The 507,439-nt window shown below is 42.0% G+C and overlaps 1 protein-coding gene and 1 pseudogene across 3 annotated transcripts; both read left to right on the top strand.

Annotated features, from left to right (window-relative positions):
- Window positions 1-36,964: 36,964 nt before the first annotated feature.
- LOC126177087 (trypsin alpha-3-like) lies at window positions 36,965-383,676 on the top strand. Of its 3 annotated transcripts, XM_049924338.1 has the most exons (8): window positions 36,965-37,054; window positions 92,514-92,647; window positions 105,717-105,826; window positions 143,598-143,664; window positions 339,197-339,265; window positions 352,549-352,659; window positions 375,105-375,236; window positions 381,597-383,676. In XM_049924338.1, exons 1-8 carry the CDS (start codon window positions 36,997-36,999, stop codon window positions 381,756-381,758), a joined length of 843 nt encoding a protein of 280 aa, XP_049780295.1. In that variant the 5' UTR covers window positions 36,965-36,996; the 3' UTR covers window positions 381,759-383,676. The 3 variants fall into 3 exon arrangements, with proteins under 3 accessions (XP_049780295.1, XP_049780296.1, XP_049780294.1); XM_049924339.1 differs by lacking the exon at window positions 143,598-143,664 and having other exon boundaries at window positions 339,130-339,265; XM_049924337.1 differs by lacking the exons at window positions 339,197-339,265; window positions 352,549-352,659; window positions 375,105-375,236; window positions 381,597-383,676 and adding exons at window positions 165,611-165,721; window positions 206,808-206,939; window positions 236,713-237,342 and having other exon boundaries at window positions 143,598-143,733.
- Window positions 158,349-158,466, top strand: LOC126177574 (5S ribosomal RNA; annotated as a pseudogene).
- Window positions 383,677-507,439: the final 123,763 nt, after the last annotated feature.

Raw genomic sequence — 507,439 nt, 5'->3', positions numbered from 1 at the left:
GCTACACTCCATACAAATACTTTCAGAAACGACTTCCTGACATTTAAATCTATACTCGATGTTAACAAATTTTTCTTCTTCAGAAATGCTTTCCTTGCCATTGCCAGTCTACATTTTATATCCTCTCTACTTCGACCATCATCAGTTATTTTGCTCCCCAAATAGCAAACCTCCTTTACTACTTTAAGTGTCTTATTTCCTAATCTAATTCCCTCAGCATCACCCGACTTAAATCGGCTACATTCCATTATCCTCGTTTTGCTTTTGTTGATGTTCATCTTAAACCCTCCTTTCAAGACACTGTCCATTCTGTTCAACTGCTTTTCCAAGTCCTTTGCTGTCTCTGACAGAATTGCAATGTCATCGGCGAACCTCAAAGTTTTTATTTCTTCTCCATGGATTTTAATACCTACTCCGAACTTTTCTTTTGTTTCCTTTATTGCTTGCTCAATATACAGATTGAATAACATCGGGGATAGGCTACAACCCTGTCTCACTCCCTTCGCAACCAATGCTTCCCTTTCATGTCCCTCAACTCTTATAACTGCCATCTGGTTTCTGTACAGATTGTAAATAGCCTTTCGCTCCCTGTATTTTACCCCTGCCACCTTTAGAATTTGAAAGAGAATATTCCAGTCAACATTGTCAAAAGCTTTCTCTAAGTCTAAAAATGCTAGAAACGTAGGTTTGCCTTTCCTTAATCTTTCTTCTAAGATAAGTCGTAGGATCAGTATTGCCTCACGTGTTCCAACATTTCTACGGAATCCAAACTGATCTCTCCCGAGGTCAGCTTCTACCAGTTTTTTCATTCGTCTGTAGAGAATACGTGTTAGTATTTTGCAGCTGTGACTTATTAAACCGGTAATTTTCGCATCTGTCAACACCTGCTTTCTTTGGGATTGGAATTATTATATTCTTCTTGATGTCTGAGAGTATTTCGCCTGTCTCATACCTCTTGCTCACCAGATGGTAGAGTTTTGTCAGGACTGGCTCTCCCAAGGCTGTCAGTAGTTCTAATGGAATATTGTCTACTCCGGGGGCCTTGTTTCGACTCAGGTCTTTCAGTGCTCTGTCAAACTCTTCACGCAGTATCATATCTCCCATTTCATCTTCGTCTACATCCTCTTCCATTTCCATAATATTGTCCTCAAGTACATCGCCCTTGTATAGACTCTCTATATACTCCTTCCACCTTTCTGCTTTCCCTTCTTTACTTAGAACTGGATTTCCATCAAAGCTCTTGATATTCATGCAAATGGTTCTCCTTTCTCCAAAGGTCTCTTTAATTTTCCTGTAAGCAGTATCTATCTTACCCCTAGTGAGATAAGCCTCTACATCCTTACATTTGTCCTCTAGCGATCCCTGCTTAGCCATTTTGGACTTCCTGTCGATATCATTTTTGAGACGTTTGTATTCCTTTTTGCCTGCTTCATTTACTGCATTTTTATATTTTCTCCTTTCATCAATTAAATTTAATATTTCTTCTGTTACCCAAGGGTTTCTGCTAGCCCTCGTCTTTTTACCTATTTGATCCTCTGCTGCCTTCACTATTTCATCCCTCAAAGCTACCCATTCTTCTTTTTCTGTATTTCTTTCCCCCATTCCTGTCAATCGTTCCCTTACGCTCTCCCTGAAACTCTGTACAACCTCTGGTTCTCTCAGTTTATCCAGGTCCCATCTCCTTATATTCCCACCTTTTCTCAGTTTCTTCAGTTTTAATCTACAGAGTCCACATCTGCCCCTGTAAATGTCTTACAATTTAAAACCTGGTTCCTAAATCTCTGTCTTACCATTATATAATCTATCTGATACCTTTTAGTATCTCCAGGGTTCTTCCAAGTATACAACCTTCTTTCATGATTCTTAAACCAAGTGTTAGCTATGATTAAGTTATGCTCTGCGCAAAATTCTACGAGGTGGCTTCCTCTTTCATTTCTTAGCCCCAATCCATATTCTCCTACTATGTTTCCTTCTCTCCCTTTTCCTACACTTGAATTCCAGTCACCCATGACTATTAAATTTTCGTCTCCCTTCACTACCTGAATAATTTCTTTTATCTCATCATACATTTCATCAATTTCTTCGTCATTTGCAGAGCTAGTTGGCATATAAACTTGTACTACTGTAGTAGGCGTGGGCTTCGTGTCCATCTTGGCCACAATAATGCGTTCACTATGCTGTTTGTAGCAGCTTACCCGCACTCCTATTTTTTATTCGTTATTAGACCTACTGCTGCATCACCCCTATTTGATTTTGTATTTATAACCCTATATTCCCCTGACCAAAAGTCTTGTTCCTCCTGCCACCGAACTTCACTAACTCCCTCTACATGTAACTTTAACCTATCCAATTCTCTTTTTAAATTTTCTAACCTACCTGCCCGATTAAGGGATCTGACATTTCACGCTCTGATCCGTAGAACGTCAGTTTTCTTTCTCCTGATAACGACGTCCTCCTGAGTAGTCCCCGCCCGTAGATCCGAATGGGGGACTATTTTACCTCCGGAATATGTTACCCAAGAGGACGTCATCATTTAATCATACAGTAAAGCTGCATGCCCTCGGGAAAAATTACGGCTGTACTTTCCCCTTGCTTTCAGCCGTTCGCAGTACCAGAAAAGCAAGGCCATTTTGGTTAGTGTTACAAGGCCAGATCAGTCAATCATCCAGACTGTTGCCCCTGCAACTACTGAAAAAGCTGCTGCCCCTCTTCAGGAACCACACGTTTGTCTGGCCTCTCAACAGATACCCCTCCGTTGTGGTTGCACCTACGGTACGGCTACCTGTATTGTTGAAGCACGCAAGTCTCCCCACCAGCGGCAAGGTCCATGGTTCATGGGGGAAACACCCAAAATATCAAGCTGGTATTCAGTCTCTTGCCACACAGTCTGCATATCTGGTGTGACTGTGCTAATGGCATCCCCGGTGCTTTGCTGCAACGTCATAAATCAGGTAGTACTGCTTTGTACACAATATCTTTCATATACCCGCAAAGAAAGAAATCTAAAGGGGTAACGTCAGGCGATTTCGAAAGCCACGGAATTGAGCCGTCCCTGCCTGTCCACTGGTGAGGCTTCACTTCGGTGGTGTATGTGTAAGTTTTAATCACACCAGGTCCTTTTGTAAATACATACATATTTTTCAGTAGAATATTCTTTAAGTGTGACTTTTTCTCTTCGTTCGATCGTTGTGCATTCTGAAAGCTTAGAATTAATTAGTGTTAATATGTCTTCGCATTCATACTCTGTTTGTGACATAGGTGTAGGTGTGCAGTGTTGATCAGTCTCCTGTATCATCTGTAGTTTATATCCAGTGCAGCGTTTGTCGTGTCCAGCTGTTCTCGTGTCTAATTTTACACAGATCTCACTATCTTCACTAAAAAAATAACAAATATCTTTGAAGAAGTCTATATTGGAGTTCTTCTCACACAAAAAATCATTCTCTGAAATACAGTTCGTAGATAAGTGTGGAATGACGAGAAATGGCCACCGTGAAGTCCCATTGCCTATCGGCAACTTCACAAACACTTCATTACTTACCCTAGGCTTATTGCTTAATGCAGTGAGTATCTGACAATTCTGAACAGGAAATTCTACAACTTTGCTTACTTCTTTCATCTTTACATAAAAGTTCTGTTATACTACGCTGCCTACAGTACCTGTATCAATTACAATAGTAGTGGGTACTCTCCCTACTGTACCAGTAGTGGATGATAGCACAATTTGTTTCTTCTTTGACCGACACTGTGTGTTATCACTCGTGAGGTAATCAGCCAAATTTCCTTGTTCTTTGTATCTCAAGAATAGTATGTGTGATTCATGTGGTGTGAATCTGATCGTATTACTGTATGGTGTGTTAGTGTTTGATGTGTCAAACAGTAATTGTGTGTCGAAGCTGCACCCCAAATATGCCTCAGTCACGCCCTTGGGCATGGTAATGACTGCGTCTAGTTTAACTCGTGGGCAGTTAAATTCTTTGTGTAAATGTTAGCTGGAGATGGCGTTCCGCTTTGCATTTCATTATACATTTATCTGTGGGTATTGGCGTCGCCATTCTCTGGGTTGATTTTGGTGTTGCTGTTGCGTACGGGATGGTGTCGGCATGTTGTTTTGATTTGCATAATTGTTCTGTTGTATCGGCTACGGTGGTGGTTACCAGTGTTGATTGTACTGAAATTGATTATGTGGATAAAAGTTTTCGTTTCTCATGTGGTTTTGTGGTGCTGTGTAATTCGTATTACGTATCTGCCACTGTCTTCTGTTTGAAGATTGTCCATCACGGAAGTTGTTAATATTTTGTCTGTATTGGTTATGATTTGTTCTCGGATTGAAATAATTAAATTTTCGTCTTTTGTAGGGTTTGTCCCCGTGTGTGTAGTTGTTTTGATGACTGTAGTTACTTATATTGTATTGTGGTGGTGAGTTTTGGAAAGTGTTCTGTGTATTTTGTGGCTGCACGAAAGAAACATTTGAGTGCGCGCCTGAATTGGGTTGGCTAGCCTGTAATTTCGGCATAGCGGCTACATAATTCTTATGATTTCTGTTCCGAGATTGGCGTTGTTGGTTCTCTACGTAGAGTATATCAGTAGCGTCAAGTCTTTCAAAAAAGTATTCTGCGTCGTCGTCAGGGAGATGGACTAATTTTTCTTTTATGTGAAATGGCAATTTGGATTTGCGTGAACGGATTATGTCACGAGCTGCGACTGGTTCGTGGAGGAAGTGGATCATGTCGAGATATTTCTCAGGATATCGTCACAGATTTCCATTTTTTGGTTTGAAGTGCTCAAGTTCCATTACTCCATTACTCCTCATACGTTCCTGAAGTCTCTGTCCGGTATTTATTCATGAATGCTTTTTCGAATCGCTCGTATCGCTCTGAATGTAATCAACGATGTGGGAAATTTTCTTTCTTTCGTTCCAAAGGGAAGAAAGGCGTGTTTTAATGCTTTGAGGAATATCACAGGGTGTATTCTTTCCTGGAATAAAGGTTGAAACTTCCTGTGTTCAAACAGGTTCCTTATAGGCATTGCGTCTGCTGCGGTCTGAGAATGTGTAATGTTCTTCTGGGTGTTGTGAATATATGTCTTCAGAGCAGTAATTGTAATTGTATTCTTGTGTTATGATTTGTTCTCGGATTGAAATTATTAAATTTTCGTCTTTTGTAGGGTTTGTCCCCTTGTGTGTAGTTGTTTTGATGACTGTAGTTATTTACATTGTATTGAGGTGGCGAGTTTTGGAAACTGTCACGGATCATATTCGGTGTTCCTGTGTGCTGAGATTCACGACGGTAAAATTGTTCGTTACCAAATCTTGTGTCGTGTTTTCGTGTCAGACTGTTGTGTAAGTGAAGGATTGTATGTATGTGTCTGTTCAGATGTGGTATATTGTGCTGTGTGGTCGATCACCTGTTTCTTTTCGACAAATAACCAGTTACTGTGTCTGGCGCTACGGCTGGGAATTTCTCATTCAAACATGTATCGAAATCTTTATCCTTCTGTGCTGCCCAAGTCCGAAATAGCTCAATGAAGTTTGCAACGTGCGCGTCAGTTTCTTTCTGTACAGTGTCGTGTATATGTGAATGTACCTCATTGAATTTACATTCAACATCCTTCATTCTGGTGTGTATTTCTTCATTTGTACGAGTACTGGCCTTAATCTGAGTAACCATACTTTCACAACAGGCTGTGGTTCGGTCTTTTATCTGATGTTTGAGTGCATTGACGTCTGATACTGTCTGATCGTGCTGCAAAGTAAGCTCTGCGAATATCTACGACAAGCCGTTTACTTGCTCTGTCAAACGAGTGATAATCTTGTCAAGTAATCACGTCAGTCTTTCTTCGGTCTTTGTTAGATGGTTCGCATTGTCTTTCACAAATTGCGAAATGCTTTCGTCATTCTTTGTCTGTTTTTCATTTAGGTTGGAAATACCTTTCATGGTTGTGCTCAACAGTACGATAAAATTTGTTAGACAATGGCGCTGCTAGCACTACGTTATTAGCAGAGGCGTGCAAGCGCAAGTTTGGTTCGGAATTTGATCTTTCGGAAGTTGACGGCAAAGAAAGGTAATTACTTTCTGTCACAATCTGATTTTGTATTTGGTTACTCATGGTGTTGTCGTATGTGTCAGTGTTGCTGTGTGTATCAGTATTCACGTTATCTAATTGTTGTTCCATGTTGGATTGTTTTCCGGTTTTGACCATAACGCAAAATGCGGAAGGAAAAGTAATTAAATTTGTAAGTGTGTAAAATGTGTGTGTAGTCCCTATAATAAAGTCATTGATCTTGTTAACATGAATAAATGAAACCAAATCTTCACACGCAAAATTTCAGTCTTGCTGGCTTATCGCCATGTGATCGGAAATGAACCTGAATGCGGCCATTTTGTGTATTGGAAAGAACCTATTGTTTAAGATGGTAACTATCGTCGTAATTTCAATGCACTTGCAAATTGTCAGAAAATGAAATGAACCTGAATTTTAAATGATTTTTAACACTGAATCTGAGCACATTGTAAACTGAATGCGAATGCGGATATGCTGCCTCTTGCCGTAATCTGGAATTTAGAAACGCAGTTTGCGATTTCGGCCAGGTCATGTCCGGGATTGCTTCTGTGTGTGAAGATGAGAATTCAGACCAGGCGATTAATAATATTTCAACGTATTAAGATTAGTCAATATTATTTCCTCACACATTGTCTGGCGTGCGAACAATGGCATTGGTGGTTGAGGTGTGTTTGCTAAGTATTTTTGTATTACCGTGTGAAATATCGGACTTCTTGCAGTAAAATTACGGTGAAGATTGACTTATGGTTCTTTTATGCTAGGACTTTATAATTTTCCATCAGATTGCACAGAAGCCTCTACCAGGTCGCAGCCGCTTACATCATTGCTAAAACTACTAAAATGAAAAACATAGTGATTAATGAAATGTATATTCAAGAAATCACATAAATTATGAAAAGATACTTACATATAAATAACAATTGTTGCTTGTCAGTATGTTAATATAAATGAGTACGTCGATGCGCCTCTTTAAACCTGCCTATGTTCAGTATGTAACAAAATGTCTGGAGTTACGGAACAATGACAAAATGCGTCCGTACAGAAACAAATTGTCTCACCACTTTAAGTAGTGCGAGAGGAGTAAGAGCCGAAGTACAATATTAAAACATTTGCTGTTCTTTCACCGCGACTACAGAGTGTTTATCGATAGCGCTTTATATCACGTCTTTGACAGCGCGAAAAAATATATTATCGCTTTCAAGTGCAGATGAGCCCTTGAAACATACCGTTATCAACCTTCTATCATTTCCTGTAGAAAAAAAATCTGAGGAACACTTCCACGGTAGATTCACGGCTTACATCAACATTTGCTCCTCCCCTTCAGAGAAGTCATCCTCAGCTGCTAATTTGTACGATGGAAACCATCATATTTGTGAATTTATCATAGCAGGCTTAATTCACTGTTGTCACCAACATTCAAACAAGCATACTCAGGCTCACTTTCTTCCTCAGGTACCTCTGAATACAAATCACTTGAAAATTCTTCATTTAAAAGATGGTCGTTTAGATGACGTCTCGAAACTTCCATGCACACATAACGCCTAAAACAAATTATTGTCCTAAAAAACAAGCAAAACCGGACCTAAAATTTAGTAAATTTACATCCGATTAGAAAATTAATTATAAAAGTATGTGTGGTAGCAGTGGGTTCCTTCGTTACAGGTGATACAAACTCAAAACTACGTTACAGTAACTTTATATAAATATGATCACTGTGCAAAAACCACACATCAAGTAAGTGATGTACCAAAAGATCGCAGACACAAATCTACTGCAATCACGTAGCTAACATTCCGCTTCGACTGTTTCTTTGAACGATGTATGCGACTGCTGCACTGCACTACATTCTTAGAAGTACCTTAATGAGCCGTTTGGACTCTTTGTCTTGCAACAGCATTAGTGGTTTCACGCGGAAGCTACTGGTATTTAAAAAAGTTAGTAAAATGGTGGTTTAAGGCCAAAACCACTGGCACTTTAAGGGCAAAGAGCAAGATACTTCTCATCCATTCACTACAGTACGCTTGACTGTCCCAGAGATCAAAGGAGATAGTTTTCATGTGATTCATCTCCATGGAAACTTATGGATGATAAGCTGTATATCATTAATGTACTTCTGTTGGATAATACATTCAGCTATTTTATTGATCGGATTTATTTCATCGGTCGATTTCGAAATCGTCTTCAGGTACGACTGTCGCAGTCCAACTCAGACGAAACATTATAGTAGAGAAAGTGATCAACAGGTCAACACATTGGAAATCACTAGTACAATTAACATAAAATATGCCAGGTTTTGTGTTTACCCAATATGAAAGCCCAACATACAGTAATCGAAGATTTGTGTCAGGCCAACTAAAAATTACTTATTTTCCAAAGGACAGGCATGAAACTGAGGTTACTGTACATTACGCTTTCATATTGGGTACACACAAGTTCTGGCATGTTGTATGCTTACAGTAAACAAGTAACTTTCGATGTGGTTACGTTTTGGATCTTTTTCTAGACTTCGGTTGAAATGCACTGCCACAAGCACATCTGAAGATGAATTTTATGACTTCGTAATCGATCATGTGAACTACGTGGTCGATTCACATTAATGTGACCACTGCCAATACCCACCGTCAAGGAGCAGCAGGTTTGAATCCTGCCTCGGGTATGAATGTGTGTGATGTCCTTAGGTTAGTTAGGTTTAAGTAGTTCTAAGTCTAGGGGGCTGATGACCTCAGATGTTAAATCCCACAGTGCTCAGAGCCATTTGAACCATTTGAACTAGCAGCAACCACTCACAGACGGCATGTGGCAGCACTAGCAGTGGAGGGTATATAAAGAGTGCCAGGAGGATGCGGAAAACAGTGGAGTCGTTGTCGTAATGCGAAAACGGAGCCATTTATCTGATAATCAAAAGGATAATATCATTTGCTTTCGGTCCAAGGAGGAAGCATTTCCGAAATGGCTAAGCTTGTAAAATTTTCAGGTGCCACTGTGGTTAAATTATACCATGCACGGCAAAATTGTGCTACCCAAAACTGTCACCCAGGCCATTTTAGTGCACCACGGGCCGTAGATGAAAGGGGTGAACGACGGCTGCGGAGATGTGTAAGGGCGAATAGACGTGGGACTGTCGAGGAAATAACCACCCAGATGAACCAAGGGGCTACCAACTGTGTTTCCTCAACAACTGTTCAGCGAACGTGCTGCGTTTGGGCCTCTCCAGCAGGCGTGTGGTTCATGAACACCTTGCTGGCTACAGTTCACCGGCGTAGAAGGCTGGAATTTGCACGCCACTGCAACTGAATGTCCACAGGTGGCGTTTCCAGATGAATCACGTTTTATACCCCGTCAGGCAGTTGACAAACACCTTTGAACAGTCATCGGAAGCGTCCAGGCAGGAGGAGGGAGCATTACGGTCTCAGAGAATGTTTTCGTATCATTTCCTGGGTAATCTCGTCATTCTAGAAGGCACATTCGATCAACACGAGTATGCATATATCCTCGGTGAACATGTTTACCGTTACGCGCAGCTTTTTTTCCTCGGCGCGATGGCATCTACCAGCAGGACAATGCAACGTCTCTCAGAGGCCGCAGTGTACGTGGATGGGTCGAAGAGCGCCAGGATGTTTACTGCGGTCCCCTGACTACCAAACTCACCAGATTAACCCAATCGGAAATCTGCGGGCCCACTCGGTCGGGCTGTTGGAGGCATTGGTTATTCAGGCTTTTGACAGGTGGTCACATTAATCTAAGATGACAGTGTAGAAGGCATGCCGAAATGCGTTAATTATTTGGATGACCTCTTTGTGACCGTAGCCTTTGGAAAGGAACATTTGCACATCCAATTGATCTCCCTCGAAATGAATAGATCTCGACAAATGCCTAGTCTTGTTTTCATTCCAATGAGGCATATCTTCCATATATCCTTAGTAAAGACGGGTTGTAGTTTATTCAGGAAGAGTGGCTGTCATTGGCAATCTGCTGGCCCCCATAAATCTTCAACAATTCACTACTGCTGGCATTTTATACGCAATTTTGTACATACTTACCAGCCTATAAATCAATGACACAGGAAAAGATTTAAGTCTGACAGGTCTAGAGCTAGCCACGAGCAATCAAGAAAATCATCTAAAGAAGTCATCAACAGTATCTGTTCTTTCTAGAACAGTTACTGTCTTCATATAAATATATAGTTATAGGCTACCTAGCCATTGCCCTTCGTCTGTGCGAATGCGCACAGGTTGCCCAAACTCTTACGGGAATCGCCAAAGCGTGCGCGAGTAATGTGTGAATGGGAAAATGTCTATAAGGTACAATACATATGTAGAATTGTGGACAGTTGGGAATGTGAGTCTCACGGAAAGCGTGCAAGGGATAAGTCCCTGCAGTCACGCTATTCATCTGTGTCCTCGGTGGCTCAAATGGATAGAGCGTCTGCCATGTAAGCAGGAGATCTCGGGTCCCGGTCGGGGCACACATTTTCAGCTGTCCACATCGAGGTCAATCAACAACACCTCTTGGCAGCTGAGGGTTTCAGTTAGTCATCATTTGTAACGAACACTGTTCAAAGTGCCGTCAATGGGAACAAGAGGTGACCGTGGCGTGTAACCAATGGCACCCCATACCATCACGCCGGGTGATGGTATGACGAATGCACAGTTCCAATGTGCGTTCACCGCGATGTCGCGAAACACGGATGCGATCATCATGATGCTGTAAACTGAACCTGGATTCATCCGAAAAAATGACGTTTTGCCATTCGTGCACCCAGGTTCGTCGTTGAGTACACCATCGCAGGCGCTCATGTCTGTGATGCAGCGTCAAGGGTAGCCGCAGCCATGGTCTCCGAGCTGATAGTCCATGCTGCTGCATACGTCGTCGAACTGTTCGTGCAGATGGTTGCAAACGTCCCAATCTGTTGACTCAGTGATCGAGACGTGGCTGCACAATCCGTTACAGCCATGCGGATAAGATGCCAGTCATCTCGACTGCTAGTGATACGAGGCCGTTGGAATCCAGCACGGCGTTTCGTATTACCTTCCTGAACCCACCGATTCCATATTCTGCTAACAGTCATTGGATCTCGACCAACGTGAGCAGCAATGTCGCGATACGATAAACCACAGTCGCGATAGGCTACAATCCGACCTGTATCAAAGTCGGAAACGTGATGGTATGCATTTCTCCTCCTTACACGAGGCATCACAACAACGTTTCACCAGGCAACGCCGGTCATCTGCTATTTTTGTATGAGAAATCGGTTGGAAACTTTCCTCATGTCAGCACGTTGTAGGTGTCGCCACCGGCGCCAACCTTGTGTGAATTTTCTAAAAAGTTAATCATTTGCATATCACAGCATCTTCTTCCTGTCTATTAAATTACGCGTCTGTAGCACGTCATCTTCGTGGTGTAGCAATTTTAATGGTCATTAGTGTATATTGCCACGGGTACTGATTATCAACAACCTGTTTAGATTTTAAAGATTACAGATCAGAAATTCATGGTAATAAATTGAGCTGAATTGAAATTGACCTTGTGGTTTATGAGCTCCGCTGCCATAAGACCAGGTGGCTGGCTAGCACGTACTCGTATTACACTCCTGGAAATGGAAAAAAGAACACATTGACACCGGTGTGTCAGACCCACCATACTTGCTCCGGACACTGCGAGAGGGCTGTACAAGCAATGATCACACGCACGGCACAGCGGACACACCAGGAACCGCGGTGTTGGCCGTCGAATGGCGCTAGCTGCGCAGCATTTGAGCACCGCCGCCGTCAGTGTCAGCCAGTTTGCCGTGGCATACGGAGCTCCATCGCAGTCTTTAACACTGGTAGCATGCCGCGACAGCGTGGAGGTGAACCGTATGTGCAGTTGACGGACTTTGAGCGAGGGCGTATAGTGAGCATGCGGGAGGCCGGGTGGACGTACCGCCGAATTGCTCAACACGTGGGGCGTGAGGTCTCCACAGTACATAGATGTTGTCGCCAGTGGTCGGCGGAAGGTGCACGTGCCCGTCGACCTGGGACCGGACCGCAGCGACGCACGGATGCACGCCAAGACCGTAGGATCCTACGCAGTGCCGTAGGGGACCGCACCGCCACTTCCCAGCAAATTAGGGACACTGTTGCTCCTGGGGTATCGGCGAGGACCATTCGCAACCGTCTCCATGAAGCTGGGCTACGGTCCCGCACACCGTTAGGCCGTCTTCCGCTCACGCCCCAACATCGTGCAGCCCGCCTCCAGTGGTGTCGCGACAGGCGTGAATGGAGGGACGAATGGAGACGTGTCGTCTTCAGCGATGAGAGTCGCTTCTGCCTTGGTGCCAATGATGGTCGTATGCGTGTTTGGCGCCGTGCAGGTGAGCGCCACAATCAGGACTGCATACGACCGAGGCACACAGGGCCAACACCCGGCATCATGGTGTGGGGAGCGATCTCCTACACTGGCCGTACACCACTGGTGATCGTCGAGGGGACACTGAATAGTGCACGGTACATCCAAACCGTCATCGAACCCATCGTTCTACCATTCCTAGACCGGCAAGGGAACTTGCTGTTCCAACAGGACAATGCACGTCCGCATGTATCCCGTGCCACCCAACGTGCTCTAGAAGGTGTAAGTCAACTACCCTGGCCAGCAAGATCTCCGGATCTGTCCCCCATTGAGCATGTTTGGGACTGGATGAAGCGTCGTCTCACGCGGTCTGCACGTCCAGCACGAACGCTGGTCCAACTGAGGCGCCAGGTGGAAATGGCATGGCAAGCCGTTCCACAGGACTACATCCAGCATCTTTACGATCGTCTCCATGCGAGAATAGCAGGCTGCATTGCTGCGAAAGGTGGATATACACTGTACTAGTGCCGACATTGTGCATGCTCTGTTGCCTGTGTCTATGTGCCTGTGGTTCTGTCAGTGTGATCATGTGATGTATCTGACCCCAGGAATGTGTCAATAAAGTTTCCCCTTCCTGGGACAATGAATTCACGGTGTTCTTATTTCAATTTCCGGGAGTGTATTTACAGCCCATGGCGGCTGGCGGAAAGTGCATAGGCTCTCCTTTCTGAACCCAGGATCCATTTGTGTCGTAATCGTATCTACTGTGTCCTTTTAAGTTTTCCTGAATTTTTAGAAGTTGTGTGACCGTATCGGTAGATGCAACAGAGTCAATTTTAGCCTGCAAGGTGTCATGATTTTCGTGTACAATGATCTGCAGTTTTTTATGGCTGCTTCATGATTCTGTAGTGTGTATTCATGTCAAGAAACAATAGGGTGAAAATGCTCACAAATTTGTGTTTTTACGTCTTCAGAAGTATTTTGATATTTCGATTCAGTTTTGAGTATCTCAGTGGTTAAATCTTCACGTGTTTGTTTCTGATTTTATTCCATTGTGCCTAACTTTTGAAGTTGTTGCTGTGTTTGTTTCTCTGTTTGATCAAATTTTTGAATTAACTGCAATAACAATGCGTTAGTGACTGAAACATGTTCCTTTGTGCTTTTCGTCAGTGCGTTTGCACCGACAATATTCGTATTTTGAAAAGCAGAGAGCGTGTCTTGATTTAATTGAGAAAAGTGTATTGATGCAAAATTTGAATCTACGATATTTGCAAGATTTTGTTCTATTATTTCGCATTCCTGAGGCAAACTGTCACCGGCCGATCGATCGACAATAGTTCCCTGTTCACTGACTGTATCAATTTCTACCCCGTTATTTACTGTCTGGTCCAAGTCCCTATGCACTACTACCAAATTATTGTCTTGAACATTTGTCAATTCGTTACTAGGTGGTCCTAAAAAGCTACGCTCGTCGTCACTGTCGTTTCTCACTTTGCTCTGCAACCTAGTTTTATGCTTCTCACTCGCCATGATTATCACACTATTTTGCACAATAAGAAACAAAAAATTTGAAAAGCAAAAATAAGAACAAACATAAAACAGCACTGAAAATAATATCTTATTAGTTGCAAAAGCGACTGTGAGATACCTAATGCAAATCCACATGCATGCCACAACTATTTTGCTCATGACAATACAGTACAACAATAAGAATTACAACTACAAAGGAAATTCCATGCATACAATTACGCGCTAGCAGTAAACAATAGCTAATTTCTAGTGATGCGCTAATTATTATTATTCAATCTACAAGAAAAACAGAAGATTCCAGTGAAGTATCCTCGGCTAAGGGTCGGCAGCTGAAACTTCTTAGTTTTTACTTATTATCATTTCAAACACTGACCTACAGAAATGTCCCTGACAAAGACAACTCAAACTTAACCTATTCATTTATTACCCACGATAAGCAAGGCCAACGCAATCTGACTGCTATACAATGACAACGTGGCTTCAAATAATTAACACAAAAGAACGGCCCTGAATTGGAAGAAATCCTAACAATAACTCATACTTTTCATAAGTCACTTACCTCACAGAAAATCTTCATAACACGAACTACAGCAATTACAGCAAGCAGCAACTACAACCAGCTAAATAATAGTATTCTAACTACTATAGGCGCTAACTACTAGAAGGCATGTGGTTAGCAAAAGAAAGGTTTTGTTGAAGAGCAAACAATGTATTTAGCAGATTTTACCTTATTCATGTGACATCAACTTCCAGAAATTATATAGTTGTCAATAATTCCACTACCCAAACATTTCCAACTACATCCATCCTCATTTTACTATGCATGTCCTGTCAACATTGGGTCTCTACGAAGGATACATGACTAAGCCGTACGCTCACTAACTGCTAACATCTAACTGCCAGTCCGTCCAACCACAGAGTCTCTTACCAAGGACGCAGAGCGCTGTCAGCGATATTGATACAGTCAATAGCGCTGCCAACATACAAACGTATAAATAGGCTACTTACAGCTTGACCTCACGTTTTTCATTCTTTAGGATCCATTGCCAATTTTTGCAACATGCAGATATCATTCCTAAATCGTTTTGCAATTTGTTTTGTTCTTCTGACGAGTTACTAGACAATAAACGGCAGCATCATCTGCAAACAACTTAGACGGCTGCTCAGATTGTATTCTAAATCGTTTATATAGATAAGGAACAGCACAGGGCCTATAACACTACCTTGGGGATCACTAGAAATCACTTCTGTCTTCCTCGATGACTTTCTGTCAATTAATATGCACTGTGACCTCTCTGTCAGGAAATCACATAACTGAGATGATATTTCGTAAGCGCGCAATTTCACTACAAGCCGCTTGTAGAGTGTCAAAAGCCTTCTGTAAACCTAGAAATACGGAATCAACTTGAAATCCCTTGTCATCAGTATTCAACACTTGGTGCATGTAACGAGCTAGTTGTGTTTCGCAAGAACGTTGTTCTCTCAATCTGTGTTGTAGACTGGTCTCATCGAGGTAATTCATAATGTTCAAGCACAATATAAGTTGCAAAATCCTGCTGCATATCGACGTTAATGATATTATGGGCCTGTAATTTAGTGGATTATTCCTGCTACCTTTCTTGAATATTGGTGTTACCAGTGCAACTTCCCAGTCTTTGGGTATGGATATTTTGTCGAGCGACCAGCTGTATATGATAAGTATGGAACAAGTCCACTAAAGAGACAGCTTACACTACACTCGTTCGTCCTCTGTTAGAATATTGCTGCGCGGTGTGGGATCCTTACCAGGTGGGATTGACGGAGGACATCGAAAGTTCAAATGGTTCAAATGGCTCTGAGCACTATGGGACTTAACATCTATGGTCATCAGTCCCATAGAACTTAGAACTACTTAAACCTAACTAACCTAAGGACATCACACAACACCCAGTCATCACGAGGCAGAGAAAATCTCTGACCCCGCCGGGAATCGAACCCGGGAACCCGGGCGTGGGGACATCGAAAGGGTGCAAAAAAAGGGCAGCTCGTTTTGTATTATAACGTAATAGGGGAGAGAGTGTGGCAGATATGATACGCGAATTGGGATGGGAGTCATTAAAGCAAAGACATTTTTCGTCGCGGCTAGATCTATTTACAAAATTTCAGTCACTAACTTTCTCTTCCGAATGCGAAAATATTTTGTTGAGCCCAACCTACATAGGTAGGAATGATCATCAAAATAAAATAAGAGAAATCAGAGCTCGAACAGAAAGGTTTAGGTGTTCGTTTTTCCCGCACGCTGTTCGGGAGTGGAATGGTAGAGAGATAGTATGATTGTGGTTCGATGAACCCTCTGCCAAGCACTTAAATGTGAATTGCAGAGTAGTCATGTAGATGTAGACGTAGTATGGAGATAATGCATCAGCATACTCTGAAATGAATCTAATTGGTATACAGTCTGAATCGGAAGACTTGGTTTTATTAGATGGATCTATTAGTCCCAGTAACCATTTCAAATGAATGTGGTCTGCTACAACACGAAAATTTTTTTCCGTAGAAATACCGCTTAAAATACATAGCCCCATAAACCACACTAAGCATTTCCCTCTCTGTCGTCGAGAAGTTCCTTTCCACTGCATTCAGCTGTCTTGATGCACAGCCCTCAGGATGATCCTTCCCCTCAATTTCGTGGCTAAAAGCACACCCCAGTGCCAGACTGGATGCGTCGCATGCCAGAATGAATCCTTCTCAAAATCTGGGAAAACAAGAACCGGACGTGACGATAACACTTGCTTTAATTTGTCAAATACTTCCTGACACTCCGCCGTCCAGTCAAACGTTACACCTTTTCATAACAACCAGGTCAACCGCTGTGCTATGTCGGCAAATACCTTAACAAATTGCATACAGAAATTCGAGATCCCAAGAATCGACTGAACTTCTATAATTGTTTTTGTTTCTGGAAAATCCCGGACTGCCTGTACCAACCTTGGATTCGTCCGCACTCAGTCATTAATAACAGGGTCCAAATGTCTCATCTCCTCCAATACAAGGTAACACTTCTCACTGCACAATGTCAAACGTGCACTTCGCAACGTATTAACTGTTCCTTCAGACTCTGCCTATGCTGTTCCATACTACTCGAAAACACTATGATGTCATCTAAGTATGCGAGACACTGCCGTGGTTTCAAAACCTCAAACACACTGTCCAACAAGCCCTAAAACGTTGGGTGAGAGCTCTTAGGAACTTATGACAACCTTCTATATTGGTAGTGGCTCCAATGCATGGAGAATGTAGTTTTCAAACGATCCTCCATAACCACTTTTAACTGATGTTAGCTGCTCAACATATTCGTGATTGAAAAGTGCTGGCATTGTCCCAAGTGATCAGACGTTTCAGATATATTTGGAATTGGGCACGCATCCATTACTGTCATTCTGTTGAGATAACGATAGGCGCAGCAGAACCTGTATTTACTTGTCCCATCCACAGACTTTTTTGGTCCAACCATGATCCGAGTTCCTCAAGCACCACTACTATATTCTATTTTACAGTCAGCTAGCTGCTGGTTAATAAAATCCTCCACTACCGGTGGCAAATACCTTGGTGTATGATGGGGTTTACAGTAAACTGGTGCTTTGTTGCACATTGATATTCTGTACTAAGCTATTGGAGTTGCTGGCAATAGCCCTTGTGGAAAAAACAAATCCTCAAATTCCTATAGTAAGTCTTCCATCCGGTCACACTCCACAAATGCTCAATTTTCTTATATAATGCAGTTATATCTGTGGCTTGTCGTTGTTCACTACGAGCATCCCTTGTGCACCAAACCTACTCATCCGCAACATCTAAATTCGCTTTCAACATACCTTTCCTCAGATTCAATTGCATGGCGTTATAATTATCCACATTCATGGGTACTACTCGCCTGCCATTTCCCTCGTGTACGCGTGCTATACTGCGTTTCGCAAAACACCCTAATGGATCGAAGACATCATTTTCTCCTTTCTTCTAGCAGTTGGACAACACACACCATATCCGCAGGTGGACTTGACTCCACAGTCGCGAAAAGCGACTTCCCGCTACCACTAGACCCACAACCATGCAAACTGAACCTTAATGCTAATGTACACGCTTCAATTGGGTTGTTCATTATATTGATCGCCCCTCGCAACAGCTCCGCGATGACAGCTGTTTACACCAGCTGAAATAACATTCCACTAAGCTCCAAAGTTCACTGTCCAAGGTCAATTTTGACATGATGCTCAAACAAGAAATCTACCCCGAGGATCATGTCACAGTCTTTGATCACAATTGGTACAACCTCCACACACTGACCAAATAGAACTTCCCCTATTCGAAAATCCACGTTCACTAACAGGAACTGCGTGACCTCTCCATCCGCTACTCCATGCAACCTATAATGTGGTGGGTTCAACTTTCTTTGACCTACTAGGCTCTTACTAACCACAGACACAATCACCCTGTGTCCAACAAAAACTTAAATTTCCTAGTTCCCATAAATCCTACCATTGAACATTCCACCTCTCCACACATACTTGTAGCATTGAAATTAAACAGTAACTCCTTTAGGTGGGCCTTGAGCTCCCTCTGCCATTTAACGTCCACCCCTCCAGTCTCCACACTGCTGATTATCACTTATGCCCTTATTTCCCTGGTGGCTGGCGACACTGCTTCTGCACATGTCCTGTACAACCACACTTATAACACCTTATTCTAGTCAAAAACACTGTCCGCTTATCACATACCCCTGTTGCTATGTCTACTTCCTCATAGAGAATCGGCAAGTGAATAGCAGAGTCAAAAACACTGTCCGCTTATCACATACCCCTGTTGCTATGTCTACTATCTCATAGAGAATCGGCAAGTGAATAGCAGAGTCAAAAACACTGTCCGCTTATCACATACCCCTGTTGCTATGTCTACTTCCTCATAGAGAATCGGCAAGTGAATAGCAGAGTCAAAAACACTGTCCGCTTACCACATACCCCTGTTGCTATGTCTACTTCCTCATAGAGAATCGGCAAGTGAATAGCAGAGTCAAAAACACTGTCCGCTTATCACATACCCCTGTTGCTATGTCTACTTCCTCATAGAGAATCGGCAAGTGAATAGCAGAGTCAAAAACACTGTCCGCTTATCACATACCCCTGTTGCTATGTCTACTTCCTCATAGAGAATCGGCAAGTGAATAGCAGAGTCAAAAACACTGTCCGCTTATCACATACCCCTGTTGCTATGTCTACTTCCTCATAGAGAATCGGCAAGTGAATAGCAGAGTCAAAAACACTGTCCGCTTATCACATACTCCTGTTGCTATGTCTACTTCCTCATAGAGAATCGGCAAGTGAATAGCAGAGTCAAAAACACTGTCCGCTTATCACATACCCCTGTTGCTATGTCTACTTCCTCATAGAGAATCGGCAAGTGAATAGCAGAGTCAAAAACACTGTCCGCTTATCACATACCCCTGTTGCTATGTCTACTTCCTCATAGAGAATTGGCAAGTGAATAGCAGAGTCAAAAACACTGTCCGCTTATCACATACCCTGTTGCTATGTCTACTTCTTCATAGAGAATCGGCAAGTGAATAGCAGAGTCAAAAACACTGTCCGCTTATCACATACCCTGTTGCTATGTCTACTTCTTCATAGAGAATCGGCAAGTGAATAGCAGAGTCAAAAACACTGTCCGCTTATCACATACCCCTGTTGCTATGTCTACTTCTTCATAGAGAATCGGCAAGTGAATAGCAGAGTCAAAAACACTGTCCGCTTATCACATACCCCTGTTGCTATGTCTACTTCTTCATAGAGAATCGGCAAGTGAATAGCAGAGTACAGACCCCTCAGCGCCCCTTCACACACCTTTCTAGACATATTCGCTGGTAACCCCTCAAAGAGACATCCAGTACCCTCTACTTGGCCTCTTGTTCCAGAACCTCATTTGCCTCATCACTTTGTCCCAGTTCATAAGCGTGCTTGTTCGTCTCTCTTATTCAATCTGAGAATATCTCCAGCGTTTCTTCTTGCCTCTTTACCATCATACTCAGCCTCTTTCGAAAGCACCCTGTGCTATTCTGTTTCTTATATCTCTGCAGCAATTATTCCTTCAACTCTTCAAACTCTGTCGCCTTTCTCAAGCCCTCAGATCACCTAACATACGTCGTAGCTTTTCCTGCTAACCTCACCTTAGCCATATACAACAATTATTTACCAGTCCAACCATTCATCAAAGCCGACACCTCCAGATCCTCTATGAAAGAATGCACACCAACAGATTCTCTACCTGAAAATGGCACAATCAGCCCCACGCCACCGGATTTATCTCCTGCTGTGACACTTGAGGCAACGACAACTGCTAACTCCTGGCTAATAACTGATTATTTGAATGTGTACTATCCACTGTTCAATAAAATCCGCGCCGCTTCAGGTTACGAGACGCCTTGCGTTTCTGACTCTGCCATTGTGCTGCTTTCAAACTTCAACATCTCAAATCACAAACCTCACAATCACAAAAAAAACTCCCCCACCTGGTGATGCCACTACTCGTCACACTTAATATAATAAACTACTCAAATACAACATTGAACAAAAAACCCTCAATTGTTACGTCTTACCACTTAGACTTAAAACATTTATTAGCATTATGACCCAAACAACGACAACTATAACACTCTAGCGCCGCAAATTCAGTACAAGGTGCAGAACGACCCACAAATTAAACAACGGTTCCAACACACCACGGCTCTCACTAAGGTTCACAAGAGAACAATACTTAAATTCTTTTTGGTACCCTTAGTTAATAACCAGCACATTGCAAAAAAAAAAAAAAAAAAAAAAAAAAAAAAAAAAAAAAAAAAAAAAAAAAAAAAAAACAAAAACACACACACGTGTGTAACTCTACACCTCCCTACCTCCAAAAGTCACCAGAGGTATGGGGATGCTGTAGTGGAGGCTGTGCAGCTCATAGCTGCAGAGAGATGCTGTGCAACCCCATTGTCCATGGCCCAGTTGCAATCGATACGGTGAGGCACGCTATCTCAGGAGTGAACTCTTCGATGATGGCCATGCGTCAGTTTCCGATGGCAAGTGGCACTTGCACCATGCCTATCCGTTCCCTGTGACAGTGGAAGGTGGATCCTGGTGTGTGAATCTCCTCTGCAGAGGTAGAATGCGTCCACTGCTGGCTGGCTCCCTATACCTTGTGAACTCCAAGGTTCGATCCATGACCCAACCACTGATTGAAGCTGTGGTCCTCCATCGGAAGCTTTGTGAGATTCCCTGTGTATCGCAGCACCGTCATCCAAGAGAGCTGTGACACTGAAGACACTGGTATAACCAGACCGGCCTCCTCTCCCCCTCCCCCCTCCCTCCCCAATTTTATGCCCGGCAGTGCACACGTTTCGCGAATGTGTCCCTTCAAACTAACACGCAATAGGTTAGGGGCAGTGTGCCGGTTTCTACCGCGGTTTGCAAAAAGAGTTACTCACAATCCTGTTGACTACTCCATTTCGGCAACTCTTGCACTCATGTCAGCCCGACGTACTTTGCTACTTTACGTTGCACAGTTGTACTATCAACAAACCTCTCACACACGTGAGACTGGTTCTGATCTAACTTCCTACCACAGCTGCGCCAGGATGCTCTGTGAGTGTTTTAGGAATTTGCTAGCGTAGTGATTACCTTGCGTTGGCGGCGCCAGTGGCGGCTGTCAGCGTGAGCTGTGAATCTGAGAATCTATTCTAAATCTCTCTCGACTGTTAATCACCAGTCTGATATTTTTACTATGTATTCGGTGAAGCCGAGACTCCCATTTATTCCCTAGCTAAGTTAATTGGCACGGTACACGCTATTTGGCTGGAGTAGTGTGTACATCGTTGCCCTCAAATTGCTCGCAAGCGATAACTGTCAGTGCTCGGTGCGATTCTCCATATTAGGAGACTTTGCAGTTTAAATCCTTACGAGTTAAGACGAGCCTGTGAACGAGTGTTCACATAATGACTCTCGCGATTGTCTCAGCACAACGCGAGTCACCTTGCTCAAACGCTCAACGATTTTCTGCAAGAGAAGAAGCCAATTGCTCTGTCAGCAATTTGTCTATGACAAAGCTGGTGGCCTGCATTTTCTTTCTGGCCATCAGGGCGTTTGTAATTATTATAACTCCACCCAATAGAGCTTTTGTTTCCTATCACAGGCGTCATTTCTTTCGTCGATCAGAGTTTAAATTCTGCTACATAGGTCTGAGATAAACAGCTTTTTCTTTCACGTGAGTTTTAATGCAGCTGGCTACAGTGAGTCACCATTGTTTTGAGTTGGGATTTTCCAGACATTTATCTGCGATCTCTGGCCATGTTCCTGTAGAAAGGATTTCTGAAGAGCCATTGTTAAAAGCAGGGACAAGAGCTTCTTTTGCCTAAACAGTGGCTGCAGTGTCTCATTGTGTCTGCTAGGTGTCCTGTGGCGAGGGTTTCAAAATTTGGAAATTTGTGGTAAGGTCTTATGGGACCAAACTGCTGAGGTCATCGGTCCCTAAGCTTACACACTACTTAATCTAACTTAAACTAACTTACGCTAAAGACGTCACACACACCCATGCCCGAAGGACGACTCGAATCTCCAATGGGGGAAGCCGCGAGGACCGTGACAACACGTGAGGGTTTCAATCGCGTGAGATGGCGTGCCATCATAGAATTCTCCTTTCCCTCAGAGCTGTCTCTCGTAGCTCGGGCCGGAGAAATTACTTGCGTGCAATGACTAGTGTGAGTGTTAGTATTTTATATTCAAGAAATGTTGATTTGTTTACTAGCTTCACTTTGCCTATCAAAATTCATACATTTTGACATAACTGTTTCTGTGACATTTGAGTTAACCAGAATTGTTTCAGGAATTCAGTGTAAGGTGTGTTATTTGTTTGACGCCTTACAAGCCCACACCTGACTTAGGGCTATGGCTGCAATCCACTGTCACAAATTCATATTAAAATTACCTTAAGCAATGGCCCCACTTCACTGCAAATGGTTGAAATGACTCTAAACACTGTGGGACTTAACATATGAGGTCATCAGTCCCCTAGACTTAGAACTAAACCTAACTAACCTAAGGACATCACACACGTCCATGACCGAGGCAGGATTCGAACCTGCGACCGTAGCAGCAGCGCGGTTCCGGACTGAAGCGCCTAGAACCGCTCGGCCACAGCGGCTGACTCACTACACTGCAGAGATCCTATAAAGATCCATTCATATCTCAAAAACGTGTCCTAATTACGTAATTACACTGCTACAGATAATCAGCATAGATCGGTTAAAAATCATATGCATAGTAGATCGTGAAAAGCTTGATCTACAGATGATATAAGGATCCAGTACACACAGCAAAGATCGTGAAATACTGTACCACAACACGGCTATCGGTCTTAATAAATCTTATTTACAGATGCAGTATACGGTGCTAATGACCATGATAAACATACCACAGAAATGGCAGCCGAAAACACGCACCCTATGCTACTGCAAAAATCGCGACGCCGAATGCTTCGTTACATGCACGGTTGAGCTGACGCACCAGGAGCGCCGATGTGTACACAGCCCATGCTGGTGGCTGAGTGAGAAGCCAGCTGGATGCACTGAGTTCTTCGTACAACCCCATGCAGTCGCCTGAAAAACTAACGTGATGGCTGGGCGCTACTGGCATCTAGACAATTGCCTATACTGTCCAATTGAAATCAACTGCTGACTCGTGTCCGCACATGTTGTAAGTAGGCTGTTTATGTTTTCTTATTGGCAACGTTACGTAGCGCTCTGTACGAAAATCACTGGCTGTGCTGTGTGCAGTCTGTGGCTAGTTTGCATTGTTGTCTGCCATTGTAGTGTTGGGCAGCGGCAGCTGGATGTGAACAGCGCGTAGCGTTGCGCAGTTGGAGGTGAGCCGCCAGCAGTGGTGGATGTGGGGAGAGAGATGGCGGAGTTTTGTAATTTGTCATGAACTGCTATATATATTATGACTATTAAGGCAAATACATTGTTTGTTCTCTATTGAAATCTTTCATTTGCTAACTATCCCTATCAGTAGTTAGTGCCTTCAGTAGTTTGAATCTTTTATTTAGCTGGCAGTAGTGGCGCTCGCTGTATTGCAGTAGCTTGAGTAACGAAGATTTTGGTGAGGTAAGTGATTTGTGAAAGGTACAGGTTAATGTTAGTCAGGGCCATTCCTTTGTAGGGATTTCTGAAAGTCAGATTGCGTTGCGCTAAAAATATTGTGTGTCACTTTAAGCACAGTCTTGTATAATTATTCAAAGGGGACGTTTCAATGTATCCGCTATGTTCTCATAGCAGCCAGGAAAACGTCGTCATGCCATACTTTCACATTGCAAAGAATGACGTGGTCCATCCGAACACAAATATGCATTCACCCCCACGTGTGCACAAAAGGGAGAACGAACACAAGCTGGCGCCAGTCTGGAACAACAGGATATTTTCAACACCTGTATTTTTCAACACAGACAATGTCCTTCGTGGGATATTTTGGACACAGCTCTTAGCTCCCCCAGTGTCAGCAAACAGGAAACACTTTCAATAGCAGCTTCCAATAATAAGGCTATTTCCTCGGAAATCAGAGGATTCTGCTGTTTATGCTAAAAGCTCTTCCTCCCTTGCAGATAACACCTGCAGCAGAAAGAGAGGTAATACCTATCCCAACTTGCCAAAACCAAATATTTATCTTGCACTGAAAGCTATTTTTCTTCGTAAACAAAATTCCTGTCTAAAATATCTGCCGATGTTATATGTGCGGTATGCAGTCGGCAGTCCAACCCATTCATAAATAAAGAACACTGTCGATCATTCCACAGCCAGAACCCTTCCCACAGTATTTCAGATACAGCTCCCAGCCATTTCCAATGCAGCAAACAGCGAAAACTCAACAGCAGTCTCCAATACTAATAATACGTAAATTATGTTGGAAATCAGAGTAGTCTGCTTTTAATGCTAAAAGCTTTCTCCTCGCAAAGAGCACCTACAGCAGAGAGAGATGTAGTCCCTCTACCAACTAGTCAAAACCAAACAGTTAGTAGTTGGGCAAACAGGGACTTCACCCCACTCTGCTTTGTTGCCAGATTTATTCAAAATGGCGGATCCAAGATGACTGTCACAGCGTGGAATTGTTGTCATGGAGGGAAATTCAAATTTCGGTGGGAAAATAGGTCAACTGGGCTATCTCCACTAACCTAACTCCTTTGCCCCCCTCCCCTCCCTTACCCCATCTGGAAATTGGCGGGTAAAGGACTTAACCTGTTCTGGGCTGCTGGATACGATGGATGTAAGTCTTTATTTTATATGCAGTGCTGTACATTGTTTATTTAAAGAATTTGAGCTGCCTTTGATTGAGCACCAGACAGTAGCTCCATCCAGGGTGCTCACCTCAAGGCCTGGAGCCCAACTGACCTAGTTCATATCATCACTACTAAAGAGTGCTGCTGACTCTTCTCCACCCCTCCCATGACGTAATCCAAGATGACGCTCTGGGGAAAAAATTGCGGGAAATTCATTTAGTCTGTGCCTATTTGCTGGACAGGGAGAAGCTCACAACAGAAGGCTAATATAATTTCCACAAGGCAGTGCTTTCTGAGATCGCAATACGCCACAAAATTGACACTGGGTTTAAACATCTTAGATTATATTAAACAATTGCAGTACTTTTTTATTGTAAGAGGAAAAGGACCGCATAGCTAAACTGTCACAGATCGCGCTAAACATATCTGAAAAACTTCCTCAAGTGCGCTGTGTGCGCTGGGCCGCTCCACACCAGCAACCAGCCACCAGCAACTGCAGTTGGCCACACTAAATACATCCTGTCACGCTGGAAATACCCACCGCCGTCCTCCTCACAGACACGGTTTCTTCCTTTGTGGCACGTAGATACCCCTTTGTGTTGAACGTGAACTGCCTCAGGAGCTGTTAAATCTGAGGTTTTAAGTAGTGTGCAGAAACTGTCACATACATATCTTGAGGAGTCACAAAACTCTGTAATGTTGCTGCTTCAGGAGATGTGCCATAGGAAATACTAATTAAACAGTTCGCTTCACAAATGGAACATATGTCACAATACTACTACTCAAATCACACTTGAACACTGACTCTCTCAGACTTCACGGAACTTTCAATAGATCCCTTGCCCCTTTCTTGTTTGCACCAGTCTGTAGAGGCTCCTAAGCCCTGCAGAAAGCATGTAGTGTGATTCCCTGATGTAAGGGAACTTACTGTGAATGAAACATTCTGATTGGTTCTTACTGAATGTACCCACCAACCTGTTGCTGCCAATATGGGAGCACTGTCCACTACATTCTGCAGTTGGAGGAATTAGTAGAATTTCAGCGGCAAACTATTCTATGCAGATGGGAAAACATACAGAAGTCGTATTACAATGATAATTAAACACTGCAAAAGTGGTCTACATATCACGAAATGCGGAAACAACCGCCAAAGACACTTTCTCAATTGCACTGCTCTGCTGCTATGGAGGAAAACTTGAATTTTTCTGCGTCAAACCGATCTCCAACCACGCTACATTACCACTAGCGATTGTACCACCATACGATATTGATGAAGGAAACACAATTCGCAAATTCATCACTTGTGCATCCTGCATATAGCTATCGAGCACCAGACACTTGTACGTATGCCGTGAAGACAGACAGATCCCCCTCCGTCCGCCCCCCCCCCCCCCCCAAACAAAAACATAGTCGCAGCACTAGATATTTCCCATGAGGTCGGTCAGTCATCCACCGCGGCCGACTGTCACTAGTCAACTGCCCCCTCCCCGCATTCCCCCCCCCCCCCCCCGCCCCCTACACACATACACTGGCCTGGTGCGCGGTCAGAGCGCCCTCCGCGGCCAGTAGTCACTCTACAAACAGATGAGTAAAGGCTGGGCTGGTCCTCCCGCATAAAGAAGTCCGCTAACGGTACTGTTTCCGATATGGCCTGCTTGCTACCATAGTTCCTGCAACGAGTTGTGATTATCTCCACACTCTGGAACTACAAGAGCATACAGCATATATTTTTACATGGTTTGCCAGAATAACATAAAATTCTCGCGATAGTTCTCGATATCAGCCACACAGCAGTATGCTAACGATCGCCTGCACAACATAATTCCTAAGATAAAGAGTGGTAATTATATCTCAAGACACCTGAAACTTCAGTGAGGTCATTATGTGGAACAAGCTGGAAACCACTGAGTAACCAGAAACTTAGCTCGCCTGCATAGATATTTACGTGACAACTCGAAAATAGTGGAAACAGGTAGTTCCACTCGTACTTTTTAGCGAATACCGGTGACAATGATGTAACAGATTCCAGATCATCCTTTCACTTTACAAAGTCAACTTAGGCAATCGTAAGTGTTTCTCATGCCTAGAGAACCAGAAAACATCTCTTCCATCTGTTTTTCATCATCTAGATGCACACAGCACCACAATCAATGTTGTCTCAACTAATTAAAGAGGCTAATGTGCAAAATGGCAGTACAGCCATTCAGCTGCTCAATTTACATGGGAGGGAGTAACTGTCTCACGCAAACACAATCCTATATTGAATCTCCTCAAATTTTCTCGGAGAGTAGTCGCAACACACTCGATTGCAAAATCTGCCCAACACATACTGAGGCCGGCCGGCCGAGCAGTTCTAGGCGCTACAGTTTGGAACCGCGCGACCGCTACGGTCGCAGGTTCGAATCCTGCCTCGGGCATGGATGTGTGTGAAGTCCTTAGGTTAGTTAGGTTTACGTAGTTCTAAGTTCTAGGGGACTGATGACCTCAGGAGTTAAGTCCCATAGTGCTCAGAGCCATTTGAACCATTTGAACCATACTGAGTATTATTTCGCTATTGACCCGCCTGGAGGGCGAAACGGTTAGGTCAGCTGCATTCTCGTACGCTGCATCTTCAGTTCTGGTGGCTCAAGGACAGCTCATACCTTAAGCTGGAAACGTCAAGTGTTCTGGCCACCGCCTACCTCCATCACATACCACACGCCAGGCAGAATTCTCCTAGGATACCAGCCACATATTTAACAGTGTAATTACAATTAAGTATTAAGATCGAAGAGCCAATATGGTGATTTCTGGGAATGAGCGAAGTATCGTAAATACCAGCTCCTGACGGTTGTGGATCTGGAAATATAAATATCTCTATCCTCCTTGTGACTGAAGATAATTTTCCACATAAAGTCCTTCATCCCACTTACAGTTATAGCTACGTTGAAATCGCAACTCTCCACGTGAAATACAAACCTCCCATTACGACATGTCGTAGTTATTTTCTCTGCGCTTGTCAGAACAATGACCACAGTAACTTTACACCCAAACACCTGCTTTATAAACCTGCTGATCACAGCGAATCTGTGACACATCTCCTACTAAGTATAATAATTCGCCAATAATTGAATGCTGATGACACCAAACAATACTGAGTGAATATCCGCGATAAATGGACGTGTCTCATATGCTTTTCTTGCAAGTGGTACCAGTGTGTCATAGGAAGGCAGACGTAACCGTTTTATAAGCGACCAGCTATTAAAAACACGGTTGCAACGACTATGTTACTGTTACCCTGGATAAAAAGGCGGTCTTGTTTCTACAGGTGCACACAATCATGGCTAACGATATTCATCTTAAAATCTATTCAAGCTTTATAAATCGGGATATGGTACTACCTCCGAATGAAGCGATCTTCCACACGAATAGCGCGATATTGAGTGTAGACGGTGATCTCTGGGGTGTGTATTAACAGGCCGAAAGCGTGGGTGCACTTCGCCGGCGGTGTAAGCTCGCAGTAAAAATCACCCTTCTCACCGAATTCAGAAAGTGATTCAGCTACAGAATATGGTATTAAGCCGATATTTGCAACTCCCTCATGCCGTCACTAGGTATTTCTCATGCTAACAAACAGTATTGTAGCGTATTCTATCTCGACACCATGTCAGAGGTTCTGCGATATATCTACTGGTTTATAGGCGAGGGCGGATGATGGTTAATTGAGAATGATCACATACAGTAGATGGTGTGCTATGTGACGAATCACTTAAAAAATGAACCACTAGTGAATCACATTTTGGTATTGTCATAGCTCAAAACGAGTCACCTCCTTCGAATCTGTCTGCCAGGGACACTATACAGCAAACCTCCAACGTGGTTTTAAACGGTGCCTCTGGAACTTGTAATTGTTCCTCAGTCTCTGTCCCGCCCTCCCTGCAGCTTTGTCCATGTGATTCTCCCAATTTAAGTTGGAACTGTCAGAAGCCGAGCAGAGTTCACTCGTGGAGAAACATGGTGAGCTGTACTAATGCGACAGGATCATGTTTTGACCACTCGGTGGAAATGAGAACATGTTACTGTAGCTCTGTCAACCACATACAGTGTGTAAGGTGGGCACCAAACGAAGCTTTCTCCCGAAACAGGAGGTAGTAGAAAAGGCAGTATGAGCAGTTCCGGGAACTGGAATAAGGACGCTTATTTTGCTACTGCATTTGCAGTGCGCCTCCAAACTACATACAGGTACTGCAGTTTGAAGGAGATCTGCGCCCCTCAGCGGGCATTAATGACTGTCATCCAAACATTGTTTCTGTCATCGTTGTTTTGTGCCATCCAACAGAGAAAAACTACGGACTATAAAAAAACTCCACTGATGTCATCTGATAGAGAACTGGATAAAATATTACCACATCTCCCTCTTCTGGTATAACAGGAAAGAAATACAGTCAGGGTGTTGACGTTCTCCATTTGTGGTGATTCCATTAAATATATGTGTATTGGGTCACTGGAGCAGGTGGCCAGTGATCGAAGTCGTTTGTACAGACCAGTGTAAAGTTTCATTATCTGTGCTGTAGGAGAACTATATCCCGCAGGCTATCGCTCGCAAATGAGGATTGTTGTGTTGTTGTTTGATACATTGTTTTTTTGTGCTGTAACACATCCAAGCAGTATACAATATACGGCACTGGAGATAAAATGAAGACTTACATCCAGCTTGGATCCTCTATCTTGAATAAATTTGGCGATAAAGCAGAGTGGCGTGATATCCCTGCTATTACAGTTCAGCTTCCCTAAAACCTATTTATCTTCATAAACAAAATTTCTGCCTAGAATATGTTGTGAGACTTGCCAACTGTTAAGTGTTCTGAACTAAAACTTCAAAGACATTCCTGGAACACCTGGGTGCTGGGGAAGATGTTTTCTGCAAACTGTGAACATGCTGCAGATGCTGACTTTGTGACGCACTCCATTCCAAACGAGTCTGTGCTTGCAGTCCTTGATTTTCACATGTTACCACTCCTGAGAGGTGTTCCTATCGGTTCCCACCAAATTTTCCCTCCATATCCCCACCCATCTTCCATCTCCCCACCCATCCTACCAGCTTGAGGAAAATACGAGCAGCATTTAGTGCATACAAGAAACAGTAACTTGGGAAATACTGTAAAGCTCTGAAAAATGAAACAGTGGATTTTGATGTAAAATTTTTTAAAGAACCAAACCGAATCACAAAGAAGTGAAATGTATCCATCACTTACACACATCTGTGTCTAAGAGAATTGAATAAATGATTTCATTTATTGTCACTGACCTCCAGAACTGGGAAATCCACAGCCCCCATCATGCACATCCCACTACCATCAACACTCCTCTTCCATCCCCTTTTCCTCCTACCAGTGTGAGGGAAGTATGATCAGAATTTAGTGCATACAAGAAACGTTTATTCTAAATGAAATTAAATGACTTCATTATTTTCATCTTTGTTGTTATTATTTACAAAAAACCTTTCAGACACAAACATGCACATGACATTAGTTTTGAAAGTGAGTGCAGAGGAAGTTATCAATAAAAAAGAGGATGAAGTTTAAGATGGAGTATAACAGTATATAATACTGGTATGCTGGTCCAGACTTGAGAAATGGGATATTTCCTATGATGTGGAAATCTTAGATATCCTACATATAATGTACAACAGTTATAATTTATGAGAACAACCATTTAAAAATGCAGTGCTAGTCCAGACATTAGATTACATTCTGTTTGTAGGAAGGATGGATGGAATTTAGCAATCCATCTGGATCAGTATCAAATTCCCATCACAGCAATGTATGTCTACAGCGAAAGTCGATGTTAGTTTAAATGCTGTACTGCCATCCATCAAAAGAATGTGTGGGTCGCTATGGTACTGCTAACTGTGAATTCTACAGGTAGTTAGGAACCCACTGTAACCTCAATTCGTCATGGGGCCTCCTATTTGAATCTATTGAATCTACTACTACAAATGGTAGTATGGTAGGCTGTTACATTAACTGCACCAATGCAATCCACACATCTGTATGAACTATTATAGAACTTTTTCTGTGCAAACACCACTGCAGTTAATCAGAAATGACAGGTATGGTGTGCAGTCTCTGAAATGTGTTGTGTGTGGTATGAAACACTTTCATGCTCTCTTTCTCATATATATTCTCGATGCACGCAACATATTGTGGTAAATTTGGCTGCTGGTTGATTCTTTTTTCTATTCTGTTAACATATGGAGAAATGAGAGAAGGAGTATGTGTCTCTGTCAGGAACTTTAGACATTCAATTATGGTAAATGTGTGGGAGTTGTATTTTTCAATGCTATGAAGAGACTATCTGTGGAAGTGTATCTTAACGGTTCTTCAATGATGTTGTCATATGAACTATTATAGCACATTTTCCTGCCAATATTCCACAACTTGGATTCTGACATCACAGAACCTATCCCAGTATCTCATTTCTGGACCTATATAACAGAATTCTACACTGTTGTACTCGATCTTAAACTGCACCCATTTCTTATTCCTATTATCCCCTACACTCATGTTCAAAACAGTCATGTGCATGTGTGTGTCTGATAGTTTTTTTTTGTTGCAAATAACAACAAGGATGTATGGTAACGAATTCATTTCTTCGATTTTCTTAGACACAGGTGTGTATAAAAGATAAGTACATTGGAGTTCTTTGTGATATAATTTGGTTCTTTAAAAATGTCGCATCAAAATCCACTAGTTCATTTTTCACAGCAGTACGCCATTTCACGCGTAACTGTTTCTTGTATGCACTAAATTCTGTCCTCAAACTGGTAGGAGCACCACAAAGCGCAGGTATTCCATCCATAAATTTAGCATTGATAGATTCTATACCTATTGAAGCAATAGTAGCTGAGTTTGGCACTGCATGGATACATGAACTGAAACACTGTTCTAAATCATTCACATGGATGCTGTACACACGAAGATCGTTCACAATGCCATTACATACAACTTTAATACATGGTAACCAGCGGTTCAGTCTCTCTGACACAAGAGATAGCACCAACCCAAGTCCAAATAAGTTCATACCAGTAGAGTGTCATAAGCGAACGGATAGGTCTCCAGATTGCACCCTGAGTGCTGTGTCATCACACACTTATGTGATAGATAGCGGCAAATCAGCACAATAAGTGCTGGGGGAGAAACAGATGGGTTATTCACTGTAGTCATCTGAGCATTGATGGACAGCATTACACGACATACCTCCCTCCCCCCCCCCATCCTGACTGAGTACTTTAACACCTTTCATCACATTCTGAATCTCAATCACCACACACCAGCCACCATCTGCTTCTGTGCACATATTCAGATGCTTTGATCCACTAACAGATAAATTATATGTAGAAGTGAATAGCAATATTAGTGCACTGGAATCAATTGGTATCCTCATCCACTACGTCCATATTCTTTCATTTCAGTATCTCTGGAATGCCGCAAATCTCCATGGACGATGCATATGTTGGAATTCAATACTGACCTGTTTGGGATTCCCCATGCACTGCCAATACTGTTCAGCAGGCTGTTGCTTTGGAAACTGAAAACGTCTGGTGCACTTCAGTGACTAGTGGACAGGTATATCCGTGCATTGCTGTTGGGTGTCTTCATCAAACAAATCAATGAATGGGACAGACAATAGCAGATCCTTGTCCTGCTCCAAAATGCTAACCAATTCCACTACAGGATTCCATGTGCTGGAGATCACAGCTGCTGCTGCTGGTCCCAACAAGCTGGGCAGGTCTCGACAAGTTAGAAGGCACTGCCGCTGCAGGTCCCAGTTGTGCTGCTGAACAAAGAAGAGGAAGAAGAAGAAAAACCGTTACATGCAATAATAATAATAGCAACTACAGGCGTAGTTGTGTTATATACTATTATGCTTCTTCCTATTCTACTGGGAGGTGTTGGATGATCTCGGCTGCTGCAGATGTGACATGGTCCTTCCATTGACTGCAGCTGGGAGCGGTGAGCTACCATGCTCACCTTATACCTCCAGTGTTGGCAGATCGAGCGTTGGGTCTCGCACAGGCATTGATCGATCTGGAGCTACAGAAGAGGATGGGTCTCTGCAACACGATCTGTTTGGTTGCAGAGAAAACCGTCATCAGTTCAGCATATTATTACTATCGGTATGATGTCTTTCACACAGAATAATAAAACTTATCTGCTGGACTAGTGCCAGTCGCCTCTTGCATGATGTAAGAGGCAGATTGACTAGCCATTTCATACAAGGTCGGCAGTTAGAACACAAGCAACTATCTACATCAGCTGTGAAGTGCATCTTTAAGCAATCCCGTCACATCACCATTATTTGCTAGAAAGTATTATTTTCATGCTCCTCCATTAACATTTCTTTCCACTCGTTATGTAGGAAGCTTTGGACGCAGTCCTAAGCTGCATGCTTACAGGTAATACAGTTTTTAAAATCCTCTCGACATGTCTGAACATTTGTATGAAGGTAAACAATGATTTCTTAAATTCCAAATGCTTTCAAAAGCTAATCTGTGTAAATATGAAAGAAAAGTTAAAAATAGAATGTTCTAATACTTTCTTATTCTCTTGACATTTTGCGTCTTTCATCACGATTCTATAACCTCACAGCTTGTAGTTAGTTACTTTTTTCGACACTTTTCTTAAGCTTATTCTTCCATGTAGCTGGGTATCGAAAGGAAAACTCCACACAACGACAGTGAAGAAACTATTTTAATGGAAGTTACGTATTTTTGCGGTATATATATATATATATATATATATATATATATATATATATATATATATATATATATATATATAAGGACACTGAAGAGTGGGAGAGAAGAAGAGAAAGGCTGAAGAGGTTCTGGGAGAAGTAGAGGAAAATGCAGTATACGAAGAAAACTCCCAGAACCTCTTCAGCCTTTCTCTTCTTCTCTCCCACTCTTCAGTGTCCTTTTCTCCTGTTGGCTCCACTGGTGACACTCTAATCTTTTCCTGTATTTTTCTCGGTCATTGATCTCTGGCATATTGGTCAGTGTATATTTGTTCCTCCAATTTTCCTTTCCTTCGACCTTGATCCCCAATTCCAACCAGTTCTTCCAAAGTTCAACAACTCACTTGGTTTCCGACTTTCCCCTTGTCCTCCCTATTGTTTCCCACACTCTCTTCGTCATTCTGCCCATACTCAACCTAGTTACATGTCCAGAAAACCTTGCCCTTTTGAGTCTGATTTCCCCAGATATTGTTCTCATGTTCAGTAGAGTTCTTTCCCAGATTTTCGCATCCATCTCTCTCCACCTGTTTTGGGACCTAGTATTTTTCTCTCTTCTTTCTCTAGTTGTTCTTCAACATTTCTTCCTAGTGTCACCGTCTCAACAGCATATAATACTGCATTCCTCACCGATGCCTTGTAGTGGCTTATCTTTGCCTCTGTGGATACATTCTTTTTATTGTACATCTCTCTCGTCATTAAATTGGGCTTAATGGATCAGTTTCCAGTTTCTGTCAGCCTTACCCAGAACTGGAGAATGTTTCAACCGTCTGTGCAAGAAGAAGCAGGAGTGCTTGTCAGACCTGAATTTCGAATAAAGATTTTTAATTTCAAGTTTGAATAAAAACTGATTACCACTGAGAAAGAGCCTCAGGTATCATTGAAAGAGGTTGTTAACTACGTTCATAGGTAGCAAAAAGGATCCACGTTTTTATTTCTGTTTTAGTAAACATGCTGGAAAATTTCAAAAAGTTGGGCTATTTTATTTCACTTTTTGAACAGTCATCTTACATTTTTTCCTTGGAAATGTTGGTGGTATCAGTAAAGAACAAGATGAATGTCTGCAGCAAGACACTAAAAGGATGGAAAGATGGTATCAGAGTCGTTATAATATTAAGATTATGGGAGACCACTGTTTTTCACTTCACAGAATCGTAAGCAGGTAATTAACAGAGAAAAAGCTGTGTTACATGCTTTCAGGAGAAGAGAGAAGGAAAGTACAAGCCTGTGGACACATACTTCCTATGAAATAAATAGGTATTTTCATGTTACTGCTTCAAAAAACCTTTGTTCATAATGAAAAATTGAATTACTTTTCATTCCAGTAACATACGTCCAACCGATGTTCAAGTGTATGATAGAGTCATTTTGTGACACAACTAAACCTGCCAGGAAAAACAGTAAACTGACTTCAGATGTGGATTGAGGACTAAAACCATTAGATTAAATTATTACCTAACATAAAATATTTATGAAGTATTTTTTCATTGGGTTCTGCTGCCGATAGTTGTACAACAGCTGGTAAAACTGTGTGTAGCAGAAAAAAATAATCTGTTTCTACAGAGACTTTTCATTCTTCATTTTAAGCGATTGTGAAATGAGAGTAGATTATTTATTTGAACTCTTGTGTAATTCGGCTCAACATCTGTATATATAAAGCCGCTAAAGATACAAACTTGAAATTTGGAGACAGTGTCGTTGCTGTAGGCGTCGGTTAAGAAGGAATTTTTCGAAATTCCACCCCCAAGGGGCTGTAAAAAGGTGACGAACGGTTTTATGAAAAATGTCGGTATTAAGCCAATTTTTTAGCTAGTCCTACGAGTATTGGTATTTGGTTCCTCGGTGAGAAAGAAATACGTGTTTCGGAAATTTTGGAAATTTCTCCCCTATGAGGATGAAGAAATAGGTGAAATTTTTTGAAGGTAAATCATTATCAAAGAACTACTAAAGTATTTTTAAGCTACATCTATGAAAATTGGTATTCGATTTTCCGTGAGGAACAAAAATTACGTGTTTCAATGTTTTTGTAAATTCAGCCTCCTATAACAGTGGAAACGGGGATGAAAAGTTTTATGAAATTGTTTCAGTATGAAAGCATTTTCAAAGTTAAATTATGAAAATTTGTATTTGGCTTCTCCGTTAGAAATAAAAAAAAAACGCGTTTCACTGTTTTTGGTAATACAGCCCCTAAGTAGGTGAAACAGGGAATGAAAATTTATAAGAAAATTTCGTTATATTGATAAATGTTTAAAGCTAAAATTATGAAAAAAGGTATATCACTTCTCGTTTACCTATTAAAAAATATGTGTTATGGAATGAAATTTTCTATGCAAATATCACACACGAACGCTACCAGAATCGCTTTTTAACGAGAAGTACAGTCGGAAAACACTGTGCTTTTATGGCCTTAACTAGCGTGAAAAGTTCAAAGGGTGTAGCAGTCTGTGAAAAACAAAAAAGTTCGATTAAAGTAAAATAAAAAATCTTTGCAGACAACGCAGTGTATGAGAGTGAAGTAGTGGGCTCTAAGTTAGTTAAATATAATTCTCATCACTTCAGAAATTTCTGTTGTCTAATCTCGCGTAGTCTGTTAGTTCTTCTGCATGCATGGAAATGTAATTAGATCGATGTACTTTCATCGTGATGATATCAGAGTTAATAAAAATAGCATGTGTTGTTGTGAAGCTTGTTTCGAGCACCCATCGCATAATCTTGGATTGAATAAGTCACTTCGATGTTATCGTCAACGACCTCGCCTCCACCCAACAGCCGATGCTCTCTCCCCCCCCCCCCCCCCCCTCCCGACGTGCTGTGCAATAGACTATACGCTGACAAGCGTACACACTTGGAATCTGATCCCCGTACGTATCTTATCTGTAATACAGGAAGTCGCTAAATATCGATGTTGGACAGGCCGCACCATTCAGTAACCAGATCGCACTGAAAGCGGTAATCAAGCTGGCTGTCAGTATGTGGGGGACACTAGCCTCACTCTTTGTCATCTCGGTGGCCACGTTGAGCGCAACCAGTGAGTAGCAAACAAAATCCACACCTACTCTTGCACATATAGATGTTTAGCAAATAATAGACCCACCTGTATTTCAGAAAGTAGAACATTTGTGAGATGATGTACCGATCACTTATTATTCGTCCGCACAATAACAGTTGGATGGAAGATTCGCTTTTAGCACCGCGCACTTAACGAGATAATTAGAGAATGGGGACATAGTTGGAACGAACAAGTCAGAGACAGGGAACCGGTCGAGACCTGTGAAAATCAGCCACTTCACCATTCGTTTGTAACAACTATGTTTACGTCTACATCTATATTCCGCGTTCCACCTTATGGTGTGCTGTAGAGATTAGTTTGTGTATCATTGTCTCACTCTTCTTTTCCTGATCCAGTTGCGAAATGCGTGCTGGAGGAACAATTGTTGCTAAGCCTACATGCGACCTCGAATATCTCCAATTTTCCGTTGGTGGTGTTCCTATGAGATGTACATCTACTTCTACGTCTTCATGGATACTCTTCAAATAACACTTAAGTGCCTGGCAGAGGGTTCATTGAACCAACTTCACAATAATTCTCTATTATTCCACTCTCGAACAGCGCGCGAAAAAAAAAGAACATCTGTGTCTTTCCGTGCGAGCTCTGATTCCCCTTATTTTATTATGATGATCGTTTCTCCCTATGTCTGTCGGCGTCAACAAACCATTTTCGCATTTGGAGGAGAAAGTTGGTGATTGAAATTTCGGAGAAAGGTTCCGCAGCAACGAAAATCGCCTTTGTTTTAAAGGTGTTCATCCCAAATCCTGTACCATGTCCGTGACACTCTCTCCCCTATTTCGCGGTAATACAAAACGTGTTGCTCTTCTTTGAACTTTCTCGATGTACTCCATTATTCCTATCTGGTAAGGACTCCAGACCACGCAGCAGTACTTCAAAAGAGGAGGGACAAGCGTAGTGTAGGCAGTCTCTGTAGTAGATCTGTTACATTTTTAAATACTTTGCCAATAAAATGCAGTCTTTGATTTGCGTTTCCCACGACATGTTCTATGTGTTCCTTTCAATGTAAGTTTTTCGTAACGGTAATTCGTAGGTATTTAGTTGAATTTACGGCCTTTAGATTAGACTAATTTTCCGTGTAACTGAAGTTTAGCGGATTCCTTTCCACACTCGTATGGATGACCTCACATTTTTCGTTCTTTAGGGTCAACTGCCAATTTTCTTAACATACAGATATCTTTCCTAAATCGTTTTGCAAATTGTTTTGATCTTCTGACGAGTTACTAGACAATAAACGACAGAATCATCTCCAAACAACATAAGACGGCTGCTCAGATTGTCTCCTAAATCGTTTATATAGATAAGGAACAGCAGAGGGCCTATAACGCTACCTTAGGGAACGACAGAAATCACTTCTGTTTTATTCGATGACTATTCGTCAGTTACTACGAGCTTTCACCTCTCCGACAGGAAATAACGTATCCTGTCACATAACTGAGACGATATTTCATAAGCACGCAATTTCACAACAAGCTGCTTGTGTGGTACAGTGTCAAAAGCCTTTTGGAAATCTAGAAATAAGGAATCAATTTGAAATCCCTTGTCAATAGCACTCAAAACTTCGTGTATGTCGTGCGGTTCTAAGCGCGTCAGTTTGGAACCGCGTGACCGATAGGGTCGCAGGTTCGAATCCTGCCTCGGGCATGGATGTGTGTGATGTCCTTAGGTTAGTTAGGTTTAAGTAGTTCTAAGTTCTAGGGGACTGATGACCTCAGTAGTTAAGTCCCATAGTGCTCAGAGCCATTTTTGAACTTCGTGTGTGTAAACAGATAGTTGTGTTTCACCAAAACGATGTTTTCTAAATCCATGTTCACTGTGTGTCAATAGACTGTTCTCTTCGAGGTAATTTATGATGTTAGAGCATAAGATATGCTCCAAAATCGTGCTGCAAATCGACGTTAATGATATGAGTCCGTAATTTAGTGGATTACTGCTACTACTTTTCCTGAATATTGGTGTCATCTGTGCAACTTTCCAGTCCTTGGATGCGGATCTTTCGTCGAGCGAGCGGTTGTATATGATTGTTAATATGGAGCTATTTCACCAGCATACTCTGAAGGGAATCTAACTGGTATTCAGTCTGGACCAGGAGACTTGCTTTTATTAAGTGATTTAGGTTACTTCACTACTCCGTAGATATCTGCTTCAAAGTTACTCATATTGGCAGCTATTCTTGATTCGAATTCTGGAATATTTAGTTCGTTTTCATTGGTGAAGGAATTACGAAAGGCTGTGTTTAGTAATTCTGCTTTCGCAGCGCGGTCGTCCATAATGCAGGGTTATAGGGTTATTCTAAATGACGGACTCATTTTTAAAAAATCGTATGTATTGAAGTGTAAGTCCGTAATCAAGAAGCTTTATACCAATGAAAAGAGGAAGTTTCAAAGTTTTTGGCGGGCGGCGGCGGGTGAGCGGCGATGGTTTCAGAAGCGGCCGGTAGAGTTCGCGTAGTAGGCAGCAGGGTCGTCATTCCGTTTCACTGTCAGTTGTGAGCGAGATGGCGACTCTGGAGCATAAGGTTTTCTGCGTTTTTGAGTTCGCTTTTCGCACCAAATTCGGTATTCAACCACAAACGCGCAAAAGCATTAGCCGTTGGTTTCAGCAATTTAGACAGACTGGAAGTGTCTGCAAAGGTAAAAGCACAGGCCGACCGCGTGTGTCAGAGGATGATGTCCGACGGATTCAAGAAAGTTTTGTGCGCAGTTCCAGTAAGTCTACCAGTAGAGCCAGTACACAATTTGTAATATCCCAAACAACTGTATGGAAAGTTTTAGACTGCGTTTGCTGCATAAGCCCTACCGATTACAGCATGTGCTGGCTCTAACACCAATGACAAAGAGAATCGTCTCGCATTTTGCGTTTATGTACTAGCAAAGATGGAGGATGACGCATTGCTACAGCATGTAATTTTCAGTGATGAAGCGACATTCCACCTTAGTGGAAAAGTCAACAGACGCAATGTTTGCATATGTGGTTTGGAAAATCCACATTCACCATTGCAATACGAAAGAGACTCACCAAAGATCAACGTTTTCTGTGCCTTATCCCATACAAAGGTTTACGAATTACGAACCATTTTTCTTTGTGGAAAGAACTGTAATGGGAATCATGTACATGGACATGTTGGAAGAATGGCTGTTCCCTCAAGTTATGGAAGATTTCCCAGAATTCATTTTCCAACAGATTGGAGCTCCACCCCATTGGCACCGTGATGTTTCGAGGCTTTTTGAATGGTTCCCTCCCTCAGCGCTGGATCGGTCGCAGGGGACTTGAGGACCTGGCTCTGCACTTCTGCCCATCAAGATCTCCTGGTCTCACACTCTGCGACTATTTTCTTATGGGGTTATCTGAAGGAAGCTGTTTACATCCTGCCTCTACCAACCACTCTGAACAATCTGCGGAACCGGATCACTGCTGCTGTGCACTCAGTAACAGCAATGTGTCGGATGAGTTTGGTTACAGCGTCGATGTTTGCCATGCAGCCAACGGTGGCCACATTGAACATTTATAACATTTATCACATATCTAATTGTTAAAAACTAGTTAATTACTAACTATTAAATTTATTAAATTGATATCAAACATTATGTAAGAACTTTGAAACTTCGTCTTTTCATTGGTATAAAGCTTGTTTATTTTAGATTTGTACTTGAATAAACAAGAAGTTTTGGAAATGGGACCATCATTTAGAATAATCCTGTATTTCCATTGCTATCGAAAGAGAAGGCATTGACTGTCTTGCTGCTGTCATACTTTACATACGACTAGAATCTCTTTGGATTTTGTGCCAGGTTTTGAGATAAAGTTTCGTCTTCGAAACTATTAAAAGCAACTCGTTTAAATTTGGCATATGTAAGAGGAAGTAACATATTGGTTGATTCTTCTGGGAAAGCACGCTCTCGGAACTTTAACAGGAAACCATTCTGTGGTGCACCAAGCCTCTTTTGTATCGTCTGACACTGCTGCTGAACGAACATAATCCACATGACACATTCGCACTTATCTACCAATGTGATATCTGGTAAGGGTTTCAGACTGACGAAAAATATGCAGATACCGGTCGAAGGAAGGTTTATTTCTAATAAGAAAGCCCTTGATGTTTACGGCATTCGACGCCCCACGTATTGCTTACCATGCGACCACAATATTGGCTGCTAATGGCAACAGGGGGCGGTACTGGATGTATCCAATGGTGATCACAGTATGTTTCTACAGAGCATACTTGCACTGCTTAATCGACTCACAACAGTGTGACAATGCTAGTGGTGTTGATATAAAGCAGAGCAGTGATAACGATAAACAAAGCAAACATTGCATTATATCTACAACAACAGATGCCAAAGTGACATTTCGTCAGAAAGAAATCCAAGGAATTTAGCGAAATGAGAAAGAAGTGGTAGATGAAATATTAGCGTTTCTACAAGATGTGTTGGTGGCATGCATGTTATACGCTCGACTGTGCAGACAGTGTAAATGAGGAGTACAATGATGACGATACTTGCTTAACAAGTGAGAGTGACACTGAAATAGGTGCCGAGCTCTGTAGTTCGTCATCCTTGTCTGACAGGGAGCCACAAATTATGTCCCCACTGAAACTGAGGAAAAAAAAATATGGACAGAAGTCCACAGCAATATGACCACATAGTCCATTAGGAAAATTACGGACATTCAAGAGAGGACAAGGCACACTTGTTACAAAAACTGGCGTTTGCACGTTTCAAAGACACTCGATAAAATTTACAGGATGTGAATGATAGCGAGCTTCTATCTTACGCACATTAAATTGCGGGTCACACAGATTACAGCGAAGCAGTGAATGGCTGTACAGCTTCAAACGGCGTTACATAACTGCAAGACGTAAGATAGCGAAATTTCAAACAAAGCGTCAACTTGACGATGCGCAACAAATTGAGGAATCGGCCCTAAAATTTGAAAATGAGATAAACTTATCCCATCGTTCAATAAGGAACTTATTTTCACCTCCGACCCAATTGGGATTTGAAAAGGAGGTGCATATGAAAGGAACCATGAAAATTAAAGGTACCAAGACAGTTGTATCAAGATCAACTAACGTCAGTGCCTTAATATGTTCATATACAATTATGCCGACTGTTAATCTGAATGGTAAATTGCCTGAAAAGATATTTATTGTGCTGTAAGGTGTTTTACCTCCTATGATTCTTTTGGGTGTGCGTAATTTTGCAAGGGCAACAGGTTGAACTTACGTCACAGCAAGCAAGAGTGGGAAAATGGGAGTAAGAGAACTACAACTATGGTATGAGGACTGCTATTGGCCAATACCTGGTCAAAGTAAGTTGCTTTTGCTCGATTCCTCGTCTGCGTACAAAAATCACGCTCCGTTAGAGCAAAATATCCCTCCTGAAAAGTGTGTGAGATTGCAGTTCATAGCACCTGGAGCCACTGGACAAATTAAATCTGTGTATATTTCTTTTCTGTGCCTGTAAAACACATTATCACACTATCTGAAGCTACGGTGTAAAGTAAAGCTCAACGACAGACTGTTTCGCGTTCATTTGCATGCCAGCACATTCCATCAATTCTCGTCACCCCTTTGCACCAATAATGGCGCTATATGCCTTCTCTAAGAGTGGATGCCTAGCTGAACGTCCTGCACGAACTCCCAAGGATTTTGTCTTCGATCTTGATGGTTCGAACCTTTGTGATTACTGTGGCGCGCCACTGTCCATTCCGTGTTCGTGGTGCAAGTTAATAGTTTTTTTTAACATTTCGTGAATGTCAACGATGTTCGTTTTGTGAAGTGTAAAACATACATCCCATAAAAGGTTTCTGTCTACACCTTCTGAACCCATTTTCTGTCGCCCTCCTGATGCACATGGTGAGTCATTAGCAGCTAATATTTTCTTGTCATAATTACTAACACAGCATTTTCAAATGAAACTTACTAGAGATTGAACTTGCGACATCGCTCTCAAGAGGTTCCTTGTAAGCTTCGTCCTTCGTGGGTGGACTATAGTTTCTGAGAATTCTTCAAAGAAATCTCAGTCTGGCAACTGTCTTTCAGATAATTAGTTTCATGTGGTATTACTATTACTCCCACAACCCTCTAACACTTTCTTATTCCTTCACGAATGGTGGGAAGGAATAATCACTTTCAGTAAACTTCGCCCGCATCTCGTGGTCGTGCGGTAGCGTTCTCGCTTCCCACGCCTGGGTTCCCGGGTTCGATTCCCGGCGGGGTCAGGGATTTTCTCTGCCTCGTGATGGCTGGGTGTTGTGTGCTGTCCTTAGGTTAGTTAGGTTTAAGTAGTTCTATGTTCTAGGGGACTTATGACCACAGCAGTTGAGTCCCATAGTGCTCAGAGCCATTTGAACCATTTTTTTCAGTAAACTTCTATATAATCTCGAATTTACCTAATTTAACCACCATGTTCATTTCAATGTGTATATGTCGAAGTAGGTCTTATTTCACATGACTTTTCATGGAACTTGTATTCTTGGAATTTCAATAGTAAATTTTCCCAAACAAACATGCAGTTCATCCTTGGATATTTTTGTCTCCTGCGTTAATTCTATCTGTTAAGAGTGCCTGATACTGACAAACAATATTCATCCATTAGTCGGACCCATGTTACCCACGTTACCATTTTTCTGAAATCCAAACTGATCATGCCTGAAGGCGGCTTCTACCATTTTTCCCAATCTTCTGTAACGAATTTGCTATAGTAATTTGCAACCATGGTTTATTAAACTGATAGTTTTCAAGCCTAGCAGCAACCGCTTTCTTTGGAATTGAAATGACTACATTCTTCTTAAAGTCTGAGGGTATTTCGTGTGTCTCGTACATCCTGCACACCAGATGTCACGGCTGGCTCTCCAAACGATTTCAGTTGCTCTGATGGAATGTTGTTTACTCCCGAAACCTCATTTCGACTTAGGTCTTTCAGTGCTGTGTCAGTTCCTTCTCGCATATCATATCTCCCATCTCAGCTTCATCTACGCCCTCTTCCATTTCAATAATGTTGCCTTAAAGTTCATCTTCCTTATATAGACACTCTGTATGCTCACTCCACTTTCCAGCTTTCCCTTATTTGCTTAGGACTGGTTTTCCGTCTGAGCTTTTGATTTTTTTTTCCATACAGGAGTTTCTCTTTCCTGAAAAGGACTCATTAATTTTCCTGTAGGGGGTATCTATCTTTCCACTCGTGAAATATGCTTCTAAATATTAATATTTGTCCTCTAGCCATTCCAGCTTAGCCAATTGGCACTCTATCTCATTTTTTAGACATTTATATGCCCTTTCGCCTGCTTCATTTGTTGCTTGCATTTTAATATTTCCTCCTTTAATCAATTACATCTACATCTACATCATACTCCGAAAACCACCTAATGCTCTGTGGCGGAGAGTACTTTTTGCACCACTAACTGAGCCCTCCAATCCTGTAACACTCGCGAATAGCGCGTGGGATGAATGACTGTCGGTAAGCGCCTGCATTGTTTCTAATTTCATGAATTTTCTCCTCGTCGTCATTACGCGAGACGTATGGGGGGGGGGGGATATTGTCCGATTCTTCCAGGAAAGTGTTCTCCAGAAATTTCTGTAGTAAATGTCTTCGTGATGCTGACTGCTCAGACACTCTGAAATTTGTATTCTGTCACTCTTGCTAAGCAAAAATATCTTTCTACCTTTCTTAACATTCTTTGTCAGGCCCGTTTTCGTAGATGCTATCACAGCCTTACGACCGCTGATACCTTTCTCTGTGTTAACTGATTCGATAAGTTCAAGTCTGTTTGTTGCCAGGAGATCTAAGACTTTACCCTCACGAGGTCGTTCTCTAATTATCTGCTCGAAGTAATTTTCGGACAAGACATCCAGAACAATGTCACACGAATTCCTGTCTCTGACACCAGTTTTGACTTCATGACACTCCCAAACCATACTTGGCAAGTTGAAATCACCCCCTGTTACAACAGTATGATCAGAAAGACTATCAACGATATTTTGCAAGATCTGTCTGAAACGCTATGCCGCTAGGCCTCCGGACCCAGGCGGTCTCTAAAAGCATCGACTACAATTTCTGATCGATCTTTGAAACTTAATTTCACCCAGATTAATTCACAATCGGAATCCGTGATAACCGCGCTAGATTTGATTCCTTTATGCAAGAAACACGCCGCCACCACTGGCGGCTAACCTATCCTTACGATAAATATTCCAATCTGAACTTAGCATTTCGTTGTCACTAACGTCTGGTTTCAACCAACCTTCTGTTCCCAATACTATCTGTTCATTATAACTCTCAGTAAGCGATACTAATTTTCGGGCCTTTCCTTGGATGCTCTTGCAGTTTCATAAAATCACATTAACTTTTTTTGTCTCCAATCTGAGACAAAGAACTTTGTGGCAGTGTCGTCTGAGCCTCTGGTTTAGACCTTCCACTCTGCTCCTAACCTGAGGACCGCCATTCAATCCTGGGTACGGTGCTACAAATAGACAGCTTAACCTGCATCCCGCGTGCGATGCTAGTCGCCTGCACCGAACCAGTCATCCGCCTAAAGGTGCCGAGGATGCCCTCAGAACCCAAGCGGTAGGCGCCATTCGTGCCATGTGCCACTACATGCAGCCGGTTCCACCCAGTGAGCTCGATAGCCTGAGGCAGGGCCTCTTCCACATCACGGTCCAGATCACCTGGAAAGCATACCGATTGCACACTGGCATTCGTTCCCACGTTGCCTACTATTTCCCTGAGGGGCTCCATCACCCGCTAATGACAAGCATATCCGCCCTCTGCCATCAGTAAGCAATACTAAGTTTTGGGCCTTTCCTTGGATGCTCTTGCAGTTTCATAAAATCACATTAACTTTTTTTGTCTCCGATCTGAGACAAAGAACTTTGTGGCAGTGTCGTCTGAGCCTGTGGTTTAGACCTTCCACTCTGCTCCAAACCTGAGGACCGCGATTCAATCCTGGGTACGGTGCTACAAATAGACAGCTCAACCTGCATCCCGCGTGCGATGCTAGTCGCCTGCAGCGAACCAGTCATCCGCCTAAAGGTGCCGAGGATGCCCTCAGAACCCAAGCGGTAGGCGCCGTTCGTGCCATGTGCCACTACATGGAGCCGGTTCCACCCAGTGAGCTCGATAGCCCGAGGCAGGGCCTCTTCCACATCACGGTCCAGATCACCTGGAAAGCATACCGATTGCACACTGGCATTCGTTCCCGCCTTGCCTCCTATTTCCCTGAGGGGCTCCATCACCCGCTAATGACAAGCATATCCGCCCTCTGCCATCAGTAAGCAATACTAAGTTTTGGGCCTTTCCTTGGATGCTCTTGCAGTTTCATAAAATCACATTAACTTTTTTTGTCTCCGATCTGAGACAAAGAACTTTGTGGCAGTGTCGTCTGAGCCTGTGGTTTAGACCTTCCACTCTGCTCCAAACCTGAGGACCGCGATTCAATCCTGGGTACGGTGCTACAAATAGACAGCTCAACCTGCATCCCGCGTGCGATGCTAGTCGCCTGCAGCGAACCAGTCATCCGCCTAAAGGTGCCGAGGATGCCCTCAGAACCCAAGCGGTAGGCGCCATTCGTGCCATGTGCCACTACATGGAGCCGGTTCCACCCAGTGAGCTCGATAGCCCGAGGCAGGGCCTCTTCCACATCACGGTCCAGATCACCTGGAAAGCATACCGATTGCACACTGGCATTCGTTCCCGCCTTGCCTCCTATTTCCCTGAGGGGCTCCATCACCCGCTAATGACAAGCATATCCGCCCTCTGCCATCAATAAGCAATACTAAGTTTTGGGCCTTTCCTTGGATGCTCTTGCAGTTTCATATAATCACATTAACTTTTTTTGTCTCCGATCTGAGACAAAGAACTTTGTGGCAGTGTCGTCTGAGCCTGTGGTTTAGACCTTCCACTCTGCTCCAAACCTGAGGACCGCGATTCAATCCTGGGTACGGTGCTACAAATAGACAGCTCAACCTGCATCCCGCGTGCGATGCTAGTCGCCTGCACCGAACCAGTCATCCGCCTAAAGGCGCCGAGGATGCCCTCAAAACCCAAGCGGTAGGCGCCGTTCGTGCCATGTGCCACTACATGCAGCCGGTTCCACCCAGTGAGCTCGATAGCCCGAGGCAGGGCCTCTTCCACATCACGGTCCAGATCACCTGGAAAGCATACCGATTGCACACTGGCATTCGTTCCCGCGTTGCCTCCTATTTCCCTGAGGGGCTCCATCACCCGCTAATGACAAGCATATCCGCCCTCTGCCATCAGTAAGCAATACTAAGTTTTGGGCCTTTACTTGGATGCTCTTGCAGTTCCATAAAAAAACATTAACTTTTTTTGTCTCCGATCTGAGACAAAGAAATTTGTGGCAGTGTCGTCTGAGCCACTGGTTTAGACCTTCCACTCCGCTCCAAACCTGAGGACCGCGATTCAATCCTGGGTACGGTGCTACAAATAGACAGCTCAACCTGCATCCCGCGTGCGATGCTAGTCGCCTGCACCGAACCAGTCATCCGCCTAAAGGCGCCGAGGATGCCCTCAACACCCAAGCGGTAGGCGCCGTTCGTGCCATGTGCCACTACATGCAGCCGGTTCCACCCAGTGAGCTCGATAGCCCGAGGCAGGGCCTCTTCCACATCACGGTCCAGATCACCTGGAAAGCATACCGATTGCACACTGGCATTCGTTCCCGCCTTGCCTCCTATTTCCCTGAGGGGCTCCATCACCCGCTAATGACAAGCATATCCGCCCTCTGCCATCAGTAAGCAATACTAAGTTTTGGGCCTTTCCTTGGATGCTCTTGCAGTTCCATAAAAAAACATTAACTTTTTTTGTCTCCGATCTGAGACAAAGAACTTTGTGGCAGTGTCGTCTGAGCCTGTGGTTTAGACCTTCCACTCTGCTCCTAACCTGAGGACCGCCATTCAATCCTGGGTACGGTGCTACAAATAGACAGCTTAACCTGCATCCCGCGTGCGATGCTAGTCGCCTGCACCGAACCAGTCATCCGCCTAAAGGCGCCGAGGATGCCCTCAAAACCCAAGCGGTAGGCGCCATTCGTGCCATGTGCCACTACATGCAGCCGGTTCCACCCAGTGAGCTCGATAGCCCGAGGCAGGGCCTCTTCCACATCACGGTCCAGATCACCTGGAAAGCATACCGATTGCACACTGGCATTCGTTCCCGCCTTGCCTCCTATTTCCCTGAGGGGCTCCATCACCCGCTAATGACAAGCATATCCGCCCTCTGCCATCAGTAAGCAATACTAAGTTTTGGGCCTTTCCTTGGATGCTCTTGCAGTTCCATAAAAAAACATTAACTTTTTTTGTCTCCGATCTGAGACAAAGAAATTTGTGGCAGTGTCGTCTGAGCCTCTGGTTTAGACCTTCCACTCCGCTCCAAACCTGAGGACCGCGATTCAATCCTGTGTACGGTGCTACAAATAGACAGCTCAACCTGCATCCCGCGTGCGATGCTAGTCGCCTGCACCGAACCAGTCATCCGCCTAAAGGCGCCGAGGATGCCCTCAAAACCCAAGCGGTAGGCGCCGTTCGTGCCATGTGCCACTACATGCAGCCAGTTCCACCCAGTGAGCTCGATAGCCCGAGGCAGGGCCTCTTCCACATCACGGTCCAGATCACCTGGAAAGCATACCGATTGCACACTGGCATTCGTTCCCACGTTGCCTCCTATTTCCCTGAGGGGCTCCATCACCCGCTAATGACAAGCATATCCGCCCTCTGCCATCAGTAAGCAATACTAAGTTTTGGGCCTTTCCTTGGATGCTCTTGCAGTTCCGTAAAAAAACATTAACTTTTTTTGTCTCCGATCTGAGACAAAGAAATTTGTGGCAGTGTCGTCTGAGCCTGTGGTTTAAACCTTCCACTCTGCTCCTAACCTGAGGACTGCCATTCAATCCTGGGTACGGTGCTACAAATAGACAGCTCAACCTGCATCCCGCGTGCGATGCTAGTCGCCTGCAGCGAACCAGTCATCCGCCTAAAGGTGCCGAGGATGCCCTCAGAACCCAAGCGGTAGGCGCCATTCGTGCCATGTGCCACTACATGCAGCCGGTTCCACCCAGTGAGCTCGATAGCCCGAGGCAGGGCCTCTTCCACATCACGGTCCAGATCACCTGGAAAGCATACCGATTGCACACTGGCATTCGTTCCCGCGTTGCCTCCTATTTCCCTGAGGGGCTCCATCACCCGCTAATGACAAGCATATCCGCCCTCTGCCATCAATAAGCAATACTAAGTTTTGGGCCTTTCCTTGGATGCTCTTGCAGTTTCATATAATCACATTAACTTTTTTTGTCTCCGATCTGAGACAAAGAACTTTGTGGCAGTGTCGTCTGAGCCTGTGGTTTAGACCTTCCACTCTGCTCCAAACCTGAGGACCGCGATTCAATCCTGGGTACGGTGCTACAAATAGACAGCTCAACCTGCATCCCGCGTGCGATGCTAGTCGCCTGCACCGAACCAGTCATCCGCCTAAAGGCGCCGAGGATGCCCTCAAAACCCAAGCGGTAGGCGCCGTTCGTGCCATGTGCCACTACATGCAGCCGGTTCCACCCAGTGAGCTCGATAGCCCGGGGCAGGGCCTCTTCCACATCACGGTCCAGATCACCTGGAAAGCATACCGATTGCACACTGGCATTCGTTCCCGCGTTGCCTCCTATTTCCCTGAGGGGCTCCATCACCCGCTAATGACAAGCATATCCGCCCTCTGCCATCAGTAAGCAATACTAAGTTTTGGGCCCTTCCTTGGATGCTCTTGCAGTTCCATAAAAAAACATTAACTTTTTTTGTCTCCGATCTGAGACAAAGAAATTTGTGGCAGTGTCGTCTGAGCCTCTGGTTTAGACCTTCCACTCCGCTCCAAACCTGAGGACCGCGATTCAATCCTGGGTACGGTGCTACAAATAGACAGCTTAACCTGCATCCCGCGTGCGATGCTAGTCGCCTGCACCAAACCAGTCATCCGCCTAAAGGCGCCGAGGATGCCCTCAAAACCCAAGCGGTAGCCGTCGTTCGTGCCATGTGCCACTACATGGAGCCGGTTCCAGCGAGTGAGCTCGATAGCCCGAGGCAGGGCCTCTTCCACATCACGGTCCAGATCACCTGGAAAGCATACCGATTGCACACTGGCATTCGTTCCCGCGTTGCCTCCTATTTCCCTGAGGGGCTCCATCACCCGCTAATGACAAGCATATCCGCCCTCTGCACTTGTCCGGACTGGGCAGGAAAATCGGCCACTGGCCCAGCAGGAGAGACTCACAGTTATCATCAACACTGGGTAGCACCTCGTACCTGTTGCTAAGGCGTAAGGAGCTCCGTCTTTCGCCTTGCGCCCAGTGACATGCCAAGCAACCACTGTCTGTCACTAACTCTCGAGATAGTGCGGACCTGCCAGACGTTGCTTTTCAGAAAACGCAGTGACACCCGGATCACCAGAGGAATCCAACGCCACCAAATGTGTCTCAGATCTCGGTCCCAGCGCCCCGATGTTGTAGCAACTTTGAGCAGTAAACAGAAGCATGTCGACGGTAGCCAAAGCTGCTTCCAGCTGTTTGCGGACGGCAGCTTAATCTCCTTGGGTCCGCTCACAACAAGCGCAGTCGCGAGTCACATCGCAGTGTGTAAAAACAGATATAAGATCTCATATGACGCTACTGAGTTTGGAATGTACGCAGAATATAACGAGGAGAATAAAGAAACACTAAAAATTGCTCTGCACATTTCTCACTATGCCCTGAGACGGCAAACTCTTACACAGAAATAAACTTACCTTTGTATCTACAGTTGCCTGATACTAGAAACGCTGATTACCCGAAAGCTGCTGCACGAGATATATATGGAAACGCACTGATCTAAACTACATCCTGTGTACAGCACGATGTTTAATCTTAGTTGTTCGACGTGGCGGTCTGACGGCGGGAAAACTACACTAGGAAGTCGGCTTACACAGGGATATGCACCAAGATTTACGCAACAATAAAAACTCGCAGGAAATCGCTAACCACTAGTCTTCACAGTAGCCGGCCGGTGTGGCCGTGCGGTTCTAGGCGCTTCAGTCTGGAACCGCGTGACCGCTACGGTCGGAGGTTCGAATCCTGCCTCGGGCATGGATGTGTGTGATGTCCTTAGGTTAGTTAGGTTTAAGTAGTTCTAGGGGACTGATGACCACAGATGTTAAGTCCCATAGTGCTCAGAGCCATTTGAACCATTCTTCACAGTAAAGTACACATTTATAGTTCACCCCTTAGCAGAAGAACGTAAAAAAAGACAAAAACTAAATTACTGTGTATAAGACACCTGCTGCTCTGCTAGCGCTGCTGGTGCGTCTGCTCGGCTCGGCGTTGCGTGTTATCAAGGATTTCTACTATGGCTTGTCTTTTTAACTATTTTATCCTCTGCTGCCTTCACTATTTCATCTCAGCTGCCTATACGTCTTCTGCTTTATTCCTTTCGCCTGTTCTAGTCGACCGTTGACTAGCTCTCCCTCTAAACCCTCAAAAACCACTTGTTCTTTCGGCTTATAGAATTCCCGTCTCCTTAGTTTCCAACCTTTTTACAATTTCTTCAGTGTTCAACTACTGTTCATAATCAATAAATTGTGGTCAGAGTTCACACCTGCCCCTGGAAATGTATTACAATTTAAAATCTGGTCCCGAAACCTTTGTCTTACCATTATATAACCAATCTGAAGCCTTCCGTTGACTCCAGGTCTATTCCATGTACATAACCTCCTTTCATGGTTCTTGAACCAAGTGTTAACGATGATTAAATTATGCTCTGTGCAAAATTCTACCAGGCGGCTTCTTCTTTCGTTCCTTCCCACCAGCCGGCCGGGGTGGCCGAGCGGTTCTAGGCGCTTCAGTCTGGAACCGCGTGACCGCTACGGTCGCAGTTTCGAATCCTGCCTCGGGCATGGATGTGTGTGATGTCCTTAGGTTAGTTAGGTTTAAGAAGTTCTAATTTCTAGGGGACTGATGACCTCAGAAGTTAAGTCCCATAGTGCTCAGAACCATTTGAACCTTGCCCCCAGTTGATATTCACCTACTTATTTTCCTTCTCTTGCTTTTCCTACTGTGTGATTCCAGACCCCCATCACAATTAAAATTTGCTCTCCCTTAACTATCTCAATAACATCTTTAACCACCTCATACGTTTCTTCAATCTCTTCTTCACCTGGACAGAGAGTTGCCGAACCAACTTGTACCAGTATGGTAGGTGTGGGCTTCATTTCAATATTGGCTACAATAATACGGTCACTATGCATTCCTGTTTTCTTGTGCATTATTAAACCCATTCCTCATTACCTCATTTGATTCTGTACTCCCATCACAATTAAATTTTGGTCTCCCTTAACTATCTGAATAACATCTTTTACCACGTCATACGTTTCTTCAATCTCTTCATCACCTGGACAGAGAGTTGCCGAACCAATTTGTACCAGTATGGTAGGTGTGGGATACATTTCAATCTTGGCTACAATAATACGTTCACTATGCATTCCTGTTTTCTCATGCATTATTAAACCCATTCCTCATTACCTCATTTGATTCTGTATTTATAACCTTGTATTCGCCTGACCAGAAGTCATATTCCTCCTGCTACCGAACTTCACTAATGTCCACTGTACCTAACTTCACGTTATTCATTTCCATTTTTTAAATTTCTTACCTACCTGCCAGATTAAGGGATCTAACATTCCACTCTCCGATACGTAGAATGCTAGCTTTGTTTTCCTAATGGCAGTATCTCTAGAGTAGTTCCGGCCCGGATCAGAACGGGGGACTATTTTACCTCTGGAATTTGTTACCCAAGAGGACGCCATCATCATTTAACCACACAGCAGAACTCCATGTCCTGGAGAAGAATTACGGCTACAATTCCCCCTTGCTTTCAGCCGTTCGCAATACCAGCAGAGCACGGCCATTTTGGTTGATATTGCAAGGCCAGATCAGTCAGCCATCCAGACCGTTGCCCCTGCAATTACTGAAAAGGCTGCTGTTTCTCTTCAGGAACCACACGTTTGTCTGGCCTCTCAGCAGATCCGTTGTTGTTGCACCTACGGCACGCCTATCTGTCTCGCTGCCCCAACGACGAAACGGTCCATGTTTCATGGGTAGAAAAATTAAAAATTTAAAAATTAATATTTGCGCCAATGTATCATCCTGTGTCTTTTACTACATTTTTCCATTAAAATACAGTTCTTTTGCTTCGCACATGCAAAAGTGCGGTAACCGTGGCTGTAATAAAGTTTCAAATACATATTTGCACTTTTGGTAGCTTTCCCCCCTAAGATACAGTGTCTCAATACAAAGAAACTGTCATCAAATGAACATCATATCTTACATTTGTACTCGTACAGCAATTACCCTCAACATCCTTGAAAAGATCTGCCCTGATGCAGGATAACATCTGAAATTTACACATAACAAATTTTTTAATGACTGAGCTCGATTTCAAGATCAAAGAGTTTAAATTCTATACTTTTTATAAATGTGTGAGAATAAGCATGATGAACGTACTTCCAGAAACAGGCGTCATTGTGTTGGCCGCGAGACTCTTACAGCACTTTGACAGCAGTGGTAATGTTCCTCGCACGCAAAGTCGTACAGTAGAGCCACACGATTTCATTCGATAACAAAATATCTTGGGCTTTTGAAACTTTCTGACTCACTGATAGGAGATAAAACGCTTATCAACAATCCTAAATGAAAGAGTTTCCTGTACCAATGACTGATACATTACGCCACTATGCATTCTCAGTAACTTACGCCATCATACTCAGGAGAAATAACACGTAACTTAAATTCTTTTTATGGCTGGCGAAGATCAAGGACTACCTATTGCAGGAACAAGCCAAGTGACAAAGACGTTTTACGTCGTCTCGGAATGGCGGTACGAAACTGTTCACATCCACAGCACTCCTGAGCCATAATACTGCAATTAAAGAACGATGGTTGTGAGGGGAAGCCGCCAGACAGAACTTTGCACAGAACAAATCGTTGTTAACAATCGATGGTTTAAGGAACATGAAACCAGGCCGTGGACGTGGAAGAGACTTGGAGACCTTGGAGGGTAAGACAGAGGTTTCTAAACCAGATCTGATCCTGCGAAACATTTCCTCGGACACATGTAGAGACTGCCCATAATTACTAATTACTGACTGCAGATTAAGTAACTACAGAAAGGTAGAAAACTGAGAAGATGAGATCTGGAGAAACTACAACTATCACTGGTTGTGGCGATTTCGAAGTGACTGTTGGGTACCGATGGTTGAAACAGGGGGAAAAAAATGCTGTAGAAGACGAATTGATAGCTTCGAGATATGAAATAGGGAAGGCAGCAAAGGATCAAATACCCAAAAAGTCTAGTAGAAACTCTTCCATAACACACAAGGTACTGATTTTAACTTATGAAAGGAGAAAACACAAAAATTCAGTAAATGAAGTGTGCAAAAGCTAATTCGGATATCTAAAAAGCGATATTTACAGAAAGTGCAAAATAGCAAAGCAGAAATAGGTAGGGGAGAAATGAAAAGCATAGAACCGTGCGTAACGATATATGCAACGTACAGGAAAATTAAACTAATCCATTAGACAACACAGAAGCTGCTGTACGAAGATCAAGAGCCAGTACTAAGCAAAGGAAAGTTGAAACGTGGAAGGAATGGTTAAAGACCTATTCACAGGAAATGACGTTGAAGACAGTGGTACGGGAAGGGTAGGCGGAAGGAGATGAAGATGGGATGAGAACTGAGAGCCTCAGAATCTGACAGACGCTAAAAGACTGAAGTCGAAACGAGGTACCAGGTGTAGACAACGTTTCCCCAGACTTACTGAGAGCCTTAGAAGAACATACCATGGCAACACTATTCCACCTGTTATGCAAGATGTGAGAGGTAGCCATATAGAAAGGAGACAGAGGGAAAATAGTAAGTAAAATGTTTATTATTACAAAAATAATTACCATAACTGCTAGCATATTTGTTCCCCGTCCTGGAACAGAATGATAACACCCGCCCACATGTTGCCAAGGTTGTTTCGAATACGCTGCAGAAGTTTACCTGGGAAGCCCTAATATATTCTCCATACAGTCCCGATCTCTGTCCACGCGATTTTCATATGTTTGAAGCGCAGAAGGCAGACATTCGTGGCCGTCGATTTGTTTCGAGCGAAGAGGAACACATGTAAGTACAATCACGGTTCCTTCAGCAACCGCAAAAAATTTTCCATTAAGACATTAACCGTGTTATCTCACCGTGGGATAACTGTAATAACGATTTCGGCGATTACTTTTGAAGTAATGAACACTTTACTTACTTTTTTCATCTGTCTCGTTTTCGTTCGACTGTTTTTTAAATATGAGTCAGACGAAATACTCTCAGACTTCAAGACGAACGTGATAATTCCAGCTCCAAATAAGACTGGTGCTTCAAGACGTGAATATACCGAACCATCAGTTTAATAATTCATGATTCCAAAATAGTGACACAAATATTTACAGAAGAAAAGAACAATGGGCAGTAGCCCACCCTGGGGGAAGGTCAGTTTGGTTTCCAGAAAAAAGATGAACACGCGAGGTAATACAGACTCTACGACTTATCTTGTAAGATAAACTAAACACAGAGAAACCTACATGTATGACATTTGTACATTTAGAATAAATTTTGACAATACTGACTTCATTACACTCCTTGAAATGCTGAAAGCAGTAGGGAGAAAGTGAAGGGAACGAAAGATTGTTCACAAAATGTAAGGAAGCAAAACTGTAGGACATGAAATGAAAGCTGTAGTTGAGAAGGAAGTGGCAAAGGGCGAAGCTTATCTCCGATGTTATACAGTCAGTACTCTGAGTAATCAGAAAATGAAACAAAAGAAAAAATTTGGAAAGTAAATTAAAATTCTGAAGACATTTGCCGATGACATAGTAATTCTGCGAAAGTCGGCAAGAGATTTGGAAGATCATTTGAAAGAAATAGACGGCGTCTTGAAAAGAGGTTATACGATTAACACAAGCAAAAGTAAACCAGGGGTAATGGAATGTAGTCGAATAAAATCAGACCATTCTGAGGCAGCTAGATCAAGAACTGAGAGCCTAAAATGATAGAGGAGTTTTTTTCTATTTAGGTAGCAAAGTAACTGAGTATGTCTGAAGGAGAGAGATTATTAAGTACAGACTGGCAATAGCAAGAAAGGGATTTCTGAAGAGGAGAAACTTGTTAGCAAATCTTTTCCGAAAGTTCATGTCTGTAGTGTAGTCTTGTACCAAAGTGAAACTAGACAAGAAGAGGATAGAAGTTTCTGGAGTGTGGTGATTCAGAAGAATTCTGAAGACCGGATGGGTACAACTAATAACTAATAGAGAGGTAGAACGCGTGCAGAATAACGTGGCCGGTAGGTACGCAGTCGGCAGGGTACCTATGGAGAGAGTGATAGTGGTGGGGGCTGTGGGTAGGCGCTGTATGGGAAATGCGAGTGTTCGAGGGGAAGTGCCGTTCTAAATTAAAGCCTACGTTCGCATTTTTTGCAAATATTAAGTGGAGCCTCTCCACACTTGCATGGTCGTCATCATCGTCATTAAACAGTTACAGTTTCCCAGGTACTGGTAATGAGCCTCTTCCACTTCATCCTGTCTAAATACACCTGTTCACGGAGGGCATCATCCACTGTCCATTCTCTTGTCACTAGATCAGCTTTAATCAAGTCCATCCATCGGGTTCGAGGTCTTGATTTTTTCCCATCCACCTGTTTTCCAATTTTATTTTGACCGTTCTAGTTGGCTCCATTCTCATCACATGCCCGTACCATCGAAGTGTAGATGCACCAATTCGATCTAATAGGAATGTCTTTATTACGGCTTCTTTCCTCACCTCCTCATTCCTTAACTTGTCCATCTTGATCTTCTGGATGGTGGATCTAAGAAATTTCATCTCTGACGCTTGCAGCCTCGATGATTCTCTTTTTGTGAGGGTACATGTTTCAATACCATAAGTCAATATTAGTATGAAATAGCTATTAAACATCATCAGTTTGGCCAGTTTTGGAATCAAGTCATCCCATAAAAGTGATCTTACTTGTTGGTGGAATTCAGATCCTTTTTGCACTCTGTTGGTGATTTCATTTATGACCAAATTATCACTGGAGATTACACTTTCAAGGTAAGGACAACTGTACACACACTCTAGTTGGTGGTCTCCTAGTTTTACACTTGACTGCCATCACCACTGTCTTGGTCTTACTGATGTTGAGGTTATATTTCTGGAACTGAGATTTCCATTCATCGAGTCTGATTTGTACTTCCTCTTCAGTTTCACCCCATATCATGATGCTATCAGCAAAGGCAAATGCATTCAGTTCACCTGACTTCTCCTTGACGTTCTTCATTATAGTATCCATAACAGTGATGAATAGTAATGGGGACAGTGCACTTCCTTGTTGAGCTCCACTCTTGGTCTCAAACCATGATGATCGTCCTTCCTCAATTTGTACACAGCTAGTACAGTATTTGTACAACATCCGAATTTTTCTCAGTAGTCCTTCAAGGCACATTCTTTTTCCTCATGCATTCCCAGATCTTATCTCTTACAACACTATCATATGCTTTTTCTGTATCCATGAATACAATGACCAGGTTCTTGCCTTTCTCCCAACACTTTAGGGGAATTATTACACCCTTGCTCCAACCCGCAGGTATTTTGTTATCTGCCTATATGGCATTGAGTACTTGGTGCAGGCGACCGATGCGGCCGAGCGGTTCTAGGCGCTTCAGCCTGGAACAGAAGAGACCGCTACGGTCGCTACGGTCCTACCTCGCGCATGGATGTGTGTGATGTCCTTAGGTTAGTTAGGTTTAAGTAGTTCTAAGTCCTAGGTGACTGATGACCTCAGATGTTAAGTCCCATAGTGCTCAGAGCCATTTGCACCATTTTACTCGGGGTAGCCATTATATGCCTTGGATACCTGCTGCCTTTATCATGTCCGCGTTCACTTCATATGCACCTGAAAATTTTCCTTTAGGCATAGATTTTAAGGCTATCTCTGTTTCTGCCCAGGTGATGGGAGTTTTCTCATGCATGGTGGCCATCCAAAAAGATATACTGTCACCTTTGCTTTTGATAGTACGTAAAAAGAGTTCAGCTGCAAATGTAACAAAAGCGGCGATTTATTTTCGTCTGGCTTATTAAGCTTTTGTAACTTTCAGGGAAGCGTCGCAAGTGGCGAATTTTGGTTAAAACCTACATTTCTCTTGTTTACATGTTAGAATTTCTTCTTTTGCCAAAAACGCAGAGTGATTTACGGAATGTCACCTAACATGCGAAACCTTCCCGTCTCCTCTATATCTATTTTGTTACGCAACCTTCCCTTCTACAATAACCTATGAAACCTTCCCTTAGGATTTCTATCACTTGCTTAATAATAACAAATGAAATCTTCCCTTTGAAATTAATTCTCTTTCTCAGTAATAATAAGTGGAATCTTCGCATACAAATTTAAATGCTGCTTATTAAAAGTGATTTGCTGATTATTTCGACGAAACATAGAATGTGTCGTCGTCGTAGCCCTCAGTCGTTACCTGCAATAACACGAAACTGTTCCTTACCTTTTTTACTGATACTGGATCCCCATTTGACAGCTACATCGAACTGCGAGATGAATATACTTACTCTGTTTTACTATACTCTATTAGCTGGTGGTGGGCTGTAATAATAAGTGGCTCTATTTATTACCATAGCTGACGTTATTCTTTAATAGCAAATCTGACGTTATTCTTTAATTAATTTGACTGAAGTTACGTAATTCATTGTTAAACTTTTTCTTGACAACAATAAAATTTTACAAAGTTTTACGTTGATAGAATTTGAGATGGATTATAATCAGTAATGCAATATTACTGGGAAAATTAATTATATTCTGAAAACGATTCTTCAAATATTTACTGTTGGTAATGATATGATTTTACAAACGTTCAAATGGGACATACTTTTTACCATAATCTTACAACTAGCATTGCGCAAACATACCTTCAGTAGTCTTGAGCTTCCCAAAAAAATAATTCAATAATATTACACTCCTGGAAATTGAAATAAGAACACCGTGAATTCATTGTCCCAGGAAGGGGAAACTTTATTGACGCATTCCTGGGGTCAGATACATCACATGATCACACTGACAGAACCACAGGCACATAGACACAGGCAACAGAGCATGCACAATGTCGGCACTAGTACAGTGTATATCCACCTTTCGCAGCAATGCAGGCTGCTATTCTCCCATGGAGACGATCGTAGAGATGCTGGATGTAGTCCTGTGGAACGGCTTGCCATGCCATTTCCACCTGGCGCCTCAGTTGGACCAGCGTTCGTGCTGGACGTGCAGACCGCGTGAGACGACGCTTCATCCAGTCCCAAACATGCTCAATGGGGGACAGATCCGGAGATCTTGCTGGCCAGGGTAGTTGACTTACACCTTCTAGAGCACGTTGGGTGGCACGGGATAAATGCGGACGTGCATTGTCCTGTTGGAACAGCAAGTTCCCTTGCCGGTCTAGGAATGGTAGAACGATGGGTTCGATGACGGTTTGGATGTACCGTGCACTATTCAGTGTCCCCTCGACGATCACCAGTGGTGTACGGCCAGTGTAGGAGATCGCTCCCCACACCATGATGCCGGGTGTTGGCCCTGTGTGCCTCGGTCGTATGCAGTCCTGATTGTGGCGCTCACCTTCACGGCGCCAAACACGCATACGACCATCATTGGCACCAAGGCAGAAGCAACTCTCATCGCTGAAGACGATACGTCTCCATTCGTCCCTCCATTCACGCCTGTCGCGACACCACTGGAGGCGGGCTGCACGATGTTGGGGCGTGAGCGGAAGACGGCCTAACGGTGTGCGGGACCGTAGCCCAGCTTCATGGAGACGGTTGCGAATGGTCCTCGCCGATACCCCAGGAGCAACAGTGTCCCTAATTTGCTGGGAAGTGGCGGTGCGGTCCCCTACGGCACTGCGTAGGATCCTACGGTCTTGGCGTGCATCCGTGCGTCGCTGCGGTCCGGTCCCAGGTCGACGGGCACGTGCACCTTCCGCCGACCACTGGCGACAACATCGATGTACTGTGGAGACCTCACGCCCCACGTGTTGAGCAATTCGGCGGTACGTCCACCCGGCCTCCCGCATACCCACTATACGCCCTCGCTCAAAGTCCGTCAACTGCACATACGGTTCACGTCCACGCTGTCGCGGCATGCTACCAGTGTTAAAGACTGCGATGGAGCTCCGTATGCCACGGCAAACTGGCTGACACTGACGGCGGCGGTGCACAAATGCTAGCTGCGCAGCTAGCGCCATTCGACGGCCAACACCGCGGTTCCTGGTGTGTCCGCTGTGCCGTGCGTGTGATCATTGCTTGTACAGCCCTCTCGCAGTGTCCGGAGCAAGTATGGTGGGTCTGACACACCGGTGTCAATGTGTTCTTTTTTCCATTTCCAGGAGTGTAGTTCCTCTTATGATAATAGTTAGCTGATGTCTCTGTACATTGTTTATAATCTCTTGTAAATCATAGCTGGTGGCTGGCAGGCACACCGCTCCTCTCAACCTCTCGCTTCAGACCTGCTACCGACTCGCTACACATCTCGCTTACTACTGACTTCCTACGAACGCTGAAGTGCGGTCTCTCCCACCAACAATACTTTGGTGCAGACATTCCCTGCTACCACAATTACTTCCAAAATGGCACATATTAATTATTCCTACTTAATCCTCTTAATAAAATATAAACATCTTTCATAAATTGTGGTTTGACAATAGACAATAGAAATATACACGTCTTACACATGTTATGCAGACGTAACTGCGAGAAAATTGTAACGAATGGATTCGCCCAGTGCTATGGACAAAAATGGCCACTGGACATCGGCCACCATATCCTGCGTGGACTCTACCGAACGGTGGTTTATTAATTTTACTAAGCGGGGAACCGAGAGAAAAATAATGTCAATAGCTTATGAAAAAGCACGTCCTCAGTACAAAAATAAGCGTGTCATTTCTTCGCAGACATCGTTCCAAAATCCACAGCATTGCTCGTTTCACCAGCTGTCAATGTCCCTCAAAAATTATATTCTTTCACCGAAAAAGTCTGTAATTAGTGGAATAACACGCTAGCTAATGAAGTTTTTCGTAGTAACCATATGGCAAAATACTCCCATCTTTGCGTGACATCATTTGCCAAAATCTCATTTCGATATCTGAAACCGTTTGTGAAGTATGAGCAACGTTGTGAATATTCCATTCCAGCTTTGTCGATGGCTCGCAGGATCGCAAATGAGTGTGCTGTATCAGTACAATTTCCTTGAGATTGGTGACAGATAGAGACCTCCTCGCAAGTCTAAAGAAAAATTCAATATGTTAGCTAAATTTCATTCGCAGCAACATATTATGTAATATGCACCAAACGCAAAACCATAGTGACCCCTATTTTTAATGCAAATTTTTTCTACTTTCGTGCAGTGTCTTACGTAAGTGAAAATGTCACAGTAACTGTGACTATTTACGCAATGATGGACATGTAATCATGAAGATGACATAACGCAAAAATGAAATTTGTTTACCGAATAGTTTCTGTTAAATCGTTTGAGGAAGATTACGGGGCATGTACACTCTTTGACATAAAACTCGACCGGCGGCCGGCCGCTTCAGGGGCTAAGTCCGCGCCGATCGCGACATGGGACAAAAAAATTGACCAATTCGCTAATTCTCTAAGTCCGGTTATCTGCACAATCTGGCAACACTGTAGACTGCGGCACTTCCTGGAGGAAAACTTGTCCCAAGATAGAGAGACTCTAGGCTGATTACGCCTGTGGTCTAGCGGTAGCGTGCGTTGTTTCTGTTCATAATGTCAGTGGATCGAGAGCAGCTGGCATAAAATATTTTTATAGCCTCTTCTGTCTGAATGCTGAAGACGTGAATGTAATGGTAGCGCAGATTCAATCTATTTCGCTTTGTGACACACCGATATCAAAATTTTATCTAGTAAGGATTTTGCGGCAGATTTCCTGCAGACTGTCCTCCTCTGGACGCCGTATGCGGTAAAGCTCCGGGATCCATTTGCTGGCTACTGGCAGCTGCCGTGGCGACAGCAGCGGCCGTGGCGACAGCAGCGGCGCTGCACTCCCCCGTTCTTTATCGAAAGCGCCTGCTACCGCTCATCGCTTTTGATGATTTAAAACGCTTTATTATTAAATGTTGCTCCACAGAAAATTTCTACAATTTCCATTCACGCTCAAAAGCAACGGAGACAGACGCCCTGATTAGTAGGCGGGTAATCGGCAAGAGCTGAGTATGGCCCGAAATTAATTTTATAGACTGGGACGAAATTAAATCACCTCACTACATTCGATGAATTTATAAATGCTTCATACCTCGTTTCTTTTCCTTTCAAACTTAATTATTTGTGCAACTTTTGGTCAATGTTTGGATGTTTTCGTCAAGCCAGAGTGAGCGTCTGTGGTGTAAAGTGTATTACAGTTCTTGTTTCATTCCTTATGGTAAGTCTATGCGATAAACTGTGTGAATACCTTGCAATGCATGCTCTGTAGCAGTGCAGGCACACTGCACATTTGGAGTTCCATGTATGGGTTCATGAAGTATTTATTGTTGATCGGAAGTGATAGTTAAGGTCATCAGATTTAAACCAGAAAAATTTGTCGTTTTGAAGGTTTCAGAGATCGGAAAGGAATTGCTAACGCCGGTGTTAGAAAACGTCTACAGTTAATTGCTATTGCAAAAATTTAGAAGATGGGAACTATATTAATGAACATGTGCACTTCATAAACAACCTTCTGACATGTTAGACCTATATGACGAAGAAAGCTCAAATTTATATCGTTGACAGTCGGTTTGAATCTTTTCAGGACCTATTTTACAGTGAAGCACCTTGGAATTTGCAAAGCAGAAATCCATGATATTAACTTAATTTACTAAGTCTAAATCGGACGAAGATTGATGTTTAAAGGCATTCTTCAGATTTCGCATAAGAAATTTTTACTAGCAGTTTGCAACTCCATTAATTAAAATGGAAAATAAAAGGTTGTAGTCAGTGGCTTCTACCGTGATTCGAACTTATAGTACAAGCACTGCAACGCACAAGGGAACCTCTGAGCTAACGACACACTGGCGGCCAGAGGCGGACTATAGTCACTGCGATGTTGCCTGAGCCTCAAAACGCAACCTTAAACACACAAACAGAGGAGGTGGAGATTACTGTTTTAACGTCCCGTCGACAACGATGCCATTAGAGACGGAGCACAAGCTCGGATTAGGGAAGGATGGGGAAGGAAATCGGCCGTGCCTTTCCTAAGGAACCATCCCGGCATTTGCCCGAAGCGATTTAGGGAGATCATTGAAAACCTAAATCAGGATGGCCGGGCGCGGGATTGCACCGTCGTCCTCCCGAATGCACACACAAACAGGTGTTACTTATGTGAAGAACGCCGTTCTTGGAGTCCAGAAATTAAGTATACTTTCTAATTGTGTCATCTTTCAGTGGATTATATCGTACGAGTCTTCGATGTGGAAAACGAATGTCAAGTGAATTTAGCGAGCTAACGCCGACCTACACCCGGAAGTAAATGCACTATCAGAGTGTTGCCATTTCTCGGCTCTCTGACGAGGCAGCTCTTCAGCGAAATGCTTGCCGTGATTCTCCGATACGGTTCTTCAGAGTGGAGACGCGCGCGCACGTTTGGTTTTTATGCGGCGTTCTCCCCTGATGGTTTCTGACGTCGCCTTGTGGGCTATGTATACATATGAGACATTCAATTATCATTAATCCAGAATGATACAAATTTCAGCTTCCGGCGTGGAAGAAGGCTGTTGACGCCGACATTATATCATTTCAACGTAGGGTAAGCAAAACGGATCATTCAATGTTTCTCATTCAACATAAAGCATGTGAGATAAATTTCCGTAACGTTCATAATCATCTAAAAATACAAACGAAGTAAAAATACACCGGAAGCTTATTCGAATTGAATATAATGTAAGATACCAAACGCTTTGCACCTCGATGTCAAATTTGTCCACTTGCAATCGTTTGCAGCATGCACATAGAATGTCGTGATTACCACGAGAATGAAGAAATATGTTGGTAAGGATGGAAGCAAGAAGAGACGCAGTCAACAAATATTCTATTCCTCATGGCATTCATTTCATTTGACACGTAAGAAGAGGTAAAGCGGGAATTTACTTTCGTTAACACGAAAGATATGCCGCACATATTGATAACGAGGAAGTCTGCGTCTTCATACGTTTCCTCCTTGAAATCTGTATGCTCTATTATATACTAAGTAGCCCGATCATTGTTTCAGTAATGTTACCCTCTTGTTTGACCCCGTAACGATGAATAGATTCCAAATGCATGTCTCTGCGTGAAAGTAGCTGTTCGAACCCTTCCTGGGTTGTTTTTTGTGTTTTATTGCTTGGAATTCCTGAAGCAGACCACTGTGCCTTCCCCCCTCGTGGATTAGGTCTCAAAACTAAACCGCTTTGTATCCAATGGAATAATTTATTCATACAGCATCAGCATAAGACTCTTGCGAGTGAGAGAATGACAATAACAATCGTAACAAGAACAAGCAAATAATGAATGATGTTTATTCCAACGCAGAACGAGAATGGCTTTAAATATAAAAATCTATATCTATATCCATATCTATTGATCTTTGCGTTGGCACAATGCAAATATATTCTTAGCATTTAGTTACTGAATTTAGTTCTGGATGTTTGCAGAGAAAAGGAATAGTCGGTACTTCTCGCTAGTGTAATATAATGTGAACCAGCAACTAGCCTTCCCTTAGAACACGACTCAAGCAGGTCCTCAAGTAGGCACTGCTGCATTCTGTCCCCTGAAATTGCTCTGATGACGGTTAATGCAGATAGTTCCGATTATGAAATACAAAACGTATTGCAGGTTAGTTCCCAGGATAGTAACATTAAATTTGCGTTGTAGACGGCACATGAACGTGACGACTATCCATATTACTCATCAATATAAAAAGACAATATTTAAGGAATTTAACAGGATTACTCAAAATTAATTCTGAATTGGGTGACTGACCGCACAGGTGCTAAACGTCGTCAAGAGTATACGATGTCCTAATCGCATTAGGAATATGAAGATCGTCTTCGACAGCTCGCAACTTTCATATTGCTATCTCCACCCTACTCCAGACAGCTCTCGGTGGAGTTGCACTACGTTGCCGATGTTATGGAAGGCCTTCAAACCGACAACAGACCACATATTGAAAAATACAAGCGAATTCTCTTGCAGCGTAAGCTTATTGTAACTAATCTAAAAATTATTGGAGAGGAACATTGTCCCATTCAAAAAAAGTAAAATGTTACACACTGTTGACGTCAAACGGACATTATCTATGTCCTGTCTTGTATCCTACTCATCTATAATATCAAGTGTACTATGAAAATGATTACATATAATGGATTATAAGGTAATGCATTGATACCAGATGGTGGGGGCCGGCCGATGTGGCCGTGCGGTTCTAGGCGCTTCAGTCTGGAACCGCGTGACCGCTACGGTCGCAGGTTCGAATCCTGCTTCGGGCATGGATGTGTGTGATGTCCTTAGGTTAGTTAGGTTTAAGTAGTTCTAAGTTCTAGGGGACTGATGACCTTAGAAGTTAAGTCCCATAGTGCTCAGAGCCATTTGAACCATTTGAACTATTTAACACAAAATGACATTAAAAATTTAAGTTATTCACGAGCAGCTAGTTGAGAATATGTATGAACATTAAATGACACGACGAACCGTCTTGTTCTGCATATGGATTCAAACCCAGCTCATGCAGACTAAGCAAAGATTTCGTGACTGACGGAAACTAACAGTCATTCCTGATTAGGCATACAGAGAGTGATATACCTCGATTTTAGACAGTATCAGTTAGCAAATATCAACTTTAAATTGCATAACGCAAACATTTTTAACAGACGCGAATTCCTACCCAGCATCTATTGTCCCTGTTAACGAACTACGAGAGATGTTAAATACTGCTTCTTCACAAGTAACTTACTTGAAATGCCGTGAGGTAAAGCTGTGTGTTGGACACGGATTCGAACCCGGAACCTAATCGGATTGCTATCGAAGCACAGTCAAATGTGACATATCGGAATTTCGCGGCAGTAACTAGATGTTTTAACTGAAATGACGAGACGAAACATTAATTTTTTCCTTCCCAGGACTCCAACCCGGCACCTATCGCTGTTATATTCTAGAGAAAACTAACGTTAAATATGGGTTTGTTGCACCAGCAGTGACATGTGAGCATGTTTGAACTGAAATAATATGACGAAGAGTTCAGCGCTCACTGGGAATAGAGCCCCACACATATCGTTGTTGACTACACACAAAGAGACGTCAGCTACCGAAGTTTTCTCCACCAGCTGCTCAGAATAGCATCTTGAACTTACAGTCATCTCGCAAATAGTTCTGTGTCTCACTGGGAGTTAAAAACGTCGGATATCGTTAGTGTTGACAGCGAATGAAAATACATTAAAAATCAAAATTATTATCCACCAGCAGATAGGTGTTCTCATGCTAGAGCTTGATAATACATAATTAAATCTTTAGTGCCGGGCCAGGATTCGATCCCATTCACGCATAATATGTGAAGGTGTTGAGGAATCTGCAGTTTTGAACAAACAACAAATTGTAGCCGAGCTGTATTGCCACGAAGGGATCAAATTCCGCGTTAAGGGCGGTCTGAGTTGCATTCACAGTTCAGAACCAATTTTATCGACATACAGAAGCTCAAATAAAAGATGGAATAAGTGTCCTGCGTTTGTGTCGTCACTTGAAATAAATAACTAGTATAAGAAAGGTCACTGGTGATAGAGTTTCTACATGTCGCCACTCCAGACTTTATTGTGGTTCAACCTATCGTCTACTTGGTAAAGAAGGAATATCATCTTTAATGTGAATTTTCAGACCACGCAGCCATTATATCTCCTTCACTTGGTGTAGCCAGGAGAGAATGGAATCTGTCTCTCCCTATCTAAAATCATTGACAGAAGTGGGAATCGAACCCAGACCATAGGTATAACAACCTACCATCCGTCCAACAGACCACGAAATCCTCTTCTCTGCGAGTCATTTTTCTATCGTAACGCAGTTGCGCCACACTGGATGAGAATTCTGAGACACAGGCTCCCTGTAGTAATTTGCAGCATGTTCAGTAAATTCATTTACTTGGTTGACCGAATCACCATGAACTAGCTGCCTCGGCTACCCAGTGCATACATTCGACTATTTTGTAATCACAGAAATAAAATCACGTTACTGCCACCTACACACAACTGCCAACATTGTAGGATGCAGAAGTTTAAATAGGAAGTGTTCCTTTCCACTTGAGCTATTCTATTGCGCTATCTGTTACTAGAAAACGTCGTTCAGTCCAAAAGAAAAGCTGTAACTGTTTGTCTCTCAGAAGTCAAGACCTGGCCATATGCATAATCTCACAGTGCTGTGGAATCCAAAAGTTCTGGAGGAATAGTTGCCGAGCTCTGGAGCTGTTGTAGCTACGTGTCAGCTTGTAGCATAGATAAGATGTCGCGAGTTCGAATACATTCAGTGCTACATTTTTTAAAACGCAATTCTGCTCTCTGCTGAAGTTATCAATCTAATAGAACTTTGAACATAATTCCCTTCACTTCTCAACCCAAAGTAGTCGCATGTGGAAAAAGGACTAACTACTGTGACATTTTGTTCTATTCAGGTTTAATAGACAGCAGGCAGCAGATACATCTCGAAGATGTGCAGGGAGAGCGCATCGTGCCATAATATGTCAGAAAAGTATTTTCTACATTAGCCGTCGTGTGGTAGTGATATTTCATTCTTCTTCAAACTTTGATTGACAGCTTTAACTCAGAACAAATTTTCTACTTGCATGTAATCAATAAACTACATGTGCATTATCAGACTGTCATAGGTAACATCAGAGAATTCGCATATATCGTTGATGATTAATTTCTCTCTCATGTTTACTATTGTTTTAACAACACTAAAGGAAACCTTACGAAAATTGTGCACTGTATTATAAGAAATGAAATAAAACTAACCATGATAACCTTACGACGAATGTATCTGTACACAAGCATGCCTCTATCGACACGAATTAGTAAAATACTACTCACTTAGATTTTGATTGGGCCTGTGTTTAATTGGTATGCTGTGTCATACTCAAGAGATATGCAAATGTGGCATTTCATAAATATAGTTACGTATTCCTAGAAACCCAAAATTCGCTTGTCAGCAGCGGAAACAGGCGTTACCTGTTGTGCAGCATTGTAAGTTTTTCAACATTGCACTATGAGCTGAAAGCATTTTCTTGCGATTTCCTTATTGATGTTTGATCTGACTGCTTGTAGCTCTTTCACAGAAGGGATAAAAACGTTTCAGTCAGTGAGACTGGAACTGCGAACCGTAACAGACGCTGTTCCACAGGTCAGCACGTTACCACAGAGCTGGCGAGGAGGTATGGGTCTCAGCTTCCTATTACGACGGCAATAGTAACTAGAACTCGTAAACCGCTATTTAAAGGTCGAGATTAGTTGCGATTTCCACCTGCAACGACTTTCCTAGGCTGAAAACCGTAAATTTTCAATCTTTTGTTACCCTTCAAGCTATAATAACTCAGATTATTCAATGGAAATGACAGGTAAAATCAAGTGAACTTTGAGGCTTAATTCCGTGCACACCAGGAAGTAACTCGTCGATCACAGAGTTGCCAAACATACGTTGCCTTGTTGCCAAATCTCAGTTACAGTACCAGCAGGAAGAAGACGAACCGATGTGATCCTACAGCGGTCTGGAAAGTGACCATAGCTGGTGTCTCCAAGTCGCGGCTGCTACGGCCTGGAATACGTAATGCGTCTGATTCGCTTTCTGTAACTAGGTTTAGGGACTGGAGCGTAGTTACTAATAATACTCAGAACTGACTGCAAACTGAGCATCAAATCTCAGTTACAGTACCAGCAGGAAGAAGACGAACCGATGTGATCCTACAGCGGTCTGGAAAGTGACCATAGCTGGTGTCTCCAAGTCGCGGCTGCTACGGCCTGGAATACGTAATGCGTCTGATTCGCTTTCTGTAACTAGGTTTAGGGACTGGAGCGTAGTTACTAATAATACTCAGAACTGACTGCAAACTGAGCATCATAAATCAGTAACTCTCATTGTTGTTTTTATATTTCTTTCGTAAGTGCACTCAAAACTAAGAAAGTCATTCACAGACGTTTTCGTGCCTCGCCGATAGTCGAGCACAACATACAAATAAAAATAAAAAAGAATGTGTGTGTGTGTGTGTGTGTGTGTGTGTGTGAGAGAGAGAGAGAGAGAGAGAGAGAGAGAGAAATAAAAAGCAATGAGAGAGAGTGAAAGAAATTGAATCACGGTATTTAAAGAAATCTTTCATTAAAATGACACGTTCCACATCATTACGAAATGTCGTATTCATGATCTATGGAACAAGAGTTAATCTAATGTAATCTAATCTAATCTAATCACATCATATTGACGATTAGCCATGAAGAGTCATGAATTACCGAAAGTTTTGCCAATACCAGTAACCAAATCTTAACTTGAAAATAAAAGACGACAATTTTTGTAATAAACCGTGACTCCTATGAAGACCCTTTCATCCCTGTTATCTAACCACGAAAGATGTCTGATATACCTCCATTCTGAAGTAACAAAGTGTGCATGCATTTAAAGATGAAATGCATGATGTGAAGTTCTGTGACGGAGATACGAACCCAACACGTAATCCGATTGTTAACTAAGAAAAATCAAATGTTACGTATCGGTTTTTCTTACGAGCCGCTAGGTGTCTGAATCTAAAATAAGGATACAAACTTTTGTGCCTAAGCGACAATCGAACTGCACACCTACCGTGCATCCAAGAATATAGCTTAAGTATCAGTTGCTTACTCATGAACAGTAAGATGTGTGCGTGTTTGACCAGAAATAACGACACCTGTTGCGATTGTTGGCAACACATGAACAGACATTGAAATTGCGCGTTAATTTTCACTAGCAGGTGGGTGTGCACTTGATAAATCTTGAAATGAAATTATGAATATTTTTGTACTGGATCAGGTTTCAGACCCACATACTTACCTTTGGAGGAGACCTAGAGAAGATTGCAGTCTTGGGAAAAGGAACGAAATGAGTGAACTATACTGTTCCGAGAGATTCAGATCCTCGAAAGAGGAGATACGAATTCGAATCACAGTCCAGCACCAAATTTTTAAACGTCTCTAGTTCAATCAAGTACAAGTAAAATAAGAGCCCTGTCCCTTTAAATGGCTATCGGTTCATCAAATAAAATAAAATTTTCTAATGTAAGTAAGCTTACTGGCGACTGTATTTCTTTTTACCATGACTTCCGCTGTGTCATTTCCCAACGTAAACCGGCTCTGCCCAGTTGCTAATGAAGGAACGTGATGTTTAATGCGGATTCTGGATTATAACGTATTTCTCTTGAGGTTACCAGAGGTAAAATAAATCAGTTTGTGCCTCTTAAAAGTAAATGCCTGAACCCATGCACTGCACCTGTGATAGCTCGTTCCACCAGACCATTGTGGCCACATTACCCAGCCCCAGGAGTGTGCTGTAACGGATGATGTGCTTAGCTTACAAAATTAGTCACGGTGGAAAAAATGCGAGTCTATTAAATGGTCAAGTAGAAGCAAGCTTCTGACGCAGAGATTATGCTATTCTCATGTCAGCAGGATGTAAAGACTCTTCTAGGCATCATAGGCTGGATGTGAAGCCATTTTGATTTTTCACAAATTCAGCAAATTTCTTAGTTCGAGAAAATCCACTGTGAAGTGTGAAGTTGCCGGATAATTCGATTATTACTGTTATTATTAATGTCATTTTATTCATACCGCTGATGGAACACGACCGTAGTCTTGAGGTAAAACGCGAGACCAGCTAATATGACGTCTGCCGACCGAAAGCACATACCGACAACATTTTTATCGCCCCTTTCCTCACGGTACTGAAGCTATGAGTGTAATTCAAGCGAATCTACAATATCATATTAGCTGGTCTCGCGTTTAACCTCAAGACTACGGTCGTAGTCAAGAGTAATGTACTAAGACTGGAGTCAAGACTTCCTATGGGAAGTGCTGCAGTCTACATGTTGCTAGATCGAGCATATTGCCAGACATAGAATTCTGAGAGGAGCATGACTGTATTGTCCACCTTACGTGAACGACTCGGCGGTCAATTTTTTGTTCTGAGACTGTATCTACAACACATATTGCACGCTTAAGACCCAGAAGAATTAAAAAAAAAGTAGTTTATGTGAGCAACGTTAACCATAGCGTTCGAAGTATTCATAGTATTGTATACGTGTGTGTAAACGCCTTCCAATGACCACTCAAGAAAGACAAGGATACACAGTCTAGCTTCAATATTATAAATACGCCTCAGTTTGTGGATGAACTCAGACTTAGGTTGATAATAATTTTGAAAATATAGCAGCACTGTACCCATTGGTGTTAAACTCGTTTTCAACCAATGATTCCCACAGCTACAGGGATACTACTTGTGATACCTCTTAGACAAAATACTTAAGCAGTGTTATCAGACGAAAAGATCAACCTGACACAAACTGTGGGAAGTTTGTTTTACAACCTTCGTACCTGGATATACAGCTTTTTCCTATTTGAGATATCTGTGAACGTTGCTGCTTAAGACGATTTAAGCAGAAACTAAATTCCCTCAGCTTCGACAATGTTTAAAGAAATCGTCTTATCGGCACTAAATCGTGGTTTGTGAATTGTTTACCGGCCGTACTCTTCCGTATTTTGCCGGTTGGAAGGCGAAAGCTTACTGACAAATTTCACACAGAAATTACTGTTACAGTGTACTTATGGAGCCAAATGAGTCAATTGCGTATTTTCCGGTGAGAAAGAGCACTGGCAAACAGTCTTCGCTACATTAGGTTATTTAAACTGGTGTCACTCTGAGCTAGAATTTATGGTCAGCGACTAAGTGTAAGGTCAACGTTTCGGATGCGAGGTTTGCGACTGTGAAATACTTTTATACATTATAGAAGCGAATATTAAATTTGCACTAATATTGCGAAAATTTTGTACTTGGACAGCTTAGAATGAAAATACTTCTGTTTATTGCAAAGGGAAACAATAGATTTTCTAAAACACTGTCTGTCATACACTACTTGAAACAGGTCATGTCGACCAAATCATGTGGAAGAACTAACAGCAACGTATATCGGAAGGCAGTAAGATCTCTTGCCTTTTGGTTTGTCAGTACTCGATAGCCATTTCTAGGCGAAAGTAAATGAAGAAAGGCAGTGCATTTTTGTTACCAAGTAACGTCTTCGTCAATTACTTTAGTTTTAATGTAATCTACGAGTAATTGCTGGTGTTTGATATTAACATGAAAAGGATTCCGTAGACAGGGAAAGAACCTGTTCTTGGGAAACTACTTCTATAGTGACCAAAAGGCACTAAATGATGTTCAAGCACTTGTGTTACAGCAGCAGTATGAATAAAATGATATTAATAATAACAGTAATAATCGAATTATCCGGCAACTTCACACTTCACAGTGGATTTTCTCGAACTAAGAAATTTGCTGAATTTGTGAAAAATCAAAATGGCTTCACATCCAGCCTATGATGCCTAGAAGAGTCTTTACATCCTGCTGACATGAGAATAGCATAATCTCTGCGTCAGAAGCTTGCTTCTACTTGACCATTTAATAGACTCGCATTTTTTCCACCGTGACTAATTTTGTAAGCTAAGCACATCATCCGTTACAGCACACTCCTGGGGCTGGGTAATGTGGCCACAATGGTCTGGTGGAACGAGCTATCACAGGTGCAATGCGTGGGTTCAGGCATTTACTTTTAAGAGGCACATACAGATGTATTTTACCGGTGGTTACCTCAAGAGAAAGACGTTATAATACAGAATCCGCATTAAACATCACGTTCCTTCATTACCAACTGGGCAGAGCCGGTTTACGCTGGGAAATGACACAGCGGAAGTCATGGTAAAAAGAAATACAGTCGCCAGTAAGCTTACTTACATTAGAAAATTTTATTTTATTTGATGAATCGATAGCCATTTAAAGGGACAGGGCTCTTATTTTACTTGTACTTGATTGAACTAGAGACGTTTAAAAATTTGGTGCTGGACTGTGATTCGAATTCGTATCTCCTCTTTCGAGGATCTGAATCTCTCGGAACAGTATAGTTCACTCATTTCGTTCCTTTTCCCAAGACTGCAATCTTCTCTAGGTCTCCTCCAAAGGCAAGTATGTGGGTCTGAAACCTGATCCAGTACAAAAATATTCATAATTTCATTTCAAGCTTTATCAAGTGCACACCCACCTGCTAGTGAAAGTTAACGCGCAATTTCAATGTCTGTTCATGTGTTGCCAACAATCGCAACAGGTGTCGTTATTTCTGGTCAAACACGCACACATCTTACTGTTCATGAGTAAGCAACTGATACTTAAGCTATATTCGTGGATGCACGGTAGGTGTGCAGTTCGATTGTCGCTTAGGCACAAAAGTTTGTATCCTTATTTTAGAGTCAGACACCTAGCGGCTCGTAAGAAAAACCGATACGTAACATTTGATTTTTCTTAGTTAACAATCGGATTACGTGTTGGGTTCGTATCTCCGTCACAGAACTTCACATCATGCATTTCATCTTTAAATGCATGCACACTTTGTTACTTCAGAATGGAGGTATATCAGACATCTTTCGTGGTTAGATAACAGGGATGAAAGGGTCTTCATAGGAGTCACGGTTTATTACAAAAATTGTCGTCTTTTATTTTCAAGTTAAGATTTGGTTACTGGTATTGGCAAAACTTTCGGTAATTCATGACTCTTCATGGCTAATCATCAATATGATGTGATTAGATTAGATTAAATTACATTAGATTAACTCTTGTTCCATAGATCATGAATACGACATTTCGTAATGATGTGGAACGTGTCATTTTAATGAAAGATTTCTTTAAATACCGTGATTCAATTTCTTTCACTCTCTCTCATTGCTTTTTATTTCTCTCTCTCTCTCTCTCTCTCTCTCTCTCTCTCTCACACACACACACACACACACATTCTTTTTTATTTTTATTTGTATGTTGTGCTCGACTATCGGCGAGGCACGAAAACGTCTGTGAATGACTTTCTTAGTTTTGAGTGCACTTACGAAAGAAATATAAAAACAACAATGAGAGTTACTGATTTATGATGCTCAGTTTGCAGTCAGTTCTGAGTATTATTAGTAACTACGCTCCAGTCCCTAAACCTAGTTACAGAAAGCGAATCAGACGCATTACGTATTCCAGGCCGTAGCAGCCGCGACTTGGAGACACCAGCTATGGTCACTTTCCAGACCGCTGTAGGATCACATCGGTTCGTCTTCTTCCTGCTGGTACTGTAACTGAGATTTGGCAACAAGGCAACGTATGTTTGGCAACTCTGTGATCGACGAGTTACTTCCTGGTGTGCACGGAATTAAGCCTCAAAGTTCACTTGATTTTACCTGTCATTTCCATTGAATAATCTGAGTTATTATAGCTTGAAGGGTAACAAAAGATTGAAAATTTACGGTTTTCAGCCCAGGAAAGTCGTTGCAGGTGGAAATCGCAACTAATCTCGACCTTTAAATAGCGGTTTACGAGTTCTAGTTACTATTGCCGTCGTAATAGGAAACTGAGACCCATACCTCCTCGCCAGCCCTGTGGTAACGTGCTGACCTGTGGAACAGCGTCTGTTACGGTTCGCAGTTCCAGTCTCTCTGACTGAAACGTTTTTATCCCTTCTGTGAAAGAGCTACAAGCAGTCAGATCAAACATCAATAAGGAAATCGCAAGAAAATGCTTTCAGCTCATAGTGCAATGTTGAAAAACTTACAATGCTGCACAACAGGTAACGCCTGTTTCCGCTGCTGACAAGCGAATTTTGGGTTTCTAGGAATACGTAACTATATTTATGAAATGCCACATTTGCATACCTCTTGAGTATGACACAGCATACCAATTAAACACAGACCCAATCAAAATCTAAGTGAGTAGTATTTTACTAATTCGTGTCGATAGAGGCATGCCTGTGTACAGATACTTTCGTCGTAAGGTTATCATGGTTAGTTTTATTTCATTTCTTATAATACAGTGCACAATTTTCGTAAGGTTTCCTTTAGTGTTGTTAAAACAATAGTAAACATGAGAGAGAAATTAATCATCAACGATATATGCGAATTCTCTGATGTTACCTATGACAGTCTGACAATGCACATGCAGTTTATTGATTACATGCATGTAGAAAATTTGTTCTGAGTTAAAGCTGTCAATCAAAGTTTGAAGAAGAATAAAATACCACTACCACACGACGGCTAATGTAGAAAATACTTTTCTGACATATTATGGCACGATGCGCTCTCCCTGCACATCTTCGAGATGCATCTGCTGCCTGCTGTCTATTAAACCTGAATAGAACAAAATGTCACAGTAGTTAGTCCTTTTTCCACATGCGACTACTTTGGGTTGAGAAGTGAAGGGAATTATGTTCAAAGTTCTATTAGATTGATAACTTCAGCAGAGAGCAGAATTGCGTTTTAAAAAATGTAGCACTGAATGTATTCGAACTCGCGACATCTTATCTATGCTACAAGCTGACACGTAGCTACAACAGCTCCAGAGCTCGGCAACTATTCCTCCAGAACTTTTGGATTCCACAGCACTGTGAGATTATGCATATGGCCAGGTCTTGACTTCTGAGAGACAAACAGTTACAGCTTTTCTTTTGGACTGAACGACGTTTTCTAGTAACAGATAGCGCAATAGAATAGCTCAAGTGGAAAGGAACACTTCCTATTTAAACTTCTGCATCCTACAATGTTGGCAGTTGTGTGTAGGTGGCAGTAACGTGATTTTATTTATGTGATTACAAAATAGTCGAATGTATGCACTGGGTAGCCGAGGCAGCTAGTTCATGGTGATTCGGTCAACCAAGTAAATGAATTTACTGAACATGCTGCAAATTACTACAGGGAGCCTGTGTCTCAGAATTCTCATCCAGTGTGGCGCAACTGCGTTACGATAGAAAAATGACTCGCAGAGAAGAGGATTTCGTGGTCTGTTGGACGGATGGTAGGTTGTTATACCTATGGTCTGGGTTCGATTCCCACTTCTGTCAATGATTTTAGATAGGGAGAGACAGATTCCATTCTCTCCTGGCTACACCAAGTGAAGGAGATATAATGGCTGCGTGGTCTGAAAATTCACATTAAAGATGATATTCCTTCTTTACCAAGTAGACGATAGGTTGAACCACAATAAAGTCTGGAGTGGCGACATGTAGAAACTCTATCACCAGTAACCTTTCTTATACTAGTTATTTATTTCAAGTGACGACACAAACGCAGGACACTTATTCCATCTTTTATTTGAGCTTCTGTATGTCGATAAAATTGGTTCTGAACTGTGAATGCAACTCAGACCGCCCTTAACGCGGAATTTGATCCCTTCGTGGCAATACAGCTCGGCTACAATTTGTTGTTTGTTCAAAACTGCAGATTCCTCAACACCTTCACATATTATGCGTGAATGGGATCGAATCCTGGCCCGGCACTAAAGATTTAATTATGTATTATCAAGCTCTAGCATGAGAACACCTATCTGCTGGTGGATAATAATTTTGATTTTTAATGTATTTTCATTCGCTGTCAACACTAACGATATCCGACGTTTTTAACTCCCAGTGAGACACAGAACTATTTGCGAGATGACTGTAAGTTCAAGATGCTATTCTGAGCAGCTGGTGGAGAAAACTTCGGTAGCTGACGTCTCTTTGTGTGTAGTCAACAACGATATGTGTGGGGCTCTATTCCCAGTGAGCGCTGAACTCTTCGTCATATTATTTCAGTTCAAACATGCTCACATGTCACTGCTGGTGCAACAAACCCATATTTAACGTTAGTTTTCTCTAGAATATAACAGCGATAGGTGCCGGGTTGGAGTCCTGGGAAGGAAAAAATTAATGTTTCGTCTCGTCATTTCAGTTAAAACATCTAGTTACTGCCGCGAAATTCCGATATGTCACATTTGACTGTGCTTCGATAGCAATCCGATTAGGTTCCGGGTTCGAATCCGTGTCCAACACACAGCTTTACCTCACGGCATTTCAAGTAAGTTACTTGTGAAGAAGCAGTATTTAACATCTCTCGTAGTTCGTTAACAGGGACAATAGATGCTGGGTAGGAATTCGCGTCTGTTAAAAATGTTTGCGTTATGCAATTTAAAGTTGATATTTGCTAACTGATACTGTCTAAAATCGAGGTATATCACTCTCTGTATGCCTAATCAGGAATGACTGTTAGTTTCCGTCAGTCACGAAATCTTTGCTTAGTCTGCATGAGCTGGGTTTGAATCCATATGCAGAACAAGACGGTTCGTCGTGTCATTTAATGTTCATACATATTCTCAACTAGCTGCTCGTGAATAACTTAAATTTTTAATGTCATTTTGTGTTAAATAGTTCAAATGGTTCAAATGGCTGAGCACTATGGGACTTAACTTCTAAGGTCATCAGTCCCCTAGAACTTAGAACTACTTAAACCTAACTAACCTAAGGACATCACACACATCCATGCCCGAAGCAGGATTCGAACCTGCGACCGTAGCGGTCACGCGGTTCCAGACTGAAGCGCCTAGAACCGCACGGCCACATCGGCCGGCCCCCACCATCTGGTATCAATGCATTACCTTATAATCCATTATATGTAATCATTTTCATAGTACACTTGATATTATAGATGAGTAGGATACAAGACAGGACATAGATAATGTCCGTTTGACGTCAACAGTGTGTAACATTTTACTTTTTTTGAATGGGACAATGTTCCTCTCCAATAATTTTTAGATTAGTTACAATAAGCTTACGCTGCAAGAGAATTCGCTTGTATTTTTCAATATGTGGTCTGTTGTCGGTTTGAAGGCCTTCCATAACATCGGCAACGTAGTGCAACTCCACCGAGAGCTGTCTGGAGTAGGGTGGAGATAGCAATATGAAAGTTGCGAGCTGTCGAAGACGATCTTCATATTCCTAATGCGATTAGGACATCGTATACTCTTGACGACGTTTAGCACCTGTGCGGTCAGTCACCCAATTCAGAATTAATTTTGAGTAATCCTGTTAAATTCCCTAAATATTGTCTTTTTATATTGATGAGTAATATGGATAGTCGTCACGTTCATGTGCCGTCTACAACGCAAATTTAATGTTACTATCCTGGGAACTAACCTGCAATACGTTTTGTATTTCATAATCGGAACTATCTGCATTAACCGTCATCAGAGCAATTTCAGGGGACAGAATGCAGCAGTGCCTACTTGAGGACCTGCTTGAGTCGTGTTCTAAGGGAAGGCTAGTTGCTGGTTCACATTATATTACACTAGCGAGAAGTACCGACTATTCCTTTTCTCTGCAAACATCCAGAACTAAATTCAGTAACTAAATGCTAAGAATATATTTGCATTGTGCCAACGCAAAGATCAATAGATATGGATATAGATATAGATTTTTATATTTAAAGCCATTCTCGTTCTGCGTTGGAATAAACATCATTCATTATTTGCTTGTTCTTGTTACGATTGTTATTGTCATTCTCTCACTCGCAAGAGTCTTATGCTGATGCTGTATGAATAAATTATTCCATTGGATACAAAGCGGTTTAGTTTTGAGACCTAATCCACGAGGGGGGAAGGCACAGTGGTCTGCTTCAGGAATTCCAAGCAATAAAACACAAACAACAACCCAGGAAGGGTTCGAACAGCTACTTTCACGCAGAGACATGCATTTGGAATCTGTTCATCGTTACGGGGTCAAACAAGAGGGTAACATTACTGAAACAATGATCGGGCTACTTAGTATATAATAGAGCATACAGATTTCAAGGAGGAAACGTATGAAGACGCAGACTTCCTCGTTGTAGTGGGACGGCTCCAGTGTGGCACTTGGCACAACAGATATTGGCGTTCCTGTTACGCTCCGCCCCTCACACAATTTCATCAAACACACTTTTTTTCCCCCAAGAATCTTATTTCCCGGTCCAAAAAGCCAATGCAGTGACATGGGTGCGGGGAATGGTGGTGGGCTACGTGTATAACGAAACGGAAAAGGACAAAATTGATTTTTGGCATTTTCTCCTGGATGGGCACACGAAGCTGCAACAGCATAAGAAATATAGGCAAGACTTCGCTAATTACTTGCGACTTACATTTACCGACCCGCCGGCCAGATGAGGCGTGACGGGTGAGAGATGAGATAGACGAAGAAGCCGAGATTGACATCGATCACACTTACGGACCCTTAGTTAATTTCGAGAAGACGGCCCAGTCTTACACCAACGTCTGGAGAACGAGTCGATAGATGGCTCTCTTGCTCTATCGAACGTCGGGTCGTGAGCAGGTGTCGCCCCCGGCACGAATTTCATTTCATTGCTACAGGAGCATGTTTCTTTTGTATTTGTACTATCCGCAATGTCTTCATGTCTTTCATTTGAGCATTTTCAGTTTTATTTATTTCCTTAATTAATTAATTTTCTAATTAGCCACTATTTGTCAACATATGGACTTTGTAGACACTATTTATGCGATAGTACAACAACATGTATGTCAGCAAAGGTGGTAAGCCTGACATTGGATACAAAAAAAAAAAAAAAGAAAAAAAAAAGCGTAATCAGGAGAGTCACTGACCAATGAAGGGTTTTATAACGAGGCCGTGGTTCGCGTCTTGACTCTCCCGAAAAAAAAAAAAAAAAAAAAGAGGTTCCCTTGTGCGTTGCAGTGCTTGTACTATAACTTCGAATCACGGTAGAAGCCGCTGACTACAACCTTTTATTTTCCATTTTAATTAATGGAGTTGCAAACTGCTAGTAAAAATTTCTTATGCGAAATCTGAAGAATGCCTTTAAACATCAATCTTCGTCCGATTTAGACTTAGTAAATTAAGTTAATATCATGGATTTCTGCTTTGCAAATTCCAAGGTGCTTCACTGTAAAATAGGTCCTGAAAAGATTCAAACCGACTGTCAACGATATAAATTTGAGCTTTCTTCGTCATATAGGTCTAACATGTCAGAAGGTTGTTTATGAAGTGCACATGTTCATTAATATAGTACCCATCTTCTAAATTTTTGCAATAGCAATTAACTGTAGACGTTTTCTAACACCGGCGTTAGCAATTCCTTTCCGATCTCTGAAACCTTCAAAACGACAAATTTTTCTGGTTTAAATCTGATGACCTTAACTATCACTTCCGATCAACAATAAATACTTCATGAAACCATACATGGAACTCCAAACGTGCAGTGTGCCTGCACTGCTACAGAGCATGCATTGCAAGGTATTCACACAGTTTATCGCATAGACTTACCATAAGGAATGAAACAAGAACTGTAATACACTTTACACCACAGACGCTCACTCTGGCTTGACGAAAACATCCAAACATTGACCAAAAGTTGCACAAATAATTAAGTTTGAAAGGAAAAGAAACGAGGTATGAAGCATTTATAAATTCATCGAATGTAGTGAGGTGGTTTAATTTCGTCCCAGTGTATAAAATTAATTTCGGGCCATACTCAGCTCTTGCCGATTACCCGCCTACTAATCAGGGCGTCTGTCTCCGTTGCTTTTGAGCGTGAATGGAAATTGTAGAAATTTTCTGTGGAGCAACATTTAATAATAAAGCGTTTTAAATCATCAAAAGCGATGATCGGTAGCAGGCGCTTTCGATAAAGAACGGGGGAGTGCAGCGCCGCTGCTGTCGCCACGGCCGCTGCTGTCGCCACGGCCGCTGCCAGTAGCCAGCAAATGGATCCCGGAGCTTTGCCGCATACGACGTCCAGAGGAGGACAGTCTGCAGGAAATCTGCCGCAAAATCCTTACTAGATAAAATTTTGATATTGGTGTGTCACAAAGCGAAATAGATTGAATCTGCGCTACCATTACATTCACGTCTTCAGCATTCAGACAGAAGAGGCTATAAAAATATTTTATGCCAGCTGCTCTCGATCCACTGATATTATGAACAGAAACAACGCACGCTACCGCTAGTCCACAGGCGTAATCAGCCTAGAGTCTCTCTATCTTGGGACGTGTTTTCCTCCAGGAAGTGCCGCAGTCTACAGTGTTGCCAGATTGTGCAGATAACCGGACTTAGAGAATTAGCGAATTGGCCAGTTATTTTGTCCCATGTCGCGATCGGCGCGGACTTAGCCCCTGAAGCGGCCGGCCGCCGGTCGAGTTTTATGTCAAAGAGTGTACCTCGATTCCGAACAAACGAACTGACTCGCCTAGCGCTTTGGACGAGAATGGTCACTGCCAAGTGGCCAGCGTATCCTGCTTGGACTCTACCGAATACAACTGGGGAGAAAAGAGTATTACGGCACAGCTTGACTAATAAAGCGATCAGCTGACAGGGAAAATCCTGTTGCGTCAACGAAACGTAAGTTTGGTAATAATGAGAATATGGGGTGTAAATATTGTAGAGGGACACTAAGATTTGACTATAACAAGTAGATTCAAGTGGATTCAGGTTGCAGTAGCTATGCAGAGATGAAGAGAGCTGCACAGGATAGACTAGCTTAAGAAGCTGCATCTAACCAGTCTTCTACGGACTGATAACCACAAGAATAATTAGCTGTATTTAAGCTGTATTTACAGAGAAGGAAGGGCAAACAGGAAGCTATACAGGGTGGTCCATTTATAGTGACCGAGCGAGGTGGCGCAGTGGTTAAACACTGGACTCGCATTCGGGAGGACGACGGTTCAACCCCGCGTCCGGCCATCCAGATTTAGGTTTCCCGTGATTTCCCTAAATCTCTCCAGGCAAATGCCGGGATGGTTCCTTTCAAAGGGCACGGCCGACTCCCTTCCCCGTCCTTCCATAATCCGATGAGGCTGATGACCTCGCTGTCTGGTCTCCTTCCCCAAAACAACCCAACTCAACCCATTGATAGTGACCGGGTGAAATACCTCATGAAATAAGCATCAAACGGAAAAACTACAAAGAACGAAACTCGTCTAGCTTGAAGGGGGAAAGCAGATAGCGCTATGGTTGGCCCGCTAGATGGAGCTGCCATAGGTCAAACGGATACCAACTGCGTTTTTTAAAAATAGGAACCCCCATTTTTATTACATATTCGCGTAGTACGTAAATAAATATGAATGTTTTAGTTGGACCAATTTTTCGCTTTGTGATAGATGGCGCTGTAATAGTCACCAACGGATTAGTACGTGGTATCACGGTATCACGTAACATTCCGCCAGTGCGGTCGGTATTTGCTTCGTGATACATTACCCGTGTTAAAATGGACCGTTTACCAATTGCGAAAGAAGTCGATATCGTGTTAATGTATGGCTATTGTGATCAAAATGCCCAACAGGCGTGTGGTATGTATGCTGCTCGGTATCCTGGACATCATCCAAGTGCCCGGACCGTTCGCCGGATAGATACGTAATTTAAGGAAGCAGGAAGCATTCAGCCACATGTGAAACGTCAGCCACGACCTGCAACAAATGATGATGCCCAAGTAAGTGTTTTAGCTGCTGTCGCGGCTAATCCGCACATCAGTAGCAGACAAATTGCGCGAGAATCGAGAATATTACAAACGTCGGTGTTGAGAACGCTACATCAACAACGATTGCACCCGTACCATATTTCTATGCACCAGGAATTGTATGGCGACGACTTTGAACGTCGTGTATAGTTCTGCCACTGGGCACAAGAGAAATTACGGGACGATGACAGAATTTTTGCACGCCTTCTATTTAGCGACGAGGCGTCACTCACTAACAGCGGTGACGTAAACCGGCATAATTGCACTATTGGGCAACGGAAAATCCACGATGGCTGCGACAAGTGGAACATCAGCGACCTTGGCGGGTTAATGTACGGTGCGGCATTATGGAGGAAGGATAATTGTCCCCCATTTTATCGATGGCAGTCTAAATGGTGCAATGTATGCTGATATCCTACGTAATGTTCTACCGATGTTACTACAAGATGTTTCACTGCATGACAGAATGGCGATGTACTTCCAACATGATGGATGTAAGGCACTTAGCTAGCGCGCGGGTGAAGCGGTACTGAATAGCATATTTCATGATAGGTGGATTGGTCGTCGAAGCACCATACGATGGCCCTCACGTTCACCGGATCTGACGTCCCGGGATTTCTCTGTGTGGGGAAAGTTGAAGGATATTTGCTATCATGATCCACCGACAACGCCTGACAACATTCGTCAGCGCATTGCCAATGCATGTGCGAACATTACGGAAGGCGAACTACTTACTGTCGAGAGGAATGTTGTTACACGTATTGCCAAATGCATTGAGGTTGACGGATATCATTTTGAGCATTTATTGCATTAATGCGGTATTTACAGGTAATCACGCTGTAACAGCATGCGTTCTCAGAAATGATAAGTTCACAAAGGTACATGTATGACGTTGGAACAACCGAAATAAAATGTTCAAACGTACCTACGTTCTGTATTTTAATTTAAAAAGCCTACCTGTTACCAACTGTTCGTCTAAAACTGTGAGCCATGTGTTTGTGACTATTACAGCGCCATCTATTACAAAGCGAAAAAAGTGGTCCAACTAAAACATTCATATTTCTTTACGTACTACGCGAATATGTAATAAAAAATGGGGGTTCCTATTAAAAAAACGCAGTTGATATCCGTTTGAACAATGACAGCGCCGTCTAGTGGGCCAACCATAGCGCCAGCTGGTTTCCCCATTCAAGCTAGACAAGTTTCGTTCTTTGTAGTTTTTTCGTTTGACGCTTATTTCGTGAGATATTTGGCCCGGTCACGATCAATGGACCACCCTATGTACTGATAACCACAAGAAGGAATGTACGCTATGCGACACAATTAAAGGATCAGTTTATTGAAACCCCATAATTGTCTCCCACTGCGATGCATCAAGTTTGAAATTTGGCTCAGAGGTGCCTACATCCTTCCTCTGTAACGTTACAAAAGGGTGGCGCCATGCGACGCCACCTTTGGGCTCGGAGGCGCTTCAAACACGTGCTAAAAATAAGGTCAGATCGAAGCAGACGAAATGAATTAAAATTTGCGCTCCGGCCGGGACTCGCACCCGGGTCTTCTTGCTTGCTAGGCAAAAATGCTGACCATTACACCACAGCAGTACCATGGTCAACATTGCTGCCCGAACTACCTAAACTGAGTGCCCTCCCCAACACAAACTTCAATTCATTTTTCCCTTACGTATTGTCACTACTGCCAGGGCTCTCCGATATTGGCAAGCACCCCAGCATTGCACGTCATGGGACGTCCTTGTACCATTGGTGATCTTACAGATCTTATAATTAAATGTTTCTCTGAGACATTTAAGTCTCTCTTTATTATCTACGATAATGATCGAATTGACCATTGTACTGCGGTGGTGTAATGGTTAGCATTTGTGCCTCGCAAGCAAGTCCGGGTCCCGGCTGCAGCACAAATTGTAATTCATTTCATTCTACTTCGATCATTATCGTAGATAATAATAAGAGACTTAAACGGCTCAGGGAAAGATTTAATTATAAGATCTAAAAAAAAAAAAAAAAAAAAAAGTGGAGCTCAGAACTTCCTGTTAGGTGTAATGTTGGTAAATGATGTCACATTGGCACCAAATTTCACCACACTTCTGCCCAACGCCACTGTGGACCGTGGACATGACGGGAAGGTCACCGCACCCCCTCTAAGCCACATTTCACTCTTACCTTTGACGCTCCCGCTGCACCCGCCATTGAAACTGCGTGGTTTTCTTACAGACAGCCTAGGAAAACCTTTCAGATACAACAACTCCAAGAGTCGACACGAAAAGGCCTCGGGGATAGCATAGAGCCCGCCAAGGCCGCCAACGAAACCACGCTTTCCTTGGGGCTTCCATTTCCACATATTTCGCGCTCGAAAACAACAGTCCGACAATTTTTGCTCTGGTGTTCAGGGTGGAACCACTTGCGGCCGTTCAAAACCAATCGACGAAAATTTGAATGCGATCTGAATCTGCAAATCGTGCTTATGCTTTTACAGCCGTCCTGTTTCGTACCCTCTGCTATGATCACGAGGGGATGCAACAGATGTGTGGATAAAACGGTAAAGGGTCTCCCTTAGACCGCCCAGTTCGACAACATCCTCGGTGTCACCTGCCCGTCTTTACCGAGTAACTTAGAAATGTACTTGGTACTTGTACAGAAACGTGACGAGAGTCCTAGGCAGGCTATACTTCCGCTCTTGGGTCTGTCATTACGCACGCGGAATCGGAGGAGTATCGAAGTGATTGGATGTCTGCAAGCGACTAGAAATTCGTCACAGGTTGTCTCCGTCTAGGTACATTTTTAAGCGCTCATTGTGCTGCCGAACTATTGGTCTTAATGGTATCCGTCACCATTTTATTCACGCATTCGTCAAAATCGCGCAAGTCCGTGATCATGCCACAGGAGGGTGCGAAGCAGGAGGACTGTAACATGATAAGCACGCTTTGCAGCTTCAGATCACGTTCAAATTTTGTAGAATGGTTTTGAATAGTCCCTAGTTGTCCCACCCTGTGCACCAGAGCATAAACTGTGGTCGCACTGCACTCTGAAAGGGTTTGATCATGTTAAATGGGGTTGCAAGACCCACGAAGCCGGTAGAGAAATTGATGCCAGCAGTGTCACAGGTGGTCAAGAGCGCGGTTCTGTTGCTCAACACTCTGCGAACTGTTGTTTTCGGCAACGAAATGTGTGGGAATTAACGCTTCATGGGGAGGGGTGGTTTCATTGACACTCTTTACGCTCTTTATCCCATTCCAAAGGCCTTTTCATATTGATTCTGAGAGGTGGTGTATCTGAAATGTTTTCCTCCGCCAACCATGAGAAGAAATGGTTCAAATGGCTCTGAGCACTATGGGACTTAACTTCTGAGGTCATCGGTCCCCTAGAACTTAGAACTACTTAAACCTAACTAACCTAAGGAAATCACACATATCCATGCCCGAGGCAGGATTCGAACCTGCGATCTTTAACTTCTGAGGTCATCGGTCCCCTAGAACTTAGAACTACTTAAACCTAACTAACCTAAGGAAATCACACATATCCATGCCCGAGGCAGGATTCGAACCTGCGATCTTTAACTTCTGAGGTCATCGGTCCCCTAGAACTTAGAACTACTTAAACCTAACTAACCTAAGGAAATCACACACATCCATGCCCGAGGCAGGATCCGAACCTGAGATCGTAGCCGTCGCGCGGTTCCATACTGTAGCGCCTAGAACCGCTCGGCCACCTCGGCCGGCCGTGAACCCGACATTTCGCCTGAAGACAGCAAGTAAGAAACTTGCTGAAACGTTGCTGGAGAACAACACATTGACTCGGCTGTCAATGCGAGAAGATTTTTCACCTCTACTCTTGCTAACGGCCTCAGTTTGGCAAGGAAGAGAACCTACAATCTTCTTCAGATATTCCGTATTAAGTTAAACCCGCTAGCTGATGCTTAGGTTTCGTAGAACTGCCAAACTGCGGTGATGTTGACTGCTGTGTTTCACCCCGTGTTACAAATTGGCCAAGACATTTTCGATGAGAGTCAGATGAAGTGATTTAGTGGACCAGTCGAGGTGTGATAAGTGTTTATCAAACAAACCTCTCGGTCTCCAAGAATTGTCAAATGAACATTCTGGTCCATGTTAATGGGGGAAAGAATGGAAATGAGCGTATGGCATCGTTGAACGGGAGGTCCCTACTATTCGGGGAAGTGAAGCCGTCAAGTGTTAGTCTTATTTCATTCAACGCGACATTGAGCGACTTGGGCGCCGCTGATGAGGATGAAATGATGATGAGGGCAACACAACACGCAGTCCACAAGCGGAGAAAATCTCCAGCCTGGGCGGGAATCGAACCTGGGCCCGCCTGCGTGGGAGGCGAGCACTTTACCACCAAGCTAAGCAGCGGACCAAACTAATGGTAATCTGAATGGAAGGGCCCGAATCATGGACATAAATAAATAAAACCAAAAAAATAACAGAAACTCCTCTGGACTGAACTTCATCCTCTACACACTGTGAGTCTAATGCTTCATTCGAACGTCTTCGCACTCGACGCACTGCATCATTTGAGAAAAGTGGCACACAACACGCCTTCAGTCAGCTACTATCAGGTTTCTGTGTTATTTGGCCCACTGCAGACTTGCAGCCTTATGTGCCTCTGTGAGCAATAATGCCGACAAAGGGTGCCATTCATCTCATCTTTCTGTTAGTTAGGATCCTTTTAAAACCACTGTCCCAACACCTGGTTGCATGGGTGTGGGCGGTTCCATGTAGACAGTACAGGGGGCTTGCCGGAGACACCTCTGCGCGAAGTCAGGATAGCTGTTGGCAACCTATCAAGCGTGTTGGACTCTACTGAAACCTTATTAGAGTTCAGTATTTATGGACAAGGTTTACAAGTTGTCGTTCGTCCGCATAAGGTCGATTGTTGCCCATTCAGCTGCGTGTTGCAGTCTGGTTGACGTCCGCCGAGTCAGCTCAGCGGTTGCGCGTCCAGGAGAAGATGACAGCGACCTTCGGTATGAGGGGGCTGCCGGCGAGTAGGCATGGCCGTTTCGGGCTGGCTGCTGGAGTGTACTCGGCCCCACTTCGAATTGTATGATGACCCTTGATGATCCACCCGCGATGTTGATCTGCTTCCTACCACTGTTAGGTTTCAGCATCCAAAGCTGCATGAGTGTTGAACAGGAACGTGAACCCCAAGAGGCTCTGATGCTGGCTTCTGCCTTGAAGTTTGGTATTGACAGCAAAGTGCTATGTGGCGTTGTCGGTAGACAGCCACTTTCTCCATCAGCTAATGGTAGGCTGTCAGCAGTATAACGTTCATCAGGTGAAGGCCATTATCTTGAGTACACTTTCGGCTAGTTCACAAACTGTGCTCGACTATTGGGACGTAGATTCACTACAGTATCGTAGTCATGGAATCGAGTGCAGACACTGTGAATGCCATCGATCGCAATGATCAGTTCATGACGAGAGCTGGAGAGCTGGAGTATTTAAAGGCAGCTAGAACGAGGTTACGACGCAAGATTCTATTCGTAATAACCAAATGTGCTCATTTATATTCTGCCACATTCACTTAACAGGTTGTTAACTGCTGTGTCGCTCTTTCGCTATGTGCTCTTGTGAAAGAGACACAGTTTCTTGCAACCTGTCTAACGAGGTAACGAACTGTCGTCGACCAGATTCATTTGCGACATACTGGTTTGCTTCCTCCTCCCACTTCTGTCTCTGACATGACTTGAAGTTGCTTGTGGCAATGTGGGCTCTTCCTTCTCTGTGGACTGTCTGCACTGATACACTAACAACTCCAAAATCATCATTTACAGTTTGATCGTGGGTGAGTCCAAACACAACAGCTACTTTCTGCCATTCTGTACGTCTTCATGCTGGCCCGCCTTACTACGCTGATTTCTTTCAGCTTACTCATATATACACAACACTTCACTGTCATGATTTACGTCGGCAGTGAAATGTAATGTGACCTCCTGGCAACGGTTCTACACCACCTATTGCGTTTCTAAGCGACCAGCCCGCTCTTTTCAGGGGGTGACTAATACACCGATGGAAAAGAAACACAGCACCAAAAAATAATAAAAGCAGAGCAATGAAATTTCGGGAACACATTTGTCTCGGTAAGATTTTTAAGTGATTAACGTTGCAAGATCACAGATTAATATCAACACACGCTATGCCATGGCAAATAAGAAATGCTGATACATTAATAACCGGTATGACCGCCAGAATGTTGAATGCTAACATACGGACGTACATTTATTGTGTTGTATAGGTGCCGGATGTCAGTAGTTCCATCCCTGATGCACTTGGTCCGTCAATAAGCGGTTAGTGTTTGGTTGGAGACAGACATCTACATCTACATCTACATCCATACTCCGCAAGCCACCTGACGGTGTGTGGCGGAGGGTACCTTCAGTACCTCTATCGGTTCTCCCTTCTATTTCAGTCTCGTATTGTTCGTGGAAAGAAGGATTGTCGGTATGCCTCTGTGTGGGCTCTAATCTCTCTGATTTTATCCTCATGGTCTCTTCGCGAGATATACGTAGGAGGGAGCAATATACTGCTTGACTCTTCGGTGAAGGTATGTTCTCGAAACTTTGACAAAAGCCCGTACCGAGCTACTGAGCGTCTCTCCTGCAGAGTCTTCCACTGGAATTTATCAATCATCTCCGTAACGCTTTCACGATTACTAAATGATCCTGTAACGAAGCGCGCTGCTCTCCGTTGGATCTTCTCTATATCTTCTATCAACCCTATCTGGTACGGATCCACACTGCTGAGAAGTATTCAAGCAGTGGGCGAACAAGCGTACTGTAACCTACTTCCTTTGTTTTCGGATTGCATTTCCTTAGGATTCTTCCAATGAATCTCAGTCTGGCATCTGCTTTACCGACGATCAACATTATATGATCATTCCATTTTAAATCACTCCTAATGCGTACTCCCAGATAATTTATGGTATTAACTGCTCGCAGTTGCTGACCTGCTATTATGTAGCTAAATGATAAAGGATCTATCTTTCTGTATTTTCGCAGCACATTACACTTGTCTACATTGAGATTCAATTGCCATTCCCTGCACCATGCGTCAATTCGCTGCAGATCCTCCTGCATTTCAGTACAATTTTCCATTGTTACAACCTCTCGGTACACCACAGCATCATCTGCAAAAAGCCTCAGTGAACTTCCGATGTCATCCACCAGGTCATTTATGTATATTGTGAATAGCAACGGTCCTATGACACTCCCCTGCGGCACACCTGAAATCACTCTCACTTCGGAAGACTTCTCTCCATTGAGAATGACATGCTGCGTTCTGTTATCTAGGAACTCCTCAAGCCAATCACACAATTGGTCTGATAGTCCATATGCTCTTACTTTGTTCATTAAACGACTGTGGGGAACTGTATCGAACGCCTTGCGGAAGTCAAGAAACACGGCATCTACCTGTGAACCCGTGGCTATGGCCCTCTGAGTCTCGTGGACGAATAGCGCGAGCTGGGTTTCACATGACCGTCTTTTTCGAAACTCATGCTGATTCCTACAGAGTAGATTTCTAGTCTCCAGAAAAGTCATTATACTCGAACACAATACGTGTTCCAAAATTCTGCAACTGATCGACGTTAGAGATATAGGTCTATAGTTCTGCACATCTGTTCGACGTCCCTTCTTGAAAATGGTAATCGAGCAGGCTAAGACGACATGTTGATGCTCATGTTGAGCATGATGAGTTACAACAGGGGTGTGTGGGGGACGTTATCCCCCTGGAGTGCTGTTCATGAATGGTGGCACAATACGTCGAATCACCAGTCAGGTATCATGGTGTAACCACGACAGTGCTTCTGCTGTCATACGAAATCGCACCTCAGACCGTAACTCCAGGTGTAGATCCAGTGTCTCTAGCACGCTGACAGGTTTGTAGCAGGTCTTCAACTGGCCTCCTTCTAATCAACACACGGCCATCATTTTCACCGAGGCAGAACCAGCCTCATTAGAAAACCCAATAGACCTCCACCTTGCCCTCCAGTCAGTTATCGCTTGACACCACTGAAGTCGCTGATGAGGGTGGCTTGTGGTCAGTGGAATGCAAGCAAGAGGGCGGCTGGCTGGGAGCTATCCTTTAAATTATCGATGTACACTCCTGGAAATGGAAAAAAGAACACATTGACACCGGTGTGTCAGACCCACCATACTTGCTCCGGACACTGCGAGAGGGCTGTACAAGCAATGATCACACGCACGGCACAGCGGACACACCAGGAACCGCGGTGTTGGCCGTCGAATGGCGCTAGCTGCGCAGCATTTGTGCACCGCCGCCGTCAGTGTCAGCCAGTTTGCCGTGGCATACGGAGCTCCATCGCAGTCTTTAACACTGGTAGCATGCCGCGACAGCGTGGACGTGAACCGTATGTGCAGTTGACGGACTTTGAGCGAGGGCGTATAGTGGCCACGCGGGAGGCCGGGTGGACGTACCGCCGAATTGCTCAACACGTGGGATGTGAGGTCTCCACAGTACATCGATGTTGTCGCCAGTGGTCGGCGGAAGGTGCACGTGCCCGTCGACCTGGGACCGGACCGCAGCGACGCACGGATGCACGCCAAGACCGTAGGATCCTACGCAGTGCCGTAGGGGACCGCACCGCCACTTCCCAGCAAATAGGGACACTGTTGCTCCTGGGGTATCGGCGAGGACCATTCGCAACCGTCTCCATGAAGCTGGGCTACGGTCCCGCACACCGTTAGGCCGTCTTCCGCTCACGCCCCAACATCGTGCAGCCCGCCTCCAGTGGTGTCGCGACAGGCGTGAATGGAGGGACGAATGGAGACGTGTCGTCTTCAGCGATGAGAGTCGCTTCTGCCTTGGTGCCAATGATGGTCGTATGCGTGTTTGGCGCCGTGCAGGTGAGCGCCACAATCAGGACTGCATACGACCGAGGCACACAGGGCCAACACCCGGCATCATGGTGTGGGGAGCGATCTCCTACACTGGCCGTACACCACTGGTGATCGTCGAGGGGACACTGAATAGTGCACGGTACATCCAAACCGTCATCGAACCCATCGTTCTACCATTCCTAGACCGGCAAGGGAACTTGCTGTTCCAACAGGACAATGCACGTCCGCATGTATCCCGTGCCACCCAACGTGCTCTAGAAGGTGTAAGTCAACTACCCTGGCCAGCAAGATCTCCGGATCTGTCCCCCATTGAGCATGTTGGGGACTGGATGAAGCGTCGTCTCACGCGGTCTGCACGTCCAGCACGAACGCTGGTCCAACTGAGGCGCCAGGTGGAAATGGCATGGTAAGCCGTTCCACAGGACTACATCCAGCATCTCTACGATCGTCTCCATGGGAGAATAGCAGCCTGCATTGCTGCGAAAGGTGGATATACACTGTACTAGTGCCGACCTTGTGCATGCTCTGTTGCCTGTGTCTATGTGCCTGTGGTTCTGTCAGTGTGATCATGTGATGTATCTGACCCCAGGAATGTGTCCATAAAGTTTCCCCTTCCTGGGACAATGAATTCACGGTGTTCTTATTTCAATTTCCAGGAGTGTACTTCTTGGTTCTGCGATTTTTTTTCCGTCGGTATTTTTTACCCGGTGAAATAAAAATCAAACTGTCTATGTTCGCACTAGTTTTACCTTAACAACTTCAGCTTCTGGTGTTCTATGACAGGTGTGGAGCCTCAAATGCATCTCATTATATCTGATGGAATGTCTTTCACAGATGGTGCGACAACACTGCAAAGCCTTCCTGCACGTGACAACGTTGCTCCAGTGAATGCGACATCTTCGACAAAAGCGGCCGAGTCCCGGATACTGGGTGGTAGCTACGCACCCGAGGGTACTTTCCCCTACCAGGTGAGTGGCGTCAGTCGACCTGTGCAACGAGTGACTCGAACTGCCCTGCAAGAGCGAAGGAACTATCATTTCGGAGTGGCTGTTGGCTAGTGCAGGCATTTCTAGCTGATAGTACTTCGGTAGCTATGTCAGATGTAAAACGTAACTGTTTAGTGCAGGTGAGTGATTTGGGCACATGTAGAGTGTAGTGTTACGTTTATGTTGTTGATAACAACGAGAGATTAAAGCGAGAGCGAATCACAGTGCCGGCGTGGCAAGGAGCGCCTGGTCCCCGCCACGGATCCGCCCGGCGGACTTGTGTCGAGGTCCGGTGAGCCGGCCAGTATGTGGATGGTTTTTAGGCAGTTTTCCATCTGGGTCGGCGAAGGCTGGCTGGTTCCACTTATTCCGCCTCAGCTACAGTATGTCAGCGATTACGCAAAGAAGTTCTCCACGTAAGCGTACACCACCATTACTCTACCACGCAAACATATGAATTACAAAAAATGGTTCAAATGGCTCTGGCACTATGGGACTTAACATCTGAGGTCATCAGTCCCCTAGAACTTAGAACTACTTAAACCTAACCAACCTAAGGACATCACACACATCCATGCCCGAGGCAGGATTCGAACCTGCGACCGCAGCAGTCTCGCGGTTTCGGACTGAAGCGCCTCGAACCGCTCGGCCACCGCGGCCGGATATGACTTACACTCGTCTGGTGTCAGACGTTCCCTGGGGGCGGGGGGGGGGGGGGGGTGCACCGGGGCCGAACCACTCAATAGCCCTGAAAGAGTGGGGCGGCGGAGGGGTGAAGTGGGCTGCGGTAGTCGTCGTGGGGTTGTGGACCACTGCGGCTGCGGCGGTGACGGAGCCTCTCCGTCATTTCTAGGCCCCCTGTTAATATACAATACAATAAACTATCATTTGAAGCCAAAATGTCTAGTAAAGTTTGACTCTAAAATGCATAACTTAAGAGCTATGAAAACTACTTTACTTTTGATACTCTGAGGTAAATCTCTTCTATTGCAAGTTCTTTACTTTCCAGGCGAAAAAAGTCCAGTAAACATTACCTCTAAAGCGCATACCTGAAGAGATATGAGTTGCTCATCTTCGCTGCTGCGAGACACATCTCTTCTACTGAACATGTCTTCATAGTTCTTACGGTATTCGTTTCAGAGTCCATATTTACTGAGCATTTTTTCTTATTTTGGCCTGTGCTGTCACCACCCATGTTAAGGAAAGTAAAGAACCTGCAGTAGGAAACGTTTATGTGATACTATCGAAGATGAAGCAGTTCTCGTAGCTCTTAAGATGCGCACGTTTTAGCCCGTTGTAACTGTCATATCAGCGAATATTGACCACTTCCCCGGGACCAACCTGTATAGCAACAAGGGAGTCGCCGAGCATAACGACCTCATTTGGCGGACGGATCACCATGAGGTGTTCTATATCCTTACTGCATGAGACGCCATGAGAGATTTGAAATTTTTATCAGGATATGAACGAGGAACTGTGTCATCAGTGTCAGCTATCTCATTCTTCCTGCTTCAAGTTGAACGCTGGTAACGAAAAGCTTTTGACCCTCTAGGATTCGAAACACTTTCTTAAAAAGGAAGCGTGACTATTGAGTTGTATGAAGAGAGAATTATACAACACAGAGGATTAACCACAACAATCTCGCAAAGGAAATAAAAATAAATAATTTTAACTTTCACAGTTAACCTGAATGTCAGTTTCTGGGTGATCATCCTATTTTTCTCGTTTTTTTAGTAGAATCTGTTTGTTTTTTTTTAACTAAGAAACAACCTGTCCTTTTCTCGGCTGATTGGCAGGTCGTACTACGTAGGTCCATATTTGAAGTGTTCACTTTTGTAAAACAATACTTTTAATCTACTTCCGGAATCAGGCTACGCTAAAACTATACTGATCATTAATCTTCGAACTTGAAAAGACAGAAAAGTCGAAGCTTAATGATGACTGCACACTTGTCCATTCTGATTGGGTGTTCCATCGTTCTCGCAGATTATTCGAGTTAGCCTCCTAGCAGCAGGTCAGAGCTGTCACCTACCATGTACTGCTATTAGTAATTCTGAAATAACTTACTATACAGATACTTCATTATTACTATTGTTATTATGTAAATCACTATTATTACTGATGCTAATCGCCCCATTTAGTCGCAGACTAGTAGTAGAGTAATAGTGGTGGAGCTTCATATACCACATACCCCCATGAACAATGCTGCATTACTATCTAATAAAAAATAACTAACTAAAAATCACTACACGCATAAGATAAATAAAGCGTGTTTCTAAATTCGAATTACTCTCTAAGACAGCTTGCAGCTGGAATCGAACAGGAGTCACTTTGAACGATGGCTTATGTACGAAAACACACCACCTTCATGCTGCAGGGCCAAACATTTCGCAAAACGTATTTCACTCTACGAGGAGCGACAATAAAGTAATGAGCCAGATTTTCTTTGCAAGATGTGGCAACCCTGCAGGCTTGCGTAGGCACAATATCTTTGACCTTGGTCTATAACAAAGACCTTGTAAAAAAATAACTAGATTCACTGATGGCGCTGCAGTCGCGGGATAATTAGAACCTTCTGCTGGACGCCATTACAGTGGTTGTAGTGTGATGTGTTGTGTAGTATTGTTGTTTATGGAGACCCTGATTCAACGTTGTATATTTGTTGGGGCGTACGTACAGTGTTTGTTACTCGTAATTCTACTGTCTGTACGTTCCAATCAAAAGAAGTACAATGGTGAAGAGTTGTGCAGCGATTAATTGTACAAATAAATTCGAGAAAGGAATGAATATTACATTTCACAGGTATGTGAATATTTTAAGTTGTTTTGTATGTCAGTGCACTTGCATAATAAATGTTTTTGAAACACGGTATTAGCATAATGTCTGTGCATCTATTTGCAGGTTTCCTTTCTCAAAACCACAGCTGTTACAAAAATGGTTACACGCTGGCAGGAGGCAAGATTTCCGACTGACAGAATACCATTTTATATGTTCTGATCATTTTGAAGAAAGTTGGATGATAGGTAGTGTTTTCATGGTCTAGGTTAGGTTGAAACTTGATAACATGGTCGTGAGTTGCCAAAGCACTATGCCATATATAACGCACTTCTCGTCATAAAATCTAAAGCAAGGTAGAGTCAGAAAATATCTATTAATATAGTGGGCAAATCTTAGAGTATTTTGACGCATTTTGCGTACATCTATCGTAAATGAACTACGAAAAATGCTAGGGGTCCAGTACAAAACTTTTAGCTACGGCAGATTCCATGTAGTACGTAAGATAAATTCATAAACAGTGACTAGTTGCTGTTTGTTCATAAATTAAAAAGTGTATTGTAGTAACGCATTTAAATGAGGCATTATGTTTGCGATCTAACTCAAGGGAAGGCATTTTAAAACCAAAAGCGATGTATAAACATTCGAACTCCGCGTGTCAGTTTACCACTCTAATGGCCGCCGGCCAGCTATTCAATTTGTCCGCTCTTCACAGTCGACCACTCGTGCGGTTGTGGGGGCCTGGTCTATAAGCTGCTTCTAGTCCAAGCAGCACATCGATGCAACTGCTCAGTCGTGAATTGTGCTGTAATAAGTGAACACGTGTTTGTGTCGCTCGTCACGGAAATGGAAGCGCATAATATTGCCATTTCTTGTTGCTTTAAATTGGGTGAAAACGCGACGACAACTTATGGTAAGCTTCAGAAGCTTCAGTACGATCCAGAGACAAAACGTCAAAGTTCGCAATGGTGTTCAAAGGGATCACCCAGACCCAAAAAAGCTCGCATTTCAAAGTCAAAAGTGAAATGTATGCTTGTGTGCTTCTTTGATTCCAAGGGAATTGTTCATAAAAATTGAGTGCCTCCAGGGCAAACAGTTAACCAATACTACTGCAAAGAAATTTTAGAAAGACTTCGTAAAAGAGTTTTTCGTGTCCGTGCCAATATTGCTGATAATTGGATTCTGCATCACGATAATGCGCCATCCCATACTGCTCTGTCAATACAGCAATTTTTAAAATCAAAACAAATATCAGTACTGCCACAGCCACCTTATTCACCAGATATCGCTCCGTGCGACTTTCTTCTATTTCCAAGAGTCAAAACGGCGCTCAAGAGACACCATTTTCAAACGACACAATATGTCCGAAAAGCTGTGACGAGGATCTTGGAGGATATTACAGAAGATGAGTACCAGAATTGTTACCATCAATGGCAGAAGCGCTGGAAAAAGTGTGTTCAATCAGAAGGGAACTACTTTGTAGGAGACAACACTAAACTTGACTAAAATGGTGAGCAACATTTTTTTCTCGCATCAGTCTGATTACATTATTGTCACACATCGTATGTATATGCTGGTGGAAGGATTATAGTGAGTTAATGTGTTGTACATAGTTAACTAATGTAGTACTTATAGAGTACAATGGTAAGGAGAGCTGAGCTTCAGTGTGGAGCAACAGCTGCCATTGTAGGAAAGCTGGACAGGAGCGGAAGAGATTAGCGAACAAATTAACACAGTAAACGGAAGATTTACTTAACTTGTATTTCTCGAAGCATATGAAGCTAGCTATCAGTGTCAATAAGGATGACACTTCCTTTACTAAAGCATGAACGATGGAGTCCGAGCGGCGACTGGGCGGCGTCTGCGTAGCTTCACATAGCAAACAGGCTCCAAGCGTGAGAGGGCTGAGGCCTGCCGCCGGCCATCCTGTACTGCGGCAGCAGAGGGCGCTCATAGTCCAGAGCCTCTGGAGGCGTGGCTCAGCTGGCGTGTTCCGCTGGGTCCACTGGATCCGATATGAGCGCTATCGGCTTCTGACAGCAACTTGCGATTCCACTGACAACTTTGAGGCATGTGGGAAGATATCAATATGTGATACCACAGTGCTAGTGGCCAATGCTGAGGGAGAAGCGAAACATGTAATATCCGCGAACATAGTGCACACTAAGCGTCTCTCCTTCCACTGAAGATGTGCTTCCTGTTCCACTCCTTCATCGGCAGTTAGCACAGGACATTGTTACCACATTAGTTAGTTGATTTAATTGTTACAGACTAATTCCCTTATTCCGTGTAAACAAACGACAAGAATAACTTACAGTAGGAACTCGAAGATGGTTCAGAAGCAGCTAGCTGACAAGAGGTTTACTTTTATGTCAGGTAACAGCGGATTTCAATGGTATGTACTCTGAGTTCTGGAAGAGAATAACCTCTGAAGTCACAGTAATCGTTGAATACGCTCCACTGGCTCCCAAACTAGTCGTGCTATTATGTGGGATACAAACTATCCTGTAACGTAGACACAGCTGGAAAGAGCACAATGAGAAAGCTTCAGCTGATAAATTTGTCAAATCTTGGCTATATAAAAACACGGTGCAATTTATGTCTGAGTTTTTGTGTAGAACAGACAGGGAGGGCATTTAAGACTCGCTTTCATGAGCTTTGACAAGGGCTACAAAATGAACCTTTTAGAAGAATTTGAAATACCTAAACATTCCCAACCAATTATAGGGCGTAGAAAAATTTCCGCTACCACTCACAATAAAAAATTATTTATTTGTCACACTACCGGTTTCGGGCTTGTGCCCATCCTTACGTGTTTATACTGCTGGAGATCACTGTATAAATACAAAAAAATTATTTGCTGGTGTATTTGTACGGTGATCTCCAGCTGTATAAACATGTACATGAATGTATAAACACCTGAGGATGGGCACAAGCCCGAAACCGGTCGTGTGACAAATAAATAATCCTTTACTGTGACTGGTAGCGGAAATTTTTCTGCGCGCTACAAAGGAACAGTCACGGAGTTCAACAGCATCCACTATGGATAAAAATCACTTATTTGCACCCAAATTCAAAAGATTTGTTGATTGATCACTTTATAGTAAAAAATAGACACTACTTTGATTGCATAGCATCTCTTAGAAAATGTGAGAATTTGCCCTTTCCTTTGATATATTACAACTAATTGCCACGTTTTTTTACAAATTTATTATATGTAACTACTTTATATGCCTTAGCTACACTTTTTATATGCTGCTCGTGCAACAGCTTGACATGCACATAGACGTGATTCAGTTACTTTAAATTGTCAATTTGTGTTTACAGTAATCAGATACAATATATACATTTTTGGACATATCATGGCATGGCACTATGCTTCTAAGAAAATACTGAAATGTGCTAAATGAATACTAATTAAGTTTCTGTAAAATAATCCTTATACTTTACATAAATGTATATCGAAGGTCAAAAAATGTGTAATATCCCTAATTTTGTAGGCTTCTGAAGCTGAAAAATTAACCTGTGGAAACCAGTAAAGCGAAAGAAAAATATATTTGCAACAAATTTAATAATTAAATCGTAAATTTTTTAATAGCTTGACTCCTTACTTCTAAACTGGTAGAACCTGGAAGACTTCAGGCTGCCAGAGGTTTATCTCTGATCACTGAACTAATAATAATAATAATAATAATAATAATAATAATACTGAGAAGGTCCTACAGCAGTGTGCTAGCCATTATACAGTTACTGCTGTACTGTGCTGTTAGTTAGTCAGTTAGTTCAATTATCTTTGCGAAGTGAATAACGAAGCAATTTCTGGTCTAGTGTGCATACTATCCAGAGCTCGGAGAAACGATTTTCATGAGATATTTAAGCATACGCGACATATATTTCTCAATATTACTGTCGTGGAAGCATGGTTCGAAGTACAAAGTATGTGTGTAGAGGGTGGACTATGTGAGAAAGTTGTTGTTCATAAAATCTTTTTACAAGCTGTAACTTCCACTACCCTTCAGGGGTAATAATATCATCATTAGCAAGCACTGTTGTACACGAATGGATTCGAAAGGTAACTGCAAAGCAGCTGAAACCGACGATATTCACAGTCGCCGTCCAACTGAACGCTAGTGACAGTGCTGTTGGCTGCTTGCTTGTCGTCCACGTTTTCAAATTACAAGCTGTCCTTTGGGACCAAGCCTGTTAAAATGACAAGCGCGTATCGAGATCTTTGGGCACCTATTTTCCTCTCGTCTGGGCCTACTGGCCTGTACGTAAATGCAGCCCTGTTATGTTGTTGTTGTTGTTGTGGTCTTCAGTCCTGAGACTGGTTTGATGCAGCTCTCCATGCTAATCTATCCTGTGCAAGCAACAACGTTGTTATGTTGTTGTTGTTGTTGTGGTCTTCAGTCCTGAGACTGGTTTGATGCAGTTCTCCATGCTAATCTATCCTGTGCAAGCAACAACGTTGACTGGCATTCTCTCTTTCAAATTCTGAAGGTGGCAGGAGTAAAATACAGGGAGAGAAAGGCTATTTACAATGTGTACAGCAACCAGATGGCAGTTATAAGAGTCGAGGGACACGAAAGAGAAGCAGTGGTTGGGAAGGGAGTGAGACAGGGTTGTAGCCTCTCCCCGATGTTATTCAATCTTTATATTGAGCAAGCAGTGAAGGACACAAAAGAAAAATTTGGAGTAGGTATTAAAATCCATGGAGAAGAAATAAAAACTTTGAGGTTCGCCGATGACATTGTAATTCTGTCAGAGACAGCAAAGGACTTGGAAGAGCAGTTGAACGGAATGGACAGTGTCTTGAAAGGAGGATATAAGATGAACATCAACAAAAGCAAAACGAGGATAATGGAATGTAGTCGAATTAAGTCGGGTGATGCTGAGGGAATTAGATTAGGAAATGAGACACTTAAAGTAGTAAAGGAGTTTTGCTATTTGAGGAGCAAAATAACTGATGATGGTCGAAGTAGACAGGATATAAAATGTAGACTGGCAATGGCAAGGAAAGCGTTTCTGAAGAAGAGAAATTTGTTAACATCGAGTATAGATTTAAGTGTCAGGAAGTCGTTTCTGAAAGTATTTGTATGGAGTGTAGCTATGTATGGAAGTGAAACGTGGACGATAAATAGTTTATACAAGAAGAGAATAGAAGCTTTCGAAATGTGGTGCTACAGAAGAATGCTGAAGATTAGATGGGTAGATCACATAACTAATGAGGAAGTATTGAATAGAATTGGAGAGAAGAGATATTTGTGGCACAACTTGACTAGAAGAAGAGCTAGGTTGATAGGACATGTTCTGAGGCATCAAGGGATCACCAATTTGGTATTGGAGGGCAGCGTGGAAGGTAAAAATCGTAGAGGGAGACCAAGAGATGAATACACTAAGCAGGTTCAGAAGGATGTAGGTTGCAGTAGTTACTGGGAGATGAAGAAGCTTGCACAGGATAGAGTAGCATGAAGAGCTGCATCAAACCAGTCTTAGGACTGTCCTCAACAAGCGTCTCCACAAACCACTCGCAGTGCTCCATCCTTCGATTCAGGTCGTCCTCGTTCAAAGCGTCTAGCTATCTTGGAAATTTTTCTTGTAATCTGCTTCACATATTTTTGAGGTGACATAGTAAAATACTGAAACACAGCAGCGCTGGAAACTGGATTTGCTGATACTTTCGGTCGGCCAGACCTTTCCTAATGCACATCCTGAACAATCCCGTCAGCTTCAAATTTATCCCGAATACGATAAATTGTTGTACGTGTTGGTGGGTGAGTTCCGTAAACATTACGCTTTTGCCTTTGTAACTCCATCAAGTTTTCGTACTTCCAGTACCACCTCCATACAGCCTACGTTGCTCAAACGACAACCTTACTTCATTCATTGTTGCACTGTCACCTGCTGGAAAACGCGCCCCAAGATCTGTTGAGAAAACAGTGGACTACGCTAATGCGAAGAATTACAACGATATGTCATTTTGTTCCAAAGATATTAACTATAAATAGTGTTGACATTTTCCTGAACCCGTCTGCATCTCTTCACAAAAACGCTGTAAGTTTTAAAAGGAAAATGTAAAATCGTTTGTAAATCACACAGCACAAAAATTTTCTTATATTTTAAGACACAAACGTAAAACTTGCAACAAGTCAGCGCTATCGGGTTCAGGTCCGAAACTAGTAATGGTATGATAAAATCATTTCAAGAAAACTTCTAGCTGTTTGCAGTATTTCCTATAGTGTAATCTATGGAAACAATTGCAGTGTTCTCCTACCAAAATGGGTAAAATAATGCTTTGTAAATGCAAAATCGCCTGAATGCTACATAAAAGAAAATATTACAAAGAGGAATAAACAAGCAAATTGTGAGCTGCATAGAGCAAAAGCACCGCAAACGCTAAACGCGATTCTTACAGAAAAAGCAGCGAAAGAAGCGCCAGGATGGGTCCGGACACCTCTTGACTTCTCTACGAGAAACCATCGCCCCGCAGTCTAAACACCAAGTGTCGTCTTCTGTCTACGTTTCATCGGGCTGGAGGGGAAGGTTCACGAGTTTTGCTACTGTGACAACCGAGAATTTCTCCGTACCTTTCAAAATGCAAAGGAACCCTGCTGAATTTTCTCAACAAAGCGCTTGTTGTACTACGTAATCATGGACTGTGCGGGTGACCACGGCGGAGGTTCGAGTCCTCCCTCGGGCATGGGTATGCGTGTTTGTCCTTAGGATGATTTAGGTTAAGTAGTGTGTAAGCTTAGGGACTGATGACCTCAGCAGTTAAGTCCCATAAGATTTCACACACATTTGAACATACATACTGCCTAAACCGACTAGCGGCTGGCACTGGACGGGCTCTCACCTTGATTGGCTGAAAATTTGTCTGGGCGCGAAATTCACGTTGTTTCCCACGTTGTGTACGGTGAAACAGAAGTGGCTCATTATCTGCATACGCTTCTAGGAAATTCCGTGCACATTTCTGACTACGCATCAGGTACCGGTACCTCTCGTAATTCGCACAGTTCTGAAAAGGCGCTTTGCTGCACCGACCTGGGATCACCGTTACCTGAAGCGGACTTCTGATGCGACTAAACAGTCCTTGGAGGAATTTGGGGAACTTCTCGAGTATCCGCAACTTGACCACCCAACGCGTAAAGCCTGCAGCTGGCCTCTCTCAACACTTCCAGTACAAGGGAATTTTACGGGCTCAAACTCATAAATTCAGAAGCCCTGTTCCTTTAGCCGCAAAACTTAGGAGAATACAACAGCAATAAATTTACTTATCGTCGTTTAGTGACATGTGACTAACCAGTTTCGCCACACAGTGAGTATGTGCTATCTCTGCTGCTGTTAAGGTGCCAAAGTCTTTAACTAGTTATCTACCAAATGGCTACAGGTGGGCACTGAGTATTATTTTTATGCAATAAAAACTTTAGAAATAACTCAGAAGCCAAGATAGCTTAAATACTGTTTACTGGATGACCCGTTTCAACACACTAAAGGTGCCATCATCGGATCTGAATGTAGCTTAACATTTATACACCATTTGGATGTAACGATACATTAGGCAGACTAGCTGATACAAAATCATTGTCACAGAAATAAAAAATAAAAAACAACTGCTCTCATGTTCATTCTATTCCATGGATGGAATATAGTGACCATGAGAGCAGTTGTTTTTTATTTTTTATTTCTGTGAGAACGATTTTGTACCAGCTGGTCTGCCTCATGTATTGTTATATCCAAATGGTGTATACATGTTAAGCTACATTCAGATCCGATGAGGGCACCTTTAGTGTGTTGAAACGGGTCATCCAGTAAACAGTATTTAAGCTATCTTGGCTTCTGAGTTATTTCTACAACAGCGTGATCGCTCCACAACACACTATGTGTTCACTGCAAAATAAAAACTTTATCTTAAAACTGACTTACTTAGGATATAACTTCACACAAGTAGACTAACTAACTGAAAATAAAAGAAGTCTGGTACCTTCTTAACTCGTCCCTCTTCACGTTTTGCCGCAACATGAAGTGCAAAAGTGGGTATTCAGACTTTTCTGAGAAGCTCTAAAATGTGTTTTCAAATCAAGTTCCCTTCAGTCTGAATATCGAAAATATGAATAATTCATTCACATTTATGAATTTCTAGCGATGACTCAAATTCATCCATGGTGCTGCATCTTTCTTTCAAAGTGAGTGCGTGAACATTCGTCAGTAATTTATTTAAATAAATCATTTGCAAGTTGCTCTTTAACTCTATTTCTCTCTGTATTGATTATAATAATTGTCATCTTGAAATAGGATGCTTAGGTCTCGCAAGGAGTCTGCACTAGCAACTTGACCTAGGACCCATGAATCGGTATGCTACTTTTAGTACCTTGGGGGTATTCAGACTTAACAACTAATGTGATAGAATTTCAGGGTCGCCATCAGCCTATGCCGACTTTTAAGACAAGAGAACAGACCGAACTGGAAAATGTTTATAAAAAGGGGATATACAGTTGTTTCCCCCTTTTTGATCACTTAATTAAATTGTTCTGGCGATTTTCACCGTCCCTTTTATTACTGCCTTTATGCAATGACTCGCCAAAAGATATAAAATATTCAGACCATTCATACTGATTTTACAATTAAAATCTGGTACTAACCTAACGATCATGAAATAATACGCAGGATTGATGGTATATTATTCAATTAGCATTGCTCAATAAGGAGGGGGGGGGGGATCAGTTACATAGTAACGCTTGCCTGACACTGGAACAAAATTGCTTCTCTTTGGTGAAAAGATTGTAACATTTGTGAACTTCAACGGAAGGAAAAGGAACTGTAGTAATAAGGAAATGGCCATACGCTCAATTACTCAGTTCAGACTCAGAAGATGGACTACACAAGAACCACCACCAGCATTCCCACGCAAAGGGGGAAAATTGGGCAGAGGGAGTGCATTTATTATCACAGAATAGCAGACGGATAAATCAAATCGATGGGGAATAATCTGGTCCGGCTGAAGGCCTCCACCTATTCCACACCCACGTGGTTCCCACACAATAGATTTGTCACGGCAAATTTCCGCACTTGCATGAAAACTTCGAGAATTCACAAATAATATCATAACATGTAATTACTTAAGGTCACAACGAAAGAAACTTATTATACAAGAAAACCACAACCGTTACAATTGGAACAAAGGGCACGACGATCAGTTTAGAAATCAAGGGCGTAAAGAAATTGAAAAACGCACACTCACGTAGGAAGAATCACCCTTACTTCCACACGAAGGATGGACAAGTTATTCTAACTTAAACATGAGGGGAAGTTTCTGTGGTGGGTGAATTGCACCACGTTGTTCCACTGGAACAAAGACAAGTCTGATCAGTGCAAAAATTGCACATAGTCGTCACATATTACTGCTACCTCATAGCATAAAGCCACTGGGAGACCCATAGAGTTTCAGATGAACGGAACTTAAATATTTCAGGCTATTTTACAAAGGATAAAGCGCAAATTTCGGAAGTTCCTAGCAGAGCAACATAGGACTACGTCTGTACTCACCAGTAACCAGCAGCAGAATGCATTCCTCTCCACAAAGGTTCCACTCACTACTACGTGAAAACGGAAACCAGAGAGAGCTTCCGGCACCAACCTAACAGACATACAATACCACCTGCAGAAAGACTAGATCTCTCCGCCCAGGTACAAGAATCTTGATTTGGCCATCCTGCTCTCCCCACCAAGCAGCGAGCACACAGCTCTCGCTCCAGCAACTTCCACCACAAATAGATAGAAAAGACATTCAAACACTCATTTGTTCACATTCACACACACGAGACGGTTCGGGGAAAGGGAAAGGTATACATGTGGAAATGTGGAACATAATAAGTGACATCATATAATCAAACACTGATAACCTTTTGCAAAATACTTGGTTTTGTGGCAAGAAAAACATTTTTCTGCCGTCAGTCTGTCCTTCTGGGGCGGTTCATACACTCAACCACAGTTACACCGTGGGCCAAATAATTAATAATTGCTTTAGTTAATGGGATGTTCTTATGGAACGGCTCTGTTGAGATGTTTCAATCTGTAAAAGAAACAAAACTTCTGTTAATAGGCCTATAACAAATTAAACGGCTTTACATTGCCGGTCAGAGAAACCTCCTCGTCTTCATCGTTTTCCCAGAAATATAACATGAGTCATTCGTTGTCTGAGCCATCACATATTTAAACGCGCAGTATTTCTACGAGAATGTTGAGATTTACACTGTCAAACGCACTCCTGTTGCAGGCTGGACTGTGGATGAGCGGCGACTATCGGCCATTCTGTGGCGCCACCATCGCTGACGCTAACAATCTCGTCACGGCAGCCCACTGTGTCTTCTACACCAACGGAGATATGTGAGTGAATAAATCCCAAACACTCTTCCCATAGTCCGCAACTTGTGGTCGTGCGGTAGCGTTCTCGCTTCCCACGCCCGGGTTCCCGGGTTCGATTCCCGGCGGGCTCAGGGATTTTCTCTGCCTCGTGATGACTGGGTGATGTCCTTAGGATAGTTAGGTTTAAGTAGTTCTAAGCTCTAGAGGACTGATGACCATAGCTGTTATGTCACATAGTGCTCAGAGCAATTTGAACTATTTTTGAACTCTTCCCCTATATCACTATTTATCGTATAGGTTTGTCCAGGAACCTGTAGCTCACGCGTTGTGCTCCATGTTAACAACAATATTACAATTACGTAAATAGCCTTGCAGAATTTCTGTCTGTAAACGATGGGATTCAAAATATTTTGGGTTCTAAATTACGTTTCGCTTGATATTGCTACGGTTGTGAGATACACAGCTTAGCGTACATGTATGGGACAGAGTTACATCTTGCTGGATTCGGGAGAATGGTTCAAATGGCTCTAAGCACTATGGGATTTAACATCTGAAGTCATCAATCACCTAGACTTAGAACTACTTAAACCTAACTAACCTAAGGACATCACACACATGCATGCTCGAGGCAGGATTTGAACCTGCGACCGTAGCAACAACGCGCTTCCGAACTGAAACGTCTAGAACCGCTCGGCCATAGAGGCCGGCTCGGGAGAATCCTAAGGAAGAAAAACTAGAGCTTAAATTCCAGTAAAGTATTAACTAGTATTGTGAATGCAAGATTTCCATTTATGTACAACAGTATATGAGCAGCATTAATTAATTAGGATAACTATTAATTTCTGAAATCACTTATGATGAATACTGGAACAGTTTTTCAAGAAAACCATAGCCAGTTCCTTCTGCCAGTCGTGGTTAATCTGTTTTGTGCATAATTACGTTTATAACTTTCTTTTTTAAGGTGTCTTTTCACAGGCAGCAGTCTGAAGTGATGCATAACCTAACGCTGATGAAATAATCTGGCGTAACGTCCGTTTGATAAACATCGTTACACTAATCTGGTACATAATAACCCTGATCATTTATGCTGTATGATATATTTACAAATTGGGAAGTCAGCTGCATGTCAAACTACAGTTTAACTTAGCCAACTGTGGAGCTAAGACATGTGTATCACAGGCTTCAGGTTCGAGTTAACCAAACCGCAGAATCACAACAACCGGATGTCGTCTCCTCATCTACATAGTAAGATCCACATTTGTACGAATACAAAAAGACTAGGTACCAAAAAAGTCTTCCAAAACAATTTATAGCCCAGAATATTTCATTATATTTGGGCTTAACGTCTCCTAACGACCACTTAATACTCAGCAGTATCAGTGCATGATAGGTCATTTAAAATGTCGAAAGAACCTATTACAGCACTCAATCTCATTGGGCAGCGAATGGGAAAAGCTACAAAATAACTAAATTAATACAATCTACGTGTCAGAACATTAACACTAAAACAAACACACAACAATGATTTTATTAATTAAGTAGACTTAGTAATGTAGTCTACTGCAAGAAATTTCCAACGAAATAAATGAAATTTCTGTTGAAAAATTTATAAAATTTTGGCTCTGTGTTAAACCCTCTCGTTATAAATGCACGCAAAATGGTGAAGATTTATCTTTGAAACTAGATATTTGTATCATCATCGCAATCAACCATTTGCATGAGTCCATCCCATTTTTCCGAATGGGAAGCAGCTTAAGTTGACTGTTTACCTTCTGGGCTTCACACTCCATGTTTTCTCGTTGTTACCTCTTTGCTACATGGCACTGAACCGCAGTCTTCACCCACCGTACTTGCAGGGAAAGTTATTCAAAATCAGGCATATGCGGTTCTATGAAATGCCAGTTCTTTTTTTGTCAGAAGATACAAACATAGAGACAGAAACCTCATTAAAAACTGTGCTTGACACAGCTGTAGGAATCGTAAAGAACTTCAGTCGCTCAGTAAAAGTAGCTAGGCATAATTGCAAATATTTTCCAAGGCTTTACTGTTTTAGAAAGGATCCGGAAGAAGGAGAAAAAAAACCATATTTTAGATAAAATAAAGTCTGAGAACTGTCACATAATTTCCTCATATTCCTTATTTTAAATTGTCAACATCGTAGTAAGCGATCTGGTCCACTATGTTACATATGTCTTCTTTTTTGGGGGTTCTGTACCTTTGTCGGTAAAAACAGATCCCTTATAGGATAATTTTGTTGTCTGTCTCTCTGTCCGATTGTTAAATATCCTTTGCCTCAGTAACAGATTGGCGTATCAAGTCGAAATTTATGTCCCATGCTAAACTCTAAGTTCCTTAGGCGGTGAAATGAATGTAAGCGTGTAAGCCAATCAAATCAAAAGATACGGCCATTTATGTCTCATATTTTGATACTCGCAAACCCATTCATCAAAATCAATAGGGTACGTCCCGTTGATCTAGAATCATGAAATTTGGCGAAAAGCAAGATTTAACAGTACAACTAAAGGAAAAAAATGCGAAAACTGTTAATTTTGTTGCTATACGACATGTAAAATATGTCATTTGTTATCCAAAAGTCTGTCTATCCGTCTGTTAAAACTCGTTTTTATTAGGAATGGCTATGTATCTCAAGTTGAAATTTATGTCACGTTCTAAGGTCTGTCGTCCGTTGGCGGTGTAATAAATGTAACCTTCTAATAGAAAGCAGTCAAAAGATACCACCATTTATGTCGCATATTTTGATACTCGCCAACTCATTCAACAAGATCTATACGTACTTTCCGATGACAAAGAATTATTTAATTTGGCAAAAAGCAGTGTTTCACAGGATAACTAAAAGAAAAAAGCCGAAAACTTTTTTTGACATTTGTTATCCGGCTTCAAACTCAAAATTTTCTCGAAAGTCCTGGTACCCTACTACCGATATCCTGCCGGTATCAACGTCGATAACATGCACAAATCGTCGAATTTCTTGATTCCCGGGATGGATGCACTATCTGTACATATATTTAAGTTTGTACAAAGCCCTCAGTACACGAGTCCGGTTCGCACCTCACCAATTATTCATCACGTAGTACCAGCGAAACATTGTTGATTATCTTGGGACGTGACACATCAAGTGCAACTACTACTGCTGCTAGTAATTTGTGCGGATATAAACAGATCTATTTCGATCAATAACATTAATAATTTACATAACAATAATAACAACAATAATAACAATAATAGTGAGATGTCTAACCAATATGTTATTTCAAAATTAGTAGCAGTAGTAGGGGGGAAATGACGGCTATAGCCTGCTGTTAGAGGGCAAACTTGAATAATTTGTAACAACTACGGAATATCTAAATCAGAACGGCTAGCCAAATTTTGTTTTGTGAGAATTCCTTCTGGCAGCAAGTAGCCGATCATGTTTACTTTGGACGGTTGTTTTGTTCAAATGGCTCTGAGCACTATGGGACTTAACATCTTAGGACATCAGTCCCCTAGAACTTAGAACTACTTAAACCTAACTAACCTAAGGACATCACACACATCTGTGCCCCAGGTAGAATTCGAACCTGCGACCGTAGCAGTCCCGCGGTTCCGGACTGAGGCGCCTAGAACCGCACGGCCACCGCGGTCGACTGGCTGTAGCATAAAAGTTGTGGGAGATATACGTTTTTGCCGAACTTCACCTCCCATAATGCGTGGTGGAGGATCACAATCGATTACCCACAACCATCGTGCACTTGCTTACATTTCTGTCAGCGCGGATGCCGATATACACTCCTGGAAATGGAAAAATGAACACATTGACACCGGTGTGTCAGACCCACCATACTTGATCCGGACACTGCGAGAGGGCTGTACAAGCAATGATCACACGCACGGCACAGCGGACACACCAGGAACCGCGCTGTTGGCCGTCGAATGGCGCTAGCTGCGCAGCATTTGTGCACCGCCGCCGTCAGTGTCAGCTAGTTTGCCGTGGCATACGGAGCTCCATCGCAGTCATTAACACTGGTAGCATGCCGCGACAGCGTGGACGTGAACCGTATGTGCAGTTGACGGACTTTGAGCGAGGGCGTATAGTGGGTATGCGGGAGGCCGGGTGGACGTACCGCCGAATTGCTCAACACGTGGGGCGTGAGGTCTCCACAGTACATCGATGTTGTCACCAGTGGTCGGCGAAAGGTGCACGTGCTCGTCGACCTGGGACCGGACCGCAACGACGCACGGATGCACGCCAAGACCGTAGGATCCTACGCAGTGCCGTAGGGGACCGCACCGCCACTTCCCAGCAAATTAGGGACACTGTTGCTCCTGGGGTATCGGCGAGGACCATTCGCAACCGTCTCCATGAAGCTGGGCTACGGTCCCGCACACCGTTAGGCCGTCTTCCGCTCACGCCCCAACATCGTGCAGCCCGCCTCCAGTGGTGTCGCGACAGGCGTGAATGGAGGGACGAATGGAGACGTGTCGTCTTCAGCGATGAGAGTCGCTTCTGCCTTGGTGCCAATGATGGTCGTATACGTGTTTGGCGCCGTGCAGGTGAGCGCCACAATCAGGACTGCATACGACCGAGGCACACAGGGCCAACACCCGGCATCATGGTGTGGGGAGCGATCTCCTACACTGGCCGTACACCACTGGTGATCGTCGAGGGGACACTGAATAGTGCACGGTACATCCAAACCGTCATCGAACCCATCGTTCTACCATTCCTAGACCGGCAAGGGAACTTGCTGTTCCAACAGGACAATGCACGTCCGCATGTATCCCGTGCCACCCAACGTGCTCTAGAAGGTGTAAGTCAACTACCCTGGCCAGCAAGATCTTCGGATCTGTCCCCCATTGAGCATGTTTGGGACTGGATGAAGCGTCGTCTCACGCGGTCTGCACGTCCAGCACGAACGCTGGTCCAACTGAGGCGCCAGGTGGAAATGGCATGGCAAGCCGTTCCACAGGACTACATCCAGCATCTCTACGATCGTCTCCATGGGAGAACAGCAGCCTGCATTGCTGCGAAAGGTGGATATATACTGTACTAGTGCCGACATTGTGCATGCTCTGTTGCCTGTGTCTATGTGCCTGTGGTTCTGTCAGTGTGATCATGTGATGTATCTGACCCCAGGAATGTGTCAATAAAGTTTCCCCTTCCTGGGACAATGAATTCACGGTGTTCTTATTTCAATTTCCAGGAGTGTAGTTATTTTGTACGAATTATATAGCGTGGCTGCAATTAAACTTGGGCTACTTGAGCCAGTGTAGAGGAAGACATCGGAAGTTCACTGAGGCTTTTTGCGGATGATGCTGTGGTATATCGAGAGGTTGTAACAATGGAAAATTGTACTGAAATGCACGAGGATCTGCAGCGAATTGACGCGTGGTGCAGGGAATGGCAATTGAATATTAATGTAGACAAGTGTAATGTGCTGCGAATACATAAAAAGATAGATCCCTTATCATTTAGCTACAAAATAGCAGGTCAGCAACTGGAAGCAGTTAATTCCATAAACTATCTGGGAGTACGCATTAGGAGTGATTTAAAATGGAATGATCATATAAAGTTAATCGTTGGTAAAGCAGATGCCAGACTGAGATTCATTGGAAGAATCCTAAGGATATGCAATCCGAAAATAAAGGAAGTATGTTACAGTACGTTTGTTCGCCTACTGTTTGAATACTGCTCAGCAGTGTGGGATCCGTACCAGATAGGGTTGATAGAAGAGATGGATATGATCCAACGGAGAGCAGCGCGCTTCGTTACAGGATCATTTAGTAATCGCGAAAGCGTTACGGAGATGATAGATAAACTCCAGTGGAAGACTCTGCAGGAAAGACGCTCAGTAGCTCGGTACGGGCTTTTGTTGAAGTTTCGAGAATATACCTTCACCGAAGAGTCAAGCAGTATATTGCTCCCTCCTACGTATATCTCGCGAAGAGACCATGATGATAAAATCAAAGAGATTAGAGCCCACACAGAAGCATACCGACAATCCTTCTTTCCACGAACAATACGAGACTGGAATAGAAGAGAGAACCGATAGAGGTACTCAAGGTACCTTCCGCCACACACCGTCAGGTGGCTTGCGGAGCATGGATGTAGGTGTAGATACGATAAACCGCAATCGAGATAAGCTACAATCCGACCTTTATCAAAGTTGGAAATGTGATGGTACGCATTTCTCCTCCTTACACGAGGCATCACAGTGTTTCACCAGGCAACACCGGTCAACTGTTGTTTGTGTATGAGAAATCGGTTGGAAACTTTCCTCATCTCAGCACGTTGTAGGTGTCGCCACCGGCGCCAACCTTGTGTGAATGCTCTGAAAAGCTAATCATTTGCATATCACAGCATCTTCTTCCTGTCGGTTAAATTTCACGTCTGTAGCCCGTCATCTTCGTGGTGTAGCAACTTTAATGTCCAGTATAGTGTACATAATATACAACAAACGCAAAATCGTTTGCAATGAAAAATGTGGGTCGCCATGATTATGCGTTTGGTGTATATTACATAATATGTTGCTGATATGAATTTTAACTAACATATTGAATTTTTCTTTAGACTTAGGTGGCGGCCTTTGTCACAAATCTCAAGAAAATTGATCTGATGTCACGCTCTTATTTGCGGTTGCATCGCGCCAGCGACAAAACCAGAGTGAAATATCCACAACATTCCCCGTATTTTATAAACAGGTTGAGACATCGAAGTGAGATTTTGGCAAATGATAGCACACAAATAGGAGAATATATTGAGGTATAGTTATTATGAAAAAACTTCATCAACTACCGTGGTATTTCGCTAACTACAGACTTTTTGGATGAAATAATGTAATTTTTAAGGGTTATCGATAGCTTTTGAAACGAGATACGCTATGGGTTTTGGAAAAACGTAAGTGAAGTCACTAGACGTTTATTTTGTATTGAGGATGTGCTTTTTCATAAAATGCTGACCTTACTCTTCCTCAGTTCCCCACTTAATAAACCACTGTTCCAGAAATCTCTTCCAGTTGGGTGTGCACAACAAAAAAGTTAGTGAGGTGAGACTGTGTAAACTCAGCTCAGTTTTGACAAAAGAAGCAACTTTTAACGTGGTGACAAGAGAAATGTATACGTTTTAATCAAAATTCCCCACTTGTGACATTACTCTGACAGTTACAAATGGTTAACAAACTAGGCGAAAATAAATCGTTGCATTTGCGGCGGAATTCTTTTTACATACGAACGAAAGAAGAAGTGACAGATCTTTTCCAATTGTGGTCCATGAAGGTGTGGCCGTGAAGGGGCCCCGCTTAATATTTGCAAATAATTTGAGTGTAGGCTTCAGTTTAGAATGGCACTTCGCCTCCAAAACTGGGCATTTCCCTTGCAGTCCCAGCCAGCAGCTCCCGCGACTACCAGTCTCCACCATGTCCTGCCAGCTGCATATCTACTGGCACGGTATTCCGTGGGTACTATGCACTGAGGAATAAAGATGCAAATTTCAGTGGAGAAAGCATCGATATTATAATCTTTTTTTTTAGTTCCTATGGGCAAATAGGTGCCTGATGGTTGGGATAGTGCCAGTAGAAGCTGTGAGGGTCCTTTACTCTCTGCCCATTGAAACTGTATAGAAATGCCTTACTTATTGCCGTTGACTTGGATGGGAAAGTTTAAGTGAAGGACAGTAGCTCCAAGGCAGGAATATTAGCTAGGCCCATAACGAATTCGTGTGGTGGATCACAGGCGTTGTTCTCAGGTCACCACATGCATGATTTTTAAATTTTTTCATTATCATTGCAAAACCAGTTCAGAAATGACAACATGTGATACCACATTTATTTTGTTAGAGAACTGAGTGATAAAAATAAAGTTCCCTATCCGCCACTGAGACGAGAGGGAGACAGAAATTACATGTCATCATTCCATCTGTACAGGAGTAATTTTGTGCCAGGTTAATTTTAAGGCGATGGCATTCTAACTGTAATTACTGGTGAAAAATCCTGACAGATTAAAACTGTGTACCAGACCGAGACTCGGACGTGGGACTTTTATCCTTTCACAAGCAAGTGCTGTACTGACAACTACCCAAGAAAACATGATGCTCTGTCCTCACATACGTCATCACCTTGCCTGTGCAAGACAAAAGTTTCTGAGTTCAAGTCTTGGTATGGCACACAGTTGTAATCTACGAGGAAATTCCAGTCATTGCACACTCCGCTGCAGAATGAAAATTTCATTTTGAAAGATGGCGATGACCATTAGAGGAATTCCTTGTTTTGAAGGAGGACGTTGGGAGCGCAAGGATACCTTTCCTTGGAGAGAGTTGGAGGTTAGGACCAGCAAAATAGTGGAAAATTGACAGATATGGAATGTCCCTTCAGGAACCACTTGTAAGATTGGCGTACCTCTTTGTAGGAAATCCTGTTTAGTACGTCAGCAGAAGCTATTACTGACACGAGGATCTGCTGTTTTCTTGCTGGGACTAAATTAGTTAATAACAGTGAGGAGGATCACTGAGTCCCACTTTCGTCAGTGTGCTGTACCAGTCAACACTCAGTGTCTGCATAGTCGTCGTCCATTACAAAGGATCTCATGGTAGGTGTCATGCTGGCAAAAGTTTGGCTCTAAGGCCTCACACTCGTATAGGAGTGGTGTGAGACTTTCAGAGTCGAGTATGACGTTCCGTATTTGCGAGACATAAATGCCCTACATGGGTCATGTGACCAGAAGACAACTTCAACAGTGAGATATTATGGCCTAGAGTGCCCATAAAATAACTTGACTTGTATCTGTGCAGGAAGTGAGGAAGTGCAGTGGATAATGGTAAAGGTGGTGGCTTCATTGTGAACGAGAATTGCACAGTAGGAGAGGTGCAGTTTGACAGCTGAAATCTATGCCAAAATCTTTATCTGGCACTCAGCAGAAATGTATATCTCGCTACAGCCAACGAGTCTACAAACGATCATATTAACAGGTTATGTCAGTGCAATGAATATAGACATTTCAAGTCGGTAGTTACTCACCAAAATAGAAATAGCTGTAAAAAAACCAAGTATCAACCACAGCAAAACAAGACTAACCATGCACTGCCAGAGGGAATGCCCACAAGACAAATAAAGGGTAAAATATGGAGCATAGCGAACGTCTCTTATTACTGCAACAGATGTGGTGTGTATTGATGTATAAAAAATTAAATGTTGAGACCTGAGAAACGTCTTTAATTATTGTTTAAATCAAGTGAACATTTTAGGCAGTGGCATTGCTAGTGTAGTAGAGCCAAAATGTCTGATAAAGAATGTTGCATGATAAAATTTTTATCACTCATCTGATTCTTGTGGCTCCTAGATGAAGTGGTAGCTTCCTAAGAGAATAGTTTGCTTGTAACTAGTATGATTTAGATTTTGATTTTCAGATAAAAAAATGTGTGCTTACAATGATGATTGATTGCCTTCACTTCTCATATAGTTATTTCCATTTTCCCACGTTGTATTCAAATTTAGAACTTTTTCGTTATAGTCAATCACAATGGCTCTAATAAACAAAAATTATCCTTTTTTTAAATTAAGATTTATGTAAGTATAATGACTCCTCATTGCATAATTACACTCGAAATATTCATTACAGCAGACATTTGAATTAACTTTCAAGTATTAAAATTATGAAATTGTAGCTGTTCAACATGGCAGTCTGCACCAACAACTACATCTCACTGCCAACAATGCATGACTTCTAACTACTAACAAAGAACAACATTAATTATGCATGTATAAAAGCAATTCTTTTATGTAACGAAATACTTACTAATTGATAATCTTTTCTTTGAAGTTATCTGAAAACATTGTAATCAACAGTTTTAGTGTTGACTTGAGGTGGAAATGTAATTGAATAGCCAAATTTCGAGAAAAATCCAACTATGAAAATTAATTATGTTTCATAAAAATAATTAAAATTAATATTTTTTCAGACACATTGGTTCAATAGATATTTTGTATCTAGTGGATAAAACTACTTTATTGGGTCACTAAAATTATATGAAATATGGACTTACTATTTCAAACTCGTTTGTATTATATAATGAACTTATGAAGTGTATTTATTTATTTTTATTTATTTATTTCGTGTTCCATAGATCAATATGGGAAAATATCCCTGGATATAGAACTAGTTAAGGGATTTTTAAAGATTATTGTTTTGTGCACAGATACATTGATCTTATCATTAGACTAAAGAAACTGTGAAGTTTAGCATATACCCTTACATATTAGTTGAGATACAGGACATCTGAAAGAATATACATACATAAATTTGGGTATTGTTCTTAAGTTACACAGGTGACATATACAGACATACCTAATTTGCGTACTGTATTAAGTTACACTGTACTTACAGAGTATGATTAATCAATTGTAGAGGTCACACAGGTTTAAGCTCAAACAAAAGATTCTATGCATTTTTGCTAAGAAATTCATCAGTACCGTAGCAAGATTCATCTAAAAGGAACTGCTTCAGATTTTCTTTAAACTTTGGCATGTTTCCAACCATTTCTTTAATGTGTGGTGGGAGAGCATTAAAAATCTTGGTGCCACTGTATAAAACCCCCTTCTGGACCATGCTTTTTGTTTTTAGCTCATAATGGATATCCAGTTTCTTTCAGGTGTTATAACTGTGGTATGAGCTATTGATTTTGAATAAGTTGCTATTTTTTGAAACAAAGCACATCAGGGAAAAATATATTGGGCATGTGTTGTAAGGATTTGTAGAGCTCTAAACAGATCCCTGCATGATCGCCTAGGATGTACTCCACACATAATTCTTATTGCTCGCTTCTGTGCATGGAACACTTTTTTGCTGTTGGTTGATTTCCCCAAAATATTATTCCATAGGCCATAAGTTGGTGAAAATAGCCAAAATATGCAGTTTTTATTGCGCTCATTTCCCTAGTGTCTGAAATTATTCTTAAGGCAAACGCTGCTGAGCTTAGCCTTTTGCACTGATCTTGAATATGGTGGTGCAACTTCATTTTGCTATCGATATGCAGACCCAAGAATTTGGAGGACTCAACTTTCAAAATCTCGTGCTCACCCAGTTTTAGGTTCATTTCATTAGTAACATTTGTGTTAGAAGAGAAATGAATGTAATTTGTCTTTTTTAGGTTGGCTGTAAGGCCATTGGTTTCAAACCAGTTTGTCAAATCCGCAAAAGCTTTATTTGCAACCTCATTTGACACATTCCCTGAGAGATTATTAACTGATAAAGTAGTGTCATCAGCAAACATGAGTATTTTCCCATATTCTGTACATAGTGCTAAGTCATTTATAAATATTAGAAAGAGCAGTGGGCCAAATACTGAGCCTTGAGGTACTCCTGCAGTAATGGAGCCTCATTCTGAAGATACCTGGCCACCACACAGTCCTTCCACAATTACTTTCTGCTTTCTGCCACACAGATAGGATTAAAGCCACGTGCCTATGGTTCCACCCATTCCTAGGGTCTTGGCTTTACTCAAGAGAATATGGTGACTTACACTGTCAAAAGCTTTTGACAGGTTACAAAATATTCCAACCATCATCATATTATTATTTATGTCTTTCATAACATTGTCAACAAAGGCATGTATTACGTCCACAGTTGATACCCCTTTCCGAAAGCTGAACTGGATACTGCTGAGGATGTTATATTTACTAAGATGCTCAACCATTCTGCTGTGCATCAATTTCTCTAGTACCTTGGAGAAAACTGAGAGTAATGAAATTGGTCGATAGTTTGTAGCCTCAGTCTTTTCTCCCTTTTTATAAATTGGCCGTATAAGCCCATATTTTAGCCTGTCAGGAAAAACACCTTCTTTCAATGATGTATTACTAATATGGCAGAGGACTGTACTTATTTCTTTACAACAGTATTTCAGTAACTTGCTGGAAATGTTGTCAACTCCAGCAGAATTTTTACATTTTAAAGACATAATTAATTTTTCTAATTCTATCACTGTAGTTTTTCGAAGATGCATCTCATCTATTTTGTTAGTTAAGCTGTTATGCAAGTATTCTGTAGCTTTCTTTACAGAGCCCTGGCATCCCATTTGGTTGGTGACTGTTAGGAAATGATTGTTAAAGGAATTAGCCACCATTTCGGGAACATCCACCGAAAGGCTCCCCGTTCTTAAGCTAATCACCTCTTTGGCAGATAGGCTTTTCCCCATCTCGCTTTTAACATATTTCCATATGGGTTTCATTTTGTTATTTGATTTGTCAGTTTCCTTTTTTAGATACATACTTTTAGATTTCTGGATCACCTTCCTTAATATCTTAGAGTACACTTTATATTGCCCCATCACTGCAGTATTGTTAGACTGTCTGGCTGAGGCATACAAGTCTCTTTTTGTTTTACATAAAATTTTGATGCCCTGGGTAATCCATGGCTTAAATGCAGGGTTACGTTGATTGTCTCTGACTCTTTTATTTGGAAACACCTCCTCAAAAAGATTTGATGTTAAATTAATAAATACATTAATTTTTGTGTTGACATCTGCTGAGTTGAATACTTCAGACCAGTCTACTAAGTGTAGCTTCTGCCTGTATGTTTCCATTGTTTCTTTATTTATTGGTCCCACATTTTTCTAGATAGCTTTTGGTTTCCTGTTAATATTTAAATGGGGGATTGTCAGAAGTATAGCATCATGGTCTGACAGCCCATTTAGGACTTGACTGATTGTCAAGCTACTGTGCCTAGACTTATAAACAAACACATTATCAATTAGAGTACTGGAGTGGTCAGTTACCCTAGTGGGAAATTCAACTTCTTGCATTAGATTGTAACAGCTCATTAGTTGCTCCAGCTCCATTCTGTCATAACTTTTATTCAGGAAATTTACATTAAAGTCGCCTAGTATTATGAGTGAAATGTTTTTTCTGTACAATTTCGATAACATAGCTTCAGTCTGTTTGAGAAAGATTCCAATATTCCCTGCAGGTGCTCTATAAATTGATAATATGACTACTGATACACTATTTGTTGCCAATTCTATACCACACACTTCAAAGTGCTACTCGATGCAAAATTTGCTTACATCAAGAGTTCTAAATACTACATTATTTCTAACATAAATCACTGTTCCGCCCCTCTCCATGTTGGATCTGCAATATTGAGATGCTAAACTGAACCTGTCTAAGCACAACATCTGAATACCACAAGTGACATGATGTTCAGTGAAGCATAGTATATCTGGTTGCTTTTCTCTTTCAATATCATTTATGTTTATTAGTAGCTCGTCTAGTGAATTTTTAAGTCCTCTTAGGCCAATGTTCTGATAGAAAATTGTGAGTGGTTTAGTCTTTATTAAATCTGCACCATTTTTACTATTAGGCTTACTTGGTATCAGGGTACTTTCACTGTGGACATGTAGGCCTACTGTTGGTTTGAGCTTCGGAACTTCTATATCAAATACTCCATTTCTTTAACTGTGCCAACAAGTAGTATACATAGGGAAGGATGTGCTACTGATCAATTTCAATACAGCAGCCACTCCCCTCCCCAACAATTTTGCAAGAATGAAGAGACTTGCAACATTATGATACCACATTAATGAAATTACTGTATGTTAATTTTGACAAACAAAAAATAGTAATTTTCTGAAAAACAGTTTCATAAAAGTGATGTATGTTTAATATCTGTGTGTTGTGTGTACAAAAATATTCAGGTAAAAAAATAGATATATTGAACTGGTTCATTATGTTAATGTTTTCTTTCTTCAGAGAAATTCATTGTCTCTTTTTAAATGGCTGGATTAATAAATATTTGCCAAGTATATAGAAAAATTTACATTATTGTAAAAAGAAGTAACATTTGTGAATAGTGGCAGTTTCAAAAATGCTTTCAGTGATCTAATAGTTTTATTCATAAATAAAAAATTATTGATGCAAGAACTAAAAAGATATTTGTATGACAATTACTTTACTGTAACAATTTACACAGTATTTCACAATAAGGTAATACAAGAGTGCAAATATTCTTATTAATGAGATGCAATATGAACAGAGAACTGAATAGTATATAAGTTAGTCATATTTTCATTACAATTTATATATACAATTTTTAGACAAATCCTGAATAGAATTTTATAAAACTATAACTGTGTTTAGGAGAGGACAAAAATTTTCCACAGAAACTACACTCGTTTGTAAAGGTTAAAAAAGAGTCGAAATTTTTAACATTGCATTAGATATTACAGTCACTAATACATTTTTTCTGCTTCAGAAACAGTTAATGATATCGTTCTTCAGTTTTAATTCTACACAATTCTGTTTTTATATAAATTGCTTAAAGAGTCACACTTGTTTCTGCACTCTAGTGGTACAAAATGGTGACCAACATACACAACTGTATTTCAAATATTTTTCTAAATTAACCATTTTCGCTACCTCTATCATACCAATGTGGGTTCTTGTCTCCATGATTATTTGTTGTAAGTAGCCTGAATGTTGTTAAGTTGCAGTAATGTGCATAATTCTATTTTCAAAATGATGTAACAGTCTCCAAAGAGAGACAAAAGTTCATCTACACAAATTTCTTTTAACTAATCAGGGACCAAGTATAAAGCACACTCATTGTCATTCCATGGAAAAGTTCTTCTTCTCAAATACTGTAAAACAGATGATCCCCTTCTGAAACAAGAATTTTTTTATCATCCAAACATAAACATAAATATATTTTTCTATTACATAAATATAAACTAAGTAAAATATTAGATCATTTCAATTTTTTTTTCAAATAGACCCACCCAACTATGAAAATTTTATTTCAGAAAATGTGAAAAATTTTAAAATATCACACAAAGGAATAAGTGAATCGATTATTCACACAGTTTTAAACAATACTCAAGTTTTCATAAAATCATCTCAACATATTACATTCCTGACCATGAATCGTTAGTATGGCATAGCCATTTAGTTAAACAGCATTACTGATCCACAAGCCAGCATAATTTAAGACATTCACAAGCTTTAATGATTAAATTGCAAACTCAGTAATTTATACAGCACTCTTAACTCATTTCCTCTTTGCCGTGCTTAATATAGGCAACGTATTATGAAGACATCATACTGCTACATAATCCCTAATAGCAACTACCACTTAGCAAAAGTCTTCTTAAAAATGATCAGGAAGCATTCTAAGTCTCTACAAATGTCATCAGAAACATGAATTCTAAGCTGTACAGTGGGTACAAGCTCTTAAGTAGTCTTAACTCATCATTAATCTTACCACAGAATAGACAAAGTATTTACCATATAGAGTTCTTCATAATCATAATCATTCAGATATCAGTGTCCATATTATGGTTTAAATCTTAGTATAAAATAAGCAAATGTGACTAATGAGAGTTAAGTTGTCATAGTGCATCACCAATTCACACCTTATTAGTGTCAAAAGTTACAATCCATACGCAATGTAGAGTAAAGAAAAAGTAATTTTGTTCATGGAGACAAACTTCTTGTATATCACTAATGATTGTGTATTACATTCATTTATGATGTGGTCCCCATGGCCTTTTGTTTAATACAATTTGTGATACCCTTTCCATTTCAATCATAAACTTAAACACAGTCCTATCATACATATTACCATAACCAGATGTAATGTTGTTTGTAGGTCCTACATTCACTTTTTCTTTGGATCCACTGAAAAATGAAAACTATGTGCCTTTTCATCAACAACAATCATAGACTTACTCTCACAGACTGCAATTATGCTTTCTTTCAGTGCAATTAAAAGACCGATATTTTGAAAAATTCCATAAGAAACAACCATTTTACGTAAGTCTACATAATTTGCTGTTGATTACAATGGTTTTTGAATTGTTGACAAAAACGGTTTTGATACTTCTCCAACTGTCAATCTACATTTGATTACCAAATACGAATCTTATTAAATTTATTTGTTAAACACCGTTCTGTACATTACAAGAAAACAGTTTTTCTAGCTTCTATTTAATTATATTCAGGCAAGTAATGATTTGCAGATGTCTCTTGATTTTTCTTGTAAGTTTGCCCTAATACTTTTTATCATCGCCGGCCGGGGTGGCCGAGCGGTTCTAGGCGCTACAGTCTGGAACCACTCGACCGCTACGGTCGCAGGTTCGAATCCTGCGTCGTCCATGGGTGTGTGTAATGTCCTTAGGTTAGTTAGGTTTAAGTAGTTCTAAGTTCTAGGGGACTGATGAGCTCAGAAGTTTAGTCCCATAGTGCTCAGAGCCATTTTTTTTATCATCACGGATGCAGAATAATTATTTTCACCAGTTTTCATATTCATAATAGAAGTTTGCACATAAAGACATGAAGCTTACCTTCAATCATAAATATATTTGCAACAACCTCTAAACGTCTGTTTCCAGAAACTTGCCATTGCAAATTCAATTTATGTAAGTGTGTGAAAATATCCACAAGATAAGGCAAATGCATATCAAATGTCAGTTGAGAAAACTGCTCTGTAAGTCTTTCATGTTTTCTCACCTAGAAACAACTCATTCTGAGTTCATATAATGTGGCCAGCATGTTACATTTGATAGCCAACGTACTTCTCTGTGAAAAAGAAGGGTCTCATCGATGGAGTCCATTTCTGTGCACAGTTCTCTAAAACAATGTGTATTAAGGCGCTGCTTTTGATATCATTTATCACATTTATAGCCAAATGCATGTATTAGTAAGGCATTCACGAGGAGTTTTGGAATCTAACGTCGGTGATGAAAGATAAAATGCGTTTTTAATGCCGAATGATTTTTTTTTTTATTAAGGTCGCTAGACCGGAGCGTTATCCCAACATAACTGGAGCGCCATCCGTGCAGAATCCGACGAGCTTTTTTCACATCACGTTATGTGATGAACTCCCACTCTATGTGCCGAATCGAGACTCGAAAATGGGGCCTTTGCCGTTCGGAGGCAAGACTTATAACAACTGAATTACCCAATACCATCTCACGACCCGCCCACACAACTTTACTTCCGCTGGTTCCTCGTCTCCTACCTTTCAAAGTTTCCAGAACTTCCCCAACGAAACTTATGGAACTAGCACTCTGACAAAGAGTGACAATTCGTTCTTGAAACATCCCCCAGGGCTTGGCTAAGCCATGGCTCTGCAATATCCTTTCCTCCCAGAGTGTTAGCCCCGCAACTATCACAGGAGAATATCTGAAAAGTTTGGAAGGTAGGAGATGAGGAAGTGAAGCTGTCGTGTCGTGGGTCGTGCTTGGGTAGCACAGTTTGTAAGGTACATGCCCGTCAAAGCCAAAGGTCCAGAGTTCAAGCTTTGTGTGTGAAATCTTACGGCAGTTAACTGCTAAGGCCATCAGTCCCTAAGCTTACACATTACTTAACGTAAATTATCCTGAGGACAAACACACACACCCATGCCCGAGAGAGGACTCGAACCTTTGCCGGGACCAGCCGCACGGTCCATGACTGCAGCGCCTTGACCGCTCGGCTAATCCCGCGCGGCAGTTCAAGCTTTAATATGCGAGTAAGTTTATTGTTACGTTACTGAAAATATTCTGCTATTATTTTCAAGACATCAGTACCGTTCGATGTCGTTTACAGTTGTCATGGTCAAAAAAAGCAGACAAGGGACAAACACCAGCAACTGAAAACAATTAGAAATATCAGTCAGTTCATCTCACTGCAAACCGAAGCATGGCGATTTGTTCACTTTTGAAACAAGTTGCTCCTCTAAATATAACCTTTGTCAGAAAAGTTCCTAGCTCCTATCTAAATAGTTTCCTTGGTTACCTGTACACAACTGCCAACGTTTCTGGAGTTAATGGAAGCGAGCAGGGAAGTTTTCAACTGTGATTCTTGTAAGCTCATTTGTCATAGCCCGTTGGATGTCTCTGATATCTTGATGAAGCTGTCCTTTCAGTCGCCTTTCCACTATCGGGAAAAAGAAAAAAACTCGAAAGACTTGGGATAGGGTGAATATTATGGATGTGGGATGGCCATGTCTGGCCAGATACTCGTTAACAGATGAAGCATTATGGGGTCTTGTATTGTCATCCAGTTAAAAACAGACCTGAGAACACCACAAATCAGGGCGGTGACATCGAATTGCTTGTCGCAAGCGTTCCATAACTTCGGTGCAAAGAGTTTTTTTGACTTGGAGGACCATACTCATGGTGAACTAATCCTTTACTATCAAAAATTGAGACAAACATTGTATTTGTTCATGAAGGTTTTCGTTTGACTTTTTCCAGGACTCCGCCATTTAGAACCCTGATGCTTCGTGTGTGGGTCATACTGGCGGTACCAACTCCCATCCCCAGCAATAATCTTTGACAGAATTGTGGGATCACGTCTGGCTCCATACGGCAGTTCAGTATCCCAGAGCTTTCTCGTAAAATCTTATGACACACATTACGATTCAGATTAAGTTCTTCTGATATCGCAAGGACAGTTACATGACGGTCTTCTAGCAATAACTTCCTTATACGCTCCACGTTTGCATCATAGCTATGTGCTGTAGAGAGGAGAACAGTTCTGGGATTGCCTTGCAGTGAATCTCTGCCTTCTGGAAGCAACTTCATTATCTCAAATGACGCTACCATCATTTTTTCCGATGAGGCAAATCTTGCATCACTAGACCCAAGTTTCATTATTTCGGATTTTCTAATTTTGCTTCACAGGCTTCTAGTGGTCGGTCAGAGAAATCAAGATGAGCCGTTTCTAAGTGGCATTTCAATTTCGGCGGCTTCAAGGAATCGTTCTCGAGAACTGTTGCGCGTACAACACACTGTGATTTTATTTCTCTATGACTTTCTATCGAAGTAAATCAGAATTTCATATTGGATTGACGCAGTTTCTCTTAGCCGCCATTTTCTGAAAGTAAAGCAGGCGTGCTGTCATATTTAACGATAACAAGCAGAGGTGTAAAAATGATGTATTTTTCACAAGAAAATAAATTAATGAAGTAATAATGAATAAATAAAACTGCTTTTACTATCTTTATTTTTTATTGTATATCGCTGTTTAATGTTATATTCTAATTATGTAGTCAACAAAATGCACGTAACTGTTGTCAACTTTTTATAATACACACATGCATATGCATACTCACGCCCCCATGCCATTTTTTAATACTTAGTATCGATTAAAAGAGTTTAACATAGAAAAATGTGTACTTACCTCTTTTACATATGTCATAAACGGATAAGAATGCTGAGCACTAACGATCGGTTAAACTACTGATGCTGTCGAACCACAAAATAATCAAACAAAATCACTGACACCGACGAGCAAGACATAAGAAAGCATACGATTGACTGACCAGTTCGTAACTCCCCTTCCCCGCTATTCACTGACTCACCGGACATGTGACGCTGCGTGGGCCACTTAACAGGGTATTAATATTTCAGAACTAATAAAAGCCTGAAAGTTTAAACATTTTGCGGGCCATATTTTAGCTCTTGCGAACCATTGGTGATCTGCGGACCAATGGTTAAGAACCAACTATAAACCATTAATGTCATTGCCGCAAATGTTTCGTTTTTGTCTTTTTCCTCAACACTATAATTCAAAGTTTGCAAATTTTCTCAATCATTCTGAACACTAGTTTTTGTTTTACTGGATTCTACTACATTTTCTTTGGGCTACTTATTACACTGAAGAGCCAAAGAAACTGGTACACCTGCGTAAAATCGTGTAGGACCACCGCAAGCACGCGGAAGTGCCGCATCACGACGTGGCATGGACTCGATTAGGATCTGAAGTATTGCTGGACGGAATTGACACCATGAATTCCGCAGGGCTGTCCATAAATGCATGAGATTACGAGGGGGTGGAGATCTCTTGAGAACAGCATGTTGCAAGGCATCCCAGATATGCTCAATAATGTTCATGTCTGGGCAGTTTGGTGGCCAGCGGAAGTGTTTAAACTCAGAAGTGTCTTCCTGGAGCAACTCTGTAGCAATTCTCGACGTGTGGGGTGTCGTATTGTCCTGCTGGAATTGCCCAAGTCCGTCGGAATGCACAATGGGCACGAATGGATGGTGGTGATCAGACGGGATGCTTACGTACGTGTCACTTGTCGGAGTCGTGTCTAGATGTATCAGGGGTCCCATATCACTCCAAATGCACACTCCTCACATCATTACAGAGCCTCCACCAGCTTGAACAGTCCCCTGGTGGCATGCAGGGTCCATGTAATCATGAGTTTGTCTCCATACCCGTACACGTCCATTCGCTCGACACAGTTTGAAACGAGACTCGTCCGACCAGGCAACATGTTTCCAGTCACCAACAGTCCAATTGTCGGTGTTGACGGGCCCAGGCGAGGCGTAATGCTTTGTGTTGTGCAGTCACCAAGGGCACACGAGTGGGCCATCAGTACCGAAAAGCCCATATCGATGACGTTCCGTTGAATGGTTCGCACGCTGACACTTGTTGATGGCCCAGCATGAAATCTGCAGCAATTTTCGGAAGGGTTGCACTTCTGTCACGTTGAACGATTCTCTGCAGTCGTCATTGGTTCCATTCTTGCAGGATCTCTTGCCAGCCGCAGCTACATCGGAGATTTGATGTTTTACCTGATTCCTGAGATTCACGGTACACTCGTGAAATGGTCGTATGGGAAAATCCCCACTTCATCGCTACCTCGGAGATGCCGTGTCCCATCGTGCGTGAGCAGACTATAGCATCACGTTCAAACTCATATATTGATAACTTCCCATTGTAGCAGCAGTAACCGATCTAACAACTGCGCTAGACACTTGTTGTCTTATACAGGAGTCGCTGACTACAGCGCTGTATTCTGCTTGTTTATATATCTCTGTATTTGAATACCCATGCCTACACTAGTTTCTTTGGCGCTTCAGTGTACTACACTGGGCACTCGTTTTTTATGTTCTGCACGACTTTTGTCCATGGATTGTTTAAAGTACGCATCAGTTTGTTTCAGTCTTTCCGTAAATGACTCAGAAAAGGCTTTTGAACGTTCTTCAGATTTCTTCATCCACTGAGACGTCTTTAAAAACGCTGATTTTACATCTAAATTATTAAGTTCTAATCTTTCAATAATTCCATCCTCTTGTTTAATGGTTTTGTGTAAGTCTCCTACATTCGCTAAATTTGCAGCCCTACCTACTTGTAGGTCCAACTTTTGCTCATTAATTTACATATTAAAATTTTTCTGCCACATACAAAATAACAAAAAATTGAATGAAAGTGCTGTACTATATACATAAAAAGTTATTTAACTTCACGTAACTAAGTGCTTCAAATCCACCACCACTAATGACTGTTACATTTCAGCTATATCCATCCATAATTCTTGTACTTGAGGAATGATTTCTTAGCACTGGTTTCACCTTCTTGATTCATTTCTGTAGAACATGAACCCCTGATCTAGGGGTAGCGTCTTTGGCTAGTAATCAAAACGCCATCGGTCTAGGGATTCATCCCAACACTATTTAAATTTTGAAAAAAAAAAGTGATCAACAGTGGAGGCCATAGACTTCCGGCACAAGAAGTCATCCTGGTTCTGCCGACGGTCTTGTCAAACAGGGCGGAGGAACGGACAGAGGTTCAGGGCGCTCTCTTGTCCTTGGGGTGGGAAAATGCCCCTAAAAAGCGGAAGAATCAGCAATGATCAACGGCATGAGGATGCAGAAGGCGATGAAAGACACATAATGTATATCCACAAGACACGTGGCCTGTAACTGAAAATGTGTCAGGATGATCTCCCCACTGGCAAAACATTCCAGATTAGTCCCCCATTCGGGTCTCCAGGAGGAGACTACTAAGGAGAAGGTGATTATGAGTAGAAGATGGAATAAACGAGGACAGGATAACATTTTACGACTCGGGGCTTGGAATGTCAGAAGTCTGAGCGTAGTAGGCAAGTTGGAAAACCTGAAGAGGGAAATTCAAAGAATCGGTATAGATATAACGAGGGGCAGTGAAGTGAGATGGAAAGAAGATAAGGATTTTTGGTCAGACGAATATGACATAATACCAACAGCAGCAGAAAATGGTATAACGGGAGTAGGATTCTTTATAAATAGGAAACTAGGTCAGAGAGTGAGTTGTGAACAGTTCAGTAATAGGCTGGTTCTCATCAGATTCAACAGTAATCCAGCAGTGAGAACGACAGTTGAGTTACACATACCAATGTTGCAAGCAGAAGATGAGGAGGTAGAGAAAGTGTATGAGGTTATTGAGTGGGTTATTCAGTATGTAAAGGGAGATGGAAATTTAATAGTTGCGGGGAACTGGAACGTGTCTGTAGGGGGAAGAAGAAAGGGAACTTCATGAAACTATAGGGGACGAAACGAGAGTATTCCATAAAGTCCTACAACAAATTGCCATTTTTTTGAAGCGAAACTGACTAAGAAAAAGGTGTGTTGCATCACTAATTGCACGCCCCTCGTATGGCTTACAACAAGTAAGTAAGAAAATGTAAGATATATCAAATATGTTCTTTCACATAACAAATGACTTATTTTCGTTGAAGTTATTTGAATACTTCATAATTAACAATTATAAGGTCGATGACTTCAAATGGAAATAAAATTGAATAGCCAAATTTCGGAATAAACCAAAGGTATAAAAATAATTAAGTTTTTGTAAACATGATTAAAATGGATATTGGATGACAGACACATAATTGGAAAACATATTTTGCTTATAGGTGTACAAAACTGTTTTTTTTGACGTCATTAAAGCCATATGCAAAGTGAAATTACAATTTTGCTTGTATCGCATAGTGAATTTATGAAGTGTATTGAATACCCCATTTCCTTAACTGTTTCGAAAAGTATTATATATAGCAAAAGATGTGCTATTGATCACTGTATATCACTACGGTTCTGACAATGTAATGTGAAGAACACGTGTCACGTGGAAATGACGTGTCAGTGCTGTGACAGCCTGTGCAGCAATATTACGTAAAACTAAAACTTTATTGTCCTACCTCTGTGGCTTTCCGAAGCAGTGAAGCTTCGGGTAGCACTTGTTACGTGTCCCACCTTCCTCCTTATTCTCTTCATTGGGCGAATGGAATACCTAGTGGTTCCTGAATCCCTCCCAAGCACACTTCTTAATGAGATTTTTGCTTCTCTTTTTTCTTCTTGTTCCAAAAATTTAATGGCACTGCATATAATCACTTGTGCATTATTATGAAGAGCTTTTCCTGCGCCGTGTGCCATGATATATAGTAAAGTGTTAGCGGCGAGAACCTCTAAGTTTGCAGGTCGGCTCTCGACAGTCAGCCCTTCGGAAGAATAGCGTGGAATGGCCCAGCGCTCACGACAAGAATGATGAAGGCTAGATAGCACGCCATTATGCTCCACTGTGGTATCTTATTGCTCGCATATACCTCTCGCGCTCATCTCAGTCCCGTAGTGATTTTCTTAAAACTGCAACACTACACTGGAATTGCGGTATGTTTCGGCAGGCGACAGGCGACTCTGAGTTACCGCACTGACAGCAATCACTCGAACAAGTAAACCTTCCACTTGACTGCCTGCCACGTGTGTCTGCTAAATTCATTTTTTTGCCCTTTGATTGTGTTCGTTGCTGACAGCCCACATAAGAGGTTATCACATTTATCAGAATCTAAATGAACTTGAATGCTGAAATAACGTTAATGAAATAGCGGCCTGTCATTATTTTAGTCGACTATTGATGGGTGAGTAATATGTCAACAAGGGATTGATCTCCTATAAATGTTGTGGAACAAGTTTATTGATTAAAAATAGGACAAACAATACATGTTAAGCGTGAGTACAAAATAGAATATGAACTGATGGCAGCACAGATATGCAACAAACAGTTAACACTCCCACGTGTGGCAGCTGGTTGGCAAAGACTAAGGTTTATCTGAGTGAACTATTTACTCTGGCTCAAAAAATGGATTCTCAGTCTGGAATTATCTAACACTGAATAGATCTTGATTGATTCGTTCTACACAGAAGCGGTGCGGCTGAGAACGAGTGGTGCGACTGTGATTCTGTTTGCCCTAACAAGCCGTTGCAGCACGTGTGGCGCTCTCTGGTACCGGTCATGGTTCCTGCGTCTGCAGAGCAGCAACGCGCCGCGCCTGTAATTCCCTATCGCAGGCACGACATATGCAAAGTCGCAGCTGCCATCCTGTTAGACGGCTCGCAATTAATCTCTAATGGAGCCTTGAGATCTCGGAAGATTCCAGCTGATGACACTCCCATTCGGCGGTCATAGCATGGACCAATTTGACTCACTTATACAGCAGTGCGAACAAGAGGATCAAAGGTAAAACTGGCATACCTGTCACGAATAAGATTGCGCTCGGCACAGCGAATTTTACGAAATGACTGACGTCTAAACTGTCAGTAGAGCTAAGTCCTCACCACAGGCTCCCTAGTCAAGACCAGTGCTGGTGCGAAATCACACTAAGGACAAGTGCGCCAGCTGCAACCCATTCATAACAAAAGTCAAGACCACAGTCCTCTCCAGACCAGAGTCAGAATCACATGAGCCACTCCACACCAGAGTCTGAATCAGAAGACCAAGTTTTTCCTCTCCTCACTTTCCATGAATCGTTGGTAAACTCCACAAAAACAGTCCCACAACTTCCTAATCAAAGTTAACGGTATTGTTCTCTTTTCAGGAGAAGCAAGCAGCTTCTGACTCGCAAATTCCCGCGCAGAGAGGAGGAGATGATATGCTCCCGACTTGTTTTTTCCCACGGCCACTTTACGCCGCACGTTATTTTGAGTGTCTATATAGCTCTAAAATGAAGAACACATTTATCATGGAGATCATTATCTGGACAGCCCGAACGTTACCGCCTGTCCGACCAGGGGCCCCGGCTAAACTAAGAGATGTGTTTTTGTGTTCCAACGTAGATAGTTTCAGACTCGCCATAAATATTGAATTCCTTCTAAATTGTGTTGAAGGCCTCGGGCTTCCCAAAAAACTGTGGAGGCCAAGGGACGACACCACTGGTTGGCTCCCTTGACAACGCCCGGTCCATGGAAACGCGAATTTCTATGGCCACCATCCCTGTTCACAGAGGGAATTTACGACACTGTCGTAACAGGTTGGTTAGGCGACCTAGATTTCTCTCATTCCCCCTGGCCTTTCTGTGGTAAGGGCGCCAAACAGGCGGATACAGGTAGGGTGTTTTTCCGCCTCTTCGACGGAATGCATCGTCTGCGCACTGTTGCAAGGTATTCTTAGGACCCAACATTCTGCCCTCAGTAAGTGCTTTGAGATGTTCCTTTCCTTAGTGGTTGAATGTGGCTTTCAAGCCCCAAACGCCTACTGTAAGATTTACTGCCTGCTTGATCTCAACTCTGGAAAAATACTATTCGAAATAGAGCCACCATAAAGATCCTGCATGCATTAACAACATACATGCCCTCATCAATGCCTGCTCATGCTGATAACTTCCTGTCGTCTCACGAAAACAGGTCTTGAGTGTAAAATCAACTTTAAATTGTACCCTTGAATATGGAGAATAGTGAGAGAGTGATTTGTCCTCTCTCAAAAACATTTTCTAACTTTTAATTTTTAATTGATACTTGATGACATGTGAATAGCTGTGCATTCTTTCCTCCTGATTTCAGTGTTGAATATTGGTTGTCTAGTTTGTTTATAAGTCTTTAATGTGGAATACATTTCAATTAATGAGCCAAATTCAGCGCTTCTCCGACTGTTATGATTGCTGTGTGGTCGTTCCTGGTCATCTATAGCTCCATGATAAGCATTGTTTAATCAGTGGTCCTACTGACCATTTAATTTACGCCCGTAAGTAGGATGTAGTCAGATACTTCTAAGGGTATCATCCTCTTTTGGTTCCACTTGCTAGAAGAAGTGGCGGGCACACCAGTGTACCGCCACAACCACACAGAAGAAAGCTTATGTGATTCACTGAAGGATGTTGTTGTCCCCTTTAGTCACTCACGTTGACTATGGTGACAGTAGGAAGGGTGTCCGATGAGATGGCGTGAATAAATTCTTGCCATATTATGGAATAATAAGACTAAGCCCATCATCAAGGGATAAAGCTAAAAAGAAGAAGATGTAATTAATCAATTTTCATGACCAGCCAAAATATTATCTTAGATATAGGTTTTGCAATAGTGATTGTCCTTCGTCAGAATCCTATGAGATCTTACTGTGGTGCCAGCCATTATATGGCGCAGTTGAATTCTTTTCTGCTGCAGCACTGCCGTAAGAGAATTTTGTAAATGTTGTTGTGCCAGTAAGATAATTCTATCACAGCTAGTTTCAGTTAAATGACATCATGAGAGGAGTAATATGTTATGGTTTTTTAACATGTTCATAAGTATTTAGATGAGAAATGAATGTTTGCTTTAACGTACCAGTAATCCTCTGCCCCCCCCCCCCCCCCCTCCAAACCTTTAAGGAATCAACTTCCCAAATATAAAACAGCTCCAAATGTCTGATTACCTTACAAATGGGTTAATGTTTAAAATATTTAACGTTAAGAAAGTAAAACAGTTCTGCTCCTTAATATGTAAGGTGTGGCACTGGGACACTGTTGATGTTCAAGCTGGTCCCACATGTGACCAATTGGGGACAGACCTGGGATCTTGCTGGGCACTGGATTACCTTAACAATATGCATACAGTTTGTAAGGATAAATGCCATTTGTGGACAATTTGTGAAGTGCTCAGTTTAAAATGGAACCAAGATACAGTTGCATGAAAGAGAAAATGAAATGAGCATGTGGCATTGTTGGCCGGGAGGCCCCATGCGGGGAAGTTCGGCCGCCGAGTGCAACTCTTATTTCACTTGACACAACACTGGGCGACTCGCGTGCCGGTGATGAGGATGAAATTATGGTTCAAGTGGCTCTAAGCACTATGGGACCTAACATCTGAGGTCATCAGACCCCTAGACTTAGACCTACTTAAACCTAACTAACCTAAGGACATCACACACTTCCATGCCCGAGGCAGGATTCGAACCTGCGACCATAGCAGCAGCGCTGTTCCTGACTGAAGCGCCTAGAACCGCTCGGTCACAGCAGCCGGCTGATGAAATGATGATGAGGACAACACGACATCCAGTCACGAGCGGAGAAAATCTCCAACCCGGCTGGGAATCGAACCTGGGTCCGCTGCATGGTAGGCAAGCACGTTACCACTCAGCTAAACAGGCGGACATGCATGCCAGGTAATACATGAGGATGCAGGATGCCTGTGACGTGCTGTCATGCCGTCAGAGTTGCCTCAGTCATCATCAGCCGTGACCTGAAGGCATATCCGATGGGGTGCTCACACAATGACTTCATAAGTAACACTGCTATGTTACTCCAAAAGAATGGGACCTCTATCCAGGTCGCCACCAAATTCGCCAACGATGATCATCTGCGGAACAGCAAAACCGCGATTTATCACTGAAGACAATGCGACACCCTTCATCAGCAGTCCATGATACCCAGTGATGTAACCAGTCCAAATGCAGCCGTTTTGCTGCGTTGTTAACAGTAGCCTATGCATGGGATGGCAATTCCCTAGTTTTTATGGTGCTAGGCTCTCACCAGTGGCGTGTGATGACTCAGAAGGTTGCAGGGAGTCCATCACCAGTCCTTGACTAGCAGGCGCAGATGTGAAGGAATTACAGTGTGCTTGGTGCTCAGTATGGGAATCATGCCTTGTGGTGGTCAACCACAGTCGGCCGAAACCTTGACTACGAGTATCCCTGCTCTCGTGTTCCAGCACTGGACCATTGTTACATCCAAAAGTCTCACAGATCTGGATATAGCACGACTCTACCAGCAGGCCAGAGGGAGACCGAGGATGAGGTTCCTTACAAGCTCTGTCAGGTTGTGCTAACGCTGTTTCACACGAATACACAGGATCTTCGTGCCCATCACAGTGACCACTCAAGATCTGACTCTCTTCACGCCCCTTATACTCCCTACCAGGCCCTGTAACAACACTAAACACGAACAACGCTAATGCCCTCTGGTGGTCGCTCTAACAAACACAAAAAATTGGAAGTCTAATTATTTACGTACCCGCAGATGGTATGTACAAGTACAATGTTAGATTGATATTCGTCCATGTCTTCTAGGTACTTCACTTTTTTTTAGCATGCAGTGCGTTCACTGGTGTGTAGAAAAGAATTGGTGAACCATATCTGGATAATATTTTCGTTCGCGTTGATCTCCAAGTGGAGCAAACAATTTCTTCAGTCAAATCATGCTGAAGCGTAACATAGAGTGGTGTTTGTACAAACTCTGCAGTGCGTCAGGCTTGAACTGAAAAAGATCTCAATCGTAGTAGGCTCACTAAGTGTAGTATCAGCTTTCAACGTCTGTGATATATGGAGGGACAACAACGTTCATATTACCAACTTGATGCACATAGTGGCTGAGCTACAGCAGCATGCAACTCAGCACACCATCACACCAAGACCTCTAAAAGAAGGAGTGTGTGCAGCTATTTTAACAGGGAACGCAACACACAAGAGACACTTGCTTATCCCTGATTTCAATGCATCCGATCACATTTCTCGTTGTAAGTCGAGAGCGTGTAATGTATCAAAAGAAACATGATGACAGAATCATTGCTAATACTACAACTTGTTCCGACCTGAAGACCGTGGTTTACAGATAGGACATTTTGTGAAATTCAGAGACCAGGATGTGGTTGTATCACACCAATTTCCTCAATTAGCTCTGCAGGACAGATGCTAGAGATTATTAAGCTTGTTCATACGACTCAACATCAGAAGGTGATTTAAATCACATATTTTTTTCATCTGATCGATATGCCGATCAGCGTGTTAGTTTGTCCAAGAGGCTAAGCAACTACTACTGTACTACTAACCACGCAACAGAAAACGCAGGAAGTTAGAATATAAACATAGGATTTTTAAGAGCTTGGATCATGCACTTACAGCTATCAGCAACTATACTACCAAGATAAATTCGTACTAGTAATGTAATATTTATCTATTGCTTATTTATCTCGACTAGATTAGGGCCCTTTCTTACATCTGATCATGAGTGACAAATGCCAAAGATATTACAAATTCCCAATAATAATAATAATAGTAATAACTGACATTAATAATAATAGTAATGGGCATTTACAATAACATAGATTAGCTCAGCATATTTAAAGCCATGTTTAGATAATCAAAAGCGGAATGGATGACAAAAGTGGAGAACGCGTACTCTTACGGGAATCGGCGAGATGTCGCGTGTACTGAGGGTAATGGGGAAGGGGCAGTACATTAGTAGTGAGTGGATAAGTTGCTAGGGTAGTCCGGCGCAAGGGCGATAGCCACTGTGTCCGTATGCCTTCGTGGTCAGAGCAACTGCCTAGTAAGCAGGAGACGCGGGTTCGTATCCCCATCTGGCACAAATTTTCAACTTTCCCCATCGATTTAAATCAGTGCCCATTCACAGCCAATGTCTGTAATTCCGTTGTGTCTTAATTCATAGGGGCTTCTGGATCAAAATGGTGTCCGTTCTTTGAGACATGTCCAAAAGAACGGACACCACATACATACGAAATGACAGTGGCTGCTAGGAAGGAAGAGAAACCTGTCAACAAGGGGTAGGGAGTAATTCTGAGGGAGGAGGACTGACGAGAATGAGCTGCACAGAACGTAGGAAAGATGGCTATTGTGATATAAAGTGGAGAATTAGCTGTCATTTGAGATTTTGAACTAATTTAATTTCTTTGATGTTTTGAGGACGGTTATCCAAAGTCGGGTTCCTGGGTGAAGAAAATGATGTTAGTTCGGAATAGCTGCTGCAGTGGTCAGATAGTAGAATAAGAGTTGAACACAAATAAGAGGAAGTGCAATGACTGATCAGACGACAGAGCGAACTTAGAGCATGATAATCTCTACGCTTATCGATGTGAAGCCACGTTAATTGTTTATAGGCTGGTGTGAAATGGTAGCAGGCCGGGGTGGTCGAGCGGTTCTAGGCGCTTCAGTCTGGAACCACGCGACCACTACGGTTGCAGGTTCGAATCCTGCCTCGGGCATGGATGTGTGTGATGTCATTAGGTTAGATAGGTTAAAGTGGTTCTAAGTTCTAGGGGACTGATGACCTTAGAAGTTAAGTCCCATAGTGCTCAGAGTCATTTGAACCATTTTTTTTGTGATATGGTCGACAAAGTGTACGTCACAAATGCATCTTACACAAGCATTCATCGCCAATTCCAGCGTGTGTGAGCTTTCGTACGAAGTATAGCCAAATATGTGGATTATTGGCGTCTCTACAACCTTCTTTCGAAGCTCGAAAGGCAATACTTTTTCATATTTCTGTAGTGAGTGAAGTGGCGCTAACACGTTTTCTTACAGACTGTAGTTTCGTGTTCTGATAAGTGTAAATGGTGGTCCAGAATTATCCGCAAGTTCTTTACAGAAGAAGAAAAGATTTTTCTGTGCCATTTAGGGTTAATAGTAGAAGAGATTATCCTAACTGAGGGGTAATAAGCGATTAAGTTTGCTTGCGTTTTATATGGATTAGAAAAAAGGAAAGATCCAAACCTTTGCTCTGTGCCCACACTGTTAGGACAAATTTATCGGCATTTACATACTGGATGGTTATGCACAGGTTTGTTGGACTTGCACTCAGATATAACCGAATGTCTTCAGCTTATAGCTGATTTTTGCAGTGGGTGAGATTAGTTGACCCATCATTAACATATGAGAAGGGTAACGGGCCCAATATTGATCCTTGTGGGACCCCTAATACTACATTTCTCCTTTGTGACCGTTTTGTTCCAGTCATTTCACAATGTTGGCGAGATATAAGGTATGAGCGGAACCACTGTACATTGTCGAAAACTTTGCTGAAATCGAGAAAGCACATAATAGTCTCCTGTTGTTTATCTATAGCTTAAGTCAGTTCGTCAGTCACTTTACAAGAGTAGTCGTCATGCTGCAATTTTCCGGAAACCGGATTGATATTCGTCTAAAAGGTTATTTGATGTTAAATAATTAACAAGCTGTTCATGAAGTATGTGTTCTAAAGCTGTCAGTAATGCTGATAGAATGCAAATGAGCCTATAATCTGAAAGCTGTTTCGCAGAGTTCTCCTTGGGTAATGATTTTATGAATACCTGCTTCTAGGCTTTTGGAAAGGGGCTGGAGGTCATAGGATGGTTAAAAATGTCCGTTATTTTGCGCAGAAAAAGATCGACTAGAAGTTTAATCGTCTGCGCTTTTATATTATCGTGCCCTGCAGCTGCTGAACGAATTTACGCAACTGACTTCATCAGCGGATTAGGGCTTCCAAGCTACAGAAATAATTTTTTATTTGTACCAGTCACTGATACTTTAAGGGCATCGATGGTTTGCGACTTGTGCATTGCTCAGGTGAAGATATCGGCGTGGCGAAATACTCATTTAGTTCCTCAACAGGAACCAGAGGTTCAGCTGCAGATTTGGGTTTGCTTATTCCTTTACATCATAATTTTTCCACAGTATGGCAGATCTGTGAAAGTCCTCAGTTAGCAAGTGAGTATACCTGAGCTTTGCATTCCTGACAGGTTGACTAACTTAGTTGCGTAGTTGCTTGTAGGTGAGATGATTATTATCAAAGATCATGAGCGGTCTGCATGCCCTGTATGCTGCATTTCTGACACTCATAAGCTGTTTGAGGTGGTCTGCAAGCCATGTTACCTGTTTTCCCCTTTTTCGTACTGTTTTTAGAGGAGCGTGTTTGTAGTATAAATTATTGAGTCTCTCAGTGAAGTTGTATAGTTCATTATTTATTTCGAAGTTATTGCCTGCCGTTGTCTGCCAAGAAATATAAGCGTTAGCTGTAATCTCAGAGATATTCATGAGGTTAAAATCTGTAAAATTCGCCACTTGCGGTTTGTTATTTTGGTGTTGCAACAAGAATGTCATCATGAGCAGACAAATTAGGGCAGGAATCTGAGCATTGCAAATACTCTATTTGGAGATTTGGTTGTGAATATCAAAACAAACCTACTGCTGCCAGCTGTATGGTGAAAGGCCCAAGTGGAATCAGTGCAAGGTTTGAGCAGGAAAATATTTGTGTGAATTTTGATACAGAAGGGCTCTTAGCAAATTTATGTTGGTATCTCGAGTTACAATTACGTATTCATCCAAAGACTCAAGACATGAGAGTGTACATTCAAAGCTAGAGAACTGTCCCACTTTAGGTGGATTGTCTACTGTGCAGATGAGACGCTTTCTATTGTGCGATTTAATCTCAATGAAAATGTATTCAGGGTGCGTGTCTTGTTTTTTAGATGTGAGCACGACCATGGCGAACAAATCTAGGCGTAGGTATGCTGACATACTGCCCCCTCCTCTGTTACGTCTACAGGGTGGTCCACTGATCGTGACCGGGCCAAATATCTCACGAAATAAGCGTCAAACGAAAAAAACTACAAAGAACGAAACTTGTCTAGTTTGAAGGCGGAAACCAGATGGTTGGCCCGCTAGACGGCGCTGCCATAGGTAAAACGGATATCAACTGCGTTTTTTTAAAACAGGAACCCCCATTTTTTATTACATATTCGTGTAGTACGTAAAGAAATATGAATGTTTAAGTTAGACCACTTTTTTCGCTTTGTGATAGATGACGCTGTAATAGTCACAAACATATGGTTCACATTTATAGACGAACAGTTGATAACAGGTAGGTTTTTTAAATTAAAATACAGAACGTAGGTGCGTTTGAACATTTTATTTCGGATGTTCCAATGTGATACATGTGCCTTTGAGAACTTATCATTTATGAGAACGCATGCTGTTACAGCGTGGTCAGGCTGGCCGCGGTGGCCAAGCGGTTCTAGGCGCTTTAGTCTGGAACCGCGCGACCACTACGGTCGCAGGTTCGAATCCTGCCTCGGGTATGGATGTGTGTGATGCCCTTAGTATAGTTAGGTTTAAGTAGTTCTGAGTTCTAGGGGACTGATGACCTTAGATGTTAAGTCCCACAGTGCTCAGAGCCATTTGAACTATTTTTTTTACAGCGTGATTACCTGTAAATACTACATTAATGCAATAAATGTTCAAAATGATGTCCGCCAACCTCAATGCATTTGGCAATACGTGTAACGACATTCCTCTCAACAGCGAGTAGTTCGCCTTGCGTAATGTTGGCACATGCATTGACAATGCGCTAACGCATGTTGTCAGGCGTTGTCGGTGGATCACGATAGCAAATATCCTTCAACTTTCCCCACAGAAAGAAATCCGAGGACGTCAGATCCGGTGAACGTGCGGGCCATGGTATGGTGCTTCGACGACTAATCCACCTGTCATGAAATATGCTATTCAATACCGCTTCAACCGCACGCGAGCTATGTGCCGGACATCCACCATGATGGAAGTACATCGCCATTCTGTCATGCAGTGAAACATCTCGGTAGAACATTACGTAGGAAATTAGCATACATTGCACCATTTAGATTCCCATCGATAAAATGGGGGCCAATTATCCTTCCTCCCATAATGCCACACCGTACATTAACCCGCCAAGGTCGCTGATGTTCCACTTGTCGCAGCCATCGTGGATTTTCAGTTGCCCAATAGTGCATATTATGCCGGTTTACGTTACCGCTGTTTGTGAATGACGCTTCGTCGCTAAATAGAACAGGTGCAAAAAATCTGTCATCGTCCCGTAATTTCTCTTGTACCCAGTGGCAGAACTGTACACGACGTTCAAAGTCGACGCCATGCAATTCTTGGTGCACAGAAATATGGTACGGGTGCAATCGATGTTGCTATAGCATTCTCAACACCGATGTTTTTGAGATTCCCGATTCTCGCGCAATTTGTCTGCTACTGATGTGCGGATTAGCCGCGACAGCAGCTAAAACACCTACTTGGGCGTCATCATTTGTTGCAGATCGTGGTTGACGTTTCACATGTGGCTGAACACTTCCTGTTTCCTTAAATAATGTAAGTATACAGCGAACGGTCGGACACTTGGAAGATGTCGTCCAGGATACCGATCAGCATACACAGCACATGCCCGTTGGTCATTTTGATCTCAATAGCCATACATCAACACGATATCGACCTTTTCCGCAATTGGTAAACGGTCCATTTTAACATGGGTAAAATCACGAAGGAAACACCGTCCGCACTGGAGGAATGTTACGTGATACCACGTACTTATACCTCTGTGACTATTGCAGTGCCATCTGTCACAAAGCGAAAAAAGTGGTCCAACTAAAACACTCATATTTCTTTACGTACTACACGAATATGTAATAAAAAATGGGGGTTCCTATTTTAAAAAAACGCAGTTGATAACCGTTTTACCTATGGCAACTCCATCTATCGGGCCAACCATAGCTCCATCTGGTTTCCCCTTCAAGCTAGACGAGTTTCGTTCTTTGTAGTTTTTTCGTTTGATGCTTATTTCGTGAGATATTTGGCCCGGTCACTATCAATGGACCACCCTGTATAGCGTCTGAGAGAAATGTAACCATCAAGACTTATAGAACTGGAACGAATACAGGGCTTCAGCCTTGTCTTCGACAGGAATGTAATATGATAGCTGAGGTCTTGAAATATGCTGCAGAACTCAGTCGGGTGGTAAGGGTAGCACATTTGTGCGAGCGAGTTGCAGAGTAGATCTGTGACGCGTAGTTTCTGCTGCATTGTGGCAGGTAGGATGAGTTGCACAGTCAGTGACGCCCCACTGCCTTGCAGAATGGGGAGAAGAGAGGCGCACAGGTCTGTAAAAGGCAGGTAGGAAGCGGGAGAAAGTGGCCAGAGGAAGTGGGAAGTTCAAGATCAGTTACGCTTGTCTGGCACAGGGAGTGAAGGTGAAGTTTCGTGAGTTTTGTAGAGATCGATAAAACACAGTGACAAGATGAGCAGTGTTTGATGCTATGAGACAATGGTAATAAAAGAGTGATTATACTGAAAATAATAATAATAATAATAATAATAATAATAATAATAATAATAATAATAATAATAATAATAATGCATCCAACACATGGCTAAGAAAAGGCAATATATACGGTGAGACGGAAGGATTAATGATTGCAATACAGGATCAAACAATAAACACCAGATATTACAACAAGCATATTATTAAAGATCCCAATACCACAACAGATAAATGCAGACTTTGCAAACAACAAATAGAAACAGTAGATCACATCACAAGCGGATGTACAATACTAGCAAATACAGAATACACCTCAAGACATGACAATGTAGCAAAAATAATACATCAACAACTTGCCATACAACATAAACTAATAAAACAACACGTTCCCACATACAAGTATGCACCACAAAATGTACTGGAGAATGATGAATACAAATTATACTGGAACAGAACCGTTATAACAGATAAAACAACACCACATAACAAATCTGACATCACACTCACCAATAAAAAGAAGAAATTTACACAACTAATCGAAATATCCATACCCAATACAACAAATATACAGAAGATAACAGGAGAAAAAATTGAAAAATACATCCAACTGGCTGAGGAAGTCAAGGACATGTGGCATCAGGATAAAGTTGACATTATACCAATTATACTATCAACTACAGGAGTCATACCACACAATATCCACCAGTACATCAACGCAATACAGCTACATCCAAACGTATATATACAACTACAGAAATCTGTAATTATTGATACATGTTCAATTACCCGAAAGTTCTTAAATGCAATGTAACATATACCGTACAGTTAAAAGGAAGTCACGCTTGATCAAAGTTTTCGTCACTTTCCATTTTTAACCAGACATAACGTCTGAGAAAGGAAAGAAATAATAATAATAATAACGGTAATGAATGAAAAAGTAAGGGCAACAAAGAAACTGTATATCTGGGAGATTATGTTAGTAATGAATAAAACGATTACACTGAGATGACGAAAGTCATAGGACAGCGATACATACGTATACAAATGGCGGCAGTATTGCGTACACAAGGTATAACACGGTAGTGTATTGGAGAAGGTGTAATTTGTACTCAGGTGACTCTGTGAAAACGAGTCTTACACGGTTATGGCCACACGACAGGTATTAACAGACTTGAACGCGGAATAGTAGTTGGAAGCAGAAACATGGAACATTCTATTTCGGGAATCGTTAGGGAATTCAATATGCAACCGTGTCCCGAGAATACCAAATTTCAGGCATTACCTCTCCCCACATACAACGCAGAGACCGACGCTAACGACTGGGAGCAGCGGCGTTTTCGTAGTTGTAAGTGCTAACAGACAAGCAACACCGCAGAAATGGATGTGGGACGTGCGGCGAAGGTATCCGTTAGAACAGTGTGGTGAAATCTGACGTTAATGAACTCTGGTATCAGACGACCAACGCGAGTGCCTTTGCTAACAGCACGAAAACATCTACAGCGCCCTTGGGCTCGTGACCATCCTGGTTGGGCCCTAGGTGACTGAAAAATAGTGAACTTGTCATATGAGTCCCAGTTTCAGGTGATAAGAGCTCATGATAGGTAGGGTTCGAGTGTGGTACAGGCCCACGAAGCAGTCGACCTAGGTTGTGTCTGGCTACTTGAAGACTATTTACGGCCGCGCGGAGTGGCCACGCGGTTAGAGGCGCCATGTCACGGATTGCACGGCCCCTCCCGTCGGAGATTCGAGTCCTCCATCGGGGATGGGTGTGTGTGTTGTTCTTAGCGTAAGTTAGTTTAAGTGGTGTGTGAGTCCAGGGACCATGATCTCAGCAGTTTGGTCCCTTAGGGATTCTCACGCATTTAAATATTTGACCCATTTGCAGCTATTCATAGATAATATGTTCCCAAATTTGTGGAATTTTTATGGATGATAATGGGCCACGCCACTGGGAGTTGTGCGAGATTGGTTTGAGGAACATTCTGGACAATTCAAATGAGTGATTTGGCACCCAGATCGCCCAAAATGGATCCCACATAATATTTATCGAATATAGTCAGGAGGTCAGTTCATGCACAAAATCTTGCACTGCCATCTTTTCGCAATTATGGACGGCTTTAGACGTGGTGTGGCTCAATATTTCTGCTGCGGACTTCCAACGTCTCGTTGAGTCCGTGCCACGTTGCGGTGCTGCACGAAGCCAGGCGAACGCGGTCCGACACGATATTAAGAGGTTTCCCATGACTTGTGTCACTTCATTGGGTTTGGCAATGAATTAATCATCTTAATCAAAATCCTGTGAGATTAGTGAAGTAGTAGTGAAATAACAGTTATATTGGTACTGTAAGTAAGCAAAGTGAACAAAAATGTATAATTAGTGTTAAAAGTAAATCAAAGAAGGTAATTGATCATAACAGGTTTCAAGAAAAAAAATGCTACAAAATGAAATGTTTCTTTACAAAAGACCACTTTAATCTCGGACAACTTAGGCTTTTAAGTTCCATGATGTTAGTCACAGAATGCTTTTCCGTAGCTGTCTTTACGATTATTCCACCATCCCAGGTCCACACATCCACGCATAACTGAGTGATTGCACTGTTAAGTACTTTCATCCCTTCACATGTTAGATCTTCGCGTTTGGTCACTCCTGATTTCACTAATTTCTTCTTTGCCCCACAGATTTTAATTTTCTTGTGATAGGCGTGTCTCTTTTTTCTTTCTTTCTTGAAGCTGGAATTCCTCATTCTGCTCTGTGTCTCCTATCAATGCAATGTTCTGAGACTTGTCCACATAATTTTTCACTAGTGATTTTAAAGAATACATCTTCTGTATTTTTGTGGTGTTAATACGATGCTGACTAGATGGTGAGTAGAGCAAATGTCGATCAAATTGCATAAAAATAACTTTGCAAGTTATATACACAGATATGAGTGTAACTAATGGTCCGTCGCCTGGACGTGTAATGTTGCAGGATACCCGCCAAATTGCTGAGCGTGTCAGTGGGCAGCGTGTACACCTCGTCAGGCACCAGGGTGCAGGTGTCCGCAGCCTTCGTCCACTCCAAATACAACAGCGATACAAGCCAGAACGATATCGCTGTTCTCAGGGTAAGTTTATGCGGCCTAGTCTGCTCACACTTAGCACATCAGTGATGTGTACCGTTTCATACATCTCGAAGGCTGTTGTGTCACATCTTTTCCAATCTTTCGACTCTCTCGCCAGCAACTTTTTTGCACAAACATGCTATGTATTAAACTGCAGTGTAACCAGGACCAGGCATGTCAAAGTAAACATCACAGACTTCCATTTTCGAAGCAATGGAACTCAGTTTGGAAAGTTAGTCACCAGTTAAACTGCATCAGTTCAAAAAGTTATTTAAGCACTGGGTAATTGACTGAGGCAGAGATGATAATTATTTATCTTCTTTTAGAAGGAAGGAAGTTCTTTACAGTTTTGTGAACATCAAATTGTCAATAGCCACTAACAATAAGTATTGTCCGAACTGGAGTATGTCTCCTTTACTTAGAATATGATCTAGCTTTTCAAATCATCTTTAGAAAAATAGACACTTACGAAAGCTGTGCGATAGGCCAGATTACTGATTACTAATTACTGATACTTTCGGTATGTATGCAAGGATTTCTTAGGTGATCTCAGGTGGATGCAGTGACAGTGGCATCATCCAGATAGTAGCGAACAGGCCTGGTTAGCAGTTGAAAAATTGCTTACAGTAACGAATGTCAATATTTGACAATAAAGGCGAAAGGGAATTTTTAGCATTGCTAATGGTGAGAGGCGTCATCGAATGTAAGACGACTGGTCAACAAAGATTGAGACTGATTTCTTTGACAGATGTTTATTACTCGATTTCAGTGTTTACGTGATCTTTTTCAAAGTATGCCTCTCCTACTTGAATGGTCTTTTTATAGTGTCTCTGCCAGTCCTCGGAACACACGTGGATACAGTGCTGTAGAACTCAGTTCCTGCAAACAGAACTTATGTCATACAGGAAATGTATTCCCCATTGGCGATTTAAATTTTGACAGCAGTTTTTGTAGATTAAATTTGGACATAAGGTGACTGACCCATTAAAAGTAACATGGTATACTGGTTGATATACTTATAACTGACAATCTAGAGCCCTACCAGATACTTCCATTTAGACTATGAAAGCAGAGCTGAAGATAACTTCATGATGGTAGTGTTTCCCGCAAATAAAGACGCATCAGTGGACAATGGCAGTTGCATTTCATATCTGCCCTGTGGAAATCTTCAAACTATTTCTTTCTGTAGGAATCAGGGGACACCGCACAGAGTACTTCCACGCAGAGCACTCTTCTCGGGAACCATTCTTGCTATAACGCTACCGACAATTTAAAATCAGTACTGCCATCTACTGAGGGTTCTTAGAAACTTCACGGCCCCAGATGAGTGAACAACTTAGTGCGATGAACGTATTTGTGTTTTATGCAATGTTAATAAATTTTCTTACTCAAATATCGAAGCCCCTAGGGAGCATACCTTTTAGAATTGAGAATAGATAAATATATGTTCGTTTAGAGGAGACCATTCTGCAGGGTGACCCAAAAGTCCGTTAGCATTTAAAAATTCAATACTCCACGGAATAATGTAGGTAGATAGCTAAAAATTGACATACTTGCTTGAAATGACATGGAGTTTTATTGAAACCGAATTCATGATTATTGTTTCTTGCGAGAAAAGTGAATAAATCCAGAGCCCTCTAGGCTTTGGATATGAAATTGTAGGGCCGGTACTTCTCTTTGGCACTCTGTCGCTTCCATTTCCTCTAAGAACAACTGTACTTCACATGTCTATGTGCCCGTATGTACCACCCTGGCTAGAGTCATTGTAACGTTTTCTCTCCGACGTTCTCACAACTCTTCCAGTGACATGAGAACGTGAATTTTTTCCTGCTCCAAGATTATCATCACTTCCTGAGTTCATGCTTGTATCTCCTTGCCTATAGCCCCCACCCCTGTTATTGGACGTTGGTGAACCGTGACAGACAGGTATCGAGATTTCATGTCCACCATCGAAAATCTAAATGACACAGATAATTTTCCTTTAATTTACGTCTATGGTCTCAATCTTCTCTGTTTAACAGATTACCGGTTTCGGTCTTCGATTATCATCATCAGATCTGTCTCATAAAAACAAAGTCCTAATGCACTGCAGCCATAGTGGCATAGTCAACTGTTAAATGCGGAATCAGGACTTTCTTTTTATGAGACAGATCTGATGATCGTCATTAAAGACCGAAACCGGTAATCTGTTAAACAGAAAAGATTGTGACCATAGACGTAAATTAAAGGAAACTTATTACACATACGGGTCACTGTGTTTTATAGCGACGATGTCGCAGCTTGTGCAACAGATAGCTTTGCTCCATCGGTACTAACCTAACAGTTGCTATATGATACAACAGCGCCGATTTCTTCTCAGTTCCACCACATACTGTAGCTCTGCGGGAAATTCCTTTTGTATCTCGATTAATCCTGCTAAGAATTGTTACGGAGGCAACAGTGCAAAACTAAGTCTTTACTGCAAGGTAAACCTCTTCTTGCAGCGTTACTACTTCCATTTTTGCGTCGTTGAGGCTATCCACCTATGTTTGTAAGGTGCAGCTACAGTCATTCTTCCATCTAGTGCGCTTAACTGATTCTGTACTCTCTATAAGTTCTTGTTTATTGTTTACATAGTGTTTCTCGTGCACAGTCCTACTTGTTTAGTTAGTTCCCTTCCATCTTCGTGGTTTTTTTTACCACACTCTACTCAAGAACTGACAGCTGCGTAGTATGCCATTCCACTGTGGTTTTAGTGGCAGCTGCTGACAGTATTTGTCCCACCGTGTTAGTTAAGTTTCGTACGCTCTCACTGTCCACTGCACCAAATACAGCGTTCAGCAACTTTGCTCGTGCGTCCAGCCACCCTATTTTTCTTCGCACTTGTGACAGCGATGCTGCAATATTTATTTACTTAAGCTGTGTTCTCAGTTTCCAATAAGAGGGCCTTCGCTCTTGGTACTAACCCCTTCCTTCCGCTAAAAGTTTGTCACTCTTTGGTTCCTTGTGTATTCCCACGAATACGGTTTGTAACCTATGAACCTTATTCCTTACTTCCCCTAAATCGAAGATCAATCTCAGTTCTACCGATGGCTAATCAGTATCACATCTGTCTGTCTGGAAAACAATATTCCAGAATTTAGAGGCTACTTCTGAACTCTATTCAGTACTCCTTCCATAACGAAGTGAAACAACATCAGAACTATGACAGTGTCCTCCGGACGCCCGTGCTGGTACGATTCCTAAGAGAAAGGAACTTTTATCATTACCCTCCGTTTTCAAAATGGATGAGAAAGAAAAAGACAACAGTAAAAAGAACTCCTACCCTACTCACCAACAAAAAAGGAAAAGAGTAAACTTCCAAAACGCTTGATATACACCACAAAAATAAATTCAATGTAACATTTAACAAAACAAAGACATTGAATGTACACAATAACTCCTGAAACAACATAGAAACCCGATAAGAAACTACTTATCTCATCATCCGAGTGCGTAACGTGCACTGTGTGTATCCTAACTTTCATAGACGCTCTCGTTGGTACTGGTGTACCTTATAGGACTTGTGGCAATGCATTCACAGCTCCTTTGAATGGCCTGACGCAGAGCATTCCTTTGGTAACTGTAATTCAATCTTTACTGGTTACGTCATTTCAGTAACTTGGTGTGGACAACACCTGCTATCTGTAAGTGTTTCTGGAGTTGTTGCTAGTACCCACAGACCAGTTCTATACTGTGACAGTTTCCCAAAACGTTGCCCGTCCGTTCCTGACGTTCTAAGGCTTTCATGCTCACTCACTTCATTGTTTGCCAAACTTCGCGTAATCGTTTTAGAAATTTTTTTACTGGCTCACTATTAGCTCCAAGTATAGGCTTAATCATATTGAAGAAGGCAGCATCTTTCTGCTGTTCTCATATGGCGAAAGACCGGTACTGGTATGTACTTTGGAAATGTAGGCCGCGCCTATGTATTGAAGGTACGTGTCCCAATAGTTGTGTTTGCTGACTATGTACGTAATGGCTTAATATTTTAGTAATGGCTTAATATTTTAGTAATGCTTCTGTACATTCTTTCTGTTTGCCCACTTGCCTGTAGATGAAAAGATTTTGTTCGGAGTTTTCGAATGCGAAACAAATTTCACAACTGTTTCATGAAATCTGATACAAATTTTGTGCCTCTATCTTTAATTATGGTATCAAGCATGCCAATATTATGGAACTATTTATCATCACTTATGCTACTGTGTTAGCTTGTTGGTCAGGAGTTGCTAATTGCTGCGAATCACGAAAGATAGTCTACTATCGTCAGTATACAGGGTGTTACAAAAAGGTACGGCCAAACTTTCAGGAAACATTCCTCACACACAAAGAAAGAAACTATGTTATGTGGACATGTGTCCGGAAACGCTTACTTTCCATGTTAGAGCTCATTTTATTACTTCTCTTAAAATCTCATTAATCATGGAATGGAAACACACAGAAACAGAACGTACCAGCGTGACTTCAAACACTTTGTTACAGGAAATGTTCAAAATGTCCTCCGTTAGCGAGGATATACGCATCCACCCTCCGTCGCATGGAATCCCTGATGCGCTGATGCAGCCCTGGAGAATGGCGTATTGTATCACAGCTGTCCACAATACGTGCACGAAGAGTCTCTACATTTGGTACCGTGGTTGCGTAGTCAAGAGCTTTCAAATGCCCCGGTAAAGTCAAGAGGATTGAGGTCAGGAGAGCGTGGAGGCCATGGAATTGGTCCGCCTCTACCAATCCATCGGTCACCAAATCTGTTGTTGAGAAGCGTACGAACACTTCGACTGAAATGTGCAGGAGCTGCATCGTGCATGAACCACATGTTGTGTAGTACTTGTAAAGGCACATGTCCTAGCAGCACAGGTAGAGTATCCCGTATGAAATCATGATAACGTGCTCCATTGAGCGTAGGCGGAAGAACATGGGACCCAATCAAGACATCACCAACAATGCCTGCCCAAACGTTCACAGAAAATCTGTGTTGATGACGTGATTGCACAATTGCGTGCGGATTCTCGTCAGCCCACACATGTTGATTGTGAAAATTTACAATTTGATCACGTTGGAATGAAGCCTCATCCGTAAAGAGAATATTTGCACTGAAATGAGGATTGACACATTGTTGGATGAACCATTCGCAGAAGTGTACCCGTGGAGGCCAATCAGCTGCTGATAGTGCCTGCACACGCTATACATGGCACGGAAACGACTGGTTCTCCCGTAGCACTCTCCATACAGTGACGTGGTCAATATTACCTTGTACAGCAGCAACTTCTCTGACGCTGACATTAGGGTTATCGTCAACTGCACGAAGAATTGCCTCGTCCATTGCAGGTGTCTCGTCGTTATAGGTCTTCCCCAGTCGCGAGTCATAGGCTGGAATGTTCCGTGCTCCCTAAGACGCAGATCAATTGCTTCGAACGTCTTCCTCTCGTCGGGACACCTTCGTTCTGGAAATCTGTCTCGATACAAATGTACCGCACCACGGCTAATCGCCCCGTGCTAATCCATACATCAAATGGGCATCTGACAACTTCGCATTTGTAAACGTTGCACTGACTGAAAAACCACGTTCGTGATGAACACTAACCTGTTGATGCTACGTACTGATGTGCTTGATGCTAGTACTGTAGGGCAATGAGTCGCATGTCAACACAAGCACCGAAGTCAACATTACTTTCCTTCAATTGTGCAAACTGGCGGTGAATCGAGGAAGTACAGTACATACTGACGATACTAAAATGAGCTCTAACATGGAACTAAAGCGTTTCCGGACACACATCGACATAACATGTTTTCTTTATTTGTGTGTGAGGAATGTTTCCTGAAAGTTTGGCCGTACCTTTTTGTAACACCCTGTATACTTATTCCCTGCTGATGTTCTATAAAATTATTTAAATTATTAAAATTTCTAGCCCAGTCATTTAGATGCCTCTGTAAAATCTTTGCAATGGGATTTTCCGATGACTAAGGTGAGCCCTCTGAACACGGTACGCTGTCTCTCACATACCGTTCCGCATCATGTCTACTCGTTTTCCATCAGAATTTGTCAAAGACTCATCTATCCGCTGTCCTGTGACCGCCATGACCCATTAATACGTGGTATTGCCCATTTGTAGCAAAACTCGTTCCTGAACATTGTCAGAACCACGACGCATGGTTCGCACTTCGTTGATCTGCAGAGTACGCTATCACGCGTCGCGATCTGAATGTCTGACAGTCTGTATCGTATGCTTGTGCCTTCTGCCATTAAGCCATACTTTCGCCCTGTGCTTGCAGCACTCTAATTTTCCTACTGAAAGTTCCTGCATCAGTATGCTTCCTACCCAGTTTATGCAGAATTTCACAGTCGAATTCACTCAGTCTGAGTGCCCAACTTGTCAGCCAGCGTGATCTGTTATTACCGTGACTGTCTGATCATGCAAATATGCGAAAGTTGTTTACTTTGCAATTACAAGCTAACATCTCCTCTTTTGTAGTGGAATTGTTCTGTTCCACACTCTGCAGTTGCCTGGATGTGTAAGGTACTGGCTTTTCTTCAACATCTACATTTTGACTTAAAATACGCGATTACTGGCGTCACATGAGAAGATGAACTGCTTCTCAAAGTCAGTAAATATCTGTGCTGGATCCGATAACAGTGCTTTCTTCAGTGTCTCAAATGCTGTTTGGACACACTATTGGCCATTCAAATTTTGCCTCTTTTATTAGTAAACGATTCAAAGGCTCAGAGGCTTCTGCAAAATTTCTGACAAATTTTCTATAACACTTACATAGGCCTAGGAACGATTGTATTTGCTTCGTCGTTTTGTTACAAGAAGTCAAGGACTGCTGATACTGTTCGTGTATCAGTTTTTACACCTTTACCACTAATAATGTGTCCGAGGTAGTTCACCTGTGTCTGTGCAAAATGGCATTTATCCAAGCTAAGCGTCAGACACGCTTTTCATAATGTGTTGAATACTTCTTTTACACGTTTCATGTGTTCTTCCATATCTTTTGATAATACTGTTTATCCAAGTATACCATACACTACTTAGGCTTTAATCCATGAAGCGTTTTGTATAACAGTCTCTGAAACATAGCCAGTGTGTTCTTGGATCCAAAAGGCATTGTGCGATACTAATAATAGCCCCATGGCGGCGTGAAGGTTGTTTTAGATCTACCTTCTGAGACTACTACTACACTCCTGGAAATTGAAATAAGAACACCGTGAATTCATTGTCCCAGGAAGGGGAAACTTTATTGACACATTCCTGGGGTTAGATACATCACATGATCACACTGACAGAACCACAGGCACATAGACACAGGCAACAGAGCATGCACAATGTCGGCACTAGTACAGTGTATATCCACCTTTCGCAGCAATGCAGGCTGCTATTCTCCCATGGAGACGATCGTAGAGATGCTGGATGTAGTCCTGTGGAACGGCTTGCCATGCCATTTCCACCTGGCGCCTCAGTTGGACCAGCGATCGTGCTGGACGTGCAGACCGCGTGAGACGACGCTTCATCCAGTCCCAAACATGCTCAATGGGGGACAGATCCGGAGATCTTGCTGACCAGGGTAGTTGACTTACACCTTCTAGAGCACGTTGGGTGGCACGGGATACATGCGGACGTGCATTGTCCTGTTGGAACAGCAAGTTCCCTTGCCGGTCTAGGAATGGTAGAACGATGGGTTCGATGACGGTTTGGATGTACCGTGCACTATTCAGTGTCCCCTCGACGCTCACCAGTGGTGTACGGCCAGTGTAGGAGATCGCTCCCCACACCATGATGCCGGGTGTTGGCCCTGTGTGCCTCGGTCGTATGCAGTCCTGATTGTGGCGCTCACCTGCACGGCGCCAAACACGCATACGACCATCATTGGCACCAAGGCAGAAGCGACTCTCATCGCTGAAGACGACACGTCTCCATTCGTCCCTCCATTCACGCCTGTCGCGACACCACTGGAGGCGGGCTGCACGATGTTGGGGCGTGAGCGGAAGACGGCCTAACGGTGTGCGGGACCGTAGCCCAGCTTCATGGAGACGGTTGCGAATGGTCCTCGCCGATACCCCAGGAGCAACAGTGTCCCTAATTGGCTGGGAAGTGGCGGTGCGGTCCCCTACGGCACTGCGTAGGATCCTACGGTCTTGGCGTGCATCCGTGCGTCGCTGCGGTCCGGTCCCAGGTCGACGGGCACGTGCACCTTCCGCCGACCACTGGCGACAACATCGATGTACTGTGGAGACCTCACGCCCCACGTGTTGAGCAATTCGGCGGTACGTCCACCCGGCCTCCCGCATGCCCACTATACGCCCTCACTCAAAGTCCGTCAACTGCACATACGGTTCACGTCCACGCTGTCGCGGCATGCTACCAGTGTTAAAGACTGCGATGGAGCTCCGTATGCCACGGCAAACTGGCTGACACTGACGGCGGCGGTGCACAAATGCTGCGCAGCTAGCGCCATTCGACGGCCAACACCGCGGTTCCTGGTGTGTCCGCTGTGCCGTGCGTGTGATCATTGCTTGTACAGCCCTCTCGCAGTGTCCGGAGCAAGTATGGTGGGTCTGACACACCGGTGTCAATGTGTTCTTTTTTCCATTTACAGGAGTGTAGTTGCAGATATTCACCGTTGAGAAACACATTCATTGTCTCATATTATCTAAAGTCTCGGTAATATTGAGGTTAGGATGTGTATCAGCGTCAGTTTTTACGATGAGATATCGAGAGACGCAACAGAATCTATATTTTTTTAGCATCATTAGATGATTTTTTGGGAACAATGATTATCGATGAGCCCCATGGACTTTCACTATATTCTACGAACCTCTATGCTAGTGGCTGATCAAGGAATTCTTCCATCAATGGCTGCAGATACCTCAATACCTGGTATGGCTTCCTATAGACTGGAGCATTATTGCCCATGAATATAAACGTAGTGTAACAGGTGTTGCTGGTAATGGACCATTGCGTTAAACAAATTCAGGAATCATAGCAGTATAGATTCAATCCGTTCATTGATCACTATCCTGTATGTGATTCACCTCTTTACACAATGCTGACGCATTAGTGGTATGTTTATGGCTTTGGTCGTCATGTGTCAATATCTTATTCATCCAAAACATCTCAAGTGGCAGTCATTAAGCCCTGTGGCAGACTAACCGCATCCATGCAAAATAATCGAGGCTCACAGGAATCATAAATTTACTGTCTCTGTTGATAATTCACACTACGCTTCTGCGCATAAAGCAATGCATTCTATACAATTCTCTTGTGGTTGTAAACTGCACAGTACTTCTGCAAATAAGTCAGTACCTACAGTGATCCATCAAGCTTTTCTGTACCTGACAGTATATTATCATGCAAACCAATATTTAGCGTACGTGTTTGCAGCTCAGTTGGCAACACCTTCATGACCTGGTTTGAATATAGTAAAACATCGTTTTTCGTGTGATGTTTGTCTAGGGAGTGAAGTCCAAGAATCGTAGAATCCTATTCGCCAACTTGTGACAACACTTGCACATGTTCACTACTACTTTTAGCATTGTTGTCCCTAATGATTTTACGCCATTATCAACTACCGCACATAAACTATAATGTGAATTTCTGATTCTCTCTCCCAGTGTTGCTTATTTAGTTGTTTTCCAACCAGTTCTATTTTTTTTGAAATGCCATCTGATTGGGAAATTTGAGATCTAGTTGCTAGCGGGAAATTTAGTCTTCTTAAAAAATTGTTTTGTTGAATTCTTGTCTTTTTAATATTATATTCTTCGAAAAAATATTTTGTTCATTCCTAAACTTTAGTGTTGTTTTTGAGAATCTTCAGCTTGTTCTTAACATGATACAGAAGAAATTACTTTCCTACAACCGGTTATACTATAAGATCTGATAAGAAACCTAAGCTTAATTGCTGGTGGAACTCAACAATGTAATTAATGAGTACAAGATGTACATAAGTATGAACTATTACAGTTCATTTTGAATTATTTAAAGTTGCGTAACATTCAAATTTCTACAGCAAAATGTTAAAAGTATTTTAAAAGTTTGGAAAAAAAACGTTATGGTGAGACAACTAACTTCAGTATTACATGAGACGATATAATATTTCCATTATAATTATTGTATTTCCATGGTAGAGAACTGAGCATTTGAACCAAACGAATATTCGCTAATGCTGCCTGTTATTATCCATATTATTTAGTTATTGTTGTATTCGTGTTAGTAGTAGGGTGCTTGTGCTTCTCCTCATAGTGACTGATTATAGTTCTTTTGAAATGGGTGAAGTTAGATTCCAGTATACCGAAAAGATTGTGGAAGAGTGGTTAAAAAATATGACATTTATGCAATGGTTATCACAAGCTGTAGGAGATAACACTGAGGCATTCTGTAAAGAGTGTCACTGCACTATAAGAGCTCAATTAGCTTCTCACGGGGCGACTCTGTCAGCTTCTGCACTCTGCATTAGTTCATATGTTTGGTAGCTGACTGAAAATGGATGCAGCAGTATACTGCACACCTTTCTGCACAAGAGTTAAGGAAGTCCGGTCCAAACACAGGTTTGATTTCTGCTCCAAATGAAGGTTTGACTTCTGCCGACTATTAACTGAGTGAAAGCTGCTTATTCTTGGAAATAAGCTAATACTGTTAACAAGAAAAAACAATACGGAATGGAATATATATATTGAGAGGACAATATCAAACTAACCAGACTCTTGAAAAAGGGTCGACAAGAGGTTCGTGAACTTACACCACTCATTGCCAAAACGCCTGTTTCTGAGCCAAAAATATCCTTTTAGAATGGGAAGAGTTACCCAAAAATATAATACCATACGAGACATAAGCGAATGTGTCGAAGGATCACTCACTTCAGATACCGTTCGAATAGTAAAAATGGCAGTATTAAGTCTTTGAACAAGATCCTGAACGTGGGCTTTCCACGACAGTTTGCTATCTATCTGAACACTTAGAAATTTGAAATTTTCAGTTTCACTAATCATATTCCCATTCTGTGAAATTAGAACATCAGGTTTTGTTGAATTGTGTGTTAGAAACTGTAAAAACTGAGTCTTACAGTGATTTAGCGTTAGTTTATTTTCTACAAGTCATGAACTTATGTCATTAACTGCATTATTTGAAACTGGGCCAATGTTGCACACAACATCCTTCACTACCAAGCTAGTGTCATCAGCAAACATGAATATTTTGGAGTTAGCCATAATACTAGAGGGCATATATATATATATATATATATATATATATATATATATATATATATATATATATATATATATATATAACACTGATCCCTAGGACACCTCACTCTTGACTGTACCCCACTCAGACCCCACATCACAGCCATTCTGAACACTGTGGCTTTTGTTGTCTGTTGCTAAACTATGAGGCGAAACAGTTGTGAGCTACTCCCCATATTCCGTAATGTTCCAACCTTTTGGAGCAATATTTTTGATCAACGCAATCAAAAGCCTTAGTGGAATCAAAAAATATGCCTAGCGTTCGAAACCTTTTGTTTAACCCATCCAGTACTTCACAGAGAAAAGAGAATATAGCACTTTCATTTGTTAAATGACTTCTAAAGCCGAACTGTACAATTGATAGCAAATCGTGTGATATAAAATTGTCAATTATCCTTTTCAATAACTTTAGAAAACACTGAGGGCATAGAAATAGGTATAAAATTGTCTACATTATCCCTTTACCCCTTTTTATAAAGCAGCTTTAATACTGAGTACTTTAATCGTTCAGGAAACTGACCATTCCTACAGGAAAAATTGCAAATGTGGCTATCATGTGCAGCACAGTACTTTAATATTCTGCTAGGCACTCCATCATATCCTTGAGAGTCTTTAGTCTTCAGTGATTTAATTATTTATTCAATCCCTCCCCCCTCACTTGTCTGTATAAAGGAGTATTTCAGACATCAATCTCCGAAAGGCATTTGCCAAGAGAGCTATATGGTTCCCTGTAGAAACTAAATTTTTATTTAATTCATCAGCAATGCTCAGAAAATGATTGTTAAATACTATACATACATCCGATTTATCAGTAACAGAAATATTTTTACTACGAACTGACTTTATACTGTCGACCTTGTGCTGCTGCCCAAACACTTCCTTCACAACTGACAATATGGTTTTAATTTTATACTGTGGATTAGCTATTCTATTTGAATATCACATACTCTTTGCCTTCCCAATAACATTTTAAGCACCTTACAGTACTGTCTGTAATGGGCTACTGTAGCCTGATTGTGACTACTTCTAACATTTTAATATAATTCCCACTTTGTTCTACAGGATATCCTTATCCCACAAGTCAGCTGCCCGGGCTACCTTTTACTGCTAGTACCCCGTTTAGAACGTTCTAATGGAAAGCAACTCTCAAAGAGCATGAGAAATGTGTTAAGCAAAGCATTATATTTGTCATCTATATTATAGGCACTATAAACATCCTGCTATTCTTGTTCTTTTACGAGGTTTAAAAAACTCTCTATTGCTGTTGGATTAACTTTCCTCCATAGTTTGTAATAAAATGTGACATTTGTTTGAGTACAAAAGACTTTTAGTGTTAAAATTTGTGCATCGTGGTCTGAAAGACCATTCACCCTTTTACTAACAGAATGCCCATCTAGTGAATAAAAATATTGACTATGGCTGTGCTACTGTTCCCCTGCACCCTAGTTGGAAAAAATACAGTCTGAATGAGATCATATGAATTTAGGAGATCTTCTAACATCCTTTTTCTTGCCCCATCATACACAAAATTTATACTGAAGTCACTTCCTACAAAGTGAATCAAGTGCCCTCTCTAGCTTGAGTAGAAATGCTCTTCAGTCAGAGTGAGGGGACCTATAAACAACAACAATTAGAAGTTTAGTTTCACTAAATTCAACTGCCTCTGCACAACATTCAAATATCTGTTCAGTACAGTACAGTGGACTCAAATGAAATACTGTTTTTTATGTACATGGCCACTCCCCCATACCGCAAGGAACTTCTTGAAAAACAGCCAGCTAATCTGTATCCAGGTAAAGGAAGCCTCTGAATCATCAAATTATTTAAGTGGTGCTCCGATGTGCCAGTAATTTCAGAGTCAACATCTATAAGCAGTTCACTAACTTTATCTCTAATACCTCTTATATTTTGATGAAATATGCTAATTCCTTCTCTACTTGGAAACACGACTTCCTCTGAAGGTACGCCCTTAGTTAGAGGGACTTCCTTTAAGCAGGTATACCTATCAGCTTACTTCAATCTAAAAAAAGGTGCATACATAAGGTGCTACATAACTCACCTATGCAGTCAGACACCTGAGACAATCCTGCACTAGGTTTCACAATACTGGTGACCTCGTACTCACTCCCCAACACTTCCTGCAACTGCTGGCCCATGGCTCTACCGAGCGAACTACCTAGCAGCAGAACCTTCTTCTTTCTGTTGGACTCTGCAAGTGACCTAGGCCCCTAACGGCTGAGGACTCCTGCATATTCTGTAAATCTAAAGCTACAAGAGGCTCCTTTCCACACAACTCTGACAGTTAATCAAATGTATTGCATATACGCAAAGTTTAACTGTCTGAATACCTCCTCCTAGCTGCTTTCTTGCCAACTGCCAGTTTCCATTCCCCTGCACCCTTCACTCTCTCAACCTATCTAGTTCCTCCTTTGCGTGTTGTAACTGCACTGAAGGGCACAGATCTTACGCTCCTGCTCCTCTTTCAACTTATTTCTACTACAGTTCTGCATTCCCAGGAGAGGATCTCGCTAGAATGCCCACTGGCTTCCTCACTGCAACCCCCCCCCCCCCCAATGAAAATACTTTGAACAAATCCCACACTGTAACCCACTACTCACAAACCTACGGCAGAGCCTACAATTCTAACTCGTGGTAAAGTTTTACAGTTACTGAAAAAAACTATACGTGTATGTTACCTAAGTTCATTTACACCAGTAGAACTATTTGTAGAACTACCAATAGCGTTCTCGAAATTCTCTCTCTCCTAAGAAAGCAACTACGTGTGGTAATATTACCAAACCATAACTAATACCAATACCAACAAAACTTGGCAAAATTATTAGCTAAAACCAAAAATTCAAGCGACCACTGGAACACTCGATGAAGGTAAAACAGCGAATGAAATTTTTACTGCAATATTTAACGAGAAACAAGAAGAAACGTCAGTTGAAAACTAAAGCACGAAATTTACTAAACGACTTCAACACGTAAGAACATCTAAGAAACATAGTGAGCGAACGTTTCCAAAAATTTACTGCAACGTTGTTTTACCACAAATAGCACTAAACACCACTGAAAACTATTAAATTTAATAACTGTATAACAGTTCACAATATATTTGTCAGTACTTAGCTTTATAACCGCTACAGCTGCAACTGCACTTCGCAAAATTCTAGGCGCTACAGTCTGGAACCGAGCGACCTCTACGGTCGCAGGTTCGAATCCTGCCTCGGGCATGGATGTGTGTGATGTCCTTAGGTTAGTTAAGTTTAATTAGTTCTAAGTTCTAGGCGACTGATGACCTAAGAAGTTAAGTCGCATAGTGCTCAGAGCCATTTGAACCATTCCGCAAAATGTAAACGGCAACGGTCTTGCCACAGTGGATACACCGGTTCCTGTGAGATCACCGAAGTTAAGCGCTGTCGGGCGTGGTCGGCACTTGGATGGGTGACCATCCAGGCCGCCATGCGCCGTTGCCATTTTTCGGGGTGCACTCAGCCTCGTGATGCCAATTGAGGAGCTACTCGACCGGATAGTAGCGGCTTCGGTCAAGAATACCATCATAACGACCAGGAGAGCGGTGTGCTGACCCCACGCCCCTCCTATCCGCATCCTCCACTGAGGATGACCCGGCGGTCGGATGGTCCCGGTAGGCCACTCGTGGCCTGAACACGGAGTGCAAAATGTAAACACACTATTGAGGCGCGAGGTTTGGACGAACGACGTAAGCACACTCACGAATAACAGACCACTGGAGTCAATAACACAGGAAGAAAGACTGAGATTAATGAATATCAACTAGTAAGTTACTTTTACAGCAAATATTAACAAATATAAACTTTAAAATAAGTAACTGACTACTAAAACTTTCTAAAATATTGACGAGCAATTTCAACTGCAGTCCAGCACACGTGACGTCACACCAAGGACGTAGACGTTATGGCCTGGCTCGGCTCTCGCCACGGAGAGACTTCAGAAGTTTTACATTTGCTCAGGATCACTTTCTGCGCTGCAGCAGTAATTTGGGCAGCTTCAGAAAGGATGGTTTCGTTACACAGGTGACATCCAATGAGTAGTCCATGATCGAACTCACTGAGCTCTCCTGACTGACCCACTCCGCCCTTACTGCTTCTCTGCTGGCAACACAAGACTCTGTCTCCTTTTATACTAGCAGGTCCGACTCTCGTGACATCTAGTGGTCAATCCTAAATTACATAGTGGTATCCAGATACTTTTGATTACTTAGTGTATGTTTGTGAGTCATTTTTACAATGTGGGGCAGAACTGACTTCTGAGATTAATGCTGCTGCTGCAATCGATTAATCTGGTGTTTATTTCTTGTATGTTGGGACGCAACATAAAAAGGGTCTCGTTCCATGCCAATGTGTCAAAGACTTGGTAGAGTTCACCTAGGCGATGCACTATTACTGTACACAGAGAGGCCAAAATTTATGGAAAAATACTGCATGTGATGTAACAGCGAGCAAATCCTTAATTCGTCCCATCCTCTGTTACGCCAGTCCCGCCTGCATATCCGTCCCCCCCCCCCCCCCCCTATAAGTCCCTCCAGATCCTCGAGTGCCATGCACTCCACCCGCTTCTCGTCCCCCATGCGGAACCTCTACGACCTGATTCCTTTCCCCCATTTGCTTCTATTCCTCGAAAATATCCGCATACTCTACACCTCCCGCCGCCTTGGTCCCCCTCATCCCCTGGTTGCTCCTCTCCTCTCCAACCGCGCCCTCTGCCACGCCTTCACTGTTGTCCCCCCCCCCCCTCCCCTCCATCTCTACACCCTTCATCTCCTTTCCTATGGTGGCTTCCTTCAACTCCCCCTCCCGGATGGTGTCCTCTCTCCCTCCATTTATCCCTCCTATCAACTCTGATCCTCACCTCCCCCTCCTTTGCTCTGTCCTTTCCCTGAGCTCCCTCTTCCCTCCTCCCTTCCATCCTGTTTCTTCCCCACCTACCCTCTCTCTGCCTCCCCCCTTCTCCTCCCCCTCTCCGAGTCCTTTTGCATTCCCCTCCCCTGCCTTTCCCCACTCCCTCTCACGTCTGCCCAGCCCCCCCTCTTATGAGCCCTCGTCCTCTGTCAGCTCCTTCCTCCCCTTCCCCCACTTCGTTTTTCCTCTCCTTCCCTCTTTCCTTTCCCAAAATCTGTCCAGGTTCCCCCCATATGCGCTGTAGCGTGTCATATTTATGCCAACTTTTTAGTGCAGTGTTCAAGTGAGTGTTCAGTGTTGTGCGTCTTTCCAAAGTGTTGCGAACAGAAATCGTGCTGTCGCTGGGTGTGATTGCAAACAGAAACCAGACTGTCGCCGTGTTTTTTAATTGCCTGTCTATTACTTTACCTGACTGCTTCCTGTGTATTTTATTGCATCGCCAACCCTTTGTTTTATGTTTAAAGTTCCACAATTTTCCGCCATTTTACCATGTAAGTCACCGATTTTATCGCCTCTTTTTATTATATTCATTTTTTAAAAAGAAATTCTGTAAGCTGAAGAGCCGCGTACTAAGCTGCTGCCAGTCCGCCCCCTTCGGGGGGAATCGAATCTCAATAAAGGGGAAAAAAACAGCGATTCACTCCTCTGCTGCTGAAGTCTGTGGAGTGCATTTGTCTCTGTATTGTCTCGTTAGAAATGAGATCGTGACGCCCTACATTCAAATAGTAGACGACATGACTCATTGTAGAGAGTCGATCGCCCCCTACGGCTATAATAATGAGGTACTGTGTGACTCAACAGTCTGGTGCAAGTCTTTCAATTAACGCTAATTCAGGGATTTGCATGTCCCTAACCTACCCCAGTTGTTCTACGGGGAAAACTGTAGTTACGGTTTAACGTGGAATCCGAAGGACCTGTCGTTCACGTCGAATCTTGCCGTCCTTAAGAGGTGAAGGCTGGGTGAGAGGGAAACTGAAGTATTTTATGGTCCGACCGGGAGTCGACACGCGACCTTTCAATTTTCCCGAACTCGCTTTACCACGAGACTACTACACTAAGGTGACAAATATCATGGGATAGCGATATGCACTCATACAGATGGTTCTAGTATCGCGTACGTAAAGTATAAAAGGGCAATGCATTGGCGGGGCTGTCATTTGAATAGAATTTCATTCCATAGAATGTGCTCACCTTCACTACAAACTGACAAAAATGTATGAAAGGACTTTGCGATATAGTCACCAAGTCTCAACAACAGTCAGAACGCTTTACCATTTGTTCATTTCCTCGATGATAGAACGGAACCTGTTCGAGAACCATGTGTAGACAAAGTCATTCTTGGAGAACGTTTCACCCAACCGATGTTCTTCCAGTCTGCCGAAAAGATGGAAATCCCGTAGTGCAAGACATGAACTGTATGGCTGATGTTTTCAAACTTTCTGCACAAAAGACCTTGCTGTTGTGCGCAGACACCACCATATCCTGTCATCCAAAACTCCCACCGAAAACGTTTAAACGTGCTTATCTTGTTTCCACTCTACACATTGCGGTGACAAAACTCATCGGATAGAAAATGCTTATGTGCAGATTGCGGTAGTATCGCGTACACAAGGAATAAAATGGCTGCCGAGAATACCAAATTTCAGGCATTTCCTCTGAGCACGGACAACGCAGTGGCTGATGGGCTTCACTTAATGACCGAGCGCAGCTGCGTTTGCGAAGATTTTTGAGTGCCACAAGACAAGCGATCCTGCATGAAATAACGACAGAAATCAATGTGGGACGTACGAAGAACGTATCCGTTAGGAGAGTGCGGGGAAATTTGGCGGTAATGGGTTTCGGCAGCAGACGACCAAGGAGAGGGCCTTTGCGAATAGCACCACATCGCCTGCAGCCCTCCTCCTGGGCTCGTGACTATATGTGTTGGACCCTAGACGAATGGCAACTGTGGCCTTGTCAGATGAGTAACGATTTCGGCTGGTAAGAGCTGATGGATGGGTTCGAGCGTGGCGCAGACCCCATAAAGCCACGGACCAAAGTTGTCAACTAGGGACTACGCAAGCTGGTGGTGACTCCATCATGATGTGGGCTGTGTTTACATAGAATGGATTGGATCCTCTGGTCCAACTGAACCGATCATTGACTGAAAATGGGTGTGGTCGGCTACTTGTAGACCATTTGCAGCCACTCATTGACTTCATGTTCCCGAGGAGCGGAGGAATTCTTATGGATGACAATGCGCCATGTCACCAAGCGGCATTTGTTCGCTCGAGAGGTCAGCACGTGCACAAAATCCTCCATCGGCCACACTTTCACAATTATAGACGGCTGTAGAGGCAACATGGGTCAGTATTTCTGCAGGAGACTACTAACGACTTTTTGAGTAGATGCTACGTAGGGCTGCTGCACTATGCCGGGTAAGGGTTGTCTGACATGATATGATTAGGTATCCCACGACTTATGTCACTTCAGTGTATGCCCGATGGCCGGACAGCTCCGGGGAGGCGGCGTGACGCGCGTTCATCAAGGACTTGAGATCGTGCTATGATGCAGTTGAAGCGTATGGAAACTTAACCGTGATTTATTTTCAAAGAATATTCTTAAGAATTTATTTTATTTACTAGCGATTTATCAAGAACATTAACACATTTAATCACACTATGTAAGCATGGAAGTTGTTGCCAGGGAGTAACTGATGAAATCATAACCTAATTCCATTTAACAAATCGGAATTTTATTCACTTTAATAGCGCCTAAAAGCATTTTTTTTAAAGAAACAGATCTAAATTATAATCGAAAGCACCCTCTAAATATCAAAGTTACAATTTATTCAGAGGCAGAAAGAAACAAGTTTTGACTGTATGAGCTTTCAGGCAGAGAACCTTGCCGCTTCCTTTTGACACGGCCGTAGTTACGACCGCTCACAACAGCCTCTGAAAGACTACACTAGTGCAAATCTGCACACACCAGATACCGTTAAACTAAGAGTTTTGACAATTTACACTAGCACACAAACTATGCACTCCCGTAGGAGGGATGAAAATGGTACAAAACACTTGCAATTAAAATATTAACCTTGCCACCGAAGGTGCAACTCGATTTTAACTTCTAAGAAAAGTCTTATGGTGAAAGGGTGGCAACTAAAATGATCATTTAAATAAAAGCACAGGAAATGAAATCTTATATAAAATTCTACAAGGTTGGCCAAACAATAATTAAGACGCTCTACAGTACACAGATACCGCCACTCAAGATCATAGGCAATAATATCAAAGTTTCCAAAGATCAAAACATATTTAAGGTATTAGGCCGTTACACTCCAAGCAATAAATTCGTTAAAACACCAAATCCGACAAACATGACAGAGGCAGCTACTAACGTACGGTAGATTGATAGGGATATTACAGAACAACCCGAACCGCAGGTTGCTTTAACTCGCCCCTACTCCACAAGGGAAAAACGGACCACCCAATTTATAAACCACCACCTTCCCGCGGGTGGGCAAACGGAGAAGAATGGTGGGACGACCCCAAAGCAGAACGGCTGGTGACCTCACCAAGAAAACAAGTAGAATTTAACAAGAGTAAATCAAACAACATATCACCAATCACTTCTATTAAACTGCGATTTCTCGAGAGGACCTGGCGTAGCACCCCTAAGTTGCTCTCCCGAACAGTCCGCTGCCAGCCGCTTTAACGGACGCAGGAAGGCGCGCTGATCTCCCGTCTCACGGCGTCGCAGCTCGCGCCGGCCAGACTGATGTTGCTCTCGTGTCGACCGCGATAAGCTATACGCGGCGGCCCACTGGACTCACGTGGCGACCTCACATGCGCCGACGCTCAAGACGGACAAGTCATCTTGGTCTCAGTGCGCGACCGACCAACCGATCGATCCAACCGGCAATGACCATTGCCTGAGCAAACTCGAGCAGACTGGCGGCCTAACGCGCAGACTCAGATGCTGGAACTAAGCCCCGACCGGGCGACCTCTCGCTGAGTTCTCTTACTGGCGGAGTGGAAAGATTCTCATTTTGCTGGCCTTAAAGGTTGATCCGAACGACAGACATAATAGCACTCCGAACGACAGACAGACACTAACTGCCTAACAAATGCGGACGAGAGACAGACTAGCAAGCTGGCGACGAGAGACTAACCCAGACTGACCCACTGGCGAGCTCATAGCGCTCCTTACATGCACGTGAACAGGCAACCTTTTCCCTTTCTCACCAGAGGGAGACACTAAAGCTGCGATTGCCACATCGACGCCACCGACAGAAACGGAGGGCGACTGCCTCACACTACGCGCTGCGGAGCGCTCTTCGAAACAGCAATTTTTACCATGGCTCAGAAACAGTGTCACACTATACATTGTTGATCTCGGAAACACGACTACTTTGGCAGTCGCTGATTTGCTATGACCCATACGTGTTACTCCAATAGTCATACCACGTTCAAAGTCGGCTAAGTCGTGACGTGATGGAGGGTTCACTACACACCTCACTGTAACAGAATTCTTACATATCGTGCTACTTTTCACCTTAAGCCGCATATATCCGTAACATTCGATCGTCATAAAGGGCAGAATTTAAACTGAGACAACCCTGCCCGTCACTTAGTTTAATGATCATGTTTCACCGGCTGCCGCATTTATTGCGAGTATCTGTTTGCTACGTGTACGTATGCTTTTTTTTCACAGTTGTTAGCGGTGACGTCTCTTCTACTGCTGACATGATGTGGGAAATTTCATTAGACGTCAGTTACATCAGTGTCATGAACTGAAAACAGTTTCAAGATGGAGGCAAAGTGACAAGAGTCAGCAGTGGAAACCAGTAGTTAATGGAAACATTTTGATGGCAAACCTGACGTACATTAACTGTAGTATAGATATCCTCTGACAAGAAGATTCTTTCAGTGTAGCACAGTCGGGGCTAAAAAACGAAGTGAATTACGTTGAAATGGTCCACTGAAGACCGCGAGTTTCTTAAATGAAAAACACCCAGGAAACGATCCAGGACGACCTCTGAGAGAGTTCAGACCCACTCAGCATGTGCACAGCATATTCCCCTTAACGTGACCACCGGAAATATTTTTTAACGGGTTCGAGGTTACGAAATAAGGTTTCCAGTGAGCTACCGCTTCTCTGACAGTGGAGAGTCTCCCACCAAACTGCAAGTCGGTGATGAAGAGATGGGAGGGGGAGGGGGATGGAGGCGTTCGTACAACGGACAACCAAAATTATTCTCCATGAATTAACAAATATGTTTCAATTTATTTTGATATTCTAAATGCAACTGGAATGTGGTATTATTTTTTCCCATGAACGGTGATCTGCTGCCCCAGAAACATTCGGAAATCGATTCTGAGTAAAATCGGATGAGCAGTATTAGGTTTCTTCCTCCATTTTGGAACCAAAATTTTAAATTTATGTCGTATGCAAGTAAAATGTTGCACTTTCACTTTTCAGAGACGCATGAGTGTTTTTCTTACGCCTTATAGAGGTTTTGTGTTAACCACTCTTTTTATCAATTTATCACATTTGTTGGATTCGTATTTATGGGTACTATCTATTTATATTTCGTTACGTCTCTTATTTTGTGTGCTATATAGAGTAACAAACATGAATTACTGTTTTTCTAACGTGGTTTTCTAGTTAACGATTGAATTATGTGATGGATTTGCAGACTAAGCAGAAGCTATCCTTGGGGGCTAACGTGCAGCCTATCGGATTCTCAATCAAAACTCCTGCGATCAACACGCCGTGCAACGTAAGCGGCTGGGGTGTCACTACTGTGGTGAGTATACAGTGGTTTCACTGACTGTACCATTTATTTGCGTGGACGTGTTTGCTATGTGTACAGTGTTGTATGTAAAATTTGTTGATACCTAAAAGAATATGAACTTCATCGATAACGTATTTAATACTTATTTTCATGTTGCACATGGTGGTTCATGGTGTGGGTTCATGGTGTGGGTTCCTGTTGTCATGTCCTATTTCATGAACCACGGACAACGTATGAGTGGCCAAGTAAGTGGTCCTGACAGTCGGGCATCTCGGACATATTCTGAGTCGTGGTCACCTTTGTGCTCAGACGGCAAAGACTACCAAATCCACCGGTTAGTCCCTCAACCGTTAGGGGTAAAACTCAGTGGGACCCGGGGCAAGTAAGGCTAGCAACCTGATTCCTTGGTACTTTAAATATGATGCTGGCAACAATCAGAGCAAAATCCCTCGGACCTTTGGTGGTGACGGAGTCCCACCTCTAATTGACAAACCAGAGACTCCTAAGATACGACTCGGCAAACGAATGGTAACGAGTTGGGTAGCTATTAATATCAATGGGGGCTACTCTGGGAAGAAGGTAGTGTTCACTCTGTCTGCTTGCCGGGGGTTCTCATCCGAGATGTGGAGGAGGCCCTACCGGCGGCGATAGAGAGCACTGGGTGCACCCGACTGCAAATTGTTGCTCATGTAGGCACCAATGACTCCTGCCGTCTGGGTTCAGAGGTCATCCTCAGTTCGTACAGGCGGTTGGCGGAATTGGTGAAGGCGGAAAGCCTCGCTCGCGGGGTGGAATCAGAGCTAACTATTTGTAGTATCGTTCCCAGAACCGATCGCGGTCCTCTGGTTTGGAGCCGAGTGGAAGGCTTAAACCAGAGGCTCAGACGATTCTGCGGAGATCTGGGGTGCAAATTTCTCGACCTCCGCTATCGGGTGGAGAAATGTAGGGTCACCCTGAATAGGTCAGGCGTGCACTACACGCCGGAAGCGGCTACAAGGGTAGCGGAGTACGTGTGGAGTGCACATGGGGGTTTTCTAGGTTAGAGAATTCCCTCCCTAGGCCCGACAAGACGCCACCTGAGACGCGGCAAGGTAGGAGTAGGTAAAATGCAACAGGGAATAACAATATTAATTGCTAATAGTAAACTGCAGGAGCGTCTATAGAAAGGTCCCAGAACTGCTCTCATTAATAAACGGTCACAACGCCCATATACACTCCTGGAAATTGAAATAAGAACACCGTGAATTCATTGTCCCAGGAAGGGGAAACTTTATTGACACATTCCTGGGGTCAGATACATCACATGATCACACTGACAGAACCACAGGCACATAGACACAGGCAACAGAGCATGCACAATGTCGGCACTAGTACAGTGTATATCCACCTTTCGCAGCAATGCAGGCTGCTATTCTCCCATGGAGACGATCGTAGAGATGCTGGATGTAGTCCTGTGGAACGGCTTGCCATGCCATTTCCACCTGGCGCCTCAGTTGGACCAGCGTTCGTGCTGGACGTGCAGACCGCGTGAGACGACGCTTCATCCAGTCCCAAACATGCTCAATGGGGGACAGATCCGGAGATCTTGCTGGCCAGGGTAGTTGACTTACACCTTCTAGAGCACGTTGGGTGGCAGGGGATACATGCGGACGTGCATTGTCCTGTTGGAACAGCAAGTTCCCTTGCCGGTCTAGGAATGGTAGAACGATGGGTTCGATGACGGTTTGGATGTACCGTGCGCTATTCAGTGTCCCCTCGACGATCACCAGTGGTGTACGGCCAGTGTAGGAGATCGCTCCCCACACCATGATGCCGGGTGTTGGCCCTGTGTGCCTCGGTCGTATGCAGTCCTGATTGTGGCGCTCACCTGCACGGCGCCAAACACGCATACGACCATCATTGGCACCAAGGCAGAAGCGACTCTCATCGCTGAAGACGACACGTCTCCATTCGTCCCTCCATTCACGCCTGTCGCGACACCACTGGAGGCGGGCTGCACGATGTTGGGGCGTGAGCGGAAGACGGCCTAACGGTGTGCGGGACCGTAGCCCAGCTTCATGGAGACGGTTGCGAATGGTCCTCGCCGATACCCCAGGAGCAACAGTGTCCCTAATTGGCTGGGAAGTGGCGGTGCGGTCCCCTACGGCACTGCGTAGGATCCTACGGTCTTGGCGTGCATCCGTGCGTCGCTGCGGTCCGGTCCCAGGTCGACGGGCACGTGCACCTTCCGCCGACCACTGGCGACAACATCGATGTACTGTGGAGACCTCACGCCCCACGTGTTGAGCAATTCGGCGGTACGTCCACCCGGCCTCCCGCATGCCCACTATACGCCCTCGCTCAAAGTCCGTCAACTGCACATACGGTTCACGTCCACGCTGTCGCGGCATGCTACCAGTGTTAAAGACTGCGATGGAGCTCCGTATGCCACGGCAAACTGGCTGACACTGACGGCGGCGGTGCACAAATGCTGCGCAGCTAGCGCCATTCGACGGCCAACACCGCGGTTCCTGGTGTGTCCGCTGTGCCGTGCGTGTGATCATTGCTTGTACAGCCCTCTCGCAGTGTCCGGAGCAAGTATGGTGGGTCTGACACACCGGTGTCAATGTGTTCTTTTTTCCATTTCCAGGAGTGTAGTACTAGGGACAGAAAGTTGGCTGAAACCAGACGTAAACAGTAATGAAATCCTAAACTCAGATTGGAATGTATACCGCAGAGACAGGCTGGACAGTGAAGGGGGAAGCGTGTTTATAGCAATAAGAAGTCCAATAGTATCGAAGGAAATTGATGGAGATATGAAATGTGAAATGATTTGGGTGAAGGTCGCGGTTAAAGCAGGCTCAGACATGGTAATTGGATGTCTCTATAGGCCCCTGGCTCAGCAGCTGTTGTGGCTGAGCACCTGAAGGATAATTTGGAAAATATTTCGAGTAGATTTCCCCACCATGTTATAGTTCCGGGTGGAGATTTTAATTTGCCGGATATAGACTGGGAGACTCAGACGTTCATAACGGGTGGCAGGGACAAAGAATCCAGTGAAATCTTTTTAAGTGCTTTATCTGAAAACTACCTTGAGCAGTTAAACAGAGAACCGACTCGTGGCGATAACATATTAGACCTTCTGGTGACAAACAGACCCGAACTATTTGAAAAAGTTAACGCAGAACAGGGAATCAGCGATCATAAAGCGGTTACGACATCGATGATTTCAGCCGTAAATAGGAATATTAAAAAGGGTAGGAAGATTTTTCTGTTTAGAAAAAGTGACAAAAACCAGATTTCAGAGTACCTGTTGGCAACACAAAAGTTTTGTCTCAAGTACAGATAGTGTTGAGGATCAGTGGACAAAGTTCAAAACCGTCGTACATTATGCGTTAGATGAGTATGTGCCAAGCAAGATCGTAAGAGATGGAAAAGAGCCACCGTGGTACAACAACCGAGTTAGAAAACTGCTGTGGAAGCAAAGGGAACTTCACAGCAAACATAAACATAGCCAAAGCCTTGCAGACAAACAAAAATTACGCGAAGCGAAATGTAGTGTGAGGAGGGCTATGCGAGAGGCGTTCAATGAATTCGAAAGTAAAGTTCTATGTACTGACTTGGCAGAAAATCCTAAGAAATTTTGGTCTTATGTCAAAGCGGTAGGTGGATCAAAACAAAATGTCCAGACACTCTGTGACCAAAATGGTACTGAAACAGAGGATGACAGACTAAAGGCCGAAATACTAAATGTCTTTTTCCAAAGTTGTTTCACAGAGGAAGATTGCACTGTAGTTCCTTCTCTAGATTGTCGCACAGATGACAAAATGGTAGATATCGAAATAGACGACAGAGGGATAGAGAAACAATTAAAATCGCTCAAAAGTGGAAAGGCCTCTGGACCTGATGGGATACCAGTTCAATTTTACACAGAGTACGCGAAGGAACTTGTCCCCCTTCTTGCAGCGGTGTACCGTAGGTCTCTAGAAGAGCGTAGCGTTCCAAAGGATTGGAAAAGGGCACAGGTCATCGCCGTTTTCAAGAAGGGACGTCGAACAGATGTGCAGAACTATAGACCTATATCTCTAACGTCGATCAGTTGTAGAATTTTGGAACACGTATTGTGTTCGAGTATAATGACTTTTCTGGAGACTAGAAATCTACTCTGTAGGAATCAGCATGGGTTTCGAAAAAGACGGTCATGTGAAACCCAGCTCGCGCTATTCGTCCACGAGACTCAGAGGGCCATAGACACGGGCTCACAGGGAGATGCCGTGTTTCTTGACTTCCGCAAGGCGTTCGATACAGTTCCCCACAGTCGTTTAATGAACAAAGTAAGAGCATATGGACTATCAGACCAATTGTGTGATTGGATTGAGGAGTTCCTAGATAACAGGACGCAGCATGTCATTCACAATGGAGAGAAGTCTTCCGAAGTAAGAGTGATTTCAGGTGTGCCGCAGGGGAGTGTCATAGGACCGTTGCTATTCACAATATACATAAATGTCCTGGTGGATGACATCGGAAGTTCACTGAGGCTTTTTGCAGATGATGCTGTGGTGTATCGAGACGTTGTAACAATGGAAAATTGTACTGAAATGCAGGAGGATCTGCAGCGAATTGACGCATGGTGCAGGGAATGGCAATTGAATCTCAATGTAGACAAGTGTAATGTGCTGCGAATACACAGAAAGATAGATCCTTTATCATTTACCTACAAAATAGCAGGTCAGCAACTGGAAGCAGTTAATACCATAAATTATCTGGGAGTACGCATTAGGAGTGATTTAAAATGGAATGATCATATAATGTTGATCGTCGGTAAAGCAGATGTCAGACTGAGATTCATTGGAAGAATCCTAAGGAAATGCAATCCGAAAACAAAGGAAGTAGGCTACAGTACGCTTGTTCGCCCACTGCTTGAATACTGCTCAGCAGTGTGGGATCCGTACCAGATAGGGTTGATAGAAGATATAGAGAAGATCCAACGGAGAGCAGCGCGCTTCGTTACAGGATCATTTAGTAATCGCGAAAGCGTTACGGAGATGATAGATAAATTCCAGTGGAAGACTCTGCAGGAGAGACGCTCAGTAGCTCGGTACGGGCTTTTCTCAAAGTTTCGAGAACATACCTTCACCGAAGAGTCAAGCAGTATATTGCTCCCTCCTACGTATATCTCGCGAAGAGACCATGAGGATAAAATCGGAGACATTAGAGCCCTCACAGAGGCATACCGACAATCCTTCTTTCCACGAACAATACGAGACTGGAATAGAAGGGAGAACCGATAGAGGTACTCAAGGTACTCTCCGCCACACACCGTCAGGTTGCTTGCGGAGTATGGATGTAGATGTAGATGTAGAGCTGGCAGAGGCTGCAAGTAAGATGGGGTTGGACGTTTTAGCTGTTAGTGACATTCAGGTAAGGAGTGAGAAAGAAGAGAAAGTGGGAGAATACAAGGTCTACCTGTCAGGAGTCAAATCAGGAATAGTACAATGGGGTGTAGGGCTTTACATCAGGAAAGAAATGGAAACCAGCGTAGTTGCAATAAGGTATGTAAACGAACCACTGATGTGGATAGATTTGACAGTGTCTAGCAAGAAAATTAGGATTGTGTCAGTATATTCGCATTGTGAAGGGAAGATCAAGATAAGATGAATAGTTTTTATGACGCACTCAGTGATGTAGTTGTTAGAGTAAAGGACAAGGACAGTGTTCTGCTAATGGGTGATTTTAATGCCAGGATTAGAAATCGAACAGAAGGGTATGAAAAGGTTATAGGTAAATTTGGAGAGGATATGGAGGCCAACAGGAACGGGAAACAACTCTTGGATTTCTGTGCCAGTATGGGCTTAGTAATCACAAACTCCTTTCTTAAACATAAGAACATTCACCGGTATACTTGGGAAGGCAGGGAAACCAAATCTGTCATTCACTATATAATAACAGATCAGGAATTCAGGAAGGCTGTGAGCGACACACGTGTATTCAGGGGATTCTTTGATGACACTGATCACTATTTAATCTGTAGTGAAATTGGTATTGTGAGGCCGAAAGTGCAGGAGGTCAGGTCCGTATGTAGGAGGATAAGAGTGGAGAAACTTCAGGATAAGGAAATCAGGCACAAGTACATAACAGTGATCTCAGAAAGGTACCAGTTAGTTGAATGTAGTCAATTACAGTCATTGGAAAAGGAATGGACAAGGTACAGGGACACAGCACTAGAAGTGGCTAAAGAATGTATTGGAACAGTAGCGTGTAAAGGTAAGATGAAGCAAACAGCTTGGTGGAATGACACAGTCAAGGCAGCCTGTAAAAGGAAAAAGAAGGCGTATCAAAAATGGCTACATACTAGAACTCAGGTATACAGAGAAAGTTATGTTGAAGAAAGAAACAAAGCCAAACAGACAATTGCAGCATCCAAGAAGAATTCTTGGGAAGACTTTGGAAACCGGTTGGAGACTTTGGGTCAAGCTGCTGGAAAACCATTCTGGAATGTAATTAGCGGTCTTCGAAAAGGAGGTAAGAAGGAAATGACAAGTATTTTGGACAGGTCAGGAAAACTGCTGGTGAATCCTGTTCATGCTTTGGGCAGCTGGAGGGAATATTTTGAAGAGTTGCTCAATGTAGGTGAAAACACGATCAGTAATGTTTCAGATTTTGATGTACAATAGGATAGAAATGATCACATGTGAGGAAGTGGAGAAAATGGTCAATAGATTGCAGTGGAATAAAGCGGCTGGGGTGGATGAAATTAAGTCGGAACTTATCAAATACAGTGGAATGTCAGGTCTTAAATGGCTACACAGGATAATTGAAATGGCGTGGGAGTCGGGACAGGTTCCATCAGACTGGACGAAAGCAGTAATCACACCAATCTTTAAACATGGAAACAGAAAAGATTGTAACAGCTACAGAGGTATCTCTTTAATCAGCGTTGTGGGTAAAATCTTCTCAGGTTTTGTTGAAAGGAAAGTGCGAGTGTAGTTGAGGACAAATTGGATGAAAATCAGTGTGAGTTTAGGCCTCTTAGAGGTTCTCAGGACCAGATCTTCAGCTTACTGCAAATAATGGAGAAGTGTTACTAGTGGAACAGGGAATTGTATCTATGGTTTACAGATGTAGAAAAGGCATATGACCGGGTTCCTAGGAGGAAGTTATTGTCTGTTCTACGAGCTTATGGAACAGGAGGCAAACATTTGCAAGCAATTAAAGGACTTTACATAGATAGTCAGGCAGCAGTTAGAGTTGACGGTAAGTTGAGTTCATGGTTCAGAGTAGTTTCAGGGGTAAGACAAGGCTGCAACCTGTCTCCACTGTTGTTAATATTATTTATGGATGATATGTTGAAAACAATAGACTGGCTGGGTGAGATTAAGATATGTGAACACAAAATAAGCAGTCTCGCATATGCGGATGACTTAGTTGTGATGACAGATTCGATTGAAAGTTTGCAAAGTAATATTTCAGAGCTAGATCAGAAATGTAAGGACTATGTGTGGTGTCACCGCCAGACACCACACTTGCTAGGTGGTAGCTTTAAATCGGCCGCGGTCCATTAGTACATGTCGGACCCGCGTGTCGCCACTGTCGGTAATTGCAGACCGAGCGCCACCACACGGCAGGTCTAGAGAGACGTACTAGCACTCGGCCCAGTTGTACGACGACTTTGCTAGCGACTACACTGACGAAGCCTTTCTCTCATTTTCCGAGAGATAGTTAGAATAGCCTTCAGCTAAGTCCATGGCTACGACCTAGCAAGGCGCCATTAACCATTTCTATAGAGAGTCTCACTTGTATCATCAAGAATGCTGTATACAAATGATGGATTAAAGATAAGTATTCCAGCAGCTACGTACTTTTCTTTATAGCATTCATTAAGTATCCTGTTCCAGACTTCACGCCAGTCGGCGTGAGTTGACGCGTGCCCTTTCGGTTTCCTCGCCTTGTGTCTAGACTGTCTTGTCTAGACACAACACTATGGTATGAAGATTAGCATCTCCAAAACGAAAGTGATGTCAGTGGGAAAGAGATATAAGCAGATTGAGTGTCAAATAGGAGGAACAAAGTTAGAACAGGTGGACGGTTTCAAGTACGTAGGATGCATATTCTCACAGGATGGCAACATAGTGAAAGAACTGGAAGCGAGGTGTAGCAAAGCTAATGCAGTGAGCGCTCAGCTACGATCTACTCTTTTCTGCAAGAAGGAAGTCAGTACCAAGACTAAGTTATCTGTGCACCGTTCAATCTTTTGACCAACTTTGTTATATGGGAGCGAAAGCTGGGTGGATTCAGATTACCTTATCAATAAGGTTGAGGTTACGGATATGAAAGTAGCTAGGATGATTGCAGGTACTAGTGGATGGGAACAATGGCAGGAGGGTGTCCACAATGAGGAAATCAAAGAAAAACTGGGAATGAACTCTATAGATGTAGCAGTCACGGCTAACAGGCTTAGATGGTGGGGTCATGTTACACGCATGGGAGAAGCAAGGTTACCCAAGAGACTCATGGTTTCAGCAGTAGAGGGTAGGAGGAGTCGGGGCAGACCGAGGAGAAGGTACCTGGATTCGGTTAAGAATGGTTTTGAAGTAATAGGCTTAACATCAGAAGAGGCACCAATGTTAGCAATGAATAGGGGATCATAGAGGAATTTTATAAGGGATACTGTGCTCCAGACTGAACGCTGAAAGGCATAATCAGTCTTAAATGATGATGACGATGTTGTAAATGTTCGTAATTTTTTTATTATTTAGGTAGGTACTAGAGAGCGTAGCTAGAAAACATTGCAAGACTGCACTGGGCTTGCAGCATTCTTTGGAAGGCGACAGGCGACTATATGAGTTACTGCTCTGATAGCAATCGCTTTTACTAAAGTGCGCGTCATTTATGTTGGCGGCCGAGTTTAGGTTCGTTCTGCGCATCTGACGTCACAAAACACAGTCAGCCAATGAACAGAGAACGACGTTGCCACATCTCGACTGAAGTGTAGAGCATGGACGAGTGTCTTCAGTTTTAGAAACGTTCAGTCATAAATAAAGTAATAGAACAAAAGCAATGTCTTGATAGCAGACATTCTTTTATAGAAAGTTTGGAAAAAGCATTCTTTATATCAATTGCTTCATATTCTATTAATTAATTAAACCAAACAAACAATAAGACTCCTAATTCAGGCGATAGCAAGGAAAGGTGTTTGTATCACTCTCACGAGCCGCTTTTTCGCAATAAAGAAAAGCGGTAATTGTTTATTTCCTATTGTACTTCGACGAAGCGTGAGTAATTGATAGTCATACCAACAGTGTTCGTCAGTATTTTGCGTGACGTCTTATAGTTCTAATGTCGTCATGTAGTCAGAATAGTTGCGTTAACGTAACGGTTAAGGTGTTGGGCTACTACGCGAAAGGTAATGAGTTTAAACCTTGTTCGGTGCTTAATATTTTCATTATTTAAAAACAATATCGAAGTGCCTTACTTCACGATTTATATTCGTTTGAATGCAATTTTTTGTAATTTCTAGTGCTTTGTCTCTTCATTAACCCTTTCGCTGCTGCAGACAAGTGCTCGCCGCATTCCGCGCTGTGCGCGATTTTGTCATCACTGCATTGCTCGCCTGTGCAGACACATGGTGTTCTCACTGCTTTGTCACACTTATCATTCGATTTCACAAAAACTATTTGGCCCAAAAATTTGATTTTTACACGTCTCCTTGACTGATACCTCCCCCCCCCCCCCCCGCCCTAAAAGACTTAATTTTGTTTCGATGTTCAACGCAGTTATTATGCAGTATTAAATGTAGTAAACCATTGCACGAAATTTTGAAGAGTTTGCAGCGGTAGAAGTCCATAGCGTATACTTTCCGTATGGTCGATTTTAGTTGCCACAATGTTGAGAATGAAATGTGGACAAGATACCTAAATTTCATATAAAATTTACTGTATAACAATAGCTCATTTAATAAGTACGACATAGGTGTCGTATGTAATACTGAGAAATATTCCGTCTTTCGCTACTGTAATAAAAGTTGTAGTGGACTGACCCGACAGCCAGTCCACTATGACTTGTAGCCGAATAGCACGCGTTTAAGCTATCCAAACAAGAGTAACTGGTAGAATACTTAACTTTAATCCACAATTGGTGAACATCGCTCTTGTTGACACATTATATATTCTCAATATATAGGTCGTAGCAAATGACGTAGCTGAAGGCTATGCTAACTATCGTCTCGGCAAATGAGAGCGTAGTTGTCAGTGTAGCATCGCTAGCAAAGTCGTCTGTACAACTGGGGCGAGTGCTAGGAAGTGTCTCTAGACCTGCCGTGTGGCGGCGCTCGGTCTACAATCACTGACAATGGCGACACGCGCGTCCGACGTATACTAGCGGACCGCGGCCGATTTAAAGGCTACCACCAAGCAAGTGTGGTGTCTGGCGGTGACACCACAAAAGTATTATTTACACCTGACGCGTTTGGCTTTATTTTAAAGCACTTCAATCAAGGAAAGGTATGGCACATACACAATGGTACTCATGTTCTCTTTCTTGTTTTTGTTCCACAGTCGCAGTTTTACCAATGGTACTGAAATATATTCCTCTTCTGCAACTGTAATAAGGGGCTTATTTAGACCAGACGCGTTTCTCTCTTTTGAAACATCTTCAGTGGACAGTATTTTGTCTCCTCCATTGCCAACTCACCTTTCTTAGTTTTGTGCTGCGGTAACACAATATTCAACGTTTGTGTTGGCAGATCAGTGTTTAGCAAATAAATGATGTTTGTGTGTGCCACACACAAAAATTATATTTGACATAGCTCAGAGCACTTCACTGATAGACGGTATATTCAAGTCCTAATGTTTTTGTAAGTCCACAGTTTTGTTTAATGTATTTTGTCTACATCCTTTTGATTGATTGAAGTGCTTTAAAATAAAGCAAAACGTGCTCAATGTAAATAAAACTTTTGTTACAGTCGCGAAAGACGGAATATTTCTCAATATTACATGCGACACCTATGTGGTACTTAAATGAGCTATTGTTATACAGTAAATTTTATATGAAATTTAGGTATCTTGTTCACATTTCATTCTCAACATTGTGGCAACTAAAATCGACCATACGGAAAGTATACTCTATGGACTTTTACCTCTGCAAACTCTTCAAAATTTCGTGCAATGGTTTACTATATTTAATGCTGCATAATAACTGCGTTGAACATCGAAACAAAATTAAGTCGTTTATGGGGGGAAGGTATCAATCAAGAAGATGTGTAAAAATCAAATTTTTGGGCCAAATAGTTTTTGTGGAATCGATTGATAACAGTGTCAAAGCAGTCGGAACACGATGTGTCTGCACAGGCGAGCAGTGCAGTGACAAAATCGCGCACAGCGCGGAATGCAGGGAGCACGTCTTTGTAGCAGCGAAAGAGTTAATGCGGCTTTACTTCATGAACTGCGCGCTCCCCCCTAAAAGTAAGCTTGCGAACTATGCTATACTATGGCGCTGCTTCTATTGGCACGTGCGTCGTGTGCAACTGGCAACGCAGCAATCTCCCGCGTCTGGGCGGGCATGCGCGAGCCGCCAAGATAAAAGAATTGAACTATAGTAACCCCCCCCCCCCCCCGCGATTACCAGCCTCATGTCTCTGCTAAACTGATTTTGACATATGACGTTGTGGCTAGCCTGCGTTAGAGGTTATAACATTTATCAGAATCTAAATGAACTTGAATGTTGAAATAATGTTATTGAAATGGTGTCTTTGTCGCTATTTTAGTCAATTGTTGATGGGTGAGTAATATATCAACACGGGATTGATCTCTTATAAACGTTATGGCACAACTTCATTGATTACAAATAGGACAAAAAAAATATGTGCTAAGTGTGATTAGAAAGTAGAACATGAACTGATGGTAGCAGAAATATGCAACAAACAGTTAACACTCATATGTTTGGCGGCTGGTTGGCAAAGACTAAGTTTGTCTAATTGAACTATTTACTCTGGCTCAAAATATGGATAATGCAATCTGAAATTATCTAACACTGAATAGACCTTGATGGATTTACTCTACGCGGAAGTTATATATACTACGATGGTGCAGCTGAGAAAAAGTAGCAAGATTCTGATCTTGTTTGCCCTAACAAGCCGGAGCAGCTGTACAATACCCGTTTTCACGACGTGCAGCGCACTCTCAGGTGACCATCGTGGTTCAAGCGTCTGCAGACCAGCACTGTGTGGCGTGGCGCCTGTAATCCCCTATTGTGATCACGAAACTGCAAAGTCGCGGCTGGTGATCTTCTAGACGGACCGCAGTTACTCTCTAATGGAGCCCTAAAATCTCGGCTGATTCCAGCGTGTGACACTTCCGTTTGCCGATCGTACCATGGACCAATTTGATGAATTCTTCTCGGGTTATCAGCCGAGTGGTGGCGTCGTCTTGTCGCAATGTTTCAAAGAGTTTCGTACTCATCATCTTCTGACTTCGCTAGAAGATGATGGGTACGAAACTCACTGAAATGTTGCGACAAGACGACGCCACCACTCGGCTGACAACCCGAGAAGAATTCATCAGTGGAATACGCCGAGAAAGACTGCAATCGCATATGGACCAATTTGACTCACTGGTACACCAATGTGCACAATGAGATCAAACGTCAAAGCGGCAGACTTGTCACGAATAAAACTGCCCGCGTCACAGCGAGTTGTCCGAGATGATTGAGGTCTAAACTGTCGGTACAGCTAAGTGCTCACCATAGGCTCCGCAATCGAGACCACTCAGGACAAGTGTCCCACGTGCAATCCACTCATAACAAAAGTCAAGACCAGACTCCTCTGTCCGCAGCTCGTGGTCGTGCGGTAGCGTTCTCGCTTCCCACGCCCGGGTTCCCGGGTACGATTCCCGCGCGGGGTCAGGGATTTTCTCTGCCTCGTGATGACTGGGTGTTGTGTGATGTCCTTAGGTTAGTTAGGTTTAAGTAGTTCTAAGTTCTAGGGGACTGATGACCATAGATGTTAAGTCCCATAGTGCTCAGAGCCAGACTCCTCTCCAGTCCGGAGTCTGAATCAGAAGACCAAGATTCTCTTCTCCACTACTCAGTTTTGAGCTTCTGTAAAGCTCTAAGATGAACAACACATTTATCACGCAGATCATTACCTGGACGGCCCAAACGTTACCGTGCGTTTGGCGAGGGGCCCAGGCTAAATTAAGAGAAATGCTTTTTTGTCGCAACATAGATCATTTCAGGGCCGCCATAAGTGCTGCGTTCCTTCTAAAATTGTTTTGAAGGCCTGAGGCTTCCCAAAAAAATCTGCAGGCCGACAGACAACAGCACGTAATGGCTCCCTTGACAGCGTCTGGTCCATGGTGAACATGGAAATTCGTGAATTTTTATGGTCGCCGTCTCTATTCATAAAGGACGTTTATGACACTGTAGTAATGCGTTGGCCGGGCGATCTACACATCTCCCGCGCCTCTGTACCTGCCATGGCAAGAGACACCTAACACGTAGGTCCAGGTGGGCCGTGTTTTTCGCCTCTTAGACTGAACACGTTGTCTGCACACCGGCGCGAGAAATTCTTGGACCCAGCATTCCGCCCCCCGGTAAGTGCTTCAAGATGTTCCTTTCCCTAATACCTGCACGTGGCTTTCAAGCCCAAAACATCCAATGCAAGATATACTGTTATATGACCAAACTGTCAGTTTGTTCACAATTCCAGAAAAATACTGTTTGAACAAGAGACACCATAAAGATCCCGATGCATTAACAATGTACATGCTCCCATCAATGCCTACTCATGCTGATACCTCCTGTCTCACGAAAACGATGTCTTAGATGTAAAATCAACATTAAATTTTACCCATGAATATGGAGAACAGTGAGAGAGGGACCAGTCCTCTTTCAAAATTGTTATGAAATATTAGTCAATAACAGCAGCTGAGTGGTGTAAGTCAAACAGCAGTGTTTTTTATTTTACCATAGTAACTGATTATCTACTAACATGTATATGAGGATAATTCAAAAAGTAAGTTAACATTATTATAAAAAGGTCATGTAGTTTCCATAGAATTTTCTCGCTTCATTCCAAAGCTACACAGCTGCACTTTTTGACATCGTCACCTAGTCGCTACAATGGTCAGAACGTTCTACCATTCTTTCAGTACCTCGATGGTAGAACAGAATCTATTAGAGAACCGCTGTGCCGACAGCATAATCTTTGGAAAATCTTTCGCCCAGCAGAAGTTCTTCCAGTTTTCTGAAAAGACGGAAATCGCGTAGTGAAAGATATGGACTGTGTGGTGGATGTTTTCAAACCTTGGAGACAAAAGACCTTTCTGTTATGCGCAAACACCACCATATCATCTCATCCAAAACTCTCATCGAGAACGTTTAAGCGAAGCTTATGTTGTTTACGCCACATACACTAAGGTGACAAAAGTCACGGAGTAGTAAATAGCTGTAGTATCGCGTGCACAAGGAATAAAACGGCAGTGCATTGTACTCAGGTTTCATGTGAAAAAGTTTCCGATGTGATTCGACGGCACGACGCAATCAAAAGAGTTTGAACGCGGAATGGTAGTTGGAAAAAGACGCATGGGGCATTCCATTTCGGAACTTGTCAGGGAATTCAGTATTCCAAGATCCAAAGTGTGAAAGTGTGCCGTGAATATAAAACTTCAGCCATTACTTGTCACCACGGACAATGCAGTGCTAACAGGAAAGCGACACTGCGTGAAATAACCACTGAAATCAATGCTGGACGTACGAAGAACGTATCCGTTTGGACAAGGGTAATTTAGCGACTCGAGTGCCTTTCCCAACCCCACGACATTGCCGTCAGACGCGCTCTTCAGCTCGTGACCAAATGTGTTGGACCCTAGACTACTGGAAAGCCGGGGCCTGATCGGATGAGTTCAAATGGCTCTGAGCACTATGGGACTTAACATCTGTGGTCATCAGTCCCCTAGAACTTAGAACTACTTAAACCTAACTAACCTAAGGACAGCACACACATCCATGCCCGAGGCAGGATTCGAACCTGCGACCGTAGCAGTCGTGCGGTTCCGGACTGTTTCTCTACCTCCTCCTCAATTTGTTTTGATTTTCTGATGACAATTATAGATGATAAACGACAGAATCATCTACAAAAAACCTAAATCGTTTATGTAGATGACGAACAGCAGAGGGCCTGTAACACTACCTTGGAGAACAACTTCCGTTGCATGTGATAACTTTTCGTCAGTTACTACGAACTGTGACATGTCTGAGAGGAAATCACATATCCAGTCACATAAATGAGACGATGTTCCATAAGAATCCAATTTCACTACAAGGTACGTGTCTTGTAGTTTTTACACAGTCTTATTCTGAAACACCAGAGGTACTAATGAATGACACTGTGTGCCTATAACGGGTGATCAGAAAGGGTTTGAAACGCTTGTAAGGTTGTGGCAGGGCCGAAAAACAGTTGTTAAGAAAAATTTCGATACATGGAACCGATTCCCACTTCATTAGCTTTGAAGTTAGCCAATCAGGTCGTCACGCATGCAAACTGAAGCAGCCTGTCAGCGATATAGTTGCCAAACGCGCTCTTTATTTGGGTTTCCTCGAACCGATCAAGATAGCTACACAAAAATTGCACTTTTTATGGTAGCAAGGATTGAACTTACTACCGTTCAGTGGTTTCCTGTGCTTTTTTCGTTCGATTTCAGCTAACCCACTGAAGCACACGTTTGGCAACATCGCTTCTGACAGGCTGCTTGGATTTACACACACAACGACCTGACGAACTTCAGTACTAATTAAATCGGAAATGCCCGCATCTCGTGGTCGTGCGGTAGCGTTCTCGCTTCCCACGCCCGGGTTCCCGGGTTCGATTCCCGGCGGGGTCAGGGATTTTCTCTGCCTCGTGATGGCTGGGTGTTGTGTGCTGTCCTTAGGTTAGTTAGGTTTAAGTAGTTCTAAGTTCTAGGGGACTGATAACCATAGCTGTTAAGTCCCATAGTGCTCAGAGCCAAATCGGAAATGGCGCAACAAATCGAAATTTTTTCTTAATAGTTATTTCACAGCACAATCCACCTTTTAACACTCTTACAAACCTTTCAGTCTGTTTCTGACCACCCTGTATATATAGTGCTTTATTTGGGAAAAAGGGTATTCCAGTACTCTAACTTTTTGGGGGTGGAAGGAGGTGTTTTTGAAATTTAGACTTCTTAAAACTCACTTGAACGCTTTTCTGCAAATGTGCTGGTAAAAAATAAAGTTCTGTCGCACCACATCTCAAAATCTGTGGTTTTGATTGTTTTTGGTCAGAGGTACTTGTATGGGGTACCGGTGCATCATACCGTCACAAATCAGGCATATACATACACACACACACACACACACACACACACACACACACACATATACATACATACACACACACACACACACACACACACACATATATATATATATATATATATATATATATATCAACCAGAAATCAGGAGGTGACGAGACCAAGGTGTCCTATATCACCGAAGCTGCTGAATATTTATGTTAACATTTTAACACTAACGACACAGCTCCTATTTGCAGGTAAGAAGACTAGTCCACAGTTGATCCCGTATGATCTCTTCAATTTAATTTGAAATTACAGTCTGAACATGCCTTTCAACAGTTCTAAAGTATGGCATTTAAGGGCGAATATCCAATACATTCAAAGAGTGTACCGGTAATTGACAATAACTTAATCGGGCAGGTTAGAAAATTTAACTATGTAGGATACTTGCTGTTCTGTATCAGTATGAAACTCTGAGAAACACGGTATATAAATTACAACTGTTGTATGAGAGTGTAAAAAGGAAGCCTACAACAAAAGAAGAAAACACACACACACACACACACACACACACACGCACACACACACAAATTACAAATTGACGACAGTGCTTGTGATGTATAGTTTTGAGAATTGAGCTTTGAAGAGACAGAACAAGTGGGATATTAAAACACTGGAAGAAGGATGAGATATACCCATAGAGAAGAAATGAAACTGTCATACAGAAATTAAAAATGTCGGTTCGTGCACGACAGTGCACGGTACCAATATGTTACAAAAAGCTGCGCACGAAAATGCGATTTTCGGGGGTTCATATATTGGTTTCTATTGATCGCAGAGATAAGGGTGCAAGTGCTTTGGGTATCCCTTGGCCTAGCGACCATCTTTCTACCCATCGGAAGAACGGGCCTTCTGTAGCTATCCTACAGTACAGGGTCAATATGTAAACGTAACACACTTCTTTCAGTCAGGCAAATTGTGCTAATCGGTTGGTTTCTCGCAAAAAGTGAGGTGGGGGGCGGGTTTTAAGAGCGCCATTCGTTCACAGGTGGTTCTTGAGGAAACATTGAAAACCATGATTTTTGGGTACGAGAAGTAGCAATCGTGGGGACGGTAACTTCTTCATTTATTTTGGTGGCACATCGTCGAAATTTTTGACATATATTCTTAATATAATATTCACAGGAAAATTCGAATTTTTTCTCTATATCATTATCCGTTACCGAGAACTAGTGGTTCAAAGTTATCGTACTTACGCATGTAAAATGTGCGCGTAATATCTGGACTAAGAATTTAATGCAGTTTTAACTGACAAAGTGAACACATGGCAAGAGTCCTAGGGCCATCGTGAGGATTCTAAGGTCACCTAACTATGTTTTTAGTCAGTCTCTGTAGTATAGTGGGAACTTCACACCCATACAAATGCGCGAAGAATGGTACTCCAGTGAAAGCATGATCTAAAATCGGTCTTAAAACGCCTTAAAAGAACTGCCAGAAATTATATAAAACTGAAAAGACTACAAGTTAAGTAAAACATTTTTATAACATTTTTACTCTTTTGAGATATAAAGGTAACTCAGGCGTTTTAGATGAGCAAAGTATCCAGACAAATTGTAGGGCAAACGATTTCATATTAACCTTGTATTATGCTAATTATTTGTTGCCTGTGTGTATCAAGGTATTATGCTACTTATTTTTGTCTATATGTATCAAAATATCGAAGTATATAAGTAAATTATCGAAACTTTGCTGACATATAGAATTCGTTTTTGATGAGCAGTACATGCCACTGTAGCAGGAAAAATAAGGGAATCACAGGTCAAGTTCCCCCGTCAGAGTACAAAAAACGGGAATTCGTTCCCGTCGTATCACCAAAGTTACGCACTGTTAGGCTTGGATAGCTGTTGGATGGGTCGCCATCCGGGTCTGCCGAATGCTGTTGGCACGCGGGGTGCACTCAGCCCTTGTGAGGCTAAATGAGGAGCTACTTGACCAGCGGCTCTAGTCACGAAATCTAAAAACGGCAAGAAGGGCGGTGTGCTGACCACATGCCACTCCATATCCGCGTCCAGGACGCATGAGGACGACAGGGCGGTTGGTCAGTATTGTTGGGCCTTGCTAGGCCTGTTGGGATGGAGAGAGTGTTTTGCAATGGAAATGAAAAATACACATGAGTGGAGACTTTACGTAAGCTTTGGAGATCTGGACCCTTGCAGTCTGGCGTTTCAACATATAGGCATTTGACACCGAAATTTTAAACACGTGAGTATAGCGGGAAAAAGTAATTAGGAGCCGCCAGAATTTTTCAGCTGCCAATTTATGGTGCAGACAGTGGCAGTGGCAACGAAAGACAAAAAGAGACAGTATAAGTGAGAGAGGAAACAGTGGCGGTGTGATATACCTGAAATCAATGGGAGAAAAAGGTGACAGTGGGAGAGAGGCAAATATACGCAGTGATGGAGAGAGGGAGATGTTGAATATAAAGGCTTAACTACAAATAGAGACTGTCAAAGACTTTTAAACAAGAAAATATTCGCTTTTTTGTGCTCTGGCAGGATCATTTGTACGCTGGTTTGTTATTACTCTCGTTTGGCCCTACAGAGACACATGATGTGCAAAAAATTTTCTTTTAATCTTTCTTTGTGCCGATATTATTTTCATATACAATAGTAGAATGGACTTTTATTCTGTTGCCAGCGCAAATGATTGTAGTCTTATTGAGAATTTCTGCATGGCTAGCTGTTCAGTTATGAATTTTCCACCTAAATTTTTTTCTGTTTTGTATTTCACATGGTGTTAACCTCGCTTATGGGTCTTTTTTATTGCTGCGATCAATTTTATTGACTCAATGTTACAATCACTACGAGTTTGGTACAGGGAACGACAACTGACCCTCAACATAAACTGCTTATACATTACGCTGACAAAAGTCATGGGTTACCTCCTAATATCGTGTCGGACCTTCTTTTTCCTGGCGCTGAGCATTAACTCGACGTGGCACGCATTCAAGTCGATGGACGTCCGCTGCAGAAATATTAAGCCATGCTATTTCTATGACCGCCAGTAATTGTGAAAAAGTTGCCGGTGTGGGATTTTGTGCACGACCTGACCACTCGATTTTGTCTCATAAATGTTCGATGAAATTCATGTTGGGCGATCTGGGTGGTCAAATCATTCGCTCGAGCTATCCAGAATGTTCTTCAATCGGTCGTATGGCGCATTATCAACCATAAAAATTCCATCGTTGTTTGGGAACATGAAGTCTATGAAGGGCTGCAAATGGTGTCCACGTAAACGAACAGAACCATTTTCAGTGACTGATGGTTCGGATGAACCGTAGGACCCACTCCATTCCACGTAGACACAGGCGACACCATTACGGAGTCAGCACCAGCTTGCTCTGTGAGTTGTTAACAACTGGCGTCCTTGGCTTTGAGGGGCCTATGCCAAACCCGAACCAATCAGCTCTTACCAACTGAAATCAGTACTCGCCTGGGTTTTCCAATCGTCGTGGTTCCAACCGAGTCCAAGCGAGTACAGGAGAGACACTGCAAGCGATGTTGTGCTGTTTGCAAAGACACTCGCGTCAGTCGTCTGCTGCCGTAGCCCATTAACACCAAATTCCGCTGCATTTCCCAACGGATACGTTCGTCGTACGTCCCACGTTGATTTATGCGGTTATTTCACACAGTGTTGCTTGTCTCTTAGCACTGACATCTCTACGCAAACGCCACAGCTCTCGGTCGTTAAAGCGGACGACGTCGGACATGGTGAGAGGTACACTGGCACACTGTTAACAGTGTGGATCTCGTAACATTGGCTTCCCTAACGATTCCCGAAATGAAATGTCCCATGCGTCCAGCTCCATCTACTATACCGTGTTCAAGGTAATTCACGTCATGCGGTCATAATCAAGTAGGAAGCCTTTCCACATGAACCCACCTGAGTATAAATGACAGCTCCACCTATGCACTGCCCAATTATACCTTATGTACTCGAGACTATCGCTATCTTTATATCTGAACATCGTTATCCAATGACTTTTGTCACCTCAGTGTACAGGAGTATGCATACGAAGTGATTTAAAGGGGAAGCACCGCATGGAACTAATAGCAGGAAAGACAGACATAAAACTGAGGCTTATTGGAAGAATCCCCATCAACAAATCATGTAGCTTGTAAAATCCTCGTTCGACGAATACTTGAATGTTACTAGTCAGTATGGCGTACATAACAGATAGGATAGATACAGGAAACAGAGAAAATCCAAAGAGGAACATGCTCCATTACAGGTGCATTTAACAAGCACTAAAATGTCTCAGAGATGGTCAATCAGTTCCAGTTGCAGACGCTGAAAGGAAGACATCCTGCATCACGGTGTTGTTTACTATTAGAGTTCCTAGAATGTACATTGCTAGAAGTGTCAACAAATACATTGCTTCCTCCTAAGTGTGTCTCGCTCAAAGACCATGAACATAAAATTAGAGAGGTTCGAGCCCACAAAGGGGCTTACCAGCAATAGTTCTACCTGCGAACCACTCGCGAATAGAACAGAAATCGGAGAAATGACAGGGGCATACAAAATACCATCCACCACACACGGCAAAGTGTCTAGCAGAATATAGATGTTGATGTTAATGGAATTCCACAGCTTCTGTAATTCTTTTCATATGTTCGATGTTCGTACATTTTTTAGTATCGGAGTAAAACTGTGTACTTCTGAAGTCGTTATTTGCTCTTAGTTTGTATTTTCCTTTTTTGGTATATTTTGGACCTAATGCCTTCCTGATTACTTTTCCTTTTTTCTTTTGGATTTCTTCAGTCTCTTTCTCTGTCTTTTTAAAATTAGCTTTTCAGTTCTGTAAAGACTCTCGTGTTTGATGACTGTATTGTAATATTACAGTTCTTTGTATTTTGACATGCATTGTTTGTTGTAGATGTCTTTTGTATGTCTGAAGACGGTTTCCATTTGTATTTAATAACCATTTATTTCCAAGACAGTTCCTTGCATTATATTGCCTACATATGTGAATGGAGATACTCTCCGATATTTCCACACCTAGTTTCTGGAATTTTTGATGTCACTCTCTTTCTTTTTTAATGAGTTTTGGAGACCTTATCTTTCAATCGTTTATTTACAGATTTCTATTTGTCTTCGTGGTCTTTGGATATCCCGACACACAACAGCTAGGCCATCCACAAAAGTCAAGCAGTCTTTCCTCATATTAGTTTCCCTAATGTGACTGATTTGTTGAAATCTGTAAGAGAGACGTTCGGTCGGCTGAGTCGTACACATTTTTAAGATTGACAAAGGTAGAAACTACACTCTTATTTTAAACGTCTGGTCTCTCAAAATTAGTTCAGAGCTAAAATTTATTTTTGGACCACATCTGTTTGGACTGAAACATGTTGATGTTCACCATTTTTGCATTCAAGTTATTGTTGTGCCTTCCCTAGAGACATTATAACAAATTTAGTAGGCGACAGGAAGAAGTGAAAGTCGTTCTATAATTATTAAACATTCTTTTTTCCTTCTTATGTGGTGGTGCACTTATGCAGGTTTCTAGTCATAAAGAGTTTTCTCAGTTCGCCAAAAGTTTTGATGAGCAAGGTAATGTCTTCTATCATTTTTGAGCCAGTGGACTTCACGAGTTATGCTACGCTCATTTAAGTTTTCCGTGTGTCCTAAGTCGCTTATGGCCTGTTTGTTTCCTGTTCTTCCACAATATTAGTTACAACTCAAATGTATCCGTATTCGTAATGTGTGATAGCTCACCCGATCCTTTAATTGTTTTGATCATTAATGTTGATGTTTCATTCACGGGAAAGTCGCAGTCACCACTGCATGTAGCAGAGCAAGCAGAAAATTTCTCCTCAGGGGCAGTGAAAGACTATGTAGTATTTCCCTTCTAAGCAGATGCACTTCGTCTATTTTTTCTCCACACGAAATATTCCATACCTGAAGCGCTACTAAATATCCATTTATGGCGTTGTAATTAGTCCACTTGCCCAAAATGTTTTCCAACCACACGTTTGCTTAGACGTGAAAACCGGTGGCAGAATGAGAGTGCCTCGTATCGTGAGTAGGGTAGATGTTTCAACAATCGTACTTCAAATTCCTCTTTTCTCGTTTCCAAAGCACCATCGAGGGCTCGTGCTTTAACCTAGTGAAAGAAAATTTCTATTTGAAGTCCATACCTCTTTTGAAATATTTTTCAATACAGATGGTCTACAAGACGGGCACATTGTTCTATAGCATTTGCTTTTGCTTTGCATTCTAGAAATGTGGCAACCATATTACACAGCCTGTGTAAAGTTATTCATACAAAATGGACTGTCTTATTTCTCTTAATACGCCCATGGATTCGCTTGTATCATAAATTTTTTCTTACCGACCGTGCAAGACTACGAAATTTTCCATATTTTCATGTGTGATTATTGTTTTGGGACGTCGCTGAGGCGGATCGTCTCCGAAACAAACACAGTCATCTTTACGAGGGTCCCTATACCCTTCAGGAGTCAATCGGAACGTCCCTGAAAGGATGACCTTGTGGTGCCCTTACTATGACTGAGAGACTGTCTTCTACGGTCCAAATCTGCATCTGTACCCTGCAGCTCAACTTGTGGTCTGTGGCAGTGCGCACATCTGGTATTATTATCGTCCTCCTCATCCCCCCCCCCCCCCCCCCTTGTGCCTCCACTCCCATTGTTCCGTCGTTCCATTCGTGAGTGGCGCTTGTGCGGAATGATGGTTGGCAAAACCTCCGAATGAGCTCTAATGACTTTGATTTCTGCGTTATGGTTATTTCGAGAGACATACGAGGGAGGAACTAGTATGTTGTCCAACTTTTACTGGAAACAGCGCTGTCGGAATTTCTATCGTAAACCACTCCATGGTGCACATGAGCGCCCTTGTACCGTGTCGCCCTTGTAACGCTCCCGTGCCGACTGCACGCCCCTACTGACAAAATTCTCCTCTTTTTGTTGGATCTTCACTAGATCTTCTATTAACACTAATTCGAAAGAGTTCCACACCGATGAGCAATATTGAAGAATCGGACGAACAAGAGTTTTTGAGACATTTCATTCGTGGATGAATTCCTCCAATGAATCTGAGTTTAGCGTCTGTTATTCCCGCAATTTGTTTACGTGCCATTCCACATTACGTCATTGCACATGGTTATTCCTAAATATTTTATGTTACTTTTCAGTGCTTTGTTGCCAATAGTGTAATCGATCAGCAGTGGATTTCTTCGTCTATTTATGCGCAGTATATTTCATTTACTTAAGGTCAGAGTTAACTGTCAGCCACTGCATCGACCGTCGATCCTTCGTAGATCTTGATGCGTTGCACTACAGTCTCTTGGCACCGCTACCTTTCTGCAGATGACAACATTAATACAACTGGAAAGACTGTGTCGATTTTGATCCGCTGATGACATATGCCACCCGGCAGCTAGTCGATGTACTGATAATGGTTTCAACATTTTCCGCCAACAGATAGCATAGTAGCACAGCCACCACAGCGCCACCTATGTCTAGCATTTAATAGGCAATTCTCACAGCCAGAAGGCTCAGTGTGGTGCAAATGTGTGAAGCAAGCAGGCAACCACGCCACGGAGACGGACTTGTGCTACTTACAGAGAACTGAGAGAATTTGGAAGGGATCAAATTATGGGCTTCTGAGTGGCGGGACGGTCCTTTCAGATAGTTACTACACAAGTGATATACAAGGACTATATCTAATAAATTTAGTTGAAAGAAAAGGCATAAACCATATAGAACCAGGAAATCTGACAAAAGAAAGCATGTTTATAGAAAATAAATTTTGAGAAAAATCAAAATTAGAAATAAGATAACCCAAATAAGCACCTAAAACAACTACAGTAATAGTTAAAAACTTTAAATAATAAGGCAAAGAAATCACATAAGGAACAGGAAAAATTAATCAAGACAAAAGGCTACCACCAGAAACAGCAACAAATAATAAACCAATTATACCAAACGAAATATAATAACCCCTATCATCAAAAGAAAATCTAGAATAAAAATTATTATCACCAGATATTGAATAATAGAAAAGACGAAAAGAATAAGAAGCAGTTAAACCAGTAGAAAAGAAATAAAGAAAAAAAATTAAACAATTAATTCATCTTAAACAAACTATTTCAAGAATTAAATCCTTTGAATAAAAACCTGCTAAAAAAGGTATACCACATAAAGACAAACTAGAAACATTAAAACAAACTGAAGTTAAAGGTATAAAATTAACAATTGAACCCATAAAACCAATATCCTGAGAATCCTTTAAATTATGAATTATTGAACCTGCACATTTAAACAATAACGCCTTAAATAAAGCATGAGCTAGTAAATGAAAAAATGCAAGTTTTGGATAACCTATAGCCAAAATTCTTATTATTAAACCAAGTTGTCTTAAAGTAGAAAGAGCAATAATCTTCTTCAAATCAAATTCAAAATTAGCCCCCAACCCAGCCATAAATATAGTTATACAACCAATTAAAAGTAAAAATCAACCAGAATTATAAGTATCCAATATTGGTCTGAAACGAATTAATAAGTGTTGGAAGCGCACACCAGTCAACGAGCACAGGCGTTTGTCGGGATCATCGTATTCGAAGGACAGAAGTGGGCGACCGTACAGCTGCCACACCACAGATACGAGGGCATGTCAGCCCACACGTGTCAACACGAACCGTTGCGAACTGGGTATGGGCACACACACATCTAGCGCTTCTTCCACTCACGGCACAGCATCGACGTTCAGGGCTCGACTGGTGCCGTCAGAGAATCACGCGGAAGGCGGTATGGCGCGGTGAAAGCAGACTCTGCCTGCACGCAGGTAATGGTGGCTTGCACGTACGATGTAGACCTGGTGAGTGCTGCCTGATAGAGTGCATTCGTCCAAGACCAACTGGCCCCATCCCAGGCCTTATGGTCTGGGCTGCGATAAGCTACAACATTCGTTCACTTTTGGTGTTGGTGGAGGGGACGCTAACCAGCTCTCTATATGTGCAGAATGTTGTTCGACCCGTTCTTTTGCCATTCTTGCAACAGGAAGGTGCTGTGCTGATCTAATAGGGTAATTCTCGTCCATTATCTGTCCACGAAACTCATCGTGCTCTGTAAGACGTGCAGCAACTTCCATAACCACTTCGATCTCCGAACTTGTCTTCAGTCTAACGCGTGTGTCATGAGATTCGTCAGTGGTGTTACAACAATAAATCTTGAGTGAATTGGAAACCTCTAAAACTGTGTAGTATTTCTTTTCTTGTGGCAGTATAAGTTATAAGCAGTAATGACCTGCAACTGATCAGTACTAACGCTGTTTATTTAAAATAAATCCTATGACGAGAGTAAGCACTAGTAACGGATGGGCAATGTACAGTTCTATTTGCAATATTGGCGCGATATTGTCGAAGGGTCGAGCCGTACATGTCTGCTTTCATGCCCGGGGGCTAACCTCGGTGCAAAAATAGTGTTCTCCTGTGATCCTTTGGTCAAAGTTTATGTTATGCGAATTTAAGCTAATATAAGATTCATTAAAATGTATACTAATAAAATGACAGAAAAGGATAAATCCTCCTTAATTATTTATGTTATCGACGCCAGACGTTTATGTTGTAATGAGATGATGATTTATTCCATTAGTTAAATCACACTCAAATTAAAATGTTTGTCCTACAAATATACCTCAACCATTGAAACGAAATTATAAAAATTATCAAATTCAGTAAAGTTCGCGTGATTGCGTATTTCAAAGGGTAGCAGATTCGTTAATTACTATCCGAACAACATTGGTGGGTGGGAAACAGTGTCCCATATTTTTGTTTATATACAAAATATTCGCCACGTAATCGTGAGTATATTCCCACTGTCTGTTTAATAATAATTCCATATTATCAGCTCAAAATAACTAAAATTATATACTGCACATTGACTAACATTCGTGAAGTGATGAAGATCCAACAGGCTCACCGATTCTAAGTTCCAATTGACTCACGATTTTCATAATGGCATTTGCCGCCCAAAATCAATGACTTCACAAATCCTAGAACTACACCATCAGCTCTCCAACATACAAGTTACCGGTAAGACCAATACACAATGCGACTGTGTGTCACAGATTGCTACTCTACTCAGAATGATCTCGAGGTACTGCTCGCTTACTTTTATAAGCCTTCAGTTTTCCTGCCAAAATTAATGTGAAACACACACACACACACACACACACACACATATATATATATATATATATATATATATATATATATATATATATATATATATATATGGAAATGGAAAAAAGAACACATTGACACCGGTGTGTCAGACCCACCATACTTGCTCCGGACACTGCGAGAGGGCTGTACAAGCAATGATCACACGCACGGCACAGCGGACACACCAGGAACCGCGGTGTTGGCCGTCGAATGGCGCTAGCTGCGCAGCATTTGTGCACCGCCGCCGTCAGTGTCAGCCAGTTTGCCATGGCATACGGAGCTCCATCGCAGTCTTTAACACTGGTAGCATGCCGCGACAGCGTGGACGTGAACCGTATGTGCAGTTGACGGACTTTGAGCGAGGGCGTATAGTGGGCATGCGGGAGGCCGGGTGGACGTACCGCCGAATTGCTCAACACGTGTGGCGTGAGGTCTCCACAGTACATCGATGTTGTCGCCAGTGGTCGGCGGAAGGTGCACGTGCCCGTCGACCTGGGACCGGACCGCAGCGACGCACGGATGCACGCCAAGACCGTAGGATCCTACGCAGTGCCGTAGGGGACCGCACCGCCACTTCCCAGCAAATTAGGGACACTGTTGCTCCTGGGGTATCGGCGAGGACCATTCGCAACCGTCTCCATGAAGCTGGGCTACGGTCCCGCACACCGTTAGGCCGTCTTCCGCTCACGCCCCAACATCGTGCAGCCCGCCTCCAGTGGTGTCGCGATAGGCGTGAATGGAGGGACGAATGGAGACGTGTCGTCTTCAGCGATGAGAGTCGCTTCTGCCTTGGTGCCAATGATGGTCGTATGCGTGTTTGGCGCCGTGCAGGTGAGCGCCACAATCAGGACTGCATACGACCGAGGCACACAGGGCCAACACCCGGCATCATGGTGTGGGGAGCGATCTCCTACACTGGCCGTACACCACTGGTGAGCGTCGAGGGGACACTGAATAGTGCACGGTACATCCAAACCGTCATCGAACCCATCGTTCTACCATTCCTAGACCGGCAAGGGAACTTGCTGTTCCAACAGGACAATGCACGTCCGCATGTATCCCGTGCCACCCAACGTGCTCTAGAAGGTGTAAGTCAACTACCCTGGCCAGCAAGATCTCCGGATCTGTCCCCCATTGAGCATGTTTGGGACTGGATGAAGCGTCGTCTCACGCGGTCTGCACGTCCAGCACGAACGCTGGTCCAACTGAGGCGCCAGGTGGAAATGGCATGGCAAGCCGTTCCACAGGACTACATCCAGCATCTCTACGATCGTCTCCATGGGAGAATAGCAGCCTGTATTGCTGCGAAAGGTGGATATACACTGTACTAGTGCCGACATTGTGCATGCTCTGTTGCCTGTGTCTATGTGCCTGTGGTTCTGTCAGTGTGATCATGTGATGTATCTGACCCCAGGAATGTGTCAATAAAGTTTCCCCTTCCTGGGACAATGAATTCACGGTGTTCTTATTTCAATTTCCAGGAGTGTATATATAAAGTTACACTTACATCATATACGTCAAAATATATAAAATGGATAACCACTTACAAAATATATGTTACAATTATAACATATACGTCAAACGAAAGGTCTTTATCTTCAGGACTGCCATCAGACGATACACACTATCTAGGAGTTTATGTAGAATGCAGTGAAACACGAAATTTGCGTACAAGTGCCTACGATAAATGATGAAATTGTTGTTAAAGCAAGATAAAAAATAAATGTAGCGTGTTCAGCAGAAATGTCTTGTTGTGCTCTGTTCGATGGTGGGATGACATATTACACTTAAATTATCACTTTAAGGTGACGAGAGTCTTTAATATAGGCCAACTTTAATATTTAATTAAATAAATTAGCAGTCACATGATAAGTTACACATATGATACATAGTTACCAAAGGAGAGTTATAAGGCATTCTTACTACAGTCATGATCTGTGGAAGTGTGGAGAATATGACATTCACATAAAAAAAAGATATAAAACACATAATAATTAAATAAATAAAATACAAACAGAGGAGTGGCTTTCGGTCATGATAGATAGGGTCTACCACTCTCATTTTATGTTTTGTTTGTCCGTATAGCATGAAATATTCAATCGTTATCAATTTAATGATTTTTATAAGAGTATCATTTGCTAATACGGACCAACTTTAGTAGTTCCTGTGATACACATTATATTAATACCTCAATAATTCGTACAGTTACTTACCTCTAACATTCTTGGAAGGGAGAAGATGGTTATTTGATCTGATTTTCGTGCAAAAGATGCGCTGTGCCACCTATAACCACATGCCGCCCCATTTGCTGATACATAGCCTCCTAAATGTCCATCCCGTAGTCCATAGTCTTTTTTTTCCAAGTTCCGAAAAGACCTTGCTACATGCTAGCATTAGACAGACATTAGGTACAGACGTCCTAGCGCTCAAAACTGCGTATTACTTTAATGGAACATATGTTTGCTATCAATCACGAAAGCCGGCCGTAGTGGCAGTGCGGTTCTAGGCGCTACAGTCTGGAACCGCGTGACCGCTACGGTCGCAGGTTCGAATCCTGCCTCGGGCATGGATGTGTGTGATGTCCTTAGGTTAGTTGGGTTTAAGTAGTTCTAAGTTCTAGGGGACTGATGACCTCAGTAGTTAAGTCCCATAGTGCTCAGAGCCATCAATCGCGAAAGAGTTAAAACGATGATACTACAAATGTTGATGAAAAAAATTTCAGAAATTATAAAATTCAGTAACGTTCACATAATTGCTTATTTAAAGTGGGAGCAGGCTCATTAATTATTATTTGAACAACACTGTCGGCGATGAACGGTATGTAGTGTTTATTATATGCAAAATATTCGCCAGGTCATAAATAATTAAATTTCACTTATGATGGTCAACATATCAAAATTCACGTAATCGTGAGCAGAATTTCGTAAATTTCGTAGTCCATTTAATAATATAAATAATAATATTAAAGTATAGGGTGACCCCAAAGATGTGAACAATTACAGTGGCAGCTCACTAATACAAGTCACACACAAGGTACTCTCAGCGTGCCTACTCCATAGAACACGGAACCAATTGGAATATAAGAGCGGCGTGTACCAGGCGGATTTCCGCTCTGGTCGCTCCTGTGCAGAACAAATCTTCAGTCTGAAGACTACCCTGAAAATCAAAGCCGTCAGGAACAGTCCAGTCATATGCACCTTCGTTGACTTCCAGAAGGCATATGACTCCATAGACCGCCAGCCATTGTTCAACATTCTACATGAACAAGGTCTGGACGGCAAGACACTGCTACTGATCAAACAAACACTGACAGACACGACATCTAAGGTGATGTTCAAGCGGGAAATCGCCGAACCCTTTGAGATCAAGACAAGTGTTCGCCGATGGACTTTCACCTTATCAACAGAGTGCTGGATAAGGTCATCAAGAAAAAGAGCTGCAAATACAAGGCCATTGGAAGCCAGTGCGACTTGGACGACCCAAGGACAAGCTGGAGGTCGGTTGTCTAACAGACGATCTGGCACTACTCACAGATAACGAAACTACAGCAATCACACAGATAGAAGTACTCAAAGAGTGCGCAGAAAAAGTAGGGCCACAGATCTCTTTCCAGAAAACTAAGTTCTTCTGCACGAAATTAAACATACCAAATCTGAACAGAAAGTATGGCAAGATCAACAGGGTCACACACTTTAAGTACCTAGGTGAAGTGCTCGAACCGACAGGAAAAGAGAAAATTGCCCAAAACACTAGGTTATTGAAAATAAAGAGAACATTATATAAGACACAGGGTATTTACAACAAGAAATATCTGTCCAGGTGCACAAACATTCCTCACTACAACGCTGTAATCAAACCTAAGGTGCTATACGCCAGTGAGACACTGATGTTACACACAAAGGCGGATGCTACACAGAGTACGCGAAAGTACTTGCCCCCCTTCTAACAGCCGTGTACCGCAAGTCTCTAGAGGAACGGAACGTTCCAAATGATTGGAAAAGAGCAGAGGTAGTTCCAGTTTTCAAGAAGGGTCGTCGAGCAGATGCGCAAAACTATAGGCCTATATCTCTGACATCGATCTGTTGTAGAATTTTAGAACATGTTTTTTGCTCGCGTATCATGTCATTTCAGGAAACCCAGAATTTACTCTGTAGGAATCAATATGGATTCCGGAAACAGCGATAGTGTGAGACCCAACTCGCTTTATTTGTTCATGAGACCGAGAAAATATTAGATACAGGCTCCCAGGTAGATGCCATTTTCCTTGACTTCCGGAAGGCGTTCGATACAGTTCCGCACTGTCGCCTGATAAACAAAGTGAGAGCCTACGGAATATCAGACCAGCTGTGTGGCTGGATTGAAGAGTTTTTAGTAAACAGAACACAGCATGTTGTTCTCAATGGAGAGACGTCTACAGACGTTAAAGTAACCTCTGGCGTGCCACAGGGGAGTGTTGTGGGACCATTGCTTTTCACAATATATATAAATGACCTAGTAGATAGTGTCGGAAGTTCCATGCGGCTTTTCGCGGATGATGCTGTAGTATAGAGAGAAGTTGCAACATTAGAAAATTGCAGCGATATGCAGGAAGATCTGCCGCGGATAGGCACTTGGTGCAGGGAGTGGCAACTGACCCTTAACATAGACAAATGTAATGTATTGCGAATACATCCTTTATTGTATGATTGTATGATTATATGATAGCAGAACTAACACTGGTAGCAGTTACTTCTGTAAAATATCTGGGAGTATGCGTACAGAACGATTTGAAGTGGAATGATCATATAAAATTAATTGTTGGTAAGACGGGTGCCAGGTTGAGATTCACTGGGAGAGTCCGTAGAAAATGTAGTCCATCAACAAAGGAGATAGCTTACAAAACACTCGTTCGTCCTATACTTGAGTATTGCTCATCAGTGTGGGATCCGTACCAGTCGGGTTGACAGAGGAGATAGAGAAGATCCAAAGAAGAGCGGCCGTTTCGTCACAGCGTTATTTGGTAAGCGTGATAGCGTTACAGAGATGTTTAGCAAACTCAAGTGGCAGACTCTGCAAGAGAGGCGATCTGCATCGCGGTGTAGCTTGCTGTCCAGGTTTCGAGAGGGTGTGTTTCTGGATGAGGTATCGAATATATTGCTTCCCCCTACTTATACCTGCCGAGGAGATCACGAATGTAAAATTAGAGAGACTCGAGCACTCACGGAGGCTTTCCGGCAGTCGTTCTTCCCGCGAACCATACGTGACCGGAACAGGAAAGGGAGGTAATGACAGTGGAACGTAAAGTGCCCTCCGCCACACACCGTTGGGTGGCTTGCGGAGTATAAACGTAGATGTAGATCTTGAGAACATTCTCACACAGGAAAGAAAAATCATTAAGAAAATTATTGGAGTAAAACTCACGGAAGGTGGATATAGGCTTCACTCCAGGGACACTACAGAGAAGTTCTCCAACATCGCGGCGGACATTAGAAAGAGGCGACTAAAATTTTATGGACATATAAGCAGACTCCCACAGATCAGACTCACCAACAGAATCCTCGGGTACATCCAGAGACTCAAGACCACTACATCCTGGATGACACAAGTCAAAATTGATCTAGAAAGAGCTCAGACAGATTCATCGGACGTCATGGACAAAGGCGTCTATAGGCACAAGGTGTACAAGTGGGAAGTGATGTCAGAGAAAACGGCACCTAAAGGCCAAAGGCCAAAGTGGGCGGAAGAAGGGAAGAGAGCCTTTAGTGAACGAATGAAGCAGTAGTGGAGGAACAGGCAGAACAAGTAGTCATGAATTTTTTGCGTGGTCTGATAAAAAGTCTGTAACATGTGTAATAATAATAATAATTATAGCATAAAATAATCAAAGTTCAACACTGTACAGCGCCTAACATTTGCAAAATGTTTAAGTTCCAACAGTCCCATTCGACTCATGACTTATTTAAGTGTTAAGAAATGTTCAGTTACTGAAGCGGCCATTTACCATCCATGATCAGTCACTTAACAGGTCCTAAAACCACACTACCAGCTCTCCAACATACAACTTACCTATAAGATCAGTCCACATAGTGTGGATGTACAACACAAAATGCTGCTCGACTCAGAATTACCACAATTTAATGCAAGCTCACTGTTATATGACTTCATTTTGTCCACCAGAACTGACAAGGAAGACAAAATATAAAAAATGGACCAGCATTTAAAATATATATAAGCTACAATCATAACGCATTTGTCAAAATATAGAAAATGGACCATCATTTATAACATATACAAGTTAAAATCGTAACATACATGTCAAACGAAAGGTCTTTCTCTTCTGGCTTGCCCTCAGACCCTACACAGTATCCTAAGTGTAACAGTTTATGTAGAATTCAGTAAAATACGAAATTAGCACACATATGCCTACGATAAATGACGAAGAAATTTTTGTTAAGAAAATAAAGGTTGCCTGTTCAGCAGAAGCGTCTCTTCATGCTCTGTTCGTTAGTCGGATGAAATATTACATTCAAATTACCTTTACAGCAGATGATTTTGTTTCGTCACAGCCCTACATGCTATTATAAAATTTTTAGGGCCGGCATTTGGTTGACAAGTAAGGAATTACGCAATACATTGGACAAAATATCAGACATATATTTCAAATACATCCTAGGTTGAGAAACAGTTGGTTGTTCACCTCGTATTAGGTGACAACCACGTAATCTCATGACGTAGACATCTCGTATCACTCGCTCAGAAAAAGAAACAAAACCAAGTTGGCAGTATTTTGCCCATTATAAACGACTGCAACCATTCAAAGTCGCCTGGTACGAGCAGAACAAAATTTGTTTCAAAACTGCATGAAACCATCACTTGCACCTTTTACGGTAGCTAAGTTCACGATTAAATTTTGATACACGATATTTTGAGGAGTGACTGATGTCATTATCACGTTCTGTGAACCAAGGCCTAATGTTCTATTGCTGCCTATTATCCAATCTGTCTGGTGTAGAGGTCCTAGATGTCGTCTTCAAGTGATGCAAATGAACGTGTACCTGTAGTCTAAACTGTGTGACAACAGATCTAGTCATTATCTCAATGCGTTACGAGGGAAGTTCTTCTGTGTTTTGCCCACATCGGAACCGGGTGTATGAGAGAGGACCCGGTTAGCTTCTTAGGTTCTATAGGTAAAGACCTGCCGCGCGGGTTTAGCCGAGTGGTCAAAGGAGCTGCAGTCTTGGACTGTGCGGCTGGTCCCGGTGGAGGTTCGAGTCCTCCCTCGGGCATGGTTGTGTGTGTTTGTCCTTCGGATAATTTACTTTAAGTATTGTGAAAGCTTAGGGACTGATGACCTTAGCAGTTAAGTCCCATAAGATTTCACACACATTTGAACATTTTCAACATTTGGTAAAGACCTAATATTGGGCGCCTGCCCATATTGCGGCAGTACTGTCGTACCACTCATATAGTCATCTTGTGGTTCCAGGACTGAAGATCTAATTATTGTCTCTGTACTGTATGCAACTGTAAGGTTGTCTGAGTTGTGGTGATGCTTGAGCTGCAACTAGACTGTGATGTTTAGATTGATTGCAGCCCAGACAAAGAGCAGATGTTAAACTATCGCTTATAGCACCTCAAAAAGGAGACAGTGTCAGTTGTTGAAATGCTGTGCACACAAACAGAATTAGTAGCCAGGCATAACATACGACAGCATATCATTTAACAGGATGAATACTACATATAACCGTTTTTTCTACACGTTATTTTTGCATATTTTGTTTTGTTATTCAGCTGCATCTACATGACTTTAAAAGATCAGTAATCATGACAGTTATACGAAACAAACGAAAGTAGAAAGTTTTCGGTCTGATACTGAGATGGTGTTAATATCAGTCACGTTCAATTTTAATCTTTGTTTAGGTTGGGTTATGACGTAAGCCAAGTGCCATCTTCTACAATGAATTTTCAATCTGCGGCAGAGTGTTCTCTCCTCTGAGACTTGATAAAAAATTTCCAGAATGAGATTTTCACTCTGCACCGGAGTGTGCGCTGATATGAAACTTCCTGGCAGATTAAAACTGTGTGCCGGACCGAGACTCGTCGTGCTTGGGTAGCTCAGTCGGCAGAGCACTTGCCCGCGAAAGGCAAAGGTCCAGAGTTCGAGTCTCGGTCCGGCACACAGTTTTAATCTGCCAGGAAGTTTCATATCAGCTCACACTCAGCTGCAGAGTGAAAATCTCATTCTGGAAACATTCCCCAGGCTGTGGCTAAGCCATGTCTAGGCAATATCCTTTCTTTCAGGAGTGCTAGTTCTGTAAGTTTCGCAGAAGAGCTTCTGTAAAGTTTGGGAGGTAGGAGACGAGGTACTGGCAGAAGTAAGGCTGTGAGGACGGGGCGTGACTCGTGCTTGGGTAGCTCAGTTGGTAGAGCACTTGCCCGCGAAAGGCAAAGGTCCCGAGTTCAAGTCTCGGTCCGGCACACAGTTTTAATCTGCCAGTTTGATAAAAATTGTTTGCCGGACGACGTCTAGAATCCCGAACGTTTGCCTGTGCTGTCCAGGCAGGCATCACGCACGCACAGCTTTACTTCCGCCATTACCACATCTCCTACCTTCCAAACTTCACAAAAGTTCTCATGTGTACGGTGCCGTTAGGTAATCTAAGCACCCTACCCCAAAATACTGTATATTATGGAGACATTAAGAAGGCGTATAATCAAAGTTTTCCGTATATCATTAATTTTATTCAGCGAATATAAAAATGATCTATTCATTCCGAAAATAAAAATCCCTCCAAATTAACATATATCTACCCTACTGGCCATTCAAATTGCTACACCAAGGAGAAATGCAGATGATAAAAAGGTATTCATTGGACAAATATTTTATACTACAACTGACATGTGATTACATTTTCACGCCATTTGGGTGCATAGATCTTCAGAAATCAGTACCCAGAACAACCACCTCTGGCCGTAATAACGGCCTTGATACACCTGGGCATTGAGTCAAACAGAGCTTGGAGGGCGTGTACAGGTACAGCTGCCCATGCAGCTTCAACACGATACCACAGCTCATCAAGAGTAGTGACTGGCATATTGTGACATGCCAATTGCTCGGCCACCATTGACCAGACGTTTTCAATTGGTGAGAGATCTGGAGAATGTGCCGGCCAGGGCAGCAGTCGAACATTTTCTGTATCCAGAAAGACCCGTACAGGACCTGCGACATGAGGTCGTGCATTATCCTGCTGAAACGTAGGGTTTCGCAGGGATCGAATGAAGGGTAGAGCGACGGGTCGTAACACATCTGAAATGTAACGTCCACTGTTCAAAGTGCCGTCAATGCGAAGAAGAGGTGAGCGAGACGTGTAACCAATGGCACCCCATACCATCACGCCGGGTGATACGCCAGTACGGTGATGACGAATACACACTTCCAATGTGCGTTCACTGCGATGTCGCCAAACATGGATGCGACCATCATGATGCTGTAAACACAACCTGGATTCATCCGAAAAAAATGACGTTTTGCCATTCGTGCACCCAAGTTCGTCGTTTTGTACACCCTTGCAGGCGCTTCTGCCTGTGATGCAGCGTCGAGGGTAACCGCAGCCATAGTCTCCGAGCTGATAGTCCATGTTGCTGCAAACGTCGTCGTACTGTTCGTGCAGATGGTTGTTTTCTTGCAAACGTCCCTATCCGCTGATTCAGGGGTCGAGACGTGGCTACACGATCCGTTACAGCCATGCGGATAAGACGCCTGTCATCTCGACTGCTAGTGATACGAGGCCGTTGGGATCCAGGACGGCGTTCCGTATTACTCTCCTGAACCCACCGATTCCATATTCTGCTAACAGTCATTGGATCTCGACCGACGCGAGCAGCAATGTCGCGATAAGATAAACCGCAATGGCGATAGGCTACAATCCGATCTTTATCAAAGTCGGAAACGTGATGGTACGCATTTCTCCTCCTTACATGAGGCATCACAACAATTTTTCACGAGGAAACGCCGGTCAACTGCTGTTTGTGTATGCGAAATCGGTTGGAAACTTTCCTCATGTCAGCACGTTGTAGGTGTCGCCACCACGTTGTAGGTGTCGCCACCGGCGCCAACCTTGTGTGAATGCTCTGAAAAGCTAATCATTTTGCATATCACAGCATCTTCTGCCTGTCGGTTAAATTAGAGTCTGTAGCACATCTTCTTGGTGTAGCAATTTTAATGGCCAGTAGTGTATATGTTCTTCAGAGCAGAAAATCATTACTCACAAAATATCAAGCTAAGAAGAATTTTAACATCCGTGTAACAGTGCAGTTCACAGATACTGGCCAGTATCTTTAACAGTGCTTATCTTGTAAAAACTCAGGAAGAAATCCACAATGTCTCAAATACATTAAAACAGTTTCCTCAAATGTAATTATAGTAGACACAAGTTTTAAAACAAGAAGCATTCACTGAGGTCACAAACGTCATGGGATACCTGCTAGTATCGTGTCAGACCTCGTTCGGATGGCGTAGTACGGTAAACCGACGTGTCACGGACTCAACAAGTCGCTGGAAGTCCCTTGCAAAAACATTGATCCACGCTGCCTCTATAGCAGTCCAAAATAGCGAAATTCTTGCCAGCGCAGGATTTTTTACACGAACTGACCTCTCGACTATGTCCCATAAACGTTCGATGGGATTCATATCGGACGATCTGGGTGGCCAGATCATTCGCTCGAACTGTCCAAAATGTTCTTCAAACCAGTCGCGAACAGTTCTGATCCGGTAACATGGCACAATGTTACATATAAAAATTCCATCGTTGTTTGAGAACCTGAACTCCAGCGCAGGATTTTTTACACGAACTAACCTCTCGACTATGTCCCATAAACGTTCGATGGGATTCATATCGGACGATCTGGGTGGCCAGATCATTCGCTCGAACTGTCCAAAATGTTCTTCAAACCAGTCGCGAACAGTTCTGATCCGGTAACATGGCACAATGTTACATATAAAAATTCCATCGTTGTTTGAGAACCTGAACTCCAGCAATGGCTGGAAAAGGTCTACAAGTAGCCGAACATAACCATTTCCAGCCAGTGATCGGTCCAGTCTAGTTGGACCAGAGGACCCATCCCATTCTATGTAAACGCAGCCCACGCTATTACGGAGCCATAACCAGATTTGCACAGTGCCTTGGGTCCATGGCTTCGTGGGGTCTGTGCCACACACGAACTCTACCATCAGCTCTTACCAACTGAAATCGGAACTCATCAGACTACGCCACACTCTTCCTATCGTGTAGACTCTAACCGATATGGTCCCGAGCCCGGGAGAGGTGCAACAGCCGTTGTGCTGTACGCAAAGGCTGCATGGGGGCTTTATTTTTAAATAATAATGAAAATCTTTTTTAGTAGCTGTAAGTCCGATTACGCAAGTCTCGTAAACGGCTGGCCCTGACTAGTTTTAGTACGCAATCTGACTGCTTAGAATGACAACAAAGAATGTAAGAAAATTTTCGTTAACACAGTTAATTAATTAAGTCCCCAGCAACTATAAAACCTACGAAACCAACAAAGTACAAGTGTAGCTGTTCTGTATGTGGTAGTATGACTCAACGCACATCTGGCACGGTTCTTCTTCAACAAGACAAGAATTTTTAAATAGCAATTATACTGACGTGATAAAAGAAAATTACAAATACCATAATTGTGCAAGAAAACCAAAATTACACTCTAATACAAGAACACAAGCCAGATGCTTTGTTGACTGAACCTGTAATGACACATTATTCAGGACACACAAATAAATAAACAACATAATATTTATTACCTTCATATATATTGACGAAAAGCACTCTGACCATTACAATATCTCCATTGGAATAACATCTGCTATCTCTCCCATCAAACCACTGCATAAAACATGGAACAACACTCTCCACTACCACATCTCACTCTGACTTCACGACAAGCAGTGTCCACCACAACTTCTCGGTAAGAACTGCTTGCCGCTACGTCTCAATAATCACTGCCAGTGGAGGCGGCGGAACAATACTCTCTGGCGCGATTTTTGGCGCTGTGGCTCAGTGTAGCCACCTTTCAAGGCACACGCGTTGGTCGTCTGTTGCCACAGCCCATTAACGCCAAATTTCATTGCACTGTCCTAACGAATATGTTCGTCTTACGTCCCACATGATTACTGCAATCATTCACGCAGTGTTGCTTGTGTGTTAGAAATGATAACTCTACGCAAACACCGCTGCTCTCGATCGCTAAGTAAATGCCGTCGGCCACTGCGTTGTTAGTGATGAGAAGTAATGCCTGAAATTTGGTATTATTGGCTCACTCTTTACACTGTGGATCTCGAAATGAAATGCGTGCACGTTACCTGAAACATACATACTTTAGACACAGGCTAACGGCGTTAGATCATATACATGCAATAACTACTAGTAGCGCATACTGCGTGACAGTAACTTTTAAATCTCGTCCAGATACGTGACAAAATCTTTTAAGATGAGGCGCAATAGTTCAAACACATCATAATGAAGTCCAGCAAGAAATTCAACACTTCTCATCTCACCTTAGAAATATCTACAATGAAACCTCAGCCTTAACGTAAGCAATTCGTTTACTTGATAAGCTTTAGGTCAGCCATGACAATACAAATCAGTGACCACAATTTTACTTTGTGTCACAAACAGGAAACAAGTAAATCTACATCTACATCCATACTCCGCAAGGCACGTGACGGTGTGTGGCGGAGGGTACTTTGAGTATCTTTATCGGTTCTCCCTTCTATTCCAGTCTCGTATTGTTCGTGGAAAGAAAGATTGTCGGTATGCCTCTGTGTGGGCTCTAATCTCTCTTATTTTATCCTCATGGTCTCTTCGCGAGATATATGTAGGAGGGAGCAATATACTGCTTGACTCCTCGGTAGCCGGACGGAGTGGCCGCGCGGTTAAAGGCGCTACAGTCTGGAACCGCACGACCGCTACGGTCGCAGGTTCGAATCCTGCCTCGGGCATGGATGTGTGTGATGTCCTTAGGTTAGTTAGGTTTAAGTAGTTTTAAGTTCTAGGGGACTTATGACCACAGCAGTTGAGTCCCATAGTGCTCAGAGCTATTTGAACCATTTTTGACTCCTCGGTGAAGGTATGTTCTCGAAACTTAAACAAAAGCCCGTACCGAGCTACTGAGTGTCTCTCTTGTAGAGTCTTGCACTGGAGTTTATCTATCATCTCCGTAACGCTTTCGCGATTACTGAATGATCCTGTAACGAAGCGCGCTAGTCTCCGTTGGATCTTCTCTATCTCTTCTATCAACCCTATCTGTTACGGATCCCACACCGGTGAGCAGCATTCAAGCAGTGGGCGAACAAGTGTACTGTAACCTACTTCCTTTGTTTTCGGATTACATTTCCTTAGGATTCTTCCATTGAATCTCAGTCTGGCTTCTGCTTTACCGACGATTAATTTTATATGGTCATTCCATTTTCAATCACTCCTAATGCCTACTCCCAGATAATTTATGGAATTAACTGCTTCCAGTTGCTCACCTGCTATATTGTAGCTAGATGTTAAAGGATCTTTGTTTCTATGTGTTCGTGAACTAGATAAGCGCCGCAATATTCATAACATGATCTCGGTCGAACCTCCGTAATCGTTGTGTATCTCTGAGCAAGCAGAAATAATTACTGTTCAGCAAAAGTATTACGGTGGCATTAATCTTTAGACTAAGATGCGCAAGCAAAAGCGCATCCAGCAAAAAGTCAGTGATGTATAACGGCAACGAATCGTATAACAGCCTCCGATCTCAGATACCAACATCATAACATCGTCCTTTTAATAACAACTCGACAAGCATCACATGAGAGCGACCCCAGGGCAGCAGTGCTTGCCGAATGTGGCTGTTATTTCCTTGTGAACACACATACACGGTCAGGCTCAGCCGTACCCCGCAATATCTGTCTCTAAAGATTTGCTACCGTCCAAGAAGCACTAGAACATCACTGCAATACCAGCAAATATTAACCACGACCCGGTTACCGCAGTGCAACTAAACGCGATACTCTTAGACGGCACAGAAACCATGTGCCATTCCTCCAAGAACACCCTGCTCTCGACTGCGTTTCCGTCTAAGTGACTCGTAAAAACATTATTCTCTTTCCAGTCGGAACGTCCACCTCCGTTCGCCGCCTGTCCGTCACTTCACACTCTTCAGATAACATATCAAAGAGGTCACCTGACTTCGTAATATCTTTGACACAGCCGCTGTCGTTTGCAATAGCTCCAGCCATAGGCACGATACCTTGCGCAACTACCAGTCCTGAAAGTAAAGCTGTGAGAGGGGGTCATAAATGTCGCCTATGTAGCTCGACCGATATAGGATTTTCACAAAAAGGGAAAAGTTTAGGTTTCGAGTCTCGATCCGGCACACAGTTATAATCTTCCAGGAAGCTTCAAACATCGTATTGGTCTGTGGATCGCTTCTTGCACAACTTACGCTTGGAAAAGGTCGATGAACTGCACAGTCTTAATGTTTTGTCTTTGTGGTGTTCTACAGTGTGCAGCTATAAGCTTGATGTCTTATTTCTGCAGGATGGGGTCACTCCAGAGCAGCTGATGTACGTGACGGTGAACGTGACGAACAGAGGGATTTGTCGCCGCACGAGCATCGTACGGGAAGGAATGCTGTGTGCTGGAGGGGAGTGGAACAAAGACTCCTGCCAGGTGAGTCTACTGTTCTTTTACAGATAATAGTCCCTTCGATTCACACGCGTTAATTCCTCATAGTAGTCAAGAAATGTTTTCCACTTGCATCACTGAATATTCGAATAGATTATGGCTAATGTATTCCATCTTCAGCACACTTCCCACGGAAATACTCATAGATTATTTAATAATTTGTTTATATTTAAACTCTCTCTTGCACATTACTACTATCAAAAGTTAGTATTGTTTTCTATACGTCGGTATCTAATGAAACTGCATGTACTACAACAGTTAATATATTAATGTTTCCCATACCACAGTGATTAATGCTACTAATTACGACTGCAACCACTAACAAAACTAACTGTAGTTACCACTACTGTTGCACTATTACCTAGAATTACTATCCACTATATGTAACAGAAATACATTTTAGACAGATTTTGCGTATTATATTCCACTTGACAGTCCGTTAAGTGCGTCCTGCCACTCTGTAACACCGACGTTTTATGTGAGTCATAATTTTCAGACGTTAATAGGTAATGTTTTCCCTGTGTTCGGTGTACATTTAGTAACTATTTACGAACTGTGTCTATGTACGTAATGTAATCTGAGAATATGGTACTCTGACAGAAAAAAATCGAAACATCACGAAGGACTTCATCGACATAAACGAAAGTTGAAATGCGTGTTTCTACATATGAAAGGTGTCTACGCAAATTTCATGCCAACGCATCAGAGTGGCGCTAGTAGCGTCACTATGAGGATGGAGATCAGGTTTGCTTTAAATACACGCTGTAACGGTAATGAGCGTTAGTTACCTTTGAGATTGGACGTGGTTAGCTGAATTTAATCAAGAACGCCTTTAAGGGGACAAAGACACCATTGTCAATACCTCGCTAAGTTTGAACGAGGTCGTGTAATAGGGCTACGAAAATCTGTTTGTTGTTTCTGCAAATTGCAGAAAGACTTGGCAAGAATGTAGCCACTGTACATGACTACTGGCGGCGGTGGTCATGAGAATGCGCGGTCGCAAGAAGACAGGAAGAGTGACACTATCGAGAGCGAGGAACATCTGCATCAGAAACTTGAGCCGCAGTTGCCTCCACAGTGACACAACGAACGGTTAGAGATCGATTACCAGGAGTCATGTGCAGTGGCTACATTCTTGCCAAGTCTTTCTGCAATTTGCAGAAACAACATCCTGCTTTTCTAGCCCTATTACACGAACTCGTTCAAACTCAGTGAGGTATTGACAATGGCGTCTTTGTCCCCTTAAAGGCGTTCTTGATTAACATCAGCTAACCACGTCCAATGTCAAAGCAGTAGGTGGATCAAGACAAAATGTCCAGACACTCTGTGACCAAAATGGTACTGAAACAGGGGATGACAGACTAAAGGCCGAAATAAAAATATGGTTCAAATGGCTCTGAGCACTATGGGACTCAACATCTGTGGTCATAAGTCCCCTAGAACTTAGAACTACTTAAACCTAACCAACCTAAGGACATCACACACATCCATGCCCGAGGCAGGATTCGAACCTGCGACCGTAGCGGTCACGCGGTTCCAGACTGAAGGGCCTAGAACCGCACGGCCACACCGGCCGGCGCAATGTGCAGAACTATAGACCTATATCTCTAACGTCGGTTGTAGAATTTTGGAACACGTATTATGTTCGAGTATAATGACTTCTAGAAATCTACTTTGTAAGAATCAGCATGGGTTTCGAAAAAGACGATCGTGTGAAACCCAGCTCGCGCTATTCGTCCACGAGACCCAGCGGGCCATAGACACGGGTTCCCAGGTAGATGCCGTGTTTCTTGACTTCCGAAAGGCGTTCGATACAGTTCCCCACAGTCGTTTAATGGACAAAGTAAGAGCATATGGACTATAAGACGAGCTGTGTGATTGGATTGAAGAGTTCCTAGATAACAGAACGCAGCATGTCATTCTCAATGGAGAGCAGTCTTCCGAAGTAAGAGTGATTTCAGGTGTGCCGCAGGGGAGTGTCGTTGGACCGTTGCTATTCACAATATACATAAATGACCTTGTGGATAACATCGGAATTTCACTGAGGCTTTTTGCGGATGATGCTGTGGTATATCGAGAGGTTGTAACAATGGAAAATTGTACGGAAATGCAGGAGGATATGCAACGAATTGACGCATGGTGCAGGGAATGGCAATTGAATCTCAATGTAGACAAGTGTAATGTGCTGCGAATACAGAGAAAGAAAGATCCTTTATCATTTAGCTACATTATAGCAGGCCAGTAAATGGAAGCAGTTAATTCTGTGAATTATCTGGGAGTAGGTATTAGGAGTGATTTAAAATGGAATGATCATATAATGTTGATCGTCGGTAACGCGGATGCCAGACTTAGATTCATTGGAAGAATCCTAAGGAAATGCAATCCGAAAACAAACGAAGTAGGTTACAGTACGCTAGATCGCCCACTGCTTGAATATTACTCACCAGTGCGGGATCCGTACCAGATATGGTTGAGAGAAGAGCGCTTCGTTACAGGATCATTTAGTAATCGCGAAAGCGTTACGGAGATGATAGATAAACTCCAGTGGAAGACTCTGCAGGAGAGACGCTCAGTAGCTCGGTACGGGCTTTTGTTAAAGTTTCGAGAACATACCTTGGCCGAGGAGTCAAGCAGTATATTGCTCCCTCCTACGTATATCTCGCGAAGATATCATGAGGATAAAATCAGAGAGATTAGAGCCCACACACAGGCATACCGACAATCTTTCTTTTCACGAACAATACGAGACTGGAATAGAAGGGAGAACCGATAGAGGTACTCAAAGTACCCTCCGCCACACACCGCCAGGTGGCTTGCGGAGTATGGATGTAGATGTAGATGTACCTGAAGGAGAGATATGAGTCAGATGCAGCGTGTATTCTACTGACCCCAATCCACCGCCATTTGCGACTTGAGTGGTCTCAAGTGAGGTCTCATTAGAGGGCAGGGTGGAGGTCTGTTGTGTCTTCTGATGAAAGCTGGTTGTGCCTCGGTGCCAGTGATGGCCGTGTGTTGCTAAAAACGGGGCCAGATGAGGGCCTGCGCGATGTTGGGTTCGATTTTGTATGACAGCAGGAGATTCTCGTGGTTATCCCACGCACTCTGACTGCAAATCTGTACGTCACTCACCTGTTGTGCTGCCATTAATGAACAGCATTCCAGGAAGTGCTTTTCAACAGGATAACGCACGCCCAAATGTACCTGTTGTACCTGTTGTAACCGAACATGCTCTTCAGAGTGTCGGTATGTTGCTTTAGCCTGTTCGATCACCTGATGTGTCTCCAATAGAGCACATCATCGGTCGAAAACTTCAGCATCATCCATCGTCCAGACCCAGCATTTACCATCTCTGCATTGACCGACCAAGTGACAACCGGCATTGAATTCCATCCCATCAACTAACATCTGGCACCTACACGACACAGTGCATGCACGTTTGCATTCAACATACTGGCGTTACACTGGTTATTAATGTACCGGTATTTCACGTTTGCAATGGCTTATCTGTCGGTTACATTAACCTGTGATCTTGCAATGTTAATCACTTAAATATGTTAGCTAGGCAAATACACTCCTGGAAATGGAAAAAAGAACACATTGACACCGGTGTGGCAGACCCACCATACTTGCTCCGGACACTGCGAGAGGGCTGTACAAGCAATGATCACACGCACGGCACAGCGGACACACCAGGAACCGCGGTGTTGGCCGTCGAATGGCGCTAGCTGCGCAGCATTTGTGCACCGCCGCCGTCAGTGTCAGCCAGTTTGCCGTGGCATACGGAGCTCCATCGCAGTCTTTAACACTGGTAGCATGCCGCGACAGCGTGGACGTTAACCGTATGTGCAGTTGACGGACTTTGAGCGAGGGCGTATAGTGGGCATGCGGGAGGCCGGGTGGACGTACCGCCGAATTGCTCAACACGTGGGGCGTGAGGTCTCCACAGTACATCGATGTCGTCGCCAGTGGTCGGCGGAAGGTGCACGTGCCCGTCGACCTGGGACCGGACCGCAGCGACGCACGGATGCACGGCAAGACCGTAGGATCCTACGCAGTGCCGTAGGGGACCGCACCGCCACTTCCCAGCAAATTAGGGACACTGTTGCTCCTGGGGTATCGGCGAGGACCATTCGCAACCGTCTCCATGAAGCTGGGCTACGGTCCCGCACACCGTTAGGCCGTCTTCCGCTCACGCCCCAACATCGTGCAGCCCGCCTCCAGTGGTGTCGCGACAGGCGTGAATGGAGGGACGAATGGAGACGTGTCGTCTTCAGCGATGAGAGTCGCTTCTGCCTTGGTGCCAATGATGGTCGTATGCGTGTTTGGCGCCGTGCAGGTGAGCGCCACAATCAGGACTGCATACGACCGAGGCACACGGGGCCAACACCCGGCATCATGGTGTGGGGAGCGATCTCCTACACTGGCCGTACACCACTGGTGATCGTCGAGGGGACACTGAATAGTGCACGGTACATCCAAACCGTCATCGAACCCATCGTTCTACCATTCCTAGACCGGCAAGGGAACTTGCTGTTCCAACAGGACAATGCACGTCCGCATGTATCCCGTGCCACCCAACGTGCTCTAGAAGGTGTAAGTCAACTACCCTGGCCAGCAAGATCTCCGGATCTGTCCCCCATTGAGCATGTTTGGGACTGGATGAAGCGTCGTCTCACGCGGTCTGCACGTCCAGCACGAACGCTGGTCCAACTGAGGCGCCAGGTAGAAATGGCATGGCAAGCCGTTCCACAGGACTACATCCAGCATCTCTACGATCGTCTCCATGGGAGAATAGCAGCCTGCATTGCTGCGAAAGGTGGATATACACTGTACTAGTGCCGACATTGTGCATGCTCTGTTGCCTGTGTCTATGTGCCTGTAGTTCTGTCAGTGTGATCATGTGATGTATCTGACCCCAGGAATGTGTCAATAAAGTTTCCCCTTCCTGGGACAATGAATTCACGGTGTTCTTATTTCAATTTCCAGGAGTGTATATTCCTGAAATCTCATTACCCTACATTAATGATATCTTGATGTTGCGACATTTTTCCGTCAGTGTATGTTGAACTGGTCCATGTATAGAATCGATATAATTGTAACGATATGATACGAAAAAACTGAGGGGAAGCCCCTTTGTGTTAAGGAGAAAAAAGCGCGCCAATGGAAAAGGCGGAAGGCGCGTCGAGACCGTGCCAACGGATGACGAAACACTGGTGTGCAGTCAGCCATTCTAGTGAATCGATGTCAGTTGGAACACGAGGCTGAAACACGCAGTTACGATGAATCGTTGTCGCGAATGGCCGTTGCCTCCACTGGTAAAGAATTGGAATGCCGAAACAGTGCTCTATGGTTTTTGTTAATTACCAGAGCAGCCATTAAACGATGAGGCTAAAAGCACGTAATATTTGCCGACGTCGATTCAGCGTTTCGAAACATGGACTCAAAGTAATTTATTTTTACCTTTGGTGTTTTAAGTGACATTGGTCAGTATTTTTTACGTGGTGCTTTGTCAACATAGTGCATTTAGATTTATATAGACTATCATTGACCCCAATCATGCTACCTGTAATATGTTTCTGACCCGATTCCTAAAATTTGCTTGAACGTTACTATTAAAATCTCTGTAACTATCTCAGTAAAGACAATCAGAGGGATATATTCACTGGAAAACAGTTTAAGGATTGAGTCTAGGTAAGTTCTGGAGGTAATTAGTTTCGCAATTTCGTAATACACTTCTGAGAAAAAAATTGGCGCACCCTTCTAGCGCTCTCCACTTCACTTAAGATTTATTGTTGCAATGGTACATATGGAGTAGATGACATGATTACATTTATAGATCAGTAGCACAAGCGGTTCTGAGGTGCAGGTATCGACCCATGCTGAAATAGCATATTAATACGACTCCAAGGGCGGCTATCCAGGTGATGACTTGGGCATGCAGTCGATCGTTCAGATGATGAACACATTTACGATCAGTTCACGCAGTTTTATAAGAGTTGTTTGTTGACGAGTTGCATGAGTCACTTCTCATTCCATTATATCCCACACATTGACTGGAGACAAGTCCAGAGATCGTACTGCACATCTTTCAGAGCACGTTGAGTTTCACGGGCAGCGAATGGCGAGCATTATCCCACTGGAACAGCACATCACCTTCCTTTCGCAAGACAGGGGAAGGAACGGGTCTAACAACATTCTGCATGATCCGAGCGCTGGTTAGTTTCCCCTCCAGAAACACTAAAGGTGAACGAGTATTGTAGCTCACTGCAACCCAGACCATAAGGTCAGGGGGGGGGGGGGGGGCAGTGTGTCTTGGAGAAGTGCACTCTATGACACAGCGCTACCCAACCATCACTTGCGAGCAAGGAGAATCTGGTTTCAGCGCTGAGGACCACGGCGCACCATTCCAAGTGATCCTCTGACGGTACCAGGTGACCAGTTGAGCCATGCACGTCGATCCAGTGGCGCGAGTGGAAGACGGGATAGAGCTGTGCATGTCCATAGTCCCACTGCTAATAACCGGTTTTGACACTTCTGTGCTCGCATGTCCTCTTATCTGTACTTTGATGGTTGTAAGATCTGCCACTGCTACCCTCAAATACCACGTCTGTGTTGGGTGTACGTCCAGAACACCATCTACAGTTGCGAGGAAGTGCACGTGACCACTGAAATCAGCATCGTTGCACAACAGACGCACCACGTCCAATTTGTATGGTGATTGAAACTTCCTGGCAGATTAAAACTGTGTGCCCGACCGAGACTCGAACTCGGGACCTTTGCCTTTCGCGAGCAAGTGCTCTACCATCTGAGCTACCGAAGCACGACTCACGCCCGGTACTCACAGCTTTACTTCTGCCAGTATCCGTCTCCTACCTTCCAGAGCACTTGCCCGCGAAAGGCAAAGGTCCCGAGTTCGAGTCTCGGTCGGGCACACAGTTTTAATCTGCCAGGAAGTTTCATATCAGCGCACACTCCGCTGCAGAGTGAAAATCTCATTTTGTATGGTGATTCTCCGAAAGGACCATCCGTTTATTCGAGAGGCAACGGTTTGAGCCCTTTCAAACTCACTCAGTTGGCTATAGGAAGCACGAGTGCATCTCTGTGGCATGGTTGCCTGCTTCCTTCACACACTTGTACCACCCTGAGACTTCTGGTTGTGAGCATTCCTTATTAAAGGGCAGACATAAATGGCACTCTGGTAGCTCAGCCACTACGCTATCTGTTGGTAGACGACGTTGATACCATTATCGGTAAATCTACTATCCTCCAGGTGGCATATACCATCATCTGAGCAAAGTCGACGTTATCCTTCCTGGCGTGCTAAATTTTTTCCAGCAGCGTAAGCGCTCTGAGCCATAAAAACGACGCATCACGAAGGAATTATCTGAATGGGACGAAAATCGGTAGATGTGATTTACATTGAAAGTTCTCTTTAAATAATAAAACTAACATGTGAAAGTTCTCTTTAAATAATAAAAATAAGTTCTCTTAAAATAATAAAACTAACATGTGAAAGTTCTCTTTAAATAATAAAAATATGACTGACACACTCTGGTTTGAACACTAAGAGCTGTGCAGAAGTAATAACAAATAGTAATTGAAAATTGAACTGTCGTAATGAGAAGGAAAGACTTTAATACTGGTAAAGTGAATAATCTGACTGCAAAAATTTTGAACAGTATAAACTGCCTGAATAATAAACTTTGACATAAAACCTACGATAATTAGCTTTGCAAGACTGATCACAGATCCCAGAACTAAAACTGATACACAACGCAGAAAAATCTAACTGTCTCTAAATGACATAAGTTGGCCCTGGTTGAATAAAAAAAGTTCAAAATATTTAGTCCTTACCTCTATTGTGCGCAAATCTGGATAACGCGTTGCAGTATTGCTCTGTCTTGTGCACTGCTATGTTAAAGCTCTAAATTACTATATCTACACAGAGGCACTCGTGAGGTGCAATGAGTTCTCTGTTAGTTGCAAATCGAAGTATTTTCGAAACACACTTGGTTCCTTTTCTACTTTTGAGTAAACCATGATCAATTAAAAATTGTATGAGAAAGGTAGGTGTAAAATGGCGCTGCAATAATAAAAGAGTGACTTCGAAAAATTACTTTATAATTCCTCTTCACTTCCTCTTTCTCAGATCAGTTACCATTACATAATCATCTTAATTAAGCACATCGATAAACCGAGAGTTTATATTTGAAACATAACGTTACAACTGCTTCCTCAGTTTAACACAGCTAACCACTATCTGCTACTGCACCTACGCGCACACCAAAGATACCTGTGATACGACTTACACCATCGCTGCACGCTCACATGTAACAGTTTGAGAGCAAAGATATGACATTATGTTGCAATCGATTAATACTCTATTGTACAATCGATTAATACTCAAATGACACCTATCATTACCGCTCGGTCCGGAGGGCCAAAATTTCACAGGCGAGATGATGCCAGTAACATTGCTGAGACTGGAAAATTTTACTTACAGAAACAATATTCTGATAAAAATACGTAGAAATGTGGGTACAAAAGTGTAAAGATACAATAGATGAGTACACAGGTAATAATAAACATATAAACTGACAGAAAATAAGTGCAAATTATTGCTGCACATAAACATTTTGTTACAAGTAGAGTATTTGTTGAATATTAGGATAAACTTCTTGTAGTGCACACTACATTAGATGTGTAGATTGTTGGTGAAGAGAGAAAAATAGAAGCAGTAGCATATATATATATATATATATATATATATATATATATATATATATATATATATATACTAGTGTCCTAAGTACAAAGAAAGCGTTCATTACCCCAACAGATTAGAACATACACGTGAACTAAATGACACAAAAGGTGTCCTCTGAGCAGTAGGACTAGTTATTAACTGTCAACCATAACTGCATAGGATGAGTATACGACACATTGTGGGAAAATCTTAGAGTCTTTAGCAAATAAAAAAAAATAATAATAATAGTAATAATATAATAATAATAGTAATAATTTGTTTGTTGTTTGGTTGAGTAAGTAATTGAGAGATTAAAATTTACGCCGTGAATTCATCGAGCTTCGCACGTCCGAAGATGTACGGAACGTAGCCAGGGCTCATTATATATTTTTTGTAGACAAAGTCTAATATCTGACCTGAGCTTCAATCATGAAAATGGAGTGACTAAAATTACTAAAACAAAGAAAAGCACACGATTAAATAAAACATATATTCATTTTAACATATACATTACGATATAACTGACACTTACGTAAAATTATAGGGAAATAATTGCAGATCATTCACAAATGAGAGCGACTTATTAATTCTGCGCCTCTTTTCTGCAAATAAACATCAATATGGCTAACTGTGGAGCCGCACAAAATATTAAGTCCTTCTAGGACAACGAATGACATGAGAGTGTTGATGCCTACTGGCTGTGACAAGAGAGCGGTGTTAATTGCTTTATTTTGCATTCTCTTGTCTTAAAAAATCGATACATATAATCTAAGTTAACTAAATTAAATATTGTCTGTGCCCGAGTGCAAATGGTTCCTTAAACTGCCCCCCAAATTGCGAAGGCAAAGGTGTACCACCTGCAGCTGAGCAATTTGTTGACGTATTTTCTTTATTTATCATGTTATGAATCATAAGTTGTTACATATCATGTTTCACAGATTCAACATACATATAATATCATAAATGTCATACATCTATACAAATACATAAATAATATTTACATACAAGATAAATGAAAGTGAAAATAAAAAATAAAAATATTTGATTCCGAGCGATATTGAACCTGGCAACTCCAGTACCAGAGTGCAGTGCACTGGCTCAGAGCTACCACTGCTCGTATTATTCCATTACAGTTTTACATAGACTGTAACAAATTTCACAGTTCGTATTCACTTGTGCTGTTACCTTGTAGTAAATTGTTGGGCATATAGTCCGTTGTTCTCTTTCACTTCAAAATGTTATTACACATGTTCATTCAATAAATAAAATTAATTAATGGTTTTGTGCATTTTCAAAGATATGTGAACATATTCTCTTTAGAATGTCACTTGTTAGTAAAGGTTTATACTGTGCTAAAGTCTTTGCACTGTAAAATAAATGTCACGTGTCACACGTTTTGTTTACATTGAGACGAAAGTTCTTTAAGAAACAAGTTGGAGATCAAGAATCTCGCAATGAAGCATGCTTTGGAAGACGCAGTTAAAATGTGGTTTCGTCTTGGTAGGAATACATGGTGTCAGTGGTTCCGTACTGACCAGTCCATGTTACGTCTACTCAATAACCTCCAATTTCGTCTTCCAAAAGGCGTATGTCGTCTCCTGGATATTGTGTCGTCGTTTCGTCGAAAAGTGTGCCGTGGTTTTGCGACTCACGTCACCTATAGTGTCCCATCATGAGCGCAGTGAACCGTTTTTTTAAATATTTGCACACAACTTGTTCATACATTGTTCGTTGCAAAACAAAATGTTCGTTCACAACAGAGAGCACAAAACATAACAAATATCACTTCACTTTGAGTACAGTTTTCTGTTACATGTTTACATAGATATAAAAAAAATTTTCTGTGAAACGTGTACGTATACATTTACATTACATTGTTTGGTAATACATATACATATTTTACATTTTTCAGATGCATTAAACTAGATATTTACAAGTACATATGGGTCAGACATAGAAAAAATTATCTTATAGGTTCAGTGTATTGTGATACATTCAGAAAATCCATTTTCTTTTATAGGTCTCTTCCCCTTTTTAATAAAGTTTTCCTTTTAAGTATATTTTCCTTTACATCAGTACTACACAATAAGTGTTCTTCCTCATTAAATGTTTCCTGCAACATAAACTTTCATAGTAGGTTAGAAAACATCTTGGAGATGATCTGTCCTGAAAAGTCATGATTACAATAAGACACGACACGTCACATCCACAATCAATTCCAAATTAGCACATGCACAAAGTATCATTTACAATTAAAATAAAATATATATATATAGCCTTGCTCAATTAATCTCACATGTCATTTCCTGTAGAGTGTTTTTTGTGCATGTTGTGTTCATGTGGATTGTGGTGTGAGTGTGAATAGCAAATCAAGTGTCTATCATGCCAATTAATATATCAAGTGCAGGGCAGGAATTGTCTCTGGTCATTTAGTCTGTCAGCTTGTCTGGAGGGTATTAATAAATATAATCTGTAACTGTGCTTTGCATGAAAATTGTTAGTTCTTCTTGTGTCTTATCTTCTTGCTGCTGCTGTTATTGCTGGTGCTGTAAAATGTAGATACTTAAGATTATAGCTTATATCTTCTTCTTCTTCCAGCTTGAAGTACCAGATGTGACTTACCTTGTGGTTGTATCAGTATACTCTGCTAATGGCTAAAAGTTTTCAAATCTTTGTGAGGGTACAAACCTAAAATTCTCTTATTCTTGGGGTTTTGTAGCAGATATGCTCCAGGGTGTGGTATATCAATGATTGTGTAAGGACCTTCATATAATGGACGCCACTTGACATTACGTTTTAGAGGTGATGACGATTTGTAGTGGGTCTTAAGTAAAACTTGCATGCCTATTGTAAAGTTTTGCCTTCTTTTCAGATTAGCACCATAGTTCTTATTTCTAATGTCAGCTTGTTCAGTAATTGCAATGAGTACTTCCCTTACCTTTTCCTCGTGTGAAGGTTTGGTGTCAGAAAATTTTGGTAGCGGGTTGCTCCATTCATTAGTTTCCTTTGTGTCAAACATGATTTCTCTGGGAGTATAGGGTGTGTTGTATATATTTAAATTGTTGTGTATTTCCTCAAAAAGTGGTAGGTAATGTATCCAGTTTGTGTGCTGTGTTGAGGTATAAGTTCTCATGAATCTATTTAATTCTCTAAAAATTTTCTCACAAGGGTTGGCTGATGCATGAAACTTTGAAATAAAGATACTCTTAGTGTTATTGTCCTTTAGAAATTTTCTCCAAATGAATCCTGCATAATACGTGGCATTATCTGATAGAATGGCTTTAGGTTTTCCACAGTATGGCATGTAATCATTTGTGAATCTTCTGATGATGGTGTTTGCTGTGGGTGACTTAATGGCAAAAAGTTTGATGTGCTTAGAAAATATGTCATAAAATGCTAGAATGTATTTACAACCACCGATGCTAGTTGGATGAGGTCCGCTAACATCTGTACAAAGTATCTCTCTAGGTCCAGTGGGTAAGATAGAGTGCAAATCTGTTTTGGTGGATTGATTTTGTGGCTTGGATTTTTGACATATGAGACATTTGCTGATAACATCATGTGTTTTTCTTCTCATGTTTGGAAAATAGCAATACATTTGTAACTTGTTTAGACATTTCTTTGTTCCGTAGTGTCCCCAAACTGTGTGAGTGTGTGCAATGAGTTTGTGCACAGAATCTTGTGGTATGCAAACGTACCAGTTAGTAGCATTTGTGTGTCTTTTGTAGAAAAGTATGTTGTTGTGTAACATGTATCTGTCTTGTAAAGCATCATTGTGTTGTTGTACTATGATTTGTTTTACTTTGTACCAGTGTGGATCTGAATCTTGTAGTGTTGCCATGTTCTTGCATAGGTCTATGTAGTATTGTGTAAACTGTTTGTCTTGCATGAGTAGTATTCTGTAATCGTGTGTGTTCTCAAAGTCTGTATTGTTATGGTGTAATCCTTGCGGTAGTCTTGAAAGTGTGTCAGCTATTATGTTGTCTTTTCCCTTTATGTGCTTGATTTCAAAAGAGTAATTCTGTAATGCAAGTGCCCATCGTGTAAGTCTAGGATGAATGAGTTTACATGACAAAAGGAAGGTAAGTGCTTGGTGGTCAGTGTATATAATGGTGTGTCTTCCATACAGATAATAATTAAACTTTTTAAATGCCCATATAATAGATAATGTTTCCAATTCTGTGGTGGAGTAAGCTCTTTCACATTCCGTTAAAGTCCGACTAGCAAAACCAATGATCTTAATATGTTCTGAAGTTTCTGTTTTAACAAGTTGGAATAAACAACATCCCAAGCCAATGTGTGATGCATCACAAGCAATACAAAAGTTCAAATTGAAGTCTGGATGTTCCAGCATGTTAGAATTTACTAAGGCTTCTTTGATTTTAGTAAAGTCATTTTCACAGTCTTGGTTCCAAATCCATACCTGGTTCTTCTTTAATAAGTTTAGTAAGTATCTGCTATTGAGTAACTGTTTAGGTATGAATCGTCTGAAAAATGAGCATAGACCGAGAAATGATTTTAACTGTTTCTTTGTAGTGGGATTGGGGAAATGTCTGATAGCATCTAATTTTGAAGGGTCAGGTTTAATGCCTTGTGTGTTGATGATGTGCCCTAGGTATTTGATCTCAGAACAAGCAAATCTAGATTTACAAATATTGGCAGTGATACCAGCTTGTGTAAATCTGCATAGTAAAGTGTTCAGGGTATCAGTGTGTTCCTTCCAGGTTTTTGAGGCAATCAGTATGTCATCCACATAGTGTGTAACAGTTTCTAGTAAATCATCACCGAGTACAGAGTTTAGTGCAGTAATGAATACTCCTGAGCTTACATTTAGGCCAAATGGTAATACACAAAATTGATAAGTTCTGCCACCAAACATAAAGGCTGTATATTTTCTGGATTCTTTGCTTATTGGCACCTGCCAAAACGAATTTTTAAGGTCTATTGTAGAGAAATATTTTGCATCCAAGAATTTCTGAAGTTGTTCGTCAAGATTTTCTGGTTGTGTCCTCACAGGTAAGATAATTTGGTTGATAGCTCTTGCATCTAATACTAACCTGATACTTCCATTGTGTCTTTTCACTACATGCAAAGGGCTACAATATGGAGATGTTGATGGTTCTATAATATTCCATGTAATCATTTTCTTTAGTTCTTCCCAAACTGCAGGTCGCAGAGCTAGAGGTACATTGTATGACTTGTGGTAATAGATTTGGTGAGGCTTGACTTCAATCGTATACATATATGTGTTGATCCTACCTGGCTTACTAGTGAAAACATCCTTATTCTTAAGTAAAATATGTTTAAGCTGGGATCTGTCCTCTTCATTAATAGCATCACATTCTGATAACTTAGAATTAATTTGTATAAGTACATCATTCACCATCTCACTGTGTGATACAGGTTGTTGTGTGGAATCTATGTCAGTTTCACGTATAATCTGTATCTTGTAGCCAGAACAGTGCTTGTTATGGTCTACTAGTCGAGTGTCCAAGTTCAAAACTATGTCTCTGCCTTCATACTTAAAATAACAAATGCCTTTGGAGAAGTCTATAGTACAGTCCTTCTCGCAAAAATCAATACCCAATATACAATTGGCAGCAAGGCTTCGGACAACTAGGAAAGGCCATTGTACGATTCCATTTCCCATATTAACAGTCACAAATACCTGCTTATTAACTCTACTTGACTTATTACCTAATGCAGTTAATATTAAACAGTTTTGAACTGGGAACTCTGGTATCTTAGAAGTTTTCTTCATCATAGTATAAAAATTGTAAGAAATCACACTGACAGCAGCTCCTGTATCAATAATTATGTTAGTAGGTATACCTCCTACAATGCCTGAGGTGGAAGACAGTACAAATCTTTTCTTTACATTGTGACATTGTGTGTTGTCATTTATCAGATCATCAGCTAAGTTTCCACTTTCATTATATCTTAAGAATAGTGTAGGCAACTCTTGTTGTGTAAATGTTAATTTTCCTTGTTTCACAGTTTCACTAGCAAGTGTGTATTCAAACGTAGTTTCTAAATTGAAGTTGCCCCCCAAATGTTCCTCAGTCACGACCTGGGGCTCAGTAATGACTGGTTCTAGTTTACCTGGTTTGTCTGGTCATTGGCAAGTGTAGTTGTAGTTTCATTAGCTACCTCAATAATATTTACATTAGGATATTGTCTTTGCCAATCGCCTGTCTGTTTTCGGTTGGCTGAAGTCACTTGTTGGTTTGTGTTGCTTGTTTGCGCAAAATTCCCTTGTGGCATCTGAATATGATTTTGTGGTGGCAGTTGCTGTGTTTGCCACTGTCTCACATAATACTGGTTGTCGTTCTGGTTAAAGTGCTGTGTAGGTGTTCCATTTCTTGTGTAATCTGTGTTATTGTTTCTTTGCCAGTGTTTCTGTTTGGCTTTGTGTCCGTTGCTGTTTCCATTATTCCTTCTTGAATTAAAATTGTCGTTTCTTCGTTTTTTGTACAGGTTATCTCCCTGTGTGTAGTTGTAGTTGTTGTTTGTGTGCAGCTGTGAGTTGTGGTGATTGTTTTGCATGTTTACTGTGTGTTGTGAATTTTGCTGCGTGTTTGGTAATGTAGCAATGTAGACATGTTGATTCCTACTGCGTGAGTTGTGTGTTGGTTCTTGTTCTTCATACAGTAAATCAACAGCATCTAACTTTTCCAAAAAATATTCAGGATCGTCATCAGGTAAGTACAGTAATTTCTCTTTAATATTAAAAGGAAGTCTTGCTTTCAGTGATCGGATCACATCTTTTGGTTTCACTGGTTCATTAAGGAAGTGTGTCATGTTTAGGTACTTCTCGAAATATCTGCGCAGGTTGCCGTTTTTAGGATTGAAGTGTTCGGGTTCAGTGACTTGTTTGCGGATACGTTCCTGCACAGTGCGTGACCAAAACTTATTCAAGAAGGCGCGTTCAAACTGCTCGTATGTTACACATCTGTCGCTTTCATGGTAAGCCCAGACAGCAGCGTCCCCTTGAATGTAATCCACAACGTACGCAATGCGTTTGTGGTCGCTCCACGAACGTGGGAATGCGTTCCTAAAAGCTTTTAAGAAGATGACAGGGTGTACAGTGTTTTTGCCTGGTATAAAATGTTGGAATTTACGGTGCTTGAATAGACTTTCTTCTTCTTTGTTACGTGTTCGTCTGTTTCTTTCCGTGTAATCATTGAATTCTTCCCTGTGTGTACATGGTTCTTCATCAGAATAATTGTATTGTATTTCAGGTGATGGGTATCTGTTGCTATGCGTGTCAGTGTATTGTGTATTTGAGTGTTGAAATTCGTGTGTGTACATGTGTTCATTTCCGAATCGAGATTTTCTTTTGTGTGGGTAAAAATGTGTAGTGGGTGTACTATTCTGTTGTGCTTGGCATTGAGTTGTCTTTGTTTGCATATCGTCATCGATTACTTGTCTATTGTTGTTCATGTATTCCACTACAGAATCGTGCACAATATGTGGCAATTTGTTTTGTATACATTCTTCAAAAATTTCGTCTTTGTGTGCCGTCCATTCTTTAAATTGTGAATTAATTCGAGACAAATGGGGTTCAGCCTCTATCTGTATTGTTGTGTGAATCTGTTTGTGAATGTCAGCTACGTTTGTTTCTATTGTATTCACCTTTAAATTAATTTCGTCACATGCGTGCGTGTTTGATTCTAATTTGCAATTAATAATTTCACAGGTTTTTGTCAAGTCATGGATGTGATTGGCATTGTCGCTTTGTCGTAGCTCTAAATTTTCGAATTTTTCCGTAAGATCGTCGACCTGTTTGGAAAGACGTGTATTAATTTCATCTACCTTTTGAGTCAGTGTGGCGAAGTCTGATTTTATGTCATTTCTGAAGGCTGCATTGTCTGTCATTAATTGTGAGAATTTTTCGTCATTATCTTGCTTAATATTGGATATGCCTTCCAAAATTGAATTCAGTATAGCGGCAAAATTTTGATTGCAAAATGAACTTGCCCCCGCCGCGTCATTAGACGTGACGTGGTCTCTCAGGTTTGGTTCTGAATTGCTCCTTTCGGCGTTTGTGTGTGTGTGTAGCAGGTTATTTTGATGTGTTTGCGTGTCTGTATTAATTTCTGTGTCTGAATGTGTCTGTGTATCCATGTTTGCATTACTTGATTGTTGTTCCATTGTGTACTGGTGTCGAGTTTTTACCGTATCGTGAATAAATTGTGTGCAAGAAAAAAAAATTGTTTAAGCGCGTAGTGTGAATATGTACTGCCTATGTGTGTGTTTAAATGACTGAGAATGATTGAGAGATGACTTTAAAGATCGAAAGTAGCATACGTGTTAATGGTGACTAGCCATGTTGCTTAAATCTTTTACAATGTCGGCCATATTGTGCAATGTTGGATCGAAATGTAATCGTCTGAATAATGAGATTTCGCGGAATTTGGAAAAAATTACTGAATGGAAACTGAATATTGAATTTAATGCTGAGAAAAATAATTTTGAATGAAAAATGTGCTTGGAATCAAATGTGGATGCGCGAGTGCTGCGTCTTACCGTACATGTCGTCTTGATGCGAAGATTGCATTTCCAGTCCAAATTGTCTCCAGATTTTATTCGCTTTCTTCCATATTCTAGTCACATGGGTTGTTGCCGGTCAGGATGTACATGAAAAAGAACAATTAGTTGTAGTACAGATACAATAATGAGTCCTGTCACGGTCGCCAGTTTAGCAAATAAAAAAAAAATAATAATAATAGTAATAATATAATAATAATAGTAATAATTTGTTTGTTGTTTGGTTGAGTAAGTAATTGAGAGATTAAAATTTACGCCATGAATTCATCGAGCTTCGCACGTCCGAAGATGTACGGAACGTAGCCAGGGCTCATTATATATTTTTTGTAGACAAAGTCTAATATCTGACCTGAGCTTCAATCATGAAAATGGAGTGACTAAAATTACTAAAACAAAGAAAAGCACACGATTAAATAAAACATATATTCATTTTAACATATACATTACGATATAACTGACACTTACGTAAAATTATAGGGAAATAATTGCAGATCATTCACAAATGAGAGCGACTTATTAATTCTGCGCCTCTTTTCTGCAAATAAACATCAATATGGCTAACTGTGGAGCCGCACAAAATATTAAGTCCTTCTAGGACAACGAATGACATGAGAGTGTTGATGCCTACTGGCTGTGACAAGAGAGCGGTGTTAATTGCTTTATTTTGCATTCTCTTGTCTTAAAAAATCGATACATATAATCTAAGTTAACTAAATTAAATATTGTCTGTGCCCGAGTGCAAATGGTTCCTTAGAAGTCCCACTGACAATGACATTATGTGTTTTATTAGAAAAGCAGACTGAGACAATCTTGCAGTCTCACTGGCACAGTTATCAGAAATATATGGTATAATTGACCAGTGCAGGATAATCTTGTAGTCCCAGTGACACTGACATCAGAAATGTTTGATATAATTGATCAGTGGAGGACAATCTTGCAGTACCACTGGCTCTGACATCAGAAAAATTTGGTAGTGGCACTAATGAGGAGGTAGCAGGCTCAGAATGAGCTAAAAATAGTCCATCCACACAGTAACAAGGACCTAGCCACTCATTACAAACATGTCTCAGCGAGAACATCTACAATATGTATAACCTTAAGTACAGAACAGGCTATTCACAAGGCAGGGTATAAGAGTCTACAGTCTCTGAGTAAATAGAATATGACAGCTAATAGCTGATCCAAATCAAAATATTTCAGTATCTGTGCAAAGTGCAAATAAAGTACAACACTTCATATACAACAAGAGGGTATGTCCATGCAATGAAATACAATGGTGAAAAAAGCAAATATGGTACATCAAGAAACAAAACGAGAAAGATATTGCCTTAAAGAGCAAAGTATACCAGAATTCAGTACTTCTTAAGACTAACAAAATGGTTTATAACTAAGCAAACAATCAGTTTCTCCAAAGTATTTACAAAGTCCACATGTCAGAGTAATGTGCAAAATTAATTGCTGTGTGACAAGAATCTTTGACCTTAAAGAGATAAAATATCGGAATCCAGTGCATCTTAACACTAAAGAAGTGGCATAAAACTAAGCAAATAATTGGGGTAGCAATATCAGCAAGAAAAGAATATACATAAATTCCAATATGTCACAGTACACACAAATGGCATGGGAACATCCCGTTTCATCCAGTGTAATGTGCAAACATAGTTGCAATATGACCAGGATCATTGCATACAAAGTTATACTGGTGGCATGTGAAATATAGTTATCAAGAGCAAAGCATGTCACATTCAGTAACACGAGTAAAACAGTGCTATAAAATAGTTGTTGTATGCATTCAGAGAATTGTGCAATGATAGTTGCTTTATGACAAGACACTTTCCATATGATTTCAAAAACATCTCTATATCAACATAAAAATATTTATGCTAATATCTAGGCGAACTATCTCTGCATAGTAAACACACAAGGGAAAAATCGGAGCTCCACTAACTATGGGAACAAATATGATATGAGGAGTAAAAGGAAAGTTTGTATAGGGTACTAGTCCTAAAGTACCTGTGGAAAGAAATAGTCATTCATCGTGCATCAGTCAATGTGGCGACAAGAAAAGTTTGGCCGAAATAATGAGTAAACTTATATAAGAAGCAAATCAAAAATGTAAACCTGTGGGGAAGAAAACACGTACAGAATACCATTAACATCATACAATTTGCTGACAGAGGCAGTGCCTGACATATTCTCAACCTGGGAAGACCTGTTAAAATCGATTAGTACAGACTTTGAAAATTCATGAGTTGCAAAACCACGATACATGGTTTTCCAAGGTGTCAGCCACATTACTATTACCTGAACGCTTACCATTTACTTCCATATGTACCACGCTGACTGTACTAAGCTGCTGAAGTATATAGATCTCTCACTCCTTAAAAAGTTATGTAAGACGGTGGCAAAAAGCAAACATTTGCAAGCACAAGGTGGGTTTGTAACAGTTAAGTACATAGGATTACAATGTGTTAGTAGTAAAAAAAAAAAAAAAAAAAAACCAACCTTCAAGACTAAGCTTCACCGTAAACATCAAAGAAAACATGAGCCTTACTCTATAATACAACTGTAATAGGTAATAACCAAACTGCAAAGTACTCCAGAATGTATCCCTAAATGTAAGACAAATAAAGCATAGTATGACCTACATACAGCATTCTTGAACAGATAAAGCATGAGTATGGAAAATGATAAGACACAAATTAGGTGTAGTAATAACATTTGTGCGAGTATGTTGTCTGTAAAGCTGTGTATGTGTTTCTTAATTCATCAGTACACATGCGAAAATCATAGCTTCCACAAGAACAAATAGTCAAGATAATGCTGTAGATTATTACTAGGCAAGATAAAAATGTCATAGTATATGGTAGTTAGACCGGAAATGTACATTGCTGTAGTCTGTTGTGTAGCTCTCATAGAGAAAAGAAAAAAAATTACTAAATACACTCCTGGAAATGGAAAAAAGAACACATTGACACCGGTGTGTCAGACCCAGCATACTTGCTCCGGACACTGCGAGAGGGCTGTACAAGCAATGATCACACGCACGGCACAGCGGACACACCAGGAACCGCAGTGTTGGCCGTCGAATGGCGCTAGCTGCGCAGCATTTGTGCACCGCCGCCGTCAGTGTCAGCCAGTTTGCCGTGGCATACGGAGCTCCATCGCAGTCTTTAACACTGGTAGCATGCCGCGACAGCGTGGACGTGAACCGTATGTGCAGTTGACGGACTTTGAGCGAGGGCGTATAGTGGGCATGCGGGAGGCCAGGTGGACGTACCGCCGAATTGCTCAACACGTGAGGCGTGAGGTCTCCACAGTACATCGATGTTGTCGCCAGTGGTCGGCGGAAGGTGCACGTGCCCGTCGACCTGGGACCGGACCGCAGCGACGCACGGATGCACGCCAAGACCGTAGGATCCTACGCAGTGCCGTAGGGGACCGCACCGCCACTTCCCAGCAAATTAGGGACACTGTTGCTCCTGGGGTATCGGCGAGGACCACTCGCAACCGTCTCCATGAAGCTGGGCTATGGTCCCGCACACTGTTAGGCCGTCTTCCGCTCACGCCCCAACATCGTGCAGCCCGCCTCCAGTGGTGTCGCGACAGGCGTGAATGGAGGGACGAATGGAGACATGTCGTCTTCAGCGATGAGAGTCGCTTCTGCCTTGGTGCCAATGATGGTCGTATGCGTGTTTGGCGCCGTGCAGGTGAGCGCCACAATCAGGACTGCATACGACCGAGGCACACAGGGCCAACACCCGGCATCATGGTGTGGGGAGCGATCTCCTACACTGGCCGTACACCACTGGTGATCGTCGAGGGGACACTGAATAGTGCACGGTACATCCAAACCGTCATCGAACCCATCGTTCTACCATTCCTAGACCGGCAAGGGAACTTGCTGTTCCAACAGGACAATGCACGTCCGCATGTATCCCGTGCCACCCAACGTGCTCTAGAAGGTGTAAGTCAACTACCCTGGCCAGCAAGATCTCCGGATCTGTCCCCCATTGAGCATGTTTGGGACTGGATGAAGCGTCGTCTCACGCGGTCTGCACGTCCAGCACGAACGCTGGTCCAACTGAGGCGCCAGGTGGAAATGGCATGGCAAGCCGTTCCACAGGACTACATCCAGCATCTCTACGATCGTCTCCATGGGAGAATAGCAGCCTGCATTGCTGCGAAAGGTGGATATACACTGTACTAGTGCCGACATTGTGCATGCTCTGTTGCCTGTGTCTATGTGCCTGTGGTTCTGTCAGTGTGATCATGTGATGTATCTGACCCCAGGAATGTGTCAATAAAGTTTCCCCTTCCTGGGACAATGAATTCACGGTGTTCTTATTTCAATTTCCAGGAGTGTATATCCACAGTTGCATAAAAAAACTCCAAAAAAGTGTGAACTGCATATTATACAAAAGAAATTTTAGTTTAGTAACAAATAGCTGTAGAACAGTTACTATTGTCAACCTGCCACGACTGATCCAAACTCATCTTTTATACTTATAAATCAGAAATATGATCATGTGAAAAAAAATCGACTTCAACAAAAACGAGGTCCCTAAGCCCTAAACATTACCTCAATATTATTCATTGTCATAATTTCATCAGTAACTTCACATAATACGTCGTCATACATGTAAGCCACATACATCATAATCGTACATCTCATTACATGTCATCGCAAAATCACAAATATACAATAAACTTCGTAAAACAACTCATCTGAAATTACCAAAATAACATTCCCTGTTCTCTCGACATCAATTGTCTCCCACACGAAAAACACTCCATAGCCATAAGTATAAAACATTCAATACTGTACGAAAAATACTTGCAATCACAATAGGTCCTGAGAAAAGGAAATTGTAGATATGAGCCAATATTCTTTCTGACAGTAGACAAAAAATGTATGAAAGCAACAGGGTATGGATAGCATCAGATAAATGGTAAAAAATTCTCCTAAATAACAGCATTGTAAATCAAAATATAAGTGCAAAACCAACGTTATGAGATTAAATAGACAAATGGACTGTAGTGATATCAGCCCAGTAGTACTCCATATCACAGAGTCGTCATCGTTGTGCTCATAGAATGGGTCAGCTGAATGAAATTCTATGGTGTACCAGTCGATATTTCTGTTTGAAGAAAGGACATGCAGGCGGTTAATGTCTTGCTGCTCTCTAGAGAGGCTCTAATCAAAATTTAAAGAAATCGTACTGTCGTCGTTTTGTAACGTAATGCAAGAATTGTTAAAATCCAGCAGTGTTTCATGTCTATTTAAGAAATCGTTGCCGAGAATGACTTCAGTTGTTAATAATGGAACGATAAGGAAGCTGGCGAAAAACTGTGAGTGAGTTTGAGATTTGGCTTCAACGCTTTTATCAGGTACAGCAGCATTTATTTTGACTTTATTGTGAGGTAACATCGGACATCAGAATTGAATCGGATGAATGCGGCGTCACTCATGAAAGTAATGGGAGAACGAGAACCCAGAACTTCTTTTAATACGTGTTTGCCAACTTGAATAGTATTAACAGGAAGATAAAAATGTTTCAGAGGAGGTTCAGATTCACGTAACAGTAATTTCCTGATGTATTTTAAGCGGATCGTATGGTCTATAGTATGTGCAAAATGCGAAGTACCCTGTGTTGGCGCGCCTTCGGCATCATGAGACCTGGTCCGCTAGTCACTGTTGCGTAGCGTCTGTACTGTTAGGTGCAATTGTGGCTGATCCCGGCGGAGGTTCGAGCCCTCTCGCGGGCGCGGGTGTATGTGTTTGTCCTTAGGATAATTTAGGTTAAGTAGTGTGTAAGCTTAGGGACTTATGACCTAAGCAGTTAAGTCCCATAAGATTTCACACACATTTGAACATTTTTTTCTGTTAGGTGCTTTGGCAGATGCGACTTCAGTGACTTGAAAAGTGCACTGACGTTCTGAATGGTTTTGATTACCTTGCTGCGGATGCAAATGTAAATCTGGTTCATTTAAGCATAAAGACTGGCTGTTATTAAAGTACCCTTTATTACTGTAATTATGATTAATATTTCTATTTCTATGTTTATTCCCATTGTGACCTTGAAAATGCTGTGCATTGGCATACGAGTTTTGCTGGTACGGCTGCTGTCTGTTGCTACGGAAATTGTTCCTGTGCACAAAATTATTGCCAGAATTGTTTTGCTGCTGTTACAGCTGTTGCGGCAAAGGCTGACATGTGTTGTCCTGCATTAGCATATTGCTGACTAGACTTTTGAAAAATGTGATTCTGCTGTTGGTAGCCATTAGGAAGACTTTGGTTCTGCTGAAAATGTCGTTGCTCATTACCATTAAAATTCTGATTCTTGTTGCCAAAATTTTTGTTACGTCTTTCGTTCCCAAAATAGTCATCCTTGTTACGATTGATAAACGTACCAAAATGACCAACGTTGTGTTTGTAGTGAAAATTACGAGTGTTTTTAGAAAAGTTATTATTTCTCTTTTGCTGAGAAAATGACTGATGAATTTCAAGTAATTGTAAAACGTCACGAAACGCATGTATGTTAGATGTTTGTTGACTTGCTCTTAACGCACTTTTCAGATTTCCTTCTTAGTTTTGAAATGCAGGGGCGAATCAAACGTAACGGGGTGGATGGCTTAGTTAAATGCTGGTTTTGTTGTACCATGTATTCAAAGTATTGAGTTAAAGTCTGAAAATTGGAGTTGTTGAAATTTGGTAAATTAACTAATCTGTCTTTTACTGCACGCTGTGTCGTCTCAGATCAGTATGCTGCGAGGAAAATGCTTTGGAATTCCGCAACAGAAAAATACTGGCGTGCAACGGGTCGCATTCTCGTCGACGGTTCCCCCTCCAAAAAGCTGCAAATAAATTCTAATTTATGAGACGCAGGCCAGTTTGGCGGCAAACAAAAGGTGAATTGCTGAATCTAGTCCAAGGAATGTAGACAATTAGAGCCATTACGAAACACTTTGTATTTCCTGACAGATAAAAAATGCTTGCAGTCGAATCCATCGGTTCTAAAATTATCAAAAGAGTGCTGTCAGTCGAAAAAGGTGCGAGAGTTGTCATGTGTTGTAAAAAGTCTATTTCTCTGGCCGGTTTAGTCAGCTGAGGTTGCGGAGAATGTTCTGTATTCTGATCGGTACAATGCGTGGCAAAATTATGTGAGTAGTCCTTGGAATCGTTCTGATAGAAAGGCGAGCATTAATTTTATTAAGTTCCTATTTGATTTGGCAATTAATTTGCGTTGGTCCCTCTCGAAAGTTTTCAAGTGAGTGATATTCTTCAGGGTCAGTGAAGTGTAATGGCTGTGTGCCTTCAGACTGATTGTCGTGGTTTAATTTTAATTGCCCTACTGTGTCGGCGAGTTCATCATATTCCGCTTTGAGACTATCGTATTTCTCGTGGATTTTTAGTAGTATCAGCTTTAAGGGCCTGTAACTGTACAGCATAACTACGCGTTTTCTTTGGCACAGTAGCAACAATTTCACTGAGTACTGACTTTCTAATTTTAGCAATAAGTAGGGCTTTGTTTTGTCGTTGAGTTTCAGAAATGGTATTAAGTAGTTCATCAACGGCTACTTCTCTGTCTGAAACACACTGCTTAAGGTTGTCGTGAACTATAGTTAGTTCGCTTAAAAGAAATGTGACATTCGTTACCTACGTTGAAACATTGTTTATATGGTCTGTTAAATTTTAGTGGCTTCTTTTAATTCGTCACAGAGCGCTTTCTGATTGTCACGGAGTGCGTTATAGATTTTTTATGTTCTTTGAATTTGTGATTAAGCGGTTCCAAATGAAAAGCCAGTGCATCAGAACGTTCTGCAAGAGATTCATGATTTTTAGAACATTTGTCATTTAAGTTCTTGAAAATGCTTTGTAAGGGATTCGTTACTGTTTTTAAGTTCGTCAAAACAAGTGGAGTGTTCATCAAAACGTTTCGTAATTGTATTTTTTTTCTTTAAGTTCCTCAGCAAAACGAGTGGATTGTTCCACAAAACGTTTATTATTTTCGTCAGACAATGTCTCAATAGCTTCCAACAGGCTGAGGAAAAAAAAAGTGAATTGTTGTCAGAGAACGCTGTTACGTAACAGAATTGTCGGAAAAGTCGAGGCTGGGTGTTGGATTTTGTCAGAGGGAGTGAATCTTCCATATTTATTTGTGTGAAATTACTATACTCAGATAATAAAATATTAATATTACCACAAACATTATTATTAGAATGCGGAGTCACGCCAGGGTCAAGAGTGTCTACAATGTTCGTGCATTGACTATCTGGGTGCAAAGACACAGCGTCTTGCATTACTACCTCAGAAATTTGACTAGTATTAACTAGCAACAGAATAGACCAGCAAAGGTATTGCTGCTGTCGGTTGCATTTTGCAAATCAGATTTTTTCGAATTCATAGTAGTGCGCGGTTTACTCACAAACATACTACGTGGCATGATAATATAAGGCAAAGTCGAGAAAAATAGATGCCAAATTTGACAAAAGATGTACAATGTTAGTAGACGAATTCGCGTTGCGCCATAATTATAAAAGTAAGATAGAGCAGTACACAATTTCTGTCTGTTTCTCAAAATATTCCTACGTCGCCCGTACTGTACAAGGATATCGCGAAGTGAAAGATGTCTTTAGATAACAAAAATATGACTGACGTACTCTGCTTCGAATTTTAAGAGCTGTGCGGAAGTAATAACGAATAGTAATGAAAGACTGAACTGGTGCAATGAGAATGGAAGCCATTAATACTGGTGAAGTGAATAATCTGACTGCAAGAATTTTGAACAGTATGAACTGTCTGAATAATGAATTTTGACTTAAACCTACGATAATCAGTTTTGCAAAAGTGATCACAGATCCTAGAAAAATCTAACTGTCTCAAAATGACATAAGTTAGACCTGATTGAATAAAAAAATCAAAACATTTAGTCCTTATCTCTATTCTGTGCAAATCTGGATAACGCGTTGCAGTACTGCTATGTCTTGCACGCTGCTATACTAAAGCTGCAAATTACTCTACCTGCACCGAGACACTCGTGAGGTGCAATGAGTTCTCTGTTAGCTGCAAATCGAAGTATTTTCCGAACACACTTAGTTTCTTTTCTACTTTTGAAAAAACCATGATCAGTTAAAAATTTTAAGGTTAAGGTAGGTGTAAAATGGCGCTGCAATAATAAGAGTGACTTCAAAAAATAACCTTTTAATTCCTCTTCACGTAAATAAAAGATTCCATTACACTTCCTCCTTCTCAGATCAGTTACTATTACATATTCATCTTGATTAAGCAAATCGATAAATTGAGACTTCGGATTTGGTACATAACATTATAACTGCTTCCTCACTTTAACACAGAAAACCACTATCTGCTACTGCGCCTACATGCACACCAAAGATGATAAGCTAACCCTGTGATACAGCGTACAACATCGCTGCTCGCTCACATGTAACAGCTCGAGAGCAAAGATATGACGTTACTGTACAATCGATTAATACTCAAATGACACCTATCGATATGTAAGTTAAATAAATGATTACTATTTCAGTAAAAAAGTTGGATGTTTTGTTGAAGGGAAAGAGCATTTAAATTGAGCAACTCAATAAAGCTTTGGTCCACCTCTGGCCCTTATGCAAGTAGTTATTGGGCTTGGCATTGATTAATATATATTTTGCATGTCCTGTTGAGGGAGCAATTAAATTGAGCAACTCAGTAAAGCTTTGGTCCACCTTCGGCCCTTATGCAAGCAGTTATTGGGCTTGGCATTGATTGATATATATTTTGCATGCAATGTTGACGGATATCGAGACAAATTCTGTCCAACTGGCGCGTTATATTGTCCAGATCCCGAGATGGTAGTGAGTCCTACCAGCTCCAAGCGTTCTCAGTTGGGGAGGGATCTGGCAACGGTACTGGCCAAGGTATGGTTTGGCAAGCACGAAGACAAGTAGTGGAGCTCTCGCCATGTGTGGGCGAGCATTATCGTGCTGAAATATTAGCCCAGGATGGCTTGCCGTGAAGAGCAATACAACAGGGGGTATAATGTCGTAGATGTACCGCTGTGCTGTAAGGGTGCCGCAGTTGACAACCAATGGTGTCCTTCTAGGAAATGAAATGGCACCCCAAACCATGACTCCTGGCAGTCAGGTAGTATGACGGTGGTATGACAGTCAGGTAGTATCCCACTGCTGTCCAGGGCGTCACCAGACACGTCTTCATTGTTCATTGGGGCTCAGTTCGAAGTGGGACTCATCACTGAAAACAATTCTACTCCAGTCAGTGAGATTCCAGGCCAAAGACGTTTCTGGAGACGTGCCTGTCGCCTTCTATACAGCCTGACGACCAGGAGTAAGCGTCTGAAGTGCCATTTCTTTCCATACCATTTCCTTTGGTTGCTATCCGCGGCAACGTTACAGCATGGCGATACGTTGGACGATATTATATGCCCCGTTTTGTTGCCTTTCATAGCAAACCATCCTCGGCGTGAGTTTGTATTGCTTGTCTTCGTGTTTGCCAAACACTACCTTCGCCAGCAATGACGCCCAATCTCTATCTAATTGAAAACATTTGGAGCATTATGGGCAGGGGCCTCCAGACATCTCGGGATCTTGATGCTCTAACGCGAAAACTGGACAGAATTTGTCACGATATTCCCCAGGAGGTCATCCAATAACTCTGTCAACCAAAGCCAAGTTTAATAACTGCTTACATAAGTCCCAGAGATGGACCAACGAGATACTTACTTACACATTTGTGAAGCTCTTTCTCTTGAATTAATCATCCAATTTTTCTGAAACTGTAATAATTTGTTTGTCTGTACTTGTACATAACATCAACCGATTTGCCTCTCATTTGGATAATTCCTTCGTGGTGCGTAGGGTCACTTTTCAATTTCGTGAAAAGATAACAATTAAACTATAACTAGTTTCATTCTGACAGTAATACTCGCACTTAAGAAACATTTATGTAAAACGTTTATACTATGTTAGTACTGCATTGTTTGCAAAGAGTGGAAACTGTATGTTCAGTTGTTATGTGAATTTTTGGATATGGGAAGTCTTTCTAAAGAAAGTAGGTTTGCAGATTAACCCCATAAGTTAGTTTGGATGTTGTTTTATTTAAAACCTTCTGAAATGTTATTGTAGCTAATCAATATTAGATTTAAAATATAATTCGGTAGTTTTCCTCATAGAATTTTGAAACCTTCCCGTCTCCAATATTTCTCTTTTGTTACGCAACATTCCCTTCTACAATAACCTACGAAACCTTTCCTTAGGATTTCTTGCTTAATAATAACAAATGAAATCTTCCCTTTGAAATTTCTTCTCTTTCTCAATCTTCGCATACAAATTTAATTGCTGCTTATTAAAAGTGATTTTCTGATTATTTCGACGAAACATAGAATGTGTTGTCGTCGTGCGCCTCAGTCGTTATCTGCAATAACCCAAAACTGTTCCTTACCTTTTTTTTTTACTGTTACTGGATCGCCATCTGACTGCTACATCGAACTGCGGCATGAATATACTTACTCCGGTTTACTATACTCTATTAACTGCTGGTGTGCTGTCATAATAAGTGGCTGTATTTATTACCAAATTTGACGTTATTCTTTAATAGCAAAGCTGACTTTATTCTTTAATTAATTTGACTGAAGTTACGTAATTCATAGTTAGACTTTTTCTTGACAACAATAAAATTTTTGCGAAGTTTTACGTTGATGGATTTTGGGATGGATTATAATCAGTAATGCAACACTGCTGGCAAAAATTAATTATATTCTGAAAACGTTTCTTCAAATATTTACTGCTGGTAATGAAATGATTTTACAAACGTTCAAATGGGACTTAGTTTTTACAATAATCTTACAACTAGCATTGCGCAAACATACCTTCAGTAGTCTTGAGTTTCGCAAAGAAAATAATACAATAATATTAGTTCCTCTTATGATAATAGTTAGCTGATGTCTCTGTACATCTGTTTATAATCTCTTGTAAATCATAGCTGGAGGCTGGCAGGAACACTGCTCCTCTCAACCTCTCGCTTCAGACCTGCTACCAACTCGCTTTACATCTCGCTTACTACTGACTTCCTACGAACGCTAAAGTGCGGTCTCCCCTGCCAACAATGCTTTCTGGTGCAGACAGTCCCTGCTACCATTACAAAATGTATCAATGCGCGGTCTTTCCCGCTCTTTTCTTAAAATGTATCCATACGCGGTCTCTCCCGCCCTGTTTAAAATTATACAATTTGCAGTCTCTCTTGCCAACAATACTTTGGTGCAGACATTCCCTGCTACCACAATTATTTCCAACAAGACAAATATTAATTATACCTACTTAATCCTATTAATACAATATAAACATCTTTCATAAATTGTGGTTTGACAATAGACAATAGAAATATACACGTCTTACAATTTATTCATATTTGGTTTTGACTGACGACTTCATTCTTCTCCACAGGGAGACAGTGGTGGGCCACTCGTGTGTAATGGTACACTTGCCGGAGTCGTCAGCTTTGGAGTCAGCTGCGGTTTGCCACGCTTTCCTGGCGTGTACACCGACGTGTCCAAATACGTCGACTTCCTCAACTATTCGCTGACCAGAGCCGGCGCCGCGTCAGTGACGTCACCAGGCTACCAGACGCTGACCGTCATTGGCTCCATCGTAGCCACGTGGGCAGCGTGGGGAGCGACCAGCCGGGTCTAACTCTGCTGCCAGTTTTACTGTGAAGTGCTACCCGACAGGATGGTCTCCGTAGCAAGAAAACTGTGGCTCTTATAAGTGGATGTCTTGTGTAGGTTTAATGCTCTCGTCAGTAAAAGGGAATGCGATTTTCTGCTGTTAATGTACTGTATTACATCTAATGTTATATAGTATGTTGGTACGAGTGAAACTGCCTTAACCCATAGACGACACATATTGCGCATGACATCCTTATATTGAAACCAGCATCTCGATCAACTGACTGGAATACTGTTCAGTTTCTCTTGAGTTTAGTGTTTTCAGCAAGGGTTTCATTATTACAATTGTGCGCCGAAAGATATGTGCAAGCGGCTAATACAGGCTGTACATAAATGTTTACTTTGCTATCGAAACATTGTAACTCTTTATTGAATGTAGTAAATGAAACGTGCGTTACACCACATATGGCTCTACTCATTAAGTTTTGAACCTTACATGAACATTTAAAACTGATAATACACTTCAACATTCAAATCGCTGCAACGTCTACACCTCTGCTAACATCCAAAATATCAATCCGGTATTCAATCTCTCGCCATACATTCTGCAACATGTCTGGTGTGACTGTGCTAATGGTATCTCTGATGCGTTGCTGCTGTTATAATGTCAGGAACTGCTGTTGTGTACACAGTATCTTTCATATTCTCCCAAAGAAAGAAATCCAAGAGGGCAATGTCAGGTGATCTTGGGTGTTATGTATGATGATGATTATTAGTGTTTTAGGGCGCACAACATGTGTTATGTAAGTGGCCCGTCTCTGCCAGTACAGCTGTTGAAGAAGGTTTCATTAAGAAAGCCGTGGACTTCCAGAGACCAAAGAGGGGGAAAGATGACAGTGCCTTGCATATCCAGTAGCTGGGGAACGACATAATTCATCAACATGTCTAAGTAAACATACATACTTACATTGCTTTGAAGGAAGTGAAATGGTCCAATCACTCGATCACACATTAAGCCACATCACACCTTAGCCTTGGGACTGTCCAGAATGTGTTCTCGTACGACATGAGGATTTTCTGATCCCCAGATCCGGACATTATGGCGGTTAACTGAGCCACAAACATGAAATGTAGCCTTATCGGAAAAACACACATGCTTCAAGTAATCATTGTCCTCATCCAGACAGTTCAATATGACCACTGAAAATTGTTCACGTTTTGGGCGATGATATGGTTGTAATACCCGAACAATTTGGACCTTGTACACATACAGCTTAAGAAGTTTGCAAACCATTTAATGCACTGTACTCTTTGCCACATGACGATCCCACGAAGCTTGTCATCGATTTCGGTGGCGACCTCGTGAAAGCGGCTTGAATCGCCTGCACGAAGCGGACGGTCTGCCGCTGCTTGTCCGTTTCTGAACTGACACCGTTGCTAAAATAGTTCCCATCCATGTTGTTTCTCCTAGCCCACAACACATTGAGCTTTCTCCTGTGTGTGCGTGTGTGTGTGTGGTGGGGGGCGGGGGGGGTTCGTTCCCATCCATGTTGTTTCTCCTAGCCCCACAACACAGTGAGCTTTTTTTTTGTGTGTGTGTGTGTGTGGGGGGGGGGGGGGGGGGGGAGCGACGATCTTTACGATATAGCTCACACAGCGCTCCTTGTAGCGAAAGTGTTAAATTAGACACAGCTATACAGAAAAAAAATAGCCGGCCGAGGGGGCTGAGCGGTTCTAGGCGCTACAGTCTGGAACCGCGCGATCGCTACGGTCGCAGGTTCGAATCCTGCCTCGGGCATGGATGTGTGTGATGTCCTTAGGTTAGTTAGGATTAAGTAATTCTAAGTTCTAGGGGACTGATGATCTTAGAAGTTAAGTCTCGTAGTGCTCAGAGCCATTTGAACATATTGAACAAAAAAATAAACGTTACCATCATAAATATAATTAATATTAAACGCTGAAATTATGATAAATATTTATGGACACTATTATTTCTTTCCACGGGTGCAGTTGTTTTAAGAATACAAAAAAATATTGGCGATAACGTTTCTTGAAAGTTGGTACTGTGGACTAAAACTTGATAAATGAAGAAGTTTTCGAGAAAGCAGAAAGTTAATATCAAAATCACTAAAAGAGTTTTCTCTTTAACCAGCTTCTCTAATATACGAGGGTTACGCAAAGAGTAATGCACCGCATTTTTTTTCTCAGCCGAAAACAATGCTACGAATACGAGACGTTACGTATGTATTATTTGAAGTCTCCTGATTGAGCACGCCAAGTTTCCGTCACTTCCGACAGATAGTGTAGCTGCAGGACAGTGTCAAAATGGCGTCTGTAGGTGACGTATGTTAACACAGAATGTGCCATAATTGAATTTGTCACCCCAAAGAGAGAAACTGTAGCCGGCCGGTGTGGCCTTGCGGTTCTAGGCGCTTCAGTCTGGAACCGCGTGACCGCTACGGTCGCAGGTTCGAATCCTGCCTCGGGCATGGATGCGTGTGATGTCCTTAGATTAGTTAGGTTTAAGTAGTTCTAAGTTCTAGGGGACTGATGACCATCGATGTTAAGTCCCATAGTGCTCAGAGTCATTTGAACCATTTTTGAACAAGAGAAACTGTGGTTAATATTCACAAACGCTTGTGCAAAGTCTATGGAGCATATGCTGTCGACAGAAGTACAGTTAGTTACCGGGCACGAAGGGTGTGATCATCAGAAGGCGGTTCGCCGGAACTGCACGATTTGCAGCTTTCGGGGAGACCATTCACGGCTGTCACATCTGACTTATTGCAGCGAGGTGATATTGTCATTTGCGAGGACAGGCGCATTACGACTCAGCACTTGGCGCTGCATCTGTCCATCAGCGAAGGAAGCGTGGGTGACTTTATCCGCACTCTTGGATATTGAAAAGTGTGTGCAACATGGGTCCCGCGGTGTCTAACGGTGTATCACAAATCGCACAGAAAAAACATTTGTCTTGATTTGTTGCAACATTTCAAGCTGAGGGAGAGGCCTGATTGTCCCGGATTGTGACAGTTGATGAAACCTGGGTTCACCATTTTGAGCCAGAACCAAAACGACAGTCGATGGAGTGGCTCCATTCCCACGTCCCCACAGAAGAAAAAATTTAAAGCAATTGCTTCTTCCGGTAAGGTCATGATCACCGTGTTCAGGGACTGTGAAATTGTGATTCTCATTGATGTATCATTAATTCAGAAGCATATGTCAACACATTAACAAAACCCGAGATGCGCTTCTGCTGACTTAGGCGCCACAGCAACCCAGGAGATGTTCTGATGCAACACGATGACGCTCAGCCTCACACAAGTCTAAGGACTGCTGAACACGTCGCAAAACAAGGTTGGACAGAGTTATCCTATCCACTCTACAAGCCTGACCTAGCGCCCTCGGACTTCCTCTTGTTTGGATCATTAAGGGATGCCATTCATGGAAGACGTTTTGAGGACTATGAGGAGGTGATTCACACAGTGAACCACCATGACAAGGATTGTTACCGACACGGCATACACGCCCTTGTTTCGCGCTGGAGGAAGGCTATAGAACGGGATGGAGATTACGGGGAAAAGTAGGGTGTGTAGATAAAATACAATTCTTTCGTGTATGTGATTCTCATTATGTTCAATAAAGAATTGTTGCAGAAAAAAATCCGATGAATTACTTTCTGGGCAACCCTCGTATTATACTTCTTTTCTGGATATTGTTTCGGTATCTGTTCTGGATTAAACAAAAGTAATAAAACATAAACGCTTAATTTGTGTAAAGATAGGATATTATAGTTAGAAGTGAATGTTATTGTTTATAAAAGCGTAATAAAAATATCGCACGAAACCTTGAGGACTCGTCAGAAAACCAAATGCTTCCAACCAAACTGATAATTCATCTTCTGCTCCTTTGGAAGTGACGAGTTAAATGATCCATGGTGAAGCGAAAGCAGGGATTCACTGTAACACTGCAGTTCTGTCGTTTGTGAAAAAAAGAGGAACACCATAGAGTTCCAAACTGTCTGTTTCACTTTCTCCTGGCAAAATGTAAAATCGATAGCCGCCGCATTAACGTTAAGCATTTCGGAGAAATAAGGTTAATTGTGCTGTCAAATGCGTAGTATTAATAGACCATAAAAGCAAACATGGTCCGTAGTAGGCTGTAGGTAAAAGTGTTTTATTTAAATTGCGCGATTAGTGAATTTCGACCATAAGTAATTTTCAAGCAAATGTTTGATATTACACATTATATACTGCAATTATCAGAGTCTTTTCCTTTGCACGTGTAAAACCAAAAATGATATTCCATAATTACATTAGGAATGAAAAATATCAGAAACGTTACAGCCTCGTGTCAAATACTGGTAACAGTACTATCAGTTACAGTACCTATATGCGACGTGAGGTTGCAATGTTTTTGATGTGGATTTATTCCTAATGTAATTATGGAATATGGTGTCTAGTTTTATCTGTAAAGCAAAAGAATCTGATAACTGCGGTAGATAATATTGCGCAGTGGAAATCAAAGGAATTAAACAGGAAGAAGTTCCTAGTGACACTCACTTAATTACTTCAAACTACTAACTGAAATCACAATGTGCCCATATTGTTAGCAGCTACTGTGGAAATTCAAGGTACTTTTGAATTAACCAGAAAGAATGTTGACAGTGACATCCATTTAATTCAATGAAACCACAAATTGAAACCTACACTCGTAGATGCAAATATTATCAAAAGCTGACTCTTAGGATAAGCTGTTACTCCATAGCAACCAGCTGCCTATAAAGGGACAAGAGAATGTTACATCCTCGTTTCCGAGAACAGCTGATCCAGTACTTTAAAACCAAAAACATATAAGACTCTCCATACCATAAATTCCGAAGCCGCATTTCCCCCGCCCGAGTTTACATTAATAAACTGCCAGAGGTGAGTCTGCTGTAAAATAACCAACAATAACTTTGCCACATATTAGTAAAACATCTATTAACGAATGATTACAGCTACATACATTAGAGTCCAATATAACAGACTGTGATTTACTCAACGTATCTTTAACTGATGAGGCGGTGCATCCGGTAGTAATCCCTAATCTTGTCTCTAAGTGAGAACATTTCCAAGCATGTGATGGATCTAATTGCTGAAGAACCCGCAGTCTGTCACTCGCACTACGGAGACCTGCGTTCTCCCAGCCCCCTGCTCAATCAGGGCGATTGACAGCTCATACCCAACAACTCAGTACAGCGCTCAACTATAGCACTTCACTTACATTGTCGTTAACAGAGCTTCAGAAACCGTGAAACTGCATTGCACACCCCCAATCTCTCAAATGTTGGGTGTGCATTCTTTAGACCTAATGTCATCCTTCTATATTGATAGTGGCTCACAGGCGTGGAGAACGTAATTTTCAAACGATCATCCATAACCACTTCTAACTGATGATAACTGCTCATCACATCCGTGGTTGAAAAGTACTGGCACTATCCCGAGTGATCAGAAGCATCAGATATATTTGGAATGGGGTACGCGCCCGTTAGTGCCTTGGTGTTGAACTAACGAAAGGCGCAACAGAACCTGTATTCCCTTGTCCCATCCACAGACTTTTGATACAACCACGATCCCAGCTCCGCAAGCATTACTACTATATTACACTGTACCAACAGCTTGCTATTGGTTAATAAAATCCTCTACTATTGGTAGCAAATACCTTGGTATGTGATAAGGTTTACGATTAACTGGTGCTTTGTTCCCCATTGATATTCTGTTCTAAACTATTGGAGTTGCTGACAACGGTCCTTGTGGTAAAAACAGATCTTCGATTTCTCATAACAGTAGGGTATTTGACTATTTTCTGGAAATTGTCTTAAATGATGAATTATGTTGTTTCACACTCTCAACATGCTTTTTTTCCTATCAAATTTCAGTATTCTTTTATAAAAACGGAAATGAAAATCAAATAATTGAAAGCCTGCTAAAACGTCTAACATGTGTGAGACTGGTTCTGATTTATCTTCCTACCACAGTTGCGCAAGGACACTCTGGGAGTGTTTTAAGAATTTGTGTTGAACCTACAGCCTGCAAGGCAGTAAGATACCAGCTCACCATGCAGAGTTTAGACGAGTGCAGCAGTACGGACAGTGATGCAATCAGACAATGATCTCAATGTCGGTTCCAGTACAGTCCCTATAAGGGAAACGTTATCGCTAACAGAAATTAGTGCACGGGTTCAGGTGTAACTGTATATTATTTTTACTCAGAAACCATTATTATCATACATACAGAATGGTAAAATATTGACATTGGGTGTTCACAACTGTGAAGCGAAATTCCTAACTATTCTAAGGTTCTTTAATAGGAAGATGGCTGATGACTGTGTCTGACGGTTGATAACATACAAACAAATTAAATACAGTTGGGGCCAGAGATATCAATTAAGCTAAAAATGCACTATGGAAATATCCAAAATTGAATGGGTGCTATATAGAGCACCTAAATACCAATGCAAATATAATTGCTCAATTAACAGTTCAATAACTTCAGAGCATAAAACACTCTGCAGTGGCTGGTCAGTTTTTTTCGTTAGATTGGGTAGCTCGCATTTCTGCTTCAGTTAATCCCGACAATCATGAATTTGTTCAACTACAGGTCATGGTTGAATGTACGAAAAAATTGAAGAGAAACAGACGACCGCAGTTCTGAATGTCATTCGAATATCACTTGCTGGCGTAGCGCGAGCGCGCTTGTTTGTCTTTAGCTCTCGGCGGCAGTAGCTGCTGTGAACGTGAAAATCTATTCTAAATCTCTCTTGACTGCTAAACACCAGTCTGATATATTTCCTAAAGCTTCGGTGAAGCTGAGACTCCTAGTTATTCCCTAGCTAAGTTAACTGGCATGGTACACGCTATATGGCTGGAATAGCATGTACGTCAGTGCCCTCAAATCGTTCGCAAGCGTTAGCTCTCAGTTCTCGGTGCAATTCTCCATACTGAGAGCCTTTGCATTTTAACTCGTTAAGAGTTTAGACGAGCCTGTGTACAAGTGTTCACATATTTACTCTTGCAATCGTCTCAGCGCAGCGTGAGTCGCATTGTTCAATAACTCGACAATTTGCTGCAAGAAAAAAGCGAATTTTTCTGACGGCATTTGCCTGTATCAAAGCTGGAGGCCATGCGTTTTCTTTCTGGCTAATCAGAGAATTTGTACTTGTTATAACTCCACCCACTACAGTTCCCGTCGCGTATCACAAGTGTTGTTTCTTTCGTACGACAGAGTTCAACTACTGCTACGTAATACTGAGACAAACAGCTTTTTTCCACGTGGGCTTTAACACAGGTGACTACAGTGAGTCACCAGTGTTTTGAGTTAGGATTCTCCGAATGTTTACCTGCCATCTCCGTCCGTGTTCCTGCAGAAAGGCTTTCTGAAGTGTCATCGTTAAAAACAGGGACAAGGGTGACTTTTGTCAATGGCCTGCACAGCGGCTTCGGCGTCGCATTGTGTCCACTGAATGTCTTGTTATGAAGGTTTCAGCCCATGGGACGGACGTTGGTGTCATAAAATTCTACTTTCCTCAGAACTGTGTCTCGTAGTTCGGGTCTGGGAAATTACTTGCGTGCAATTACTAGTGTGAGTGTTAGTGGTTTATATTAACGAAATGTGAGCTTGTTTATTCGATTTACATATCAACAAAAGTCATTCATTTTCATCTAACTATGTCGTGTAAGATATCAATTTGACCGGAACTGTTTCAGGAATTCAGTGTAAGGTGTGTTATCTGTGTGACACCTTACAAACGCCCCATTAGAGTCATGTGACGCCTGTGATGTCACTGGCTAGCTCGGTGCTCCTACAGTCATAATGCTAATTCACAGTGATGCGTTTTTTGGAATTTATGTTTTGGGAAACGGGTTACAAATGGTGTGTAGTACCATACTGTACAAATACATCTATAAAAATTCCTGTAAAGTGTTTTTGAGTTTTCCAGAGAATGAGAAGATACATAAAATGTGGTTGCACTGTACTGGAAAATTGCGACCACGTTCACACACAAGTTCACTAACTTAATTAAAAATTTGTTGTACTGTCAAGTTAAGATTAACTTACCTCCGAGATGTCTAGTGAAAATTGTCGTTTTACGCACCTGTACATCCATTGTTTGGTAGCTGTGTCGTTAGAGTGATAGACTGTCTAATAACGTAATATGATGGCCATAGACTGCTGGTTCGAATGTAACCTGAACGAACATTTTAACTTATTTGTTCAAAAAGATATTTTCTAGTTGATGTGAGCACACCATTTTTACTTTATTAGAAACAATATTTTTATCTTCGTACTGTCTGGCTAGGATCCTTATCGTTTAAACTTTTTCACTTTCAACATATTACATAAAAATGAAGTAAGTGTGCTCCAGATGCTAACATTAGTTTACACCCACAAACATCACAGCCCTTACATTAGTGTCGCTTACATGTTGCACTCGCTTTGTATCTCTCTTTATAACCTCACCATTCTGTGTCTCGTTGAACTGTGGGCATATGGTAATGTCTTCACTACTAGCAATGCTTTCTATAAACGTGAGCTGTTTGCTCACAAAGTAAACGTGCTTATCCTCTGCTGTCCATTTCTCAGACCAATACTAATTCGAAGCTATATACAACTTGTCCCACAATAGAAACAACTGCTACAATCAGTTAGTACTAACGCTATTTTCGTATTTCAGGTAGAATTTTTTTTAAAAAATGACCCCTCAAGGGGTCGAACACATGACATCTGCATCTGCACTCAGATATGCTATTCGTTGGGCCACTTTTTTATATAAAACATTTATTAAAAAAACAATTTTATACATTCCAAATACATACTAAGTTCATGTACACATGTTATACATGAACTGATTTAAACATAAACAGTTTGATCGTTGAATTATGCTGATGTTAAAGAAAGACAACAGAAGAGTGTGTTACTGACTGAATTACCAGAAAAAATTAAGTTAAACACCAAGGAAAGTGTTTTTAAAGACATTCAAACTTCAACATGAAGAAATAAAATCTGCGCTTTGAATTACATGAGCACCAATCTTTATAGAAGTATAAATAGCGCTTTATGATGGATATCAGCAAGTTGATTGGATAATTTTAAATATAAAACAATTTAATAACCATATTAGACAATTTCTGAAATACTTGAGAATGGTGGAAAGGAGATATATAATAAAGTTGACCAGCCTTTCAACACTTTCTGGACATTAATTGAATGTTAAGTATCTGAAGTGATCAGACCCACATAATAAGTCTTTCACTGCTAAACTGACTTACACATCACAGTGCAAAAATGAACAGGGCAATGTGCCAGCCATTGAATGTTACATTATATCAGATAGAATCTTATAGTTTTAACCAATCGATAAGTACATTTCCATAAAAACTGTCTATTTCCAGATTTCTAATATAAGCCAATAATGCACCTTTAATGTTTTGTGTTTTGACATTATTACACACACAATCTTACTTTCGCAAAAGTTCTGTACATTAGCTTATAAATTTCAGAAACTACTCTCTGAAGTAGAAAAAGCACACACCATAATATACTATAAAATTTTAAATAATATCTTTAACGTAACTACAATACATCACTGTCAACACAGTCTTCTTTTTTATATTAACCAGTGCCCATTCTTTCAAATACAATTTTAACATATTACCGAACTTTTTCTTGTGATTCGAATACCTACTAATTTTGTGGAATTCACACAGCATGTATACCGTGAACTCTATGATGCTATCGGAACCTAATTTGTTAAGGACGTAATTAATAAAATTTCCTAGCAACCAGTACACAGCGTTATTTTTTGCTTCTGGGAAATAGCGTGTTTCAGGCCTGTGTGTCAATGACAGCGATATATACTCAGGGGGTGTTCTTGTAATCAGAGCTATTTACTCCCGGATCCACTTCCAATTATTGATGTAACTACTGCAAGTGTATCTATGAATTATTGTGTCATCTAGATGGCATTATTGACATAAATTTGTTTCACAGAGTCCGATTGCGTGCAGTATTTCATTGGAGCTAACTATGTTGTTAACTGTCTTGTATCATGACGTTTTTATATTAGACATGAGCACATTAGAACTAATGTTTTTCCAAATTCAGTCCATTCAATGTTTGGGAACTGTCGTTCTATTTTGTTCCTTCCTGCGCTTTTCTTTCGTTCGCGCATTATGGCTCTTTATGCTCTTGATGTTAAGTGTCGCGACTGCCTGAGTTAGATACTTACATAACTAAACTCAACGTAGAAAATCCTCACATGCTGTAAGCGACTGTTGATATTCTGCACGTTAATCGGGGGAAACAGGCTTCGAGGTTTAATGATCTCGAAAAGTTGGCTGGTTATGCTTTCTCGCGAGTCTCTTATTAAATTAACTTGCCTTTTGATAAAAAGTGCAGAGGCTTTATCCGTTATATCAGTTAATCCTAGCCCACCATTTTTAGGATCTAATGTGGCTACTTTAGCAGGTACTCTGAACACTTCACCTCTCCACAAAAAGCTGGTGACTTTGGACATTATTCTCCTCGCTATCATTCTCGGTAATGATCCCAAGTGTTTTATGTTGTCGGACTAATTTTGACCACTCGACGTTGATATTATCAAAACCTCTGAGATTTAACATCTTACTCGTTTTTTCGTTTGCATTGGCTCCAGATGCTCTACAATACGAATCAATCACTGTTGCTAGAGTGGTTACCTCGTCATTATTCCTTGTAATGATCCCTATATCGTCAGCATAGGCTCTTATAACTGTTTTATTCCCTAATAATGTTAAGCCTTTTAATCTAGCATGAACATGTCGGAGGAAAGGTTCCAGCGAAATGGCGAAGAGCGAAATGGACAGAGGACTTCCTTGAGGAACACCTCGTTGTATTTGCATCGGCCTGGATTGTTGACAATTCACTGCTATTTTAGCATTTATTCCAGTTGCTATGTTTTTAATCAACTGTATGACACTATCGTTGAAACCTATTTTCTTCAATGTCTGTAGAAGATATTCATGATTTACTACATCGAACGCTTTATGAAAATCTAAAAATAATAAAGCACACTTTATGTTTGTTACAGAAGTTATTGCAATGATATCCCTGATTTCTGCTAGATTTTGAAAAATGGTTCTGCCTTGCGCGCAGTTTTGATGTTGACTTATAATTTTATCTGTAAGGCAAGAAATTCTCTTGTTTATTATTCTACCTGTTAATTTATAATTAGAATTCAGAAGTGAAATTGGACGAAAATTATTTAAATCTTTGATTCCATTATTTTTTGGCTCCAGAACAATTTTACTCTCTTTAAACTTAGTCGGGGTCATTTTACCCTGAATAACCTCATTTACAATGTCCGTGATTTTCGCACCGACTATTGGCCAGTAACGGATGTAAAACTCTGCTGACAGACCATCCGGTCGTGGGGATTTGTTTGGTGGTGAGGCGCACAGAGTCTCATACACGTCTTCTTCTTCACTGACAACATCGAGAAAATTTTCGTTGTCATCTTCTGTCAGCTGTGGGGCTAGTATGTCAAGGAATTCTTCCAAGGAAGCAACACTACTTTGATGTACAGAATATTACTCGCAATAATAGCGATAAATCTCATCCATGATACCCTGCTCCGTTCTGAGAATCGTACCGTGTTTTGTTCGAATTTCATCAATAAAAGTCCTTCTCCCGTTTTTCGTATGCTTCGCTAAATGATATAGGGAAGCAGTTTCATCTTCTGACACCGAATTTGCCTTCGATTTTATTTTCAACCCTTCCATTTGACTTCTCTTAATATTAAGTAACTTGGCTTTGACTTTTTTGATGTCTGCTATTCGAAGTCAGGCACCTGCTGAGACTTGATCATATAGATCTCTCAAAACGGAATAGTAATATTCTATAGTGCATTTCAATTCTCTTGCGCTCTGGGCTCTGTATTGAATAAGAACCTTCCTCAACTTTGGCTTTGCCATTTTAACCCACCAGTCAATAGCAGTGGCATATCTACTACGAGAACGCAGGCGTATTGCCCACGTTTCTTTAATCAGGTCTTCTAAATCATGATTTACTAACAAGGAAGTGTTCAAATTCCACTGATTCTTGAATCGGCGAGCCGGCTGTCTTGTTAGATTTACGCAAGCTAAGACACTTGAATCATATGAAAAGTACGGAGGAATGGTTTCTACTTTTGTCACGGAAGTTTCAAGATTTTTAGAAATGTATAATCTATCAATCCTGCTACGTGATGTTGCCGTGACATAAGTGAACTCAACAATGGAGGGGTATTTGATTTCCCATATATCCTTTAATTCTAAACCACTAACTAGTTGTTTTAGTTCACTTTAGAAATTAAAATTAGGTTACTAATCCTTTCGATTTAAAACACAATTAAAATCACCTCCAAGTAATAACTGTCTTGGAGTTTTCCTTAACAAGTATACCAGATCATCTTTGAAGAAACATGCCCTGTCAGCTAGGTGAGAACTTCCTGAAGGGGCGTACAAGTTGATGATAGTCATATCATAGATATTTAGTCCTACTCCCCTTCCGGATTCCAGTCGTTCCACCTCGCTTACTGGCCGGCCGGAGTGGCCGTGCGGTTCTAGGCGCTACAGTCTGGAACCGAGCGACCGCTGCGGTCGCAGGTTCGAATCCTGCCTCGGGCATGGATGTGTGTGATGTCCTTAGGTTAGTTAGGTTTAATTAGTTCTAAGTTCTTGGCGACTGATGACCTCAGAAGTTAAGTCGCATAGTGCTCAGAGCCATTAAACCTTTTTGAACCTCGCTTACTGGAATCCCTTCCCTCACTAAAACCGCTGTTCCAACACTTGTTTCGGGAGACACGTTTATGTAACTGACAAAACCGAGAATTACTAAATCCGAAATTAGAACTTCTTGTAACAGGGCAATATCAGTCGCGGATTCGTACAAAAATTCCTTAAGGGCCGATAACTTCAAACCGCTCGTAATTTTATTTATGTTTATAGTGGTGACAGAATAAGATTGCGTCATTGTCCTGTCACTATGTAGTTGTTTTGATGAACTAATTTAGTTTCCTGTGGTTCAGGGTTCAATTAAGCTGTAACACGTTTCTCGGAAGGCTGTACTTGGAATAACACTTCAATCAATTTATTAATTACTGTCACGATTTTTTCTACTTCTGATGTTTTCTCTTGCACCGCAAGCAGACTGATTTCCTGGTGAACTTTCCGATTTTTCCTCCAGTGATACGTGTAGGACCGTTTTGGACCGAACATTCTTTGGGCTTGGGTCGCCCCTACCGGATTTTCCCTTCCCTTGGTTACGAGCTACATTCTCATTTGGATGCGTCGGTATTTTACTTCTCGACTTATCTGGAGCAGCAGCAGACGCTTTAGCAATTTCGGTTGCCGGCGCCTGCCCTGAGGTGTTGACCGTGATTTCTGTTTGGCCATCACTTCCTCGTTCTTTATAAATTTCACTCACTTCCTGATCGAGGGAAACAAATGGAGACTGCAGTTTTGCAACCTCTCCCTGAATTTGTTTATTAACGGAAAGCTGCTGATCTTTACAATCGGCTACTGCACCTGTTGTTTCTTGCAAATTAATGCTGATTACACCCCCCTCATTTTCTGCTACCATATGCGTATTATCTTTCTGTTCATCAGTTTCCATTCGCATTTTGCCTTCAGGTTCCTCCGCCTACTCATCGCACTGTTTTTGCTTGCGAAGTGAGGGAATGGGACACGTCAGCTCGTCCTCTGAACAACTATCAGTTGTCTCCAGAGGTCGTTTTTTCGGTTGCATTTCAGTTTCACGAGAAGTGGTAACAGAGTTTCCCTTTGTTGTTAACGGGGGAAATTGACTGTTATCGTGAAGGCAGACATCAGCTTGGCCCGCTGCGTTAACATCCTCAACCAGTTGACCCGGGCTATTCTTTGGTAACAGGTCATTTAAGGTAAGGTTCTGACGCTGTATCAAACTACTTTTAAGAACAACAGTTCGCCGCGGACATTCCTGTCTGAAGTGGCCGGTTTCGTTACATATATGGCATGTAGCGTCCTGACCTGTGTAAACAATTTGTGCCTGATACCCACAAACAGTAATGTGAGACGGAATATTCGTCTTAACGTCCATGTCTACACAGCGGACCCCGTTGAAACACTGCAGTTTAAAGCGAGGCGACCATCTTTCATTTACAATTGATTTAACGTCAACGTAGTTTGAAAGAGCTTTCTTAATCTTATCATTTTCAATTTCAGTGGGAAGATTCAAGACACGAACGGTTTTGTAATGAATGTCCGCTCTATAGATGGAAACCTTACTTTTGTAACCATTTCTATGCACAAAATCTACTTTATAGCCCCACTTTCACAACATTTTATCAACTGTCGCAGCAGTGATTAACTTGACAAAAACACAGTATTTTTCCTGATCCAGTTGCCAGGTATGGACGGTTTCAGAATTGAGACCAATCACCTGTGTAATCCAGTCATCTATTTCCAGGGATGTCGGCTGAACAGGACGGGATTCCTTGTCAAAAGCAAATACCAGAGTATTCTTCCTGGGGTTTGTAGCCATGGTTAATCCAGCGACGCAATTTCGGTTAAACAACCGAAATTCCAATTAGCAGCAGCAAGACCAGAAACAGATCACAAGAAGTAGGAACGAACACGGAGGTTAACGGACGGACAGCACTCGGCGAAGCACAAGTACAGCGATGTAAACACGGAAGCGCAGCGCAGCAGTTAACAGCGGCCACTCTCTAGCACCGCTGAAACGGAGCTATTGCCTCTGAACGACTAACGACTGTCCCAAGCAACTGCTCTGCTGAGTGTCTTATAAGAAGGAAACCAGCACTAAATTTTGCCAAGAATAATTTTATTATGCTTTGGGTCATAGCTCATGACTGACAGTCGACAATCTAGTTACGATATACGGACCCACTTTCAGAAGTTCTACAGTTCCTTAGTTCTGAGTGGGTTCAATGATGTTGGTGGGAGCAGAGAAAAGAATGTCCTTAATAGCACATAACGCCGCTCTAAATGGGTGAAATATAAATGCATCAACTTTTGCAAGGCTTCCACTATCAGCATACAGACTTCCTATTGTTACTTACATGTCGTATTTGCGTTTTCGATTACTAAACAGCTAAGGTGTTTGAGGAAAAGGTAGGTAAAAACTTCATAGCTTCGGCTAACGCTCCTATAACGAACGTATAGCTTCGTCTTAGTACTAGTCTGTGCCTTCATCTTACTCAGCCAACAACAGAGCGCTTTCGAACACGTGACCAGATCATGATATTTGACGATTTTTTGAGTTTTAATTACATAAAAATAAAAGATATTTTGTGAGAATATGGACTGTAAGTGCTATTTAAATATGATAATCGATCAGAATAACAATAATCCGAACCACATTTTTATCATAGGAAAATAGCCTATTCTTCTGTCTGCTCCTTCTCCATTCCTCCCAAATGCTCAGTTTTCTTAGGTAATGTAGTTCTATCTATGACTTGTGGTTGTTCATTACGGGGACCCTTGTGTGCCAGTCCTACTCATCTGGAACATATAAAGTCGCTTTCAACATCCCTTTCCTCAGCTTCATTACATGACGCTATAATTATCCACATTCATGGGAACTATTCGCCTGTCATTCCCCTCCTGTGTGCGTACAATACTAAGTTTTGCAAAACAGCGTAATGGATCCAAGACGTCATTATCTTCTAACGGTTAGACAACACATACAGTACCCGCGGTTAGGCTTGACTTCACATTCACCCAAAGCGACTTTCCGGTGCTACTAGACACACAACGATGCAAACTGAACCTTAATGCTGATGCACGCAGTTCAATTGGTTTGTTCATTACATTGAACGACCCTTGCAGTAGTTCTGCATTGACAATGATTTACCCTAGCTGAAATAACATTCCACTAAGCTTCACAATTCGCTGTTCAAGGTCAATGTTGACATGGTGCTGCAACAAGAAATCTACTGCTAGGATCATGTCATAGCCTTTGCTCACATGTGGTACAACCTCCACGCACTGATCAAATTGAACTTTTCCTATTCTAAAATCGATATGCACTGACACCAACATGTGACCTCCCCACCCTCCACTCCCTGCAACGAATAATGTGGTGGGTTCAACTTTCTTTGACCTAGTAGGACCTTACTAGCCATGGACACATGCGCTCTGTGTCCAACAAAAACTTAAACTTTCTGGTTCCTATAAATCCTACCACTGAACATTCCACCTCTGGTTACATACTTGTAGCACTGAAATTAAATGGGAACTCCTTTAGGTGAACCTTGGTCTCCTTCTGCCGTTTAATGACTGCTTAACATTACCAAATCCGTCCCTCCAGTCTCCACATTGCTGATTATCACCTGTGCCTCTATTCCCTGGTGGCTGGCAACACTGCTTCAGGACTTGCCTCGTACAACACATAACACCTTATGCTAGTCCAAAACATTGTCTGCTTATCACGTACCCCTGATGCTATGTATATTTACCCACAGTGAATTGCCAACTGAATAGCAGAGTACAAATCCCTCAGTGCTCAGTGTCCCTTCACACACCTTTGTAGACATATTGGCTGGCAATCCCCTCCAAACGATATCCAGTGTCCTCTGCTTGGCCTCTTGTACCAGAACCTTATTTGTTCCAGTTCATGAGTGTGATTGTTCGTCTCTCTTATCCAGTCTGCCAATTTCTCAACAGTTTCCCCTTGCCTCTTTACTATCATACTCAACCTTTCTTGAAATTAACATGAGCTATTATATATATATATATATATATTATATATATATATATATATATATATATATATATATATATATATATATATATATATGCAATAACCATTCCTTCAACTGCTCAAACCCTGTAGCCTTTCTCAAGGTCTCAGAACACCTCACATACGTTTTAGCTTTTCTTGCTATCCGCATCTTATCCACTTACAACAATTGATTATCAGTCCAGTCATTTATCACAGCTGACGCTTCCAGATCCTCTACAAAAGAATGCACACCGACTGATACTGTACCTGAAAGTGGCACAATCAACCCTGCGCCAACCGGATTCATCTCCTGCTGTGGCACTTGAGGCAACGGCAAGTGCTCACCTCTGGCTGCTAACTGATTACTTAAATGCATATTATCCACTGTTAACAGAGCTACCTTTTCCAATAAAAGCCGCACCGCTTCAGGTTCCGACAAGCCTTGTGTTCTTTACTCTGCCATTTTGCCGCTTTCACACTTCAACATGTCATATCACACATCGCACCACCAGAAAAAGGAAAACTCCTCCACCTTGTCGTGCCAATACTATTCACACTTAATATAATAAAACCCTCAAATACAACATAGATAAAACCACCCTTAATTCTTACGTCCTACCACTTAGACTCAAACATTTATTCGCTTCCTGGCCGAAACAACGACAAATATATCACTCTAGCGCCGCAAACTCCGTTCAAGGCGCAAAGTGACTCACAAATTACAGTGGCTGCATCTTACAGATACCTAGGAATCTTGAGTCCTATCTCAGGAGACTGTGAAAGAACAACAGTTACGTAACTCTGCACTTCCCGTACCTCCAAAACAAAACTCTTTATCATACCCCACATCTTGTGACTGCTGTATCCGAATGGTTCTTGCAGATTATGTGGACGTTGGATCCGACCACTGTACTGCGAAGACAATGTCCGCTTCTACAACACCAGATAAAGTCACCAGAAGTACGAGAATGCTGGAGTGGAGGCTGTGTGTGTGTGTGTGGAGGGGGGGGGGGGGGGGGGACTTAGAGCTGCTCATAGCTGCAGAGAGATGCTCCAGCAATTTGTAAGCATTTTATTTTCCTTTGCCTCACGTGGTACAGGTGTCCGTTGTCCACGTTGAATTCCACTCACTTGCCGCTCTGTTTTACTGATGACGCGGCCCCTCTGCCCACGGCCCAGTTGTGACAGCTATGGTGAGTCACGCAATCCCAGCAGTGAACTCTTCGATGACGGATGTGTACCAGCCTGTGGTGACAAGTAGCACTTGGACAACGCCGATCCATTCCCTGTGACACAGGAAGGTGGATGCTGGTGTGCAAGCCTCTTCTGCAGCAGCCGGAATCCGATCCCCATACAGACAGGTGTCGATTATCCTGCTGGAAGACCTGATCTGGTCCACTGCCGAGTCCCTTGTGAACCCTGCTCTTAATGCTAAAAGCTTTCTTCTCGCTGACAGTACCTACAACAGAGACAGATGTAATACCTCTCCCAACTTGTCGAAACCAAAGAGTCAGTAATAGGGCAGCAGGGAGGGACACCACACCACTCTACATTGCTGCCAAATTTATTCATGATGATGGATCCTAAATAGTGGGCATAGATGTGGCAACATCGCACTGACGCCATGGAGGGAAGTTCAAATTTTGGCTCGAAAATAGGTCAATTTGGCTACCTCCAAAAACGAAACTCCGGTCCGCCTCCCCATTTACCTTCCTTCCCCCATCTGTAAATTGACAGGAAAAGGACTCAGTCTGTGCTGGGCTGATGGATATGGTGGATGTAAGATATTATTTTGGATGCAGTGTCATACATTCTTTATTTAAACAATTTGAGTTGCCATTGATGACGACTAGATGGTAAATCGATCCAGGGTGTTCATCTTGAGGCCCAGAGGCTAAATTTCCTAGTTCACAACACCATCACCATACAGTGCTACTGACCTTCCCCCTCCCCTCCCACGATGTAATCCAAGGCAGCCTCGGGAAAAAATTGTGGGAATTCTTTCAGTGTGTGTCTAGATACAGGACAGGGAGATCCTCATGACGGCAGGTTAATATAGCGTGCACAAGGCATTGTTTAAAAAATCTATTTAAGCATATTCCTTTCTTAGTTCTGAAATCGCAAAACACTTCGAAATTTCGAAACTGACTTTGGGTTTAAACAATTTTGACGATGTTCAACAATTGCAGTACTTTTTTTTTATTTCGATAGCAAAAGAAACCACATAGTTACACTGTTACAAATCACGCTGAACATATATGAAAAACTTCCTCGCTCGCGTTCCGTGCGCAGGACTGCTCCACACTGGCCACTGGCCACTGGCAACCGCATCGCGGAAAAGCTAAGCACATCCTGTTGCGCTGGAAATACCCACAGCCTTCCTCCTCACTGACACGCATTCTTTCTTTGTGGCACACGGATACCCCTTGTCGTTGTACATGAAATGTTTCAAGACTTGTTCAATCTGGCGTTTTAAGCAATGTGCGCAATATTGTCACATACATATCTTGAAGTTGTCACAGAACCCTGCAAATGCTGCTGCTTCAGAAGATGTACCACAAAAAATATTAATTAAAAAGTTCGCTTCACACATTGAATATATGTCACAAAACTACTACTCGAAACACAACTGAACACTTACTCCAAAAAGATCGTGGCATACTTGTGAAACCTCCAAACTTTCCTCCCTGATACACTTGGCGCTTTTTGTGGGAAATAGATCGTGAAACCGATATCAGCCGCAATATCTGATATTACACGGCTAAACGACCATATTTGGTAGTCGAAATAAATATCCCTGTAACTCTAAACAAGACGCTCACCACTTTCGAGTTTTAGCTGCTTGTTTGATTGCACTGCCAGAGAGAGAAATATTATAGTCCTACAGTTGCTGTGGTGTTCATCACTTTACTGACACGCTGAGTGGGCTTAGTTTATATTTGTTGCTGGAGTCAGGGATGTTAAGGCTCTCATTTCTTATTTTCCTCAATTTTCAAAGCACATTGGTATCTAAGGACAGACAGTAAAACCAGAGCAATTACGTATCTAAAAGATCATGACATATTTCGAATCCCACAACAGAACGTGCAAAAAATAAACTCAAACATAATTCTAAACTCTGTATATTTTCGATGTCCTATAAATTCTGTTCTGGGGATGCTCTAAAGCCACAATTAGAGGTGGGTGACAGCATCACATCTGTCGAACCAGAGGAGGCTGGTCTGCTTGGACTTGTCTGTGAATACTTGAACAAAGAAGACATCACGTGACTCTCAGACATCACGAAACTTTCCGGTAGATACCTTTTCCCAGTCTTGTTCGAGCCAGTCTGTAGAGGCTCCTATGCCCTTCACAAAGGATGTCGTGTGATTCTCTGATGTAACGGAATTTCCTGTGAATGGAGCATTCTGATTGGTTCTTACTGAATTTACCCACCAAATTGTTGCTGCCAGTGTGGGAGCACTGTCCACCACTCTCTGTAGATAGACAAATTAGTAGAATTTCGGCGGCAAACTAATCTAAATGGCTGGAAAAAACATACAGTAGTACTATTCCAATGAAACTAAACACTACAAAAGTGATCTACAGATAATGAAATACAGAAACAACAGCCAAAGACACTTACTCATTTACACAGCTCTGCTATGTGGACTAAAGCTTGAAGTTTTCAGCGTGAAAGCGGTCTCGAGCCAGGCAGCCAGGCTACAACACCACTATCGATGTAGTAAAAAAAGTTCTCATCCTGCACCATACAAATTCATCACTTGTGCATTCTGGACACTTGTACATATGCCGCAAAAACAGACAGATTCCCCCCCCCCCCCCCCCCCCGAAAAGAAAACCATAAGCGTATGCACCGTATATGGTCGCAGCACTAGATATTTCCCACGACGTCGGTCAGTCATCACCGCGGCCACTCGTCACTGGTCAACTGCCCCCCACACGCACTGGCCTGATGCACGATGAGAGCGCCCTCCGCGGACAGTGGTCACTCTACGAACTGATGTGCAAAGGCTGGGCTGGTTCCCCCGGCACAAAGGCTTCCACTAAAGGTGCCATAGGTGCCATAGTTCCAATTATCTCCAGACTCTGGGATTACAAGAACATACGTATTTTCACATGGTTTGCCAGAATATCATACCATTTATGCGATAGTTCTCGATATCAGCCACATGGCAGTATGCTACCAATCGCCTTCACAGCATAAGTCCTAAGATAAAGAGTGGTAATTATACATCTAGAAAGCTGAAACTTTAGCGAGGTTATTACGTGGGACATGCTGGAAACCACTGACTAACTACACTCCTGGAAATTGAAATAAGAACACCGTGAATTCATTGTCCCAGGAAGGGGAAACTTTATTGACACATTCCTGGGGTCAGATACATCACATGATCACACTGACAGAACCACAGGCACATAGACACAGGCAACAGAGCATGCACAATGTCGGCACTAGTACAGTGTATATCCACCTTTCGCAGCAATGCAGGCTGCTATTCTCCCATGGAGACGATCGTAGAGATGCTGGATGTAGTCCTGTGGAACGGCTTGCCATGCCATTTCCACCTGGCGCCTCAGTTGGACCAGCGTTCGTGCTGGACGTGCAGACCGCGTGAGACGACGCTTCATCCAGTCCCAAACATGCTCAATGGGGGACAGATCCGGAGATCTTGCTGGCCAGGGTAGTTGACTTACACCTTCTAGAGCACGTTGGGTGGCACGGGATACATGCAGACGTGCATTGTCCTGTTGGAACAGCAAGTTCCCTTGCCGGTCTAGGAATGGTAGAACGATGGGTTCGATGACGGTTTGGATGTACCGTGCACTATTCAGTGTCCCCTCGACGATCACCAGTGGTGTACGGCCAGTGTAAGAGATCGCTCCCCACACCATGATGCCGGGTGTTGGCCCTGTGTGCCTCGGTCGTATGCAGTCCTGATTGTGGCCCTCACCTGCACGGCGCCAAACACGCATACGACCATCATTGGCACCAAGGCAGAAGCGACTCTCATCGCTGAAGACGACACGTCTCCATTCGTCCCTCCATTCACGCCTGTCGCGACACCACTGGAGGCGGGCTGCACGATGTTGGGGCGTGAGCGGAAGACGGCCTAACGGTGTGCGGGACCGTAGCCCAGCTTCATGGAGACGGTTGCGAATGGTCCTCGCCGATACCCCAGGAGCAACAGTGTCCCTAATTTGCTGGGAAGTGGCGGTGCGGTCCCCTACGGCACTGCGTAGGATCCTACGGTCTTGGCGTGCATCCGTGCGTCGCTGCGGTCCGGTCCCAGGTCGACGGTCACGTGCACCTTCCGCCGACCACTGGCGACAACATCGATGTACTGTGGAGACCTCACGCCCCACGTGTTGAGCAATTCGGCGGTGCCCGCATCTCGTGGTCGTGCGGTAGCGTTCTCGCTTCCCACGCCCGGGTTCCCGGGTTCGATTCCCGGCGGGGTCAGGGATTTTCTCTGCCTCGTGATGGCTGGGTGTTGTGTGCTGTCCTTAGGTTAGTTAGGTTTAAGTAGTTCTAAGTTCTAGGGGACTTATGACCACAGCAGTTGAGTCCCATAGTGCTCAGAGCCAGCCAATTCGGCGGTACGTCCACCCGGCCTCCCGCATGCCCACTATACGCCCTCGCTCAAAGTCCGTCAACTGCACATACGGTTCACGTCCACGCTGTCGCGGCATGCTACCAGTGTTAAAGACTGCGATGGAGCTCCGTATGCCACGGCAAACTGGCTGACACTGGCGGCGGTGGTGCACAAATGCTGCGCAGCTAGCGCCATTCGACGGCCAACACCGCGGTTCCTGGTGTGTCCGCTGTGCCGTGCGTGTGATCATTGCTTGTACAGCCCTCTCGCAGTGTCCGGAGCAAGTATGGTGGGTCTGACACACAGGTGTCAATGTGTTTTGTTTTCCATTTCCAGGAGTGTAGAAAGCTAGCTCGTCTGCGTAGATATTTACGTGTCAACTTGAAAATAGTGGAAACTGGTAGTTGCACTCGTATTTTTTTATCGAATACCGATAACAATTATATAACAGATTCGAGATCATGCTTGCAGTTTACAAAGTCAACTACCGCTTTAATACTTATAATCGTATGTGTTTCTCATGTCTAGAGAACCACCTGTTTTTCACCATCTAGATGCACACAACACACATCACAATCGATGTTCTATCAACTAATTAAAGACAGGAAATGTGTAGAATGGCAGTACAAGCAGTCAGCCGGTCAATTTAAGCGGGATGGATTAACTTTCCCGCGCAAACACTCACCCATATTGAACCTTCTCAAATTTTCGCCGAGAATACTCACAATACGGAGGCTGCCAAACACATACTGAGTATTAGTTCGCTACTGACCCGCCTAAGGGCGACATGTTTAGGTCAGCTGCTTTCTCGTATCCTGTGTCTCCAGTTCGGGTGCCTCAACGACAGCTCATACCTTAAGCTGGGAACGTTAAGTCGTTTTAGCAACTGCTTACTTCTGCCATGTACCCGAACGCCAGCTAGAATTCTCCTAGTAAACCAGCCAGATATTTAAAAGCGTAATTACAGTGAAATATTAAAATAATAGGGCTAATATGGTGATTTTAGAGAATGAGCGAAGTATCGGAAATACCCGCTCCTGACGGTTGTGGATCTGGAAATATGAATATCTGTATCCTCCTTGTGACTGAAGATAATTTTTCACATAAAGTCCTTCATCCCCCTTACGGTTATCGCTACGTTGAAATCGCAATTCTCCACGTCATATCCATACCTCCCCTTACGACAAGTCATAGGCATTTTCTCTGCGCAAGTTAGAACACTGACCACAGTAACTTTACACCCCAACACCTGCTTTATAAACCTGTTGATCACAGCGAATATATCATACATCCTCTACTAAGTATAATACTTTGGCAATAACGGGAATGCTGATGATACCAAACAATACTGAGTGAAAATCCGCGAAAAGATAGACGTGTCTCATAGGTTCTTCTTGCGAGTGATTCCAGTGTGTTTTAGGAAGACAGGCGTAACCGTCTTAAAAGCGACCAGCTATTAAAAACACGGTTGCAACGTCTATGTTACAGTCACCCTGCATAAAAAGGCGGTCTTGTTTCTACAGGCGCACACAATCATCGCTAGCGATATCCATCTTAAAAACCAAACAAGCTTTATAAATCGAGATATGGTATTGCCTCCGAATGAAGTGGTCTTCCACAAAAACAGCGAAACAATGAATGTAGATGGTGATCGCTGGGGTTTCTATTAACAGGCTGAAAGCGTGGGTGCCTGTCCTTGGCGGTGCAAGCTCGTAGAAAAAAATTACCTTTCTCGCCGAATTCAGAACGTTATCCGGCTAAGGAATATGGTATTAAGCCGATATTTGCAGTTTCCTCGTGTTGTCAGTAGGCATTTCTCACACTAACAAACAGTATTGTAGCGTATTCTATCTTGACACCATTTCAGAAGTTCTGCCATATATCCAACGGTTTATAGGTGAGCGAGGATGATGGTTGGTTGAGAATCATCGCATACAGTAGATTGTGTGTTATGTGACGAATCCGCTAAAAAAAATGCAACGCTAGATTGAGGTCTTGAGAAATGTGCAAAATGCCCTGACCAACACACTGGTTTTTCAGATCTGTTGTGCTACGCTTTCTGGTAGATATTCTGTCTGCGATTTGGAGTCCATTCAACCAAGTGCTTTCATTCGCTCCTATGGAAATGTCATTTAATGATCACGGCCAATAGTGAATCATATTTGTGGCACTCTCACCTCCCTGCAGCTTTGTCCATGTGGTCGTCCCAGTTTAAGTCGGAACTGAGCAGAAATCAAAGAGTGCCATAGCTACAACCTTCCACAACCCGCGTAGAAACGTGGAGAGTTGAATTAATGCGACAGGACCATGTTTTGACCACTCAGTGGAAATGAGAAAATGTCTATCGGGCCGGCCGCGGTGGTCTCGCGGTTCTAGGCGCTCAGTCCGGAGCCGCGCGACTGCTACGGTCGCAGGTTCGAATCCTGCCTCGGGAATGGATGCGTGTGATGTCATTAGGTTAGTTAGGTTTAAGCAGTTCTAAGTTCTAGGGGACTGATTACCACAGATGTTAAGTCCCATAGTGCTCAGAGCCATGTCTATCGGGGTAACAGTGATACACGCAAATTGACCACTATCTTTGATGCTCTCCTGAAAAGTGAACCGTATGCCTCTAACTGACTTGCATCTGCGCTAAAGGATGACAAAAAGATGATGAGGAGGTGGCGGAGTAGATTACTGTTTGACGTCCCTTCGACAACAAGGTCATTAGAGACGGCGCACAAGCTCGGATTGGGAGGGATGGGGAAGGAAATCGGTCGTGCCCTTTTACAGGAGCCATTCCGGCATCTGTTGGAACCAATTTAGAGAAAGTGGATGGAGTGATCGGTTGAGATGGGGTTGTAACGAAGTATGATTTAATGGCAGACTTATGATGCATTGTGGAGGGAGGGAGATGTTGCTGCAGGCCATTTATCGCGCATCTAACCATTTTTTCCCGTTGCTCTCTCAGGGTGTATCAGTTGTATGGTATTACCTGCGTTCGACTCGTATGCAATTGTGTGTTCCGTGTGTGACTTAGAGAACTGTCTACCTGCAGTAGTTAACAGCAAACCTCTCCATATCACAGTCATCAGAAGACTTCCAATTGAATTTTGATGAAACATGTCCATCGATGGAAAACCTGTTTCGGCACCCTCCTCAAGATGAACGAAGATTTACACGACATACTCTAACCGCTGCTGCGTACTGGGGCTTTCATAACTACCGTAATTCTAGTGGCAGGGGTTTGCGAGGTACTGCAATACCCGTGCATACAACTGCTTTACAGATGTTCTGTTTACAGAGTTAGTAGCAGCATGGCATGTAATTTCACATGTCAAACACAGCTGCTACGCGTTTGTTTTCTTGTAAGAAGCATTCTCCGTTGCTGACGATCATTTTAGGGGGCTGATGCGAGCATAGTATTATTTGTGAATAATGATCACATTGAACAGTGGGCCCTGTACACTTATGGAAACCTATATTGTGCGTATATCACAAAGACTTTATGTTTTTTCTTTGGTGTGGAAGGAAGCAGTTTTATCGTCCTAAACTTTGTCACCGTAGTGAGTGGCAAAGAAAAATTTCAGGGTGGATGGATGTCAGATGTTGCACATGTATTTAACATTATAGCAAGTTTAAGTGCAGAGCCTTGTAACCTTAGGAGTGCACGTGGTTTTGTTCTATGATCATTTCTCTCTTAGCAATACCTTCTTGCTACTGACTCCAGACACCAGAACAGTACTTTAGAATTGATAGCGCAGTTGATTTACGTAAAATGCTTCAAACGCCGCCTCTCTAGAGCTCTTTCACGAATAAAACCACATCTTTCTTCTTAAAAGTCTGTTATATCACCGCAACACACTCACATCTACTATACACAGATAAGGGGTGCTACTGTCCTGGACATAAGCACATCTGGAGAGATCTGTTGCACTTGGATGGGTGCAGCAAGTAAGACTGGTGCAGAAAAGTTTTCGCTGAACACTAGTTATGGACTCAGCTTGCTCTGTTCTTTCACGAGATGTGGAATGTAGTGCGTATAGTAGCCTCCTACTTCTGCTCAGCTGGAAATTAAATCAGTGACAGTGTTGCAAGGAGGGTTGGTCAAAGACAATGAGAGGAGATCTTTCAATATCTAAATTTATCTTAAGAATGCGAGAATGCTCTGTGACTACCACCTGAATAGTGAAAAGTGGGCAATCGTAATCGCAAATTATGCACTATGGTAGAAGTGCTAGAAATATGTAGGTCAGTATAGGACGCTGTCTGGTATACTTTGGTATAAATATGTTCGAGAATTAACAATGAATGGACGTAATGCACAGTCATTTATCTACAATCAGAATCTAGTATATGGTAATTGCAAAGTTGTGGAGGGGTGGTTTAGCGGTAATGCAGAAACTGAGAAGCATGCTGCCGTGTCACCGGTCAGTGTTGGAAGTACAGAAAAACTGGTAACATTCCTAAAATTGGTTGCACATCAACTGTGATGCTTATTACAGTACATCAACACTGTCTTTTCCATGCCATCCATCCATTGGTATGCTGCTGATTACCACATAATGATTGACTGAGCCGTCTGGTGTGGCCGAGCGGTTCTAGGTGCTACAGTCTGGAACCTCGCGACCACTACGGTCGCAGGTTCGAATCCTGCCTCGGGTATGGATTGTGTGTGATGTCCTTAGGTTAGATAGGTTTAAGCAGTTCTAAGTTCTAGGAGATTGATGACCTTAGAAGTTGTCGCATAGTGCTCAGAGCCATTTGAACCATTTGATTGACTGACATCACTTGTTTCAGACAGAGAGAGAGTCCCATTGGGAGCAACATCTTCTTGGGGATGGCCAGCGCTGTAACAGTGATCGAGTACATGGATGTAATATGAGGAATCAATCGAAACGGAACAGTGAGCCATCTGCTACCCTGTCACTGTGAAAGGGCCATTTAAATGTAGAGGTCATCAGTCACCTTCAGGCATCTGGCTAGAATAACGTCACAATGATGCAAACTTGTCCAGTTTTCACATGTTGTCAATAAGAAACACTGCCTCTAACATTTATTTCAGTCATCCTGTGTGTTGTGGGAGCAGCAGCATAATTTACACCATGCACTGTCTAGTTATCTGTGAGTGCCAATGGAAACATGTAAATATTAGTTTAGCACCTGCAACAGACGTCGTAGTCATCGTGATAAAACAAAATGTATGGCAGTGTACAAAGCTGTAGTCATGCAGTGCTTGGATGTGTTACACAAGAAAAAACAATGTATCAAACAACAACACAACAACCCTCTGTTGCGATTGATAATCTGTGGAATATGGTCCTCCTACAGAACAGGCAATGAAACTTTACACTAGTCTTTGCAAGTGATTTTGACCATTGGCTCCAGTGGACCAATATACATATATTTAATGGAAACACCACAAATGGTGAATGTCAACACCCTAATGGTATTTGTTTCTCGATATATCGGAGATGAGGTAAAGTTTTATTGGGTTCACTGTCAGATGACATTACTGGAGTTTTTGGAAGTTCGTAATTCTTCTCTGTTTTGATGGCACAAAACAACGATGATAGAGAGAATGTTTGTATGACAGACATGAATGCACCTTGAGGGATGCAGATCTCTTTCAGACTACAGTACCTGTATGTAGTTTGGAGACACACTGCAATGCAGTTGAAAAATATGATCCTTATTCCAGTTCCCAGAACTGCTCATATTGTCTCTTCTGCTACCTCATGTTGCAGGAGAAAGCTTTGTTTGGTGCCAGCCTTACACATTGGACAAATTGTTCCATTTCCATCGAGCGGTCAAAACATGTTCCTATCGCATTAACTCAGCTCACCATGTTTCTCCACAGTTTTCAGAAGGTGGTAGGTATAGCGCCCTACGACTTCTGCTAGTGCCAGCTTAAAGTGGGACAAACACATGGACAAAAGCTGCGGCGAGGGCGGGACAGAGACTAAGGAACAGTTATAAGACGCAGAGGGACCGTTTAAAAATATGTTGGTGTTTTGCTGTATAGGGTCATTAGCAGATAGGTTCGAAAAAGGTGACTAGTTTTGAGATATGAGAGTACCAAAAATATGATTACTAGTGTTTGTAATCATTAAAAGACACCTCCATATCCAATGCAAGAGACTTGATTCCAAATCACAGACAACATATCTACCAGAAGACATATCACTGTAGCTCGGAAAAGTCAGTATAACGGGTCATAGGACTTTGTACATTTCTTATGAATTTAATCTAGGGTTGCATTTTTAAAGTGATTCTCACATAGGAATCATCGTCCACTCTCGCCTACAACCCAGTGGATGTATCACAGAAGGTCCAAATGGCATCGGTACAGTTATTCCCTCCCATGTAAATTGACTAACGCACCACTTGTACTGCAGTTCTGCACATTTCCCGTCTTTATGTGGTTGAGAAAACATCGATTGGCGTGTGTGCTGTGTGCAACTAGAGGCGAAAAACAGGTGGATGAAACTTTTTATGGCTCTCTAGACATGGGAAACACATATGATTATATGTATTAAAAGCTAAGTTGACTTTGTAAAGTGCAAGGATAATCTGGAATGTGTTATGTCATTGACATCGGTATTGGTTAAAAAATAGGAGTGGAACTACCAGTTAAGCTAAGTTAGTTAAATATAACTTAGTTAAATGTAGCCCGCCCGGTTGGCCGTGCGGTCTAGCGCACTGCTTTCCGGGCGGGAAAGAGCGCCTGGTCCCAGGCACGGATCCGCCGGGCGGGTTTGTGTCGAGGTCCGGTGAACTGGCCAGTCTGTGGATGGTTTTTAGGCGGTTTTCCATTTGCCTCGGCGAATGCGGGCTGGTTCCCTTTATTCCGCCTCAGTTACACTATGTCGGCGATTGCTGCGCAAACAAGTTCTCCACGTACGCGTACACCACCATTACTCTACCACGCAAACATAGGGGTTACACTCGTCTGGTGTGAGACGTTCCCTGGGGGTCCACCGGGGGCCGAACCGCACAATAACCCTGAGTTCGGTGTGGGGCGGCGGAGGGGTGAAGTGGACTGCGGTAGTCGTCGTGGGGTTGTGGACCACTGCGGCTGCGGCGGGGACGGAGCCTCTCCGTCGTTTCTAGGTCCCCAGTTAACATACAATACAATACAATACAATAGTTAAATGTAATTCTGATGGCTTTACAACTTTCTATTGCCTAATCTCGCACTGTCCTTTAGTTCTTCTGCATGTATGGAAATGTAATTAGATTGATGTACTTTCGTCGTAACGATATCAGACTTAATAAAAACAGCATGTGGTGCGTGAATGAAGACTCGAGCTTGTTCGAACACCCATCTCAAAATCTTAGATTGAATGAATGACTTTTGGATGTTATCGTAAACGGCCTCGCCCCAACTCAGTAGCCAACGCTCCCCCCCTCACCCTCACCGCCCCCCCCCCCCCCCCCCGCCGCCGCCCGGTATTGCCGGAAATGCTGTGCAATACAGTGACAGGTGTACATAATTGGAATTTGACATCCATACGTATCTGATCTGTAATAGAGATAGTCGCTACATCTCGCTGTGGGTCAGGTCGCACCATTCAGTAATTAGACCACCACTGAAAGCGATAATCATGTTGGCTGTCGGTATGTGGGGGACACTGGCCTCATTCTTTGTCATCTCGGTGGCGACATTGAGCCCAACCAGTGAGTAACGAATAAATTCCACACCTACTCTTGCACATATAGATGCTTAGCGAATAATAGAGAAATTTACATTTTAGAAAACAGAGCATTTGTGAGATGCTGCACTCATCCCTTCTTATTCGTCCTCACAATAACTTAGTCGAAAGGAAGATTCGTTTTTAGCACCGCGTACATAACGAGATAATTAGAGACTGACGACAAAGTTGGAACGAACAAGACAGACGGGGAACCGGTCGAGACCTGTGGAAAGCAGCCACTTCGCCATTCGTTTACAACGATTATGTCTACACCTACTTCTATACTCCGCATTCCACCTTCTGGTGTGCTGTGGAGATTAGTTTGTGTAACATTGCCTCACCCTTCTTTTCCTGTTCCACTTACGAAATGCGTGCTGCAGGAACAATTGTTGCTAAGCCTACATGCGGCCTCGAATATCTCCAATTTTCAGTTGGTGGTGTTCCTATGAGATGTACATCTACATCTACCTCTACATGGATACTCTTCAAATAACACTTAAGTGCCTGACAGAGGGTTCATTGAACCAACTTCACAATAATTGTCTATTATTCCACTCTCGAACAGCGCACTGAAAAAACGAACATCTAATCTATGTATTTCCGAGCAAGCTCTGATTCCCCTTATTTTATTATGATGATCGTTTCTCCCTATGTAGTCGGCGTCAACAAACCATTTTCGCATTTGGAGGAGAAAGTTGGTGATTGAAATTTCGGGAGAAGGTTCTGACGCGACGAAAAGTGCATTTGTTTTAATGGTGTTCATCCCAAATCCTGTACCATGTCCGTGACACTCTCTCCCCTATTTCGCTATAATACAAAACGTGCTGCTCTTCTTTGAACTTTCTCGATGTACTCCATTATTCCTATCTGGTAAGGATCCCAGACGGCGCAGCAGTATTTCAAAAGAGGACGGACAAGCTTAGTGTAGGCAGTCTCTTTAGTAGATCTGTTACATTTTCTAAGTGTTCTGCCAATAATATCAGTCTTTGGTTTGCCTTTCTCAAAACATATTCTATGTTTTATTTATTGTTTAACTTGTTCGGAATTGTAATTCCTAGGTATTTAGTGAATTTATGGCCTTTAGAATTAACTGTTTTATCTTTTAACCGAAGTTTGACGGATTCCTTCCAGCACTCATATGGGTAACCTCATATTTTTCATTCTTTATAGTCAATTGGCAATTTTCGCAGCATACAGATATCTTTTCTAAATCGTTTTGCAAATTGTTTTGATCTTCTGATGAGTTTACTAGACGATAAACGACAGCTTCATCTGCAAATAACCTAATAGCATGCTCAGATTGTATCCTAAACCGTTTACATAGATAAGGATTAGCAGAGGACCTATAACACTACCTTGGGGAACGTCAGAAATCACATGTTTTACTCGATGGATTTCCGTCAGTTACTACGAACTTTGACCTCTCTGACAGTGAATCACGAATCCATTCACATAACTGAGACGATTTTCTACAAGCACGCAATTTCACTACGAGTCTTAGTGTATCCAGAAATACGGAATCAATTTGCAAACCCTTGTCCATAGCACTCTGCACTTACTGTGTGTGTTTCAGAAGAACGATATTTTCAAAATCCGTGTTGACTGTGTGCAATAGACCGTTTTATTCGAGGTAATGTATAATATTCGAAAACAATATATGTTCCAAAATGCTGCTGCATATCGACGTAAATGATATGGCCGTGTAATTTAGTGGGTTACTCCTACCGCCTTTCTTGAACACTGGTGTGACCTGTGCAACTTTCCAGTCTTTGAGTACAGATCTTTCGTCGAGCGAAGGGTTCTATACGATTGTTAGGTATGGAGTTATTGCATCAGCATACTATGAAATGAGTCTAATTCCTATACAGTCTGGATCAGAGGACTTGCTTTTATTGAGTGATTTAAGTCGCTTCACTACACCGAGGATACCCACTTCTAAGTTACTGATGTTCGCAGTTGGTCTTGATTCGAATTCTGGATTTACTTCATTGGTGAAGGAATTTCGGAAGGCTGTGTTTAGTAACTCTGCTTTGGTAGCACTGTCGTCTACAGAATTTCCATTGCTATCGCGCAGAGAAGGCATTGATTGCGTCTTGCAGCTAGCATACTTTACATACGAGCAGATTCTCTTTGGATTTCGTGCCAGGATTCTAGACAGAGTTTCCTTGTGGTCATTGTTAAAAGCATCTCGTTTAAATCTGCCATACGTAAGAGGAAGTAATATGTCGGTTGAGTCTTCTAGGAACGCACGCCCTCGGAATTTTAACAGGAAACAACTCCATGGTGTACTTCGCCTCATTTGTAGGGTCTTCCACTGCTGCTGAATGAGCATTTAGTGACACATTCGCACTTATCTACCAGTCCCAACTTGTAAGAGTCTCAGACTGACGAAAAATATGCAAATACCTATCGAAGGAAGGTTTGATTTCAACAAGAAACCCCTTGAGTGCGAGGTCGCAAAAGGTTAACACGGGTCACGGAATTCGGCGCCGAACATATTGCTTACCACGCAACCACAATATTGGCTGCAAATGGCAAGAGAGAGCCGATACTGATGCTACCCAATGATGATCACAGTATGTGGCTATGGAACATAGCTAACTGCTTAATCGAAGAGTAACTCACCACAGTGCGAGTGTGCTAGTGATGTTGATATAAATCAGAACGATGGCAACCATAAGCAAAGCAGACATTGCATTATATCTGCAACAATAGTTGTCGAAGTTGACATTTCGTCAGAAAGAAATCCAAGGAATTTCGCAAAATGAGAAAGAAGTGGTAGATGAAATATTAGCGTTTCTGCAAGATGAGTAAGTGGTACACTCTGCAGACAGTGTACATTGATGACGATACGTACTTAACAAGTGAGAGTGATATTGAAACAGGTGTCGCGCTATGTAGATCGTCATACGTCATCCTTGTTTGACAGGGAGCCATAAATCCCGTGAAACTTAGCAGAGGAAAATCGTTGTCCAAGGGGCATGGAAGATCATCCGTAGCATAGTTAAAAAAACGGTTATGAACAGAGATCCGCAGCAATATGACCATGTAGTCCATAAGGAAAACTATGGATATTCAAGGGAGGATAACATCTGCTACAAAAACTGGTGTTTGAGCGTTTCAAGAATGCTCGATACAATTTACACAGTCAACATGGGCTTATAAAACATCGTTCCTATGAAACACAACTAGCTTTTTATTCACATGAAGTGTTCAATGCTATTGACAAGGGATTTCAGATCGATTCCGTATTTTTGGATTTCCGGAAGGGTTTTGACACTGTACCACATAAGCGGCTCGCAGTAAAATTGCGTGCTTATGGAATATCGACTCAGTTATGTAACTTGATTTTTGATTTCCTGTCAGAGAGGTCACAGTTCGTAGTAATTGACGGAAAGTCATTGAGTAGAACAGAAGTGATTTCTGTCGTTCCCCAAGGTAGTGTTATAGGCCCTTTGTCGTTACTTATGTATACAAACGATTTGGGATACAATCTGAGCAGCCGTCTTAGGTTGTTTGCAGATGAAGCTGTCGTTTATCGACTAATAAAGTCATCAGAAGATCAAAACAAACTGCAAAACGATTTAAAAAAGATATCTGAGTGGTGCGAAAAGTGGCAGTTGACCCTAAATAACAAAAAGTGTGAGGTCATCCACATGAGTGCTAAAAGGAACTCGTTAAACTTCGGTTACACGATAGATCAGTCTAATCTGAAAGCCGTAAATTCACCTAAGTACCTAGGTATTACAATTACGAGCAACTTGAATTGGAAGGAACACATAGAAAATGTTGTGGGGAAGGCTAACCAAAGACTGCGTTTTATTGGAAGGACACTTAGAAAATGTAACAAACCTACTAAGGAGACTGCATACACTACGCTTGTCTGTCTTCTTTTAGAATACTGCTGCGCGGTGTGGGATTGTTACCAGATAGGACTGACGGAGTACATCGAAAAAGTTCAAAGAAAGGCAGCACATTTTATATTATCGCGAAATATGGGAGAGAGTGTCACAGAAATGATACAGGATTTGGGCTAGAAATCATTAAAAGAAAGGCGTTTTTCGTTGCGACGGATCTTCCCACGAAATTCCAATCACCAACATTCTCCTCCGATTGCGACGATATTTTGTTGACACCGACCTACATAGGGAGGAAAGATCACCACGATAAAATAAGGGAAATCTCACCTCGTACGAAAAGATATAGGTGTTCAGTCTTTCCGCTCGCTATACGAGATTGGAATAATAGAGAATTTTGAAGGTGGTTCGATGAACCCATTGCCAGGAACTTGAATGTGACTTGCAGAGTATCCATGTAGATGTAGATGTAGATGTACAGGATGTGCATGACAGTGACCTACTAAGTTATGCACATTAAATTGCGCGCGGCGCATATTACAATGTAAGAGTGGATGGTTGTATTACTTCAAACAATGCTACAGAACTGGAAGAAGTAAGATAGCGAAATTTCAAACAAAGCGTCAACTTGACGACACACAGCGAACTGCGGAACCGCCCGAAAATTTGAAGATGGGATAAACTTATGCCATTGTAGAGTAAGGAACTTGTTTTTATCTCCGACCAATCGGGATTTGAAGAGGAAATATACACGAAAGGAAACATAAAAATTAGAAGTACCAAGACAGTTGTATCAAGATCAACTAACATCAGTGCCTTAACACATTCGTATACAATATGCCGACTGTTAATCTGAATGCTAAATTGGCTGGAAAGTTATTTATTGTGGTGCGAGACGTTGGAGGTGCTTGGCCTCCTACGATTCTTTTTCGTGTGTGTAATCTTGCATGGGCAGTAGGTGGTATTTACGTCACAGCAAGCAAGAGTGGGGAAATGGGCGTAACAGAACTACAAATATGATATGAGCACTGCTTTTGTCTAATAGCTGGTCAAAGTAACTTGCTTTTGCTCGATTCCTCGTCTGTGTACAAAAATCATACTCCTTGAGAGCAAACTATCCCTCCTGAAAAGTGTGCAAGATTGCAGTTTATACCATCTGGACAAATTCGGCCTCTCTATGTTTTTTTCCGTGTCTATAAAAAACATTATCACACTATCTGCAGCTACGGCTTAAAGTAAAGGTTTCACGATAAGCTCAACGATAAGCTCAACGACAGACTGTCTCGCATTTGGTTGCATGTCATCACATTCCATCAATGCTCATCACCCCTTTACACCAATATGGCTCTATATGCCTTCTCTAAGAGTGGATGTCTAGCTGAACGTCCTGCACGGTTTGTAACTCCCAAGGATTTTGCCTTATATCTTGGTGGTACGAACATTTGTGATGACTGTGGCGCGCCATTTTCCATTCGGTGTTCATGGTGCAAGTCAATAGTTTTGTTTTGAACATTTCTGGTATGTCGACGATGTCCGTTCTGTGAAGTGCAAAACATAAATTGTAGCGTACCTACAACAAATAAATCCTATGTTTGTGAAAATGGACACGATAAGCAACCTGATCTATCAGTAATCGGAATCTAACCTGCATAACACTGTATGCGTGTTGTATGAGCGTCAGTTTCACTGTCAGTTAAGTCGTCAACAATCGTTACATGAAAAACTTAAAACTAACATTTGCATAAGCTACCCGACTGCGTATTTGAATATGAAAAACTACAGGAACAAATGAACCTGTAACAATGAATACCTTAGCTATCTGACTGTGTATTTGAATAAGAATTTACAAGTGATACAGAATCTGGCTTGTGCAACGAAATTTACTAGATTAGAGTACATGACATGTTGTGGTGTGTCAGTGTCTCTTTTTTGGTCCTGAGTTTTGCAGTCACCTCTTTAGATGACTGCATTTTTCCAAGTGGTTACAGCAATTCGCAGCAGCATGCAGCAACAGCGGCTAAAGCTTATCGTTACTAAGAATGAATTTCGGAAAATAGAGTTTGATTGGGTCCTATCAATTTCACTGACATTGATTTGTTGTAGAATAATGGAACATATTTTGTGTTCAGACAAAATGATCTTTCTAGACTCTGAGAAGCGGCATTAGACTGTTTGCCGATGATGCTATAGTCTACAGGAAAGTAGTATCACACTAAAATTGCGAGCAAATCAATGAGGATTTGCAGAAAATAAATGTGTGGCGTAATGTCTGGCAGTTATCTCTCAATATTACTATGTCTAACCTTCTCCATATAACAAGGCGAAAATCCCCATTAATGTACGAGTAAAAAATAAGTGCCCAGTCTTTGGAAGCGGTAACATCCGACAAGTATCTGGTTGTGACTATTCGAAATAATCTCAAATGGAATGATCAGATTACACAGGCAACGTGTAAGGCCAACTCTGGATTGCGGTTTATTGGTAGAATCCCGAAGCGATGCAGTCCTTCAACAAAGGAAATAGCTTACGATACGTTAGTTCGTAAAGTCGTAGAGTATTGTTCGTCTGTATGGGACCCTTACCAGCTGCGTCTGATTCAAGAGATTGAGAAGGTCCAAAGAAGAGCGGCAAAATTCGTGACTGGTACATTTAGCCATCGCGAGAGCGTTACAAATCTCATAGAACGTTGGACACACTTGCAGATAGACGGCGCGCTAAACAAAGGGGCTGCTAACTAAATTCCGATATCCGTTCTTCACCGATGATGTAGAGCATATGTTATTACCACCAACTTTCAAATCGCACAATGATCACCATTCAAAGATAAGGGAAATTAGAGCTCGTACTGAGCCGTCTAGACAGTTGTTTTTCCCTCGTGCGATCCGCGCGTGGAACAGAGGAGGGAAATATGACTTAGGCGCGAATTTTTCTCTCCGCCACACACCTCTTGGTGGCTAGCGGAGTATATATGTAGATGTAGATATAGAAGTACTATGACAGTGACAGAGGTCAGAAAACTTGGATTTCATGGTCGAGCGGCTGCTCATAAGCCACACATCACGCTGGTAAATGCCAAACGACACCTCGCTCGGTGTAAGGAGCGTAAGCATTGGACGATTCAACAGTGGAAAAACGTTGTATGGAGTGATGAATCACGGTACATAATGTGGCGATCCGATGGCAGGGTGTGGGTACGGCGAATGCCCGTTGAATGTCATCTGTCAGCGGGTGTAGTGCCAACAGTAAAATTCGGAGGCGGTGGTGTAATGGTGTGGTCGTGTTTTTCATGGAGGAGCTTGCACCCCTAGTTGTTTTGCGGGGCACTATTACAGAACAGGCCTACATCGATGTTTTAAGCACCTTCTTGATTCCTATTGTTGAAGAGCAATTCGGGAATGGTGACTGCATTTTTCAACACGATCGAGCACCTGTTCATTACGCACGGCCTGTGGCGGAGTGGTTACACGCCAACATCCCTGTCATTGACTGGCTTGCACGTAGTCCTAACCTGAATCCTATACAACACCTTAATGATGTTTTGGAATGCCGACTTTATGCAATGCCTCACGGACCGACATCGATACCTCTCCTCGGTACAGCACTCCGTGAAGAATGGGCTGCCACTCCCCAAGAAACCTTCCAGCACCTGACTGAACGTATGCCTGCGAGAGTGAATGCTCTCATCAAGGCTAAGGGTGGGCCAACACCATATTGAATTCCACCATTACCGACGGAGGGCACCACGAACTTCTGAGGCGTTTTCAGCCATGTGTCCGGATACTTTCAATCACACAGTGTATGAAGCCAGGTACAGTTTTTCAGGCATTCGCGAAACCCAAACCCTTCAATCGGATTGGTACAAGGTATAGCGTGATTCATCCTTCCATATCACTCGTTTCCAGTCATCCACTACCCAGTGGCGTCTCTCTTTACACCACCTCAAGCGTCGCTTAGCACTCACTGCAGAAATGGGTAGCTAATGAGGAGTTGCTCGACCACTGTGCCGCACTCTTTGTAACTCCCTACCCACAGTCACTGTGCTAGCTGGATTGCTGGTAGCAGTTTGCAACTCGCAACTGATTCCTTCCGTTGCCTACACGCGATTTCTTACAACCATTCTCTGCAATGCTGAATGGTCCCTTTCCGCCAGTACGTGAGGTTTTTCAGGTCTTGGTTCAGCTGTGATTGTTCCTTCGAGTTTCCACTTCACAGTCACATCGCCAACAGTAAACTTGCCCATTTTAAAAGGGTTGGAATGTCCCTTATGGATTTGTATCTCGGATGACATCCATCCAGCTCATGTTATAAGTCACTGAACTTTCCTGACCGACAGATTGTGCTGTTACTGTTTCTCTACTGACAACAGAACACTCGTGTCCTGCTCTTATACTGGTGAGTCCGCCTCTCGCGACATTTAGTAGTGAATTACGCATTACTCAGGATTCTTTCCATCATATAGTTTATGTGTACTCACATGGTTCGCTCTCTGAAATTGACCGCCACTAACTGAATGTAATCGAAAAGTACACAGATTGGTAGCATGCGTCTCCGATCTTTTGTGTCTGATCTCCTGTATCACATTTTCACTTCATATTTTTTTTTAGTGACCCGTTCGTCCATTGCATGCAGTTGTTGTACACTCTAAGACATAAGAAACCACGCAGCAAGAAGGAATTATTCTAATGGGAGGGAAATTGGGAAATGTGATGTACAGACAAATAGATGATTACAATTTCAGAAAAATTGGATGATTTAGTCAAGATAGAGAACTTCAAAAATTGAGCAAGTCAATGACGTGTTGGTCCACCTCTGGCCCTTATGCTAGCAGTTATTCGGCTTGGCAATGGTTGAGAGAATTGCTGTATGCACTCCTGAGGTATATCGTGAAAAATTCTGTCCAATTGGCGCGTTAGATCGTCAAAATCCCACGCTGGTTGGAGGGCGCTGTTCGTAAAGCTCCAAACGTTCTAAATTGGGTAGAGTTCCGGCGACCTTGATGACCAAGGGAGGGTTTGGAGAAAACGCAGACAAGTAGTAGAAACTCTCACCGTGCGCGGGCGAACATTATCTTGCTGAAGTGCAAGCCCAGAATGACTTACCACGAAGGGCAAGAAATCGGGAAGTAGAATATTGCGACGTGCACTAGCTCCATACTTAACAATCATATACAACCGTTCGCTCGACGAAAGACCCGTACGCAAAGACTGGAAAGTTGCACAGGTCACACCAATATTCAGGAAGGTAGTAAGAGTAATCCACTAAATTACAGGCCCATATCGTTAACGTCGATATGGAGCAGGGTTTTAGAACATATATTGTGTTCGAACATTATGAATTACCTCGATGAAACGGTCTATTGACACACAGTTAACATGGGTTTAGATCGATTCCGTATTTCTGGATTTCCGGAAGATTTGTGACACTATATCACACTAGCAGCTTGTAGTGAAATTGCGTGCTTATGGAATATCGTATCAGTTATGTGACTGAATTTGTGATTTCCTGTCAGAGAGGTCACAGTTCGTAGTGATTGACGGAAAGTCATCGAGCAAAACAGAAGTGATTTCTGGCGTTCCCCAAGGTAGTATTATAGGCCCTTTGCTGTTCCTTATCTATATAAACGATTTTGGAGACAATATGAGCAGCCGTCGTCGGTTGTTTGCAGATGACGATGTCGTTTATCGACTAATAAAGTAATCATAAGATCAAAACAAACTGCAAAACGATTTATAAAAGATATCTGAATGGTGCGAAAGGTGGAAGTTGACCCTAAATAACGTAAAGTGTGAGGTCATCCACATGAGCGCTAAAAGGAACTCGTTAAACTTCGGTTACACGATAAATCAGTCTAATCTAAAAGCCGTAAATTCACCTAAATACCTAGGTATTACAATTACGAACAACTTAAATTGGAAGGAAAACATAGAAAATGTTGCGGGAATGGATAATCAAAAACTGCGTTTTATTGGCAGGACACTTAGAAAATGTAACAGACTTACTAAGGAGACTGCCTACAATACGCTTGTCTGTCCTCGTTTAGAATACTGTTGCGCGGTGTGGGATCGTTACCATATAGGACTGACGGAGTACATCGAAAAAGTTCAAAGAAAGGTAGCACATTTTGTATTATCGCGAAATATGGGAGAGATTGTCACAGAAATGATACAGAATTTGGGCTGGACATCATTAAAAGAAAGGCGTTTTTCGTTGCGACGAAATCTTCTCACGAAATTCCAATCAGCAACTTTCTCCTCCGAATGCGAAAATAGTTTGTTGGCTCCGACCTACACAGGGAAGAACGATCACCAAGATAAAATAAGGGAAGTCTGAAATCGTACGGAAAGATACAGGTGTTCATTCTTTCCGCTCGTTATACGGGATTGGAATAATAGAGAATTTTGAAGGTGGTTCGATGAACCCACTGCCAGGCACTTGAATGTGACCTGCAGAGTATCCATGTTGATGTAGATGTAGATGTAGACGTTCCGCTCTACCGTAAGTGTGCCACGGATGACAAAAAAAGGCATCCTGCTATGAAATGAAGTGGCGCTCTAGACTATCACTCGCTTTTGTCAGGCCGTATTGCAAGCGGCTGTCATGTTGGTATCCTGCTACTGTCTGGGACGACTCCACACACGTGCTCGACCTGCAGCCTCATTGACTGAGGCAGAATACAGTCTTCAGTTGATGAGTCCCGCTTCCAACTAACATCGATGACCAGCAAAGACGTGTCTGGAGAACCCCCAAACAGCGGTAGGGTATCAAACTGACTGCCGCCAGCCGTACAGCTTCACAACCGAGAGTGATTGTCTCGTGTGACGTTTCTTTTCTTAGCACGACCTGTTTGATTGTCATCCACGGCGTCCTTATAGAACAGCGGTACGTCGATGACATTCTGTGCCCCGTTTTGTCGCCCTTAATGACAAGCCACCTTAGGCTTACATTTCAGCAAGATAATGTCCGTTCACACAAGGCGAGAATTTCTACTGCTTGCTTGTCAAACTCCTACATTGGCCAGTAAGGTCGACGGATATCTCATCCCCCCGACACCAACCTCCTAACAACTGAGGTCGTTTGGTGCATTGTGAGCAGTGCCATCCAACAACTCCTGATTTTGACGATCTAATCCTCCAATTGGACAGAATTTGGCACTATATCCCTCAGGAGGAAATCCAATAATTCTAGCAATCAATACCAAGTCTAATAACTGGAGCATTGCGTTATTTACTTGCCCAATTTATGAAGCTCTTTCTCTTGAATAAATCATCCAATTTTTCTGAAACTGTAATAATTTATTTGTCTGTATATGTAAGTCACGTGTTCCAATTTGCACCTCATTCGGATAAGTCCTTCGTAGTAAGTATTTGTTTTCAGGGTGTATATTCTGTAAAATAATATTATTTGTAATCTTTCTGGGTGCTGAACTTTTAATGTCCTCCAATGTAGCACTGAGATGAAGCCATGGCAATGAGAGCTGTTACAAGTGAACCAAAGAGGCGTAGCATTGGTGTCGTTCCCCCAGTTTTACGCTCCATATTATCGCGCAAGTGAGAGACCAGAAAAATCACGATTTTCGACTCTTCATTACATACTTTTCCCCTGAAGGTAGTCACACTGTTGTACCATACTATACAGAAAACGAAAGAATATTTTCACCGTCGTTGACGCTGTGATCAGAACATATATTTTAGGTTTACAAATTTTATTCTAGGTCGATCTAGAAGCTATTTACATCTGAAATATTAAGGGGAATAATGATGGTGAAACGGGTCTTGATAATATTTTATCTCTCCTCAACAATTTGATGTATTATTTTTCGAATAATTCAGACTGGAAGTGTAGTTATCATCGTTTAAAAGTTTGTAGTACAAACGTAGTAGAAATCCAGTCGTTCTGCATTGATTTACTTCACTATTCCAATTCTGGAAGTATTCAGTCTACAAGGCTTCTAGTTTCAACTGTTTATTCCTTGATTTAATGTTCATGTTAAGAGGTTGGATACACAGTATAAACAGAAGTGGCTATATTCCACATATGCTTTGTAAGTACTGAATTGTAAAGGCAATAAACTCTAAATTGTAAAGGAAGAGTTACAGATAAAAACTCCACCATTATAAAGGAATGGCAATAAGGTACTACCCATATGACCTAGAGGAAATGAAAAGAGCAGTATGCGCTACATTCTTCCACAAGTTGTTCACTGATGATGTCCATTTACATAATCTTTGCGCACGGGGTGCTGATTCATGTTGTAAGTACAGCATAGTGCAGGCAGCAGGTACAGACAAACAAATTACGCAAAAAGCCGGCGACAGAAGCTATTAATCATTGTTCAGAGAGTTAGTTCATCCTGATCTTCTTTCCAAATGTCTCCATTGTTGAATACAAAGCCCGAAGGAGTCTTTCAATAACGTCACTTAGAGCCTCATAGAAAAAAAAACAAACAAAAAAAAGTGTTTATTGGAATGGAAACTATATCTGCGTGTTTGTCATGCCGCGATCAAGTTTAATGATGGTAACAAGGAAGAATTGGGGTACTAGAGCAACAGAATTATGGAAGCCCAAAGTCTAGCGGAAGAAATGACTACCGAAGCAAAAGGCTAGAACGAAAGGAAAAGTCTAGGTTTCTAGGATGATCATGAACAGGATATACAAAATGCTAATTATGGGTTTGGCTGTTTTTAGGGGCTGCCATGCCTCCATATGTGAGTTGATATCAAAATTTTAAGTTGATTTCCTGAAAACAACTTTTTTTAAAAAAAACGTATGACTAGTTATCTCAGGAACTACTACAGATATCAAATCCTAATTTTGCACCATATCGCCTCTCAGTACACTTCAGGTATTGAATCACGAAAATACACCAATCTCTAACGGATGTTTCCTTACAGAGGAAAAAAGTGGAGCTTTTAAAGATAAAATTTAAAAAAAAAATTCGTAACTAAACATAATTATTTGTCTAGATATCCTAAATCTGGTTCAGAAATTAGAATAAGAGTTGTACAATATTTCCTAAAAGATTCATGTCTCTATATATGAAAGTTTCTGTGATAATGGGTCATCAATACTGCAGTTTTAACTCTGTAGGTTGGTTGGTTGATTTGTGGGAGGGGACCAAACAGCGAATGAGGGAAAAATGGGGAAGGAAATCGGCCGTGCCCTTTCAAAGGAGCCATCTCGGCATTTGCCAGAAGCGATTGAGGTTCAAAAGGGTTCAAATGGCTCTAAGCACTATGAGACTTAACATCTGAGGTCATCAGTCCCCTAGACTTAGAACTACTTAAACCTAACTAACCTAAGGACGTCACTCAAATCCATGCCCGAGGCAGGATTCGAACCTGCGACCGTAGCTGCGGCACGGTTCCAGACTGAAGCGCCTAGAACCGCTCGGCCACAGCGGATGGCAGAGATTTAGAGAAATCATGGAAAACCTAAAGCAGGAAGCCTCCCGAATACGAGTCCAGTGTGCTAACCACTGCGCCACCTCGATGGTTCAAATGGCTCTGAGCACTATGCGACTTAACTTCTGAGGTCATCAGTCATCTAGAACTTAGAACTAATTAAACCTAACTAACCTAAGGACATCATACACATCCATGCCCGAGGCAGGATTCGAACCTGCGACCGTAGCGGTCGCTCGTTTCCAGCCTGTAGCGCCTAGGACCGCACGGCCACTCAGGCCGGCCGCGCCACTTCGCTCGGGTAACTCTGTAGGTACAGGACTCATGTACTCCCCATAAGTAACAGTAGAAGTGAGAGGAACAGACAGTACACAAAATGATTTGTTGATGGAACCTACACTATCTGATCAAACGTGTCCGGACAGCTCTGCGTAATGCGAAACCGGCCACAAGATGTCACGAGATGTGGACCCGCCATTATACACTCCTGGAAATGGAAAAAAGAACACATTGACACCGGTGTGTCAGACCCACCATACTTGCTCCGGACACTGCGAGAGGGCTGTACAAGCAATGATCACACGCACGGCACAGCGGACACACCACGAACCGCGGTGTTGGCCGTCGAATGGCGCTAGCTGCGCAGCATTTGTGCACCGCCGCCGTCAGTGTCAGCCAGTTTGCCGTGGCATACGGAGCTCCATCGCAGTCTTTAACACTGGTAGCATGCCGCGACAGCGTGGACGTGAACCGTATGTGCAGTTGACGGACTTTGAGCGAGGGCGTATAGTGGGCATGCGGGAGGCCGGGTGGACGTACCGCCGAATTGCTCAACACGTGGGGCGTGAGGTCTCCACAGTACATCGATGTTGTCGCCAGTGGTCGGCGGAAGGTGCACGTGCCCGTCGACCTGGGACCGGACCGCAGCGACGCACGGATGCACGCCAAGACCGTAGGATCCTACGCAGTGCCGTAGGGGACCGCACCGCCACTTCCCAGCAAATTAGGGACACTGTTGCTCCTGGGGTATCGGCGAGGACCATTCGCAACCGTCTCCATGAAGCTGGGCTACGGTCCCGCACACCGTTAGGCCGTCTTCCGCTCACGCCCCAACATCGTGCAGCCCGCCTCCAGTGGTGTCGCGACAGGCGTGAATGGAGGGACGAATGGAGACGTGTCGTCTTCAGCGATGAGAGTCGCTTCTGCCTTGGTGCCAATGATGGTCGTATGCGTGTTTGGCGCCGTGCAGGTGAGCGCCACAATCAGGACTGCATACGACCGAGGCACACAGGGCCAACACCCGGCATCATGGTGTGGGGAGCGATCTCCTACACTGGCCGTACACCACTGGTGATCGTCGAGGGGACACTGAATAGTGCACGGTACATCCAAACCGTCATCGAACCCATCGTTCTACCATTCCTAGACCGGCAAGGGAACTTGCTGTTCCAACAGGACAATGCACGTCCGCATGTATCCCGTGCCACCCAACGTGCTCTAGAAGGTGTAAGTCAACTACCCTGGCCAGCAAGATCTCCGGATCTGTCCCCCATTGAGCATGTTTGGGACTGGATGAAGCGTCGTCTCACGCGGTCTGCACGTCCAGCACGAACGCTGGTCCAACTGAGGCGCCAGGTGGAAATGGCATGGCAAGCCGTTCCACAGGACTACATCCAGCATCTCTACGATCGTCTCCATGGGAGAATAGCAGCCTGCATTGCTGCGAAAGGTGGATATACACTGTACTAGTGCCGACATTGTGCATGCTCTGTTGCCTGTGTCTATGTGCCTGTGGTTCTGTCAGTGTGATCATGTGATGTATCTGACCCCAGGAATGTGTCAATGAAGTTTCCCCTTCCTGGGACAATGAATTCACGGTGTTCTTATTTCAATTTCCAGGAGTGTAAAAGGATGCGGGGAGTATCGTGTTGTCTACAGAGAAGCAGCGATGTTGATCTTCTTCCTGCCGCTGTTAGGTTTCAGCATCCAAAGCTGCCTGAGTGTTGAACAGGAACGTGAACCCCAAGAGACCCTGTTGCTGGCTTCTGCGTTGAAGTTAGGTATTGACAGCAAGAGGTGATGTGGTGTTGTCGGTAAACAGCTAGTTTCTCCTTCAGCAAATGGTGGGCTGTCAGCAGCATGAAGTTCATCAGGTGAAGGCCATTATTTTGAGTACACTTTCGACTGGTTCACAGTCTGTGCTCGACCATTAGGATGTAGATTCACTACAGTATCGTAGTCATGGAATCGAGTGCAATTGCTGTGAATGACAACGATCCCAATGATCAATTCATGACGAGAGCTGGAGTATTTAAAGGGAGCTAGAACGAGGCTACGACGCAAGATTCTATTCGTAATCTCTTTATATTCTGCTACACTGACTTAACAGGTAATTAATTGCTGTGTCACTCCCTCACCATGTGCTCTTGTGAAAGAGATACAGTTTCTTGCAACATGTCTTACGAGCTAACAAATTGTCGTCGACCTGATTCATTTGCGACATACTGGCTTGCTTCCTCCTCTCGCTTCTGTCTCTGACATGACTTGAAGTTGTTTGTGGCAATGTGCGTCAGTTTTAAAAAAATTTTTATAATTATTAGCCCTTACTATTCTGTGCTGTAACAACACTTTGGACTATCTGCATTGATACACTAACAAATCCAAAATTGTCATTGGCAGTGTGATATTGGCTGAATCAAACAGGACAACTCCTTTCTGCTATTCTGTACGTCTTCACGTCGACCCGCCTTACTATGCTGATGTCTTTCATCTCACTGCCACATACACAACCCTTCACTGTCACGATTTACGTCAGCAGTGGACTGTCACGTGACCTCTAGGTAACGGTTCTACTCCACCTATTACGTTGCAAAGCAACCAGCCCGTTCTTTTCAGGGGATGACTGATATACTGAGCGAAACAAGTCACAGCACCAAAAAATAATAAAAGTAGAGCAATGAAATTTCGGGAATACATTTGTATAGGTAAGATTTTTAAGTGACTAACGTGGCAAGATCATAGATTAATATCAACACAAGATACGCGATGACAAATGAGAAATGCTGGCACATTAATAAGCAGTAAGACCGCCAGAATGTTAAGTGCAAGCATACAGATGTGCATGCATTGTGTTGTACAAGTGCCGGATGTCAGTATGTGAGATGGGGTTCCATCCCTGATGTACTTGGTCGGTCAATAAGGGGTTGGTTAATGCTGTTTGTGGTTGATGCTGGAGTTGTCCCATATGTGTTCGGTTGGAGACATGTATGGTAATCGAGCAGGCCAAGGCGACATGTCGATGCTAATGTCGGGCACGATGGGTTACAAAAGCGGTATGTGAGGAGGGGGGGGGGGGGACATTATCCCCCTGGAGTGCTGTTCATGAATGGCGACACAATATGTCGAATCACCAGACTGACGTACACACTTGCAGTCAGGGCTCATGGTGTTACCACGACAGTCATGTCACGCAGACAGGTTGGTTGCGGGCCTTCAACTGGTCTCCTTCCAATCAAGACACGGTTGTCATTGGCACCGAGGCAGAACCAGACTCATTATAAAACACAACAGACCTCCATCCTGCCCTCCAGTGAGCTCTCGCTTGACACCATGAAGTCAGTCCGTCCCCAGTAGCTGAGTGGTCAGCGCGACAGAATGTCAATCCTAAGGGCCCGGGTTCGATTCCCGGCTGGGTCGGACTATTTCTCCACTCAGTAACTGGATGTTGTGTTGTCGTAATGATCATCATGTCATCCCCATCGGCGCGCAAGTCGCCGCAGCGGCGTCAAATAAAAGACTTGCACCCGGCGAACGGTCTACCTGACGGGAGGCCCTAGTCACACGACGACCACTGAAGTCGCAAATGAGGGTGGCTTGTGGTCAGTGGAATGCACGAAAGAGGGCGTCTGACTGGGAGCTATCCTTTATCTATTTCGGTTTGTTGTGTCACTGTAATGTCAACCGCTGCTCAAATTGCTGCTGCAGATGCAGTACGATGCGCCATACGCCGAACATGGAGGTATTTCCTGTCAGTAGTGCAATGTGGCCGTCCGGAACCCGATCTTCTTGCGACCGTACATTCTCGTGAACACCGCTGCCAACAGTCATGTACAGTTGCGATATACTTACCAAGTCTTTCTGTAATATCATAATAGGAACATACAGCTTCTCGTAGACCTATTACACCACCTCATTCAAATTCACTTGTCAGTGAGGTGTTGACAATGGTGTCTTTGTTGTCTTAAAGGTATTCTTCACTAACACCAACTCACGACGTCCAATCTCAAAGGTAATCAACGTTCACCACCATTACAGCGTATATTTAAAGCAAATCTCATTTGCATCCTTATAGTGGAGGCGGCCGCGGTGGTCTAGCGGTTCTGGCGCTGCAGTCCGGAACCGCGGGACTGCTACGGTCGCAGGTTCGAATCCTGCCTCGGGCATGGGTGTGTGTGATGTCCTTAGGTTAGTTAGGTTTAAGTAGTTCTAAGTTCTAGGGGACTTATGACCTAAGATGTTGAGTCCCATAGTGCTCAGAGCCATTTGAACCTTATAGTGGAGCTACTCGCGCCATTTTTATCCGACTGGCACGAAATTCGAATAGATATCGTTTTTTAGATGTAGAAACACCCTTAATAACCTTCGTTTATGTCGCACAATTACTTCCTGGTTTTGCGTTTTTTTTCCCGTCAGTGTATTATCCTGGAGAAATAAAAATCAAACTGTCTACTTTCGCACTAGCTTTACCTTAACAACTTCGGCTTCTGGTGTTCTATGACAGTCGTGGAGCCTCAAATTCATCTTATTATGTCTGATGGAATGTCTCTTACAGATGGTGCGACAACATTGCAAAGCCTTCCTGCACGTGACAACGTCGCTCCAGTGGAATGCGACATCTTCGACAAAAGCGGCCGAGTCCCGGATACTGGGTGGTAGTTACGCACCCGAGGGCACTTTCCCCTACCAGGTGAGTGGCGTCAGTCGACCTGTGCAACAAGTGACTCAAACCACCCTGCAAGAGCGAAGGAACTATCATTTCCGAGTGGCTGTTGAGCAGTGCAGGCATTTGTAGCTGATAGTACTTCGGTAGCTATGTCAGATGTCTTAAGCGTAGCTGTTTAGTGCAGGTGAGTGATTTGGGCACATGTAGAGTGTAGTGTTATGTTTATGTTGTTGATAATAACGAGAGATTAAAGCGAGAGCGAATCACGGTGCCGGCTGTAGCATAGTTCTCTTATACAAGGTGTCTCAGGAGGAATGGTCAATATGACAGTAACGATCATTGGAAGCCAAAATGTCTAGTAAAGATGGACTCTAAAATGCATATTGATGATGTCAGGACAGCAACCAGCCACAAATTTACTTTCGGTTCCTATATTCTAAGGGCACCGTTACCGGTTTCGAATCGTTGTGATTCATTCTCAGACGGTTTACACGCTTTCTTTATGACATGTTGAGTGTTTTTTACAGATTAATTTTCCTAAAATATATATAATACATAATTATAAACACGCCACACACAGACAGTTGCGTTACAGATTTTCGTTGCATGTGACTTACGTGAAACGTCGGTTTGGAGTGTTTGTTTCCATAACATTCGTCCAACAGATGTAAATACATTCCCACTGCATTCTTTTTGTTGCACACGTAAATTGTTCTCACTAAACACTTTAGATTTGTCACTGAGAAGATTTCTACTACGCGCCACATGTTTTGATACATACAAAGAGCTTACAAACATATGACTATCACAGATGCTATGATATATCGTAACATTTGACGATGATGTCCAAAGTTTGAAAAGGATCATACATTCATTTACGCAACTGTAATGCCTTTTACACTAGTACAGAGGCATTGAATTTTTGAGTTGATATTTTTAAATTAATTATAAACACTCCAAACCGACGTTTCACGTAAGTCACATGCAACGAAAATCTGTAACGCAACCATCTGTGTGTGTCGTGTTTATAATTATGTATTATTTATATTTTAGGAAAATTAATCTGTAAAAAACACACAACATGTCATAAAGAAAGCGTGTAAACCGTCTGAGGATGAATCACAACGGTTCGAAACCGGTAACGGTGCTCTTTGAATAAAGGAACTGAAAGTAAATTTGTGGCTGGTTGCTGTCCTAACACGATCAACATTTGTCTTCAAACAACAGCCACGGTCTCCATAATGTCATCATATAACAAAATTGCATACCTTAAGAGCTATGAAAACTACTTCATTTTCGATACAGCGAAATAAATCTCTTCTCTTTTGCAATTTCTTTACTTTCCATGTGAAAAGAAGTTCAGTAAATATGACCTCTAAATCGCATACCTTTAGAGATATGAGTTGTTCATCTTCGTTGCTGCGAGGCACAACTCTGCTGCTGAAAATGTGCTCATAGCTCTTAAGATATGCATTTCAGAGTCCATAATTACTGGGCATATTTTCTTGTTTTGACCTATGTTGTCTCCACTCATAATAAGGAAAGGTTTATTCAATAGTATAGAAGACCAGGAATTGCTCCTTAAGGTACGCATTCTTTAGCTCGTGTTTACTGCCATATCAGAGAATGTTGATCAAATCTCCTGGACGCATCACCATCAAGTGTTCTTTATCCTCACTGCAGGAGGCGCCAAGAGGATTTTGAAATTTTTATCAGGGTTTTGAAATTTTTATCAGGGTTTTGACGAGGAACTATGTACCACCGTCTCCTCTTCCTCTTTCGAGTTGAACGCTTGTAACGGAAAACTCTTCACCCTCTAGGATTCGAAGCATCTTCTTGGAAAGGAAGTGTGACTGTGGAATTGGGTAGAGAGAGAGTCAGTCACACGACATAGAGGATTAACCAGAATAACCAAAAAAAAGGAAATAAAAAATAATAATTTTACCTTTCACACTTAACCTGAATGTTGAGGGTTTCTGGGGATCGTCCTAATTTTCTTGTTTTGTAGTACAGTGTTTGTTTTTTAATTAGGAAGTAACCTCACCAGTTTTCTTCTGACTGTTACAGTATTCATGTCTATAAAATAATACTTTTAATCTTCTTCCGGAAGCAGGCTAAACTAAAATTCTACTGATCATTAATCAACGTACTTGAAGAGACAGGGAAGTCCAAACTTAATCATGAAAAGCACACTTTTCCATTCTGATTGGGTATTCCACCGTTCTCACAAATTATGTGAGTTAGCCTCCTAGCATCAGGTCAGAGCTGTCACCTACCGTGTACTGCTATTAGTAATTCTGAAATAACTTATCATACAGATACTTAGTTATTACTATTATTATTACGTAAATCATTATTATTACTGATGATAATGGACCCATTTAGAACTGCACAAATTGGTAGTAGAGTAATAGTGGTGACACTTGATGTCACAGCCCAAGATCATGAACAACGTTGCAGTATTATGTAATAAAAAAATAAGTAAGTGAAAACTCACTTCATGCATAAAATACATGCATCATGTTTCTAAATTCGAATTACTCCCTATGACGGCTTGCAGGTGGAATCGAACACGAATCACTTTGAACGATGGCTAATATATGAAAACCCACCACTTCCACCCTCCAGGGCCAAACATATCACAAAACATATTTCACTCTATGTGTATGCTGATGGAGGTGTTATAGTGAGTTAACCTGACGCTGGTAGGTGTTGTATGTTCAAATAGTTCAAATGGTTCTAGGCACTATGGGACTTAACTTCTGGGGTAATAAGTCCCCTGGACTTAGAACTACTTAAACCTAACTAACCTAAGGACATCACACACATCCATGCCCGAGGGTGTTGTATGTAATTAACTAATGTAGTACTTGTAGTGGTTGATACACAATGGTAAGGAGAGCTGAGCTTCAGTGTGAAGCAGCAGCTGTCGCTGAATGAAAGCTGGACAGACGCAGAAATGATAAGCGAACAAATTGACACGGTAAACAGAAGATTTACGTAACTGGTATTTTTCCAAGCATATGAAGCCAGCTATCAATGTCATTAAGGATGACACTTCCTTTACTAAAGCATGAACGATGGAGTCCGAGCGGCGATTGGGCGGCGTCTGCGTAGCTTCACATAGCAAACAGGCTCCAAGCGTGAGAGGGCTGAGGGCTGCCGCCGGCCATCCTGTACTGCGGCAGCAGAGGGCGCTCGTAGTCCAGAGCCTCTGGAGGCGTGGCTCAGCGGGCGTGTTCCACTGGATCCAGTGGATCCGACACGAACGCTATCGACGTCTGACAGCAACTTGCGATTCCGTTGCCAACTTTTAGGCCTGTGGGAAAATATCGATATGTAATACCACAGTACTAATGGCTAATGCTAAGGCAGAAACAAAACGTGTAATATCCATACACATAATGTTTACTACGCGTCTCTCCTTCCACTGAAGATGTGGGCCCTGTTCCACTCCTTCATCGGCAGTTAGCATTGGGCTCAAAGTGGCTCTGAGCACTATGCGACTTAACTTCCGAGATCATCAGTCGCCTAGAGCTTAGAACTACTTAAACCTAACTAATCTAAGGACATCATACACATCCAAGCCCGAGGCAGGATTCCAACCTGCGACCGTAGCGGTCGCGCGGTTCCAGACTGTAGTGCCTAGAACCGCTCGGCCACTCAGGCCAGCTTAGCATTGGGAATTGTTACTACATTAGTTAGTTGATTTAACTGTTATAGACTAATTCCCTATTTCAGTGTAAACAAACGACAAGAATAAGTTACAGTAGGATCTCGAAGATGGTAGAGGCAGTGGGCTGACTAGAGGGTTACTTTTATGTCAGGTAATGGCGGATTTAAATGGTGTATACTCGGACTACGGGAAGAGAATGACCACTGAAGTCACAGTAATCTTTGAATACGCTCCACTGGCTCCCAAACTAGTTTTGCTATTATGTGGGATACAAACTAGTAATCCTGTAAGTTAGACAGAGCTGAAAACAGCACAATGAGAAACCTCCAGCTGACAAATTTGTTAAATCAGGGCTTTATAAAAGTACAGTGTAATGTATGTCCGAGTTTTTATGTAGACAGACAGGGAGGGCATTTAAGATTCGCTTTCATGAACATTTACTCAAAAAAGGTGGCGAGAATTCATATAAGTCGAATTCTACTCCATCTTTGCTTAACATGGTAATTTTTCATATTGTTGGCAAGGGGTACAAAATGAACCTTCTAGAAGAATTTGAAATATGTAAACATTCCCACCAAAATTCAAAAGGTTTGTTGAATGATCAACTTACTTTAAAAGAAGGACACTATTTTGATTACACAGTATCTCTTATAAAATGTGAAAATTCCTTTTATGTATTAGAACTACACTACTGGCCATTAAAATTGCTACACCACGAAGATGACATGCTACAGACGCGAAATTTAACCGTCAGGAAGAAGATGCTGTGACATGCAAATGATCAGCTTTTCAGAGCATTCACACAAGATTGGCGCCCGTGGCGACACCTACAACGTGCTGACATGAGGAAAGTTTCCAATCGATTTCGCATTCACAAACAGCAGTTGACCCGCGTTGCCCGGTGAAACGTTGTTGTGATGCCTCGTGTAAGGAGAAGAAATGCGTACCATCACTTTGCGACTTTGATAAAGATCGGATTGCAGCCTATCGCGATTGCGGTTTATCGTATCGCGACATTGCGGCTCGCGTTGGTCGAGATCCAATGACTGTTAGCAGAATATGGAATCGGTGGGTTCAGGAGGGTAATACGGAACGCCGTGCTGGATCCCAACGGCCTAGTATCACTAGCAGTCGAGATGACAGGCATCTTACCCGCATGGCTGTAACGGATCGTGCAGCCACGTCTCGATCCCTGAGTCAACAGATGGGGACGTTTGCAGGACAACAACTATCTGCACGAACAGTTCGACGACGTTTGCAGCAGCATGTACTATCAGCTCGGAGACCATGGCTGCGGTTACCCTTGATGCTGCATCTCAGATGGTGTACTCAACGACGAACCTGGGTGCACGAATGACAAAACGTCATTTTTTCAGATGAATCCAGGTTCTGTTTACAGCATCATGATGGTTGCATCCGTGTTTGGCGATATCGCGGTGAACGCACATTGGAAGCGTGTATTCGTCATCGTCATACTGGCGTATCACCCGGCGTGATGGTATGGGGTGTCATTAGTTACACGTCTCGGTCACCTCTTGTTCGTATTGACTGCACTTTGAACAGTGGACGTTACATTTCAGATGTGTTAGACTCGTGGCTCTACCCTTCATTCGATCCCTGCGAAACCCAATAGTTCAGCAGGATAATGCACGACCGCATGTTGCAGGTCCTGTACGGGCCTTTCTGAATACAGAAAGTGTTCGACTGCTGCCCTGGCCAACACATTCTCCAGATCTCTCCACAATTGAAAACGTCTGGTCAATGATGGCCGAGCAACTGGCTTGTCACAATTAGCCAGTCACTACTCTTGATGAACTGTGGTATCGTGTTGAAGCTGCATGGGCAGCTGTACCTGTACACGCGATCCAAACTCTGTTTGACTAATGCCCAGGCATATCAAGGCCGTTGTTACTACCAGAGGTGGTTGTTCTGGGTACTGATTTGTCAGCATCTATGCACCCAAATTGCGTGAAAACGTAATCACATGTAAGTTCTAGTATAATATATTTGTCCAATGAATACCCTTTTAACATCTACATTTCTTCTTGGTGTAGCAATTTTAATGGCCAGTAGTGTATTTGCCACATTTTTTTCAAATTTATTATATATAACTACTTCATATATCTTAGTTACATGGAGTTCGCACAACAGCTTGTCATGCACGTAGATGTGATTCAGTTACTTTAAACTGTCAACTTGTGTTTACAGTAATCAGATACAACATATACATTTTTGGACATATTATGGCACTGTGCTTCTATGAAGAAGATACTGAATTTTCTGTAATCTGATATTTATACTTAACATAAAATGTAGCCAAGGTCTAAAGATTTATAATATCCCTAATTTTATAGGCTTCTGAAGATGAAATTTGGAAATTTGTGTTAAGGGCTATGGGACCAAACTGCTGAGGTCATCGGTCCCCAGGCTTCCGCACTACTTAATCTAACTTAAACGAACTTACGCAAAGGAGAACACACACACAGACATTCCCGAAGGAGGACTCAACCTCCGACGGGGAGAGCCGCACGGACAGTGATAAGACGACGCAGACCACACGGTTACCCCGCGCGGCTCTGAAAATGAAAAACTAACCTGTCGAAACAGGTAAAGCAAAATAAAAATAAATTTGCAACTGACGACTGATTTTTACTCTGAAATTGTAACTCTCTTGTTAGCTGAACTTCTTGCTTCTGAACTGACGGAAGTTGGAAGACTTCAGGCTGCCAGAGGTTTCTCTCTGAGCACTGAACTAATAGTAATAATAATAATACCGAGTAGGTACCGCAGCAGTGTACTAGCCATTACATCGTTACTGTTGTGTTGTGCTGTCAGTCATTTCGTTTATCGTTGTGAAGTGAATAACAAAGCAATTTCTGGTCTATTGTGGGTACTACCTACAGCTCGAAGAAGGGATTTTCATGAGATATTGAAGCATACGTGACATATATGTCTCAATTTTACTGTCGTAGAAGCTTGGTTCGAAGTACAAAGTATGTACATAGAGGCTGGACTATGTGAAGGAAATGTTGTTCATATAATCGTTTTATAAGCTCCACTAACCCTCAGGGGCAGTAACATCAACATTAGCAAGCACTGTTGTACATGAATGGATTCGAAAGATAAATGCAAAGCAGTTGCAACCGGCGACATTCGCAGTCGCCCTCCAGGTGAACTCAACAATGAACCAAACCCTGTTATAACAATATAAAATATACACGGTTATGTCACATAGGCTGTCTGGTAAAAAATACTATATCGATATACTTTGTTGTGGGGCATGCGGGGAGGGTAGTGTGGGTGGGAGTCGCGTGGGGGAGATAGACAGATCGAGTTATATTTATTCGGATTTTAAATTAAAAGTTCTTAAAACTACAGTGATACATCTATGATATAATAACATCTACCTTGAATGTAATCCACGAGATTTAATTTGATCGGGTTTTCCATGTTATGTTATGGGGCTCAGTATTGTGAATACATATTCATAACTGTTCACTTTCAAGAAAATTTGTTGTGCTGTTCCTTTTTAATAAAAAGAAATACATTTTTTGTGCCCCTCACTTCTTTTCTCAGGCTGTAAGCAAGTAGTCAGTATTTTGGGCTATGAATCTCTTGCATATCAGAAGTACCTATGATATCTATATTCTTGTGCTAGAAAAACTACATTATTTACTAACCACTCAGTCACTTACGCGGCATGCACTCAGTAACAAAAACAGCTGTTGCGCTAGACAGCAGACGAATGCTCTGCTGAAGAGGAGGGAACGCGAAATTCGAGATTATCATGGCATGGCGTGAAGCAAAGTAGGGGAACATGTAGATCTGTCATAAGCGGTGGTTAACAACCAGGCCAGTAATAATCTCCTAATGTTCTGTCAGCTGTAGATTCCTCGGTAGGAAATTAATCCACTAGTACCGGCGTATAGTCACGGCTACCTGTTAGGGAGCAAGAATTTCTTGGTTTGGCTAAGCCGCTGTATAACGCCATTTTGAACATCAAGCATTGTAGCACCTGCGAGTTCCTCTGGACGTTCTCGATATGGCAAATACTCGATGAAACCATCCTTCCTGTTTCGTCCTCACTTGTCGTCGTTCATGTCTTTGTGAATTTTAGAACTAAATGATGTTTATTCTCCTGTTAAGTAAGAGGAGGAATCATAATATTATATAACATTCGGTAAGAGAATAACGATTTTGGATTCTCAATTTAATGAATATTAATAGAATAGATCTTTTCTTAGAGTATTGTAACAATGGACTTTAACATGTCTTAAGAACTAGAATCGATTATAAATAAGAAATTTCAGAATAGTTGTAATATTGTCAGGTTTTTTGCGTATTGTTTGTGGCTGTGTATGTGAGTCGAATAGGATTCGGCAGCAAATAAATGCAATTTCCTGCCACACTTGCTACCTCATTTCATGATTAAGTCAACAAACAATTCTACCCCTTGTAGGTGCAAGCTGCTGAGTGCAAATGCACAGGGTGTATAATTACTTAAATTAAGAAATAAAATAAGAAAGGTGGGCTGAAACAATTACCTTTCCTTGTTAATCAAAAATATTACTAATAATGACACCTATTTACTCTAGAACACCGTCACAGCGAGATTACAATTCAGTCATATAAAACCGACTGGCCATATTTATTAATATCAGACAGTTGTAAGACAAAATGATGATGCCGTTAAAAATTCAACATTAATTTTTTTAACTTCAAAATGTTTCTCAGATCAATATGAACTACAGTTTCAGTTCTCTTTATCGAGGATAAAAATTAATGGGCGTGGAATTACAAAAAAATTATTTACATCAATCAATAGTGTGACAAATTTCTTATTAATTCTGAAAGCACTTTGTAAATTACACTGTAGGTAATAAAGCAACCAGCCAAAAATTTCCTGAAAGGATTTTATTAAACCATTTCTAGCTCCAGGTTATGTGGTGGCGTTGATTTCTCGCAAGTTTTACATTTGCGTTGTGTAAAACTAGAGAGGGGTCCAGGAGAATGTATACAGTCAATGTTAATGAAACAGAACGGCATCACCGGCGTAGTGGCCGAGCGGTTCTAGGCGCTTCAATCTGGAACCGCGCGACCGCTACTGTAGCAGGTTCGAATCCTGCCTCGGGCATGGATGTGTGTGATGTCCTTAGGTTAGTCAGTAAAGTTCCAAGTTCTAGGGGACTGATGACCTCAGATGTTAAGTCCCATAGTGCTCAGAGCCATTTGAACCAAAAAGGCATACCGTTACAATTGTTGCACAGGGGAGAGGTTATTTTATGTGTACAAAACGACGTTGATGTCCGCTGAACAGTTGACCGAACTACGGATGTCACTGTTGCCGGTGTGACAGCCGCGGAAGACGCCTCGATGGTCTTTCGTAGTTCGTTCAGTGTAGCTGGCTTCTGTTGATAAACTTCAATGTCCCCCATAGGCAAAAGTCAAGAGACCATGATGGATACTCAACAGCTCCTCTTCGATCTATCCTTCGTCCAGGAAAATTTTTATCTAAGTAGGGTCTGACATCGCTGTAGTAGTGAGACGAAACACTATCCAGTTGTAGTTAAAGGATTAGATTTCCTAACAGCTCTCGGATGGCAGGTAAATCGATGTTTGCAGCATATGAAGACACACATCATCAGTAACGGTACCTACTTTTAGAAATTAAAAAAACAAATGTGTATATTCCCACACCTATTACTAAACGAGCAAACCCAATTCAATTATTCACCTCTCTTAGATGAGATCACAACCCCAGGCTGGAAGAAAAACTTTGGACCCCAGTCCATCGTAGTTAAAAATGTCTTAGCTGATGCATAACTTCAGTCCGGTCATTGTAGTATAATTGGTGAATGTGTAATGATGGATGCAGTTTGTTAAAAATGGCCATTGATGTAAGTGTACCTTAAGCTATGGATCGATGCCTAAGAAGCTGAGATTATCTTTGCCTTGTCATCATGTTCATCTATGTATTGTCAGCTTTGGGAATCAGTAATGTACTTTAAAATGAGGTTATAACCCGAAACCTAGGTTGTGCAATAACATTAATAATAAATTGTGAAACAAGGCTAAAAACAGTGTTTCCTTAGTTAATTAGTAAAATCATTTCTAAACTATTTAGCAGGAAAATTTTGTCATACTTTAAGACAAAAATGTGAAACTTGAAAGAAGTCAACGCTACCATCTGACGATGGGCTCAAGCCCGAAACTATTAAAGGTATAATAAAATAATTTCAAGAAGACTTTTATGTGGTTGCAGTATTCCCTACAGTGTAATTTACGAAAACAGTTGCAGTGTTGTCCAACCAAAATAGATAAAATAATACTTTGTAAATGCAGAAATCACCTGAAGGCTACATTAAAAAATTACTACAAAGAGGCAGCTCACGTTATGGAATAAACACTCATATTGTGAGCTGCATAGAGCAAAAACACCACACACGCTAAAAGCGATTCTTACAAAAACAGCAGCGAAAGAAGCGCCAGGATGGTGCCGGACACCTCTTGATACTTCTACAGCGAACCGTCGCCGCGCAGTACGAACACCAAGTGTCGTCTTCTGTCTACGTTCCATCCTGCTACTAAACGCCACCGGTTGGATTCACACCGGAGGATTCACGAGTTTTGCTACCGTGACAACCGAGAATTTCTCCGCACCTTCCAAAAGGCGAGGGACCCCTGCAGAATTTTCTCGACAAGCGCTTGTTGTACATCGGAAACTGACTAGCAACTGGATACTGGATCGGCTTTCACCTTGGTTGGGTGATAATTTGTCTGGGTACAAAATTCAGCTTGCTTCCCATTCCGTGTAAGATGAAATACACTACTGGCCATTAAATTTGCTACACCTAGAAGAAATGCAGATGATAAACGGGTATTCATTGGACAAATATATTATACTAGAACTGACATGTGATTACATTTTCACGCAATTTGTGTGCATAGATCCTGAGAAATCAGTATCCAGAACAACCACTTCTGGCCGTAATAACGGCCTTGATACGCCTGGGCATTGGGTCAAACAGAGCTTGGATGGCATGTACAGGTACAGCTGCAAATGCAGCTTCAACACGATTCCACAGTTCATCAAGATTAGTGACTGACTTATTGTGACGAGCCAGTTGCTCGACCACCATTGACCAGACGTTTTCAATTGGTGAGAGATCTGGAGAATATGCTGACCAGGGCAGCAGTCGAACATTTTCTGTATCCAGAAAGGCCCGTACGGGACCTGCAACATACGGTCGTGCATTATCCTACTGAAATGTAGGGTTTCGCAGGGATCGAATGAAGGGTAGAGCCACGGGTCGTAACACATCTGAAATGTAACGCCCACTATTCAAAGTGCCGTCAGTGCGAATAAGAGGTGACCGAGACGTGTAACCAATGGCACCCCATACCATCACCACGGGTGATACGCCAGCATGGCGATGACGAATACACACTTCCAATGTGCGTTTACCGCGATGACGCCAAACATGGATGCGGCCATCATGATGCTGTAAACAGAACCTGGATTCATCCGAAAAAAAAAATGACGTTTTGCCATTTGTGCACCCAGGTTCATCGTTGAGTACACCATCGCAGGCGCTCCTGTCTGTGTTGCAGCGTCAAGGATAGCCGCAGCCATGGCCTCCGAGTTGATAGTCCATGCTGCTGTAAACGTCGTGGAATTGTTCGTACAGATGGTTGTTGTCTTGCAAACGTCCCCATCTGTTGACTCAGGGATCGAGACGTGGTCGCACGATCCGTTACAACCATGCGGATAAGATGCCTGTCATGTCGACTGCTGGTGATACGAGGCCGTTGGGATCCAGCACGGCGTTCCGTGTTACCCTCCTGATCCTACGGATTCCATATTCTGCTAACAGTCATTGGATCTCGACCAACGCGAGCAGCAATGTCGCGATACGATAAACCGCAATCATGATAGGCTACAATCCGACCTTTATCAAAGTCGGAAACGTGATGGTACGCATTTCTCCTCCTTACACGAGGCATCACAACAACGTTTCACCAGGCAACGCCGGTCAACTGCTGTATGTGGATGAGGAATGGGTTGGAAACTTTCCTCATGTCAGCACGTTGTAGGTGTCGCCACCGGTACTAACCTTGTGTGAATTCTCTGAAAAGCTAATCATTTGCATATCACAGCATCTTCTTCCTGTCGGTTAAGTTTCGCGTCTGTAGCACGTCATCTTCGTGGTGTAGCAGTTTTAATGGCCAGTAGCGTAGAAGTGGCTCATTATCTGCATACGCCTCTAGGAAAGTTCGTGGACTTTTCTGACCACCCACCAGGGACCTCTCATAGTTCGCACAGCTCTGAAACAGCGCTTTGTTGTTACGAGCCTGGGATCACCGTTACCTGAAGCGGACTTATCATGCGGCAAAACAATCCTTGGGGGAATTTGGGGAAACGTCGCGAATATCCGCACACCTTGACCACCCAACGTGTAAAGCCTGCAGCTGGCCTCTTTCAACATTTCCAGCACATGGTAATTTTAAGGGCTCAAACTAGAGATGTCACAAGACCTATCAATTTAGCCACAAATCTTCGGAGAATACGACAACAATAAATTTATTAACGGTCGTTTAATGACCTTTGGTTAACCAGTTTTGTCACACAACGTGTATGTCCTGCTCTGCTTTTGTTAAAGTACCAAAATCTTTAACTATATGTCTAAAAATGGCCATTGGTGGGCACTGAGTATTATCTATATGCAATGAAAACTTTATCTAAAAACTTGAATTACCTAGAATGTAACTTCACAGAAGTAACTAACTGAAACCAAGTGAAGTCAGGTACCATCCCAGTTCGTTCCTCTTCACGTTTTGCCATAACATGAAGTGCGAAAGTGGCTGATCAGACTTTTCTCTGAATCTCTAAAATGTGTTTTCAATTCAAGTTCTGTTAAACCTAAATACCGAAACACATTTATGAATTTCTAGTAATGACTCAAATTGATCCAAGGTGCTGTATCTTCCTTTTAAGTGAGTCCATGAACATTTGTGTGTAATTTGTTTAAATACAAGATTTTCAATTTCCTCCTTAATTCTGTTTCTCTCGGTAGTGATTTTAATAATTGTGTCATCTGCGAAAGAACCAAATCTACTGTTTATGGAACAAATGAAACAACTTTTGGTCAAAGAAACCTCCTCGTCTTCATTGTTTTTCCTGGAATAAGACAAGCTATTTGTAATCTGGGCCGTCAAATATTTAAATCTACAGTATTTCTACAAGAATATTGTGATTTACACTTTCAAATGCACTCCTGTTGCTGGCTGGACTGTGGTTGATCGGCGGCACTCTGCCGTTCTGTGGTGCCACCATCGCTGACGCTTACGACCTCGTCACGGCAGCCCACTGTGTCCTCTACACCAACGGAGACATGTGAGTGAATAAATCCCAAACACTCTTTCCATTTATCACTATTTATCTTATAGATTTGTCCACAAATTCGTAGCTTACGCGTTATTTTCATGTTAACACAAATATTACAATTACATAAACGCCCTTGTGGAATTTCTAACTGTAAACAATGGGATGCAAAATATTTTGAGGACTTCAATTACTTTTCGCGTGATACATCTACGATTGTGACATAAAGAGCATAGTACACTATTACGGAACAAACCCAATTACATATTGGTGCTTTCGGGAGAATGCCAAGGAAGGAAAACTAGAGTTTAAAATCAAGTACGTTATTCATTAGTGCTGCAAATGCAAGATGTCCACTTGTGTCCAACAGTATGTTTGCCTGCAGTCTTCATTAATTAGGTTCACTATTAGTAATTTCTGAAATCACTTGTGGTGAATGCTGGAATGGTTTCTTCAAGAAAACCATAGACAATTCCTTTGTGTATCGTGGTTAATCTAAGTGTGTCTTGTGAGCAATTAAGCTTATAACTTTCTTTTCTAAACTGTCTTCTCACAGGCAACAGTCTGAGGTAATACATAATCTATTCGTGATGAAATAATATGGCGTAACGTCCCTTTGATAAACATACAGTCTTCATTAATTAGGTTCACTATTAGTAATTTCTGAAATCACTTGTGGTGAATGCTGGAATGGTTTCTTCAAGAAAACCATAGACAATTCCTTTGTGTATCGTGGTTAATCTAAGTGTGTCTTGTGAGCAATTAAGCTTATAACTTTCTTTTCTAAACTGTCTTCTCACAGGCAACAGTCTGAGGTAATACATAATCTATTCGTGATGAAATAATATGGCGTAACGTCCCTTTGATAAACATACGAGGGTCAGTCAAAAAGTAATGCCTCCAATTTTTTTTTCTACGTTTAATTGTCAGGAAATTTAAATGCAATTACATAGGTTGAAAACCACAACATTGAGGATCATTTTGTCATTTTTCAATGTAATCTCCGCCCATCTCTACAGTTCTGGTCCATCTTTGAACAAGGGCATGTATCCCAGCACGGTAAAAATCACAGCTCTGCTTCCTAAGCCATTGACGCACGGATGTTTTGACGGCCTCCTCATCTTCAAAATGAATCCCACGATGAGCTTCTTTTAGTGGCCCGAACAGATGGAAGTCTGATGGTGCCAGGTCAGGGCTGTATGGGGGATGAGGCAAAACTTGCCATCCAATTTTGACAATCTCGTCAGAGGTGTGACGACTGGTGTGTGGTCTTGCATTGTCATGCAAAAGAAGAACATCTGCCATTGATTTTGTTGGGCGAACTCGCTGAAGACGTGCTTTAAGTTTGTTGAGGGTTGTGACGTATTGAACAGAATTTATTGTGCATCCCTGCTCCAAAAAATCAACCAGAATCACACCCTCTGTATCCCAGAAAACTGTTGCCATAACTTTCCCTGCCGATCGCACAGTTTTGAATTTTTTCTTCCTCGGCGAGCTTGTGTGACGCCACTCCATTGACTGCCTCTTTGATTCGGGTTCAAAAAAATGCACCCATGTTTCGTCCCCGGTCACAATTTTTTTCAGAAACTCATCTCCCTCCAAACGGAAGCGCTGCAAGTGTTAGGAGGCTATTGTTTTCCTTGCCTCTTTATTCTGATCGGTTAACATTCTTGGAACCCACCGTGCACAAACTTTTGAGTACCCCAATTGTTTAATAATCGTGATCACACTGCCTTTACTAAGAGAAATAATGCGACACACTTCATCTGCAGTCACCCGACGGTCACCACGAATGATGTCATCAACTTGCTGAATGTTGTGTGGAGTCACTGCACTCACCGGCCTGCCGCTCCGCTTTTCGTCAGTCAACGGTGTTTGCCCTTCAGCTTCCTTACAACGACGAACCCATCGTCTAACAGTGCTGACATCCACTGTCACAACACCATACACCTTCTTCAGTCTTTCATGAATGCGTATGGGCGTTTCACCTTCTGCATTCAAGAATTCAATCACACAACGCTGTCTCAAACGAACATCGATGTCGGCCATCTTACAAACTTCTGCTGTGCTGCCACCTGTTGACACAGAAAGTTACTACTGCAGTGGATTGCAGAAGAAGGTTTGAGGAATGGCGCCAAATTCAAATTTTTCACTTAACTTAATTTCTTTAAGTAGAAAAAAAATGGGAGGCATTACTTTTTGACCGACCCTCGTAGTTACCTTAATGTAATACATACTGACTCTAATCATTTATGCTGTGTGATATATTCACAAATTTGGAACTCAACTGCATGTGAAACTGCTCTTTAACTTAAATTAGCCAACCGTGGCTTAAGACAAGTCTGCCACAGGTACCAGGTTCGACTCAACCAAACTGTAGAATCGCAACAATCGGATATCGTCTCCTCGTCTACATAACAAGATCCAAATTTGTTCGAATTAATTTTAAGAATACAAAAAAATAGGTACCAAATAACTCTTCCAAAAGAAATTATAACCTGAAGTATTTCGACAGATTTGGCCTTTAAGTTTCCCAATGACCACTAAGAATCAGCAATACCAGTGCACGACAGGCTATTTGAAATTTCGAAGTAACTGGTCAAAACGACCAATCTCGGTGAGCAGAGAATGGAAAAAGGTACAAAGTAACTGAACTAATACGATCTACGTGTCAGAGCGTTAACACTAAAACATACGCACATCAATAATTATTATTTTAAGCACGACTTAGTAGTGGAGTGAAATGCAAGAAAGTTCCAATGAAATAAACGAAAAGGCAGTTGAAAAATTTATAAAACCTTGGCTTTGCGTTAAATCCCCTCGTTATAAATGCATTCAAAATGGGGAAGATTCAGCTTTAGAAGCAGATATTTGTATCATCATCATAATCAACCATTTGTATTTCTGGTGGATAAGGGCATCCTTCTGTACATGAAATACATTAAATGTATTTTGTATTACAGTTCTGAGCTGTACACACTGGTTTTTTAACGATATGTTTGTTAACGTGGCCATTTTCCGTACCAGTTGTTACATGTTTTCCATTGTTAGGTCTATTAGTTTTCCGTCCTTAAGCTGACTGCAATTAAAGAGTATTTTTCACGAGACGCGCATCGCCTTTATTTATAAATCATATTCTGTGGTCATTCTGGAAATATGATGCCCATGTGTAATATGTCTCTATAGTTTGGTATTTATGGATTCAAAGCCATAGTTGTTTATGACATTGCCTTAAAATTTCTTAGTGTTGATGCTGCCAAGAGCACTAATGCCCTGCTTCCTGGACTCGGGTAGGCGCGCCGGGCCTGGATCGAATCCGCCCGGCGAATTATTGGCGAGGGCCAGTACGCCGGCTCGTCTGGATGTTGTTTTTAGGCGGTTTTCCACATCCCGCTACGTTAATGCCGGGCTGGTCCCCACGTTCCGCCTCAGTTACGCGACTCGCAGACATTTGAAAACGTTCGCACTATTTCCTGGCTTGCACTAGACACAGACAGCTGGGGTACACTATTTCCATCCCGGGGGGTTCGGGGTGGCGGCAGGAAGGGCATCCGGCCACCCTCTGCAACTAACACTGGCAAATCCGTAGTAACATGGCCGACCCTGCGTTGAAGCAGGACAAAGGCCCAAAGGAAATGATGATGATGACGATGGAAATGATAATGCTGCTTCTTCACGTCTTCTGAAGACTACTACTTTTTCCCTCGTTGTTAGCAGATGTTGAAGTCTGATGAAACAGGATTGCTCTTTCAATTTTCGAAATTTTCCGCCTTTTATGATATGGCAAAAGTACAGATGCAGCGTAAGCAATAGCTCGTTCATAAAGAAATTATTAACTATCCAATATTTGGATGATTAATTTCAGTACAGAACTATAAAAGGCATTTGTTTCATAAGACATTCATGAACGAACTCCAGATTTTCAGCAAGCGTCTCAATAGAAATGTGGACCTGAATTATTAAACCAATCCAAATTTGTAGCACTTTAGAAATAGATTCAGCAACATGATATTCAGTAGCCATGCATAAATGAAGAATATGAAAAAGCCTAGGTAGATATCGTGGCACCAGTGCAGGAATGCATTCTCGTTGGACAGCTACATGATTCCAACCCAGTGTTCCGAAGGGGAGACAGCTTAAGCTGACTGTTTGCCTTCTGGGATTCAAACTTCAGATGTTCTCGTTGTTATCTCTTTGCTAGATCGCATCGCACCGCAGTCTTCAGCCACTGTGCTTGCAGGGAAAATCTTCATAATCAGGCATATGTGGTTATTTGAAGTGCTACTTTCTTTTGTCAAAAGATAAAAACATGTAGGCAGAAACCTGATTAAGAACTGTGCTTGACAGAGCTGCAGTAACCATAAAACACTTCAGTCGCTCAGTAAAGATAGCTAAGCATAACTGCAAGTACTTCCCAAACTTTACTGCTTTACATTGTCAGTATCGTAGTAAGCGATGTTGTCCACTAGGCTACATTTGTACTCTGTTTTTAGGGTTCTGTATCTCAATCGGATCACGTCGTTGTCTGACTGCCTGTCTGTCCGACTGATCCTTTTCCTCAGTAACAGGCAGACGAATAAACTCGAAATATATGTGATATACTAAAGTCTCTAGTCGTTTGGCAGTGTAATAAATGTAAGCTTCTAAGTGAATGCAATCAAAAGATACGGGGATTTATGTCATATTTTGAAACTTGCAACCACTTATCAAAACCTATAGGGTACTTCCCGATGTCCTAGAATCGTGGAATTCGACAAAAAGCTGTGTTTCATACTACAACTAAAGGAAAATGTAATTGATATGTGTTACAAACCGAACACAATAGGAAGGACCAGGCCCCTTTGCTTTTTTTCTTTAATCACTCGTTTATTACATCAGAGAAATACACATTTTAAGACAAAATTAACTACATGAAATATTGCTCCCAGTAATGGTTAAAATAAGCAGTGACAAAACTTAGTTGTCTTAAGGGTTTCTGCTGGCAACAGATTTTAAGGAGGCAATGTGAGGTTTATATCAATTTAGCTCAAACACGTAGCTAGTGATTGAATCACGACACAGACATTTTAACAAATTCGGCAACAAATAAATGGCGTGAATTTGTACTCACAGTAACCAACTAATCAACAGCCTTGCCATTGAATAAGTAGTAGGCCGTTTGGAACGAATTAGCAACACCCAGCAACTAGGGAAGTTAATACCAACAGTCTTTAAATGTCTTACTCCCCAGCCGGCCGCGGTGGCCGAGCGGTTCTAGGCGCTTCAGTGCGGAACCGCGCGACTGCTACGGTCGCAGGTTCGAATCCTGCTTCGGGCATGGATGTGTGTGATGTCCTTAGGTTAGTTAAGTTTAAGTAGTTCTAAGTCCTAGGGGACTGATGACCTCAGATGTTAAGTCTCATAGTGCTCAGAGCCATTTGTCTTGCTCCCCATTAAATAAAGAAACTTACCGTAATTAAATGAATAACAAATCAAACACACTACGCTCCACTCAAACTCTTCAGTAGAAGCCAAGCCAAAATGAAGATTCCATTAACTGACTAGCACTGAAGTCACACTAAAGCTCATCTATGTGTTCCCAGATGTACATGGGGCAAACTTATACAAGACAAGATTTTGAAAGGAGCACATCAGTAAAACCGGTAGTGGATCTAACTCGTGCCACTGAAAATTAAGGTACTAGATCGGGGCACAAGGCGGTATACAATGAGGCTGCCTTAGTGCTATACTGCACTCCAAAATATTAATTCAAATATCTAATTCAAAATTAAGTACACATAAACAAGCATTCATTAGCGCTGAGTGACACCAGGTCGCTCGAAGGGATGACAACACTTAATTGAAAAGACGAATGCCGGAGGCGGCAGTAACATCAAACACCTTCTCCGAGTTTTAACCAGGAGTCACTTCCTGCTATACAAGTAAACATTTAACTAAGCACAAGGAAGGAACCCCAAAGAGAAAATTCAAATAAAACCCCCAAAAGATTCTAAAGGACAGGGAACCCCGACTATTTAAATTTAAAAAAATTAGCTCTCCCCAAAGGCCGTGTAAGCACTAAGGCCACACTTAAGAGGCCACCAAAATTGGTTATAAAAAGTCTTATACATTTGCTCCTTTTCTTTAAAAGAAACACAAGGCTGCGTAACTTCTGCTGGACGTCCGGTATGGCTCGTGTAGGATACACCAGGCATCAAGCCAAGCTAGGCAGTCGCAAGGGACGGCGAGCAAAATCAGGAGAGCAGACAGGCAGGCATCCAACACATATCCTCCGTGCTGAACCGGCAGACCGCGTACAACCAACTCCACATATACGTGGTTGCTTTCCACCTCGTACCTCGCGGGGTCCCAGCGGGTAGCCCGAGCAAACGTCAACTGCAACTCGCCCCGCGAACGCGGAAAACAACAAGCCAAGCAATGATAAGAAACATCGAAGGATCGATAATGGACATCCAAGAGACTCACGCGCCAGTAACGAGCGCCACGGCTCAGTAATTATATCATAGAAAAAAAGATTTTTTGACATTTGTTATCCGAATTCAAAATTAAAACTTTCTTGAAAGTCTTGGTATCCCTGCCACCGACATCTTTCCAGTATCAGTGCCGATAATAGGCACAAATTGTCGAGTTTCTCGATAGCCGGGATGTAAGGACTCTTTATATACACATTTGAGTTTGTACAGAACCCTCTGATCACGAGTCCGACTGGCACCTGGCCAGTTATTCATTACATAGTCCCACTGAAACATTGTTGATTATCCTTTGACTTGACACATCAAGCGCAGTGACTACTACTGCTACTAATTTGCGCAGTTTTAAACGGGCCTATTTATATCAATAACAATAATAATTTGAATAATAATAATAATAATAATAATATTAACAATAATGACAATAATAATGAGATGTCTGTACAATATATTATTTCAGAATTATTAATAGTGGTATGGAGAAAGTGGCAGCTACTGCCTGGCCAATTTTTGGCAGCATGTTGTCTATCACGTTTTGCTTTGCATATATTCTCTATCGGTGCTCTAGTGACAGACTATTGAATCTGAACGTCTATGGTTGTCGAATTATTGGCCGTACCGCGTAAGTTGTTAATATAATTGTTCGCAGACTCCCTTGATGTAGGTACCAACTTTTGCGAGATATACGTTTTTGCATAGGTTTCAGCGGTCGAAATCCACTTTCGTTATCGCGTGGTGGAGGATCACAGTTGACTACCCACGTCCATCATTCCCCCGCCTGCCTTTCTGTCAGTGCGGATGCGGGTCTAGTTGTACAGGGTGGCTATAATTAAACTTACGCTATTTGCGCCGGTGTAGACGGAAAACAGTTTACCGTAATGGTACCCAACTTTATAGGAGTGACGTTCAGGGTGTGCGCTGCAGGATTTGTGTTTTTGGTAGTCTTACAAGAGGAAGGCCACAGACACTGCCAACCGATTCGGCTCAGATTTGGCAGGTCGCTTGTGTACAACCTAAAACGAAGGAATCTAAGATACTTTTAGTCAACACCCCCGCGTTTTTTAGAAAATCACCCCTAAAGTTTATGACGAGCAACCGACTCAAAAATGGCGGGATCGATAGATAATTGTAAGTAGAGCATGTTTCATCATCAAGTGGTTCAAATGGTTCAAATGGCTCTGAGCACTATGCGACTCGACTTCTGAGGTCATCAGTCGCCTAGTACTGAGAACTAATTAAACCTAACTAACCTAAGGACATCACACACATCCATGCCCGAGGCAGGATTCGAACCTGCGACCGTAGCGGTCACGCGGTTCCAGACTGAAGCGCCTTTAACCGCACGGCCACACCGGCCGGCTCCATCATCAGGTATGGGGTCCGAAAACGCATACTTTTCCAGAACTCGAGGTAAGAAACCTTTACAACTGCCGCGTCTCTACCTACATGGTAAACGCTTATCCGCCAGCAGCACCGATAGCGCAAGGGCCGGCACGATAGCTCAGCGTGTTCGGTCAGAGGGTTAGCTGTCCTCTGTAATAAAAAAACTGAGTTAATCGATCAACGACGAACTGAAACGGGTGTCTCACGACGTCCGCCCTGAGCAGATGCAACGAACGTAAACGAACAAAATGAGAGAAAAAAAAGGTAACTGTCGGGGAATCGGAGAACCCGGGTTCGAATCTCGAAGAAACCTTGCGGATGTTATCCTTTCCGTTTGTATTTTTCCATATCTCAATTTATAGGGATAGGAGCATTAATAAGGTAATTAAATCAATAAGGAATGATAATAAGGTAGGCAAATAAAATTCTCAAACCTCTTGGGATAGTAAACAACTAAAATGATACTCCAGGTCACTTTACAATGGCTCTTCCAGTCACCGTTAGGAGTCCTCACTTCTCTTCGAACAACTAGATGGATGGTACTTGTCATATAAACATTCGAAACAAATATACTCACGGCACCAAGAACATCTAATGAATGCAATCTTTCGACAGCTACACTGTTCCTTCCGAAGAGTCGGCGGAAAACCAACTTGGTTTACATCTAAAAATATGTCTTTTTCGGGAATTAATTTTGATGCATACCACGAATATGATATCATCGCCTGAAAAATCGGTGCTGAAAGTTGGTTATGAATTATGCTGTGAATAGTTGTTGCATCCGTGCGGTTGTGCAATTCCCGCTGAGTTTCCAGAAGTACACTGCAATTCTGAAGCCTCGAAATAAAGTTTTTATCCTGGCGTTAGAAATAAACATCACACGGTTGGCATACAGGTGTGCAGTTTGGCGGTATTACTTTTACTGTGCACGTCGGCTGACCCTCGCAATCTATAAACAGTGTGTTATATATTGTAGTATTAATTTTTCCACTCCAGGAATCCTATATTAGACATAACTTGGTATCAGAAACGTATGGTTATCGAACATCTCAAGAAATGTTCTGTAAATCGCATTCGTCTGTTTTCCGGAATTGGAGCAGATAATGTAAACATTTTTCAACGAGTCGGTTAAACGATTCACCTCTTCTATAACCCGAGGACCAAATGTAACATTCGTTTCTTGTAAACACAGGAAAACCTTAGGCAACACTTTTCCAGAGGCTGTGATGGCATATAGCGCCATGTACGAATGTGTTAGTTTGTTTTTACTACCAACTGCGACAAGGGTTCGTTTTTCTCCCTTATGTGATAACGTGCGTCGAATGTTCACCCGATACTCGCATCCTGTTTGATCGGTGTTGATCACGTAATCACGATTAAAACCGGTCATAAGTGACGCCGTTTGCGTGCTGAAACGAGCCGCCACTTTCTGTATATATGCTATATTTTGTACCTCCTTATGAGAGACGTATTTAGTGACGTGCCGTTGACGAATTTTATACTCCGATTTGAAATTTCTTGCCCAAGATAATGATGCAGCAAACGTAAAATCCTTGTTGGCCGTATACTGAAGCACTGCACCTGCAGCCCACTCCTGAAGTATTCTCGTTGTTACATTCTCATTACGACAACGAGATTCGACAAACCTGTCGTATGTCCACTTATTTATCGCCTGGTATTTGTCGTATCTTGTTCCTCCTTTAACGATATCACTTTCCCACAATTTCAAGTCCTTCTTCCTTTTCAGGGCTGTTATTGCTCCATTCTTTTGCAGTGTTTGTAAGTTCCAATTTGGATGATTCCTAGCTAGCGCTACCGCCTTTACTTTTACTTCAAGGGGTACTTCAATCGTTTAGTAACCGGTTCGTAATACTCATCGGGAACAGTTTAAGCACATATTCCCAGTGACGTGGAGATTTCCAAAGTGTTATGACCACTTTGCTTCGTCTTCATGGTATAGTACTTCAGTATCAACAAAAGTCATTTCGTTGACCGATTTTTTTGTTTTTCACCTTAAATCGATATTTAGAGTTTTTTGGTTTGAGCAAAATGGTGGTTAAAAAAACTGAATTGGACATCATGAAGTTGTTGAAAAATGAGATTAACACCTCTCGGTGTGTGTCCACAGCCATAATTCCCCTGCTTTCCCACGTCGTGTTGTGGTTAGACCCCTATAAAACTTTTATTCAAAGTGATAGCCCTGACAGAGAATACGCTTTGCTCTTGTATTTCCTTTGTCTATCTTTGGTTTCCGAGTGTTGTTATTCTTATAAACTTTTCTGCAGTTTCAGTTTCTGCTATTCTGTCACTCACAAAAGTTATTACGCCCGTAATTTTTTTTAATGTGGGAGAGTTGGCACGTGTAAAGTTCTATAGTCGATAGGAATGTACTCTAGGTTTAATGTTGTTGTTGTGGTCTTCAGTCCTGAGACTGGTTTGATGCAGCTCTCCATGCTACTCTATCCTGTGCAAGCTTCTTCATCTCCCAGTACCTACTGCAGCCTACATCCTTCTGAATCTGCTTAGTGTACTCATCTCTTGGTCTCCCTCTACGATTTTTACCCTCCACCCAGCCATCCAATGCTAAATTTGTGATCCCTCGATGCCTCAAAACATGTCCTACCAACCGATCCCTTCTTCTAGTCAAGTTGTGCCACAAACTTCTCTTCTCCCCAATCCTATTCAATACCTCCTCATTAGTTACGTGATCTACCCACCTTATCTTCAGCATTCTTCTGTAGCACCACATTTCGAAAGCTTCTATTCTCTTCTTGTCCAAACTAGTTACCGTCCATGTTTCACTTCCATACATGGCTACAGTCCATACAAATAATTTCAGAAACGACTTCCTGACACTTAAATCTATACTCGATGTTAACAAATTTCTCTTCTTCAGAAACGATTTCCTTGCCATTGCCAGTCTACATTTTATATCCTCTCTACTTCGAACATCATCAGTTATTTTACTCCCTAAATAGCAAAACTCCTTTACTACTTTAAGTGTCTCATTTCCTAATCTAATTCCCTCAGAATCACCCGATTTAATTTGACTACATTCCATTATCCTCGTTTTGCTTTTGTTGATTTTCATCTTATATCCTCCTTTCAAGACACTGTCCATTTCGTTCAACTGGTCTTCCAAGTCCTTTGCTGTCTCTGACAGAATTACAATGTCATTGGCGAACCTCAAAGTTTTTACTTCTTCTCCATGAATTTTAATACCTACTCCGAATTTTTCTTTTGTTTCCTTTACTGCTTGCTCAATATACAGATTGAATAACATCGGGGAGAGGCTACAACCCTGTCTCACTCCCTTCCCAACCACTGTTTCCCTTTCATACCCCTCAGCTCTTATAACTGCCATCTGCTTTCTGTGCAAATTGTAAATAGCCTTTTGCTCCCTGTATTTTACCCCTGCCACCTTCAGAATTTGAGAGAGAGTATTCCAATCAACATTGTCAAAAGCTTTCTCTAAGTCTACAAATGCTAGAAACGTAGGTTTGCCTTTTCTTAATCTTTCTTCTAAGATAAGTCGTAAGGTTAGTATTGCCTCACGTGTTCCAACATTTCTACGGAATCCAAACTGATCTTCCCCGAGGTCCGCTTCTACCAGTTTTTCCATTCGTCTGTAAAGAATTCGCGTTAGTATTTTGCAGCTGTGACTTATTAAACTGATAGTTCGGTAATTTTCACATCTGTCAACAGCTGCTTTCTTTGGGATTGGAATTATTATATTCTTCTTGAAGTCTGAGGGTATTTCGCCTCCTGTCTCATACATCTTGCTCACCAGATGGTAGAGTTTGGTCATGACTGGCTCTCCCAAGGCCATCAGTAGTTCTAATGGAATGTTGTCTACTCCCGGGGCCTTGTTTTGACTCAGGTCTTTCAGTGCGCTGTCAAACTCTTCACGCAGTATCTTATCTCCCATTTCGTCTTCATCTACATCCTCTTCCATTTCCATAATATTGTCCTCAAGTACATCGCCCTTGTGTAAACCCTCTATATACTCCTTCCACCTTTCTGCCTTCCATTCTTTGCTTAGTACTGGGTTGCCATCTAAGCTCTTGATATTCATACAAGTGGTTCTCTTCTCTCCAAACGTCTCTTTAATTTTCCTGTAGGCAGTATCTATCTTACCCCTAGTGAGACAAACCTCTACATCCTTACATTTGTCCTCTAGCCATCCCTGCTTAGCCATTTTGCACTTCCTGTCGATCTCATTTTTGAGACCTTTGTATTCCTTTTTTTCTGCTTCATTTACTGCATTTTTATATTTACTTCTTTCATCAATTAAATTCAATATTTCTTCTGTTACCCAAGGATTTCTATTAGCCCTCGTCTTTTTACCTACTTGATCGTCTGCTACCTTCACTACTTTATCCCTCAGAGCTACCCATTCTTCTTCTACTGTATTTCTTTCCCTCATTCCTGTCAATTGTTCCCTTATGCTCTCCCTGAAACTCTCTACAACCTCTGTTTCTTCCAGTTTATCCAGTCCCATCTCCTTAAATTCCCACCTTTTTGCAGTTTCTTCAGTTTCAATCTGCAGTTCATAACCAATAGATTGTGGTCGGAATGCACATCTGCCCCTGGAAATGTCTTACAATTTAAAACCTGGTTCCTAAATCTCTGTCTTACCATAATATAATCTATCTGATACCTTTTAGTATCTCCAGGATTCTTCCAGGTATACAACCTTCTTTTATGATTCTTGAACCAAGTGTTAGCTATGATTAAGTTATGCTCTGTGCAAAATTCTACAAGGCGGCTTCCTCTTTCATTTCTTCCCCCCCAATCCATATTCACCTACTATATTTCCTTCTCTCCCTTTTCCTACTGACGAATTGCAGTCACCCATGACTATTAAATTTTCGTCTCCCTTCACTACCTGAATAATTTCTTTTATCTTGTCATACATTTCATCTATTTCTTCATCATCTGCAGAGCTAATTGGCATATGAACTTGTTCTACTGTAGTAGGCATGGGCTTTGTGTCTATCTTGCCCACAATAATGCGTTCACTATGCTGTTTGTAGTAGCTAACCCGCACCCCTATTTTTTTATTCATTATTAAACCTACTCCTGCATTACCCCTATTTGATTTTGTATTTATAACCCTGTAATCACCTGACCAAAAGTTTTCTGGAACTTCTAGGTTTAATATGAGACCATTACTGTTGGCAAATGATTCCGTGAGAGAGGGCGAAGCTGCAAAGTGGGTCCTTGAGGCAGCTGAAGACACGAGAATGTCAAGGAGAAAGAAGAAAAAGAAGAGAGAAGGTAAATTAAGAAAATTATGCAACTGAAGTGTATTAGGGACAAGAGAGGTGAGTCACAGATCAAATATAAAATTGGAGTTCCCGAGAATTAAATTTTCTAACATGTTTACTTTATGCACAAAAAATCTATTTGAGCTAGAGGGTTGAATTTTTTTGGGATATTTCAGGATACTATTAGGAGGAAAGTAGACTACAAACACTAACGCACTATCAACATGAAGGGAAATACGTGCTCATTAGTTACAAAAAAGTATCCTTAAATTTTCTTCTCAGTTGTAAATATCTATAGAATAAAAACAGGTGGTTGACATAACATGGTTGTTGTTAATACGCAATTGAATTTTCAAGTTTCTATCTAAGTCAGTTAGTCAGAGCATCGGTTCCAAATATGAATCTTCAGAAATGAAACTCTAATGAAGTCAACGTGTGAACTAATATCATTAATTGTGTATTAAAACGTTCAGTAAGGATACTCATATTGTCCTACAATTTTCATCTTACGAAGAGATCACGTTTTTTTTTTTTTTTTAGTTAGACCAATGTAAACTTTAAAACAAAAGTTAGTATTCTTCCAGGCGTTCACAAGTAAGTTACCTAAAGGCTTCGGACTTTAGGTAATGTTTTCTGGAACTTAAAACTGACCGAAGATAAGATATAGATTTATCACCTATAATTTCCCCGAAGAACAGTACATTATCTTTGTTATTCCACAAAACCTGCTTTCGCTTTATCGACTTCTTGCTCCATCAGTCGATTAGCCAAGAGACGTTCTTGCATGATTGTTGTCTACTCTTAGAAACGATGATAAGATAATAATAAATCGTTTAATGTAACAGGAAAATGTCAAACAGAACTTTCCTCCTCTGTCGGTGAGTGTAATTAAAGACAATGAGACTTTGTATGTACAGGGCACGCTGGAGAGAACGTATCATCGTATTTAACGACCTCAAGCTCCACAGCAACTGCACTAACAGAAGAAGTTACATTGCAGAAAGAAAACAGACTCATAAATATTGGAAAATAATATGGAAATAGCGATAATAGGCTGTGTACTACAGGCAGTTGAGAAGAAAGTGCTTCATTTCACTCACTTCTGTCCCGCAACTGACCATGGTCTCTAGTTATTGGTTGTGCGAAAAATGTTATCCTACCAGTAGATTTCATTGTCCATCTTATGGTGTTTCATATTTCATCGTCTATTCCAGTTTCTTTTATTTTTTTACATGCACCGGCAGGAGCGAGAAAGAGGAAAATTCACGTGAAACGTTCATGCAGACATCATATCCACAATCTAAGCAATAAAAGGACGACAATAGCCTACCATTTCAGTAAGACGAAAGTGTATTGCGACGAAAAAAAAAAAAGAATTTCAGAAGTTGCATACACAGTAGCACTATCAACAAATTATTGTTACAGCAGCCACCGATACACTGTACATAGAAATGGATAATCTGACTGATATTACTTCGGAAATATCAGTGCGCTAACAGCATGGGACAGTTAAATATATTTACGTCGCTCGAACTTCTTCAGCCCATTTACAACTACAGTGTTTTTGGAATGGTATATACTATCTGTCTACAGAGTATTAGAATGTACACTCCACTCACCGACACATTACTGAGGCACGCGTTTTTCTCAGCTGCGTCCACTAGGCTGCTTGTCATAACGCTTCTTTTCTGTGAAATAGATATTGAACAGACAATGGATGTGAGGAAAGGCAACACCGTTGGATCATTAGAGTAATATGAAGAAGAAATATTAGAATTTGACATCTCTTCGACGTTGAGGTTAATGGAGACCGAAAATTATCTCAATTGGACGAACGGGGCCTGTTTAAGGAAACCACCCTGTAATCAACTCAGGTGATACAAGGAAATAACGAATAACGTAAGTCAGAATAGCTGTACGGGAATTTTTTAATTTGTTCCTGAGAAATGTGAGTCCTGTGATCACAGAGAATGAGTCAACTGGCATGAAAAGTGAAAGATACCATGTTCTAGATTTTCAAAGATAATACGTCGCAAGGGAAGGTGGTTGTGAACACCGTAGGAAAGTTATATTTATCAGTGTAAAGTATCTTTTCTTTTTCTTTACACGTGGCTAAGGCCTTATCGACCATACACCTGCTCTACGAGCCTCTTCCAATTATTTATATCCAGGGAAATTGTTGTCCAATCAGAGTTGATGCCCATCCTAGCTGCATCTTCCCGGATATTCTCCATCCACCTAATTCGAGGTCTTCCTCTTCTTCTCTTTCCTTCTAATTTCTTAGTGGATGCTATTTTGGTTAGTCTGTTCTCCGGCATCCTTGCTACATGACCAGCCCAGTTCAGTCTTCTCTTCTTTAACATTTCCACAATGGTACTATGTTTGTACAGCTCCCGTAGTTCTTCATTTTTCCTTATCCTCCACTCCATGACATTTTCATCGAAGATTGGTCCAGTGTAAAGTATCAGGCGACGTAAAATAAATAAACAAGTTTTTCTGTTACTCGAGCGTAAGCCAAATAAAAGTTATATAATTTTAATTTTTTTCTGAATAGATCCAACTACGAAAATTTCATTTCAGAAAACAAACTTGTGATTTACACCCTGTCAGACTATACTCAAGTTTTCATAAAATTATCTCAACATATCACTTTCCCTACCATCGGTCATTAGTATAGTATGTTCATTAAACCAAACATCATTACTGATCCACAAGGCAACATGCTTTAAGAAATTCCTAAACTCTGGATAATACACTGCCAATTCAGTAAGTTAGACAGCAATCTTCAACACATTTTCTCTTTGCACTGCTTAATATACACTCCTGGAAATTGAAATAAGAACACCGTGAATTCATTGTCCCAGGAAGGGGAAACTTTATTGACACATTCCTGGGGTCAGATACATCACATGATCACACTGACAGAACCACAGGCACATAGACACAGGCAACAGAGCATGCACAATGTCGGCACTAGTACAGTGTATATCCACCTTTCGCAGCAATGCAGGCTGCTATTCTCCCATGGAGACGATCGTAGAGATGCTGGATGTAGTCCTGTGGAACGACTTGCCATGCCATTTCCACCTGGCGCCTCAGTTGGACCAGCGTTCGTGCTGGACGTGCAGACCGCGTGAGACGACGCTTCATCCAGTCCCAAACATGCTCAATGGGGGACAAATCCGGAGATCTTGCTGGCCAGGGTAGTTGACTTACACCTTCTAGAGCACGTTGGGTGGCACGGGATACATGCGGACGTGCATTGTCTTGTTGGAACAGCAAGTTCCCTTGCCGGTCTAGGAATGGTAGAACGATGGGTTCGATGACGGTTTGGATGTACCGTGCACTATTCAGTGTCCCCTCGACGATCACCAGTGGTGTACGGCCAGTGTAGGAGATCGCTCCCCACACCATGATGCCGGGTGTTGGCCCTGTGTGCCTCGGTCGTATGCAGTTCTGATTGTGGCGCTCACCTGCACGGCGCCAAACACGCATACGACCATCATTGGCACCAAGGCAGAAGCGACTCTCATCGCTGAAGACGACACGTCTCCATTCGTCCCTCCATTCACGCTTGTCGCGACACCACTGGAGGCGGGCTGCACGATGTTGGGGCGTGAGCGGAAGACGGCCTAACGGTGTGCGGGACCGTAGCCCAGCTTCATGGAGACGGTTGCGAATGGTCCTCGCCGATACCCCAGGAGCAACAATGTCCCTAATTTGCTGGGAAGTGGCGGTGCGGTCCCCTACGGCACTGCGTAGGATCCTACGGTCTTGGCGTGCATCCGTGCGTCGCTGCGGTCCGGTCCCAGGTCGACGGGCACGTGCACCTTCCGCCGACCACTGGCGACAACATCGATGTACTGTGGAGACCTCACGCCCCACGTGTTGAGCAATTCGGCGGTACGTCCACCCGGCCTCCCGCATGCCCACTATACGCCCTCGCTCAAAGTCCGTCAACTGCACATACGGTTCACGTCCACGCTGTCGCGGCATGCTACCAGTGTTAAAGACTGCGATGGAGCTCCGTATGCCACGGCAAACTGGCTGACACTGACGGCGGCGGTGCACAAATGCTGCGCAGCTAGCGCCATTCGACGGCCAACACCGCGGTTCCTGGTGTGTCCGCTGTGCCGTGCGTGTGATCATTGCTTGTACAGCCCTCTCGCAGTGTCCGGAGCAAGTATGGTGGGTCTGACACACCGGTGTCAATGTGTTCTTTTTTCCATTTCCAGGAGTGTAGAAAAGGCCTCATGAAGACATGGTTCAAATGGTTCAAATGGCTCTGAGCACTATGGGACTTAACATCTATGGTCATCAGTCCCCTAGAACTTAGAACTACTTAAACCTAACTAACCTAAGGACATCACACAACACCCAGTCATCACGAGGCAGAGAAAATCCCTAATCCCGCCGGGAATCGAAGCCGGGCGCGGGAAGCGAGAACGCTACCGCACGACCACGAGCTGCGGACATGAAGACATCATAGTGCAACACAATCCCTAACAGTAACTGGTACCTAGCAACACTCTTCTTCAAATTATCATAACGCATTCTAGTTCTCTATACATGTCATCACATGCATCAGTACTAAGCTGAACAGTGAGTAAAAGCTCTCAATTCATCATAACTAATCATTAATGCTACCGCAAAACAGACAAAATATCTACCATGTAAGGATCTACGTAATCATACGTCAGTAAATAATCACTACAAAAAACATTCGGGTATCAGTGTCCACATCATGGTTTAAATGTTAGTATAAAATAGGCAAATGTGACCGGTACTAATTAAGCTGTCATAGTGCACTATAGATCACACACATTGGCCTTATCACTGTCAAAAGTTACAATCCATACACAATAGTGTCTAAAGAAAAAGTAACTTTGTTCACTCATGGAGACAAACTTCTTGTACGTCTCTAATGATTACGTGTTACATTCGTTCACCAGGTGGTCTCCATGGCCATTCGTTTGATACAGTTTCTGATCCGTTTTCCATTTCAGTCTCCAACTCATACACAATCTGACCATTACATTTCCGTAACCAGACATAATGTTGTTCATAGATCTTACATTCATTTTTACTTTTGTGCCTACTGGAAAATAAAAACCATGTATCTTTTTATTTTTATTTATTTATTGTTCCGTGGAACCAAATTAAGGAGAAGTCTCCATGGTCATGGAAAAAGTCAATACATGAAATTATAACACGATATTAGAAACCGATAAAATGAAATATAAAAAACATATTCAAGTGAGAAGTAAGTTTAAATAAAGAAAATCAGCAATGTAACACTGGAATTTGCTTAATTTTTTAGATCTTCCAGGAGCTCCTCGACAGAAAAGAAGGAGTGAGCCATGAGGAAACCCTTCAGTTTAGACTTAAAAGAGTTTTGGCTACTGCTAAGATTTTTGAGTTCCTGTGGTAGCTTATTGAAAATGGATGCAGCAGAATACTGCACTCCTTTCTGCACAAGAGTCAAGAAAGTGCATTCCACATGCAGATTGGATTTCTGCCTAGTATTAACTGACTGAAAGCTGCTAACTCTTGGGAATAGGCTAATATTGCAAACAACAAACGACATTAAAGAAAATATATACTGTGAGGGCAATGTCAGAATTCCCAGACTATTGAATAGGGGTCGACAAGACGTTCTCTAACTTACACCACATATAGCTCGAACAGCTCGTTTTTGAGCCAAAAATACCCTTTTTAAATCAGAAGAATCACCCCAAAAAATAATACCATTCGACATAAGCGTATGAAAATATGCGAAGTAGACTACTTTTCGTGTTGAAGTGTCACTTATTTCAGATACTGTTCTAATGGTAAATAAAGCAGCATTTAGTTTCTGAACAAGATCCTGGATATGGGCTTTCCACAACAGCTTACTATCTATCCGAACGCCTAGGAACTTCAACTGTTCCGTCTCGCTTGTAATATGCCCATTCTGTCTGATCAAAATATCGGCTCTTGTTGAATTGTGAGTTAGAAACTGTAAAAATTGAGTCTTACTGTGATTTAACATCAAATTATTTTCCACAAGCCACGAACTTATTTCATGAACTACATTATTTGATACTGTTTCAATATTACACACAAGATCCTTCACTACCAAGCTGGTGTCATCAGCAAACAGAAATATTTTTGAATCACCTGTAATACTAGAAGGCATATCATTTATATAAATAAGAAACAGCAGTGGCCCCAGTACCGATCCTTGGGGAACGCCCCACTTAACAGTGACCCATTGGGACTGAACATCACTACCACTCTCAATACTGCGGAGAATTACCTTCTGCTTTCTGTTCTTAAAGCAAGAGGCGAACCAATTGTAAGCTACTCCCCTTACTCCATAATGGTCCAACTTCTGCAGTAATATTTTGTGGACAACACAGTCAAAAGCCTTCGTTAAATCATAGAAAACTCCTAGCGTTCGCAACCTTTTATTTAATCCGTCCAAAACTTCACAGAGAAAAGGGAATATAGCATTTCTAAAACCAAACTGAACATTTGACAGCAAATTATGTGAATTTAAATGCTCCAGTAACCTTGTATATACAACCTTCTCGATAACTTTAGCAAACACCGATGGCATAGAAATAGGTCTATAATTGTCAATATTATCCCTGTCTCCCTTTTTATAAAGTGGCTTCACTACCGAGTACTTTAATCGGTCAGGAAACCGACCACTCCTAAAGGAAAAGTTACAGATATGGCTAAGTACTGGGCTAACATACATAGAACAATACTTCAGTATTCTGCTAGATACCCCGTCATATCCATGAGAGTTCTTGGTCTTTAGCGATTTAATTATTAACTCAATCTCCCTCTTGTCAGTATCATAGAGGAGCATTTCAGGTAACAGTCTCGAAACACTTTTTTCTAAGAGGCGCTATATGATTCCCTGTTGGGACTAGGTTTCTATTTAGTTCACCTGCTATATTCAGAAAGTGATTATTAAATACTGTACATATATGCGACTTATCAGTAACACGGACATTCCCACTACACACTGATTCTATAACCTCGACCTGTCTCTGCAGACCAGCCACTTCCTTTACGACTGACCATATGGTTTTAATTTTATCCTGAGCAACAGCAAACATAGATTTACCCTCATAGATTGCAATTATGCCTGCCTTCATTATGTCAATTGTCACCCTCCACTTTATTGCTTGAACCAATCAGTTAAAGTGTTGGTGATTCTACTATATTTGGCACTGGCTTTGAAGGGTGAGCCTGAGATTTGATAATAGTTAACCTCAGATTCAGATAGGCTTCACTTCTCTCTCTCTCCCTCTCTAGTTCTCTTTCAAACACCCACACACACACGTGCTTTTCTTCATAAGGACAGATAAGTGTGAGGACTACAGCACAGTCAGCTTAACAGCTCGTACATCCAAGAAGCTGACAAAAATAATATACAGAAGAGTGGAAAAGAAAAACTGTTGATGCGTTACGTGGCGATCAGTTTGACTTTAGGAAAGATAAAGGCATCAGAGAGGCACTTCTGACGTTGCGGTAGATAGTGGACGTAAGACTGAGCAAAAATCAAGACACGTTCCTAGGATTTTGCGATCTAGATAAAACTTTCGAAAACGCAGAATGGTGTAAGATGATCGAAATTCTGAGAGAAATAGGAGTAAGCTACAGGGGGAGACTGGTAATATACAGTATTTACAAGAACCAAGAATTAAAAATAAGACTGGAAGACCAAAAACGACGTGCTCAGATTAAAACGGTTGCTAGGCAAGAATGCAGTCTTTCACTCCTACTGTCCAATCTATACATCGAAAAAGCAATGGCGGAAATAAAAGAAACGTTCAAGAGCGGGATTAATATTCAGGGTGGAAGGATATCAATGGAAAGACTCGCTGATAACATTGCTATCCTCAAGGAAAGTGAAAGTTTTGCCTAATGGAATGAACAGCCTAATGAGCACTGCATATGGTTTGAGAGTAAACAGGAAAAAGAGAAAAGTAATGTGAAGCAGTAGAAATGAGAATAGCGAGAAACTTAACATTAATATTGATGATCACGAAGTAGAAAAATTTAAGGAATTCTGATACCTGCTCATGAAAGACGAAGCAAGGATGGCATGAAAAATAGAGTAGCACAGGCAACAATGGCGTTGATGGCCAAGAGAAGTCTACTGGTATCACACATAGGCCTTAGTTTGAGGAAGAAATTTCTCAGAATATACGTTTGGAGCACAGTGCTATACGGTAGCGAATCATGAATAGTGGGGAAACAGGAACAGAATAGAAACGAACGGTTTGAGATGTGTTGTTACAGAAGAATGTTGAAAACTAAATAGACTGATAAGATATGGACTGAGGAGGTTCTCTGCAGAAAAAAACGTTTGGGGAAGACAGTGAGTGGAATAATTCAACAAATAATTAAGGACAAGAGCTACTCTGAGATGAAAAGTTTGGCACAAAAGAGCAATTCGTGGCAGGCTGCATCAAACCAGAAAAAAAGATCCACAACATTACTGCAATCTTTTTTTAAACAGTCCTGAAAAGAGCACCGAAACAGTGACAATCTTCCACTCCAACAACGTATAGAATAATTAAATGTTCGAACCTGAGGAATGTTTTTCAATATTGTTTAAGTATTGTTCACCCTTTTAGTAGTGGCAAAGTTAGCGTAGCGGTGCCAAAATGTCTGATTAAGCAGTTTGAACAATGAAAATTTCATTATTCATGTGCTTCTTATTGCTCCCATATGAAAACGTCGTTCCCCGAAAGAATGATTTGCCTGTAGGTAAAGTGATCCAGGTTTTGATTTTCAGATAAAAGCTACATGTGGTTAAAATACATTTATCTGTTGATTTATTGGCTATATTTAATATGTAGTAGTTTTCATGTTTCCATATTGTTTTTAAAATTCAGGACATTTTCATTAGAGACAGTCACAGTAGTTCCATAAACCAAAAGTAATTGTTTTTCTTCAAAATAAGGTTTATGAAAGTGAAATAATATATTACGATACTGCATAATTACACCCGCAGTTTACATCATATAAAATCAGCTGAATCAACTTCCCAGTAATAAAATCATGAAATTACAAGTGTTCATCGTGGCAGTATGCGTCAACAACTATCTCTCATAACCGCCAATATATGAGGGCGTTCCATAAGTAATGCAACATATTTTACTCTGAAAGCAGATTGCTTTTATTCAGGATTTCAATACACCACATTACTCCCCACTCTTCTGACTACAAAACCTTATTTTTGAACATAATTTCATTCAATACAACTGCTTTACGTTACCTTATTGGGACTTCCTGTTGGTTGGTTGATTTTGGGGAAGGGGACCAAACAGTGAGGTCATCGGTCCCATCGGGTTAGAGAAGACTAGGTGTTGTGGATTGGCAAGAGAGCCAACCCGGTATACTAGAGGAAGCCGAAAGGCACGCGTTTTAGCTCACGCAGGCTGGCGTGAGGTGTGGAACAGGTCAAGGAAATTAGACTAGCAAAAAAGGACGTAGCTGTGGAAGACTTAACTTTAATCCATTAATGGTGAACATCGCTCTTGACGGTACATATTTTACAGCATCAATAGTAACGGGTAATGGCGCCTTGCTAGGTCGTAGCAAACGACGTAGCTGAAGGCTATGCTAACTATCGTCTCGGCAAATGAGAGCGTATTTTGTCAGTGAACCATCGCTAGCAAAGTCGGCTGTACAACTGGGGCGAGTGCTAGGAGGTCTCTCTAGACTTGCCGTGTGGCGGCGCTCGGTCTGCAATCACTGATAGTGGCGACACGCGGGTCCGACGTATACTAACGGACCGCGGCCGATTTAAAGGCTACCACCTAGCAAGTGTGGTGTCTGGCGGTGACACCACACTAGGGAAATGAGTCGACCGTGCCCTTTCAAAGGAGCCATCCCGGCATTTGCCTAAACCAATTCAGGGAACTCACGGAAAACCTGAATCTGGGTGGCCGTACGTGGGTTTGATCCGTCGTTTTCACGAATGCAAGTCCAGTGTGCTAACCATTGCGCCACCTCGCTCAGTGAAGGGTCTGTATGACTGCATGGTACCACTCTACAAGTCGACGTCAGAGCCAACGTCTCGCTGCATCAGTTAAACTCTCCATCAGCCACGTACTGCTACTAACAGTGCGCATCCTTCATTGGGCAAAAAATATAAGTCATTTCTTCAATTTCTTGAGGGCAGCACAGTACACTCCCGAGTTGATCGTTGCACCACGAGGGAGGACATCAAACAGAATAACTCCTTCAGAGACCCAGAAGAACGCCGCCATCACTTTACCGGCTGATGGTGCAGCTTTGAACTTTTTCTTCAGTGGAAAGGTGGTGTGGCGTCACTCCATGATTTGCGTTTTGTTTCCGGTTCGTAGTGATAACCGATGTTTCACCGCCTGTGACGATGTTCGACAAAACGTTGTCACTGTCAGCCTCGTAACACGCAAGAAATCCCGCACAGGTGGTCCTTCGTTGCTCTTAACAGCCTTCTTTCAGGCAGTGAGGAACCACTGGCCACACACCTTTGAATACCCCAACTGTTGGACGAGTGTCAGCACTACCAACAGAGACGTCCAGTTGGGCAGCGAACGTGATCCGTCGATCACCTCGAATGAGAGTGTCCGCACGTTCCACCACTGCATGAGTCACAGCTGTGCGCGGCTGGCTGGCAGGCTGGAGCTGGACAAGTCTGCGAGACCTTGTTGCGATGATGACGGATGCCTCGCCCAACTCTCGCCGTGCTTTTGCACACCGCCAGATCTCGGTAGACATTCCGCAAGCGCCTATGAGTATCTGCCATGCTCCGCTTCTCCGCCAAAAGAAACTCAGTGACAGCTCTCTGCTTGGAAAGCATCTCCGTTAGAGAAACCATTTTTAAGGCTACGTATAGCGTCGCCACCTATCGGAACTTCATGAAACTATAGGGGGTGAAGCGGGAATATTCCATGAAGTCCTACAACAAATTCTGCATTTTTTAAAAGTGAAAGTGGCCGAGAAAGAAGTGTGTTGTATGACAAATTGCACACCCATCGTATGAATTACAACTTCTAAGAAGATCTAAGATTATAAAATGTATCAAAGAAATTCCTTTACATAACAAATGACCTATTTAACAATAATCTTTTATTTTAAGTTATTCGAAAAGTTTATAATTAGCTACTTTAACGTCGATGACTTCAAATGGAAATAAAATTCAGTAGGCAAATTTCGAAATAAATACAAGATTATTCGAAAAATAATTAAAATGAATGTAGCCTGTGTCAGTTAACTAGAACACATATTTTGCATATAGGGGTAGGAAACTATTTTATTGATGTCATTAAAACTGTATGTAATGTGAAATTACAATTTTGCTTCTATTGTGTAGTGAATTCATGAAGTGCATCGAATAGCCTCTTTCCTTAACTGTGTCGACAGGTACTTTGTATAGCTAAAGATGAACTATTGATGAGTTGCATATCACTACGATACTGACAGTGTAAAGTAAAGAACATGTGTCATATGGAAATGATGTATCAGTCCCACGACAACCTGTGCAGCAATATTAAATGAAAAAATCCGCAGCTCGTGGTCTTGCGGTAGCGTTCTCGCTCCCCACCCACAGGATCCCGGGTTCGATTCCCGGCGGGATCAGAGATTTTCTCTGCCTCGTGATGACTGGGTGTTGTGCGTATTTCATCATCACTGACTCACAAGTCGCCGAAGTGGCGTCAACTTAGCACTTGCAATACGGCGGCCGAACTGCCCCAGTTTGGGCCTCCCAGCCAGTAATGCCATACGAACACTTCATTTTTTCACATAAAAATAAAACTTTCTTCTCCTTCCTCTGTGGCTTTCCGAAGCAGTGAAGTTTCTAGCGTGATTTGTTATGTTTATTCTCTTTATTAGGTGAAAGAAATAGCTAGTACTTCCTGATACCCTCCCAAGCGCACTTTATAATGAGATTTTTGCTTCCTCGTTTGCCTCTTCTGCCAAAAATTTAATGACATTGCATACAATGAATTGTGTGTGATTATGAAGAGCTTTTCCTGCACTGTGTGCCATGATGTGTAGTAAAGTGCTCACGGCGAGAAAACTCTAAGTTTGCAAGCTGGCTGTCAACAGTCAGCCCTTCAGAAGAATAGCATGGAATGGTCCAGCGCTCAGGACGAGAATAATGAAGGCTAGTGCTCCACTGTTATATCTCATCGCTAGTATCTACCTCTCGCGTTCGTCTCAGACCTTTAGGGATTCACTTTAAATCATTTTGTAACGTTTATTTCTAATTGATCACGAGTGAATAGCTGTTCAGTCTTTCCTCCCAATTTGGGTGTTTGATACTGGCTTTCCGTTTTGTTTATAAATCTTTAATACGGAATACATTTCAATCAATGAATCAGATTTGGGGCTTGTCCGACTGCTATGATCGGGCCCCATGATAAGCATTAAGTAGTCGATGTTCAAAAAATGGTTCAAATGGCTCTGAGCACTATGGGACTTAACAGCTGTGGTCATCAGTCCCCTAGAACTTAGAACTACTTAAACCTAACTAACCTAAGGACATCACACACATCCATGCCCGAGGCAGGATTCGAACCTGCGACCGTAGCAGTCGCGCGATTCCTGACTGAGCGCCTAGAACCGCTAGACCACCGCGGCCGGCAGTCGATGTTCATACTGGCCATTTGATTTAAGGCTGTTAGTAGGATGAAGTCAGATACTCTTGAGGGCATTACCTTCTTTGAGTTCCACTTGCTAGAGGAAATGGTGGACAGACCAGTGTACCACCACAACCACACAGAAGAAACCTTACGTGATTCACTTACAGATGTTGTTGTTTCCCTTCTTCCCTCAGATTAACTACTGTGACAGTAGGAAGGGTACCCGATGATATAGTGAAAATAAATTGTTGAAATACCACAGAATAATAAAACTAAGCCCGTCGTCACGGGATGAAGCTAGGAAGAAGAAGAAGAAAACATAATTAATGAATTTTTTAACCAGCCAAAATATTAGCTTACATTTAGTAAAAGAAGTTAAAATTATTCTTTGGGTCTAACAATATACACGTTTTACAATAGTGATTCTGCTTAGTCGGAGACCTGTGCAACCTTACTCTGGGGTCAGCCGTCCTATGGAGCAACTGAATTTTTTTCTACTGCAGCACTGCCACAAGAGAATTTTGTAAGAGTTGTTGTCATACCATTAAGATAAGTATATCAAAGCTAGTTTCACTTAAACGACGCGATGGGAGGAGTAATATGTTAATGATTTTTTAACGTCTTCACAAGTATTTTGATGAGGAGTGGATGTTCGCTTTAATTGGCAAGTAATCCACTGGCCTCTCTACTCCCCCCCACCCCCCCCCCCCCATTGCTTTAGTGAACCGAGCTCCCATATAAAAAAAACAGCTTCAAATGTCTAATTACTTTACCAGTGAGTTAATGTTTTAAATATTTGACATTGAGCATGTAAAACACTTAACACTTGTGATCCTTGATATGTAGGATGTGGCACAAGGGCAGAGTTGATGTCCGTACTGGTCCCACATGTGTTCCGTCGGGGACAGACCTGGGATCTTGAGGGCACAGTACTACCTCATCAATATGCAGACATTTCATAGAGATACTTGCCATGCGTGGACAAGTATTGTTCAGATTAAAATGGAAACAAGATATGGTTACATGAGAGGTAATACACGAGGGCGCAGGATGCCCATGACGTGCCGTCAGAGTTCCCTCAGACACCAAGAGCCGACAGACGCCCACTCAATGATGCCAGGAGTAACACCGCTGTGCCGCTCAAAAAGAATGGGAACTCTTCCCAGGTCGCCACCAAATTCGCCAACGATTATCGTCTGGGACAGTGCAAAACCGCGATTCATCACTGAACACAATGCGACGCCGTTCATCAGTAGTCCATGCTGTACAATGATAGAACCACTCCAAAGACAGCTGGTATTGTTAACAGGATGGTAATTCCCTAATTTCACAATCTCTGACCAATGGTGCAGGATGGTGAAGGATGTTGAAGGAACTCCATCACTTGTTCTCGAATAGCAGACGGAGATGTGAAGGAGTTAGAATGTGCTAGCCCAGCGTCGTGTTCCAATACAGTCCAGCATTGGGCCATTGTCACATCCGAAAGCCTCAAAAGTCTGGATATTGCACGACTCGACCAGCCAGAAAGAGAATGACGCCCATTCGAAACTGTCAGGTTGTGCTAACGCTGTCTCACGCGAATACACTGCATCTTCGTCGTCTTCACAGTTACCTCTCAACGTCTGACTCTGTTCACACCCCTTATACACCCTACCAGGCCCTTAACAACACTAACGCAAACAGCGCTAATGCCCACAAAAAATTGCATCTCTAATTATTTGCATACCCGCTGATGGTATTGACATTCGTCCATGTCTTCTAGGTACTTCACTTTCTTCGCAGTTAGTATAGTCACTAATGTGTAGAAAATAATTGCTAAACCACATCTGGATAATATCTTCGTTTGTACTTGTCTCCAAGTGGAGCAAACAATTCCTTCTGTCGAACCATGTTGAAGCATAACACAGAGAGGTGATCGTAGAAGCTCTGCAGTGAGTTACTCTTCTTGGACTGAACAAGATCTCGTTCGCACTAGACTCACTAAGCGTACTATCAACTTCCAACTCCTAAGGCATATGGGGCCACAACAACGCTCATATTACGAAATTCATGCCGATAGTGGCTGAACTACAGCAGTATGCAACTCAGGATTCCATCGCCCCAAGACCACTAAAAGAACGAGTGTGTGCACCTGCTTGCAGGGGACACAACGCATAAGAGACACTTGCTTATTTCTGATTTCATCACGGCTGATGACATCCCTTGTCTTAAATCGAGAGCGCGAAATACATCGAAAGAAGAGTGAGAAGAAACATGATGAAAAATTTGGAAGTTTGTGATAAGTTCCTATGGGAGCAAACTGCTGAGGTCATCCGTCCCTAGGCTTACACACTACTTAATCTAACTTAAACTAACTTACACTAAGGACAACACACACACCCATGCCAGTAGGAGGACTCGAACCTCCGACAGGGGGAGCACGCGAACCGTGGCAAGGAGCCTGAGACCGCGCGGCTACCCCGCACTGCTAACATGATGACAGAAGCACTGCCAGTACTACAACTTGTCCCCCCCCCCCCCCCCCCCCCCAGAGGACTGCGTTATAGGGATTTGACACGTGGTAAAGTTCTCTGTCCAGGATTTGTTTGCATCACACCAATTTCCTCAGTTAACTCTGCAGGATAGATGCTAGAGATTTTTAACCCTGTTCATACTACTTAGCATCAGAAGGTGATTTAAATGACCTATTTTTTCATGTGAGTGATATGCCTATCAGCATCCAACAGGCTAAGCAAACTGAAACGGTAATTCATCACTGTTACTACTACACTGCTATTCATGCAATAGAAAATACAAGAAGTTAGAATATAGTCACAGGATTTTTAAGAGCGTGGATCATGCACATATAATTATCAGCAACTGTGCTACTAAGATAAATTCGTAGTAGTCATTACATGTATTAGTAATGGAATATTTATTTAATGCTTATTTATTCTGACCATATTACGGCCCTACAGCCCTCTCTTACATCTGACCATGAGTAAAACATACCAAAAATATTACAAAACTCCCAATAAGAAAAATAACAGTAATAAACGACTCTAATAATAATAGTAATAGTAATAATAATAATAATAATAACAATAACCACAGCGACTGCATAGAAGCGATGGAAAAAACACCTATAAATATCTAGGATACAGGCAAAAAATAGGAATAGATAATACAAATATTAAAGAAGAACTAAAAGATAAATACAGACAAAGACTGACAAAAATACTAAAAACAGAATTGACAGCAAGAAACAAGACAAAAGCTATAAATACTTATGCTATACCAATATTGCAGTAGTGAAATGGAGTAACACAGACCTAGAAGCACTCAATACACTTACACGATCACACTGCCACAAATATAGAATACGTCACATACATTCAGCAACAGAATGATTCACATTAAGCAGAAAGGAAGGAGGAAGGGGATTTATCGACATAAAAAACCTACAATGTGGACAGGTAGACAATATAAGAAAATTCTTTATAGAATGAGCAGAAACTAGAAAAATACACAAAGCAACCACTCATATAAATACATCGGCTACAGCATTGCAATTTCATAACCACTTCTACAATCCTTTAGATCACATAACATCAACAGATACGACGAAAGTAAATTGGAAAAAGAAAACACTACGTGGCAAGCACCAGAATCATCTAACACAGCCACACATCGATCAAGACGCATCCAACACATGGCTAAGAAAAGGCAATATATACAGTGAGACGGAAGGATTCATGATTGCAATACAGGATCAAAAAATAAACACCAGATATTACAGCAAGCATATTATTAAAGATCCCAATACCACAACAGATAAATGCAGACATTGCGAACAACAAATAGAAACAGTAGATCACATCACAAGCGGATGTACAATACTAGCAAATACAGAGTACCCCAGAAGACATGACAATGTGGCAAAAATAATTCATCAACAACTTGCCATACAAGATAAACTAATAAAACAACACGTTCCCACATACAAGTATGCACCACAAAATGTACTGGAGAATGATGAATACAAATTATACTGGAACAGAACGATTATAACATATGAAACAACACCACATAACAAACCTGACATCATACTCACCAATAAAAAGAAGAAATTAACACAACTAATTCAAATATCCATACCCAATACAACAAATATACAGAAGAAAACAGGAGAAAAAATTGAAAAATACATCCAACTGGCTGAGGAAGTCAAGGACATATGGCGTCAGGATAAAGTTGACATTATACCAATTATACTATCAACTACAGGAGTCATACCACACTATATCCACCAGTACATCAACGCAATACAGCTACATACAAACGTATATATATAACTACAAAAATCTGAAATTATTGATAGTTGTTCAATTACCCGAAAGTTCCTAAATGCAATTTAACATATACTGTACAGTTAAAAGGAAGTCACGCTTGATCAAGGTCCGCGTCACTTTCCATTTTTAACCAGACATAACGTCTGAGAAAGGAAAGAAATAATAATAATAATAGCAACAGTAAAGTGTATTTAGGATGATGTAGATTAGCTTAGCACCTTTGACGCCGTGTCCAAAAAGCGGAATGGATGAAGAAAGTGGAGAAAACTGAAATGTCCACTCACAGTCGATGTGTGTCGGGAGGGTAATGGGAAAGAGGCACTGCATTAATAATGGGTTGATAAGTTGCTAGGGCAGTCCGTGCAAGGGCGATAACCACTTTCTACAGATGACTTAGTGGTCATATCAACTGCCTAACACACAGGAGACCTGGGTTCGTATCCTAATCCAGTACATATTTTGGACTTTCTCGATTGATTTACATCAGTATCCACTCGCAGCCAATGTCTGTAATTCATTTGTGTCTTAATTATAGTGGCTGCTGCATCAAAATTGTCTCTGTTCTTCCGGAGATGCTCGAAAGAACGGACACCACATATACGAAATGACAGTGACGGTGGCTGTCAGGAAGGAAGAGAATGTAAACAGAGAACCCTATCAACAAGGGGTAGGCAAAAGTTCTGAGGGAGAAGGTCTGACGAGAATGAGCTGCACAGAATGGAGGAGAGATGGCTATTGTGATATAAGGTGGAGCATTAGCTGTCTATTGCGGGTTTGAACTAATTTAATTTCTCTGATATTTTTGGTAGGATGCTACGAAGTCGGGTTCCTGAGACTCAAAATAATTTAGAGAACATGCTTTGTAATGGTACAGAAAAAATTTCTGCTGCACTGGTCAGCATTAGAGTAACAGTTGATGGCAAATAAGAAGAAGTGCAATGTCTGAGAAGATGACATAGCAAACATAGAGCATGATAGTCTGTACACTTATTGACGTATATCTGTGGTAACTGTTGATATGCTTCTGTGATATGGTCGAAAAAGTGTGCGTCACAGATGCCTCATATACAAGCACACATTGTCAGTTCCAGCACATGTGAACTCTCGTACAAAGGTTCTTGAACAGCAGCATCGTCATCGCCAAATGTGGGGTTTATTAGCTACGTGCTCTCGAAAAATATTTCTCTCGTAAGTGAAGCGGCGTAAACACCTCTTCTTGCAGACTGCAATTGTGTGTTCAGTTTGGTCTAAATGATTACCCAAAATTATCCTCAAGTTCTGTGATGAAGAAGAAACAATTTTTCAGGGCCATTTAGGATAAATGGTGGAAGATGTTCTTTGAACCGAGGGGTAATAAGTCTTTGATGAACGACTAGTTATAAATTGGTTAAGTTTCAGACCTATGCTCTGTGCTATTGCTGTTTGGACAAATAAATCGGAATTTACATACTCAGTTGCTGTGTACTCCTTTGTTGGACTTGTAGTACCTGGCCCATCATTAACATATAATGACAAGACTAATGGACCCAATACTGATCCGTGTGAGACTCCTGATATGACATTTCTCCTTTGTGATCTTTTTGTTCCAACCATTACACACTGTTGACGAGTTGTAAGGTATGAGTGGAACCACAGTACAGTGCCAAAACTTTGCTGAAATCCAAAAAAGTACATAATAGTCGCCTGTTGTTTATCGATAGCTTGTTTCATCTCGTCAGTCACTTTATAAGAGCAGTTGTGATGATGTGAGTTTGCTGAAAATGGGACTAGTATTCATGTAAAAGTTTACTTGATGTTAAATAATTAAAAAACTGTTCATCGACTACGTGTTCTAAAGCTGTGGATAACACTGGTAGAATGCAAATGAGCCTGCAGTCTGAGGGCTGTTTGGCAGAGTCCTTCTTGGACAATGGTTTTATGAATCCCAGATTTCAGGCTGTTGGAAAGAGGCTGGAGGCTATAGAATGATTAAAAATGGCTGTTATTTTGGTCAGAAGAGGATCGACGAGAAGACTGATCATTTATGCTGTTATACCAGGTGTTTGAAAAAGAACTCCCTAGGTTTAATGTGTCCTAGAATCTCTAAAAGTGACGTACACTATTACAGTTCGTGGTGTTTGATTCATCAACTCTCAAAGTTTGACTCCCCTGCAGTTGGCAGGTCTGCTTGTCCTTGAGATGGCACCAGTGTTGTTTCTTTCCTCTGTTCCACCAGTTCACTCCAGACGTGCATGCAGTGCAGTGCAGAGCAACTCAGCAACAATGTGTATTACGCAACAGAAAGCACAGTGTGTCATTTGGCTTGTGAAAACTGAGTCAGTTATAACACTGCAACGTAATTTTAGACGTCAGTATGATGATGAACCACCTACAGCAAAAACTATCCGTCATTGGCTAAACTCTTTCAAGGTAACAGGCAGACCGAGAACTGCTGAAGATGTTGATGTACAGATCCTGTTTTTCCAACAATATGGCGCCCCACCTCTTGACAGTAACCATGTGCGTGCAGCTCTTGACAATCATTTTCCAGGAAGGTGAATAGGCAGGGCTGGCCCAATACTTTGGCTACCACGAAGCCCAGACTAAACCCCACTGAACTTTATCTTTCGGAACCACATAAAAAATGTTGTGTACAGTGAAAAGATCAGAGACATCCGTCATTTACAGGAAAGAATCGTCGCGGCGGTTGGGACAGCTACACCTGAAATGTTGGTGAATACGTGGCGAGAACTGGAATACCGTCTGGACGTGTGCAGGGTAACAAATGGATCCCACATTGACGTCTACTAACATATAACAAAACTTGAATCAATTCTCTTTCGTGATATGTGCTTATTGATCTAATTTTTCATTAATTTCCCCATTAAATTTATACTTAGAACCAGGGAGCTCTTTTTCAAACACTCTGTATTATCGTGCTCTACTGCTGCCGAACGAATTTGCACAATTGACTTTTGTACCGAGTTAGGGCTTACCCGCTGCAGAAATAATTTCTCGCTTGTACCAGTCACTAATACTTTAAGGTAATCGATGGTTTACGACCTCGTGCGTTGGTCAAGTAAGGATATCGGTGTGGCGAAATACTCATTTATATCCTCAGTAAGAACTATAGGTTCGACTAAAGATTTGGGTTTGCTTATTTCTAGACATCACAATTATTCCACAGGATGGCAGATCAGTGAAATTCCTCAGTTAGCTAGTGAGAATACCTGAAATTCACATTCCTTATGGGTTGACTATCTTGATTACGTAGTTGCTTGTAGGTTAGAAGATTATTATCAAAGCTCGTGTACCATCTGTATGCCATGTATTCTGAGTCTCTGACACTCATAGGGTGTTTGAGGTGGTCTGTAAGCCATGCTGCAGGTTTTCCCCCTACTCTTACTGTTTGTCGAGAAGCGTGTTTGTCGTATAAATTATTGCGTCTCTTTGTGATGTTGGAAACTTCATTATTTATTTCGAAGTTATTTCCTGCCGTTGTCTGTCAAGAAATATCACTGGCGTTAGCTATAAGCTCGAGATATTCACGCGCTTAAAATCTCTGAAAGTCGCCACTTGCGGTTTGTTCTTTGGGTTCTGCAACGGCCAAGATATCATGAGCAGACAAGCCAGGTACAGAAATCTGAGCGGTGCAAGTATTCTATCTGGAGATTTGGTTGTGAATATGAAAATAAACGTACGACCGTCAGCTGTATGGTGAGCAGGCCCAAGTGGAACCAGTGCAGGGTTTGAGCAGGAAAATATTTGCGTGTAGTTTGATACAGAAGGGCTGTTGTTTAGCAAATTTATGTTGGTATCTCCAGTTACAATTACATGTTCATACAAAGACTCCAGACATGAGAACGCAGATTCAAAGCTAGAGGGCTGTCCAACTGTAGGTAGATTGAGTATTGCACGTGTGAGACACTTCCTGTTGTGCGGTTTAATCTCAATGAGCACATATTCAAGCTGCTTGTATCCTTTTTTAGATGTGAGCACGACCATGGGGAACAAATCTGCGCGTAGGTGTGCTACCATACTGCCCAATCCTCTGTTACATCTATCACGTCTCAGAAAAATGTAAAGGTTAAGACTCACAGAACTTGAACGAATACACAGCTTCAGCCATGTCTCCGATAGAAATGTGATATGATAGATGAGGTCCTAAAATATGCAGCGGAACTCAGTGAGGGTGTCGATAAGGATAGCACATTTGTGTAAGCGAGCTGTAGAGTGGAGCTATCAGGAGTTGTTTCCGCTATTAGGCGGCAGGTAGGAGGAGTCATTCATAACCCATAGCCTTGCGGAATGTGACGGGCAGGGGAGAAGGGAGGTGCACGGTTCATTAAAATACAGGTAGGAAGCAAGAGAAAGAAACCAGAGGAGTGGAAAGCTCAAGATCAGGTGCGCTTATCTAGCACAGAGCATGAAAGTTCAAGATCAGGTATACTTGTCTGGCACAGAGCATGAAGTTTGAAGTTTCGTAAGTTTTGTAGAGATCGATAAAACAGCGTCAAGATGAGCAGTATGTGTGATGAGAGACAATGGTAATAAAAGGGTGATTGTACTGAAAATAATAATGATAAAGGAAACAGTAAGAGCAACAGAGAAACCGTATGCCTGAGATTATGTCACTAACGAATAAAATGATTACAATGAAATGATAAGAATGGTGGGACACCGATGTGCAAGTATAGAGATAGTGGTAGTATCGCGTACACATGATATGAAACGCTAATTTATTGGCGGAGCTGTAATTTGTACTCAGGTGATTCATGTGAAAACGGGTTCTACATGTTTATGGCCACAGACTTGAATGCGGAATAGTAGTTGGAACTAGAAGCATGGGACATTCTATTTCGGAACTCGTTTGGGAATTCAATATTCCGAGATCGACGGTGTCAAGAGTGTGCCGAGAATACCAAATTTCAGGCATCATCTCTCGCCACGTACAACGCAGTGACCGACGGCCTTCACTTAACGACTGAGCAGTGGCGTTTTAGCGAAACTGTCAGTGCTAACAGACAAGCAAAACTGCGTTAAATAAGCGCACAAACGAATGTAGGACGTACGGCGAACGTATCCGTTAAGACAGTGTGGCGAAATTTGACGTTCATGGACTCTGGCGTCAGGCGACCGAAGCGAGTGCCTTTGCTAACAACAGGGAAACACCTGCAGCACCCCTGGGCTGGTGACCATATTGGTCGGGCCCCAGGTGACTGAGAAACAGTGACCTGGTCATATGAGTCCAGATTTCAGTTGATAAAAGCAATAAGTCATCCTCAAAAAAAAACAGCAAGAACTACTACGCTCAACACCTCACGCGCTGAAGTTAAGCAAAAAAAAAAAAACAAAACACGTTTTTCTATTCCTTTCGTAGGACCCATTTCCTATCAGATTCAGCGCATGCTTCGCAACAAATACAACTGCAATGTTGCCTTCTCTACTAACAACAATCTTCATTCATAATTTGAAATCCATTCGCTCCCCTATAGAAAGTTCTGGCGTTTATAAGATCATCTGTGATACCTGCTCCGTCTATTATATAGGGCAAACTGGACGTGCTTTCACCATCAGATATAAAGAACATCTTTCGAGAAAAAACGGCACCAGTCCCCTAAATTCTTCCTTTGCCGATCATCTCTTAATTACTGGACACGTGCCTAAAGCCATTGGCGATAGCAATATTCTGCATACCGAAAAGAAGGGACGTAGGTTAGATGTTTTAGAGGAATTGGAGATTTTCAAACATCTATCTCGTCATGATGGGCTCATTCTCAACGAACAGCTGCAGCTCCGAAATAAAAACTTTTTCGACTGTATAAAGCCGTTGCTTGATCTTTGATTCAAATTTCCTCATGCAATTTGCCGAAATGTTGTTTTCCTGTTACGCCTTTGCTGTTTTCTTGTATGTCATAACTGACGTTTTTTACGTCACAAAATGTATATCTGTTTAAAGCAGATAAATATGTAACTTCATCTTATTATTATTAGTGCTTACGTTATGCCTGAATCAGCTTCATTACAATTTCATTTGTCTAATTTTGAATGCACAGTAGCGTAGTTGTTTCTGTGCCTACTAGATGGCGCTCGTAGCAACACCATGTTCACTTGCCCACACTTCCTAACGTGGGCACCTCAGTTTTGTTGCAACCCGTGTTCACTCAGGTACGAGCAGCCCTTAGCGGCTCGCCATCTTATCTTATTTACAACTTTTCATGACGTCGCCTTGCCGGCTTAGATTTTTTTAGAATGTGACTTGTAAATACTGCATCTCTTTCCAGTCAGTACACACTTTAGTTTATTAATGTCTTATATACCTATTATGTTTTAGAACAGTTAGTTTAATGCTGAAGACGACGCTCATAGTAGCGTCGAAACCTGGCCAATTTTGACTTAATATTTGTGACCGAGGGCTTATTTGTTCCAATATAATTCTGACACGGTCACCGAACCTTAGCAGCTATGTTCACAGTTTTGCAGATGATAGGGTTCGAGTGTGGTGCAGCCCCACGAAGCCATGGACCCGAATTAACAAGAAGGCACTACGCAAGCTGGTGGTACTCCCATAATGGTTTGGGCTGTATTTACATGGACTGAACCGATCAATGACTGGAAGTAGTTGTGTTTGGCTACTTGAAGACCATTTGCAGCTGCGCGGAGTGGCCGCACGATTAGAGGAGCCATGTCACGGATTGCGCGGCCCCTCCCGCCGGGGTTCGAGTGCTCCATCGGGCGTGGGTGTGTGTGTTGTTCTTAGCATAAGTTAGTTTAAGTAGTGTATAAGTCCAGGGAGCGATGATCTCAGCAGTTTGGTCGCTTAGGGATTCACACACATTGGAACATTTAAACCACTTGCAGCTATTCATATATTTCATGTTCCCAAACAAAAATGTGAAAATTACCGAACTATCAGTTTAATAAGCTACAGCTGCAAAATACTAACGCGAATTCCTTACAGACGAATGGAAAAACTGATAGAAGCCGACCTCGGGGAAGATCAGTTTGGATTCCGTAGAAATGTTGGAACACGTGAGGCAATACTAACCCTACGACTTATCTTAGAAGAAAGATTAAGGAAAGGCAAACCTATGTTTCTAGCATTTGTAGACTTGGAGAAAGCTTTTGACAATGTTGATTGGAATACTCTCTTTCAAATTCTGAAGGTGGAAGGGGTAAAATACAGGGAGCGAAAGGCTATTTACAATTTGTACAGAAACCAGATGGCAGTTATAAGAGTCGAAGGGTATGAAAGGGAAGCAGTGGTTGGGAAGGGAGTGAGACAGGATTGTAGCCTATCCCAGATGTTATTCAATCTGTATATTGAGCAAGCAGTAAAGGAAACAAAAGAAAAATTCGGAGTAGGTATTAAAATCCATGGAGAAGAAATAAAAACTTTGAGGTTCGCCGATGACATTGTAATTCTGTCAGAGACAGCAAAGGACTTAGAAGAGCAGTTGAACGGAATGGACAGTGTCTTGAAAGGAGGGTATAAGATGAACATCAACAAAAGCAAAACGAGGATAATGTAATGTAGTCGAATTAAGTCGGGTGATGCTGAGGGAATTAGATTAGGAAATGAGACACTTAAAGTAGTGAAGGAGTTTTGCTATTTGGGGAACAAAATAACTGATACTGGTCGAAGTAGAGAGGATATAAAATGTAGACTGGCAATGGCAAGAAAAGCGTTTTTGAACAAGAAAAATTTGTTAACATCGAGTATAGATTTAAGTGTCAGGAAGTCATTTCTGAAAGTATTTGTATGGAGTGTAGCCATGTATGGAAGTGAAACATGGACGATAAATAGTTTGGACAAGAAGAGAATAGAAGCTTTCGAAATGCGGTGCTACAGAAGAATGCTGAAGGTTAGATGGGTAGATCACGCAACTGATGAGGAGGTATTGAATAGAACTGGGGAGAAGAGGAGATTGTGGCACAACTTGACTAGAAGAAGGGATCGGTTGGTAGGACATGTTCTGAGACATCGAGGGATCACCAATTTAGTATTTGAGGGCAGCGTGGAGGGTAAAAATCGTAGAGGGAGACCAAGAGATGAATACACTAAGCAGATTCAGAAGGATGTAGGCTGCAGTAGGTACTGGGAGATGAAGAAGCTTGCACAGGATAGAGAAGCATTGAGAGCTGCATCAAACCAGTCTCAGAACTGAAGACCACAACAACAACAAACAAAAATGGAATTTTTATGGATGATAATGGGCCACACTACTTGGCTACAGTTGTTCGAGATTGGTTTGAAGAACATTCTGGACAATTCGACTGAGTGATTTGGCCACCCACATCGCCCAAAATGAATCCCATGGAATATTTATCGAATATAGTCAGGAGGTCAATTCATGCACGAAATCTTGCACTGGCAACACTTTTGCAATTATGGACGGCTTTAGAGGCGGTGTGCCTAAATGTTTCTGCAGCGGACGTACAACAACTTGCTGAGTCCATGCCACGTTGAGGCGCTTCACTACGTCGGGTGACACGATATCAAGAGGTCAAGAGGTACCCCATGACTTTTGTCGCTTCATTGGTTTTGGCAATAAATTAATCATCCCAATCAAAATCCCGTGATACTAGTGAAATAGTAGTGAAATAACGATTATATTGATACTGTAAATAAGGAATATGGACAATAACTAGTGCTAAAAGTAAACCTAAGAAAATAATTCACGATAACAGGATACTGGTTTCAAGGAAAAATTATACAAAATGAAATGTTTCTTTACGAAAGATCACTTTGGCCTTGCACAACTCAAGCTTCTAAGTTCGGTAAAGTTAGTCGCGGAATGCTTTTCCGTAGCTATCTTTACGATTATCCATCCATCCCTGGTCCATACATTCTGTATTCTGCACGCAGAACTGAAATGGCTCAAATGGCTCTGAGCACTATGGGACTCAACATCTATGGTCATCAGTCACCTAGAACTTAGAACTACTTAAACCTAACTAACCTAAGGGCATCACACAACACCCAGTCATCACGAGGCAGAGAAAATCCCTGACCCCGCCGGGAATCGAACCCTGGAACCCGGGAGTGGAAAGCGAGAACGCTACCGCACGACTGCCAGCTGCGGACACCCAGAACTGAGTGATGCTTCACATGTTAGGTCTTCACGTTTGGTCACTCCTGATTCTGTTAATTTCTTCTTTTCCCCAAAAAATTTAATTTTGTTATGGCAGGCATGTCCTTTTTTTCTTGAATCTAGAATTCTGCAACCTGATCTGTGGCTCCTATCAATGCAAAATTGTGAGACTTGTTCACACAATTTTTCACCGTTAATTTTGAAGAATACACTACTGGCCATTAAAATTGCTACACCACGAAGATGACGTGCTACAGACGCGAAATTTAACCGACAGGAAGAAGATGCTGTGATATGCAAATGATTAGCTTTTCAGAGCATTCACACAAGGTTTGCGCCGGTGGCGACACCTACAACATGCTGACATGAGGATAGTTTCCAACCGATTTCTCATACACAAACAGCAGTTGATCGGCGTTACCTGGTGAAACGTTGTTGTGATGACTCGTGTAAGGAGGAGAAATGCGTACCATCACGTTTCGGACTTCGATGAAGGTCGGATTGTAGCCTATCGCGATTGTGGTTTATCGTATCGCGACACTGCTGCTCGCGTTGGTCGAGATCCAATGACTGTTAGCAGAATATGGAATCGGTGGGTTCAGGAGGGTAATAAGGAACGCCATGCTGGATCCCAACGGCCTCGTATCACTAGCAGTCGAGATGACAGGCATCTTATCCGCATGGCTGTAACGGATCGTGCAGCCACGTCTCGATCCCTGAGTCAACAGATGGGGACGTTTGCAAGACAACAACTATCTGCACGAACAGTTCGACGACTTTTGCAGCAGCATGGACTATCAGCTCGGAGACCATGGCTGCGGTTACCCTTGACGCTGCATCACAGACAGGAGCGCCTGAGATGGTGTACTCTACGACGAACCTGGATGCACTAATGGCGAAACGTCATTTTTTCGGATGAATCCAGGTTCTGTTTACAGCATCATCTGTTTACAGCACCATACTGCGTATCACTCAGCGTGAAGGTATGGGGTGCCGTTGGTTACACGTCTCGGTCACCTCTTGTTCGCATTGACGGCACTTTGAACAGTGAACGTTACATTTCAGATGTGTTACGACCCGTGGCTCTACCTTTCATTCGATTCCTGTGAAACCCTACATTTCAGCAGTATAATGCACAACCGCATGTTTAAGGTCCTGTAAGGGCCTTTCTGGATACAAATAATGTTCGACTGCTGCCTTGGCCAGCACATTCTACAGATCTCTCACCAATTGAAAACGTCTGGTCAATGGTGGCCGAGCAACTTTCTCGTCACAATACGCCAGTCACTACTCTTGATGAACTGTGGTACCGTGTTGAAGCAGAATGGGCAGCTGTACCTGTACACGCCATCCAAGCTCTGTTTGACTCAATGCTCAGGCGTATCAAGGCCGTTATTACGGCCAGAGGTGGTTGTTCTGGATACTGATTTCTCAGGATCCATGCACCCAAATTGCGTGAAATTGTAATCACATGCCAGTTCTGGTATAATATATTTGTCCAATGACTATCCTTTTGTCATCTGCATTTCTTCTTGCTGTAGCAATTTTAAAGGCCAGTAGTGCATTTCTTCTGTATTTTCCTCATGTTAATATGATGCCGACTGCATGGTAAGTACAGAAAATGTTAACCAAATTGCATAAAAAGAACTTTGCAAGTTAGATACGCAGATATGAGTGTAGCTAATGGTGCGTCTCCTGGACGCGTGATGTTGCAGGATACCCGCCAGTTTGCTGAGCGTGTCATTGGGCAGCGTGTACACCTCGTCAGGCACCAGGGTGCAGGTGTCCGCAGTCTTTGTCCACTCCGAATACAACCGCACCACAAGCCAGAACGATATCGCTGTTCTCAGGGTAAGTTTATGCAGGCCTGTCTCATTACTCTTAGCACACCCGTCATGTGTACCGTTTCATCTATCTTGAAAGTTTTTCGGTCACATCATTGCCAGTTTTTCAACTCTCTCGCTAGCAACTTTTTGTACAAACATGGTATATATTAAACTGCAGTGTAACCAGGACTAGGCATGTCAACATAAACACCACAGACGTCTATTTTCGAATCAATGGAACTCCATTTGAAAAGTTGTGACCATTTCGAAAATCCATGTAAGCACTGGGTAAATGGCAGAGGTGAAGAAGATAATATTTTATCTTCTCTTAGAAGAACTGAAGTTCTTTGTAGTTTTATGATCATGAAATTGTCAGTACTATTCGATCTGGAGCACGCCTTCTTTACTTAGAATATGATCTAGGTTTTCAAACTCTCTTCAGAGAAATAGAAACTTTCGAAGTTGTACGATAGGCCAGATTACTAATATTTTTCCTGCGTATGCAAAGACTGCTTAGCCGAAATCACGTGGATACAATGACAATGATATCACCCAGGTAGTTGTCACGTAGGGGACAGACGGGTGAGCTGTTGAAAAATTGCTTACAATAACGAATGTCAATAATTTAACAGTAAAGGCGAAGAGGCATTTTTAGCGCTGCTAAACGGTGTAAGTCTTCATCGAGCGGAAATTGTAAGTACGAGGACTGATCAACAGTCTACATCTACATCCACACATCTACATGGTTACTCTGCAATTCACACTTAAATGCCTGGCAGAGGGTTCATCGAACCATTTTCATATTACTTCTCTACCAAAAGTAACACCTAAATCTTTCCGTTCGAACTCTGATTTCTCTTGTTTTATTATGTTGATTATTTCTCCCTACTTAGGTGGGTGTCAACAAGATATTTTCGCATTCGGAAGAGAAAGTTGGTGATTTAAAAAATGGTTCAAATTGCTCTGAGCACTATGGATCTTAACATCTGAGGTCATCAGTCCCCTACAACTTAGAACTATAAACCTAACTAAGGACATCACACACATCCATGCCCGAGGCACGATTGGAACCTGCAACCGTAGCGGTCGCGCGGTTCCAGACTGAAGCGCCTAGAACCGCTCGGCCACACCGGCCGGCTTGGTTATTTAAATTCGTAAATAGATCTCTCCGCGAAGAAGACCGCCTTTGTTTCAGTGACTGCCACCCCAACTCGCGTGTCATATCAATGACACTCTCACCCCTGTTGTGCGATAACACGAAACGAGCTGCCATTCTTTGCTCTTTTTCGATATCCTCCGTCAATCCTACTTGGTAAGGATGCCACACCGCGCAGCAATATTCCAGCAGAGGACGGACAAGTGTTCAAAAATGGCTCTGAGCACTATGGGACTTAACATCTATGATTATCAGTCCCCTAGAACTTAGATCTACTTAAACCTAACTAACCTAAGGACATCACACATCACCCAGTCATCATGAGGTAGAGAAAATCCCTGACCCCGTCGGGAATCGAATCCGGGAACCCGGGCGCGGGAAGCGAGAACGCTACCGCACGACCACGAGCTGCGGGCATACAAGTGTAATGTAGGCTGTCTCTTTAGTGGATTTGTTGCCTCTTCTAAGTGTTCTGCCATCAAATGGCAATCTTTCTTTCGCCTTCCCCACAATATTATCTATGTGGTCTTTCCAATTTAAGTTGCTCGTAATTGTAATTCCTTGGTATTTAGTCGAATTGACAGCCCTTAGATTTGTGCGATTTATCGTATACCCAAAATTTATCGGATTTCTTTTAGTACCCATGTGGATGACCTCGCACTTTTCCTTGTTTAGTGCCAATTGCCACTTTTCGCACCGTACAGAAACTGTCTCTAGATCATTTTGTAATTAGAATTGATCGTCTGATGATTTTACTAGACGGTAAGTTACAGCGTCATCTACAAACAATCTAAGGGGGCTGCCCAGATTATCATCTAGATCATTTGTGTAAATCAGGATCAGCAGTGAGCCTATGGCATTACCTTGCGGAACGCCAGATACCACTTCTGTTCTACTCGATGATTTATCGTCTGTCACTACGAACTGCGCCCTCTCTGAGAGGAAATCACGAATCCAGTCACACAACTGAGTTGATACTGCATATGCACGCAATTTGATTAATAGTCGCTTGTGAGGAACGGTATCAAGAGCCTTCTGGAAATCTAGGAATATGGAATCGATCTGAGATCCCTTGTAGACAGCACTCATTACTTCATGGGAATAAAGAGCTAGCTGCGTTGCACGAGAACTATATTTTCTGAATCCGTGTTGGTTATGTATCAATAAGTCATTTTCTTCAAGGTGATTCATAACGATGCAGTTATGAGTCATCACCAGTGATAATCGATTCCAAAAATGTAATGACTCAGACTGATTTATTTCGGAGATGTTTATTACTCCATTTCAATATTTGCATGCTCTTTTTCTGAGTCCTTCCCTCCTACTTGAATGCTCTTTTTATTGCGTCTCTGACAGTCCTCGAACACATGCGGCAAGCCATTCTTCGTTGTCTCCTTGGGAATCCCCTCACTTTTCTTGAGATCTGCGTCAAAGTTCTTAAATCGAATGCCCTGTAACTTTGGCTTTAGTGATTGGAATAACAAAAATCACGGGGTGTGAGATCGGAGCTATTAGACGGATGCGGTAGACAGGTATTGTTGAACTGACCCAGAAACTGCATGAGTTGATTTGCGACGTGAGGCGACACATTGTGAAGTCGCCACCCTGTCCGAGAAAGTCCTGATCGTTTCCGTGCAATGTGTTTCCTCTATTTACCCATACTGACGTGTAGTATGCTGGTAACAGTAGAGTAAGGGGGAACAGTATGCTAGAAAATCATTCCATGACAGTCAAAAAATGTCATCACCATCACTAACCCTCAAAGGGAACAACTGTCGCCTTTTTTGGTGTTGGAGAACCTGGCGATTTCAAAAATGTCTCTGCTCTTTCAGCAAAGAGAGACAGAATCTCACCGCTTGTTTCCATTCACACAGCCTGTTGTTCAGCAGTCAACAAAAACGGCAACCACCGGGCACAAATATCGGTCATATGGAAATGACCGTGCATAATCTTAAAAATACTGCCATATAAAATCCTCAATAGTTCATTGAGTATACTTAAAGTTATCCGCCGATACTCACGGACAATGAGAGCAGCTGTGTTGATGTCGACATCAGTCACAGTAGAAGCCGAAACATCAAGCCCATCTTGCTTGACTCAAACAATTCGATCTTCTTTGAAGTCCTTGAATCACCTAGACACTATTGCACGAGGCAGTGCGTCTTCACCGTACGCTTTCTGCAGCTTACCGTCGTCATTCTAATATTGAGCCGAAGGTGCTTCACATTCGCAACTGCGAATACATTTCCTGTGTTTCCTGACGGCTGTAGTCGCTGCAGTCCTTGTTCCTTCGGGTATGTATCTATGTCCGAAGGAACATTGCATTGTACTACTATCACTGTCCGAGTGATACAGAGTTGTGCGTAATACGTTATTGCATCGCATTTATTGACAGCACAGGAACTGCGATTTCGTTCATATGTCATACGGTGGCTTTCTATCATTGTGTCACAATAAAGCATCAGTTCACTTTCACTCTCGGAGTGGTACAGTGCATGCGCGTAATTTGTTATTACTTATTGGGCACTGCCGGAAACCAGTTGCAACTGGAAAAGAATGCGTACTGCCTTTGTTGGCAGCCCACTCTGTTTCAGAGACAAGTCAATTGCAGTCGACAGGTCAAATGCCTATATCGAGAGAGAGAGAGACAGAGAATGGATAATAGTGGTAATGACTCGCAAGATGTAACGTCTTTTCCTATAGTGTATTTGTACAATGCATGAGGCGCTTTTGTCGATTGTTGAAACGCTCTCTATACCGATTACGTGGTATTACTTGACTTTACGTGATCTAGAACGATGTACACTCATGCAGCAAGTTGTTTCTGTCAAAGACAGTTGGCGATTTAAATCTTCACAACAGTTCTTGTAGGTTAAATTTTGACTGAAGGTGACTGACCCATTCTAATTAGTATGGTACTCTGGTTTATATATTTATAAATGACAAACGGTGGCCCTACTAGATACTTCCATTGTCGACTTTAAAAGTATAATTGAAGATGACTTGATGATGGTAGCGTTCTCCACAAATAAAGACGCATCAGCGGACAATGGTAGTTGAATTGCAAATGTGCCCTGTGGAAACCCACAAATAATTGCTTTCTATAGGAAGCAGGGGAGACCGCACAGAGCACATTTATGCAGAGTATTTTCCTCGGGAACCATTCTTGTTAGAGCGCTACCGACGATAGAAGATTAGTACTGCCATCTACCGAGGGCTCTTACAAATTTCGCAGCACCAGTTGAGTGAAAATCTTAGTACGATGAACATATTTGTGTTTTTATGCAAGGTTAATAAATCTTCTTGCTCAAATATCGAAGTTCCTTGAAAGCATACCTTTTAGAACTGAGTATAAATAAATATATGTTCGTTTATAGCAGACTATTCAGCAGCATGACCCAAAAGTCCGTTAACATTTGAAAATTCAATACTCCAAGCAATAATGTAGGTAGCGAGGTAAAAATTGACACACATGCTTGAAATGGCATGGGGTGTTATTGAAACCGAAGAGGGTTTCAAAATTATCACCAGATGGCGCTTCATATGATACAAAAGCAATAATTAGCATAAGAAATGATTTTTAGCAAAGACAACGATCTTTGTAACAAATGCTCAGCATGTCGGCAGTCATTCACCAACAATATCTCTAGTCGAGGGACAATGTTATGAACAGCATTGTACAGAATAAAAGTAGGTATACTAAGACATTGCCATTGGATGTTGCCTTTTAGCATCGCCAAAAAGGTTGGAGATCGCGGTAGACTTGCAACTTCAGGTAACCCCAGTACCTGGGGACCTGGGAGGCCAACCAAGACGTGGTAGCTCACCGAACTATGTACGCAAGACACCTTTAACACGTGTATCAGTACGGGATGGAGCGTTATCCTGCATAAAATTCGTACCTCCCAACAGGTGTTTATCAGCCAGGCTAGAGATGATATGACTCCCTCTCCCACTACAACTGATTTTACACACGATTCTCATGCAGCATCATTGGCGTGTTGCTGTGCCAGCGCCATCTGTTGGGCAGTTTTAGCACTCGGTTTTAGTTGCAATTAAATCCCATGTTTATTTTAGTCAGAGTGTCAATTCTTAGCTCTGTACCTCTGTTATTATATGAATTAGTGCATTTTCAGAAGTTAAAGGACTTTTGGTTTACCCAGTACGTTACAAGGTACATTTTTATAATCTGAAAGCCTAAAAGTTACAAGTTTTAAAACTAATTCAAAGAAGATTATGGCGGAAGTTTGCCTAATTCTCTTGGGACTCGTTTATGCACCGTTTTGCATTGCCACCATAAGTGATATTCCAAGAACAGAAGTTCAAGACAACGGCAGTTATAAACGCAGTCTAAAAAGATAAAGACACACGAGAATAAATGGTAGAAATTGTTATTTCAACCTAGTGAATCTCAATCAGAAAGAATTAATTCTATGAGAGCAAGGAATAATGAGGACAAGAAATTGGGAAAAGCAATGACGAGAAAAAATGTGGACACGCTTTCCTATGATGTCATCATTAGTGTTCTTCCCAAAGGCAGGTTTTCACGTGTTAACTCTCCATGCTCTCCAGTCCTCTGCCATCCTCTTGAAGTCTGTGTAATTTGCAGTTCCCTTTACGTCGTCTATCCCATCACTCCACTCTCACAAACTAATCATTCCAAAGCGTCTAATGGCAAGCACTCCTGTCTCAACAAGTGCCCCTTCCAGTTCTTCTTCCTTTCTCTTAAAACCTGCAACAGGCTGATGAAAATGCTGAAAATTGCCTTTGTACACTCCTGGAAATGGAAAAAAGAACACATTGACACCGGTGTGTCAGACCCACCATACTTGCTCCGGACACTGCGAGAGGGCTGTACAAGCAATGATCACACGCACGGCACAGCGGACACACCAGGAACCGCGGTGTTGGCCGTCGAATGGCGCTAGCTGCGCAGCATTTGTTCACCGCCGCCGTCAGTATCAGCCAGTTTGCCGTGGCATACGGAGCTCCATCGCAGTCTTTAACACTGGTAGCATGCCGCGACAGCGTGGACGTGAACCGTATGTGCAGTTGACGGTCTTTGAGCGAGGGCGTATAGTGGGTATGCGGGAGGCCGGGTGGACGTACCGCCGAATTGCTCAACACGTGGGGCGTGAGGTCTCCACAGTACATCGATGTTGTCGCCAGTGGTCGGCGGAAGGTGCACGTGCCCGTCGACCTGGGACCGGACCGCAGCGACGCACGGATGCACGCCAAGACCGTAGGATCCTACGCAGTGCCGTAGGGGACCGCACCGCCACTTCCCAGCAAATTAGGGACACTGTTGCTCCTGGGGTATCGGCGAGGACCATTCGCAACCGTCTCCATGAAGCTGGGCTACGGTCCCGCACACCGTTAGGCCGTCTTCCGCTCACGCCCCAACATCGTGCAGCCCGCCTCCAGTGGTGTCGCGACAGGCGTGAATGGAGGGACGAATGGAGACGTGTCGTCTTCAGCGATGAGAGTCGCTTCTGCCTTGGTGCCAATGATGGTCGTATGCGTGTTTGGCGCCGTGCAGGTGAGCGCCACAATCTGGACTGCATACGACCGAGGCACACAGGGCCAAAACCCGGCATCATGGTGTGGGGAGCGATCTCCTACACTGGCCGTACACCACTGGTGATCGTCGAGGGGACACTGAATAGTGCACGGTACATCCAAACCGTCATTGAACCCATCGTTCTACCATTCCTAGACCGGCAAGGGAACTTGCTGTTCCAACAGGACAATGCACGTCCGCATGTATCCCGTGCCACCCAACGTGCTCTAGAAGGTGTAAGTCAACTAACCTGGCCAGCAAGATCTCCGGATCTGTCCCCCATTGAGCATGTTTGGGACTGGATGAAGCGTCGTCTCACGCGGTCTGCACGTCCAGCACGAACGCTGGACCAACTGAGGCGCCAGGTGGAAATGGCATGGCAAGCCGTTCCACAGGACTACATCCAGCATCTCTACGATCGTCTCCATGGGAGAATAGCAGCCTGCATTGCTGCGAAAGGTGGATATACACTGTACTAGTGCCGACATTGTGCATGCTCTGTTGCCTGTGTCTATGTGCCTGTGGTTCTGTCAGTGTGATCATGTGATGTACCTGACCCCAGGAATGTGTCAATAAAGTTTCCCCTTCCTGGGACAATGAATTCACGGTGTTCTTATTTCAATTTCCAGGAGTGTATTTCCATGTTCAAAAGAAACAGAGCACCTTGAACTACTAGATATAGGACTTTCATATTCACTTGACATGTACACTAGTATGTTCTGCAGAAATAATTAGTATTTTAGTCACCTCGGTTCAGCATGTGTCCTGTGGCCTAGTAGGCACAGAGTCGGCCATGGGCCATGCCAGCTTGTTCCAAGCATGGGGGCATCGACGCGTATAAGGCGCGAATGGCTTCCTGTGGTATAGCCATCCATGCTGCATTCACCTAGTTCCAGAGTTCTGTGGTGGTTCGCCATGGGTCACAGTGCTGCACCCGTCATTTCACCAAATCCCACACATTTCCGATTGCCGACAAGTCTGGAGATCTGATGGGACAGGGCAAAAGGCTGACATCCTGTGACACAAAGAAGGCACGTGTTCGTGCAGCAACATGTGGTCGTACACTGCGTTGCTGCAAAATGGTGTCTGGTGTGTTGTGCAGGAAGGGTATGGCTACAGGTCGCAGTATGTCATTCACGTATGCCACACTGGTCACAGTGTCCTGGACACGAACCAACTGTGATTTGTGGTTGCACCCAATAGAACCCCACACAAGAGGGCTTTGAGTTGGTGCTGTATGTCTTGTGCGAATGCAATCACTGGGATGCAACTCTCCCAATCTGCGACGTACCAAAATGCGGCCATTCCTGTCCCAGTGATGTCGTTCTATACACCGTTGCCGTCTATCATGTTTCTACACATTCGTCAAAGGCAGGTCGAGAAGTGGACAACGCGCACGTTACCCATGCTGTAACAAACGGCGACGGACAGTCACCCCTGATAGTGTACGATGTGTTACACTGTCCCTACTGTTGCTACAGGGCCGCGTAGGACGCATATCCGCCCGGCAACGCCATTCGGATGAGATTTCGATCTTCTCGGGGGTGGTCTCCGTGGTGTGACTTGACCCATGCTGTCGTGTTCTACAGCCTTCCGTAAACCGTTCATCCCACACTAGCAGCAATTTCCGAGATGAATGCCTCACATTCCTTCATGCCAATAATGCTCCCTTTTTCAATTTCACAGATTTGATGGTACAGTTCGCATATACGTCTGTGAGGCATCTTGCACGTCTTATCAAGTAATACTGATGCATTACTTTCGGTTTACAGCGATAGCGAGTCAGCAGGCACATTTTAACGGCAGGTGGTGTTGCACAGTGATATAGATGTTGACGTTGAACCTGCGTGCCGACATGTTTCAAATGCTAATTATTTCCGCAGAACATACTAAAGTACATGTCCTGTGAATATGAACCTGCTATCTCCAGTCCTTCATTGTGTTTCTTCTGAACATGAGTATATTTACTGCTTGAAATGGTGCAACCACTCAAAAAGAAATCAAGAATGGGTCCATTGCCTTATATGTAAAAGGTAAGGTCACGACGATTGTGCCACAGGAAACATATTATTTTACGTGTGTGCATAATTAATAAATCTCGGACAATGATGATGAATAGGCCTTTAATTAAGGTAAGGTGAACGTGACGTGAATTGCTAATTTATGGGACGCACAGCAGTTCTGTGTGTGGCATCTCCTGGGTTACATGTAACGATAGGAAGATTTTGTCCAAAAAATGAATCGCCATTCCCACCTTGAGGTTAGTTCTTTTCTTCTTTTGCAGAGCAAATATGCAATGTTACCAGCTGGCAGGTGATGATGGAGCCAATGGGTTTGAAATACGTTGTGTGTAATAAATTATAAATATAACTGAATATGATTTCTTAACCAATAACGTAACTTCTCTACTCCTGTTGAGCTCGTTCTTTTCCTAACGCTGCAGTCGTTTTGCTCAGCCATCCCTGTACATTGATCTAGTACTCCTCAGCATCAGTAGGCATTTCTAGCTGTCTTTTGGAGACAATGACGTTATCCTCTGATGAGGGTCATCGAATGTGGCCTGGTTTTCTATGCCTGACAGGGCTCTTCGCCACGACACAGTCTCCTCACCTTTCGTTTCACGCTTTCACCTAGTTACTTTCTGCTGTGTCAGTGTGCTGGAAGTCGTTCTTGTGAATGATTTATGTACTGGTACTCAACAGCACACGGTTGACAGAGTGGCGTCGTGCTCCCTTCTAATTCAGGTCATACTGCTAAATTGACGCCTCAGACACCTAGGTTGAGTGATGTGTTGCCAGGGCCATTTCGTGCATTCGACTTGATGTGATGTACTAGCTTGCTCTGGGTTGACTTGGCGCTTGCCTGGGAGAGACTTAAAAAAAATTAGGTTCGCCCAGGATGTCTTTATGTGGCGTAACAGTCGATTTGGGCAGATTTAGAAGGATGGATTTGTTACTCAGGTGACATGTAACGAGTCGTCCCTGTTCTAAGTCACTGATCTCTCCTGACCTACCCATTCTGCTTTATTGATCTCTGCTGGCAACACAAGACTCCCGTCTCCTTTTATATTGTCAGGTCAGAGTCATGTGACATCTAAAGGTCAATTCCAAATCACATAGTGGTATCCAGATACTTCTGGTCACATAGTATGTGTTCGTGGGTCAGTTTTAAAATGGGGAACAGCGATGACTTCTGTGATCAGTGATGCTGCTGCAGGGATAGAATTCATCTAGGCGGTGCCCTATACAAAGAGTGGCGAAAAAAATCGTGCAAAATACTGCATGTGATGTAACAGTGAGTCGCTCCACTGCTGCTGAGGTCTGTGCAGTGCATTTGTCTCAGTACAGTCTTGTCAGAAATAGGTTCCTAACGCCCCACGTTCAAATCGTGGACGATCTGACGCACTGTAGAGACTCGATAGCCTCCTATGGCTATAGTAATGGAATACTGTGTGACACAATGGCCTGGTGCAAGTGTTTCACTCAACTTTTGTGTCCCTAACCGACCCCAGTATCTACGGTTTAACGTGAAATACCGTCCTTGAGGAGTGAAGGTAGGTGAAAGGGAAGCTTTAATATTTCGTGATCCGATTGGGATTCTAACACACGACCCTCCAATTTCCACGCACTAACTTTATCACGACAGTCTTATGCCCAACGACCGGATAATTCTGGGGAGGCGGCATGACGTATGTTAGTTAAGCACTTGTGGTCGCCCTGTGACTCAGTTTACGCGTTTGGAAACATTGTTAGTGCCATGCTGAAGAACCCTACTGGACACTGCTGATGTAGGAAATCTAAGTTCTTGTGTAATCGTCGATATATGACTCATGCATCTTGCGCCGATAATCATCCGAAGTTCAAAAACGTCTAACTCGCACCGTGACCTCACTATAGCAGAATGCTCACATATCGTGGTACTTTTCACCATACATTCGATCGTCATATAGGGCAGAATTTAAACTGCGACAACCGTTCCCGTTACTTAGTTTAATGTTCATGTTTTACCAGTTGCCGCATTTATTACGTGTATCTGCACGCTACGTGTACGTATGATGGAGATAAAATAAGCTTTTTTTCACTGTTGTCGGCACTGCTGTCTCTTCTACCACCGACATGATGTGACAAATTTCATGAGACCTCAGTAACAAGTGTGGTGACCGAAAAACAATTACAAGATGGAGGCAAAGTGAAAAGAGCCAACAGTAAATTCCAGGAATTAATGGAAGAGCTGCATCTATTTAGTGTGATATGAGTTCCCACAACTGTTCTTCTTAAATTAGGAGTTGTCTAAAACTGTTTGCAAACATGGGACGTGTCAACTATGCTGTAGGTATGCTCTGACAAGCAAATGTTTTCAGCTTAGCGCAGCCTGGGCCAACGAACGGAACGAATTATACTACAATGATCCACTGAAGACCGCAGGTTTCTTAAATGAAAAACACTCAGAAAACAGTCCGGCAGAACCCGTGCGAGTTCGGAGCCACTCCGCATATACACAGCATGTTCCCCATATTGTGACCACTGAAAATAGAGTGACAGAAGAAAGATAGCAACGCGAAAAAAGGACTAATGTAGACTAATGAAATTTCGGGAATTAATTTGTCTAGGCGACATATTTAAGTGATTAACATAGCAAGTTAATTTAAGCGCGAGATAAGTCATTGCAAATGTGAAATGCTGGTACATGAACAAACGATGTAACCGCCAGAATGTCGAATGCAAGCATGCAAACGTGGATGCATTGTTTTACACGGATGCCGAATGTTGGCTTGTGAGATAGAGCTCCATGCCTGTTGCATTTGGTTGGTCTGTACAGGGACGATTAATACTGTTTGTGGATGAAGGTAGAGTCGTCATCCTATGATGTCCCATGTGTGGTCTATTGTAGACAGAAATGGAGATCGAGTAGGCCAAAGCAACAGCTCGGCACTGTGTAGAGCACGTTGGGTTGCAACAGCGCTACTGGGCGAACGTTGTCCAGTTGGAAAACACTCTCTGGAATGTTGTTCGTGAATGGCAGTACAAGAGATCGAATCACCAGATTGACGTACAATTTTGCAGTCAGAGTGCTTGGGGTAGCCACGAGAGTGCTCCATCTATCATATGAAATCGTACCGCAGACGATAGCTACAGGTGTACGTCCGATGAGTGCAACACGCAGACAGGATGGTTGCAGGGCCTCAACTGACGTCCTAATCAATGCACGGCGATCACTGGCACAGAGACAGCTTTCGTCAGAAAACACAACAGGCCTCCACCCTGCCTTCCAATGATCTCTCACTTGACACCACTGAAGCTGCAAATGGCGGTGGCTTGGAGTCAGTGGAATGCCCGCCACAGGGCGTCTGGCTCGGAGCTGTCCTTGAACTAACCGATTTGTAACAGTTCGTTGTTTCACTGTGGTGCCAACCGCTGGTCAAAATACTTCTGCTGATGCAGTACGACGTGCCAGAGCCATACGCCGTACGCGATTATCTTCCCTCCCGGTATTGCCACGTGGCCGTCTCGAGACCGGGCTTCTTGCGACGTACATTCGGGTGAACACCGCTACCAGCAGTCATAAGCAGTGGCTATATTCCTGCCAAGTTCTGCATTATCGCAGAAGGAACATCCAACTTTTCGTAGCCTTTTTACACGACCTCGTTCAAACGCACCTGTCAGTGATTGGTTGATAATAGCGTATTTGTCGTTTTAAAGGTGTTGTTGACTAACATCATCTCACCATGTCTAGTCTCAAAGGTAACTAACGCTCAGGTATGTTACACCGTGTATTTAAAGAAAACCTGATTTCCATCCTCGTAGTGGCGTTACTAGCGCCAATCTTATACGACTGGCGCGTATTTTGAACAGACGTCCTCTTTCAGATGTAGAAACTCGCCTGTCAACTTTAGTTTTATGTCGCACAACTCCTCTTTGCTGTTGCAATTTAGTTCCGTAAGTATATTTCGTAAAAGATTCGAGGACACGAAATAAGGTTTCCAGTAAGTCAGTGTGTGTCAGTCCGTGAAGAGTCTCCCACCAAGCTGCTGGAGAATGCGGGGGAGGGGGGGGGGGAGGGGGAGGGGGGATGGGAGAGGAAGGAGGAGGGGATGGAGGCGTTCGTATAATACAGAGTCAAAATTCTTCTTCATGAATTCATGACGTGTTTAATTTTACTTTGATATTCTAAATGGAACTGGATGTGGTACTATTTATTCCCATTAACTGGTGATCCGCTAATATATCGGTTTTGAGTAAAATCGAAATAACAGAATTAGATTTATTCCATCATTTTGGAATCACCATCTTAGCTTTATATCTTCTCGAAGTAAAATGTTGCAGTTTGAGCAGTTTCATGCAAGCAAATTACATTCATTTCAGTACATTCTTTTCGGAGACGAATAGTGTGTTTTTCGTACCCCTTATAGAGATCATGATTTATTCATTCTTCATAAGAGTACATCACATTCGTTCGATTCGTATTTATCAGTACTGTCTACTTGTTTTTCCCAATACGTTTTAAGTGCCTGCTATGTAGAAAACAACTATGAATTTAAGTTTTTCTGCTCTTGTTTTCTACTTAGCAACTGAATTATGTTATGGATTTGCAGACTAAGGAGAAGCTACCCTTTGGACCTACAGTGCAGCCCATCGGATTCTCGAAAAGCACTCCTGCGGCGAACACGCCGTGCAACGTGAGCGGCTGGGGTGTCACTACCGTGGTGAGTATACTGTGGTTTTACCGTCTGTTGCAATTATTTACTTGGATGAGTATGATAAGTGTACTGTATTGTATGTAAAATCTGTTGATTCCTATCTAATTGAATGCAAAGTACATCGAGAAAGTTGTTAATATTTTATGTCCATCTGAAAGATGTTTTTAACTTTATTAGCATTTAGGTCGGTGCTAAAGTGCAGAGTTACAAAAAATTGCTATCAATTATTAGATAAGATTAGCAGTGGAATGGCTTAAGTGGTATAGCAGTGTTGTTTTCTTTTGTTTTTAGGTAAAGTAACTGATTCTCTGTTAATTTGTATCCGAGAGAACTTCAAAAAGTAAATTACGCAATACTGTAGCTGGACATATAATTTCTACAGAATGTGCTCACTTGACTTTAAAGAAGATCAAATACATGACGTTACTTTCAGACATAGCAGCCAAATCTCAATAACGGTCAGAAAGTTCTACCGTTTGTTCTGTTCCTCGATAATAGAACGGAACCAGTTCGAGAACCTCTGTGTGATCGTCGTCATCCCTGAAAAATCTTTCACCCAACATATGTTCTTCCTGCGATATGCACAAAATGAAAACGGTACAAATGGCTCTGAGCACTATGGGACTCAACTGCTGACGTCATCAGTCCCCTAGAAATTAGAACTACTTAAACCTAACTAACCTAAGGACATCACACACATCCATGCCCGAGGCAGGATTCGAACCTGCCACCGGAGCGGTCGCGCGGTTCCACACTGTAGCGCCTAGAACCGCTCGGCCACCCTGGCCGGCCGATATGCACATATACAGATGGCGGTAATATCGCGTACACAAGGTATGAAGGTGCAGTGCATTTGCAAAGCTGTCATTTGTACTCAGGTGATTCACGTGAAAAGGTTTTCGACGTGATTATGGCCGAACGACAGGAACTGACAGACCTGGATGCGGAGTGGTAGTTCGAGCTAGATGGAAGGGGCATTCATATTTGTGAAATCGTTAGGGAATTCAATATTTCGAGATCCACAGTGTCAAGAGTGTACCCAGAATACCAAATTTCGGGCACTGCCTCTCACCACGGACACGGCAGTGGACGGCAGCCTTTACTTAACATCCGAGGGCAGCAACGGCAACAGACGACTATCGGGATTGCCTTTGCTAGCAGCACATCAACTGCAACGCCTCTCCTGGGCTCATGATAATATCGCTTGGACCCAAGACGACTGTAAAACCAAGGCCTGGTCAGATGAGCCCGATTTCAGTCGTGGTGATAGTAGGGTTGGAGGTTGGCGCAGAATCCACGTAGCCATCGACACAAATTGTCAAGGACGCATTGTGCAAGCTGGTGGTGGCTCCTTAATGGTGTGGGCTTATGTTTACATGAAATAGACTGTGTTCTTTGGTCTAACTGAACCGATCGTTGGCTAGAAATGGTTACGTTCGGCTACTTGGAGACCATTTGCAGCCATTCATTGACTTCAAAACAGCGATGGGATCCATATGGATGATAACGCGCCGTGCCACCGGGCGACAATTGCAAACGGATGCTTTGAAGAACATTCACATGGAGCCAAAGTGATGTTAAGAAGAATTAATAAAAGACTTGAAAAAGTAATAGAGGAGAATCTCGGCGAGGAGCAGTTTGGCTTTAGACGGAATACGGGCACCAGAGATGCAATAGGGCTCCTACGAATCTTGGGAGAAAGGTTTATTGAAAAAGGAAGAGACCTATATATGTGCTTCGTCAATTTAGAAAAGGCATTTGACAATGTGGTTTGGGACAAGCTGGCGACTATTATGAGGGAAAAGAGAGTGGACTGGAAAACCAGAAGACTTATAAACTCATTATACCTTAATCAAAAAGTTTCAGTTAAAGTGAGAGGAGAAAGTACAAACTGGATCAGACTAGGGAAAGGAGTAAGACAAGGATGCTGTTTATCACCTACTCTTTTCAACTTGTACTTGGAAAATATGATTGACCAATGGTCATTAGATGACAAAGGAGTAGAAATTGGAGGAAGAAGAGTAGGGTGCTTGAGATTTGCTGATGACATGGTCCTTATAGCCACAGGGGAAAAAGAATTACAGGATTTGGTGGACACCATTGCAACTAACGGAAAAAATATGGAATGAAAATTAACACAAATAAAACAAAAGTATTGGCAATAGGGGGGAATAAGGAAATAAAAATTGTGCTGAATGGAGAAACACTAGAACAGGTGCAAAATTTTAAGTATCTTGGAAGCAGGATAGACACCGACTGGAAGTGCACCACAGAAATTAAAACAAGGATAGCAATGGCAAAAGAGGCAAGGAAAGGAGAATCTTCTTCAGCGGTCTGGGCAGAGAGAAAGAGACTCATAAAATGTCTTGTATAGAGTGTTCTTCTATATGGCGCTGAAACATGGACTATGAGGAAAAAAGACAGAGAAAGGCTGGAGGCTTTTGAGATCTGGACATGGCGGAAGATGGAAAGAATAAGTTGGATGGACAGAGTAAAAAATGAAAAGAGGTACTGAGAAGAGTGGGAGGGAAAAGACAGTTACTAGATGTAATAAAGAGAAGAAAAAGAAATTGGATTGGGCATATATTAAGAAAGAATGACGGACTGATAAAAACAGTTTTAGAAGGTTATGTAGAAGGGAAAAGGAAGCGAGGAAGGAAGAGATTCCAGATACTGAATGACATGATGGACGGTACAACATACAGCAGCCTTAAGAAGGAAGCAATGGATCGCAGAAAATGGAGAGGCGAAGGACCTGCTAATATAGCAGATAACTGATGATGATGATGAAGAACATTCAGGACAACTCGAACAAATGATATGGCAACCCAGCTGGTCTGACATGAATCCAATCGAACATTTATGGGACATAATCGAGAGCTCAGTCAGCGCTCCAGAAAAACTTCCGAAATTATGACGGCTATAGAGGCAACTTTACCCCATATTTCGGTAGGGGACTTCCAACAACTTGTTGAGTAGATGGTGCCGGCCGGGGTGGCCGAGCGGTTCTAGGCGCTACAGTCTGGAACCGCGTGACTGCTACGGTCGCAGGTTCGAATCCTGCCTCGGGAATGGATGTATGTGATGTCCTTAGGTTAGTTAGGTTTAAGTAGTTCTAATTTCTAGGGGACTGATGACCTCAGAAGTTATGCCCCATAGTGCTCAGAGCCATTTGAACCATTTTTTGAGTAGATGGTATCTCGATTTTCTGCACTACCGCAGGCAAAGGGAAGTTCGACACGATGTTAAGTGGTACCTCATGACTTTTGTCACCTCAGTGTAGGGTGTTGCAGTGTCATGCAGAATTATGCCTCTGCAAATTTTCCACGCGCCGCGTTCTTTACAGAGTTACGCGGCGATGTCAGTTTTGCACAGTACGAATTGGCTTTAATGGATATGCCTTTTGAAATGAACACTGCGCACACGACTCCTTCACGGACCACGAAAATGGTGACCGTCACCTTCAGTGCTGATGGTACAACTTTGCATTTGTTGGGCGGAGGCGAGTAGATGTCTCTCCATTCCATAGATGCTCTGTTTGTTGCAGATGTGAAATGATGATTCCATATCTCAGCGACCGTTATGATACGCCTTAGTAAATCATTGTCGTTCACTAGGTAACCCTAACTTAAGTGCAGACACACCGTAGACCTTGTGTCTTTAATTACAGATTGGCAGTTTGTGGTACTGCAAACGACCTCTGGCAATGGGATGGGCACCGCCTATCGAGATGCGAGTCTGCTCAGCAATGTCCGCGAAAGCCACTCTGCGGTTGCTGCCAATCTTTTCCTGGACTGCCGAGACTTTGTGGTCGATGATGATGGACTACTTTCCACATCAGCATCAACCACGTCTGCGCGGCCTTGGTCAAATTGTTGGCATCATTTCTGTACAGTTGGACGCTGCATTCCCTGTGGTCCATATACCGCCATCTTGGCCACAAGAATCGTACTGTATGGCGTATTTCAACTTTGGAGTTTGTTTCCAGTACAATTCGATGCGACAACGATGAGCAGATGCTTTGTCTACATCTTCTTGTCTACATCTTCGCAAACCAGTAGAGTATATCTGTATAGATAGGTGTGGTGTTTTGCCGAAGTATTACGATTCGAAAGTTGTAGAGGTGCTCTGTCTACTAATATGTGTCATTTTTCTGTATCCGGCGCATCGTCAGAGGAGAGTAGACTTTCCAGGTTTTCTGCAGAGACAGACCTGCTGGGGTACAGATTACAGGTGCACCACAATGTGGGTCGCATTGGACAACGCCGCTTCGAAGGACGAATTCGATACGGGGACAAATCTATGTCTCAAAAACTATTCGCCTAAATATTATGATACTTTACTTCGCAGCCTTCCACATCGCTACATATATTATTACTCCGGTAAACCTCCCGCTTTAACTCTCTCCCCTCTATGCCTTTGGTTTCCTTAATTTGAGTTTCAATATTTTTAATGTCGGAATTGATTTCGAGTTTACAAAATCCTCTAAGAGAACCAACGATTTCCGTACACTGAGTTTCATTCCTAATTACCAATCCCTTCATTTGAGAATTTGGCTCATAACATGTCTCTTCTACTTATACAGGGCCGGAGCTATGGCCTCTATGCTGCCAGGATGGCATGGAGTGGAGTATGGTGGTGAGGATCTCCCGAACATCCGAAGGCGTGGATAAGATACTGTTATCAGAATACACACTTGAGAACGAAGTCTTTCGCGACGGCACTTATATGTAAAACATTCTCTGTTTTCCCGCCGCGTCAATTCGGGATAAAATCTCAAGCTTTCGACGATAACCTCCATCGTCATCATCAGTTGCTCCTGACGATGACGATGGAGGCTATCGTCAAAAGCTTCAGATTTTATCCCGAATTGACGCGGCAAGAAAACCGAGAATGTTTTACATAGAATACACTACTACCAAGGCGAGCAGAAGGGCTCTGGCCACGCCAGTATGCTTGACGCCAGCGTGTTTCGCAGTTACGCACTCTTGCCTGCCGTGGTGATCGAGGTGTGTACTCAACACCCTACAGCATCACAGTCAGCTAGCCGCAGCTCGGTCGGTGTTGCCCACAAGTCTCTGTCGGCCAGAGGTTACCAGGGCATTCTCATTGACGTCATAGACTGCGTCCCGGAAAGGCAGCCAAGAGCTCCGTGTGCCGTGGCTGTAGCCATGAAGGGTTGTGTCATGATCCCTCAGCAAGGGAATGGCCAGCGATCCTGATGTCCGCTCGTAGTGCAGGTTGGAGGGCAGTAGCTGTTGCACTCTCCGGTAGTTCCACTTTTCACCGGGTGCCATCAGTTGGACCTCCAGGGAACCAGTGGTAGTAGATACCGGAATCTTCTCACCAATGAAGGCGTTAGTGAGGCTGCAGAAGGCTACTGCAGTTCAGTCCTTCAGGCTGTGCGTGTTGTAGAATCCTAGACTGCAGTCTTCCAGATGTGCTGCAGATGGAGCGTCACAGACCCCACCCAAGGGCTGGTTAACTCCAAACTAAGAAGTAAACTGTGGGAGACAGGGTATTTGCACCAGTTGATCTATGCTGATGACGTTATAATGTCACAAAGACGACCAAATGTGACCTGACTTCCTAAACCCTTCACCACTCTATAGTCTACACCATACCATGGTGTCTCAGCTCACTCTTCAGGCTTTCAGTTCAAATACTGCTGCGGCATCTGCGTGCTGAAAGCCATTCTTGCATGTGACTTACATGTTGTTGCTTCCCAGTGTCTGCTTAACAGAAAGACATTACACTGTCTTCTCCATGAGGTCATCTTGGTGCCTTGACACCTAGGTCCTCTAGCTAAGTTTGTCATTGGCAGTTTAGCTGAGTGGTATGCTCATGTTGCCTGTAATATGGGCTTTTCTTCCGGGTTGTCATTCCAGTCTAGGTATTGCTTACTAGCGTGCCTTGATTTCCAATCTGGCTCTGATACTGACTGGGGAAACTTTAAAAATTTTCACGTTCACCCGATATATCATTCTGGGATGTAACATATTTTGCGCTAATACTCAAACCTCCGGACGTCGGACCCTCAGAATGATACCAAACGTATCAAGGAAAACACTGATTTAGTTCGTGGTATGTGCTGTCGTCCAGTAGAACATGCGTAAACTGTAGTTCAAAGTAAGACCAGAAATACAGAAATACGGAGCACAGGAAAAGTATACCTCTGAAGTGTGGCATCGAAAATCTTTTGTGGGTGAGTCGATGGAGCGTGAGGTCATCGTACAAAAGGTCAAGCGTTTAAATTCCCCTATGTAAGGGCTTTCTTTGACTGTTTACGATTAAAACTGATATATGGGAGGACACTTTCCTTAAATTCAAAGGAAATTTTTGTAGTTTGTTCAAAAATGTTCAAATGTGTGTGAAATCTTATGGGACTTAACTGCTAAGGTCATCAGTCACTAAGCTTACACACTACTTAACCTGAATTATCCTAAAGAAAAACACACACACCCATGCCCAAGGGAGGACTCGAACCTCCGCCGGGAGCAGCCGCACAGTCCATGACAGCAGCGCCTAAGACCGCTCGGCTAATCCCGCGCGGCTTTGTAGTTTGTAGCAATGTTCTTTTGGCAGTCTGTTTGTGCTTCTTTAGTTTAAAGTAGCAAACCTATAGAACACATTTGTATAGACAGGTTTGGTGTTGTGTCGCACGCGTCCGACAAAACACCACACCTATCTATACAGATATACTCTACAGGTTTGCGACCTTCAACTAACGAAGGAACATTGCTACAAGCTACGAAAAGTTATTTTACATGTCAGGAAAATGTTCTTTCGTATAACAGTGCCACGTGTAAACAGTTAAAAAAATTGTCGTCAGTGTGGATTGAACGGGGAACTTTTGCTGTGATAACCTCAGCCTCTTCCAACTGACCCAACCGATATCTACAAAATAATCACTCACAGATATTGTTCTCCTGAGCACCGTAAATCTTGTGTCACTTCTACTTATAGTTTACGCATGTTCTGCTGGACGACAGCACACATCACTAACTAAATCAGTGTTATGTTTGATACTCTATCGAAGTATAATGTTTGGTACTGATCTGAGTGATTGACATCTGGAGGTTTGTGTGTAAGCTACAAATATAATTTCTCCGTTTGAGAATTTATTTCATAACACTTTCCTTCCATATTAGAATTTAAATTTTGCCTTAACGATGCTATCATGTCTTCTGTAATATAAAAACTCACTGCCCTGATTTAGAACTATGTGATCGAGTAACATTTTTCGTCCCACATCAAATTGATGATCGTTTAGTCATACCAAAATTTAATTCTGACGGTAAAGCCGGGAATACAGACATATTTATGCTTCTGACTTTGATACTTATCGGCCTTGTTAATTGATTGTGTTCTTCTTCTGTTGCCGAGGTGGAGCTGCTGCTCAAGCCTAACTTGAAGATTCTGTGTCTCTGTCATTAGCGACTGCTCCAGAGCTGTAGCCGTTGCTGAAGACGCAGAATCTGATGGCATACCTGTGGCTGATGTCTCAGCTGTTGCTATCAGTGCTACATACGCAGCAAATCTCCATCCGTCGCCGTCTTCTTCCCCTTGCCTAAGTTCTGATAGCCACTTTTATGCACACAACTGCTGAAAAGTATGTAGCTTGCAACTCCCACGCAAAACTATCTATTATGTCTTCGATTTAGGACTTTGACCACGAAGAATGAATTTAAATCTCAAATGAGAAAAACATTTGCAATTTCAAAGTGATTGAATTCATTATCCCGGGGGAGAAAAGCCCCACCTTCGATGGACTGGCACTAGCGCTGTTTACTTCAATTATTCCTGTGACGAGATGGAGCACTAGACAAAGTTGGGCGATGTATCTGGAATAGTAAATCAGTACTTCTGTAGAGTCGAGCTGTATATGTCTGCTTTCATGTCCAGTAGCTACCTTGCGATCCTTTGGTCAAAGCTTATCTAAGCATTAGGATGTACAGTGAATTTAAGCAAGTGTAAGATGCATTAAAATATATAATAATAATATATTAGAAAAGTTAAATTCTCTGGAACAATTATTGCAGCCAACACCAAAATATTTACATTATAATGAACTGATGATTTATTCGAAAAGTAAAAGCAGATGATTTAACCTTTTCACGGTTAAAATTTATATTGCATATGTTTGAAAAATAAAAGGTCAAAAACTGTCTTCCTTTGTGATAAATAATGCACTTTCGCCACCAAAAAATTTTAAGCTGAGCGAACATAACGAGACCCATGTTTTCATGTGAATCTACAATTTTCAGAGTTAGATTTTTAACTTTAGAATGATTTTATCAGGATGGCAATTATGAAACAAAATATAACAAATCAGTGCCAAAACACATTTATTCTCCTCACAATGAAAAATATAAAATGTGACACTTAAGTTTCCAACATAACATTTGAAAACGTCTTTGACATACCACACAGCAATGTTTTCTACATTCTGTGAAGTAGTCTGGGGCATATACGTCCTACTACATACAAATTATGTGCAAACCAGCATAATTATGAGGAGTGCAGTAATGTTTCAAAACAATGTCTATGATATGTAAGAACATACAGTTTACCTCAGACGTTCTTTTAATGGAGAAGTTGGTGATTTGATTTTATTTTCGTGAAAAGACGCACTGTACCAACTATAAACACATGCCATCCCATTTGATCGCTTATAGCCTTCTATACGTCCATCGTGTGGTCCATAGTATTTTTCTCCAAGTTCCGAAAAGACGATGCCACATGCTAGCATTAGGCAGATATCAGTTACAGACGTCCTAACCATCAGAGCTGCATGTTACTTTAGTGGGGTATATGTGTAAACGAAAGGTTTACAACGGTGATCCTACAAATATTGTTGAAAAAATTTCAGAAATTATAAAATTCAGTAACGTTTACATGATTTTGTATTTAAAGTGGTAGCTGATTCATTAATTACAATCTGAATAGCACTGGTCGGCGGAGAACGGTATATAGTGCTGACTATAGCGAAATATTTGGCAGCTCAAAAACAATTAAATTTCACTTATGGCGGTCAACATATAAGAATTCACATCATTGTGAGGAGACTCTTGCAGTCTATTTAATAACGTAAATAATAATAATAATAATAATATAAAATAATCAAAGTTAAACACTATACATCGCGTAACATTTGCAAAGTTCCAGCAGATTCACTGATTCTAAATCCCCTTTGATTCGTAATTTATCTAAGTGTTAACAAATGTTCAGTTCAATAATTCAAAAACAATCTCAATCGCATTTATTATTGTTGTTATACCGCCAACCGGTTTTAACCCGACCTAGGGGTCATCTTCTAGACGCTTACACCATTGGTCGACTGTGGTGGTGTCGCTCCTGTCTACATACAATAGTTTCCTGCCGTTATATAGACAGGAGTGACACCACCAGCAGTCGACCAATGGTGTAAACCCCCAGGAGATGAAATGACCCCTACTTCGGGTTGAAACTGGTTGGCGGTATAATAATAATAAATGCGATTAAGACAGTTTTTGAATTATTGATTAATCATATTAATCGCTGCTTCTCTCCACAACCATGTTGTCCACAAATACTCAGTTACTGGGCGGCCATATACCGCACATAATCAATCGCTTCACAACTAAAAGCACACTACCAGCTCTCCAACATAGGACTTACCCATAAGATCAGTCCACATAGTGTAAATGTCCAACACGGAATGCTGCTCGATGACTGTTATAAGACTTCAGTTTCTCCACCAGAACTGACAAGGAACATAAAATATAGAAAATGGACCACCACTTACAAAATATACAATTTACAATAATAACATATGTGTCATAATTTAGAAAGTGAACCACCATTTACAACATGTACAAGTGACAGTTATAACATAAATGACTAACGAAAGGTCTTTCTCTTCTGTCCTGCCCTCAGACCCTACACATTTAACAGTTTATGCAGAATTCAGTAAAATACGAAATTTACACACCTGTGACTACGATAAATGACGAAGAATTTGTTGTTAAAACTTGATGAAAAATAAAGATAGCCCGTTTGTAGAAGCATCTCTTCATGCTTTGTTCGATGGTAGGATGAAATACCACATTTAAATTACCTTTGCAGCAGCTGATTTTGTTCCGTCACAGCCCCATCTGCTATTACAAAATTGTTGGGGGTCGGCATTTGTTTGATAGGTAAGGGGCTACTCAGTATACATATTTTAATGGACAAAATATTAGACATCTTAAACAAATACATTCCAGTTTGTAAGCTGAGAAACAGTTAGTTGTCCTACTCACCATGGCCACCACGTAATTTTATGACGTAGACATCAGCTATCATTCTCCCAGAAAAAGACAAAACCTAGTTACGCAGCATTCTATCCATTAAAAACGACTGCGCCGGCCGGAGTGGCCGAGCGGTTAAAGGCGCTACAGTCTGGAACCGCACGACCGCTACGGTCGCAGGTTCGAATCCTGCCTCGGGCATGGATGTGTGTGATGTCCTTAGGTTAGTTAGGTTTACGTAGTTCTAAGTTCTAGGGGACTTATGACCACAGCAGTTGAGTCCCATAGTGCTCAGAGCCATTTGACCCAAAAACGACTGCAGCTACTCAAAATCCGCCTGGTACGAGCAGACCAAAATTTGTCTCAAAACTATATGACACCGTCATTTATACCTTGTACGGTTGAGGACAAAGTCAATGTAAAGTCAGAAATTCCACGAGCAGCGGAAATAACCGATAGGTTTTATTCCGGTGTCTAGCTAAGTTGATAATCACATTTTGATATACGATATTTTGACAGGAGACTGATGTCATAACCACTTTTCGTGAGCCATGGTGTGATGTTCCCCTGATGCCTGAGATCCGATCTGTCTGGAGCCACAGTCCTACCCGTCGTCTTCAAGTCGTGCAAGTGATGTAACGTGTGCCTGTACTCTAAATTGTGTGATCTACTCATCATTTTATCCATTGTGAGGGAATTTCTGCTGTGTTTCGCCTACATCGGAACCACGCGCATGTGAGAGGACTGACTCACTTGGCTTTTTAGGGTCTATAAGCAAAGGCCTAAAAAGTGGCCCCTGATTAGACTTCAGTCATACCACTCACTTAGTCATCTCGTGGGTCCATGACCGAAGATCGAATACGTAGTCTCCGTCTGTATTCTATGCGACTGTAAGCTGGTCTGACTTGTGTTGGTGCTTGAACTGCAGCTAATCTATGATATAGGCGTAACAGAGGGGTTGTAGTCCAGACAACGAGCAGACATTAAAAAATCGCTTCAAGCATCTCGAAAAGGAGACAGTATAAATCGTTGACATGCTGTGTACACAAACATAATTACTAACCATATATAACGTACAGATTAAAAGGATGAATATAGCGCATAACTGGTTGTCTTTTCTACCTGATACTTTCAGATATTTTGATATTGTTATTGAATTGCATCCCCCCCATGAACCATGGACCTTGCCGTTGGTGGGGAGGCTTGCGTGCCTCAGCGATACAGATGGCCGTACCGTAGGTGCAACCACAACGGAGGGGTATCTGTTGAGAGGCCAGACAAACATGTGGTTCCTGAAGAGGGGCAGCAGCCTTTTCCGTAGTTGCAGGGGCAACAGTCTGGATGATTGACTGATCTGGCCTTGTAACATTAACCAATACGGCCTTGCTGTGCTGGTACTGCGAACGGCTGAAAGCAAGGGGAAACTACAGCCGTAATTTTTCCCGAGGACATGCAGCTCTACTGTATGATTAAATGATGATGGCGTCCTCTTGGGTAAAATATTCCGGAGGTAAAATAGTCCCCCATTCGGATCTCCGGGCGGGGACTACTCAAGAGGACGTCGTTATCAGGAGAAAGAAAACTGGCGTTCTACGGATCGGAGCGTGGAATGTCAGATCACTTAATCGGGCAGGTAGGTTAGAAAATTTAAAAAGGGAGATGGATAGGTTCAAGTTAGATATAGTGGGAATTAGTGAAGTTCGGTGGCAGGAGGAACAAGACTTTTGGTCAGGTGATTACAGGGTTATAAATACAAAATCAAATAGGGGTAATGCAGGAGTAGGTTTAATAATGAATAAAAAAATAGGAGTGCGGGTTAGCTACTACAAACAGCATAGTGAACGCATTATTGTGGCCAAGATAGACACAAAGCCCATGCCTACTACAGTAGTACAAGTTTATATGCCAACTAGCTCTGCAGATGATGAAGAAATTGATGAAATGTATGACGAGATAAAAGAAATTATTCAGGTAGTGAAGGGAGACGAAAATTTAATAGTGATGGGTGACTGGAATTCGTCAGTAGGAAAAGGGAGAGAAGGAAACATAGTAGGTGAATATGGATTGGGGGAAAGGAATGAAAGAGGAAGCCGCCTTGTAGAATTTTGCACAGAGCATAACTTAATCATAGCTAACACTTGGTTCAAGAATCATGAAAGGAGGCTGTATACATGGAAGAAGCCTGGAGATACTGACAGGTTTCAGATAGATTATATAATGGTAAGACAGAGATTTAGGAACCAGGTTTTAAATTGTAAGACATTTCCTGGGGCAGATGTAGATTCTGACCACAATCTATTGGTTATGAACTGCAGATTGAAACTGAAGAAACTGCAAAAAGGTGGGAATTTAAGGAGATGGGACCTGGATAAACTGAAAGAACCAGAGGTTGTAGAGAGTTTCAGGGAGAGCATTAGGGAACAATTGACAGGAATGGGGGAAAGAAATACAGTAGAAGAAGAATGGGTAGCTCTGAGGGATGAAGTGGTGAAGGCAGCAGACGATCAAGTAGGTAAAAAGACGCAGGCTAATAGAAATCCTTGGGTAACAGAAGAAATATTGAATTTAATTGATGAAAGGAGAAAATATAAAAATGCAGTAAATGAAGCAGGCAAAAAAGAATACAAACGTCTCAAAAATGAAATCGACAGGAAATGCAAAATGGCTAAGCAGGGATGGCTAGAGGACAAATGTAAGGATGTAGAGGCTTGTCTCACTAGGGGTAAGATAGATACTGCCTACAGGAAAATTAAAGAGACCTTTGGAGAGAAAAGAACCACTTGTATGAATATCAAGAGCTCAGATGGCAACCCAGTTCTAAGCAAAGAAGGGAAAGCAGAAAGGTGGAAGGAGTATATAGAGGGTTTATACAAGGGCGATGTACTTGAGGACAATATTATGGAAATGGAAGAGGATGTAGATGAAGATGAAATGGGAGATAAGATACTGCGTGAAGAGTTTGACAGAGCACTGAAAGACCTGAGTCAAAACAAGGCCCCGGGAGTAGACAACATTCCATTAGAACTACTGATGGCCTCAGGAGAGCCAGTCATGACAAAACTCTACCATCTGGTGAGCACGATGTATGAGACAGGTGAAATACCCTCAGACTTCAAGAAGAATATAATAATTCCAATCCCAAAGAAAGCAGGTGTTGACAGATGTGAAAGTTACCGAACTATCAGTTTAATAAGTCACAGCTGCAAAATACTAACGCGAATTCTTTACAGACGAATGGAAAAACTGGTAGAAGCCGACCTCGGGGAAGATCAGTTTGGATTCCGTAGAAATGTTGGAACACGTGAGGCAATACTGACCTTACGACTTATCTTGGAAGAAAGATTAAGAAAAGGCAAACCTACGTTTCTAGCATTTGTAGACTTAGAGAAAGCTTTTGACAATGTTGACTGGAATACTCTCTTTCAAATTCTGAAGGTGGCAGGGGTAAAATACGAGCGAAAGGCTATTTACAATTTGTACAGAAACCAGATGGCAGTTATAAGAGTCGAGGGGCGTGAAAGGGAAGCAGTGGTTGGGAAAGGAGTGAGACAGGGTTGTAGCCTCTCCCCGATGTTATTCAATCTGTATATTGAGCAAGCAGTAAAGGAAACAAAAGAAAAATTCGGAGTAGGTATTAAAATTCATGGAGAAGAAGTAAAAACTTTGAGGTTCATGGAAGAGTAGTTGAACGGAATGGACAGTGTCTTGAAAGGAGGATATAAGATGAACATCAACAAAAGCAAAACGAGGATAATGGAATGTAGTCAAATTAAGTCGGTTGATGCTGAGGGAATTAGATTAGGAAATGAGACACTTAAAGTAGTAAAGGAGTTTTGCTATTTAGGGAGTAAAATAACCGATGATGGTCGAAGTAGAGAGGATATAAAATGTAGACTGGCAATGGCAAGGAAAGCGTTTCTCAAGAAGAGAAATTTTTTAACATCGAATATAGATTTAGGTGTCAGGAAGTCTTTTCTGAAAGTATTTGTATGGAGTGTAGCCATGTATGGAAGTGAGACATGGACGATAACTAGTTTGGACAAGAAGAGAATAGAAGCTTTCGAAATGTGGTGCTACAGAAGAATGCTGAAGATAAGGTGGGTAGATCACGTAACTAATGAGGAGGTATTGAATAGGATTGAGGAGAAGAGAAGTTTGTGGCACAACTTGACTAGAAGAAGGGATCGGTTGGTAGGACATGTTCTGAGGCATCGAGGGATCACAAATTTGGCATTGGAGGGCAGCGTGGAGGGTAAAAATCGTAGAGGGAGACCAAGAGATCAATACACTAAGCAGATTCAGAAGGATGTAGGTTGCAGTAGGTACTGGGAGATGAAGAAGCTTGCACAGGATAGAGTAGCATGGAGAGCTGCATCAAACCAGTCTCAGGACTGAAGACCACAACATTGAATTGCATCTAGATGACTTAAAGAGATAAATAATCATGACAGTCATACGAAACAAAGGAAAGCGGAAAGTCCTCGGTTTGACACAGTGATGGTGTTAATATCAGTCAAGTTCAACTTTAGTCTTGGTTTAAACTGGGGTATGTCATCTTTCACAATGAATTTTCAGTCTGCAGTTCAGTGTGTACTCGTTTAAGACTCGATAAGAATGGTGTTTCGGACCAGGTCTCGAATCCGAAACATCTGCCTGAGTTATCCAGGCACGCCTCATGCCCTCACAGCTTTACTTCCGCCATTACCTCATCTCCTACCTTCCAAACTTGACAGAAGTTCTCCTCTGTGCGGCGCTGTTAGTTAATACAAGCACCATAACCAAATTATTGTGTCATATTGAGATGTTCCAACAGTAATACAACCAAAGGTTCCCTCATGTCATCAGTTTAATCAATATATACAAAAAAATAGTTTATTCATTCCACCACTCCAAATTAACATACATCTATGTTATTCAGAACAGAAAATCATTACTCACAAAATATAAAGGCAAGAAGTTTTTAACATCAATGTAACACTGCAGTTCACAGATACTGGCCAATATCTTTAACAATGTATACCTTGCAAAAGCTCAGAAAAATTTCCATAACGTCTCAACAACTTTAAAACAGTTCCCCCTAGTGAAAATACAGTAGACACATTGATACACACAATGGTTACGGTTACTACAAGCCACACCATAAGTTGGGAAACGGGGCCAAATTTCTAGTAGTTTACTGTCGAGTTGAGGTTTTCACACACAAATTTTTTATTCATATCTTACAGAAACTAGCAGTCCGACCATAAACAGCCTTTTAAACACGCCGCTAACGGCAATCAAATCATTTATAGCAATACAACAATTTTAAAAAATTTCTTTTAAAAAAAACGGCAATCAAGTCATCTATAGCAATACAACAGCTTAAAATTAAAAAAAAAACACAGAAGCTAATAGTACGGCAATAACAGCCTTTCAAAACACGTCGCTAACAGCAATCAAGTAATTTATAACAATACCACAATTTAAAAAAAATTCTTTTTTAAAAAAAGCACAGAAGCTAGCAGCACGGCAATAAACAACCTTTCAAAACACGCCGCTAACGGCAATCAAGTAATTTATAGCAATGCAACAGTTTAAAAAATTTAAAGAACATTAGTAAACAGGCTACTAACAGAACTTTGTTAAAATACGGTGAGGCAGCGAAGCTACCAACACTGCCATTAAAAAAAATTAAAGGTCTCAGCAAACACACGATTAATGGCAATAAATGAATGAAGGAATTTAAAAAAAAGTTTTTAAACAAAGTGTCCTGGAATATCATTAGAACGTAGCAGATACGACGAACCCGTGTAAGGCGGTCACAAATCACCCACTCAGGGATGCTCAGGCTAGACAGAATACTGACCAATTTAAATACGCCCATAAACGATATTGCCACTCTCAGGCTGGTCACTGCACCGACTTTTAGCTAGCCGAAAACTTGTAATAAGATGGCTTAACTTGCTGACAGAATTAGAGCTAACCTCGTGCAAGGAAACATTACACCCCACAGTCCTGAATGAGCGACCACATGATCAACCAACAAGAAGCATGAATTTACTCATAACGCACGACAGAATAGCGAAACAATTAGACTGCCAAAACTAAACCTCCCATCGGGCAATTACACCAGTGCCGGGGACAGGAAACCCGATCGCCGGAGGCCACAAGGGCGAAGAGACACTGGTTACGCAAACTTATTACTTAATGATTGAACCTTCCACTAACTTAACTTGCAATTATGCTCGAACATGCAGTACACGACCTCCGATGGCAAGGATCCGCACATCCGACCGCGCACGCGTCGCCATTGTACCCAACACGCCACGGTCACGCGACAACACGCTCTGTCACCGGAGTTCACGTCTTCTCTGCAAACGTTGACGGGTAGTGACCGCTCCTTCATGTTAGGTGTCTCCTTTTTAAACTCCAGTGTTGAAACGGAGGACTTAAAGAATCTTGTTAACGTCTCACCAAGGTTGGTGGGTTGGTTGTTTTGGGGGAAGAGACCAAACTGCGAGGTCATCGGTCTCATCGGATTAGGGAAGGACGGTGAAGGAAGTGGGCCGTGCCCTTTCAAAGGAAGCGTCCCGGCATTTGCCTGGAGCGATTTAGGGAAATCACAGAAAACCTAAATCAGGATGGCCGGACGCGAGATTGAACCGTCGTCCTCCCGAATGCGAGTCCAGCGTGCTAACCACTACGCCACCTCGCTCGGACTCACCAAGGTGAAATGAACAGCAACTACTCGTGGGGCGATTCTGTATTTAACCAACCCGCGGGGAGCTCTTCCGTCAAATCGACCCTCCCGTTACTCATAACCGACATACATCACGTGGCGACTCGGTATAACGAACCACGCCTGGTACGCGCTGGCGAGCCACACTGCCCTCCCGTGTCCACCACACTCTCTGAGAGCACGCCCCTACTTCCGCGCCACCACACGAAGTTACCACCGGTCAAAGATCTCACTTCCTCCATAGCAGTTTCCCGGAAGCAAAAACGCAGCTATCGATAGGCGAGGGAAAAGACAATCAAGCAGCCACTTAACGAGAGACAACATATCTAACAAACATGTCTGGGGAAGAAAAGGAAAACCAATGCAATCTAAATACAAGGTGTTGCACGAGTCGATACATGGCTCACACATAGTCTAACAAGGGGAGGCCGCCAATTGTGAAATTCAGATTCGATTCATACTGCGCATAATAAAAGCTCATGGCCAGAGGTGTAATGTGGCAAAGCACCAAGATGCACTTCTCAGCCGTTGTCGAGAAAATCGACAGTTAAAAGATACCGTTGGGTGAAATACTCTCTACGATTAATAATTTTCTGCAGCGTCATGGCGCAGCCATACGCGCTCGGGTTCGTAATCCGAAAGTCGCCGGATCGAATCTCACGCCATGCACCTTTTTTATTATTTGTTTTTTGTAATTCAAATGTATACACACACACACACACACACAGAGATATATATATATATGCTTTGCAACCATACGTACAAAAGAAAGAATTTCTCCTTCTGATCGACTGTTGGGGTGTGCAAACGAACCCGGCGTTATACGATGAGATGTTCCGGGATGATAAGAAGTTACCAACGTGCACTATAAAAGTCTTTCCTCCGAAGTGCACTCCTCTCGTCCATCCGTGTAACGTGTATTTTTACCGGCAGGTAAAAAATTTGATAAAGCACCTTCAACATTGTGCTTTTTTAATCGAGCGAAACCGTGACATCAACTCCAGAGACGATTGTATAAAAATCCAATCCATCGTCCACCACCAATTGTCTTCTCCGATTTTTGCCGATATGATGCGATACGCGTGGTATGCATCAAACCTGACGAACGATAGAACAATTTTTCAGAATGTCAATCAGGTGTGTTTCCCAACAGATAATTTAAAAAACAATTGTTCTTGTAAAAACACATCGTTTATCAGATGTGCTCGATGTCGTACTGTCTTCTGCTTTCCATGTTTCTTTGTTAACTATCACTCTGGTTCGTGCGATACTTCAGCTACTTCTGGTCACTAATTGTTAATTATGTGCGAGTGTATACCGTACTTTTCAATAAATTGTATCCACTTGAATATTATTTGTGATATTGTGTTTTATTTCAAGTATTATTTTTCCGCGACAAACGACTTTCAACAACTTATTATATGCATAATTGTTGCAACTGATTGCCGGGAATTTTATATATATATATATATATATATATATATATTACAAAAAACAAATACTAAAAAAAAGGCTGCATGGTGCGAGATTCGATCCGGCGACCTTCGGATTACGAACCCGAGCGCTTTACCGCTGCACCACAACACTGTAGAAAATTATTAATCGTAGAGAGTATTTCACCGCAACGGTATCTTTGTAAGTAGGCTGTTTAGATTCTTATATTGGTAATGCCACGTAGCGCTCTATATGAAAATCACTTGCTGTGCTGTGTGCAGCCTGTGGCTAGTTTGCATTGTTGTCTGCCATTGTAGTGTTAGGCAGCGGCAGCTGGATGTATTTCTCTCTGAGTCGTAACTGCGTGCTGAACTGTTGCGTCTGAAGTTATTCTGTCTCCCGTGATAATAGTTATATTGGTTCCCATATTGTCTGTTTCTCTGATTGTCTCTGTGATAGTCATTACCGCGGAAAGGTGATCTTTCCCTGTAACTATTACTCTGCCAGTGGTTGTCATATGGGTGGTGTCTGTTTTGGTCACGATTTACGTTGTAAGAATAGACTTGTCGTGTCCAGTTATTATTTCTGTCGTCACGGAATTGTGACGGATGTGACCTGTAGTGATTGATTTCCTGTTTTCGCATCCCACGACTGTCTGTGTCAATTTCCAGTTCTTGTAACAGTCCCTGAAAAGCTTCAATGTCGTCTTTGCAACGTCCTGCCAAAATAATGTGTCGTAAATGTTCAGGCAGTTTGATTAAGCAAATGCGGATGAGTTCTGAGGGGCTGTATGGGTTTGATAGGTACTGATTCTTGTGCAACATGTCTTCAAAATATTTGACAAGACTGGAAAATTCAGATTGCGTGGCTCCATCAATTCTCTCATTGTTTTCCTCCCAACTGGTCATTAGAACACAGATTAGAATTTATGTGTGGCTACTTGGAGAATGAACCAGCTGTAAGAATGCGATCGGTCATTCACGATTGCCACAGTGAAGGAGAATTTTACCATGCCTTCCTCTCAGCATATTGGTCTCAAGCTACACAAGACCGCGTAAAACATAGCATCATGATGATGAAACACTTTGAACAATCTGAATTTTCCAGTCTTGTCAAATATTTTGAAGACATGTTGCACAAGAATCAGTACCTATCAAACCCATACAGCCCCTCAGAACTCATCCGCATTTGCTTAATCAAACTGCCTGAACATTTACGACACATTATTTTGGCAGGACGTTGCAAAGACGACATTGAAGCTTTTCAGGGACTGTTACAAGAACTGGAAATTGACACAGACAGTCATGGGATGCGAAAACAGGAAATCAATCACTACAGGTCACATCCGTCACAATTCCGTGACGACAGAAATAATAACTGGACACGACAAGTCTATTCTTACAACGTAAATCGTGACCAAAACAGACACCACCCATATGACAACCACTGGCAGAGTAATAGTTACAGGGAAAGATCACCTTTCCGCGGTAATGACTATCACAGAGACAATCAGAGAAACAGACAATATGGGAACCAATATAACTATTATCACGGGAGACAGAATAACTTCAGACGCAACAGTTCAGCACGCAGTTACGACTCAGAGAGAAATACATCCAGCTGCCGCTGCCTAACACTACAATGGCAGACAACAATGCAAACTAGCCACAGGCTGCACACAGCACAGCAAGTGATTTTCATATAGAGCGCTACGTGGCATTACCAATATAAGAATCTAAACAGCCTACTTACATCTTTTAACTGTAGATTTTCTCGACAACGGCTGAGAAGTTCATCTTGGTGCTTTGCCACATTACACCTCTGGCCATGAGCTTTTATTATGCGCAGTATGAATCAAATCTGAGTTTCACAATTGGCGGCCTCCCCTTGTAAGACAAGAAGCATACAGTAAGGTGACAAAAGTCATGGGATATCTCGTGTCTGACCTCCGTTTGCCTGGCATAATGCAGCATCTCCACGTGGCATGGACTCACTGCTTGTTGAATGTCACTGTTACTTCGTACAGGGAGGCTCAGCCGTACGCCGCAATATGTATCTGGAATGATTTTCTCCAGTCCAGGAAGAACTCGAAAAGCACTGCAACACGAGAAAACGTTAACCAAGAGCCCGGTTACCGCAATGCAGCGAAACGTGGTACTGTTCGACGGCGCAGAAACCATGTGCATTCCCCCATCAGCTAACATCCTGCTCTCGGCAGCGTTTCCGCCTTAGCGACTCGTAAACCCACTACTGTCTCTCCAGTCGGAACGTCCACCTGCCTTCGCCACCTGTCCGTTACTTCACATTCTTCAGATAACATATCAGAGAGTTCACTTGACCTCGCAATATCTTTCAAATAGTTCAAATGGCTCTGAGCACCATGAGACTTAACATCTGAGGTTACCAGTCCCCCTAGAACTTAGAACTACTTCAACCTAAGGACTTGCTGTCAGGAAGGTCGCAGTTCATAGTAATAGACGGCAAATCATCGAGTAAAACTGAAGTGATATCAGGTGTTCCCCAGGGAAGCGCCCTGGGACCTCTGTTGTTCCTGATCTATATAAATGATCTGGGTGACAATCTGAGCAGTTCTCTTAGGTTGTTCGCAGATGATGCTGTAATTTACCGTCTAGTAAGATCATCCGAAGACCAGTATCAGCTGCAAAGCGATTTAGAAAAGATTGCTGTATGGTGTGGTAGATGGCAGTTGACGCTAAATAACGAAATGTGTGAGGTGATCCACATGAGTTCCAAAAGAAATCCGTTGGAATTCGATTACTCGATAAATAGTACAATTCTCAAGGTTGTCGATTCAACTAAGTACCTGGGTGTTAAAATTACGAACAAATTCAGTTGGAAAGACCACATAGATAATATTGTGGGGAAGGCGAGCCAAAGGTTGCGTGCGGTAGCGTTCTCGCTTCCCACGCCCGGGTTCCCGGGTTCGATTCCCGGCAGGGTCAGGGATTTTCTCTGCCTCGTGATGACTGGGTGTTGTGCGATGTCCTTAGGTTAGTTAGGTTTAAGTAGTTCTAAGTTCTAGGGGACTGATGACCTCAGATGTTAAGTCTCACAGTGCTCAGAGCCATTTGAACCAAAGGTTGCGTTTCATTGGCAGGACACTTAGAAGATGCAACAAGTCCACTAAAGAGTCAGCTTACATTACACTCGTTCTTCCTCTGTTAGAATATTGCAGCGCGGTGTGGGATCCTTACCAGGTGGGATTGACGGAGGATATCGAAAGGGTGCAAAAAAGGGCAGCTCGTTTTGTATTATCACGTAATAGGGGAGAGAGTGTGGCAGATATGATACGCGAGTTGGGATGGAAGTCATTAAAGCAAAGACGTTTTCCGTCGCGGCGAGATCTATTTACGAAATTTCAGTCATCAACTTTCTCTTCCGAATGCGAAAATATAGGTAGGAATGATCATCAAAATAAAATAAGAGAAATCAGAGCTCGAACAGAAAGGTTTAGGTGTTCGTTTTTCCCACGAGCTGTTCGGGAGTGGAATGGTAGAGAGATAGTATGATTGTGGTTCGATGAACCCTCTGCCAAGCACTTAAATGTGAATTTCAGAGTAATCATGTAGATGTAGATGTAGATCATGCCGGAGGCAGGATTCGAACCTGCGACCGTAGCGGTCGCGCGGTTCCAGACTGAAGCATCTAGAACAACTAGGCCATAACGGCCTACGCAATATCTTTGACACAGCCGCTGTCGTTTGCAATAGCGCCAGCCATAGGCACGATACCTTGCGCAACTACCAGTCCTGAAAGTAAAGCTGTGAGAGGCGGTCATAAATGACTCCTACATAGCTCGATCGGTAGAGGAGAAAAGTTTCGGGTTCGAGTCCTGGTCTGGAACACAATTTTAATCTTCCAGGAAGCTTCAAACATCGTATTGGTCTGTGGATTGCTTCTTGCACGACTTACGCTTGGAAAAGGTCGATGAACTGCACAGTCTTAATGTTTTGTCTTTGTGGTGTTCTACAGTGTGCAGCTATAAGCATGATGTCTTATTTCTGCAGAATGGGCCCACTCCAGAGCAGCTGAAGTACGTGACGGTGAACGTGACGGACACAGCGGTTTGCCGCACGAGGCTGCTCGTACTGGAAGGAATGCTGTGTGCTGGAGGGGTGGGGAACGAAGACTCCTGCCCGGTGAGTCTACTGTCCTTATATAGATAATAGTCCCTTCACTTCACCGTGGTAAGTCCTCATAGTACTCACGAATTGTGTCCCACTTCTGTCATAGAATCTTCAAGTAGATGATGACACAATGTATTCCTTCTTCAGTACACTTTCCGCAGACATAGCCATAGATGATTTATTATTTAACAGTTTGTTTCTTCAGCTCTTCCTGTTAACTATAATTTGAACTTTCTCTTTCAAATTACTTCTATCAAAACTTAGTACTGTTTTCTATACATCGGCATGTAATGAAACTACATGTACTACTAGAGCTAACATGTTACTGTTTAACCATGCCACAGTGGCTACTGTTGTTAATTACGGACTGCAACCACTGAGAAAACTAACTGTCCTTACCGCTACTACAGCACTATTCGCTATTACCTATAATTTGTAAAAATACTATAGCGACGGTAAAAAATTGCAAAACCAAGGAGTTGTGAGACATAAACGAAAGTTGAAAGGTGTGTTTCTACATCTGAAAGATAATGTCTATTCACATTTCGTACCAATCGTGTAAGAGAGGAGCTAGTGGCGCCACTGTGAGGATGCAAATCAGGATTGCTTTAAATACACACGGTAATGGTCGTGAGCTTTTGTTGGCCTTGAGATTGGAAGTGGTAAGTTTATGTTAGTCAAGAATGCCTTTAGGGCGACAAAGACGCCATTGTCAGCACCTCACTGACATTTAACGAGATCTTATAATAGGGCTAGGAGAAGTTGGATGTTCTTTCTGCAGTTCTGGGAACGAATGTAGCCACTGTTCGATTCAAATGGCTCTGAGCGCTATGGGACTTAACTTCTTAGGTCATCAGTCCCCCGGAACTTAGAACTACTTAACCCTAACTAACCTAAGGACATCACACACATCCATGCCCGAGGCAGGATTCGAACCTGCGACCGTAGCGGTCACGCGGTTCCAGACTGAAGCGCCTAGAACCGCACGGCCACACCGGCCGGCTGTAGCCACTGTATACGACAGCTCGTAGCGGTGGTCACAGGAATGTATTGTCGCTAGAAGACGGGCTCCGGACGTCACGTGGCACTACTGAGAGAGAAGACCACCGTATTCGGCCTATGCCTCTGGCACAGCGTACTGCATCCGCTGGAGCAATCTGAGCAGCACAGTGATCCAACGAACGCTTATAAATCGGTTACTTGAAGGACAGCTCCGAGCCAGATGCCGTGTAGCTTGTGTTGCACTGACCCCAACCACCGCCGTTTGCTGCTTTAGTGAGGTCAAACGAGAGCTCATTAGAGGGTTGGGTGGAAGTCTGTTGCGTTTTCTGATGAAAGCTGGTTCTGTCCCGGCGCCAGTGATGGCAGTGTGTCAGTTAGAACGAGGCCAGTTGGAGGACAGAATGCAACTTATCCACATGCTAGACACACTGGATCTATACGTGCGCTTATGGTATGGCGTGGGATTTTGTATGACAGCAGGAGACTCTCGTTTTTATCCCACGCACAATGACTACAAATTTGTGCATCAATCTGATGATTCGATCTGTTGTGCTGCGATTCACGAAAAGCATTGAGGGGGGTGTTTTCCAACAGGATAACGCTCGCACACATACAGCTGTTGTAACCCAACACGCTGTTCAGGGTGTCGACATGTTGCCTTTGCCCACTCGATCACCAGATCTGTCTCCAAACCAGCACATAAAGGGCATCAAGGGCGACAACTCCAGCGTCATCCACAATCAGCATTAACTGTCCCTATCTTGACCGAGTGCAAAAGGCATGAAACTCCACCACACAAACTGACATCCAGTACCTGTACAACACAATGATTGTACCTTTGCATACTGGCATTCAATATTCTGGCGGCTACACCGGTTATTAATGTACCAGCATTTCACATTTACAATTGCTTATCTTGCGTGCTTATCTTGCGCTTACATTAATCTGTGATCCTGTAACGTTAATCACTTCAATATGTTACCTAGACAAATGTATTAACGAAAATTCATTAGTCTACAGTAACTATTTTTTGGTGTTCCGAAGTTTTTCCCATCAGTGTATATGGTTACTGGTGCATGTATAGGATCAGTATAATTGTAGCGATATGACAAGAAAAACTGGAGCGGAGCCCCTCTGTGTTAAGGAGGTAAAAGCGCGCCAATGGGGAAGGTGTACGAAGCGTCGACGGCGTGCCAATTGTCGACCAAGCCGTGGTTTGAATTCAGCCATTGTAGTAAATGCATACCGGTTTGAATACGTGACGTCCGCCTGCTTAGCTGGATTGAAGTGTGCTTACCTCCTATGCAGCGGGCGCGGGTTCGATTCCCGGCTGGAATGGAGATTATCTCCGCCCGTGGACTGGGTGCTGTGTTGTCCTCATCATCATTTCATCCTCATCACCGGCTCGCGAGTCGCCCAGTGTGGCGTCGACTGAAATAAGACTCGCACTCGGCGGCCGAACTTCCTCGGATGGGTCCTCCCAATCAGCAATGCCACACGATCATTTCATTTCATTTGAATACGAGACGGAAACTTCTACAGATACGTGGAGTTATTGTCTCGATTGACCGTTGCCTCTGCTACTAAGGAAGTGACTTGATTAAACAGTGCTACATGGTATTTGTTAATTACTAGATGAGCCATGTCTGAACCATTAAACACTGAGGCTAAAAGCACTGAATACTTGCAGACGCCGACTCAGCGTTTCAAAACATCGTCTCAAAGTAATTTTCTTTTTCCTTTTATGTTGTGACACCCGCTAGCATTTTTTGCGTGGTGCTTCATCAATATACTTTAATTTAGGGATGCATACAATCATTTACCCAAATCCTGCTACCTATATTAGTTTTCTGACCCAATTCCTAAAATCTGCTTGAGCGTCACTGTTATAAACTCCGTAACTAACTCAACAAAGACAATTAGGGAGTTAAGAAAATTTTATCGGGCTTCCAGCCGCGTCAGACCTACTACGTGAAAATGACTGAGGAGAGCTCGGTCGAAAGCTTGTGGGATTTTAACCATCTGATGTGGTTGGAAGCCCGAGAAAATTTTATTAATTCATATCACCGCGAAACCATGCATTCATACACAATTAGTGAGTTACATTATCTGAAAAACGTTTTACAAATTTAGTCCATTTAAGTTGTGGTGGTAATTAGTTTCGCAGTTCCGTAATACACTGCTGGAAAAAATCTGGTATCCTCTTTAGACGTTCCAGATCACTCAAGATTTATTGTTGAAACAGTGCACATGGAGTACATGAAATGATTAACTTTACAGATCAGTAGCACACGCGGTTTTGAGGTACCAGGTACCGACCCATTCTGAAACACTCATACTAGTACGTGCAGCAACCTCCACGGGTGGCAATGCAGGTGCAGTTGATCGTATAGATGGTGAATTCTCTCCTGGAATATGTTAGTCAACGCCTGCTCGACCTGTTCACGCAGTTCTGTGAGAACTGTTGGTTGACAAGTCGCACGCGTCACGTCTTGCGCCATCATATCCCACACGTGCTCGATTGGAAACAAGTCCAGAGATAGTGTTGACCAGCGAAGTTCCTGCACGTCTTGCAGGACACTTTGAGTTTCACAGGCAGTGTGTGGGCGAGCAAGAATGGCAAAAGAACAGGTCTAACAGCAGTCTGGATGTACCTAGCGCTGGTAAGCTTCCCCTTCAGAAACATCAAAGGTGAACATGTGTTGCAACGCATCGCGCCCCAGTCCTTAGGTTATGGGATGGGGCGAGTGTGCCTTGGACAAGCGCACTCACCAGGTCCACGTCCTACGTGCAAACGACAATCACTTGCGTGGAGACAGAATCTGCTTTCATAGCTGAAAACCACTGCGCGCCATTCCATCTGTCAAGTGATGCTCTGACGGCACCGGTCGAGCCACGCTCGTCTAGGCTGTTGCATGAATGGAAGATAGGATAGAGGTGTGCTTGCCACTGCTAATAACCGGTTCGCAACAGTTCGTGTTGTTACGTCTACACTCACAAGCCCTGTTACCTGTCCTGCGGTAGCTGTACAATGGGCCACTGCTGCCCTTAGAACACGAGAATCCTGGCGGGCGTCTGTGCTGCGTGGACGTCCGGAACATCGTCTGCCATTGAGGTGACGTGCAGGTGATCCCTGATAGCAGTATCACTGCACAATTGACGCAGCACATCCACCTTGTGCGGAGATTTTCCCAAAGGACTATCCTGTCACTCGAAAGGCAACAATTTGACACCTTTAAAACTCGTTCCCTCGTTCAGTTGCCTGTAGAGAGCAGGAGTGCGTACCCGTGACGTGATTGCCTGCTTACTGCACGCGTATGAACCTTCTGGATGTGAACATTGCCTATTAAAGGGTAAACACAGATCGCACTCTGGTAACTCTGTCGCTACGCTATGTGCAGGCGGACGACGCTAAAACTATTATCAGAACATCTACTATCCTCAAGGTGGCATATGCCACCATGGGATCAAAATAGACACTATGTTTCAAGGTGTGCTAGTTTGTTTCCGGCAGTGCATACACTCTAAGCCATAAAACACGGCGCACCTCAAAGAATTATCCGAATGGGGTGGAAATCGGTAGATATCCAGATAAACAAACGATTACAATTTCAGTAAATCAGTGGATGATTTAGCGAAGGGAAAGAGCTTTACAAATTGACCAGCGCAATAAAGTGTTGGTCCACCTCTGTCCTTAATGCAAGTAGTTATTCGGCTTGGTATTGATTGGTAGAGTTGTTGCAGGTCCTCATCAGAGATATCATGCCAAATTCTGTCCAATTGGCGAATTATATCGTCAGAATCCCGAGGTGATTGGAGAGCTGCAAACTTTCGTCGCGCGGGATTAGCCGAGCGGTCTTAGGCGTTGCAGTCATGGACAGTGCGGCTGGTCCCGGCGGAGGTTCGAGTCCTCCCTCAGGCATGGGTGTGTGTATTTGTCCTTAGGATGATTTAGGTTAAGTAGTGTGTAAGCTTAGGGGCTGATGACCTTAGCAGTTAAGTCCCATAAGATTTCACACACTTGCGACGTTGCTGGCCAAGGTATGGTTTGGCATGCAAAAAGACAAGAAGTAGAAACTTTCGCCGTGTGCGGGGGGAGAGGGGGCCGAAATGTAAGCTCAGGATGGCTTGCCGTGAAGTGCAACATGATGGGGCGTAGAATATCGCTGACGTTCTGCTGTGCTGTAAGGGTGTCGCGGATGACAACCAAAGAGGTTGTGCTAGGAAATGAAATGGCGCCCCAGACCATTACTCCTGACTGATGAGACGTGTGGTGGACAACAGTCAGGCTAGTATCCCATCGCTGCCCGGGGTTTTGCTGGTCATCTGGTCATCAGATCTCAGTTCGAAGCGGGACTCAGCACTGAAAATAATTCTACTCTAGTCAGTGAGATTCCAGGCCGAAGACGTGCCTGGAGATTTGTCTGCCGCCCCTCCATGCGGCCTGGCAAAATGGAGTTTGGGTCTGAGGTGCCATTTCTTTTCATAGCAGGATTATTTGGTTGCTATCCACGGCAACCTTACAGCATATCGATACGTTGACGATATTTTATGCCTCGTTCTATTGCTTTCATTGCAAACCATCCTGGGCTTACATTTCAGCAAGATAATGCTCGCCCACACACGGAGATAGTTTGTACTGCTTGTCTTCGTGTTTGGCAAATCCTACCTTGGCCAGGCAGGGCACTGGATCTCTCTGTGATTGAGAACGTTTGGAGCATTATGGACAGGGTCCTTCAACCATCTACGGATTTGCACGATCTAACGCTCCAATTGGGCAGAATTTGGCGTAATAGTCTTCAGGAGGACATCCATCAACTCTGTCGACCAATGCCAAGCCGAAGTGCCAGAGGTGGACCAATGGGATACTGAGTTGCTGAATTTGTAAAGCTCCTTCTCTTGAATAAATCATCCAATTTTTCTGAAACTGTAATAATTTGTTTGTCTGTACGTATGGATAATTCCTTCTTTGTGTGTCGTTCTTGTTGAACTTTATGAAAAGGTAACAATTTAACTATGGTAATACTCGTACCTGAGAATCTTCTATGAGGAATCATTAAACTTTGTTAGTACTGCATTGATGGAAAAGGACGGAAACTGTGTGTTCAGTTTTTATGTGTATTTGTGGTTATGGGATACCTTTCTAATGAAACTACGACTGCAGATCAGCTCCTTCAATTACTTTAGATGTTGCTTTATTTAAAACCATCTAAAATATTATTATAACCATTAATGTGATGCAGCGCCTTTCAGGTTAATTAGTGTCTCATAGTGATGTATATAATAGATATTGGAGATAATGGATGATTCAGTACTTTTTCTCATGGACTGTATATTTGGTTTAGAATGACGACTTCATTCTGTGTACAGGGAGATGGTGGTGGGCCACTCGTGTGTAATGGTTCACTTGCCGGAGTCGTCAGCTTTGGCTACTACTGCGGTCTGCCAGGCTTCCCTAGCGTGTACACCGACGTGTCCAAATACGGCGACTTCCTCAGCCATTCGCTGACAGAGCCGGTGTCGCCTCAATGACGTCACCAGGCTACTAGACGCCGACCGTCGTCGGCTCCATGGACAGCGTGGGGGGCGTCAAGCCGGGTTTAACTCTGCTGCCTCTTTTTCTGCGAAGTACTACCCGAAAGGACGGTCTCTGTAGCAAGAAAACGCTCTCATAAATGGATGTCTTACGTAGGTTTAATGCTCTGGTCAGTAAAGGGCATGCGATTTTCTGCTGTTCATGTACTTTATTATATTTAATGTCATACAATATGCTGGTACGAGTGCAACTGCCCTATACCATGGATGATACATACCGTACATGACATCCTTATAGTGAAACCAACATCTCGATCAGCTGATTATTGAAAACATCCATATTCAGCAGACCTGTGAAGTACTGTCCAGTTTTATTTTAGTATTTTCAGTAAGGGTTTCATTATTAAAATGATGCAGTATTGTACAGCGTTTGGGTCCAGCGAAAGATATATGCAAGCAGCTAATACAGGATGTACATAAATGTTTACCTTCCTAACAAAATTCTGTAACTCTTTATTGATATAGTAAATGAAACTTGCGTTATACCACATACAGCTCAACTCATTAAATTTTGAACCTTACATGAACATTTAATGCATTTCATTTACGTCACAACATCTGTACCTCTGGAAACACCCAAAATATCAAGCTGGTGCTCAATCGCATGCCACACATTCTGCAACATATCTGGTGTGACTGTGCTAATGGTATCTCTGATGCGTTGCTACAATGTCGTACCATCAGGAACTACTGTTGTACACAGTACCTTCACATACTCGCAAAGAAAGAAATCGAAGGGGGTAATGTCAGGTGATTTCGAAAGTCACGGAATAGAGCTGTCTATGCCAGTCCAGCTGCTGAGGAACGTTTCATTAAGAAAACCGTGGGTTTATACAGCCCGATGAGGGGGAGTTCAGTCTTCCTGAAATATGGCAGAGCTTTGCTTATCCTGTAGCTGGGGCATGATATAATTCAGCAACATGCGTAGGTAAACATATACACTTACATTGCTTTCAAGGATGTAAAATGAGCAACCAACACCACACCACACTTTAATCTTTGGATTGTCCCGAATGTGTTCTTGTACGACATGAGGATTTTCTAGTCCCCGGATCCAGACATTATAGCAGTTAACTGAGCCACAAACATGAATTGTATCCTTATCGGAAAAACACGCACGATCTAAGAAATCATTGTGATCACCCAAACGATTCAGCATGTCCACTGCAAACTGTTCACGTTTTCGGTGATCATCTGGTTGTAATGTTTGAACAATTTGGACCTTGTAAGCATGCAATTTAAGACGTTTGCGAAGCACATTGTGCACTGTACTCTTTGGTACTTGAAACTCCCATGAAGTTTGTATAATCGATTTTCGTGGCAACCTCGTGAAGGTGATTTGAACTACCTGCACAGTCTCATCCGAAACAGATGGTCTGCAGCTGCTTGGCCGTGAACCGACCCTGTTGCTAAAAAATGTCCCATCCATGTTCTGGGTAACTTGACATCAGGCGCCTTCTTTCCATAATGGGACACTAACTTTCGCTGCACAGTAATCGGTGATTTGCTTTCTGCCAGCCACCCAACACATTGAGATTTCCCCTAGGGGAGGGAGAAGCTATTTTTATGATATAACTCACACAACGTTCCTTGTGGCGAAATTGTTGAATGACACACAGGTATACAGAAAATTTATGGGTTTCCTAGTAGGCCTGTAACAACTAACGTTGTGATCATAAATATAATTAACATTTAATCTTGAAATCAGGGTAAACATTTATGGTCATCCTACATTTCTTTCCTCAGGTACAGTTGTTTTAAGAATACAAAAAAATTGGTGATCCCATTTTTTTGAAAGTTTGTCCTTGAAATAAAACTTGATGAATGAAGTAGGGTTTGAGAAAAGAGAAATTTAATATCTAACTCACTACAAGACTTTTCTAATATATTGCGCTTTATTTCTTTTAATTGTTTCTGTATCTATTCTGGATTAAACAAAAGTAATAAAACATAAACGCTTATATTTTGTAAGGACCGTATATAATGGATAGAAGTGAATGTCACTTCTTATAAAAGCATAATAAAAATGTCGCACGAGACGTTGAGGTTGCGCCAGAAAACCAAATGCTTCCTACCAAACTGATGTTTCACTTTTTGCTCCTGTGGAAGTGGCAAACTAAATGACGTAAGGTCCAGAAAAACCATGAATTTACTGAAAGACTGCGATTCTGTCGTTTGTGAAAAGAAAGACATGTTATAGTGTTGCAAACTGTCTGTTTCCCTCTCACCTGGCAAAATGTAAAAATGATAACCTCCCTATTAACGTTAAGAATTTCGGAGAAATTAGATAATTTGTACTACCAAGTGTGTAATATTAATAAAACATAAAAGCAAAGGCGGTACGTAGTAGGCTGTAGCGTAAAAGTGCTTTACTTCAATAGCGCGATTAGCTAATTTTGAACATAAGTAATTTTCAAGCACATGTTTGATATTACATCTTATATACTGCAATTATCAGGTTTTTTACTGTACACATTGTAATGGTCGCCTAGTCGTAGATATTGCTATAATCGCATACACAATAACTTTTCTATAATCATAAATACTCGTTAAACTGGTTGAATTTGGAGGGTATCGCATACTTCGGTAAAGTAAAGCCTTTAATAGGTTCCGTTACAACATATAAATCCAGAGATCATATTCCATAACTGTATTAAGAATAAACGACATCAGAAACGTTACAGCCTCACGTTACTTATTGGTAACAGTACTCTCGGCTACGGCACCAGTATGTGAGTTAGGTTGCAGCGTTTTGGATGTGGACTTATTCCAAATCTAACTATGGAATATGACGCCTAGTTTCAAATGTGTAAAGTAAAAGAATCTGGTAACTGCTGTATATAATACTGTGCAGTAGAAATTCAAGGTACTTTTGAATTAACCAGGAACAAGGTTCAAAATGACGTCCATTTAATTACTTGAAAGAACAAATTGAAATCACAACATGCAAATATTATCAGATGCTACCCTAGAATTAAAGGTACTTTTGAACTATCCAGGAAGAAAGTTTATAGAGTGCAATTCATCTAATTCATTGAAACCACAAATTGAAAGCATGACATGAAAATATTGTGAAAAGCTGACTTCTAGGATAATCTGTCCCTCCAGAGTAAACAGCAGCAATTCTGAGAACAGTTGATCCAGTACTTTAGACCAATATCATGTAAAATTCTCCTTACCGTAAATTCAGATGCTGGCTCCCACCCCCCTCCCTCCCCCCGACTTAAAATTAATGAACTACCAGAGGTAGTCTCAAAGACCAATAATACCTCACACCTCATATTAGTAAAACAATGTTTACAACTACGTACATAAGACTTCAGTATACGAGGTTCGACTGAAAAGTAATGCTTCCACCTTCGTAACTCTTCAACAGTTGGCACATGAACACAGTCACCATAAAATGCTTTCATTCTCTGATGAATCTCCTTTGAGCTGACACTTTTTCTGTCAAGAATTCGATGACTGCACGTTGCTTAAATCGCATTGACCGATCGTCTGCGCAGGTTTCCATACTTTATACTGTAACAACACAACCGTTCAATGCTAAGGCTTCCCGACAACTGGAGCCGTAGAGAAGAGACTAAGGAACAAGCCAGTACCTGCCTCATGCCAATGCTGCCAACTGTTGAAGAGTTACGAAGGTGGAGGCATTACTTTTCAATCAACCCTCGTAACAGACTGTGATTTACTCAACGTATCTTCGATAGATGAGACTGCGTGTCCAGTAGAAATCCATAAACTTGCCTCTGAGTTAGACCGTTCCCAAACATGTCATGCATCTAATTGCTCAAGAAGCCACAGTCCGCCACTCATACTACGGAGCTGTTCGTCCTCCCAGCTCCCAGTTCGAACAGGACGATCGAATATTTACACACAAGAACTCAGTATAGCGCTCAACTACAGCAACGCACTTGCAGTGCCGTTAGCAGACCTTCAGAAACCGTGAAACTGCATTGCACAGCCCAATCGGACAGTGTTCTAAAAATCAAATGACAACAGGATGCGCAACAACGCAGCTCGTATCAACAGCTGGCTACAACCAAAAGTATCCATGCTAGTGGCAATTCGCCCTCGTATTACTGTTCTAAAATCCACATAGCGTATGATTTCATACAATTTCGGCTCTGTAACAACAGACCATGTGGTGACGCTCGTCAGCTTATGGTAGCATTTCACTCACCTTGCCCAGTTTCACCGTTACTCGCCACAACGTGGCAAACGCACTTTCTGCTGTCGCCACTCGGTGGCTCCTTTCCCAATGGCCACGTCGCCTTGCGGCTCCGTCCCTAAGGAAAAAGGCGCTAGACACTGATCGATAGCGAAACCCTAGTCGATACGCAGAGTCGTACAAAGCGGCACAATATGGAATACCAAACATGAAATCAATATTGACGTACTGTCCGGGAAAAGTGAAACACCAAGACAGAGAGATGTGATCACAATAACACTTACTTCACCGGTTAGGGACATGACATTACACAAATGATTAGATTTACAGACCCTACGTGCTCTGTGACTGTGGTAGTTCAGTAGGGAGTAGTGCCACAATGTGCTGCAATCAGAGCCGCTAGACGTTATAGCACATCAAAGAGTGCCTGAATGTGCTATTGGGGAATATTCTGCCACGCAGTTTGTTACCACGTCCACAAAGGGTCAACTGTGAGCTGCCGGAGGACGTGAACGAACCGTTCACTGATGTAGCAGTAGCTGTTCAAATTGCCTACAAGACGTAGGAGGCGAGGTCGCGTATTACAGGTGGTCCAAACTTTCACACCACGCGTTCGTCCATTACGTCGTTCAACAATATAGTCTGCCGAACTGCATTCACCACGACGGAGTTGAAGACTTACGTAGGCAAAGCTGAAGCGGGACTCGTCCGAAAACGCGACGTTTGGCCTGTCAGAGCTTGGCGTTCAAGTGCCCATTGTAGTCTGCGATGTTGTGGGGTCTGGTCAATGGAAGCCGAAGCAATGGCTCCATAAGACGCTGTCAGAACGTCGACGCATAATGTTCTCACCCGTTGCAGTACTCCGACATCGCGCCAGCACTGTAGACGACGCTGTTCTCTCCGTTACGGCCAAGTGGACAAGACGGTGGTCATCTTGTGATGTGGTCACATTGTTTCGTCCAGTACCCTCTCGGCACTGTGCACAGCCCTCTTCCCTCCACTGGTGACACACGCGCCTCACTGTTGAAACAGGATGTAAAACTAGAGCGCCGCTTGCTGGAACTCCCAGTGGGCAGAGCAAAGTCCCTAGAACGCCCATGCTAAGGAAGACATACAAAAGCACGTTTCCAAGACTCACAAAGTGCCCCTGAGACACTGTGAGCATCCCAGAATGCCCCTGAGACACAGAGTGCATCCCAGAGTCCCCTGAGAGCTGCAACACCAAGAAGAATCGATTCTCGGCTTTTGGCAAGATGAGTGTGTAGTTTTTTTGGGTTGAAGGTCAACTTTATAATAAAGAAACACTTTTTGAGTTCAAGGTGAAGTTTATTGTCCATAGTACAACATACAATCACCTACAATCTTTATTTTACAATTGTTATTGTCTACTTTGGCCCAAATAAACAGGTACTCTTCAGATTTGAGCTTCTTCTTTCTTCTGGCAGACAAAACAAATGGTTTGTCTGGAAACAAAGTACCATAATCTTGTAGTCTCGATTATACTCCAGGTCTTCCAGGCAAGAATATTTGCGTCGGGGAATGCTTCAAGGCCACCATAATCTGCATGATTCCCCCAGACTATGCCCAAGGTCAACCATGTACTGCCTTCAAAGACAGCTGATATATCACAAGTGAACTACATTCGAAGTCCACGAAAAACATTTGGACCACCAACAAGCTGCTGCTTATTGAATTGCTCAGTAAGATCACTGTTTATTTCTTTCAAAGACTTACGCAGAGGCACACTGTGCAGCCTAAGGCGACGATAATAACGTCCATATGGTGTATGTTTTGTTCTTGGGGCTCGCCGGGCGTTGGCTTGCAACGTTCACTGTGTGTTAACGTACTTCAGCAATGCCTCGCCAACGTTACTATAGTCGCCGTTGGCGGCACAGTGTGCGAGACGAAATGTCACGTAACGATAGACCCGCCTCCCGGGGACCAGCCATTCTTCCCCGTTCGAATGCACTCACATGACAACATTCCACCATTTGATGTTGTCGAGGCATAGTGGTACTTGGCTATAAGTTTCCACTACACAGCTCTACACAGACTGGACACTGCGTAACAATGATCTGTCTGGCCGCACAAAAGAGGGCACTGTTGAGCCTACGTGCGAAACACCTCTCTGCCACTTGAATCACTCATTATGATTTTGCTATTCTACACGTCTTATCGTGACCTATTGCAGGTCAGTGCTTCTGAGTGTTTCACTTTTTACAAACAGTAGTGTCTAGATGAGGAGAACTGTAACTTTCGGCTACATGTCAGTTTGCATATTGACAGACTCAGCTTAACGTCTGCCGTCTGACTTAAGTTCGTTTCAAACATGACACAGCAGAGATCAGGGCGTGCATTGTCTGTATTTATCTGCGATCCAAACAAATTACTTATCTGGAGGTTTGTTGCCAGTATACCGCTTGCCTCCTCTTCATCCTCATCATAACTTTTCCCTTGTTAGGAAAACGCTCCATTAATTTTCGGAAGATATTTTCATATCGCTTGTGTTTGAGTTCACAGACGAAAATGTAAACGATGAATGTTTCCAGAGGATCTGGAATTGAGAAGGACTGTAAAATAATTCGGATCCATTCACATTCTAATGAATAACGACATATACTACTGATTCACTTATTATTCACAATTATGATAATATTCATAAATAGAAATATTAACATGGATAAATTAGACAATACAAAATCGCCATTTAGCGTACGAGGCGCGCGAGCCACGAGCTGCGACAGCCGAGCGACCAAGTCTCGATTCACAACTGATCTGCAGGCGTGGGTGTCCGTTTGCCCTTTGACCGATGGGCTGCTGACCCCTATCCCTAAGGTAAAAATAACTCCAGAGACGGCAACACTCTCCAATGACTCGCTCGAACGTAGCAAGTGAACATCTTCTGTTCAGTGGGTATGATACGGCAGCTGGGCCTGGATTCTAATTAGCATTGCAACTGATTCTATAAACTGTCTCCCAGGAATTGTCAGACATGCTATACCTTCCAGCTTGAGACATACTGTGCTCCATTCCAGTTGAGGTTGTACTAAGCTTGCGATTAAGTATTCCTGAGCACCTTCCAGATCACATCGTAGAATATTTATTCAGTCCTATTTCGGACCCTTTATACTCAGCAAATTTTAATATTCAATCGTCTTACCTAGCATTTATCTCTTCCTACGGGGCCAGCTCTTTTTCATGAATTGGTCAATTTTATTTTTTGTTTGAACTTTGTGGCCGTCCTATGGCCACAGTCGCCTTTAATACAAGGGGTGCAAGTCATGGATGCCGTCTGTCTGTGAAACATGCAAACTTTTGATCTGTGTGTAATCGTATTTTAACTGTTTGTAAGTTTTTTTTATGCGGCGACGTTTGAAGACCTGCCCACCATTTCCTTAATAGATTGTGGAAAAATACATACAAGGTGGCTGTTGTACCGTTAAACTGCAGCATAGATTCAATCTGGGTCTGTTTCATATCAATGTCCCGCAAGCGAGCCACCTGCTCGTTAAGCTGTAGTAGCAAGTTAGCAGCATGTTAATATTCCCATCTCTTGTCAAATAATACAACACCCCATTCCTTTAGCTTAGAGATGCTAGCAGTGGCGTTGCGTTTACTCGGACTGTACACACCACGTCCATTTATTTGAGCCACAACTCATTTGAAATTTTGATTTACAATATGCAAATAGACCATCTTTAGTGTTTTGCTGCCATCAGTTTTCGTACATTCCAAAGTAATTCTCGTGCAACGAGAGAAATTTTTGTCAGGATTTCACCGTAATAAGTGACTAACATGTTCAACTCCCTGTTTATGATTTTCTTACTTACAGATCTACACTAGCAGACTCGTGGTAGTTTATAATAAATGTCAAAAGATAGACAACGTAGTTCTTCTGACCAGCAACAACGATCACATTCGGAAGTCTTGAGAGAGAATCCCTTCTTACGACGCATAACTTAAAATTTATTTAGAGGAATTTGTTGGAATATTTCCCAGTTCCAGTGAAACACCAATGGCTAACACAGAATGCTCGACACAAATCACATAAAAAATTAATGAAATTTCTCGTTTTACGAAGTGATGTGATGGAATGCATGAAACTTCTGCAATAACGTTGTAGAATTGTTAATAACAAATAAGTTACACAAATACTCAGGTACGCTTAGACTTACTGCAGCTCCTGGTTGATCAACTGTTATGACGTGGAGTTCTTGATTCAAGGTGCACAGCTGCCATCTTCTATAACGATAAATGTGTTTGGCGTAATGTCTTGTAGTCAAAGAGCTGTCAGAGTTTTATAAAGCAGAAGAATTCCTTATGGGCAACTTTTATATGATAAACAATGCGTGTCTTTCATATTAAGGATTAATAAAGAATGTATTGTGTGTTTTAATCATTAGACGAATACTACAGACTGAAAAACGTATAATTTAATTATTTGCCTATAGTGACTTTGAAAATAGATTTTGTCCCAGTGGATTTAATTATGTTCAGTTATTAAAACCACAGAGTTTAGTCCGCTGTTTGGTCGTCAAAGTAATCGGAAACAACTTTTTATGCAAATTGACGCACACTATTGTATTTAAATATTTACTAGAACTGTGCAGAAAGTGTTACAGCACATTTGGCTACTGGAGATTATTTTTCTTAAGAGGTGACAAAATTTTTGTTGCTAATCCAGCGAAAAATCGTATTATCTTTTAAACAGAGGAAATAAAGAGATAAACAGGTAAGTCAGTTGGCCAGTTTTTTCTTTCACGGATTGTTGTTCTATTACTCTTAATGATGTGCACTTTTATGGTTATGTATAAAAATGTTTACATCCTGACCATTTACAAGTTTAAAAAAAATATAGATGTAAACTAGTAATTCCTACCACCACCTTGTACATACTACATAAATAGAATTTATTCTACGGAACAGTAGAAGACAAGGAGAAACTTTTTTTTCTAATTTAACTTTACTGTCCGTCAGACAATTTATATCATTGTGCAAGTGATTACAATTTTTTGTGGCAGCATTATACGAGTACATCCCTTTTTGTGTTAAAGACAAGCTGAATGTGGACTAAGGAATACAATTTGTTCTTCTGGTACTGTAGTTATGTACATGATTGTTCCTTTTGAATAGCAGGAGATTATTTAGACAAACTTCACAAGGGAATAAATATTCTGTTAAACAGTAGTCAGAATGCCGATGTACTGAAACAGATGTCTACAAGTTGATCGTGGGTTAACATTGCATATTATTTTTACAACACGTTTTTGAACTATGAAAACTCCCTTTCTTAAAGATGAGCGTCTCAAAACATTATACCATCCTACATTATTGAAAGAAAATGTACAAACCATGTAAACTTTATAATTTGCAAGTATGAACAACTATTACTGAAGGTATTTTATTAGTAGTAATATAACCATTATTCATATTCCCGCTACTACTACTGCGAGAAGCCCACTTTAAAAATCTGAGTGTTGGGCAGAGAAACAGGATTGAGAAGTGAGCCAATTTGCAATTCAATTAATTAATCATTATCAGGACGATTTAGTTTTATTGACACTTATTGTATGGATAACTAATGTACTATACTTGGAAACTGTGGTACTGTAGACCAGAAACATAAATTCAATCACTTAATATTCATCATAAAAAGAACATGTACTGTTAGCAATAACTTAGTAGTGGGGAGCACTTCATACTATCCACAAAAACATGATACTCATTTTAAATGTGGGGAAGAAAAGTTAGTTGTAATAGTTATTTACGCCTCTTAATCCAGTGGAAATGTTCAGAGAAACAACTATTTGTTTGTTGCTAAATTACAAGAAAACATTTGAAACTGAATGTATTGCACCCAAAAGATTAACAAACCTATACTCCCAGCCTAACACAGCGCAAACGCAACAATGGCCACAAAGTTCAATGTACTAAGAAGATGGCACAGATCTACATAATTAAATCCTAAATTATGTGAAATCGACAAGTAAAACACTTTCACAAATTTTTGTTTTGAGTCATCATTCCTCTGAATGGTTTGATGCAGCCCGCCACAAATTCCTCTACCGTGCCAACCTCTTCACCTCAGTGTAGCATTTGCAACCTACGTCCTCGATTATTTGCTGCATGTAGTCCTGTCTCTTCCTTCCTCAAGAGCTGTTACCCTCTGCAGTTCCCTCTAGTACCACGGTAGTCATTCCCTAGTGTCTTAACAGATGTCCTATCATCCTGTCCCCTCTCCTTGAAAGAGGTTTCCACATATTCCTTTCCTTTCCGATTCTGCACAGAATCTCCTCATTCCTCACCTTAGAAGTCCACCTAATTTTCAACACTCGTCTGTAGCACCAGATCTCAAATGCTTCGATTCTCTTCTGTTTTGGTTGTCCCACAATCCATGTTTCACTACCATACAACACTGTGCTCAAAACGTACATTTTCAGATATTTATTCCTTAAATTAAGCCGAATGTTTGATACTAGTGGGCTTCCCTTGGTCAGGAATGCCTTTTTGACAGCGATAGTTTACTTTTTATGTGCTCCTTACTCTGTCCGTCATTGGTTATTTTGCCGCCTAGGTAGTAGAATTCGTTTCCTTCGTCTACTTCGTGACCATCGATCACAGGGTTATTTTCTCGCTGTTCTCATTTCTACTACTTCTCAATACTTTCGTTTTTCTTCGATTTACTCCCAATCCATATTCTATGCTCATTAGATTGTCATTCCATTCAGTACAACATGCAATTCTTCTTCACTTTCACTCAGGAAAGCAATGTCATCAGCGAATCGTGTCATTGATATCCTTTCGCCTCGAATGTTAATTCTACTCCTGAACCTTTCTTTGATTTCCATCACTGTTTCTTCGATGTAAAGATTAAACTGTAGAAGCGAAAGATTACATCCTTGTCTTACACGCTTTTTAATCCGAACACTGCTTTCTTGGTCCTCTACTCTTATTATTCACTCTTGGCTCTCGTACATATTGTACGTTACCCGTCTCTCCCTGCAGCTTACCCCTATTTTTCTCAGAATGCCGAATATCTTGCACCATTTGACACTGTCGAACGCTTTTTCCTATGAACGTGTCTTGATTTTTCTCTAGTCTTGCTTCCATTATTAACTGCAACGTCACAATTGCCTCTCTGGTGTCTACCTTTCCTAAAGCCAAACTGATGATCACTAACACATCCTTAATTTTCTTTTCCATTCTTCTGTCTGTTAATCTTGTCAGCAACTTGAATGCATGATCTGTTAAGCTGACTGCGATAATTCTCCTACTTGACATCTCTTGCAGTCTTCGGAATTGTGTGGATGATATTTTTCCGAAAGTCAGATGCTGTGTCTTCAGACTCAAACATTCTACACACTAGGGTGAATAGTCGTTTTGTTGCCACTTCCTCCAATGATTTTAGGAATTCTGAAGGTATGTTATCTGTTCCTTCTGCCTTATTTGGTCTTCAGTCCTCCAAAGCTCTCCTAAATCCTGATTCTAAATCGACTCCTGTTTCTTCTTACATCACTTCAGAAAAATCTTCTCCCTCATAGTGGCCTTCAATGTACTCTTTCCATCTATTCACTCTCTCCTCAGCATTTAACAGCGGAATACCCGTTACAGTCTTAATGTTACCAGCCTTGCTTTAATGTCGCCGAAGGTTAATTTTTCTTTCCTATATGCTGAGTCAGTCCTTCCGACAATCATTTCTTTTTCGATTTCTTCACATTTTTCATGCAACCACTTCGTTTTGCTTCCCGGCACTTCCTATTTATCTCATTTCTGCGTTCCTGAATTTCCCTGATCATTTTTTTACTTCCTTCTTTCATCGATTAACTGAAGTATATCTTCTGTTACCCACGGTTTCTTCCCAGTTACCTTCTATGTACCTATATTTTTCTTTCTAACTTCTGTGATTGGCCTTTTTAGAGATGTCCATTCCTCTTCAACAATGCTGCCTACTGAGCTATTCCTTACTGCCGTATCTGTTGCCTTAAAGAACTTCAAGTGTATGTCGTCATCCCTTAATACTTCCGTATCCCACTTCTTTGTAGCAGAGTTTCTTTGTGTTTTGATTCTTCCTGACTAATCTCTTATGCTTTGGCTTACTCTTCATCACTATTACATTGTGATCTGTGTCTATATATACTCCTGGGTATGCCTTATAATCCAGTACCTGATTTTGGAATCTCTGTCTGACCATGATTTAATCTAACTGAAATCTTCCTGTATTACCTGGCCTCTTCTAAGTACACCTCCACCTCTTGTGATTCTTGAACAGAGTATTTGCTATCACTAGCTGAAATTCATTAGAGAACTAATTAGTCTTTACTTCTGTTCCTTCCTCTACAACGGTATTCCAGTCCATCATGGCTATTAGATTTTCATCTCTCTTTACATTCTGTATTACCCTTTCAATGTCTTCATATACTTTCTCTAGCTCCTCGTCTTCAGATTGCGATGCTGCATGTATATCTGAACTTTCGTTGTCCGTGTTGGTTTGCTGTCGATTCTGTCACGAACAATCCTATCACTAAAACTGTTCCCAGTAACACACTCTGTGCCCTACCTTCCTATTCATAACGAAACCTGCTGCCATTATACCATTTTCTGCTGCTGCTGCAGCTGCCCACCCCAAGGACAAGATAGCGCCCCGAACCTCTGTGTGCTCCTCAGCTGTCTTTGACAAGTTCGTTGGCAGAATGAGGGTAACATCTTATGACTGAAGTCTTCGGCTGCCAATGCTGATTATTCATTGAAATTTAAGCGGAGTCGGGTTTCGAAAAGGGGACCCATGACGTTTTGATTACTAATGAAAGACGCTATCCCTGCACCATGGATGCTACTACGCAACATCGTAAACAGTTAATGGAAGCATTCTGGAAACCTTTGCTAGTATTACAACTTGATTAAGCGGACTTACGGCCACTTCCTCTTACGAGAAGTGAGGATCATATGCTTATTGAAGGTAGAGTGGGAGTGGGGGGATGGGGGAGGAGAAAGAAAAGGGAAGGGATTACTGATGTCACCTGCATCGGGACATTACGCGAAATTAGCGGTGACGAGTAAAATGTGTATCGGACCGGGATTCTAACCAGGGGTCTCTTGCTTACTAGGCCGGTGTGTTAACCACTGCGCCATCCGGGACACATCGTAACTGCACGGACTATTCAGCATGCCTCACGGGCGACCCACACTCGCATCGAGCGTCACATATCCGTGGTCCCAGTTCATTTCCTCCATGCCCGCTACTCAGAGATTCCTGTAAGGGATCGGACGTACTTGTACATCCGCACTGCAGAAGCTGGATCCATTGCCATCTAGGCGAATCATTTTTATGGATGCGTGGGGTCTGTTCTGCCGGCCATGTCCAAAAGAACAGACACCACGCTTTCGTATAACTCCTATGTATAGAGCAGCTTCAAATGTTTGACTACTTTACAACTGAGTTAATTTGTTAAGTATTTTACGGAAGTGCATGAGCGAGAAATACTTTCGAAAAGGTTTACAATTATGTTTCAGGTTTGTTACACGTCGCGATGTGCTATCATTATCAAACACTGGACGGATATAGTCTGAGTAATTTTGGCTCCGTTTTAAACAAAAGCTCGTTTTACACGCATCTCAGTGCGGATTGCCCTGTTGCCGGATGCTCTGGCCAAGTCATGACCGCGAATGCTTTGACTGCCGGAGATCGCGATGTATCCATGTATGTGTTAACCAACAACCGTAGCACTGCCCGTCAACCGACGAACGGCAACAGGGCAATCCCACGGCCAATCGGAGCGCGTAATTTTGTTTCCTACTGGCATCACCTATCCAGGGTTAAAATTTCATGACACAATTTTTCTCCATCCTGTGTATTTTACAAAAGTAATCCACATATACCACTGAATGTACCTGCAAATTATGTAATTGAACAACATATTGTTCAGCCAATGCGACAGAATGTAATAATATCTGGAAAGTGTATTTTTTTGTGCAAACATACACTTTTTTAAATGGAACAATGCATATTGACATTAACAAACTAAAAGTAGTGTAAATAAGAATGTCAGTGACGTTTTCTGCAGGATTCAAGTGCGTTTGTTTTACGAGATATCATATTTTGATAAGTTACCACATCGACACTTGTTTGCGCCATTCAGCCTGCGTAATTGCTAGGTACGATATTGTTATGTGTGCTTGTAGGGTGCTTCTGTGCACCTTGAGTGCATTGCTACTTGATAATTAGTTAGTGTGTGACGGTCTGTTTGCTTACAGGGTGATTGTGTGTTCTTAGGGCGCATTTCGACTTGCTAGTCAGTTAGTGTGTGACAGTCCAAGCAGTAGGTCGGGAGTGAACGATGAGATTTACCAATGCAGAATATAAAGTCTCTTTGATGAGCACTTATATTGAGTGAGTGTCTCTCTCTATATGTTTCCCACGCCATCTTGTGTTTTTCTTTATAGGTATGAGTGACTGTGTGTGCTCTACTGTGTTGAATACCTACACCATTGGTTTGATACAGGACGAGATGTGAAACTGCTTTCACACCACACACTTCTGTTGTTGTTCCGATCTGCTCCAGCTGCTGTAGACGCTGTATTGAAGCTGAAAGTGTTAATCAAAGTTGCTGAGAAGTATTCGTCTTGGCTCTGTTGCATAGCAGTCAGATTTGCTTTCAGTTCTTAGAAATGTCCAACATTGGTGGATTTAAATGATCTGTGAAATTACTCCTTTTCCGAAGAAAGCATCAAACTATTTAATTAGAACTGAACGCTCCCTCCAGAAATGTTCTCGAGCTGGTATTCATAACAAGAACAAAAACTTCCTACACTAAGAATAATTATCTGAGCGCTAATCGCCACAGAGTAATAAAGAATATCTTTGTCTCTCTCTCTAGCATCGTCACGTCAAGCCAAGCTGCTTTCTCTCGTATTGCATGATACATCATATATGCCCCTCCTGTGGACAAACATTTTTGGGCAAAAACAAACACGAATGTTCACACAACACTATGTCGATGGTTGTTCATGACGCTGTATACTATTAATGTCCACTATATAGAAATATGTGTAGTAACATTTTCTTATTGGTCCATATACTATGAATTGAAAATTGAACCTAAATTATACATTGAGGTACATATGCTATAATGAAGTATAATATCGTGCTAACAAATCTGTGCTGCTTGAAAATTACTGAAATGCAACTTATGTGCATAGCTCATTTAGCCTGATTTAATTCGTTTGTCGTGGGTGGCATGAGATGTGATCAGAATCGTTTTTCACCATCACTCAAAGATTCTGTCACGCGTCTTGGGATGTCTCAAACTTACAATCTAGCCATTCAGCCAAGTCCCACAAACGGAAACCAAGGAAAATCTCAGGGTAGATTTACCATCTTCGTATTAAAAAAAATTAATTGAATAACAATGGATAATAGAATATTTACAATATGAGTATTTTTTAAATGAATTTAAACACTTTTCACAAAAGAAACACAACATTGCTAATCTTCTATGTCCTGAGGTGAACAGTAGACGCATTGGGTTATGTCCATCCACGATTCCCTTCTATTTGACATCTCCAGGTAACTGATTTGAATTCTATTCCCATTTCATCAAACCCTCATGGGTATTATTTCTTCGTCATAGGGTTTATATGAAAATAAGAGTCAGTGTAAGTTTCGAGAAAAAGGTGTTTGATCTGTGCTGTGCTGAACTAGAATCTAATATAAAGTCTTTTCTAATTGTCTGTCCTGAATTCTAACTATTCGGAAGTTTTAAGATGTTCTTGATACTTATTAATAACCATAGGATGCACTATACACTAAACCAACTGGTGATGTCATCTCAAGTTATGCTCGTCATCTTTCAGATGTGCCTTAACACATGTTCATGTGTTTGTAACGGCTCAGCATTGGCTTGGTTGGTAACTTTGCGAGTAACAACTGACATTACGAAATATACATACACAGGTATGTTACAACAGTAATACAATTACAAAACAAAGTATAAGCGGGTTTTTGGCTGAGAACGGATTACCTCTTCTGTACAACATAATTACAGCTCAGCGAGTTAAAAAAGATACAAACATACACTGACATTGACAAATTTGACATAAGCAAAAAATACCTTGCCATACACCAGACTCATTTGAATCGCGAACCTATAGTCATTATGGATTGTGAGACCTGATTGAAGTTATTATTAATTAATTAATTAAAACTTAAAACAAACCAGTCATACTTTTGCTAAGTACTCTGCATTCTGGAAAGAAAACTTATCTCTATATTGAAAAACAAATACATAATGTCTGCATACATCTCGAACACTATACCTGAAAAGAAAAACTAACTACTAATTCGCAAAAAGAAACAAAATATCCCAAGTATAGTTCATAGTTCCAATGCAAAACTGTCCAATCAATGTTATTTGATATGAATAGTATCTTCAATCTTCACAATTTTCAGTCATTGTGAAGTTCCTGCAACAAGTGATGAGGATACATCCCTTTCACCTTTTCGTTCTTCACATCCTTCAAAACATAGGCCCCTGGATGAGGTATTTTTGTAATCACAAACGGTTCCTGATCCAATAATTGCCATTTATTGTTCCTCCTCTGTATAAGTGAAGCCTTAGGATGAATGTTTACTAAAACTTGGTCTTTCACTTTATATGTTTTTACTCCTCCTAGTCGATTGTCAAAAAAAACGTTTCTTTTCTTCGTTCGCCTTGTCCATTATATAAAACAAGGCTTGGTGCACTTTACTTTGTAGAGACATTCTGTCAATTACTACTTTAGGGATTTGTCGAATCCAGTCATTCTGTCCCTGTTTTCCAAAGATCAGTTCGTACAGAGTGCACTCTGTCGTATTGTGGGTCATATTGTTCACAATTTCTTGAAAATCATCAAGACAATAGATCCATTTGGTTTGCTGATTGTGGCAAATTATTCTCATGAACCGAGGTAATTCACGAAAGATTCGTTCCACAGGTTTTGCAGAAGAGTGGTATACTGCTGTTAGAATTTGTTTTATACCACAGCTGCTTAGTGTTTGCCTACAACGAAATCCAGTGAACGTTGACCCATTGTCAGAAAGAATAGCATTTGGTTTGCCTACATTGACTATATAATCTTTGAACAGTTTCTTGGCTATGGATGCAATAGTAGCTGATTTTAACAGATAAAGTTTGACATATTTGGTGGATATATCGAGAAAAGCTACACTATATTTGTATCCTCTTCTTGATGACGGTAGAGGACCACAAAAATCGACGGAAATATTTGGGAAGTAGCAATATGCTTGAATCTTCTGAGCACGTTTTAATACTCCAAAATGTCCCCAAGTGATGTGCGTGTACAAAATTAAGTCATCCTCATTCTTCTCGTGAATACACACCTTCCAATTATCTGAATCAAGATGATATTTGAAAAACAAGACGTCATCTTCAACTTCGTACAATCGCTTCAGATCTTCAATTCTGGGTTTTCCTAAAGCTTCTTTTATTGAAAACCAACGAGGATCTTCATTTTGTAGATTTCCGATGTTCATAGACATTTTAAGAAAATTTTCCTATATATTTTATCAGTCATTAACAGAACTCTGAATTCGGACAGATTGTCCATGATGTTGATTGTTGATAAATCACCGTCTGGCATTCTTGACAGTGCATCGGCGGTGAAATTATCCTATCTGCTTATGTATTTAATTTCAAATTGAAACTGTGGGAGTGAGAGCGTCTATCTTGCTAGTCTGGGATGTAATAATTTACCCATTTGCTAAAAAACGTAACGCTTTGTGGTCACAGTGGAGTATTTTCGCGCAACAAACTGTACAGAGGTTCTGTATTAATAGAGTGGTCATAAATGAAACTCTTGAAAAAAGAGGCAACTCTGAGGAATCCCTTTAATTGCTTTTTAATTGTTGGAACTGCAAACTTTTTGATTGCCTTTAATTTTTAGAGTCCAGTAAGATTACCTTTTTATTTATAAGATGACCCAGAAATTTAATTTTATCCCAAGTTAAATGGGATGTCTGCAGATTTGCATTTATGCCTGCTTCCTTGAAATGTTCCAACACTCTTCTCATTAAATCAACGTGCTCCTTCCATGTGATTGTAGCGATGAGCATGTTGAGCACAAACAAAGTTAACTGCTTTGAAGTGCAAGTCCCAATGTGTGATCTAGAGCACTTATAAAAGCTCCCAAGCTCATGTTTAGCCCGAAAGGTAGAACCATAAATTGGTAGATTCTACCTGTGTGTACAAATGCGGTGTACCTTATTGATTGTTCATCTAGAGCCACCTGCCAAAATGAACTCCTGAGATCAATATTCGATAAGTATTTTATCCCTTCTAACTTTTGAATTAATTCATTGACATTTTCTGGATGAGTTTGCACAGGCACGATAATCTTATTTATTTGAAGTACGACTAGCTCGAGACGAACTTTTCCTCTATTTTTCGGGACAACATGAAGAGGACTACAATATGGTCTTGTCGAAGGTTCGATCAGCTCCCATTCAAGCATCTGTTGGATTTTCGCATCAACCACCTTTCGATGATGCCACAGTACTGATAAAAAGTATAGCAGAAAATTTTGTGTGGTATCGCATCTAAATGACATGAGTATCCCTTGGTTACACCAGTATTTTCTTCAAAGACTTCATGATATTCCTGTAGAAGATCGTATAATTGCTTTCTTTGATGGTTCTGCAAATATTCAGGTTCTTGAACTTTTTCATACACCACATCTTCTGTTTTTAAGACTGGTTGCAAATAATTAATTTTGTATTCTCGTGCAGGTTCGCAGTTATCCATTGGATTTGCAATTTTCGTCCATGACAATACTTTCCATGGCTACTATGTTCTCTGAGAAGATACACATGATGTCTTTGATCTATTATCGTAAAACTGGCACAGACCAGAAAAAATAGATATGCCAATTCTTCTCTCTAAATTCATCAATTCCCAATGTACAGTCCTAAACCAATGTTTCTCTTACAAGGAATGTGCAATTTATAGGTATATTACTTATACATAACTGTAGTTGAGTCTGCACTTTAACCTGAGAAGACCTATGACCAGTAGGGCTTACAATCCTTCAACATTGAACTGGGAAAATCGGTGGATTTACTTTCTGAAGTATTCTTTGAAATAACATCTCAGAAACGACATTCACTGCTGCTCCAGTGTCTAAAGTAACTTGCATACTAATACCTTCAATTTCCGACTGAATTTCATCAACAGGTTCGGTGGTATGTTCCTCTTGACAAGACATCATATCCTCCTGAAGTTCTTCTATTAGTAATCTGTCATCATTACACCAGAAAAAATTGACGCTTGAATTTTCGTTCCTCAAAACTTCCTCGACTGCGCCGTAGGGGCTTCTGACAGCCGAGTCTAGTTTGACGATTGTCCATTATTGGCAGATGTTTGCTCCGTTACGTCAGTTATTACTGGTGGTTGGTTTCGCCATTCATTTGCGTTGACGTTTGGCTCCCAATCTGAGTTTGTGGTTGGTTGTGATACTCTTGGGTTTGTTGCTGATATCGGCGTTTTGACTGATAATTCCTCTCTTGATAATATACTTTCCTTTTCTTATTATTTTTCCTCCATTTCTGTTTATATATTTGTTCACCTTGTTGATTATGATTACTCTATTCTGTATTTTCATTACAAGATTTCACGTTTTTCTGGAAATAATTCACCTGCGGGTTTGGTGAATTGTGTGCAAAAGGTTTGTTTCCATACCCTCTATTGCCTTTGGTTTGTTTATCATACAGTTTGTTGTTGCTATTATATTTGTTAGGTTGGTAACTTGGTTGGTATAGCGAACACGTGATTCTTCGAACAGGACGTTTATTGAATCCTATGTGGCTAAAAAATCTTCCACATGTTGTTCAGGCACATGTAGAAGTTTATCTGTTACTTCAAGTGGAAGTTTGGCCTTTAATATTCGAAAGATATCCTGTGTCGGGATTGGTTCATTCCAGTATTTGCTTTTATTTATGTACTGCTCGAAATACTTCCTTAAAGATCCATTTTTGGAAGAAAATGGTCGTGGGTCAAAAACTTCCTTGCGTAGTCTTTCTTGCACTCCCTTATTCCAGTATTTGTGCAAGAAAATTGCTCATTTTCATGACACCATTCTGATGCATCTGACGCCCACATCGATCCATCCCCACGTATAAATCCTGCAACGTGCATAATTTTTTGTTGCTCAGTCCACATTCGTGGCAGTATCCCTCTAAATTGCTTGATGAACCTCACGGGATTGATCGACTTCCTTTCGGGGTTAAATACCTGAAATTGACGATATTTAAGCATTTTCTCTTCATTCATAGTTACAGGTGTATTGTGGTGACTATTTCGTGGTGGATGATATTCCTGATAATTTGGTTCTTGTTGATTACGTGAATACGCATCAATATATGGATATTCTTGCATGGATTCAATTTCACTGGTTTCGTTAGGAATATGTCTGCTTTTGATAAATTGCAGGTAACAGGTGCACCTCTAACAGTAACTAAAACTTGCTGGCATGCTTTGAGTGTATTTTCAATCTTCGCCTTCCAAGCAGGAAGTTATTCTCCTATATTCTCGTTAATCTCTTGAATTTCTGATTGAAGTTGTCCTTCTGCAGTTTCGTTATTAACTTGGACCTTAGCAACAGTTTCTGTCAAGGTTTAATCAATATAATTTCGCTCAGTCTCGGTTTGCTCTTTCGCCAGTCATTTTCAGCAGTTTATTTTGGATGCAAGTAAGTTATTTTGTTTAGATTATTGCATTTCATTTGAAGATGAAAGGTAAATAACATTTAATGTTACTTTCAATACTCAAATTAATATTTAAAAAAAAAGAACAATTTGTGTTTAAAGTGAAGCATGTACCTCTATTAATGTAAATGGAAGCTACATCTGAAGTGTCGGCAGAAGTGCCAACACTGTTTTGTTTGAGGAGACCGAAATGCACGCTATAAGCTCACGCAGGCTGGCGTGAGGTCTGAAACAGGATATGTAATGAATGCTATAAAGAAAAGTACGAAGCTTCTGGAATACTTAATTTTAATCCACATTTGTAGAACATCGCTCTTGATGATACATTAATAGAATCTCAATATCTATACTGGTAATGGCGCCTTGCTAGGTCGTAGCAAATGTAGCTGAAGGCTATGCTAACTATCGTCTCGGCAAATGAGAGCGTAATTGTCAGTGAACCGTTCCTTGCAAAGTCGGCTGTACAACTGGGGCGAGTGCTAGTACGTCTCTCTAGACCTGCCGTGTGGTGGCGTTCGGTCTGCAGTTACTGACAGTGGCGACACGCGGGTCCGTCGTATACTAGCGGACCGCGGCTGATTTAAAAGCTACCACCTAGCAAGTGTGGTGTCTGGCGGTGACACCACATCAATGCCATCTGTTGACAAGTAAAGTGAATACTGTATGCCACTTCATCTGTGCTCATAAGTAATTCAGATTTTATGATTGGGTCTTAGATTCTCTGAAAATAGTTTTTGTCATAACTATGTATTTTATGTTTAGAGGTAATTGAATTTTAATGAGTCGACAGTAAACCACTTAATAGTAACTCAAAGTCAAAACCATTAATACCAGCCAAGAAATAGAAAAAAAATATGCTTAAATCTTCCTATTTAACTTCGCTAAGCTGATGACATCTAGTAATAAGAATTTCAGACACTTCCTTGTGTGCCACTACTGTGCAAACGAGAGCGGAGGTAACGCTTGATAATGAGAGGCAAGTGCTCACGGCTATACATCTTGCATCCTGAGGCAACCATTCGAGGTAGCAGTCTCGAGGATGCGGGAACTACGCTTGTTTTCTGTTGCAGGACGCTCCGCAGATCACGAATTAAAAGAATCTTCACTGTTGTTAATTTCTCAGCAAATATTAACACATTTTAAAATTCAATATGCTAACATAATATTCATCAAAAGGGCTATTTAGAAAAATCATAAGGAATAATATTAAATATGATTAGATATGGAATTTTTAAGTTTAAAAATTCTCAGTTAATATTTTGTGTTGTCCATCAAATGTAAAATACTTCTTTACTAATTATGTAGACAATTATGTCCTTCAGTATTTGATCATTGAATGCTGCACATAATTACACAACAGGCCTCTAAAAAGTAGCAATATTCCTTATGTGAGTTATGTTAATCACATAGATATGGTAGTTCGTTACAGAATTAAATTGACTTATATCTGCATCGTCTTTCAACTGTGTAATTTGTTTAAAATCATGAACTGCATATCATGCCTTCAGATAATTATCTACTCGACCCAAATTTCACATTTCTTGAGGAAATATATCATTACTTCCATTTTTAATAAAAATATTCTGAAGTTTAACATGATCATACAACAAAGAATCAATTATCTGACTATTTTTCGATTAGTTTGAAAAACAACAAAAATAAAATAAGGCATATTGAACTCTAATGAATTATAGTAATTCGCGATATTTTTGTGTCCACTTAATCCTACTATCTCAACAATCTGTAGTTCGCATAAAGATATTGGAATTTCGAATTTTTCATTGTTCAAGCTCATAATTCACTTCATATTTAACAATTCTTTATATCCCTAAAGAAACAAGGAAGCATATTCTGTAGATAAAGTATTTCATTTTTCCCGCCCTTTGGTTTTCCGTTATTAAGTACATGTCCTTCCATACTTATTTTATCATTAAGATATGAAGTCGAATACAACAAAACTGTAGATGGAATATAAAGATGCTCTATTCTCTACATGATGTTTCTTCTTTTCTTTATGGTTATAGAATCAGACAGCTTTGTCACATAATTATCAGTTATTTATATACCAGCAGCTCCGATAATACTAAAGCCCGTGTACCACTGAGCATGATTAGGATGAAGCCATCCATCTCCTATATTTATGTTAATTTCTGTCTCCTTGTTAGGAGTATGTACATTATTTTTTTGATTTCTCATTCACAATGGAGTAGAGCTGACAGCTCTCTATTTTGTTCATTATTTATTAAAGATACAAAATTATTAAACTATATCTAAAATAACTGTTACTATAAGACCATTGAAGTCAGTCAAATTATTATTTTCACCAGTTACAGTTATTTCTAATTCACAGTATTAAAAATTGGAATATATACAGGATAATGTGGTTCATGAATTGTTTATCTGACAGATTCAGCATTAGGCTTGAATGAAGCAATAATATTAGTTTTTCAATGAAAATGACCAGTATACTTCGCAAACATTCCATGAGCAACATCAAAATCTTTGTTGATTAATTCGAATGGAATAAATTTAGGAACATCATTAGCAACAGTTCCTTTATCAGCTTCAATAATTTGGTTACTAAGTCCAAGCACACTTCCAATACTATGTTTTTGGATTAGTAAATTTCAAACTATGATGTTTCTCCATCACAATATAATTTGTTATTTTCTCATGTAATACTTGGAGTTAAAATGTTGTATAAATACCAACTAGTGCAACTTCATTAAAACATTCTCGTACAGGTACAGTCAATGCTTGTTTTTCTTTTTTGAGAACATATGACCTCCCACTCAACTGAAATAGGCAACTTATTCAATATTAATAAAATTTTATTTACGAGGGGCATTAAAAAAATGTGCCAGTGGCATAAATACAGAAACCAGTACCTGTATGCTGTATTGACCCTGGCTGCTGAGACACTTGTCCCACCCACTGTGACACAAGGCAGTGAATGGCTGTCTCACAAAATTCCCATGGCGACAATGTGAACCAGTTCTGCACATACAGCTGGATGTGTGGAGGAAAGGTTATGCTGACATTCATCTTTGACCAAGATGGGCCCCTGCTCATTTGCTTCCTGCAGCATGGGACAACAGTGAATTCCCAGCGTTACTTGCAAACCTTGACCACCCTCCACCAAGCGATCAAATCAACACGATCAGGCAATCTTACATGTAGGATAATTCTGCTCCACAACAGTGAAAAGCCTCATAAGGCCAACACAGACGCTGCACTCCTGCATAACTTTAAATAGGAGGTTCTTGGCAGCCCTCCATACAGACTGGATCACTCTACCTGTGATTACGCTATTTTTGGTCCCCTTAAAAAGGCTCTGAGGGGCAAACAATTCACCTTGGACAATGACATTCAGCTGTACATGCAGAACTGGGTCACACTGCAGCCCTGGTAATTTTATGAGACAGCCATTCACTGCCTTGTGTCACAGAGGGACAAGTGTCTCAACAGCCAGGGTCAATACTTCTAACATACAGGTACTGGTTTATGTAATTATGCTTCTGGCTCATTTCTTTTTGAGCGCTCCTTATAATTAAATGTAAACAGTTTAGGAACCAAAAATAAGAATTCTAGAGAATAACTCAAAAATAAACATGGTAAAATTTACAAAATTCTATTTGATTTGCTCTAATATGGCTAAGTGGTTCTACAAAACCAGTATTAATCACTGACAGTCATAGTCTAGCTCCAGAATGGTTAAACTGGAGTAAGCTAAATCACATGTTAGTCAAAAAGTACAAATCAACCAAAATATGAAGAATTTATAAAAATGTATAAAAATTTTGAAAACAAAAATAATGAAAATATTACCATGTCTATTGAAGAGAATGGTGAAGTTATATCACTACATCAATGCCAAAATAATTCACTTGTAATATTTGATGATTTCATTCTCAAAAATCAAGATATAGTCAGATAATATTTCACTGGAGGAAGACATAAAGGAATAGACTGTTTCAATTTAGCTCAGATATATTCAAAAATACCAAAACAATCAGTAAGGGACGATTTAAACTTTTAAAATATTTTCTGACAAGATGATACAAATTTCGATCATAACTACTATGAGTTGTTGTGGTGACTTAAAATTTGATGATTATTAAGGAAATATGTGGCAAATGTCAGACTGATAAGTTTGGACCTTTTACAATAGATATGACTAGGAAAGCTAATGAAGGAAAATACAGATACCACACAAAAGATTTCATTATTAAAGGTGTCCTTCAAAAGATAATATTGCATATCTACCAGACCATGATGATGATATAAATAAAGATGTTCTTAACTATTTAAAAACATGAAAAATTAGAAATAGGTGAATCTTAGTATGGTCAACATTATACAAGTTGTTCATGGTCTAACGCGAAATTACCTGGGATCTGGTACTTGAGCTTTCTTTCTTTTTGATAAGTGTAATCCATAAATAAAAAATAAATTTCATTAATGCTTCCAGAATGAGATTTTCACACTGCAGCGGAGTGTGCGCTGATATGAAACATTCTGGCAGATTAAAACTGTGTGCCCGACCGAGACTCGAACTCGGGACCTTTGCCTTTCGCGGGCAAGTGCTCTACCAACTGAGCTACCGAAGCACGACTCACGTCCGGTACTCACAGCTTTACTTCTGCCAGTACCTCGTCTCCTACCTTCCAAACTTTACAGAAGCTCTCCTGCGAACCTTGCAGAACTAGCACTCCTGAAAGAAAGGATATTGCGGAGACATGGCTTAGCCACAGCCTGGGGGATGTTTCCAGAATGAGATTTTCACTCTGCAGTTCGAGTCTCGGTCGGGCACACAGTTTCATTAATGCTGTTTATCCTTTGTAAATGTCTTCGAAATATGACCCAAAGGTTGTTAAAAAAGCCAAGTGAAATAGACCAAAACTGAAGAACTGAAAGAGGGATTCAGTTTTTAGAAATAACAACCAAGAATAGATTTAGAAATATATGAAAAAGATGCATTAAAGAAGAAAGTGAAGGATTAGGCGACAATGTGCTGAAAGCTATTGAAGAAAGTAGAGAAGTTGAAAAACAATTTGTTCCTTACACTCATCATCATTGAGAAGAAATGGAGATATATCATAAATTAAACAATATAACAGTCCTTCATGTGGCTATAGACTAAGTGAATCAGAAATACAATATTTATTAACAAAATACGATGAAGAGGTTAAAGACAGAAAAAAGATAGCAGATGGTCATAGGGGCTGTTAAAAAAAGCAGGTTGATGTTAATAAATATAAGCAAAAGAATGTGAAAGTATATCAACCATAGTGAAGAAACATTTTTTGGATTATGATCTGTTGGTAATTTTAAGCATATTGGTAAATTACCACTAGAATTTGATGAAGATAAATTAACAGTTTGTGATAATGCATGTGAAGCTACTGATGTACTAATAAATCTGTTAATTTAAAACCACATTACTATAAATGGTATGGGTATAAAATTTAATGGTGTAGATTAATCAAATTATGCAGATAATTTACACTATCCAGGAGCATTATATTCTGAAAAGAATCCAAATAAAATGAAATCAGGTAAAGGTATAATACAGTATATGACAAACTGATGAAAGAAATTATTGATGATCACTTCCCACAATTAAGACGATTACAGTCCAATACAGATTCTTCGCAAGAAGATGTGAAAGTAGTGAAGTATTAAAAAGATACAGAAAAAGCGACAGATGAATAATGTTAGAGACATAATCGATAGATTAGCTGTTATTTATGGAGAAGAATTGGACAGAGATAAAATTTATAAAAATGAAAAAGTAGGACTAACATAAATGTTAACAAACAGATTTAGTGATTTTATCATCAACAGGTTGAAAGGGGTTTCACATTTGATTAGAATTTTGAATAACTTGACATATACATTTAAGAAAAGTGAAATGAATGACATACATTTTGGAAAAGTGAAATGCATCAGAATTGTTTAGTAAAATGGGCTTTAAATAATTTACTAATGCCAGATATGCATTGACCAGGATATGGGGATCTTTCCTAACTTGAAGAAAAATTAGCATGTGGCGATAAAGGCCTAAATTCATCTGATAAAGCTTGTAAACATTATCATATAACCTACAGGGACAATAAAGATTTACAATTTAGACATTAAGCCGATAAAGAACTTGTTTTAGCTGCAGTAGAGAGCATCCTTCTGATTCATCAATTAGAGAAAAAGTTTGCAGAAACTTCAGTTACAGGAATAATGTATGGACAAAGAAAATTAGGTATGGGATTAAATATTGATGCTAATGCTTGGGACCTATAAAAGTTTAAATCCTTTTAAAATTTTTTATCTACATAAATGAATAACTCCAGCATTGATTTTACTTTAATACTTAATGGCCAAACTACACACCATTTAAAATTAAACTCAATAATGATCAGTTACATAGCATTGATAATTTTTTAACTGATGTACTAAAAATTAAAGAGAGATAGAAACTAAGTTTCAAGATCTCACCAGGATGATAAGAAATCTTGTGGTAATTTCCTCATAACATTAGGTTTTCCTGTTGGAAAAAAATTAGTGAATACCTAATAAAAAAACTAAAAGTTCTGGATTAACAAAACACGAAGGAGGAGTTCTTCCATTACATCTGGTGACATTACCATTTTTAGTTGCTGTTAGTACAGCAGTTGGCACGGTAGCTATTGTAGTAATAAATAAAAAAACAATAGATAAAGAAATAGAAGAACAAAAAATTTATCAATGGAGAAGAAAGACAGCACTGAAATAAAAAAAATTCTAAAAAATACTTTGTATGTATCCTTATGCATTAAGTAAGAAAAACTTGCTAAACAATTAAAAATAAAATACTTTCATGGTGTTTCCATGACTGATGAATTACCTAATCATTGTAGAGAAAATGAATGTGGAACAGTTAGTTTAGATGCATCTGATGATACTGGTTCACATTAGATCTGTTGTTATAAGAATGAAGATGAAAAATTTGTGTTCCATTCATTTGGGGGAAATATGCCTAAAGTAGTGGTTGCATGTCTTGGCTCAAGTGAGTTATAATATAATAGGCAATGGATACAAAATGTTAATGAAGTAATTTGTTGCTATTTGTATGCATTTGTTTTAAAACTGTTGTCAGAGATTATAAGTTTAATGATATTTTAAATCTAATAAAAGAATATTTCTTGAACTAAGGCCTAGCCTAAAGGCAGCTGTGATATATAAATGTGCAAATAAACTTGAAAAAAAAAGAAAAATAATTGGAATCAAAAACCAAAAATTTTCAGTTAAATATTAGGAAAGAAATAAATTCAAAAATTTTAATTCAAAACTTCAACAGGAGTCTGAATGATGTTTATAATCCATGTCCAGGATTAAAATCATCAGTAGATGGAAAAAGAGAGTCTGTAAATAAGCAATTTCAAAATGAATTAAATGACACTTTTGAACCATCTAAAATCAGGTAGATGACTGTTGGATAAAAAAGATGCTGTAAATGGTTATGATGCAATTACCAGACAATATTTACATACTGAGTTAGCTAATCTTGTTACAAAACCTGAATATGCAAGTATTCCAACACAGCTCAGTAATTACATCAAGGAAATAGAACTAAAAATCTTGCTACAAAAGCTGAAGACTAAAATATTCTAACACAGTTCAATAAAAGAAATACAATATATGATATGGATATGGAATATTATCACAAAAAGATATATAACATCACTACAACTCTTAATTATGCTGTAGAAGTTATTACATCTCTATGCTCGTCGTCAAATATGTGGAGTCTAAGAATCTTACATACTCGGTTCGCTAGGCAAACAATTCAAGCAAATGGTATTAATGAGTTTTATTACAGAAAAGTAAATGACAATACTTAACTTTGACAATTGCACAGATGTGTCGCAAGCATAGGGCGATATACAAAATAAGCAAACTTTTCAGTGTAACAGTTCCCAAATCTGTGTTACATAGAGTGTACAAGCGAAGTAACGATCGTTGACGCTTCTATCTAAGTCGCTTGTCTTGAAGCTACACTTCACCTGGGACGTCGCCAGTCGGTTGCGGCGCTTATTTACTCTTCACAGCAGGGCCGCTGCTGTCACGTTGTCGTCCGGGAGAGGGGCCTTTCGATGTGCGGTTGGCTGACATCTTCTCTCAGCCATCTCTTTCTACATTGTTCCCAACTGGTGAGCCGGCTCTTTACTTTACGCCGTAACATTCTTCCCCCCCCCCCTCCCCCGCACTCCCCCACCCCATTCAAAGCGACAGACCATCGTCGTATATGGAGCACGACAACGGCGGGGAAGGCAGGAGTGTGGTCGCTCTGATGGACTGGAAGCTGTGGTTGCAGGGCACGTCAGACTTCCAGTCATACCCCGCCATCCCACCTTCGCTCTGGTGGAAACATCCCCCAGAAAGCACCCAGAAGGATACGTGTCCACCTCCTGAGGCCTGTGCGAAGATGTAGAAGGCGTCGGCTGCGCGACTTTGGCGGGTCCACCTCCATCGGTAGGACGAGCCAAGGAGGAGTCGTCCCTCGGTCTCGTTATGACATCTCCTCGTAGCTGCTGTAGCCACGCTGTCCTCGGGATCTGTGAATCTGGGGGAAGAGATATACAAGAATCACTGAGCACATGACAGTGGCGAATTTGATTGCGATGTCGGTGCTGCAATCCTTCTAGGCCTGAAATGAGATACACGCATGCGCTAAGTCGACGAAGAGTATCGCCTCGCACCCACCATCTGCTGCCGTTACAAACCCTGTTAAACACAATATCGTGCGGCTCGAAGCGATACTTGCGGCCTTCCTTCGGCCCCGGATGCTGAGGAGCGTGGAGCAGTGTCCGATGGCGGCGGCCGTGACGCAATTCCGTCTGCGATGGTCCATCTCGTGGATGCTGTCGATACGAGGCGAGAAATAATTGCAATAATTGATCCCTGTTGTGTGTAGTGCGAAGTTAGGCTATCTGTTGCTTGAAGGTTCTGACAAAACGTTCCACTTCGTCGTTGGACTATGGATGGAACGGTGCACCAGTTAGATGCTGTATGCCATTGCATTCACGGGATCTTCCAAATTCATTTGATGTGAATGAGGTCCGTTGTCCGACATTATGACTTCAGGCAAACCTTCGAGGCAAAATATAGAGGACAACGCCTGAATTGTAATACGTGACGTTGTCGAGTTCATTGGCACAACAAAAGGAAACTTGGTATAAGAGTCTACAACAAGCAACCAACAAGTGTTCCAAAAAGGTCCCGAAAAGTCTATACATTGCCATGTAGATTGCGACTTTGTTCTGTAATGCAAGGGGAACAGTTCTGGCCCAGCAAAATTTCAGCTGAGCATTGTCTTTCATAGTAATATGTGCAACAAATGTTTCAGCCTTGCCTAAACGTTCAGAAAAGAGTTCAGGGAATTCTAACACTGACTTTGCCATTGAATGCAGTCACTGACAACACTTTGTCCTGAATTTGAAATCCAAACAAATCAAACGAATGAAGGTCAAATATGTTCTCACAATCACGTGATTGTAGCACAGTGAAAGTCACAGTTGGCGTGTGTGAGCAATACATGGCAGGAAAAGTACATTTTCCGAGAATGGGAATGTCTTGTTCATTATAAACCATCATGTGCACGCTAGTTTTAAACAGTCGTGGCTAGCTTAATAGTTTATGCGTGGTACGATTTAGCAATGTAACAGAGGCACTTGTGTCCAACTGAAGTAGCACACGTTCCTCACTAAGAAGCAAATGAACAAAAATTTTGTTGGACTGGTGTAGCACTGAAGAAACAGTCTGTTTGTTAGTTTTACTAATGCCGCAGCAGGCTTTGAATACACTGCATTGATTACATAGGCCTTTTGACGAGAATTGTGTGATTTGGCAAAATTCTTATGTTTGTTCCATTGCAAACATATGGATTGAATATGACCTTTCTTGCCACAAGCGTAACAATGTGCTTGGCTGGACAAGCACTCTTGGCATTTGTGCATGATTAGCAACAAGGGCATGACTTAATTCTGTTCTCTTGTTTAGAGAACTGTTCACGCGGCGTGGCATGCACCAGCTGTTGCTCCCTACTGGGCCGGTTCTGAGCAAGGGACGACTCAACTCGACAAACTGGTGGCTGCTCAAATTTATCAGCTGCTATGGCACCTGAATCGTACTAATCTAGAATTTGCACTACGTTCTGAAATGATGGATCTGACAGCTTCAAAATCTGTTCTCCAAGTCAGACATCAATTACATTGTACACAATCGCATCAAGCAACATAACATCTGAATATAAAGCACCACAAGCACATTTAAATTTGCATTTCCTCATCATACCCTGCAAATCTGTTACCCACTCGCGATAAGTTTGTTCCGACTGTTTCTTGCAACGAAAGAATTGGTACCCAGCTGCCACCACATTCAATTGTTGATCACAATAGTTAGTTAGAGGATCTACAACCTGATCACTCGGAGTAGCGTTGGGGTACGATTTTTGAATGAGGCGAAACACTGCAGTTCCTACTGTCGAAAAAAAAATTGTGTAGTTTCAAAGTACCTATTACATTGTGAGCAATTATGTGGACTTTACACTGTTGCAACCACTCGATCCATTCCTCTTCGTTTTCATTAAACTGGCGAAAAGACAGTATGGCGCTCGGAGCTACAGTTGTTGCCTGTGGCGCTGCATTTGTGGCTTGAGTCACCAGGAGCTGCTGTTCCGTGTTTAGTAGTGTTGAGACATGCTGTGTCTGAAACTGAAACATCTGTGTCAGCTGCGTTGCATCTATCGCTTGCAGCAGTGGAAGAGGTGGACTGCTCATTTTGGAACAGGCAAATGCAATAGACAGACAATGCAAGCAATAAAAATAAGCACACAAGAAAAGGAAAAGACAAGCTAGAATTAATGTGGCAGCGAAACACCAAAGCCCACAACAAAGGAGAGCAGTGACAGTTAGGCTCTGGGTTGTCGCTATGGTTGTGTTCACCTTCTCGTCACCAAATATGATGTCTATATGCTCGTCGTTAAAAATGAGGCTAGGAATACTACATACTGGGTTTTCTAGACAAACTACTCAAACAAATCGTATTAATGAGACTTATTACAGAAAAGTAAGTGACAAAACATTGACAATTACGCAGATGTGTCGCAAGCAAATGGCGACATACAAAACAAGCAATGTCTTCAGTATAACAATTCCCAAGTCTGTGTTACATAGACTGTACAAGTAAAGTAAGGAGTGCTGACACTTCTATCCAGGTCACTAGTCTTGAAGCTACCCTTCAACAAGGCCTCGCCAGTCAGTTGGATTGTCATCCAGGAGAGAGGTTGGTCAGTGAGCGATTGGCTGGTGTCTTCTCATAGCTATTTCTTCTCTATCGTTCCCGAATGGCGTGCTGGCACTTGACTTTATGCTGCAACAGGTAATCACGCTATAGTAGTAAATAAATTAAATTGTGAAATTGTAAAATTGAAAAAATATCTAAAGATAGCATTATTTTTTGGTGAAATATATTAAACTTATTAATATTTTAATCTACATAAATGGATAACCTTATCTGGTGCTTGAAATGTAAAAATTTACTGAAAAATACCATCCAAATAGAGCAACAAAAAATGGAAGATAAAGAACTGAAAGAATTTGTGTAGTATGTAAAACCAAATAGAGTAAATCTGTTAAAAATATGTAGGTGATGGTATGAATACTCATGAAGAAATTATTTATCAATTACATAAACTGATAAGAAAAAATTATAAAAGAAGAAATGTAACGTCTCTAGGTATAGACGATTTATGGCAAGCTGATCTAGCAGGAATGGATTCTGGTAAACTGAGAGGAATTGCAAAAATAAATAAAGGATATAAATATTTATTAACTGTAATCGATGTTTTTTCAAAATATGCCTGGTCTACTGCAGATAAACGTGAAACTAATAAAAATGTAGTTGATGCTTCTCAAAAATATTTAGAGACAGAACTCCAAGAAATTTATGGATAGTGCCAAGAATTTTATAATAAAGATTTCCAAGAACTAATGAAGAATTATGAGTATAATATTAATCATTATTCACCTTTTACTGAATTAAAAGCGTCTTTTGTAGAAAGACTTAATAGAATGCTCAAAGAAAAGCTGAGGAAAGAATTCATGCTTCAAGGTAATTGTAAATGGATTGGAAAAAGACCAAAGTCGGGTTCAGCTGATGATGAACTAGTTGAAAAATTGATTGATGAATACAATAATACAAAGCATTCAACAATAAAAATGAAATCAACAGAAGTTAATGACATAAATTATGGGGCAGCTGTCATTGTATTTGACGCTAAACCTAAGTATAGCAATGGTCATAAAGTTGGAATTAGTAAACTTAATGGAATTTTTGGATAAGGTTATACAGTTAACTGCTCAACAGAAAGTTCTGAACCTGATGTTATTCATTCTACACCTATGACATACAAATCAAAGGCATTGGGTGGAGGAAAACCAAAACGAAATTTTAATAAGTATGAACTACAGAGGACAAAAATTCACATTTATACCTAGTTGAGAAGGTTTTGAGAAACAAAAGATTTAATAATTCACATAATAGTTAGGTGAGTAAGGGCCACCACATTTTGTTAAATTTCTCTTAATGCATGTAAAAGTGTTGTTTAGTACATCCAGTATCTAATGAAAAGTAGTTTCCACAAAAATTAATATTTTAATTCAGTTCCTCTTTCATTCTGTTATACAAGTTAATGGAGTCTTTTTCTATTCTTATTATTTCATCACAGTTTGGATGTCTATCATCATCTATATATAATCGAGTTTGTATCTTTCTTCTTTGCCATCTAATCACATAAATATCATAATCAAACTCATTATCATATAATCAGACAATAATAAGCGCATTTATCAAATTTGTATTTTCAGTTGGTACAATATGTAGTGGGATTTCGATAATTTGTTCTATAAGTAATTCTTCTTGTCTTTTTAAATTTTGAATTCCTGCTCTTCTCATCTTCAGCACACACATGGACATTTATTTCACAACTTGTAACTCTTTAATTTATTCTCATAAATTTTCAATTGTAGACTGTAGTTGGTATACAGCATGTTATCAAACAGATGGTAAAACTTCTTCAGTTACCAAATCATAAAATTGTTCAACTTGTTCATTTTTTACTTCATAATTAATGAAGATAAACCTCTTTCATTAATAAAATCAGTAAGAGGATGTAAATTTGGTAAAGTGAAAAAAATTGTTCTCCTTATAATTTTCATAAAGATTATGAGGATTTTTTCTCTACTGTTATCAGAAATGGCTTTTTGCGGATTTTTCGTATTCCAGTAGCTGTGCAATATCCTTATCTGTAAACCATGGATTACTCTCTTCATCAATTATCACAAACACTTTCTTACCATGATGAACAATTGTTTTATGACAGATGAAGTGGATGTACTTGGAATTGGCCCCATTTAATAGAAAACTATTGTTATTAGATTTTTATTTTCATTAATAAAATTTTTTACATAAATGTATCATTCAATATGTATGAGAAAATTAACACTTTCACATTTTTTTATCTGTATTTTATCCTGATGATGATGTATATGTCTTCATAGATGAGTTAACTGATGAGAATGTGAACTATTTATATAATCCAAATTCAGAAGAATTATGTACTGTTTATGAATACTTGAAAACGCAATTACTACTTGTATTCCAATCTATTTGCCATTATTCTTTTACTAATATTATATGTCTATTTATCATTAGTAATCACTACATTATTTCACAAAATCCTGATAAGATAAAAGAAAATAAACAGTTTTATATTTTTCTAATAAAATTATTTCTTGCAAATGGGCAGCCAAAAAGTAAGCAAATTAAAAGCTAGAGCAAAATATTTACGAATAAGAGTTTTATGTAAACTTAAAAAACAAAAGCTTATTTATCTACAGTTCAGTAACTGCATGGAATGTGAATACTGCTTCTAATATGAAGGAAATATAAGCTAAAGTGAAAGAACTAGGAATGAAAGGATACTCGAAACTATGAAAGAAAAGACTTATTGAATTGAGTAGCAATAATTTTGAAAATTTGTGTTTTGAGAAGTCATATAAATTATATTAAAAAACTGAAGCATGTGAAATAAACTGGTTGTTTATATTAAAAAGAATAATCTGTATAATAACACAGAGTAGAAATATATATAGGGAATTTTGGCATTAACTGAAGATCTAATGAGAGAATTTATGTGTTAATACTATGTCACAATATATCTATAGATTTTGTTAGAAAAGTTCACTATAAAATTAATTTTATGCTATATGATAGGCATGAAATTTATCTCAAAATTTTATGAGATGGGTCCAGACAAATTAGATTCGAATGCAACACCATATCGAGACTTGACTAAAAATTTCGTAAAAAAATTTTCAAGGTAAATTAGATTAGGATAATACAGCATAGAATGAAAAATTACCTGAAGATCTATGAGGGAATGTCAGGATAAATAAAACTGGAATGATATATCACATACAAAAAGTTATTTAATGATTTTATAATATAATTTAAAGATAAAGGTTAACTGGGGAAATACTTTAAACTGTCAAAAATTATCTGAATCATTCATACAAAAAATAATAAAACCTTATGAAATATGATCTACTGCAGAAGAAGATTGTCCTATATGCTTAATTGATCAAAATTATCAGTTTGTAAAAACTAAATGTAATAATATTTTTCATAAAGAATGTGTTAATAAATAATAAGCACACATAGATCATTTGACTTGTCCAATGTGTAGTTATACCTGATGGCGAGTAATTATATCTTTAATAAAAAATTCTTGTGTGTAGTTATCCAGAATACTGGTATAATTGTGCCCAAAAACAGTTATAAACTTTCTTTCAGCCTTTGGCATAAATTCACTGAATGCGGATTGTGATTATGTCTTAAGATTTCTTCACCATTTGAATGTCTATGTTCGATTCTATGCAACTGCCTGTGCTCTAACTACATTATAATTATTTTAAAAGTTTTCATCAAATTATTTAAAAAGAAGAAAAGTTGGTCTTAAATTCTGATTGAATGTTTGAGGAACAATATGAGGTAATAAAATATCTATTTCTCTGTTTCTTCCATTGTACTATTCCTAAGCTTTATCAGCTATTCCATTTAAATTTTCTGTATGTTAATCCTTAATTTTGTTTATATTTTCAAAGTGAGTAATTTGACTTCGATACATCTCTTTAATTTTATATTTTCCATTTTTATAAGTTCATTTTTTGTAACCCATTTTTTGAATGGTTTGGTTTCTTCCTTCTGTGAAAATTAAAATTAAAGAATAGCAGCTTCCTTCAGTGATGAAAATGGTTGAATTTTTTATTTCCTTTCAAGACTCTCAAATCGGAGAGGTTTAACTTTTCTAATGAGGTCATATCTTCATCAGCAAAATGTTTGAAGGCTTCATCTATTTTTTATGTTCTACATAAAACTAGCTCCATACATTTGAAACTGATAAGATTTATATAAAATATGTAAAAGAGGAAATAAGTATTGATACAGATCCTGAGAAGATAAAAGAAAATCCAATAACACAGCTATAAACATTTTTATAACAGAATTCACTACATCAAATGCAAGACTCAGATTATATGATATCTTAGATGGCATGAGCAAATTGCATGACTTGTCAGTTTTTTGAGAAGTGCTGTGGTGTGTGTCTACAGCACATGGTAAAACCATGTCTAAATGTCATGGGGTTGGGCAGCCACCCGTCATTACAGATTTGGAATGTGACTGAACATGGCGTTAGAGCTTAGCGCCCCCCCCCCTCCCTGGAACTTATGGGAATTAGGTGGTTTGTGCATGCAGATGTGTTGTAAACTCCCTTATACATCAGCCAAGGCCTAATTGCTTCCATGCCACAACACATTGTCACTGTCATCCATAACAAAGTGGGACATAACAGCTATTAGGTAGGTGGTCATAAAGTTCTGGCTGATCAGTGTATATACTTTTAAAGAGGGCATGAGAAATTACTTTTAGTTTATACAGTGACGACCATGATAATTAGCATAAAGGCTATAGTTTAGACCTTAATTAACTAAAAATATGAGATAATATCATCAGTAGAATTGGTGACACGAAATAATTGTTAGCAGCTCATGTTGCTCTGATCTTTTGCCGCGTCAGAATCCTGAGTAATTTAGTCTACTGAAAAAAGGGCTCGATTCATATGCTTACTGTTCTCAGGTTCCCTATGAAATCAGTTGAATTTCCATTATGAATTTGCACTTACCAACTGCAGTGAGATAACAATCCTTTACGTGCATTATGATAATCTTAAGTGTAAATCTTTGCTGCCACATTGTTATTGTTGTTGTTTTTGTTGTCTCCTGTCTGGAGACTTCTTTAATGCTGTTCTCCACGCTAATCTGACCCGTGCAAACTTCTTCATCTTTGAACAAGTACTTCAACCTATATCCATTTGAACTTTGAAGCTGTTTTCGTCTTATGGTTCCCTCTACAATTTACCCCTTCCCTTCCCACTTCCTTCCATTGCTAAACTGACCAATCCTTCATGCTCGATTATGTGTTCTGTCAACTGATCCCTTCTTTAAATCAAATTGTGCCATAAATTTATTTTTCCCCAATTCGATTTGCTACCTCGTCATTCATTATTCGATCAAATTTTCAGTATTCTTTGTAGCATCACAATTCGAATGTTCCTGTTCTCTTCTTGTTTGAAATACTCACTGTGTACTTTTCACTGCTCCATAAGGCTACTGTACAGACAAATAGCTACAGGAAACACAAATCTTTCTGTTTCAGAAACAGTTTTCTTGCTATTGCCAGCCTGCACTTATATTGTCTCTACTTTGCCCATCATCAGTTATTTTACTGCCAACATAATAAATCTCATGTACTTCCAATGCCTCGCTTCCTAATCTAATTCCCTCAGATATGGCTGATTAAGTGTACTTTATTCTATTATACTTGTTTTACTTTTGTTGATGTTCATCTTGTAACCTAGTTTCAAAACAATGTCTATTTTATTCAACCACTCTTTCAAGTCATTCACAGCCTGTGACAGATTTATGATGTCTTCGATAAATCTCAATCTTTTTATTTCTTCTCTCTGAACTTTGATATCATTTCCACAATTCGCCATGGTTTCCTTTACTGTATGCTCAATGTGCAGATTAAATAATACTGGGGGGAGGCTATAACCCTGTCTCACTCCCGTCTCAACCTATGATTCTACTTTAACTATCGTTCCATTCTTATGACTGCAATCTGAGTTATGTACAGCTTGTAATATCCCTTGTCTCCCTGTGCGAGTATTTACCCCAATTACCATAAGAATTTCGAAGATTATATTCCAGACAACATTATCAAAAGCTTTCTCTAAATTTACAAATGCTATGTACGTTACTTTGCCTTTCTTGAACCTGTCTTCTAAAATAAGTCGTAAGGTCAGTGTTGCCTCACGTGCTTCCACATCTCTGTGGGACCGAAACTGATACAAGCAGAGTTGGGTTTCTGCCAGTTTCTCCATTCTCCTAAAAAATAATTCGTGTCAGTATTTCGCGACTATGACTTATTAAAATGATAGTTCGGTAGTATTCACCCCTGTCTGCCCCTGCCTTCTTTGGAACAGGTATTATTACATTCGTCCTGAAATCTAAGAAATTTGGCCCGTGTCATATATATTCCACACCAGATGGAATAATTTTCTCATCGCTGGCTTTCCTGAGATACAATTTCGAGGGAATGTTGTCTTCTCCAGAGCCCTTATCTAGACTTAAGTCTTTCAGTGCTCTGCCAGATTCTTCTCACATTATCATATCTCCCATTTCATCATCACTTACTACGCTTTTCATTCCTGTAATATTGCTATCAAGTTCATTTGCCTTATACAGTCTCTACACAGGGAGGACATTAATAAAACCGACAAACTGCAGGGGACGATTCCTGACTGGAAATTGAGGAAAAATAGTCCTATGAACATGTGTGCGAAAATGTGCGGTGTGCGTGAAACAACAACAAATCGTCCCGGAGCGTGGTACAGAGCTGCATCGCGTCCATGTCGCAACTGATTCTCAAAGTGAGCTCCATGGGGTTGTAGGTGATAGGGGTAGCAGCGGTTGCCATACAGGATACACATAAGCGTACTTTGGCTACACCATGTTGGTGGGCCACTTGAATGGGCCTTGTGGTACGGTCCATCTCAATGTCCTGTAGAAGCCGGTCCTTCAGATCTGGTGTACGTATTGTACGCCGCCTCCCTGCTCGTCCGTCTCTCTAAAAAGAACAATGATCATACAGACGCCCAGAAAGAGTTTCAAATATTGCGTGATGTGGTTGGTGCCAGTAAAGGTACTTGGTTTGGTATAGGCATGCTGCCTCTCTACCGTTTCCATCTGACTGGCCATACACAAACACCGTCGCGACTTTTCCCGACATAAATACCTGACCACTCTCTTGCTTACAGTTCACTGCGTCAATCACACAGCCTGAGACACACAAAGAACGCGCGGTACGTAGTCACAGGAGCTGTTCTCCGTCAGCGACATCCACCACGACAACGACACAATGATGCGTTTCCAAACACATTTTCATAGGACCTTTCTTTCCTCCATTTCCAGTCAGGAATCAGTCGGTGCAGTTCGTCAGTTTTATTATTGTTCATCCTGTATACTCTTATACTCCTTTCACTTTACAGCTTTCCCTTCTGTGCTTAGTACTGGCTTGCCCTCAGACCTTCTTGCTATTCATACAGCTGTTTCTTACTTTTACAAAGCTCTCATTAATTTTACAGTAGGCAGCGTAAGCAGGAGAAACAAGACTTTTGGTCAGGTGAATACAGGGTTATAAATACAAAATCAAATAGGGGTAACGCAGGAGTAGGTTTAATAATGAATAAAAAAATAGGAGTGCGGGTAAGCTACTACAAACAGCATAGTGAACGCATTATTGTGGCCAAGATAGACGCGAAGCCCACGCCTGCTACAATAGTGCAAGTTTATATGCCAACTAGCTCTGCAGATGATCAAGAAATAGATGAAATCTATGATGAGATAAAAGAAATTATTCAGGTAGCGAAGGGAGACGAAAAGTTAATAGTCATGAGCGACTGGAATTCAAGATTAGGAAAAGGGAGAGAAGGAAACATAGTACGTGAATATGGATTGGGGCTAAGAAATGAAAGAGGAAGACGCCTGGTAGAATTTTGCGCAGAGCATAACTTAATCATAGCTAACACTTGGTTTAAGAATCATGAAAGAAGGTTGTATACATTGAAGAACCCTGGAGATACTAAAACGTATCAGATAGATTATATAATGGTATGACAGAGATTTAGGAACCAGGTTTTAAATTGTAAGACATTTCCAAGGGCAGATGTGGACTCTGACCACAATCTATTGGTTATGAACTGTAGAATAAAACTGAAGAAACTGCAAAAAGGTAGGAATTTAAGGAGATGGGACCTGGATAAACTGAAAGAACCGGAGGTTGTACAGAGTTTCAGGGAGAGCATAAGGGAACAATTGACACGAATGGGGGATAGAAATACAGTAGAAGAAGAATGGGTAGCTTTGAGGGATGAAATAGTGAAGGCAGCGTAGGATCAGATAGGTAAAAAGACAAGGGCTAGTAGAAACCCTTGGGTAACAGAAGAAATATTGAATTTAATTGATGAAAGGAGAAAATATAAAAATGGAGCAAATGAAGCAGGCAAAAAGGAATACAAACGTCTCAAAAATGAGATCGACAGGAAGTGCAAAATGGCTAAGCAGGGATGGCCAGAGGACAAATGTAAGGATGTAGAGGCTTATCTCACTAGGGGTAAGATAGATACTACCTACAGGAAAATTAAAGAGACCTCTGTAGAAAGAACAACCACTTGCATGAATATCAAGAGCTTTAATGGAAACCCAGTTCTAAGCAAAGAAGGGAAAGCAGAAAGGTGGAAGGAGTATATAGAGGGTCTATACAAGGGCGATGTACTTGAGGACAATATTGTGGAAATGGAAGAGGATGTAGATGAAGATGAAATGGGAGATATGATACTGCGTGAAGAGTTTGACAGAGCACTGAAAGACCGGAGTCGAAACACGGCCCCCAGAGTAGACAACATTCCATTACAACTACTGACAGCCTTGGGAGAGCAAGTCCTGACAAAACTTTACCATCTGGTGAGCAAGATGTATGAAACAGGCGAAATACCCTCATACTTCAAGAAGAATATAATAATTCCAATCCCAAAGAAAGCAGGCGTTGACAGATGTGAAAATTACCGAACTATCAGTTTAATAAGTCAAGGCTGCAAAATACTAACGCGAATTCCTTACAGACGAGCGGAAAAACTGATAGAAGCTGACCTCGGGGAAGATCAGTTTGGATTCTGTAGAAATGTTGGAACATGTGAGGCAACACTGACCTTACGACTAATCTTAGAAGAAAGATTAAGGAAAGGCAAATCTATGTTTCTAGCATTTGTAGACTTAGAGAAAGCTTTTGACAATGTTGACTGGAATACTTCCTTTCAAATTCTAAAGGTGGCAGGAGTAAAATACAGGGAGCGAAAGGCTATTTACAATTTGTACATAAACCAGATGGCAGTTATAAAAGTCGAGGGGCACGAAAGGGAAGCAGTGGTTGGGAAGGGAGTGAGACATGGTTGTAGCCTATCCCCGATGTTATTCAATCTGTATATTGAGCAAGCAATAAAGGAAACAAAAGAAAAGTTCGGAGTAGGTATTGAAATCCATGGAGAAGAAATAAAAACTTTGAGGTTCGCCGATGACACTGCAATTCTGTCAGAGACAGCAAAGGACTTGGAAGAGCAATTAAACGGAATGGACAGTGTCTTGAAAGGAGGGTATAAGATGAACATAGACTGGCAATGGGAAAGAAAGCGTTTCTGAAGAAGAAAAATTTGTTAACATCGAATATAGATTTAAATGTCAGGAAGTAGTTTCTGAAAGTATTTGTATGGAGTGTAGCCATGTATGGATGTGAAACGTGGACGATGAATAGTTTAGACAAGAAGAGAATAGAAGCTTTCGAGATGTGGTGCTACAGAAGAGTGCTGAAGATTAGATGGGTAGATCACATAACTAATGAGGAGGTATTGAATAGAATTGGGGAGAACGGGAGCTTGTGGCACAGCTTGACTAGAAGAAGGGATCGCTTGGTAGGACATGTTCTGAGACATCGAGGGATCACCAATTTAGTTTTGGAGGGCAGCGTGGAGGGTAAAAATCGTAGAGGGAGACCAAGAGATGAATACACTAAGCAGATTCAGAAGGATATTGGCTGCAGTAGGTACTGGGAGATGAAGAAGCTTGCACAGGATAGAGTAGCATGGAGAGCTGCATCAAACCAGTCTCAGGACTGAAGACCACAACAACAGTTATGTATGCTTGTATACCCTTGCATTCATTCTCTAATCATACTTGCTTAGTCAATCTGCACTTTCTACCAACCTCTACTTATAGACATCTGTATTATTTTAGCCTCCTTAATTTGACGTATTGTTATGTCTTCTGATTTCGTCAATTAAATGTTATACTTCCAGTTTCAGCCAAGACTTTCAACTAGGGCTTTTATTTATTCATATTTGAACAACTGCCTTCTGTATTTCATCTCTGAAAGCCACCCATTCGTCTTTCTTCCCCTGTTTCAGGCAAACGTTGCCTAATGCAGCCTCTGGAACTCTTAACAATATTGGTTCCTTTAATTTACCCTCATCCCATCTTCTTAATCTACAACCTTTCTGCGCCGATATACAATGACGAAAAAAAAAATTGCAACACCAAAAAATAATTGGTGCAGAGTTGTGGATTTTTGGGAATACGTTTCTGTAGGTACCATATTAAAACGATTAACACTGCAATATCATAGGTTAATGTAAGACGAAATTAGTCACTGGAAAAATGAAATGCTGTTGCATTAATAACCGGTATAACAGGGAATATATTGAATGCAAGCATGGAAATCTACAAGTATTGTGTAGTACTACTCCCAGATGTCAGTTTCTGGAGTAGAGTGCCATGCCTGATGCACTTGGTCGGTCAGCACATGGTCGGGTATTGCTGTTTGTGGATGACGCAGTGTTACTGTCGTCCGACGATGTCCCATATATCTTCGATTGGAGACAAATCAGATGATCTAACAGTCCAAGACTACACCTAGACTCTCTGTAGAGGCTGCTGGGTTTCAATTGCAGTACACGGGCGAGGTTAACCTGTCGGAAAACACCCTGTGGAATGCTGTACATTAATGGCAGCACAACAGGCTGAATGACCAGACTGGCTTAAAAAATTGCTGTCAGGTTGCGTGGGATAACCACGACAGTGTTCCTGGTATCATATGAAATCGCACCCCAAGCCATAAAACCTTGGTTTGGGTCCAGTGTATCTGTCATCAGACAGGTTGGTTGCAGGTCCAGAACTGGTCTTCTTCTGACCAGCACATGGTCATCACTAGCACCAGGCAGAAGCAACTTTCATCAGGAAGCACAACAGATCTCCAACCTACCCTCCAGCGAGCTAATCCTTATTGCCACTGAAGTTGCAAATGGCGGTGATTTTGTGTTGGTGGACTGCACGCTGTAGGGCATCTGACTCGCAACTGTCCCTGAAATAACCGATTTGTGAGAGTTCGTTGTGTCACTGTGGTACCAACTGCTGCTCGGACTGCTGCAGTACGATGCTCCAGAGCCGAACACGTTGGTCTTCCTACTCGGCCATACCACGTGACCGCCCGGACCCCGGCCTTTTTGCAACCGTACACATTAGTTAACCACTGCTCACAGCAAGCACGTACAGTGGTCACATTCCTGCCAAGTCTTTCTGCAGTATCGCAAAAGAAACAGCCAGTTTCTCGCAGCCCTATTACACGATCTAGCACAAACTCAGGGGGAAGTTTATAATGACGTGTTTGTCGCCTTGAAGGTATTGTCGAATAGTATCAACTCACAATTTCCAGTCTCCGACTGGCACTACCAGCGTCACTATTACGCAACCATCCCAAAATTTTGGTTGGCGTCATCTTTTATTTGTAGAAACATCCGTACAAGCTTTCGATTATTTCGCACAACTCATTCCTGGTGTCGTGATTTTTTTTTTCCGTAAGTGTATATTCCTCGGACGTTTCAGCTTTCCCTTTTTTGCTTAGTAGTCGAATCTCACTTCATAAGCAATTAATTACGGTCAGAGTCCACATTTTTCCCTGGAAATGTGCTACAGTTTAAAATGTAGTTTTGAATTCTTTGTCTTACCATTATACTATCAGTCTGAAACATTCATGTATTTTCAGTTCTTTTCCATATATAGGACCTTCCTACATGGTTCTTAAACCAAGAGCCAGCGCTGATTAACTCATGGCCTGTGCAAAATTCTACCAGACATATTCTTGTTTCATCCCTTTTCTTGAGGCCATGTCTTCCTAGTAGTTTTACTTCTCTTCCTTTTCCTAGTACCGAATTCCAGTCTCCCATCACAATTAAGTTTTTACGTCTTCTAACTATCTGAGTAATCTGGATAATAGTAAGGCAGTACCCGTAAGAAAATCTTACATTTAGCAAAATTTCTGTGGCACTGTCATATTATCTCTGGTCGTCCTCTGAGAGGTGTGTGAGTGAAGCTTCTTTACAAACCGTGCAGGGAAAAAACGGGGAATGTTCCCCACAGCCAGCATGGATTGGTTATATTACCAGCTAAATTATTTAATAGTAATGTTCGTTGCGAGATTAGCCATTGGAAATTTGCCTTTTCTTCCAGTGCTAGAAAACGCAAACATTCGCCAAGATGGTTTTCCTCTGAAACTATTCACGTATTATCTTGAGCTGTTATTAGCTCCTCTGATATCTGCAAGCTCCATTTCCTGTAGAGCCACAATTTGTCGGGTGTTTTGGGCAGGGCTCTCTTGTACTGTTTACTTCTATCGACATAAACATGCCCTTGGGGCCTTCCCGTCCGTCACATCATAAAAATGTGCTTGCAGACTCACCTGGACCGCCACAGTCCAGGGGATTTCCAAAATTCGTCTCCCGGCTTCAGGTTGCTGATGACTTCATGCTCAAAATGTTCCATTTAACTTTTTGCTTTCTGTTTAATGTGAAGGCAAAGCTTCAAGTTATTTCCTCAACTTTTACCATTTTAATGTGTTTGATATGTTTTTAAATTCTTCCTTACTATCCGTATATCATTTAAGATTGTTTTATATGTGTAATAATACAATATAGTTGAAAGTTAACAATAAGACATAGTTAATAGTTCATAAATTCATACATTCAATTAAAGTAACCGTTTTCAGGCATCGTTTCATAAGGATTTATACATTTTACACAGTGCTCTTATATCTGTAGATACTTACACAATGTTAGCCAATATTACAAAAACTAATGTACCACCTGTTGCAACCCAGGTAGCTGGTGTCACGTAGTGTGCAGGAGGCTGGCCACGGAGTGTAGCAGCCGGCCGGGGTGGCCGAGCGGTTCTAGACGCTACAGTGTGGAACCGCGTGAACGCTACGGTCGCAGGTTCGAATCCTGCCCCGGGCATGGATGTGTGTGATGTCCTTAGGTTAGTTAGGTTTAAGTAGTTTCTAAGTGCTGGGGGAATGATGACCTTAGAAGTTCATTCCCATAGTGTTCAGAGCCATCACCACGGAGTGTAGGAGTGTGGTCTAGTTTATCCTGGGAGGTGTCAGTGAAGCAGCGGTGTCTGTAGTCATATTAATTTTCCGGGAGGAGTTTATACAGTTATAAAATGTCTCAGTGCGTTGGACGGCGGCTGGCCCTTAGCGCGAGCTGTTCGGAAGTGCTGATGCATCCCATCAGCGAACTGTAACATCGAAGTCACTGGTCAGTGAGCCGCAGCTGCGTGTTGTCCCAGGGGCAGTCTGGAGACTGGTAGGCGTCGCCCATCTGGACGTTCTGCAGCTGAGTGTGCACAGAATAACGTTCCCGATAGAATTGCAATCGTCAGGGAAGGCATGGGTAGAATGCCGGTGGTGGGGATTACAGACAGGCTCTCTAGGGGAAATGCCGAGCGCTAGAGAGAAGTGCCATTTTAAACTGGAACCTACGCTCACGTTTTTCGTGAATATTAGGTTGAGCCCCTCCCCACTCACACTTACGTTGTGACCATTCAAAAAGATGTCACCTGTACTCTGGATAGTGTTTAGAAAGAATTCCGTTGAAAATGTAAGAAAAGCAGCGATTTATTTTCGCCTGGCTTGTTAGCCATTTGTAACTTCAAGAGAAGTATCGTGAGAGGCGTACTTTGAGCAAAACCTACACATTTCTCTGTTGCCATGTTAAAATTTACTTATTAAAGAAAAAAATAGCGAAGTTTACACAGTGTCACCTCACTAACACGTTACGCAGACGCAGTTGTGTGAGAGTTCTGAACAGTGGTTTATTAAGTAAGGGACTGAGTAAGGACAATGGCTTATGAAAAAGTACATCCTCGGTACAAAAATAAACGTGTAATGTCTTTACTTATATTGTTCCAAAACCCACGGCATTTCTCGTTTCACCAGTTATCGATGACCCTTAAAAATTATCCTTTCATAGAAACAGAGTGAGGTTAGTGGAAGAACACGGTAGATAATGAAGTTTTGCGGAATGACCATATGGAAAAATACTCTCCTCTTTACGTAATATCATTAAGCAAATGTAGTTTGTGTATATCAAACCGTCTTTGAACTGTGAGGAATGATGTCGATATTTCACTCTGTTTATGTCGATATCACGTCTGCTACATCAGATCAGTTTTCTCAAAATTGGTGACAGATAGAGACCTAAATCCATGTCTAAAGAAACATTCAGTATGTTAGCTAAAATGTGCAGCAACATATTATGTAATGTGCACTAAACGCAAAATCACAGCAACCCCTATTTTTCATTGCAAACTTTTTCTAATTTCGCACAGTGTCTTACTTACACTCAAATATCACAAAAATAAATATGACCATTAACGAAATGATGGGCAAATCATTATGGAGTTGATATATAAAGTTATAAGGAGGGAAAGAAATGAACTTTTAATGCAGTAGTTTCTGTAAAATCGTTTGAGAAAGGTAGCTGGGCATGCCCCTCGATTCTATCATTGCGGACCATCCGAAATAGAGCAAATTTCCCTCGTCCCCTTCCAAAGCAACAAGCCAACTCGCCCAGCGCTTTGGACGAAAACTGATCATTGTACTTCAGCCACCGTAAACTGAGCGGTCTCTACTATACGGGATATACTTCAACGCTCTCTTAGACAACCTGTCGCGAAATCTAATGTGGACAGCTGACTGTGTGGTGTAGGATGTAATTTGTCGTGAAGAGTGGGCCATGGTCATCCACCACAGAGTGATAAGACTGCTGCAGCTGTTCACGTGGTTGCTAGGAGGTCACGCAAATACGCCACGTCTGGATGGTATGGAACCCTCAATGGACAAGCCTGGCCGCACACCAGCCCTCTCCTCATCTGCAATGTTCCAGTAGGCAGCAATGGCAGACCGTGGCTGTGGGTTGCATCGGGCGGCCGCACCTCGGCAACCAGGTACCAGGCAGCCAGTCATCGACAGCTTGTCGTAGTTCACTGAATAAATCGCCATTCTCTCTGGTTCTAGTCACATGGAAATAACAGGAGCATGACTGGATGTCTCTTTGAGCTCCTAAAGCCGTTATTTAAAGAGTCGAGGCTATACCTATGACGTGGTGGCTCTGGGCGCATGACTAAATTAGCCGTCGCTTATTGGTCTTGTCGGCGCTTCTTGACTCGCTGTGGTAATTCAGTAATTATTATGTCGCCGAGATCGGGTCGTTCTGCAACTGACTATGCAGAGTGCCCTTGAGCTGAAGTTACGGAGTGTTAATTCGTTCCACACTGTTATGTAGCACTGCCGCGTTTGTGCTTCTGCTTTCCTCGCTTGCAGGTTGTACAGCAATGCTTGCTTGGTGCTCTGCCTTCCTGTACATCGGTGCTGTGCCTTATTGACATCTTGGTTGGCACACCGGCCCTGAGCCTCCTCGGCTCTTAGCTCTCTGAGCGGAACTTTAAAAATTTTAAACATTTGTAACGGAATTATTCTGCTTTAACGCATTATTCAACCACCCCCCAACAGTCGTTATCGTATATATTAACACACGCTCACACAACAGATGTGGGCACCTCTACAGCTCAAATCAGAACTATGATGATAACACTTTTCATACTTTGCCATTTATTTGTCTGACAAACGGCATTAGCTGACCATAATGATGAAAGAAAATCAAATATCTTGGGTATATGATTCTGCAGTAACATTCATTGAACTGTCAAAGCATATTTTAGAATGAGAGAGGTGTTTTACCATTCATGTACGTTGCTTTTTTTGTTAAATGTAACTTTAAGTCATCTAAGTAATCAACTGTTCTATAGTATGTATTACTTACAAGGTATGGCTTAACTGCCTTTCAAAGTCTACTTATTTATATCAACTTTGACACTGTGTATGTAGTGCTAGCTACGCTGTCACTGGCTAGAGACGAGTAATGTCTGGGCGTCTAAGCAGGAACAAAACAGAGGACAGCAACGTGAGGCCCGTAGTGTTGAGATCATGCAACCGATTTTGGTTACTCTATTATACCACAAAGCAAATTAACAATTATTCTACTTTCAGCTGCATAATACTGCATTGCCATAAACACAGGCAAAATGCTTGAGAATAAAACAGCGTAATATAAGGTAAGATATTGTCCTTATATACTAAGCATTATGTGCATCGAACATAGCAATACGGATTCATTTCATTGTATGGTACTGAGCTCATCGAAGTCAGGATCGCTAAACCGAAATAAAACGACAATCTAACGCAAAACACACCGACGGCAAAAATCGAAACACTAAGAAGGAGGTGTGCGACATGAACTAAATTCTGTAGGCGTGTTTCTACATCTAAAAGATGATGTCTATTCAAATTTCACAACAATCGCACAAGAGCGGCACTACTAGTACCACTATTCAGATGCAAATCAGGCTTGCTTTAAATATACGCTGTAACGGTTGCTAACGTTAGTTACGCTTCACATTGGACGCCTGATGAACTGATGTCAGTCAAGAATACCTTTAAGGCGGCGAAGACGACATTATCAGCACCTCATTGAGTTTGAAGGTGGTCATGCAACGGGGCAACGAGAAGCTGGATGTTCCTTCTGCGATATTGCAGAAAGACTTGGCAGGAATGAAGGCACTGTACATGATTGCTGACAGAGGTGGTTACGAGAATGTACACTACTGGCCATTAAAACTGCTACACCACGAAGAAATGCAGATGATAAACGGGTATTCATTGTACAAATATATTATACTATAACTGAGACATGTGATTAGATTTTCACGCGATTTGGATGCATAGATCCTGAGAAATCAGTACCCAGATCAACCACCTCTGGCCGTAATAACGGCCTTGGTACCCCTGGACATTGAGTCAAACAGAGCTTCGATGGCGTGTACAGGTACAGCTGCCAGTGCAGCTTCAACACGATACGATACCACAGTTCGTCAAGAGTAGTGACTGGCATATTGTGACGAGCCAGTTGCTCGGCCACCATTGACCAGACGTTTTCAATTGGTGACAGATCTAGAGAATGTGCTGGCGAGGACAGCAGTCGAACATCTTCTGTATCCAGAAAGGCCCGTACAGGACCTGCAACATGCGGTCGTGCATTATCTTGCTGAAATGTAGGGTTTCGCAGGGATCGAATAAAGGATAGAACCACGGGTCGTAACACATCTGAAATGTAACGTCCACTGTAGTGCATTATCCTGCTGAAATGTAGGGTTTCGCAGGGATCGAATGAAGGGTAGAGCCACGGGTCGTAACACATCTGAAATGTAACGTCCACTGTTCAAAGTGCCGTCAGTGCGAACAAGAGGTGACCGAGACGTGTAACCAATGGCACCCCATACCATCACGCCGGATGATACGCCAGTATGGCGATGACGAATACACGCTTCCAATGTGCGTTCACCGCGATGTCGCCAAACACGAATGCGACCATCATGATGCTGTAAACAGAACCTGGGTTCATCCGGAAAAATGACGTTTGCCATTCGTGCACCCAGGTTCGTCGTTGAGTACACCATCGCAGGCCCTGCTGTCTGTGATGCAGCGTCAAGGGTAACCGCAGCCATGGTCCCCGAGCTGATAGTCCATGCTGCTGTAAACGTCGTCGAACTGTTCGTGCAGATGGATGTTGTCTTGCAAACGTCCCCATATGTTGACTCAGGGATCGATACGTGGCTGCACGATGCCTTACAGCCATGCAGATAAGATGCCTGTCATCTCGACAGCTAGTGATACGAGTCCATTGGGATCCAGCACGGCGTTCCATATTACCCTCCTGAACCCACCGATTCCATATCCTGCTAACGGTCATTGGATCTCGACCAACGCGAGGAGCAATGTCGCGATACGATAAACCGCAATCGCGATAGGCTACAATCCGACCATTATCAAAGTCGGAAACGTGATGGTACGCATTTCTCCTCCTTACACGAGGTATCACAACAACGTTTCACCAGGCACCGCCGGTCAATTGCTGGTTGTATATGAGAAATCGGTTGGAATCTTTCCTCATGTCAGCACGTTGTATGTGTCGCCACCGGCGCCAGCCTTGTGTGAGTGCTCTGGAAAGCTAATCATTTGCACATCAGAGCATCTTCTTTCTGTAGGTTAAATTTCGCGTCTGTAGCACGTCATCTTCGTGGTGCAGCAATTTTAATGGCCAGTAGTGTACAATCGCAAAAAGACCGGGGTCCAGACGGCTATGTGGCGCTACCGAGAGGGAAGACCATCGTGTTCGGCGTATGGATCTGGCGCATCGAACTGCGATGCAGGAGCAATTTGAGTAGCAGTTGGCACCACAGTGACACAACGGACTGTTACAAATCGGTTACTTCGAGGATAGCTCCGAGCCAGACGCCCAGTAGCGTGCTCCACTGACCCCACACTACCGGCATCAGCGACTTCAATTGTCGCTAAGTAAGAGCTCACTGGAGAGTAGGATGGAGGCCTGTTGTGTTTTCTAATGAAAGCTGATTCTGCCTCAGTGCCACTGACGGCAGTGTGTTGGTCAGTCATGGACCTGCATCCAACCTGTCTAGACACACATGGAGCTATGGTCTGCGGTGCGATATCGTATCACAACCAGATCCCACCCACCCTGACTTTGTACGTCAATCTGGAGATTCGACCTGTTGTGCTGCCATTCACGAACAATATTCCTGATGGTACTTTTCAACAGGATAACGCTCGCCCACATACCGCTGTTGTAACCCAAAGTGCTCTACTGAGAGTCGACATTCTGTCTAGGCCTGTTAGATCGTAAGATCTTTCTCCAGTTGAGCACATATCGGACATCATCGGACGGCATCTCCAGGGTCGTGCATAAGCAGCATCAATTGTATTGACCGACCAAGAGCAACATGCATGGAAGTCCATCCCACAAACTGACATTAGGCACCTGTACGGCACAATTCAGGCATGATTGCATAGTCGTATTCAAAATTCTGGCTTTTACACCTGTTATTAATGTACCAGCAAGTGACATTTGCAAAGGCTTATCTCGTGTTCACAGTACCCTGTGATCTTGCAAAGTTAATGACTTAAATATGTCGCCTAGACAAACATATTCCCGATACTGCATTACTCTACATTAATAATTTTTTGATGTTGTGTTTCTTTTCCCTCATTGTAAATAAGGGCATCATAAATAGTGATTATTGTAGTATCATTCTTCCAATTTGCAATCAGAATAGTAACAACATTATCTAGACTACCCATTGTAGCTGACTGGGATCACACACATCTAGACTAACAACTACAAATAAGACAGCCTCTGGGTATAATGACTGTTTTATTACTCTTTTTATTAAATGACCGATTCCGGGAATTCCATTCCCATCTTGAGGTGCATCTGTGCATGTAGCAGAACTTGTCCAAAAATTGCCTTACATAGAAACACACACAACCTCCCGGCGTTTCTTGTAAAATATGTGCTGCAATTTCTCAAGCCTACTGGTCATCAGATCAGGCTAAAGATCTTGCGCTTAAGTCAAACTATAAACGGAATTACATTGACTCATAGCCCATACCAAATATTAAGCCAGTAACTACAAACGGGAAAAATAATACCTGATATCCATTAGATGTGCACTTAAGGTTGTTTATCTTCAATTTACATTTTAATTTATAGGCCAATAACATTTGCAGTCCACTTACTGAGACTGTTACCCCAATACATTTTATAATGGTCAACTATACACAGTGGACGCTATTATTAGACCCTACTCTTACTGGAGTGCCAGCCATTAGGTCTCGGCGCCCTTCCAGAAAAATGTTCATTTAGTTTTATCGTAATGTTTTCAATTCCATAAATATATTATATTTACAGAAATGATATTCAAACCGTAAATGTTCCTTAATATTACATAAAAAGTTCATTATCAACATCGCATAACAACGTTCAACATGTAATGTAGAAAATACCATTCTATTAATATTTTTTCAATGTGTGAATTTAAGGAGATGGGACCTGGATAAACTGAAAGAACCAGAGGTTGTACAGAGTTTCAGGGAGAGCATAAGGGAACAATTGACAGGAATGGGGGAACGAAATACAGTAGAAGAAGAATGGGTAACTTTGAGGGATGAAGTAGTGAAGGCAGCAGAGGATCTAGTAGGTAAAAAGACGAGGGATAGTAGAAATCCTTGGGTAACAGAAGAAATATTGAATTTATTTGATGAGAGGAGAAAATATAAAAATGCAGTAAATGAAGCACGCAAAAAGGAATACAAACGTCTCAAAAATGAGATCGACAGGAAGTGCAAAATGGTTAAGCAGGGATGGCTAGAGCACAAATGTAAGGATGTAGAGGCTTATCTCACTAGGGGTAAGATAGATACTGCCTACAGGAAAATTAAAGAGACCTTTGGAGATAAGAGAACCACTTGTATGAACATCAAGAGCTCAGATGGAAACCCAGTTCTAAGCAAAGAAGGGAAAGCAGAAAGGTGGAAGTAGTATATAGAGGGTCTATACAAGGGCGATGTACTTGAGGACAATATTATGGAAATGGAAGAGGATGTAGATGAAGATGAAATGGGAGATACGATACTGCGTGAAGAGTTTGACAGAGCACTGAAAGACCTGAGTCGAAACAAGGCCCCCGGAGTAGACAACATTCCATTGGAACTACTGACGGCCTTGAGAGAGCCCGTCCTGACAAAACTCTACCATCTGGTGAGCAAGATGTATGAAACAGGCGAAATATCCTCAGACTTCAAGAAGAATATAATAATTCCAATCCCAAAGAAAGCAGGTGTTGACAGATGTGAAAATTACCGAACAATCAGTTTAATAAGCCACAGCTGCAAAATACTAACACGAATTCTTTACAGACGAATGGAAAAACTAGTAGAAGCCGACCTCGGGGAAGATCAGTTTGGATTCCGTAGAAATGCTGGAACACGTGAGGCAATACTGACCCTACGACTTATCTTAGAAGAAAGATTAAGAAAAGGCAAACGTACGTTTCTAGCATTTGTAGACTTAGAGAAAGCATTTGACAATGTTGACTGGAATACTCTCTTTTAAATTCTAAAGGTGGCAGGGGTAAAATACAGGGAGCGAAAGGCTATTTACAATTTGTACAGAAACCAGATAGCAGTCATAAGAGTTGAGAGACATGAAAGGAAAGCAATGGTTGGGAAGGGAGTAAGACAGGGTTGTAGCCTCTCCCCGATGTTATTCAATCTGTATATTGAGCAAGCAGTAAAGGAAACAAAAGAAAAATTCGGAGTAGGTATTAAAATCCATGGAGAAGAAATAAAAACTTCGAGGTTCGCCGATGACATTGTAATTCTGTCAGAGACTGCAAAGGACTTGGAAGAGCAGTTGAATGGAATGGACAGTGTCTTGAAAGGAGGATATAAGATGAACATCAACAAAAGCAAAATGATGGTAATGGAATGTAGTCGAATTAAGTCGGGTGATGCTGAGGGAATTAGATTAGGAAAGGAGACACTTAAAGTAGTAAAGGAGTTTTGCTGTTTGGGGAGCAAAATAAATGATGATGGTCGAAGTAGAGAGGATATAAAATGTAGACCGGCAATGGCAAGGAAAGCGTTTGTGAAGAAGAGAAATTTGTTAACATCGAGTATAGTTTTAAGTGTCAGGAAGTCGTTTCTGAAAGTATTTGTATGGAGTGTAGCCATGTATGGAAGTGAAACATGGACGATAAATAGTTTGGACAAGAAGAGAATAGAAGCTTTCGAAATGTGGTGCTACAGAAGCATGCTGAAGATTAGATGGGTAGATCACATAACTAATGAGGAAGTATTGAATAGGATTGGGGAGAAGAGAAGTTTGTGGCACAACTTGACCAGAGGAAGGGATCGGTTGGTAGGACATGTTCTGAGGCATCAAGGGATCACCAATTTAGTATTGGAGGGCAGCGTGGAGGGTAAAAATCGTAGAGGGAGACCAAGAGATGAATACGCTAAGCAGATTCAGAAGGATGTAGGTTGCAGTAGGTACTGGGAGATGAAGCAGCTTGCACAGGATAGAGTAGCATGGAGAGCTGCATCAAACCAGTCTCAGGACTGAAGACCACAACAACAACAACAACATGAATAATTACACCACAAGTCAAACATGATAACTCTATTGATTTTAGCAACTTCTACTTTATCGTATGGCATTCTTCTAGGTGAACATTCACGCTTTTAGTATATAGCTCATGGGGGATATAATAGTTTTTCATTATGCCTCAGTACGCTTTCGAATCAATATTCACTCGTGTTGTTACCACCAGAAGTGTTTCTAGTTTGTAGAGTGGTTACACACACTCGCTACTACTGGTTTGAATTAATCTGTATATTAGTTACCAATAGTATGTAATAATAATTAACACTCCAAAGACAGAAAATTTTATCAGCTTAACAATTGGTCTGTGCTATGAGTGATAGTAATTCCAATTGTACTGTTACTTAAGCGTAAAAACATCAGCCGGTTCTTATGTCGGTAGGTTTGACAACATGCAACATATTCTTAAGAGAGCTGCTGCTATGTTGTATATGTTTTGCCGTAATGTAATTTTTGAAAATATTTGCTGTGTGAATAGGAGCATCTGGAGATGGTAATAGTATCCCCGAAATCCATCATGTAATAAAAAAGTTATAAAACCATCCTTGCAGCCAGAGGTTATTTCGTTTATAATTGCTGACATAGTTTTTTTCTTCACAGTTTTTGGACCCACTCGATAAACAGGATTAATAATTGGAAACGTTTACCATATTGCAGGACATACGAATACTAGTCGATTAGGAGAAGAAATTATTAAAATACTTCTACTCCAAGTTAGTTGTGTGAAAATGTACATATGCCTCAGAGCCACTCACAAAGTCACTGCAATCTTTGCACATATCTATTACAAGGCCATCAAAACCGGTTGGAGGATTGCACGAATAAAGTCTGTCGCAATGGAGACTACACGTAACGGAATTGTGCTTTGTTTTTGTTTTTCTTTAAGGGTTAAAGCATATAAACCGAGCATCATTTTGCTAAGCCAGTTTTCACACTGCTGCATAACTATCTATGTTCTCTGATCAGCTCAGTCATTTCGTGTCGCACTGTTCTGCAAGAAGAAATCTTTTGAAAAAGACAGACAGACTGTAGATTAAAACTGTGAAACAGCGTTATTAGCTTACGACCTTTCCCTCTATTCTTTTTTGCCGCACGGCTGAATGAACATTCAGTATCATGCTTGAATGCTTTGTAACTCTAGAAGTTGACATGATTTCACTTTGTCCCCTGCCGATGGAGCCTATAAAGCCAAATTCCACTATCGAAAGAGTACAGTACTTTCAGAGACGAGAAAGTATTTCACGAGCTAATAACGAGAACAAAGGAACGGTTTTTTTGACTTGCTGGTTTGAACGGTATTGAAGTGCTGCGGTATTGAACTTGAAAGTTAGCTGTTGTACGTAGGCGACTAGTGTCTAAACTACTTTGTGCTGCAGAGAGCAACGTTGTGGCATGAAAACGGAAGGAGGATCGCAAAGGACACTCGACACGAGTTAAACACTACTACAAAAAGCTTCCCTTTTCTGTAGGTCTTTGAAAACGTGCGACAAAGCACGAAAATTACTTGCGACAGGAAGGGGTGTAGCGAGCAGCGCCGGCGAATAAATTGGGGCCGGAAAATGGAATTATGACGATATTTCCACTCTAATGGTTAAAAGCTCATTAATTCACTCGTCAGGAGGAAAGGGTTACGGATAACCATTTACCTCTGCATTAAAAAGAAATCTAAAACAGTGAAGTCTTTATTCGCTGCTACCGACGTCGTGACGCGTGCTCCAAAAAAACTGAGACAGCTCGTAATGGAGTGAGGGAAATATTTATCCGTCGCGGTAATTGCAGAATCTCTCGTTAGGAGCGGACGGCCACTATGCCAGCCCCCTGGCGGTAATTGGCTTATCGTTCCTTCCGGCCCGCGCAGTTCGTTTCGGATGGGAGCCAAAAAAATAGTTGATGCAGTTCGGAAAGTTTGCGTTAGCAGCTCTCTGAACGATAATGCTATTAATTTTTAAAAAGATGCGCTACATCTACTGTGTAGTGCACGTCTAGTGTTTGCTCGATAGAATTGGTTTGGCTTGCACTCAAAACGTGTCACACTAATTCATGGCAAAACATGTGTCTGATACAGCGAATACTACAAGGAGAAAATCTGAAATGGTTGCATAACAATTGACCTAACGAGTATTAACGTAAAGATAAGGTGACTAAGCTCATGGAATACCAGCCGATATCGTGTAGGACCTTTTTCCGCCCGGCGTAGTGCACCAAATGGACTCGGCGTGGCCTCAAGAAGTCGTTGGAAGTCCCCCTGCGGAAGTGTTGCCGGTGAAGGATTTTGTGCACGAATTAACCTCTCGATTATGTCTCATAAATGTTCCATTATTCATGTCGTCCTATCTGGGTGGCCAAACGATTCGTTAGATTTGGACAGAATGTTCTTCAAACCAATCGTCACAGTCGTGGCCCGGCGAAATGGCGCATTGTTATCCACAAAAATTCCATCGCAGATGGCTGCATATGTTCTCCAACCAGGTGAACGTAACAATTTCCAGTCCATGATCGATTCAGATTCCATGTAAACACATCCCACACCATTACGTAGCCACCACCAGCTTGCATAGTACCATGTTGACAACTTGGGTTCGCCGGCCGGAGTGGCCAAGCCGTGCTATGCGCTGCAGTCTGGAACCGCGCGACCGCTACGGTCGCAGGTTCGAATCCTGCCTCGGGCATGGATGTGTGTGATGTCCGTAGAGTGGTTAGGTTTAAGTAGTTCTAAGTTATAGGGAACTGATGACCTCAGAAGTTAAGTCCCATAGTGCTCAGAGCCATTTGAACCATTTGAACAACTTGGGTTCATGGCTTCGTGAGATCTGCGCCGCACTTGAACACTACTACAAGGCCACGGTTTTCCAGTCGTCTAGGGTCTGGCCGATATAGCCATGACCAGGAGCGGCGCTGCAGGCGATGTCGTGCTGTTAGCAACGGCACTTGCGTCTGTTGTCTGGTGCCATAGCCCGTTAACGCCAAATTTCGTAGTACTGTCCTTTTATATTAGATCAGATTAGATTAATTATTCATTCCATAGACCCACAAAAGAGGGGACCCTCCTGAGTGTGGAACATGTCAGATAGACACATTACAAAAATGAAATTAGAAAAACTTGAGTTTCATTAATTTCAATGATCCTCAGTTAAGAACAGTCAAAGTATGTACAAGATTTAAAATTAATCTTCCACTATTTACAGGCTTAAGACTTACATCTGCTTTCCATGCATCAATCATTCACACAGTAGGTATTTACTTGGCTGTTACAACCAAGTATCGTAAAAAAATAAAGTATAATAAATTTTCATTAAAATGGTCTACTGCACTTGTTGAGAACTTTATGGATGGAATAGAGGGAGTTGGCCACCAAAAATTCATTTAAATTATGTTTTAAATGGTGCCTTGTCTGAAACTAAACTCTTAAAGGTTGCTGGTAAGTTACTGAAAATATGCGTTGCTGGAATACTGGACTCCTTTCTGGGCAAGAGTAAGTGATTTTAAATCTTTATGTATATTGTTCTTATTCCTAGTATTGATACTGTGTACTAAGTAGTTAGTTGGAAAAGGAGATGTATTATTTACAACAACTTCACTACGGAATAAATATACTGAGAAGCTGTGGTTAGTATGCCCAACTATATGAATAGGTTTCGACATGATGTACTTGGATTTACACTACACGTTACTCTCATTAAACGCTTCTGTACTCTAAACATTTTTTTTCGGTTTGTGGAGTTACCCGAAAATATGATACCATATGACATAATGGAGTGAAAATAAGCAGAATATGCCAGTTCTTTTATATTTATATCTCCTATATATGACATCATTCGCAATGTAAACACAGACTTGTTTAGGCACTTTAGCAGTTCGGTAGTATGTCTCTACCAACTGAATTTATTATCAAGTTGTAATCTCGAGAATTTTACCCTCTCAACTTCTCTTATTTCCATGTCATCATATCTTATATACACACTAGAAGGAAATCTCTTGGAAGTTCTGAAATGCATATAGTGGGTTTTTTCAAAGTTTAATGACAGTGAATTGGCTATGAATCACTTATTAATGCCAGTAACGAATACGTTCCTCGTGCGTCCCACATTGCGGTTATATCACGCAGTGTTGCTTGAGTGGTAGCACTGACAGTTATACGCAAACGCAGCTGCTCACAGTCGTTAAGTGAAAGTTGTCAGCTACTGCGCTATCCGTGGTCAATGGTGGTGCCTTGAAATTTTGGTACCTCGGCACGTTCTTGGATCTCGGGATACTGAATTCACTGTTGTTTTCCGAAAAGGGATGTCCCATGTGTACAGCGACAACTATCATTCCACGTTCAAAGCCTGTTAATTCCTGTATTGCGGACATAATAACTTTGGACACTTTTTCGCATGAATCTCTCAGTACAGATTACAGCTCCCATAACACACTGCCCTTTTATATCTTGTGTACGCGATACTATCGCCATCTTTATATGTTTATACCGGTATCCCATGAGTTTTATCACCTCAGTGTTTTATTAAAGAGGAAACTTTTTCTAAAGTGCGTCGAAATGTATTTATATATTTACTAGCTATAACCGGCGAACTTCGTTCCGCCTCTGAAAACCTTTATACGTTATAGCTGACCGGGAAACGTTGTTTTTCCATACAAATTATCTGTAGTCTATCAGAATAATGTATACGTGTAACACAATAACCGTTGTTGGCGGGAGCTCGTGACACAAACAATAATAATGACCGAAAACTGTGAAGGGAGTGTGAAAAGGCTTAGGGGGAAGTCCAGCTCTATCGTCCACTATTGTTCTAGCGCTTCTACGGTAGATGGCTCGGATTTAACAACTGCAGCCAATACACGGCTGGTCCATGAGCACACCAACATAGCGGCAATTTCGTGTCGAAACGTGTTCGCCAGCATTATGAATAAGGCCAAGCGCACACGCATCGATTTTTATCATACGTAAAAATATTGTAGGATTAAATTCTTTTAGAGGAACAAAGGAGAGCATAGGAACTTCTTCGTTCCACTAAAAGAATATGATTGTACGATATATTTCCGTACGATAAAAGTCGATGCGTGTGCGCTAGGCCTAAACGTCGGTTTGGCGAATGACACGTGCTACCTAGTTCTCGGTCTAGTTACGTCGATTGAAAGAGGGATTTCGAGTCGTTGCTTTTGGTACGTCTTCTTCAATTACCTATATGTCGAGTAGTGAAAGACTATCTCTGGTAGACATCTGGCGGGGATAACTGAGCAAGTGATAATTGATCAGTTATCGACCGAGGTTGAAAATTATTAAATTACTAAAATCGCTATTAAAAATAGGCGTTGGTGGTAGATGGGTGAAAATTTAGGGTTGCATGTATTTTTTAATGCCACATCATAAAAAAAATAACAAGTTCTGTCCAAAAAATAAGAAATTTTTTTTTGGGTAGACCACCCTTATCACTTATGGGTACGAAAAATAGATTACGACCGATTCTCAGACCCACCGAATATACATGTAAAATTTCATCAGAATCAATCGAGGCGTTTCGGAGGAGTACGTCAACTAACACTGTGATACGAGAATTTTATATATAAGGATGAGCCGGATTTCAGCTTCTTCACTATCTTCAGGTGACAACTGAATGTTGCAAGCACAACAACAACGATCTGCGCCTTAAAAGATACTATTTACACAGAAAGTACATAAATGATTACACATGGAGTGTTTACACAGAAAAGTATTACATGTTTGTCATACAGAAACAGATACATTAACGAAAAGTAATGAAGTTGAATATACAATTTCAAACTAATATTTGTAACTAAAACTAAATTTAACGGATGGGAAAAAGGAAATTGAGTTTGGTCATTTAATAATAATCACCACTATGTCTAAGGTGTGTAAGTATTTGTTGGTAAGTCAGGCACAGCTGTGGCATAGGTTATCTGAATAAGAGAGAAGATAAAGAAAGAAAGGAAGGAAGGAAGATCCAGTCTTTACTGACCACCTTTTAACTGAAAACCACGAATATGATGTAGAATGTGATATAATACATGCTGTTAAGAAATACACGAAATCAACATATGAAACAGCTTAATATTAAATGACCAAACTCGATTTCCATTTTCTCATATGTTAATTAGTTGATGGAAACTCAGAATTAAACTATTCCTATTTAATATTATCATCACTCTCTTCTAGGCAGTCCACACCATTATCTGAATGGTCAGCGCGGCGGTCTGTTACGCCAAAGGGCCCGGCTTCGATTCCCGCCTGGGTCGGAGATTTTCTTCGCTCAGGCACTGGGTGTTGTGTTGTCCTCATCATCATTTCATCATTACCAGTGGAAGGCAACGGGAAATCACCACTGGAATCACTTCCCTAGACACTCAGGCGATGGACCTCTCTGACGAGGCTTCCCCCATGACAAGACCTGCCGTAAGGCAGAACACAAAGTTAGTTTTCCAGGCACCGATGTATAATTCAGTTAATGGTGTCATCGTATGAGGGGCGTTCAAGAAGTATTGCAACACATTTTTTCTCGGCGATTGTCGGTTCAGAAAGCGTGGAACTTGTCGTGGGACGTCATGGTAACTAACTCTTCAGCCGCTGCAGTATCATGAATTTCCGATACGTGACTGCTACTTTCGTGATAGTGTCTATAAAGGAGGTGCGTTACATGCAGAGTTCTGTCAAATTAAAATGGCTGTAAGCACTATGGGACTTAACAAACGGTTCAAATGGCTCTGAGCACTATGGGACTTAACTTCTGAGGTCATCAGTCCCCTAGAACTTAGAACTACTTAAACATCACACACATCCATGCCCGAGGCAAGATTCGAACCTGCGACCGTAGCGGTCGCGCCGCTCCAGACTGTAGCGTCTAGAACCGCTCGGCCACTCCGGCCGGCGGGACTTAACATCTGAGGTCATCAGTCTCCTAGACTTAGAACTACTTAAACCTAACTAACCTAAGGATATCACACAGATTCATGTCCGAGGCAGGATTCGAACCTGCGACCGTAGCAGCAGTGCGGTTCCGGACTGAAGCGCCTAGAACCACTCGGCCATAACGGTCGGCAGAGCGCTGTCATTGAGTTTTTTTTTTGGCAAGAAATCACGGCGTCACAAATTCTGATGGGCGCTTGCAGAATGTCTACGGGGACCTGGCAGTGAACAAAAAAGCACGGTGAGTCGTCGGGCGGGGTGTCTGTCGTCATTACAACAAGATCGGGCAAACGTGTCCCATCTCCCGCCGTCCGCACACAGCTGTGATCTTTGAAGAAAGGACTTCAGCGTGTTGGCCGCCACGAAAATGCGGACGAATTTCTCCTCCTAGATGACAGCGCAAGGCCTCACACAAGTCTGCGCACCCAAGAGCAGCTCACAGAACTTCACTGGACTGTTCTACCTCATCCACCCTGTAGTCTGGATCTCGGACCTTCCGATTTCCATCTGTTTGGCTCGATGAAGGATGCACTCCAGTGGGAGCAGTACGAGGATCATAAGGAGATTAATAATGCAGCGAGATGTTGGCTCCGACGTCGACCAGTAGAGTGGTACCATGCGGGCGTACAGGCCCTCCCCGTCAGGTGGCGCAACTCCGTCGCATTGAACGGAGAATATGTTGAAAATAGTGCCTTGTAGCCAAAAGAGATGGTAAAAATGTGGTCGTTCTTGCCTAGCGGAGTGTGTTGTTTGTTCTCTGGCGGCAGCGTTCTCTGCCCGCGCCATGAAAGCTGTCGAGCCTCCCAGGAACATCCCTCCTCTGTTTACTGTTCGTTTCTGTTTTGACAAGAGTACGCGTTATGTGTAGCCGGGCTCAATAGAAATTCACGATTGGTTGGTTGATAGATTCAAATTACAACTGATCAGGTAGATACTGCTTATTTTTATTCTGATTTGCATTCATTTTTTGTGAGGTTTCAAGATCCGTTTCAAGTAGACTAGATTCTCTGTCAGGTGATGTTTACACTTCTGATGGTTCCGTCAGTCCAGTCGTTTTTGTAATCGCGAAGATCGAGTATATTCAGGTTACAGTTTACAGCCTTCCACCCGACATGGACGATTCATTTCTTATGTTGGCGTTGCTTCCTTATGGAGTCGTTCGGTATATCCTGATGGAACGCTGGTTTGCTCAACAACTCTTGCAGTGAAACTTTCTGGCAGATTAAAACTGTGTGCCGGACCGAGATTCGAACTCGGGGCCTTTGCCTTTCGCGGGCAGGTGCTCTACCATCTGAGCTACCCAAGCACGATTCACGCCCCGTCCTCACAGCTTCAATTCTGCCATTTCTTATGTCGGCGTTGCTTCCTTATGGAGTCGTTCGGCATATATTGATGGATCGCTGGTGTGCTCAACAACGCTTGTAGTGAAACTTTCTGGCAGATTAAAACTGTGTGCCGGACCGAGATTCGAACTCGGGACCTTTGCCCTTCGCGGGCAGGTGCTCTACCATCTGAGCTACCCAAGCACGATTCACGACCCGTCCTCACAGCTTCGATTCTGCCAGTACCTCGTCTCCTACCTTCCAAACTTCACAGAAGCTCTCCTGCGAACCTGCAGAACTCGCACTCCTGGAAGAGAGGATATTGCGGAGACATGGCTTAGCCACAGCCTGGGCACTTGCCCGCGAAAGGCAAAGGTCCCGAGTTCGAGTCTCGGTCCAGCACACAGTTTTAATCTGCCAGGCAGTTTCACATCAGCGCACACTCCGCTGCAGAGTGAAAATCCCATTCTGGATACATCCCCCCGGCTGCCGCTAAGCACACAGCTTTTATCTGCCAGGAAGTTTCATATCAGCACACACTCCGCTGCAAAGTGAAAATCTCATTCTGAACGCTTGCAGTGTGGCAGTGGTATCTGAACCGTAGAAATGTGTTTTCAAAAGAACTTTCTTTCACACCTGAAAGTTTGTGATCATCGGGTTCATGTTCCGTATGCAGGGTAAGAAGGAACCTGCTTCCCTTGTAATGGAAGGTCCAACTCAGATCCAATTGTCCGTGGCGTGTTACGGTCTTAAAGTCGTCCTTTGAAGAATGTCGTCAGTTGACATTTGCTTAATTAGTCTCTTCGCATTCTGCTGTCAGACTTCTCAAACTGTATGGGACACTGGGGAGACATTTCTCCCCATTCCGCCCGGCTTTCCAGCGTTACCGGCACGTTCAAAGGCGGCCCCTGCTGCCATTACGGTGCCGGCACCGGCAGCACGACTTAAGCGCCGGCAGACTCGGGATGGTGAAACCTTTGAAGTCATCCTTCCCTAGTCTCACTGCTCCGCGAAGGTGGTGGTCGGGGGTGCTTCTTCCAGTGGTGATGCTTTCAATACTGCCGTTAACTGCAGTTCTTGTTTCGCCGAGGATTACTAGGCTAGTTCTGTTGATGTTGAAATAAATGTTACATTGAGTCCTCTCCTACACCCGTAGGAACACCTGTTCCGATGGGTTCCGATGATTTAACGAGGACATCATCTGCTGTTCAACCTTTTAACAGATCTAGTGAATGTCATCTTCCTCAATGTGATGCGATGAAGCAGCAGGTTACTGCAGATTCTGTTTCGGGTAGTCAGATGTTGCAGCCAGCTTCAGACGCTTCGCTGTTTCTTATTTATCTGATGTTCATAGCTCCCGGTTGTGTTTCTCGTATTACGTTGAATGGAGTGGGGACGACTTCCCTTCCTCCCGCGCAGCAGATCTTATGAACCCTCTACCCTTCCGCGTCAAGAATTATATTGTCACCGAGTGGTGTGAAACAATCTCAGCGTGCGGCGTTGCTCCGAGAAAAACAAGACATGGAATCCGCACCTTCCTTTGGAAAGGATTCAAATGCTGTCTCCGCCGACTGCCGATGTTGTGGAGAGCAGGACGTGGTGCGTAAATTCTTTTCTAGTTCTAGTTTAATGCCTTAAATGTGTTAACTACTGCAGGCGTACGCGTTTCTAACCCTAAATGTTCACATGAAAAGTTCTCCCTTACGGCTTGCTGCATTACGACAGTTTGTTTATGATTCCCAAGCTGCTGTTGTGTGTTTGAAAACAGTGTTACTTGGAGTATTTTCTCTCCGTGGCATTCTATGTCTTTTTAATGTTGTGCTGGAAAGTTCTACAGGTATGGTCGTGCTTTATAGGGACGATATTAAAATGGTTCAAATGGCTCTGAGCTCTATGGGAGTTAACTGCTGAGGTCATCAGTCCCATAGAACTTAGAACTACTTAAAACTAACTAACCTAAGGCAGGATTAGAACCTGCGACCGTAGCAGTCACGCGGTTCCAGACTGAAGCGGCTAGAACCGCTCGGCCACCGCGGCCGGTTAGACGATATTCTATTCTATTCTAGTCTATCGCTTGCGCCTTTGTTCCGCATTGAACGCGGGTTTGGCGTGGTTAATTCGGATTTGGCATGTTAATTCGGATTTGGCATGTTAATGTGAAGGGGTGGCCAGATGCCCTTCCTGCCGCCACCCCGTACCACCCGGGACGGAATCAGAGTACCCCATCTGTCTGCATCTAGTGTAAATCATGGAAAGGTGCGGATGTGTTTCAGATGTCTGTGAGTCGGGTAACTGAGGTGGGACATGGGGATCAGCCCGATATTCACCTAGAGGGATGTGGAAAACCGCCTAAAAACCACATCCAGGCTGGCCGGCACACCGATCCTCGTCGTTAATCCGGCGGGCGTATGCGATCCGGGGCCGGCGCGCTTACCCGAGTCCAGGAAGCAGCGCATTAGCGCTCTCGGCTAACCTGGCGCGTGCCGGTTAGGCGATATTCATTCACATCTATATCTATATATTCATTCACATCTACTTGGATAATCTGCAGTCCAGCCTGTACCACTATTAGTCATTTCTTTTCCTGTTCAACTCCCAAATAGTGCGAGGGAGAAACGACTATCTATATGCCTCCGCATGAGCCCTAATTTCTCGTATCTTCGTGTTCCTTACGCACAACATATGTCGGAGACAGTAGAAACACTCCGCAGTCTGCTTCAAATGACGATACTCTAAATTTTCACAATAGCTTTCCTCGAAAAAAAGAAATGGTGTCTCCCTCCTGAGATTCTTATTCGAGTTGACGAAGCATCTCCGTTAACACTTGCGTGTGGTTCGAACCTACCAGTAACAAATCTAGCAGCCCGCCTCTCAATTGCTTCGATATCTTCCTGTAATCCGACGTGGTACAGGTCCTAAATACTCGAACGGCACTCAAGAATAGGTCGCACTATCTTCGTATATGCCGTCTCCTTTACAGAAGGACCACACTATCCTAGAACTATCCCAGTAAATTGAAGTCGATCATTCGTTTTCCCTACCATGTTCCTCACAAGATCGTTCCACTCTATGTCGCTTTGCAACAATGCGCCCAGATACCTAAACGACGTGACTTTGTGAAGCAGGACACTGTTGATGCTTTATCCGCATTAACTTAGATCCACATCTACGTCTACAGGGATACTCTGGAAATCATATTTGTCTGGCAGAGGATTCATCGAACCTCCTTCACAATTCTCTATTATTCCAATCTCGTGTAGCGGGCGGAAAGAACGAACACCTGTATATCCGTACGAGCTCTGATTTCCCTTATTTTATCGTGGCGATTGTTTCTCCCTGTGTAGGTCGGTGCCAATAAAATATTTTCGGATTCGAAGGAGAAAGTTGGTGATTGGAACTTCGTGAGTAGATTCCGTCGCAACGAAAGACGCCTTTCTTTTAATGATTTCCAGCCCAAATCCTGTACCTCATATTTCAGATAATGCAAAACGTGCTGCCCTTCTTTGAACTTTTTCGATGTACTCCGTCAATCTTATCTGGTAAGGATCCCACACCGCGCAACAGTATTCTAAAAGAGGATGGAGAAGCGTAGTGTAGGCAGTCTCCTTAGTAGGTCTGTTACATTTTATGAGTGTCGTGCCAATAAAACGCAGTCTTTGGTTAGCCTTCCCCGCAACATAGTCTATGTGTTCCTTCCAATTTAAATTGTTCGTAACTGTAATTCCTAGGTATATAGCTGAATTTACGGTCTTTAGATTTGACTGATTTATCGTGTAACCAAAGTTTAACGGATTCCTTTTAGCACTCATGTGGATGACCTCACAATATTCGTTATTTAGGGTCAACTGCCAATTTTCGCACCATTCAGATATCTTTTCTAAATCGTTTTACAATTTGCTTTGATTTTCTGACGACTTTATCAGTCGATAAACGACAGCGTCATTTGCAAACAACCTAAGACGGCTGCTCAGATTGTCTCCCAAATCGTTTATATAGATAGGGAACAGTCAAGGGCCTATAACACTATCTGTTTTACTCGACGACTTTCCGTCACTTGCTACGAACTGTGACCTCTCGGACAGAAAATGACAAATCCAGTCACATAACTGAGACGATATTCCTTAAGCACTCAATTTTAGTACAAGCCGCTTGTGTGGTACAGTGTCAAAAGCCTTCCGGAAATTCAGAAATACGGAATCAATCTGAAATCCCTTATCAATAGCAGTCAACACTTCATGCGAATATACAGCTAGTTGTGTTTCACAAGAGCGATGTTCCCTAAATCCATGTTGACTGTGTGTCAATTGGCCATTTTCTACAGTTAGAGCTACCTGTGATTCATCACACCAACTAGATATTTTGTCAAAGTCGTCTTGTATCCTCCTACAGTCACTCAACTTCGATACCTCACCACACACCACAGCATCATCAGCAAACAACAGCAGATGGCTGCCCACCCAGTCCGCCAAATCATTTGTGTATGCAGAGAATAGTACCAGTCCTAATTCACTTCTCTGGAGCAATCTTGACGATACTCTTGTCTCTGATGAACACACGTCGTCGAGGACAACATACTAGGTTCTATAACTCATGAAGTCTTCGAGCTGCTCACAAATATGTGAACATATTCCGTACGCTCACATTTTCTTTAACAACCTGCAATGGGGTACCGTATCAAACGCTTTCCGGAAATCTAGAAATATGGAATCTGACTATTGCCGTTCATCTATAGTTCGCAGTATATCATGTGAGAAAACAAAAAGCTGAGTTTCGCAGGAGGCACACTTTCTAAAACTGTGCCTATTAGTGGACGTAAGATTCTGCAAATCTATTATATCCAAATGGAGAACGTGCTCAAGGATTCTGCAGCAGACCATGTTAAGGACACTAATCTGTAATACTGCCGGTTGTTCTTTTGCCCTTCTTATATACAGGAGTCACCTCTGCATTTTCTCAGTCACTTGGGACTTTGTGCTGGACAAGAGATTCGCGACGTAAGCGAGCCAGTTAAAGGACCAGAGCTGTAGAGTACTCTTTGGAAAACCGAATTGGTCTTCCATTCGGACCTTGTGACTTATTTGTTTTCAACTCTTTCAGTTGTTTCTGTACGCCAGGGATGCTTGTCACTAAATCGTCCACATGGGACTATATTCGATGGTCAAACGACAGTATGTTTGTATGATTCCGCTGAATGAACGATTTCTTAAACGTGAAATTTAAAACTGCTGCTTTCATTTCGCTATCTTCAACTGCCACATCAGACTGGTCGGTCCGCAGCTCGTGGTCTAGTGGCGAGCGTTGCTACCCGTGGATCATGGGGTCCCGGGTTCGATTCCTGGCCGTGTTGGGCATTTTCTCTGCTCATATACTGGGTGCTTGTGTTGTCGTCAGCATTTCACCACCACCATCATCATCATAATTCGTGATAGTGGCTAGATTGACCGCGGAAAAAATTGGAGTGTGAAAAAAATTGGGACATTGTACGGGCGTTAATGACCGCGTAGTTGAGCGCCCCACAAGCCGAACATCACCATCAGACTGGTCAACAAGTGACTGGATCGAAGCCTTAGACCCTCTTAACTATTTTACATAGGGCCAGAGTGTTCTCGAGATCTCTGCCAGATCTTTTGCTACGGTACGACGGTAATAACTGTTGTATGCTTCGCACATAGATCTTATCACAGAGGTACAAATCTCTACTAGCCTTTGCTTATCGTTTTTGCGCGTTCCCTTTTGTACCGAGCCTCTCCTCCCTCATCATTTTCCGAATTTCGTTATTAAAACCTGGTGGGTTTTTCCATTCTTAATACACTTACTAGACCCATAATCCTCCAAATTACAATTACAATCTGCTTAGACCTTGCCCATAATTATTCTATGTCCATGTCACTGGGACTAAGCGATGTCAATTCACTACCTAAGGGAGATGTTACAGCTGCTTGTCTGTTCGTTCTAGCAGAAACACTCTTCTAACCTTTTTAGCTGATATATTAACTTTCGTAACCACAGTTGTTATAATGAAATCATGATGGCTAATCTCCGTTTTTATAGTGACGCTGTCGATAAGGTTCGGTCTGTCTGTAGCTACAAGGCCTAAGGTATTTCAATTGCGTGTGGGCTACCGAACCAGATGCTCAAAATAGTTTTCAGGAAATGTTCAAAAGTACTTTGCACGACTGTCTGTCTGTACTCCTTGCAATGAGTACATAGACATCCCAGTCTATATTCGGTGGGTTTAAGTCGTTCCAACTAGTATTGCGTGATCCGGGTATTTACGCGCTACTGACCGTAGACTTCCTTTGAATGACTAGAACTGTCACAGCAGAATCGGTTGGCCGGTAAAACACCTAACAATTAACTTTGTTTCAGCTAGACGTGTTATACGCGACCAGATAGCTTCATTGTCTCACTCAACATTGACCCCAGTAGAGACAATATTTTTGTCGAGTGCAATGAGCACTACCCGGCCTATGGCCTCTAATCTGTCTCTCCGATATACGTTCTACGACTCACTAAATATCTCAGTGCTTTCCACTTCGGGTTTTTAGCCAGCTGTCAGTCCCGAGAATTATTTGAGTGTCAGAACTTTCCTGGAGGGCAGTAAATTGGGGAACTATTTTATGAATGCTTCGATAATTTACTAATTGACTTTTGAGAGTCGAAGTGTCTTTACTCTCAGCGCGGTCTGACTTCCCTTGCTGCATATCAACTGGCGAGTGTTCATCAGTGTACGTCAAACTACTGCCTAACCGACAATACTCTCATGTGCACTCCACGAGTACTCTGCTACCGGAGTAGCTGCTTCCCATGTGCAGTCCAACCATGACCTATCAAGGGGAGTCTTACAAATCCCCAATCGATGACGCAAGTTTAAAAATCTGCAGCCAAGACCTTCACAGAGTCGACGACTCCTATGGTTGAGACCCTCCACGTGGCTCCATATCGAAGGACTCTGATCAACTCTATGGACAATGGTGCAAATTGTGAGCTCTGCTTGCAGCCTAAGCGTGAAGTCAGCGACCTTCACCACTTCCACCAGCCGCCTGTATGAATTAAGGTTGGCCTCAGAATCCATGCGACAGGTGTCGTTGCTACCGATGTGAGCCACAACTTGCAGACGACTACATCCTGAGCGCTCGATAGCGACAGGCAAGGCCGCCTTCACATCACGGATGAGGCCACCCGGCAGACATACTGAGTACACATTGGCTTTCCCTGAGCGGCACCTGCCTAAGAGGCTCCACAATACGCCTAGAGCCGGCCGTGGTGGCTGAGCGGTTCTAGGCGCTACAGCCTGGAACCGCGCGACCGCTACGGTCGCAGGTTCGAATCCTGCCTCGGGCATGGATGTGTGTGATGTCCTTAGGTTAGTTAGGTTTAAGTAGTTCTAAGTCTATGGGACTGATGCCTCAGATGTTAATTTCCATAGTGCTCAGAGCCAGCTCCCGATAACTAATAAACTCTCGTCCACATGACGTTCACGAACTTTGAAACGCTGGACGACTGTTGGGGTATAGGGCGTCGTTCTTTCGATCTCGCCTTAATTTTTCTTTATACTCCATCTGGACCTGGTCGTACATATGACTGCTCCCGTTTTTATAAGGAAGATGGCATTTATTTACTTCGTCAAAGCCCGCGAAATGTTTTGATGGGGGGAGACTTTAACTACACTACTGACCATTAAAATTTCTAAACCACGAAGATGACGTGCTACAGACGCGAAATTTAATCGACAGGAAGAAGATGCTGTGATATGCAAATGATTAGCTTTTCAGAGAATTCACACGGGGTTGGCGCCTGTGGCGACACCTACAACGTGCTGACATGAGGAAAGTTTCCAACCGATTTCTCATATACAAACAGCAGTTGACCGGCGGTGCCTGGTGAAACGTTGTTGTGATGCCTAGTGTAAGGAGGACTTTGATAAAGGTCGGATTGTAGCCTATCGCGATTGCGATTTATCGTATCGTGACATTGCTGCTCGCGTTGTTCGAGATCTAATGACTGTTAGAAGAATATGGAATCGGTGGGTTCAGGAGGGTCATACGGAACGCCGTGCTGGATCCCAACGGCCTCGTATCACTAGCAGTCGAGATGACAGGCATCTTATCCGCATGGCTGTAACGGATCGTGCAGCCACATCTCGATCCCTGAGTCAACAGATGGGGACATTTGCAAGACAACAACCATCTGCGCGAACAGTTCGACGACTTTTGCAGTAGCATGGACTATCAACTCGGAGACCATGGCTGCGGTTACTCTCGACGCTGCATCACATCACCCGGCGTGATGGCATGGGGTGCCACTGGTTACACGTCTCGGTCACCTCTTGTCCGCATTGACGGTGCTTTGAACAGTGGACATTACATTTCAGATGTGCTAAGACCCGTGGCTCTATTCTTCATCCGATTCCTAAGTAACTCTACATTTCAGCAGGATAATGCACGACCGAATGTTGCAGGTCCTGTACGAGCCTTTGTGGATACAGAAAATGTTCGACTGCTGTCCTGGCCAGCACATTCTCCAGATCTTTTACCAATTGTAAACGTCTGGTCAATGGTGGCCGAGCGACTGGCTCGTCACAATACGCCACTCACTACTCTTGATGAACTGTGGTATCGTGTTGAAGCTGCATGTGCAGCTGTACCTGTACACGCCATCCAAGCTCTGTTTGACTCAACGCCCAGGCGTATCAAGGCCGTTATTACGGCCAGAGGTGGTTGTTCTGGGTACGTATTTCTCAGGATCTATGCACCCAAATTGCGTGAAAATGTAATCACATGTCAGTTCTAGTGTAATATATTTGTCCAGTGAATACCGGTTTATCATCTGCATTTCTTGTTGGTGTAGAAATTGTAATGGCCAGTAGTGTACAGGGTTATTACAAATGATTGAAGCGATTTCACAGCTCTACAATATCTTTATTATTTGAGATATTTTCACAATGCTTTGCATACACATACAAAAACTCAAAAAGTTTTTTCAGGCATTCAGAAATGTTCGATATGTGCCCCTTTAGTGATTCGGCAGACATCAAGCCGATAATCAAGTTCCTACCACACTCGGCGCAGCATGTCCCCATCAATGAGTTCGAAAGCATCGTTGATGCGAGCTCGCAGTTCTGGCTCGTTTCTTGGTAGAGGAGGTTTAAACACTGAATCTTTCACATAACCCCACAGAAAGAAATCGCATTGGGTTAAGTCGGGAGAGCATGGAGGCCATGACATGAATTGCTGATCATGATCTCCACCACGACCGATCCATCGGTTTTCCAATCTCCTGTTTAAGAAATGCCAAACATCATGATGGAAGTGTGGTGGAGCACCATCCTGTTGAAAGATGAAGTCGGCGCTGTCGGTCTCCAGTCGACTTCAGCGGGCTACGCGTGAAATTTGCCCGCACACGTTCAACCGTTTCTTCGCTCACTGCAGGCCGACCAGTTGATTTCCCCTTACAGAGGCATCCAGAAGCTTTAAACTGTGCATACCATCGCCGGATGGAGTTAGCAGTTGGTGGATCTTTGTTGAACTTCGTCCTGAAGTGTCGTTGCACTGTTATGACTGACTGATGTGAGTGCATTTCAAGCACGACATACGCTTTCTCGGCTCCTGTCGCCATTTTGTCTCACTGCGCTCTCGAGCGCTCTGGCGGCAGAAACCTGAAGTGCGGCTTCAGCCGAACAAAACTTTATGAGTTTTTCTACGTATCTGTAGTGTGTCGTGACCATATGTCAATGAATGGAGCTACAGTGAATTTATGAAATCGCTTCAATCATTTGAAATAGCCCTGTACTTCTTACGTCCTGTTAATCAGTCTCCTACTTAAAGCTGTTAGGTGAACTTGATGACACGTTGGTGTTGGTGAGGTTACAGGATGCTTGGATCTGAAGACATCCCACATTAGTGCATTTTACGTATTTCACAGCTACTTCAACGGACCGTCTTTATTTGTCTGCTTCCTTATGTAGCCAACTTTTGGCAAGTGATGGTACTCCTATCAGCTTCACTGACAACTGTGCTGTTTCAGAGACTCTTAACCACGTCCCGCAGCAGGTTTATCTCTCTCGCCCGATTTGGTAGCTTTATATTTTACATCTGGCGGACCCCTCTCTGGATAATACCATCGCTGCCATGTGGGGACGGGTAAGCCGTTCCCAAGTGCATTGTCTCTTAATTATGGAATAGTGGGATTTTATCGCCAAACCTCGGCTTCACACTGCACTCATGTCTTTTAGCGCTTGTAAAGCGGCTGAAATCAGGAGGACTGGGGAATTTTATTCTGCTGTTTTTCGTGATATTTACGATAGTGTTAGAGATGTCCCTTTAAGAGTTATGAAAGTTCACCGCGTGACGGCGAAACTCCTGGAACTTAAGAGCCTACATTAGATAATCTCCTTTTGCGTTCCCAGCCACTTTCTATTCTCCAGGATGAGTTGGTCTCTCTGTATCATCTATTCGGTTTCGAAGGCGATCTCAAAGGAAGTGTCGCACAACCATTCGTTCTATAGATGGACGTGAGTGGCCATCTCAACCTGATATAATGCGTGAACTTAACCGGTATTTTACCGATCTTTACACTGGAGTAGCATCAGATGGTACACGTCTGCTGATTTTACTTCCCTCCTTGATAATGTAGTTACGCCAGTTCTCCAAGAGGAGTTTTAGCAGCTTATTACCATGCTGTTAGGCACCTTACACTGCTGTTCGCTCTCCTTCCCGCAAATCACCGGATTCAGACGGGCCTTCCAAGGAATTTTATAGTTGGTTTTGGCCTCTGATATAAGATACGATAATGTCTATGGTGAATGAAGTGGCGCAACGGGTACACATCCCGCCCTACTTCAAGGTCTGAAAAATTGTTTTAATTCCAAGAAAGACGGGCGTCTGTGCTTGGATTAGGTCCGACCAATAACACTACTCAACTGCGATTATAAAATCGTAGCGCTAGCGGTAAATAGTCCGTTGTCGGTTTTGCTTCCTGACGTTGTCGCGCGTTATCGAAGTTGTTTCCCAAGTCGCACTCTAGTGTTTCCCGTTGCTAAACCTCGTTATCTCATCTCGATTGCTTCCGCTGTTCCTGTGTCGGGAGATTTACATTTCATTGATTTTAATCATGCATTTGACAGAGTTAGTCATGATTTTCTGTTGCGAATGTTGACGGCTGCTGGTTTTAATGATGCTCCACGACGGAGATTCAAGTTTCTAATTACTGATATCCGGGCGTCTATTGACGTGAACGGTCGTCTTACTTCCCCATAGAAATACGTCGAGGTGTCCTGTAGGGGAGTCCCCTATCTATGTCGTTATGCGTGCTGTTTCTGGAATCCATATCTGCTCGACTGCGTGGCTGGTCGTTACTGGAAGATAGGTTCATCGTTCGCTCGTATGTCGATGACATTGTGGTACTTCTTCGTACTCATGACAACACACCGGTGCTCAAGGACATTTTGGATGCATTATGTCGTCTTACTGTAGCACAGACTAGATTATTCAATTTGCGGGGAATTGACGCGGTTGAGATTCCACGGACTGTGGCAGTCGCCCGCCATCGATCGTTGGCTGTTATTTCTGATCGTTGTCCGATGAAGATGGCTACGTTGAATTGGAAGTCCGTCACGGGCAGGATTCAAGGAGCAATCGTTGAACACGAGCGTCGCACCCTCTCGTTACCTCATAAGGTCCGGACCTTGAAAACTTGCGTGTTGAGTAAAGCCGATTTTTTTGCCCAAATGTTTACACTTCCGGCGAAGATGTCCCGCAAGTTACAACGATTGTCGAGTAAGTTTATCTGGCGAGACTATGTTTGTCCGGTGCGCTATGAGGTTATGGCGAGACCCTGGCTGACGGGAGGTTTGGGTCTCCCTGATATTCGTACCAAAGCTTCGCCTTATTTCATCGATTTGCTGTTTTAACCCGTCTTCACGTCCCCCAATCGCTTACAGCCCGCCTTTTTGCCTGTCTCCGATCTGCGAGCTTGAAACCCCACCAGTGGATGTTGGTAGGATACATAACAAATTATGGCACGTAGGGGAATTTTTTTATGAAGGTAGATATTCTTCCCCAGTTTCATCTCTCTGTCAAAACGCTGTGTTGTCGCTGGGCGTTGCCAAATCGCGCTTCCTCTGTGAAGTTCCTGTGGCGAGAGACGGATTGGGATGGTTGTTTGGTCCAATGTCAACCTATCTATTTTTCCGATGGAAGTGAAGTCCTCGTGGTACCAAGTCGTTCATAGCCTTCGCCATATCAACGTTCGACATTTTCGCATTGACCTTAGTGAGACGGACCGATGCAGTCGTTGTCACGAAACGCATACATTGTCATCGTTTGGTCGCCTGCGGACTCAGACATTGGAGTTGGCTCCACCGTCAATTGGCCTTTCTTGCCAGGACGACGGCAGCAGCAATCTCCAATGAGATTCTCGTGCGCCCCACTTCATCTTTCTTTCCCAGAACGAAGAACAATACAGTGATGTGGCTTGTGGGGCATTATGTTCATTACGTGGTGGGGAGCCGGTTTGATCGGGACCCTTGAGCCTTTTACCAGTATATAGTTACGGCCCACTGGACATGGCAAAGATGCCTCGCTATCGTGAGCTTTTTATCAATATGCTGTTTTTAGTACTTCATCGTCAAGGATTTGGATGAAGTATAGAAGCCCTTCCCCGTTCGAATGTTACAGTCCTGTTACCTTGCTTTTGTTAAACCTGATTAAAAAAATGAGTTAACCGATTTTCTTGGCATTTAGAAGAAAAGTGATTACTGTCGTGGTTTCTTAATTTTGCACCCCGTGTTCGAAACCAGACAACTAATTTTATTTATTTTATTTTTATTCTTTTCACTTACATACCCTTGTGTTTTTTATCAAATTAAGTTACAAAGGTGTAACATTAACTGTAAAATTACAACTGAATTTCACTGTAAGTGTCACACATTTATTATATAATATATGTGTGTGTGATATGTTAAGGTGTTACAAACTCGTATTCTGATATTTCATTTTCGTAACAAGTCTTATATCAATTCTTACATTGTATTCATATGTTTATTCTTTAGGAAGATTTGGTGCATCCCCTTGGATAATACCGATTATAAAAACATTCAAAACACAGATACTCCGAACTCTACGATCATCGCGCGCAGGCGGGTTTGCCACAGTGACATTTCTTCGTATGAATATCACCCGGGAAAGAAACACAGTTAACATTGTTGAAGATTTCGTGCGTTGGCAAAAATTTCGCGGTAAACCATGCATAACGGATCACTTTCCCAAAATTAGCGCTTGCAACTGATTAGGAATCTAGCTGCACTACAGAAAAACAATTTCAAGTAATTTTCTTTTTTACTTTCATTCATCTGACATTCAGTTAGTAGACGAAACGACAACATTATGTCAATATACACTGGAAAAAATTCGTGTAATAATCTACTACAGCCATGGCTGTATAAATGAAAAAAGAAAATAAAGGTAAAACATTGGGCCCAAACGTAAGAAGTCGCGGTGATAACCACTGTGCCACGATTTCGTCTGACGATATCGGGCGCTAAATGTATATCAAGTGCCTCGAAAACATCTGGGAAACTGTGAACGTCTTTTTCTCAGAAACTGTTGAGTATCTACGGATAAACCGACACATGTATTCGCTAATTTTGAACCCTCTTCCGTTCAGTGAAGTTTCTGGAAAGTCGGATTATGGCCCTTGCCGTGTTCTCCTCGCCGTTGTCACCGTTGACTCTGGCTATGCATAAGGAAGGTCTTTGTGGTGTCGTGTCTGTGGTAAACGACACATGGAAACTCCAGACCTCAAACCAACGTCCAATAATTTGTTCCTGACTGTTTGGAGTGACATCTACCTATAACTTCTGGCTAGATTTCAGGTGCTGTCAACCGTATATTCGTCAGATCTGGAAGAAGCCTTGCTCACTCTTCTTATCACTTTCTTGTCTTGAGTCCATCTCGTTACCACTCGTTCTGCAGCCATGGAACTACAGTCAGTCCTTTAAGTGTGGTGCTTATTATTAACGATGGACACATTCAATAGCCACCACTTACTCTCTAACCATGGTGAAGGAATGGCTTTATTTACGTATTAAAAATAAACTCGCATATTACTGGGTTGGTGCATAGATAAGACAATAAATGTGAGCAGTGAGAGTTACACCTCGGGCAAGCAATTCGTAAGTACACCACACCGTCTCTGTTTCACCAGATGCAAAACATGATCTTTTGTCGATGAGCACGGGTTTTTGTACGGGGAGTAGCTGTTTTGATGGGCTCAATCATTTCTTTCTTTCCCTTATGTTACCACAATTTAGCATAAAGACACTATTTCTCGTCAGCATTAACGATACAGAATACGAACGGTCGGTTGTGTTCACGAGCCAATTGACGACGAGTACATACAGCCACCTGCTGATTTTTCTGTTTTTTGTTTAGAGCTTGTCGTACCCATACACCCGATTTTTGAACCTTCCACATTGCATGAAAATGTCGCACGATGGTGGAATGATCACAGTTCATCACATCTGCCGGTTCTCGAGTGAACTGACGTAGATAATTGTGAATTAATGGTTATAAATGATCTTCATCAATCCCCTAAGGTCCTTCCCAATATGGAGAATCGCTAATGTCAAAACGATCCTCCTTGAAGCGAGAAAGCCTTCTTCTTGCTGGCTACCTCTGCTGCTGTCACGCCTCTGTTTAACTCAAACAGTATAATATTGCGGAAATGTTCAGATTTCTCCACTAGGCACTTCATTTTCTAGCGTTCACAGTTCCACTCAGTACCTCCAAATGACAAGATGTAAACTCAAATAGCAACAGTGAACTAGAGATTAAAAATGACAATCGACAGCGTAGCCTAGCATGGTCAGCAACTCGTGGTCTTGTAGGTAGCGTTGCTGATTCTCGATCAAGGGGTCCTGGGTTCAGTAATTTTCTCCGCTACTGGATGAGTGTGTGTGTTTTGTTTTCATCATCATTTCATCAGCGTCCACGCGAAAGTCGCCGAAGTGGTATCACACAAAAATCTTCCACTAGGCGGCAGAAACAACACCAGAAGGGTCTCCCGGCCAAAAATGTCTTACGCGGATTTCATCTCACCTAGGCTATGGCCATTTCAGTACATTTACTCAGCACCATATAAAGCATAAGTGAAGACTAGCAGTGGTCTGTCCGCATTCAGCAGGACCTACTCTTCAAACAGACGCTATCCCAGCCGATGGACGCACACAGCTGCTTCTTTTGATCATGTCGACGGCAGTATTTATCAGTAAGTGGTGACGGAGCTTCCTGGTTCACTAGTCTTTGTGGAAAAGAATATGCGTTGCAGGTGATTGTTTATTACCACTAAAGGTCTGATTTGGATACAATCGCACAACAAAATAAAATGTTCACGTAGATATTTGGATCCAGCAGATGAAAGTATGTGAAGTCTACGCGGAATTATACCTTTTATACTCCCACAATGTGTTTCTAGCCTTTGATGGAAAGGAAGTCACAGAGTTAGGGTTCATTATTGTTCATGCTGCTGTAATCCAATCACTCTTTGGGACGTGTTGGTAGCTGCTCATGATGGTCGTCAGGTTCTGTCACAGGCTTGTTGCGAGAGCTGGGGGCAGTGAGTGGCTGTGTTTGTTCTTGGGCATTGCAGTGGGTGGCGAATGTGGGTAGTGTGAGATATTTACGCCGACAACAGTACGTGACTGCTAGCGCAATGAGGATAACAAGAACTGTTATGGAGAAGTCCCTTCCACGAGCATCGAGTGTCGGGTAAATTTGCAAAATCACTTTATGTGCAGCAGCATTAGACGTGTCATGTACCTCTTACCAAGTTGGGCATTAATTTGCTGGTTGATTGACGCCAGTAGGCTACAGTCGGTATTAGTATTTAGGTAGGTTTATTTTTGCAGTTGGTAGTATTCCCTAGGACAAGTCAGGAACGTGGGTTGGGGATGCCTTTATCTGGATACTTACGGGTCAGCTGGTGATAAGTGAAAAGTAGGTCTTATCTGGTCGCAATGTGTTCCGCTGAGTGTGATTCACCGGTCGGAGTGGTCGTGCGATTCTAGGCGCTACAGTCTGGAACCGCGCGACCGCTACTTAGGTTTAAGTAGTCCTAAGTCCTAGGGGACTGATGACCTCAGAAGTTAAGTCCCATAGTGCCCAGAGCCATTTGAACCATTTTTGAGTGTGATTCTGCTACCTCTTAATGTCACCCAGCAGTCAGGACCAGATTGTTCTTGATTACTGACGGTCGTTGTCACATCACCAATTGTGCTACATATACTGTGTGAACGTGTACTGCCGCGCGGGATCAGCCGAGCGGTCTTAGGCGCTGCATTAATGGACTGTGCGGCTGGTCCCGGCGGAGGTTCGCGTCCTCCCTCGGGCATGGGTGTATGTGTTTGTCCTTAGGATCATTTAGGTTAAGTAGTGTGTAAGCTTAGGGACTGATGACCTTAGCAGTTTAGTCCCATAGGATTGCACACACATTTGAACATTTGAACATCCAAACACACAACACTAAGATGCTGCCCAATTTTATGGTATTGTGCGTAAACTTACATATGCAATATCGTAAGACTTAACTGCACAAACACCAATACCCAAAATAGATGAGAAGTGTCTTTTGAGGAGACGGAGCTCGAGGTCACCATTCCGAGTGTGCTCTCCCGCTTATGGCGCGGGCAAATGGAGGAAGTAATTTTAGTGACAAATAGTAATGTTAAACCTCATATATCTAGCAAGTAGAGTTAATCTCATGGCATATATACATACAGTAGTAATAATAGTAGAATACAATATGCTAATTCAGGTGAGACAGTATTTACTGAAGCCCTCTCACTTGAAATAGCCAGGTAAAGGGACCTCTTTTATTTTCTAAATCTCCCCTTTCTTCTATTATTTCTTCTTAAGAATATAGTGCAAATTTTTCCTTTCCCAAAACGTGCTTCATGTATTACAAGTTTTTGGTTAACAGTGTCATTATGTTAAAAAAAAGAATAACAACAAGACTAACAGAAGCTGTAGAAAAGGAAGAAGAGTCTGCTGGTGCTTATTACTAATTTTTAATAGCAAACGAGCCACCATAGTTACCAAGGCGGTGGGTCATTCTGTAACGTTAATAAACAAATAAGCATCATCTATAAGAGCTAGCCATCCTATCAGGCTCATAATGGGTACAGCTGGGTTTCAGATCTGGCGATTGCTGTGTGCAGACTTTCGCCACAAGGCTACCAACATTCTCCTGCACAAGGGCAGAACTTCTCTACCTCAGAAGATGTGACACAGCTCTTGTTGCATCAGGTAGCTCATGTCTGAGTTGATAATGTGAAATTTCGTATGGAGCTAAAACGGCTAATGGAGTAAAGAAAACAACAGTAAAGCCACAACCTGTCCTGGTTGCCACCACTGCCTCATTAACTCAACTTTTGGGTAAATATGGAAAGGATATATATTACTAATTACATACAACTACAAAATCAGGGAATTGGAATTAAGAACAGTTGTTAAGTATGGATATGTTGAAGTTAGTAAGCATACGTGATGTATCACAGGACGATGCAGAATGATCAGTCCCTCCTGGACTTGCGGAAACGAATAGTTGAGCGATTTTGAAACACGAACACATCTATGTATTATTCGCGCTAACTTAATGAGATAGCTCAAAGATAGGCAGAACTGGTGGAATATTTTGTAAATCGTATTAGGAAATTATACAATAGCACAAAATATGAACTGATAGATGATGACAGCACCAACAGGGACAGTTTGTAGCGGGGGAGGCCAAAGGACACTAGATACGTTTTTATGGCTTTGCCTTCTGAGGTGTCACGTGAAGTATGTATGAAAAACTATAAACGAGGCAGTAGCAACTGCAAAAGCTTAAGCTGACAGTGACGTAGTGACCAAGCCCAACGAGAAGAAAGTAAGTTTTAGTACCACTATCGTATGTTATAAATGCGGTCAGCCTGGCCATATTCAACAGAATTGTAGAAAGCAGCACTGTAGAAAGTGCAAACGAATTGTACAGTCTGAACGGGAAAGCCAGTGCAGGTTTCCACAAACACAGAACAAGTGGTCACAGGGTGTGGTTCGCACCGCAGCGTTAAGGGAAATAGGAAATGATACGGCCACTGTGCAGCGTTCCTAGTAAACGTAAGCACAAGACACCCCTATGCGGAATCACTTGTGTAGGAGGAAGTCTGAGCAAATTAGATATAGAATTTCAGGTATCCGTAGTACATCTACATCTACCATTTATACTCCGCAAGCCACCCAACGGTGTGTGGCGAAGGGCACTTTACGTGCCACTGTCATTATCTCCCTTTCCTGTTCCAGTCGCGTATGGTTCGCGGGAAGAACGACTGTCTGAAAGCCTCTGTGCGCGCTCTAATCTCTCTAATTTTACATTCGTGATCTCCTCGGGAGGTATAAGTAGGGGGAAGCAATATATTCGATACCTCATCCAGAAACGCACCCTCTCGAAACCTGGCGAGCAAGCTACACCGCGATGCAGAGCGCCTCTCTTGCAGGGTCTGCCACTTGAGTTTGTTAAACATCTCCGTAACACTATCACGGTTACCAAATAACCCTGTGACGAAACGCGCCGCTCTTCTTTGGATCTTCTCTATCTCCTCCGTCAACCCGATCTGGTACGGATCCCACACTGATGAGCAATACTCAAGTATAGGTCGAACGAGTGTTTTGTAAGCCACCTCCTTTGTTGATGGACTACATTTTCTAAGGACTCTCCCAATGAATCTCAACCTGGTACCCGCCTTACCAACAATTAATTTTATATGATCATTCCACTTCAAATCGTTCCGCACGCATACTCCCAGATATTTTACAGAAGTAACTGCTACCAGTGTTTGTTCCGCTATCATATAATCATACAATAAAGGATCCTTCTTTCTATGTATTCGCAATACATTACATTTGTCTATGTTAAGGGTCAGTTGCCACTCCCTGCACCAAGTGCCTATCCGCTGCAGATCTTCCTGCATTTCGCTACAATTTTCTAATGCTGCAACTTCTCTGTATACTACAGCATCATCCGCGAAAAGCCGCATGGAACTTCCGACACTATCTACTAGGTCATTTATATATATTGTGAAAAGCAATGGTCCCATAACACTCCCCTGTGGCACGCCAGAGGTTACTTTAACGTCTGTAGATGTCTCTCCATCGAGAACAACATGCTGTGTTCTGTTAGCTAAAAACTCTTCAATCCAGCCACGCAGCTGGTCTGATATTCCGTAGGCTCTTACTTTGTTTATCAGGCGACAGTGCGGAACTGTATCGAACGCCTTCCGGAAGTCAAGGAAAATGGCATCTACCTGGGAGCCTGTATCTAATATTTTCTGGGTCTCATGAACAAATAAAGCGAGTTGGGTTTCACACGATCGCTGTTTCCGGAATCCATGTTGATTCCTACATAGTAGATTCTGAGTTTCCAAAAACGACATGATACGCGAGCAAAAGACATGTTCTAAAATTCTACAACAGATCGACGTCAGAGAGATAGGTCTATAGTTTTGCGCATCTGCTCGACGACCCTTCTTGAAGACTGGGACTACCTGTGCTCTTTTCCAATCATTTGGAACCTTCTGTTCCTCTAGAGATTTGCGGTACACGGCTGTTAGAAGGGGGGCAAGTTCTTTCGCGTACTCTGTGTAGAATCGAATTGGTATCCCGTCAGGTCCAGTGGACTTTCCTCTGTTGAGTGATTCCAGTTGCTTTTCTATTCCTTGGACACTTATTTCAATGTCAGCCATTTTTTCGTTGGTGCGAGGATTTAGAGAAGGAACTGCAGTGCGGTCTTCCTCTGTGAAACAGCTTTGGAAAAAGGTGTTTAGTATTTCAGTTTTACGCTTGTCATCCTCTGTTTCAATGCCATCATCATCCCGGAGTGTCTGGACATGATGTTTCGAGCCACTTACTGATTTAACGTAAGACCAGAACTTCCTAGGATTTTCTGTCAAGTCGGTACCTAGTATTTTACTTTCGAATTCACTGAACGCTTCACGCATAGCCCTCCTTACGCTAACTTTGACATCGTTTAGCTTCTGTTTGTCTGAGAGGTTTTGGCTGCGTTTAAACTTGGAGTGAAGCTCTCTTTGCTTTCGCAGTAGTTTCCTAACTTTGTTGTTGTACCACGGTGGGTTTTTCCCGTCCCTCACAGTTTTGTTCGGCACGTACCTGTCTAAAACGCATTTTACGATTGCCTTGAACTTTTTCCATAAACACTCAACATTGTCAGCGTCGGAACAGAAATTTTCGTTTTGATCTGTTAGGTAGTCTGAAATCTGCCTTCTATTACTCTTGCTAAACAGATAAACCTTCCTCCCTTTTTTTATATTCCTATTAACTTCCATATTCAGGGATGCTGCAACGGCCTTATGATCACTGATTCCCTGTTCTGCACTTACAGAGTCGAAAAGTTCGGGTCTGTTTGTTATCAGTAGGTCCAAGATGTTATCTCCACGAGTCGGTTCTCTGTTTAATTGCTCGAGGTAATTTTCGGATAGTGCACTCAGTATAATGTCACTCGATGCTCTGTCCCTACCACCCGTCCTAAACATCTGAGTGTCCCAGTCTATATCTGGTAAATTGAAATCTCCACCTAAGACCATAACATGCTGAGAAAATTTATGTGAAATGTATTCCAAATTTTCTCTCAGTTGTTCTGCCACTAATGCTGCTGAGTCGGGGGGTCGGTAAAAGGAACCAATTATTAACCTAGCTCGGTTGTTGAGTGTAACCTCCACCCATAATAATTCACAGGAACTATCCACTTCTACTTCACTACAGGATAAACTACTACTAACAGCGACGAACACTCCACCACCGGTTGCATGCAATCTATCCTTTCTAAACATCGTCTGTGCCTTTGTAAAAATTTCGGCAGAATTTATCTCTGGCTTCAGCCAGCTTTCTGTACCTATAACGATTTCAGCTTCGGTGCTTTCTATCAGCGCTTGAAGTTCCGGTACTTTACCAACGCAGCTTCGACAGTTTACAATTACAATACCGATTGCTGCTTGGTCCCCGCATGTCCTGACTTTGCCCCGCACCCGTTGAGGCTGTTGCCCTTTCTGCACTTGCCCGAGGCCATCTAACCTAAAAAACCGCCCAGCCCACGCCACACAACCCCTGCTACCCGTGTAGCCGCTTGTTGCGTGTAGTGGACTCCTGACCTATCCAGCGGAACCCGAAACCCCACCACCCTATGGCGCAAGTCGAGGAATCTGCAGCCCACATGGTCGCAGAACCGTCTCAACCTCTGATTCAGACCCTCCACTCGGCTCTGTACCAAAGGTCCGCAGTCAGTCCTGTCGACGATGCTGCAGATGGTGAGCTCTGCTTTCATCCCGCTAGCGAGACTGGCAGTCTTCACCAAATCAGATAGCCGCCGGAAGCCAGAGAGGATTTCCTCCAATCCATAGCGACACACATCATTGGTGCCGACATGAGCGACCACCTGCAGATGGGTGCACCCTGTACCCTTCATGGCATCCGGAAGGACCCTTTCCACATCTGGAATGACTCCCCCCGGTATGCACACGGAGTGCACTTTGGTTTTCTTCCCCTCCCTTGCTGCCATATCCCTAAGGGGCCCCATTACGCGCCTGACGTTGGAGCTCCCAACTACCAGTAAGCCCACCCTCTGCGACTGCCCGGATCTTGCAGACTGAGGGGCAACCTCTGGAACAGGACAAGCAGCCATGTCAGGCTGAAGATCAGTATCAGCCTGAGACAGAGCCCGAAACCGGTTCGTCAGACAAACTGGAGAGGCCTTCCGTTCAGCCCTCCGGAATGTCTTTCGCCCCCTGCCACACCTTGAGACGACCTCCCACTCTACCACAGGTGAGGGAGCAGCCTCAATGCGGGCAGTATCCCGGGCAACCACAGTCGTAGTCCGATCAGGGGATGCATGGGACGAGCTGGCCGTCCCCGACAAACCCCCATCCGGACCCCCACAGTGATGCCCATTGGCAACAGCCTCAAGCTGTGTGACCGAAGCCAACACTGCCTGAAGCTGGGAGCGAAGGGATGCCAACTCAGCCTGCATCCGAACACAGCAGTTGCAGTCCCTATCCATGCTAAAAACTTGTGCAAAGAACGTCTGAACTAATCTACAGAGAGCGCAAACAAAACGACACAAAATTGAAGCGGTTATTAAAATACAAGATTGCCTAGTAAATGCAGTAATGCTGCCACTTGTGCACTGCTGACACACTGCTCGGCGGCGGAAGGAGACTACGCGATTTAACACTATTCGAGTACTAAAACGTGATGCTACAACTCTCAAATACTATAATACGCCCGAAATTTATGAATTAAACAATGCAAGTACCAAAAACACGCAAAGAAATTAAGAATTAAACTATGTAACAAATGAGTGAGCTAGGAGTATACGACTTGCTGCTGCAGCTGCTTATCCAACGGCGGCAGGGAGCACACTGACTGTGACCAACCGACACTGGCCGTTCAAAACAAAAACAGATGACAGACGACTACGCGAATTTACACTATTCAGGTACTAAAACGCGATGCTACAACTCTCAAATACTATAATACGCCCGAAATTTATGAATTAAACAATGCAAGTACCAAAAACACGCAAAGAAATTAAGAATTAAACTATGTAACAAATGAGTGAGCTAGGAGTATACGACTTGCTGCTGCAGCTGCTTATCCAACGGCGGCAGGGAGCACGTAATTCAGGACATGCTTGATATAAAAAAATTGAATCCACCTGACTGTACAGTAAGTGGTGTAGGTGGAGGTAATATTCAATTGCTGCACTGTTGTGTTTCCTAGTGTGGGGGGGGGGGGGGAGGGAGAAGGACTTCCTGGAAGTTCTTCTGGGACTGGAATTAGCTACATCATATGTGGGCTAGATTTCCTAATTTATCTACATGTGAAACTACATCGTTCTAATTAAGTGATGTTCACAAGGACAATTACTCCAAAAGGTAATTTAAGATGTCCCTAAGCGAAGAGTTATATCTTTTCTTCTTGTTTTACGTGATGTGCAGCCTTTAATGTAGTTATGCAGAAGCTGTGATTAAACCTCTTCAGAGGAAGACTTTTTGGGTTCTCACCTGTGTTGAGGAATATTATTGGTCGAAGTTTTATTTTAAAAGTGTCTGTGAAGCGTATTGTCTTTAGACTTGTATAGTTTTATTGAACCCATTGCAGGGGTAAGCACTGTGTATATGTAATGAATCAGTTATTAAAGCAACAGTAGACTCTCATTTCTGACGACAGATTGAAACTATTGGAAATATTTCCACCATCTACAAGCATATGGGTTATTTTAGGGCAACTGAAGGTAGTACATTTGGGTGATATGGATCAGTACCTCTGAGATCTAGTATGTGTTTTTATGGTGTATCATTCCTTTGTCTTGATATCTAGATTCTATAGTTTTATTGTAATTATATATTTCTCCTACTGTACAAAGCCCAAAAAATGTTGTCTCCAGTAGGCAAGCCATCTTCAAGAACATTTTAATACTTAGCACTTAAGACCATTACTATTATTATTTTTACTATTCTTATTCGTACCACACTCTTTAGTGATTCCCAATTGGTTTAGCTGGTAGCAATTGCTTTACAAGCTTTAGAATGTTCTTTACTTGCAATACTGATGGCGAACTACTCTATTCTCTATTTTTGTTTTGATTACCCAATATTTTGTTCTTGAAACTTATATACTGAGAAGGTAACTTAATTTTCAAGATATTTAATATCTTGTAGAATCACATTTGTAAATATTAATCAAGTTATGGAAAGTATCACATGTATACAGGTCTAAGCACTTTAATATTAGAAATTTGAAAGTTTTCTGTATAGACTAATTCCACGAAACAATTAATCTTTCTGTCATGTAACAGTGTGGTACAGCCAGCCGAGAAAAGATCTTTTACCTTCCTTACTGATACTTTTGAAGGTTCTTACATTATTTTGTTATTTTAATTTTGTGTTCCCTTCCTGTGGCCCATAGAACATGAGTCGGATAGTAATTTATGATGACACAGTTTCTTCAAGCTTCTGAGAACGCGCCACTGGTAAGGCAAAGTCACGATTCTCCATTTTGTCGATTTCGGTGGGAGATCGCCATCGATGGTTGTTCAGTTTATATTTATGCCCTCTTGTCCGATTCTTATCCTCCTGCTGTTTCATCAAGGCTATCCTTTCTCTATTCCGATGCCAAAGAAGGGTAGTTTAGGCTGAACCCTCCTGTCAGCACAAATTTTTCTGTCTCATCTTTACATCCACAGTTTTGAGCTGTCGCTCTTCTCTTGCTGCAGTGTCCAACCAGTATCTTTCTCTTGGGGTCTTGCCACTGATGAACTCGTATAACCGGTAAGTAGGTGAGCTCACAGTTTTGAATTATGCTTGCCTTCGAAATTATTCTGAATCCTCTTTAAATCTTAAAACCAGATTTACCCCTCCCTGCAGAACACTCTACTTATATTTCATGAGTAGTTTTTTTGTTGTTACTGTACTTCACCACTGTTATGTTAGAGTATAAGCTCCTGGAATTCTAAGAATATCAACATCTGCTTGAATCTGACACATAGAAATTTTTCTATTCCAAAGACTTGCTATGTAACATAATAAAAGATTTTGCTTCTGTATTATAACATGAGTTAACATTGCTAAGGTTCCAGTTATGTGTATTTTGGTCTAACCATTCCTTCCACTTGCTAGCTGAATTCTGCACTCTATGGAACTGTGTTAATATTTTGTAGCCAATGGAACTTCGTTCAACTATTTCCCGTAAATAACAGATGGATGATGTATCAAGCTTTTCCCATTGTTATTACTCTTTTCCAAATGTACTTAGACCCACTTATAATCCACTTTGGTGTTAACGTCTTACAGTAGGTTCATTTATTATAATTGTCACCCAAATACATTGATGTTTAGAGAATTAATTATTTTGTTATGTTGTTGACGTATTTCGTATTTTGGCACTGATACTAGCAACAAAATTAATATCCACTAGACAACACAGTTTTCTTCACATTTCTAGGGACATATGTAAACACTTAAAAGATCAATGCTGATTCAGTTCGGCCAGTATCTACTCTTTGCTACACCGTGTTCAAAACTGTAACGCTAACCTACCAAAAGATTTCTTCAAAGTTTGTACCATTACTTCACCGTAATCATAATTTTACAATTATGCCTATGATGATATCATTTGAATATTTAATATTTTACTCTTTACTTGTCTAATGAAACCTGAAACATATGTAATCCCTTCCCACTTAAAGAAAATTTTATAATTGATATAATAGATACCCCCTCCCGAGGGCATGCAGCTTTGCTGTATGATTAAATGATGATGGCGTCCTCTTGGGTAAAATATTCCGGAGGTAAAATAGTCTCCCATTCGGATCTCCAGGCGGGGACTACTCAAGAGGACGTCGTTATCAGGAGAAAGAAAACTGGCGTTCTACAGATCGGAGCGTGGAATGTCAGATCCCTTAATCGCGCAGGTAGGTTAGAAAATTTAAAAAGGGAAATTGATAGGTTAAAGTTGGATATAGTGGGAATTAGTGAAGTTCGGTGGCAGGAGGAACAAGACTTCTGGTCAGGTGAATACAGGGTTATAAATACAAAATCAAATAGGGGTAATGCAGGAGTAGGTTTAATAATGAATAAAACAATAGGAATGCGGGTAAGCTACTACAAACAGCACAGCGAAAACATTGTTGTGGCCAAGACAGACACGAAACCCACGCCTACGACAGTAGTACAAGTCTATATGCCAACTATCTCTGCAGATGACGAAGAAATTGAAGAAATGTATGATGAAATAAAAGAAATTATGCAGATAGTTAAGGGATGAAAATTTAATAGTCATGGGTTGGAATACGACAGTAGGAAAAGGAAGAGAAGGAAACGTAGTTGGTGAATATGGATTGGGGGTAAGAAATGAAAGAGGACGCCGCCTGGTGGAATTTTGCACAGAGCATAACTTAATCATAGCTAGCACTTGGTTCAAGAATCATAAAAGAAGGTTGTATACATGGAAGAAGCCTGGAGATACTGACAGGTTTCAGATAGATTATATAATGATAAGACAGATATTTAGGAACCAGGTTTTAAATTGTAAGACATTTCCAGGGGAAGATGTGGACTCGGACCACAATCTATTGGTTATGAACTGTAGATTAAAACTCAAGAAACAGCAAAAAGGTGGGAATTTAAGGAGATGGGACCTGGATAAACTGACTAAACCAGAGGTTGTACAGAGTTTCAGGGAGAGCATAAGGGAACAATTGACAAGAATGGGGGCAAGAAATACAGTAGAAGAAGAATGGGTAGCTTTGAGTGATGAAGTAGTGAAGGCAGCAGAGGATGAAGTAGGTAAAAAGACGAGGGGTAGTAGAAATCCTTGGGCGACAGAAGAAATATTGAATTTAATTGACGAAAGGAGAAAATATAAAAATGCAGTAAATGAAGCAAGCAAAAAGGAATACAAACGTCTCAAAAATGAGATCGACAGTAAGTGCAAAATAGCTAAGCAGGCATGGCTAGAGGACAAATGTAAGGATGTAGAGGCTTACCTCACTATGGGTAAGATAGATACTGCCTACAGGAATATTAAAGAGACCTTTAGAGAAAAGAGAACGACTTGTATGAATATCAAGAGCTCAGATGGAAACCCAGTTCTAAGCAAAGAAGGGAAGGCAGAAAGGTAGAAGGAGTATATAGAGGGTCTATACATGGGCGATGTACTTGACGGCAATGTTATAGAAATGGAAGAGGATGTAGATGAAGATGAATTGGGAGATATGATACTGCGCGAAGAGTTTGACAGAGCACTGAAAGACCTAAGTCGAAACAACGCACCGGGAGTAGAAAAACATTCCATTAGAACTACTGACAGCCTTGGGAGAGCCAGTCCTGACAAAACTCTACCATCTGGTGAGCGAAATGTATGAGACAGGCGAAATGCCCTCAGACTTCAAGAAGAATATAATAATTCCAATTCCAAAGAAAGCAGGCGTTGACAGATGTGAAAATTACCGAACTATCAGTTTAATAAGTCAAGGTTGCAAAATACTAACGCGAATTCTTTACAGACGAATGGAAAAACTGGTAGAAGCCGACCTTGGGGAAGATCAGTTTGGATTCCATAGCAATATGGGAACACGTGAGGCAATACTGACCATACGACTTATTTTAGAAGCTAGATTAAGAAAAGGCGAACCTACGTTTCTAGCATTTGTAGACTTGGAGAAAGCTTTTGACAATGTTCACTGGAATACTCTCTTTCAAACTCTGCAGGTGGCAGGGGTAAAATACAGGGAGCGAAAGGCTATTTACAATTTTTACAGAAAGTAGATGGCAGTTATAAGAGTCGAGGGACATGAAAGCGAAGCAGGGGTTGGGAAGGGAGCGAGACAGGGTTGTAGCCTCTCCCCGATGTTGTCCAATCAGTATATTGAGCAAGCAGTAAAGGAAACAAAAGAAAAAATTGGAGTAGGTATTAAAATCCATGGAGAAGAAATAAAAACCTTGAGGTTCGCCGATGACATTGCAATTCTGTCAGAGAAGGACTTGGAAGAGCAGTTGAACGGAGTGGACAGTGTCTTGAAAGGAGGAACATCAACAAAAGCAAAACGAGGATAATGGAATGTAGTCGAATTAAGTCGGGTGTTGCTGAGGGAATTAGATCAGGAAATGAGTCACTTAAAGTAGTAAAGGAGTTTTGCTATTTGGGGAGCAAAATAACTGATGATGGTCGAAGTATAGAGCATATAAAATGTAGACTGGCAATGGCGAGGAAAGCGTTTCTGAAGAAGAGAAATTTGGTAAAATCGAGTATAGATTTAATTGTCAGGAAGTCGTTTCTGAAAGTACTTTCGAAATGTGGTGCTACAGAAGAATGCTGAAGATTAGATGGGTAGAACACATAACTAATGAGGAGGTACTGAATAGAATTGAGGAGAAGAAGAATTTGTGGCACAACTTGACAAGAAGAGGGATCGGTTGGTGGGACATGTTCTGAGGCATCAAGGGATCACCAATTTAGTATTGGAGGGCAGTGTGGAGGGTACAAATCGTAGAGGGAGACTAAGAGATGAATACACTAAGCAGATTCAGAGGGATGTAGGCTGCCGTACGTACTGGGAGATGAAGAAGCTTGCACAGGATAGAGTAGCGTGGAGAGCTGCATCAAACCAGTCTCAGGACTGAAGACCACAACAACGACAACAACCCCCTACTCAAGTATATAAGGCACGTACTTGGGCAAACCGTGCTTCTAGTGAGTGGTTGACGTACTTTTGTAAACAACAAGAGTCGGCACTCTTATGGAAGGCTCAAAGAGTGTACAGGCTGGCAGCCATTCAAGGAATATTTTAGGGAATCAATTTAAAAATTTTTGTTTCAAAAAGTCTTGTCCAGTCGTTATAAATTTTCTTCCATAGTAATTTTGGCTGTGCCAACGTGGCCCAAGCTGCCTGCCTTTCAGAACCGAGACAGCTCTGTCCTGTTAAAGCTGCTGACAAGAGACGCCCTCAGCCCTCGGCTTAACTAGTAGCGAGCATCATATGTACCTCATGTATGTTGGCGAAGGGTTGTTCTACGTAGCTGAGCACAGTCTCATCCCTCTCTTGTGAACCAGAGCTTGGTGAGAACAGACGTCTTTCTTGGGAGCAGAGCCTCGCCACCAACAGAACTTATCATGAACCGCCCCGCGTCTCCCGTCGCTCACTTCGATCACCTAGACTGGCCTACGCCTGCTAACTTCCTACCCTCGGCGAGTCCTATGTAATCCGTTTACTGAAATATATGCTCTTTGTTTGACATAATTTCCTGTTCTCACTTAACGTCAGCCCTGGACAACCACTCCCAAGTCATGACCTCTTGACTACGTGCACAGTTCACTGGACTGCAGCCTGTTCATAGTTTTATTTCATTTGAATATGAAGGAAACATAGCATCTCTCATTACTTTAAGAAATACAACAACCAACCAGTTTTTATGTGTTTTTAAAAGTACCAAACGTTTTCTGAGAAACATGTATCAGAATCCGCTTTCATACAAGTAACAAAATAAAGGACAAAGCCATCCATAGTACTAAAAATAGCAGGAAGCCGTACAATCGATAAATACTGGATGTCCATAAAGTCCCTTTACAACTTCAAAATTTTATTACAACCGCAGTTGTTGAAATATTTTAACAAAATTTCTTTTATTGTAATCACTGTTTACTAAAGTTTTTGTATATACTTAAATTTTGTGTTCAGATACGCTGTTGATGGAAAGAACTGAACATATATGAAATGGCAACTTCTCAAGAGAAGGCACAATGTGTGTCCTGGGTGACTGAGACAAAATCGGATGTTCAGACTCAACAAAACTTCAGAACGAAGTATGGAAGAGATCCACCATCGCACCCTTCAATCCGTGCATGGCACAAAAAATTTATGGTGACCGGGACAGTGTTAGATAAAAGGGGGAGTGGGTGACCAAGAACATCCGAGGAAAATATCGATCGCGTTTTAAACGTCTTCACTCGTTCATCTACGAAGTCTATCCGCACTGCTGCCAGACAGTTGCAACTACCACGATCAACTGTGCATAAGGTCCTCCACAAGAACTTATGGTTGTACGCTTACAAAGTGGAACTGTTGCAGACACTTAAGCCAAATGACAAGCCAAAACGTACAGAGTTTGCACTCAACATGCTGGAACGCCTTTTGAAAGGTGAAGCATTCCTCAGGCGAGTTTGTTTCAGTGACGAGGCAACTTTTCGTGTTTATGGGACATTAAACAGATGCCATGTGATTATCTCGGAATCTGAACACCTCCATGTGACTAGGGAGCTTCACCGGGATAGTCCACAAGTGAATGTGTGGCGTGGAAGATGTGCAACCGAATAATTGGTCCATTTTTCTTCAACGAATCAACAATTACTGCAGATGTTTACTTCGGCCTTCTGACCGAATATGTAGCACCACAACTGATGGACGTACAACGAACTATCATTTTCCAGCAAGATGGTGCACCACCACACTAGGGACTGCATGTTCGTCGCTTCCTCAATGAAACATTTCCAGGCAGATGGATTGGGAGGGATGGGCCAATTCCTTGGCCACCGCGTTCGCCATGTATTACTCCCTAGGACTTTTTTATGGGGTATATAAAAGATATCATGTATCATACACAGGTACGGAACATTGGTGACTTGAAGCAAAGGATTCTTAACGCTATTGCCACCGTCGATGACGCTATGCTACAGCGAACATGTCAAGAAATCGAGTACCGCCTTGGTGTGCTTGGTGCAACTAAAGGCGACCATATAGAGGTCTATTAAACACTGTCAAAAAAACTTTTATAAACACTGATTACAATAAAAGAAATGTTGTTAAAATATTTGAACAACTGCCATTGTAATAAAATTTTGAAGTTGTAAAGGTACTTTATGGACAATCTGTATACAAAATTCTGCAAAACAAATCGACGATATACATTGGACATACAGGAAGAAATTTCAATAAATGATTTCGTGAATAAATTCATACTCATCCTAAAAAAAAAAAAACCTAAACATCTCAACGTTCAGCTTACATGCACCTGAAGATGAACATCCATTAAGAGACATAGCCCATAACCTACAGATACTTATATTCACCTGGACAACAAAGGTGAAAAGTATTAACCTACTTCGAGAAATTGAAACTGATACAAATGTGCATCCACGACTGACATCCTAAATGACGAAACAGAGTTATAGTTGTAAGAAACTTCCGTAATATGCTCATACAAGCACACACCAATTACAGTAAACGTAACACCAATAATAAATAAAAGGTTATATATATATATATATATATATATATATATATATATATATATATATATATACGAGGGCAGTTCAATAAGTAATGCAACACATGTTTTTTCTCGGCCAATTTTGGTTGAAAAAACCGGAAATTTCTTGTGGAATATTTTCAGACATTCCCGCTTCGTCTCGTATAGTTTCATTGACTTCCGACAGGTGGAAGCGCTGTACGGAGCTGTTAAAATGGCGTCTGTAACAGATGTGCGTTGCAAACAACGGGCAGTGATCGAGTTTCTTTTGGCGGAAAACCAGGGCATCTCAGATATTCATAGGCGCTTGCAGAATGTGTACGGTGATCTGGCAGTGGACAAAAGCACGGTGAGTCGTTGGGCAAAGCGTGTGTCATCATCGCCGCAAGGTCAAGCAAGGTTGTCTGATCTCCCGCGTGCGGGCCGGCTGTGCACAGCTGTGACTCCTGCAATGGCGGAGCGTGCGAACACACTCGTTCGAGATGTTCGACGGATCACCATCAAACAACTCAGTGTTCAACTTGACATCTCTGTTGGTAGTGCTGCCACAATTGTTCACCAGTTGGGATATTCAAAGGTTTGTTCCCGCTGGGTCCCTCGTTGTCTAACCGAACGCCATAAAGAGCAAAGGAGAACCATCTGTGCGGAATTGCTTGCTCGTCATGTGGCTGATGGTCACAATTTCTTGTCAAAGATTGTTACAGGCGATGAAACATGGGTTCATCACTTCGAACCTGAAACAAAACGGCAATCAATGGAGTGGCGCCACACCCACTCCCCTACCAAGAAAAAGTTTAAAGCCATACCCTCAGCCGGTAAAGTCATGGTTACAGTCTTCTGGGACGCTGAAGGGGTTATTCTGTTCGATGTCCTTCCCCATGGTCAAACGATCAACTCTGAAGTGTATTGTGCTACTCTTCAGAAATTGAAGAAACGACTTCAGCGTGTTCGTAGGCACAAAAATCTGAACGAACTTCTCCTTCTTCATGACAACGCAAGACCTCACACAAGTCTTCGCACCCGAGAGGAGCTCACAAAACTTCAGTGGGCTGTTCTTCCTCATGCACCCTACAGCCCCGATCTCGCACCGTCGGATTTCCATATGTTTGGCCCAATGAAGGACGCAATCCGTGGGAGGCACTACGCGGATGATGAAGAAGTTATTGATGCAGTACGACGTTGGCTCCGACATCGACCAGTGGAATGGTACCGTGCAGGCATACAGGCCCTCATTTCAAGGTGGCGTAAGGCCGTAGCATTGAATGGAGATTACGTTGAAAAATAGTGTTGTGTAGCTAAAAGATTGGGGAATAACCTGGTGTATTTCAATGCTGAATAAAACAACCCCTGTTTCAAAAAATTTGTTGCATTACTTATTGAACTGCCCTCGTATATATATATATATATATATATATATATATATATATATATATATATAAGAAGTTACAAAAAGGTACGGCCAAACTTTCAGGAAACATTCCTCACACACAAATAAAGAAAAGATGTTATGTGGTCATGTGTCCGGAAACGCTTAATTTCCATGTTAGAGCTCATTTTAGTTAGTTCTTCCACCTACGCTCAATGGAGCACGTTATCATGATTTCATACGGGATTTCCGTCGAAGTGTTCGTACGCTTGTCAACAACAGATTCGGTGACCGATGGATTGGTAGAGGCGGACCAATTCCATGGCCTCCACGCTCTCCTGACCTCAACCCTCTTGACATTCATTTCTGGGGGCATTTGAAAGCTCTTGTCTACGCAACCCCATTACCAAATGTAGAGACTCTTCGTGCTCGTATTGTGGACGGCTGTGATACAATACGACATTCTACAGGGCTGCATCAGCGCATCAGGTTGGATGCGTATATCCTCGCTAACGGAGGACATTTTGAACATTTCCTGTAACAAAGTGTTTGAAGTCACGCTGGTTCGTTCTGTTGCTGTGTGTTTCCATTCTATGGTTAATGTGATTTGAAGAGAAGTAATAAAATGAGCTCTAACAAGGAAAGTAAGCGTTTCCGGACACATGTCGTTATAACATATTTTCTTTCTTTGTGTGTGAGGAATGTTTCCTGAAAGTTTGGCCGTACCTTTTTGTAACACCCTATATATATATATATATATATATATATATATATATATATATATATATAAAGCACCAGGATGAATGATTAGTTTTTCGGAGCATTCACACAAGGTTGGCGCCGTTGGCGACACCTACAACGTGCTGACATGAGGAACGTTTACAACCGATTTCTCATACACAAACAGCAGTTGACCGGCGTTGCCTGGTGAAACGTTGTTGTGATGCCTCGTGTGAGGAGGAGAACTGCGTACCATCACGTTTCCGACTTTGATAGAGGTCGGACTGTACCCTATCGCGATTGCGATTTATGGCATCGCGACATTTCTCCTCGCATTGGTCAAGATCCAATGACTGTTAGCAGAATATGGAATCGGTGGGTTCAGGACGGTAATACGGAACGCCGTGCTGGATCCTAACGGCCTCGTATCACTAGCAGTCGAAATGACAGGCATGTCATGTACATGGCTATATCGGATCGTGCAGCCACGTCTCGATCCCTGAGTCAACAGATGGGGACGTTTGCAAGACAACAACCATCTGCACGAACAGTTCGACGACGTTTGCAGCAGCATGGACTATCAGCTCGGAGACCATCGCTGCGGTTACCCTTGACGCTGCATCACAGACGGGAGCGCCAGCGATGGTGTACTCAACGACGATCCTGTGTGCACGAATGGCAAAACGTAATTTTTTGGGGATGAATCTAGGTTCTGTTTTACAGCATCATGATGGTCGCAACCGTGTTTGGCGACATCGCGGTGAACGCACATTGGAAGCGTGTATTCGTCATCGCCATACTGGTGTATCATCCGGCGTGATGGTATGGGGTGCCATTGGTTACACGTCTCGGTCACCTCTTGTTCACATTGGCGGCACTTTGAACAGTGGAAGTTACATTAAAAATGTGTTTCGACCCGTGGCTCTACCCTTCATTCGATCCCTGCGACATCCTACATTTCAACAGGATAATGCACGACCGCATGTTGCTGGTCCTGTACAGGCCTTTGTGGATACAGAAAATGTTTGACTGCTGCCCTGACCAGCACATTCTCCAGATCTGTCACCAACTGAAAACGTCTGGTCAATGGTGGCCGAGCAACTGGCTCGTCACAATACGCCAGTCACTACTGTTGATGAACTATGGTATCGTGCTGAAGCTGCATGGGCAGCTGTACCTGTACACGCCATCCAAGCTCTGTTTGACTCAATGCCCAGGCGTATCAAGGCCGTTATTACGGCTACAGTTGGTTGTCCTGGGTACTGATTTCTCAGGATCTATGTACCCAAATTGCGTGAGAATGTTATCAGATGTCAGTTCTAGTATAATATATTTGTCCAATGAATATCAGTTTATCATCTGCATTTCTTCTTGGTGTTGCAATTTTAATGGCCAGTGTCAGATGTGAGCCCATCCAATGTATACAGTAGCTCTGTGCAACATCTAAATCAGTGGTTCTGTGTTTATTCGTTTTAAATGTCACTCCCGTCTACTAAATTTATTAACTGTGGGTAAAACATGCAGTAGTAATTCTTGAAAATAAAATTTTCTGTATGTATGTATATCTATATGAATGTTCAACATCTCCTCGTAAACCACTGGGCCGACTTCAACCAAACTTAATACACTTATATCTTACTGTTGGGCAACAAGCGTTGTGGATGTAAGAACTATTTACCTATAAAATAGGTGGGGCTGGTGGTGAAAAAGAAGCGTAGCCTGCGACACGTGAATTCCCAGATATTATGCGTCCAGTAGTTGAGAATGAGAGCACATAGCAACTTGCAACAATCTTTATACTTAATGTGAAACACATGTGGTATTTTTTTCGCTGACATCCCCTACGAAATGATGAAAGGGAATATGTTTATCGTTTACTACGTTTCCGCTATTCATGGAATTAAAGTACCGGGTGAGGCATCAGGTTATAATTAATTGCTTATTTATTACTATATATATTTTCAGTACATTTTACAGACAGTATGCACATATACCAATGAATGTAAGTAAAAAATTATATCATTGTACGACACATACTTCAGGAAATGTAACATCATGAACATTGTGATGCGTGAAAAGATGCCGCATCGTGCATGACGTTTAAATATATTACTTCGTTGCTGCTTATTCAATTCGCAACACACTTTGCAGCAAGTCTCCACATATGCCACCGACGGTACCTATGAAATTATATCACTGTACAACACATAGTTCAGGAGATGTGGTGTTGTAAACATTAAGCACGAGGCCAGACGTTGCACGGTACGGAAGTGTATCTAACGAGGAATATTTTGCAAATATACAACGTGCGGAATGTAATATATAAACAAAATCGCTATTTTCCACAGGGCAGCTGTAACATCCAAATTTCTGTCGATATTTTTAACGATCTGCTAATTCAAAATTTAAATATGTATTACGCCAATCGAAGGGCGATATAATAAATAAAAAGTAAATAAAAAGTATTATCTTGGAACTCTTCCATTTGGTCCGTGTTTGCATAGAAAACGGTAATATCACCAATTGAGTCCGCCTTGATGCAAAACACCTTGTTATTCGTTTATTTCTTTATTATCCCAAACTAGTTTCGGCGACAACTATCACCATCATCAGTGGGTTTTTTTAAATCTAAAACATGCAGAAAATGGTATGGTTGTACAAACACAGTAAAACATTATTACATTTTTACAAATCGTCTTTTGAAAAATAGTTTTATATTGATATTTTCATACTACCTTACATAATGTATGCTACAGCATGTTTTAAGCAATTATTGGCGCTGTTTGTGACATATTTTCTGTGCTCTTTTTTTCTGTTGCCGTCTTTTTACTTAGCGAACATCATGTCATCTGCAACCATGCGATCGGCTGTTAGTAAACAATACTCAAAGGTGAATTTCGTATGTCAGCAGTATATACTTGGGTTTGTGGTAGTGTAGAGGAAACCAGTTATTTTGGTGTGTATTTAGCTGTTGATTACGCCACCTTGCTGTTCGCGTGTGTCACGAGAGGTAAAGTGCAAAAGTGATGTTTTTCTGTGTAATAAGCAGCTACACATCATTTGTGTAATTGCCTCTGTACTTTTTACACACTGCCACGGGAGTAAGTTGTTCTTCGTTTGGCTTTGCACTACTTGGATCTTATTTAGAGAGCTGCTGAAGGCGAGTTTGACGGCACCAGCCTAGGCAATCAGGCTTCAGCTGTTTCTACAGCAGTGCCCAGCTAGTCAGTACGACCCAAAGCGACTTGGACTTAGTGTAATTTGCATTAGGGAAATACTTTGCTTCAACAATGTGGCCCCCAATATTAGTAGAATAAAGACATTCCAAGAGGTTGTGAAAAAATCTATAATTAAAACATGGAAAACATAAAGTTAAACGGCACCAGCTGTATTGAATAAATGCTATGTTTCCGCATACGCAAGGTCTTTTGAGGTTTTTCGTGCCAAAACAAACCTCGTTAACATTGTCAAAAACCTCTCTTTCAGACGATAATTTGGAAGCAAACCATGCATAACGCAGCATTTCCTTAAATATCGGCGTTGCTAATTGGTCATGTAGTATCGACCTTATTTTAATAGCGTCTTCACGAGAAGAAATTTCTCGTTCTCTTTCGATTAAATACGAACAATTTTGAAGACATGGACAAGCACATATTTTATAGTATCACTTTATGCGTTTGGTTGTTCACTAGTCGATAGTTATAAGAATTATATTATTTGTGATAATAAAAATTCGTAGACTGTCAAATAACATTGTTAATTTAAGAAAAGTTCATCCGAATACACGTATTTTTCCCATTATATCAATTGTAATATAAATAGTAAAAATGACTGTGTTGAAAATAAAAATAACTGACGAAGGGACTTGATCCAGCGACCCAACGGTTACGTGGCTTGAACGCTAACCAGTCGGCTGCCACGCACAGGTATATATTTAACGACCGAAATTAACTTGCGATTTTCTCAATAAAGCTTGAGAAGTACGCGCTACTGCTTACACATTTTGTTGTCCTCATGGAGTACTACGAGTGTACGAAGTTTGCAGTAAATCCGCGTTCCTAACGTCGTGGCCTCCCATATCGCGGTTATCGTGCAAAACCAATAAACGTGAAGACAGCTACCCAGACTCTCAGTACCGACCTGTGCGCACCATCAAAATGGGCACATAATACAGGGTTAAAGCCATGGTTAAACCCATGCGGTGTTGATTTTTCAATCTAGGTTCATTAACCCGAAATATCGCGCACCCCTACGATATTTAATACTAAATGGGACAAATATCAACCTCTCTCCCTCAGTAAAGGGGCTGGGAATACTAACAGATGAATAAATTGGGCTGAAGACGTAACTGCATGGTGCAACGCGGTATCAGCATCTCTCCATGCGCTACCCTCCATCGTTCAGCCACTTTCTTGATGTCCTTGTGGGTAGCAGGAACCCGGCTCACATTATATTAGATATCTGAATAACATCCCAGCCTCAGATGACTATTACTACTGAAGCAACAATAATGACTACCACTGTCACTGCTCGCAACGTTACCCCTGTACGTCCTTCTTTGCAACCAGATTTTCATCATTTCCCAGTATTCTTAGGTGGTGCACTCTCCTTATATTTCTTTTCCTCAGAACTCGCTACATCAGAAAACATCTGTCCTGTACACGCATAAATCTACCAGTATCATTATTGTTATTATAGACATTATTATTATTATTATTATTATTACTATTATTATCATCGTTACAGAATGGAAACACTGTAACAAATACGTATGGAAGGGCCGCATGCAGCGTTGCGGTTTCGGCGGGTCTTGGTGCTCGGTTCCTATTTATGTTAGGAACATAGGGTAAAAAGTTTTTGGTTCAGCCCAGAAGAATATTTGTATTACTGTAGCTGTTATGCTATATTAAGCAAGGTATGAACGACGAACCGGAGGCAGTGCAAAGGGAGATTGGGCTAATCGATTAATTCATTTTGCAAAATATTTTAACTATGGTGAAATTAATGCTCAGTTTATAACACCATTTATATGTGCACCTTTCGAATTATACGGGCAATATCAGTTACCCTTCAATAACTCCGGACTGGAGCGGCATTGATTGTTAAAATTTGGACCAACGGTGTAACGAACCTTTGTTTAAGATGAGTTTAAGCGTTAAAAGAAGTTACTTCGTTTGGATTTTATGACCAAAAACACGTCTTTCTGGAAGGTTTTTGAAGCGCGACGCTTCTGTTGTTTAAATTTGTACGAATCGGTCCAAACTTTGCACGGCGGTAGATAAATAGATAAAGAACTAAATGTTTTTCAGCCAGTAATCTTTACCCGTTGTCGAGATACGATGATGTAAAGTCGAGGTAAATGTAGCACGTAAAATTCATTCTTAGTGAGCTGAATGCGCGGAAACGGTTGAAGTGATTCCGAAAGCTAAAAATACGCGTTCTTACGATAAAATTGAAAACTTTCTTTCAAAAATTTGGCTTAATTCGGATTTTCGGTGCAAAAAACACGTTTTTGTGAGATTTTACGAGTGCTACTTCGATGTTTCAGACTTGTGCGGATCGGTTCAAACTCTGTAAGAAGGTAGACAAATACATGTAGTTAAAGACAGTCCTGTTTTTTGAAAGCTTCATCGGTTGCCACGATACATCTGTCTAAGATTACACATAAAATGCACGCAAAATCTTGTTTTGCGCCAATGCACGTGCTGCGACGGTTTAAAGTGATACAGGAGATAAAAAAAAAATGTTCTTACGATAATTACAAGAAGCGTTTGCGAAAATTTTACGTCAGAGAAACCACGCGTCTGCACATGAATCAGAGTATTATAGAACTGCGCCACACTTTAAGCCTTGCATCTTGACATAATAAAAAATATTGGTATTTACAGTTGATCATCGTTTCGTTGGACGTGAAGAACAAAGCATGCACCAAAGCAGAATTATGCCCAGCCCTGTGTAAAAGATATACATTTTGATTGAGCATTTAGAGCTCCATCGGTGACCACGCAGAAAATTAAAGTAATATGGAAATTGCTGAAAAATAATTGTCAGAGAAAAGATCACCTTATTTCTAACCAACAGAAAATATTATACTGCTTTCTTTTCAAAAAACACTGTGTTCTCTTGTAGAAAATATATTTTTGGACAAAGCAAGCTCAAGTGCGTGTATTTTCGTACGGATTGGTTGTTTCAGCAGTTCGAGCCAAAATTATTCACTTGAGTTTCTCTTACGGCGGTATTTTTTAGTTACAGTTTTTATTATTGTATACTTTAAACGAAGAATAACAGGAATAATAAGATAAACGATATTAATAAAATGTACTTTTTTCAACAGTTGGTTATTTGTTGTGCAATTTAATCAGCTTGCGATATAGCAAGCTTTTAAGTAAATTTATCCATACAATATGGTCGTATCGTATGAGTATCTACGTAATATAACCAATTTACATACGTAAAGGTTTTTTTTATGTTACCTCTACCAGTCACAAACTTTGTCAACTATTGTATTACTTATTTACTTAGCGACATGTTTCGAGGTAGTGCCTCATCTTCACGCTAAATGGCATTACAAAAACAACTTTACAATAATGTCATACTGAGGTTATGTAGTCTTCTCGTAAATGCTGTGGTCATCTTTCTTCTTCTGGCGTGGCAGTCTCGTTGTGATGCGCTGATGTGTTTCAATTTCCGTGACTCTCTTGGTCACTGTTCACAAATTGTCACTAACATAGCAGTAACTTGGAAACACGATCACAAATAGATCTGTTGACGGAAGCAGTGTAGTGCGGAACATCACTGACTATCTGTCATATTAAAATTGCTATTTTTTAGGTAACTACCTGTAGGATGTAAAAATCTACTGTGTGTGTGAACCTTGTCCGAAATAAGAAAGACCCTGATGGCTGTAGTCACATTAAGTTAAATAAATAAATAAATAACTAATGCTGAACCAAGTGTTACATTTAAGAATGCAAGGTCAGAAGAACGCGAGAAAAACCACATCGTGAAGAAGAAGAGGTTTTGGGAGAAGAAGAAAGCAAGCACATTAGCGAAGTGAATCAGTCACACTCCATAGCTAAAAATACCGTTGTAATGGTACCTAATAATGATAATGATATTAGTAATAATAAGTGAAAGAAGAAGAACAAGAAGAATAATAACAGTAGTAGTAAGTGTAAAACATGAAACACAGGAGTATACAAGGTGCAGATAAAAACAGCAACTAATAAATAAAAAATGAATGACCGCACATTTCAATCATCAGTAAAAGAAAATTATAACTTAACAAAAAACAAAGTGTTTGATGTTTCTTTCAGACAGTAAAGAGCGCCGTATAGAGTCATGCAATACAAGAGAGAAATTAGTATTATGATTTGAGTGAAATACTGCTCAGACCGAGGGTAAACATAAAATAGTTATCACATCGAGAATGTGGAGCTACTACGTAATTGATCTTTCGTTTGTTTTTCGATACATGTGCACATGGAAATCCACTCACCACAATATTGTAGCACGCTGCTTAGGGCATCACAACAAAATGGTGCACCCGATTGATAACATGGAATAGGCTGAGCTATTTTGTTTTGGATTCTCTAGCGGCGAGCTCGAGTTGTGACTTGGTGATTTTAAAGCGAATGAGGACTACAGACACTTGCTCGCAAACAAACAAAAATTAAGTGTGTAACTTAATTTTGTATAGGTGATAGTTAAAACTTTATGACAACTCCCATAAGTTTTCGCAGTGAGATATATTCATACAAATGAACATACAGGGTCTCTAGAAATGTTTACCCTGATTTAAAGGTGAAATAAAATTATATTTATGATGGTAATCTTTGTTTCTTATTACAGTTCTGCTAGGGAACCCATGAAGTTTCTGTATAGCTGTGTCTCACTCAAAACACTTCCGCCACAAGGAGCGGTGTGTGAGCTACATCGCAAAAATGTTTTCCCCCCAGGAGAACCCTCATTGTGTTGTGTGGATATCAGAAATCAAACCACTCATTACTGTGCAGCTAAATTTTGTGTTCCATTATGCAAAGCACCACAAAGGTCTTAAATTGGATGTGTACAAGGTCCAAATTGTTCACGAATTACAACTAGATCATCGCCCAAAACTTGAACAATTTGCACTGGACGTGCTGAACGGTTTGGGTGAGGATAATGATTTGTTAAAGCGCGTATGTTTCTTCCGATAAGGCTAAATTTATGTTTGTGGCTCAGTTAACGGCCATAATGTCCGGATCCGGGGATCAGAAAATCCTCATGTCTACGAGAACACATTCGGGGCAGTCCAAAGGTTAATGTCTGGTGTGGGTTAATATCGAGTGATTGGCCCATTTTACTTCCTTGAGAGCAACGTAAGTGAACATGTTTACCTAGACATGTCGCTGAATTACGTCGTACGACAGCTACAGTAATTGCAAGACAAGTCATCCTTTAGCAAGATTGCACTTCCCCTCACTGGGGTCTAGGAGTTCACGATTTTCTTAATGAAATATTTCTCAACAGGTGGACAGGCAGAGAACGCCCAATTTCGTGGTCACCGTGATCACCTGACAATACCCCCTTAGATTTCTTTCTTTACGAGTATGTGAAAGATATTGTGTACAAATCAATACTGTGACACCGCAACATCGCATCAGAGACGCCATTAACACGATAACACCAGACATGTTGCAGAATGTGTGGTAAAAGAAGAAACACCGGCTTGATATTTCGGTTGCTACCAGAGGTCCAGATGTTCAAGTGATTTAAAAGTTGAAGTGTATTACCCGCATTAAATGTTTATTTAATATTCAAAACTTAATGAGTAGAACCATATGTGGTATAACGCATTTTTCATTTGTTGTATCGAATAAAGAGTTACACTGTTTTGCATCAGGGTAGACATTTTTGAACACCCTGTATTTCTATAAACATTTAGCGATGTAATCGAAAAAATAGTGACATAGGAAGAAAGGGAAGTGCGCACATGAAGTGAGAACAATCTCAAAATGGAGACAGAAACAGAAAGAGAACTAGAAAGTAGAGTAATAATGTGGTTACAAACTGAAAAAAAGCAGGAATCATAGTTAAGGAAACGACATTTCCTTAACCAGTTTTGCGACAGGATTAAAATTTATCCAGGCAAACACGGCACAAGGAGAACTTATTCAGTTTATGATCTTTTATCCCACAAGAAGACTGGAAAGGGTCGTTTGACAGACCAGATTATGTATATGCACATATTAATTATATGAATTAGGAATTCGCTTCGACTTTGCAGTGAGAACTTTATTGCAACCTGTCGAATGTACGTCTTTGAACGGAGCAAATCTGAAATTCCGATTCGCCATTGACTTGCAAATTAGTGGAACTGTAATTATTAGAAGGCTCTGAATATTTACATTACGACGGGAGCGTCTCAGTGTTACGGCAGTTCTTGTGCTTAAACATTCTCGAATATTCGATCATTAGAATAGCTTTCCAGCCGTTGCCGCAGTTTCAAAAGACGAGTTACAGCCATCTTCAAGGCACCTTGATCAATGTGTGGCGTTAGCGTCTCTACAGCGGCAGAGAACTTGAGAGAGCACAAAAATTAATTATCTGTGTTTCTGAATTTATGATGTGAATGTAAATGTTAAGTCCCATAGTGCTGAGAGCCATTTGAACCATTTTTGTGAATGTAAAGATGCTGTTCATAACCTTGTCTACTGGTGCCAATTAATATATAACAATTATCTAAGAACAAAACGGTTGTTATGGTTTCTGACTGTTTCAGGGTAATTGCAACCAGTTTAATTGTAGTCCAGGACAAGATATATTTTGAAGAAATAAAAAAAAGTTGTAATACACACTGATGACGTATGAACTGCTCAAGCTTAATAGCGTAAGAAATCCATTACTACACAGATAGGTTTCCCTAAGTGAGGCTAAAGAATCGATCCGCTCAGTCTATCAAGTCGTAGGCTCATTGACATCGTATTAATGCACTGTTGGATCTGATAAGTGGGCCCTGTTGAAGACTGACGAGCAAATTGCGACTGCTTGCCGCCCCCCTCCCCCTGTCTCCTGATTCAAAACTGTCACTGGAATGGGAGAGCTGGTGTTTCTAAAATAGTGACTGGACTTACAAATCGGAACGCACCACTTCTTCAAGCGTATCACAGCTGCAGTTGTTAGTAATATACCTGAATTCGTTTCCCTATAGGTCTGCAAGCACGATAAGTAATAAAAATGACAATAATCTTTCATCTGTTGTTAGCTAAATAAATCAACATTTGGTAGAAATGTTGTGTCAGACGTATTTGCGATAGCTTCCACCTCAGATTCCTCGGGACCAGCTTAGGCAATGTTTTCACATTTAGTGAGGTTCTTGGGATGTGAGGAAGATGCAGAGCAAAAGTCAGACTCTATTTTTCCTTAAGGGGGGTAGGACGTCAAACGGGCCGACTTGGAGCAGGAGAGGCACCACAGGACATTTTCACTTCCAGTGTCTATACTTTTACAAATAAATTCATAAAACTTTGTCAGCATGACCAGGAAGGATTCAGAATTCACTCTCATAGCAGTGGAAGTTCGGAAACATAACGAAGTAATTTTTTTTACATGTGAAATTTCATCATTTTTTTCACTTACTAATGGCAGCATTTGTTGCCATAGGTACACTTTTCTTCATAAGTAAGAGAGATGGTTCTATGAATTTTGCACAGCATACAAACCATACTTACAGGTGTATGAAACTCTAGAATTTTCCAAATCTATTAAGAACTGTGGTAAAAATTGAGGTAATTAACTACAAAATTTGTGTTTTTTTCTAAACATGAAGGTTAAAATACAACAGATCATTCGTTTTTTCTTAAATTAAATAAATTCTAGAGTTTCATACACCTGTAAGTATGGTATGTACGCTGTGCAAAATTCATCGAAGAATCTCTATAACTTATGAAGAAAAGTGTAGCTATAGCAACAAATGCTGCCATTAGTAAGTGAAAAAATGATGAAATTTCACACGTAAAAAAAATTATTTTGTTATGTTTTCGAACTTCCACTGCAATGAGTGTGAACGCTGAATCCTTCCTGGTGATGCTGACAAAGTTTTATGAATTTATTTGTAAAAGTATAGACACTGGAAATTAAAATGTCCTGTGATGCCTCTCCTGCTCCAAGTCGGCCCGTTTGACGCCCTACCCCTCTTAAGTCGTTTCTTGGTACCAGGTCTGTTCAAAAAATTCCGAAACATTCGTAATTTTCCGTCAATGGTGTGTTGGAGAGAAACACGGTTGGCATCCTTGCACACGCCCATATTTAATGTATAACTACCGGAAGTTTCATTGTTGCATGTCTGTTACTTACTGTTCAGTGCTGTATTGAGTGGAACGCTGTGTCTCACAGTTTGCGAATTTCGAGATGCCAGAATTAGGAGAGCATTAAATTTTTCGATCCAGAAAACCTTTACAGAGACACACCAAAGCCTACGGGGATGAGTGCTCACACCTTACTCGGTGTTACGAATGGTTCACAGTTTAAAAGTGGTCGGACGGAAGTTCAAGATGATCCTCGTTCAGGACGCCCTTGGACGTCTACCAGCGACGTTCATGTCACGCACGTCAACGAAATTGTGCGTGCCAATCGAAGAATGACTAATTAACAACTGAAATAACTGGCTTTAAAACTTCTGACATATCTAAATGTTTTCCACACAAAGACTGTTGGTTAATAATACAATGCACTACTAATGGTTTTGAGCCACCGTCATTTTCTACGGCCTTAGAAAGGAGAGCAACAACACCTTTATTTTTCCCACACATGTTTTTGCCACTATCAGTTGTAATGCATTTTAATTTGTTCCACTGAAGATTGTTTTTCTGAACTGCCCTTTCAACTCCTTGAAAAATATCTTCGCCAGTGGTCGTCTCGTGAATACTGTGAACATCAAGGAGCTCTTCATATACTTCATAATTTTTGTCAATCCCTCGAATAAAAAGTAGTGCTTGAGCACTATCTGATATATCTGTTGACTCATCCACGGCCAAAGAGAACCAGTCTAAGTCTTGATTTTTGTCACGCAGTTGTGCTGATACATTTTGTGCAATTTCATCTATTCTTCGAGCCACAGTGTTTGCCGACAAACTTATGTTTTTAAATAAATTAACTTTTTCTGGACACATTTCTTCTGCTGTTGCAATAATGCAGCTCTTAATTAAGTCACCGTCGGTAAATGGCTAACACTGTTTCGCTACTAAATGAGCCACACGAAAACTATCACGAGTTGCTGCATGCAGTTCAGCATTTACTTTCTTAAAAAGCGACTGCTGGGTTTTTAGACAGCATTTCAGAGACTCATACATTTCTAATCGTTCGCATCCTGTAGACCTGGAGTAATTCTGAGAGTGCTTAGTCTCATAATGACGTTTTATATTGTATTCTTTGAAGACTGATATTGCTTCATTGCAAATAATACACATTGGTTTGTTGCTTGACTCCACCACGAAATATTGACATCCCCACTGCTCTTTAAAAGGTCTACATTCACTGTCAACCTTTCGTTTCTTTTCCATATTTGTACAGAACTTCACACAAGATTGTAACCTGAAAATTAAATTATTTAATACTAATAAAACTAGGGAGTAGTCTGCCTAAACAAAATGGAATGAGTTTTTTAAGGTACTTTAATTACTAAATTAAATACTCACAATTACACTGTAGTTCCAATAAAAAATACAGTGAAAAAATACTCAAGTCGTGCTATACGTATTTCGATTTTCAGATTTTCCTTGTCTCTTCGAATTCAAACTTTGAATTGTCTACACTTCGCCGTCTCACCTACTAGTACAGCGCATAAAACACTAAATACTCGTGAGACACTCTCAACATAGATAAAATCACGCAACAGAACTATCAAATATATGCTCTGGCTCTGCTACTCGCTAAAAGACTACATAACTAAACTCATTGTTGCGCCGCTTGAAATAACAATGCAATGTCTTGCAGTAATAGTGTTGCTAACAATGATTTTGAAATTTCGTTAACTTTGCAGGAAGCTTTCGTAAAGAATGTGCAGTGACATACTTTTTTGTCGGTGAAATTCGCCAGAATAAAATACGCCAGAATTTTGGTCAGGTACGTCCAACAATCAAAATTGTGTAATTAAATAAAAATCGTAGTTCGTTTCAGTGCTATCTATTCCCACAACCTTAGATTTTTGCGGTTTAATCTTTCCTTTAGCCTTACATTACGGTGATCATGGAGTGCTAGGGTGCTTTAATTCCACCATGTAGGTCTTGGCCCTTATGACTTCGTGGAGGAGTCATTGTGGCCCATTAACTAGAAAGTTTGGAGACACCTGCCCTAGACTAACGTTGGAAATGTTCAGGGTAGCGGTAGCAATGTCGCGCCAAGTGACGCAACGTCACAGCCGTGAGAAATACTAGTTTCGAAGTAGCAAACCCGACAGCTAACCCTTCTGTACATCAAAGAACAGAAACTGAAGAGCCGATCGGCTTCAGCTATAGTAATTTACCACCATATGACTAACGAGGATCACTCCTTCTGAACAAGATATTTTTGTAAATATCAAAACCTATGTCAAGGGTTAAATAAACCTTTGGTTTGCAACTGGTTGGCAGATTTTTTTAACATATGCAAATTTATGTGCACCAGCAACAGTATGTAGCACATACATAATACTCGAATACGCTGTTACACGAAATTTGGGGCAGACACGACACTTTCATGAGTTATACTGGAAGAAAGTCTTCTAAAAAACCAATTGCAGGTGTTCCACCCAGTAAAGAAATCTGTTCATCCAGTTTTTTCCCGAAAAAAATAGGAGTGCATTACCTAAGCTTGGTCTGAACAACAGAAGATCGAGTATGTATTAGGTTTTACAAAAGGTAAGGCCGAGCTTTCGGCATGCGAGACGACAAAGAGTTGTAACACATTAGCAGAATTTGAAAATGCATTTTTTTGGGAAATATTCGTCGCTCTGTGTACAAGAAAGACTAAAAAAGAAAGTATTTAGTCTAGACCCATACAAGATCAGGCGGGGAACTTTATAAAAATATTTCGCGAAGTACATAAAAAGGCTAGTTTTTGGGATGAATCCGTGGCTCTTAGTGATGTTCTATACACTCTTAAAGGAAAATTCCACTTCACATTAGAGACAAACTAGGGCAAGTACCAAAAATTAATATAGAATACTTCTTGTCGTTGCTAGATTCTATTGCCCTTATAAATGAAGATATGAAGGCTAGTAATGACAATGATAACCAGAATGGATATCGTGGTGGTGGGAGTGGAGGACAAGATACGCCCACCTGGCTGCAGTATAACGGGAACATTCACGGGCGAGTATCGGCGTCCGCCGTTTGTTGACACACAGCAGGCTGACTCGATGTCTGAGCCTGGACTCGTTGACGGCAGCTCTCCGAATCATGCACTAATGGCCATTAAAATTGCTACACCAGGAAGAACTGCACATGATAAACAGGTGTTCATTGGACAAATATATTATACTAGAACTGACATATGATTACATTTTCATGCAGTTTGGGTGCATAGGTCCTGAGAAATCAGTTCCCACAACAACCACCTCTGGCCGTAATAACGGCCTTGATACGCCTGGGCATAAAGTCAAACAGAGCTTGGATGGCGTGTACAGGTACAGCTGCCCATGCAGTTTCAAGACGATACCACAGTTCATCAAGAGTAGTGACTGGCGTATTGTGACGAGCCAGTTGCTCTGCCACCATTGGCCAGACGTTTTCAGTTGGTGAGAGATCTGGAGAATGTGCTGGCCAGGACTGCAGTCGAACATTTTCTGTATCCAGAAAGGCCCGTACAGGACCTGCAACATGCGGTCGTGCATTATCCTCCTGAAATGTAGGGTAGAGCCACGGGTCGTAACACATCTGAAATTTAACGTCCACTGTTCAAGGTGCCGTCAATGCGAACAAGAGGTGACCGAGACGTGTAACCAATGGCACCCCATACCATCACGCCGGGTGGTACGCCAGTATGGCGATGACGAATACACGCTTCCAATGTGCGTTCAAGGCGATGTCGCCAAACACGGATGCGACCATCATGATGCTGTAAACAGAACCTAGATTCATCCGAAAAAATGACGTTTTGCCATTCCTGCACCCAGGTTAGACGTTGAGTACACCACCGCAGGCGTTCCTGTCTGTGTTGCAGCGTCAAGGGTAACCGCAGCCACGGTCTCCGAGCTGATGGTACATGCTTCTGCAAATGTCGGCGAACTGTTCGTGCAGATGGTTGTTGTCTTGCAAACGTCCGCATCTGTTGACTTAAGTATCGAGACGTGGATGCACGATCCGTTACAGCCATGCGGATAAGATGCCTGTCATCTCGACTGCTAGAGATAAGAGGCCGTTGGGATCCAGCACGGCGTTCCTTATTACCCTCCTGAACCCACCGATTCCATATTCTGCTAACAGTCATTGGATCTCGACCAACGCGAGCAGCAATGTAGCGATACGATAAACTGCAATCGCGATAGACTACAATCCGATCTTTATCAAAGTCGGAAACGTGATGGTACGCATTTCTCCTCCCTACACGAGGCATCACAATAACGTTTCACCAGGCAACGCCGGTCAACTGCTATTTGTGTATGAGAAATCGGTTGGAAGTTTTCCTCATGTCAGCACGTTTTAGGTGTCACCACCGGCGCCAACCTTGTGTGAATTCTCTCAAAAGCTAATTATTTGCATATCACAGCATCGTCTTCCTGTTGGTTAAATTTCGCGTTTGTAGCACGTCATGTTCGTGGTGTAGCAATTTTAATGGCCAGTAGTGTAAAAGGAGACGTTGGAATGATGACAGGTACCACTCTGCTTATTCGAACCACGGTAAGAGAAACTGGAATGATCAGAACCATAGAAGTTAGTGGGGGCTACCACCAAATACTCACCAACAGTTCAGTACGGATAGTCATTTTCAGACTCCATGATGGCAATACCACCAGGGAAATCAGTTACAATTCAATCAGGGGAGAAACACTTACAAGTAGTCGAATACAGCTCCGAATCCGCATGGGCACCCACAATGCGGAAATTCAAATCCAGTGGTGAATATATTTGAGGTTAGCGAAAATACACATTCGGTGGCTACGTCTTCCGATTGTGACCATGGAAGGGAGGGGGGATCCTTCACATGTGGAGGGTAAGCTGTTAAGGTACAACAGTGACGTCGATATTAGAGAAGCGTTTACAAATGAAAATCACGAGTGCTGAGTGAAAAGTCAGAGGGGACTTGACAAGCTAGCATTAAAACAGTAGTAGGGAATATAGTCACAACCATTTTGTTCGACACAGGAGTGATGGTGAACGTGATGTCACACTACTTGTTCCAAGAAATTAATGGAATTCTAGAACCGCCTCGCTGCAGGAGGAATAGGATGGAAATCAAAGCTCATTAAAATTCAGACTCTAGTTGAAGTTCAGGTGCCAGAGATTATGTTCGAATTTATTTTAAAAGCAGTTGAAGGATTAACTGAAAACTACATATTCTCGAGTTTCCACATGAACAAAATGCGAAGATTAACCTTCAGACAGGGAAATGCCGTTTAGATGTTAGCGGACATTAATGTACTATTAATCTGAACAAAGTAAAGAGAATTTTCGCGATTTCAATAGATTCCTGAGAATGTACGCAGCCACCAAACAGACTATGTGGGCAGAGTTTCTCGGAGTGTTTGAGCAGATAGTTACCAACATTCCGTTGTATAATACACCGTCAGATCTAATATAAAAAAAAAGGAAAAGAACGAGCGGGATACACCGATTTCGCGTATGCCTCGGAAAGAAACATCCCTTGAAGAATAGGTAAGGCAAGTATTCATATATGTAACAAAAAGTGTCAAGGTGAGAAAGATTTATTATGACAAGCAGTTGCGTAGGTTAGTTATCTGTTATCTGTACTGCCAAAGACCCACTCTAAACCATCATTGTTACAAAAGATAAATAAGAGATGGCATTTGGTGTGTACCCGACCTTTCCGCATTGTGCGAATACCGCACTATGGGACCTGTTTACTTGCATACCTACAGAGCGGGAAGATAAAAGGTTTGTACACACATCGCTACCTGAAGATGTAATTCCAGAAGGAACACGTACAGAAAACTGACAGCAGAAAAAATGCTTCTGCAGATAATACTAAGACCCACGCATAGCAAGAAGAAAGTAAGGCTATAGATCGGAGCACAAGATTAAAGAATAAAATGACAACAACACAAACATACTGTTACACAGTACTTAAGCGAAACAAAAAATTAGTACACGTATGCGGCAAATGACGCTGCATTGTAGAAAGAAAATTGGGCTAGGAATATTTGTGACTAGCTGATAACAAGCGAGGAAATGTAATTCTCAGGCAAGGCAGTATATTGATCACTGTAGATCAGGTTAAGAAATCCAGAGTCTACGGGCACGTACTTCACAAAGTATTTTACTATAGGTTGATCAAAGATGACAAAGGATAGGACAAAAAATTTACGTCCTGAAAGGAATAGATAAAGGAATGGATACAAATGGCTTTTCCTTCGTGTACGTAATCCATGCGACTTTCAGTGCTAATATTACCCTAGACGCCAATAAGGGCTAACTGTTCGGAACATACAGAAAAGTACGAGCACTATTAAGCACAGTAGTTTCATATTACCTTTATTTTTAAGAGAAATATATGAATGTTCACGTCTAAATTTTGCAACTGGAAGTAAAAACCACTTCTAACCTACACTAGAGTAGAAGTACAAACCTCTTGAGAAGAACCAGCAAAGAACTTTGTTTTGTGGTTAGGAGTTTTTTTGGATTGTTTTGGGGGAAGAGACCAAACAGCGAGGTCATCGGTCTCATAGGATTAGGGAAGGACGGGGAAGGAAGTCGGCCGTGCCCTTTCAAAGGAACCATCCCGGCATTTGCCTGGAGCGACTTAAAGAAATCACGGAAAACCTAAATCAGGATGGCCGGACGCGGGATTGAACTGTCGTTCTCCCGACTGCGAGTCCAGTGTGCTAACCACTGCGCCACCTCGCTCGGTTTTGTGGTTAGGGGCCGGGCCCAAATGTCTATATATTTTTAGCATACAGTGGTGCTCTGACAGAAGCACAGAAATGAATGAAGTGACATAAATATGTGTAGCAGCAGGATAAGAGCGCGGCTTTAGGACACACTGTTTTTATTTGATATGTATGATCTACACAGCAAGTCGCGGAAAACGAGTGGTCACGAAAATAAATAACAGACACAGTGAAGTTAACATGAACCACAAACGTAACTGACACAACCAGATCAGTGGATACAGTGAACTTAGGAGAATAACAAACGACACACTCTTAGATGTAAATCTGTTTGAAGATGTCACTAACTAAGGAGGAATAAGGAAAGAGAAGTTACATAATCTTCTCTGTTCTAGATTGTACGTTTTTATTTTAATTAGTGTTTGTATTAAGATTTGAAATTATCAGTTGGTAATTACCGTGAAGTTGCACAGATATACACAGCAAACTTGCGGTGAAAACAGTAGTTCACATCTCAAACTTGAAACAGTTCCGAGCGCTTGACGGTGCTCCGAAATTTGGATGCGAAAGTAACCAAACAATTAAGTAAAGCGCATTTACTGTAACTTTACAAGGCTTGCTTTCCAGACGACCCGCTTCAGTATGCTGGAAGCAGAAGGCAGCCTCATGTAATCCATTATTGCTTACGCCCCGAGTTATAGTGAGAGGAAGCAATACCTGACATAATTATTTTGTAAATGATAAGTTCTAAATAAATGCGTGTCCGGCAGGTGATGTTTTCAAACAAGTAAGGATTGTGCTCATGAGCGATGACGGTATGAAGGAAGATTGTTAAGAAGTTACATTAAAAAATGACTATAGACTAAGCGACTACATTCGAGTAGTGCAAATATAGTTAAGTGGAAACGGTGGTCTAAGGAAGTTTGTTCCCACTGTGAAGGAAAAGTTATCACGGACTTGCAACGGTGGGCGGTAAAAGTAATAAAGGCAGCATGGCGCATGCAAAACGGAAAGGACTCTCCACATCTTCAAGGATTTTGGTAGTCCTCTCTGAATCCAGTGGAGCACGGTGCACGTAAAATCACGATGGAAGAAAACACTCGGCAACCCACGCTCGTAACACACATACGGCTATAAAGTATGCCGCACCTCACAAGTGAGGTTTGTATGAAGACCAGTTGCCGCGCTGTTCGGTACTGATTGTGGAATATGCGTCCGCCTGCTTAGTTGAGTGGTAAAGTGATTGTCTACCATGCAGTGGGCCCAGATTCGATTCCCGGCGGCGTTGGATATTTTCTCGGGCCGTGGACTTGGTGTTGTGTTGTCCTCCTCATCATCGTCTCATAATCATCGACTCGCAAGTCGCCCAATCTGGTGTCACCTGAAATAAGACTTACTACCCGGCGGCCGACCTTCCCCGTACGGGGCCTCCCAGCCAACAATGCCACACGATCATTTTTTTTGTTTTGTTTTGCGTATGCATTGGGATTGTCATATGTAGCTGGGACCTCGTCTGGACAGTCTGAGATGGGGTGCAGAAATGAAGTAAAAATGTATTTAATGTAATTAATTTTTATTTAGAATACAATTACATGGAACCTGTTGCGGCAGAAGTAGTTGGTACACCATATTTTTGAGAAGATTTTCCCGGGTTCGATTCCCGGCGGAGTCAGGGATTTTCTCTGCCTCGTGATGACTGGGTGTTGGGTGACGTCCTTAGGTTAGTTAGGTTTAAGTAGTTCTAAGTTCTAGGGGACTGATGACCTCAGATGTTAAGTACCATAGTGCTCAGAGCCATTTTTTTGATCGTGTGGTTGTCTGTGAATGTCTCAGCGATAGGCTCCTTGACGGAAGTGTCGTCTCTGCCATCCTCTGCATTTTATGTCATCGTAATTACGTTTAGTGTCTGACGAGTGTCTGCCGCTGTATTAATAGTTAATATTGCGTAATTGCAGTAATTGTAACACATCACGAAAAGCAGTGACGTTGTCTTCCTGATGCCCTATTAACAATGGTATTCCTACCGATCTGGGTTATTTTGAAATGCAAAGCTATATTAAAGCAGAAACGCTGTGTGGTTCTGTCGGTGTTGATTTTGTTGTATCATATATTCGAAAAATGTTGCAAAGTGGGGATTTTAAAAACTGGGTAAGCTGATTAGTTTGTCTTTTACTCCGCGTTGTGTCCTTTCTGACCAATATGCGGCAAGAAATGCGTTTTGAAACTCTTCTAGTGAGTAGCACTGTCTAGCGACCAGTCGCATTCTTGTGGCAGGTTCACCTTCTAAAAATCTGCAAAGGAATTCAAGTTTATATGTGACTGTCCAGCTAGATGGTAGAAAGAAGCTAAATTGTTAAACACAGATTATTGGATGCAAGTCATCTGTACCATTCCTGAAAACTTCGAAATTTCGAACAGAGAGGAAGTGTTGGTAACCGAAAATCATGTTTTTGTGTCCCAGAATTGGCACGCCAGTTAAAGAGAGTGTTCGAGATTTCAGTTCTGTTTTACGTAATCTCTTTCTCTGGCAAGTCTGCCTGGATGATCTGTGTATTGTCAGTCATGTGTGATGTCTTCTGTTGTTAGCTTTTTTTTGTATATTAGCGAAGTGAGCACGTAGCCTGTTAACTTCACGTTTTTGCTTGTCATTGAAGGCCATCTGCCCTTCTTTGACATATTCAAGTGACTGGTATTCTTCCGTGTCTGTAAAATGTATTGGATGTGTATAGAATTGTCTGTGAAAGATCATATACCAGTTCCTTTAAAGTGTAATACTGTTCTTTAGTTTTCAAGTCCATGTTCGTTAATGTGTGTAGTGATTCCGTCTCTTCTCCGTACTGTTGTATTTGCTGTGCCAGTAGTTGTGACTGTTCAAGTAATTTTGTAACTAGTGCACTAGGTACTACATTGTTGATTTTTGCCATGATCTGTTCTTTATCGTTGATGTATTTGTTAGTGAGGTCCTTGAATCCATCGTCTACTAATTTGTGTGCGCCGTGTGTTCATCATCTAAACGTGTCTGAATAGTGGCAGTATCCTTGATTCGCGTTGCTAAATTCGTCAGTTCTTGTTTAATGTCATTACTTAACTGTGATTTCTCTTGCCTTTGGCTGAACAGCGGCAAAAATTTCCTCTGAAGTCCGTTTCAAAAGATACAATGCATTCCTCCTGTTTCTTGGTAAATTCGTCTAACTGAGTAGTGAAATGTGTTTTTAGTTCTCCTTGTTTTAGCATTTGTAACGTTTGCATAAGGTCAGTGTTATGTGAGGAATGTGTTGTACTCGTAGGTGGTGGACTTTTTTAAATTTTTAAATTGTTTTAATTTTTTTATATTTTAGTGATCTCCGTGGCACAGTTTGTCACGGCAAAATTGGACATCATCTGACTAGGAATGGAATCCTCGTTTCTCACTCCAGAATCGCGAGAATTGTCTGCGAATGAAATATTGGAGTTGGAAAATATGGTGCATTCACTACTCTGTGACGTGCCCGTGTGGAGAGGAAGCTGATTGTTCGCGAGGATGCAGTCGCGTCCTGCATTGTTACATCAGGGAAGCATTCACAATGATTATCTGCTGACTCGTCGGAACACATGGTTTTGGTGGGAACTAAAGAACTCTGATTGTTAGGTTGCTTGCTGTTCATGCTTCTCGACCTAGCTTTTATTTCAGCGTTAGGAATATTGCCGAGATTTATTTTTACGAAATATGGACAATTGAAAGATGACAATTGTTGCTATTAGGCTGAAAAAAGAATACATAAATGGTTAGGAAATAGCGCAACAACACGACAAATACAGAACAAATGCAGCAGAAGTTTACTAAAAAGATATTAGACGAGAGTGGTGCACCTGGGTCAGACAATAAAATTCTCAAAAAATTCACGAAGCCTGTCCTTTGAAGGGATGTCACCTGTGAAAGTTTCTTTACAAAAATTTATTTTTTTAAATGATATTTTCTGTTTATTGATTTTGCGTTGGCAATAGCTTTGTTTGGATCGTCTGAACGGTTGTATGAGAAGTTGCGTCTATTGCATGCACTGAATCACTACAGAAGTTACATCTGACTGCGTGGTTTCCAAGTAAGTGTACTGTCTCGTACCGAAGGAAACCATATTCTACCTGAGTCCCCTTCAGTAATCGTAACACTCTGTTTCATACTTCTGTGCTTCTCTGAGAAGAAATTTGACGGAACTTTAATTGGTTTTTGGTCGTACGAAAGGAAGTCCCTTAAAGTCTGAAATGTAATTTTTTCTTCTTCTCCTTTGGCTTACCTGTGGCAATGAATAACGCCCGCGCAACTGCTCCCTGGAAACTACTACTGCTGCTATTGAAAGCTATTATTAAGGCGCGTCTCACTTACTAAGCGGCAGACTAACTACAGGTGAACTCCGTGTGCAATGAGTCTGCGTAATGTATCTGCATTTTAAAATGCATTGCGAAACTTTATCTAGTGAACGACAAAAATTGGGAAATTACTTTAATTCTGAATCTTTTAAAAGGCGTATTGGAAAATTTAGAAGTCATTTAAGAAAAGCATTCCTCATTATAATCAAGTAATGTAAGGAAATGACAAACGCTGAAAGTACTTTAAAGTTGTTTGTTCAGTGCGTCATGTTCAAAGAATTATTACAAAATATTTGTGTTAATTACATTACAAAAGGTTGTATTAACTAATTTGATCTTTTCTGAATTGTCCTTAATGCTACCTAATTAAGAAGAGGTGGAAAGTTCAGTGTTGGATACTTATAATGGTGTGCAGATAGTAGCTCGCGTGCAATTAAAGCAAAGAAAATTAATTATTCCCTTATTATGAAGTCTTCATCAGATCAATCAAAAAATCTTTCTCTCCGGCAGTGAAGATATCAGAAACCACATGATTAAAAGAATTTAGTCAATGAAGATAAGTTTTCATCATTCTTGCCATGCTGCTCACTCGACTGTGGCTCGCTTCATGATTACACGATGCGGACTGACTAAAGACGGGAGGTGGCACCAGAAGCCAAAGTGGGCGGAGCTTGCCGCCATTTTCAGCAACCCAAAACATTAGCAGACTACTGTTTACGATTGATTCTTGTTTATCATTTCTGTGTGTGCGTGCAACAAATGTTTTCAGTACTAAAAATTGTAGAGATTACGTGAATAATAATGCCAGCAAGGCAATTTCTAATGTTTTTAATGTTTTTAAATGCGTCTTTGGTCTAGTAATGCGAAACATTTGGCGTCCGTAACGTACCTTGGTTTTTGCTGCTATATTTTGGATAACCAGAAACAGGAAGAAATGATACATTTAACGCCATTTTGACTGTATGTGTAACGATAACAAAAGGAATTGGAACTCCGAAACCAATGCCTGTTTTCTTGCTGATATTGGTACTGCTTCTTGTCCGTTACATTTTATGATTTCAACTCATATCGACAACATTTTTAGTGTTCATGTTTGCAAAAAACTTGCCTATGTGTTCCTTGCTAGTCCATAAACGAGTGCAGTGACGGAAGAAGCAAGGCACACTATCGTATCATGTGCACCTTAACAAAGCGAAGGTTTATTGCAATGTCAAAGATACACAACTACGTAGAGGTAATCGACATACAGAATAGAGCCCTTGTTTTATTACATTGCCAGTTCATTAGTCTCATCGTAGTTTACACACCTTCTCACTTTGAAATATTTCCTATGATGTGTCATTCAGTGTGTGACCAATAATAGCAATTTACAGGGTAAACAGGAAAAAATAAACATCTTCCACGATTGTGAAATGCTATGAATGCAGTTAAGGGAATGGTCTCAAACAAGAAAGACCCTTTAAAATGGATATTTTGCTGCAAGATGTAACTCTTTAGTAATAATAAACTAGCCTGAGTAAGACGTAGGCTCACCTTGCCAACAATAGCCTATCTGCGACTGTGTTGACTTTGCCGGCGTATTACTAGCCTATATCGAATTCTTGTGGGGTTTTCGGCCGGATCAAACTGTCATCTGAGCACGGCAAGAGCACCGTAGCTTTTCTCACCTGATGATGGCGGCAAGGTGGACCGCTGAAATATTGGGCTCAGATGACAGTTTGATCCGTCTGGAAACCCGACAAGAAATTGAAATAGCCTATTTGCTTCTTTTCCCGGAATATTTCTCACCAGTAACTCTGTCAGTTTTTAAGGAATAAATAAACGTAGGACTGTACCTTTACTTTGATCATCTGCTCGATCTTACTTTTGAATTTCAGTTTGATCTTCATAGTGTTGGCTCACAATTTTAGACGAACAATTAGTAACAGGTAGGTTTTTTAAATTAAAATGCAGAACGTAGGTACGTTTGAACATTTTATTTCGGTTGTTCCAATGTGATACATGTCAGGCGTTGTCGGCGGATCACGATAGCAAATATCCTTCAACTTTCCCCACAGAAAGAAATCCGGGGACGTCAGATCCGGTGAACGTGTGGGCAATGGTATGGTGCTTGTCATGAAATATGCTATTCAATACCGCTTCAAGCGCACGCGAGCTATCTGCCGGACATCCATCATGTTGGAAGTACAGCGCCATACTGTCATGCAGTGAAACATCTTGTAGTAACATCGGTAGAAATTACGTAGGAAATCAGTATACATTGCACCATTTAGACTGCCATCGATAAAATGGGGGCCAATTATCTTTCCTCCCATAATGCCGCACCATACATTAACCCGCCAAGGTCGCTGATGTTCCACTTGTCGCAGCCATCGTGGATTTTCCGTTGCCCAATAGTGCATATTATGCCGGTTTACGTTTCCACTGTTGGTGAATGACCTTTCGTCGCTAAATAGAACAAGTGCAAAAAATCTGTCATCGTCCCGTAATTTCTCTTGTGCCCAGTGGCAGAACTGTATACGACGTTCAAAGTCGTCGCCATGCAATTCCTGATGCATAGAAATATGATACGGGTGCAGTCGATGTTGATGTAGCATTCTCAACACCTACGTTTTTGAGATTCCCTTTTGTCGCGCAGTTTGTCTGCTACTGATGTGCGGATTATCCGTGACAGCAGCTAAAACACCTACTTGGGCATCATCATTTGTTGCAGGGCGTGGTTGACGTTTCACATGTGGCTGAACTCTTCCTGTTTCCTTAAAAAACGTAACTATCCGGAGAACGGTCCGGACACTTGGGCGATGTCGTCCAGGATACCGAGCAGTATACATAGCACACGCCCGTTGGGCATTTTGATTACAATAACCATACATCAACACGATATCGACCTTTTCCGCAATTGGTAAACGGTCCATTTTAACACGGGTAACGTATCACGAAGCAAATACCGTCCGCAATGGAGAAATGTTACGTGATACCACGTACTTATACGTTTGTGACTATTACAGCGCCATCTATCACAAAGCGAAAGAAGTGGTCCAACTAAAACATTCATATTTCTTTACATACTACACGAATATGTAATAAAAATGGGGGTTCCTATTTAAAAAAGCGCGGTTGATATCCGTTTGACCTATGGCTGCGCCATATAGCGAGCCAATCACAGCGCCATCTGGTTTCCTGCTTCAAGCTAGACGAGTTTCGTTCTTTGTACTTTTTTCGTTTGATGCTTATTTCGTGAGATATTTGGTCCCGTCACTATCAATGGACCACTCTGTATACTGACATCAAGTTTTTTGTAAATATCCCTCGATGCTGATCATTTACTAGCTTTTATGGTTCTTAACTAAAGACAGACATTTGTTAGTCAGTAATTCCTACCCATCGCCATTCACACATTACAATAATAAGTAATCTTCCAAGGAATAGGAGGAGTTGTCAAAGAGAAACGTTTTCAGTTTAGTTTCAAATTTTGCTTTAGTGTGTGTTAGGCATTTTATATCAAAGAGAAAGTGATCAGAACTTTTGGTTGCAGCATAGTGAACCCCTGTTTGTGCTACAGACAATCTTAATGTGGAGTAATGAATGTGGTTTTTTTCTTCTGGTATGGTAATTATGCACATCGTTATTCCTGTTGAAGTGCAGTGGATTCTTTACAATAAACTTTATTGGTGAATAACTATACTGTGAAATTGATAGATCGATACTCACACGCTGAGCAGCAGGCAGACACCACGAAAAGAGTGCTCACATAAGTTTCCAGCCAAAGCCTTCTTCAGAAAGGAAGCAAAACACACATAGACAGTCATACAAACACCAACAACATGGCCACCGAATGAGATCACAGGTATTTTCTTCGTCCGCTAAAGGAACTTATTTAAGAGGAAATAGTGCCAAATTTAAATTTTATTTGTTTTGTATACTTGCTGTAGTGTCCGTTCTTCTCACACAGCTGAATATTAGCGTCCCATTAGAGCTTGTTCTTGAAAAAACGCGACATAAGCTGAAAAAATTGAAAAACAACAAATCGCCTGTTATAGACAATATCCCAGCCGAACTTCTGAAATCTGGAGTAGCAAAACTGAATCAGGAGTTGTATAATCTTGTTTTCAACATGTACGAGCAGGGTAAAATTCCTACAGACTTTTAGAAAAACATTATGATCCCCATTCCAAAGAAGGCAAATGGTACAAGATGTTAAAATTATAGGAAGCTCAGCCTAGTTACTCACGCCTCTAAAATATTAACCTCAATTATCCTAAAACACATAGAACAAAAAGTCGAAGCTACACTCTCCGAAGACCAGTTTGGATTGCGGAAAGATAGAGGAATCAGAGAAGCAATATTTGCTCTAAAACTAATAATAGAGAAACGACTAGATAAGAACCCGAAAACATACATAGCTTTCGTAGATGTAGAGAAAGCCTTTGATAATGTTAAATGGGATAACATGTTTAAGGTACTCAAAAAAGTAGGAATAGACCATAAAGATAGAAAAACGATATGGAACCTGTACAAAAACGAGACAGAAGTTATCCGTGGACGGACAAAACAAGAAGAGGTGCAGATACGGAAAGGTGTCCGACAAGGTTGCGCACTATCCCCTGTTATCTTTAACGTATACATTGAAGAGGTGCTGAAAAAAGTAAGGGAAAATTCAGAGACAGGTGTAGTAATTCATGGCCAACGAATAGATATGATAAGATATGCCGATGATATAGCTGTCCTGGCTGAAAGTGAAGAAGATCTTGTAGTCCTACTGAATAGAATGGATAAAGTTATGGGTGAAGAACATAATATGAGAATTAATAAAGCAAAAACAAATGTAATGGCATGCGACAAAGAAGATCAAGTGAAAGTCCAAGTTCATGTAGGCAATGAACTGCTTGAACAAGGTGATAAATTTACTTATCTGGGCAGTAACATTACCAGGGATGGAAGGAGCAAGGCAGAAGTGAGAAGTAGAATAGCTCAAGCAAAGGCTGTTTTTAACAAGAAGAAAAACGTATTAACATCTAAGAGCATCAGCCTTGAAATCAGGCAAAGAGTTTTGAAATCATATGTGTGGAGTGTGGCATGCTATGGGTGTGAAACATGGACTCTCGGGACAGAGGAAGACCAGAAGCTAAATTCTTTTGAAATGTGGTGCTATAGACGCATGCTCAAAATAAAATGGATCGACAAGGTCACAAACGAAGTGGTTCTGGAAAGAGCAGGTGAGAAGAGAAGCTTCTGGAGTTTCATTGTTAAAAGAAGAGTGCAATTTACAGGCCATCTATTAAGACATAAAGGACTCCTGAACACAATCATAGAGGGATATGTCGAGGGAAAAAGTCCAAGAGGAAGACCACGACTGAGGTACATTGATCAAATTGTGAAAGATGTGGGATGTAACACCTATAAAGAAATGAAGAGAAAAGCTGAAAGACGCGCAGAATGGAGACAAGCTGCCATTGTAGCTGTTGCAAACCAATCCTTGGATTGACCACTACAGAGGAAGAAGCTGAAATTTTGAGTGACATAAACAATAAAAATTTTTGAAGTTTCAATAAAAATTCTATTCAATTTTTCTTGATAGTGCAAAATTCGTTTACAAAAGACAGCAACTACTGTCGCAATAAAAGTGTAATTAAACGTTTCTAAATCGTATTTAACTAACACATTTTGTATTGTTTACTAGTTGGAAGGACGCGATCTAGGCCTAAATTTTCCAAGCTATAAACGTTTAAAACCTGACTAAACACGCCTGATAACGTAAATTCTCTACAAGCAAAGTAATTGAAAATTCATTATTCTGTCATTGTATCTCTAATTCAGTACAAAAACAACAAACACCGCACATAAGACCTTTGTGCCCCTTTTTGTTTACTCACCGTCAATCTCGCGACCTTGGCAAATTTAAAACTTTCTTTAAACTTCATTATTCTTTAGAAACTGACCATGAATGAAATGTGGGAGCTGTTACACGGTCGTCAGCAGAGGGATTTGTTGCCAATCTTGTAAGAAATATTTTCACTGGGGGGGGGGGGGGGGGAGGGGGGATGCAGTGGGGAGAATGTTGGGAGAAAAGAAGAGGCTCTCTCATGGAACTGCAGGGTATGCGTAGGAACATTTTGATTGGGGAACAACAAAGGAAAATCTGTGCCCTTCAGGCATGGTTGGAGGAAGCAAGGATGAAACTGATAAGCATCAAGGGACATAGGGGGGAGGAGGGTGGCTGGGAACTGGCAGTTGGTACAAAGATAGGAAGAAAGAGAAAGCGATCTGACAGTTTTATCATCTACACCAAAAACAGGTATTTACCACTGCCAGAGTTAAGTAGAGACGAGCCTCAGTTAGAACGAGGAGCAGGAAACGTGCAGCACACTTCAACCGAGGCCAAGAAGCCTAGGAATGTACGAAGTGTTAGTAAGAAGAAAGTGCTGCTGCTAGGTAGTAGCCATGGGCGAGGTGTAGGCCGTCAGTTACAGGAAAGTTCAGGGGCAGCTTACCAGGCCACCAGTAACTTCAAGCCAAATGCAGGGCTAAGTCACGTGATAGAGAACCTAGGGTATTTATGTAAGGACTTTACAAAAGAGGAACATGTAGTGATAGTGGGTGGCGCAGAAACAGTTTGGACAGGCGTATGACATAGTTGGTGACCTGGACAAGATAGGTTTCCTGACTCAGGGCACCAACATACACTTTGTTGAGCTGTTCCGGAGTCATGATCAGTCACACCTTGATGGAACTGTGAGGCGAATCAATGTGGCGTTTGGGATGGCTCTGAGGATGGCCGATTTTGCCCAGTGCCCGTCGGAACTATCAAGAGATGGGGTTTCACTAGGCATGGTCTACACCTAAACAGGACTGGGAAGGTATGATCGGTACAGCTGATTCATGAAAGTATAGGAGGTGTATCTCGGACCACACATGGTCAAGCACCTATTGTCATAGGTAGGAAAAGTAGGTCTTTTTTAGGATAAATCCAGACAACAGGTTCCCTTGCCCTAAGAGTATCTCCAGCAGTTTAAAAAATACTGAAACAATCACTCACAAGACAAATTTTAACACTTCAAACATCGCACATACCAGATGTCACCAAGAAAAACAAACCACTGGAAAGAGTAACATGGGGAATTTCGCAGACTTAACAATCCTCCATAAAAACAGGCAATCAACAAAATATAAAATACAACTATTAGAAGTTGATCTCCAATCTTTGAACTGCACAGTAGTCTGTGGTACTGAGCACTGGTGTAGAGACAGAGAAATCGAACATGTAGTATTATCAGTGTATGGAAGGGCAAACTCTTACTGCAGAACTACTTCAAGGGGTGGAGGATCATGCATTTATATCAGAAAAGGGAAACATTTCAAATCAAGATATGACCTCAGTACAGTAAGTGAAGACAAACACTTTGAAATATCAGTTATTGAATTAACAGGGCTTGATATCACCAAGAAAATAATAATTTTATGTGTGTATGTAT

The sequence above is a fragment of the Schistocerca cancellata genome, chromosome 3, assembly GCF_023864275.1.
Source record: "Schistocerca cancellata isolate TAMUIC-IGC-003103 chromosome 3, iqSchCanc2.1, whole genome shotgun sequence".
In the NCBI taxonomy this organism is placed as follows: Eukaryota; Metazoa; Arthropoda; class Insecta; order Orthoptera; family Acrididae; genus Schistocerca; species Schistocerca cancellata.
This window is presented reverse-complemented; position numbering and strand designations above follow the sequence as displayed.

Bases quoted from the DNA above. Each gene is read 5' to 3' on its own strand.
- LOC126177087 (XM_049924337.1), top strand. From the start codon at position 36,997: ATGTGGGGGACACTAGCCTCACTCTTTGTCATCTCGGTGGCCACGTTG. The intron at 92,648-105,716 runs GTGAGTGGCGTC...CTCCTGTTGCAG, and splicing joins AGGGTACTTTCCCCTACCAG to GCTGGACTGTGGATGAGCGG. The intron at 165,722-206,807 runs GTGAGTATACAG...TTATTTCTGCAG, and splicing joins GCTGGGGTGTCACTACTGTG to GATGGGGTCACTCCAGAGCA.